At 43.6% G+C, this 576,716-nt stretch overlaps 3 protein-coding genes and 16 non-coding genes across 21 annotated transcripts in view; 2 read left to right on the top strand and 17 right to left on the bottom strand.

The window, feature by feature from the left end:
- Positions 1–9,558: 9,558 nt before the first annotated feature.
- Positions 9,559–241,581, bottom strand: NR2E1 (nuclear receptor subfamily 2 group E member 1). Of its 2 annotated transcripts, XM_033937017.1 has the most exons (12): positions 241,465–241,581; positions 227,496–227,739; positions 200,945–200,972; positions 172,359–172,380; positions 89,840–89,985; positions 80,940–81,027; positions 63,843–64,078; positions 59,976–60,122; positions 31,110–31,206; positions 30,613–30,762; positions 21,516–21,621; positions 9,559–10,660 (listed from the first exon to the last, which is right to left on the bottom strand). In XM_033937017.1, exons 2-12 carry the CDS (start codon positions 227,513–227,515, stop codon positions 10,498–10,500), a joined length of 1,203 nt encoding a protein of 400 aa, XP_033792908.1. In that variant the 5' UTR covers positions 227,516–227,739; positions 241,465–241,581; the 3' UTR covers positions 9,559–10,497. The 2 variants fall into 2 exon arrangements, with proteins under 2 accessions (XP_033792908.1, XP_033792907.1); XM_033937016.1 differs by lacking the exon at positions 200,945–200,972.
- Positions 241,582–241,643: 62 nt separating this feature from the next.
- Positions 241,644–321,181, top strand: OSTM1 (osteoclastogenesis associated transmembrane protein 1). 2 transcript variants are annotated; one of them, XM_033937018.1, is made up of 7 exons: positions 241,644–241,975; positions 247,117–247,228; positions 247,470–247,567; positions 274,701–274,763; positions 286,937–287,074; positions 313,851–314,016; positions 316,873–316,990. In XM_033937018.1, the coding sequence occupies exons 1-7, from the start codon at positions 241,730–241,732 to the stop codon at positions 316,968–316,970; spliced, it is 921 nt and encodes a 306-aa protein (XP_033792909.1). In that variant the 5' UTR covers positions 241,644–241,729; the 3' UTR covers positions 316,971–316,990. The 2 variants fall into 2 exon arrangements, with proteins under 2 accessions (XP_033792909.1, XP_033792910.1); XM_033937019.1 differs by lacking the exon at positions 316,873–316,990 and adding an exon at positions 320,518–321,181 and having other exon boundaries at positions 241,647–241,975.
- Positions 321,182–359,584: 38,403 nt separating this feature from the next.
- On the bottom strand, positions 359,585–359,657 carry TRNAR-CCU. Its single transcript has one exon. It is a non-coding gene; the product is annotated as a tRNA-Arg (tRNA).
- Positions 359,658–362,173: 2,516 nt separating this feature from the next.
- On the bottom strand, positions 362,174–362,246 carry TRNAR-CCU. The gene has a single exon. It is a non-coding gene; the product is annotated as a tRNA-Arg (tRNA).
- Positions 362,247–363,736: 1,490 nt separating this feature from the next.
- On the bottom strand, positions 363,737–363,809 carry TRNAR-CCU. Its single transcript has one exon. It is a non-coding gene; the product is annotated as a tRNA-Arg (tRNA).
- Positions 363,810–367,883: 4,074 nt separating this feature from the next.
- On the bottom strand, positions 367,884–367,956 carry TRNAR-CCU. Its single transcript has one exon. It is a non-coding gene; the product is annotated as a tRNA-Arg (tRNA).
- A 1,642-nt stretch (positions 367,957–369,598) lies between these two features.
- On the bottom strand, positions 369,599–369,671 carry TRNAR-CCU. Its single transcript has one exon. It is a non-coding gene; the product is annotated as a tRNA-Arg (tRNA).
- Positions 369,672–372,187: 2,516 nt separating this feature from the next.
- On the bottom strand, positions 372,188–372,260 carry TRNAR-CCU. Its single transcript has one exon. It is a non-coding gene; the product is annotated as a tRNA-Arg (tRNA).
- A 1,490-nt stretch (positions 372,261–373,750) lies between these two features.
- TRNAR-CCU lies at positions 373,751–373,823 on the bottom strand. The gene has a single exon. It is a non-coding gene; the product is annotated as a tRNA-Arg (tRNA).
- A 2,512-nt stretch (positions 373,824–376,335) lies between these two features.
- Positions 376,336–376,408, bottom strand: TRNAR-CCU. Its single transcript has one exon. It is a non-coding gene; the product is annotated as a tRNA-Arg (tRNA).
- Positions 376,409–377,898: 1,490 nt separating this feature from the next.
- Positions 377,899–377,971, bottom strand: TRNAR-CCU. The gene has a single exon. It is a non-coding gene; the product is annotated as a tRNA-Arg (tRNA).
- A 1,489-nt stretch (positions 377,972–379,460) lies between these two features.
- Positions 379,461–379,533, bottom strand: TRNAR-CCU. The gene has a single exon. It is a non-coding gene; the product is annotated as a tRNA-Arg (tRNA).
- A 2,102-nt stretch (positions 379,534–381,635) lies between these two features.
- TRNAR-CCU lies at positions 381,636–381,708 on the bottom strand. Its single transcript has one exon. It is a non-coding gene; the product is annotated as a tRNA-Arg (tRNA).
- Positions 381,709–383,198: 1,490 nt separating this feature from the next.
- Positions 383,199–383,271, bottom strand: TRNAR-CCU. Its single transcript has one exon. It is a non-coding gene; the product is annotated as a tRNA-Arg (tRNA).
- Positions 383,272–385,354: 2,083 nt separating this feature from the next.
- TRNAR-CCU lies at positions 385,355–385,427 on the bottom strand. Its single transcript has one exon. It is a non-coding gene; the product is annotated as a tRNA-Arg (tRNA).
- Positions 385,428–387,510: 2,083 nt separating this feature from the next.
- TRNAR-CCU lies at positions 387,511–387,583 on the bottom strand. Its single transcript has one exon. It is a non-coding gene; the product is annotated as a tRNA-Arg (tRNA).
- A 2,082-nt stretch (positions 387,584–389,665) lies between these two features.
- Positions 389,666–389,738, bottom strand: TRNAR-CCU. Its single transcript has one exon. It is a non-coding gene; the product is annotated as a tRNA-Arg (tRNA).
- A 2,083-nt stretch (positions 389,739–391,821) lies between these two features.
- TRNAR-CCU lies at positions 391,822–391,894 on the bottom strand. Its single transcript has one exon. It is a non-coding gene; the product is annotated as a tRNA-Arg (tRNA).
- A 9,146-nt stretch (positions 391,895–401,040) lies between these two features.
- The window catches only part of LOC117357612 (translocation protein SEC63 homolog), a 186,755-nt gene continuing 11,079 nt past the window's right edge, over positions 401,041–576,716 (top strand). Inside the window, exons 1-20 of the mRNA XM_033938447.1 lie at positions 401,041–401,302; positions 416,685–416,784; positions 426,704–426,818; positions 432,648–432,760; positions 438,399–438,460; positions 454,621–454,679; positions 457,821–457,871; positions 466,554–466,662; positions 490,153–490,247; positions 490,363–490,495; positions 495,421–495,513; positions 502,973–503,127; positions 516,310–516,457; positions 522,358–522,440; positions 529,076–529,135; positions 529,773–529,943; positions 531,436–531,594; positions 536,689–536,790; positions 538,149–538,247; positions 556,065–556,169. Of these exons, the coding sequence (XP_033794338.1) occupies positions 401,179–401,302; positions 416,685–416,784; positions 426,704–426,818; positions 432,648–432,760; positions 438,399–438,460; positions 454,621–454,679; positions 457,821–457,871; positions 466,554–466,662; positions 490,153–490,247; positions 490,363–490,495; positions 495,421–495,513; positions 502,973–503,127; positions 516,310–516,457; positions 522,358–522,440; positions 529,076–529,135; positions 529,773–529,943; positions 531,436–531,594; positions 536,689–536,790; positions 538,149–538,247; positions 556,065–556,169 (2,136 nt within the window). The 5' untranslated portion in view covers positions 401,041–401,178. The remainder of the gene's footprint in view (positions 401,303–416,684; positions 416,785–426,703; positions 426,819–432,647; positions 432,761–438,398; positions 438,461–454,620; positions 454,680–457,820; positions 457,872–466,553; positions 466,663–490,152; positions 490,248–490,362; positions 490,496–495,420; positions 495,514–502,972; positions 503,128–516,309; positions 516,458–522,357; positions 522,441–529,075; positions 529,136–529,772; positions 529,944–531,435; positions 531,595–536,688; positions 536,791–538,148; positions 538,248–556,064; positions 556,170–576,716) is intronic.

Raw genomic sequence — 576,716 nt, forward strand, 5'->3', positions numbered from 1 at the left:
CCCCCTTTTACGTGGAAGTAACAGCTCCGACGCTCATAGAATTCCTATGAGCAATAAAAACCATGCTACGGTTTTGTAAAAGGGGGGATGGTTAAAATGGGATCATCAGATTTTATCCAAGTTTCAGTTAAAAATAATAGATCTGGTTGGTTCCATACCAACCAGTCTTTTAATAATTGTGCCTTATTTCCGACAGATCTAAGAATCAGATAATAACACTTAATCTGCACATATTCTAATGGAATTTCTTGTTGTCGTAGAATATTTCTCAAATTACTCGTACTTATATTTAAAGTATTATAGTTATCATGATCTTTCACCTTTTTCCTGGGTCTTGATAAAACCTCTATCTTTGTAAAGTTGGATCAACATTATTAATTGCTTAGCATCAACAGATTTTCCCAGTTATAATAACCCAAATCCTGGTTCTGATCTCTTCAAACCTTGAATGAATATTCCTACCATTAAAAGATACCAGGTTAAATAATTTCTAAAACCTCCTGCCATAATTAATGTTTTTCTGTAATTACTTTACTAATATACTCACTAATTGGAACTCTTCTTCGCTGCGCTAAGTGTGTGCGCTAAGAAGCTCACCTTTGGCTAAAACCTTAGGCTGTGCGACTTTAGAGTGCAGCCAATAAATATTGGTGGTATATGACATCATAAAAAGGGGTGGAGCTTGACACTCTTACCCAATCAATTTCACAGGCTGGAAAAGGTAGATCTTGCAGTTTTATCCAAAGCTCCAGCAAAGATCACAGTTTGCCAATGAGGTGCCATCTCTGGCCCCAGTTTGGCCATTTCTGCCTCCGCTTCCTAGGTCAGCTTGTCCATTCTTGGGCTCTGAAGAGTCTTTTCTCTTGAAAGTTCAGTAGACATTGCTAGGTCCACCTCCCTGAGCGCCAAACACACAAACTGGAACATAGTCTCTGGGTGTGGCAGTCCCATCTCCAAGTCCTTCGTGATACTGTACATTTTCCCCAGGTCCAGTTGATAGGCTGGGGACCCTCAAAGGGAGATAGGTGAGTTTTCCCATCAAGTGTAAAGGAATAGCCGCAGGGACCACCCCTTCATTTTCTTCCTGACCTTGGATGATGATCAGTTGTTGCTTGCCCAGTCCTTCCGGACGATGGGTTTCTTGGTCTACAGGCCGTGACTCTCTTATTCCTCCTGAGGAGCCTGGAGGTAACGGACTCAAGCTTCAGTCTCTCACCAATCCTTGGCCTCAGCCCTGAGAGATCGTCTTCTCACAAACTTCACCCCATCTCCGCCCTGCTGCTGATGTACGGGCATCACTTCCTGGACTTTCCGACACTGTGGGATCACTCCCAGGTGTCCCATCCCTTGAACCAGACCCCCTTCGGCCATCGAGGGACCTGGTCTGAGTTCAAAGCTCCCAAGGCTACTTTCTTACCCTGTTCCCAGTCTGGATGTTTCACCTCCCAAACTGGAAGTCCAATCAGTATCTCCTCTGCCTTCCTCTTTGTAAAAATGAATGGCAAAATTTGAACAGGCAATGCATCACCCTATGCATAACACTCATCACAGATGGTACCCACTACAATGTTTCCGTCCTCCATAGAAATCTTGACCAACGCTATCATTTGGTGCGACATGATTGGGCCTAATGTACGCTCCCACACTCACACCCTTCTCACTGTTATGGTCTACACTCTCCTCTTTCCCATTGAAAAACCTTCCCCACCCCACCCCCCCACTCACGCATGCTTCACTGATGTCAGCATGTCTTTTCTACAGGCCTTGTAGCCTAGGAGAGCAATCCACCTCCTTCCCCAACGGTTCCCGCTGGTGAGAATGGGTGCCATTTTTGTACCAGTCTTTTCCTGCCCATTTGCCCCATTGTTACTCAGTTTTTGGCAAAAACTTCCACCATGGTCTCTCCACTTAATTTATCTCCTGCAGGCAAGTTAATTTGTAATCCTTGTCCACTTTAGTCAACGATACTGTGTATCTCCGGGAATTTGTAATCCTTTTGCCCCACATTCTGGGCACCATTTTTATAACCCTAGTCCCACTCACACACAGTCTGTGGGTACCGGCCAACTTGTTGGGTCAGGCACCCACGACCAGGGCTTACAAAAATAATTTATTTGGAACAGTCTTAAAGTCTATGAGCTGGATACAGGCCGGAACCAGATTTACTCCAGTTAGGGTTACCAGATGTCCGGGAAAATCTGGACATGTCCTTTTTTTTTAGAGGACTATCTAGGTACATAGAGGGATTTCCAAAACCTAGTATATTGTCTGTGTTTTGGAAGGCTTGGTGCTGCATCTGGGTGTGCAGATGTTAACATAACGTCACATGCATGCACAGAAGCCCTCCAGATGTGGCCCTGAGTTCGGGGAAGGAGACATGAGGTTTGTGTGGGGACGGGACTGGGGGTCTAATGGGGTAGGGCCAGGTGTCCTCTTCTATTTAAAGAGGAAATCTGATAACCCTAACTCCAGTAGGCCGAAGGATTACAATCCCAGGGTTCAGTCACCAGACTCAGGGCCAGATTCTCTAAAGTCACCGTGCATTTAACGATGGCGCTAAACCATCAAATACATGTATTCTACCACCTGATTATCAAAACAGCTCGCCGTGGTCTTTCCCATGCTTTCTATCAACCTCCAATTGTACTATACAAATGTAGTACAGTGAGGTCATTAATATTAAAATGAGCTCTCCAGGTGATTCTCCAAAAGAAGCGCCCCTCTATTTATGTGGAATCGGGGCAAATAGTTACTGGCAGGAGCTGAGCTGTCATAGCCTTGCTTTCCTGTCAGTGCCTGAGCACTGATTGGCTCATAAAGCAACTCAGACCCGCCACCACGAATGACCCTGGTTTCTTGTAAATAGAGACCAAAAAAAAGCCTGGTGGTCTAGTGCCCCCCCCCCCCCGCCATTGCTGGTCCTTGCTGATGCCCCCCAACCCCATGTGGAAAATTGGCAGGAAGGATGCCCACTCTCTCCTGCTGCAGGGACAGGGACCTCCCCTGAGAGCAATCTCCCCCCCCCCCAACAACCCCCTCACACACCAAGCCTGGTGGATTAGTGGGCCTTCTAATCTACTCCCCCACACCTTTTTTTAGAAGATTGGCAGCAGGGCTGCTTAATCCCTCTTGCCGGTATGCCTTCCCCTTCTAGGAGGAGCCTAAGACTCTGATTGGCCCAGGCATCTGGCCCCTCCCATATAAGGGGCCTTAGGTGCCTGAGCCAATTAGGGCGATGCACAAAAAAAAATTGATGGGTTTTAGTGATTTTAAAAAAGCGACTGGTCACTTACCTGTCTTACCCATAACTTTTTTTTTTAATGGGCACAGATGCTGTGCAGGTAACATAGTAGATGATGGCAGATAAAGACCCGAATGGTCCATCCAGTCTGCCCAACCTGATTCAATTTAAATTTTTTAATTTTTTCTTAGCTATTTCTGGACAAGAATCCAAAGCTTTACCCGGTACTGTGCTTGGGTTCCAACTGCCGAAGTCTCCGTTAAACCTACTCCAGCCCATCTACACCCTCCTTGAAGCCCTCCCCAGCCCATCCTCCACCAAATGGCCATATACAGTCACAGACCGTGTAAGTCTGCCCAGTACTGGCCTTAGTTCAATATTTAATATTATTTTCTGATTCTAGATCCTCTGTGTTCATCCCTCACTTCTTTGAACTCAGTTACAGTTTTACTCTCCACCACCTCTCTCGGGAGTGCATTCCAGGCATCCACCACCCTCTCCGTAAAGTAGCATTTCCTAACATTGCCTTTGAATTTACCACTCCTCAACCTCAAATTATGTCCTCTGGTTTTACCATTTTCCTTTCTCTGGAAAAGATTTTGTTTTACGTTAATACCCTTCAAGTATTTGAACGTCTGAATCATATCTCCCCTGTCCTTTCCTCTAGGGTATACATATTCTGGGCTTCCAGTCTCCTCATACGTCTTCTGGCGCAAGCCTCCTATCATTTTCGTCGCCATCCTCTGGACCGCCTCAAGTCTTCTTACGTCCTTACGCCAGATACGGTCTCCAAAATTGAACACAATACTCCAAGTGGGGCCTTACCAATGACCTGTACAGGGGCATCGACACCTTCTTCCTTCTACTGGCTACGCCTCTCTTTATACAGCCCAGCATCCTTCTGGCAGCAGCCACTGCCTTGTCATACTGTTTTTTCACCTTTAGGTCTTCGGACACTATCACCCCAAGGTCCCTCTCCCCGTCCGTGCATATCAGCTTCTCTCCTCCCAGCATATACGGTTCCTTCCGATTATTAATCCCCAAATGCATTACTCTGCATTTCTTTGCATTGAATTTTAGTTGCCAGGCATTAGACCATTCCTCTAATTTTTGCAGATCCTTTTTCATATTCTCCACTCCCTCTTCGGTGTCTACTCTGTTACAAATCTTGGTATCATCTGCAAAAAGGCACACTTTTCCTTCTAACCCTTCAGCAATGTCACTCACGAACATATTGAACAGGTGTTACACACGTGCAATATCTATCTCATTAAAAGAAAAAAGCCTCCCCCCCCTGCTGATGGTGGCCCTCCCCGACATCCCCCAATGAACTGGGGACCAACCCCTATGTGCCAACGAAAATCGACAGGAGGGATGGATGCCTAGTCCTTCCTCCATGCTGAAACCTCCTCCCCTCAACGGCTGTGAAAACGGCAGGAGGGATCCCCCACGGCTGTGAAAACGGCAGGAGGGATGCCCATTCCCTCCTACCAACGGAGGCCCTCCCCGAACCTCCCACTCCCGGTACCTTTCTCAGATGTTGGGAGCAGGAGCGATGCTAGCTCTCTCCTGCTCCGAGGCCCGCCAGTTGAAAATGGCAGGCCTTCCCCTCTGGTGCATGTCCTAAGGCCCTGATTGGCCAATCAGGCATCTGAGCCCATCAGGGCTTTAGGCCCCTCCCTGTGCATCACATGATGCACCGGAGAGGGGAAGACCCGTCATTTTTGACTGGCGGGCCTTGGAACAGGAGAGAGCAAGCATCCCTCCTGCTCCCAACGTCTGAGAAAGGTACGGTGGAGGCTCCGATTAGCCCAGGTTGCTAAAGTTCTGATTAGCCCAGACACCTAAGGCCCCTCCCAGAGGAGGGGCCTTAAGCAACCTGGGCCAATCAGAGCCCTAGGCCCTTCCCTGGCACAGGGAGGGGAAGGCCTGCCATTTTGAATGGGTCTCTACACACTTCTTACTGTGTCATCTTCTGGTGACCCTTTGGAAAAATAATGTCTCTTATATTCTCTCTCAGTGAAATTCTCCAGATTTCACCTTATGTCCTCTCACTCTGCTGTCTGCTCTTCTGGCAAATCCTCTCAGACATTCACTCCACAAGCAGTCAGGAGTCTCCTTCAGTACTAGGACTCTGGCAGGAGAATCAGGATAACCAAAAGCCTTGATCTCACTGCTCACTCCTTTGTTATACTGTTCCCCCTGCCACTTTTGCAAGAGGGACTCCAACTCCTCCCACAATCTTCTAGTATCTACAAACATACACTCGGCAACTCCCCAAAGAGTCCAATGCTTCCTGTTCTGCAGCAGAGGCATAAGAACATAAGCACATAAGCATTGCCTCTGCCGGGTCAGACCAGGGGTCCATCGTACCCAGCGGCCCCCTAGGTCCATGACCTGTAAGTTCTCCACCACCTAAATTGTTTATACCCTAATCCTGAAGTACCCTGTATAGTAACCCTCTATCTATACCCTGTAATCCCTTTCTCCTTCAGGAAGTCATCCAATCCCTTTTTGAAACCCAATATTGTACTCTGTCCTATCATTCTGGGAGGAGGGGGGGAAACATTACCTTTCCATGATGAAATATTTTGAAGATTCCCGAGTCTACCCTGTTGATCCTCATGTTATTTTTTTCCATGTTATCACCTTGAAGAGCGGCTTAAGACGGTGTGTAGTGAAGATTTTGCATTGTTAGTTGTCTCTTTGGAGCGGTTGCTTGACATGATTTGCATAGTTATTCATGTGCAACCTTGTGTGTATTTGTATGCCAAAGAACTCATTTAAGTCTTGCCACAGAAATAGCAACATTGACCCATGCTGAATTTTGCAGAGGAAGGTGTGTGAGGGAGAGAGAGGGTAAACTAATGCTGTAATGCATACCCAGCCTCCCAACAAAATCGCATCGGGAAGGGGCATCCTGGCATGCGTGGACGCAGTGTGGTGATGTCATCTGGGAGTGGGGCTGGGGAGTGGACAGAGGCGGTCCTGGGGGGCATGGCCATGGATCCGGATTTTCCTAAAGAAAAATCTAGCAACCCTAGTATTGACCTACTTCAGTTTAGTGCATTTTCCCCTGAGGGGAGACAAAGAGCCATAAGGCCTTAATGTACCTTTATCCACAATAAGGAGATTAGCACGTGCTAAAAGCCCATAGGTATAGAATGGGCTTTATTACTTAGAGCATGCTAATTCCCTTAGGCTGGATTAGAAACATAGAAACATGATGGCAGATAAAGGCCAAATGGCCCATCCAGTCTGCCCATCCACAGTAACCATTATCTCTTTCTCTCTCTCGGAGATCCCATGTGCCTATCCCAGGCCCTCTTAAATTCAGACACAGTCTGTTTCCACCACCTCTTCTGCGATACTGTTCCACCCATCTACCACCCTTTCTGTAAAAAAGTATTTCCTCAGATTACTCTTGAGCCTATCATCTCTTAACTTCATCCTGTGCCCTCTTATTGCAGAGTTTCCTTTCAAATGAAAGAGACTCGACTCATGCACATTTATATTATGTAGGTATTTAAACATCTCCCACCTTTCCTCCAAAGTATACAGATTGAGATCTCTTAAATCTGTCCCCATACGCCTTATCACAAACACCACACATTTTAGTAGCCTTCCTCTGGAATGACTCTATCCTTTTTATATCTTTTTGAAGGTGCGGCCTCCAGAATTGTACACAGTATTCTAAATGAGGTCTCACCAGAGTCTGTAGGCATCAATACCTCCTTTTTCCTACTGGCCATACCTCTCCCTGTTCACCTAGCATCCTTCTAGCTTTCGCTGTCACCTTTTCAACTTGTTTGGCCACCTTATGATCATCACATACAATCCCACCCAAGTCCTGCTCTTCCAACGTGCACAAAAGTTCTTCAGCCCCCTAAACCTTATTGTTCCCTCTGGTTTTTGCAGCCCAAATGCATGGCCTTACATTTCTTAGCATTAAATTTTAGCTGCCAAATTTTAGACCATTCTTCAAGCTTTGCCAGGGCTTTCTTCATGTTATTCACACCATCTGGTGTGTCTATGCTATTTCAGATTTTGGTATCATCCGCAAAGAGGCAAATCTTACCTGACAACCCTTCAGCAATATCATTTATAAAAATGTTAAAAAGAACAGACCCAACAACAGAACAGAACCTTGAGGCATACCACTGGTAACATCCCTTTCCTCAGAGCAATCTCCATTGATCACTACCTTCTGTCACCTTCCACTCAACCATTTCTTGACCCAGCCTGTCACTTTGGGATCCATCCTGAGGGCACTCAGTTTATTTATCAGACTTCTGTGTGGAACACTTCCAAAAGCTTTGCTAAAATGTAAATATACAACATCTAGCGCACATCCTCTATCCAATTCTCTGGTCACCCAGTCAAAGAAATTGATCAGATTTGTCTGACAACACCTACCTCTAGTGAATCCATGTTGCCTCCAGTCCTGTAATTCACCGGATTCCAGAAACTTGACCAGTCTCTGTTTTAAAAGTGTTTCCATTAATTTGCTTACCACAGAAGTCAGACTTACTGGCCTGTAATTCCCTACTTCTTCCTTACTTCCACTTTTGTGGAGAGGGACCACATTTGCCCTCCAGTCCTCCGGTACCACTCCTGACTCTAGAGACTCATTGAAAAGATTAGTCAGCGGAGCTACCAGAACTTCTACAAATGGCTCCAGTAGCAGCAGTGGCCACCTAGAAAACAGCTGCCGATCACATGTCAATCATGCAATGGTGCTGTTTGTAGAATCGCAACTACCTCAAACAGACATGCTAGAAATGTAGGCCTACATTTCTGGGGCCTATGTTTGATGTGAATTGCATCTAAGGAGGTGCCTAAGGTCATTTCCGGCGTTATCCATGCCTGCTTTGACCTTAGACATTCTAAGCTGCCCCCCAAAATGTGTCCTAGGCACCTCTAGGCATCTACATTTTTGGTTTTAAATAATTTTTAAATCCATTTTTAAACGGCTTTGCATACCAGCGCCTAACTTAAGGCACCATTTATAGAATATGGGCCTTAATGCGCATTTAGGTGCGTTAAGGCCATATGGCCCCTGGATTAATTCACCCTTGAGTGCTCTATTGCAGTGTTCTTCAACCACCGGTCCATGGACCAGTGCCGGTCCACAGAAATTTCCTGCCAGTCCACAGGGCCAGCACGTGCATCAGGCCTAAAACAGTGTTCTTCAACTGCCCGTCCACGGTGCGATCAATGCGGTGTTATCTTCGAGCCAGCTCCCTCTTCCTAACTAATTCAGTGCACAAAGCCACGGGCATCCTGCGCCTGAACCGGAAGCCTTCTCTGACGTTGCAACATCAGAGGGAAGGCTTCCAGATGAGGCACGGGACGTGCAAGGTGCAATTAGTACTATTATGGGGGCGGGGTCTGGGGTGAAGATTGGGTAGAAATGGGCGGGGTCTGGCCCACAACTTAGCCTAGTGTTCTTCAACCACCGGTCCATGGACCGATGCCGGTCCACAGAATAATTCTTTTATTTCTGCCGGTCCATAGGTGTAAAAAGGTTGAAAAACACTGCTCTATTGGATCATATTTGTTTTCTTAACATAGAGACCTATGTAATAAAAGTTGTTCCCTTATTGTGTCTGGAGCAAAAATGCTTACTGCATAAATCTTTTTAATATTTGTATTTCATTAAGAACCCTATTCCTTTCATAAGTGTTTAATTTTTGATATCTGTCTATTCAGTTATGAATCGGGATGAATCCAGGCGCTGCTGTGCTGATTCAATGAACTGCATCCAAAACCAATAATAATAATGATAATTTGGAGCTACTTCTAAGGTAGGCAGTTTGGAGGCAAATCTTTGGCACCTGGGCTACGTCTAAGCTTACAAAAGGGAACACGTAGAAGAACAGATTAAAATACCACGTATCACATAGCAAGTACAGATATACTAAGCAAAGCTAGATGAAAAGGTTTAGAGATGGGGTGTGGACATGTTAAAGAACATAACTACTTTCTCCAAACAAGTGTAAAAGTCTAAAGAGTAAAATCCAGTAGGACAAAAGGAGGAGAGATGGAAATAAGCCTGAAGAGGAAGCTGGCAATTTGACAATTTGATTATCTGGGTAATCCTGCTATTTGAACTTCCAATAAACATGTGCCATCTGGACTTGGCTTCAAAGCAACTACTTCCAGCTCCATCCATTCATGCAAACGAGGAGGGTAACTAGCTTTGAAGGCCAAAAAAAAGTGGAAGAGTTGTGGGAAAGTTAGTGTAAACTCAATAGAATTTTATTCGTTGTAAAGACAATGAGAACAATCTTTAACTTCACAAATCCGAACACGAGGAGTTTTACTCATTGAATGAATACTCAAGTGCTTATTTTCCTCAGTTCTAGAACCTAACCATGAACTCAAGGAAAAATACTTGCAATGTACAGCAGCTATCGTAAGAGGCTTGTGACTACACACGTGTTTCTTAAGTACAATCTGATGTCTTTATATGAGCAAGGTGTGAAAAGAACTTAGAGTTTCATAAAGACATGCCCGGTCTGAGACATGACTGGCATATTGTTGTCTTTTCACCAAATGTTGATAAGGAGGCAACACAACCAAAGTGGAAGTGATAGGCCCAGTTCATCCTGCACCCCACTTGGTGTGGTTATACTGTTTTTAATCTGTTCTTTTTTCTCCTGTTATCGAGGTTCCCTTGTCTCAACTCATTTTGTTTTAGAGATACTGAAGAAACAAAATTTCTGGCAGAACGGGTGACAAAGTTCATTAAATCTTGCACAAGTACGTGACAACCAAATGTCTTTGTGAGTGAAAAGTTATATCAAAGGTTGTCAGCTTCCCAATTCATTTGGAAGTCTCTTTGTAACAATCAGGATAGGTGGTTTTTATTCAGTTTTGTAGACCACAATAGCCTGATTATAAATGTTGACATACAAATTAATAGAGCACACCTTTTTCTGTTCACTGTGACTGGTGATATGATAGACATGCTACCAAGTTTGTGAAGTACATATGGGCAATACCAGTCCACTTCCATTACTTCCAAAAGGTGACAAGGTTCCTCTGATGATGTTAGAGTCAACGATCCTACCCACTGCAATGTGTATGTCATGTTGACAGGGGTGGGGGGCTGTAAGGTTTTCTATTTCATTGGCTGCCCATTTCCAGGTCTCTCTCTTCTTTAAGGGCTTTGGCTGAGGCCTGCTTCTCTACAGGTGAATGACCATCTGCAATCGTTGTTCTTTCCTTAGGGGATTATACCTCAAAGCAGATCAGATGTCACTGGATTTGTACATATCTGAGAGCAGTCTTGTAATTGGCACATTCCCGATGGTCTTTTTGAAAAATACTTCTTCTATTGTGGAGGGACTGATAGAGCGTAGCGTTGGCAGAAGCAACAGGAGCTTTCCAAAGCGGCAGGGTTGAGTTGGGTACCTAAGGGAAGAGAAAAAAAGACTATGGTTTCTTATCCTGACAAGAAGAAACTGTTCCTTTCATAGAAACAGGAGTGCGATAGACATAGAATGACTCATGTCATGAATTAACTGTATACCAGCAGTAATATAAGAAGTATATATGCAAATTGAGAAGCTTATTAATAACATAGGATTCTCTTTCCCCCCTTCCAGAAGGTTCATTTGGGAACTGGATGAAGAGCCAGTTTTAGAAAACACAAAATGGCTTCCAGCTTGCTCACAGACTAGAACCTGTTACATTGCTAGCAGATGGTGACTTCCAGTTATGAACTGCATAGATCAGGTTGGCCCATCGATTAAAACACAACATGATCAGTACTGAAAGTTCTGAAAGAAAACTTGTCAGATAACCTTGGGGAGACAAAATCTAAGGAAAGGAATCTGCAAAGGAAAGCACTTAACAAAACTATTTATCTGGAATGTATGATGTGTGAAAGTTTTAAGCTGGGTGAATGGGGTTTTACAAAAAAAGGAACCGCATAAAAAACAAAGCAAGAAGAGCACAAAACAAAACTGCAGAAAATGTACAAGGTGCAGGAATTTATTCAATAAAAGTCATAAAATCATATATAAAAAAATCAATAAAATGATTGTATCCAAAATAGGTTCTTCCTCAGGGGTCCTAGATGTTCAGTACATAGAATGTCAGGAATCAATTGGAATAATCGTACAAAAAGCAACTAAAACAGGCAAGAAGCTCTCCTGTCTGAAATGCTAGATGAATGGGGTTTTATGCACCATTTTCTATACTTATGTCAATTGAAGACATAGGTGCTTATCTCCCATGGCAAAACTGAGGCATAGAGACATTGAAGACTGGGAAAATGCTTAAGAACCTCATCTAGAGTATTGCATTCAATTCTGGTCTCCTTATCTCAAGGAAGATATAGTGGCACTAGAAAAGGTTCAAAGAAGAGCGACCAAGATGGTAAAGGGGATGGAACTCCTCTCGTATGAGGAAAGACTAAAACGGTTAGGGCTCTTCAACTTGGAAAAGAGACGGCTGAGGGGAGATAGGATTGAAGTCTATAAAATCCTGAGTGGATCGATTTTTCACTCCGTCAAAAATTACAAAGACTAGGGAACACTCGAAGTTACAGGGAAATACTTTTAAAACCAATAGGAGGAACTATTTTTTCACTCAGAGAATAGTTAAGCTCTGGAACATGTTGCCAGAGGTAAGAGTGGATAGTGTAGCTGGTTTTAAGAAAGGTTTGGACAAGTTCCTGGAGGAAAAGTCCATAGTCTGTTATTGAGAAAGACACGGGGGATGCCACTGCTTGCCCTGTATCAGTAGCATGGAATATTGCTACACCTTTGGTTTTGGCCAGGCACTAGTGACCTGGATTGGCCACCGTGAGAACAGGCTACTAGGCTTGATGGACCATTGGTCTGACCCAGTAAGGCTATTCTTATGTTCAACGATCCAGTAATTATTCATTTTACTTGCTACGTTTCAGTATAAGATGTTTTTCCCTTTTCCCCTGAGATAGGCAAGACCTGTACTCTGTAAAAATGTGCATTCTTGCTGCTGTTCCCTATTGCTGCACATGGGTCACAGGCTGTAGAAGTCTACTTGGCATTGGCCACAATGTCCAACCACTGGAAATCACCATCCAAGCTAACTCCAGGCTATCCTGATTTGTCTTGCCACTCAGTGACATCACAATGCATCTGGGTCATAGCCAGAATACTTGATGACATCATAATGCAGCTCTATATGGTTCTCTCACTTGAGCACTGTGTATTAATGAACCTTCCTGTCCAGTTTGTCTGACGTTGGAGGAAGAGCCAAGGCTGGTGCGGGCAGCAGGTTGGATATGCTGTTTGCGCCAGCGAAGATTTAAAGCGGTACAGGGGAAAGGTAAGGCACGTGTGCGGTGGAGAGGGGGCAGGGAAGGAGTCCACCACACTGGGCGCTTCCTACCTTCGCTATGCAACTGCCAAACACTCACCTTCTAATTCCTCTTACCTTGGGTTCTGTATCCCCAACCCTATATGTCATGTCTTTCTGTCCAACTTAGATTGTAAGCTCTTCTCAGCAGGGACCGTCTAGAAATGTCAAAATGTACAGCGCTGCATACATCTTTCAGCGTTATATAAGTGATACGTAGTGTCTGCGTACTGCCAATGAGTATCTGAATTTTGTTTGGGCCACAGAAGTTAACACTTAAAAATTAATGCTGAGCACTGTGGGCTGAATATCAAGGAGGATAAGATGAAAAACATAACTTAAGAGAGAATGCATATTAAAATTAAAAATTTTAGGAAGAATTCTGCTGAGTCAGAATGAAGCTTCCAAACTTTTCCCCCTTCTTGGTTCCCTTCAGCACCTATCTCAGAGTGGCAGGAGAAGTTTGGGGGTTTTACCAGGTCGCCGTAGACCAGGGGTCTCAAAGTCCCTCCTTGAGGGCCACAATCGTCGGGTTTTCAGGATTTCCCCATTGAATATGCATGAGATCTATGTGTATGCACTGCTTTCAATGCATATTCATTGGGGAAATCCTGAAAACCCGACTGGATTGCGGCCCTCAAGGAGGGACTTTGAGATCCCTGGTCTATCAGTTCCTCTCCAGGTACTGTAAGGAAGCCATACCCAGCAAAAAGAAGCCCTTAGAGCAGAGGAGGGCAACTCTGATCCTCGAGGGCTGCAGTCCAGTCAGGTTTTCAGGATTTCCCCAATGAATATGCATGAGATCTATTTGCACGCACTGCTTTCAATGCATATTCATTGGGGAAATCCTGAAAACCCGACTGGATTGCGGCCCTCAAGGAGGGACTTTGAGATCCCTGCCGTAGACAGTTTGTTTTTAAACATGGACTATGGCAGGGGTAGGCAATTCCTGTCCTCGAGAGCTGGAGCCAGGTCAGGTTTTCAGGATATCCACAATAAATATGCACGAGATTGATTTGCATCTCAAGGAGGCAGTGCATGTAAATCCGTCTCATACATATTCATGGTGAAGATCCTGAAAACCTGACCTGGCTCCTGCTCTCGAGGATTGGAATTGCCTACCCCTGGGCTATGGCATTTAAGTTGTCCATGTGTATTCCTTTCCGCTGTTTGCAGAAGAGGCAGCAATGGATATGCATTGACCAGCGCTAGCTGTATGAATAGTGGCTGTACTGGACCATTACCTGGGTTGCTGTGTGGTTTAGGATTGCCATTTTGCTATTCTAATTTTATGCACTGAATATTACCGACTAGACAAAGAGTTAGGCAGAAAAACCTATCCAGCTGAAGGGCAATTCTCTGAAGAACACTTAGAAGGTGTCTATTGGAAGCCTGTTCTCTTAAAGAAAAAAGAAAGAGGCTTCTCCTTTCTTTAGCAAATATACTTGCTATAGAGCTGATGTAAATGTTCACACCTGGACTGCTAATGAATGTGTGTAAATTTAGTGCTGTATAATTTACATGTGTAACTCTGCCCCACTCATTTGGATATCCACCTTCACTCCATTCTGTTCTCTTAGGCTTCGGCGGCTGGCATCGTGCTCGCTGCAGTTTTCCAGGTCTCAGAACCTGACCGAATGCAGTGAGACCTGGATAACTGCAACAGGTACACACCATTATGTTTACGGGCTACTTTTTAGAAGTGGATGTAGCCAGAATACTGGCATATCCATGTGCACACATCCACATGTATATGCCGCCATGTTCATCGTGGCACCCTCTCTACAGAATTGCGCCCCTTATACTGCAACTGAAAATTCCGAGATAGGTCCTGTAAAGGGCATTTATTCAGCTAGTAAATAAGTGCTTTGGAACATCAGACTGTAGGTTTTTAAGGGAAGAAAAGCTTTGAATACTGCTAGATCCATTTTCTTTTCGGCTCAAATGGATCCAGCTCACAACTGACTCCCATTGTATGGATGAAGTTCCAAGGTCTGATTCACCGAGCCTTTTCCCTCTCAGATGCAGAATGAGGTCTCAATGAAGCAGACCCACTGAGTAGTCAGGTCATGCGTGCCAAGAGCTGGAGCCAGGAATGGGACCAGTTTGCTTGGAAATGGAGAAGACTGGCCCCAGGAGTTAAGACTATAAGAACTGCCATACTGGGACAGACCGAAGGTCCATCAAGCCCAGTATCCTGTTTCCAACAGTGGCCAACTGAGGTCCCAAGTACGGTACCTTGCAGAAAACCAAACAGTAGCAACATTCCAGAGCTGGAGTCTGGAGTAGCCTGGTGGGTGGAGTAGTGAACCATAGAGAGGTTCACTGAACAACTAGAAACATATGGACCCAACACGGTCCTTGTTTCAACACAATTGTCTTCTTCGGGGATTCCTATTGGTCCTGTAGACAGACTTGTGGATTAATTACAACGGAAATCTCTGCGCTTAGAAAGCAAACTCAAAGTGAAAGAGCAGAGATTTCCGTTGTAATTAATCCACAAGTCTGTCTACAGGACCAATAAGGACCCCTGAAGAAGACAATTGTGTCGAAACACGGACCGTGTTGGGTCCATATGTTTCCAGTGGTTCAGGCCCTAGATGTTTTTATGTGGATTATTTATTTGATTTAATAAAGTCTTCATCTTGGACATCAACTCTCCACAAGCCTTTTGTTTCTTCACCTTAAGATCATCACATGTGATCACACCCAAGTCCTGTTCCTCTTTCACGCACAAAGTACTCCACCCCATATATTGTACTGTCCCTGTGGGTTGTCGCAGCCCAAATGCATGGTCCTGCTTTTTTGTAGCATTAAATTTTAGCTATCAAATTCTAGACCATTCTTCATGCTTCACCAAATCCATTATGTTATCCATATCCCTTTCCTTAGAGTGAACTCCAGTTACAATTATGCTTTGTTGTCGTCCACTTAACCAATTCCTAACCCAGTCAGTCATTTTAGGAGTCATTGATGTGGATCTGTGTCAAAGGCTTTGCTAAGTATACTGAATTTAGCACACTTCTTCAATCCAACTGTCTGGTCACCCAGTCAAAGAAATTAAGACCACTAACTATTTTAGTAAATGATCTTTGGATCAACTGCATCCTTTTTATATCTTTTTGTGCAGCGTCCGGAATTGCCAAATGAGATCTTATCTGAGACTTATACAGAGGTACTGTCACTTCCTTTTTCCTGCACGTCAACCCTGTCCCTCGCCACCCTAGCATCCTCTTGGCTTTTGTGTCACCTTTTCTACCTGGTTCATCAGATATGATCACATCCAGAAGCCACTCTTTCCCTGTATTGTACCATTTTCTTAGGATTTTGTAAACCAAATGGATAGGTTTTCATTTTTTAAGATTAGACCCTAGTAGTATAATGGGTACTACTGACCCTTCCTCATCATATCCACATCTTGCAAGGTGTCTAACCTGTTACAGATTTCATCTGCAAAAAGGCAAAACCTTTCTCAATAGTCCTTTTTGCAATATCATTTAGAAAATGTTAAAAAGCACAGGACCAAGGATCGATCCTCACAGCAATATAGTGATGACATGGTCAATTCAATCTGCCATGGAAGGTTGCCAGGGCAGTACAGTTCAGGTTTCTGAGGAAAAACACAACAGTCATTGAGGTGCTTTATTCTTGCTCTACTGCTTTTTTGTACCTGGGGCAATGAATGATTAAGGGCTAGATTCACTAAGCAAACCGACTGGTTTGTGACCCAATTCACTAACCTCTGGGCTAATCCGATTCGTGCATGCAAATGAGGGGAAACAGCATGCAAAGTAGGCAGGGATGCGATTCACTAAACAAAAATCTTGAACACCGACTGGGCTGGCCGATCAACAAAAAGCAACTGCAGAGGACCAGTCGCTCACCTCCATTCCGATTGTCCTGCCAGCCCTGCAGCCCTGAAATAAACCTGCTCTCTGCCTCCCCGACTTTCTCTGGCTCCCCAGCTCTCCTCCGTGACCTGCTCTCTGCCTCCCCGACTCTCTCTCTGGCTCCCCAGCTCTCCTGCTCTCCTCCGTGACCTGCTCTCTGCCTCCCCGACTCTCTCTCTGGCTCCCCAGCTCTCCTGCTCTCCTCCGTGACCTGCTCTCTGCCTCCCCGACTCTCTCTCTGGCTCTCCTGCTCTCCTCCGTGACCTGCTCTCTGCCTCCCCGACTCTCTCTCTGGCTCTCCTGCTCTCCTCCGTGACCTGCTCTCTGCCTCCCCGACTCTCTCTCTGGCTCTCCTGCTCTCCTCCGTGACCTGCTCTCTGCCTCCCTGACTCTCTCTCTGGCTCCCCAGCTCTCCTGCTCTCCTCCGTGACCTGCTCTCTGCCTCCCCGACTCTCTCTCTGGCTCCCCAGCTCTCCTGCTCTCCTCCGTGACCTGCTCTCTGCCTCCCCGACTCTCTCTCTGGCTCCCCAGCTCTCCTGCTCTCCTCCGTGACCTGCTCTCTGCCTCCCTGACTCTCTCTCTGGCTCCCCAGCTCTCCTGCTCTCCTCCGTGACCTGCTCTCTGCCTCCCCGACTCTCTCTCTGGCTCCCCAGCTCTCCTGCTCTCCTCCGTGACCTGCTCTCTGCCTCCCCGACTCTCTCTCTGGCTCCCCAGCTCTCCTGCTCTCCTCCGTGACCTGCTCTCTGCCTCCCCGACTCTCTCTCTGGCTCCCCAGCTCTCCTGCTCTCCTCCGTGACCTGCTCTCTGCTTCCCCAACTCTCTCTCTGGCTCTCCTCCGTGACCTGCTCTCTGCCTCCCCCGACTGTCCTGCTCTCTGCCACCATTTCCTCCAGTGCAAGCCCGTGTGTTTAAAGTGGGTTAAAACCACAGGCTCGCACTGCAGGGAAGGGCAGCAGAGAGCAGGTGAATCAGGGCCAGTAAAAAAAAGTTTTTTAAAAACCCAGCAAACACATGCGCAGACCATCTACAGGCAAAGTAGATGGTCTGCGCATGCGTCGGGATCGCTACCTAGCGATCCGTGTTGGGGGATGGGGGTGTGCCTCTGATCGCTCCCATTTTAATATTCTTCCTTCCAGAATTGATCGGCTCTGCCTGGATCGGACACAGATCAGTCACGATCGGGCAGGTTAGTGAATCGGGCCCTTAGTGACTTGCCCAGGTTCTCAAGGATTTGATGCCACAGCCTCAGGGTGGCATCATCAGCTCTACCATCTTATTCTTTAGGAGCGCACTGTGTTTATCCCACCGCAATTTGTGCTTCCTCAGCCTCTTTTGGGAGGACAGTCCAGGCACCCATAACTCTTTCTGTGAAGACATATCCCTGGAATTGTTTTCAATTCCACGTTCATATCGTGTCCTTTTTTTAGAGCTTCACTTCATGTTTGTGTACAGAGCTGAGTACTTCTTGTAGCCCTATAGAAAGGATTAGGACTACCCTAGTAGCCAACGTTTCAAAATTAATGGGGGTGCTAATGAAAACTTGCTCTCCCTGGACACAGTTAGGTTTGTTCAATAGTGGGAGTGCTCAAGCATGCACAGAGCTGGCTCCTATGAGTATTAATAGAAGTAATACAATCATTTGAAAAAGGCTTGTTTGTACTGTAATTTCCCTTATGTCCATCATCTTATCTCGGGTGATACATATTTAGGATCTCCAGTCTCTTGTAAGTCTCTTTGTTTTCTACATATTCTGACCTGTTATGTCCTTAGCATGATAAGACCTCCAAAATGGAACCCAGTACTGCAAGTGTCTGGCCCAGGGTCATTTTTACCGTCTCTTTCCTAATGCTTATGGCCCTCTATGCAGCCTAGCGTCATTATTTTGCTACCTTGAGATTCTCAGTCACCAACACCCTAAGGTCTCCCTCTCCTGGTCTGTGCACATCTATTGCATACAGCCGTCGTGGGTCTTTTCACCCCAAATGCATCACTCTGTACCTTTTTGCACTAGAGGTTAACTGCTCTAGTCTTCTAGCTTTTGTAGATCGCTTCTCATTTAGCCTACCCCATCTGTTGCAGATCTTTGTATGATCTTCAAAAAGGCACCTTTTCCCTTTCATCCCTTGGGCAGTGTTGCTTACAAAGGAAGGGAACAGAGCCCTGAGGAACTCCGTAGCTCTCCTTTTCTTCTGAATACATGCCATTTATTACTACCCTCTGTTGTCTGGATTAAAAATCTGTTGATAGTTAATTTGCTTGACACTCACCTCCAGGACACTCAGTTTATTTATGTCTTCTGAGAGGAATTGGATCAAGCTGTTGCTGAAGCCCAAGTACATTGTTTAGGAGTGGCCTAATGGTTAAAACGGCTGCCTCGGCACCCTGGTGTTGTGAGTTCAATTCCCACTTTAACTGTAACCACACAGAAAAAGCAGTAGAACAAGTCCTTTACCCTTTAACTTCTCTAGTTACCCAGCTGAAGAAATCAGATTTGTTTGGCATTATCTACCTCTAGTAAAGCCATATTGGTATGAGGGGAGTGTGGCCTAGTGGTTAGCTATAGCCTTAGCACCCTAAAGTTGTGGGCTCAAATCCTGTGACCCTGGGCAAGTCACGTAATCCTCCACTGTCCCAGAGAGGGAAAATGCTTGAATACTTGACATAACCCATTCTGAGTTCCTTTAACAGGACAGACTAAAAAATTCAAATAAATAAATAACCCCCCTGGACAGTAAAAAGCGTCCTATCATTTTCTTCATGGCTTACCAGTCTAGTTTCCCATCTGTCTTTCTCTAGTCACATAGCATCTGTTCAGGGGGGATATGTCAGAACTTCATCTGGTTCCTTTGAGATGGAAGTATGTAGACAAACACCACTGTGGTGATGTAAATCAAGTTTATGTTTCAAGTTTATTAAAATTTTTGATGTATCGCAATATCATAAATTCAAAGCGATTTACAATTAAAAACGGAGTCTCCGTTACTAACTACAACAAACACACAAACATTACAGACTTATACATAGGGGAAGTGGGGAGAACTACAATAAGCAGAGTAAAGGAAACAAGAAAGGTAAGTACAATGGGGGGTTAGAATTTTAAAAAGTGTAATAAAAAAATAAAGAAAATGAAAAAGATTTTTATTTCTTTTAAAATTTCTTGAGGCCTGGGACAAAGGAGGTGAAAGTTTTTGCACTGAATGGGGTCAAAAAGAGAATCTGGCAATTATGTCTCAAAGGCATCCTTAAACAACCAGCATTTTAAGTCCTTTAAATTTATCTAACGATTTTTCTTCCTTAATAAGTGCTGGTAGAGAGTTCCATATTCTGGACGCGGTAACAGCAAAGATCGTATCTTGTCTTGTATTTATGGATGGAATTAATGGAAGGTTTTTGTCCTCTGATCTCAAACTTCTGGTAGGAATAATATACCTTTCTAGGAATCATGGGGCCTTTAGTTGTTAATATTTTGAATGCTAATAATGCTATTTTAAAGGTGATTCTGTGAACAATTGGCAGCCAATGAGCTTCTTTGAGAAGAGGAGTTATATGGTTGAATTTTTTCCTATTCGTTATAATTTTTTTTGCAGTGTTTTGAATTAATTGTAGTCGACAGATTTCTTTTAGGGTGACTCCTGTATAAAGTGAATTGCAGTAATCTAACTTTGAAATGATCAGTGAATGTACAAGGACATTCAGTGAAGATGGATCCAAGAATGGAGCAATGGATCTGATCATTCGTAACCTCTGAAAGCAACTTCTCACTACTGCGCTGATCTGGTTATGTCAGTTTTTGATCAATAATAATCCCAAAACTCTAATCATAGTAACTTCCTGTAGTTGAATGTCATTAATGTGAATTGGGGCGGTGAGTCTTAGTCCTTGTTTCCATGTCATTTGCTTTCATGCCACTCTTGATATAAAGAGCTAATCCTCACCCTTATCAGCCATCTTTATTCCTGGGAAGCAGGTTATAGCTTTTTGTGGCCATATCCCATTTATTGGGGATAGCAATGATATCTATGTCCTCTTCCAACATTAGGGCTTCCAGATGTGGAATTTTGTTGCTTAGATTATTACATATAGAGCATTTGTACTCATTCCTTTCCAACTGTCTTAGTCTTGGATCTGGTTGTAACAGATGAGTTACTGGGATGGTTGTGTCCTGCAACCAGGAAGTAACTTCAGAGGGCGAGCACAGCATGGCGCAAGCAGCAGGTTGGAGATGCTGTTCGCGCTGGCAAAGAGACAAAGAGGTACAGGGAGATGGAGAATTGGAGAGGTGCTGGCACCCCCACTAAAACGGTGCCTGGGGCGGTCCACCTCTCTGCCCCTTACACCACTGGGTATACATGTGAGATTGCTAGCACCTAACTTTAGTTTTTAAATTAGCAGAGAGACTTTCCAGGCCCAGAAAGGCAGAACCAGCCAAGTTAAAACAGATAATCTAAATTATATCATATAAAAATCTCCCAAGCATAAAGCTCCACTAACCCAGCAAAGTATTCTCCTCAGTAAATTACATTTTTCAAGGTTTCATTTCATATTAACATCTAGAGGTGGTCTGAATTCAGGCCCTGGACTCCTAGTCCTTCTAGCACTAAATTTACCTCGGCAGCAGGATGTGGGATTTGGCTGTAACCATCTAGAATGTTATTCAAAAAGTGACGTGGAGTTCAACAAGTCTGAAAGTAATTGTTCAAAGGGTTGTGTGAGTGCTGACCCTGGGTATCAGGTGGTGGGTGCATGTAACTCTGTAGAATGTCACCTGAACCCTGGGTCCAAGTATAGGGCAGGCTATTTGGAGTGGAGGGCTGGGGGGAGACAGGTGTAGTTTTACTTGGCATAGATGTATCTATTCAGAATGTCCCATGAATGCTGGCGCCAGAGCATAGGAGAGTTAAGAATGATGTGGCTGGAGGATGCAGGCCTAGTCTCCTCTCTTCTAGATGTAACTGTTCATAGTGTCACAGAAAGGTCGTACAGCAAATTCATAAGTTTTTATGCAGGTGAGGAGGCAGACATGGGCTCACCTGGTGTGGATGTAACTGTTCAGAGTGAGTTGAGCTTCATCCTGCAGGGCCGAGATTGCGCCAGCATTGCGGAAACTCCGTAGCTCAGACCCGCTATGTGTGGGCACTGGAAAATAGAGCAATCGAGTTACTGGATCTGCTCCAGCAGTTCCAAGGCATTCCAGTAGAGTTTCATATCGAGGTGAGCTATGCAGAGAGTGGGTAATTGTATAAGCCATTTTCATGTGTAAAACACCTGCCTACAGGGGAGTTCACACTTTTTCCGGGGTGGTGATAGGACTGAATGGGTAGAATTGCACCAACATACCAAATCACTGGAACTGGCAAACACAGTGCAAAGAACCCCTCCTTAGACTAAGGGAAGGCATCCACAGAGTTTATAAACTAGCCCCCCAAATAGGAGCCTCCCTTCTCAAGCCATCTAGGGGCTCTGTTATAAAATGAACCTCGGACTGTGGTGGGACAACTTGGCTTCATGTAGCCATGACGTGGGTTGGTAGACCAGCAATACCAACTGCATTCTTCAAAACAGCACGTTGGATCTGATCCCTCACATTTCCCAGAGGGCTAACAATCATTTCTTGAGCTCTGGGATTTAAAGCCAGTCTGATTATGTTCTCTTGAGCCCATTTAACTCCAGTGAATGTTAGTATGGCATGTGATATGACTTGCCCAAGGTCACAAGGAACATCAGCTCTGGATTCCCTGCCCTACAGCATGTTAAGCCTCCGGCCGTGTATTTAGATTCTAAGTCTTACTCCTTTTCCCTATTAGATTTTCTTCAGAACAGTTCATATGATTTTGCCCTGTCCCGGTGGGCTCACAATCTTTCAAATGTACCTGGGGCAATGGGGGGGGATTAGGTGATTGCCCAGGGTCACAAGGAGCAGTGTGGTTTTGAACCCACAACCTCAGGGTGCTGAGGCAGTAGCTTTGACCAATGCACCACACTCTCCCCAGCATCCCTCTTTTGTGATGTTATTCCCATTTTAAAAAATCTCCAACAAACAACTTTTTCACTAAAAGGCAGCAGCTCTGGACTTCCATAAAGAAAAGCATCTTCCCAGGAAAGGAGGTGAATACAAAGAATGGCCTTTTGAGGTCAGAAGGCGAAAAGGGAAGCTGCCAAGTTCCCCAGTTCCAGGAGGAAGACATTTTGCCAGTTCTGATTCTGTGGGATTTGTAGTCCCTGATCCTACCTGTTGAAATCAGAGTGTGAGAAATCCAGGACTGGCCCAAAATCTCCTTTCTCAAACTGGAGAACTCTGATGAAATTGAAGAAGGCAAAAGATGAGGATAGCAGAGCTTTAGTAGGGATAAAGAAAAATTTCAAGCAGGGTCACCAACTCGCTCCACCTTTTCAGGACCGACTGAGACAGTCTTGGCATTTTTTCTCTCCCCTATTCCCTCCCCCTCAAAAATCATTATACATAGGAAAATGTGGTTCTAATTTCCCTGAGATCAGAAAAAATAGAACTACTTGATTGTTATTTACTCCACAACATTTAACAACCAAAAAAGGACTGGATCAGCCTGGAATCAGGAAGCCCAGTTGGCAAAAGCGCAGAGACACCTGAGTCTTGGGTAGGGTTACCATATGGCTCCAGAAAAAGTAGGGAGAGGTATGGCTAGTAGGAAAAAGGAGGTTTTGATGCCCCTGTAAAAGACTTTAGTGAGACCTCATTTAGAATACTGTGTACAATTCTGGAGGGTTCCACCTTAAAAAAACAGATATAAAAAGGATGGAGTCGGACCAGAGGAAGGCTACTAAAATGGTGTGTGGGAACAGACCTAAAGATCTCAATCTATATACTTTGGAGGAAAGGTTGGAGAGGGGAGATATGATAGAGATGTTTAAATACCTCCGTGGTGTAAATGCACATGAGTCGAGTCATTTGAAAGGAAAACCTGCAATGAGAGGGCATAGGATGAAGTTAAGAGGTGATAGGCTCTGGAGTAATCTAAGGAAATACTTTTTTACAGAAAGGATGGTAGATGTGTGGAACAGTCTCCCGGTAGAGGTGGTGGAGACATAGACTGTGTCTGAATTCAAGAAAGCCTGGGATAGGCATATGGGATCTCTTAGAGAGGAAGAAAGAATGGTTAATGCGGATGGGCAGACTGGATGGGCCATTTGGCTTTTATCTGCCATCATGTTTCAATGTAAGACATTTCAGTCATGTATTGGATTTGTTCATGTATGTACTTCTCTGCGTTTGGCAGACTCTCTTGATGTAAACCACTCTGAATTGTAAGGTACTGCGGGTTATAAATAAATTTTTATGATTATTAACTGGATTTTACTTCCACTGAAAGCACTTCCTCCTATTTCTAGAGCCATATGGTAACCTTAGTCTTGTGCTCTTTGCCACAGTCTGTGTTACTGGGTTTGTTCTGGGAAAAGGAGCAGCTGGAGGGCTGAGAACCAAATCCCATCTCTTCCACTAAGATTATCTCCAAGTATCTGTCCAGACTGGAAGGTCTTTGGGGTTGGGTGTCATCACGCAATGCTGATGCATATTTAGCATTTCCTTTAAGGTACTCTTCAGCTCTTTATGCTTCATAAGTTCTGGGGTTCTGATTAGCTCAATTTCATACCAGTCTGAACTTGACTAGGAGATCAGAGCACAGAGAAATCCTGGGACATGAGCTCAAAGCTTGTGAACCTGAGCAAATCACTTTATCTCCTGTGCTTCAGTTCTAATCCCGGTTCTTACCGTATGCCTGGTGCAGGACTCCATTGGACAGGTTTTATTGGCAATTTTAGGAGTAGTTCTATAAACAGGTGTTAAAATTATGTGAGCTGTGAGCCGTGGCATAGTAAGAACATAAGAATAGCCTTACTGGGTCAGATCAATGGTCCATCTAGCCCAGTAGTCTGTCCTCATGGTGGCCAATCCAGGTCACTAATAGTAGCAACATTCCAGAATCTCAAGAGTAAGCAAGATTCTGGAACCCCAAAGAGTAGCAACATTCCATACGGAATCCCCCAAACATGGGAACATTCTGTGTTACTGATCCAGGGCAAGCAGTGGCTTCCCCCATGTCTTTCTCAATAACAGACTATGGACTTTTCCTCCAGGAACTTGTCCAAACCTTTCTTAAAACCATCTACGCTATCCGCTCTTACACATCCTCTGGCAACATGTTCCAGAGCTTAACTATTCTCTGAGTGAAAAAAAATTTCCTCCTATTGGTTTTAAAAGTATTTCCCTATAACTTCATCGAGTGTCCCCCTAGTCTTTGTAATTTTTGAGGGAGTGAAAAATCGATCCACTTGTACCCGTTGTACTCCACTCAGGATTTTGTAGACTTCAATCATCTCTCACCTCAGCCGTCTCTTTTCCAAGTTGAAGAGCCCTAACCGTTTTAGTCTTTCCTTATACGAGAGGAGTCCCATCCCCTTTACCATTTTGGTCGCTCTTCTTTAAATCGTTTCTAGTTCCGTTATATCTTTATTGAGATTAGGAGACCAGAATTGAATGCAATACTTCAGGTGAGTAAGGGAGGATAGGGGAGCAGATCACCATGGGTGCCTTCTTTGCAGGGGCACCTGTGCCTCTCCTCTCCGCCCTCCCCCCCTCTTTAAATGTTCCCCGGTGTTAGCAACATCTTTCACTTGCTGCTTACCTGGCCTCATCTCTATTCTGATGTCACTTCCTGGTCACGGAACCAGGATGTAATATTAGAAGAGAGCTGAGGTTGGTGTGAGGAGCAGGTGGAAGGTACTGCTCACGCTGGTGAAAATTTTAAGAGGTACAGGGGGGGTGGGGGACGCCCATGTAGTGAGAAAGAGTGGGGTAGGGTTACCAGATTTTCCATGACTCTGCCCTGCCCCGGGCCCGCCCTATTCCGCACCCCTATACTCAGCCCCGCACGAACCTCGTCTCTTCGGGCCGGGGCTATAGTGCATTTATATAGAGGACATGTCTGTGGAAATCCAGATGTCTGGTTACTGGTAACCCTAGAGTGGGGGGAGCACCCAAATGGTGGGGGGTGCACATTATGACAATGCTGGGTGCCACCAGCCTGGGCACTTACCACTGGCTGTGAGCCTATACTACACAACATCTACAAACCTACGTTTACCGGTAGGTAAGCCCTTGTATGCCATGCCCATGTTCATGTGCCGTCCCCTGTGAACACTTTTGTAAGCTCAGAACAGTTTACATGAATTTATTCAGCTACTCAATCATTTTTCTCCATCTGTCCTCGTGGGCTCAAAATCTCTCTAATGTAACTTGGGCAGTGGAGGATTATGTGACTTGCCCAAGGTCACAAGGAGCAGCGGGAGTTTGAACCCACAACCTCAGGGTGCTGAGGGTAATTAACCACTGTGCCACACTCTCCCCCTTCCTTGCATTTAAAAATTTGGGACTTGGGGAAATTCTATAAGCTATGAGCTAATTGAAACAAATAAAAATGAATTGGTGCCTATCCTAGCGCATGATGCCTGGCGGTGCCTATCACCAAAGTAGGCATGTTTAGGGGATGGAGAAGGACTTAGGCACCTATAAAGTAGGTCTTTAAAACCCTGGTCTACATTACAGGCAGCTAAGTTTTAAATTAGGCCCCGCTAAGTGCGATTCTGTAATGGGCGCTTAAATGTGATTGAAGTTCAATGGGCACCTAACTTTTTGGGGTGCCCATTACAGAATCTGGCCCTTAATGCTTTAGTGCCAATTTTAGAGCTCAACGCTGGGCATGAGGACTTAGCGCCAGCAGAAACCTAGGGGATGGGCTGGGGAGGGCTTCAGTGGCTGGGAGGGTGTAGATGGGCTGGAGTAGGTTTTAATGGAGATTTCGGCAGTAGGAACCCAAGCACAGTACCGGGTAGAGCTTTGGATTCTTGCCCAGAAATAGCTAAGAAGAAAAATTTTAAAAATTTAAATTGAATCAGGTTGGGCAGACTGGATGGACCATTCGGGTCTTTATCTGCCGTCATCTACTATGTTACTATGACTAGATTCAACCTGCCCGATCTGCGGCAGGCCGAAGAATTCACAAAGGGCCAGCATGCAGATGGGGGCGATTGGAGGAACGCCCCCCCCACACACACTGATTGCACGGATCGCTGGAGAGCGATCCTTGAGCATGCGCAGAACATCTTCCTTGACTGTAGATGGTCTGCGCATGCGCTGGCCCTTCGTGCCTGGCAGAGATTTTTTTTGCTTCTTTACTGTTTGGGTTTTTTTAACTTTGCAAGGTTAAAAGCACGGGCTCACACTGCGGGGAAGGGCAGGCAAGTCGGGGCTGAGCAGAGCTGGAGAGTCAGGGCTGAGCAGGGCGGCAAGAGGAGAGCAGGAGAGTCGGGGAGCCAGAGAGCGGGTTTATTTCAGGGCTGCAGGGCTGGCAGGACAGTCGGAAAGGAGATGAGCGACTGGTCTTGTTGATCAGCCAGCCCAATCAGTGTTCAATCATGTCCCTGCCTACTTTGCATGCCGTTTTCCTCATTTGCATGCATAGATCAGAATTGGATCGGTACACAGGTTAGTGAATCGGGTCGGAGGGAAATCGGGTCACAAACTGATGGAATCACAATCGATTTGCTTAGTGAACAAACTGATCCCCAGTATTCTGTAACACTTTTGTGAATGCCCCTGATCCGCCCATGCCCCTCCCACACTCCCTTCAGAGCTGCATCTGATCCAGTTTGGGCACCCATTGTTACAGAGCAGCATAATTAGTGCCAATTAAGTGTTTAATTCCAGTAATTAAATCATTGGGTGATCTTTTATATAATCAGGGGCAAAACAAGCTGCGTGCTAAAACTATACAATGCCACTGAAGACGTGGTTAGCAGAGAATGGAATAGGATCAGCACTTACCACTCTGACTTCTATTAGCACATTCACACGCAAAGCTACTCCTCCCCCAAATCCAGGGCCCAATACTGAAGAGCAGGGGTTACTATCGCTGGCCGGGGCAGAGTGGCAAATTGCCAGGTAGGGATGAGAGCCAGATATCTTAGGACAACGTTTTATCTGGGTAATTATGATACTTCTGAATAATGCCATGGGCCACTGCTGTAGCTGGATATTCAGTGCTGGCCTGGATTGGTAGCATGGAATGTCGCTACTCTTTGGGATTCTAGAATCTTGTTATTCTCTGGGATTCCGGAATCTTGCTATTCTTTGAGATTCTGTATGGAATGTTGCTACTCTTTAGGATTCTAGAATCTTGTTACTCTCAGGGGATTCCGGAATCTTGCTATTCATTGAGATTCTGTATGGAATGTCGCTACTCTTTGGGATTCTAGAATCTTGTTACTCTCTGGGATTCCGGAATCTTGCTATTCTTTGAGATTCTGTGTGGAATGTTGCTACTCTTTGGGATTCTAGAATCTTGTTATTCTCTGGGATTCCGGAATCTTGCTATTCTTTGAGATTCTGTGTGGAATGTCGCTACTCTTTGGGATTCTAGAATCTTGTTATTCTCTGGGATTCCGGAATCTTGCTATTCTTTGAGATTCTGTGTGGAATGTCGCTACTCTTTGGGATTCTAGAATCTTGTTACTCTCTGGGATTCCGGAATCTTGCTATTCTTTGAGATTCTGTGTGGAATGTTGCTACTCTTTGGGATTCTAGAATCTTGTTATTCTCTGGGATTCCGGAATCTTGCTATTCTTTGAGATTCTGTGTGGAATGTTGCTACTCTTTGGGATTCTAGAATCTTGTTATTCTCTGGGATTCCGGAATCTTGCTATTCTTTGAGATTCTGTGTGGAATGTCGCTACTCTTTGGGATTCTAGAATCTTGTTATTCTCTGGGATTCCGGAATCTTGCTATTCTTTGAGATTCTGTGTGGAATGTCGCTACTCTTTGGGATTCTAGAATCTTGTTACTCTCTGGGATTCCGGAATCTTGCTATTCTTTGAGATTCTGTGTGGAATGTTGCTACTCTTTGGGATTCTAGAATCTTGTTATTCTCTGGGATTCCGGAATCTTGCTATTCTTTGAGATTCTGTGTGGAATGTTGCTACTCTTTGGGATTCTAGAATCTTGTTATTCTCTGGGATTCTGGAATCTTGCTATTCTTTGAGATTCTGTGTGGAATGTCGCTACTCTTTGGGATTCTAGAATCTTGTTATTCTCTGGGATTCCGGAATCTTGCTATTCTTTGAGATTCTGTGTGGAATGTCGCTACTCTTTGGGATTCTAGAATCTTGTTACTCTCTGGGATTCCGGAATCTTGCTATTCTTTGAGATTCTGTGTGGAATGTTGCTACTCTTTGGGATTCTAGAATCTTGTTATTCTCTGGGATTCCGGAATCTTGCTATTCTTTGAGATTCTGTGTGGAATGTCGCTACTCTTTGGGATTCTAGAATCTTGTTACTCTCTGGGATTCTGGAATCTTGCTATTCTTTGAGATTCTGTATGGAATGTTGCTACTCCTTGGGTTTTGGCCAGGTACTAGGGACCTGGATTGGCCACCGTGAGAACGGGCTACTGGACTTGATGGACCATTGGTCTGACCCAGTAAGGCTATTCTTATGTTCACTGAAGGGAGACCATGGTTCCCAAGGGCCACAACACAGTCGGGTTTTCAAGTTTTCAACAAGAAGACCATGTGAGATCTGTACATACAATGGAAGAAGTTCATGCAAATCAATTTTCATGCATACTCGTGAGGGAAATCTTGAAAGCCTTGTTGTGAAAGTCTCGTTGTGGCCCTCAAGCACCTGAGATTTATTTGGGCATGGAATATTCCCCCCCCCCCCAATTTTTTTTACCGCCATTGTCCACCTTTAAAACCACTCCAACAGTGGTGACTGAATATTGACCTGTAAGTGACGAAAGTTTTTCCTTCTTCACTTACTTTGGTTTTGAACTCTTGTCAGTATGTGTGTGATTTTATTTTGACAATTACCACAGGAAATTCATGCGCTTTGACACGCAAATCTTTTCTGAGTTGATTTACGTGCATATGCATGTGTTTTGAAATGTGTGTGCATGGCTGAATGCACAATCCCATCCCTGGCAATTTCTCCACTCAGTCTGGCTATAGTTATATGTAAAAAATCATAAACACACAAGTAGAATGCTTATATAATACTAATCCACCAACAGCATTCAAAATTTCTATAAAAGATACTGAAACGGAAAAAAAGGAGAGACTTCAGGTGGAGAAAAGACCTCAGGATACCCCTGCCCTCAAACTATTCGAGGGCAGGAGGCACATCCTTGGTTAGGGTTAACAGACGTCCAGATTTCCCTCCGGGGGTCTGTCTGTGTTTTGAAAAACTGTCGGGCAGGGAGGAAGTCCGTGCACGTGATGTCATCACGCAGTGTCCTTGCATGTGCGGACTTCCTCCCTACCCAATGAGCAGACAGCGGGGGGGGGGGGAGGCTTGATTAGGGTGGGGCGGGCTTAACTAGATGGGCCTGAGGGCAGGGCTAGGGGGTCCAGATTTTCCAAAAGGAAAATCTGGCAACCCTATCCTTGGTCATAAAAACCCCACTGCACAGACACCAACTCAAAATTTTCAAAATCTTGGAATTCTTCACATCAAAGCAATTGAGAAGCGGGTTAGCTCAGAGTTTAGGCGGCTGGACTGTGTGTGGTTCCCCTGACGAAGCAATCCAGGAGCTAGTAAGAGTTGGTAAGAGTGTTTCACTGAAAGCAGAATGGCAGTGAAATCCGCACCTGCCTTTTGATTGCAAAGTAATGACAGGGAAGTCTGTTCAGCCATGATGCTGAATATTGAATATTAGATTTTGAATTGGTGTCTGTGTGGTGTCTTCTGCCCTCAAATAGTTTAAAGGCAGTCTCTCCCTTTTTTCCCTGTTTCAGTATCTTTTATAGAAATTTTGAATGCTGTTGGTGGATTAGGATCTGTATGAGACTATACTTGTATCAGACCTGTTTTTTTAAATAAATGTGTCTATCAGTGCATAAAGCAGTGGGTTTACATGTAGAAATAGAAACTGCGTTCCACATATATCACTTGCACCCCCCCAAATGAGTATTACTTGCTAGAGCAGGAATAACAATCACTCTGAAATAGGCAGCCTCTTAAGGATTATTCGTCTAACAGAGATTTGGAGAAGGCAGGTGATCTACCCTTGCCACCCTGCTCTTCCCACCAATACTTACCGGCTTTGAAAGTGACGATGCATTTCAGGCAGGCAAATTCCGTGGCATCAAGCCGCAGGTGCCGGAACCGGGCCACCACTTCCTGCAGCGCTTGGATCTCGGCAAGGATCCGGCTCAGCTTCTGCGAGTCCGTGTGCTCACTGTTCATGCCTGCGCCAGAGACAAGAGGGAAAGTTTGGCGGCCTCTGCTTCCAGAACCCCTCTGAAGCCGTCACTCCCTAAGAGTGGATTCTAGGCCTGGCTGAGTTTAGGAAAGTTAACATAACATCTTTCCAGAGGATGGCAACTGCAGTAATTTGCATTTAAATAATAACAAGCCAAGCAGGCATGAATACAACAAGAAAACATTATTTGCATTTAAATATAGATTTCTAAGTGACAGGTATGTGCTATTGTTCAGCTTGGATTTGTTATTCCCTGCATGCTGTGCTGCTTTTCCAATGATGCATTTTGATGTTAATTTCTAGAACAAAGTCATTAAATCGAGCGGCTCTTACCAGATACAGCCAACAGTGTGCTCGCATCAACAGGAATGGCCCACTGTGCAATCCCCAGAACAAACAGCTCCCGCCATGCATCTTCCAGAAGCATCAGCTGCCCTCGGTAAAGAGACAGGAGACTGGTCAGTAACATTGGCCAGAAGATTCCGGGACTTTGCAAGACTCTCGTTAAGTTGTTCAATAACCCCTACTTCGTTGTTGCACCTAAGAAATAGGATCTAAATATACTGTATTTTCTTTGCTGGACAAGTGGAGAAAAACATGAGGTTCCAGGAGAGCGCTGGCTGAGAGCACAAAGAAGCTTCTCTAAGTCCGAATAAACAGAAAGATGGTAAAACGAGAACGGAGAATGTAAAAGCCTAGTAGCAGAGACCCACCTTCAGTTGCTTCGGGTTAGCCAGGGATCTGCTGGCTTGGTTTAGGACCTGTGATTGCAAGGTTCAGAAGGAGATCTGGTGCACTTCCTACCCGTAGTCCCAGCATAGTAGATGTGACCGATAACGACCTATATGGTCCGTCCAGTCTGCCCAACAAGCTCAGTTCATGAAGTTGGATGTGATACTACATAAGCATACTTGATTTGTCCAAGTTTCAAGTTTTATTTAAAATTTGATTAAATCGCTTATCTGATTTCTAAGCGATATACAATAATTAAAATAGGTACAGGGAATAATACAGACATAATAATAAATACAGTATACGAATATGAACAAGCATACGGAAGCAAAGAGGGGGAAAGGGAGAAATACACTTGTGATAGGAAAGTACACATTAAACATCGGGGTAAGGAAAGAGAAAGATGGAGGTGTCCAAGGAGATAAAAGCCAAAAAAGATGGATATGGCAGATCAGAAGCTAAATTACCAGGTGTTAACAATTAAATGCATCTTTAAATAAAAAGCTTTTCAATCTGAATCTGTCTCTTAATTGAAATGGCAAGGAATTGCAGAGCTGTGGTGTGATAACGGAGAAGATATTTTGGCGTCGTGTGTTGATAACGTTCAATCCCACTACTGGAGTTGCCGACAAAGCTAATTCCAGCCCATCCTGATCTGTCACAGATCGTTGACGTCTGTCCAGCACCGACTTTACTCCTCAATTCCTAGTGTTACCATCTAATCACCACTGCAATGGCTGGGCTAAAGTAAATTATGAAGGGATATAAAATGAGGGGGGAAATGCCCAGTTAGTTAAAAATGAAGACAAGCAGCACCAGATCTCAGTTCTGATTCTGACCGCCCCTACTCTTTTTGATCTTGGCCTTGCAGTTTCCTGCTGCTCCTTTGCTTTCCACTATCGAGCTACAACATCGTGAGCCTTCATTACCAAGGGGTCCTTTTGCCGTTTTTAAACATTTCTTCTTTCTTATCTCACTTCGATCCCAGCTATTGCAACAACAGGGAAGCATGACCCAATAGGTGATCTCAGAACACTGTCCAAAATCAAGTGCCACTAAATCAGTCAGTCCTATCCATGGCCAGCCCAAAGGGATAAAGCTGAGTCCAGGTCTTTTCCATGGAAGCAGACAGTACTGACACTGGACCATTAGGTCAACCCAGCCTGATAGGTCGGAAAATTTAACTTTCAAGGTTTGATTCTTGGAACTGTTTATGTGCAAACATTTTTTATTGATGAAAAGAGAGAAATACATAAGAAAGAACAGCTAATGCGCATTACAATATAGAATATCCAAAGTCTCCATCATCAAATTTTTAACACAACATATCAATCCAATAACCCCCCCCCCCCCCCCCCGCAAACCACCCTTGCCAGAACACTTTAACCACCAACCCAAGGCCTTGTTCTTGGAACTGTTTAAAGTTGTTCATTGCTACTCTGGAGAAAAAAAAATTGTCTTAACTGGATCACGTTTGAGGTTGTATGACATTAGGACCCATATTTTATTTATATTTTAAAAATTTATATACTGTCTATATCTATAAGGTTTCCATATAAAACACATACACCAAAAATAATGTGTGTTTATTTTCTCATCTTTCCCAGGCCGGGGGAGGACCTGAACAACCTTATTCAGTTATCAAAAACAAGCCTCAAAGACTCAACAAGCATAGACTTCGGCCTTACAGACCGTATTAAAGTATGCTATTATGAAGAACAGACTCTTATCATTGGCTTTGAAGCTCCAGAAAAAAGCAGAACAGCAAAAAACCTATTCATAGCAAAAAACAAAACCCCTATTCATAGGAAAATGCACTCTGCTTCACAAAAACCAGAGCTACTAAATACTATATAACAGGAAAACCTCTCCCGACCCCAGAAAGGGAAAATTCAATGAAAACTGTGCTTAAAAAAAGATAAGAATAGCCTTACTGGGTCAGACCAAAGGTCCATCAAGCCCAGTAGCCTGTCCTCACAGTGGTCAATCCAGGTCCCGAGTACTCAAAACCCAAGAGTGGCAACTTTCCAGAACCCCAGATAGTGGCAACATTCCATACGGAATCCCCAAAGAGTAGCAACATTCCAGAACCCCAGATAGTGGCAACATTCCATGCGGAATCCCCAAAGATTAGCAACATTCCAGAACCCCAGATAGTGGCAACATTCCATGCGGAATCTCCAAAGATTAGCAACATTCCAGAACCCCAGATAGTGGCAACATTCCATGCGGAATCCCCAAAGATTAGCAACATTCCAGAACCCCAGATAGTGGCAACATTCCATGCGGAATCCCCAAAGATTAGCAACATTCCAGAACCCCAGATAGTGGCAACATTTCATGTGGAATCCCCAAAGATTAGCAACATTCCATGCTACCGATCCAGGGCAAGCAGTGGCTCCCCCTCTCCCCCACATCTGTTTCAATAACAGACTATGGACAAAACACAGTCACTTAGCTGAATGAGTGGGAGGACATCCATAAGATAAAATCAACATTCCAAAAAGCTGAGTCTTCATGACATCAATTGCCTGTCCAAAGAGAAATCTTTCCTTACGTGAAAGCAGATACCGTATGGATGATGTAGATCTTTAATTTTGATCAGCTATAATACAACTACTAGAGCTACAGTCACATGTTTTATTTGCTAGAATTCATCAACGTATGATGACTGGTGCCAAGGGTATTGAGTGCACCCATTTGAAACTTTGATAATTAAACTCAATCACAATGAGGTTTAGCTTTATTTATTTACCGGTATATCCCACCCTTACCCAGGGCAAACTTCAAACTTACATACAAAATTACGTACAAAAATATATACAAGATCAACAATAAATACACCCACAAAGCAAAGCAAACCTACATGGGCGACCATCTCTTCCTCATTAACCACACAATTTCATACCCTGTATTTCATCTGGCAAGAAAAGATGCCGTTTAAGCAGTCTTTTAAAATTCTGTATGTTCTGTTGCCGACAAATGTACTCGGGGAGATTGTTAGCCCTATATGATGGAATAAACTATCCTAGACATTGATAGCCTCAGCTCTTTTAAAGATGGAATTTGCAGCTCTAATTGTTCTGCAGATCGATATGAACAAGACAGAATACGTGGCAGAATGCTCTCAAGATGTTTAGGAGCTAAGTTGTGCAAACACATATAGACGGTTAGTAATAGCTTGAAGCGAATCCTATCCATCAAACTCACATAATATTATGTCACGTGTTCTCATCTCCCCAACCTAAACAGAGTTATGATCACTGAATTTTGCGCACACAAATCTGACATTGGCACACCCAGGAGTACCAAACTACAGTAATCAAGAACCGAAAGAACAATTGTCTGCAGGACTATTTTAAACAAATGAGCCGACAAATAAGGTCTAAGTCCATTTACCAGACAAAGTTGAAAGAACACCTTCCTTACTACTGCCTCCACCTGCCCCGAGTCCACAAGCATACTTAGGTATTTCACCTCCTGCACTACCAGCACAGTTTTACCTGGGACAGACAAGGAAAATGCTTGAGTACCTGAATAAACTCATGTAAATCGATCTGAGCTCTCCTGGGAGAACGGTATAGAAAATTGAATTAAAAAAAAAAAAATCAAGAGCAACTAGGACATCAAAGCCTAATGACCTCCTGATACACTCACCTTCATTTTCTGAATGCTTAGCTTAAGCCTGTTGCAGTCCATCCATTTCATAATTACAGCTATAACCGACTGCATTCGCGATGATGCCGCATTGAAGTCTCCCTCCACCAGGAAAAAGAATTGAATGTCGTTGGCGTAAAGTCGATATGAAACACCGAGGTCCAACAATTTGCAAAGAGGTGCAAGATGCAGATTAAACAGTGCAGGGGACAAAGTGGACCCTTGGGGAACCCCTGCCCTGACCTCTCTACAACATGACACACTTCTTCCTACCAAGACTTCTTGCTGCCTCCCACTCAGAAAAGATGCAAATCAGGCCAATACTGTCCCGCGAATCCCACAACTCCTCCATCTAGTTAACAATATTGCATGGTCTACGGTGTCCAAGAAAACCACCAAAAACTTTTTACCATCATCTAGTCCACTTCTCATCTCATCAAGCATTGACACCAACGTCTCTGTACTATGACGTATACTGATGATCATCAAGAATGTGGTGACCTGCAAGAACCGATCAAATTGCGAATATACCACAGTTATCCCAAACAACCCCCCCCCCCATAATAATCTGGGGCCCATTACTTGGGACAAGTACGTGGGATCCATTAGGGAGAGAAGGAGATAGTGGATGCTGCAGATGGGCAGACTAGATGGGCCATTTGGCCTTTATCTGCCATCATGTTTCTATGTTTCACTGTTGCTCTCGTTCAACATCAAGTTACGTAAAGCACCATCTGCCAACTAAAGGGTTAAAAATAAAACCTTAACAACTTTGATCATTCACAATGCAATTAATTTCACTGAGTAAACCTCTCTCTTTATCTTCAACAATATTTAGTTAACAATTTTATCACTCAAAAACCACAGTTCTGTGACACCTTCTCAAAACCAGACAATTAATATCATTTTGCAAACCTTTTTCTCCAAACATTGAGGACGATACAAGAAAGCCAAGAAATGCATAAAATACAAATGACCCAACACAGGCCGTGTTTTGGCAAAATAAAAATGCCTTTCTCAGGGGTCTTATTGGGTCCTAAAACATGGAAAGAAAAAAAAGATTAAGAACAAGTGACGGTGTGCATGTAATAAATCTGATCTGTGAAAGAAAAATTGCTGTGTGAGGTGACATGAAATGATGAAAACAATGATAGAAAAACATTAGTCTACCAAAAAAAAAAGAAAAATAGTGTGCTAGTAGGAAATCTAAAAGAAGTGAGAAATGATGCCAATATTGTGGGAAATACAGTACTCCCCTGATATTCACGGGGTTCCGTTCCAGGATCCCCCGTGAATATAAAAAAAACGCAAATACGGTTTTTCACCTGGGGAGGCAGGAGAGGGCAGCTGGAGTGCCGGAGAGTGAAGGAAATCACTCGCGGTATTCTCTGACCTCCTCTTCCTGTACGAAAGTCGGGCTACACCGGTGGTCTCAAACTCGCGGCCCGCCAGGTACTATTTTGAGGCCCTCGGTATGTTTACCATAATCACAAAAGTAAAATAAAACCGTTTCTTGATCATATGTCTCTTTAGCTATAAATGACAATATTAATGTTCACGCTTCCCTTATATATATACAATTACTATTTTACCTTTTATTTTATTTTATTTTTTTTTAGCATTGTAAACCAGCCAGATACATGTTGATGGTCAATATATTAAACACAATAAAACTTTAAAACTTGAACTTGAAACTTAGCTACAAGGAAAGATTTATGAACTATAAAGAGTTTTACTTCATGCAAAATTGTCATTTCTTTAATAAGACATTAACTAGTTTTTCTGCGGCCCTCCAAGTACCATCAAATCCAAAATGTGGCCATGCAAAGTGTTTGAGTTTGAGACCACTGGGCTACACCAATCAGGAGCTGCTTTGACACGCAGCTCCTGATTGGTGAAGCTCGACTTTAGTACAGGAAGAGGCGATCGGAGAATACCGCGAATAAGTGAAACCTTTCCATGCCTCCCCCAGCAGAAACTCCATAGCAGGGAATGCCATGGCCGCATGCAGTGGCCGACCCACGAGACTTCCACCTGATGCTGGAGAGAAAATCCTGGGCCAGCCAGGCAGCAAGAGACTGGTATGTTTCGGCCCCTTCATTCATTTACTCATTAAAAATAGTCTGCTTACAGCCACTGTCCCTACCAACTGGAAAAAAGCTATAGTTACTCCGATACTGAAAAAACATAATCTTAACCGTGAAGACGTATCCAACTATCGCCCTATCTCTAATTTACCCTTTTTAGCAAAAATCACCGAAAAACTGGTTTTCGAACAGCTCTCTGATTTTATTGAATCTACAAACGCACTGCACCCTAATCAAACGGGATTTCGTAAACACCACAATACAGAATACTCCTTGTTAGGCCTTATTACTAATATTCATTATTTCTTGGATCATCACAAATCGGTTTCCCTATTTTCTTTAGACCTATCTGCGGCTTTTGATACTATTGATCACGCTCTATTACTTAATCGTTTGGAATCGTTTGGCATTGGCGGAAAGGTTCTAAACTGGTTTGCTTCTTTTCTCTCTAATCGATCTTCCACGGTCATAACTAAAGATGATCACTCTACTTCTTATTCTTCTTCTTTTGGAATTCCTCAGGGATCTATTCTGTCACCTCTTTTATTTAACATCTTTCTTTCTCCTCTGCTTACTATCTGTCAATCTTTGGGCTTTACCTCTTTCTCCTATGCTGATGATATTCAACTTCTTCACTCATTTGACCCCGAAAATGATGAAGAAATTAAATCAATCAATACCAAACTGGACACAATAAAAAACTGGCTTAGTCTTAATAAATTGTCTTTAAACCTACAGAAAACTCAATCTATGTTCTTCACTTGGAGAAAAGATATTCTTCCAACTTCTTCATTTGCAATTGATAACACCCCTATTGAATCAGTATCTAAGCTGAAAATTCTAGGTGTAATTATTGACACTAACCTTTCTTTTCATGACCACATCAGTCACATTGTTAAGTCCTGTTTTTATAAACTCCGACTGATCCGATCTATCTCAGCTTTCTTAGAACCCAAATCCATCAATATACTTATTCATTCCATGATCATCTCTAGATTAGATTACTGTAACTCTCTATTATTTAATATACCGCAAAAAGAAAAGAAGAGACTCCAAATAATACAAAATACAGCAGTAAAACTTATTCACAAAGCACAAAAATATGACCATGTAACACCATTATTAATTAAGTCTCATTGGTTGCCTATCAACCATCGAATTACCTTTAAAATAGCATTTCTGGTATTCAAAATACTATTATTTAATGAACCGCAATTTTTATCTAGAATGATCACTCCGTATCATTCATCTCGTTCTCTTCGATCATCATCTCAAGGTTTACTATCGGTCCCATCCCTAAAAACTGTGGGAACAAGGAGAAATGAAATGTTCTCTGTTTTAGCTCCTCAAACCTGGAATGCTTTACCACTTTATATTAGACAAGAAAAAGACCTCCTCTCCTTTAAAAAACTTTTAAAAACATTTTTATTTAACGACGCTTTTAATACCTAAACGACTAAACTAATTTGCATGTCTTTTTAAAATTATTTCCCCCTTCCCTATGTTTTTTATCCTTTTATGTTTTTTCTTGCTTAAAATATTGTAACTTTTCCCTTTTTCCCTTTTATATCATGTATGTCACTAAGCCACATGTAAAAAGAAACTCCCTAGCACTTTGACTTTTTACTTGTTCCTTAATAATATTTGTTGTCTAACATATTGTCTTAAAATTGTTTTAAAATTTGTTTGTTTCCCTTTACTTTATTTTAATATTGTTCATCGTTTAGAATGTTATTAATAGGCGATTTATCAAATAAATTTGAACTTGAACTTGAACTTGAACTTCACACCTTTAGGAGGGGGTGGGTCATGCTTTCATCACCCCATTTGTCATCTGGTGAATTTGGACACCTTCTTGGCACTTATTCATTTTCAAAACAGGACTAGCCCCAAATGTCCAAAATGTCCTGGATGTTTTGGAAAACATTTGATTATCGCTCTAGTCCCACCCACCTCTAACACCCCTTTAAAATTTAGACGTACTGGAGACAAAATGACCAGAGCGATATCTAATAAGTCAGTTTTTAAAATGGCCACTTGGACATTTTGACTAGTAAGACGTCCAAGTACCAGTTTATGTCGTTTGGACATGTATCTTTATTTGGGAAAATGAGCCCCATGGTGGAATCAGAAAAGGTTCAAAGAAGAGCGATCAAAATGATAAAGGGGATGGAACTCCTCTTGTATGAGGAAAGGCTTAAGAGCAGTGGCATACCTAGCATATGTGATACCCCCCCATCTATATAAAAAATATGATTTTTAGTAACAATCCACATATCGCACAACAAGAGTGTACCTAGGAAAAGGCAGCATCTTAAACACTGCAGTGAGCACTAGAACACCAACACATACATTGTAAAACTAAACAAGCCAGATCCCGCACAGTCAATTGATCCTGTAGTCAATGCCAACTAAAAACTATGTCCTTTTCATACACACAGAACAGCGATACACTCTCGCCCAATATGGAATAATCATAAACTAAAAATAGAAATATGTAGACATAAGTTAAACTGAACCGCCAAGAAACCAGACTCTGCAAACAATGTAACACCACAACACCACAAAAACAGTGACACATGTCCCCTAATACTGTGCAAAATATAAAGACAGTAGATGTAAATTTGAAAAAACTGATACATAAGAATCACCACTTTACAAATTAACAAATAAAAATAAAACAAATAATGAGAAATAAGAAAATATGATTTTATTGGACTAATCCATTTTTCAATTAGCTTTCAGAGGCCAAATCTTTCTTCAGAACAGTACAGTATACTGCTGTTATGGTATCCTGTCCTTAGGAAAGGGGTTTAGTCCAAAAAATTGCCTTATTTCCATTTCCTATTTATAAACTTTTATCAATATAGTTACAATACTACTTGATTGTAAGTAAAGCAACAAAAAGATCTTTCTACCTTTTGTCGTTTCTGCTTTAATCATCTTCTCTTTGCTCTCTTCTTTCTATACAGCGTTTGTCCTCTCTCCCTTCCATACAACATCTGCCCTCTCTTTGCCTCTTCCACCCAGCTTCTGCCCTCTCTCCCTACCCCTTCCATCTACTGCCTACACTCTCTCTGCCCCTTCCATCTACTGTCCACCCTCTCTTTCTTCCATATGGCATCTTCCCTCTTTCTATGTCCCTTCAATAAACTGTATATCTGGGGTCCCTTCTCTCCTTTGCACATAATTCATTTCAGCTTCACCCCCTCTCCATTTTTCTGTCTCCACCCCCTCCCCTATGCATCTCTCTCTTTCTCTTCTCCTTTCCTTCCTTCCTTCCCACTCCACACCATGGTGTGGTATCTCTATCTCCTTCCCTTCCCTCATGCCATGGCATCTCTTCCTCCCCCTCCATGGTCTGGTATCTCCTTTCCTTTTTTCTTTTCCCTTTCTCCCATGGACTTGGCATCTCTGGTTCCTCTCCCTTGTCTTCCTTTCCCCTCCTTCCCTCTCTCTCCCCAATTGGGTGCTGCTGCTGCTGCATTTCTCTCCCCCCTTCCCTGTGCAGCAGCAGCATTTCTCCTCCTCTTCCCTGTGCAGCAGCAGAATTTCTCCCCCTTGCTTGTGCAGCATTTCTTCCCCCCTTGCCTGTGCAGCAATAGCATTTCTCTCCCCCTTGCCTGTGCAGCATTTCTCCCCCCTTCCCTGTGCAGCAGCAGCATGTCTATCCCCTTGCCTTTGCAGCATTTCTCCCCCCTTGCCTTTGAAGCATTTCTCCCCCCTTGCCTTTGCAGTATTTCTACCCTCCCCCTTCCCTCTGCAGCATTTCTACCCTCCCCCTTCCCTCTGCAGCATTTCTACCCTCCCCCCTTCCCTGCCCAGCATTTCTATCCACCCCCCCCCCTTCCCTGCCAAGCATGTACGGCCGGTTCCCCTGCTGAAAGCTGCGGGCATCCGCTCCTTGCGCGATCCACAGCTGCGTCAGAAACCTTCTCTCTGATGTCGTGACATGAGAGAGAACGCTTCTGACGCAGCTGCGGATCGCGTGAGGAGCGGACGCCCACGGCTTTCAGCAGGGGAGCCGACCAGAAGCTGAGCAACGCCAGTGAGCACCCATGGATACCCCTGTTTACTGCCGCTGCTGCTGGTTAAGGAAAGGCAGCAGCGGCAGAATAGGGGGGGTGGCTAGCTGTGCATCCCCTTGTGGTGTGCACCCTGGGTGGTCCACCCCCTGCCCCCCCCCCTTGGTACGCCACTGCTAAAGAAATTAGGATCTTTAGCTTGGAAAAGACAGCTGAGGGGGATATTTATTTATTATTTATTTTTTAAATTTTTATACTGTCTTAAACCTAGACAGTTTACAAAATATTACATACATAAATTTAAAACAAATTAAAAGACAAATAAACATCAATGATTAGATCCTCAGAAAATCTACAATCGGAAGTCAGACCCTATTAAAAGGCATTTACGAACAGGTCTACAAAATCACGAGTACCAAATTACAAAGCCCAGGGGACACTCAATGAAGTTGCATGGAAATATCTTTAAAACCAATTTTTTCATTCAACGAACATTTAAGCTCTGGAACTCATTGCCAGAAGATATGGTAAGAGCAGCTAGCGTTTCTGGGGACGGGGGACCAAGGAATGGGTGGTGTGTCTTCATAAATATGGCAACCCTATTCCTTGCCTACTCACAGCTTAGAATGGTTTTATTCTAGCTCCCTTTCCTGGGCCTATCAAAAAAGCCTACATAATGCAGTAGAGTGGCTGGATTTTGGCAGCATCTGGGGCTCACCCATCTTGGTCTGTGTGTTTCAGTTCTTAGGATAGGAAGCAGTAAAGAGACGGTGGGGGCCCACTTAAACAGCAGGGAAAGGACCTCTTCGCTTTCTCTGGTGCGGGTGATCAGTTACCTCTTTAAAAGCTAGTAATATAAACTTTGAATTCGCTCCAGGGAACTGTGTGTCAAAAAAAATCAAAACAATGCACCAAAATACAATTTGCAGCATCCTGGAAGTATATGTAGTTATGCTAACACTAGTTCCCTGTCAGCTCGCTCGCTCACTCTCTGCAGTCCAGCATCTTCCCTCTGGTGAACAGTGGTGCAGCTCTTCTTGGTCAGCACTTCACTAATCTTTTCCTTTGTCCTTCCCTGCCCTACTTGTTTAAGAAGTTAATACTATTTATTACCCATACTACTGTTTAAGCCCGTTACATTAACAGGTGCTAGAATAGATGTGTAGACTTTTAGCACAATGGGGCGCTGAGGCATTTCTTTCTTTCTCTCTCCCTGCCCCCCTTTCTTTCTGTCTGTCTATCTTTCTTTCTTTCTGTCACTCTCTCTGGCCCCTGTCTGTCTTTCTTTCTTTCTGTCTCTCTCCCTGCCCCCCTGTCTTTCTGTCTCTCTTTGGTTCACCCTCGCTCTTCACTCTCTGAAGGCACGGCAGTATACTATGCATGCGGAGGCGCAGAAGCACAAAGGCATGGAGGCACAGAGTTTCAAGTGCACATGCGTGCTAAAGGTTTTATTATTATTGATAAAATCATTTTCCCTATCTTTGTTGTTTGGTGACTTTATTTTTCTGTGCTTTTAACTATGTTTCCAGGGCCTCCTGCATGCTTATCCTCTGGTCCTCCTTCCCTCCTCTATCTTCTCCCTTCCTTTCACCTCCCCCCTATCCAGCAATACACCTTCCCTGCTCCCCCTGTGCAGCAGTAGCCCTTCTCCCTTCCTTTTACCTCCCCCTGTTCCGTAGTACCCCTTCTCCCTTCCCTGCTCCCCCTATCCAGCATCCGCTAGCTTTAGTTTAGCTTTAGCCACGGTTTCATCAGGTAGCCTCGGGGCTTTTGCTAAGCCGGCCCGCCTCACATCATCGAAGTGGGCCAGCCCAGCAAAGGCCCCATGGCTGCCTGATTGAAACCACGGCTAAAGCTAAACTAAAGCTAGCGGAAGCTGTGTGACTAAGTTAAAATCACACTGAGCTGCAGCTTCTGGTCCAGGGGCGAGAAAAAGAGGAGTCTCAGCAGCGTATACCCAGCAGAAGGCAGGAAATCAGCTGACGCAGGCATGGGTGATCGGTGGTAGAAAGCGAATTATTCTACTGTGCATGTGTGGGCCGGAGGCATGGAGTTTGAAGTGCACATGCGCGCTAAGGGTTTATTATGATGGATTATGTCATCCAGACCACCATCTGGACCTCCTTTTTTCTCCCTTCATTAGTTCCTATGAATTGTAAACTGCTTAGATACGAGGGTAAATAAAAAAGTAAAGGCAAAATGCATTTAATGACTTTAATAGAAGTAACTTTGAACAATTGTCCCCATGCAAGATGACGTATTTGTTGTATCATTCAACTAGCTTTTGCATTTTGTGGCTGCTCCCAAAGCCAGGTGTGCACCAATTCCTCTATTTCATCAGAGGTGAATCTGCGACCTGGCAGCGACTCCTTCAGTGGACCTGATGATGTGATAACTGCTAGGCACCAGATGCAGGCTGTGGAAGACGTTCGAAGCCAAGCTGTTGCACCGACTCTTCTGTCGCTGCTGTTGCGTTGCCATGGGACGGCAAGACTGCTCTGGACAACATTCCTCTTCTTTTGCTGCAAATTGCAGGTTTACGTTCTTTTCTTAGCAATGCACAGTCATTTTCACTATTCACTGTTCGCACTTGCTATGACCATACTGAGTCGATATCCGGTGGTGAATTTCCACAAGTTTCACTCCCTCTGCCCAAAGAAAGCGCACTATTGCACGTTGTTCTTTGATGATACTAACTTGCAATGCTAACATGCTTAAGAACATAAGAATTGCCGCTGCTGAGTCAGACCAGTGGTCGATTATGCCTAGCAGTCTGCTCACGTGGCAGCCATCTGGTCAAAGACCAGCCCTCCCTGCGTACGTTCCGGTTCAGCAGGAACTTGTCTAACTGTCTTGAATCCCTGGATGGTGTTTTCCCCTATAACAGCCTCCAGAAGAGCATTCAAGTTTTCTACCACTCTCTGGGTGAAGAAGAACTTCCTTACGTTTGTACGGAATCTATTCCCTTTCAATTTTAGAGAGTGCCCTCTCGTTCTCCCTACCTTGGAGAAGGTGAACAACCTGTCCTTATCTACTAAGTCTATTCCCTTCAGTACCTTGAATGTTTCGATCATGTCTCCTCTCAATCTCCTCTGCTCGAGGGAGAAGAGGCCCACTTTCTCTAATCTTTTGCTGTACGGCAACTCCTCCAGCCCCTTAACCATCTTAGTCGCTCTTCTCTGGACCCTTTCGAGTAGTACCGTGTCCTTCTTCATGTACAGTGACCAGTGCTGGACACAGTACTCCAGGTGAGGTCGCACCGTGGCCCGGTACAGCGGCATGATAACCTTCTCCGATCTGTTTGTGATCCCCTTCTTTATCTTTCCTAGCATTCTGGCTGCACACGACTAAAGGCCAAGCACTGCACTGTGTGTGGATGAACTATCCAACAGGCAATGTATGAGTACATATGTTGCATTTCACTAGCTCTGTTCCAGTTATTCCATAATTTAACAATTGCCTTTAATTTATTTTATTTGCACTAGGCAGTATATCAAATAAGAATGACTTTAACACTAATGGAAATCCTGTGGTTATTGGCAACCGGAAAATGATTTGCTTCTTAGTTATTTTGGTAGGTTGCCAAATGGCCAGGAGGCTTCAGATCTGCTGGCTTTTATGCTTGAGTTACCAAACATGTTTGGAAGATGTGTTTTACTCATTAGCTGCACCTAATGGTTAGAGCAGTGGGCTGAGATCTTGGGCAAGTCTCTGGGACAAACACAGACTGTAAGCCCTCAGGGACAGGAAAAATACTGTACCTGAATGCAAGTCACCTTGAGCTACTACTGAGGGGAGAGTGTGGTGCAGTGGTTAAGGCTTCAGCCTCAGCCCCCTGAGGTTTTGGAAAACATTTGATTATAGCTGCAAAGTCCTAAGCCTGCTCTAGTCCCACCCAGTGTTCCCTCTAAGCGGGCGGGTGTTGTGAGCAAACTTTTTTCACTGTGAGCTAAAAATATCGGGCGCCAGCAAGTTATGAGCCAAATAAATATGTTGCTTTCTACCACAGAACTTCCTTACGTTTGTATGGAATCTATCCCCTTTCAACTTTAGAGAGTGCCCTCTCGTTCTCCCTGCCTTAGCTACTAAGTCTATTCCCTTCAGTACCTTGAATGTTTCTATCATGTCCCCTCTCAATCTCCTCTGCTCAAGGGAGAAGAGGCCCAGTTTCTCTAATCTTTCGCTGTACGGCAACTCCTCCAGCCCCTTAACCATTTTAGTTGCTCTTCTCTGGATCCTTTCGAGTAGTACCGTGTCCTTCTTAAAGTACCAGTGCTGGACGCAGTACTCCAGGTGAGGGCGTACCATGGCCCGGTACAGCAGCATGATAACCTTCTCTGTCTCTTCAGTCCAGCATCTGCCCCTTCCATTCACTGTCTGTCTTTCCCTGCCATCTCTCCTCCTGCCCCCCCCCCACCCCCCAATTTGGTCTAGCATCCATCATCTTCCTTCTGTTCCCCTCATGGTCTGGCATCTCTATCCTTCCCTCCCCCCTGTGGTTTTTAGCATATCTCTCTTCTCATTTCCTCCACTCAGATCTGATCATTCTCTGCTCTCTCTTCCCTTTTCTTCTCTGGTCTTCCTTCTCTATTTTCTGCCTCCATCTAAATTAAATTCTTTCTTACTATTTAGTCCCGTTTCCCTCTTTTCACTGTGTCTACACACAGCTTGTCACCCCTTTCCCTCACCCCTCCATTATCTTACTATTTTCTTCCCCCTTTATTTATCTCCTCCTTCCATCCAGTATGTGTTCTTTCCCCACTTCCATTCAGCATCTGCTCTCCCTTCTCAACTGACATCCATCTGCCTTCTGCTCTCTCTCCCTTCTTCTCACTTCCATCATCTGTCCCCTTCTCTCTCTCTCTCATCTCCTCCATTCCATCATCTGCCCCTTCTCTCTCTCTCTCTCTCTCCCCCCCCCCAACTTCCATCATCTGCCCCCCTTCCCCTCACCTTTGTGGGTCACTTTCTTTCCCCTGAGGGTGGCTCATGTCACAGGGGAAGCTTTGGCCGAGCAGAACCGCTTGATTGACAGTGGAACTTACTTGATTGATGTCGATGCTGGGGCCCGTTGCCGTTTGAAGGAAAAAAAAAAAAGGTGGAAAAAAGGAACCTGTAAAGGCGAGAGGAAGGGAAACCTCCAGGACAGCTGCTTTTTGCCCTCCTTCAGCGGCCCAAGAGTTCAGACCAGCAGCGGCAGCTCTGTATGCTTTTAACTTCGGCACAGAGCTGCCCCTAATCAATAGTTTAGCGCGGTTTCATGAGGCAGCCTCGGGGCCTTTGATAGCCGGCCCGCTTCGATGATGCGATGTGGGCCGGCCTAGCAAAGGCCCCGAGGCTGCCTTATGAAACCGCGCTAAACTATTGATTAGGGGCAGCTCTGTGCCGAAGTTAAAAGCATACACAGCTGCCGCTGCTGGTCTGGAGGTGCGGAGACAAGGCAGGAGGCAAACGCGGTGGAAGGCAGGAGTCCCGGCGAAGGCAGGAGTCCCGGCACAGCGACTACAACAGGAAGTTGCAAGTCAGCTGACGCCGGCCTTTCGTTGCGGCGGGGACCGAATCCTTCGCGGACCGGCAAGATTTTGTTTGCGGACCGGCGGTTGAAGAACTGTGCTCTACACTGTGTGCGCTGTGACGAGAAACTTGTGCGCTGCGAGGTAATATTTTGAGCGCCAGCGCACCCCAGCGCAGCTTAGCGGGAACACTGATAACACCCCTTTAAAATTCATGCCACACTGCTCCTTGTGACCCTGGGCATGTCACTTTTTTGTTTGGGGGGGCCTGCAAGCTCCACCCCAGACCCTGCCTTCATAATAGTACTAATTATAATACCATTTTTCCATTCATTATTCATATATACACACAATATAATCTTATTAACAATAAATAATGGTTAACCACAAAATTAAACTATGCAAAGCACACTGTATGTTTCTCAACATTCATTCCTACCAGAACACCTGGCCTTGGTCACACATGCAGAACACAGATAACTCATAAGCAAATACTGGCCCACAAACTAAAAGTACTAATATATATATTTAAATAAAACCGTAAGATGCAAGACTCTGCATACAGTACAACCCCCAGAGAAATAGAAACAAATGCATTTCTTCCTGAACAGTGCTAAATATAGACAGCAGATGTAATTTCTCAAATCTGACACAATTCAGTCACTAAATTGAAAATTAAATCATTTTCCCTTCCTTTGTTGCCTGATGATTTTGATTTTTAAACCATATTTTCCCAGTCTCTGGCTGCACTCCCTTCTGTCTGTGCTCTTAACTGTGTATCTAGGGCCACCTTATCCATTTGCTATTTTTCTCTTCTTCACTTTCTGCCATACATCCATCTTTAGCATTAACTTTTAACATTCAACTTTCTTCCATTTTTCTGCCTTCTTCTCAAAATCTACTTTTCCATGCCTCCCTTCCCATTTATCCATGCGTACCATCTTCTCCCTCTTTCTTTTCCCCTATTCCCATCTATCCATAAGGAACATTTCTTCTTATCTCTTCCCTGTTGTGCCCATTGCTGTGCACCATCTCCTCCCTCTGTCTCCTCTACCCCTCCATCCCTATGCACCATCTCATCACTCTTCCATGGTCAGACATCTCTGTCTTCCCCCTTCCCCCTTCATATGATCTGGCATCTTTCTCCTCTCCTTCCCATAGCCTGGAATCTCTCTCCTCTCCCATGGTCTGGCATCTCTCTCTCCTTCCCTTCCATTCTGTGATCTGACATCTCTGTGCATTTGTCCTAAACAATTCACTCGGTTCTTCTTACAATACCATCGCAGGAGACATAAACTTACACCTAGATGAAGAGGACAATACAAACGCGAAAGAGTTTAAAAACTTTCTATCCCTACTCAATTACAACCTCCCTCTACCCACACAAACACATGAAAAAGGCCATCAGTTAGATATGGTAGCCATGTCCACAAAGGACATCCCAAACCCTGCCATCTCTATACGTAAAGGCACCTGGTGTCATGATATCTGGTCTGATCATTTTACTTATTATTTCAAGCTAATCTGGTCTTATTCTAAATCTAAAACACGCCCAATAATAAAAAGAGAACATCACACCAGAGGCTATATTAATCCAATAGATTTCTGGTCACAATATGAATTGCAATCAGAGATAGAAGAAGGAATCGATTTCTGGGATCACTGGATGACAACCAGCACATCCATTTTAGATAAAATCGCCCCTATATGCAATAGCAAAAGCAATGCAAATAAATATAACAAATGGTTTGACACCGAACTTCTAAAACTGAAACAACTAGCTAGACGACTAGAAAGAACTTGGAAAAAAAACAGGAGAACTAACAGACCGTAACAAATGGAGAGCTAACATAAAAATCTACAAACAAATGATAAAGACAAACATAAAGCATTCTACTCAATTAAAATCAACTCATCTTGTAATGGTTCACAAGGAATCAATACAAAAGAGCTATTCAACCTGATCACAAATTTATTTGACACCGCTCGCTACACACCCACACACAATTCTAAGTTACCCTCTGCAAATGACTTAGCACTACACTTTGATTCAAAAATTAAAAACCTTAGAATTCATTGTTCAACAAACGACCCTAGTGATCATCCGATACCTATCACCCAAGAAAATGATACACTGGCAGATATGATCTGGAGCTCCTTTCAAGATTTAGAGTGGAACAATTACAACAGACTATATAACAAATACTCTAAATCCTATTGCATTCTGGACTCATGCCCCCCAGAAATCATGAAAGTGGCACCTTTAGTATTTAAACTATTGTTGATGCAATATTTGGCTCATAACCTAAAAACTGGGAAGTTCCTCTCTAATAATGGTCACGTAATAATAACCCCAATTCTAAAAAATTGAAAAGAATCTTCAGCTATAACTACAGACCAGTAGCATCCATTCCGTTTATTGTAAAAATTATGGAGGGATTGGTACACACCCAACTGATGGATTATCTGGATCAGTTCTCTCTCCTACATGAAACTCAATCCGGTTTTAGACCATTATTCAGTACTGAGACAGTAATTGTGGCTATTTTAGACAATCTGCGCCTACTGTTTAGTAAGGGCCTTAATGCCCTGGTTATGCAATTCGATATGAGTTCTGCCTTTGATCTAGTAGACCACAGGAAACTGCTGCAATGCCTAGACACCATTGGTATCAGGGACGAGGTGCTGAATTGGTTCCGTGGCTTCCTTATGTCCCGCACTTATCAAGTACGTTTTAATTATGAACTTTCAGATACCTGGAGCAATCTATCCGGTGTGCCGCAAGGGTCTCCGCTATCTCCATTGCTCTTCAACGTCTACATGTCCTCACTAGGTACGCAGCTAACCCAGTTAGGGATAAAACTATTTAGTTATGCAGATGATTTTACGATCATCATCCCATTCGTTAATTCTATCTCTGAAACTATTCCTAAAGCTTCAGAAGCCATAAATGTGATGGAGTACTGGATGACAACCTTTAGGCTCAAACTTAATTCAGAAAAGACAACTTTCTTCGTTGCTTCGCCACATCTGCTTGACACCAAATCACCACTATGTATCAATAATCTTAATTACCCTATCCAACCTACCATAAAGATACTAGGTGTAACTTTGGATCAGTGCCTAACCATGAGAGACCAGGTGGACTCCTTGATCAGAAAGGGATTTTTCACTCTCTGGAAACTCAGATCCATTAAAGCTTATTTCGATACAGCGGCATTCAGAACCCTAGTCCAATCCCTCGTACTGAGTCTACTTGACTACTGTAACATCGCCTATTTAGCAATTTCCCAAAAGAACATGCAGCGTTTACAACTGATGCAAAATGCAGCGGTCAAACTGATCTTTGGGCTGAGGAAGTTTGACCACGTGACACCCTACTACTGACAGCTGCATTGGCTGCCAATGGAGGTGCGCGTAAAGTTTAAATTTGCCTGCTTCTGCTTCAAAGCACTACACGGACTTGCCCCTAAATATATAACTGACCTTTTCGTCTTCTCAGCCAACAGACACAAGAGAAGCTCACATTCCATCTTCGTTTCCCCCCCAGTGAGAGGTTGTAAACTGAAAAAACACCATGAACATCTTCTCTCGCACCAAGCAGCATCATGGGGTAAAGACCTAGAACAATTGCTTTCGCCCACTACTTATGAGGAATTTAGGAAACGTCTGAAAACACACCTGTTCCTAAAGTGTCTAGATAACTGATCCTCTCTTCTCTCTCCCCTCTATAGCGATTAACTTGTTCTATTGATCACTCTCTCCTCAAAAATGGATTTCCTGTCCTATTAACCCTCTTTCTTCCTCCCCTCTTAAAGTCAATCAGTTTGTGCCTTTGCTTAATCTTTGTAAACCGCATAGAACTTCATGGTATTGCAGTATATAAGCTGTTATTATTATTATTATCTCTCTCTCTCTCCTTCCCATTCCAGTGGTCTGACATCTCTCCCTTCTTTGGTCATCTCTCCTCCCTCCTAGTGTAACATTTCTCCCTCCCTCTTCTACACCACTATCACATCCAATAATTCTCCCTCTTTCTTCCTTTCCCCATATACATCTCTTTCCTTCTCATGCCACACACCTATGCCCAACAATTCTCCATTCCTTTTCCCTCCCCCACTAGCAGCATTTCTTTCTCTTCCTTCCCACTACTCCACCTATGCAGCATTTCTCTTTTCATCCTTTCCTACCCCCCAGCCCCTGCATTTGTCCTTCCCAACCCTCTCCCAGTATGTGCAGTATCTGTCTTCCCAACCCCCTGAGCATCTATCCTCCCTGCCTTCCCAACTCCCTACCCCCTGCCCCTTCCCTTCCCTCCCCCGTCAGGCTCTGCACCCAGCCCCCTTCCCTCCCCCCGTCAAACTCCAGCTCCCTTACATCCCCTCCCCACATCAGGCACTGCACCCAGCCCCCCTTCCCTCTCCCCCCCTGTCAGGCACTGCACCCAGCTCCCTTCCCTCCCAACCCCCTGTCAGGCTCTGTCTTCACTCATGGAAAAGCCTATTCTTTCTGCATCTCCTCAGTATGTCATGCTTTTCCCTATACTCTGCCCCAGCAACTCCGCTCATTGGATGAGTTTCTCTTGGGGGTACCCTTCTCCTCTACTGCTAATTCCTGACTCCATCCCTTCTACCTGGAACAACCTCCTGACTCAGTGCGTAGAGCCATATCTCTGATGGTCTTCCAGGCTGAAAGCCCACTTTTTTGAAGCTACCTTTAAGTCCTGCCATGCCAACTTGTAAAGCTCTTTTGAGCAGGGGCCATCTCTTGCGTGTTTGATGTACAGCGCTGCATACATCTGGTAGCGCTTTAGAAATGATAAATAGTAGCAGTGGTAACATAGAAGAATTCAGAATCATCTTCAAGTTTGCTTGTATTTGTTACAAAGCTCTCTTTGGGATGCTTCTAACTTACCTAATTTCCCATTTCTTTCTCAACGGTTCCAACAAGAGCATTCGCAGAACAAACCTATTTAATTACCCCTCCCTGAAGTCTTACCAATACAAAAAGTTTTTAGATAGAATGTTATCTTTCCAGGCAGCTAGGCTGAACACTTGGCTTGGAAAACCCATACTTGAGGCCACTACATAAGCAGGCTTTAGAAAATCCCTGAAAACACGATTGTTTAACAAATTCTAAATGCCCAACCTCCTCTTCCTCGCTACGGCACTCCTCTCTACCTTGCCTCCCCAATTCTAGATTTGAGACTAACTCTTACCCTCTTTCCCCTTGCATAACACGTCCTGACAAAATGTATCTTTATTGTAAACCACTTGTATCCCATGTACTGTAAAAATGTATCTTTACTGTAAACCGCTTTGAACTTCACGGTATAGCAGTATATAAGAAATAAATTATTATTATTATTTATCAAAAACTTTACAAAACTTTCAAAAACTTTACAAAAATCTTTAAAATTGTACAAAAAATAATATACAAATTCAGGCTTCTTATTTCTAAAGGAAGACTGTTCCACATCTGAACTGCCTGATAAGAAAATGATCGTACCAGTTAACTCTTCCTAATTATTCTAAAAACAGTTGGAAACTGATGTTTAAACCTACAGTTACTCCATGTAGTAATAAAATTAGCTGGATGTTAGTTGTTTTTGAGAATTACCAAGTAAAGCCTTATGTACTAGACATGATACCTTAAACTTAATCCTGTATCTAATTGGAAGCCAGTCTTGCAGCTGTATTTTGAAGCAAACAGTAACCTAGTAAGAACAGAATTGCAGTAATCCAAATATGGCAATAATATTGATTGACAAAGTACTGGAAAACTGGGTTGTTTCTCAGTTGTCGAAGACAGAAAAAGAATTTTTTTGAGAGCATTCTCGTATGATGATTTAATTCTAAATCAGAATCTACGATTACAGATTGATTGATTGATTCAATTTTCGATACCATTCTCCCAAGACAGCTCAGAACAGAGCTAAAGCATTTTTCCCTGTCTATCCCACAGGGGCTCACAATCTATCTAATGTTCAAATCCCAAGCTGCTTCTTGTGCCCCTGGGCAAATCACTTAATCCAATAACTCACTCCACACTCACAAACACAAATGGACTTTAATAATCCAAAAACTCAAATACCCTTAGTGCAAATCCTGTTCTCAAAAAAAGAGATTTCACTTTTTACTCCTTTACAATAGCATCATTTTAAACCTCTTCCTAAGGCTCAACAAAGCACTGTAGACTTAAAACTCAAAAAGTCACTACTATGCATCAGAAATTTTGTAAAGGGGGAGAAAAAGCCTCTGCTAATTTTATAAGCATTCAGGCTACTACTATTAGAGTTACCTCATTGGCATAAAACCCCCCTCCTCCAAGTATTCCTACCTTCAGTAATAAATATTTTTTCAATAATAAATACTTATCAAATATCTTTTAAGTTGGAGTAGTTCGTTGTCAAACTATTGGTCTGATCTTCTGCTGGTTCTAGTTTTGGTTTGTAGTGGGGCTAGTGAACTAGCCCCACTACAAAACCAAACTAGAACCAGCAGATCAGACCAATGGTTTGACAACAAACTACTCCAACTTAAAAGACAATGCAGACGACTAGAAAGAAAATGGACAAAAGCTAACTTAGATCACACAAAAACCGCCTGGAATAAAATTAACAAACAATACAAAGTACTACTAAAGGACAAGAGAAAAACACACTACACCAATCTAATGCAGAGGACATAGACATCATTGGAATCTCTGAAACGTGGTGGAATGAGGAAAACAAATGGGATACAGCACTGCCGGGGTACAAGCTCTATCGCCGGGATAGGTCAGGTCAGAAAGGAGGAGGAATAGCCCTATACGTAAAAGAAAGCATACAATCGACAAGAATGGACACAGCGGAGATGATCAACAAACTGGAATCGCTATGGGTTAAAATACCGGGTAGGAAAGGGCATGAAATAAAGATGGGCCTATACTATCGTCCACCCGGGCAAACTGGAGATAGCGATAAAGAAATGGATGCCGAGATGAAGCGAGAATGCAAAAGTGGTTACACAGTTGTTATGGGAGACTTCAACTATCCTGGGATAGACTGGAGTCTTGGAAGCTCAAGATGCGCTAGGGAGACAGAATTCCTGGAGGCTATACAAGATTGCTTCATGGAGCAGCTTGTTAGAGAACCGACGAGAGGAAATGCCACTCTGGATTTAATCCTAAATGGACTAAGGGGACCTGCAAAGGAAGTGGAAGTAGTGGGACCGTTGGGAAACAGTGATCATAATATGATCAAGTTCAAGGTTGAAGTAGGCATACCGAACGGAAAGAGAACCATAGCGACATCTTTCAACTTCAGGAAAGGAAACTATGAAGCAATGAGGGAAATGGTAAGGAAGAAACTTAGGAACACTTCCAAAAAATGGCAAACAGTAGAACATGCCTGGTCTTTTTTCAAAGACACAGTGAGCGAGGCACAAAATCTGCACATCCCCAGATTCAGAAAGGGGTGCAAAAAGGGTCGAACAAAAGACCCAGTATGGATGACTAAAATAGTGAAGGAAGCGATAGGCAATAAGAAAAATTCATTCAGGGAATGGAAAAAGGACAAAACTGAAGGGAACCAGAAGGAGCACAGGAAGTATCAAAAAGAATGTCACCGTGTGGTTCGAAAAGCCAAAAGAGAGTATGAAGAGAGGCTAGCCAGGGAGGCACGAAATTTCAAACCGTTCTTCAGATATGTTAAAGGGAAACAGCCAGCTAGGGAGGAGGTAGGACCGCTGGACGAAGGAGACAGGAAGGGAGCGGTGAAGGAGGAGAAAGAAGTCGCAGAAAGACTCAACATGTTCTTCTCGTCTGTATTTACAAACGAAGACACAACCAACATACCGGAACCTGAACAAATATTCAATGGAAATCAAGCAGAAAAATTAACATCCATGGAAGTGAGCCTTGATGATGTACACAGGCAGATAGAAAAACTTAAAACTGACAAATCCCCGGGTCCGGACGGAATCCATCCCAGGGTTCTGAAGGAATTAAAGGAGGAGATAGCGGAACTACTGCAGCAAATTTGCAACCTATCCTTGAAAACAGGCATGATCCCGGAGGATTGGAAGATAGCCAATGTCACGCCCATCTTTAAAAAGGGATCAAGAGGTGACCCGGGAAACTACAGACCAGTGAGTTTGACTTCGGTTCCGGGGAAACTGACGGAAACACTGATTAAAGAACACATCGATGAACATCTGGAAAGAAACGAACTTTTGAAAACAACCCAACATGGTTTCTGCAGGGGGAGATCGTGCCTAACGAACTTATTGCACTTCTTCGAAGGAATTAACAAACGGATGGACAGAGGAGACCCCATAGACATCATATACCTTGATTTCCAAAAAGCCTTTGACAAGGTGCCTCACGAACGTCTACTCCGAAAACTGAAGAACCATGGAGTGGACGGAGACGTACATAGATGGATCAGAAACTGGTTGGCGGGTAGGAAACAGAGGGTAGGGGTGAAGGGCCACTACTCGGACTGGATGGGGGTCACGAGTGGTGTTCCGCAGGGCTCAGTGCTCGGGCCGCTGCTATTTAATATATTCATAAATGATCTAGAAACAGGCACGAAGTGTGAGATAATAAAATTTGCGGACGATACAAAACTATTTAGTGGAGCTGGGACTAAAGAGGAATGCGAAGAATTGCAAAGGGACTTGAACAAATTGGGGGAATGGGCGGCGAGATGGCAGATGAAGTTCAACGTTGAGAAATGTAAAGTATTGCATGTTGGAAACAGAAACCCGAGGTACAACTATACGATGGGAGGGATATTATTGAATGAGAGCAACCAAGAAAGGGACTTGGGGGTAATGGTGGACATGACAATGAAGCCGACGGCACAGTGCGCAACAGCCGCTAAGAAAGCAAATAGAATGCTAGGCATAATCAAGAAGGGTATTACAACAAGGACAAAAGAAGTTATCCTGCCATTGTATCGGGCGATGGTGCGCCCGCATCTGGAATACTGCGTCCAATATTGGTCTCCGTACCTTAGGAAGGATATGGCGTTACTCGAGAGGGTTCAGAGGAGAGCGACACGCTTGATAAAAGGGATGGAAAACCTCTCATACGCTGAGAGATTGGAGAAACTGGGTCTCTTTTCCCTGGAGAAGAGGAGACTTAGAGGGGATATGATAGAGACTTATAAGATCATGAAGGGCATAGAGAGAGTAGAGAAGGACAGATTCTTCAAACTTTCGAAAAATAAAAGAACAAGAGGACACTTGGAAAAGTTGAAAGGGGACAGATTTAAAACGAATGCTAGGAAGTTCTTCTTTACCCAACGAGTGGTGGACACCTGGAATGCGCTTCCAGAGGGAGTAATAGGGCAGAGTACAGTACAGGGGTTTAAGAAAGGATTGGACAATTTCCTGCTGGAAAAGGGGATAGAGGGGTATAAATAGAGGATTACTGCACAGGTCCTGGACCTGTTGGGCCGCCGCGTGAGCGGACTGCTGGGCATGATGGACCTCAGGTCTGACCCAGCAGAGGCATTGCTAGGCATTGCTAGAAAAATAAATCCAAGATACCAAAAAACTATTCCAAATATTAAAAGATCTAACAGACACCAAACCCTACATGACCACTAACAATACCTCACTCCCCTCAGCCACCCTCTTAGTAGAACACTTCAAGAACAAAATTACAAATGCCAGAGCCACCCTCAATTGTATCCCATCTCACAGAAAAAGAATCAACTGCAGCAGACAGAACATGGTCTCAATTCTCCATCATACAATGATCAGAACTCAATAAACTCTACAAAAAGTACAGTCACACATCCTGTGACTTCAACCACTGCCCATTATATTTTCTTACAACCTCCACCACAAAATTCCGTACTCTACTTCTGCAATGAATACAAACCATGCTCACTGACGGCCTTTTCCCAACTGACCTCAGCGAAATCATCATCACCCCAATCCAAAAAGATCCAAAAGGACCAACAGACCAACCATCCAACTACAGACCTATTGCCCCAATACCTCTATATGTCAAACTGACAGAAGGACTAGTAGCCAAACACCTCACCAACTATCTAGATGACCATAATAAACTTCACCCCACGCAATCTGGCTTCAGATCCAACTTCATAACAGAGACATTACTAGGCTCCCTCATTGACACAGCCAGACAACACCTCAGCACAGGAAAAAAATGCTTCTCATACAACTAGACCCTACCGCAGCATTTGACTTGGTAGACCATAACATCCTACTGCAAATTTTGGACGAAATAGGCATCTCAGATACAGTATACTCTTGGTTTGAAGGCTTCCTAAAATCGAGAACATACAGAGTAAAATCAGATAAAGAAAAATCTGAACCTTGGTCCAACCCTTGCGGCGTACCACAAGGATCCACGCTATCCCCTACTCTTTTCAACCTATACACTGCATCTCTCGGAACATACCTAGATAATCTAGGCATCACCACCTACAGTTATGCAGATGACATTACCATTCTCATACCTTTTAATCAACCAAAGACCGCCATGACAAACACACTACACCGAACACTAGAAACAGTAGGAACCTGGATGAAAGATCACAAACTGAAACTCAACACAGACAAAACTAAAGTCCCAACCATAACCAATATAGAAATTAACACAATCAACTATCCTATTCAAACTACCATAAAACTAAAAGGAATGACTATAGACTGATGCTGCACCATGCAACTGCAAATAAATAAAACAATACAGAAATCCTTCGCAGTGATGAGAAACCTAAGACAAGTTAGGATTTTCTTCGAAAAAACACAATTCCATCTTATAGTACAATCCCTAATCCTAAATCTACTAGATTACTGCAATATCCTCTACCTCCTCTGCTCTGCTACAATGACTAAACAACTACAAACAATCAAAAATACAGCTCTGAGACTCATCTACTCCATATTACAGAAGCATACATCAACTCACATTGGCTACCAATCCAAGAAAGAATACTATTTAAATTCTAATGTATGTTATTTAAAACCTTAACTGGAGACAGCCCAACCTACCAGAACAACCGCCTCATCCAAACCACCTCAATCAGACATAGAAAAACACACCCCCCCAATCAAAGAAGTAAAACGGAAAAAACTATACGATGGCCTCCTAGCCATTCAAGCAGCAAAACTAGATAACCAGGATCTCCAATCTACTGACAACTATCCCAGACTACAAGATGTTCAGAAAAGAAATAAAAACTATACTCTTCAAGAAATTCCTGAAACAGTCCTAACATCACATATACTGTCCTTCCCTCCTCCCTCTTACCACCACACTGAAACTACATGACTTACTCTTTACCTCTCTAGAAATGACAAATGATCTTCCATTATAACCCACCGTTTATAATTATTTTATAATCCGCCTTGAACCGCCTTGGCGGAATAGAAATCTCTAATGTAATGTAATGTAATGTAAATATTTCAATAAATTTCCATCCACATGCGCTGGGAGCCCTACTTGAAACTCCTAAAGAACAGCTGTGTCGGGAGCGACCATAAAATCGCTTCCCACTAATGTAATTGGACTGTGTCCGGATTGTGTGCCAGTATATAATGTTATTAATACTGTTATAAACACTTATCTTTCCCAGTGCTAGGCTGGATTAGGCCCACGTGTTTTTCATACACACTGCTGTTCTTGTGGCAAGTCTGCTCACTTAATCCCCCATTGTCCAAGGTACATTAGAGAGAGTGTAAGTCCACCAGGACAGACAGGGGAAAATGCTTGAGTACCTGAATGTAAACCACTTAGGCTAAAAAAAAAAAAAAGTAATTTCCCCGTGGGAAACCATCCTTTAAGGAGAGAGGGAAGATTCAGCGTATGAATGGTCACAGTCTCTGACCCTCAGGCCTTGCATTGAAGAATGCTGGTATAGAAGAACTGAGGTTGAGATGGGCACTAAAGAATGACACCGGATGGTTACAACATAAGACCATAAGCGTTGCCATACTGGGATAGACCAAAGGTCCATCAAGTCCAGTTTCCAACAGTGGCCAATTCAGGTCCCAAGTACCTGCCAGAAACCCAAAGAGTAGCAACATTGCAGAGCTGAGATTGTAATGTCATAAAGCCTCAGTCCACCAATGCCTAAGAGCCAAAGTCATCAGTGATGTCACAATGGTTTCATTATCCTATGCTTGGCTCACATAAGAATCAGAGTATGGATAGGCCCAGCAAGTGACCTTCAAGCCTTGCATTGAAGAATGCTGGTGTAGAAGAACTGAGGTTGAGATGGGCACTAAAGAATGACACGGGATGGTTACAACATAAGACCATAAGCGTTGCCATACTGGGATAGACCGAAGGCCCATCAAGCCCAGTTTCCAACAGTGGCCAATTCAGGTCCCAAGTACCTGCCGGAAACCCAAAGAGTAGCAACATTGCAGAGCTGAGATTGTGATGTCATAAAGCCTCAGTCCACCAATGCCTAAGAGCCAAAGTCGTCACAATGGTTTCATTATCCTATACTTGACTCACATAAGAATCAGATAGGCCCAGCAAGTGACCTTCAAGCCTTGCATTGAAGAATGCTGATGTAGAAGGACTGAGGTTGAGATGAGCACTAAAGAATGACATGGGATGGTTTCCTGCAGTTATCTGTGGAGATGGGAATGTTGATGAATTCTGTCACCGTGTCATTCTCTTCTGTACTGAACTTACCGTGTGGGATTTTCAGTTATGAAACAACATCTAATACTTCAGAAAAACCTCTAGTGTATACAATGTGTCACATATGAATCATCTTATAAAATTATGCAATATGTTCATACATAGCATCTACAATTTTGTCCTTCAGTTGCTATTAGTAAGAATTATTTTAAAAAACCCAACAAAAAAGGATCTTTTACACAAAATTCCTACTCTAACTCAGAGAAACCTTAATAAACAGGGCTGTAGGAGACCATTAAATTTGCTTTATATTATTTGAAATGTCACAAATGTACTTTTAAATCTTCTTTTCTAATCGGATTCAACCATTCTACATCTATATCTCATTTCTACATAAATCTTAAGTTAATTTTAAAAACCCCAATACATAAACTAGGAGGGTGGTATATCATACAATGTAAAGCAATTTCAGTGCATAGCAGCAGACCCCATAAACTCTTCCATATGCACAATTTCTAATGCTGCCATGTACAAAGAAATGATCTGAGAGCCTCTCTGTGCTCTTACCTGGTCCGGGAGCGACAGGGTGGAGAAGGCTGGTACGCTTTTTGCCCACTTGATGCTCATGAAGAGAAGCCGTGCCGCCGACTCACAGACTGACTCTGTAGCCACCTCGTACAGATACATGGGGGTACCGCTGACCTCATGGGGGTACTGAGGAGAGAAGGAGAAAGCAGAGCTGTGCTCAGTCTCTTCTAGGAAGGCCCCACCGCTGGATCTTCCTCATCAACCCCTGACTGGCATTCTCCTCTTGGCCATAGTCAACTCTCACCTTGACTACTGTAATTCCCTTTATGCTGGACTTCCCCTTTCCTCAGTTAAGTGCCTCCAACTCCTACAATGGGCAGCAGTCAAACGTCTTGATTTTTCTCACCACTTTGACCACGCCACTCCTCTTCTTCACTTGGAATACTGGCTCCCAGCCCCAACCCGCATAAAATCTTATATTGTGCTATTTATCTAATTTTCTATACCGTTCTCCCAGGGGAGCTCAGAATGGTTTACATAAATTTATTCAGGTACTCAGGCATTGGTGCAGTATTTCTTTCAGTATAAAATCTCCCATTCCTGATTTTATACATCCCATTCTTGCCTGTGGTTCACTGAGGCCAACTTTATTTCAAACGCAATCAAAACTTATCTCTTTGACAAATTTCTCTGACTCCACTTCTGCCTTGATGCATTCCTAAACCACTCCACGATAAACTTGATTAATCTTAACACGCTAATGTAATTTCAAAAGTTTTTTTGTATTATTGCTGTCTGTATACAGTCTCTTCCTCTATAAACCACTCTGAACTATTTGTGGTATTGCGGTATATAAAAGTAAAGTTATATCATAGAGCCTGTAGCCAATGTGATCAGCTGGCTTTTTTGTGAAGGACCAAAAAGAGTCCCTGAAACTTCTAAAAGTATTGTCCCACCTTTGGCACTTGTAGGAGGGAAGGAGACAGGAATAGAATAGGGGGGAAAATTCTGGCTGGACTCCCTTAAGGGCAAAGAAATATCAATTTAGGAAGAAATATTTGCTAATGCATTAAGATTTAGCTTAGTGCCATAAGAACATAAGCAATGCCTCCGCTGGGTCAGACCTGAGGTCCATCGTACCCAGCAGCCCGCTCACGCGGTGGCCGAACAGGTCCAGGACATGTCCAGTAATCCTCTATCTATACCCCTCTATCCCCTTTTTCAGCAGGAAATTGTCCTGCTGGAAAGCCAAAAACAGAAAACTATTACTGTTGGGGGATTCCATCATCAGAGGCATTAACCTTGGAACACAGGGCAAGGAGACCAAAATAGTGAAATGTCTTCCAGGATCCTCAGCTACCAGGAGTTCCAGGCAAATACTGACTATAATTAAGGAAGAAACTAAGGATTTTAACACTGATGTTGTTATCCATCTGGGAACAAATGACCTGGCCAACAACTCCACACTTGCAGCACATAAAGCTTTTCGGGAGCTTGGTGAGGGCGTGAAACCTTTTGTAAAGACTTTAGCTTTTTCTGAAATACTGCCTGCATATGGAAAAGGAGAGCAAAGAGTGAAAAACACAGAGGACTTTAATAGATGGCTCAGAGCCTGGTGTCATCAAGAAGGCTTCAGGTACATAGGAGGATGGGGAAATACATGGAAGGACAAGAAGCTATATTGCACTGATGGGCTACATATTACTACAGCAGGAAAAAGAAACCTTGCAGAGAAATTTAGACAATATTTTTCTAGGCATTTAAACTAGAAGGTGGGGGTGGTGTATGTACGAAGGACAATTATAGAGACCACCCCCGGCAAAAGAAAAGATGTGATAGTAGTAAAGGCTGCAACATAAGCAATATCAGCAACTCATTTCTTAGTATTGCAACGGAAAGTGAAACGACACAAAAATCCATATGAAAAAGGAGATTATCGCTGAAAAATAGCTGAAAAGCGATGACCACAAATGCTCGCAGTCTAAGCAACAAAGTTCATGATCTGCAAGCCCTGATATTAGAGGCAGATCTAGATATTGTTGCTATCACAGAGACATGGTTCAGTGAATCACATGGATGGGATGCAAACATACCGGGATATAATCTTTTTAGGAAGGACAGAGATGGTCATAAAGGTGGAGGAGTAGCTCTCTATGTAAAGATCAATATCCAAGCGACCGAAATGCAAGGGACCTGGGGAGAGGAAGAAGTGATATGGATTGCTCTGAAAAGAGAAGATGGAACTTCTATCTACGTGGGTGTAGTCTACAGACCTCCGACTCAATCGCAGCAAATTGATAAGGATCTGATTGTGGATATCCAAAAGTTTGGAAGGAAAGAGGAGGTTCTGCTGTTGGGAGATTTCAACCTGCCGGATGCAGACTGGAATGTTCCGTCTGCGGAATTGGAAAGAAGTAGGGAGATTGTGGATGCCTTTCAAGAGGCTCTGCTCAGACAAATGGTGACGGAACCCACAAGGGAAAAAGCGATATTGGATCTGGTCCTCACAAATGGAGAGAGTATCTCTAATGTTCGAGTGGGTACTTACCTGGGAAGTAGCGATCATCAAACGGTTTGGTTTGATATAACGGCTAAAGTGGAGTCCTAGATTTCAAACGTACGGACTTTAATGCAATGGGAAAGTACCTGAAGAAAGAGCTGTTAGGATGGGAGGACATAAGAGAAGTGGAAAGACAGTGGTCTAAGCTGAAAGGAGCGATAAAAATGGCTACGGACCTTTATGTGAAGAAAATCAATAAAAACTAGAGAAAAAGGAAGCCGATATGATTCTCTAAACTAGTGGCGGAGAAAATAAAGACGAAAGAGTTGGCGTTCATGAAATATAAAAAAACCCAAGAAGAGGAGAGCAGAAAGGACTACAGGGTGAAACTGAAAGAAGCCAAGAGAGAGATACGTTTGGCGAAGGCACAGGCGGAAGAACAAATGGCTAAAAATGTAAAAAAGCCTTTTGGCTAAGTCTTAATAATAATATTGTCATTTCTAGCTGAAGAGACATATGATCATGAAACTGTTTTATTTTACTTTTGTGATTATGATGAACATACTGAGGGCCTCAAAATAGGACCTGGTGGGCCGCGAGTTTGAGACCATTGCTCTAAAGTGAAACAATCTATTGAAGGAAGAATTAAGCTTAATACAGAATCCTTTGGGAATTCTATTTTACCACTGTAACCCAATATTACATCAGACTTTGACTCTAATAATTTATTAGATATATGGAACGTTCAATCTGCGAATGGTAGATTATTTAGCCCCAATCATTGAGGAAAAGGTAAACTACCCTTGTAAAGCCCCTTGGTTTACAGAAAACCACCGTAATTTATAACAAGAATATAGAAGATTAGAATGAAGGTGGAAAAAAGTAAATTAGGGATATTAAGAGCCAAACCTGGCTGTCCCACTCCCTCCCCGCTACCTATTTTTAATACTGGCCATGGTGGTAACAAATCCGATGCTCAGAGAATTCCTATGAATGTTGGAGCTGTTACCACTGTGGCTGGCGTTAAAACTGCACTACAGTTTTGTAAAGTGTGGTGGCCCTGTGCTCTGCTTATCCCAATCTCACAGTTAACAGCTCAGGAAGGATGACAGAAATGTTATCTACCATGTGTCTTTCCTACACCATGTACCTAGTATAGGGAAGTCCACTCCACCTTCCTATCTGGTGGCAGAAACCTATCTCATGCTTACCGAGACCGCCTTCCTCCCCCTACGACAAGGCTCCTGCTATTCATCTCCCTGCATAGGGTTACCAGATTTGTTCAAGCAAAAAAGAGGCTGGTTTCCTTTCCACATCTCCAGCCCTTCGAGATGTCATCCATCACAAGCCACTGCCTTTCTGACAGACACACAACCAGCCCTGTCTGATGAATTCTGGAAACTGACCTTTGGGGTTGGTTGTGCCAGCCCCACCAGTGCCTGCCTTTCCGGGGTGTTGGAGACGGCTGTCAGCTCCAGATTATGGGGTTCCAGCTGGGTCACCGCTGTGAAGAAGGCAGGGGCTGGCAACGCTGCCGATGGGAAGTGAGGTGTGGATCCATTCACCTCTTTGTGCCCTCTGAAGTACAAAGCCACCTGTTTCCTGATCGTCGATGTCCTGGGTCCCCTCTCATGCTGAACAGCTGTAGAAAGAAAGAATGAAAAGAGTCTCAGAAAATCCATTCCAACGCTAAACTACTGGATATCAGTGACGTCATACAGAAGGACTGATAGTGACCTACAATAAAGATGTAGGTCCCTGACTGGCTACAGAGGTATCACTCAGAGTCCTAAGTAAAGCAACTAGCAATTTGTGGTGAGGACGGCTGACTGATTTAAAGCTACAATACACCCTAAATAAGTCTATTAAAAAAATCAAACTACAGAATCAGCAGAGGAAGAGGGCAATATGTGAGAGGGTCAGGTATTTGCTATTGTGGTGAGAAATAAGTAAAAGCCGTATCATTTTCCACCATAAATCTTTAGTTGTCAACAAAGCAAAGTCACTTTGTACAGAAATTTCACAATAAAAAAAGTAAAAAGAGATACTGTAGAATAGTATATCACAAGTCTTCAAGGGCTGCCACCCAGTCACCAATGAATATGTTTGAGATCTATTCACATACAATGGAGGCAGTGCATGCAAAATGCTCTCATGCATATTCATTCATTGGGGAACAAAAGACTGTATTGCGGCCCTCGAGGACTGAGGTTGCCGACCCCTGGTATAACATCATTAGGGTCAATAGTCTAGAAAATACATTTAATCAGGAGAGGACATTAGAAACCAAGTTTCCAAGTTTATTCAAATTTTGTTATACTGCTAAATCAAAACTTCTAAGCGGTTTACAGTGCATTAAAAAGGGATTACATAAAATAAACAACAAAGCAAAAACCATAAAACTGACAGACCCAAAACAGGACAAAACGACTGAAACTTAACAGTCTAATAGATGTTGGCATTGTCATCTCGAAGCTGGAACTTCAGATCATTTATTGTTTTATTGTCCATTCATTAAGGCTTTTTGGCAGTCTATTTGGGATCAAATAAATTGCTTGTTAGAAAATCATGTAGCATTGTCATACGACACAATTTTATTTGGCATGTCTATTAGAACTAAATGTCAAATATCTGCTAATAATAACAAGCTTTTGATGATATTGACAGGAGTTGCCATCCAACAAATAACATATAATTGGAAGGATTGTAAAAGACTGAATTATTGTTTCTGGTGGAATTCAGTTTGTCATGTGTAAAATGGAAAGAGCGTTGGCAGTTCAAAAAGGCTATTATAATAAATTTAAGGATTTGTGGGGACCATTATTAAATTATAATAATGAATAAGTTACACTTTTCCCAATTTTAATACACATGTGGATTTGGGGTGGGGGGGGAGGGTTTCTTGGTTTTCCATTAAGAATATATATATGAATGTCATAAGATATTATTTTCAGGTGGGGGTGGGGGTTAAATCTTCTTGGTGTATGATATTGAAGATTTTTCAAGTGATGTATTATAATTGTTTGATATTTACTGTACACTTTTTTTTTTTAATTCTTTATTCGTTTTAAAAATCTTTCAAGTGTACAATATTCATAATCAACACAATGAAACAAGGCACTTGCATATCTTACATTATAATCTAAACATATAAATGTAACCCTCTCCCCACCCTCCCTCAAAACCCTTCATTCATGTAACGAAACCTATCTTTGTATCTCTCCCCCCTCCTATTATTATATGATGTCTGACTAATAGGAAAATGACATTTAATCATGACAAAAAGACGCTAATGGCTCCCATATTTTAATAAAATTATTATAATTTCCATTTTGTGTCGCTATTGATCTTTCCATTCTATATATGTGGCATAATGAATTCCACCAAAAATTAAAGTTTAACCTATTTACTGTACACTTGATGCAAGTTATAAAATGAATAAAGAATTTAAAAAAAAAATTAAAGAAAAGAAACTTAACAGAACAGGAAGAAGAATATGGGGAGAACAAGAAAAGGGAAATACAGTAGGAAGGGGAAACGTGTGTCCATTAAAAGAAAGAAGAACCAAATTCTTTAAAAAAGAAAGGGAGAACAACCAATCTTGAATCTAATCTAGTCTGAACTTCTGTATCACACTTTTCTAGTACAGGCTCAAAGCAATTTACAAGCAAAGAGACCCATATAGTACATGGAGAATGACATAAGTTGGAACCTGAATCCACATCTATAGGGTTACCAGATTTTATATGAGTAAAATCCAGACACATGGCCCCACCCCTCAGTTCCGCCCCCTAACTTCCTTGACTTGGAGCCACGTTTGGAAGGCGTCACATCCACGCATACACAGATGCTCTCCAGACATGGCCCTGAGCTCAAAGCTTTTCAAAACCCAGACAAAAAAGTCATCTGGATGTCTATAAAGAGGACATGTCCAGTTAAATCCGGACATCTAGATGCTAACCTAAACCAGCTGGTAATTTAACTAACTCAGAATATGTCATATTATGTTATGCTATGTGCGATCTTATATTATCAGGGAGAAGCCTACTATTTAGAAAACTATGAACTGCAAAAGGTTGGAAAAATGAACCACCGTAACATATATTTTGATTGATTGATTGGCCCATATTCTATAAATGGCACTGTTTTTTTTAGGAGCCTAAGCTAAGTGGAAAAACGCCATTTAAATAACGTTTTCAATTGATTTCTACCAGTGCCTTAAAAACCAGCACTGGAATCAGGGCTCCGTAAGCGCTTTACAGCACCTAAAACCAATCTAGACCCGGTTAATGCCAGAAATGGCATTAGGTGCCGACAGGTGTCTCCGGAGGCACAATTCACATCAAAGGTAGGTGCCAGAAATGTAGGCCTTGAAAACCCTGGCCTACATTTCTGCCGCCTACCTTTGCCAGAGGTGCAAGTCTCTAAACAGCCCCATCAAGTGATTGATACGGGATTGGCGGCCACTGGTTGCTTAGACTCTTCTTTAAAAATAAAATGAAAGAATTTCTTGGACATAAAATTTTAATGTTTCCAGATTTGGCACGGGATACTCAAAAAAGAAGGCGAGAATTTCTTATGATGAAGCCAGGGGTTATATCTCTTGGAGGGACTTTTTTTCTACGACATCCTTGTAAATATGTTTTCTTTGAGCCCTTCCAGTTGACAGCCTTTATGGCAGGAGCTCGATTGGACGAAGGGAAATAAAAGTGAAGTGCAGTTTGAACTTAGCTAAAGGGACCTTGTTTTCTTTTATATTTTGATTCAAATATTCTGTTAATATTTGTTAATATGCTCGCCTATTTTGTCTTGGATCTAAATGGAGGACTTGAGCTGAAGTTAAGCTAAATATTTATCTTATTTGATTATTATGTACTTTAATTCTTGAGTATTATTTGTTTGCTTTTCTTCAACTTTCTGTACAAGTGGATACTTGAATTGTAAAATTTAAAAATTTGATAAATAAAAATATATTAAAAAAAAAAAAAGATCTCTATAAAATTTAACAAACTGGTTCTGTATGTCCCGTTTGGAAGTGTGGATAATATGTCCTCCCTCTTTGATGTTAGACACCCAAGCTAATTTCCATACAGGTTTTAGTCTTTCCTCATACGAGAGGAATTCCATCCCCTTTATCATCTTGGTCATTCTTCTTTGAACTTTTTCTAGTGCCGCTATACATTTTTTGAGATAATGAGACCAGAACTGAACACAATACTCAAGGTGAGTGATACAGAGGCATTATAACTTTCTTAGTCTTGTTAACCATCCCTTTTATAATAATTCCTAGCATCCTGTTTCCCTTCTTGGCCACCGCTGCACATTGGGCGGAAGGCTTCAGCGTATTGTCTACGATGACACCCAGATCCTTTTCTTGAGCATCCGAAAACTATGATTTGTATTTTTCTTCCCAATTTGTCCACATTGAATTTCATCTGCCATTTGGATACCCAGTCTTCCAATTTCCAAAGGTCTTCCTGCAGTTTTTCAAAATCTGCATGCTTACAATCTATGGCCGGATTGCTAGTAACATTGAAATCTCCTGTGACAATAAGCTCTTAATTGGGCAAGACCGCCAACTTAGCTACTATACCTTCCTCTTTACGACCAGCGCCTCAGTGACTCAATACCTCCACTCCTGACTAATGGAACTCAAAAGACACAAATCAAAGAGCAGCTATGCCAATGGACAAATTCCACGGCACAAGCACAGTTGCCAAAAACTGTACCACACATCAAATACACAATAAAGGCAATAATAATAATAAATTTTGTATTGTGTGCCCTCAGTGTGAAGGAGTAAGCGAATAGAAAGAGCAAACAAATGCCCCTCACAGGCTTGAACAGAGTTGCTCTTTGTTTTGTGTCTTTTAAGTATCTTTACGCAGCATTTATTGAGATACTATTTTTGTTTGATGAAACTCAAAGGCATCCCCTAGTACACTGAATGAACTCCCACTGTAACTGAAATGCCACCCCAAATATAATTTAATTAGCTACCTAACTTACTAGATACTCTGAGCACAACTTAAATGGGCTACGTACTAAAATTCAAATGTCAAATGTTCTCAAGCAGACTTTTCTTCCTGTACAGAGCCACGATGGGTTCCTTATCAGTAAAATTGAGTAGACAGGCCACCACAGGTCTCAGATGGGACCCGCCATCTTTTTTAAGACCCACACAAAGGACCCACTTTGTGTTTGATGGCATGAGGCCCACTGCCATGATGGACTTCAGTTCCGCATCTTTGATATTCTCTGGGATGGCCACTGTTGGAAACAGGACCTTTGGTCTGTCCCAGTATGGCAAGTCTCATGTTCTTATTTCACAGTCCTCTATTCTCTTCATCTTCAATGCCTCCCTTTCTGTAAACCTGTCTTCTTATTGTGAAAGCCGTTGTTCCATGTGTCTGGACTTGTTCTGTGTTTGAGCTAAGTAAAATATTGCATTCTCTCATTTTTGTAGCTGGCTAATCTTTTACTGCTGCTTTGAGATTTCTGATTATCTGTTTTGCTACTATGAATTTCTGTGCTTTCTCCCCCCCAAAAAAAAAAATAAAAATCAAACTTTGCCTTAATCTGAACTTTTGTACACAGCTTAGCTCACAGAGACCCAGTGTTGTAATATTACAACATCACATTTAAGGCTACAAAATAAACCCTCCCCCATTTTTTTTCTTTTTAAAACTTCATGTACATTACTAATAGAACCTATTGTTCAGTTCTGCAACACCATTGGATGGTTGAATGTGTAAATAGGTCTGTTTATCTGGCCATGAAGTCATACAACCCTGTTGCCTGCTTTGGAGTATATCATCTTGTTGTTTTGGACGGGATACATCAGGACTAAAGTAAGTAAAAAGCTTGAAATATTTTTTTATGTGATCATTAATATGTGTAGATCATGCAGATTTTATGACATCATTGAATATACTGATTTTAAGAGATTTAGAGCTGGTTATTTCTATGTTGTAATTTTACAACAGTGGGTCAAAGTGATAGCAAGGTTTTGTCTGCACTCCCCTGAGACCCAGTGTTGTAATATTACAACATCACATTTAAGGCTACAAAATAAACCCTCCCCCATTTTTTTTCTTTTTAAAACTTCATGTACATTACTAATAGAACCTATTGTTCAGTTCTGCAACACCATTGGATGGTTGAATGTGTAAATAGGTCTGTTTATCTGGCCATGAAGTCATACAACCCTGTTGCCTGCTTTGGAGTAATGATGTCCATTCCCTCTGCACACCACTGGAGTACTTTCAGAAGTTTGTGACAGAAGATATGATCAACGCTCTGGCAGATAACACAAATCAGTACAGTTTTCAGAAGAAAGGATCATCTATAAACACAAACACAAAGGAAATAGAGCAGATGATTGGCATGTATCTGAAGATGGGTCTTGTCCAAATGCCTGGAGTCCGTATGTACTGGGAAGCAGACACAAGATACAGTCCTGTCGCTGATGTAATGTCACGAAACAGATTCCAGTCTCTGTTGACATCATTACATTTTGTGAACAATCTAACCGTGTCTGAGATGGAACAAAAAAGTGACAAACTCTGGAAACTCAGACCATGGCTTGATGCTTTCAGAGAGAAATGCCTAAAAGTGGTCCCTGAAGAACATAACTCTGTTGATGAAATGATGATCCCTTTCAGGGGGAAATTCAGCAGCATCAAACAGTACATGCGTGGCAAGCCAAACCCATGGGGGTTCAAGCTGTGGGCAAGGACTGGAATCTCTGGTATACTTTGTGATTTTGATGTGTACCAAGGCAGTGTGAATGGAATACGGGCAAGATCTGAACTTGGACTATCAGGGGATGTTGTGATGAAACTTGCTTCCACACTTCCACATAGTCACAACTACAAGATCTATGCAGACAACTTTTTCACCAGCATCCCATTGATAGTTAGGCTGCTGGATTGTGGAATTCATTACACAGGAACAGCCAGACAAGTGCGCCTTCCAAACTGTAATCTTGAGGATGAGAAAAGCTTGAAGAAAAAGGGAAGAGGAAGCTTTGATGTCAGAGTGGAGTCAAATCACAACATTTGTGCTGTGAAATGGTTTGACAACAGACAGGTTACACTTGTGTCTTCCTTTGCTGGCCCACAACCAGTGGAGAAGATTCAACGCTGGGACAAAACTGCCAAAAGATTTGTTGAAGTTGAGAGGCCTTATATCGTGGCTGCCTATAACAAATTCATGGGCGGAGTGGATTTGTTAGACTCATTTGCAGCAAAATACAAGTTTCCACTGAAGTCCTACCGCTGGTACCTTTACATCTTCTGGCACACCATTAACCTAGCTGTGATCAATGCTTGGCTCCTGTACAAAAGGGACTGCAAAGCTTTGGATATCCCAAAGAAACAGATGCTAAACAGGAGAATGTTTCAGGCCCAGTTGGCATCTTCTCTTATCCTGATCGGAACGGCTGGGTCAGTGTCAAAGCGAGGGCGACCATCTGCAAGCCCAGTTTCATCAAGAGGGGGCACCTTGACTTCCCAAAAGAGGCAGTTTACAGATGATGGAGGTTCTTCAGCTGCCATGACAGCCAAAAAGTCAAATGCACACCCTCCAAAGGAAGTTTGCAAGGACATGATTGGACATTTTCCCATCAAAGCCGATAGAGGACGGTGCCGACACTGTGCAAAAGGCTATACCAACACACTTTGCAGGAAGTGCAATGTTCGCCTGTGCTTTTCAGAGCAAAATAACTGTTTTTGGAACTACCATAACTGAATAAATGAACAAATAAAACATGCACATATAGGGCTCGATTCACAAAACCGTGCTATGAAGATAGCACAAGTGCTATTTCATAGCGTGGCCGTTTTTACCCGTATTTGCGCTAACATGAAATTTTTTGTGCAAAAACACGAAATTTCTTGATTACCGCTGATAGAAGTCAATGGGCGCTTCACAGGGAAAAATTTGCGTTTTTATATGATACTCATTTTTTGTATTAAATTGATAATAAAAATTACTTTTTTCTTTATTATACTATTGTTGTTGTGTATATACATAAACTTAGGTGGGTCTTTATAAGCTGTAAAGTACAAATAAACTTTTAATTATTCCTTACATGTGTTCAGAGAGAGAGTGACACTATTGAAATTCTGCTACCTTACAGGCCCAGCGTTGCAATTTTACAACATCCTCCCCAAAAGTTACTAAAATGTCAAAATAAAAAAAAAAAACACTGATTTAGGGATCACAAGCCTCCTATAACAACATGTGAACGTTCGAAAACATTTTTTTACGTTTTTTTCTATATTTGGGTCTCTGGGGGTTAGACTAACTTTTCAAAACTGTGAAATCTGTTTACTACCAGCCTTGGTGGAAACTAGATATTTATCAGTGGCCCTTCTAATAACTTTATTTGTGCTAGCCTTTTCTCTGATAGGCAGGCTCTATTTTGTTTGTTGTTTTAGAGGTTGATTAGTGTTGTGGGTTTGTGATACCTTGTAATGATGGTTTTTTTTTTTTTATATAATTCTTTATTCATTTTTAAACTTTCAGCAAGTGCACAATATAAGTAATACATAGATTTACTAACATCACTTGATAAATCTATCAAGATTGTAACAAAGGTATATATATCTAAACCCTTCTTCCCCCCTCCCTTTCCATACAATTATTTAATTGAATCAATCTTTGTCATATTTCTTTTTTACATTTTTATTTTTATTTTTTTTTTTCCATTTATATAAACCCTCCCCTTTCCCTTCCAATAATGTTAAGAAAATGGTGTTTATTCATTACAAAACAATGTCAATGGCCCCCATATTTCATTAAACCTTTTATAATTTCCATTTTGTATTGCTATTGAACATTCCATTCTATATATGTGACATAGTGAATTCCACCAGAAATTAAAATTAAGTCTTGTGTGATCTTTCCAATTTGTAGTAATATGTTGCATGGCAATTCCTGTCATAATCAATAAAAGTTTGTTATTACTTGCCGATATCTGACTCTTTTTCCTCATAGATATGCCAAATATCACAGTATCATAAGTTAATGCTACAGGATTATCTAATAAAGAATTTATTTGATCCCAGATCGAATTCCAAAAGGCTAATATATAGGGACAGAAAAATAAAAGATGATCCAAAGTCCCTACTTCAAGCTTACAATGCCAGCATCTATTAGACATTGAACTATTTAATTTTTGTAATCTAACAGGGGTCCAAAATGCTCTATGCAAAAGAAAAAACCAAGTTTGTCTCATAGATGCTGACAGTGTACATCTTATTCTCCAAGACCAAATTTGTGGCCATTGAGATGCCAAAATTTGATGATTAATCTCAATGCTCCAAATATCCCTAAGACCATTTTTAGGTTTTTTATTAACCAATTCACTAATAACTTTATACCACTGTGCGGCCTGGTGACCCAGAAAATCTGCCTGGAAGCATAAAAATTCCATGCTGTATTGAAAATTTAAAGTTTTCCATTCAGGGAACCCTGCCTGAATGGCCTGCTTCAATTGCAACCATTTATAAAATTGTGATTTATTCAGTCCAAATTTATTTTGCAATTGTGTAAACTCAAGCATTTTTCCATTTGAAATAACATCATTTAAAGTTCGTATTCCTGCATTTAACCAATGCCTCCAGACAATCTTAGTTCCGCCAATCTGAATCTTGGAGTTTAGCCATATAGATTGATTTGTCGATTTACTAATAGGAATTTCAGTTAAATTACTTACATATCTTAGAGTTTTCCATGTATCTAATAAAAGTTTATTTTCTTTATACAATCTGGGCATCTTGATACTGAGAATGTGACAAAGATGTAAAGGAGACAGGAGTCGCCATTCCAAGTATAACCAATCTGGAGTGTATTCAATGAGATTTGGGAGGACCCAATACATACCTTGACGTAAAATATAGGCCTGATGATACCTATAGAAATTTGGGAAATTTACCCCACCCTCCTTAATTGATTTCTGTAAAGATACCAAAGCAATTCTAGGTGTTTTGCCAAGCCAAACAAACTTAATAATTATTGCATTCAATTTTTTATAAAAAGAGTTCTGAAAAAATACCGGAATCATACACATTTGATAGCAAACCACAGGCAATATCATCATTTTTATGGTTTGAACTCTTCCCCACCAAGATATATGTAATGGGTTCCATTGTTCACATAATTCCAAAACCTTTTTTAATAAAAGTTTTTCATTTTCTTTTAGTGTATCTTCTATTGAATTTTTAATCCAAATTCCTAAATATTTTAATCCATCCTCTTTCCATACAAAAGGAAATGAATCAAACATAGATTTTATGCAATGCACATTAAGCGAAAGAATTTCAGATTTATTCCAATTGATTTTATATCCTGAAAACATTCCAAATCTTTCAATCAATTCTAACAAACATGGTATAGTTGAACCTGGATTGCGCAAATATAATAAAATATCATCCGCATAAGCAGATAATTTGTATTCCCATTCTTTCAAGGGAATACCCTGTATCCCCTTTGTCTGATTAATAGCTATCAATAAGGGTTCTAAAACAATATCAAACAGCAAAGGAGATAATGGACATCCTTGTCTAACTCCTCTATGTAATTTAAAACTCTCAGATAAATTATTATTAATGTATAGTCTTGCCATAGGGGAGCTATACAAAGTTTTAATCATTTGAACAAAACCAGGACCCACACCAAACCAATCCAAAGTCTGATACATGAATGACCATTCTACCCTATCAAAAGCTTTTTCTGCATCTAATGAAAGAGCAAAAGCTGGTTCATTCATCATTTTAGTTAAATTTAATGTATGAAACGTCAATCTTGTATTGTTAGAAGAATGTTTGTTAGCAATGAAACCTGTTTGATGTACATCAATTATGTAAGGAAGAGCCTTTGCCAATCTTAATGCTAGTGTTTTAGCCATTAATTTTCCATCAACATTAATTAATGATATTGGCCTGTAATTTGAAACCATAGTGGGATCTTTATTTGGCTTTGGCAAAACAATCACCACAGATTCTGCCATAGTACTTTTAATACAACCTTTATTAAGTTGAAACTGATATAAATTTAGTAAATAGGGTAATAAAGAATTTTGAAATGTTTTATAGAATTCCACAGTAAAACCATCCCCACCTGGAGCGGATCCAACTCTAAGAGACTTCAATGCTGTTTCTAATTCTTTTAATGATATAGGTTCTTCTAAACTTCTTTTTATATGATCAGGAAGCTTTGGACCCTCAAGAAGATTTAAAAATTCCATACCTTTTTGAACTTTATCAATAGAAGACTCGGAAGAATACAACTCTTTGTAAAAAGCCAAAAATTGATTTAAAATGTTATTAGTTTGATTATGCATATTTCCTTTCTCATCTTTTATTGCACTTATTTTTATTCTTCTCTTTTTTGCTTTAAGATAATTTGCAAGTAAACTTCCTGCCTTATTAGATTTTCCATAATACAAGGTTTGCAGAGAAAACAAATCTTTCCTTGCCATTTTTGAAGAAATTTCAATATATTTGCCTTTAGCCTTTAATAAAGTTTGCAAATTTTCGTGATTCCAATCATCTATTAATTTGGATTCCAGCAATTTAATTTCTTTTTCCAAATCTGAAAATTGTTTAATAAGTTGTTTTTTAATATACGCAGAATAAGAAATAATATTACCTCTTATAGTAGCTTTAAATGCATCCCATAAGATTTCCGCATTAATATCTGCTGAGGTATTTATTTGGAAAAATTCCAAAATTTTTTACTTAATTTCTTCAAGAAAAGTTGAATCTGAAACCAATGTATTATCAAACCTCCATAATGATCTATTGTATTCATTATTATCTAGTGTAAGTGTAATCCACACTCCTCCATGATCAGACAAAATAATTGGATCAATAGAAGCTTGTGTCACTTGTTGCACTATGGAATTTGATACCAATATGTAATCAATTCTTGAAAAAGATTTATGAACTGGTGAGCAAAAAGAGAACTCCTGATCATTAAAATGAAGAATACGCCATATATCTTTCAAATTACAAGTATTCACCAAATTATCTAACCCTAATGATTTTATATTTTTGCTTGTTTTTTTATCCAAAAAAGGATCCATAACAGCATTAAAATCTCCAGCTACTATTAAATTAGAAGCAGCCAGTGGGAGTATTAATTTTTGTATATTAATAAAAAAATCATTTTGATTCGAGTTCGGGGCATAGATATTTAATAAAGTCAAAGTATTATTTCCCATTCTCATTTCCGCTCGTATCCATCTCCCTAAAGGATCAAAATCTATCATTTTAAATGAAGCTAAACATTTTGTGTTCACTAATATAGCCACTCCTGCCTTTTTCCCTATTGCGGGAGCGAAAAAACAGTGTTTCACCCAATTATCTTCTAGCTTTTTGGATTCAAACACTGATAAATGTGTCTCTTGAATATAATACACATCAGCCTGTTGCCTTTTTAAAAATGCTAACATTTTTTTCCTCTTTACTGGGTGATTAAGGCCATTAACATTGAGTGAAAAAGTTTTAATCTCCATCAATCCAAATAATTTTTACAAAAGTTCTTCCAATTATTATATCTGAACAAAAAACTGAAATCATTTGAAATGAATAAACACCACCTTCATTTATATCTCCCAATCCAACATCCCTACCCCAATTATCAAATCCCTTTAACCCCCCTCCCATCCCTCCCTCTCCCACCCTTAATATTGGCTGATAAAACCTGGAACTGCACATACAAGACCAAGTAAAGCTAAACTAAAAGCTCTATACAGACTTCAATTATAAAACAATATTGTATGTAATAATCATATGTATTTTTATAAATAATTTATGTAATATTCTCAAAATATTAAAAAATCAAAATAAGAAACTAAATAAAGATCTTCCACTCATATTATAAATGATAAAAAAGAATGTGAAACTCTATATGTCTGCTAAAAGTATCAGACTTGTAAGAAACCTATAAATGAAAATTAAGCATTAATAATATATTTTCCCTTTTTTTTAAAAAAAAAATTATTGTTATTTATTTTTAAATACATATATTCCCTTTAAATATTCTCAAAGAAGCCTACTAAACCTTAAACTAGAGTCCCTTGAAAATCTTTGCTAACTGAAATCTTTTGTACTGAATTTTTATCAAAACCTCCATTAACTCATCATAACCTATGATCTAAATCTGCCACTATAAGCTCTGTATATTAATATCTTATCTTCATGAATATATTGTAATAACATATATCAGATATTCTAATATCTTATTAAGATATGTAACAGCAAAGGAACAATTCATTTCAACTTTAAAGTCATCCTTTGAGAAAGAGATATTAAATGCTCACAGAGAAACAAAGTGCCTTTTTCATTAGCATTCCATTTCACAGTTTCCATTCAAAATAAACAGAGCCAAACTGTCAGTTAGCAGATTCTCAAATATATTAAAGATGAATAACAAATAAAATCAAATAAAAACCAAGAAGAATCAACTCCAACTCCAGGAAGTAAATAAGTCAAATTAAATTGACATCGGCTGCTCCCTTTGATTTAAAAACATTTCCAACTTCACAGGTTCATCAAAGCTCATAGTTTTGTTGTCAATAGTTATTTTCATAATCGCGGGGTATATCAGGCCAAATCTAGCTCCGATGTCTCTTAACTTCGGCCTCATGTCTAGAAATTTTTTCCTTTTATCTGCCGTTGTTTTAGCGAAATCAGGAACGATGTGGACTTTGGCATCCTGACATTTTAAATTTGCATGTTCTTTAGCCATTCTTAACACCTCTAAAACTTGCTGGTGTCTTAGCAATTTGAAAATTATGGGGCGAGGACCTTTTAAAGTATCCAGTCTTTTCATTGGTATGCGATGTGCACGTTCAACTTCTATCGGGTAATTGGATTTGAGGGGCAGGACTTTCATCAAAAAATTTTCCACAAATGAAACCGGATTATTTTTCTCCACCCCTTCCGGTACGCCCAAAAGTCTCAAATTACTCCTTCTCATGCGATTCTGGCAATCCTCGACTTCCCTGGTGAGTGTAAAGATTTTTTCTCTGTCCAGTTTATATTGCCTTTTTTCTGCTTCAAAACTGTCCATTCTCATTTCCATTTTTGTTGTTTTAATCTCCAGCACTTCTGTTCTTTTATTTAAAGTCATTACTTCTTCCTGTATTTCATCCAGTTTTTTGGCGTTTTTTAGAAGAATTTCTTTTATCTCTTGTATTTCTTTCCAGAAATCAATGTCACTTTTCTCTCTTGACAACGGACACTTTGAGGGTGTTGCCGGCTCTGGCTTAGATCTCTTAACACTGCCGGTATTAGAAATCCCCATTTCAGACTTGTTTTGTTTTCCTGAAGCCATCACGTTGTATTTTCCTTCGTTTCTTCCGTTAAAATGAAAATTTTATTTCAGTATTTTATGTCATTAATGTCTGTATGTACAGAGCCTCTGCCCTACCCGACCATCCTCGTGCACTCCCAAGCCACGCCCCGTAATGATGTTTTTTAGATTTGTTGTATGTTTTTCTGTATGTATTATTTGTTGATATTATGTATGTTGCTCCTGTACCTCACCTAGATCTGTGGATGGGCGGGATATAAATATTTTTAAAGTGTTTTAACAGAAAATAACATTGGAGATAGGTTTCATAGCTAGTCAGCTCACATATCTCTGGTTGCATAGGCCCTCCTACCCCCCATCCCCCGTGCTTACACTACCTATATACCTAATTCTCATCTGCATGGTTCTCTGCTGAATTAAGGACTTATAGTCCCACCCCTGGGTTTGCTACTGATAAGTATTCTTGACTATTGGATTGTTTATACATATCAGTCAATTCCCATACCAACCAATCAAGATAACTTTTATCCAATGCAATCATTGTGGTGCTTTAGTTCCAAGGCGTACCATCTGGAGACTTAGAGCTTGCTCCATCTGTCTTCAGCTTTCTAGTATTCCTGGAGGAGCATAGGGAGAGGTATAGCCAAGAGGAAAAATGAGGTATTGTTGCTTCTGTATAAGACTCTGATGAGACCTCATTTAGAATAGTGTACAGTCATGGTATATGGACTTGTCGTGCCACTGGGGTGGACATGTTTCAGTGAAGATGCCAGACTAACGATGTACCACCCATTTGGACAGCAGCAGATGGGCAGTGTTGGAGACGGAGAATTGCGTTTGATGCAACAATGGCGACAACATCAAATTTATACTGTGCAGAAGAAAGTCCTGGCAATCTACTTCTACATTCTGCCAAGAAAATTTGATGATGAGACATAACATAGAAACTTGGAACATATGAAGCATGAACCAAGGAAAATTGGAAATTGTTAAAGATCAAATGAAAAAAACCCAAAATTGATAAGGATCAGTGAACTCAAATGGACAGGACTGGGCTATTTTCAATCAAATGAGAACTGGATCTGCTACTCTGATCATGAAACACACAGGAAAAATGGCATGGCATTTATTCTCAATAATAAGCTTTCAATGATGGTACTAAAGTACCGGATTTTGTACAAGTCTTGGGAATAACTATCCACTTTTCAGCTGAGATGAAATACCTAGGGGGTCATACAGGATCCACAATTTCATACAGGTTCTTTCAATTTCACATTCTTGCTAATTAAATTACGATTTGACGGGTGTCAATTGTAAGTGCATTCTGCAATCAGTAGTATTGTCGAGTCTAGACTACTGCAATCTGGTGCTACTTGGTGTTCCCACAAATGTGATCCATGCCTTACAAGTTACACAAAATTCGATAATTTGTGCTTTGTTTGGGATTGGGAAATTTGACCATGTGTCTGAGTTTTATGTGAAACTTTATTGGCTGAAAGTTGACTTTAGGATATGGGATACTGTAAACTGCTATTAACTTACGTTTGTTTTCAAGGAATGGCACCTAAATATTTAATCAATTTGAGTATGTGCCATCACGCATTTAATATTCTGCTCAAGCCAGGGAGTTGCATGTCCCTACTTTAAAGCAGGCAAGGTTGCAAGCTACAAGAATGGGAGCTTTTTCTTGAGCTGGACCGGAAGCGTGGTCCCATTGTACATTATTAAGGAAGTAAAAAAAAGTATTTGATATTGCATGTACAACAAACTTTTAATAAACTTGAGACTTGATTAGAAAGCAAAAGAATGTGACTGTTTTTAAGAAGCTTTTCAAGAGATATCTTTTTCTGTCATGAAGTATGGGCGCTGAGCACTTTATTTGCTGTATTTGTATGATATGATGATGACATTTATAGATGTCTGTTTTTATTTGCTGTATTTGTATGATATGATGATGACATTTATAGATGTCTGTTTTATGGCTGTTTTGTAATATTTTATTGTGAATGTGGTATTGTAACCCACCCTGTTAAAGGGGGGTTAGAACCAAATAAACCATAAACCATGTTATCAGTGATAGAGTCATGTGGGAAAGCCAATCAATGTCACCTTGGTCCAAATATATGCGCCAATGACAGAAGCGGAAGATGAGGATATAGAGTTGCTCTACAAATAACTTCAGAATGAAATAGATCAATTGGCTTTCTCAAATTAGAGTAGAGTTAGGGACTGTGATCTGTGTTTATGTAATGATTGATTTTGCAATGGAGAATTTTTAGCTGGTCTTCGTCATAAGGCGTATAGGGACAAACTCAAAGATCTCAATATGTATACTTTGGAAGAAAGATGGGAGGGGGAGATATGATAGAGATGTTCAAATACCTATGGGGAATAAATGAGTATTAGGTGAGTCTCTTTCATTTTAAAGGAAACTCTGGAATGAGAGGACATAGGATGAAGTTAATAGGCTCAGGAGTACTCTAAGGAAATACTTTTTTACAGAAAGGGTGGTAGATGCATGGAATAGTCTTCCAGTGGAGACAAAGATTATCTGAATTCATGAAAGTGTGGGACAGGCATGTGGGATCTTTTAGGGAGAACAGGAGATAGTGGATGCAGTGGATGAGCAGAGTAGATAGGCCATCAACGGCATCACGGTTTCTGGCATCCATGGTTTCTGCCATCATGTTTCTAATCACACAACAATGACTGCTCCATTAAAAAGTCTCAACACATAAATAGAAAACAAGGTTTTCTAGAGAGAATATAGTTTATATGGCTTCCAGGAGCCACTTTTGGCTCAACCTCAATCAATCCAAAATCAGGCCTTGCTGTTTCTCAGGCAGTATTTCCTTTGTTTTATTTCTAAATATTACCTTGAAAAGTGGACTAACATGACCACCACACCATTTCACTCAGGCAGTGCTTACATTTGGTCTGTTATGTACTCTCAGGTGAAAGCCTTATTACCTGCTACTGAGATATCAACTCCTTCCCACGCCTCCCCATCACTCCCTACCCTGTTGTCTTTTCATTGACTTGCTCAGTGTCTAATAGGTAAAAATTGCCAAAGGAGTTGATTTTATTCACTGAATTGGGAGAGGGTTCCCAGTCCAATGACTTGCTTCTGTTTGATATGGAGAACCAAAAATAAACCAATGCTGGGTGTGAATTACCATCTTTGTTCATGTTGACTTCCAGACACTTCTTCAGCCGACAGGCCCTGCATTGGTTCCTATGCGTCTTATCCACAGGACAGCCTCCCTGCAAGACAAAATAGCAGACAAGATATGATCTTAGAAGGAGCAAAAATAGTTGATTTTGTCTTTGAGGCCTGTTTGAAATTGTCTCCTTAACCAGGTCCATCCAGAGAGGATAAGCCAGCTCTATTCTTATTTTCTTTTGAAGTAAATTTGCTCTGTGCTTGCAATAGGGCTAGATTAAACTGAATCAGCTGCTTTTGGTTTCAGCTGGATGAGGCAAAGCCTTGGTCATTCCATAATAGGTTGTCTAAAATTAAGTTTCTTTTGCATATTGAAATTTATAGAAGACTGCCATTTTCGCTTTTACTTCTGTGCCTACATGGCAGTAATGCACCTAACCAGTATTCTACAAGGGTTTAGCACATAATTGTTAGGGGACCTTCACAGGGGAGGGGCATAAGCAAGGCATAGGTAGGGATGACCCTTACATGCTTAACTCTCAGAAAACTGTGAATTACGCGTGTAACAGAGAGGGGGAATGAGAGGGTCTGGTGCTGGGAACAGGTCTCTTTAGGCCAGGCCCTTGGCCAGAATTCTAATAAACGCTCACACAGCCACTTCACAAGACTGAACAGTGCTAATGGACAACCTCCTCCTAGCTCCCCTTCCTTTCTCCTCTCTCCTCCTTCCCTCCTCCTACTCTCCTGTTCCCTGCTCCCCTTCCTTTAACTCCTTGCTCCTCTACCGCTCCTGCCCTCCTCTTCCTTCCTCCCTTCCCTTGCTTCCCCTGCTTTTCCTCCCCTTCTCTCTCTACATCTTCTCGGCTGTCTTCTCTTCGAATGCCTATAATTTTATTGTCCTGTAACTTTATTGTGAATGTCAACTGTAACTTGTTCTGAGCTCCCGGGAGAACGGGACAGAAATCTAAACAAACAAACAAATAAATAAATAATTCGACTCCCTCTCCCAAGAATCTACCAACCAGCACTGGGAATCCCTACGACATCATCACACTGGTCTCGGCAATGCTGCAGCGAGGTAGGCCAAGTAGGCACAAGAGGGGGCGGCACAAATCACCAGCGCCAAGCATGGCTACCGTCATGTTACATGTGGCCATGCTCACAAAGCAGCTCACGGCCCCCGTTAAATGTCGCATTTTGAAGCTAATATTTACTGAACAGCAGCCATGGACCTCGTCATAAATGTTAATGCCTAAAGGTAGGCATGCTGATGCCAATTCACATTAGTGTTCTACAGTATAATGGCAGCTGCCTGGCTGTCCCGAACTTCCTCTCGGGAAGAAGCCAAGAAGCAGCGGCGGCGGCCTAGCGTTTCAATTGGTGCAGCAGGAAGGGAAAGTGATCGGCTGTCCTGGTGCCCCGCGCACAGCTTCGGGATGCTGTTCCTGAAAACGGGAAGCGGTGGGTCGGGACAATGGGACGGAAGCCTGAAAACGGGACTGTCCCGTTGAAAACGGGACGTATGGTCACCTTACCTATACCACATGCATTCAGGTTATTTATCAATCGCTTATGCGGCATCGTGTCAACAACTTTGCTAAAGTCCAAGTATACTGCACCTAGTGCCCCTCCCATGTCTAACTGTTAAAGAAATCAATCAGATTCATCTGACAAGACCTCCCTCTCATATAACCCTGCTGTCTCAGGTCCTGCAGGCCAATCAATTATAGAAATCTCAATCAGACTAAGTGGCCTGCAATTCCCAACCTTCTCCTTACAGAGGAACTACATCTGCTCTTCTCCAGTCCTCTGGGATCATACCAGACTCTAAGGAAGCATTAAAAAGATACCTCTCCTTGAGTACCCTTGGATGTATCCTGTCAGGTCCCATCACTTTGTCTACTTTTAATTTAGCTAGTTCCTCACAAACACAGTCTTCTGAGAATCTTTCCTGGTCTACTACACATCCATTCCCATTTGTGTTCGTTGTTTGCAGTCTTTCCCCCGGTCTTTCAACCATGAATATAGAACAGAAATAATTGTTAAGCAGTTATTTCCAACTTTTAAGAGACACTTCTTTTCTTGTTTATCCACTACACAGTTTAGGTTCTCTTCTACTCCTCTTCAAGAAACCCTCTCTAGACCTTACATGTTCCTCCAACTATTGCCCCATCTCCCTCCTCCCCTTCTTATCCAAGCTACTGGAACATGCTGTTCACTGCCATTGCTTGGGTCTTCCATTCATCTCAAGCTATTCTTCACCCACTTCAGCCAGGCTTTTGCTCACTGCATTCCACAGAAACCATCCTTGCTAAAGTCTCCAATGACCTGTTCTTGCCCAGATCCAAAGGCCTCTACTCTATCTGCTGCTTTTGACACAGTTGATCACCACCTACTCCTCGATACACTATCCTCACTGGGATTCCAGGGTTCTACTCTGTCATGGTTTTCTTCCTATTTTTCCCATTGCATTTTCAGTGTATGCAATGGGGATCCTCCTCCACTGCTATCCCACAATCAACCGGTATACCTCAATGCTCTGTCTTGGGACTTCTCCTTTTCTCCATCTATACCGGCTCTCTCGGTGCACCGATCTCCTCCCTCTGTGCTGATGACTCCCAGATCTACATCTTCACACCAGATAGCTCTACATGAATCTAGGCCCGAGTCTCAGCCTACCTGTCTGACATTGCTGCCATCTAAAACTGAATGTAGCTAAGACTGAGCTCCTTTCCATTTAAACCCAACTCCCTTCCCCCCATTCTCTATTTCTGTGGACAACACTCTTCTCCTCCCTATCTTGTCAGCTCGCAACCTCGGGGTTATCTATGACTCCTCTCTCTCCTTCTCTGCTCAGATCCAACAAACCGATAAAGCCTGTCACTTCTTCCTCTGTAAAATTACCAAAATCCAACTTCTTTCTGACCACACTACCAAAACCCTTATCCATACCCTTATCACCTCTCACTTAGATTACTGCAACTTGCTTCTCTCAGGGTTCTGCTCATCCATCTCTTTCCCCTTCAATCCATTCAAAATTCTGCTGCACGACTCATATTCCGCAAGAATTGCCATACTCACATTACCCCTCTTCTCAAGTCATTTCATTAGCTCCACATCCATTTCCGAATACAGTTCAAACTCCTCTTACTGACCCTCAGTATTTCTCCTCACTTATTTCCACCTACGCTCACCCCCGTGAACTCTGTTCATCAGGTAAGTTCCTCATATCCTTAACCTTCTCCTCCATTGCCAACTCCACACTCCGTCCCTTCTATCTTGCTGTGCCATAGTCATGAACGGACTGCCTGAATCATTACGTCAGGATCTGTCCCTAGCAGTATTCAAAACCAAACTAAAAGCCCACTTTTATGAGGCTGCTTTCAACTCCTATTTCCCACTCACCACAAGACACCTAGGTCCATCCTTTCATTCTCTCTGCAAGAAACTCCCCAGATGTCCTATCTGTCTGTCCAAATTAGGTTGTAAGCTTTTCTGAGCAAGGACTGTCTATTACATGTTAAATTTACAGTGCTATAGAAATGATAAATAGTCGTAGTTGTATACCCATATGTGACAATCCAATTACCTTCCCAGATGATGTAAAAACATTGGCAACTGAATCTTTGGGAAGGTTGTACCAAAACCAGATCGAAATGGAAGGCTCTATTTGTGCTTTATAAAAAGTTGTACAAAATATTATCCCTTTTTATACTTTAAAAGATTTAAATATAAAATCATAAGTGTTTGAAGCTTATGCAAATGAGGACAGAGTCTGCGGGGATGGGGTGGGGACAGATCTCGAAGGAATGGGGAAGGTGACAAGGACAGAGCCCATGGGGATGGGGTAGGGGGACAGGGACAAACTTTGTCTCTGTGTTATTTTCTAGTGCTAGACATGTCTCTGAGCTGTCCATGCCCCTCTCACATCCTCACCCAACTAGTAGTTGTGCACTAAAGGAATTACATACTATGGAGCTCATAATAATAATAATAAAAAAATGTTCCAAAAACAGCCTAAGTCGGTACTTGGACGATCAAAAAGACAGGTCGTCCAAGTGCCGATAATCAAAATTGGCTTTAGACGTATCTAAAACCAGCTTAGGTCTTTTCAATGCTGCTGTATGCTCAGAGTGAAAAGGGGCATTTTTGGAGGAGTGGATAGGGTGGGAGGTGGGTGGGATGTGGGCTGACCTAGATTTAGTCATCCGGCAGCCATAATGTTTGACAGGTTGCCAGATGGAACTTATACATTTTGACTTAGACGAAGTCAAAACAGGCATAAGTTCCAGATAGGGCTGCTGAGCTGATCGCGGCTGTCATGATCAGCTCAGCAGCCCAGGCAACCTGTCCCCCTGCACCCGTAACGACCGCGGCAGGAGAGATGCCCAATCTTTCCTGCCAGACCCCCCCCAAAAAAATGTCATGCTCTTGATGCCCAGTCCCTCCTGCCAAACATCCTCCCTGAACTGGCGTGCTCTTCACCGGCAGGAGGAGTGCCCAGTCCCCCTGCCGGACCGCCTAGCCCCGCCCCCCTGTTAGTCATTATTCAAGTAGTTGCATGCGCTGATTCTATAACGTACAAATTCTAGGAGGTGTGGATGTGGACAGATGAAGGGTTTGCCTAGAGGGTTTGGAATACAGATTATAGAATGCACGTAATTGCCAACATTTGGGCATTAGCGGTTCCGTCAGCCTTTGACCAGGGCTGTGAAGTCAGAGCTGGAGTCGGAAGCGGTTTTTGAGTCAAAGTCGGTGAAAATGTGCCAACTCCAACTCTGACTCTATAGAGTTAAATTGTACGCCATGCAAATATTATAATGCTTAAATTTCTTATTTTACAGATAATTTGATTAACCAATTTTTTCAGGATATGTTTTACTTTTCAGAATATATTTTGATATTAAGCTCTTTGATGATTACAACATGCAACATAACATAAAACTCACTTCTATACTGCAAATACCACTTTCTATGTGGTTCACAAGATAAAAAATACAGATGAATACAGCAGAAAATATCTAACTTCCAAAGGATTCTATAAAGAGGTGCGTTTTTAAAGCACGTTGAAACTATTGGTAGGAATTAGAAGATGTAAATCCGTAATTCAGGTCCTTAGCCCATAAAGCCGCTTGAAACGACAACAGACGTTCCTGGAATTTTTTAAATTTACATCCCTTTGCAGATAGTGCATGAGATTTCCTAGAATGTTTGGAGTTATTGATTATAAAGATTCCATAAGATATTCTGGAATAAGACCAAACTTAAACTTAATCCACGCTTCTACTATCAACCAATGCAATTGACGATCGAAATAGGTAACGTGATCATACTTCTTCAAGTCATAAATCAATCTAACCGTACCTAGAGAATGACACAGGGACAACGTTTGGCCCCGGCTCCGCCACCGCGAACTCTGTCTGATCTCACCTGTACAAGCCTCGATTTTATATTGAAATCATTTTATTGAAGTATAAAAAGAAACAATATTCTATCCAATCGTCATTTTATAAATCAGAAATCCAGAACAAGGATCAAGAAAACCCCTGTCTCCCTTCCCAAATATCCCCTCCACTATTAAGACAAGTGAACAAGCCAATTTACTTCAAAATGGTGCATAGAAAAATCATGCTAACGGAGTACCTCAGTCACACACACACACAGAACACAAATAATAATAATAATTAATTTTTATATAGCGCCATACCAAAAGTTCTAGGTGGTTCACAACAGTCAAGCCTAATACATACAATACAGATGAATACATCAAGTTAAAATACATGTAAAAAATTTGGCGAGATTAAATGCATACAATATAAGTGAAATACAACAATTTGAAATAGGATAAAAAGGTATTAAGTTGAAAAACAAGATACATTAAGATACCAGCCTATTGAATTGTTGTGTCTTTATCTGTTTTCTAAAATCAAGATAAGAGGAAGGTTCTAATATAATTTTTGCAAGCCATATACTCAAGTTGGCGGCCTGAAATGAGAAGATTCTCTCGAGGAACTTCTTGTAATGACAGGATTTTATAGAGGGATATGCAAACAGATGTACTCTTATTTGTGTAACTCAGGGTAAAATGAGGAACAGGATAACCTGGTAACATACCAGAAACTGCTTTATAACGGATGCATGAAAACTTAAATAAGACTCTGGATTCCAATGGCAACCAATGTCAAATCCATAATAGCTGACCAAAAATGATAAACATAAATTAAAACAAAGTCCCGAGAAGTCACCCCTTGCATGTAGCAAAACACCGATATATAATATAAAGGAGTTGGAGTTGGAGTTGAAGGCTTCACAGTCCTGCCTTTGACCTATAGATAGGTGCGAAACTGTGGACTTACGCTAGTTCTGTGCAAAATGATCAATCCAGAATTCATATGTAGTGCATCTCCTCCCAACACCTACATTTTGCGCTCTTTATTTATTCTACCTTTAAGTGTGATAAGAGGTGCGCAAGGTTACAGAATTAGGGTTAGGTGCCTTGCTGCACCTTGTACTCTGTTTCTCAGGACAAACTTTGAAAAAAGGGAAGAAAACTTATCTAGAACTTTTTTCTGCTTTAGAGTCCTCCAGTTTGGAACATTAGTTTAAATCAGTGTATTGTAAACTGTGTGTCGTGGCAAGATTCAATAGGAGGACATTTTTTTTCACTCAGAGAATAGTTAAGCTCTGGAAAGCACTGCCAGAGGTTGTGGTAAGAGCAGATAGCATAGCTGGTTTTAAGAAAAGTTTGGACAAGTTCCTGGAGGAAAAGTCCATAGTCTGTTATTAAGACATGGGGGAAGCCTCTGCTTGCCCTGGATCAGTAGCATGGAATGTTGCTACTCTGGAGATTCCACATGGAATGTTACTCTCTGGGATTCCGGAATCTTGCTATTCTTTGAAATTCTGTATGGAATGTTGCTACTCCTTGGGTTTTGGCCAGGTACTAGTGACCTGGATTGGCCACTATGAAGATGACCATTGGTCTGACCCAGTAAGGCTATTCTTATGTTTTTATTTATTGAGAAAGACATGAGGCAAGTCACTGCTGACCCTGGATCGGTAGCATGGAATGTTTCTACTCTGGGGATTCTGCATGGAATGTTGCTACTCTTTGGGTTTTGGACAGGTACTAGGGACCTGGATTGGCCACTGTGAAAACGGGCTACTGGGCTAGATGGACCTTTGGTCTAACCCAGGAAGGATATTCTTCTGTTTTATGTGTGCCATGAGATGCCAGTGAGAAGGAGAGGCACCGGCTGACTACCTACAAGACATGCCTCTCATGGTAAGCGGCACATCCTGTAGGCAGTCAGCCGGCGCTGGCACCTCTCCTCCTCTCCATAGCTCTCCTCCCAGGGTTAGGAAGCTGAGGGTTTCCGCGAATGCGCGAACGGTGACATGATGGCATCACACATGCAAGTGACATCATCACGTCGACATCTGCGCATGTCCGGAGCTCTCCAGCCGTGATCCTGAATTTAATATGCCACAGCGTCAAAAAGTACCTGACAGAAACCCAAAGAGTAGCAACATTCCAGAGCTGAGATTGTGATGTCATAATGCCTCATTCCACCAATGTCTAAGAGCCAACCTCATCAGTCCTTACATAACAATTGCCATACTGAGACAGACCAGTATCCTAAGTACCTAGCTAAATCCCAAGGAGTAGAACAGATTCTATGCTACTCATCCTAGGAACAAGCAATGGATTTTCCCAAGCCATCTCAATAATGGCCTATGGATGTCTCTTTTAGGAAATTAGCCTAACCTTTTTTAAACCCTGCTAAGCTAACTGATTTCACCACATTCTCTGGCAATGAATTTCAGAGTTTCATTACACATTGAGTACAGAAATAGTTTCTCCGGTTGGTTTTAAATCTACTATTTAGTAGCTTCATTGCATGCCCCCTACTACTTCAGAATATGGCAGCCAGATTGATCTATCAACTATGTCGCTTTGAGAGAGCAAGCCCTCTATTAAGGGAGCTACACTGGCTACCAATGAAGAAAGGAACTCAATTTAAGATTGCTTGTATGTATGGTCCATAGGGCCATATATGGAGAAAACTTACAGGAACTAACAACCAATATCAAAGTTACTTGTTCATTCATCAACTCTAGTGCAACACAACACTTTAAGCTGCCTTATCCTTCACCCCAACAAGTCCATCGAAAAAAACTATTTGAGACCAACTTCGAATTTCAGGGCTCCAAAACCTGGAACAGCCTAGCACTATACCTGCGACAGAACTCATCACACAGCCACTTCAGGAAAATGTTAAAGATACCGCATATCTTTTCTCTCTGTCATTCTTCTGATTGCCATCCAATTGTAAATCCAGATCCTTACTGTAATTGCGCTGGATCCCTGAAAAAATCTTATTGTGAGTTGCATTGAATCCGTGTAGAAATTTGCAGAATCTAAGAAATTATATGGTATGGTCAGTGGCGTGGCGAGGGTAGGAGCCATCCAAAGCGGTGGCATCCCCCGTGCCCTCTCCAACCCCAAGCACCTTCTGCACCCTCCCTTCCAATCCCCGTACCTTTTTAAATCTTCGCCAATGCAAGCAGCTTCTATGGCCCGGCGTTGGCTTTCCCTCTGACATGACTTCCTGGCCCCGCGACCTGGACATGATTTCAGAGGGAGCCAGGCCACCATGAGCAGAAGGCCAGAGTAGTTGCTTGCGCTGGCAAAGAGGTACTGGGGGATAGGAAAGGGAGAGCACATTCATGGTGGGAGGGGGGCGGAGAAGTGCCAGCAAGACAGCACCCAGGGTGATTTGCCCTCCCCTTATTATGCCACTGTGTATGGTATGGTATTTCCTGATTTTGTCTTGGCTAAAATGTTTGTATGGGAAGGTGGGGGAGGGAGGTTTGGAGGTTAGGAAGGACAAGGTGGGGTGGGTACAGTACCTGATTTCCTGATTTGCAGACATAGCTCCTGTTCCGCCTGATACTTCGCTTGAAAAATCCTGAACAGCCATCGCAAGCATAAACTCCATAGTGTTTTCCAGAACTGCGGTCCCCACATACTTTACAGGGGATGTCCAAGATTCGACCTGAAACCACAGAGGCAAAAAGACAGAGACAGGTGGAAAGAGGAAAAAGATAGAAAAGAAAGAATGAGAGGATGGAAGAAAGAGAGAGGCAGACTTAATTAAAGATAGTAGAGGACAGACATCAGATATGGGAGTGGAGAGAAACAGGAAAGGAAAAAAGAGACCGACAAAGACAAGGAGGAAATGGAAGTACAAGGTAAGAGAATGTGGAGAAACGAGCCAGAGACAGAACAATAAGAAAGAGCAGAAAAGAGAATAAGGAAGCAGAAATAAAGAGAGAGTGAGACATTGAAAGAAAAACAGAGGAATGAGGAAGAGAACCAGTAAAAAAAATCAGGTGGATAAAGAAAGAGAGATGGGGAGGGAGAGAGAGAGAGAAGAGGGGAGATGAAATTAGGATTTTCCAGGAAAAAAAAACAACCAAAAAATCTCCAACACAAATTCCAATTTCCCTGAGGAAGAGGGGGGGGGGGGTCTAGGAACTGTAAAGTGCTGGACTGCTGACCTTCAATATAACGGTGGTTCCCAAACTCGTCCTGGGGGTTCCCATCCAGGTGTTCAAGTATCCACAATGAAAATGAGGGAGAGATGTGAATGCACTCACTGCTTCCACTGGGAATATCCTGAAAATCTGACTGGCTAGGGAGCCACCAGGACAGGTTTGGAAACCACTGAAATATGATAACATTTACTATTATTATTAATGTTTATGCGTATAATTGTATTCAAGCATATGCTCAAAACATATATGTATACAACTCCAAGTGAACATAAGAGCACAGGTGTTGTCCTACTGGGACAGTTTGAAAGTCCATCAAGCCCAATATCTTGTTTCCAACAGTAGCCAATCCAGGTCATAAGTGCCTGGCAGAAACCCAAAGAGTATCAACATTCCAGAGCTGAGATTGTGATGTCATAAAGCCCCATTCCACTAATGCCTTCACAATGGCTTGATTGTCCTATACTTGGCTCACATAAGAACATAAGAATTGCCATACTGGGACAGTCCAAAGGTCCATCAAGCCCAGTATCCTGTTCCCAACAGTGGCCAACCCAAGTACCTGACAGAAACCCAAAGAGTATCAACATTCCAGACCTGAGATTGTGATGTCATAATGCCTCATTCCACCAAAAAGAGACAACCTCATCAGTGATGTTACAATGGCTTGATTATCCTATACTGTACTTGGCTCACATAAGAACATAAGAGCTGCCATACTGGGACAGACCAAAGATCCATCAAGCCCAGTATCCTGTTTCCCATTCAGCAAACAGAGGCTTCACATCCACAGAAATGTCTCCAATAATGTGTGAAGCAGAATTAGGATACTTCCCCTTATTACACCCTCCAAAAAGAATATTCAGACTCAGGTGTCATTTCAGTAACAGCAACACAATCTTCCTCCTAAGGGAAGTCACTCTGTGACACAACACAAAATCCTGCAACAAAACATACTCAGCTGCTGTGTATCGAACCTGCCGCCCCGAAAGAGCAATATTCCCCAGAATAGTTTAGGAGGCTGCAAATATTGACTTGGTCACTAGAACCCTGATACTGGAAGAGTTGTCATATAGTGAGAGATTAGAGAAACTGGGCCTCTTCTCCCTTGAAAAGAGGAGACTGCGAGGGGACATGATCGAAACATTCAAAATACTGAAGGGAATAGACTTAGTAGATAAAGACAGGTTGTTCACCCTCTCCAAGGTAGGGAGAACAAGAGGGCACTCTCTAAAGTTGAAAGGGGATAGATTCTGTACAAACGTAAGGAAGTTCTTCTTCACCCAGAGAGTGGTAGAAAACTGGAACGCTCTTCTGGAGGCTGTTATAGGGGAAAACACCCTCCAGGGTTTCAAGACAAAGTTGGAAAAGTTCCTGCTGAACCAGAACGTACGCAAGTAAGGCTAGACTCAGTTAGGGCACTGGTCTTTGACCTAAGGGCCGCCACGGGAGCAGATTGCTGGGCACAATGGGCCACTAGTCTGACCCAGCAGCGGTAATTCTTATGTTCCTACATAGCATCTCCAATTGGGGAAATAAAATGATCACTCTTTGTTTTACCCCATGGGGATGAATTCTTAGGACATGGATGATAAATCAGGTCTTAAGAATTTCAAACCAGAGAATGACTTAGAAACATGATGGCAGATAAAGGCCAAATGGCCCATCCGCAGCATCCACTATCTCCTCATCTCCCTATTGGCTAAGGCTCTTAACATTTGCATCTCCTCTCCCTATTGGCTAAGGCTCTTTACACCTGCATTGTGAGGTCACAGAGCTTTATGGTTGTAGAAACATAGAAACATGATGGCAGATAAAGGCCAAATGGCCCATCTGCAGCATCCACTATCTCCTCATCTCCCTATTGGCTAAGGCTCTTAACATTTGCATCTCCTCTCCCTATTGGCTAAGGCTCTTTACACCTGCATTGTGAGGTCACAGAGCTTTATGATTGTAGAAACATAGAAACATGATGGCAGATAAAGGCCAAATGGCCCATCCGCAGCATCCACTATCTCCTCATCTCCCTATTGGCTAAGGCGCTTAACATTTGCATCTCCTCTCCCTATTGGCTAAGGCTCTTTACACCCGTATTGTGATGTCATAGAACTTTATGGTTATAGAAACCTGATGGCAGATAAAGGCCAAATGGCCCATCCGCAGCATCCACTATCTCCTCATCTCTCTATTGGCTAAGGCTCTTAACATTTGCATCTCCTCTCCCTATTGGCTAAGGCTCTTTACACCTGCATTGTGAGGTCACAGAGCTTTATGGTTGTAGAAACATAGAAACATGATGGCAGATAAAGGCCAAATGGCCCATCCGCAGTAACCATTATCTCTTCCTCTCTCTAAGAGATCCCACGTACCTATCCCAGGCTTTCTTAAAATCAGACACAGTCTCTGTCTCCACCACCTCTTCTGGGAGTCTGTTTCCTTAGATGACTCCTGAGCTTATCACCTCTTAACTTCATCCTATGCCCTCTCATTCCAGAGCTTCCTTTCAAATGAAAGAGACTCAGCTCATGCGCATTTACGCTACGTAGGTATTTAAATGTCTCTCAAGAATCCAAATCGCAATAACAATCAGCAAAAAATTGTTATTAGCCTAGTGGTGGGGAAACCCCATGAAAGTACATTTATAATAGGTGGAGGAAAAGCATCAAGTTATCAACAATATACGGACGGCAACCCAATGAGTTCTTAAGCTAGTCCTGCTCTGTATCCTAGGCAAAAAACTCCACACGTTTCAAAATGTCATTTTTCAAAAGGGACCAAAGCCACCACTGTGCACGATGGACCTCTGGTCTGACCCAGCAGAGGCACTTCTTATGTTCTTATGGAGCACTTTTTCTAGGATGAGTTCACAAACTTAATTGTCAGACCTCATATTTGCCTAAAAATATTGGCACCAATAAGTGGGATTCTATAAGAGGTGCGCTATATAGAATCATGCTTAGGGCCACCTAAAAGCTGCATTAGGCATCGCAAGGCGTTCTGACTTCTAGATGCACCATATTTATGCCAGGGTATTTCTGGCTTCCGTGTGTGCCAAAATCCAAAACATGCTGATCTACACCTGGATGAGAGATGAGTGCAGGGGTAGGGGAGAACCGAAAACGTTGTTTTATTAACAAGTAATAAATGTTAGCCGTTTTAGTAAACCAAGCACACAATCAGCTTGAAAGTGAGTAAATTTAACTGTTAACATCCTTCAAAACATCGTCATGTAGGATTATGGCGTTGTGCAACAGTTCTGGACGTTTCTCCCGTACTGCAAAAAATGACTTGTAATACTGTGCATTCACAGCGTGTCCCTTACGAACTGGATGACACACAAGACAACCTGGGAGACTACTCTGAAGAATGTTAACAGTTAAATACTTTGTATTTGTACTTTGTTGTTCATCTTGTACACTCTATGCCCTAATAAAACGATGATTGCAAATGCCATGTTTTCTTGCTGCTCTCATCTCTCATCTGGTGGCAACATTAGAAAGTACATGTCACACACTTTCAGACGTATATATTAGATTTCCAATGTTGGTGCATTTTCAAGAGACAAAAAAATAGTTGCCATGACCTATGAATTAACTCTTGTATGAGACACACATACCATAGAAGTCTGCCCAGCACTTGTCTTAAGAATATAAGAACATATGAATAGCCCAGTAGCCCGTTCTCACGGTCTCAGGTCACTAGTACCTGGCCAAAACCCAAGGTGTAGCAATATTCTATGCTACCGATATGAGAATATTTAAAAAGAAAGCAGTTCAGTATTCACCCGAGAAGCGCCGGGAGTTGGTCCACAGCTGCAGACGGGAGATAACCAGAAAGACCCGTTTCAAGATTTTGAATTTACACCCAGTAGCGTCTTCGACGAACTATCAAGACTCAAAGTAAACAAAGCCATGGGACCAGATAACCTATATCCCAGAATGCTCAGGGAGTTAAGGGAAGTCCTGGCAGAACCATTATCTGTTCTTTTCAATCTTTCCCTAAGCACAGGAAGGGTCCCCTTGGACCGGAAAACCGCCAACGTAATCCCACTCCACAAAAAGGGCTGCAGGACAGAGACAGCAAACTACAGACCAGTGAGTCTCACGTCTATAGTGTGTAAACTCATGGAAACACTGATCAAACAGAATATTGACACAATCCTAGACGAAGAAAAACTGCGTGATCCACACCAACACGGGTTCACCCAGGGTAGATCCTGCCAATCTAATCTGATTAGCTTTTTTGACTGGGTTACTAGACAACTGGACGCCGGAGAGTCACTAGACATAGTGTATTTGGACTTCAGTAAAGCATTTGATAGCGTCCCTCATTGAAGATTACTGAACAAGCTGAAATCGATAGGATTAGGAGACACTCTAACTACATGGGTTGGGGATTGGCTGAGCGATAGACATCAGAGAGTGGTGGTGAACGGTACCCCATCCGAAGCATCGGACGTGATAAGTGGAGTGCCGCAGGGCTCGGTCCTGGGCCCGATTCTATTCAACTTATTCATAAGAGATATGACGCAAGGACTTAGAGGAAGGGTATCACTGTTCGCCGACGACGCCAAACTTTGCAACATAGTAGGCAGAAGCTTATTACCTGATGATATGACACACGACCTACTGCTGCTGGAACAATGGTCAACTACTTGGCAGCTAGGCTTCAATGCTAAAAAATGCAAGATAATGCACCTGGGAAAGAGAAACCCGCGTAGAACTTATGTACTAAATGGTGAGACCTTGGTTAGGACCACAGCTGAACGCGATCTAGGAGTGATCATTAGCGAGGACATGAAGGTTGCCAATCAAGTGGAGAAGGCTTCCTCCAGGGCAAGACAAATGATGGGGTGTATCCGCAGAGGTTTCGTCAGCGGGAGACCTGAAGTTATGATGCCGTTGTACAGAGCCATGGTGAGGCCTCACTTAGAGTACTGCGTTCAGTTTTGGAGACCACACTACCGAAAGGACGTGCTGAGGATCGAGTCGGTACAGCGAACGGCCACCAGGATGGTCTTGGGGCTTAAGGATCTCACGTATGAAGAAAGACTAAAGAAATTGCAGCTGTACTCACTTGAGGAAAGAAGAGAACGGGGAGATATGATTGAAACGTATAAGTATATCACGGGACGCATCGAGTCAGAAGATGATATCTTCCGGCTCATGGGACCCTCGACCACCAGAGGGCATCCGCTGAAAATCAGGGGAGGGAAGTTTCATGGCGACTTCAGGAAGTATTTCTTCACCGAGAGAGTTGTGGATCATTGGAACAGACTCCCACTCCAGGTGATAAAGGCCAGCAGCGTGACGGATTTTAAGAGAAAATGGGATACTCACGTGGGATCTTTAAGTGAGTAAACTCAGGGGGGGGGGATACATGGAATGGGCAGACTTGGTGGGCTATAGCCCTTTTCTGCCGCTTTTTCTATGTTTCTATGTTTCTATGTCCGAACTCAAAATCTATAGCTGCTCCAGCTTCCAATGTGACTTCAGCTGGCAGCGAGCAGGGCTTAACCAACTGCACTTTCTAAGTCTCTGCTCTCATTTCCTGTACCCAATTAAGATGGTGGGATGCTGCTGACATCACTGCGGGGGTTGGCTTTGATTGTATTTGTGAGGGTCCATAAACTCCATGAATATGGAGAGAGACCTGTCAACCAAAACCAAATGTACTGTTAGTAAATCATTATTACTATTATTGGCAGGTGTTACTGCAAGAAGCTGCAAAACTCGGACAATCCCTGTTTTTCAAAATGACGGCTTTCAGGAAGCAGCTGTTAAGATCCATTTTAGTAAAACCTCACTCCTATTACCAGACTCCAAATGTTACAACCAATAGCTTCCCTGTAATCTTCTGGAAATGACCAGAATCTCTTCCTTTTGTAAGGTATTGGCGGAGTAAAAGAAACTAATGTAATGATGTTTAGCGAAGAAGAAAAAGTTTCAGTTAAATTTCTGCATCAAAATAAGGCCTAAGGCACAGAGCATCTGCTAAGGGAGTTTCCTAATAAAGGCTGGACTAATGTATTTTCAAAGGTCAATCTAAGGGGTCAATATTCTTGGATATTCAAAGCAGGGACCTGTGTCTTTGACTATCCGATTCTTTATAAGCCAGTTAATACATAGCAATTTACGTAAGTCAATATTCACCACTTGTGAACATAAGAACAGCCTTCCTGGGTCAGACCAATGGTCCATCAAGCCCAGTAGCCCGTTCTCACAGTGGCCAATCCAGGTCCCCAGTACCTGGCCAAAACCCAAGGAGTAGCAACATTCCATACAGAATCCCAAAGAGTAGCAACATTCCATGCTACAGATCCAGGGCAAGCAGTGGCTTCCCCATGTTTTTCTCAATAACTGACTATGGACTTTTCTTCCAGGAAATTGTCCAAACCTTCCTTAAAACCAACTACAGCCATGGGTTACAGCATAAAATTAGGACAGACTTTTCTGTGGTCCCATTTATTTGGTTTTATATCTCATCCTCCCAGTAGAGCTCAGAACGGGTTACAAGTTTACATATATAACAAAATATGGGGAAACATATCGTGGCAGACATTGTACTATATATACACACACAAGCATAGTATGGTAAAAATACTGTGCTTCCCCGAAAATAAGCCCTAGCATGATTTTCAGGGTAGGTCTTAATATAAGCCCTAGTCGTAGGCAGCCGCGCTTCCCCCTGCCCCGCAGCCAAACCACCGAACTCCCACTGACCCTCCATCCTTCCCTCCCAACCAATCTCCGCCAACCGTGACCATAAATACCTTGCTGCAGAGGAGCGTCGGGCCAGCAGCACACACAGGCTGCTTCGCGGCCTTCTCGCTGGAGCCTTTTGTGTACTGATAATGTCATCAGTACATAGAGGGAGGGAAGGATGGAAGCTGGGCAAAGGGTTCTGCTGCATGAGGGATGGGAGGGAGGGAAGGATGGAAGCTGGGCAAAAGGTTCTGCTGCACAGGGGGATGGGAAGGAGGGAAGGATGGAAGCTGAACAAGGGTTCTGCTGCACGAAGGATGGGAGGGAGGGAGGGAAGGATAGAAGCTGAGCAAGGGTTCTGCTGCACGAGGGATGGGAAGGAGGGAAAGATGGAAGCTGGGCAAAGGGTTCTGCTCCACAAGGGATGGGAGGGAGGGAAGGATGGAAGCTGGGCAAAGGGTTCTGCTGCATGAGAGATGGGAGGGAGGGAAGGATGGAAGCTGGGCAAAGGGTTCTGCTGCATGAGAGATGGGAGGGAGGGAAGGATGGAAGCTGGGCAAAGGTTTCTGCTCCACGAGGGATGAGAGGGAGGGAAGGATGGAAGCTGGGCAAAGAGTTCTGCTACACAGGGGGATGGGAGGGAGGGAAGGATGGAAGCTGAGCAAGGGTTCTACTGCATGAGGGATGGGAGGGAGGGAAGGATGGAAGCTGAGCAAGAGTTCTGCTCCATGAGGGATGGGAGGGAGGGAAGGATGGAAGCTGAGGAAGGGTTCTGCTGCACAGAGGGATGGGAGGGATGGAAAGATAGAAAGATGCTGCAGAGGGAAGGCATAAAGGGATGGGTGAGAGGGGAGGAAAGATGTTGCATATGTGGGGGAAAAGAAAGAGGAAGAAATGGGATTAAGGAGAGGAAGGGAGAGATGATCATGTACATGAAAAAAAAAACCCTACCCGAAAATAAGATCTAGTGCCTTTTTTGGGCCCCAAATGAATATAAGATACTGTCTTATTTTTGGGGAAACACGGGTAGTATTATATAGATATACATACACATAATATATACAAGCATAGCATGGCAAACATAGCATACAAGTCTGGCTAATCTAGTAAGGCACTTAATATAGGAAAACCTAGTGCGGTGGATATGGGATGGCAAATATTGTGTAGTGCGTGTGAATTTGTAGCATAGTAGACATGGGATGGCAAATATAGTAAAAAAGACACAATGTGAAATATAGCAGAGTGGGAGAAAAAGCTGACAGTAAGACAGTATAGCTCAAATGTTGTTCAAAATTCGTTTGAAGAACTAGCACAGCATTAAAAAAAGTTTCCCAAATTAACAGATCCGTAGTCGCAATAGTCATTGAGCTAGACCCCCATCCCCCACCCGTTTTACTGGGTGCTGATAGCATTGTGCACAGAGGTGAACAAAATGTCATTCCTAGCTGCTCATAAAGCCAACAATAATTGATTTTAAAATACCAACCTTTGGCAGTCCAACACAACCCCCTATGCCAGTTTCAGCGATGCCAGCATTAGCGGATGCAAAACCCCACCTAAAAACCTTGCTTAAAGTGAGCCCCATAACCAATCGCAGTTTGTTGCCGTCAGCCTTTCAAGGCTAGCTGTCAGCATTTTCTGTTGGCCTAACCAACGTCAGCAAAGCCCTAAGGGAGATTATATTAGGGAGATCTGATCTTGGGCATGTCAGTATAGACAGACCTAGGAATGCCACTACATTACTTCCAAATTATCAGTGCTTAAAGTTAACAAAGAACATTGATAGAACATTGGGTGGATCCACAGTTTTCAACAGATGTGTTAAGGTCCAGCGAATAGCTCCAGCTGCCTATTCTTAAAAGACAGTTATGGTCAATCAAGAGCCATTGTCACAGAAAGATACTGGAAACTACCCGAAACTCAAATTTATGAAGGATAGCTTCTCTCTCTTTTCTCCTTCAGTCTTCCACACCTCACACACCTTCCCTTACCATTGTAACAACAATAGATGCTATTTTTAGAACAAGTCTCATACTTACAAATGTTGGAGATTAAAATCCTTAATCCTCTCTCTGGAGCCTTGTTTACCCCCCTCTCTCTGGGCTTTTCCCTTTTTCTCTCTCTGGATTCTTGCTTGCTTGAGGCTTGATTCTTGGTAGAGAATGACACGGGGTAAAAATTTATCACCGTTCCCCCCCTATCCCTATGAGCTCATCCCAATCCCATCCCCACGAGCTCAGTCCCTGTCCTTGCCATATCCCCGCAAGCTCAGTCCCCATCCCCACCCCGCAAGCTCGGCCCTCATCCCCGCCCTACAAACTGTCAGATCTCATCCGCACAAGCCTCAAATAGTTATGATTTTATACTGAACTTATTTTATTAAAGTATAAAAAGAGACAATATTCTGTACTATTGTCATTTTATAAATAATACAGATCAAGGATCAACAAAACTCCTGTCTCCCTTCCCTTTCACAAATATCCCCTCCACTATTGTGAAAACTGAACAAACCAAATTACTACAAAATGCTACATAGAAAAATCAAGTTAACAGAATACTTCAGTCACACATGGTAGGAATAGTGTTAGGGGAGTGCAGTGGTTAGAGTGGTTATGGGCCTGGGTCCTCCTGTCTATGGTTCACTAGCCCATCCCCCAGACTACTTAAGCCACCTCTGTACAGCTCTACTAGGCTTTCCTATGCCAGGTGCTGATGTTGGCTATACTTGCAGTACGACTAAGTCTAGGTTAGCCCACGTCTCACCCAAATCCCACCCTCACCACTCCTCCTAAAACGGCCCTTTCAGTTCTGGGCATACAGCGGCACTGAAAAGGCCTAAGCTGTTTTGAGATACATCTAAAACCCATTTCGATTATCGGCACTTGGACTTTGGTCTTTTGGGTGGGATTTTAGATGTATTTCTGTTTCGATCATTAGCCTCTTAGTTTATAAGTCAATGAAATTTGAAAATGAAATATGACTTCAATTTTATCCAGCTGTAACCACCATGGCTTATATTCTTCTTCCATTGGTGAAAACCAAGCAACCACAGTTGCCATAATATAAGCATAATGATATAATTTGAAATCAGGGAAATTAATACCCCCCTTACTCTAAGCAATTTGAGCTTTCTCATAGCAATTCTTGGAGGTTTACCTCTCTATAGAAAATGGGAAATCTTATTTTCCAAGTTCTACATTAATTAGAAAAAGGTATAGGCACCGTACTCAAAATATAATTAAGCTTAGGGGCACCTCCTACCCCTTAATATGCCACTGCTATTAGTCCTTGATTTTTATTTTTACCTGTGCCTAATGCCATGTGGATTGCTTTTCCTGATCTGTTGTTATAGGCTTATCAGAGTGTATTTCATGTCAAAAATTTGGTTTAATGTTTGAGCTGCTATGAACTGCCTATTACAAAATCCAACTCTGTTTTGGAACTGGTGAAGGACGAGTTCAAGACTGGGCTGGAACTGGCAGTTGGTAACCCTGCTCTTATAACACCTTTCTTATCATTTTTCCTGCTAAACCACTGCCTGTTCTCAAGGCTTTATACTGGCAACTCTGGCCTACCTATATCTAAAATCTTCCTCCTTCATAAGTGGGAGTATTTCAACCTAAGAGGCTCCACATTTAAATACATGAGCAAGGCCCAAGTGCTACAGCAGGCTTCTGCAGCTTCAAATATGGACGCTTTTGATTTGAAAGAACTCACAGATATTGTACAGAAATATTTTGAGAGTCAGGGAGGTCCATATGAAGGTGATTTCCCAAAAAGCACATGGTGCAACTATGCAGGAGATCAGTTCCATGATGGTCTGCTTTTCTAAGCATATGGCTCTCCGTGTTGCTTTCATGATTTATTTTGGCATCATGTTTTAGTCATGCTTTTTACTTATACGTTCATTTTGGTGTTATGCTTTCTTCATGCAGTTGGTTATCTATGCTTCTACTATCTTTTGTTTTAATATGCTTTTTATGCCTTAATTAGGTATTTGGTTCAATCTGTTTTACTGCATATGCATGTCTTTATGATTTTAAATGTTTTTAATCTCCATTATCACCTTTATGTTTCACAATGAGTTTTTCATTGGTTCTTTGATTACAATAACATCTTTTCCTAATACCATACATTTTTATGTCGTTTATATGCAATTTGTTTTTATGTAAGATTTTATGGTTTTAATATGTTCTTTTATACGTTACTGTTCTCCAATAGTGTCCCCTGAAGAAGGCATTTTCTAAATGCCGAAACTGGGACCTTTCTTGGGACTTATTGCTTTGAATAAGGGCTTGTTTTGGTTGATTAAGACATCCCCCTTGTCTCTCCTTGTTGTTTTGGATATCCAAAGATGAGGGGCTCTTCTGTTTTGCCTGCTTAATATAATGTACAGCATTATAGAAATGATAAGTAGTAGTTATGGTTACCATATTTTTTCTCTCCCAAAAGAGGACGTGTGGCCCTGCTCTATTCCGCCCCCCAAACCCCGGTCCCACGCAAACCTTGTCTGGAGGGCATGCTTGCATCCATGCATGCGCTCATGCCCTTGAAATGTGGCCCCAGGCCCAATGGTTTTCAAAATCCATCTGGATGCCTGGACAGTCCTCTAAAAAGAGGACCTATCTGGGTATATCCAGACATCTGATAACCCTAAGTAGTAGCAGCACAGTTGTGAGTGTTGTACTTTATTCAAATGGCATTTCCAACTTCACACAGGCCTATTTGGGTACACTGACAAATCCACGCCAACAATTGCGTGCATGGACACGTGAGCGCAGGACAATTGCGGCCTGTGAAGGATATCTCGAAGGCCCTGATTTGCTGAGACTCCTCAGGCCACATCCCTTTGGAGGGGCCTGAGGAGTCTCAGCAAATCAGGGCCTTCCAGATATCAAGTAAAAGGATTCCCATACATGCTGTAAATCTAACCCTAACACTTGATAGGAAGTGAATCTGTTAAGTGTAACCCCTCAAAAAAGAGGGTTACTTTGTAACCCTCAAAAAGACAAAATAGTATCCTGTCAGGGCAGACCTCCCGTGCGTGCATTTGTCGTGCGCACAAATGGCAGGGCTCAAATGTCGGCACGTGTTTGACGGGTCACGTCTATTTGCTAATGCAACCATGTAAAGAGTGTCAGTTACTTAAGTGCCATCTTAAAAGAAACATCTGGCCACTGTTTAATTTTGTAAAATGTAACCTCTCGATCTCGATCCATAAAAGTAAAACTAATACGTTCACCATCCAAACTAGGAAGGAAGGAAGGAAGGACTACATGTACAACAAGTTGATTATTTCAAAATCAAGCACACTGTCATAATTGAGAGCGCCAGTTATTTCATGCTCAATGGACAAAATTGCCAAGTTGAACAAACGTTCTTGACCCATTGAGGACCTCAGGTAATCCTCTATAAGCTTCATTTTGCTAAAACTACATTCACAAGAAGCAATAGTGACTGGAATTGTAAGAAAACTTCTAAGAGCAATCTCTAAGTTTTTTAAGGAATCGGCATGGATAAACTGCAAAGGTCCATAGTACTTAGCTTTGCCTAGATCGGCAATCAGCAAATTTACCTGACATTTGAAGCAATCAGTTTATAATCTCAGTTCCAGAATATCCATGTCAGAATCATAGGCTGGGATCAAACTCACAACTTCAGGATGTTGAGGCAGCAGTTCTAACCAGTGGTGTAGTAAGGGTAGGTGGTGCCTGGGGCAGTGTTGCCCCCCTCTCCACTCCCACTCCACACTTGCACTCTCCTTCTCCCCCATACCTCTAAATCTTCGCCAGAGTGAGTGGCTTCTCCAACTTGCTGCTCGCACTGGTGTTGGATTTCCCTCTGAACCGGGAGCAGCGAGAACAGAGCGGGAGCAGGGTTAAGTACCCCCAGGGCGTGGGAGCGAACTCCGCCCCTCCCCCTCGTCTTTGCACCGCTGAGCCAGTTGGAAGGCTCAGCGGGAACGGTCCTGCAGTTTGAATCTGCCTCACAGCTTTTCACCATACTACCTGCCTTTCTCAGAACATACCGCCTCCCGACCGTAGAGTGGGCAGACTTGATGGGCTATAGCCCTTTTCTGCCGTCATCTTTCTATGTTTCTATGACCTGAACCGGGAGCAGGGTTATTCACCACCAAGGCATGGGAGTGAATTCCGCCCAGCACTGTTGAGCCAATAAAAGGTGCTCAACCGCCCGGCGCACTGTCAAAGGCGCCCCCAATGCGAAAGTGCCTTTGCTAAGCAACCCACCAACTCCTTCAAACCAACTCAACCGTAGTATCCAATCCCTTCAAAACCTACCACAACACCAAGTCTTCTCTACAACACCTTCACCAAAATTCATACTCCCTCCTTTCAAAAAACTACACTAAATCAACAACCGAACCGCTCCATCTCCAAATCCTTCCCCTGCCACCAAAATGAAATTAATACCCCTATACACACCCAGGTCATTCTACTGATAATCCTTCTCATTACCAGCTGGAAGACAGTAGCAAACAACATACCTATCACACCCACCAGCTTAATTGCAAACAAAATCCACCACCATAACAGGAGCACTCCAACAGCTAGAAGCCCAAACCACCAAACTAACATTCAACAACCAATCACCCTAACATGGAGAAGAAGATCAACTCATCCCAAGACCAAACATCCACCTCCCTCTAAATCACTCATCTATCCTGCAATAACTCAAAAATATCACACAGAAACCACCACACTAACATGTGCCTACTTAAACATCAGAGCCCTAGGACCAAAAACAGAACACATAAAAAACTGGATAAAACCCGAAAATCTAGACTGCCTTTTCCTCACTGAAACCTGGCTAACTTCAGACACAGATCCCAGAATAACAGAAGTATGCCCTCAGGGATACAAAATAACTGTGACCTGCAGAGAGGAAAAAAGAGGAGGAGGACTAGCAATCTTAATCAAAGACTCCTTAACCCTAAAGATACTTGAAAAAACCTCCACCCCACACATGGACCTCCTTGCATGTCATCTCTCAAGCACCACACTAAAAAAACTCACTAAACTGCATGCTCTGTTACATAACACCAGGAAACTGGAACGCAGTAAGACCTGAATTCGAAAACTTCATATATCAAAACTCATTAACAGCTGAATACAACCTTATCCTTGGAGATCTATACCTACATCTCGAAGACCAAGCATCCAAACCAGTAGATAACTGTCTATCATTCCTCAATGCCTTATCCTTCCAAATTTTAAACCCACAACCACTCATGAGAAAGGACACCAACTTGACATCGCAGCCTTCATGACACATCAACTTTCCACTCCAGAAATTCAAACATCAAATGGAATCTGGTCCCTTCATTCTGGTCGGACCACTACACATACACATTCAACATCAACTGGACCAAAAACAAAACCACACCAAATTCCAAAAAAATAACTTATACCTCATGCCAACACATTGAACCAAACAAATTCTGGACAAAAATAGATGAAACAATCCAGGACTGCGACCCCAAGGACTTTATTTCACACTGGAGCAGCTTGAGCACAAACGTCCTTGATGAACTAGCCCCACTACAAACAAAACTAGAACCAGCAGACGATCAGACCAATGGTATGACAGCGAACTACTCCTACTCAAAAGACAGTGCAGACGACTAGAAAGAAAATGGAGAAAAAATAACCTAGACCAAACGAAAACCGCCTGGAAAAAAAATTTAACAAACAATACAAACTACAACTAAAAGACAAGAGAAAAAAAACACTACACCAACTTAATAGGTACTGACACCCGCCTCTGCCCTCCCACTCTTACTACGCCACTGCATCTGAACTTTGTAGAAAATTATGAACTCTGTCACTCATGCTAACAAGGAAATGCCAAACATGTGATATCCCTGTGGTATTAGAGCACCAGATTTCTATAATAAAACACTAGATACTCACTGTGTCAATATGTTGGGATCATGCTATATTACTGTATTATCAACCATTTCGGAAACATTTCTAGAGACAATCAGAATACTAGACTAATGACGATGCTTATAATATCAATGTGATGTGTTATCACCATGGCTACGATATGTTACTGGAATATTGACATAATATAGACTATGATATTTATTATTTGATTTTAATACTTTAATGAGTGAGCATGGGTTCAGCCGAGGGAGATCTTACCTCACCAATTTGCTGGACTTCTTTGAAGGTGTGAATAAACATGTGAATAAAAGGTGAGCCGGTTGATGTAGTGTATCTAGATTTTCAGAAAGCTTTTGATAAAGTTCCTCACGAGAGGCTCCTGAGAAAAATAAAGTGTCATAGGAGGCAAAGTTCAATTGTGGATTATCCGATAGAAAACAGAGGGTAGGGTTAAAAGGTCATTTTTCTCAATGCAGGAGAGTAAACAGTGGAGTGCCGCAGGGGTCTGTACTGGAACCGGTGCTATTTAACTTAATTATAAATAATCTGGAAATTGGAACAACGAGTGAGGTGATTAAATTTGCAGATGACACTAAACTGTTCCAAGCTGCTAAAACGCACATGGATTGTGAAAAATTGCAGGTGGACCTTAAGAAATTGGAAGACTGGGTTCCAAGTGGCAGATGAAATTTAATGTGGACAAATGAAAAGTGATACACATTGGGAAGAATAACCTGAATCACAGTTACCGGATGCTAGGGTCCACCTTGGGAATTAGCGTCCAAGAAAAGGATCTGGATATCATCGTAGACAATACGATGAAACCTTCTGCCCAATGTGTGGCGGCAGCCAAAAAAGCAAACAGGATGCTTGAAATTATTAAAAAAGGGATGGTTAACAAGACTAAGGTAATTGCGGAATAAAAATCACTAATGTAATGTAATGTAATAATGCCCCTGTATCGCTCCATGGAGTGACCTCATCTGGAGTATTGCATTCAATTCTGGTCTCCTTATCTCAAGAAAGATATAGTGGCACTAGAAAAGGTTCAAAGAAGAGCAACCAAGATGGTAAAGGGGATGGAACTCCTCTCGTATGAGGAAAGACTAAAACGGTTAGGGCTCTTCAGCTTGGAAAAGAGACGGCTGAGGAGAGATATGATTGAAGTCTATAAAATCCTGAGTGGAGTAGAACGGGTACCAGTGGCGTAGCAAGGATAGGAGGCATCCCCCATCTCCTCCTCTCCGCCCCTCACTCCTTCCATATCAACCACCTCTCGCACCCTCCTCTCCACCTCTCCACCCCCACTTCTTCCATTCCCCCATGCCACAATCACGCCCTCCCTTCCCACCCCTGTACCTCTTTAAATCTTCACCAGGCTTTGTAAATCAAGATTTACAAAGCCTAGAGGACACTTAAAGATACAGAGTAATACTTTTAAAACCAATAGGAGGAAATATTTTTTCACTCAGAGAATAGTTAAGCTCTGGAACACATAGCCACAGAGGAGATTGAGAGAAGGACATGATCAAAACATTCAAGGTACTGAAGGGGATAGACTTAGTAGATAAGGACAGGTTGTTCACCCTCTCCAAGGTAGGGAGAAGGAGAGGGCACTCTCTAAAATTGAAAGGGGATAGATTTTGTAGTTCTTCACCTAGAGAGTGGTGGAAAACCGGAATGCTCTTTCGGAGTCTGTCATAGGGGAACACACCCTCCAGGGAATCAAGACTAAGTTAGACGCGTCCCTGATGAACAGGGACGCACACTGGTAGGGCTAGTGTCAGTTAGGACACTGGTCTTTGACCAGAGGGCCACCGCATGAGCGGATTTCTGGGCATGATGGACCACTGGTCTGACCCAGCAGCGGCAATTCTTATGTTCTTATGTGTGGTAAGAGTGGATAGCATAGCTGGTTTTAAGAAAGGTTTGGACAAGTCAATAGTCTTCTGTTGAGACAGACATGGGAGAAGCCACTACTTGCCCTGGATCAGTGGCATGGAATGCTGCTACTATTTGGGTTTTTGCCAGATCCTTGGATTGGACTCCATGAGGACAGGTTACTGGGCTAGATGGACCTTTGGTCTGATCCAGTAAGGCTATTCTTATGTTCTTACTTAATATACCGCTAAAAACTGAAGTGCTGTAGCGGTTTACAATTCTAAAAACAACTCATTATGCAACAATAATTATTATTATGCTAATTATACCATCATATCCATAGAACCCACCCCAAGCTCATTGTGCATCTGGGTCCCCCCGATACTCCCCCCAACTCTCCCCCACGCTACCCCTACCCTATACAAAAATCCACCCTCCCAGCACCCCACCAAGAAGACCCTACAAGACTGCCCTGGGGCTGGAGCAAGGTGGGGGGGGGGGATCAGCTCAGAAACTCCCCCAGCTCAAGCAACCTCACCAGCCTCTCCCTGTACTTCGTTGTAGAAGCTAACAAGAGGAATGCCACTCCCACTTGCCATCAAGCCCACCTCTTCAAAATGGCAAGACTTCCCCTTCCCAGTGCATCTCGGGATGTACCTGGGAGGGGCTTAAGGCCCTGATTGGCCTGGATACCTTAAGCTCTTCCTATGGGAGGGGCCTTAGGTATCTGGGCCAATCAGGGGCTTAGGCCGCCTTATTTATTTATTTAAAAAAAAACTTTGTATACCACCTGGAGTCGCTACGATTTCCATATAAACATACATAAAGCAAAAACAAATAACAATACATATCACTCAAAAACAATATCAAAACACATAAGAAATACAACATACAGATTCTTCACTAACATATAAGGTTTCATGTTACCAAAATACCCAAACATTCTCAGGAAAGACAAATCAAAAGTCTACAAAGAGCTTGGTCTTCAACATCTTCTTAAAGCTATAATGAGCTGCACATAATCTTAGTTGGCCAGTAAGCGTATTCCAATATGACATCCCAGCAATAGAAAACATTTGAAGTTGAGTTGCTACATAGCTTACATTGTCAACTACCTACCAGTTTCATGGCTCCCTCAGAACGCAATGCTCTGGGAGGTTTATACATCTCTAAAACTAATAAATTATGCCCTATTGGAAACCATAGGAGGGACCTTCCTAGACACTACCAGGTCTACCCACTGCTCTCATACAAAGATCCACTCATTCACTTAACACACAAAACAGGAGAAAAAGCTTCAGTTCATCTTCATATGACGAAAAACTCCACTTATAAACAACCATTAAGCAAAGTCCAAAATGTGTCAGTTCACTCAGCAGTGAGAAACACTATAGTAGCCCTGGTAGGAACTACCTCAAAAAAACTCTAGCACGCCAAATTACAAAACTTCAGAAAATATGAGTAAGGCAAGCAGCACATATATGAGTCTCAAAAACAGTCAGTGGTAAGCAGGAAAAAACAAACCAACACTTAGCTGTAGACGGTGTCCAGGCTGTCTTCCATGCATCCAAAAAGTGCAACCACTCTTTCCCGACCCCGACGGGGAAAACCTCCGTTTCTCTGAGCTGCGTCAGGGGAATGATTCCAGCCTACTCCACCAGCAACTGTAGAGGCTTTCCAAGTGCTCCAAGGCTGCTCCAAGCTGAGGCTTCTATGTGTGTGGATGTAAGCAGTTGGAGCACTTGGAGAGCCTCTACAGTTGCTGGTGGAGTAGGCTGGAATCATTCCCCGTCAGGAAAAAGTGGCTGCGGGGCCAGGCAGGCTTGCACTTTTTGGATGCATGGAAGACAGCTTGGACACCGTCTGCAGCTAAGTGTTGGTTTGGTTTTTCCTGCTTACCACTGACTGTTTTTGAGACTCATATATGTGCTGCTTGCTTTACTCACATTTTTGGAAGTTTTGTAATTTGGCATGCTAGGGTTTTTTGAGGTGGTTCCTATGAGGGCTACTATAGTGTTTCTCACTGCTGAGTGAACTGACACATTTTGGACCTTGCTTAATGGTTGTTTATAAGTGGAGTTTTTTGCCATATGAAGATGAACTGAAGCTTTTTCTCCTGTTTTCTGTGTTAAGTGAATGAGTGGGTGTTTGTATGAGAGCAGTGGGTAGACCTGGTAGTGTCTAGGAAGGTCCCTCCTATGGTTTCCAATAGGGCATAATTTATTAGTTTTAGGAGTTTTGTATGTCCTTCCTGAGATTTTTTTAGGTTTATAAACCTCCCAGAGGAGCTGAAACCAATATGGTGCAGTTTGATATACAATCTGATGTACCAATGATAACACTTTGAATTGAATTCTTTGCTCAATCGATAGCCATTGCAAACTTTTCAATGTGGGGGTTATATGTGCTGACCTCACACCCCCACTAATCATCCTAGTTGCAGAATTCATAAGCACCTGTAGAGCTTTCAGCTTCGACTTAGCCAGGCCCAAAAACAAGGAATTACAGTAGTCCAATCTTGTCAGAAACAAAGATTGGGCCACAGTTCAAAAATCATAATTAGTCAAAAGTGGTTTCAATCTATACAACATACAAATTTGAGCATAACCTTTCCGAATAACACTCCCACCCTGGGATGCACTGGGGAGGGGCCTAAGACTCCAATTGGCCTGTGTACCTCTCTCCCATAGAAGAAGCTTAAGGTATCCTGGCCAATCAGGGCCTTAGGCCCCTCCCTGGTGCACCCCAGGATGCACTGGGAAGGGGAAGGCCTGCCATTTCAAAGAGGTGAGCCTGCTGGCAAGAGGGAGTGAGCATCCCTCTTTCCAGCTTCTACAGTGAGGTACAGGGAGGGGTTGGGAAGGGGTTGTTTGAGCTAGAAGGTTTTGAGTTGACCTCTCCCAACCCACCAGAGCTGTCTTTTGGGGTCATGTTGGTGGATTGGTGGGAGGGGGATCTTCATTTAGGGTGGGGGTGTTGGGGGGGGAGCGTGGGGAGTGATGGGGGGAGAGTCGGGGGGGAGGCGGAGTTCCAGGTGGCCTGAATGCACAACTGGATTGCTGAGGCAGGAGGGAATGGACATCCCTCCTATCTCTCTTGGTGTGTTGCTGTTGCAGAGATGACCATCATTGTTGGAGGGTTTGGGGACCCGTGGCTTTTGTTGGGGGTTGCGGCAGCTTGTCATTGCGAGAGTATGGTTTGGCTCGTGTTTTTTTTTAATGGGGCATTTAAAAAAAAAAAAAAAGATTTGGTATGGTATAAATATATTAATTTTAAAACTGAACTATAGGATAGCACAGGCAAGTAACTGGTCTTGACCAGTCGCTTGTTTTGGATTGCTAAAAGCGATCACTTTTTTTGTGCTTCGTGAAGTCATGTTAGAGCATCAATCGCTCAGCTAGTTTACATAGCATTTCGATATTAATGACCTTATTTGAATGGCCGGCTTGGAGAATGAGCAAAACCACTCAGTGAGCCATTTTAATCCGATCGTTGCGAAACCAGTCAAAACTGGTCTAGCGCTGATTGTTAGAAGATCGCTGACTTTAGTGCATCAGAGTACGCGCCCTCATTCCGCCTACTTGTGCAATCCTCCATCTTAAGTCTACTCGACTATTGCAACATCATCTACCTGGGATCTTTCAAAAAAACCACTCAAAGATTGCGAATCATCCAAAACACGGCAATCCGACTGATCTTCGGACTAAAAAATTGGGAACACCTAATTCCCTACTATCACAAACTTCACTGGCTATCCCTGGAAGCAAGAGTGCAATTCAAGTTCGCCTGTCTCTGTTTCAAATCCATCCTTGGCTCAGCCCCCCTTACTTGGTATCCCATTTCATCCTAGACCACCCATCCAAACTCACGCGCAGAACCCACCTGTTCAGCTATCCTACCCTAAAGGCCTGCCGTTACAAAAGTTATCTAAACAGAACTCTTGCCTTCCAAGCAGGTCAGCTCAACAACTGGCTGGCCCACATCATCTCTCGCACTTCATCCTACTTAGACTTCAGGAAACTACTAAAAACTAATCTATTCACCCGATTCACACCCTAATACCCCTATACGCAGATTGTCTTGACCTCTTCCCTGTACCATTTTGCCCTAATTGTACCTTTTGTAGCTGACTGTACCATTTTTTTCACCAATTGTACCACTGTTCGCTGATTGTTCCTATTTTCTCTGTTTATACCATTTTCTTCCCTGGTACACATTTTCTCTGATTGTACCTTTGTACCATTTTCGCTGATTGTCCAGCCCTTCTTCGTTGTAAACCGCCTCGAACTACTATGGCTTTGGCGGTATATAAGAAATAAAATTATTATTATTATTATTATTGTGGTGTTGCTGAAAATGATGGTCCAGTTCTCTTGAAAACCGGGGCACTCGTGTGTTTATGCAGTGACCACTCCAGCAGTACAGGAAAATGAACACAAAGCAAACTTCTTTTTAATTAATGTGAAGCAGTGAAATCTAAGCTAAAGTCAATGAGCTGTACAAAAAGAGAGACAACCTGTGCCATTTGGGTGGGGGAAGGGAGCAGATTCCTCCTTACTTGCACTTGGGTGAACAGATGTCACCATTGTATGATGTCTGGTGCCCCCTATAGCTGAAAGCTACAACTGCAAGGAATTGTTTAGCAAAGGCAGGGTTTATTTGCCTAATGGCACACCCAATTAGTTCGATTCTCAGGATGTCCATAATCAATAGGCATGACAGAGTTTTGCAAGCATGTCCTCTGTGGCATGTTCATCCATCTTCACAGTGAATATCCTGAAAGCAGACTGATTGGAGGTATCTCTGAGGACTGGACTGAGAACTCTCGAGTTCACCTGATAACCATACTTGCCTGTAGCCCTGGAGATTGCCAACTGCTGTCTTATAGAATTGAATTTGTTTGCATCCTGAGACATTGGGTGGGTTTCTTTCAGCCCATGCCTGAACAAGTTGACCCTTAGAAGAAAGGAGCTTCCTCTATTTATTTGGTTTGATATTGTCCTTCCAGAAGAGCTCAGAACAGGTTCCAAGTTTGCATTCATATTAAAGTGCATTTATGCCAGCTCAGTGCTTCTTAACTCAGACCTTGAGCTATACCTAGTCTACAATGAATATGCATGAGATAGATTTGCATACCAAGGAAGCAGTGCATGCAGATCTATCTGATGCATATTCATTGTGCATATCACAAAAACCAGATGGGACCAAGGGCTAGATTCACTAAGCCCACCGATCAAGTCCCGACCACTTTGCGACCCGATTTCCCTCCGACATGATTCACTAACCTCGTGGCCGATCATCCTCCAATCTGATCCGGTCTGCGCATTCAAATGAGGGGAAACGGCATGTAAAGTAGGCAGGCAGCGATTCACTAACCACAAACCGGAACACCGAGTGAGCTGGCCGATCAAGAAACAAGCGACTGCTGGAGATCAGTCGTTTACGCCATTTCCGACTGCTCTCTCTGCCCTGACTTTCCAGCTCTCTCTCTGCCCCCGATTCTCCTTCTCTCTGCCCCAATCGCTGCCCTGCTTCTGCCCCGACACTCCTGGCCTTCCCCCGCAATGCGAGCCCATGGTTTGAACCCGTGGGTTAAAACCATGAGCTCGCTATAGTCAAAAGTTTAAAAAAAGTAATGTAAAAAAAAAAAATCTGGAAGCATGCGCAGACCATCTACAGATGGTCTGCACTTGCGTCGAGTGTACCTCAAGGACTGGGTTGAAAAGCAGTGATCTAGCTTACATTGTGATTGGCTGCAGGAGTCTGCTTTGTGATGTCATAAGAACATCAGATTCGCCCAGTCTCTTGTCTCCGGTACTAGACAGTCTGGGTTGGCAGATCCTAACAAGGTCAGTCCATTCCTTGCGTCTCCCTTAGAACATACGAACATAAGAATTGCCCTACTGGGACAGACCGAAGGTCCATCAAGCCCAGTATCCTGTTTCCAACAGTGGCCAACCCAGGTCCCAAGTACCTGGCTAGAACCCAAGTAACAAAACAGATTTTTATGCTGCTTATCCTAGGAATAAGCAGTGGATTTTCCCAAGCATCTCAATAATGGCCTGTGGACATCTCTTTTAGGAAATTATCCAAACCTTTTTTAAACCCTGCTAAGCTAACTAGTTTCACCACATTCTCCGGCAACGAATTCCAGAGTTTAACTACATGCTGTGTGAAGAAATATTTTCTCCGGTTTGTTTTAAATCTACTACTTAGTATCTTCATCGCATGCCCCCTAGTCCTAGTATTTTTGGAAAGAATGAACATGTGATTCACATCTACCCTTTCCACTCCACTCATTATTTTATAGATCTCTATCATATCACCCCTGAGCCATCTCTTCCCCAAGCCGAAGAGCCCTAACCGCTTTAGCCTCTCCTTATAGGGAAGTCATTCCATCCCTTTTATCATTTCTGTCACCCTTCTCTGTACCTTTTCTAATTCCGCTAGATCTTTTCTGAGATAAGGCGACCAGAACTGCACACAGTATTCGAGGTGCAGTCATACCATAGAGCGATATAAGGGCACTGTAACATTTTCATCTTTGTTTTCCATTCCTTTCCTGATAATTCCTAACATTCTGTTTGCCTTCTTAGCAAAATTAGGGATAGGACTTAGAAGTTGTTCAATATCAAATCAAATGGAGAAACACAGCTAAGGTCCTCTCTCTAGGAGCATTATCCAAAGAAATTGCATGACATGATAGCTGCCAGTGAACCTTCTCAGGAGGAGGAGCTCCATCTAAGCCGAGACTACCTGGCTCTTCTCCCAAACCTTCAATACACAGTGACTATTCACTCACTCCACACCTAGACTAGCTGGCTACACATATCATTGGTTCCTTATGTAGCTTTGGGTTTAGCCAGCCATCTATTTATCCCAACTGATTCTGTCCCCATCTGTAAGTCTGTATTCGGCCCCTTGGCTACATAGTGATATTGTAGAAAAGCATTAGCATCATGTCTGTATTATCTGAATGTTCTAATGTGTGCTTATTAGATGCTTCATTGCAATTATGCTGTCATTGTAGTATATCTATGTTATCTGAATGTTCTTCCATGCTTTATCTAATATAATAAAACCCTAGACGCGCATGCACACTCTTACCTGCGTGTCCCATGATCTCTGATCCATGATCAGTAGGTCTGTAGCGGCAGGAGTACGAATGCGCGAGTCCCCAGCCTTACAGCACCTACCTACACTCGCCAGCAGGACTGGCTGCCAGCGCTGGACACCCTGCTCGCCACAAGATCGTGGTGTTGGCTCCTCTCACGAGCTGCACCAGCGTTGGAGAAGGCTTCCGACGCTGGCGGGGATCGAGAGGAGCCGCCGTGACACTTCGACCAGAGCAGGCCAGACCGCGGGGCGGGCAGGGAAGCGCCAACAAAAAAGACTCCAGCCGCTCGCTGCTCAACGGGACCAGGAGGCAGGCAGCCACGCAAGGGAGGGCAACAGAATGAAAAAAAAGGTAACGTGCAGGGAGAAGCTGGGCCTGCCTGCGAGGAACGCAATAAGGGAAGGGGGGGCCCTTGGAGCAGGCTAGACCGCGGGAAGGGAAGGGGGACGGGCCAAAAGGAGCAGGCCACATCATGGTAAGAGTAGGGAAGGGGGGTGGGGGAAAATACTGCTACTGCTGCACAGGGACCTGGAGGGGGAAGGGAAATACCGCTGCTGCTGCTGCTGCTGCTGCACAGGGAAGTGTTTGGGGGGGGGGAAATGCTGTTGCTGCTGCATAGGGAAATGCAGGGAAAAAATGACAGACAGATAGCAGGAGGGAGGGAGACAGAAAGAAAGGAAGAAAGACACAGGGGCAGGGAGAGGTACAGAAAGACAGAGAAAGGGGGCGAGGGAGAGAGAGAGAGACAGTGGGAGGGAGAGAGACAGAAAGAAAGACATAAAGACAGAAAGACATATATTCTAGCATCCGTTAATGTAACGGGCTTCAAGACTAGTATTATAATATTGTTTGTATGTACTGACACATCATATTTCTGTAATGTGGTCATTCTGAGGCAGTGGGGAGGAGGGGTGAACCGTCCTGGATGCTGTCTTGGTGGGGGGCACCAGCACCACTCTTCTCCCCGCACCACACTCGCACCCTCACCCTTCTCCAGCCTGCAAGTAGCAGGCCAGAAAAGCTACTCCCGCTGGCAATGATTTAGAGATAGGGAGAAGGAAGGGTGTGAGTGTGGTATGGGGAAACGGGGGAGTTGAAGTAGCAGGGGATGGAGAGGAGGTTGTGGGGGGCACCACAGCCCCGAGTACCTCCTACACTCGCTGCACCACTGTTCTGAGGGGCATTTAAATTTGTTTCATGTTCATTCTATTTTTAGATTTCAATTTGTCATTTCCATGTTTACCTCATTGATTGTATTTATATTTGAACAGTTTACTGTTGCTATGCTGTTAGCAAAACTGTAAGTTTTATGTTACTGTACCTACTTTGGGTGAATTTTTTCATAACGGCAGTTAAGAAATCCCAATAAATAAATAAAATAAAAGTCTGTCATTGAAAAATGAGATGAGCCAAAGTTTGTGTCTTGTGAGAGCCTGGATGACTAAGAATGAAGAAAAGGTCTCAGACCCCCTAGGCAAATTTCATCCTAAAACAGCCCTCCCAGAATAATATGGGCAAATTGGTCATTTGAAACGGCTCCTGTCATTTCTGAGTGGTTGTTGGGACTTATTGTTCTGCTTTACCTGCAGGAGCTCTTTCACACCTCCCTCCCCCCTCAAAGCTGCCTAGTTTTGCCTAATGCTTGGGCCAGCCTTAAAATGCTAAGTTAGACCATAGGTTTTGGAAGGGCCCCCCCCCATTGGTGAAATCATCGTCTAGAGCAGAAGCGGTTCTTCCTTCATTTGCAGCCCAACTGACATCACTGGCGGGGAGCCAAATGCATATGCTGCCCTGCTGATGGCACCTTCTCACTACTGTGGCCCGTCTTCTCTGACATAACTTCCATTTCATCAGAGGTGGGCCTGCAATAGAGAAGAGACGCCAATGTTGGTGGCAGGATAGCATGTGATTGGCTTCTGCCTGTGACGTCCTTTGGGCCACAAATGAAGGTCAATCATGGGGCAGGATAGAGAAGATCTAGGGCAGAGAGAGCACACAAGCAGACAGAGAGGGTGGACTGGGGGGGAGAAAGGAAGGAGAAATATTACACTCAAGGGAAGGGGGCAAGGATAGATAGAGAAAGTATGCAGGAGGCAGAAAGTGTTGGACTCATGGAGAGAGAGGGAGAAATGTTGGATGGGGAGGGCAGAAAGGAAGGAAGGAGGAATGTCACACTCAGGAGAGGGCGGACAGTAAACAGACTCATGGAAGGAGAGGGAGATGGGGAGATGTTAGTTGGAGGAGAGAATGAGGACCAGAGGAGAGGAAGCATGCAAGAAGCAGAGAGAAAAAAAAATGTTGAACTGGTGGAAGGAAATGAGGGAGAAATGCTGGATTGGGAGGGGGGCCAGAACGGAGGAAGGGAGGGAAGATGTTGGACCACAGGGGGCAGAAAGGAGGAAGAGAAGGAGAAATGTTACACTGGGAGGGAGGAGATATTACTTAAGGAAGGGAGTGATGTCAGATTGTGGAGAAGGGTGATGGAAGGAAGGAGAGAGAGAGATATTAGACCACTGGAAGGGGAAGGAGAGACCCATCAAAACTTGTTGACTGTGCCAGCTTCCAGGCAGATATTTTTGGATGTTAATAGGGATTCTAGCTTTTCGGTAATGGCCTCTACTTTGTGGAACTCTCTTCCACTATACTTAAGGGCAGAAAAATCACTCACAATTAAAGGCTTATTATTTTAAAATGGCATTTAATACAACTCTTTTATAATTCTTTTTACTTTGGTTAATATGGTTTCTGTTCCCTCCCTCCCATTCTTTCCTATACATATTGTAAGTCTTTCCTTTCCCTTTTTGCCAATTTGTACTGGTTTTGTCTCTTGGATGATTTCCCTTGTTTGTCTTTACTGAATTTTTTTGAAAAGTCACCCTTGCTTTCATTATTGTAAACCACTTTGGTTTAACTTTGATGTTGTTAATTGTGGTGTATCAAATAAAGTCTAGTGAGGGTTTGAAGGCATCGGGGACAGTTGCAGTAGAAATGGATAGATTGAGAATATGGCTGATGGGAGGGATAACAGTATGTGGTGAGGGGAATGTAGAAGTTATTCCGAGAAGGAGAAAAGTCAGCAGTAATTGAAGGAGGGTCGAGAGGGTAGGACCAGGCAGTGGGAGCTTCCTGAGTTGTTTGGGCAAAGGAAGACGGGGTGGTGCGAGTTTGAAGGTCAGGAGAATGAATTCAAGGGCAGTGGTCACCTGGACTACATCCTCCAGTAACAGATTCTACAGCTTAATTATGCCCTGGCCTCTAGTTTCATGGGCTGTTTTCTTGTTTTTCTGTTTGACAGATTAATCAACTATTCCCTATGTAACTGCCACTCATGAGTTTCTAAACTGTCACATTCCCTCAAGCTGAAGATCCCTAACCTGTTCAGCCTCTCTTCATAGGGGAGGGGCTCCATTTCCTTTATCATTTATGTCACCCTTCAATTTCACGATGTCATCTTTTTTTTTTTAAGATGGGACGACCAGAGACCTAGAGGATGATGTTTTCAGTTCTGCTTTTCAGAAGTCTGAGTTTTTGCATCACAGAGTGCGATTCGCCAATCCTGACTTGCAGATTTACAATTTGGAATTCACAGATCTTTTACAGGGGTCCCTCCATGCTCCAAATTAACAGTCACTTAACTTATTACTAATTATTTCTCTAGCCCTACTCGAGGGAAACATTTCTCTGTCCCTAGTGGCCATTTTCTGGGTGTGTGTGGCTGTCATCTTTTTCAATGCATGGCCATGTGCTCATTCGAGCTTGCATGAACAGTCTGTTGCTGTCGATTGCTAATTTATGTTTTCTTCCAGTAGCGTCTACATTTTTTTTCAGTATAGGCTGTAGACACTACAGTGCTGGACCCCTGAGGAAGGCTGTGCGCTAGTTGAAACACGGAGCGTGAAGGAGTCTCATTGTTGCATTGGATTATATTGACACTTTTTACTGTGTTACATTTTGGAATAAACTTTTTGGTCCAGAAACCAGTTCCACTTTTTGCATTTCTGTGGAACATTGAGGTGACTCGGTTGTTGGCACCAGTGGGTGGCCATTTACAAAATTGACCAGGGGTGATGGCTCCCACATTAACCATCTGCTAACCCGTTAGCACACTGTGATATGGTTGCATTAACTGGTTAATGCCCACTCACCACCCAAACATGTTATCTCCCCCCCAAAATTAAGAAAAAATAATTACGGCACATTTAGCAAGTGCTAAAGGCAAAATTAATGTAGGAACACTTTCATGTGTCCCACATTAGGTTGTTTTTGCCGAGTTAGACCTGTGCTAGTACCTAGATTGTTAACCCTCCAGGGACAGGGAATGCAATCCACCTTAAGCTACTATTAAAAGAAATTTAGCCCAACCAACCAACTTCCTAAATTCTGAGCATTATTTCGCAACTGCAGCTGAAAAGAATGTTATCTTATTTCCTTAAGTGCCAATTTGCAGAAACGAAATTCTCTGTTTTTTGACCTTATTTTTGATAACTGATTGAACCAATATCCACGTCATTCTCTTCTTGGTTGGGATGAGAACTTTCCAGCAGCCCCTGGTAGTGTCTGGTAACTAGAGCTGAGATTGTGACGTCATAATGCCTCATTCCACCAATAAGAGCCAACCTCACCAGTGATGTCACAAGAGCTTCATTGTCCTATACTTGGCTCACTTTTATTAATACAAGGGGGTGTTGAAAAGTTTTCAGCTCAAGAAACCAACTTCCTCAATTCTGAGCCCTATTTTGCTACTGTAGCTGAAAAGATGTTATCTTATTTCATTAAGTGTCAATTTGCAGAAACGAAATTCTGTGCTTTGACATTGCTTAATATCTCTACTGCTTTTTAACATATTTATCAGTGATCTAGAGATGGGAAGAACGTGAGATAATTAAATTTGCTGATGACACAAAGTTGTTAAATCGCAAGAGGATTGTGAACGATTGCAAGAGGACCTTGTGAGATTGGAAGACTGGGTGTCAAAATGGCAGATGGCGTTTAATGCAAAGCGATGCATGTGGGAAAGAGGAACCCGATGTTGGGTTTCAGGTTAAGAGTCACTGCCCAGGAAAAGGATTTAGGTGTCATTGTTGAGAATACGTTGAAACCCTCAGCTCAATGTGCGGCGGCTGCTAAGAAAGCAAATAGAATGTTAGGAATTGTCAGGAAAGGAACGGAAAACGAAGACGAAAATGTTATAATGTCTTTGTATCGCTCTATGGTATGGCTGCACTTTGAATACCGTGTGCAGTTCTGTTCATTTCATCTTTAAAAAGATGTAGCGGAATTAGAAAAGGTGCAGAGAAGGGCAACAAAAATGATAAAAAGGTTTGGGACAACTTCCCTATGAGGAGAGGCTAAAACAGCTTGGGTTCTTTGGAGATGAGACATGAGATATGACAGAGGTCGATGAAATATTGAGTGGAGTTGAACAGGAAGATATGAATCACTTGTTTACTCTTTCCAAAAATACTAGAACAAGAGGGCATAAAGTGAAGCTATTAAGTGGTAGATTTAAAACAAACCAGCGAAAATATTACTTTACTTAACATGTAATTAAATTCTGAATTTGATGACATATAATCTGGTGAAAGCAGTTAGGTTAGCATGGTTTAAAAAAGGTTTAGATCATTTCCTAAAAGAAAAGTCTATACACCAATTATTGAGGTAGCTTGGAGAAATCCACTGCTTATTCCTATGATAAGCAATGGAAAATCTGTTTTACTAGCTGGGGTTGGGGTTGGCCACTGTTGGACCTTCAGTCTGTCCCAGTAAGGCAATTCTTCTGTTCTAACCATATCCATGTCATTCTCTTCTTGGTTGGGCTGAGAACATTTCAGCACCCCCTCATAAAACAAGCGGGAAGAGTGGCCTATTTGGCTGCAGGGGAGGCAACAGAACGGTTTGGGTGAGAAAGGACTCCTCCGTCTTTATTGCAAACTACCGCCTTATTGAGGGGTCCTTTTACTAAATTGTGGAAAGTGTTAGCGCGCACAACAAGCTTACCTGAGGACGTCGTGTGCCGCTGTCCTGCAGCAAATTTACTTGTCTGCACTCATATACCGCACACTAAAAATATTTTTCCCTACGGAAGCAAGTGTGGGGGTGGAGAGCGGGCAGAAGTGCTAACCAGCATGGCAGTTGGGGCTCCTGCAGTCACTTTTTTAAGTGGCCACACACCAAGGGCAAAATTAGCATGTGGCCATTAATTTGGAACATGGAAATGTCAGCCTGTGGCACTCTTGGCCTTAGTGCGCAGAAAAAACACGCAGAAGCGGTACATTAAGGCCACTTTTGTTGTGGCTTTAGAAAAAGGGCTCCTTATGGTGCCTCTTTGGCACGGGTAGCTGAGATTTTGTAAGTCAGGTCTGAAGGTGATTTTTTTCCAAAACTGTTCAAAAGGGGGGAAGGGGGGGGGGGATCTGGTCATTTACAGAATACAGATTTCAGCCTAACCAAGAAGTCAAGCCACAAATGAATTAAAGGCTGAAAAGGGCAAATGAATTTAACTGAAGAGCAGCCAATATGATTTGATGCTGCCTTGTATTAAAAGAAAACAAAGCAAGGTTTTAGCTGGAGAGTTGTTTGTGTTTTGGGGGTTTACCAGGTTTTTTCCTGTTAAATTTGAAGGTGCTGCAGCCTGGCCAACCCTCTGCAAAATTCAAAGGTTCAGCAGAATCAGCCAATCCTGTTGCCTTCATTTGCTGCTGCTTCACCGCAGTGAAGACCTGAAAAAAAGGGTCAAAGTTGCCATTTTCAGCCGGACAAATTGTTTCGCACGATGTGATTTGATGCTGAAATGAGTCGATCTTGACCCAAAAAGAAGCTTCGACTCCTAGAGCAAAACCAGAGCCGGGGGATCTGCATATTAGACTGGCTCCTGGGCAGTTCGACTTAACTTTCTGAAACGAACACGTTCACCAGCAAAGCCAAAGAGCCAGAGTCCTTTTCCAGGGATACCTATGGCAAGATTTTAGCTTTTAAATCTCTGTTTAAAATGTATTTTCTTGCCACACAGAAGCTGGGCACTTTCACTTCTGGCCTTGAAGCCCGACTGTGTCCCGGTATTGAGCGGTACTGCTGAAAAGAGCCCCGGAACGCACGCTTAAGCTCGTCCATCTGCGAGCGCCTAACAGAGGTCGCCCAGGATTACATCTTTAAATCGCCATTTTCAGCAAAACCTATAGCAGCAAGTTAGCATAAAGGGCTTAGGACGGGGTATGTACTTGATGGGCGAGCCGGTGGGTGCCCCAAAGCGTCTAGATGGGAGTGGGTGGGTTGCAGCTCCCACCTTTGCCTAGCTTCATGACTTCCCCGCCCAAACGACCTCAATCGGATAAACTTGCCAGCCACAGCTGCTCTCTGCGATTCATTCCGGGAGCCAGAGAAGTTACACCACAGCCAACTTTGTATTTGCTACAGGGGGGGGGGGGGGGGCTGCAGGTAGGGCCCTTTGCGGGTGGCTCGGGAGCCCAGGAAAGGATTTTTATTTCTGGGGCTGTGTAATTACATGACCTTGCTTGCCACCTGCCCATTGATTCACCAGTGACCCGTCAAAAAGTGTAGCATGGGAATTCAACTCACAATGCCAAGGAGGGGAGGCCCCCCCCCCCCCCGTTCAAAACACACACACAAAATCCCACCCTTTCTACAGTGAAATCCCACATTTATAAGCAACCTGAAGTCTTCAGTCTTCCAAGTCATGTTCCTTAAAAAACTCCAATTTTTCTACCAGGATAAAATAAAACGGAATTTCCGAAGCCCCTTCGGGTTCCTTTAATTCTTCGGGTATTAAAAGGTCTTTGCCCTTAATCTGGGGCGATGGACTAGTTCTAACTTCCACAGGCCTCATTAAGCCCTGGGTTTTGCAGATTTTAACATGAATAACCCAATCTTTAGAAAGACAACTAACCATACATTGCGAAATGCAATCGAAACGTGCAAGAGCTCGATGAACTACTTAAGAATAAAACTGTTTTAGTTTCTCTCTTTTTTCGTGTTTAATAAATTAAACGGGACACGAATTCGTTGTGAAAATCGCGTGAAGAGCTGTGGAAATTTTTTTAAAACCATCAGCCCCGCTCAGAACTTTATTTTCGTGTTAGTAAATCTCCCGTCAGGGCTCGGTACAATTGAACCCGTTTTTCGGGATTTCCAGTTAAAAAGAAACGGAGATTTTGTTTATTCTTATTTTAAGCAGCAGTCAAAAACAGTTGTGATTGGGAGAGAGTTTCTTGGGAAAGTGAAACCCCCCCCATAACATAAGATATTTAAAATGAAAAATAAAAAGTGAACGGAAATGCCATTAGGTCATAGGCCGACTTCTTAAGCTGCTCTGGAAGAATCTTGATCTCCGGCCTAAACCGATTCTGGGAAGTGGAGCTGCTAAACCGGCAGAATTTTCTTCCACCGAGACGCGGGGTTAGCAGGGGGTCCCTGGGGGCTTTTTGTGTGCCATAATTACTTAAAGATATATGGCAGCTTCGATTACTGTAATTACCATCAGAGGCAGTTAAGAGAAGTTAGTCTCGGATTTAAGGGGTCCTTCAGATGGAAGGAGGGCGCTTCTTACCACCCAGGCAGGGGCAACACTGACATCCCCTAAAAAAAGAGATTCACTTTTGGGAGCCAGATTTTTGCTAAAAAAAGGAAAGCGCTTAGTTTAAAAAAAAAAATGCGAAATCTTCAGCATAAGGAAAACACTCCGGTTTAAGAAGAGATACAGTGAAAATGGATGAGAATCTAGTGATTTAATGCTGATTAAGAGCCGGAGAGTGCTTGCTCCACTGATTGTGGCTGACAATCTCACTTTACCCAGCAATTATTATTAATAATCAGAATAACAACAGCTTGTAAGGAAGGAACTTCTGCTGGGAAAGTACAAATGGAAATGATCATTTTTCACGATTTCGGGAGTTTAAATTCTGAGAATTTTAGGCAAGATCACGTTAAGCAGTTCTCTAAACTGTACAAGTAGGTTTAGACTAGAGGGCTTCGTTTCGAATGGCTTTCTGAAACTTTGAGGCTGAAATATTATTTGGTGTGACTGACAGTCATATGAAATCCAAAAGGAGACCCGAATTCTGCGAATTAAGAGCGACTTGGGAAATTTGTTCACAAAAAAAAAAGTCGAATTCAGGAGCTGAATACTCTTGAAACTCGACTTTTTAAAAACTCGAATTTGTTTAAGTTACAAGTAGAAAAGTATGGCTTTTTCGCAATCAACGAATTTTAGAGTTTTGCTTACCTTATGGACTTGTGGATACACCTATGTTTCTAGATCTATGCGGATATATTCGACGTGAGCATATTCGTTTCTTTTCCAAGATTCTTACAACGATCAATTAAGGAAAGGCGCAACTAGTTTTCAGGATCTCAACCGCTTTCCCTCCCCATCCCGCCATGTTTCCAGCCGAAAGTTTCGGTTTCTCTCCCCCTCACCCCTGCAGAACTTGAACCCACATCCTCGGACGAATTTGCACACCGAAAAGATTCTTTTGATCTTTTGCCCCGTGCAGGTGATGTTGAGGATTTACTATGCCCGAGATTGTATGGACATTTTTGAAGAGGACCCTTTGGGGTAGAGGACAGAGTCTTCAAGGACTTGCAAACTTGCCTTTCTCTAATCAGACCTAATCCCCCCAGTCCCCAGTCCCGGGGTTTCTGCCAGTTACTCCTGCCACCCTGGGGCACTTTCCACTAAGTTGGCACAGGCCGGGACGGGGAAAAGGTCAAAGACGGCACCTCCCGCCTTCCCAAATCCACCCAAGCCCATTAAACGCTTGGCCTTCATTTCAAAAATAGGACAAAAGATTTTCCAACTTGCGAGCAATGGAGCCCTAAATTCGAATTCCACCTCTTTTGCTTGTGAGCATATGAGCGTGCAAAGCGCACTTATGTGTCATTAAACCTGCTCAAGACACCTGACTTGATCGTTATTTTCCTCTACACGTCCCCAAACCCCAAACATGCCCCAGCCAAAATTCTGCTCAAACCAACCGCATGACTCTACCCACTTGTTGAACCTGCAGGTTTGCTCATTCTGCAATTCCTGGCTTGGGAGCTGGAAATCCTGCTTCGGGGCTTTTCTCTCCAACTTTGCTTGATTTTTAAATTTTTTTTATTTCCTCCAGGTCTTTTCTTGCCGTCTTCAGTAACCCTTCCACGTCGGAAAAGTCTGCATCCTGGTCCCCGTGCCCAGTCCTCGCAGCGCCAGCAAAGTCACCTTGGCAGGAGCCACTTTCAAGTTCCCTCCCAGGAACTGTCCAGCTTCTGCCCAGAACAAAACGTCCAAACAGGTGGTGAGAAGAAACCCGCAGTCAGGGCAAAGTCGGAAATGGTCCCTGCAAGGCTGGGAATAGTCCGAAGAGGCAGCGCTGGGCTTTCAGCTCCACCGTGAGATGAAAGGCAGAGGGGGCTCCAGGAGAGAGCAGAGTCTGGGGCTTCCTTGCCCACTTGCCCCGCTCAGCCCCCCACCCCCCTGACGTCAGAACTGCTGGGTGAGGATGGGAGGGAAGCAAGGAGTGCCAATGATACCAGGCTCCAATAACAGACCGGCTCGGTGTTGCCAGCCCTGGCACATGGGCTGAAATGCCTTTCTGGAGAGGAGAAAAAACTCTTTGGCCAAGAACGCGTAAGTTAGACGTCAAGGCCGCTCTTGTCTGCAGAACTTTTCTTTGGGCACAGGTCGCTCGGAAGAGACACTTTCTCTTCGTGCCCTCTAGCTAGTGCCACCTTCATCCAGGGTAAGCTGCAGGGAGTGGCTCAGATCTTTTCACTTTCCAGGTATGCTGGGAGAAAGGTGGGGTGGGGAGGAGAGATTGGAGGGTCCTTTAGAATAAGGATCGGAAAAGATTCCCAGGGGGGTGGCGAGTGAAACAAAGTAAACTACCGCTCCGGAAAGTCCCAGATTTAACTCCCAAAGTGCTGCCATTAATCAGGTTTGCTTTGGGGGAGAAATATATGTGTTTGTGTGAAGGGGGGGTGTCCTATAGCTTCTTTATCACAGCTAGGCAGACTTCAACAGTTTGGGAGCCCCTGGCATCTAACATAAGAGATGTCATTGCATCCAAAAACCCCTTCTGTGGTGGCTGATCTGTGCCTTCCCCGATCTCCTTAAAAGCAGTGCGAAGAAACCCTCCCTGGGAACCCCTCCTTTTGCTCGATGGGGTGGGCTGGGGTGCAATCCTCATTCCCAGACCCTGCAAGACTGGGAACCTGTTAACCTGGCTCCTGATTTCCAGGGTGCATTTTGAGGGGCTCCCCGCAGTTCTCCTTATGTGTGGGGGGAGGGTTGGCAAGGGCGCCCTGGTAGCCACAGTTCTGGTCGTGTGATCAGTAATCCGAACGTTTCATTAAATGTGCTACCATTTCCTTCAAGGTGGATCCCCTGCCTTTGCTCGGCTGTACACAATTTGTCATGGAGTATTTATCCGGCCGGATTTGGAGTAAATCCCTCTTTTGAAAGGGGTTGTTTGTCATCAACCTCTGGGCGAGTGAAGTGGCGTAAACTGTGCCCATTGAGCAGCAGTGATGCAACGTCCTGCCTCCAAGGTCTGCCAGCCATCAGCACGTGGGGATCAGTCTTGTGGCCAGAGGTCCCTTCGAGTTCATAGGGACAGGCAGGTATTAGCAGAATTAAAGGCAACTCACTGGGACATAGCTGAAGGCGGTCACCCAAGGTATTATTTTCAGGTGAGATGAAAAGGGCTCAGTGGGAAAGTTTAACACATTCTCCTTGAGCTTGTAAGGGGTGGGGGGGGGGGGGGGGGAATGGCATGTTTCAGATGGACAAGTCCTGCACCAAATATCACTGGGATGCGCCACAGAGATCATGGCCCTACGATATACCTCGTAGTTTTGTTCCACAGGCACCAGGGACAGAGAGCTCAGTTTGTTTAGCCTTCCCGTACCAAAAAAAGATCTTTCAAGTGTGTTATCACTTATCCTGCTCATTGGACTGACCTTCTGCACGATAATTCCAAGTTAGATTCAGCCCTGTAAGAAAAGTGAAAGAGCACAGATACCTCGCCTTCAAGCTGATGCACGAATTGGGGAATAGAGAGGTCTTTAGGCCTGATTTAAAGCCTTGCATTGAGAGTCCAAATCTAAAGAGACAGGAAGAACTTTCCAAAGTCTGGGTCCAGCGAGGCTGAAGATAGTGTTTCTGGAGGTATCAAAAGCAACCAGATGATTTTTGATGTGATGAAGGGGAGTAAGGTAGTAGTAATGGTGAGAAAAATAGTGAACCCCTGTGCAAAAATGTGATCAAAATTAGGCCTCCTTCAAGAGCGGATCTTACTTTCTCTCTAACTTTGAAATTCATTTGCATCCTCACAGACCTCAAAGCCCTGTGGTTCAACTTATAGACAGCAGACTGTCTCACAGAGAGTTCAGGATTGATGGTAAGCCCCACCCACATGTTTATTTTATGATAAATACGGAACAAAAAAATGGAAAATCGCTGGACTAAGTATATAGCCCTCTATGGAGACTGCCCCAACTTTATTGGTTGAGCTGACTAGGGGACACTCAATGAAACTGCAGGGAAATACTTTTAAAACCAATATTTATTTATTTATTCCATTTTCTATACTATTCTCCCAAGGGAGTTCAGAACTGTTTACATGAATTTATGGAGATACTCAAGCATTTTCCCCTCTCTGTCCCGGCGGGATCACAATCTCTCTAATGTACCTGAGGCAATGGGAGGATTAAGTGACTTGCCCAAGGTCACAAGGAGCAGCGGGGGTTTGAACCCACAACTTCAGGGTGCTGAGGCTAACTACTGCGTCACACACTCAGAGAACGCGTTGCCAGAGGTTGTGGTAAGCGTGGATAACATAGCTGGTTTTAAGAAAGGTTTGGACAAATTCCTGGAGGAAAAGTCTATATGTTATTAAGAGATGGGGGAAGCTTCTGCTACTCTTTGGGCTCCTTTTACAAAGCCGCGCTAGGGCCTTAACACGCAGACTAGCACGCGCTAAATTACTGCATGTGCTAGCTGCTACCGCCTCTTTTGGAGCAGGTGGTAGATTTCCGGCTAGCGCGGCTTTGTAAAAGGAGCTCTTTGGATTTTTGGCCAGGTACTAGTGACCTGGATTGGCCACCGTGAGAACAGGCTACTGGGCTACATGGACCATTGGTCTGACCCAATAAGGCTAGTCTTTTCAGCAGCCCCTCCAATGGTGTCATTCAGATATTTCCCCTTCCCTGACTTGATTCACTCCTCTTTTACCCCTGCAAACTGCCCTACCGACTTCTTGGGGGGGGGGGGGGAGGGGGAGGGGGTTACGGTCAGATGTGATGTATCCACAAGGGAAAGGAGCAAAAACCCAAACCAAAAACAAGAGTAATCAGAAAACCTCTGCAAATTCAGCCCAAATGACAGAAAACTTTTGTTTGAAAAAGCCACAGGCAACAGATGAAAACTTTCATGTCCAATTACAACTTTTTAAAAATACAATTATGAATGACCTGGAAAAGGTAACAGAGAGGGGTATCTCCCCCAACATCTGTAATGAAGAAACCGAACCTGCCAGAATGAAAAAAGATCTGTAGTGTAGCATGGCAACAATTTCCAGGTCGAGGGGGTAAGAAAAGGGTTTGTTTCTCTGGTTAGAACTAAAATGATTCAGCTTATTTAATGCCTTGGAGGTTCAACCAACTCCCCTTCCCTCTTGCTATGAACCAAAATGCATGATGTGTTCAATCCTATTTAATAAACTTCTCCACTGCTATACGTATTTCAGGGCCGAGGGCCTGGGTCAGAGAGAATTCTCGTACTTTTCTGAACTCCTGGAAAAGAGGAGGACGAGAGAGGACCACAGGGTGGAACGTTTTAATATCAAAACACTCTCAGGCTACTTTGTAATAGAAGAAGAAACCCAGGGATTTCTAACTGGGAGCAAATGACAGAGCAGTAGGGGGTGTCAATTTTGGAGATTAATTATAAAAAGCACTACTATACCATATGGAAAATCAACAACTAGCTTTAAATTCTGCGTAATGTTATTTACCTACCTGGAATTTCTAGGAAATCATGCACACACTGAAATATGTTTAAGTGCTCTAATAACACTGCACAACAATTTTTTGGTTAAGTCTTGATTCCTGAAAAGTTTTTGGTGATTATGACAGGTACCAACTTGGTATGCTCAAATATGGTTTTGGTTTTACTGCATCACGTAAGAACTATGAGAAATAGACATTTTTATGTTTACTGACAATAAAATATATAGTCAAGTTTACGTTTCGCACAAGCGACTAAATGAAACAGAATTAAAAGTGTTTTGCTCCCGAGTTTCTTTTATATTCAGTGTCTGGTGCATCACGTTGTAGCATCCAACAATAGTCGGCAAGCATTGACGGATTCCAATTGCCCTGGTATCGTTTCTCCATCGTAGCTATGTCTTGATGAAACCTTTCACCGTGCTCGTCACTCACAGCACCGAGATTTGCGGGGAAGAAGTCCAAGTGTGAATGGAGGAAATGAATCTTGAGTGACATATTGCACTTCATTCTCTTGTATGCTTTGAGAAGTTTGTCTACCAGCTGAATGTAGTTTGGGGCTCTGTAATTGCCCAGAAAATTGTCAACAACGTCTTTCAAGGCTTTCCAGCCAATTTTTTCCGGCCCAACTAACAGATCTTCAAATCGCTTGTCACTCATAACATGTCTGATCTGGGGGCCAACAAAAATACCCTCTTTGATCTTGGCATCAGTTATTCTTGGGAACATCTGTCTTAAATAACGAAAACCTTCCCCTTCCTTGTTCATTGCTTTCACAAAATTCTTCATGAGTCCCAGTTTAATGTGAAGAGGAGGCAAAAATATCTTTGTCGGGTCAACAAGCGATTCATGTGCTACATTTTTCTGTCCTGGAACTAACTTTTTACGGAGTGGCCAGTTCTTTCTAGAATAGTGCGACTCTCTGTCTCGGCTGTCCCATTCGCAGATGAAACAGCAGTACTTTGTATAGCCAAGCTGCAGTCCTAGTAACAGAGCAACGACTTTGAGGTCTCCACAGATATTCCAGTTATACCTGGTATACTGGACATACTTTAGTAACATTTCCATATTCTCATATGTTTCTTTCATATGTGCTGCATAGCCAACAGGTACTGAAGGATAAACGTTGCCATTGTGCAACAGAACAGCTTTCAGGCTTAACATTGACGAATCAATGAAAAGACGCCACTCTTCCGGGTTGTGATCACAACCAAAGACCGAGAACAATCCTTCAATGTCACAACAGAAACAGAGACTGTCGACTTGTGCAAAAAATTTGGTTATATCATGATGCCGGTCTCGAAACACAGAAATTTTCGTACCTGGTGATAGCAAACACCATTCCTGCAGTCTCGAACCTAGCAGCTCAGCTTTTGCTTTTGACAGACCCAAATCTCTGACCAAATCGTTCAATTCGGACTGTGTTATCAGATGTGGATCGCCTGATGAGGATGGTTCAAAATCCGGGTCAATGTCACTGTTAGAACCCTGCACTGCAGTTTCTTCATCTGGTTCGTCTAAGGTCCAATCCTCTGGTGGTTTCGGAACTGGAAGACTGTCATCATGTGGCATGGGTCTCATTGCTGAAGGCAGATTAGGATATTCAATTGACTTCTTGTTTTTGGCAGAGAAACCAGACACATTAGTCAAACAGAAATAACAGTCCGTCACATGGTCTTTCTGTTCTCGCCATATCATCGGAACAGCAAATGGCATCGTCTTTCGAGTACCTCTGAGCCAGGCTCTCAGACTAACAGCACATGTCGCACAGCAAATGTGAGGCGCCCATTGCTTGTCTTGATCACCTATTTTGCAGCCAAAATACAGATGATAGGCTTTCTTTACAAGGGCAGTCATCGAACGTCTCTGAGGCGTAAGTGTATATTCCCCACAGATATAGCAGAATGTGTCGCGGCTGTTACGACACCGACGAGACATATTGCCCGACACCAAAACGTCTATAGCATCAAGCTTACTTACTGTTATATTGCTACAGCTACTATACTTTACTATACTGATACTATATACACACACGGACTATCTATATTAACCAAATGAGCAGGATCGGTGTATGGAAGCCACCATTATAGCATGGTGAGACAGCGCAAGCTCGTTCAGACCTGCCCAGACATGCCCAGGATGTCATCTTCCATAAAACAGCTTCCAACCTGGCTAGATTTTATGCATGGACATACCCAGGCGGCACAAACCGTTGTTGATAAGACACTTATGGGAGAAAAAATTGTTTGCATTCAAATATAAGAAAAAATCACGACAAAATTGAAGATTTCTCTGAAATGGTACGTGATGGGTAATTTTTGATGTAATATTCATGATCAGCACCCAAAATTCTATAAGAAACACCCAGCAGTGTTCAGGAAGCAAAAACTTTGTTGTGCAGTGTAATAGAGGGCTGAAAAGTTTTCTACTCAACCGACCAACTTCCTAAATTCTGAGCGTTATTTTTTGCCACTGTAGTTGAAAAGAATTATTTTGTTGTGTCAATTTGCAGAAACAGAATTCTACATTTTGACATTGTTTCAGATTATTGATTGAACCATATCCACATCATTCTCTTCTTGGTTGGGCTGAGAACTTTTCAACACCCCTCATAGTGTGAAGAGTTTCAATGTCTGTGATGTCATAATGCCTCATTCCACCAGTAAGAGCCAACCTCATCAGTGATGTCACAATGGCTTGATTGTCCTTTACTTGGCTCACTTTTATTACATACAAGGGGATGCTGAAAAGTTCTCAGCCCAACCAACCAACTTCCTAAATTTCTGAGTGTTATTTTGCCACTGGAGCTGAAAAGAGTATGAAACGAAATTCTCTGTTTTGACATTGTTTCCGATCATTGATTGAACCATATCCACGTCATTCTCTTCTTGGTTGGGCTGGAAACTTTTCAGCACCCCCTCGAAGCAACATTCCAGAACTGAGATTGTGACGTCATAATGCCTCATTCCACCAATAAGAGCCAACCTCATCAGTGATGTCACAATGGCTTGATTGTCCTATACTTGGCTCACTGTTAATACATACAAGGGGACGCTGAAAAGTTCTCAGCCCAGCCCTGAGCGTTATTTTGCCACTGGAGCTGAAAAGAGTGTTCTCTTATTTTGTTAAATGCCAATTTGCAGAAATGAAATTCTATGTTTTGACATTGCTTCAGATCATCCAAAATTCAGCCATGTTAGGATGAAAGCAAAGTTGAAATCCAATACATTTATTTCTATACTGCAAATACCTCAACAAAGTTCATTGCAGCTTAACATCAATAAGAAATGGAGACAGTGTCCAGAATTACAATCTTAAAATCAACGTTAAACTTGCTACTACTTTAACACATGTTTATTAAACATTTAAGTTTTCAGAGCCTTCTTAAAACTTTTATAATTATTACAAGAAGTTAATTGAACTGGTAAAATTTTCCAACGTTTTGTAGTTTGATAAGCAACAGTGGAGGTAAATAATCTAACCTCTGAAAATGGAAATGGAGAATTCAGTCTTAAACCCTGTAATCCCTCTTAAAAATAGCCTGGCAAAATAGACATATGCTTCTCCTTGATATATCTTAATCAACATACAGAAAAATTGAAACCGTATTCTGTCTTTATCAGATATGGTGTAATTCTGTCTCCTTTCTTCAATCCGAAGATTAACTGAATTGCACTGTTTTGTAAAGTTTGCAATTTATGTAAAATAGATTTTGGGCAATCTAAATAAATGATGTTACAAGAACAGAGATTGGACTAAGAGTCGGAAATGACTACCTACATGTGTGAAATAAAGAGTTGTACAGATGTGGGATGCAATTCTGCCATGTCACTTGTAATTGAGTTAGCTTTTATGAAAATGAAAGGGGATGGCTTAGGAAAAAAGTCAAAGAGTGCTGGACCTCTTGACACCCCTAAGACCAGAAGACAAGAACTACAGAAGGAAAGGCAGGCAAAAATAAAGAGTGAAATAAGAACAAAGAGCAAGAAATGATGGAGAAATCTGTGCTTGAAATGGAACAGGAATAATAACTTTATTTTTCTATACCGCCATAGTCAAACTGACTTCTAGGCGGTTCACATAAAAAGAAGGCTGGACAATCAGCGAATTGCAAAATGCAAGAAGAAGGAAGTTACATCATGAATTGGAGAAGCATGGGGAAAGAATACATGAGAGAAGAAAGATGGGAGAGAGGTGATCTGATTAAGCAAGGAATTTGCCAAATAGAACGGTTTTAATTGATTTCGGAATGTGTTGTAGGTCTGTCTGTTTGCTTGGAACATGAAGGTTCTGTCTAGGGTTGTGTAGAGTGAAGTGTGTTTGCAGGGAGGAAGGTGCTAGGCCCCAGACTTTGTTTGAAGCGAACCAATGGAAGAAGAAGCTCCTGTTGCCCTAGAGAAAGCTAGGAAGAGGCCAAATATAATACTGAGGATATAGCCAGTTTAAGACACCATACAGGACTGAGAGAGACAGCAGTGATTGCTACTGGTGCCTGGATTGATATAGGACTCATCACACACTTGGACACTGCGTTGGTGATAGATCACAACAAGGTGAAGAGGGCTCAAGTGAGAATCATGAAAATATTTGATGAGGAACTGCAGCAAAATGGCATCAGCTGCATTTTCTTTGATGGCCGTCGTGGTGATGCCAGAGGAGAATGGCAAAATGTATCAAAAATGTATCGCTTTGGTCGACACTTGCACACTTGAGTTTGTGACTTCTTGCTTGTTTTTTGGAATAAAATCTCATCCTTCATATGTGATTTTATTCGAGTCCTAAAATAGTGACCCCTGATGCAGGTGGTTTGGCGTGCCGAAACACAGTACTGTGTCGGGTCCACTTTCCTGTATATCTTGGACTGAAATTCACTCCGCTGGCTCCTGTGGATTGTCCCACTGTTTTCCTTTGCTTTCGGGGGGGGGGTTTTCCTGTTGGACTTCTGGTGGTGTATGGTGAAAGAGGAACCATTACACAGTTTGCATGGAGCCAGCAGATAGATATCTGTGGCATTTTTGGTTCTGCAAAAGGGACTAAAGAGAAGTCATGCAGAGGGCGTAATAGGGCAGAGTACGGTACTGGGGTTCAAGAAAGGATTGGACAATTTCCTGTTGGAAAATGGGATAGAGGATTACTGCACAGGTCCTGGATCTGTTGGGCCGCCGCGTGAGCAGACTGCTGGGCATGATGGACCTCAGGTCTGACCCAGCGGAGGCATTGCTTATGTTCTTAATAATTGCTGATAATTTGGTTGCATGGCTGAGAGAAAGAGGAGCAGGCTGACCAAAATGAAATCTCTCTCTCCCAAAATGCGCTCACTTCCATAAGGCAGGCATTTGTGACATAGCCCTTGAGACAGACAGAGAAAGATTTTACTTTGAGAAGCTTTTAAATTCCTACAACTCGCACAGAGCAGGGCCCTGCCAGAGCTCCATGTTTCTACAGGGAAGGAACCTCAAAACCTGAATATTCTCCCTGGCTCTGGTTTTACTTCAGGGCTTGTCCAGAGGGAGACTCCCGGTTTATTTATTTAATTCCTTTTCTATCCTGTTTGCCACCAATGAGCTCAGAACGGGTTAAAGGCTAAATATATATAAAATGCAGTTAACAGGTTTCAATATGACATAATTACAGTTCAAAGTTGTGTCCTAATTCGATACAGACTAGGGGTCTAATACCAACAAACATGATATAGTATACTGTTATCCTTAACGTGACAAGTCATGAGGATTTCTTTGTAATCCATCGGTCATGTGCAGAGGTGTGTTTTTATTGCTTTCCTAAAGCTGAGGAGTCCTTCAAGTCAGTCTCCGTTCTCGTGCAGCAAGTCTGTTTAAAATGCCCTATTCAGGTGATATCGCTGTCTGTTCTTTTGCCCTGTCCCTGCTCCATTCTGCTCTTACTAAGCTTGGGACAAAAGTTTCAGAAAGGTAGAAGAAGACGGGGAGAGCACCTCTCCATGCACTTCATTTGCCACTGCTCAGTGATGGTGAAAAGGGAACGTTTTATTCTGTTCTATACTCACCAACGGGGAGCTACACATAAATGAAGAAGAGAAAAACTTTAAAACTTTGCTGCTGTGATCACTGCTTCTCAGCATTGGATATAACCATCCCTCCGTCGTGAACTTCCCTCTCCTCGACACCACCCCACCCTCCCCACTGCCCCTCTCTACCAAACTAAACCAAGCAACAGAATATTCTACTGAACTCTACTCCCCCCAATGCCCCAACAGCTGACATAATTGGCCCTTGGCACTAAACTGTCCCCCTCAGCATTGGATATAATTGCCCTCACTACTGAGGCATCATGCCAGCTCAAAAGATTCATCGACAAAACCTTCGCCTTCCAGGCGGCCAAGCTGAACCCTTGGCTAGCCCAAATGATGCTAGAGGCCCCGACCTACCTAGACTTCAGAAAACTTCTCAAAACACACCTCTTCCGCGAACAAGACCCTTAGTCCTTACTCCCCGCATACACTCCAACCCCCCCCCACCCCCACCTCCCTCTCCCCCCCCTCTTCTGGTTTCCCACTCCCTCCTTTTTATCTTCTAACCCAACTATGATAAACCTGTGCCTCCTTCCGCGCTACCCGCAATTCCGACAAAATTTTTGTAAATCCGTGTTCAGACCGGATCCTAATGTAACGGATGTGAACCGCCTAGAACTCTTTGGGTATGGCGGGATATAAGAACCTAATAATAATAATAATAATCTCCTAGCATGTGGCTTAGTTTCCCATCTACACTGAAGTGCTCCTCCTTCGTGTCCCTCCCCCCCCCCAGCTTCTGATTTGAGTGCACACTCCTACTCAAGATGCTGTTATTGTGATGGATCTCTCCTGGAGGACTGAGAAAGTTGCCCCTTTTGCACTTACAAAGCAGAGGATCATTTTGCAGATTTAAGAATGCACTGGAATGTCTGATCTTACACCTTTGGAAAAAGGAGGGATGCTCTCCAAACCACTGGACTGACCTGTAACCGAACCAATTAAAAACTGTAGGGATGCCTCATTCCAGACTCCAGTCTCGCCTGAGGTGGGGGGTCCCTTTGTTTAGGGAAAAAGCTGTAATAGATAAGGGGGGGATATGAACCCGAGTCCCCAGAGCTACAGCCTAAACACAACAAAGTTGTGGGTTCAAACCATAATAATAAATAAACTTTATTCTTACATTCCGCCCTGCCATAAGTTCTGAGCGGTTTACATAAAAAGAACACTAAACATTCAGTGATGCATAGAAACAATTGAAAAACCCATCAAATTTACATAAGAATGACTGCTAGGGGCTCATAATCGAAATGGAAATACGTATAAAAACCGGCCTAAATCGACACTTAGACGATCAGTGAGACAAGTCGTCCAAGTTAGAGAGCTGCAAGGGAACGGGGACAACAGGAATCCCGCGAGACCCGTGGGTTCCCCCATCGGGTCACGGAGATCCCATGGGGATGCTCCCTAGGGTCACGGGGATCCTGTGGGGATGCCCTCTAGGGTCACGGGGATCCTGTGGGGACCCCCCTCGTGGCCTCGGGGATCCCGCGGGGTTCAATACAACTCAAGCCGTGAGGCTCGTCTTCTTTTCCTACCTGCCCTGCCGCAGCACACATAGCCGACTGGAAGTCTTCCCCAATGACTTCCGGTCGGCTATGTGTGCTGTGGCAGGGCAGGCAGGAATTAGAAGTTCGAGCTCCATTTGGATGAGAAATTTGTAATTTGTTGGCAGATGAGGGCTGGACACGAATGTGGGAGGCAAATACGCGACAGAAGGAGGTCGAACTTGGGAGGCAAACGTGGAACACAAAAGGAGGGGAGAGAGTGCGTTTTTGGACACAAGGCATGAACTTGGGAGAGAGGAAGGGAGGGAAAGAGATGCTAAGGTGGGAGAGGGAGTGTGTTTTTGGACACAAGGCATGAACTTGGGAGAGAGGACAGAGGAAGGGAGGGAAAGAGGTGGGGGAGGGAGTGCGTTTTTGGACACAAGGCATGAACGTAGGAGAGAGGAAGGGAGGGAAAGAGGTGGGGGAGGGAGTGTGTTTTTGGACACAAGGCATGAACTTGGGAGAGAGGATGGAGGAAGGGAGGGAAAGAGGTGGGGGAGGGAATGCATTTTTGGACACAAAAGGCATGAACTTGGGAGAGAGGAAGGGAGGGAAAGAGATGCTGAGGTGGGGGAGGGAATGCGTTTTTGGACACAGAAGGCATGAACTTGGGAGAGAGGAAGGGAGGGAAAGAGATGGTTGTGTACACAGAGAATGGAAGAAAGGAGAATTTTTGGTCATTGGAAGGGAGTGAGGTACAGATGAGAGGTAGAAATATTGTGGTGGAACGGAGAGATTGAAATGGATGCAAGAGGGAGGAATGTTGTACATAGTGGTGAAGAGAATGAAGGGAGAGATGTGGCATGGTGCTGGAGAGGGGTGATAGAAGGAGAAATGTTGGGCATGGGACTGGTGGGCAGGGGTGAAAGATGAGAAAGGGATAAATGCTGGACCATGATAGGAGGAACCAATGGACAGCAACAGAAGAATTTACAGAAGATGGGAAAGCGGAAAAAAGAAACTGGGACCAACTTTATGGAAAAATAAGTCTCCAGACAACAAAGGTAAAAAATGGAATTAATTGACTAAAATATGTTAGCTTTGGGAAATGTATATAGCAGATGTCTTTGTATTGTGTTCAAAAGAAAAGGAAATGCATTTCTGGTTTTATTTCTACATTGTTAAAGTACTTGCTGACCCTTGCTGTGGCTGGTGGGGATCCCCAAGCACTGCCAGCAGAGAACTACCAAGCACAGCAATCGCTGGCAACATCCATGAGCCACTGAGGTGCCAGCATCTGTGACTCAGGGATGCTACTGCTGCCTGCCAAGCTTGGCAAAAGGGACCCCCGGCCAACTGCAAAGGAAGTCCTCAGCTGACAGCTTGGGGGTTCTCATCAGCTGAGTATTTATATTTTATATTTACATTAGAGGCTCTGGTAGAAACCCGTTTGCAAAGTATGTATTCTTTCCAATTAATATTTCGAAATTAATAAAGTGTCTTTGCTTATTTGTAAATGGGTCTCTACCAGAGCCTTTAATTCAGTAGCATAATTAAATGAAATAGGGACGGGTGGGGATGGAGGGGATTCCTCGCGGGGACGGGTGGGGACGGAGGTATTCCTTGTGGGGACGGGTGGGATTTTGGCAGGGACGGATAGGATTTCTGTCCCCGCGCAACTCTCTAGTCCAAGTGCCGATAATTGAACTGGGTTTTAGACGTATCTAAAAATGACTTAGGCCTTCACAGTGCTGCAGTACGCCCAGAGCTAAAAGGGGCGTTTTAGGAGGAGTGGTGAGGGCGGGATTTGGGCGGGACATGGGCCATCCTAGACTTAGGCGTACTGCATGTATAACCGATAATTTTACAACACTGCCTAGACGGAACTTGGACTTTGTGACTTAGGCCATCTAAAACCAGGTTTAAGTCCACAGAAGGTATCCAAAGTAACCAGATAACCACTGCAGTCACAAAGTACAGACCCCCACTCACTGCCCCAGTGATCACTAACCACCCCCCACCCCCATAAAAATCGTAATAACGACTTTACATATCTGTCTCCAGAACATCAGCACCTGGCAGCCTGGTATAGGAAAGCCTAGTGAATCATGGAGAGGAAGTCCCAGGCCCATAAGCCACTCTAATCACTGCATTCATGATGAAAAATGTGCACCCCCCCACAAAAAAACCCCACAAACCTTTTTGTACTGCCATATAAGTGGCACCTGCAGCCATAAGGGCTAGTGGGGTGGTAGATAGGTGGGTCTAGTAGGTTCTGAGAGTGTTTGGGGGGGCTCACCTTGACTTATAAGGGAGTTGTGGTGAGATGTTTATGTGGCACCCTCTTTGTGAAGTTCACAGCAGTGCCCTGTAAGGTACCCCACTACTCTGGTGCCATGTCTGGGGCTCCAGTCCCTCACTTTTCTGGCCCTTCCCAAGCCCAAAAGTTATTTTTCTAGGCATTTTTGACTTGAATGAATTTTTGGTTAAAAATGATGTATAAAGATAGATGACTTAGCGGTCTGGACGATCAAACGGCTGTACGTACAGTTAGACGATTTAAAAAAATAAAAATAAAAATTTGATGTATTTCTCGAAAATAGACTTTTTACATGTCCGACTTTGGATGACTAGCGACGTAGGCCCAAAACGGACTTAGACGTTTCTTTTGATTATGCCGCTCCACACATTCAGTGAAGGATAGAAACAGTTAAAAAGTTCATCAAATTTCACATTTTTTCAAATAATTTAGTTTTTAATACCTTCTTAAAAGAGTAATACGATTCGGCTAAAGGAATAAACATAGAAACATAGAAATAGACGGCAGATAAGGGCCATGGCCCATCTAGTCTGCCCACCCCAATGACCCTCCCCTACCTTTCTCTGTGAATAGATCCCACGTGTCGATCCCATTTGCCCTTCAAATCAGGCACGCTGCTGGCCTCAATCACCTGCAGTGGAAGACTATTCCAGCGATCAACCACCCTTTCAGTGAAAAAGAATTTCCTCAACCAAGCGTTCATTTTCCCTGCCTGGAAAGCAAACATTCGTTCATGAAATCTCTTATATCGAACAGATTTTAAAGATGGATACATGTTGTTATTTCAAATATTCCTATTAGAATTGTATACTTTAAACTGAGAGGAAAGATATTCAGGAGTTAAGCCAAATAATGCCTTGAAACAGATACATCCAAATTTAAATAGAATTCTCGCCTCAAAAGGCAGCCAATGTAGCTTTTGAGCTCCCATGATCGAACTTTCTTAGACCGAAAATCAAACGGACTGCCATATTTTGTATTAAACGCAATCTGTGATAAATCTATATATATTATGTTAGATATATTATGTTACAATAATCAAGGACTGATAGAATGGAAGTCTGAACTACTAATTAGAGAATGACACAGTGGCTGTTACCCGTGGCTAGCTGCGGGTAACCTGCCAAAACGGTGGGGGGAGGGGAAGTGCTCACTGCGGGTATGGGGACAAGGCCATCCACCGCCCCGTGGAGCGGTGAATGGCCTTGTCCCCACAGTTAAGGGAGGGAACGTGCGCGATCACTGATCGAGCATGGCCCCCTCCCTCCTTCCTACCGAATCTATCTCTCTCCCTCCCTCCCCCTTACCTTCACGGCGCATTTTAAGATAACTTGTTCAAAGCCTCGGAGCCTGCGTACAGTCGCATACGTCTGTGGGTGGAAGCTTCTCCTTTGACACAACTTCCAGTTGCGTCAGAGGAGAAGCGTCCACCCACATATGCATGCAACTGCTCGCAGGCTCCAACGGCTTACTCTATAATGTTCCATTGTTGCAGAAAAACGGCTAAATCATAAGCCTAAACACACCTTCAACATCTCCCACTGAGATTTAGATGCATTGGAGACAAACAGCATAGATATCCATCTACAAAATTGTTAGCTAATATTGGTCTTAACGGAAAGGTTTAAAGGATTTTTGATGTTAAGATCGTATCGAGTCCATAATGAGGGCAAGTTTTCACCTATCTTGACCTCTGTTTGTGGAGTACCACAGGGCTCTCCATTGTCCCCTATTTTGTTTAACTTTTCAATCTTTGAAACTATTTCCAATCGAAACAATTGATAATTATGCAGATGATATTTTTATTTTATTGGAAGTCGAACCTTCTCTGAATAGTTTGAAATCAGACATGAATTCCTGCATCTTAAGAATCCAAGATTGGGCATTTTCAGTGTGCATGAAACGAAATACTGCCAAGACAAAATGATAATGGTTTGGGCCAAAAATGGAGCAGTTGCCTAGCTCAATTTTGTTAGCCTCTGGCGACTCACTGAAAATTAATTTTTCATCTAGAATTCTGGATTCTTCACTCTCATCATTTAATCAAATTATCATGTTACTAAAAAAAATGCTTAGTAGAGTACGTCATCTTTTTTTTTTCAGCAACATTTTGTAGTTTTGGTCCAGGCCACTATTTTATCTCAGTTGGACGATGGCAACTCGCTTTATGCTTGATTAAGTAAATGTAATTTGAGGAGGCTACAATTTATCCAGAATATGGCGACTAAACTGATATATGGTAAACATACATATGATCAGGTCACGCCTTTACTGAGATCCCTTCACTGGCTTCCTGGAGGATCCAATTTAAATGTGCAACTGTAATTTTCAAAATCCTCTATGGTATCTTTTCTCCTTTGGTTCCTGTCTCATTTAATTCACAAGAAATCTCTAATTCTAGGAGCTCTCAGAAATATAAACTTGGCTTTCCCACTGTTTAAGGAATAAAAACTATGGCCAATTTTTATCGATCATTTTCTTTTTTATTCGTAAAAGTTTGGAATGACCTCTCTTCTCATCTACCCACTTTTCATAAAGTACTGAAACATAGAAACATAGAAATAGATGGCAGATAAGGGCCAAGGCCCACCAAGTCTGCCCACCCCAATAACCCTCCCCTACCTTTCTCTGTGAAGAGATCCCACGTGGCGATCCCATTTTGACTTAAAATCAGGCACGCTCCTGGCCTCGACCACCTGCAGTGGAAGATTATTCCAGTGATCAACCACCCTCTCGGTGAAGAAGTATTTCCTGGTGTCACCGTGTAGTTTCCCACCCCTGATTTTCCATGGATGCCCTCTTGTTGCCGTGGGGCCTTTGAAAAAGAAGATGTCCTCCTCCACCTCGATACGGCCCGTGAGATATTTGAACGTCTCGATCATGTCCCCCCTCTCTCTGCGTTTCTCGAGTGAAAACATATTTATTTCAGAAATTTACTAATGGTCTTTCTTTTTCAAATAATCAATCATAAAAGATAAAAATTCTGGCCAAAAAGATATATGGCTTCTTTTACAAAGCCGCACTAGCGGCAGCACTGCGCTAATGGCCCCAAAGCCCATAGAGATTTAAAGGGCTTCGGGGCTGTTGTCGCGTGGCTTTGTAAAAGAGGCCAATAGTTTCTGTCCTAATCTCCTGTATAATTTTATTAATATTTTGTTAAGCAAGTGTTCACAGAAGAAAATCCGAGATTGTCTGGCAGAGTTACACGAGAAAATGAAAAAGATTCTGCGCCGTTCACGGAGGAGAATGTTTATGAGCAGCTTGAAAAACTGAAGGTGGACAAAGCGATGGACTAGACGGGATCCATCCCATGATACTGAGGGAGCTCAGAGAGGTTCTGGCGGGTCCTATTAAAGACTTATTCAACAAATCTCTGGAGATGGGAGTGGTTCCCGGGGATTGGAGGAGAGCGGATGTGGTCCCTATTTACAAAAGTGGTCACAGGGATGAAGCGGGAAACTACAGGCAGGTGAGCCTCACTTTGGTTGTTGGAAAAATAATAGAAGTGTTGCTGAAAGAAAGGATAGTGTACTTCCTTGAATCTAATGGGTTACAGGATCTGAGGCAACATGGCTTTACAAAAGGTAAATAAATAAATATAGGGATATATATATATTTTTTTTCAATTATGATAACTTAAATGACAATATTCATATCACAATTTAAAAGAATTAATTAATAATTTAATAATTTAAATAGTGCTCAGACCCACAACCTTAGTATTCTAGTGTAAAGACACACAACACGGGGGAAGTAAGATGGCGGCGGTTTAGTCGGCTGCTTTACAGCGCATCTCTAAGACTTACAGTTTTTCCTTCGGGCAGTTTTTGGCTCATTTTGCCAGATGCCTCATTCTAAGAGGAAGGGTGTAACTTGTTTGGACCCTTTACCAATGAGGACTTCCACCCCGAACCAAAGATTGATCCTGGAGTATGCAGCAGCCGTCAGCGGTCCGACGTGTTCTGGAGGTCCTGGGCTTTCGTTGGCGTGTGGAGCTACCGGCGATTTCGGGTTGGAGATATCTCTCTCCCCTCAAGCGACTGTCCCACCACCGCGTCCTGCTCCTCCCGCGGCTCTGTCAGGTGACCCTTGAACGGAGGGAACGTCAAGGGAGACCCTGTTTGAAGGGGCAGTAGTCGAGAGGGAACAAGAACAAGAGCAGAGAGACCAGGGAACTGATGCAGCTGAACTTGGACTTAGAAGACCTGCTGTGGTGACTCTTGAGAACATATGGGACGCTCTCGAGAGATTAAACTTAACGGTTCTTCCCAGGAATTGAAAACTCTTGTAAGTACTGTGGACAATCTGGGGAAGTCATTAAAAGATACTAAAGAAGAGTTTTCTACAGAAACTAAGATACTTAAAGAAAAAACAGACAAATTACAGCACGTAACAGAGGGGATTCTGAACGAAAGAATTATTTTAAATAGAAAAATTGAACAAATAGAGAATTACAATAGAAGGTTAAATTTACGCTTTTTGAATTTTCCAAAATCCCTTGGAGTCTCTCCTCATGAAATGCTTAAGAAATACTTAATAGATGTGTTAAAAATTTCTCCTGAGCATATACCACCAATTAATCGTATATGTTATTTACCTCAAAAAAAGTACCAATTGCCTCTATAGAAGGTGAAAGCTTGGAAGCCGTAGAGCCACTAAATCTTACAGAGATTTTGGAATCCTCGGTGATTGTGCAAACAGAGAAAGCCACTTTATTGGTTTCTTTTGTTTTTGAACAAAATTTGAACTCAGTAATGAAACTGTTTTTTCGTAATTCCCAAATGTTGTTTCATGGAAAGAAAATTTGGATTTTCCCTGATGTAACAAGAACTACACAGGAACGGAGAAAGTTGTTCTTAGCAATGAGGACAGAAACTTTAGCACTTGGAGCAACATTTCTTTTGGCGTACCCATGCAAGTGTTCAATTAAATTCTTAGGTGTTAAGTATACATTTTTATCCCGGAACAACTTAGATCATTCCTGGATTTGAAGAAAATGTCAACCGGGACAGTTAAAGTGATAGTCATGATTTTGAAATATGAGGACCGTATACTGTTAAGCCAATTTCTTTATTACTAAATTTGTTTATTGAGATGCTCCTCACTCTACATATTCTTCTTCTGAGGTGATAATGTGGTCTAAGTAAGATTTAATATTTGTTTTCTTGCTTAAATTTTTAAGTTTGTATCTTGATTTCAATTCTGATTTGCTTGTACAAGAAATCTCTTGTGAAATTATATTAAAATTTAAATAAAATTTTTAAAAAAAGACACACAACACCAGTTGCCATCAGACCTATTAATGTCTGTACCACCCAACATCCATTTACTATAAAATAAACTTATCTTTGTGGTGGTTACTGCTTCTCTGATGGTCATTTAGTAAGCAGCTGGTGTCATAAAGTGCTTGTGCATGTGCTAATAAATAATAACTTCTAGAGGCCAAAAATTACAAATATCTTCCCTTCTACTCAAGTTTCGCCTTGTGCTTCCTCAGGAAGGGATTATCTAGAAACAGCCTCCAAAGAAGGATCTATCCGACCTGCTCCATCAGAACAGCCTACTAACTGACATCAAGCTGCTGATCTCCTACCTCAACTTAAATAGGCAGTTCTGAGTCACATGCCCAGACTCCTCCCTCTAACTTGCAGATATTAATAGTGCCATGATGGTCTGATGGCAACTGGTGTTGTGTGTCTTTACACTAGAACACTAAGGTTGTGGGTCTGAGCACTATTTAAATTATTAATTCTTTTAAATTGTGATATGAATATTGTCATTTATAAAAGGTAAATCGTGCCAAACGAACGTGATTGAATTTTTTGATTGGGTGACCAGAGAGCTGGATCGAAGACATATGCTAGATGTAATTTACTTGGATTTCAGCAAAGCCTTTGATACAGTTCCTCATAGGAGGCTGTTGAACAAACTTGAAGGGCTGAAGTTAGGACCCAAAGTGGTGAACTGGGTCAGAAACTGGCTGTCGGACAGACGCCAGAGGGTGGTGGTTAATGGAAGTCGCTCGAAGGAAGGAAAGGTGACTAGTGGAGTCCCTCAGGGTTCGGTGCTGGGGCCAATCCTGTTCAATAGGTTTGTGAGTGACATTGCTGAAGGGTTAGAAGGAAAAGTGTGCCTTTTTGCAGATGATACCAAGATTTGTAACAGAGTAGACACCGAAGAGGGAGTGGAAAATATGAAAAAGGATCTGCAAAAGTTAGAGGAATGGTCTAATGCCTGGCAACTAAAATTCAATGCAAAGAAATGCAGAGTAATGCATTTGGGGATTAATAATAAGAAGGAACTGTATATGCTGGGAGGAGAGAAGCTGATATGCACGGACGGGGAGAGGGACCTTGGGGTGATAGTGTCCGAAGATCTAAAGGCAAAAAAACTGTGTGACAAGGCGGTGGCTGCTGCCAGAAGGATGCTGGGCTGTATAAAGAGAGGCGTAACCAGTAGAAGGAAGAAGGTGCTGATGCACCTGTACAGGTCATTGGTGAGGCCCCACTTGGAGTATTGTGTTCAGTTTTCGAGACCTTATCTGGCGAGGAACATAAGAAGACTTGAAGCAGTCCAGAAGACGGCGACAAAAATGATAGGAGGCTTTCGTCAGAAGACATATGAGGAGAGACTGGAAGCCCTGAATATGTATACCCTAGAGCAGGGGTAGGCAATTCCGGTCCTCAAGAGCCAGAGCCAGGTCAGGTTTTCAGGATATCCACAATAAATATGTATGAGATAGATTTGCATCTCAAGGAGGCAGTGCATGCAAATCCATCTCATACATATTCATTTTGGATATCCCGAAAACCTGACCTGGCTCCGGCTCTTGAGGCACGGAATTGCCTACCCCTGCCCTAAAGGAAAGGAGGGACAGGGGAGATATGATTCAGACATTCAAATTACTTGAAGGGTATTAACGTAGAACAAAGTCTTTTCCAGAGAAAGGAAAATGGTAAAACCAGAGGACATAATTTGAGGTTGAGGTGTAGTAGATTCAAGAGCAATGTTAGGAAATTCTACTTTACAGAGAGGGTGGTGGATGCCTGGAATGCGCTCCCGAGAGAGGTGAATGGTGACTGAGTTCAAAGAAGCGTGGGATGAACAGAGGATCTAGAATCAGAAAATAATATTAAAAATTGAACTAAGGCCAGTACTGGGCAGACTTGCACGGTCTGTGTCTGTATATGGCCATTTGGGGGAGAATGGGCTGGAGAGGGCTTCAATGGCTGGGAGGGTGTAGATGGGCTGGAGTAGGTTTTGACGGAGATTTTGGCAGTTGGAACCCAAGCACAGTACCAGGTAGACCTTTGGATTCTTGCCTAGAAATATCTAAGAAGAAAAAATTTCAATTGAATCAGGTAGGGCAGACTGGATGCCCCATTCGGGTCTTTATTTGCCGTCATAAGCACATAAGCATTGCCTCTGCCGAGTCAGACCATAGGTCCATCATGCCCAGCAGTCCGCTCCCGCGGCGGCCCCCCAGGTCAATGATCTGTAGTGATCTATTACTCAAGAGCATTTTGTCTTGTATAGTAACCCTCTAATTGTACCCCTGGATTCCCTTACCCTTCAGGAATTCGTCCAATCCCTTTTTGAAACCCAAAACCGTATTCTGTTCAACCACCCCCTCTGGAAGCGCATTCCAGGTGTCCACCACCCTCTGGGTGAAGAAGAACTTCCTAGCATTTGTTCTGAACCTATCTCCCTTCAATTTTTTTGAGTGCCCTCTAGTTTTTGTTGCCCCCGCCAGTCTGAAGAATCTGTTTATCTCTACCTTCACTATACCCTTCATGATCTTATAAGTTTCTATCATATCCCCTCTAAGTCTCCGCTTTTCCAGGGAAAAGAGCCCCAGCTTCTCCAGCCTCTCAGCATACGAGAGGTTTTCCATGCCCTTTATCATTTTTGTTGCTCTTCTCTGGACCCTCTCGAGTATCGCCATATCTTTCTTTAGGTATGGTGACCAGTACTGGACGCAGTACTCCAGATGCGGTCGCACCATTGCCCTGTACAGTGGGAGGATAACTTCCTTGGTTCTGGTAGTGATACCTTTTTTGATAATGCCCAACATTCTGTTTGCCTTTTTTGAGGCCACTGCGCATTGTGCTGCCGGTTTCATTGTTTTATCCACCAAAACTCCCAAGTCCTTTTCTAGGTTGCCTTTTCCCAATGTCATCCCCCCATCGTGTAGTTGAACATCAGGTTCCCTTTCATCTACTATGTATGTTACTATGAGCCCTCCTGTTGGGATGAATCGGTATAAAAAAATCAAAGATTAGGTTTTGAAAATAGTGACTTGACGAGAAAAATGTCCATCTGCCCCTTTATGCCTCTTTTTGGTGTTTTTCTTTTTCAAAAAAATATATAGGAAACTAAGTTATTCTATAACAGCGGAAGCTGGAGCGGCCCGCTTCCCCAATGCATACCTTTCCAACCTTAAATACCAATCCAACCCCCTCACCAATAAGACACATAGACCTGAGTGGATAAACCTGGCCGCAGCCCTGTTTATTGTAAAACATATTTAAATACAATTTACATATAGTAAACAACATATATAAACATCCTTAACTAACATTTTATCTAATTAAACCGCCACAATGGAACCCACCATTGTGACCCCTGATCCCGAGCTACCGACATAGATGAAAATGGCCCCCGACCCTGCCGTCTAAGCAAGGGTCCGAGGGGTGGCATGTCCCCACATGCCCCATTGTCCAGGGTCATCCGACCCACCGGCATGGCTCCCAGCCGGCCTACCACTCATCCCATGATGAGACCAGCCGCCAGTAGCTCGGGATACCGCCAACCAAAAACCCCACACTACCTCACACAGAACTAACGGGCGGGAGGGCGGGAAAGCTGCCTCGGAGGACCGGAAACCGTTACGGTCCTCCGAGCATCCAGCTTATATACCCCCCACCCACCCAACCCTGCGGCCCCAATTTGACCTATAGGAGGTCCGTCCCACGGTGGGAAAGACCTTCTCCCTTCTTTAAAAATTTTGCCTGCCTACCCACCTCCTCCTATCTATCTTCCCGACGGACGGCAACGCGGGCCACCCAGCTCCGCGTTAGAGCCGCCCGTCGAGACAGGCTCTCGGGCTTTTTATAACAGCGGAAGCTGGAGCGGCCCGCTTCCCCAATGCATACCTTTCCAACCTTAAATACCAATCCAACCCCCTCACCAATAAGACACATAGACCTGAGTGGATAAACCTGGCCGCAGCCCTGTTTATTGTAAAACATATTTAAATACAATTTACATATAGTAAACAACATATATAAACATCCTTAACGAACATTTTATCTAATTAAACCGCCACAATGGAACCCACCATTGTGACCCCTGATCCCGAGCTACTGACATAGATGAAAATGGCCCCCGACCCTGCCGTCTAAGCAAGGGTCCGAGGGGTGGCATGTCCCCACATGCCCCATTGTCCAGGGTCATCCGACCCACCGGCACGGCTCCCAGCTGGCCTACCACTCATCTCATGATGAGACCAGCCGCCAGTAGCTCGGGATACCGCCACAGGCCTGAAACTCGTTACAGGCCCCCCCAACAATGAACAGAGCTGCGGTTAGAGGTCCAGCACTCGTTCACAACAAGAAGCAAAATCGTCTAACAATAGATCCCACCCAATGTCTGAAAGATGCACTCTATCCCTGTAAAACAACCCAGAACAAGAGACATCAACCCAAGAGTGCCTAATCTGCAATCCCCCTCTAGATTCCACCCACCGACCGATCTGACGATTAATCTTGATGAGCCCTCTGGTCCACCTACGCGACACCAACCGCTTAGGGCGCGGTATAATGTCGGACCAAACAATCCGAGCAGCAGGAAACCAACCCCGAATCACCCCGAGATCATCAATTACAGTGTCAATTAAACATTTCCCGCTAAACGAGTCAACATCGTTGCCCCCAAGATGAAGCAGCAACAGATCCGGATGCCGAGCACGATGTCGAAGGTCATCTAGAAGAGGCAGCAGCTGATGCCAACGCATGCCTCGCTGACCCCACCACGAGACGTAGACTCCGCGCCGACGAAGGCCCAAGTGCTGACCGCACGGTCTGATCACCGCACGCTCCCCTGCCCAATGGATGGAGTGCCCAATGATCCAAACCGACAGTACCCGCTGAACAGCATCTGCAAGGCAAAACTCAGCAGTCACGCACAGCACATGTCCCCGTAAACCCAGGGGTTAGTAACAGAAAGCCATGCAGTGAACCAGTGCAACCCACCCCAATGCAAGCACCCCCCAACACCACTAGCTGTATCACCTATCAACTCAGTCCCCCCAGCTGGGAACCTGTCAGTCCAGAACCCGACAGACGAATGTAACCACGATAGGCCGCGGACGACCAACGGCCAAGCTGTTGAATAGCCGCAGCAGGCACACCCGCTTCAAAAGCACTAGTAGTCGCACCAATGCGGAAGGAGTGAGTGCCATAGCGCACCGGCTCCTCACCACACCGACTCAGAGCCCGCCGCAAGACCGCCAAAAATTGATAACGCGTGAGCCGAACCCCATCCACATGGATCAACAAGGCCAGATCTAAATGAGGACGAACCGCCATATAGGCAGCCAGGGATAGGACGGGGCACGAAGCGCAACCCACCACATGGTGTAGAACCACCATGCGTCCCCTGCCCAGCTGGTCCGACTTAGAACGGGCGATGAAGAGGCGCACCGAACTCTGATCAACCTGAACTTGGCTAAACAGGAGACCCCTCGAACCCGAGCCGTCCGCCGGGTGAACTAGCAACTCCCCCACCCGCAAGGCTCTGAAAAAGGCCAAGGAAAAGGCAGCACGGAACAAACAGGCTTCAAAGGCTGAACTCGCCACTACCGGCAATACCTCAATAAGACGGGATAGCAAGGCATGCGTGACCGGCAGCCGGGAGTCGGGCAGCCGCGGAGCCACCCTGCCCCAGGCCGCCAGCATCCGGCGGGGCAAAAAACCTGACGCAGGGCATGACCAACCAAAGGCCCTACAAAAGAAAGCAAAGCCCGCTAAGTGGCCAGCCGCCGCACTACGGGAATAGCCCTCAAGATGAGAACCGGCCAAGAAGTCAGCCAGCAAAACCTCAGATACGGGGCCTGGGACCCAACCCCGAGCGCGCAGGAATCCGAACACGGTCGAGAAACCCCGATTGTACCGGGTCCAAGTGGAAGGAGCTACCGACTGCTGCAACATTAGCCAGATCCGCTCACCACCAGGTTCCACAAACGCTCCGGCATCGGCGACCCATCCGCCTTCGCTGCAGGAGCCAGTTCTCGAAACTGCAAGAATTGAAAACGAGAGAGAGCGTCAGCAAGCCTGTTCTGAACACCTGGTACGTGACGAGCCCTAATGTATAAGTTAAGGCGTAAACAACGCAGAACAAGTTCTCGCATCACAGCATTCACCTGCAAACATCTAGCAGCCTGCCGATTCACAACTTCAACCACACCCATGTTGTCACACCAGAAAATGACTCACCTATTCCGCAACTTCTCCGGCCATAAGTCGCACGCCACTAACAAGGGGAAAAGCTCCAGCAAGGTCACATTGCGGGTAACACCAGCCCGTCGCCAACTCTCCGGCCACGCCGCAGCGCACCAGTCTCCTTGACAATAAAGACCGAAACCCACACCACCGGCCGCATCAGATTGCAGGTCTAGATCTAAGCTGGAAACGTCCGGGAACTGGATCGGGAGAGACCCATTAAAATGAGTGAGGAACAACGACCACATCTGCAAATCCGCCCGGATCCCGGCTGTAATACGAACGAAGTGACGACGATCACGAACACCCGACGTCGCCGCTGCCAAACGACGGGAAAAGGCCCGTCCCATAGGCAGGACCCGACAAGCAAAATTAAGGGACCCCAACAAAGACTGAACAACCCGCAGAGTAGGCTTTCGAGTACCCCGTACCAAGGTGATCAAAGACAGCAACTGACGTACCTTGCACTGAGGAAGCCGAGTCACCATGGACAGCGAGTCGATCTCAATGCCCAAAAAGGTGAGAGAGGAAGTAGGCCCCTCAGATTTATCAGCAGCTAATGGCACCCCAAATTCCGCCGCTAGGCGCTCAAACGTAGACTTTAGCAGTTCACAATCATCCGAACCCGCCCCCCCCCCACGAAAAGAAAATCATCTAAATAGTGAACTACCGACACCTTCCCCGCTATGGTGATTTCATGAGTCTCTGATTGCACTTCCTTGTGTGCATCCAATATTTCTTTCTTTCTGCCTCCTGCATGCTTCCTCTCCTCCGGACTCCATTCCCTTCCCATACAACATCTCTCTCTCTCTGTCCCTCCATGAGTCCAACTTTTCTTTTTCTCTCCGCCACCCCTATTGGCAATATGTCTCCCTCTCTCTCTCACTGTCTATCCAGGCATTTCTCCCATCCCCTCTATTGCCACATCCAACATTTCTCCCTCTCTCATCTCCTGGATCATGTACAGCATTTTTCACCATTGCCCACCAAGCCCAAGCCCCATACCCATTTCTCCTTCTATCACCCCTGTCCAGCACAATGCCACATCTCTCCCTCTATCACTATATCCAACATTCCTCCCCCTTGCAACCACTTCAATCTGCCCTCTCCACCACCATATCCAACATTTCTCCCTCTCATTCTTCTATTCCTCATGCATCTCTATCTCACTCCTCTCTCTCTATGCCCAATTTTCCTTTCCCCATGTGCACCATCTCTCACTCATACACTCATGCCCATCAATTAGGTTTATTATTATTAAGTTTTATTAATTTTAATATACTGACCATATACTGACCATTTTATTAATTTTAATATACTGACCATATACTGCATCTAGCCAGTTTACAATGCTAAAAAAATTTAAAGGTTAAAAAAATATAATAGTTATAAGAGGGGGAGGAATGAACATTAAAGACAATTTACAAATACAAACTTGGACTTGAGGGTAAAGAGGGGAAGGGGGGAGTCGATAAATACATTATTAAAAGCAAAGTTTAAAAAAAACAGGGAAGAGGGGGGATATGACATCAGGAGTGGGGGTCACTTCTTAAAAGCAGTTGATACGTTTTACTAACTATTGGAGAGAAAGTATTTAAGGGCTGTGATATGCATCTTGAAATAAGAACGTTTTTAGTTTAATTTTAAATTTGTCAAGGAAATTTTCAAGGCGGAGTTGAGGTGGCATAGCGTTCCATAAAGTTGGAGCAACTACGGAGAAGTTAGTTTACCTGGTGTAGTAGAATTCTTTGATGGAAGGGATGGTCAACAGATTCTGATCTGTTGATCTTAGTGTCCAAGAAGGGCAAAGAGGAATGATGAGTTTATCGAGAAAAGATGGAAGACGGGAAAGTTTGATTTTAAAGACCAGCATTAAGATTTTATAAGTGATACGGTGGGCTTCTTTCAGAAGAGGAGTGACATGATCATATTTCCCTACCTTATGAATAAGTTTGATTGCTGAATTTTGGATGAGCTGCAGATGACGTAATTCTTTTTGAAGAATTCCATTATATAGAGAATTGCAGTAGTCTAAATGAGAAATGACCAATGAATGAACAAGGGTTGCGATAGCATTAGTTTCGAGGATTGAAGTTAGGGAACGGATAAGCTAAAGTTTGTAGAAACAGGTTTTTATGATGGAGCTTATCTGGTCATGAAAAGTTAAATCTTTGTCTATGGTTACTCCAAGTAATTTTATTTTTGATTCTATTTTTACTGGGCATGATTTAAAAAAGATTTTTCCTTTTGTTATTTCATTGTTCCTGATCGGAAAGAGTATGCCATAGGATTTATTGATGTTAAGGGAAAGTTTATTTATGTGGAGCCAATTACTGATTTTGTCCAGTTTTGTATTAATTTCTTGTATTTCATTTATATTTGAAGAATCAACCGGGTGGAGTAGTTGAATGTCGTCTGCATATGCAAAAATAGTAAAGCCGATAGACTGAGCTAGGGTGAGAAGAGGAGCAATGAAAATATTGAATAGTAATGGAGAAAGAACAGAGCCTCGGGGGACGCCGTAAGTTTGAAAAATAGGTGATGAGGTTTTCTCTTTTGAGTGGTTGAAATAGGAGTTGAACCATAGGAGGGCTGAACCTGTGATACCGCAATTCCTAAGACGATCAATAAGAAGATGGTGATCGACAGTGTCGAAGGCTGCGGACAAATCTAGAGAGATGAGAAGGACAGATTTTCGGTGGTCAAGAAAGTAGTTTATAGTAGTGGTGAGACCAAGTAAGGATAATTCAGTAGAATAATTAGAGCGAAAACCTGTTTGCTGGGGGTGAAGCGCGTTGTCCCATGTTCATGCCCCTTCCTTGCCTTCCAGCTTTGTCCCAAAATTAAGCTGCACGCAGGGGATCCCTGCTTGCCCTGCCCACATCACCCCCCTCCCTGAAAGCTGGCAGGAATCCCTGCCTCCCTCCCTCCAAGCCCCCGAAGCCGACCCTGTTACTTTGTTGGAGCCTGACTCACTCCATCCTCTCCCAGCAGCAACTCCGTACAGGGACTGCATGTGCAGTGATTCATATGCTACACGTGGCTGGCCCACAAGCCTTCCCTTTGACGTAAATTCTGAGGTCAGAGAGAAGGTTCTGGGTCAGCTATGCAGCATGTGAGTCACTGACTGCATCCCTGTATGGAGTGCTGCTGGGGGAGGAAGGAGCCAGTCCGGCTCCAACAAAGTAACAGGATCGACTTCAGGGGTGGGGAGTGGTGCAGCGGGGAGGTAGACAGGGAGGGATCCCTGGCAGGGGATGGGTGGCGGCCAGGCTGCGTACCCCCAACAAGTGGCCCACATACCTTACCTTAATATGCTTGCACCAGGCCCATTATCCAGGTCAGCTTGAACAACTGATCGAGTCCTGTTTTCTTCCCATTGCATAATTGAACATATAATTCTAATCCAATCCCCAGAAAGTACAAAGTAAAAACATTAACATTTAACAGCAGCTTTGGAGCACAATATCCCTCTCCATGCATGCATGGGTCTCTCTTGCTCAATCGGGCTGAGGTAGTAGTTTAGGCTGGGGCCTAAACACAGCAGGTATGCTTCGTGGAAGTCATCGGCAGAACCACTGAGCTCCATTTGTTCTTTGCTCTTGAAGTTAACTTAGGCCCAGCCAGAGTCATATCATTTTCTAGGAGAACTGGAAGAAGGCCAGATGGATGAGAGCCACAGCATTTAGCTGCCTCTGGGGATACCAAGCTGATCCCCTTCCATCACATCACCTACTAATCTGACAAGGGGAGAGAGGAAGCTGGGACAGGGGAGGGTGGAGAGGAAAGAAGAGTGCCCCCCATACCTCAAACCCTGGCCTGCTAGTCACCTAGCCCCCCCCCTTCTTCCCCCCAGCCTGACTCCTGCTGAAGCCTGGGGCTGACAACTTTCTCTTTCTAGGGCGGACTGTCAGTGAGAAACTTCCGCTCGAACTGGTGCGGACAAAACCCGCCATCTGAAAAGAGTAAGTCCTGCTTGCACGAAGGCCCGAACAATGGCCGAATGTGTCGATGTGCTGCTGGTGGCTCTAGGTTGGGGGGGAGGGGGGACAAAGAGCGGATTAATTGGGGCCTTGACTGACTGATTGGAGATGCCTGCCCTCAGCTGGCTCAGTGGGGAGGCCTATTGACTGGGCCCCGACTCCCACTTTTCACAGACTCCAAACAAAAGTCAATTTCTTCTCGGCTGCTTTTTATGGAGAGGTGGGGGGACCTGAGCATGTTTGAGCTCTGGAAAGCAACTTGCTGGATTACAGGACATCATGTGCTTTTCTCTTTCTCTCTTTTTCCTTTTAAAGGGTTTTTTTTTCCTCCCTGGACAAGTGGAAAAGGAGCAAAGATTGACTGAAAGTCACACCGACCTTGAAGTGGCTTCATGCCAGGGCCCAGCTGTGAGATGGGGGGGGGGAGTAAAGAGGGGGCTTTTCTGAAGAAAGAGTTGCATATAACATACATCTTTTCCTTTTTTTTCAACAGAGATATTTGAAAAATTTCAGATGTCTTTTAGCAGGAACCTATACCAAAAGATGATTATGTGTTTCTAATAATTATTCAGGGCCCGGCTGTAGTGGGATTTTACAGCCCTGGCATCGTTCACTTCTTCCGTCTCCTGTTTAAGAAGACATCTAATAGACATGGAGCATCAGGTTTATGATAAAAGAAATCGCACTAACTCACCACCTTTTGATCCTTGAATGTGGCGGACAGATCAGTGTCTCAGAAATACGCAGCAGATGGCACCACCCTTCTAAGGGCCCAAATGCTGGCATTTAAGCTATTTGGCACATAACAATAATAATAATAACAACAGTTTATATACCGCAGGACCGTGAAGTTCTATGCGGTTTACAAAGATTAAAGAAGGTACAAATAGATGGAACTTAACAGGGTGGAAGCTAGTGATTAATGGCTCAAGGGATCATTTATTGAGGAGAAAGAGTTGTACGGGTCAGCTGCCTAGATATTTCAGGAACAGATATGTTTTTAGGCGTTTCCTGAATTCCCCATAAGTAGAAGGCGTAAGCAATTGTTCTAGATCTTTACCCCAAATGCTGCCTGATGTGAGAAAAGGTGTTGATGGTGTCTTTTGAGTTTACATCCTCTAACTGGGGAGGAAACGAAGTTCAAATGTGAGCTTCTCTTATGTCTGTTGGCTGAGAAGGAGAAAAGGACAGTTATGTATTTAGGGGCTAGTCCATATAGTACTTTAAAGCAGAAACAAGCGAACTTAAACTTTACGCGTGCCTCCATCGGTAGCCAATGCAGCTGTCGGTAGTAAGGTGTCACATGATCAATCTTCAGCCCGAAAATCAGTCTGACCGCTGCATTTTGCATTAATTGTAATCGTCGCATATTCTTTTGGGAAATTGCTAAATAGGCGATGTTACAGTAATCAAGTTGACTCAGTACGGGGGATTGTACCAGGATTCTAAATGCTGACATATCAAAATATGCTCTAATGGATCGAAGTTTCCAGGGAGTGGAAAAACCCTTTCTGATTAAGGATTCTACCTGGTCCTTCATGGTTAAGCACTGGTCTAGTGTTACACCCAATACTTTCATAGTAGACTGAATAGGATAACTAAGGTTATTGATGCAAAGCGGTGTTTTGGTGTCAAGCAGGTGTGGCGAAGCTACAAAAAATTTTGTTTTTTCTGAATTAAGTTTCAGTTTGAATTCAGTCATCCATTGCTCCATCAAATTTAGTGCTTCTGATGCCTTGGGAGTAACTTCCGAGAGAGAGTTAGCAAATGGAATGATGATCGTAAAGTCATCTGCGTAACTAAATAATTTTATCCCCAGCTGGGTCAATTGCGCACCTAGTGAGGACATGTAGACATTGAAAAGCAATGGGGATAGTGGTGATCCTTGCGGTATGCCAGATGGGTTGCTTCAGGTATCGGAGAGATCGTAATTGAAGCGTATTTGATAGGTACGGACATAAGGAAGCCTCGGAACCAGTCCAACATCTCTTCTCTAATGCCAATTGCATCTAGGCATTGTAACATTTTCCCATGGTTGACTAGGTCAAAGGCAGAGCTCATATCAAATTGCATGATCGGGGCTTTAAGGCCCTTACTGAACAAGAGACGCAGATTACTGTCTCAGTAGTGAACAGAGGTCTAAAGCCAGACTGACAAACTCCCTTGGCTCAATGGCAACTTTAATAGCAAACAGTGGTTATCAGAAGGCCAAATGTACAAAGAGCTTCCCCCCCCCCCCCCCTATGCATGCAATAAGAAGAACCAGGCCAGCTTTATCTGGGCTGTCACATTCCATCATCACAGTACTACTTATTTCGAGAGCGCTGCCAGACATATGCAGCGCTGTACATTAACATGTAAGAGACAATCCCTGCTCAATAGAATTTACAAATCTAATTAAAGCAGACAAACGGGACAAATAGGGGTTAGGGAATTTCTCACAGAGGGAATGACAAAACAGACAGGGGTACTTTACAAGTGAGTGGGAGTTAGGAGTTAAAAGCAGCCTCGAAAAAGTGGGCTTTTAGACTAGATTTAAATACTGCCAAAGATGGCGCTTGTCGTACTGACTCAGGCAGTCTGTTCAGTACTAGCTATAGCCCACATCCAGATGAGATACTGCAAGAAGCTCTCTCCTGTGGCAGTCAGGCCAGTTGTTATCATCGGAAAAGCCCATGCAAAGGACCTGAGCTCGATGGCTGGGTCCCTGCTCCGTAGGACATCTGGGCCTCAGGAGCTGAGAAGTCAATGTTCATAGCCCCTGGGGAGGAGAATGGATCCAGTCTTTGTACAATGGTGACACCCCGTGGCATATATACACCCCATATAACTGGGACCTTTCCCGCCTTCTTGTCACCACTTGCTTACCTGCTAGATTGCTGCCTTCCTGAATCTGCGGCAAAAGAACCATGAGTTTTTCCTTCCCCTCCCTGCTCACTCAGTTGTTTGCCTACCTGCCTGACTCACTGCATCCTCAACTCGGTGACTGAAAATAAAAGGAAACTATGCATGGGGTCTTACAGCTCTGCCAGTCCCACCCCATATGATGTAATTTCCTTTCTATTCCTGTTGCAATGTTTGTAATGCTGCCTTTTCATAGGTAGGCCCTTGTTGTATGACTCCTGAAAGCTATGCTATTATGGTACAATAGATTTGCTTTATAGGTCCAGAGTGACTTTAAGGTTTTGTATTAGTTCACAACATGCCTCATATTAGAATTTAGTTCATGTTCTTCTCAACTGTAGCTCAATGCATTTTCCAGTCCTGGTGGGCTTACAGTCAAAGTTTGAACCTGAAGCAAGGGAGGATTTAATGACTTGTCCAAGAATTCAAGGACTCCACAGAGCATAATAAGCATGCGGCTTCATGATTCTGTATCTAAAATGGTTATCAAACCTGAGTCATGATTTTAAATTCTGGCTTCCCTAGTTCTCCGTTTGCTGCTCTAACCATTAGGTACAGCTAATATACGGTATATTCAAAACATGTTTGGTAATTGAACAGTAAATTAAAGGCTAGCAAAGCTGAACCCTGGTGGCCATTTTGCAACCTGCCAAAAACATTGATGGGCACAGTGGCATAGCAAGGGAGAGTGGCACCCGGGATGGTGGCGCTTATTGCCATGCAGTGCACCTCCCCCACCCTTCCCTGTTGTGCCGTGTGCCCCCAACCTTCACCGCTCCCACATATCTCTTGAAATGTTCACCGGAGTAAGCAGCACCCTTCTGATGTCACGTCCTGGTCCCATGATCAGGAAGTGACATCAGAAAGAAGCCAAGGCCGGCACGAACAGCAAGTGGAAGATGCTGCTTGTACCAGCAAACTTTTAAAAGAGGTACGCAGGGGGGGCGGGGAGGAGGAAGGGCAATGGTGCCCTCCCCCCGAAAATGGCACCCGGGGCTGTCCACCCCCCTCCCCCCTTACTACACCTCTTGATGGGCAAATCATTACATAGTTGTCAGTAAGCACAGGAATTCTGTTACAGGACTGGGCAGCTAGAGCTGACTGCAAGTCAAGTGTTAAGGTACTAATGTATTTCTCTTGAGCGCTGCAAATATCGCTGCACCAGAGACACAGTGAAGGAGTCCTTTCCTGTTGCGTCCCTACTATCCCTTTGGCCACTCTGAGGACTTAAATTTGCCCACCCTGCCCCACTTTTAGCCTCCCCAAACATCAGAGTCACCTCCTGCATCTGCAAGAGCTGAACTGAAGTGAGAGAGGGAGATAAATCCCCTGCTAGTGGTGAATGAAGGTTAATGGTGCAATGGCCCAACAGAAGCTGGTTCCTATTGAATACCTGGAGGAAACTGTCAGCCTAAATGTCATGTTATAGGTATATATTGTGACATAGAAGTGGCCAAGTAAGGGGGGTGCGTGGGTGGACTGCACCTCTCCACCCCCATTGCCCGTACCTCTTTAAAATGTTCGCCAGCGTGAGCAACTACTCTAGCCTGCTGCTCGCACCGGCCTGGCTCCCTCTCAAATCACTTCCGGGTCACGAGGAAGTAACGTCAGAGGGAATACCAATGCCAGCACGGCAGCAAGCCGGAGAAGCTGCTCATACTAGTGAAGATTTAAAGCGGTACTGAGTGGGAAGGAGCATGTGAGTGTGTGTGTGTGGGGGTTGGTATGGAGGGTGGAGACCCAGAATGTGTGTTCTAACAGGAAACCGCTTTCATCTGACTTCTTTATTTATTTATAGCTGTTTGATAGACCATTTTTAAAGCCAAAGGGGGAGGTTATCAGCGTGGGCTATCGTAAAGGTCTCTTAATGGGAGCCAAATTCATATCATCACCCTAAATATGACATCCCATCTCCATGGATTTTCAAAAGCACTATGAAAGTAGTGCTACTGAAAATCTATGTAAGTGGCAAAGCACTGTGAGGTAATCTTATCGAGTTTGTGCTAGCCAGTTATGACTGGAATCCCATCATATCCACATAGATGTAGAGAGCTGCACGGGAACGGGGACGACGGGAATCCCGCGGGACCCGCGGGGATCCCGTGGGGACGCCCCCTAGGGTAGCGGAGATCCCGTGGGGATCGTGCTCTCTGGGATCCCGCGGGGTTCAATGCCTTTCCTACCTGCCCTGCTGCGAGGCCTCGTCTTCCATTTTCTGCCTGCCCTGCTGCAGCACACATAGCCAATCGAAAGTCTTCCCCGATGTCAGCGCTGACGCGGAGGGAGGGCTTAAGCTGACATCGGGAAGACTTCCGGTCGGCTGTGTGTGGCACGGCAGGTAGGGAGAAGGCAGTGGCTTACCAAAGTGGGGGCGGTCCGCCCCGGGTGCAACCATGAGGGGGGGGGAGTGTGCACAGCCGGTCAGGTCCTCTTACCTTTGTGGCGCTTCCCCCGATCGACCGACAACAGGCCCGGCCGACAAACCTCCCTGCCCTGTAGCCGCGAATCTAAATTACCTTCTTACAGCAGCTTCAATACTCCAGCTGCTGTAAGAAAGTAATTTAGATCCGCGGCTACAGGGCAGGGAGGTTTGTCCGACCGGGCCTGTTCTGTTGTCAGTCAGGTGGGGAAGTGCCACAAAGGTAAGGGACAGGGAGGGAGAAAGGGAGGAAAGGTGGAGTGGAGAAGAAAAGACGCTTAAGGGAAATGGGTAAAACTGAGGGGGGAGAAGGACGCTGAAAGCACTGGGGAAGACAAAGGGGTGGAGAAGGACACTGAAAGGACATGGGGAGATGGGGGGAGAAGGACGCTGAAAGGACATGGGGAAGACAGGGGGGAGAAGGACGCTGAAAGGACATGGGGAAGACAGAGGGGGGAGAAGGACACTGAAAGGACATGGGGAAGACAAAGGGGTGGAGAAGGACGCTGAAAGGACATGGGGAAGACAAAGGGGTGGAGAAGGATGCTGAAAGGACATGAGGAGGATGGGAGGGGGGGAGAAGGACGCTGAAAGGACATGGGGAAGACAGGGGGGAGAAGGACACTGTAAGCACATGTGGAAGACAGAGGGGGAGAAGGTTGCTGACAGGACATGGGGAAGATGGGGGGGAGAAGGACGCTGAAAGGAAATGGGGAAGAGAGAGTGGGGAGAAGACGCTGGCAGGGAAGAAGACAGAGATGCCAGACTATGGGGGGAGCAGAGGGAAGAAGATGGGTGCCAGACCAATTTGGAAGGGGGAAGAAAGGGAGAGGCACAGTAACAGAGGAAATGAAAGATGCAGAGAGAAGAGAGACAGTGGATGGAAGGAATTGAATGAGAACATGAGGAAAGCAAAAACCAGGCAACAAAGGTAGGAAAAAAATTCTTTTTTTTTTGCTTCAGGATAAAGTAGTATATTAGTTGTGTTGATAAAAATTTATAAACATTAGAGGCTCTGGTAGAAACCCGTTTACAAAGTATGTATTCTTCCCAATTAATATTTCCAAATTAATAAAGTCTTTTTTCTTATTTTTAAATGGGTTTCTACCAGAGCCTTTAATTCAGTAGCATAATTAACTGAAATAACTATTTCTGAAGTTTATAGGGATGGGCGGAGACGTAGGGGATTCCTCGCGGGAACGGAGGGGATTCCTCGCGGGGACAGGTGGGGACAGAGGGATTCCTTGCGGGGACGGGTGGGGATGGGTGGGAGTCCTCACGGGGACGGGTGGGACTTTGGCGGGGACAGGTGGGGACGGGTGGGATTTCTGTCCCCGTGCAACTCTCTACATAGATGCTGTTTTGTGCTGATAGGGCATAGTTTGCAGGTGGATATGCACATAGGAGTCTAGGCAGTGTGTTTGCAGGGCACAATGCTACGTGCATAATTTATAGATATTATAGGTTATACTAGTATTTTAGCCCTTTATATTAATGGGTGCTAGAATATATGTCTGTCTGTCTTTCTTTCTGTCCCTCTCTCTGTCCCGCTGTCTTTCTTTCTGTCTGTCTCTCTCCCTGGCCCCCTTTGTCTGTCTGTCTTTCTGTGTCTCTCCCTGTCCTTGTGTCTTTCTTCTTTTCTTTCTGTCTCCCTTCCTCCCGCTGGTGCTAGAATATATGTCTGTCTTTCTTTCTGTTTCTCTCCCTACCCCTGTCTTTTTCTTTCTGTCTCTCTTCCTCCCGCTCTTTCTTTCTGTCTCTCTCCCTCTCTGGCACCCTTTGTCTGTCTGTCTTTCTGTCTCTCTCCATGCCCCTGTGTCTTTCTTCCTATCTCCTTCCCTACTTCCCTGTGCAACAGCTGCAGCATTCCCTCTCCCTCCATTTCTCTGTGCATCAGCATTTTTCCCCTCAGTTTAGCTTCTCCTGCCCCTCCTACACTCACTACTTTCCTTCCTGCCTGGGCTTGCCAGCTCCTCAATGAGGCAACGGCATGGGTGCTCTTAGCTGCTCCCCTCCTGTCTGCCGGCAAGACCGCGAGAGAGGAGCCTGCACGGACCGAACAGCCCGAGCCCTGACCAGTTTAACTTTCCAGCGGTTCCTCTCACGATCGCCACCTTCTCCGACCTTTACCGGGCCCTTTGAAAGCAGCTACACGCAGCGGCGCAAGGTGGAGAGCAGGGGTGATGTAATAAGTGCGCATGCGCACTCTTGCCGGCACATCCCAACAGATCAGGAATCAAGGAACACGCGGCGTGAGTGCACATGCACACTTAGTGCTTTATTATTATAGATAGGAGCACACGCTCTAGCTCTATGGCTAGCATAAGTGCTTTCACTTAAGCGTGTATTAGTCTATACACCCAGTTACACTAGTATTCTATAAAGGAAAGCAGCCGCCTAGTTTCCTGTACACAACATGGGCAATGCCTCGGCAGAGTGAGGGTACTGGCAGTATTAAATCACTGTCTCTACAGCTAAGCAGAAAAGCCGTCCAAAATTAAGTCACTTAGCAAGTCTTTTTCGGGTGGACGCGCACTAGATGAAGCCTACTTATATTTTAGCACAGACCCTGACATCTAGTGTGTGTCCACCTGAAAACAACTCTATAAAATTATCCCCTATACGCCAAATATATTGAATAGAATCAGCCCCAGTTCTGATCTCTGAGGCACTCCACTGCTCCCCTTCCTTTCCTCTGATTGGATTGCATTTACCACCACCCTCTGTCACCAGTAGGAAAAAGGAGATGAGAGTGCCGTTGTACAAGTTTCTGGTGAGGCCCCATTTGGAATACTGTGTGCAATTTTGGAGACCCCATCTTCAAAAAGATATAAATAGGTCCAGAGGACTGCTACAAAGTTGGTTAGTGGCCTTTGTCATATATCATATGGAGTGATGGGATAATTGCGCGCCAGACACCAGCACACCAACAATCGAGCGCTGACAATTTGGTGAAGAAATAAGCGCATCGTGGGAAAACTTAGTTTTAAAAAGCTGTTACGGGGGGTGTGGGGGGAACTCCCCCACTTTACTGCATAGTGTTTGTGCTGCCGTTGGGGGGGTGCAACCCCCTCACATTATAGAGAAAACGGAACTTTTCCCCCCAAAATCAGAAAAAGTTCCGTTTTCTCTATAATGGAGGGTTCCAACCCCCCAAACACCCCCCCAACACTATACAGTAAAGTGGGGGGGTTCCCCACTCACACCCCGCTTCGGAGCACTTTAAAACTAAGTTTTCCCGTGGCAGGCTTCTTTCTTGCGCTGAATTGTCAGCGTTCGATTGTTGGCGCGCTGGTATCTCGTGCGCGACTGACTAAGAACCATCATATGGGGACAGACAGATTTCAATATGTATACTCTGGAAGAAGATGGGAGAGAGGGGATATGATAGAGACGTTTAAATACTTATGAGGCATAAATATGCATGAGTCTCTTTCAAATGAAAGGAAGCTGGAATGAGAGGGCATAGGATGAAGTTAAGAGGTGATAGGTTCCAGAGTAATCTAAGGAAATACTTTTTTACAGAAAGGTGGTAGATGTGTGGAACAGTCTCCCGGTAGAGGTGGTGGAGACAGAGACTGGGAGATCCGGGAAACTACAAACCTGTGAGTCTGACCTCGGTACCGGGAAAGATGGTAGAGTCACCGATAAAGGACAGCATCAAGATCACCTTGACAGACACGGGCTGATGAGGACCAATTAGCACGGTTTTAGCAAAGGCAGATCGTGTTTGACGAACTTGCTGCACTTCTTTGAATGAATAAACAGGTGGATAGACAAGGGCGACTCGGTCGACATTGTATATCTGGATTTTCAGAAGGCGTTCGACAAGATTCTACATGAACGACTACTTCAGAAAATTGCAAGCTATGGAATCGAGGGTGAAATACTCACGTGGATTAAAAACTGGCTGGAGCATAGGAAACAGAGAGTGGGGGTAAATGGACAATACTCGGACTGGAAGAGCATTACCAGTGGGGTGCCGCAGGACTCGGTGCTTGGATCCGTGTTCTTTAACATCTTTATAAATGATCTGATCATAGGTACGATGAGCGACGTGATTAAATTTGCGGATGATATGAAGTTATTCAGAGAAGTGGAGATGCAGGTTGATTGCGAAGATCTGCAACGTGACATAATCAGGCTCGAGGAATGGGCATTGACATGGCAGATGAGGTTCAACGTGGATAAGTGTAAAGTGATGCATGTCGGTAACAAAAATCTCATGCACGAATACAGGATGTCCGGGGCAGTACTTAGAGAGACCTCCCAGGAAAGGGACTTGGGAGTTCTGATCGACAAGTCGATGAAGCCGTCCATGCAATGTGTGGCAGCGGCAAAAAGGGCAAACAGAATGCTAGAAAAGATAAAGAAGGGGATCACGAACAGATCAGAGAAGGTTATCTTGCCACTGTACCGGGCCATGGTGCGCCCTCACCTGGAGTACTGCGTCCAGCACTGGTCGCCGTACATGAAGAAGGACACGGTACTACTCGAAAGGGTCCAGAGAAGAGCGACTAAGATGGTTAAGGGGTTGGAGGAGCTGCCATACAGCGAAAGATTAAAGAAACTGGACCTCTTCTCCCTCGAACAGAGGAGATTGAGAGGGAAGATGATCGAAACATTCAAGGTACTGAAGGGGATAGACTTAGTCGATAAGGACAGGTTGTTCACCCTCTCCAAGGTAGGGAGAATGAGAAGGCACTCTCTAAAGTTGAATGGGGATAGATTCCGTACAAACGTAAGGAAGTTCTTCTTCACCCAGAGTGGTAGAAAACTGGAACGCTCTTCCGGAGGCTGTTATAGGGAAAACACCCTCCAGGGATTCAAGACAAAGTTAGACAAGTTCCTGCTGAACAAGAATGGGCGCTGGTAAGGGTAGTCTCAGTTAGGGTGCTGGTCTTTGACCAGAGGGCCGCCGCGTGAGCGGACTGCTGGGCATGATGGACAACTGGTCTGACCCAGCAGCGGCAATTCTTATGTTCTTATGTCTGAATTCAAGAAAGCCTGGGATAGCATGTGGGATCTCAGAGAGAGGAAAAGATAATGGTTACTGTGGATGGGCAGACTGGATGGGCCATTTCACCTTTATCTGCTATCATGCATCTATGTTTCTGTGTTTCTAATCCAGTCCACCGATTTAGGTCCTAATTTCAGCCCACTGAGTTCATTCATGAACCTCCAGCCTTGGGGATCAATACTGGGCTGATTCTAGTCAATATATTTGTGAGTGACCTTGCTGAGGAAAAGCGTGCCTTTGTGCACATGACATGAAGATTTGCAACAGTGGATACACTGGAGGGAGTGGAGAACATGATGAAAATTAGATTAATGGTCTAATGTTTGGACTTAAAATTTAGTGCGAAGGAGTACAGATTGAGAGGTTAGTATGCATAGACCAGGAGAGAGACCTTGGGGTGACAGTGTCTGAAGATCTCAAGATGGCAAAACAATTGTGACAAGGCAATAAGGAGAGACTGGAAGCCCTGAATATGTATACCCTAGAGGAAAGGAGGGACAGGGGAGATATGATTCAGACGTTCAAATACTTGAAGGGTAATAACATAGAACAAAATATTTTCCAGAGAAAGGAAAATGGTAAAACCAGAGACATAATTTGAGGTTGAGGGGTGGTAGATTCAAAGGCAATGTTAGGAAATTCTACTTTACGGAGAGGGTAGTGGATGCTTGGAATGCGCTCCCGAGAGAGGCGGTGGAGAGTAAAACTGTGACTGAGTTCAAAGAAGCATGGGATGAACACAGAGGATCTAGAATCAGAAAATAATATTAAATATTGAACTAAGGCCAGTACTGGGCAGACTTGCACGGTCTGTGTCTTTATATGGCTATTTGGGGGAGGATGGGCTGGAGAGGGCTTCAATGGCTGTGAGGGTGTAGATGGGCTGGAGTAGGTTTTGACAGAGAATTCGGCAGTTGGAACCCAAGCACAGTACCGGGTAGAGCTTTGGATTCTTGCCTATAAATAGCTAAGAAGAAAAAATTTAAATCGAATCAGGTTGGGCAGACTAGATGGACCATTTGGGTCTTTATCTGCCGTCATCTACTATGTTAAGGCAATGATCATGGCCAGAAGGATACTAAGCTGCATAGAGAGATATAACCAGAGGAAGAAATGAAGTGTTAATACCCCTGTGAAAGTTGTTGGTGAGGCTCCACTTGGAGTATTATGCATAGTTTTGTGGGCTTTATGTCACTAGTCATAAAAAGGCTTGAAATATTTCAAAGGAAGCTGACAAAATGATACAAGACTTGCCCCAAAAGATATACGAGAAGAGACTGGAAGAACTGAATACATATATCCTACAAGAAAGGAGGAATAGAGGAAATATGATACAGACATTTAATAAATACTTGAAAGGTATTAATTTACAAACAAATCTTTTCCAGAGATGGGGAAATAGTAAATTTGGAGGACCTGAATTGAAGTTGAGGGATAGTAGACTTAGGGGCAAAATCAGGCAAAACCTTTTAGACAGAGAGAGTGGTAGATGCTTTCAATGGAAGTAAAACACAGATGTTTCAATCCATCCTCCTTTTTCTAGAGCCATATGGTAATCCTAACTAACGTTATTCTCACTTCATAAAGCTTTAATGCTGCAGTCATTTCCGTGTGAGTTTTGTGCATGCTGCAGCCACTCTTGCTTACCTATATAAGCTTCACTGCTGGTGGTCATTTCTCGTGGAAAGACCGTCCCTTTCTCTCAACTGAGCTTGTATCTTTTGTCTCCCTGCTGTATTTCCTGGTAACTTCTACCTTCTTTGCCCTGATGTGTCTCTGTAACCTGTTGCCAAGCTCTGTCCCTATTGGTCTCTTCTCTTTCCCCCACTCGTTGCCTTGTGGGTGTTCCTTTTGACCCTTTGTCTCAGTGGGTCAGTCACACTTTTCCTTCCATCAGAAGCACATGTGGCTCTCCCCCTCTGACAAGAACTAGTCTTTTTACTTGAAGCTATCCGATCGATTTCAAAATTTCTGGAACCAAAATCCCTGAATTTCTTAATTCACGCACTAGTAATATCAGAATTAGACTATTGTAAATTCACTATTAAAAGGAGTAACTCAAAAACGTGGCAATAAAAGTTATATCAAATGCCAAAAAATACAATCACGTTTCATTGTTCTTAAAGAAAGCTCATTGGCTTCCTGTCACACATAGGATTGCTTATATATGAAGTCTGTTAATACGTAAAACAATGAATGTAAAAACACCTGAATTCATTTATAATCTATTTATACCATACACCCCATTGCACGCGCGTCAATCTACCAATCAGCGTTTATTAACCATAATTTCCTTAAAAATTATTGGTATAAGACATTTGGAAATCTTCTCTGTCACTGCCGCCCGAACTAAGAGAAGAAAAATACTCGACCGCTTCAAAGGGAAACCGAAAAGCCACCTTTTCAAAGACGCCTTCTCAATATAACTTTGAACCTAACCATCGATCTCAGTTAAAAACAAAGTTATTCTCTTACTTTTACAACCCCCCCTTTTGTTCTTACCTTGAATGTTCTTTTCTTTTAACAACTGTAGCTCCTCCACGCCTACTCTAATGTTCCTGTACTTTTGGTGAATCCAAAATTATGTTTATGTATTTTAACATTGTTCAGTTTTTATTTTTGTATTTCGCCTAGTAACCTTGGAATATATCAAATTTTAATAAGACTTGGACTACACACATGAATGATTCAGCCTCTCACCTCAGAAACTTGGAATACTTTACCTAATAACTCTCTCAACTCCATCATAAAACTTCTCTCTCTCACATCGCATTCTCTACCTTCATCTCCTGTTGCGATATTCAGGACCATGGAGTCCTGGGGCAACAAACTTCTGAAATTCTGCAAAAGTGTGAGCAAACCAGCTACATTTATTCAATAAAGTTTCAGAAAACTATAGAGACTCCAGTGTGTGTCTTTGGATAGTAAAGTATATGTCTGCCTAAGAGGTCTGGGACCAGGACGGTACGATATACGAGGCCAGAAGAGTCTGGAGAAGAGATGACTGAGGTCTTCAAAATCCTGAGGGAGTAGAATGGGCAAAAGGGAATCAATTGCAAAAGCCAAGGGACACTTCATGGAGTTACATGAAGGAGTGGCCTAGTGGTTAGAGCCGCTGCCTCAGCACGCTGTGGTTGTGAGGTCAAGTCCCACCGCAGCTCCTTGTGACTCTGGGCAAGTCCAAAATAAGGACCTGTCTAAAATATGTCAACTGCTTTGATTGTAGCCACCCAGAAAAAGCAGTGTATAAAGTCCCATCTCCTTTACCCTTTTGAAACAAATAGGAGGGAATATGTTTCCACTCAATGAATAGTTAAACTCTGGGACTTGTTGCAAGGAGGATGTGGTAACAGCGCTTAACAGGGTTTAAAACGGGTTTAGGCAACTCACCAGAGAATTTTCCATTCTATGGAAAAAAAAGACCAATGGATTTTTCTGCCAAAATTCAATTTTGTGACCAACAGACTTTCCCACCAGAATTTAAATTGTTGACCATATGGACTTTCCTGCCTCATTAACCTCAAGCCCCACTGATCAAGTTTGAGGACCTCACAGCATTCCCTGAAGAAAGCCACAGTATGAAGGCTGAAACATCAGTTCTACGAGACCCGGAAACTGCAACAGGTTTAAACAAGTTCCTGGAGGAAATGTCCATAATCTGATATTAAGATAGATATGGGGGAAGCCAATGCTTATCCCTGGGATCAGTAACATGGAATCTTGCTACTCTTTGGGGGGTTCTGCTAGGTACTTGAGACCTGGATTGGCCACTGTTGAATACTGGGCTAAAAGGACTGTCAGTCTGGTCCAGTCTGGCTATTCTTATGTTCATATGTGCAATAATAGGGGAAATCAGGAGGGGGAAGTTAATACTTATCTGGGACTGCTGATGCATAATCTGCATTGCAATGGTATAAGAAAGTAAGTGCTTCAGTAAAAATAGGCCCTTGCTTCCTTTTGCAATTGCAGGGCAGTAATGATGTCGCATTTTTCTTTAAATTATGAAAGACTATTAAGAAAAATTAAATTAGACTTGCAAGAATGGAGAGAGATGACTCATTTGGCTGGGATGAATTTTTATTACTAACATACTCTCTTCTCTTAACTGTCAATATCCTGGCAGATTTGTCTTTGTCGTGCTTACCTGCCAAGGTTAAAAAAAAAAAAAAAAAGTAATCCCACTTAACAAATGAAGCCCGGTTTTGTATAGGGCATCTAGATCAGTAAAAGGATATTTATATCTCTGCATGCATGTGGTTTTGTGTATTTGGGGTGGGCTGTTGGTGGAGACTTTACTTTCCTATCTAGTATATGGAATTCTTTGCCAATATATGATTTTATTTACAATTCTAAACTGCTTAGATTGCATTGTAAGTTTGCAGTAAATCAAAATGAATAAATCTGGAATCTGGGGTGCGAAGTTGTCATTGATTAGTTAAAGGTGTGTAGGAGTCAAAAAAGCTTAAGAACCTTGCATTAAAGAGAGGTTAAATCAAGTGACTGGCTAATGCAGTTTAGGTATCGTATTGAGCAGTGGGTAAAGTACTTAAGAAAAAATAAATGGATATTCCAATAAAACTACAATGAAAAACCCATTGTTATTCTTCAATTTTTTTTTCATGAAAGCCAGAGGAAGTCTATACAGTGTTACGAGACGAAGGAGTTCAATGAGGAAATAATTATTGCAGTCATGTACTGTATTTTTTATATTTTTAATGTTAGTTTTGTAGGTGTTTCATTCTATTATGTATGTGATTGAGTGTAATCTGTCTAGACCAGTGATCCCCAACCCTGTCCTGGAGGACCACCAGGCCAATCAGGTTTTCAGGCTAGCCCTAATGAATATGCATCGAGCAGATTTGCATGCCTGTCACTTCCATTATATGCAAATCTCTCTCATGCATATTCATTAGGGCTAGCCTGAAAACCTAATTGGCCTGGTGGTCCTCCAGGACAGGGTTTGGAACCACTGGCCTAGAACATGTTTTAATAGTGTCGAGTAAAAATCTTTTAATTAAACGAATAAATAAATTGAAAGTAAAAAAAGTTCTACTACATTCTTCTCCCCCTCCTTTACAAAGCCGCACTAGCATTTTTAGCGCCAGCTGCCGCAGTAACAGCTCCAACGCTCATAGAATTCCTATGAGCGTTTGAGCTGTTACTGTTGCAGCCAGCGCTAAAATCGCTAGTGTGGCTTTTTAAAAGAGGGGGGTCTATGAATTCCAAATATTCGTCCAGTTTTGTAACTTGGTAGTCAGACATCAGTGCAAACAGAAGGATGAAGGACTGGAAGCAGAACATAGAAACATGACGGCAGATAAAGGGCAAATGGCCCATCCAGTAACCATTATCTCTTTCTCTCTCTGGGAGATCCCATGTGCCTATCCCAGGCCCTCTTGAATTCAGACACAGTCTCTGTCTCCACCACCTCTTCCTGGAGACTGTTCCACGCATCTACCACAAATGCTAATAGGAAAAGATAAGTTGTCAACCTTGACCAAATTTCAGAAGATTGTGTTTGTGAGGAGCTAGCTAAACTAAAGATAGATAAAGCGATGGGGCCGGATGGGTAGGGTTATCAGACATCCTTTTTAGAGGACTGTCCAGGCTCCCGGATGGGCTTTCCAAAATCCAGCATTTGTCCAGGTTTTGGAAAGCCCAGATGAGCAACGGCTGCATCTGGAGGGCCTCTGAGCATGCGCAAATGACACCACACACATCCGGGCATGTTCCAGGCCCTCCAGATGCGGCTGGAGCTTGTGGGGGAAGAGAAAAGGCTTTGCAGGGGCAGAACTGAGAGGGGCTGGGGCAGAATAGAGCAGGGTCATGTGTCTGGGGTTTTGCAGAAGAAAATATGGTAACCCTAAGGATGGGATACATCTGAAGGTATTGAAGGAACTCAGGAAGGTTTTGGCAGCTCCACTGGCTAACCTTTTAAATGCTTCTCTAGAGCTGGGAATGGTCCTAGGGCAGTTGTAGTCCCTCTCCCCAAAAGCGGAAGTGAGGAGGAGGTTAGGAACTGCAAGCTGGTTAGTCTTCCTCAGTGGTAAGAAAATGAATGAAAATGTTTCTAAAATAGAGGATAAAAAGGTTTCTGGAATCAAATGCATTGCAGGACTTGAGGTAGCAGCGTCTCTCAAACTTTTATAGCTCCAGCACACTAATCTAATCTAATCTAATCTAAACCTTAAGTTTATATACCGCATCATCTCCATGAGAATGGAACTCGACACGGTTTACAAGAACTTAAAATAGTGGGTAGAGAAGAAGAAAAAGGATTACATGAACTTATGTGTAGAAGGGGGGAGAGAAAGGGGGGAAGGATAGAGCTACAATTTGCTGAAAAGCCAGGTTTTCAGTTGTTTGCGGAATAAACGGAGCAAATGTTTTTTTGTGGCACATTATAATCGAAATTACAAAATTGCAAAATCAACAAAAAATTAGACTTGAGAGTTATTTATTTAAAGTTCTTTAAGCTATGTATGGGTAATTGTAACAAGGGTGAAACTAAAGTAGATAGAATAGAATTGCTACTCAATGCAATGGATGTGCTTGTTTTTAAGTGCATTTCATCAGCCACCATCTGCAGTCATCCAAGTTCACAAAGATAAGAAAATCCAAACAATACCAAAACCTTGATTGCTTTGCTGCTCAAGTTAGGCTAACTACTGCATAAAAAATAATAAACTAAAATTACTTACTGTTAGTTTTCAAGGATCTATCACTCCAAAGAATGATGCTTATCTGGGTGGTTGCATCCTTACGCTCATAACATTGATAGACTTTTGTGTAAGCGACGCACATGTCATTTATTCTAGTTTATACTTTTGAAGGGAATTTTTAAAAATAAAGTAAAATTCTGGAATCTCTCGTGGCACACAGTTTGAGAGACACCATACTAGAGGATGGTCATGTCAAACTAATGTGATTATGTAAATAGAGGAGGAGAGAGGCAGAGCCAGCTGAAGGGGCAGAGAAGCCAGAAAGGCCTAATCAGAAGCCAGCACTAGTGCTGCCCGATTCACGATTCGAATCGATTTAAAAAACAAAAAAATCAGCTTCCCGATTCGTCTGACCCTCCCCCCCTAAAGCAGGAGCGGCAATGCTGCTCTTGCTGGCCGGCCGCTGCTGCACCTGCTTTAGAGGGGAGGAGGGAGAGTCAGTCGGGAAGTGCTGCTGTGCTGGTCTCCGTCGTCCCCCGCCCCTCCCTGGTGTCCGGTTTCCCCCCTGGCCTCCCCGAAGGACTGCACACATACCTCCCCCCCCCCCCCGGAAGGCCTCCATGTTCCCCCTGGCCTCCCCGCACCGTTTACTTCATAGCTGCAGTTTACAGCGAAGATCGCAGTTACAGCGTCTTTGTAAACTTGCTTTTGAGCTGTTTTCTCCGCTGCGATCCTGCCTCTGACATCAGAGGAGGGGCGGGACCGCAGCAGAGGAAACAGCTCAAAGCAAGTTTACAAAGATGCTATAACCGCAATCTTCGCTGCAGACTGCAGCTATGAGGTAAACGGTGAGGGGAGGCCAGGGGGAACACGGAGGCCTCCCCGGGGGGGGGGGGGTTGCAGTCCTTTGGGGGGACAGTCCTTTTGGGGGTGCAGGCCTTCAAGGAGGGAACAGGCCTTCAAGGGGGGGAACAGGCCTTCAAGGGGAGGTGCAGACCTTTAAGGGGGGGAACAGGCCTTCAAAGGGGGGACAGGCCAGGGATGGTGGCATAGGCCTTCAGGGGGGACAGGCAGGCCTCTAGGAGGGCAGGCCTTCAAGGGGGGGGACAGGCCTTCAGGGGTGGGGTGCAGGCCTTCAGGCGGAGGTGCACACTTTCAGGGGGGGGGCTGGTGTAGAAGTACATGGAGGGAGGGAGGGGGGTTCTAAGAGACATGCATTTTCCGGCCTTTGGGGGGGAAGAAATAATGGGTCTAAAAATAGAGGAGAAAGAGAGAGATGATGGACAATGGGATTTAGGGAGGGAAGGAACAGAAAGGGAGAGAAGTTGGACACAAGGGATGATGTGGAAGGGGGATAGAGATGCTGGATAGGAGGGTAGTTGCTTGCTTGCCAGGGTCTCCTTCTTTCTTCATGCTAACCATCCATCTGCCATCTCTGTCCTCCCTTTCCATTTCCCTTCCCTCCCCAGGAAGTCTGGTATCTTTTCTTTTTTTCATCTCCCTCCACAGATCCACCTTTTCTTAACTACCCTTTCATCCTGCATCTCTCCCTCCTTCCCCACCACCCCAGGGTTCACCATCTCTCCCTTTCTTTTCCCAACTACCCTCCTATCCAGCATCTCTATCCCCCTTCCACATCATCCCTTGTGTCCAACTTCTCTCCCTTTTTGTTCCTTCCCTCCCTAAATCCCATTGAGTTCCTGAGTCAGCAAGCTAAATCTCATTTGCCTGCAGAGACATGGACCCTGAAGGATCATGGTACCCAACATGTGACAGCTGCAACATTTCTAGAAACTTTCCTAGACCGGTAACACTGTGTGCATACAGATTCAGGGTACTAGGCCAGATTCATTCCTACACAACACAATCAGATCTGAGTACTCAAGTTACTTGTAGACATTCATTGTGATATTTACCTGAATGGGAATCTGTTGACACCTATAGGGGAAGAAGAGAAAAACATTTTGGAGGACAAAAAATCATAGTCTTAATGCAAAGGATCTAGACCAGTGTTTGTCAACCTTTTTATACTTATGGACTGGCGGAAATAAAATAATAATTTTGTGGACCGGCAAACTACTAGGACTGAAATTTAAAAACCCCGTTTCTGCCCCGTCTCCGTGAGCTCGGTCCCCGCAAATCATCTGATCCCATCTGTACAAGCCTCAGTTATAATTTTACATTGAATGTATTTTATTAAAGTATAAAAAGAAACAATATTCTGTATAACTGTCATTTTATAAATACAAATAATACAGAGCAAGGATCAACAAAACCCCTGTCTCCCCTCCCCTTCACATATATCCCCTCTACTATCAAGAAAACTGAACAAGCCAAATTATTACAGAATGCTACACAGAAATATCATGCTAACAGAATACTGCAGTAACACATGACAGGAATAGTGTTAGGGGAATGCAACTAGGGCAACTGCCCCCTGGTCAGAGAGCACCCTAAGCCAACTGGAAGCTAAAGAAGCACTGCCTGGGCTTTGCAGTCCCCAGTTATGTCTAACACCAGCTCTAGCAGGATATATATTTCAAATCTGATATATTCTAATCACAAAATAGAAATAAAATTATTTTTTTCTACCTTTTGTCATCTCTGGTTTCTGCTTTCATCTTCTTTTCACTCTCTTCCTTCCAGCGTCTTCCTTCTCTGTCTCTTCAATCCAGCATCTGCCCCTTCCATCCACTGTCTTCCCTCTCCCCCTTCCATATGGTATCTGTCTTCTTTCTATGCCCCTCTCCCCTTTCCATCCAGCCTGTGCCCCCTCTCTCCTTTTTACATGATTCATTCCAGCTTCACTGTTCTCTTCATTTTTATCTCTCCTACACCAGATCTAGCATTGTTGTCCCTCTCTGCTTATTTCTCTGCTGACCCCTTCCCCATCATCAATCTCTCTACTTTCTCATGCCTGTTTCTCCCCTTCCCCTCCTCTAATCTCCCTGCCAGCTGTTTCCTTCCTTTTTTCCTTCTCCCTTCCCTCCTCCTCCTGTCCAGCAGTAACTCTCTTCCCTTCCCTTCCTCCCCTCCCAGCAGCATCTCTCCTTCCCTCCAGGTCCAGTAGCAGCTGTCCCTTTTTCCCTTGTCCAGCAGCTTCCCAAACTCCTTTCCCTCCTCCCCTCTCAGCAGCATCTCTCCTTCTCCCTCCCTCCAGGTCCAGTAGCAGCTGTCCCTTTTCTCCCTTGTCCAGCAGCTTCCCAGACTCCTTTCCCTCCTCCCCTCTCAGCAGCATCTTTCCTTATCCTTCCCTCCAGGTCCAGTAACAGCTGTCCCTTTTTCTCCCTTGTCCAGCAGCTTCTCAGACTCCTTCCCCTCCTCCCCTCCCAGCAGCATCTCTCCTCCCTCCCTCCAGGTCCAGTAGCAGCTGTCCCTTTTCTCCCTTGTCCAGCAGCTTCCCAGCCTCCAAAAGTGGCTTTCTCCCCTCCCAGCAGCTCTCCTTACTTGCCAGCACAGCGATTCACTAAGGCAGCCTCGGGTCCTTTGATGGGTCACGCCACCTCTGAGGAAAGAGGAAGTTGCATCATCAGAGGCGGCCGCGACTCAGCAAAAGTCCCAAGGCTGCCTTCCTGAATCTCTGCGCTGATAAGTAAGGATAGCTGCTGAGAGGGGAGAAAGCCACTGTCGGAGGCTCCCCATGATCTCTCTGGCCCTGTGCGGACCAGCTGGAAATGACATCTCGTCGATCTTGTTAGCCCTGTGCGGACCGGCAGAAATTTCCTGGGGACCGGCGGTTGAAGAACAGTGATCTAGACTGTATAAGTGAAGATGCTATAGTTCTTAAAGGTTGATGGTTGAAGGTGTACTTGATGCTATAGTCCTTAAAGGTTGATGGTTGCAGAATTAAGTTCCAGTAGTAAAACCACGGAGGGGAATGAAGAAATAATTAAGTTTGTGTGTACATGTGCAAAATGGTTTTGACTTTATAGCATTTAGCTTGAACTTTTATCAACTTTAAGTGGTAACTTTACATCTGGTTACCTTTGTAAATTTTTATTTATTTAATTCATTTTCTATCCCGTTCTCCCCAATGAGCTCAGAACGGGTTACAGGTTACAATTTGCCATAGTTACAGTGAAAGATTTTTTTAATACAAGCTTATGTCCTAATGTGACACAAACTGAGGATCTAGTGCCAATATATATTTCAGAAAATTGCTCTAAACTTACCTCTTTCTACAAGCGTTTTTCTCTCCACGAAGATTATGTTAGGGCACTGGTCTTTGACCTAAGGGCCGCTGTGGGAGCAGACTGCTGGGCACGATGGACCACTGGTCTGACCCAGGAGCAGATGGTTCGGTGTGGAGTATCCTTGAAGGATACTGTTGATTCAGATCATTTAGGGAGTCCCAATAGAGAGGTTTCAAAATTGTGAAATAAAGCCAAAAGTGCTTAAGAGGGAAGCAGAGTAAAAATATCAAGTTATCCCTGTCATCTTCTCAGCAGCTTGTAGATACAAGGAAAAAACACAATTTGTATATAAATGTCTGTATATAAATGCTAGAAGCCTAAAAAAATAATGATGAGGTAGATATAAACGGCATCTCAGAGACCTGTTGGAAGGAGGACAATCAATGGGACACTGTATTACCTGGGTACAAATTATATCACAAGGTAAAGTAGATCAAATTGGAGGGGAGGGGGATTGCGCTTTATGTTAAAGAGGGAACTGAATCAAATAAAATAAACATTCTGCATAATAACATAGTAGATGACGGCAGATAAAGCCCCAAATGGGCCATCCAGTTTGCCCAACCTGATTCAATTGAAATTTTTTTAATTTTTTCTTCTTAGCTATTTCTGGGCAAGAATCCAAAACTCTACCCAGTACTGTGCTTGGGTTCCAACTGCCAAAATCTCCGTCAAAACCTACTCCAGCCCATCTACACCCTCCCAGCCATTGAAGCCCTCTCCAGCCCAACCTCCCCCAAACGGCCATATACAGACACAGACACATGATATAGATAGCAGTGTGGAATCCATATGGATAGAAATTCCATTTGTGAAGGGAAGAAATATAAAGGTAGGATTATACTACTGTCCCCGGGACAGAATGAACAGAGAGATGAAGAAATGTTTTCAGAAATTAGGAAAGCTGGAGATTTGGACCATAGTATAATAATGGGTGATTTCAATTACTCCAACATTGTCTGGTTAAATGTAACATCAGGGAGTGCTAGGGAGGTAAAATTCCTAGATGTCATAAATAACTGCTTCTTGGAGCAACTGGTCTAGGAACTGACAAGAGGGGGTGCTATTTTAGATTTGGTCCTTAGTGGAATGCAAAGCATAGCACAGGAGTTAACTGTGTTGGTTCCACTGGGAACTTCGGAAAGAAGTAGGGAGATTGTGGATGCCTTTCAAGAGGCTCTGCTCAGACAAATGGTGACGGAACCCACAAGGGAAAAAGCGATATTGGATCTGGTCCTCACAAATGGAGAGAGTATCTCTAATGTTCGAGTGGGTGCTCACCTGGGTAGTAGCGATCATCAAACGGTTTGGTTTGATATAACGGCTAAAGTGGAGAGCGGCCCGCACGATACTTAAAGTCCTAGATTTCAAACGTACGGACTTTAATGCAATGGGAAAGTACCTGAAGAAAGAGCTGTTAGGATGGGAGGACATAAGAGAAGTGGAAAGACAGTGGTCTAAGCTGAAAGGAGCGATAAAAATGGCTACGGACCTTTATGTGAAGAAAATCAATAAAAACAAGAGAAAAAGGAAGCCGATATGGTTCTCCAACCTAGTGGCTGAGAAAATAAAGGCGAAAGAGTTGGCGTTCATGAAATATAAAAAAACCCAAGAAGAGGAGAGCAGAAAGGACTACAGGGTGAAACTGAAAGAAGCCAAGAGAGAGATACGTTTAGCGAAGGCACAGGCGGAAGAACAAATGGCTAAAAATGTAAAAAAGGGAGATAAAAATTTTTTCAGATATATTAGTGAAAGGAGGAAGATAAAAAATGGAATTGCTAGGCTAAAAGATGCTGGGAACAAATATGTGGAGAGTGATGAGGAGAAAGCAAATGTGCTAAACAAATACTTCTGTTCTGTGTTCACAGAAGAAAATCTTGGAGAAGGACCGAGATTGTCCGGCAAAGTTACACGAGAAAATGGAGTAGATTCTGCGCCGTTCACGGAGGAGGGTGTTTATGAGCAACTTGAAAAACTGAAGGTGGACAAAGCGATGGGACCAGACGGGATCCATCCCAGGATACTAAGGGAACTCAGAGAGGTTCTGGCGAGTCCTATTAAAGACTTGTTCAACAAATCTCTGGAGACGGGAGTGATTCCTGGGGATTGGAGGAGAGCGGATGTGGTCCCTATTCATAAAAGTGGTCACAGGGATGAAGCAGGAAACTACAGGCCGGTGAGCCTCACTTCAGTTGTTGGAAAAATAATGGAAGTGTTGCTGAAAGAAAGGATAGTGTATTTCCTTGAATCTAATGGGTTACAGGATCCGAGGCAACATGGCTTTACAAAAGGTAAATCGTGCCAAACGAACCTGATTGAATTTTTTGATTGGGTGACCAGAGAGCTGGATCAAGGACATATGCTAGATGTAATTTACTTGGATTTCAGCAAAGCCTTTGATACAGTTCCTCATAGGAGGCTGTTGAACAAACTTGAAGGGCTGAAGTTAGGACCCAAAGTGGTGAACTGGGTCAGAAACTGGCTATCGGACAGACGCCAGAGGGTGGTGGTTAATGGAAGTCGCTCGAAGGAAGGAAAGGTGACTAGTGGAGTCCCTCAGGGTTCGGTGCTGGGGCCAATCCTGTTCAATATGTATGTAAGTGACATTGCTGAAGGGCTAGAAGGAAAAGTGTGCCTTTTTGCAGATGATACCAAGATTTGTAACAGAGTAGACACCGAAGAGGGAGTGGAAAATATGAAAAAGGATCTGCAAAAGTTAGAGGAATGGTCTAATGCCTGGCAACTAAAATTCAATGCAAAGAAATGCAGAGTAATGCATTTGGGGATTAATAATAGGAAGGAACCGTATATGCTGGGAGGAGAGCAGCTGATATGCACGGACGGAGAGAGGGACCTTGGGGTGATAGTGTCCGAAGATCTAAAGGCGAAAAAACAGTGTGATAAGGCAGTGGCTGCTGCCAGAAGGATTCTGGGCTGTATAAAGAGAGGCGTAGTCAGTAGAAGGAAGAAGGTGTTGATGCCCCTGTACAGGTCATTGGTGAGGCCCCACTTGGAGTATTGTGTTCAGTTTTGGAGACCGTATCTGGCGAAAGACATAAGAAGACTTGAGGCGGTCCAGAGGAGGGCGACGAAAATGATAGGAGGCTTGCGCCAGAAGACGTATGAGGAGAGACTGGAAGACCTGAATATGTATACCCTAGAGGAAAGGAGAGACAGGGGAGATATGATTCAGACGTTCAAATACTTAAAGGGTATTAACGTAGAACAAAATCTTTTCCAGAGAAAGGAAAATGGTAAAACCAGAGGACATAATTTGAGGTTGAGGGGTGGTAGATTCAGGGGCAATGTTAGGAAATTCTACTTTACGGAGAGGGTGGTGGATGCCTGGAATGCGCTCCCGAGAGAGGTGGTGGAGAGTAAAACTGTGACTGAGTTCAAAGAAGCGTGGGATGAACACAGAAGATTTAGAATCAGAAAATAATATTAAATATTGAACTAGGCCAGTTACTGGGCAGACTTGCACGGTCTGTGTCTGTATATGGCCGTTTGGTGGAGGATGGGCTGGGGAGGGCTTCAATGGCTGGGAGGGTGTAGATGGGCTGGAGTAAGTGTTAACAGAGATTTTGGCAGTTGGAACTCAAGCACAGTACCGGGTAAAGCTTTGGATTCTCGCCCAGAAATAGCTAAGAAGAAAAAAAAAATAAAAAAATTTAAATTGAATCAGGTTGGGCAGACTGGATGGACCATTCGGGTCTTTATCTGCCGTCATCTACTATGTTACTATGTTACTATGTTAAATTTGAGCTGATACCTGGAGTGCTGTTGCAAAAAGAAATCTACTGTAGAAGCATTTAATTTTCGAAAGGGAGACTATGATAAAATGAGGAAAATGGTTAAAAAGAAGCTGAAAGGATCAGTTGCAAAGGTTAGGACTGTAAACCAGGCATGGATGTTATTTAAAAATACTACTGTGGAAGCCCAGACCAGATGTATTCCACATATTAACAAAGGAGGAAAGAAGAGGAAACGAGAACCAGCATGGTTAAAATGTGAAGCGAACGAGGCTATTAGAGCCATAAAACATCCTTTAAAGAATGGAAAAAGGATCTGAATGAAGAAACTAAGAAGAGACACAAGCACTGGCAAATTAGATGCAATTCATTGATAAAGAAAGTTAAGCAAGAATATAAAGAGAAACTTGCCAAACAGGCAAAAACTCATAACATTTTTTTAAAGTACATTAGAAGCAGAAAACCTGTGAGGGAATCCGTGGGGCCATTGGATGATCAAGGAGCAAAAGGGGCACTCAGGGAGAATAAGGCCATAGCGTAGAGACTGAATGAATTCTTTGCTTCGGTCTTTACGGAAGATGATGTAAGAGATCTACCTGAACTGGAAATGATTTTCAAGGGTAATGATGCAGAGGAACTGAAAGAAATCTCAGTGAACTTGGAAGATGTACTAAGCCAAATTGATAAGTTAAAAAATGATAAATTACCTGGACCGGATGGTCAATTCTAGTCTCTTTATCTCAAGAAAGCTATAGCGGCACTAGAAAAGGTTAGAAGAAGAGTGACCAAGGGGATGATAAAGGGGATGGGACTTGATGAATTGCAGATCTAAAAAGAAATCGGCTTTGTGTTATTCCGGAATGGTCCTCCAGCATCATCCCCATGATTGTTTTCAACATGTCCAGCCATCTGATTGCAAGTCGCCCTCTTCACCTGGTTCCTTTGATCTTCCCAAACATGATGTCCTTCTTCAGTGATCTCTCTCTTCTGATGGTGTGACCAAAATAAGATAGTCGTAACATCATCATTTGGGCTTCGAGTGACATAGCTGGTTTGATCTCCTCCAGAATCGATTTGTTCTTCTGGCGGTCCACGGCACACCTAAAATCCTTCTCCAGCACCAAAGCTTAAATGAGTCAATCATTCACATCCGTAACTGACCACTGAGAAAATGAGTGTGTGGACAACTCTATCTTCATTATTACATGCTTATATTCCGCAACTACCAGCAATTAGTTCTGTGCAGATTACAAAAAGACCCTCTCCCAGCTCCGCCTCTATATGTTTCAGGCAGCCTACGACACCTTCGAGTTGTCCTCGAGGGTCATGGCCTTTGCGATCACCATGCGTCGCCTCGCTTGGCTCCGGATTGTGGATATGGATCCGAATCTACAGGATCATCTTGCCAATCTCCCGTGTGTGGGTCATGAGCTCTTTGATGATTCCATCGAGGCGGCTACTAGGCGCCTCTCGGAATACGAACGGTTTCTCGCCTGTCTGGTGAGACTTAAACCGAAGGCCCCTCCGGCTCGGCAATACAAAATTCTTCTCCGGTGGTACCCGCAGAAATCTACTCCTGCATTCTCTCGACCTCCTTCGAAGCGGCCGCAGCAACGTCAACCTATGAACCAGCCGCTGGCTCCGGCGAAGACTGGGCCATATTTTTGACAATTCCGGTCCGAGCCTTCGGGCTCCCTTCCTCCTGGAGCCTTCCCTCCTCACCATCGGGGGTCATTTCTATCATTTCTATACCCAGTGGGAAAGTCTTAACACCGATAGTTGAGTGCTTTCTATCATCGGGGAGGGGTACTCCCTTCACTTCAGTCACATATCCCCGGACCTTCTTCCAAGGGAGTTTCCTTCTGCCCAGTCTCAGCTGCCTCTCCTTCTGCAGGAAGCTCAGGCCCTTCTTCGCCTTCGGGCGGTCGAGGAGGCTCCCCCGGACCAGTGGAACACCGGATTTCATTCCCGGTACTTTCTGGTACCCAAGAAGACGGGGGATCTGCGTCCGATCCTGGACCTCCATGCTCTGAACAAGTTTCTGGTCAGGGAACGGTTCAGAGGAAGAGTTCCTGCACATAGTTTATATAAGGAGTCTAAAGTAGTCCAGATGGATTCCAAAGTGAACTCCGTTAGCCTTACCAGTGGGGGGACCGATAGAGCCTGCCCTCCAACCTCTGATGCCAGCGTTGCCTTCTCCAACGATAGTATCTCTGCCTGGGAGACTTGGGATGCCAGTAAGCCCGCCAGCTCTGTCAGGGAGGAACCTTCCTGTCCCTTCTTAGCTGCCGTAGTTTCCCTCTCTCACGGCTGTTGGGGAGGCACAGGTTCTGCAGGGCTGAGTGATATCTCACTCCCGAGTGCCGAGACTTCCCTCTGACTCGGTGTTGCCGGTTCGCCCCAAGGTGAAGATATAAAGAAGCTCTGAATCGTCTCCTGCCTTCCCGGGGTAAGCTTACTCTGCCGGGTTGTGGCAGCCGCTCTTCCCCTTCTTTTAGGCATGACGAATTGTAGTAGTAAACCCGACTATCGGGAGGAAACGATTTCAACAGGAGAGCAGATAGTGAGCGTCCTCACTATACCGCGGCCATCATGCTTCCCCCTATTCAGGGATATTTTAAGGTATCAACAAGGAATATTAGCCAGACGGTCCTGAAGATTGGGGTCCATATCAATGGTGCAAAGCCAGGTCAGGCGGCGCTTTGCTACTGAGAAAGAAGTGACCCTGGAAGAAAGTTCAAAGGCATCATAAGATGACTGGAGAAGATGTAACTGGAGTTGAGTCAATGTAGCACTGGATACACTTCTTGAAGCCTGTGACTAGCCGGGACATAGAAGGGAAAATAGCAGCTGTGAAGTCGAAGCCCGCAGGCTGCGGGCGTGTTACCTGCCCCGCCAGTCAGTTGACAAAAAAAAGAAACTTTTTTTTTTTTAAGAGAAAATAAAGAAAATAACACAGCGATTCGCGACAAAAAGTTGTACAAACTGCGGTGAGAGAAGGCACAAAGCGAATGAAGTTCAGCGCAGAGTGTCAAAGACAGACTTCTCAGCTCTGCGGAAAACTGAGAACTGAGGAGACTCGCCCTGTGCTGGGCGGGAAGGCACTCGCGCATGCGCGATGCGGCAGACTCAAAACTTCTGAGTTTCTACAAGCAAGTCTGCTTGTGAGACTGTTCGCATCCGGGCTCCGTGGATTACGTCACCCATATGTGAGAATAGGCTGCCTTGCTTGTCCTGGGATAATGGTGGTTTATCTGAGTTGAGAAAATGAAATTTAGGAAATTAATGGAAAAAAAAAGGTACCTGCGTTACTGAAATACCCAGAAAAAAATAGGATTTTCCTACTTGAGTAACTTTATATATTTAGGCTGTGGATAGAAAGTTACTGCAGTAGGAAAATCCTATTTTGGGGAGTATTTCCGTAACTCAGAAACTGTTTGCCTCACAAAAATGTAAGGGTTAGTATTAAGTCATTTGCGTCTATGGGGTGTCATGCATTGGACTGCCAGTGATAAGGCCCAAAAAGATAAAGTGGCAGGGCCACTAACATTTGAATGTTCTAAGCATGGCAAAAGGTGGAATTGGATGGATCAAATCAGAAGTCCAAGCTATCTGCTAGCCATGTTCTTCTGTTAAGCAGAGCAGTCATTTGAAGACCTCTGCTAACAGTCACTCTGCAAACCAAATTATGTTGGGTAGTTACTTTTCATGTTTTACTTAGTCAGACATCTCAGGTCTATAGAAGCAGTCTCTAACAGATGATCTTAATATTAAGGGGTTTCATCTGCCCACTGACCTCCCCATTTAGGGTTTTTAAAAAAAATTGACTTCTATATCACAGAAATTGTTTTCAGCACCTGGTCATAGGTGCAACAACCATCATATGATCTGATTTCTCATACACATTTGTAATTGGCTTTTCTTTCATGAGATTTTTCACTGTTTCATCTCTACTACATCCAGTAAAAAGACCTTCCATATAAAAGCAACTCTGAAATCCTGACTGGGAGATCTTGAAATGGGCAGTTCTAGGATGGTTACTCCAAGTTAGCATAGGCACTTCAAAGTTGATACATTTTAAAAATAATTAAGTAAAGACTACACAGATTTTATCTTGAATAAAATTTCTGACTGGTTTCCAATGAGATAAGAACTTTCATTACTTCTTTCTTGAAGTTTAGTGATGTCTCTTTCTTTCTTTTCTTTCCCTTCCCTCTCCCCATTAGTTCTTTCTTAAAGTTTAGTGATGTCTCTTTCTTTCTTTTCTTTCCCTTCCCTCTCCCCATTAGTTCTTTCTTAAAGTTTAGTGATGTCTCTTTCTTTCTTTTCTTTCCCTTCCCTCTCCCCATTAGTTCTTTCTTGAAGTTTAGTGATGTCTCTTTCTTTCCCTTCCCTCTCCCCATTAGTTCTTTCTTAAAGTTTAGTGATGTCTCTTTCTTTCTTTTCTTTCCCTTCCCTCTCCCCATTAGTTCTTTCTTAAAGTTTAGTGATGTCTCTTTCTTTCTTTTCTTTCCCTTCCCTCTCCCCATTAGTTCTTTCTTAAAGTTTAGTGATGTCTCTTTCTTTCTTTTCTTTCCCTTCCCTCTCCCCATTAGTTCTTTCTTGAAGTTTAGTGATGTCTCTTTCTTTCCCTTCCCTCTCCCCATTAGTTCTTTCTTAAAGTTTAGTGATGTCTCTTTCTTTCTTTTCTTTCCCTTCCCTCTCCCCATTAGTTCTTTCTTAAAGTTTAGTGATGTCTCTTTCTTTCTTTTCTTTCCCTTCCCTCTCCCCATTAGTTCTTTCTTAAAGTTTAGTGATGTCTCTTTCTTTCTTTTCTTTCCCTTCCCTCTCCCCATTAGTTCTTTCTTAAAGTTTAGTGATGTCTCTTTCTTTCCCTTCCCTCTCCCCATTAGTTCTTTCTTGAAGTTTAGTGATGTCTCTTTCTTTCCCTTCCCTCTCCCCATTAGTTCTTTCTTGAAGTTTAGTGATGTCTCTTTCTTTCCCTTCCCTCTCCCCATTAGTTCTTTCTTGAAGTTTAGTGATGTCTCTTTCTTTCCCTTCCCTCTCCCCATTAGTTCTTTCTTAAAGTTTAGTGATGTCTCTTTCTTTCTTTTCTTTCCCTTCCCTCTCCCCATTAGTTCTTTCTTAAAGTTTAGTGATGTCTCTTTCTTTCTTTTCTTTCCCTTCCCTCTCCCCATTAGTTCTTTCTTGAAGTTTAGTGATGTCTCTTTCTTTCCCTTCCCTCTCCCCATTAGTTCTTTCTTAAAGTTTAGTGATGTCTCTTTCTTTCTTTTCTTTCCCTTCCCTCTCCCCATTAGTTCTTTCTTGAAGTTTAGTGATGTCTCTTTCTTTCCCTTCCCTCTCCCTATTAGTTCTTTCTTGAAGTTTAGTGATGTCTCTTTCTTTCCCTTCCCTCTCCCCATTAGTTCTTTCTTAAAGTTTAGTGATGTCTCTTTCTTTCTTTTCTTTCCCTTCCCTCTCCCCATTAGTTCTTTCTTGAAGTTTAGTGATGTCTCTTTCTTTCCCTTTCCTCTCCCCATTAGTTCTTTCTTGAAGTTTAGTGATGTCTCTTTCTTTCCCTTCCCTCTCCCCATTAGTTCTTTCTTGAAGTTTAGTGATGTCTCTTTCTTTCCCTTCCCTCTCCCCATTAGTTCTTTCTTGAAGTTTAGTGATGTCTCTTTCTTTCCCTTCCCTCTCCCCATTAGTTCTTTCTTGAAGTTTAGCGACTGTCTCTTTCTTTCCCTTTGCTCTCCCCCTTCTCTTCACTTCCCTTTCTCTCTCAGGGCTCCCAGGTTGAATATAGATTACATCATGGAACAAGTATGCCATGTTCCCTGAGAATCAAAGCTGTGACAATTGGTGGCTATTTAACGGTAATGTTGCTGAAACCCATACTCTCCCTCCGCCTCTTCTATGCCCTCCCCTTCAAGTTCTTCTTATTATTAAGGGGAGCATTATTGGCAAGAGGGAAATCTGATGAAACCTGTCTGCCACCAACGGGAGACTTTCTATAGAGTCTATAAAGGCCACCTTAACGATTTTGCTAATTAATGGATGACATCTTTGGCTGGAGGAGAGGCCATGTATTCTAGCTGCCTTATTCTTTGTTAACCTACTAATTAACTTTCCTAGGTCACCCAGGTCTCCCAAACCTAAAAGTGAAGAGGCCCTATTGTACTAAGAGCAGTAAACTTACTTTTTCTGCCTGGGTACTTAAAAGGAGGAACGATTATAGGCCGGGAAAAATGACTCTTTTTAAAGTCTTTGTTGCCTGCAGAGAATGCACGGGTTCCCTGCCATAGAAAATCAGTGAAACACCTTTTATAGCAATATTTCTACACATAATAAAACAAATTAGTGCATGCATGCTTCTGAATTCAGATGTGCCTTTTTAAAAGGACGTTTCGGAATGTGAACTTTTCTATGCCAACAAAAGAACTTGAGGGTTGCAGTGGCCCAGATCTCTCAGCCTGGGTGTCATATGATCACACTCACATTGCACAACACAACATACAAGCATGCCCACAAATATACCACACACACACAAACACACATAGATATTCTATGTGCTGAGAGAATGAGTGTTATCCTGTACTTTCATCGTTGATCCTGGTTTTTACATGCTTGTAACTTTTCACTCATGAATCAGATTAAGCTGAAAACTTGCAGTAGCGGTTAGAGACAAAGCCTGATTATTTTTTTTTCATTAAATCTGAAAGAAATCGGGGACGCTTTTACTAAGCTGAGCTATGAAAAGGGCTTACCGTTTCCTTATGTGGACCCTTCTATCACGCTAAGCCCGTTTCTAGCGCAGCAATCAAACCGATTTTTTTTGGACTATTTCTTGCATATAAGGTCGTGGCTGATAGGATAAAGGCACAACCATTTCCAAAAATTAACACAGGAAGCCCTAACTAATGTCAACATGCTTCTGCCCGATAGCCCCCTCCAACTCCCCAAATAAAAAAATGCACGCTTAGCAGGCACTGATGGTAAAACCGACCTGGAGCGCTTCAGCGAGTCCTGCCTTATGCCGTTTCTGCTGCATTACGCACATGTTAGCACTTAACAAAACTTAGTAAAAGAGGCGTGGGTGTAGTCAGTAGTGTGCAGTTGAAGCCCCCAACTGACCGAAAATGAATGCAATGCTAAATGCCTGCGGCCAGCCTTGTCAGGGCTTTTCCTCTGCCACGTCACTTCCAGTGCAGCAGTGGAAAGGCCACAGCAGGGATGGCTGCAAAGCAGCCTTTTTACAGCGTTTCCTTTGCTGGCCAGCTGCCACTTTGGGAGAGCCATTGAGTATGAAATATCGACTCTACACAGGGAGGGGGAGTCAATTGGAGGCCAGACTTGCACGGGGGAGGGAGGAGATTGTCGGGTCAGGAGCAGGGTGGCAGGGACACGCCACGGGGGGGAGGGGGGGGTCAGAGAGAGAGGGCAGACCTGCAAAAAGAAGGAGGGGAGGGGGAAGGGACAGAAGATGAACCGCAATTGGGGAGAGGGGAAGAGGAAGGGACATGGATGCTGGACCCATAAGCGGGGGATGAAGAAAGTAACCCAGATCAGAAAGGAGGGTGGGAAGGGATGCAGAGATGTGAGCGAGAGAGGTAGCAGGGTGGTATGAGGGGATATGGATGCTTCTACAATCTGGAAACTTATGTAAAATTAGTGCTCTCTACTTCTGTTATTCAATTTCAGTCTTCAGTCTAAAACCAACTTTGTGAAGGAGGATCTTTAATTAGCGAAACTAAAAATGAAGGATGTAAATTAAAGAACTATGGCCGGTATTGGACAGACCTGCACAGCCTGTGTTCCACATATGGTGATTCGGTGTAGGATGGGCTGAGGTGGGCACAGGGCAGGATTAATTCGTCGAGGGCCCCTAGGCACACAAGTACACTGGGCCCCCCTGCCCCGCTCCACCCCACCATGCGCCCAGGCGGAAACAGGATGCTGCGTCAGAGGGAAGCTTTGGGCAAGCAGCACCGCTTGCAAAATTACAGTTCCTGTTGCCTTTCTTACCTGCTTTGCTTGCTTGTCTTACTTTCCGTCGATGGGGGGGGGCATGTTGCTGATCGGGGGGGCACGTTGCCGATGAATACTAGAGGGGCCCATCGCCGTTTGGAAAAAACAATGTTGATGCCCTCCTTCATTGGGCCCCCCCTGACCATCTCAGACCCTAAGCACATGCCTACTGGGCCTATTGGTTAATCCTGCCCTGGGTGGACATCAATGTGAACACTAATATGGAACATGAGGATGTGGCTGGCCAGACTTTACGGTAGATATCCTGCAAACAACGGGATGTTGGATAGGCTAGAGTGAGCTTGGACGACAACTTCAGCATTTGGAACCTGGAACCTAGAACAATACCAGACTTTACAGTTTACGGCCCAGAAATATCAAAGAAGAGACAAGTTAATCTAATCATGTATTTTTTTAATGGGTATAACTAATAAGCAGACTGGATGGACAGTCCAGGTCTTTATCTGCCGTCATTTACTGTTACAGCAGTTTAGTGTAATTACTTGTTTTTTGACATTGTAAGTGAAACAATGGATATAAGTCTGCTTACTTAGCACACCCGTGTATTCAAGCTCGTATCCAATCCCAGTGTAGTTCTCTCAGTCTAAAATCATTTGCACCCCTCTAGCTTGGATCCTGACTATGACTATAAAAAGAGCCCCTTAGTTTGGTACTTTTTCGGGGGGGGGGGGGAAGCATTAAAAAATACGTGTTGGCCCCGAGTTAAGGTCATTTTGTTTTCTTCTACGGAAAAGGGGAGTGAGTTTCAACAAAAGCTGGCAGCGTGGTAGAGTTTATTCCTATGGAGCTCTTTTTGAGAAAAGCACATTTCTATCTTGTACTGGATTTTTTTTTTTAACATAATTTAAGCCAAAAATTGAGATTGGAACAGGCTTAGCAGGATTAGCTGCTGAAAAAAATGGGCTTAATGAGATCAAGGTGGGGAGAGGGATATGGAACAGAACCAAACAGCGGAGACAACCATAACAATACAGACAGCATGCAAATAACATTTTTTAAAAAGTCTTAGCATTCGGTTGCTGTGGAGAACTCAAAACGGGCCATGTTTTGGTGTTGCAACCGGCAAAAACAGGGGAATAAACAAAACCACAAACACAAATGTGCCAAAGGCTGAGTGGAATTGTCCAGATCAGAATGATGTGCACTAATGAAAGTGTCCTCCAGTGCATCTGATAATATAAGAATCTTTATTCATCCAATGACATAAAAATACATCCACGACTCAATGACTCGACATGCACATGTTTCGGCCAACAGGCCTTCCTCAGGAGTCTGATTTCTTTGGGAAGTACTGGTTTCTGTCCTCTCAAAGGATTCAGGTATGGTATGGGTTTGTGGCAGCCACAAACCCTTACGAGTCATTTAGTCGTTGGATGTATTTTTATGTCATTGGATGAATAAAGATTCCTATATTATCAGATGCATTGGAGGACACTTTCATTAGTGCCCATCATTCTAATCTGGACAATTCCACTCAGCCTTTGGTACATTTGTGTTGGTGTTGCAGCTTACATCAGGAGTCCAGGATCAATATACTAAATCAAAATGTGTACGGAAGCATCAAATGGAATAACTAGCAATCTTTTCCAAAGGAACAATAAGATACACGCAAAATGGAGTCAATACAAAATATCACAAGCACGGAACTAAACTAAACTAAAGTAAGCCTTAAGTTTATATACCGCATCATCTCCACGGAAGTGGAGCTCGGCACGGTTTACAAAGCTTAAAAATATAAGGAGAGAGAGGAGAAAGATTTACAAAAGCATATGAACAGAGGGAAAATAAACAGGAGAAGAAATGTTATATGTTAGAAAAAAGTCAGGTTTTCAGTTGTTTACGGAATAATTGGAGGGAGCCCAGATTCCGCAGCGGGATTGTGAGATCGTTCCAAAGGAAAACTTGTTGGCAAATAAAAGAACAACAAAAGGCCCCACTGGACTGTGAGAAAATCAAAAACAAAAATAGAGCTAAAATCATATGTTATAACCATAGTAGCTAACAGCAACCACATTAATTTAATTTTGGTTTATTGTGTTTTAAAACTCAGGCCAGGCACCTATAGGAGGCAACAGTAGCAGAAGACATTGATAGTGGCAGTAAAGAAGGTGCACGAGGGAATGGGGACTTGTATAAGGCCTCTTTGTGGCTTGTGGCCCAGGGTCACAAGGAGCAGAACTAGGATTTGATCTCACAACCTCTGGGTGTGGAGGCAGCAGTTCTACCAGTGAGCCACTCCTTCCTCCCAAGGACATGCATAGTGCAATAAGAACATAAGAATTGCCCTACTGGGACAGACCGAAGGTCCATCAAGCCCAGTATTCTGTTCCCAACAGTGGCCAACCTGGGTCCCAAGTACCTAGTAGCAAAACAGATTTTATCCCGCTTATCCTAGGAATAAGCAGTGGATTTCCCCAAGCCATCTCAATAATGGCCTATGGAATTCTCTTTTAGGAAATCATCCAAGCCTTTTTTAAACCCTGCTAAGCTAACTGATTTCACCACGTTCTCCGGCAACAAATTCCAGAGTTTAATGAAGAAATATTTTATTTATTTTATTACTTATATACCACTTATATCCTAAGAGATTTACATTCAGATACTTTATCATATTTCCCTATCTGTCCTGGTGGGCTCAAATTCTATCTAGTGTACCTGGGGCAATGAGGGGATTAAGGAGCAGCGAGGGATTTGAACCCACAGCCTCAGGGTGCTGAGGCTGTAGCTCTAACCCCTGTCCTAGTATTTTTGAAAAGAGTGAACAAGCAATTCACATCTACCCTTTCCACTCCACTCAGTATTTTATAGACCTCTTTATCATATCACTCCTGAGCCGTCTTTTTCTCCAAGCTGAAGAGCCTTAGATTGCCAAGATTAAGTTGTAATCTGAGATTAGAGATGTGGGAACCAAGGCCACCAGGGGCATGGCTGTGACTGGAGTTTGAGGGCTGAATAAGGAAGAAACTGGGGGCTCAACACAAGGTTGGTTCTGACTTCAGCAGGGGATTGAGGGGAATTGTACTGGATCATGACTAAAAAGGATTAATGGGAGTTTAATGAGCCACTGCTGTGAGGGCAAGATTAATCCTTTGGTAGGCCCTAGGCAAATATTCTTTCTTTTTTTAAATTCTCACTAACAGCTCTCACATCATTCTGAGTGGAAGAGAAAACCAGCAGAGAAAGAAGCAACAAGTAAGAGCGGATAGCATAGCTGGTTTTAAGAAAGGTTTGGACAGTTTCCTGGAGGAAAAGTCCATAGTCTGTTATTGAGAAAGATATGGGGGAAGCCACTGCTTGCCCTGGATCGGTAACATGGAATGTTGCTACTCTTTGGGATTCTAGAATCTTGTTACTATCTGGGATTCCGGAATCTTGCACTTCTTTGAGATTCTGTATGGAATGTTGCTACTCCTTGGGTTTTGGCCAGATACTAGGGAGCTGGATTGGCTACCATGAGAACGGGCTACTGGGCTTGATGGGCCATTGGTCTGGCCCAGTAAGGCTATTCTGGGTCTTTTCCAGATAAGCCCCGCCATTAATGCAAAAAGTGCACGGGCGAAAACTTAAGCCACACCACCTTATAAATTATTAAACTATTGAAGCCCTCCGAGGAAATTATTCACATGATTTGAATAATGACTCGGGGGGATTCAAGGGGGGGGCAGAGCCCCCACTTGTATATCACTTTCCCCAAGTATTCACTTAGCATGGTGTTAGCTAAAACTGTGACGGGGGTTAACTTTTTGGCGGGGCTTATCTGGAAAAGATCCGCTATTCTTATGTCTTACTTGTTGCTCACTGACTTCTGCCAACTAGGGGAGTCAGTGTACGCTTCTTTCTGTCAGCAACTGACTTATGAAGGCAAAAAAAATGTGCCTCGAAAGCCATTGAATTAGCCATATGAGAGGACTCCTAGTGGTTAGGGCAGTGGCCTGAGAACCTAGGGAACTGGGTTTGATTTCCACTGCAGCTTCATGTGACTCTGGGCAGGTCTAGGGTTATCATATGTAATCTGGTGCTCACAAATGGGGAAAGTGTCTCTAATGTCCAAGTGGGAGCCAACCTTGGAAGTAGCAATCATCATACGGTTTAGTTTGATATAACAGCCAAAGTGAAGGAAAGCCACCCAAACCTCAAAGTCCTGGATTTCAAACATGCAGGTTTTATAGTAACACGGGGGGAGTATCTGAAGAAAGTGCTGACTGGATGTGAAAACATAAGTAAAATGGAAAAACAGTGGTCCAAGTTGAAAGGTGCAATAAAAAGAGCTACTGACCCTTATATGAGGAAAATAAATAAAATAAGAGACAAAGGAAACCGATGTGGTTCTCCAAACTAGTGGCGGAAAAATAAAGTCAAAAGAGTTTGCATTCGTGAAATATAAAAATAACTAAAGAGGAGTACAGAAAGGAATATCAGATGAAACTGAAAGAAAAAGAAAAAGAGAAAGATGTCTGGTGAAAGCACAAGCGGAAGAGAAAATGGCTAGAAATACATGGAAGACAAACAGGAGAAAAATTTTCAGGTATATTAGTGAAAGGAGGAAGACAAAAAATGGAATTATGAGACTGAAAGAAGCTATGAACCAATATATGGAGAGTTATGAGGAAAAATGAAATGTGTTAAACAAATACTTCTGTTCAGTATTCATGGAAGAAAAACCTGGAGAAGGACCGTGATTGGTTAGCAAACTTATACCTGAGAATGGAGTGGATACTGCATCGTTCACAGAAGAAAGTGTTTATGAACAACTTGAACAATTGAAGGTGGACAAAACTATGGGACCGGACAGGATCCATCCCAGGATATTGAGGGAGCTCCAAGAGATTCTGGCAGGTCCTCTTAAAAGAGTTGTTCAATAAATCTTTAGAGACGGAAGAGGCTCCACGGGACTGAAGAAGAGTGGATGTGGTCCCTCTTCATAAAAGTGGTCATGGAGCTGAAGCAGGAAACTACAGGGTTAGTGAAATTCTTAGAAACTAATGGATTACAAGATCCGAGGCAACATGGGTTTACTAAAGGTAAATCGTGCCAAATTAATCTGATTGGATTCTTTGACTGGGTGATTAGAGAATTGGATCAAGGACGTGTGTTAAGATGTGATTTACGTATTTATTTAAATCGATTTCTATCCCGTCCTCCTGGGAGCTCAGAACGGGTTTCAAGCCAACATTCACAGTAGTTACATTGGACAATACGTTTGGCGATACAATACAATACTATACAATACAATCACAAAGGGCAGGGCTGGGTAGTACAGTAACTAGATGACATTCATAGGGAATTCCTGGAGGGGTATTACAGAAGGGTTCATAGACAACGGCGCACCCGGACAATTGAGCGCAGCGCGGAGGCGCACGCCGCTCTAAATTACTGTTTTTAGGGCTCCGACGAGGGAGCATGGGGGGGAACCCCCCCACTTTACTTAATAGACATCGCACTGGCGTTATGGGGGGTTTGGGGGGTTGTAACCCTCCACATTTTACTGTAAACTTAACTTTTTCCCTAAAAACAGGGAAAAAGTGAAGTTTTCAGTAAAATGTGGGGGGTTACAACCCCCCAAACCCCCCCACAACACCCCACAACGCGGCGCGATGTCTATTAAGTAAAGTGGAGGGGTTCCCCCCCACGCCCCCCCCCGTCAGAGCCCTAAAAACAGTAATTTAGAGCGGCGCGCGCCTCCGCGCTGCGCTCAATTGTCTGGGCGCGCCTTTGTCCCGGCGCGCTTTTGACCTGACACCTTACAGAAGATTGGGCCAGGGGGTCACCATCTGGTGGCTGTTAGTGGGAGAGGGATCAGAGGGGACTGTTTGCGGTTGGACCTTTAGTTGAAGAGAAAGGCCTTCAGCAGTTAGGGCCCAAAGTTCAACTAATATATCCCATAGACAAATAATCCAGAAGAGATAACCATTATAAATCAAAAATTGGAAAAAATTAAATTCTAGTTAGATTCCAACATGTTGTCCCTCAATAAAAAGTCCAAATTAATGATATTTTCCTTCAGGCCCCGCTCAAATTCAAATCTCTACCCATCAAAATCTCCAAATCTCCTTCCCTTCCCTTAATTAATTAGTTGGTGTCTTTATTTTATTTATTTTATTTTATGTTATGATGTATTACATTAAAATAATTATATCTCTATGATAAACAGTTCATGATGCTTCTTCCTAATTATTAGATCTAACGTTATTCAATCAATTCATCATTATAACTGTGTCCATCGATTAAAAATCTTTTTTGCAAACTTTTAATATATATCAGCAACACTTACCTTTTCACAGCAAGCTGCTAGTCCAACATTGGCTTTATTGAAACATAATTAATTAAGGGAAGGGAAGGAGGTTTGGTATTGAAATCCAACAGAATACGGACCTGGGATAACGTATGTTATGGGAGGTCCTATGCACTGAAATCTGTTCATTATATATGATATACCGGTACCTTCCTCCTAGTTTATTGAGGGGTTGTTAATTAATTCAAGTGCTTATTTAATTGATAAAAATGGTATGATGAATCTGTTTATAAAAGGTGAAGTGAATGGTACAAAGTACGTGTGTGTCTACTATAAACATATGAAACAATAACTTAAGAATTTCCTATAACCCTATTTTTTCATAGTTATTTCAAAGTTTGGGTAGGGATTTTTGAAAAAAGATCCGTCTTTTTGTTTTTTACTCTTTGGAAACAGGATACTGGCTTGATGGACCTTCGGTCTGTCCCAGTACGGTAATTCTTATGTTCTTATTGTGTTGGATTATATTTACTCTTTATTTAGTAAGGGTAAAAGTGCTCTGATTCTCCAGTTCGCTTTTTCAAATGCTTTCGACCTGGTGGATCATGAGATTTTGTTGGTGATGTTTCGACCTGGTGGATCATGAGATTTTGTTGGTGATGTTGGATAATTTAGGATTATCTGGAAAAATTCTAGATTGGTTTTGGGAAATTTACTCGATTTTATCAAGTTCTTATGTGTGATCGATTTATCTAAGAAATGGAAAAATTATTGTAGTGTACAGCAGGATTCACCTCTATCTCTGTCTGTATATAATGTGTAACTCTGGTTCCATGCCCTGTCTGCTCATCCACTTGGTGTGAGAGCTCCAGCCAACTTGTCGGGTCAGGGAAGTCGCATGCCCAACACCAGGGCTCATAAAAAAGATGATTTTTAAGCTTCTTTCACAGTCACTGAGATCACACACAAATTCACTCGAGCTGGGGGTAAGCCATGGACGGACAAATCCAATAGGCCACAGAACTGCTGTTCTTGAGCTCCAGACCCTCCCTCCTCCAGACTGCAAGAGAACAGGCAGGAGCCAAGAGGTAACTGGAATGAATTCAACCGTTTATTTAACTTGATTGACATGGTTCACCGCAACTATGTTCAAAAAGACTTAATTTAGTTCAGGACAAAGTGCCGGGTTTTGAAAAGATATTACTCTTATTCCTTTTTCCTCTGCAGCAGGTTCATCAATTTTCTCTAGAGTGGAGGCTCTTATAATACTGATGGAGAACCGGATGTTAAATCATCGATTAAAATTAAACAATGATAAAACTAAATTTTTTCTGGCTTCCCAGGAATTATGGTCCATCAAGTTTTTCATTCTTTTGTTTAAGAATTTTGAGACTATATTTGGATTCAGGCCTATTTTTGCAGTTTCATGTATTTACATAGAAACACGATGGCCCATCTAGTCTGACCATCCGCAGTAACCATTATCTCTTTCTCTCTCCGAGAGATCCTATGTGACTATCCCAGGCCCTCTTGAATTCAGACACGCTGATGGGCTACATATTACTACAGCAGGAAAAAGAAACCTTGCAGAGAAATTTAGACAATATTTTTCTAGGCATTTAAACTAGAAGGTGGGGGTGGTGTTTGTACGAAGGACAATTATAGAGACCACCCCCGGCAAAAGAAAAGATGTGATAGTAGTAAAGGCTGCAACATAAGCAATATCAGTAACTCATTTCTTAGTATTGCAACGGAAAGTGAAACGACACAGAAATCCATACGAAAAAGGAGATTATCGCTGAAAAATTGCTGGAAAGCGATGATCACAAATGCTCGCAGTCTAAGCAACAAAGTTCATGATCTGCAAGCCCTGATATTAGAGGCAGATCTAGATATTGTTGCTATCACAGAGACATGGTTCAGTGAATCACATGGATGGGATGCAAACATACCGGGATATAATCTTTTTAGGAAGGACAGAGATGGTCATAAAGGTGGAGGAGTAGCTCTCTATGTAAAGATCAATATCTAAGCGACCGAAATGCAAGGGACCTGGGGAGAGGAAGAAGCGATATGGATTGCTCTGAAAAGAGAAGATGGAACTTCTATCTACGTGGGTGTAGTCTACAGACCTCCGACTCAATCGCAGCAAATTGATAAGGATCTGATTGTGGATATCCAAAAGTTTGGAAGGAAAGAGGAGGTTCTGCTGTTGGGAGATTTCAACCTGCCGGATGCGGACTGGAATGTTCCGTCTGCGGAATCGGAAAGAAGTAGGGAGATTGTGGATGCCTTTCAAGAGGCTCTGCTCAGACAAATGGTGACGGAACCCACAAGGGAAAAAGCGATATTGGATCTGGTCCTCACAAATGGAGAGAGTATCTCTAATGTTCGAGTGGGTGCTCACCTGGGTAGTAGCGATCATCAAACGGTTTGGTTTGATATAACGGCTAAAGTGGAGAGCGGCCGCACGATACTTAAAGTCCTAGATTTCAAAGGTACGGACTTTAATGCAATGGGAAAGTACCTGAAGAAAGAGCTGTTAGGATGGGAGGACATAAGAGAAGTGGAAAGACAGTGGTCTAAGCTGAAAGGAGCGATAAATATGGCTACGGACCTTTATGTGAAGAAAATCAATAAAAACAAGAGAAAAAGGAAGCCGATATGGTTCTCCAAACTAGTGGCGGAGAAAATAAAGGCGAAAGAGTTGGCGTTCGTGAAATATAAAAAAACCCAAGAAGAGGAGAGCAGAAAGGACTACAGAGTGAAACTGAAAGAAGCCAAGAGAGAGATACGTTTGGCGAAGGCACAGGTGGAAGAACAAATGGCTAAAAATGTAAAAAAGGGAGATAAAAATTTTTTCAGATATATTAGTGAAAGGAGGAAGATAAAAAATGGAATTGCTAGGCTAAAAGATGCTGGGAACAAATATGTGGAGAGTGATGAGGAGAAAGCAAATGTGCTAAACAAATACTTCTGTTCTGTGTTCACAGAAGAAAATCCTGGAGAAGGACCGAGATTGTCTGGCAAAGTTACACGAGAAAATGGAGTAGATTCTGCGCCGTTCACGGAGGAGGGTATTTATGAGCAACTTGAAAAACTGAAGGTGGACAAAGCGATGGGACCAGACGGGATCTATCCCAGGATACTAAGGGAGCTCAGAGAGGTTCTGGCGAGTCCTATTAAAGACTTGTTCAACAAATCTCTGGAGACGGGAGTGATTCCTGGGGATTGGAGGAGAGCGGATGTGGTCCCTATTCATAAAAGTGGTCGCAGGGATGAAGCAGGAAACTACAGGCCGGTGAGCCTCACTTCAGTTGTTGGAAAAATAATGGAAGTGTTGCTAAAAGAAAGGATAGTGTACTTCCTTGAATCTAATGGGTTACAGGATCCGAGGCAACATGGCTTTACAAAAGGTAAATCGTGCCAAACGAACCTGATTGAATTTTTTGATTGGGTGACCAGAGAGCTGGATCGAGGACATATGCTAGATGTAATTTACTTGGATTTCAGCAAAGCCTTTGATACAGTTCCTCATAGGAAGCTGTTGAACAAACTTGAAGGGCTGAAGTTAGGACCCAAAGTGGTGAACTGGGTCAGAAACTGGCTGCCGGACAGACGCCAGAGGGTGGTGGTTAATGGAAGTCGCTCGAAGGAAGGAAAGGTGACTAGTGGAGTCCCTCAGGGTTCGGTGCTGGGGCCAATCCTGTTCAATATGTATGTGAGTGACATTGCTGAAGGGTTAGAAGGAAAAGTGTGCCTTTTTGCAGATGATACCAAAATTTGTAACAGAGTAGACACCGAAGAGGGAGTGGAAAATATGAAAAAGGATCTGCAAAAGTTAGAGGAATGGTCTAATGCCTGGCAACTAAAATTCAATGCAAAGAAATGCAGAGTAATGCATTTGGGGATTAATAATAGGAAGGAACCGTATATGCTGGGAGGAGAGAAGCTGATATGCACGGACGGGGAGAGGGACTTAGGGGTGATAGTGTCCGAAGATCTAAAGGCGAAAAAACAGTGTGACAAGGCAGTGGCTGCTGCCAGAAGGATGCTTTGCTGTATAAAGAGAGGCGTAGTCAGTAGAAGGAAGAAGGTGTTGATGCCCCTGTACAGGTCATTGGTGAGGCCCCACTTGGAGTATTGTGTTCAGTTTTGGAGACCGTATCTGGCGAAAGACGTAAGAAGACTTGAGGCGGTCCAGAGGAGGGCGACGAAAATGATAGGAGGCTTGCGCCAGAAGACGTATGAGGAGAGACTGGAAGCCCTGAATATGTATACCCTAGAGGAAAGGAGATATGATTCAGACGTTCAAATACTTGAAGGGTATTAACGTAGAACAAAATCTTTTCCAGAGAAAGGAAAATGGTAAAACCAGAGGACATAATTTGAGGTTGAGGGGTGGTAGATTCAGGGGCAATGTTAGGAAATTCTACTTTACGGAGAGGGTAGTGGATGCCTGGAATGTGCTCCCGAGAGAGGTGGTGGAGAGTAAAACTGTGACTGAGTTCAAAGAAGCGTGGGATGAACACAGAAGATTTAAAATCAGAAAATAATATTAAATATTGAACTAGGCCAGTTACTGGGCAGACTTGCACGGTCTGTGTCTGTATATGGCCGTTTGGTGGAGGATGGGCAGGGGAGGGCTTCAATGGCTGGGAGGGTGTAGATGGGCTGGAGTAAGTCTTAAGAGAGATTTTGGCAGTTGGAACCCAAGCACAGTACCGGGTAAAGCTTTGGATTCTTGCCCAGAAATAGCTAAGAAGAAAAAATTAAAATTAAAAAAAAAATAAAAAAAATTTAAATTGAATCAGGTAGGGCAGACTGGATGCACCATTCGGGTTTTTATCTGCCGTCATCTACTATGTTACTATGTATATGTTACGTCTCCACCACCTTTTCCGGGAGACTGTTCCACACATCTACCACCCTTTCTATAAAAGAGTATTTCCTCAGATTACTCCGGAGCCTATCATCTCTTAACTTCATCCTACAGTTCTGAGCTTTGGGGAGGACGGGCTAGAAAACGAAATAAAGAAATACATAAAATTTTAACAATACGTGCAATTCACAGGTCTTTTTTGGAGTTACATTTCCATTGATTGTTCAAGCATTGGTGCTTAGCACCCTTGATTATTGTAATCTTATTTATCTGGGTGGTTCTCACTATCTACTTAAACAATTGCAAACAGCACAGAACCCAGCTGTTCAGTTGATTTTTTCATTAAAGAAATATGGCCATGTAATTGGATATTATTTGCAACTACTTTGGCTACCTGTTCAAGCCAGAATCAAGTAACTGTTAGGGGTTATAGCTGAACTGCTTCAACTAATAGCCAATCTGTCAATCAAATCAAGGAAGATTCGGGAAGACAGGAAAGTGGCGAATGTTACGCCGATCTTCAAGAAAGGTTCGAGGGGAGATCCGGGAAACTACAGACCAGCGACTCTGACTTCGGTACTGGGAAAGATGGTAGAGGTGCTGATAAAGGACCGCATCATCGATCACCTTGACGGACACAAACTGATGAGGACCAGCCACTACGGCTTCAGCAAAAGAAGATCTTGCTTGACAAACTTACTGCACTTCTTCAAAGGTGTAAATGGGCAGATAGACAAAGGTGACCCGGTCAACATCGTATATCTAGATTTTCAAGTTTCAAGTTCAAGTTTATTAAAATTTGATTGATCGCTTATTACAAGCTAAGCGATTAACAATTTATATAAAATAAGTAGGATTTTAAAAAGTAAAACAATAAATGAGGTTCAGAAGGCGTTCGATAAGGTTCCGCATGAACAGCTACTTTGGAAAATTGAGAGCCATGGAATCGAGGGTGATATACTCATGTGGATTAAGAATTGATTGGCGGATAGGAAGTAGAGAGTGGGAGTGAATGGACAATACTCAGGCTGGAAAAGCGTCACGAGTGGAGGGCCTGTGCTCTTCAACATATTAATAAACGACCCAGAACTTGGCACAACGAGTGAGGTGATTAAATTTGCGGATGAGGCGGTTTGTCTCACAGCACAGGACCCGATTCCACTTAAATTTCACCATAAGTTCTTGCAGGAGCTATAGGGCGACCTGGACTATGCGGACCTGGCCCGGAAATGGACTGCAGATTTGAATATCATCATATCTATGGATATGATCAAGAAAGGGGTTAGCTTGGGCAACAAATATATTTTGTCAGCCGTTGAGAAGGAAAGGAATTATAAATTTCTCCTGAGAGCCTTTTACGCACCTAATAGAGCCTACAAAATGAACATCAGTGCGGACCATTATTGTGCCAAATGTACCCATCCGCAGGCTAACCTTGGCCATATGTTTCGGACTTGTCCACTTATATCTAGTTTCTGGACTCAGCTTATGGCCCTCATAGAGCATCTTTGGGGCTGCTCCTGGCGACTTCATCCCAGTTTTCTCTTCACTTTACAAGTTTCCATCCTATTTGACTGGCAACTTTTTTTTTTTTTTCTTCTTAGCTATTTCTGGGAGAGAATCCAAAGCTTTACCCGGTACTGTGCTTGGGTTCCAACTGCCGAAATCTCTGTTAAGACTTACTCCAGCCCATCTACACCCTCCCAGCCATTGAAGCCCTCCCCAGCCCATCCTCCACCAAACGGCCATATACAGACACAGACCGTGCAAGTCTGCCCAGTACTGGCCTTAGTTCAATATTTAATCTTATTTTCTGATTCTAGATCCTTTGTGTTCATCCCACGCTTCTTTGAACTCAGTCACAGTTTTACTCTCCACCACCTCTCTCGGGAGCGCATTCCAGGCATCCACCACCCTCTCTGTAAAGTAGAATTTCCTAACATTGCCTTTGAATCTACCACCCCTCAACCTCAAATTATGTCCTCTGGTTTTACCATTTTCCTTTCTCTGAAAAATATTTTGTTCTATGTTAATACCCTTCAAGTATTTGAACGTCTGAATCATATCTCCCCTGTCTCTCCTTTCCTCTAGGGTATACATATTCAGGGCTTCCAGTCTCTCCTCATACGTTTTCTGGTGCAAGCCTCCTATCATTTTCGTCGCCCTCCTCTGGACCGCCTCAAGTCTTCTTACGTCTTTCGCCAGATACGGTCTCCAAAAATGAACACAATACTCCAAGTGGGGCCTCACCAATGACCTGTACAGGGGCATCAACACCTTCTTCCTTCTACTGACTACGCCTCTCTTTATACAGCCCAGCATCCTTCTGGCAGCAGCCACTGCCTTGTCACACTGTTTTTTCGCCTTTAGATCTTCGGACACTATAACCCAAGGTCCCTCTCCCCGTCCGTGCATATCAGCTTCTCTCCTCCCAGCATATACGGTTCCTTCCTATTATTAATCCCCAAATGCATTACTCTGCATTTCTTTTCATTGAATTTTAGTTGCCAGGCATTAGACCATTCCTCTAACTTTTGCAGATCCTTTTTCATATTTTCCACTCCCTCTTCGGTGTCTACTCTGTTACAAATCTTGGTATCATCTGCAAAAAGGCACACTTTTCCTTCTAACCCTTCAGCAATGTCACTCACAAACATATTGAACAGGATTGGCCCCAGCACCGAACCCTGAGGGACTCCACTAGTCGCCTTTCCTTCCTTCGAGCGACTTCCATTAACCACCACCCTCTGGCGTCTGTCCGACAGCCAGTTTCTGACCCTGTTCACCACTTTGGGTCCTAACTTCAGCCCTTCAAGTTTGTTCAACAGCCTCCTATGAGGAACTGTATCAAAGGCTTTGCTGAAATCCAAGGAAATTACATCTAGCATATGTCCTCGATCCAGCTCTCTGGTCACCCAATCAAAAAATTCAATCAGGTTCGTTTGGCACGATTTACCTTTTGTAAAGCCATGTTGCCTCGGATCCTGTAACCCATTAGATTCAAGGAAGTACACTATCCTTTCTTTCAGCAACACTTCCATTATTTTTCCAACAACTGAAGTGAGGCTCACCGGCCTGTAGTTTCCTGCTTCATCCCTGCGACCACTTTTATGAATAGGGATCACATCCGCTCTCCTCCAATCCCCAGGAATCACTCCCGTCTCCAGAGATTTGTTGAACAAGTCTTTAATAGGACTCGCCAGAACCTCTCTGAGCTCCCTTAGTATCCTGGGATGGATCCCGTCTGGTCCCATCGCTTTGTCCACCTTCAGTTTGGTGAGAGGTGGGAGGTGGTAAGAAGAATTTCCAAAAACTTAAAAAACAAACAAGGAGGCATCTGGGAGACCAAGGCAGTCACCCTATTGCAGGTTACATTTTTGAAGTGATTCATGAGGCCTTGTCTGTGAGAACATCTTACCTCATCTTTCCTCCTCAATGTGGCTTTTCTGCTTTCAAGAAGGGAGAGAAAAAAAAAATTATTATTCATTTAGCTGTTACCAAAAACATTATAGGTTTTCTCCTTTTCTTTTAATCAGTTTATATATTAGTTGGGCAACACATGTACAAATTGCAACATCAATAAACCCCTGAATCTGGGCGAGAGAGAGAGAAACTTTCTCTTTCACATGAGCGAGCGTGCAGAATTACAGTTCATGAACTATTCAGCAAAGTGACCGGCCTGAACCTTCCCCCTTCAAGGGCCTAATCTGCAGGGCGGGCCTATGTGTTTTGTGGCTTGTCAGAAACAATCCCTTCTCGGCCCATTACATTTACTGCACGTCGGGCCTTTAATTGGTGTAACACACTGGGAGCTGAAAGGAGGCAAGACCCACAAAGGAGACCCAGTGAATGAATCCTGACTTGAAGACAAAAAAATTACTCTTCAAAACTCCAGCACTGGACATTTACAAGCAGACAGGGAGTTAGGCTCAAGAACAGAAATGCGTCATCTTGACTATCGCTCCAATACTGCCTGTTTTTTCAAATCTATGATAACATGGACAAGCAATAAAACAACAAAAATGTATTTTCTCACACATGGAAATTTAAAAAAAATATATAAGATAATCATGTGGATTCTTACAAGCAGACCTCTACTCTCACCTTGTTTCTCTCACTTGACTCTAAGAATCCATTTTTTAAGTATTTAAAGAGGCTATAAACACACTGAGGCCACAATGTTCTAAAGTCAGCATTAAAATCCTGTGAGTCATTGTAGTGGTGGTAAGTTTTCTGATTTCTAAATGATGAGCGATGCTCCAAAACTTTGCATGCAATTGAGGCCTGCAGAAATGAGTCGTTGGGGTAAATCATTGGAGAAAGAATAGTTCTTGGTAAGAGACATAAATGTGTGTAAGTGCCAGGAAAAGCTAAATCATAGGCACGCAACTCATAAGCGCACGTCATAAACATCATTGGGGGTATGGGGGGGAGGTATTGGAGAACTTAATCAGCAAACCATGCAAATGTTGGTTGGTTTGTTTTTTATTTTACCAGCATAAGAACATAAGAATTGCCACTGCTGGGTCAGACCAGTGGTCCATCATGCCCAGCAATCCACTCACGCGGCGGCCCTCTGGTATAAGACCAACACCCTAACTGAGACTAGCCCTACCAGCGCATGTTCTTGTTCAGCAGAAACTTGTCTAACTTTGTCTTGAATCCCTGGAGGGTGTTTTCCCCTAGAACAGCCTCTGGAAGGGCGTTCCAGCTGGTATACGGTTTTAACATGTGTGCCTTTAACGCACACACACTTTTAACACACATGGTCCAACGCTACCAGCACCTCCAGATCTGCCAGAAATTTTGGAGCATGGTCAGTGCTTCATTTTGTGCACCACCGGCAATGTCCAAACATCTCCCAGAGTGCTCATTTTAATATTAATGAGCTCGTTGTACTTCATTTCTGTACTATTCTTGGAGTCTGCTAGACTCCGTGGAAAAGACCACGCAGAGCCATTTGTGTATCAGAAGCTAAAATGCTTGTATGCTAAACTGGTTAGAATGGGTTTAGCGACAAACATAAAAGGCATGTTAAGTTTAAAGCATGGGGCCTGAATCAATAAAATAAGTCACTTGGAAACAAAACCAAAAAAAGCCTTCAAAAACAAGCATAAACGGTCTATGGTCTATCTCAGTCAAACTCCCCTTCTCCTGCATCTCAAGCTTCACCCCAACCCATTTTTTAAAATTTTCCTTTCCAAGATGTTTTCCAGGTTCCTTAATGACTTGACTAATTAAGGAAATTGATTTTTAAACATCCAAGGACACACTTTACCTTGAAGGCAGTATGGTGCAGTGGTTAAAGCTACAGCCTCAGCACACTGAGGTCATGGGTTCAACCCCACGCTGCTCCTTGTGACCCTGGGCAAGTCACTTAATCCCCCCATTACCCCAGGTGCATTAGATAGATTGTGAGCCCATCAGGACAGATAGGAAAAATACTTGAAGTACCTGAATAAATTCATGTAAACTGTTCTGAGCTCCTCTGGGAGAACGGTATAGAAAAATTGAAGAAATAAACGGTGTGAAAAGTTTCAGCCCCTGATAAGCAGAGCTGGTATTGTGACATCATAATGCCTCATTCCACCAATAAGAGCCAACCTCATCAGTGATGTCACAATGGCTTCATTGTCCTATACTTGGCTCACTTTTAGCACATTTTGATTTATAGAGTGATGCAGTGGTTAAAGCTACAGCCTCCGCACCCTGAGGTCATGGGTTCAACCCCACGCTGCTCCTTGTGACCCTGGGCAAGTCACTTAATCCCCTCCATTGCCCCAAGTACATTAGACAGATTGTGAGCCCACCAGGACAGACAGGGAAAAATGCTTGAGGACCTGAATAAATGAATGTAAACCGGGCTGGGGAGGGTTTTGATGGCTGGGATGGTTAAGATGGGCTGGAGTGAACTTTGACGGAGAATCCAGTAGATAGAACCTAAGCACACTAACAGGCAGAGCTCTGGGTTTCTGGCCCAGAAATATCTAAGTAAAGGGACAATTTAAATTAAATCATGAATTTATAGAGAATGTATGGTTGGGCAGACTAGATGGACTATTTGGGTCTTTATCTGTCATCATTTACTATGTTACTATGTTCTGAGCTCCCCTAGAAGAATGGTATAGAAATTGAAATTAAATAAATAAATATTTTGTTTTTGTTTCCTGTTAAAGCCATGACAAATCATGTGGCAACATGGCAGCATTAACTGTTAAAAAGTGCCCAGAAGCACCTGTAAAAACAGATGCCATAATCGCGTCTACAGAGACACCTAATACAGTAACTCTCTCCCTTCTTGCTTGCCCCCAATGATTACTTGGTCTCCTGCTCCTGTATCGGCACCCAGTTCTTCTCCAAGTCCAAAACTGGCTGTGGTGTCAGTGTCAGCATGTGTGTTCTGCCGCTAGCTCTGATTGACACAGAAACAGGAAGTTACTCTCAATACAATCCCGGAATATGACCAACTCTCAACCATGAAAAGCATTACAATAAGAGTCCAAGGGAGTCCATATTTTCAAGAATAATGTGATATTATTTCTTTTTACAGGTGCAACATCTGCATTTCCTCATGAAATGGGGATGAGCCCACCAAACATACATAGATATAAACACCATACGTATCTAAGCTATTTGATGTTCAAATGCACTGTTCTTCAACCGCCAGTCCATGGACCGCTGCCAGTCCACAGAAAATTTCTGCCGGTCCGCGCAGGGCCGGCGAGATTGATTAAGTTCAATTTCCTGCCAGTCCACACAGGGCCGGCAAGATTGACAAGTTATTTTCAGCTGGGCCGGAGAGATAATGGGGCGCCTCCGACACTGACTTTCTCCCCTCTCTGCAGCCCCCCTTCTTACCAGCGCAGCGATTCACGAAGACAGCCTTGGGGCTTTTGCTGAGTCACGGTGTGACCCATCAAAGGACCCGAGGCTGCCTTAGTGAATCGCTGCGCTGGCAAGTAAGGAGAGCTGCTGGGAGGGGAGAAAGCCACTGTTGGAGGCTGGGAAGCTGCTGGGCAAGGGGAAAAAAGGGACAGCTGCTATTAGACCTGGAGGGAAGGATAAGGAGAGATGCTGCTGGGAGGGGAGGAGGGAAAGGAGTCTGGGAACCTTTTGAACAAAGGAAAAAAAAGGGACAACTGCTACTGGACCTGGAGGGAAGGAGAAGAAGAGATGCTGCTCGGAGGGGAGGAAGGGAAGAGAGTTACTGCTGGACAGGAGGAGGAGGGAAGGGAGAAGGAAAAAAGGAAGGAAAACAGTTGGCAGGGAGATTAGAGGAGGGGAAGGGGAGAGACAGGCATGAGAAAGTAGAAAAATTGATGATGGGAAGGGGTCAGCAGAGAAATAAGCAGAGAAGGACAATGATGCTAGATCTGGTGTAGGAGAGATAAAAATAAAGAGAGCAGTGAAGCTGGAATGAATCATGTAAAAAGGAGAGAGGTGGCACAGGCTGGATGGAAAGGGGAGAGGGGCATAAAAAGAAGACAGATACTATATGGAAGGGGGAGAGGGCAGACAGTGGATGGAAGGGGCAGATGCTGGATTGAAGAGACAGAGAGGGCAGACGCTGGAGGGAAGAGTGAAAAGAAAATGAAAGCAGAAACCAGAGATGACAAAAGGTAGAAAAAAAAAATTATTTCTATTTTGTGATTAGAATATATCAGATTTGAAATATATATCCTATTGGTGTTAGACATAACTGGGGACTGCAAAGCCCAGGCAGTGCTTCTTTAGCTTCCAGCTGGCTTAGGGTGCTCTCTGACCAGGGGGCAGTTGCCCTAGTTGCATTCCCCTAAAACTATTCCTGTCATGTGTGACTGCAGTATTCTGTTGGCATGATATTTCTGTGTAGCATTCTGTAATAATTTGGCTTGTTCAGTTTTCTTGATAGTAGAGGGGATATATGTGAAGGGGAGAGGAGACAGGGGTTTTGTTGATCCTTGCTCTGTATTATTTGCATTTATAAAATGACAATTGTACAAAATATTGTTTCTTTTTATACTTTAATAAAATACATTCAATATAAAATCATAACTGAGGCTTGTGCGGATGGGATCAGATGATTTGCGGGGACCAAGCTCGCGGAGATGGGGTGGAAACGGGACTTTTAAATTTCAGTCCTAGTAGTTTGCCGGTCCACAAAATAATTATTTTATTTCTGCCAGTCCACGGGTGTAAAAAGGTTGGAAGACATTGTTCTAATGTGTGTTTATTAGGTATAACATAAGAACATAAGCAGTGCCTCTGCTGGGTCAGACTAGAGGTCCATCATGTCCAGCAGTCCGCTCACGCAGCAGCCCATCAGGTGCAGGACCTGTATAGTATTCCTGTATAATATTCCTTCTATCCCCTTTTCCTTCAGGAAATCATCTAATCCCTTCTTGAACCCCAATACTGTACTCTGTCCTATCACACCCTCTGGAAGTGCATTCCAGGTATCCACCACCCTTTGGGTGAAGAACTTCCTAGCATTGGTTCTGAATCTGTCCCCTCTTAATTTTTCCGAATGCCCTCTCGTTCTTGTAGTTTTCAAAAGTTTGAAGAATCTGTCCTTCTCCACTTTCTCCATGCCCTTCATGATCTTATAGGTCTCTATCATGTCCCCTCTAAGTCTCCGCTTTTCCAGGGAGAAGAGCCCCAGTTTCTCTAATCTTTCAGCATATGAAAGGTTTTCCATACCTTTTATCAGTAGTGTGCTGACATTGTATTATAATATCTCTCATTTGAATTTCAGTGCTGTTTATTAAGTTTTATTTTACTGATTTTGAGTTTACTTCATTCGTTATATTTGGTCTTTTTACTACTGGTTATACAGTACTATTACTATTTATTATTTCCTTACTGCTGAAAGGAGTACGCAGCGCTGTACATTTTAACATTCCATAGACAGCCCCTGCTCAGAAGAGCTTACAATCTAACTTAGACAGGATATTTAGGGTTGGTGAGATTATGGTAGAAGAAATGATACAGTGGGTTTAGGTATTTGACTAGTGGATCTAGGTAAATAGAACGAGTAACTACAAGTACCTTATTCATTATATTCACTTCAAATTTTACTGCCTACTATTTAAAGCAATAAACGGAGACAGCCCAGCCTATTGGAACAACCGGCTAGTTCAATCCACCTCAACCAGACATAGGAGAACCCACGCACCATTCACACACCCTCCAACCAAAAACATCAAAAGAAAAAAACTGTACGACAATCTCCTAGCCACTCGAGCTGCAACACTTGACCCACAACTCTACAACCTATTGACCACAACCACAGACTACAAAACCTTCAAAAAATAAATAAAACTAAACTAAACTAAGCCTTAAGTTTATATACCGCATCATCTCCATGGAAGTGGAGCTCCACACGGTTTTCAAAGTTTAAAAATATAGGAAAGGAGAGGAGAAAGCTTTACAAGAGCATATGAATAGAGGAGGATTTGGACAGGGGAGGAGATGTTAGATGTTAGAGAAAAGCCAGGTTTTCAGTTGTTTTCGGAATAGTTGGAGGGAGCCTAGGTTCCGCAGCGGGATAGTGAGATCGTTCCAAAGGCCCGTGATTTTGGAGAGAAGGGATCTTCCCAGTTTGCCAGCGAAACCCTTCTATTCATAAAACACATAAAACCGAACTAACACAATTAGAAATGTCCCAAGCATCACCTGCAACTACTACTTATGTACCTCCAATATCATGACAACTCAGATGTAATCCTTAGCAACTCAAAGAAATGTACAAACTACTCCCTAAATACTTCTAACCTCCGGATTTGGAATCCGCCTTGAACCGCAAGGTAATGGCAGAATAGAAATCCCTAATGTAATGTAATATTTGATATTTTTACTACTGGTTATATAGAATGAGTTTACATCGTTCATTATATTTGGTCTTTTTACTACTCGTTATATAGAGCGAGGGTACTACAAGTTTAGAACAAGATTACTACGAGTGCACCTCGTTCATTATATTTGGTTATATTTGGTCTTTTTACTACTGTTTGTGTTGAATTATACCTGCTGTACACTGCCTTGGGTGAATCTCTTCATAAAGGTGGCTAATAAATCCCAATAAATAAATAAAAAGAAAGCTCCATATTGTTTTCTCAGTCTACAAGTTCCTATACTTAATCCAGAATCCAATACCTCTCTCCTATTCTAAACTGGTGCAAAACTAGTGAGCCTGTTGTGGGAACATCTGGCTGCCTACATTCCGTGACCCAGCGTCCATCAACCTACCAGCATCAACTCAGTTGGTATCTGGGAAGGGGAAGACCGTTGCTGCAACAGCCCATCATGCATTCTCTTTTTGGACAACACCCAGCCATCAACAACTTGCCAACATTGACCTAATGGTTTCTGGGGATTTTTAGCCTCTGGTATCAAACTGTTGAGCAGGGACTCTCTCTTGAATGTTTACTGTATTTCTACATATGTAGGCCGCGGCCTATACATGGGTTTTAAAAACTCGTGTATGGGGTGTGGCCTAGTTACATGGGGCGGCCTATGCAGCAATTTTAAATCATCACCCCACCCTGGTACCTTTTTAATCAACCCCCCCTCCCCCCGTACCTTTTTCAGAGCCCCCTCGCTGGATGGCGGATGGCGCACGGCTCAAATCTCCAGTGGTGCTGGGCAGGCAGTTGCGATCTCTTTGGCATCCGGCCTGCTGCGATCTTTTTGGCATCCGGCCTACACCCGTGCTTGCTGAGTGGCTGACGTCAGTTCTCACAAGTCCCATGAGTCTCACGAGAGCTGATGTCGGCCATTCAGCAAGCGGTGCGGGGGCAGGCCGGATGCCGAAGTGATCACGGCTGCCTGCCCTACACCACTGGAGACTCGAGCCACGTTCCATCCAGCAAGGGGGCTCCGACAAAGGGGGGGGGATGATTGAAAAAGGCAGGGGGAGGTACCGGAAGATAAGCTGCGGCTAATACCATGAGGCGGCTTATCTTCTGGTTTTTAAACATAGGCCGCCCTTTTCTGCGGCCTATATGCATGGAAATGTAATGCATAGCAGTGCATACGTAAATGACAAGTAGTAGCAATAAACTAATTACTCTGTGACCTGGTATAGAAATAGATTATAAATCTTGAATTTAAGGTTGCTAAGTTCAACTGTGTGGGTTTAAGTCTAAGTTCTATGAAAATTACTGTAAATAACTCTGAGAAAGCATCCATTTTCGAAATCACTAGACGTCCACATTTTTATTTTTTTTTTAATTGACCTATTTGGATGTCTCAGCCTCTAAGGACATCTAACTTTTTGGGGGCCATTTTCGAATACAAAAACATCCATGTTCCAAGACGTCCAGATCAAGCTCATTTGGACATGGGAGGGACCAGCATCTTAATGGACTTGCTACGCATACATCCCAACAGAGCAGTGAGGCACCTTAGAGGATACATATTTCACCAAAATCCCTTTTAGTTTATGGTCAGCCAAAACTCCCCCACCTGCTACCACCCCAGTAGCCCTTATAGCTGCAGGTGGCACCTATATGGCAGTATAGTAGGATTTTCTACCATAAATGTAGTGATTACTTGGGATATGGGCCTGTGTCCCTCTCTCTATGGTTCACTACCCATCAGGTTACTCCAGACACCTGCTTGATGCTCTACTAGGCTTTCCCATACCAGGTGCTGCTGTTTCATTTACTTCTTTGGGGGTTGGGAGGGGGTCAATTTCCACTGGGGGAGTGTGAAGAGGGGCTAATAGTCATCTGGTCAGTTTGGGTACCTTTCTGGCCCTTATTTGCTTTTAAAAGCAGAAAATTTCCAGGCCAAGCAAAAACATCCTTCCCCATATATAGGATGAATCTAAAGACCTTTCTATTTAAGGATACCTTTGCTCCCTAAGAATTCTCCTTCCTTAGGTAGTGCAGTACTTCAGCCTTACCCTCTCCCAATGTGTAAGGCCTTCATATTCTTTTTTGAATATTGTATTTTTCCCCTCCCACCCTTTTGTTTCTCTAGTCAATATGCTCTTATGCTTATATGTCCTAGTCTTTTGTTTTATTTTTAATCCCTCTATTTTTAACTCTGTTACAACCTATTGTAAACAGCCTAGACGTAATGATAGGTGGGATATCAAATACAGATATTGTTCCAGCATCATGCACAAATCATGGTTTTTTTCTGCTTCAGAAATGAGGTTCTGTTCACAAGAATTATGTAACAATAGTTCCAAAAATGTAAAACTAAACTAGCATTCCACATCAATGAAGGAAAAACCATGAAGCCGGTACAAATGTTATGAATAATGTCAGCATTTAGGAAGGGAGTTGTTACCCTTGAAAAGGCAACTGAGGAGATCCTTCAGAGTAAAAATGGACCTCAAAGCCTTCCAGCACCCTGAGGTTGTGGGTTCAAACCCTGTCTGCTCCTTGTGGCCCTGGGTAAGTTACTTAATCCCCCCATTGCCCCAGGTACATTAGATAGATTGTAAGCCCACTAGGACAGACAGGGAAAATGTTTGAGTACCTAATTGTAAACCGCTTAGATAACCTTGATAAGCAATATTTAAAATCCTTAAATCTGTATATATAAAATCAGATGTATATGTGTATGTATGTAAGTTCCAGCATAACTCTGAAATGCATGGACAGATCTCAACCAAACTTGGTATACATATCACTTACTATCTGTGGAAAATACTGTGGGGGTGGGAAGGGGGAGACATGTGTGATGTGTTTTATACAGATGGAGCTGCTTTGACCAATATGTGAAGCATGGGGAATGATGCCACAAGGAGCTGGACTGTCATTGCTGTAACAATGCCTCCAAGCAAACATAAAACAATTGGCCAAGTGCAATCAAAGGCTAAAAAATGAAACCTTAGAGAAAAATCCCAAGGAGAGGACTACAAGACTTGCAACACTACGCAACAGAGCTGCTACATCTAGAGCTTCAGAAACAGTCCAGCAGCATGAGGCCCGACTATAGGATATGAAAGAGAGAACTGCTACATCTAGAGCTTCAGAGACAGTACAGCAGCATGAGGCCAATTTTATTCCTTTTCCTGTCTAATAGAAGATTAGAATAAATACCCAGGCAATGCCGGGAATCAGCTAGTAAAATAAATAAAAAATATAAGGACAGTAGAGGTCGCAGTACTCTGTCACCCATCTCCCTCCCCCTTTTCTACCCTCATGCCCTTATCATCTTTCTGCTGCTCACTCCCATTACCTGCCTCTTCTTCCCTCCCGTGTGTCTATGCAAACATCATATTCCACTGTGAAGGCCGCCCACTGGCAGGCAGTATCAGAAGAGCACTAACAAGTAGGATGGCATCACAGCTTTGAACATTATCCGCACGATATTCAGCGCTATTTAGGTGGCTGTGAATGGCTCCTGGACTGCTAAAAAGCACATTGTGAGCTCTCTGTTGACATTTAGCCCAGTGACTGGCTATATTGCGTGACATAACCTGGTGACCACCAATATTCAGTGGCTCACCAGCGAGCTTCAATGGCCAGATAGACCTGCTTTTTAGGTAGGTCTGTCTTTTGGCTGCTAGGAAACAACTTCCCAGTGGAAGTAGTGGAGACAAAAACTATCTGAATTACAAAAGGTTGGGACAAGTACGTAGGATCTCTAAGGGAATGAAAGGGATGGGCAAACTAGATAGGCCATATGGTCTTTATTTGCCTTCATTTTTTGGTGTTACTATGCTGGAGCGACTTCTTGTGGAAGCCAAATACTATTTCCAGGGATACTGATGACACTCCTATAACATCAAGGACAGGCCACCTACTCAGTGGCATAGTGAGAGTGAGAGGCGCCCGGGGCGGTGGTGCCCCTCCCCTGCCCTCGTCTCTGCTCCCTTCTCCTTCCCCAATCACTCCTGCTTCATGCGTGCCCCCCTTCCCTCATACCTTTAGTTGCTCACTGCCACAAACAACAAGAACTTCAATGTGTTCCTCACAACCCCTTCGTCTCTCCCACTGACATCACTTCCTATACACAGCACCTGGAAGTGATGTCAGCGGGAGCAACGATGTGGTCACGAGGAGCAAGTTAAAGTTGTTGCTCGCAATCCAAGATGGCTGCATCTGCCTGAAGTCCGGAAGGTCTCCTCTCGACTCGCAGTCAGAAAAATTTCCTTCATGCTGAAATGGAGGGGAAGAAGTGCTGCAGAAGCCTCACAGCGTCGGGAGTCCCCTGCCGTGGGTCCCTTGGATAACTTTTTGAGGAGACCCGGAATGGAGCTCGTGTCTGTCGGCAGCTTGCTGGAGACACCAACTGAGAGTGGATGTTTGATGGCTCTCCCTGAGCTCGATACGACTCTGAGCCCAGACACAAGAGCCCCTCCCCCACCACCTCAAAGTAGCAGCTCTCCATTGCAGGGCTTGTCAGCGCTGCAGAAGAGGAACGCAGTTGGACCCGAGGCTCTGGATCAACTGATGGAGGAATTGGGATCCCCTTGTTTGGAGGAAATAGGCCCTTTACCAACTTCAGAACCTTCTACGTTAACAGTAAAGGAGAGGGAAAGCACTTTGAGAAATGCTGTTGAAGAGATGTTGCCGTCGGAGTAAGCTTCAGCTCAATCTTTGCCTCATTTTTTCCTGACTAAACCGTCTGAGGTAACTTTAGAGGCCTTAGGGTGTTTAATAGCTGATTTGGGAAAATTGTTTTATCCTCAAATTAAAAAATTGGAAGAGAAGGTTAAAAAAATGAAGATTTTAAATTAGTGAAAGTAGAGGCTCAAACGTTAAATGCTTCACTACTTAATTATGACAAGGTTTCAACTGAAATCCAGAATATGCAAGAATTAGTGATTAAAGATATTTCTAATCTAAGGAGAAAAGTTGACTCTGGAAAATGTTTCCTGCTTTTTGAATATTCCACAGGTGTTTTCTGTAACACCTAGAGACATGTTAAAAAGATATTTTACAGAAATTGTATTAGTTCCTGAAGATACATTACCTCCTTTTCTACAAGTGTATTATTTACCTTTAAAAACATCGTAATACCAGCTAGCAGTAATCCCTGGAAATCTCCAGGATATTTCTAATGTCTTGGAGTCGTCTGAAAGTGACATAGCGAAACCTTCAACATTATTAGCCTCTGTGGCTCTTATGCCAGATAAGCTATAGATTCTGAAGATATTCTTCAGTAAATAAACAAACAGTTTTGGGGATTTAAAATTCAAGTGTTCTCGGACGTCACAAGGGATACACAAAAGAGAAGGCGACAATTTCTTCTTTTGAAACCTGGTGTAATACAGATTGGTGGAACCTTTTTCCTGCAGTATCTTTGTAAATGTATTGCGAAATATCAATCATTGAAATATGATTTTTTTTTTGAGCTGTCCCATCTACAGCATTTCTAGCTATGAAGCATATTGAAGGAATTTAAGATGCTTCCCTTAACTCTTTGAAATGAAGCGATCTCCATCCTTTTGGACTTTAGAAAGACACAAATTTCCTTATTACATTTTTCTTTTTCTTAATTTAAATCCAGTTTTTTGAAATCTTGGATCCAAATTTATTTATTTATTTATTTAGCCCGTCCTCCCAAAGGAGGCCAGAATGGATTACAAGAGTACATTCATAGTATGGTTAGGACATACTTTGGTGAGAAATACAGACTTTACAGCATTTACAGTATAGACATAACATGCAGACTTAAAATACAGAATTAGGGCTCCTTTTACTAAGGTGTGCTAGGGCTTTAACTCGCGGAATAGCGTGCGCTACATTGCCGCGTGCGTTAGACCTTAACGCCAGCATTGAGCTGGCATTAGTTCTAGAAGCGTAGCGCGCGATAATTTCCTGCATGCGCTAAAAACGCTAGCGCACCTTAGTAAAAGGAAGCCTTAGTGGACATTGGGTGGATTTCATAGCAGCACATTCAGTGTAGATATCACATGGAGGTAAACTAGCTTTCTTAGTAAGTGGGTGCATGTTTGTTGTCAGAGAATGTAGTAGTAATTCAGATTATATTTGCGTTGGCATGCGCGTTTTAGTGAGATTCTGTTTGGAATTTTAGGTCATGTCTTTGAGATCCATCCGCCAGGGGTGTAGACGTGGGTCTTCAAAGAGCTGGGTTTGTAAAGCGAAAGGTTTTCATGGCTTTTCTGAAGTTCCAAAGACTGTCTAGTGATCTAATAGATGGGGGGGGGGGGGGGGGGGGGGGTTGACGTGCCACTTTCTGGGTATGTAGTGAGAATATAAGCATCTTCGGGATGTCTCAGACGTGAGTGAGCGGCCAGGTGGCAAGACCAACAGTTTTTCTGTTTGGGATCTCAGTGATCGGTTGGGGACATAAATTTGTAGTTTTGATGCTATGTAGTTTGGTGTCATTTTGTGGAAAGTCTTGAAGGCTAACACCAAGGCTTTAAAGGCGCATTGTTTTTGGATAGGAAGCCAGTGCATGGATGTTAGTGCAGGGGTGACATGGTTGCGGAAGCCCAAGTTTTTAGGAGTTGGATAGTGGCATTTTGTACACCTTGGAAATGGTAGAGTGTTTTTGCAGGTAAGCCCACTAGTAGAGCGTTGTAGTAATCTAAGAAGGTTTTGGTTCCTATAAAAAGGGTTCCAATAGTACTTTCTGAGACCTTTCATCATGCAGTGTTCTCCCCAGGGCCTTTTAGCTGGGTGCTCCGCCCGGCTAATTTAGATGACCGCCTGGCGAATCCTGCTGCTGCCGCCGATGCTCCTTCCTGGGATGACTTGCTGCCAAAACTTTTGTTTGATGCCTGCCTTTTTTTTTTCCCAGCATGCTTTTACTTGCTTCGGGCCTTCCTCCTTTTCGGGTCCTGCCTACTTTGTTTCCCCAAAGGAAGGACCCGGCAGTGAGGAAGGCCTGAAGCAAGTAAAAGCAGCAAGTTGTAAGCTTCCCTCCGGGGCTCTATCATGTGCATGCCGGCTTTCCTTCTCTTCCCCCCACCACGGGATGCAACTTCCGGTTTCGGAGGGAAGAGAAGGGAAGCCGGCACGCACACGATAGAGCCCCAGAGGGAAGCTTACAACTTGCTGCTTTTACTTGCTTCGGGTCTTCCTCGCTACCGGATCCTGCCTTCGCGGAAACAAAGTAGGCAGGACCTGGCAACGAGGAAGGCCCAAAGCAAGTAAAAGCAGCAAGTTGTAAGCTTCCCTCCATCGCTGACCTATGGAAGATAGGGCAGCGATGGAGGGAAGCTTACAACTTGCCTAGCGACTCTGCCAACGGGTGTGTGAGCTGAGAGGGATAGGAAGAGAAATGCTGCTGCTATACCGAATGGGGGGGAGGGGGAAGAGAAATGTTCTGCTGATGCACCCATTTTGGGGGGAAAGGGGAAGGGAAGAGAAATGCTGTTGCACCAAATGGGGGAGGGGAGGGGAGAGAAGGGGAGGGGGTAGAGAAATGCTGCTGCTGCACCCATTTTGGGGGGGGAGGGGGAAGGGAAGAGAAATGTTGCTGTTGCTGCATCCAATTTTTTGGGGGGAGGGGGAAGAGAAAAGCTGGTGCATCCAATTGGGGGGAAGAGAAAAGCTGCTGCTGCACCCAATTGGGGGGGAGGGAAAGAGAAGTGCTGCAGCAGCACCCAATTGGGGAGGGGAAGAGAAGTGCTGCTGCAGCAGCACCCAATTGGGGAGAGAGAAGGGAGAAGGAAGACCAGGGAAGGGAGAGGAGAGGCAAGAGATGCCAAGACCATGGGAGGGAGGGAAGGAAAGGAGCTACCAGACCATAGGGGGGGGGAGAGATATCAGTGCATAGGGGGGGGGGGGAGGGAGATTCCAGGGCATGGGGGGAGAGAAGGGAAGGAGACAGAAATGCCAGACCATGGGGTGGAGTGGGAAGGAAGGAAGGCAAGGAGAATACAGAGATGCCAGAGCATAGGGGAGGGGGTGAAGCTGAAATGAATCATGTACAAAGGAGAGAAAGGGCACAGGATATACAGTTTATTGAAGGGACATAGAAAGAGGGAAGATGCCATATGGAACAGAGAGCGGGTGGACACTGGATGGAAAGGGCAGAGAGGGTGGGCAGTGGATGCAAGGGGCAGAGAGAGGATGGACAGTAGATGGAAGGGATAGAGAGAGAGAGAGTGCAGAGGCTGGGTATAAGGGGCAAAGAGAGGACAGATGTTGCATGGAAGGGAGCAAGGACAAATGTTGAATAGAAAGAAGAGAGTGAAGAGAAGATGATTAAAGCAGAAACAACAAAAGGTTGAAAAAATTTTTTTTGTTGCTTTACGTAGAATCAAGTAGTATTGTAACTGTAATGATTAAAGTTTATAAATAGGAAATGGAAATAAGGCAGTTTTTTTGGAACTAAACCCCTATCCTCAAGTCAGAACAGGATACCATAGAAGCAGGGGTGCCCAAATGGTCGATCGCAATCGACCAGTAGATCGCAAAGGCAATGTGAGTTGATTGCGTTGCCTTTGCAATCTTTTTCTTCCTGCCTCCCCGAGCCAGGCCAGGCGTGTACAAGCGCCGGACTCACAAGACTTCACTTCCGATGTCAATTCTGACATCGGAGAGGAAGTTCTGGGCCAGCCAATCGCTGCCTAGCTTGCCTGGAACTTCCTCTCCGACGACGTTAGAATTGACATCAGAGGTGAAGTCTTGTGAGTCCGATGCTTGTATGTGCCTGGCCTGGCTCATGGAAACAACAGGGAGAAATCGGCGTGGTGGCTTACGGGGTAGGGAAAGAATCGGGGAAGTGGAGAAATTGATGCGATGTTTTTTTTTTGGGGGGGCAGGGGGAGAGCGAAAGACAGGCAGGCAGGGGGAAGAGAGAAAGAGAGACAGAAAGAAAAGGGGTGTTCCGCAGGGGTCGGTGCTTGGACCGCTGCTATTCAATGTATTTATAAATGATCTAGAAATAGGGATGAAGTACGAAGTAATAAAATTTGCAGACATCAAACTATTTAATGAGGCAAGGACTAAAGAGGACTGCGAAGATTTACAAAGGGACCTGAACAAACTAGGGGAGTGGGCAACGAGATGGCAGATGAAGTTCAATGTAGAGAAATGTAAAGTCTTGCATGTAGGAAACAGAATTCCGAGGTACAACTACACAATGGGAGGGCTGGTAATGGGAGAAAGTAGCCTAGAGAAGGACTTGGGGGTACTAGTAGACAAGACAATGAAACCGTCGGCACATTGTGCAGCGGCCTCTAAGAAGGCGAACAGAATGCTAGGTATTATCAAGAAAGGTATTACAGTCAGAAGGAAAGAAGTTATCCTGCCGTTGTATCGGGCGATGGTGCGCCCACATCTGGAGTACCTCGTCCTATATTGGTCGCCGTACCTTAAGAAGGATATGGCGATGCTCGAGAGGGTTCAGAAAACAGTGACGAGATTGATAAAAGGTATGGAAAACCTTTCATATGCTGAAAGATTGGAGAAACTGGGGCTTTTTTCCCTGGAAAAGCGGAGGCTTAGAGGGAACATGATAGAGACTTATAAGAGTGGAGAGGGACAGATTCTTCAAACTTTCGAAGACTACAAGAACGAGAGGGCATTTGGATAAATTAAGAGGAGACAGATTCAGAACCAATGTTAGGAAGTTCTTCTTCACCCAGAGGGTGGGGGACACCTGGAATGTGCTTCCAGAGGGCTTGGTAGGACAGAGTACGGTACTGGGTTCCAAGAAGGAATTAGATGTTTTCCTGAAGGAAAAGAGGATTGAAGGGTATAGATAGAGGATTAATATGCAGGTCCTGGACCTGATGGGCCGCTGCGTGAGCGAACTGCTGGACATGATGGACCTCTAGTCTGACCCAGCAGAGGCACTGCTTATGTTCTTATGGGAGGGGCAGAAAGAAAATAATATTGGATTTACAGTCAGAAGAAGGAAGTGCAACCAGAGACTCATGAAATCACCGACAAAAAGATAGAAGAAATGATTTTATTTTCAATTTAGTGATCAAAATGTGTCCATTTTGAGAATTTATATCTGCTGTCTATATTTTGCACTATGGCCCTCTTTTACTAAACCACAATAGCGGTTTTTAGCTCAGGGAGCCTAAGAACATCGAGAGCAGCGCAGGGCATTCAGTGCATCACCCTGCGCTAAAAACCGCTATTGCCATTTAGTAAAAAGGGAGGGGGCATATTTGTCTGTTTTTGTATAGTTGTTCCTGAGCTGACATTGCATAGAATCATCTGCCTTGACCTCTTTGAAAACCCACGGAATATAAATGATAATTAACATTTTCTCTGCGTACAGTGTGCTTTGTGTTTTTAAAAATTTTATTGTTGGTAGATCATTTTGACTTGGTCATTTTAAAAGTAGCTCGCAAGCCCAAAAAGTGTGGGGCCCCCTGCAGTAGAGCCATTTCTTGTATGACTGGATGAGCTATATTTATCTTTTTTTGTTGTTGTTGTTTAAATTCATGCAGAAATAAATGGCTAGATTGAACCTAATGACTTCATTAATGCCTTTCCCTTTTTTTAAACCTCTATACCATTTGAAAGAGGGCAAATACTTCTTAAATTTAGTAAAAATATTCTGGCACAAGTGTCAAACCTTAAAAAAGGAAGTCATATTGAGCATTGGAAAATAATAATAATTAACTAATAAAAATAGTACACATTTAGGGTTCCTTTTACTAAGTTGCGATAGTGGTTTTAGCGTGCACTTAACGTGCGCAGAATTGCCACGCGCGCTAGACGCTAACGCCAGCATTGAGCTGGCGTTAGTTTTCCCGCGTAGCATGGGGGGTTTTATGCTGTGGTGCTTCCAGAATCCTGATTGGAAGTTGGATAGGGTAGAGTTTGTTTCCATGAAGTCTCATAGTCGTGTGAGTACTATCTTTTCTAGTATTTTTGAGATAAATGAGAGATTTGAGACTGGTCTATAGCTGCTTGGATTGTCCGGATCCATGGTGTTTTTTTTTAGGAGTGGTGTTACTGCAGCAGATTTCCAGCTCTGTGGTATTATGCCTGATTGTAGGGACTCGTTAATTAGAGGTAAGATGGAGTTCAGGAAAGATTTGCTGGTAGCTAGAAGTGTGGTGGATGAACAGATTGAAGAGAAGAGAGATGGCTTAGTGGAAGACCTGCGAGAAGCAAGTTGCAGTAGTCCAGAATATGGATGAGGGTATTGGCAGTGTGCTCAGAAAGGAAAGGCCAGATTTTAGCGATGTTGTCGAGAAAGAAACAGCAGGTTTTGGTGGTCTGTTGGATATGCAAAGAGAAGGAAAGAGATAAGTCAAAGATGACAGAAATAGAGAACTCAGGAAGAGGACAGGAAGATTTAGGAGGAAAGATAAGGAATTCAATCTCGGCCATGTTTAATTTTAGATGGTGGTGAGATTCCAGGTAACAATGTCAGACAGGCAGACTGAGACTCGGGCATGGATTCCTGTAGAAATTTCAGGTGTAGAGAAGTAGATCTGTGAGTCGTCAGCATAGAGGTGATATTGAAAGCCATGGGAGGCGATTAGAGAACCAAGGGAAGAAGTATCGAAATTTTTTTCCCTGAATCGGGCAGCACTAGCGATTAGTACTGTGTCCTTCTTCATGTATGGTGACTACTGCTGGACGCAGTACTCCAGGTGAGGGTGTACCATGGCCCGATACAGTGGCATGATAACCTTCTCCAATCTGTTCATGATCCCCTTAATCATTCCTAGCATTCTGTTTGCCCTTTTCGCCAGGGCCGCACATTGTGCGGACAGCTTCATCGACTTGTCGACTAGTACTCCCAAGTCTCTTTCCTGGGGTGGTCTCTCCGAGTACTGCACCGGACATCCTGTATTCGTGAATAAGATTTTTATTACCGACATGCTTCACCTTACACTTATCCACATTGAACCTCATTTGCTATGTCGCGGCCCATTTCTCGAGCGTGTTTATGTCACGTTGCAGATCTTCGCAATCCTCCTGCGTTTTCACTACTCTGAAGAACTTCATATCGTCTTCAAATTTAATCACCTCACTCATCGTACCACTTTCCAGATCGTTTATAAATATGTTATAGAGCACAGGTCCAAGCACCGAACCCTGCTGCACTCCACTCGTGACGCTTTTCCAGTCTGAGTATTGTCCATTTACCCCCACTCTCTTGTTTTCTATCCACCAGCCAGTTTTTAATCCACGTGAGTATTTCACCCTCTATTCCATTGTTCGCAATTTTTTGAAATAGTCGAATGTCTTCTGAAAATCCAGATATACAATGTCGACTGGGTCGCCTTTGTCTATCCGCCTGTTTACTCCCTCGAGGAAGTGCAGCAAGTTCGTCAAGTAAGATCTTCCTTTGCTGAAGCCATGCTGGCTGGCCTCATCAGATTGTGTCCGTCAAGGTGCTCAATGATGCGGTCCTTTATCAGCGCCTCTACCATCTTTCCCAGTACCAAGATCAGACTCACCGGTCTGTAGTTTCACGGATCACCCCTTGAACCTTTCTTGAAGATGGGCATAACATTCGCCATCTTCCAGTTTTCCGGAATTGTTCCTGATTTGATCGACAGATTGGCTATTAGTTGAAGCAGTTCAACTATTGCCCCTTTCAGTTTCTTGATTACTCTCGGATAGATGCCATCCGGTCCCGGGGATTTATCATTTTTAAGCCTATCAATCTTCCTGCATACCTCTTCTAGACTGACCGTCAACCCTGTTAGTTTCCCATCTTCATTTCCCATGTAAAGTCTGTTGGCTTCCGGTATGTTGTGCATATCCTCTTCGGTAAACACAGACGCAAAAAATGTGTTCAGTTTGTCGGAGATGGTTTTGTCCTCCTTTAGCACTTCCTTTATTCCATGGTCATCCAACGGCCCCACCTTCGCGGGTCATTTCCCCTTAATATATTGAAAGAACGGCTTGAAGTTTTTTGCCTCCTTGGCTATTTTTTCCTCATAGTCTCTTACCGCCTTATGGCACCTGCTTTGATGCTGTTTTGCTTTTTCCATTTTTTACCTTTTCCATTCCTTATATGAAGTCTTCTTATCTCCGATAGCTTTCTTCATCGCTAAAGTGAACCATGCTGGTTCCTTGTTCTTTTTCCTCTTAGATCTCTTGTTGATACGCGGTATATATAGATTTTGCGCCTCGGTGAGGAGGAGGACCCCCCAGGCACCGTCTTCATAGGGGGCACCAGTGCCTGTACCTCTCCACTTCTTTGATCCCCACTGTGTACCTCTTTAGGTGTTCCCTGGCATGAGCAGCATCTTCCACTTGCTGCTCATGCCAACCTCGGCTCCCTTCTGACCTCACTTCCTGGTTATGAGACCAGGATGTGACGTCAAAAGGGAGCCAAGGCTGGAACAAGCAGCAGGTGGAAGATGCTGCTCATGCCGGTGAACATTTCAAAAGGTATATGGGGCGGGGGGCACTCAAGTGGCGGGAAAGAGTGGGGGGACACAGCATAGCAATGCTGGGTGCCCCCACCCTGGATGCCTACCTCCCTCACTAAGCCACTGGGTCAAGGATAGCTTGAGACAAAAGAAAGTCAAGACAAAGGCAGCAAACTGCACATTTGAGTAACTTGGATAAGAAGGGGGGGAGGGAGAGAGGGTGATAGTTGGAGGGACAAGTAGGGTCCAGTGAGGGTTTTTTGAGGAGCAGCATAACTATGGCATGTTTAAAGGCATCAGACATAGTTGCAGTAGAGAGCATTAGGTTGAAGATATGGCAGCTAGAAAGGATGACAGTAGGAGAGATGGTGATCAGCTGGGTGCCTTGCATAGTAACATAGTAAATGACGGCAGATAAAGACCTGAATGGTCCATCCAGTCTGCCCATTAGTTATACCCATTACAAATACATGATTAGATTAACTTGTCTCTTTTTTGATATTTCTGGATCATAGACTCTAAAGTCCACCTGGGATTGTCCTAGGTTCCAACTGCTTAAGTTGCCATCTAATCAAGTCATTGTGACATCACTGATGAGTTTGGCTCTTAGGCATTGGTGGATGAGGCATTATGACATCACAATCACAGCTCTGGAATGTTGCTATTCTTTGGGTTTCTGCCAGATAACATAGTAAAATACAGCAAGGCTAGAGTCACTAAGCAAATAGATCGTGTACCGATCAGTTTGTGACCCGTTTGCGACCCGATTTCCCTCCGACCCGATTCACTAACTTTGTGGCCGATCACCTCCGATCCAATTCCGATCCGTGCATGCAAATGAGGGGAAATGGCTTGCAAAGTAGGAAAGGCCGCGATTCACTAACAAAAAGCAAGCGACTGCTAAGGACCAGTCACTTGTGTAAAAGCCCTGCTTTCTGCCCCAATTCTCCTGCTCTGGCCGCCCTGCTCTCTGCCCTGATCTCCTGATCCTCTCTGCCCCTATCTGCTCTGGCCACCCTGCTCTTACCCCAAATCTCTCCTGCCCTTCCCCGCACTGCGAGCACGAGGTTTTTAAAGCGGGTTAAAACCACGGGCTCACGAAAAAGTAAAAAAAGTAAAAGATATTTTGCTGCTCTGCCGGGCATGGAGGGCTAGCGCATACGCAGACCATCTACATATGGTCTGCGCATGCGTCGGGATCAGCCCCCCGGGCACGGATCGGATCACTCACGGATCGGATCGGATCCGTGCCCTTAGTGAATCTAGCCCAAAGACCAGAACAGTCCATCCAGTCTGCCCATTTGTTATTCTCATTAAAAAGTACATGATAGAATTAACTTGTCTCTTCTTTGCTATTTCTGGGCCATAGACTGTAAAGTCCACCTGGGATTGTCCTAGGTTCCAAATGCTGAAGTTGCCATCTCATCAAGCCATTGTGACATCACTGCTGAGGTCGCTCTTAGGCATTGGTGGAATGAGGCATTATGACATCACAATCTCGGCTCTGAAAATGTTGCTACTCTTTGGGTATTTGCCCGGTAAAATAGTAAACGATGCCAGATAAAGACCTGATTGGTCCATCCAGACTGCCCATTAGTTATTCTCAAAAAGTACATGATTAAATGAACTTGTCTCTTCTTTGCTATTTCTGGGTCATAGACTGTAAAGTCCACCTGGTATTGTCCTAGGTTTCAAATGCTGAAATTGCTGTCCAAGCTCACTCCAGCCTATCCAACCATCCTGTTTGCAGGATATCTACCATAAAGTCTAACTCCATCCTTCACTTATCTTAACTACATTTTATCACCTATTCTAAACTAAAGCCAGATATGAGGTTGGACACCTCCTTTCATAAACAGGCACTGGCCATATTCTCAGATCCAGCAATTATGTCTTTAATGAAGAGGTAGCCTTGAGCATAGTGTCGTCATGGGACACATTTGTCTTGGGGCTGATGCAGGAAGTTAGCCCGGTTAGCAAGATGCGCATGGCGTATTACAATCAATCTAATGAGACTATTAGCTATTGAGCCTCAATACAAAGACCTATCTAGAAATCTTTAAGGCGAGCACGACCTTAGAGCTTAAGTGCCAAGTCTGAGGAAGCATAGAAGCGTTAGTCGAGATGATTTAATGCCTTTTTGGAGGGTTGTGAGCATAATAGTACCCACAAGAGGGGGAGGCATAGCAGAAAAAAAAATATCTGCATAGGTATTGGAAGGTAATATGCAAAAAATTCTTGCAAGGCTGATACTGTATTTATGGCAGAATAACATTCCAGCACATGCATAGATGCATTATGTTGCCCAGATATGTGCACAATCCTAGCCGCCCACAAGTAGCGTACAAGCTTTGAATTTGTATACGATTAGCTTATTGCATCAGGAGGCAGGTTTGAGCTAGAAGTTGTGTGTCCAGCCAAGGTAAAGGGCTTTGAAACACAGCTTTCTGAATCGAACCCTTGAAAAGAAAGTTGGAGGGCAGATAGAGAAGCTCGTTGCCTCCTCCAACTGCTGTGACATCACTTTGCAGATCCCTGATCTATAAGAATGTTCTGTCCAGGAATTTATTTGTGTGCATATCCAGGGGCTAATGTCTTAATGGCTCTTAGAGCCTTTTCTAATCCAAGCCTGAGTGTGGGTGTGCAAAGACGACGTGAGGACTGGCCAAATATACCGTATGCAACAAATATAATTCAAAAAACAACTGACGTTCAAATGTTGATATAATATTACATCATAAACAGCATCTTAATGTATATTTTCTGTAAACCGCTTAGAACCTAACGGATGTAGCGGTATATAAGAAATAAATTACATTACATTACATTACATTCAGTATAAAACGTCTACACTTTCTTTTCTCTATTTCTTATCTGGTCTTGCTGGATGGACATTGTTCTAATTCATTCTCATCTGTCCCCCTTAGGGGATTTAATCCCCTGCCCAGGAAGGGAATGGAGCCCCCAGATGTAATCTGTTGTCAAAAAGCCACCAATTGCTGCCTGCAAGCCTTGATTTCCATGAAAGGGTGGGGGGAGAGAAAACCCTCTCCAAAGTCATTTGGGAACGTCCTTGTCATTGAATGCATTCAACCCCCCCTTCCCCAAAAAGCTGCTGCTACTTGATGGGTGTCTCTGGCACAAATCAGCTCCCCTGCGCACAGAGCGGGTCACTCCCTTCGTCCCCCTATCCATTCTCATCTGAGGGAGTTTGGGGCCATTCCGGCCTCCCAAGGCAGGGAGGAGGGGGGGAAGTCAAAGCTAATCCTGCCCAGGAATCAAGCAAAGAGAAAGCCAACAATAATCAAGTCAAGCGGAAAAAATGAATGCGAAAATCCCTATTCTGGCTGCCTGCGTTTCCCAGCACTGCCCTGAAGGAAAGGGGCTCGTTTGCCATTCGAAGCAGATGCCCGGGGGAGAATCAGGGGGTCGGGGTGGCTTGCTAGACTCACACGATGCTAAAGACACCATTTCAGAGCAAAAAGAAAGGGGGCGGGGGAAGCCCCTTTGCACTGGCAATAACCAGACTTCCTTGGGTCTAAGGAGGGGGCCCCCGAGCACCAGGGGCCCCACAGCAGGGGGACACAGTCTGTGTAAGAAGGGGGATTTCCCAGAATCCATAAAGGGAAAGTGCTGCCCGTGTAGAGGGCTTAGGGGCGTTGGCCACTGCCCTGGGAGACGACAGTTCAGACTTTTTGCAAAGTCTCCACGCTGACACCTACAATTATCCCCAGTGAGGCACTGATCCCTTTACAGCTCAGCAAAAGAGTATTCAGGAGGCCGGGCAGACAGTGGGCCATGTGAAAGATTGATTTTATACAGAGAAAACAACTTTATTCCCTTACCGGGGGGGGGGGGGGGGGGGCCTCTGAGTCTGTCTGCTGATTTTGTTTTTTTAAACCTTGAATCTGTTTGTTTTCTTTATGGAGAATTTGGGTCCTAATTGCCTCATTGCATTAGGACTGGTTTTTTTCATTTTGGACAGACCCAAATGACTTTGTATTGACTGGAACCCCCTAAACAGAAAATTGATTCAGAAGCTCTGGTTTAAAGAAGGCCTTGCTAAAGAAAATGGTATTAGTATGTGCCGTATGGTTTCTATGTATAGATAGCTAGATCTACATGTAAGTTTACACTTTAAATTGATCGTTACAGTTCTACTTCCCTTGTAAGTTTTTTATTTCATGGTACCTTAAATGAATATATTCCTATTTTAATTGTTGTTTCCATGATGGGAAGGTTTTGTGAGTATTGAGCAGGTGAAATGCCACAGGACTTCTTTGACTAACAGGGGCTCCTATTTTGAATAAAACCAGCCCAGACGCTCCCCCCCCTCATCTCTGAAAGTTAGATGGCTTAAAGAGCTTCTCTTTCATTCTGATGTAATGTTGCTGGTAAGAACATGTACTATTTAAAGGGTTGGAAAGGCCGGAAGAAGAGGGAATTTATTTGCTCATTTCCACCGAGAGCAGCGGTGCTGCTGTGCTGATCGCCATCAATATTGAAAGAAGCTACAGGGGAAACTGCGGGAATATAGACCATAAAAGAGAATTTCTAAAAGAGGTGGATGTAGCCAGTTTAACGATCTCTAGCACAATATGATGGTAATTTTTATAAAATCTGTTTAAGGGCTAAACCCTGTTTTCCTCAGGAAAAAGAAAAAGAGCTTTTATTAAATTCCCCTGAGGTTGCAGATGTATAAAGTAGGCGTGGAGAACACTGGAAGCTAGGCGTACATGACCTGAGTATGGGCACAGATGAAGTTTCAGCGGAGACATAACTGCGCTCTTATGTTAAATTAAATACCACTTATAGCTATGGTGGCGCAGGTTCTGTAAGGCTGTCTTTTTAAAATAGCCCCCAAATAAGTGCCTGCTTGCGCATCTTACCTAGGTCATTGGAACCAGCTCCGTGGGAGCCATGGGTACTTGGCCACCTCCAATATTGAGCAAACACCCTTGACCATGTCTAAAGGGGGGGGGGGGTAATTTCTATTGGGTTTAGAATCCCCAATTATTTAAGAAAAGTTGGTTCCTATAACCTCCTAGGCCATACTATGAAGTTATCCAAAACCCCCACAAGCTCAAGAACATAAGAACTGCTGTCCTGGGACAGATCGGAGGTCCATGAAGCCCAGTATCCTGTTTCCAACAGTGGCTAACCCAGGTCCAAACTTAATGGGGGTCTGCTCTTCCTAAATGAGGTTTTACAGCAAGGTAAAAGTCAGTCTTGTTAGAAGCAATGGCACGCCAGCTTTATTAATTAGCGCCGCTGGCAAAACAGCAACGTAATTGGGATTACACTGATCTTTAGGGAAGCGGCAGCAGATAATCCCAATCCTGTGTATTGGTGTTAGACTGGAGTTCCGACTTTAATTGTAGATTATAGGAACCAAAGGAGGATAACTGGAACTTTTTTTTTTTTTGGGGGGGGGGTGCAGGGGAACCATAGAATTGGAAGCAGGCATCATTTTCTGATAAATCCCCCCCCCAAAATAAAAATCATCCCAGGTCTTGAAGCAAGTGTTTATACTGTAGCTTTTTATATTTCAGTGTGTTCATTATACATAAAAAGAGGAGGGGGTCTGTACATCTCCCATCCCCTTTAAATCTCACAACAGCCCTATAACCCTTAAACCCCTTTCTGGTGCTTATTTTTGGTTTTAAATACACACATAGACCACCGCTGCCAGTCCTAGCAGGTGAAATGAAAGTGGGGAAAACAAGGGTTTGTCTTCCCTGATGAGAAGGGGGGCTCTTGAAAAGTCAATCCCAGACCCACTTTCTCCTCTCCCACCTAGCACGAGGGGGGTGGGGGGGTTACATGGTCTCTCAGAAGGAGCATTTCGCCCGGCCCCTGGTGATCTTGGAAGGATGCTTGAGCCGCTCTCTAATCCTAATGAATGATTTCTGTCCCCCTGTGGCTGGGCTCCCAGCTCATGCAAATCAGCTCTTCACCAGTTCCCCCCCCCCTTTGCTCCTGCATTAACTGACTCTTATCTTTAATCATATGCTGAACTGCTCAGCAGCCCAGCCAGCGGCGCATCTTGATTGCTCTAATCAATAAGAAATGATACAGTAGCATTATAAGCTCTATTGGCTTTTAAATGCTGCCGGCAAGCCCTCTAGATGCAGGTCCCCTTCATCCTTATTTATTAAAACGATCTCCAGCTAACAGCGGATGCAAATAGAAAAATGAACAGGGGATAAACTAGAGACGCTTGGCACCTCCACCCCCCTCCCCATTTGCACGGAGAAGCAGCTCCTTGGCAATTTGCTGCTTGAAGTCAACTCTGGAGGTTTTGCAAAGGTGCAGAAAAGGACAAATATGAAAGAGATTTGAAATAACAAAAAAAACAACAACCCCAAAACAAGCAAGCAATCAGGCCTGGGTGGATGTAAGGCTATCTTATACTGTAGAGTCCCTATAATTGTGTAATCTTGCAATCAATTCAAAGTTGCCTGCTATCACAAGGAGCTCCTGATGCCCTTGAAGGTCAAACTGTGCAGGAGATAGGACAAGCCCATAGGGCAAAAAGAGTAGTGGCAAAAGAAGGGCTGGAATCAGACACCTTTACGTCTGTTTTTCATTTTCATGCCAGGTTGCTCTGAAACCTCCAGTTTCACAACTAAAGATGAATCTGGAAAGGGATCTGATCCATCAAATTTCCAGCGTCCTAGTGAGAAACCTACATCTCTTTTGGCAGGGAGGAACTGGATTTCGTATGCTCTAAAACAGAAACTCTTACCTGCTGCAAAAGTCTTGCATTGCCCTTGGAGGGGGGGGCGGATTGGGGCATCAGTGTTGTCTTACATCACCTTTGGATTTGGACGGCACTGAGTGAAAAGTAGGTAGGAGACAGCCGATCTTTATCCACTTCGTCCAAACAGGCCCAGGGCCACATGGCTAATAAGTAGACTTTTATTCGAGAGGAATCCTAAGCCCATCTCCGCTTCTGTGTACTTGCATAGTCCGAGAGTGCAAAGATGTGGCTGAAAGTGAATTAATAGAGAGCAAACATTACTAAACTCAGCTCTCTTCTGTAAAATAGACATTTCTGGTTTCCTGAACACCTCCCCCTGACTTAAAAATTATACAGCAATATAGGTATAATGAAGTAATACCTACACACGTGTTAAATCCTTATCGGGAATGTGGTATCTGACCGAGATCTTATTCCTTTTATACTCAAAAGAGAGTTAGCTGCAAGCTGGGATGATACGTGATGTTTCAATAATTATATTTGAAAGCAATCCTTTATTGAAGATTTAAAAAAAAAAAAAACCAACAAAAACCCAACCCCAAACACACACACAGCAGAAATGTATTTTAAGCCATTGGTCTTGAAATAATTTTCTGTGTGGGGGTTTTTTTGTGTTTTTTTTTACAGGGGAGAAGGATGGGAAAATAAATCAATCCAGTGCTTATTCGCTTAATTTTGGAGTCTCCTTTTGCCAGTACATTTAAAGAATTAGTAAAACAATGGCAGTATTTTTTTTTTCCGTTCTCTTTGGAAGCTAAACGGACTCCAATTGCTATAAATGCCCACATCTGGATTCCCATTGAGACAATAACATGAAGCAAAGCAACGCCGAATAATTTATAGCAGGTCTTTTGCAAGGGAAGAGGTGTTTATTTCATGAGGGGCTACAAACGAAATGAAAATAAGACGAAAGCCAGCTGGGATTGAATTATGTCCAACTTGTTAGGGGTTTCTTCCCTGATGCCACCCTGCCTTGAAAGGCATTCGCAAACCTCTGCAATTTCACCTTTGCCATGCAGCATAATGGAATTATTATATATATATATATATATATATATATATATAGGCCCTGCAGGAATCTGTATGGTGGACAGAAAAAAACAGAAACAAATTTTTTTCCTGCAGATAATCTTTCTATAACAACAAAAAAAAAGAGACAGAGGATACAGCAGTTTCACAATTAATAGCACTGTTTCCCATCTTTTCTGGTCTGTCTCCCTCACTCTTCACTTTTGCAAGGTTATAAAGCTTCTCAGGTTTGCATTTTAAAGACACAGAAAAGGTAACCTGTTACCTGACCTAAGCGAAAAGGTAAAGCTTTTTTATTATTATTATGTTATAAAAGTCATGGAGAAATACCATAGTTTCCCCTCCTTTCATTGCATCTTTCAATTTACATATTTCTATTTAAAAATACAAGAAATGGATTCGGCAGTCTTCTGCACCACGGTTAAAACAATAGATTTAAACCCACGATTGGAAAATAGTTCATTCCAGAAGACAATCAACTGCATTAAAATCCAAATTGCCCTTATCCCTACCTCCCCCCCCAAGACAAATCTGATTTCCTAAGCAAAGAATGTTAACATATAAAAAGGAAAAAGAACAGTGAACCTTTTTATCCAACTAATGTAGCATATTTCTTCGCTAGTTTTCAGGAGCCGCACTCCTTTGCTCAGATGCTCTGCGCAGAATGATAATATTTCTATGAAATTTTTGATCGAAATGTTTGGGGGAGGGGGGAGGGGAGGGTATAAATGTGTTTTTAAGAAAATGTTAAAAGAAATACAAGAGATGTTCACAGGGTTTTAATGATGTAATATTGTGTTCTTGATGTTAGATAGAAAAATGAATAAAGAATATGAAAAAAACCCAAACCCAAAAATAAAATGATATGACGTGAACTTTGTTAGACTAGCTTTATATATTTCTTGAGCAGAGGAATCAAGTTTTAGCTCCTGGAAATTAGTCATGCAATAAATAAACATAGTCCAATAAAATTCTTTATTTTGTGCACTCAAGCAGACTAAAGGCATCTAAGTGCACATTTTTACATGAGAGGGTCTGAGCAAGATCCACCTGGCTAGAGACTTAAAACCAAAGTGCTTTATTGGGGGGGGGGGGAGGGAAGAGCTTACAAAAATCGGGTACTTTTATAGTGCTCGAGATTTGACGAAAAAGAAGAAAACAAAACACTAAAAGGAAAGATAGGCCAGGAATGAAGAAAGTGAAAAAGAGATTTCATATGATTCTGTTTTGAAAAAGAATAATAGTGGAAATAAGAAAAAGAGAGTGATAGAAGTTAAAAAGGGAAAGCGAGAACAAAGGAGAAGATGCTCTGATTTGCTTTGGGGGGGGGGAGCCCTGACTAGCAGTATTATCCCGGACGCCGCCTTATCAAGAGCCCCCTAATTTCGCATTAAAGACCCATTGACTGCAGCGGCGTGATTGAAGGGTTTTTGAACAATTAACATAATCAGAAAATGAGCCGAGCTAATTTTTTATTCAACTCATTACTTTTTAGTCAGGGATTTCTTTTAATTAATATAGCTCCTTCTGTGCAAATAACAAAGCGTCGGCCGGGAGAGCCTGAGGAGAGCCGGATGCTGCCCGGGGCTGGGGAGGAGAGAATGATCTTGATACCTGGGGAGGTCATTTGGACTGAGTGGCAGAAGTGGCAGGGAGAATTTGCCCTTACTAAGAAAAAGTCAGAGGATTTGGGGAGGGGGTATTTTGGAAAATAGGGATCTGGATTTTCAGACATCCAGGGTCATCTAGGGACACTGCAACTCGCCCAGCCAGCCACATGAGAGCAATCGCTTTTCATACTTTTTGAATCGGGCTGTCTGCCCTTCTGGATTACATCGGAGCTGATAGAAAAGCTCTGGCTGCCTTATTGGAGCTTGGGGGGGGGGGGGGGCGAAAAGAAAAAGCACAGTCGCCCCCTGCTGGAAAAACAGGGGACCAATGGACTCCCCCAGAACAACACATGGCAAACTGTAAGCAGAGAAAGAGGATCTCAATCAAAAGGCAAACAGGAAAAAAGTCCTCCTGGAGCCTTGGAGGACTAAGAAACGCAGAAAAAAACACAGATTTAGTTCCAGGCTGGAGGTTTGGGGCAGTCCTGGAATTCTGACCACACCACTACAAATCCCACTCTGTTTGGGGATGTGAGTTTAAAATCAGGACTGTCCCCAAATCTGCAGCCTGGGACTAGGTGTCTCTGGAGGCACATGCACATTTACTCACAGCAGTTCTGCAAAAGGCTCAGACCAGCCCTGGATTTCAGACAACCTTTAGTACTAATTTAAAGAGATGGCATGGGGGGGTGGGAGGTGCTACATGCCTTCTCCCTACACCTGGGAAACTTGGCAGCTCTCATTCTCTCCTCAGACCTCAGAATACCTGCCTCAGCCTGGGCTTAAGTTTGTCAGATTGAGGGTTTTGTGCTAAATCTAAGGAAATCTGTGAACTTGTTAATTTTTTAAGAAACTACTAGCAATCATCATTTCCATAGCGCTACTTAACAACCAACAAATTAATTGTTCCAGAGTTAAGCCATCTTTTTTTTCTCTCTTGAGAATGGATTAAAAAAGAAACATTCAGCAATCCACCTAGTGGCAAAGTACACTGGTACCTTTCTATCTGCCTACCTTTAAGAGATTTTCAAAGAGAAATTACAGTCTAATATCAAAAGAAAGCTGAGAACCTGTATTTAGGTCAGTTTTAGGAGACTATTTTTTAAAAAAAACATCATGGGACTTGCGTGTGTTAGGTATTTATTTTTAAATTTTGTAGATCTCTTCTTGGAATTGTACTCAAGCCGATGTGCATAAAATAAAGGGGAAGAGCAAACCTCCGCAGTGTCACAATCAGAAGAGAATGAGGGCAAAGATGGCCAACGGGCTTTTTATATACCACTTGGCCAAAAAGCAATGTTACTTACCGTAACAGTTGTTATCCAGGGACAGCAGGCAGCTATTCTCACTAGTGGGTGATGTCATCCGACAGAGCCCCGATACGGACATCTTGCAAGCATGTCTTGCTTGAAGAAACTCAGAAGTTTCGAGATGCCTGCACCGCGCATGCGCCAGTGCCTTCCCGCCCGATGCTCCGGGCGTGTCTCCTCAGTTCAGGTAGCTAGCAGAGAAGCCAACCTTCTTAAAGTCTGGCACGCTGTCTGCCTCGATCACCTGCACAAGCTTCCAGTGCAGGTGATCAAGGCAGACAGCGTGCCAGACTTTAAGAATAAATGGGATACCCATGTGGGATCCCTACGAGGGTCAAGATAAGGAAATTGGGTCATTAGGGCATAGACAGGGGGTGGGTAAGCAGAGTGGGCAGACTTGATGGGCTGTAGCCCTTTTCTGCCATCATCTTCTATGTTTCTATGTATGTCCCAAGTTCATGCCTCCTCCCTACCTTCCAGCCTGTATCCCAAAATCATGGCCCTCCCATGTCCAAACGCGCTCCTTCCTCCTCTCCTTTCTCCCAGATCATGTCCCCTCTCTCCCTACTTGCTCACACCAGGGTCACACTCACTTCTTTCAGAGCTGTCCAGTTGGGCTGCTCATTCCTACCTTCAGCGGCACTTGTTGCAGGGACACGGGCAGCAACTGCATGTGGCTGACCCACAAACCTTCTCTCTGACATCAGAGCTGATGCTTGAGGGCGCTACGGAACATTACAAATGCAAGGCCCAGTGATGACCCCTGAAGTCTTCTGGGGCGGCACTCCTCATCATTCTTGCTGGTTTTCTGCTACTCTTTGACTCTCTACCCAAGCTCATGACACAAAGAGGAAAGTGGATAAGAACATAAGAATAGCCTTACTGGGTCAGACCAATGGTTCATCAAGCCCAGTAGCCCGTTCTCATGGTAGCCAATCCAGGTCACTAGTACCTGGCCAAAACCCAAGGTGTAGCAATATTCCATGCTACCAATACAGGGCAAGCAATATTCCATGCTACCAATAAAGGGCAAGCAGTGGCTTCCCCCATGTCTTTCTCAATAACAGACTATGGACTTTTCCTCCAAGAACTTGTCCAAACCTTTCTTAAAACCGGCTACGCTATCCGCTCTTACCACATTCTCTGGCAACGCGCATTCCAGAGCTTAACTATTCTCTGAGTGGAAAAAAAATTTCCTCCTATTGGTTTTAAAAGTATTTCCATGTTAACTTCGAGTGTCCCCTAGTCTTTGTAATTTTTGACGGAGTGAAAAATCGATCCACTTGTACCCATTCTACTCCACTCAGGATTTTGTAGACTTCAATCATATCTCCCCTCAGCTGTCTCTTTTCCAAGCTGAAGAGCCCTAACCATTTTAGTCTTTCCTCATACGAGAGGAGTTCCATCCCCTTTACCATCTTGGTCGCTCTTCTTTGAACCTTTTCTAATGCCACTATATCTTTCTTGAGATAAGACCAGAATTGAATGCAATGCTCCAAATGAGGTCGCACCATGGAGTGATACAGGGGCATTATGACATTCTTAGTCTTGTTAACCATCCCTTTTTTAATAATTCCCAGCATCCTGTTTGCTTTTTTGGCTGCCACCGCACATTGGGCAGAAGGTTTCATCGTATTGTCTACAATGCTACCCAGATCCTTTTCTTGGGCACTAACCCCCAAAGTGAACCCTACCATCTGGTAACTGTGATTCAGGTTATTCTTCCCAATGTGCATCACTTTGCATTTGTCCACGTGCTTGAAGGAGAAAGCATTTTTCAGTGGATGAAGAAAATGCATTTGGAAATGCCTATGTTCTTCAGCATAACATAATAAAAAAAATCCTTTTTTTAAAAAAATCTTTATTCATTTTACATCTTACAACAAGTGTAACAATGGATAACTGTTAAATTGAATTGAATACAAAACTTGAATCTCTATCATATTCAACATTAAAACATTAAAATTTTTAACCCATTCCTTCCCAATCCAACTATAACCTATGTGTTCACAAAGCTCATATACAATATTCTTTATTATTGATCTAAATATTTAATAAAATTATAAAATCCCTCCCCATCCCTTCCTTCTTATTGCATTTATAATGGAAAAATGGTATTTATTAATTACAATATCTTGTCATGGCCCCCAGATTTTATTAAAATTATTATAGTTCCCTCTTTGTATAGCAATTGCTCTTTCCATTTTATAGATGTGACATAATGAATTCCACCAGAAGCAATAATTGAGTCTATACCAGTTCTTACAATTAAATGTGATTTGTTGTATGGTTTCAAACAACAGGCCTACGTAGATGAAAAACTTTTAGCTAAAAAATTAGTTTTACGCTTAGCCAAGGCTCTCCCTTTCATTAATGATATGCACCAAACTGGGTTTGTTGCTAAGAGACATTCATCTAACACAGGGGTCTCAAAGTCCCTCCTTGAGGGCCGCAATCCAGTCGGGTTTTCAGGATTTCCCCAATGAATATACATGAGATCTATGTGTATGCACTGCTTTCAATGCATATTCATTGGGGAAATCCTGAAAACCCGACTGGATTGTGGCCCTCAAGGAGGGACTTTGAGATCCCTGATCTAACACCAGATTGGCTCTTCATATGTTGAACTTAACAAAAGCCATGAATGATCCGGCTTTTTCTGTGTCCTTGGATGCAGAAAAGGCCTTTGATTGGGTGGAATGGACCTTCATGTCTATGGAATGGTTTGGAATGGAGTCAGGATTTATACGAATGATTCAAACATTGTATAGCGCCCCTGCAGTTAGATTATATATAAATAATAATTTTTCTGAATGTTTTAGTTTGCAGAGGGGAGTTAGACAAGGCTGTACCCTGTCTCCTTTGTTGTTTGATATTGTATTAGAACCCTTGTCATTAGCTATCCAACAAGTAAATGAAATACAGGGTATTCCTTATTCAGATCGGGGATATAAGGTCTCTGCATACACAGATGATATATTGCTTCATTTGAGAAATCCTGAAAAGACCATTCCATGCTTACTTGAATTGATTGAAAAATTTGAAAAATTCTCAGGTTATAAAATAAATTGGAGTAAATCAGAAGCTCTTCCACTAAATGTGCATTGCACAAAAGGTTTGTTTGATTCATTTTCTTTTATATGGAAGGAAGATGGATTAAAATATTTAGGAATTTGGATTAAAAATATGCTGGAAGACACAATGAAAGAATTTTCTTATTTTTTAATAAAAAATCTTTGTTGCTGAAGGTAACAGAAATGTGCGAGCAATGGAACCCTTTACATCTTTCTTGGTGGGGGAGAGTTCAAACAATTAAGATGATGATATTGCTTGTGGTTTGTTATCAAATGAGTATGATACCAGTTTTTTTAGAGGGTCCTTTTATAAAAAGTTAAACAGTATTCTTACCAAATTTGTTTGGCTAGGTAAAACTCCTGGAATTGCTCTAGTATCTTTACAAAAATCAATTAGAGGGTGGGGTAAATTTTCCAAATTTTTATAGGTATCATCGAGCCTATATTTTGCACCAGGGTATGTACTGGGTCCTCCCAGAACTCATAGATAATACCCCAGACTGGTTATGGTTGGAATGGCGACTCATGTTTCCTCTACGATTATGTCATGTTCATAATAAAAAAATCTGAAGACAGGCTGGTAGGGTAGATGTCATTGACACATACTGGTCAGCAGTGTCACAGCCTGGCATGGGAAGATAGTTGGCCAGATTGGCTGTGCAGGTCTCGTAACTGAATGTTGCTAGCACCCACATAACCAAATACTGCCTCTATAGCACTACTATCTGCCCTTTCAGTAGTAGTCAGAGCTGATAGTAGTAGTAGTAGTCAGAGCTGATATTCAGTGGCACTGCCAGTTAGGTGTGGCTGACTATTGGGGGATGAGCATCCAGGAGCAATTTTAAGCAGGCCGGGGCCTCTCCAGTCCACTTAAATGCTTTGAAAATCAGCTGGTGTCTGGATTCTCTCTCTAATGAGGAAAGGAAAGGAAGAGCTATGGAACCTGAATAAACTTGGAAAAGGTAGTGGAATGGTTTCAAAACTAGAGGCTGAATTTGAACAGTCAGTGGGAGTAAGATGAGGCATGAGAGTACAGTCCAGGTGTGAAGTAAAGCACAATTACTTATCGTAACAGGTGTTATCCAGGGACAGCAGGCAGCTATTCTCACATATGGGTGACGTCACCGATGGAGCCCGGATGCCTCACATGCAGACTTGCTTGAAGAAACTCGATGTTTTGAGCCACCCGCACCACGCATGTGCGAGTGCCTTCCCGCCCAGTGCAGGGCGCGTCTCCTCAGTTCAGATAGCTAGCAGAGAAGCCAACCAGGAGAGGTGGGAGGGTTGTGAGAATAGCTGCCTGCTGTCCCTGGATAACACCTGTTATGGTAAGTAACTGTGCTTTATCCCAGGACAAGCAGGCAGGTATTCTCACATATGGGTGACCTCCAAGCTAACCAGAATGGGATGGTGGGAGTGTTGGCAATTTAGGAGAATAAATTTTGTAATACAGTTTGGCCAAACTGTCCATCCCGTCTGGAGAAAGTATCCAGACAATAGTGAGAAGTGAAAGTATGAACCGAGGACCAAGTAGCAGCCTTACAAATTTCAATAGGTGTAGATCTGAGGAAAGCTACTGAAGCTGCTATGGCTCTGACTTTATGGGCTGTGACTTTACTGTGAAGGGATAATCCAGCCTGGGCAAAGCAGAATGAGATACAAGCCACCATCCAGTTGGAGATGGTACGCTTAGAAATAGGATGTCCCAACTTGTTTGGATCGAAGGAGACAAAAAGTTGAGGAGCAGTTGTGTGGTTTGGTGCGTTCCAAATAGAAGGCCAAAGCATGTTTACAGTCCAGAGTATGAAGAGCAACTTCTTCAGGATGAGAATGAGGCTTCAGAAAAAACACTGGGAGAACAATGGATTGGTTGAGATGAAATTCCGAAACCACTTTAGGGAGGAATTTAGGATGAGTACGAAGAACCACCTTGTCATGATGGAACACTGTGAATGGTGGGTCAGTAACTAAAGCTTGAAGCTCACTGACTCGTGAGGGCTATGAGAAACACCACTTTCCAAGTGAGATATTTCAGATGAGCCTTATCAATTGGTTCAAATGGAGGCTTCATCAGTAGAGTAAGGACAACATTGAGGTCCCAAACCACAGGAGGCGGTTTGAGTGGAGGTTTGACATTGAAAAGTCCTTTCATAAATCTGGAAACCACCGGGTGAGCAGAGAGGGGTTTTCCTTCAATAGGCTGATGGAAAGCCGCAATTGCACTGAGATGGACTCAGATAGATGTAGACTTGAGGCCAGAATTGGATAAGTGCAAAAAGTAGTCCAAAACAGAAGATAAGGAGGAATGTTGAGGCTCCTTATGAAGAGAAAAACACCACGTAGAAAATTGAGTCCACTTTTGGTAATAGCACTGTCTAGTGGTAGGCTTCCTAGAAGCTTCTAAAACATCTCTTACAGATTGAGAAAACTGAAGAGGGGTTAAGTTGAGAGGTACCAAGCTGTCAGGTGTAGAGACTGCAGGTTGGGATGAAGCAGAGATCCTTGACTCTGTGTAAGCAGAGAAGGAATAACTGGTAGAAGGTAAGGCTCCCTGCTGCTGAGTTGAAGTAGAAGGGAGTACCAAGGTTGTCTCGGCCACCGAGGAGCAATTAGAATCATGGTGGCATGATCACTCTTCAACTTGACCAGAGTCTTGAGAATGAGAGGGAATGGAGGGAATGCAGAGAGGAAGAGATTCATCCATTCCAGAAGAAAAGCATCTGCCTCAAGGCGATGAGGAGAGTATATCCTGAAACAGAATTGAGGCAGTTTGTAGTTGTGGGGAGCTGCAAAAAGGTCTATCTGAGGCGCTCCCCACTGTGAAAAAATGTGATGAATAAGGGAGGAATGGAGTGTCCATTCGTGAGGCTGCAGTAGACGACTCAAGTTGTCCGCCAAGCAATTCTTCGCCCCTTGAATGTAGACAGCTTTGAGGAAGGTGTTATGGCGGATTGCCCAGTCCCAGCCTTCAGAGCTTCTTGACAAAGGGAGGCAGACCCCGTCCCTCCCTGTTTGTTGACATAATACATGGCGACTTGGTTGTCCATCTGAATGAGGACTACTTGGCCATGAAGCAGATATTGAAAAGCATTGAGAGCTTTGAGGATTGCTCTGAGTTTCAACAGATTGATATGACACTGATGATCCGTACTGGTCCAGAGGCCTTGAGTACGGAGATTATCGAGATGAGCGTCCCAAGCGTAGGTCGAAGAGTCTGTCGTGAGGACCTTCTGATGGGGTGGAAAAGCAAGCCTCTGGAAAGATTGGAAGAGAGCATCCACCAACAGAGAGACTGCTTCAATGAAGGAGTGACTGTTATGTGTCGAGAAAGTGGATCGCAAACCTTCGTCCATTGAGATGCCAGGGTCCACTGAGGAATTCTGAGGTGAAGTCTGGCAAAAGGAGTCACTTGTACTGTGGAGGCCATGTGACCCAGAAGTACCATCATGTGTCTCGCTGAGATGGAAGAGCAGGAAGACACTGTATGACAGAGTTGAAGAAGAGATTCCATTCGTTGTTGTGGAAGGAATGCTCTGAGTTGGATAGTGTTCAGAACAGCTCCAATTGTAGTGTCTGTGAGGGCTGAAGTTGAGATTTGGGAAAGTTGATTTCGAATCCCAAACTTTGTAGGAACCAGGTAGTCCGTTGGGTCGCTACAATAACCCCTTGAGATGTGGAATTTTTGATGAGCCAGTCGTCGAGGTAGGGAAATACCTGAAGACCATGATTCCTTAGAGCTGCTGCTACCACTACCAAAAAACCAGTAATGGCTATAGTCAATCTTCAGACCTCCACCAAATAAAGCCTTATCAAAACATCAGCTGGAAAGTCCAAATTAGTTTTCAATATATGTTCTATTTCTTTCTCACGGACCTCAGTGGTACCGTCTGCATGCCACTAAACTTTTAGATCATGCAGAGCACTGGCACCCCTAATCGTCATCGGTCCCTTGTAATTCAAGGAAGCTCTGGTGGAATCTGAGAGAAATGAAGATAGTATCCTTCTCTGATGACGGGAAGTACCCAGAGGTCAGATGTAATTGTCGTCCATCGATGATAAAAATGATGGAGACGACCTCCTATAGGGGGAAAAAAGACAAAGTCAGAACGGTGGAGGTTATGCTCTGTTTTAAACAGTCAAAAAGGCTGAGTAGCCTTAGGTGCAGCAGAAGGTTGAGGTTTTTGTTGCTTCTGAGGCTGCTGTTTCTTTAGAGGAGGGCGATTATAAGGTGCCGTCCTCGGAGTAAAACACCACTGATAGATAGGAGCAGGGCGTGCAGGTTTGGCAGGAGCTGGCTTAGGCTTGGGTCTGACAATAGAAGTAAAGGATTTTTCATGGTCAGACAATTTCTTGGTGGCTGCCTCGATGGATTAATCGAAGAGGTCATTGCCTTCACAAGGGATATTAGCCAAGCAGTCTTGAAGATTAGGGTCCATGTCAATGGTACGAAGCCAGGCAAGACGACGCATAGCTATAGAGCAAGCAGCTGCTCGGGCAGACAACTCGAAGGCATCATAAGAGGACTAGGAGATGTAATCTGAGTTGAGATAAAGAAGCCAGGACTTCTTGGAATTCAAAGTGCTTTTGAGTATCCAAATAAGTCAAGAACTTTGGTAATAGAGAAATAAGTAATACATTGAAAATTATAATTAAGGACTTTAGAGGACATCATAGAATTTTGATAGATGCGACGTCCGAATTTGTCCATAGTTTTCCCTTCCCTTCCAGTAGGAACGGTGGCATAAACCTTTAAGGATTGATGAGATAACTATGAGTTGTCAAACCCTTTGCGATGGAGATTTATACCTAGAGTCCAATTTGCCTGGAACAGCTGGAATGGTATAAGGGATCTCCAGGCATCTGGCAAAAGTCTGAGACAAAAGCTTGTGAAGAGGAAGCTTAAGTGACTCCGCCGGAGGTTGAGATAGATGCATGACTTCGAGATACTCCTTAGAGTATTTGGAACTGGCATCTAATTGAAGATCCAAGTCAACAGCCATCTGATGAAGAAAAGATGAAAAAGATAGCTGACCGCCAATGCTTTGCCTCGAGAAGGACTCGAGGTTGTCGAGGCAGCCTGGGTCAAAGATGAAGCTTCGGCAGGAAAAAAGGCATCAAAAGAATATGGAGACTTGGACGAAGCAATCAAAACCGCTGCATTCTCAAGGTGTGGAAGTGGAGACCTCGATCGAGGAATCGGCGGTCTAGTTGAAGAAGGAGTAGATTGAGGCTTAGTTGAAGAGGGACGTTCTTTAGAAGAACTATGCCTGGAAGGATGCCTCGTTGAAGGCCTCGATCGTCGGTGAGAACGGTGCTTGGAAGCAGATCTCGAAGATCGAGGAGACTTCGCCTCAGAGAAAGAAGCAGCCGATGCCACCAAGGAATGGATAGGACTGGAGGCTGTAGATCGAAGCTCCAGAGGCTTGGTGGAGAAACCTCGATGCACTCCCAAAGACTCTGCTCCTTGTATAGAGTGTGAGGATTCCTTCCGAGGCACTTGCAAAAATTCTGCTCCTTGCTTTACGTGCTTAGATGCCAGACCAGACACTCGCAGAGACTCTGCTCCCTGCAAAGAGTGTGCAAGCTCAGACTGAGGTAAACGAAGCGGCTCGACCTCGCGGGAGTCTGCAGAATGCCTAGGCTGGATGAGAGGAAGAAGCTTCGGTCCCATATTAGTAAGGAACTGAATGAATTGCTTCTCCAACATGGTCTGGAAAGAAGCCGGCAAGGATGGATCCGCATCTGAAACCGGACCACCTGCTTTGGCTGGAGGTTCCACCGAGGCAGTGTAAATGTGCTTCGACTTGGAAGTCTTAGGCACCTTAAGCACCACCGCTGGAACTTTCTGCTGAGCTATCTGACCTGAGGATACAGAGGAAGATACAGCAGACGTTGTCGAGGAGAGAGCCCCTGCAAATGATGACGGTCTGATGAGGGTCAAGGTGGAAGCAGTAGAAGCAGGAGGAATCTCGGTCGAAGGTGAGGCCAAGGTCGCTTTTGAAGTCGAGGGATCGGAGGAAAAATCCATCCCGAAGAGCTTCTCCACCAAAAGACGACGTTTAAGGGCTCAAGGTTGAAGAGCAGCACAGCGCTCGCACGACTTCAGTTGATGATCCAGCCCAAGGTACTTGAGGTGCCAACGGTGTGGGTCCGTGAGAGAAATCGCACGCTGGCACTGGCTACACTTCTTGAAGCCTGTTGCTGGCCGGGACATAGGAGGAAAAACAGCCGCCACAAAATTGAAGCCCCTGGGCTGCGGCCAAGTGGTTTGCCCCGGCAGCCGAACGGAAGAAAGTAAAAAAAAATTTTTTTAAAGAAAGAAAAAAACAGCGATTCGTGAAGAAAATAACACAAACCGCGGTGTAGAGAAGGCACGAAGTAACGAAGTTAAACGCAGAGAGTCAAAGACGGACTTCTTGGCTCCGCGGAAAACTGACAACTGAGGAGACGCGCCCTGTGCTGGGCAGGAAGGCACTCGCGCAAGCACGGTGCGGTTGACTCAAAACTTCTAGTTTCTTCAAGCAAGTCTGCTTGTGAGGCGTCTGCATCCGGGCTCTGTCGATGACGTCACCCACATGTGAGAATAGCTGCCTGCTGTCCCTGGATAAGTAACTGTGCTTTTAGGAAGTCACTCAAAACTTCTCTCTTTGACAAATTTCTCTGACCCCCACCTCAACCGGATGTACTTCCAAAACACTTCCAGATCAACCTGACTAAACTTAAGAAGCCAATGTAACTTCGAAAGTTCGCAGTAATGTCGCTGTCCATATACAGTCTCTTCCCTTGTAAACCGTTTGTGGTATTGAGATATAAAAAATAAAGTTATTATTAAGCGTCCCCCAAATGACGGGGTGGGAGGGGGCTTGGGCGGTCACAGCGTTCAGGTCTGTTATCGGCCCTCATTGACTTTCTGAACTGTGTCATCCCCCACCTGAGCTCCAGTGGATCGATGCCGCTTCTTGAATAGACTGTAAGCTCTTCCGAGCAGGGACCGCTTCGTCTGTGGTTTGACGTAGCGCAGTAACAGCCGGCGGCTCCGGCGTAGAGCATACGGCCGCCGCGCGCTCCTGCCCCGCCCCCTCGAGAAGGGCTGAAAAGCTGGCCGCGCGCGCGCGCTCTGCAATCAACTGCCGCTCGCCTCCGCGTGCCAGGGTGATGCGCAGGCGCGGCGGCTCCCGCAGTGTCCGGAAGCGGTGATGGCGGCGCTGCTCCCGCTGGTGGTGGCGGCGCTCCTCCCGCTGCTGTGCGCGAGCGACGACTGGAGCGAGCCGCCGGAGCTGGACCCCGCCTGTCGGCAGCGGCTGGACGAGGTGGCGAACGGCAGCGCGGCGCTGAGCCGGTGTCTGGTGCGCTTCGCTCGGCCGCTCCATCTCTGCCGGGACTGCCGGACCCAGTTCCAGGAGCTCAACCGCCTCCTCTACAACGTCTCGTCGGCGCCACAGGTGAGAGAGCCGGCCGCTCCCCTCCCCCACCCCACCCCACCCCTCATCTGGCCGCGCTGCTCCTCTCCCTCAACTGGCACTTCTGTCTTCCTCCCATCAGTCATAGTAACATAGTTGATGACGGCAGATAAAGACCCGAATGGTCCATCTAGTCTGCCCAACCTGATGCAATTTAAATTTTTTTTAATTTTTTTCTTCTTAGCTATTTCATCATCTTTCTGCGTTGCTACTCTCCCCCCCCCACTTCAGCTCCCCCACTCCTCAAAGTGCTGCTCTCCTACCTCAACTTGCAGTTTCCTAAGTCTTCCTCCCTTCCTGCTCCCATCAGTCCTCATCTTTTTCTACTGCTACCCTCCCTCCCACATGTCCCCCACTCCTCAAAGTGCTGCTCTCCTACCTCAACTTGCAGTTTCCTAAGTCTTCCTCCCTTCCTGCTCCCATCAGTCCTCATCTTTTTCTACTGCTACCCTCCCTCCCACATGTCCCCCACTCCTCAAAGTGCTGCTCTCCTACCTCAACTTGCAGTTTCCTAAGTCTTCCTCCCTTCCTGCTCCCATCAGTCCTCATCTTTTTCTACTGCTACCCTCCCTCCCACATGTCCCCCACTCCTCAAAGTGCTGCTCTCCTACCTCAACTTGCAGTTTCCTAAGTCTTCCTCCCTTCCTGCTCCCATCAGTCCTCATCTTTTTCTACTGCTACCCTCCCTCCCACATGTCCCCCACTCCTCAAAGTGCTGCTCTCCTACCTCAACTTGCAGTTTCCTAAGTCTTCCTCCCTTCCTGCTCCCATCAGTCCTCATCTTTTTCTACTGCTACCCTCCCTCCCATATGTCCCACAATCCTCAAAGTGCTGCTCTCCTTCCCTTATCATGTAACACCAATCCCCCCTCATTTTTCAGTGCTGCTGCTCCCCATCTCCTCCCCCAGATCCTACCATCCCTCATGCAATGCTGTCTTGCCCTCCCCAGCTCCCATCACTCCCTATGTGATAGCACTGCTCTCCTCCCCATAGCTCCCACCTTCCCCCCATATGGCAGAGCTGCTCCTTCAACCCTTCATGAGAGGTTCATAGACAATTGCGCGCAAGATAATGCATAGTAACGAAAATGCATTCACGTGACTTATATTGGAAACACAAAGAGTCAAGGGAATCGTACTGAAAACGCGTTGACGTTATCACGTGTGAACGTGCTGTATGTGCGTGTGTCCTTCGTTCGCCAAGCGCCATCTAGGGGGCGCGCTGAATGCGCTAAATTGTCTCGCGCGGAGATATAGTTGCACGCAATTGTTTTTAGCTCAATTGTCTGTGAGCGCCACTGTCATTGCGCTGAGTTGTCTGCGCGCGATTTTGACCTGTCACCCTCATGAGATGGCACTGCTCCACCTCCCTCCCTCAGCAATCCCAAGAGGTTAGCACTGCAGGAAGGCCTGTTTTGGGAGGGGAGGTATGGGTGATTGCTTCTGTTCTGATGCTCTACTTTTGCTAGTTGTAATTCTATTTCTTGTCCCCTTTTATTTGAACTCTCTTGCAATACACTGGCAACAGGAGTAAAACGTATGGCAATTAATGACATGAATGGAGGTGTGATGACAGTGATTTTTTTTTTAGTGTTGGCTAATCTTTATCCCTTGTTTTACTGCAGAGTATCCTGACAGTTCACTGAGAGGAGGAGAGGCGGAGTTATCAATGTGGGCTACTGTCAAGACAATGTTTATTGTTAATCCAAGTTATTATTAATTAGGTTTCATTACATAAATTTGAGCCTATGGTACAACAGCTTGAGATAAGGGAGACGGTATCAATATGGGCTACCAGTAAGACATGTTATTTTACTATTAACTCCAGTTATTAATGACTAGTTGTCCTTGCATAAAATAGGACTTGTGCTATTTTAGCCCACATTGATAACTTCCCTTCTGAGAAAAGGTATATGGAGTCTGATTTTTTTTTTTTTTTTCTTCCTCTTTCCTCACAGCCTGGCCTCAGAACTATACACTCTACTAAAGAATGACACGGGGACAAATCTTTCTCCACCCCCTCAGGAATTCAATTTTCCCACCCCATCCCCGTGAATTTTGTCACTGTCCCTGCCCCATTCCTGCAAGCTCTGCATTAACCACACAAGCCTCAAACATGTATGATTTTAAAGTCCTTGTCTTGTACAGATGAGGATGAAGCTTGCAGGAATTGGGACAGGGCAGGGAAATGAGTTCCCGTGGGACAGGGAAAAATTTGTCCCCATGTCATTCTCTACACTCTACCTCATAAAATTTCAATTCTGTTACATGTATAGAGGGTTACGTAACAGGTCTGGACCTGATGGGCCGCTGCGTGAGCGGACTGCTGGGCATGATGGACCTCAGGTCTGACCCAGCAGAGGCATGGCTTATGTTATGTGTTATACATGTTCACCCTTCCTTGTGCTACTTTTTTTCTGCAGAGCTAAAAAAGCAGAAGTGGATTAAGTGCATGTGTGAAATGGGCTTCCTCTTTTTCAACTCACTCCATTGTCTTTATTTGCTATTTGTCATTTGTCTTATGATCATTTGTCTCCATAAACTAAAGGAATTAATTGCAAGGAAAAAGTGATTCTTGAAGAACATTTTGTTCTGTTTTGGGGATTTGTTGGCAGTAGTAACTGAAATAAGGGAGGCATGAGAGAAAGCGGTCTATATACTATACAGTATATACTCGAATATACGTCGATACGAATATAAGTCGAGACCCCTTTTTACTCCCAAAAAGGAGGAAAAATGGTTGACTCGAATATGTCAGGCGGCTTCATATTCAAGTGTCCTGCCCTGTCAGGCTCTGCACCCACCCCCGTCTCCCTGCCAAACACTGCACCCAGCACCCTTCATTCCTTCCCCTGTCACTGTACTCTTCCTCCCAGGCTCTGTCCTCTGTCCCCCCTCCCTGCCCTATCTTCATACCTCTGCCGATCCCTGGTGGAGGTGCAGCTTTCCAAACTCCTGCCCCACTGCTAATTGGCTGTGCGATGCAATTTCTTCATCTGAGTGGCACGAGCAGCAGCACAATTTGGCAAATTCTCTCGAGCCAGTGAGGACGCTGCTCAGCGCCAAATCGCGCTGCTGCTCGTGCCACTCAGATGAAGAAATTGCATTGCACAACCGGTTAGCAGCGGGGCAGGAGTTTGTAAAGCTTGCTTCTGCCCGCTGCACCTCCACCAGGGATCGGCAGAGGTATGGAGGAGAGGGGCAGAGCCTGGTGGCGGTGGCTTTAAAAAATTCTGGGAGGGGGCATTGACCCAAATATAAACCAGGACCTCCATTTTTTGAGCCAATTTTTTGGCCCCAAAATCCCAGTTTATATTAGAGTATATATGGTATATATTTTTCTACACATTGTTTTGTGGGTAAAATTCTGAACCTATGGCTCCTTGTTTATTAGCTATTGGGAATTGGGGAGAATTTAAAGATTTGCACTTATTTATTCTTTCAAATATATACGTATAATTCATTTTACTATATCAGTATATGTCTCGCAAACTTTGTCAAGCTGTGGCACACTAAATGTAGTGGCCGCGCCTTAAGGCATCCAGAAGTGCGCAGACATTGACGTGATATGTCGACATCCATGCATGCATGAAGGCCCTCCAAATAGATTCTGAGCCATCAGTGGGGGGTAGGGAGTGCCAGAAGGGGCGAGGCGCTGGTGCCAGCTGATTGCCTACAGGATATCGCCGCGAAAGGCGCATCTTGTAGGCATTCAACTGGAGCCTCTCCTCTTCCCTGGTATCTCTCAGCACACCTGAAATCTCAGTTGGCACACAGTTTGTGATATACTGCTCTAAAGAATTTGTAAATAGGTTAGTTTCTGTAAGACTGAACAATGTATTACTAAACTAAACTAAACCTTAGGTTTGTATACCGCACCATCTCAGCAAGCGCAGAGCTCGGCACGGTTTACAGAAGTTAAGAGGAAAAGGAACTACAATGAAGGGATATGGGAGAGGGCTAAGAAGATAGAGAGGGACAGGGTACTAGAGAACAGGGGGTGATTAGATTTTAGAAAAGAGCCATGTTTTCAAGTGTTTGCGGAAGGATTGGAAGGAGCTTGAATTTCTGAGTGGGGATGAGAGGTTGTTCCAGAGTTCTGTGGTTCTAAAGGGGAGGGATGTCCCAAGTTTTCCTGCGCGGGATATACCTTTTATAGAGGGGAAAGATAGTTTCATTTTTTGGGAGGGTCTAGTGGAGTGTGGGTTTGAGGAATTCCAAAAGAGTGGGATAACGGGAGGAAGGACGCCATGTAGGATCTTGAAGGCTATGCAGGCACATTTATAGAGGACTCTGGAGTATACTGGGAGCCAGTGAAGCTTGGAGAGGAGTGGGGAGATGTGATCGAATTATATATGTATATTATTACGTATATTATATGTTGGGTTACCGGTATTTAAAATACCCTTAAAATCCTAACACAGTAGATACAGCATATGAGGACCATTTGATTCGCCAGTCTCTGATTGTGTCGTCTACTCTGTCATAGGAAGGATATCGCTCAGCTGTAGAGTTTTGTCAACCTTATTTATTTTAAAAATTATTGTGGTGCCCTAGTTCCAAGGCACTCAATCTGGAGTTTAAGGCTTGCCCCATCTGTCTTCAGCTTTCTAGTACTGACCCATTTGGTTTTTGTGAGTTTGGACATGAGTATGTCTTGGGTGTGAATGAGTTTAGGCCTTTTCTATCCATAATGCAGTTCTTTTTATTTTTTATGTAGTTGCAGTTTATTTTAACATGCATTTGTATTTTTATGTAATCCGCTGAGAACTTGTGAAAGATTTAGTGGAATATCAAATTTTAATAAATGTAGACATATTGAGGCACTCTGAACTTAAACAGGAATTGAATGCAATCAAAGCAGCTTCCATCACTCCACAAATCATATCAATTTACCACCACTGCCTCTCAGAGAATAAAGCAATCCAGGAATAAATGGCTCCCAGTAGGGCCAGGTAGACTGATATGTAACACAGAAACATCCACCCTCACAATTGCACCTACAAAATTATTTTGCTCCATTAGAGCATTGCAGTATTCAAGAAAGAATTGTATCTTTTTGTTGTGAAACCAAGTACTGATTCAACTGTACTTTCTTTCTTCTTTTTTGCTGTTGCACTTCAGAATACCTCAGAAGGCAGATGTGCAGCAAACCTCCTACGGTCTGACAGGTTGCAGCTGATCCTGGGCTTCATAGAATTCTTCAACAAGACCTGGAAGGATGCCAATTGTGAACGTAGGCCTTGTATTTTCTCTTACCGTTAGGAAGAAACAGCAATTGAAGTTCAATGGGATTTCTGATGGAGCTGTATGAGATGTTGCAGCTTGATGACAGGCAGACAGTTGCTGTGGAAGTGCCACGCTGAACGTGTTTTCAGTTTTAGAGGACAGGGTGGTACTGCACAGTTGAAAGTCTGTGTTGAATTGAATCTTGGAACATAGCTAAGAAATGTCATTGTTTTCTTGCCTTTTGACAGAGTGTTTTCAGAAGGATGGAGGAGAGATACTGAACAGTACTGTAGCATTCCTGGACTTATTTGATGTATTAATGGTGTGTTTTGAGCACAACCTTCAGGTAAGCCATAATCTTGTATAGCAGAAGATATTTTTGATCTCCTATTGGACTTCCTTCAGGTTGGTGCAGAATGAATGCATGCAAGTAAATTACACCGGACAACAAAGTTTTTTTCCCAAAAGTTTTGCTTCCTTAAAACAAACTGCTGATTATGATAGACCCCTTCAAAATAAACACTAATATAACTTCCCACTGACTGTATCAGTAGGAATTTTGAGAAACGCAATGGTATCTTTAATTGACTACACTTCTCCCTCCCTATACGCAGGGGTTAGGGGCAGAGCTGGCCCACGAATAGGGAAAATTCATGAATAACTTTTAGGCTGGCCTTGTCTCCCTGTTGTAGTCTTGTGAAACCACAGGAACTCGCAGCACAGCTCTGCACAGGGCAGGAGTGTAGGAAGATCGCTCCTGCCCTGCGTCACCGCTAGACCACCAGGTAAGGTCCATGCTTCTGGGGTGGCTGCTCACCTCTGATTGCCTCGCCCTGATCCAAGTCCCAAGACCTCTTTTTTTAAATGCGAGCTGCCGCCAATGAGTGATTCTCAGGGGGGGGCCTAGGGAAAACAAACACGAATGTCGAAACCCTGAATAGGGAGGGGGAAGTGTATAACATGTTTTAAGGCACAGTTTCTGATGTGCTGTGATAGTTCACCATGGCTAAAAGTGTTTTCCTGCTGATTTTCATTTGTACTCGGTGGCTGGTGCATCTCATTGCAATGTCCAACAATAGTCAGTCAGCGTCGATGGATTCCAGTTGCCTGATATCTTTTTTCCATAGGGGCAATATCCTGGTGAAACCTTCTGCCATGTTCATCACTGACTGCACCAAGATTTGTGAGGAAGAAGTCCAAGTGTGAATGTAGAAAGTGCATCTTCAGTGACATGTTGCACTTCATGGTTTTGTCAACCAGTTGAATATAGTTTGGTGCTCTGTAACTGCCAAGAAAATTCTCAACGACATCCTTGACTGCTTTCCAGGGGATTTTCTCTGGCCCGACTAAACAGATTTTCAAATCTCTCGTCACTGTGGACCGACAAATGCCTTCCTTAATCTTGGCGTCTGTTATTAATTATTAATTGCATTAGCCTGAAAGTATAACAAGAAATTGCAAAAATGTACTTTTTTGTTAAAATGTGATTTTCGTGATCAGCTGCGAAAAAATCTGTAAGATACACCCAAAAGTATTTACAACAAACTGTCCACTACGTAATATTGCGTTATTTGTTCCCCCCCCTCCCCGGTTTGAGGTTGTATGTATAAGAAGTTCCAGCAACGTCTAATTTCTTTTCAGGCAGCCAGCTGGGATAGAGAGTTACGTTCTTTATTTGGTAGGTCCTGTTCTTATATACATTACAGAAAGTTACTGAAATCAGTCTTGTTTGTAAAATTCTTAGAGAATTAAATTGATGTCTACTTTGTAGTTCACTGGGAATGTACAGTTTTCTATTTTTGTGAACCATAACAATTGTGAGGTTTTGTGGTTTAGAAATATAATGTGAAAGCTTTGAAGAAGCAAAAACTTTGTTGTCCAGTGTTATAGGTTCAGTTAAATGGTGGTGTGATGATGGATTATTTTTTTCTGTGAAGGGACTAAGATAGTGTGTATTGTAAACTGTGTGCTATGGCAAGATTCCAGATGTGCCATGAGATGCCGGCAAAGAGAAGAGGCACTGGATGTCTGCTTACAGGACATGCCTCTCACAGCGAGAGGCACGTCCCGTAGGCAGTCAGCCAGTGCTGGCACCTCCCAACCAGCATAGTAATAGGCTGTGCGTATGCACAGATGGTGTGATATTACACATCAAGATTAGATCCCAGCAGCCAGGTGCTTGTTAACTTGTAGACTGCTTCTTGCTTTGCTCATCGGCTGTTTACCACTGAGCATTTGGAGTACACAGGCACCTGTACTTAATCGGAGAGTCTGCCCCTTCAATTTCCATATTGCCACCAAATATGGTTGGTTTGTATTGCTGATTAGGGTTTTCTGCCTTTATAAATGTCATAAGAATATAGAATAAAGTCAAAAAGAAGCAGTGGTAAAGGCTGTTATTCAAAAAATATATATTTTAGAACTGAGAAGTCAAAATGACATATGTAACACAGGAGAAAAGACTTCTCTAATGGAGTTCACACAAACCCGCTTTTAAATAGAGATTAAGCACTATAAAGTAACACTTTAGCATACACTCATATGTGTAATCCGGCCAAGAACAGCAGTTCCTATAGCCGAACCCACCGTCCCATCATAGTGTGCGACTATTAAGTGATACAGTAAGGCAGTGTGCCTAAAAGTTAGCAAAATTTCCAGTGGCAATGAAGAAAAAACAGATCCTACTTAGCTTAAAAAGATGTTAATGGGTCCCGACATGGACCACGTTTCGAATTCTGTTTCAAGAAACCCAAGGAAAAGGGGTTAATAAATTCAAATGCCATGGAGATACTGGATGATGTGAATGAACAAGTATTTCATAAGGTAAAGAACAACTTCGTGGCTTGGTGCCGTGTCTTCTAATGTTTGGGCCCATGTGCCTAAGGCCCTGCCCACAGGAGGGGCCTAAGGCACCCGGGCCTATTCTGATTGGCCCAGGCGCCTTAGGCCCCACCAGTAGGCGGGGCTTTAGGACAGCTGGGCCAATCTGGCCCCATTCTGTGGGCTGCCTGCCGGACGGATGGGTTTGGCACCCATCTGTCCGGCCAATGTTAAAAAGGTACGGGGAAGGGGGGTGGGGGAGTCGCAGGGTCGGCCGGGGGGTCGTGGTTCGGCTGGGGGGGGGGCGGACGTTGGGGGGAGGGGGGTTCGTCGAGGGCAGGAGGGCCTGGGATCCCTCCTGCCCTTAATGTAGTGGGGGATGAGGGTAGGGGGTTGCTGGGGCCAGGAGGGTGTGGCCTCCCTCCTGGCCCAATCGAGTAGCGGCAGGGGGGGGGTCGCCAGGGCTAGGGCCAGGAGGTCTTGGGTTCCCTCCTGGCCCAAGCCAGTCGCGGGGGGGGGGGGGGGTCACTGGGGCCAGGAGAGCTTGGGCTCTCTCCTGGCCCGATGTTAATCGGCAGGGCAAGAGGGCTTGGGCTCCCTCTTGCCCCGAGGTTGTCAGGGGGGGTTGCGTCTGCCGCGGGGCAAGAGGGCTTGGGCTCCCTCTTGCCCTGATGTTGTCGGGAGGGGGGGAGTCGTGTTAGACATGGCAGGAGGGCTTGGGCACCCTCCTGCCTGGATGATTGTGGGGGGGGGGGGATTCTGTAACCGGTGTTGTTTTTAACAGACACCGGTTACAGAATCCAGCTTTTAGGCGAAGAACTGGCTCCTCCTTCGCCTAAAAGCCCTTCTGTTGGACGTTTGTGGCTTAGGCGTTTTTTTGTTTCGTTATGGCTGAAAAGTGTAGATGTTGTGTGGGTGTACTTTTAGACGTAGTGGTATTTGGGCATTTAGGCAGAGGAAGGCCATAATCAAAACAAGGACATTTGTTTTGGTTATGGACACTCCCTGCTTCTGGATTGAACGTTTAAGGACTTAGGCTAAAAGGGGACTTAGACGCTTTTTTTGATTATGCCCCTCTCTGTGTTTATCCCACGCTTCTCTGAACTCAGTCACAGTTTTACTCTCAACCACCTCTCTCGGGAGCGCATTCCAGGCATCCACTACCTTCTCCGTAAAGTAGAATTTCCTGACATTGCCTTTGAATCTACCACCCCTCAACCTCAAATTATGTCCTGGTTTTACCATTTCCTTTCTCTGGAAAAGATTATGTTCTACGTTAATACCCTTCAAGTAAATAAAGGTTGTATTACAGGTACTATGGCAGAATCATTAACTATTGTTTTGCCGAAGTCAAATAAAGATCCTACTTTGGTTTCAAATTACAGGCCTATTTCTTTAATGTGGATGGGAAATTATTGGCTAAACTCTTGGCCTTATGTTTGGCAAAGGCTCTTCCTTATATAATTGGTATGCATCAAATGGGTTTTGTTGCTCAGAGGCACTCTTCTAATAATACTAGATTGGCTTTTCACATGTTATATCTAACAAAGGACTTAAATGACCCAGCCTTCTCTGTGTCCTTGGATGCAGAGAAGGCTTTTCATCAGGTAGAATGGGCCTTTATGTATCAGGGCTATGGAATGGTTTGGTATGGGTTCAGGATTATACAAATGATTCAAACGTTGTATAGCTCTCCTGTTGCTAGATTAGATATCGATAATAATTTTTCAGATTCTTTCAAGTTGCAAAGGGGGGTTAGACAAGGTTGTCCCTTATCTCCTTTGTTTGATATAGTACTTGAACCCTTGTTATTAGCTATTCAACAGGTAAAGGAGAAACAGGGTATTCCATGTTCTGGAAAAGAATATAAGGTATCTGCTTATGCAGATGATATACTGCTTCATTTGAGGAACCCTGAAACAACCATTCCATGTTTGCTTGATTTGATTGAGAAATTTGGGAAAATTTCAGGATATAAAATAAATTAGACTAAGTCAGAAGTGTGCATTGTACAAAAGGTTTATTTGATTCTTTTCCTTTTATTTGGAAGGAAGAAGGAATAAAATATCTATGAATTTGGATAAAAAATACAGTGGTACCTCAGTTTACAAGTGCACCCGTTTGAGTGTTTTGCAAGACGAGCAAAACATTTGCAAAATCGGTGCCTCAGAAACCTAGCATGGCTCGATTTACGAGCACCCCCCCGGCCACGATCGGGCACCCCCCCCGCCGCTTCTTACCCTCATCTGTGCAGTCATGAAGATCGGCCTACTCGTCTGCTGGGCCTTGAGCATCTGAGCATGCTCAAGGCCCAGCGGACGAGTAGGCCGATCTTCAAGAGTACCCAGATGAGGGTAAGAAGCGGCGGGGGGGTGCCCAATTGTGTAGGGGGGGTCTGATCGTGGCGGGGGGGTCGTATCGTGGCGGGGGGGGTGCCTGATCGCAGGGGGGGCCTTCGAGGGGAGCAATGCCGGTTCTCGGGGGGGGGGGGAACGCATCAAAGCGAGTTTCCATTATTTCCTATGGGGAAACTCGCTTTGATAAACGAGCATTTTGGATTACGAGCATGCTCCTGGAACGGATTATGCTCGTAATCCAAGGTACCACTGTACATTTAAAGAGACAATGAAAGTGAATGAAAAGACTTTATTACAAAAAGTAACGAGTTATGTGAACAATGGAATCCGTTGCATCTGTCTTGGTGGGGAAGAGTCCAAACTTAAGATGATATTGCCTGTTTGTTACCAAATGGGTATGATACCTGTTTTTTTTTTTTCAGGGGTCTTTTTATAAAAAGTTGAATAGTATTTTGATTAAGTTTATTTGGCTGGGTAAAAGTGCAAGAATTGCCTTAGTGACCTTACAAAAGCTAATTGTGGAGGGTGGAGTAAATTTTCCGAATTTTTATAGGTACCATCAATCCTATATTATGCGCCAGGGTATGTATTGGGTCCTCCCAGAACTCATGAAAAAGCTACCAGATTGGTTATGGTTGGAATGGCATCTCATGTTTCCCATTAGACTTAGTCATCTTCTCAGTATTAAAATGCCTAGAATACGGAAAAACAATAGAATACTAATGGACACATGGAAAACTTTATGATATATTAATAATTTAACACCTCTTCCAATTCAAAAATCAACGTATCAAAATATATGGCTAAACTCCAGGATCCAAATAGGCGGTTTTAAGATTGTCTGGAAGGATTGGATTAAAGCAGGTATACGAACCTTAAATGATGTTATCTAATGGTAAACTGCTGGATTTTTCACAGTTGCAACTTAAATTTGGCCTTGATAAAAAACAAAGTTATAAGTGGTTGCAACTGAAGCAGGCTATTCAGGCAGGGTTCCCTGAATGGAAATCTCTTAATAATCAATTTAGTTTAGATTTCTTATGCTTTCAGGCAGACTTCCTGGGACACCAGACTGCACAGTGGTATAAATTATTATCTGGCTATTTAAATAAGAAACCAAGACTGGACTTAGAGATATTTGGAGTTTTGAGATTAAGCGTCAAATTTATTTATTTTTTTTAAATTCTTTATTCATTTTTAAAACTTTCAAGTTACAACAATAATAATAAACACAATTAATCAGAGCACTTGCATATCTTATTATAATCTAAAAATACAAATGTAACCCTCTCCCCACCCTCCCTCAAAGCCCTTCATTCATAATAATAACCTATATTTGTATCCCTCACAATACTATATGTGTATAACTAATAGAAAAATGGCATTTAATCATGACAAAAAGACGTTAATGGCTCCCAAATTTTAATAAAATTATTATAATTTCCATTTTGTATCACTATTGATCTTTCCATTCTATATATGTGACATAATGAATTCCACCAAAAATTAAAATTCAGCCTACTATGATCTTTCCAATTATTAGTAATATGTTGGATGGCAACTCCAGTCATGATCATTAAAAGTTTATTACACGATGATATCTGACTCTTTTTTCTCATATACATTCCAAATATCACAGTATCATAAAATAATGCTACATGGTTTTCCAATAAACAATTTATTTGATCCCAGATTGAGTTCCAAAAGGATAAGATATGGGGACAGTAGAATAAAAGATGATCCAAAGTCCCTACCTCCAATTTACAATGCCAACACCTATTGGACAAAGAACTATTTAATTTTTGTAATCTAACTGGGGTCCAAAAAGCTCTATGTAACAAAAAAAAACCAAGTTTGTCTCAGACGCTGACATTAGATAGATTATCCCAGGACAAGCAGGCATCTATTCTTGACTGATGGGTGACGGCACCGACGGAGCCCCGGTACGGACAATTTTAGAGTGATCTCACTCTAAGAACTTTAGAAAGTTCTAGCTCGGCCGCACCGCGCACGCGCGAGTGCCTTCCCGCCCGACAGAGGCGCGCGGTCCCTCAGTTTCTTAGTTTCCGCGGAGCTAAGAAGACGCGTTTTCAACGGCTGTTGAAATTTTTTCCTAACTTGCCTTCCCGCTCGCGTAAACGTTTTGGCTTAATTTGCCTTTTTTCTTTCTTTCAATTTTGTTAAAAAAAAAAAAAAAAACTTTCATTTTTTTCTTCAGTTTTCGGTTTTCCCCGGCGGGGCCTTCTGCCACCATCGAAGCCTCGGCCTTCGATTTGGCGGAAGCTGTTTTTACTTTCATGCCCCCTCAACCGGGTTTTAAAAAGTGCCAGCGGTGTGCTAGGCCTATATCTCTCACGGACCCACACAACTGGTGTTTACAGTGTTTGGGTCCTGAGCATCAGGCCTCTACTTGCACCCGCTGTGCTACTTTAAAAAAACGGACATTAAAAAATCGCCAAATTCAACAGCGATTGTTGTTCGGTGCCGAGATGTCCGACCCCGTTCCTTCGACTCCGGCTTCGGCACCGATTCAGTCGGCACCCTCGTCTTCGACGCCGCGTGATTCCACACCGGCGTCTCAACAGTCAGGTAAGCCGGCTAAGAAGCCTTCCCCGCTGGAACGTCTTCCGGCCTCGAGTGCAGTGAGTCCAATCCTGCCGCCTGTAAGACGCCAGCGGAAGCGCTCCGCCCCTATAGAGGTGAGTCCCTCGACATCAGGCTCCTCATCTCCGGGGCGTCGAGCGGCACCGCAGGTACCGCAGAAGAAAAAAGCGGTACCGGTGCCATCCCTCGATGACCGCATTACGGCCATCCTTCAGGTGCAGCTTAAGGAGCAATTAGAACGACTCCTTCCTGCTATCATGACACCGAACCTTCCGGTGCCAGTCCGCACCGAGCCATCGGTACCGGTTGTGGAACAACCCGTATCGATACCGATTGTGGAACCCGTGTTACCCGCTTCCACTGTCTCGGTACCGCTTCACCTAACCTCATCGGTATCGATGCCAGTCCTTGCACCGGAGCCGAGAGCTCACCATCAATCGGTACAGACTTCGGCACCGGTGCGACCGATAACTTCTCCTGACTCGGTATCGATGAGGTCGGGTAAGTCGGTACGCAAAACCCGACACATGCAAACGTCGACACCTGAGTCTCGGGACCATTCTTCCCATGTCAGAGACCCTGATCTGTGGGGAGACTCAGAGGAACCCTTTCTTTCTGAAGGCGAATGTTCCTCAGAGGAGGAGGATTCGGCTGTCCCTGACCCATCCTCCAAACAGGCCACTTCCTCTTTCTCCAGTTTTTTGAAAGAGATGTGCGAGTCCTTGTCCATTCCTTTGGAGGCTGAATCCAAAAAGTCTAAAGCTTTTTTGGATGCCCTTGATTTTGATCAGCCTCCAAAGGAATTTTTGAAACTTCCCCTTCATGACATCTTGAGGGAAACTTTCTATAAGAATTTAGAGACTCCTTTAACTGTCCCAGGGGCCCCACGTAAACTGGATTCTCTATATAAGGTAATTCCCATTCCTGGGTTCGACAAACCTCAACTTCCACATGAATCCTTATTTGTCGAATCCACCCTTAAAAAGACTTCAGGAGCCAGTGTATATGCATCTGTCCCTCCTGGCAGAGAAGGAAGGGCCATGGATAAATTTGGTAAGAGGCTCTACCAAAATGCTATGTTGGCAAATAGGGCTAGTAATTATGCTTTTCATTTTTCTTTTTATTTAAAGCATCTCCTTACCACCATGGCTTCTTTCGAAAAATATCTCCCTTCACGAAAGCATCCCGCTTTTCACACATGCTTGTCGTCTCTTCTCCAATTGCGTAAGTTTATGGTTAGATCTATATATGACACCTTTGAACTTACATCCAGAGCGACAGCAATGTCAGTAGCTATGCGTCGTTTGGCCTGGCTTCGGGTATCCGAGCTTGATGTTAACCATCAAGATCGGTTAGCCAACGCCCCATGCCTAGGGGATGAGCTCTTTGGGGATTCCATGGACTCAACCACACAAAAGCTCTCTGCTCATGAGACGCGCTGGGATACCCTGCTTAAAAATAAAAAGAAGCCTCCTCCGCCAAGACCATATAGGCAGCAATCGGCCTATCAACGCCGCTTCACAGCTCGTCCATTAACTACCACTGCTCAGCAACCTAGGCGTCAGAGGCAACAACAACGTCAGCCTCCCAGACAACAGCAGCAGCAACAAGCTGTAAAACAACCTCCTCAGCAGAAGTCACAGCCCTTTTGACTTCATTCTCCACAGTATAGCCAGTATCCCTATTCCTGCTCTCCTGCCTCAGCCTATAGGAGGTCGACTTTCTCTGTTCCTCAGCCGGTGGGAAGTAATCACGTCGGACCAATGGGTCCTCAACATCATCCGCCACGGCTACTCTCTCAACTTTCAGACTCTTCCACCTCAAAGCCTTCCAAAAGAGTCTGCTTTGAACAGTCCTCAATCGGCCCTCCTTATTCAGGAGGTCCAATCCCTCCTCCTTCTGAACGCTATAGAGGAAGTTCCTCTACATCAAAAGGGGCAGGGATTCTACTCCCGTTACTTTCTAGTCCCCAAAAAAACAGGAGATCTCAGACCCATCCTGGATCTTCGCGATCTCAACATTCATCTAGTAAAAGAAAAATTCAAGATGCTTTCTTTAGCCATCCTTTATCCTCTTCTAAATCAAAACGACTGGCTATGCTCCCTCGATCTCAAAGAGGCCTACACTCACATACCGATCAATGTAACCTCAAGACCATATCTCCGATTCATGATCAATCATTGTCATTACCAGTACAAGGTACTGCCCTTCGGTCTTGCCTCATCTCCAAGGGTATTCACCAAATGTCTCATTGTGGTAGCGGCATTTCTACGCTCTCACCACCTTCATGTATTTCCTTACCTGGACGATTGGTTAATCAAAGCCACATCCGCTCAGGCAGTTCTTCTGGCCACCATCCAAACCATCCAGTTTCTACAACTTCTGGGATTCGAGATCAATCTACCCAAATCTCATATCATTCCCACTCAGAGACTTCAATTCATTGGAGCGATCCTGGATACACTCCTAATGAGAGCTTTCCTACCATCCAATCGTCTCCAGACTCTTCAGTCTCTATGTCAGCAGATGCTTCCACTGCCGTCCATCTCAGCAAGACAAATGATGGTACTCTTGGGGCATATGGCATCCACAGTTCATGTCACACCTCACGCCCGTCTTCACCTGCGCACTCCTCAATGGACCCTTGCTACCCAGTGGTCCCAAGCGTCGGATCCTTGCTCACGACACATATCTGTGACATCATCTCTTCGTCAGTCTCTTCAATGGTGGTTGGTATCCTCAAATCTATCCAGAGGTCTCCTGTTCCATCAGCCTCCTCATCAACTAGTCATCACCACCGACGCCTCTCTGTATGCATGGGGAGCTCACTTGAACGAGTTCCAGACTCAAGGTCTTTGGTCAGCCCAGGAAAGGAAGCATCAAATCAATTTCCTGGAACTCAGAGCGATGTTTTACGCCCTCAAGGCCTTCCAACATCTTCTATTTCCTCAGGTCCTTCTGTTGTGCACAGACAATCAGGTTGCGATGTACTACATCAACAAACAGGGTGGGACAGGCTCTCGCCTTTTATGCCAGGAAGCCCAGAAGATCTGGACTTGGGCCATAGATCATCATCTCTTCCTGAAAGCTATATACATTCAAGGGGCTCAGAATTCTTTAGCGGACAAACTCAGCAGAATTCTCCAACCTCACGAGTGGACACTCGATCCCGTAACTCTGCAGTCTATCTTCAATCAATGGGGCACTCCTCAGATAGACCTCTTTGCAGCTCCTCACAATCATCAGCTGCCCCTATTCTGCTCCAGACTTTACTCTCCGCACCGTCTAACAGCAGATGCTTTTCTCCTCGACTGGTCGAATCTATTCCTGTACGCCTTCCCTCCTCTGCCTCTCATGTTGAGAACCTTGTTCAAGCTCAAGAGGGAACGAGCCACCATGATTCTGATTGCTCCGAGGTGGCCCAGGCAACATTGGTTCTCCCTTCTACTTCAACTCAGTTCCAGGGAACCTTTTCTTCTTCCTCTGTTTCCTTCTCTGCTTACGCAACAGCAGGGAACCCTTCTGCATCCCAACCTCCAGTCTCTACACCTGACGGCTTGGTATCTCTCGGGCTGAACTCGACTGATACTCTTTTGTCTCAGCCCGTTCGTTCCATTCTGGATGCCTCCAGGAAACCAGCCACTCTACAATGTTACCATCAAAAGTGGACGAGATTTTCTTCCTGGTGTTTTCTTCATCATCTTGATCCCACTTCCCTGGCAGTGGAGACGTTGTTAGATTATCTTCTTTCTTTGTCTGACTCTGGCCTGAAGTCCTCTTCCATCAGAGTCCACCTCAGTGCCATTGCAGCTTTTCATGAGCCAGTCCATGGAAAACTTCTTTCAGCTCATCCCCTGGTATCCAGGTTCATGCGTGGGCTTTTCAATGTGAAACCACCTCTTAAAGCCCCTCCGGTTATCTGGGATCTCAATGTGGTTCTTTCCGCTTTAATGAAGCCTCCATTCGAACCTTTAGCTACCTCTCCTTTCAAATTTCTCACTTGGAAGGTACTTTTCCTTATTGCTCTTACCTCTGCCAGGAGGGTCAGTGAGCTTCATGCTCTGGTTGCAGATCCACCTTTTACGGTTTTTCACCATGACAAGGTGGTTCTGCGTACACATCCAAAGTTTCTCCCCAAGGTTGTTTCTGAATTTCATCTCAACCAATCCATTGTTCTACCTGTTTTCTTTCCAAAACCTCATTCTCATTCTGGGGAACAAGCTCTGCATACTTTGGATTGTAAAAGGGCTCTTGCTTACTATCTGGAGCGTACGAAACCCCACAGATCAGTTCCCCAACTTTTTCTGTCCTTTGATCCGAACAAATTGGGACGTCCTGTTTCTAAACGTACGTTGTCGAATTGGCTTGCAGCGTGCATTTCATTCTGTTATGCTCAGACCGGACTGACACTGGAAGGTTCTGTCACAGCCCATAAAGTCAGAGCAATGGCAGCATCTGTAGCTTTCCTCCGTTCCACTCCTATTGAGGAAATCTGCAAGGCTGCTACTTGGTCCTCAGTTCACACTTTTACATCTCATTATTGTCTGGATGCATTCTCCAGAAGGGATGGTCACTTCGGCCAATCTGTTTTACAAAATTTGTTTTCCTAATGGCCAACCTTCCCTCCATCCCTCTTTTTGTTAGCTTGGAGGTCACCCATCAGTCAAGAATAGCTGCCTGCTTGTCCTGGGATAAAGCACAGTTACTTACCGTAACAGGTGTTATCCAGGGACAGCAGGCAGATATTCTTGCGTCCCACCCACCTCCCCGGGTTGGCTTCTTAGCTGGCTTATACTAACTGAGGGACCGCGCGCCTCTGTCGGGCGGGAAGGCACTCGCGCGGTGCGGCCGAGCTAGAACTTTCTAAAGTTCTTAGAGTGAGATCACTCTAAAATTGTCCGTACCGGGGCTCCGTCGGTGCCGTCACCCATCAGTCAAGAATATCTGCCTGCTGTCCCTGGATAACACCTGTTACGGTAAGTAACTGTGCTTTGTGAGCCCACCGGGACAGATAGGGAAAATCCTTGAGTACCTGATTGTTAAAACCGCTTAGATAACCTTGATAGGCGGTATATAAAATCCTAATAAACTTGAAACTTGAATTGTACATCTCATTCTCCAAGACCAAATTTGTGGCCATTGAGATGCTGAAATCTGATGCTTAATCTCAATGCTCCAAATATCCCTCAGACCATTTTTAGTTTTTTTTTTAAATCAAATCACTAATAGATTTATACCACTCTCAATGGACACATATTTGATCTTGGAGGATGAAATGTACAATGTCTGCGTTTATGAGGCAAACATGGTTTTTCCTGTTGCATAGAGCACTCTGGACCCCTGTTCGTTTACAAAAATTGGATTGCTCTAATAGATGTTGGCATTGTCATCTCAAAGCTGGAACTTTAGATCATTTATTGTTTTATTGTCCATTCATTAAGGCTTTTTGGCAGTCTATTTGGGATCAAATAAATTGCTTGTTAGAAAATCATGTAGCATTGTCATACGACACAATTTTATTTGGCATGTCTATTAGAACTAAATGTCAAATATCTGCTAATAATAACAAGCTTTTAATAATATTGACAGGAGTTGCCATCCAACAAATAGCATAAGACATGAAAGACAGGTGGACTCCTTAATCAAAAAGGGTTTTTTCACTCTCTGGAAACTCAGATCCATTAAAGCTTATTTCGATACGTCGGCATTCAGAACCCTGGTCCAATCCCTCGTACTAAGTCAACTTGACTACTGTAATATCGCCTACTTAGCTATTTCCGAAAAAAATATGCGACGTGTACAACTAATGCAAAATGCAGCGGTCAGATTAATCTTCGGACTAAAGAAATTCGATCATGTATCACCCTACTACCGTCAGTTACATTGGCTACCCATGGAAGCACGCATAAAGTTTAAATTCGCCTGCTTCTGCTTTAAAGCGCTAAACGGACTTGCCCCTAAATACATAATTGACCTTTTCTCCTTCTCTGCCAACAGACACAAGAGAAGCTCTCATTCCTACTTCGTTTCCCCCCCCCCCCCCCCAGTTAGAGGTTGTAAACTGAAAAAACACCATGAACATCTTCTTTCACATCAAGCAGCATTGTGGGGTAAAGACCTAGATCAACTGCTTTCGCCCACTACTTATGAGGAATTCAGAAAACGTCTAAACTCAACTGTTCCTAAAGTATCTAGACAACTGACCCACTCATCTTCTTTCTCCTCCATAGTGATTCCTCTGTCCTATTAATCTCTTTCTCCTCAACGCATTTCCGGTCCTATTAACTCTCCTCTTCCCCCCCTTTTAAATTCAATCAATTTGTACCTCGCTTAATCTATTGTAAACCGCATAGAACTTAACAGTATTGCGGTATATAAACTGTTATTATAATTGGAAGGATTGTAAAAGACTGAATGGTGGAATTCAGTTTGTCATGTGTAAAATGGAAAGAGCGTAGGCAGTTCAAAAAGGTTACTATAATAAATTTAAGGATATGTGGGGACCATTATTAAATTATTATAATGAATAATTTACACTTTTCCCAATTTTAATACACATGTGGATTTGGAATGGGGGGGGATTTTTGGTTTTCCACTAAATATATATATATATATATATATATATATATATATATATATATATATATATATAAATGACATATTATTTTCATGTGGTATATTTTAGTTGTATATGAATTTTGGAGGGGGGTGGGGGTTAAATCTTGGGGGCCCGTTCCAGCGGGGCACCCGGCACTGTCTTTGTTCCTCCCCCATTCCAGAAGGGGAGAGCCGACGGAGGAGGGCTGCAGTCCGGCCATCGGACCAACGGCTCGGAGGCCCATTCAAGCTGTACTTCAGTTTTGACTGTTTTGATTTTATTTTCAATTCTTTTTAGTTTGATATATTTTTTAATCTCACTTATTGTTTTACCACTTATTTTGTTTTATTTTATCATTCAAATTTCATTTAAATTTCCCCAGAATTCTATTGCTTCAACGGTTCTCCCTCTGCATCTATTCTTATCTCCCCTCTTTTTTCAACCTTTCAAAGTCCTTTAGATCATTGTAGTCTTATTAGAATGTTTATTTTCTTATTTTTCTCATCTATTCTCTATTTTATTTCTTCATTACTCTACTAATTGTCATTTTTCCAGGTACTTTAATTAGATTGTGAGCCTTCGGGACAGTAAGGGAATTTCTAAGTACCTATTTTACGTATAATTTTAATGCACCCTATTGTCTATTTTTCTGTAAATCGCTTAGAATCCTAACGGAGTTTAGCGGTATATAAGAAATGAATTACATTACAAATTACATTACAAATCTTCTTGTTGTATGATATTGTGGATTTTCAAGTGATCTACTATAATTGTTTGATATTTAATGTACACTTGTAAGTTATAAAATGAATAAAGAAATAAAAAAAATAAAAAATACCCTTCAAGTATTTGAACGTCTTGAATCATATCTCCCCTGTCTCTCCTTTCCTCGAGGGTATACATATTCAGGGCTTCCAGTCTCTCCTCATATGTCTTCTGGCACAAGCCTCCTATCATTTTCGTCGCCCTCCTCTGGACCGCTTCAAGTCTTCTTACTTCCTTTGCCAGATACGGTCTCCAAAACTGAACACAATACTCCCAAGTGGGGCCTTACCAATGACCTGTACAGGGGCATCAACACCTTCTTCCTTCTACTGGCTACGCCTCTCTTTATACAGCCCAGCATCTTTCTGGCAGTAGCCACTGCCTTGTCACAATGTTTTTTTGCCTTTAGATCTTTGGACACTATCACCCCAAGGTCCCTCTCCCTGTCTGTGCATATCAGCTTCTCGCCTCCTAGCATATACTGTTCCTTCTGATTATTAATCCCCAAATGCATTACTCTGCATTTCTTTGCATTGAATTTTAGTTGCCAGGCATTAGACCATTCCTCTAACTTTTGCAAATCCTTTTTCATATTTTCCACTCCCTCTTTGGTGTCTACTGTTACAAATCTTGATATCATCTGCAAAAAGGCACACTTTCCTTCTAACCCTTCAGCAATGTTACTCACAAACATATTGGACAGGATTGGCCCCAGCACCGAACCCTGAGGTACTCCACTACTCGCCTTTCCTTCCTCCGAGCGACTTCCATTCACCACCACCCTCTAGCGTCTGTCAGACAGCGAGTTTTTAACCCACTTCACCACTTTGGGTCCTAACTTCAGCCCTTCAAGTTTGTTAAACAGCCTCCTATGAGGAACTGTATCAAAGGCTTTGCTGAAATCTAAGTAAATTACATCTAGCATATGTCCTCGATCCAATCTGAAGAGCCCTAACCTTTTTAGTCTTTCCTCATACGAAAGGAATTTCATCCCCTTTATCATCTTGATCACTCTTCTTTGAACCTTTTCTAGTGCCGCTATATCTTTCTTGAGATAAGGAGACCAGAATTGAACGCAATACTCCAGGTAAGGTTGCATCATTGAGCGATAGAGGCATTATAATATTCTTACTCTTGTTTACCATCCCTTTTCTAATAATTTTTACCATCTTGTTTGGTGTTTTGGCTGCCTCCACACATTGGACGTAAGGTTTCAGTGTATTGTCCACAATGACACCCAGATCTTTTTAAGAACATAAGAATAGCTTTACTGGGCCAGACCAATGGTCCATCAAACCCAGTAGCCCATTCTCATGGTGGCCAATCCAGGCCCCCAGTGCGTAGCCAAAACCCAAGAAGTAGCAACATTCCATGCTACCAATCCAGGGCAAGAAGTGGCTTCCCCCTATCTGTCAGTAACAGACTATGGACTTTTCCTCCAGGAAATTGTCCAAATGTTGCTTAAAACCACATCCTCTGGCAATGCATTCCAGATCTTAACTATTCTCAGAGTGAAAAATATTTCCTCCTATTGGTTTAAAAAGTATTTCCCTGTAACTTCGAGTGTCCCCTAGTCTTTGTAATTTTGACGGAGTGAAAAATCGATCCACTTATACCCATTCTACTCCACTCAGGGTTTTGTAGACTTCAATCATATCTCCCATCAGTTGTTTCTTGAGTGCTGATTCACAAGGTGGACCCTAGCATCTGGTAAGTATGGTTTGGATTATTCTTCCCAGTGTGCATCACTTTTCATTTCACCACATTAAATTTAATCTACCATTTGGACACTGTCTTCCAATTTCCTTTTTTTTTTTTTTTTAATCTTTATTCATTTTTAATCATTCAACAAGTGTACAATTTAATCTCATACATATTATTGAAAACATCACTTGTAAGTCTATCAAGAAAAACAACAATCCTATATAATAAAACACTAGCCGTGCATGCGCACTCAGACCTGCATGATCTGTAATCCGTGATCTGTAGGTCCGTGGCCAGAGTGCGTATGAGGCGACTAGACAAAGCGGGATCGAGCGCTGTGGCCGACTCACGATGGGAGGATGCGCCGCAGCAAAGTGCTGCACAGGTACTGGAGGGGGAGAGACATATCGCTTCTGCACCGGTACAAACATCCGTCCAGTGTTGGCAGTCACTGCACATTAAACAAGCTGCTTCGCGACTTTCTCCTGCAGTTGAGTCCCTCTGCCGCGTCACTGATGACGTCATCAATGACGCGACAGAGAGACTCAACGGCAGAAGAAAGCCGAAGCAGCCTGTTTAGCGTGCTGCGGCTGCCAACGCTGGAGGGAGGTTTGATATTAAAGTCATCTTGCTGGGAGGGTCGCAGAGTCAGCGGGGGTTGGACTGGGAGGGGAGAGAAGCGTCTGCCTCGGGTGCTTCAGGCAGCAGCAGCATATACAATTCGCTGCTGTTGCTGGCTTCAGGTCTTCCTCTCTGGCCGGTCCTGCCTACTTCCTGTTTTCATGAAGACGGGACCGGCCAGAGAGAAAGACCTGAAGCCAGCAACAGCAATGAATTGTGAATGCTGCTGCTGACCAATGAAGTAGTTAAATGAGGGAAGGGGAGAGAATGGCTTGGAGGGAAGGGGAGAGAATGGCTTGGAGGGAAGGAGGAAGGTATGCCAGACCAAGGCAAAAGGAAGGAGGAGATGGAGAGAGGCCATATGGGACAGAGAGAGAGAGGGCGGACCCTGGATGGAAAGAGAAGAGAGGGCAGTGAATGGAAGGGGCAACATAGAAGGTGAACAGTATTCTAGCACCCGTTAATGTTAATGTAACGGGCTAAATGACTAGTTTTATATATATATAAACCCATATCCCACCCCCCTTCCATTATTATTAATATATTATGTCTTCCAATTTCCTAAGGTCTGCCTGCAGTTCTTCAGTCTGAATGCGTTTTGACAACTTTGAAAGTTTAATGTCATCTGCAAATTTAATTGCCTCACTCTTCCAATTTCCAGATCATTTATAAATAAGTTAAATAGCACTGGTTCCAGTACAGATCGCTTGTGGCACACCACTATTTATCCTCCTCCACTGAGAAAAGTGGTCATTTAACCATACCATGTTTTCTGTCTGATAACCAATTCTTAATCCACAATTGAACATTGCCTCCTATCCCATGAAAAACTTTATCAAAAACCTTTCGTTTAATGTTAGGAAGGGGGAGGCTTTATATATTAATATTCATATTGGGAAAATAATAGAGGGAGTGATGGGGGGGAGGGTGGTAACTTTATGTATTATAAGATAAAATAGAAAGATTGTCAAGTGTTTAATTGTATTGTTTTAATGTTTGTACACTTGATGTAAGATTTAAAAATGAATAAAGAATTTTTTTTAAAAAACCTTTCTGAAAATCTAGATACATTACATCAACCAGTTCACCTATATCCATATAAGAACATAAGAATTGCCGCTGCTGGGTCAGATCAGTGGTCCATCATGCCCAGCATTCCGCTCACGCGGTGGCCCTTAGGTCAAAGACCAGTGCCCTAACTGAGACTAGCTTTACCTGCGTACTTTCTGGTTCAGCAGGAACTTGTCCAACTTTGTCTTGAATCCCTGGAGGGTGTTTTCCCCTATAACAGCCTTCGGAAGAGCGTTCCTGTTTTCCACCACTCTATGGGTGAAAAAGAACTTCCTTACATTTGTACGGAATCTATCCCCTTTTAACTTTAGAGAGTGCCCTCTCGTTCTCTCTACCTTGGAGAGGGTGAACAACCTGTCTTTATCTACTAAGTCTATTACCTTCATTATCTTGAATGTTTCGATCATGTCCCCTCTGTCTCCTCTTTTTTTCAAGGGAGAAGAAGTCCGGTTTCTCTAATCTCTCACTGTATGGCAACTCCTCCAGCCCCTTAACCATTTTAGTTGCTTTTCTCTGGACCCTTTCGAGTTGTACTTTGACCAGTTTTGGACGGAGTGTTCCAGGTGAGGGCGTGCCATAGACCAGTACAGCGGCATGAAAACCTTCTCCAATCTGTTTGTGGTCCACTTTTAATCATTCCTAGCATTCTGTTGGCCCTTTTTGCCGCCGCTGTGCATTGCACGGACGGCTTCATTGACTTGTCGACCAGTACTCCCAAGTGTCTTTCCTGGGGGGTCTCCAAGTACTGCACCGGACATCCTGTATTCGTGTATAATATTTTTGTTACCGACATGCATCATCGTACACTTATCCACGTTAAACCTCATTTTCCATGTTGTGGCCCATTTCTCGAGCGTGTTTGTCACGTTTCAGGTCTTCAATCCTCCTGCATCTTCACTACTCTGAATAATTTCGTATCGTCCTCAAATTTAATCACCTCACTCGTACCAATTTCCAGGTCATTTATAAATATGTTGAAGAGCATGGGTCCAAGCACCGAACCCTGTGGCACTCCACTGGTGACACTTTTCCAGTCTGAGTATTGTTCATTTACCCCCACTCTGTTTCCTATCCGCCAGTCAGTTTTTAATCCATGTGAGTATTTCACCCTTGATTCCATGGCTCACAATTTTTCGAAGTAGTCGTTCATGTGGAACCATGTTGAACGCCTTCTGAAAATCCTGATATACAATGTCGACCGGGTCACCCTTGTCTGTCTGCTTGTTTACTCCCTCGAAGAACTGCAGCCTGGCAGGCCAGGGTTTCAGGATATCCACAATGAATATGCATGAGAGAGGTCTGCCTGCACTGCCTTCTTGGTAAGCAAATCTCTCTTGTGCATGTTCATTGTGGATATCTTGAAAACCTGGCTTGCCAGTAGATCTTGAGGACCAGACTTGGGCAGCCCTGTTCTATGTGTTTCATAATCTTATTTTTTATAATTGTTTCCAATGTTTTGCCTGGCACTGAGGTCAGGCTTCTCCATAACTTTTAGCAAAGAGTTATTAGGAATGTTTGCCATCCTACCTCATCTGTGTTTTGCAGGATGTGGTATAAATTTTATCAATTACACCGTGCTTTATATTTTCATACATTTTCCTTTATTAATGTGGGACCAATGTTGGATTCCTGTGTAAGGTCTACTGGAGTTGGGGGGGATAGTGCACAGGTAGCGTTGTGCCGGGAATGTTGAAGGGGTGTGAGGGAAGGAAAGAGGCGCGCATGGTAGTGGGAGAGCGTGGGGGGTGAGGTGGAGAAGGGGGTGTCAGTGCCACTGTTGAGAACCCCTCCTTGAGCAGCAATAACTTTAGATTCCTGTGCTGTTCATCAGTCTCTCTCAGTGCCCTTGAGGAATTTTGGCCCCTTCTTCCACACACTACTGTTTCAGCCCTGACGTTTGAGGGCTTCAGGTCTTGCTATAACATTTAAGTCCACTTTTATGAAGAAACGTTAGGCTTGGTTTTTTTATCGTTGGCCATGGCGGCGTTAGCTCCAGTGCTCATAAGGAATTCTATGAGTGTTGGGAGCTTTTACCACTACGGACGGCGATGAAGAAACCCAACGCAGTTTACTCCTGGAGGAATTTTGCACAAAAAAATAATTCAAAATTCAGCATATAGTATCTGAGATTTGTATGAATATGTTAAAATAATAAAAAGAACACAATATATGTAGTCACAGTTTCAGTAGTAATTTAATTTAAAATTCAGTGACATAGGCTGGACTGAATAAACACTTCACAAAGAAACATATTTTAAAAACATAATCAGCAAATATGTAACAAAATATGGGAACCCTTTTGGACTACCATGACTCCCTTGGCTCGCAGCCAATTGCTTAACTGTTGATTCCATGTCTCTATTGCTATGTTACCGTTGGTATGCCTGTCTTGTTTTATATTATCTCATTGCATATGTTGGGAGTTGTACTTGGGAGGAGGACCTGGGGGTAAGGGGGGTTATGGGGGGACAAGGGGGGGAGATGTGTGTGGGGGTATTGTACAACAAAATTTGAGCTTGTTTGCGTTTCCTTTTGTGTATTTGTTTTTTCTTGATGAGCTCAATAAAATATATTTGAATATATGTAACAATGTATAAAAGTTGAGACTTCACAAAAGTCTCAGCTTAGGATATGCTAGCTTAACTAAGTCTCCTAGAACATCATCAAGCTAAAGAAAAAATACCTCCACAAATTATTCAAATGGCATTTTATGTATTAATTCTCCATCCTATCTTCTAAAGTTAAGCTTATATATTAAAAAAAAGTTTGAAAAAATACTTAACCGTATATATTCAAATATAACCCCATCCGAAAAAAAGGCTGACTCGAATATAAACCAAACTTGCGACCAGTGTTCTCCTCAGAAATTTTTTCCAGCCTGTTGGCATGAAAAAGTTGCCAGGTGGGGGCAGGATGGGGAAATTTGGTGGTGGGGAAAATTAAATTTGCACTATTTTTATTTATTATTATTATTTTCCAATGCTCAATATGACTCCCTTTCTTAAGGGTTGACACTTAGGCAGTGTTCCAGTAGCATTTAAGCCAACCTTGTAAATAAGTAATGCAGATCCTTTTATTCCAAATAGCTACTGGCTAGTATCGAACTTTCCATTTCTTTGAGAGAGTGATATTCAACCAACTTCAAACTCATGTTGAATCGGTTAATGCTTTGCGTCCCCAGCAATATGGTTTTTGTTTTAAGACATAGCACAGAGACAGTAGTTCCTGCCTTAGGGCTCCTTTATACAAAGCTGCGATAGCAATTCTACTACAGCAAATGCACTGAAGCCCATAGGAATTGAATGGACTTTGGTGAATTTGCCATGGGAGAATTGCTACTGTGGCCTTGTAAAAGGGGCCCTTACTGCGTGAACTCCATAGTCACCTAGACCAGTGTTTCTCAACTTTTTCAAGTCAAGTACCCCCTAAGTCTAACAAATACCAAGCAAGTACCCCAGCCCAAGCTCTGCCCCTTACCCCACCCCCATTTATAATAGTACTAATTGTAATGCAATTTCTTCCATTCATACACAATATAATCTTATTAATTCACAATTTAAAAAAAAAACAAAAAAACACACCACAAAGCACACTGTATGCAGAGAAAATGATAATTTATCATTTATACTTGTGTTATTTTTCAAGGCGGTCAAGGCAGATGACTAAAATATGCAATGTCGCCTCAGTAACAACTATAGTGCAAAATATAGATAGCAGATTATAAATTCTCAAAATGACACATTTCAATCGCTAAATTGAAAATAAAATCATTTTTTCTACCTTTGTTGTCTGGTGATTTCATGAGTCTCTGGTTGCACTTCCTTCTGACTATGCATCCAATATTTCTTTCTTTCTGCTTCCTGCATGCTTCCCCTCCTCGGACCTCATTCCTTACCCAACCAACATCTCTCTGTTCCTCCATGAGTCCAACTTTCCTTCCTCTCTCCTCTACCCCTATTGGCAACATGTCTCCCTTTCTCTCCCTCCTCTGTTATGATCTTGCATCTCACTGTTTTCCTCGGGGTCCCCCCCCCTGTCTCTTCTCTGTCTGCACCTCCCATAGTCCAGCATCTGCCTCATGTCATGGAAGATGATGGCAGATAAAGACCAAATGGCCCATTCAGTCTGCCCCTTTGGTCCAGGCCTCTGTCTCTCTGTTGCTTACAAATACCCTCCATCCCCAGCATTTGTTCTCTGTGTGTGTCTTGTCTCTCCTTCCTTCCAGTTCCACCTCTCTGCAATCTCTTTCTTCCTTTCCCACCTCTCTGCAATCTCTTTCAGGTTTCTCCCTCTATGTTCCTTCTGCTAACTTTTCGAGTCTTCCCACCTTTGTTTCAGGTCTTTCTGTATCTCACTGTCTTCCACCTCCCCAGGACCTGGTATATGCATATCTCTCTCCTCAGTTCAGGGTGTTTCCCCTCTCTGCAGTCTTTCTCTCCCTCTATACCCCTCTAGTCCAGCGATCTGCCCTGTCTTCCCCCTCCCTTTTGGTTTAAGTCTACTGTCTCACCCCTCCTCAAGGTCCTTTTCTATCTCTCTGTCTCTTCCTCTCCCCACCCCCCTAAAGTCCAGATCTAGCGTCTCTGAAAAGTTTTTTTTAAAGTTACTGACACATTCATACGCCCCTTCCCCTGTAATATCAACCATAACCCCCCCCAAACTCACTCACATTCTTCTTTCTGAAACTCCCCGAGCGTGGAAACATAACCAATTGTACCACAAAATCACCCTATACTGAGCAACAGATGCTCCTCTGAGCTCTTAACTCCTGCGCTGTAGGGTCCAACTTCTTTTTGATTTGAGTCAGGGTTCCCAAATACAAAGTGCACACATCCCAAAGAGGCTATTCTTTTGCTTTTATGCAATTCAAAAAGACATGGGGTATACACACAGCATCCCCCATTTGGGAAAATAATAAAGTATAGTATACTTCCAAACCAAGCAAAACATAACTCCCCCCCACACACACACACATACACACCAAAACAAAAAAAAGGAGCTCATGGGGTGGGGGAAGAGAGGTTATCTGCACAGTGAGAGGATAACTTACATGGATCGGCAGGTTCAACTCTAGAGAACTTTACAAAACCAACCAAACCGCTGAGGCTGTCCCGCAGGATTAAATAAAGGGGGTGGCTAACAGTTTCACTGCCATAGCTCCTCCTCCTCCTCAATTATCTTCCATTCAACCCCTCTACATACAAAATAATAAAAAGGAGGGGGGGGGGTTGAACAGAATTAAAATAAATGCAGGATCGGACTTAGAAGTCAGCGGCCCATCAGTCTGCCTTAGGAGGCCTGCATTCCGTTTTCAGCTCATCTCCCTCTCCCTTTCCCTTACAACTTTCTTTTTGGCTTCCCTATGCTGCAAATTTTGACTTTTTTTTTTTTTTTTTTTAACAACTGGTGGGAGATGGGGAAAAAAGACTGTACAAGAAAAATCTCTCCTGGCAAGGCAGTTAGTAACAGTGGAATCTGAATCGCCAGCACATTCTCATTACATGAAGGAAACACAGACGGTATAGTCGGCGGCAGCACATGTGCACACACAGACACCTACACACGCCTCTCACATTGATGAAAGCTACTGGTAAAAAATAAATAAATATCCCACCGGTTCACCTCCAAACCTCCTCCCTTACTCTTCAGGCTCCTACCCCAGCTGTTGGCCGTCCACCCCAGGACCTCTCCATACCACGGGTTGTAAATTAAGTGCTTCCAGTCAGCGCGGGTCTGTCCAAAGGTGTTTTGCTCTCCTCTTTGGCCATGGCGGGCTTACTAGTGTTGACACTCTTCCCGTACCGACGGCGGCACGGCTCTTTCTCAAAGTTGAAGCTCCTGCTGCGGCGCTGGAATTTTCATTGGCTCAGCTAGGGCACAACAGACCAATTACAAACAACCTCTGAGTTCTAAGGTCATTTGTGATTGGTCTGTTGTGCTGCAGCTGAACCAATGCAAAAAAACCCTCAGCAATAGGCGGTCTGAACCCAGCCAAAAAGTTGCCCAATAAAGCGGAGAGATTTGTGAGCTCTTGTAATGAGAACCGCTGTAGCTAGTACTGTCCCGTCAACTAGATTTTGAAGGGTAGTTGTGGTTTCAATATTTAACAAGTGCCGTTCCAGACTGTCTGAAATTCATAGCCGGGAGCTCACTTAAATTAGATGGGCGGAACGCCCGGCTAAAAGTCGCTAGGGAGAACACTGTTTGCGACAGTCTTATGAGGTAATTGTGGGGAACTCGTGTCAGTTATTTTGAGTAGTGAGATTGCATGGGGCAGGAGCATAGGAGGATCGCTCTTGCCTTGGCTTAACACTGGACTAGCAGGACTAGAGGTAGGCCAAAGAATGGCCTGCGATGGGTCCATATCTGTTTTATTTCCTTTTTGAGAAATTCTCCAACCTTTTTATTTATCATATTTATCTGTTTTAATTAGATTGTAAGCTCTATTGAGCAGGGATTGTCTCTTAACAGGTTTAATGTACAGTGCTGCGCATGTCTACGCGCTATAGAAATAATACAATACAATCCTGGGGAGAGGAAACCTTGGCTGTTGCTCAGTGATGATATCCAGTGGCCAAAGTTAGGCTGCCACAATTTTCAGGCTTTAGAACGCCATGAGGGTGACTCCTGACTGAAGGTTGTTTCTGCAATGGGGTGTGGGTGGACCTGGGTAGATGTGAATGAAGACTCACAGCGCCACATCCTAATCCTGACTCTGGTTAAGCTCTCTGAGGAGGACGGGATATAAAACAAATTAAATAAGTCAAAAGGGGATGGGATTTGATATACCACCTTTCTTTAATTGCAGTTTATTATATACTAGTCGTTAAACCCGTTACATTAACGGGTGCTAGAATTTGTCTGTCTGTATTTTTCTTTCTGTCTCTTTCCTCCCTCCATTTCCCTGTGTAGCGCTGTCTCTGCTTTCTTCCTCAGTCTGCACTCTCAAGCTGTAACATTACTGCTTAGCTTTTTCTCCCTGCAAGCATCTCTGCTCTCTTTCTCATCCCCAGTCTCTTTGCTATTTTTCTCTTCTTGCAGGGGTCTCTGCTCTCCTTTCTCTATATGTTCCTGATTCCTGCAAACTTCTGTTTTCTCTGTATGCTCTTGATCCTGTGTTTCCCTGTAGGTGTCTTTTCCCTTTTTTTTTTAATTTTTTTTTATTCCTTCTTCATGTATGGTTGATTTATTAAAAGTTTTTTTTATTTTTCCTATTTGTTGCATGCCTGTCTCCTTGGCCGCTGTATGTTTCTAATTTTTTGCTTTGTGTGTTTGTGTTTTTTTGCTGATTGTCTACTTGGTCGCTGTCAGTCTGTCTGTCTCATTGGCTGCTGTATGTCTGTATGCCTTTTTTTCAGTCTAACTCCTTGGCCACTGTATGTCTGGAAGGTTTTTTTTCCTGAATTTATCCTTGGGCATTGTAATTTTTTATTTTTTTCTGTTTGTCTCCTTGGCTGTTTGTATTTTTTTGCTCTCTGCCTGTCTACTTGGACGCTGTATGTAAGTATGTCTGTCTCCTTGGCTGCTGTATGTCTGTTTGTCATTTTTTTTCCTGTGTCTCTCTCTCCTTGTCCTCTGTGTTTTGTTATTTTTTCAATCTGTCTCTTTAGCCCCCTGTCCTTCTGTGACTGTCTGTGTGTCTCTCTCTACTTGTGCACTGTTGTTTGTTTGTTTTTTTCAATCTCTCTTTAGCTCCTGATCCCCTCTCACTGACCCTTGCGCAACTGCATGTAATTCCGGTTAGGTTTCCATGGCAACCCTGCTCGCGGGTCTGTGAGTGTAGGGCCGTTTTGTCGGGTCTGGCGGCGCCGGGTTGGGAAGAGTCCTGGCTCCTTTTTTGGTTTGGGCCCGTGCAGAGGGGCTCAACAGCGCACCTTTCCTTCCCTCCCTCCATCAGGTGCAGTGCAGCTCCACCAATGTTAAAAGCAGCCGCGTCGAAATCGGAGCCCTGCCACTGCCGTAGCACTTTCCCCTCTGCCTTGGTCCCGCCCCTTCTCTGACATATGGGACCGCGGCAGAAGGAACTTGTTACGGTGGCGGCAGGGCTCCAATTTCAAAGCAGCTGCTTTTAACATAGGCGGAGCTGAACTGTACCTGATGGAGGAAGGGAAGGAACGGTGGGGCAAATTTGGTCAACGGCAGGAATTGTTTGGCGGACCAAGCACCGTGAAACCGTGAGGAAGGCCGCCGCAGCCTCGCAGCTAGGTAAGGGGACAACAATGGCGCTTATGCTCAAGCCCCCGCCGCAGCTCCTCTCTCGATCCTGGTGCGGTTCGAGAGAGGATTCGTGGCGGCGGCTTGAGCATAAGCGCAATTGTTGTCCAAGTTGCCGAGTTTGGTGACGTAAACCCGCGCATGCGCACTAAAAAACACGCGACGGATCAAGGAACACGTTTTTTTTAGTGCGCATGCGTCCTACCATTTTATTATATTAGATGGGTAGCTGTATGTATTTTGTACCTGGGGTAATAGAGGGTTAATTAACTTGCTCAGTGTCACACACTGTCCCTTAGTTTACCCTATTCATGATTCACACATGTAAATAAGACCACTGCAAGGGCAGAGTTGGCCCTAGGCAAACCTTCAACATTATACTTCAACCTCAATTAACTTTAAGGCCCTTTGCTCATGTCCTTTCACCTTAGACCAAGGGTTCTCAACCCCATCCTCTGGGTAGACCCATCAGGTCAGAGTTTACATACAATATGATGGCAGATAAAGTCCAAATGGCCCATCCACACCATCTACATCATCCACTATCTTTTCCACTCCCTAAGAGATTATTTCAGTGAAAAGGTTTAAGCTAAAGCTAAATTTCCATATCGCTACCAAATTTTGGTTGGTTTGTGTTGCTGATGATTAGAGATTTCTGTTCTTTGTTGTTGAAAGCAGGTACAAATTAATCTTTAATTTGTTCTTTTTTGGCTGTTGCATTTCAGAACACGTCGGAGAGCAGCTATGCAGCGAACCTCCTGCAGTCCGACAGGCTGCAGCTGATCCTGGTAAAAATATGTTACAAGAATTCTCCACCAATAAAATATACTGTATTTTTCGCTCCATAAGATGCACCTGACCATAAGACACACCCTAGATTTAGAGGAGGAAAACAAGAAAAATTCTGAACCAAATTCTCCCTGCCAGGCTCTGTACCCTGTCCCCCCTCTGATGGTCTAGTGGTAGACTGAGACAGGGCAGGCAGAGACAAGGCAGGCAGGCCTAGAGGCTTAATGGCAGGCAGGCCCCATACCTCCCACATACCCTAAAGCATCCCCCCATCCCCCCTACGTATCCCCAGGACCTGTTTTAATCTTCCTCCCCCCCCCTTATCTTTAAAAATCCCTCCCTCCATCCTTTCCTAGATGGCTGTCTTGGTATTTTAAACATCCACCCCACCCCCAGTACCTTTTTTAAAATCCCTCCCTCGACAGCTGTCTTGCTATTTTAAACATCACCCACCCACCCCCTGTACCTTTCTAAAATCTCTTCCCCGTTCACTAGCTGTCTCCTCTTATTTCCCAGCCAACGGCACGGAGGTCAAAAGAGTGCGGCGGTCAGGAATAAAGTTTTCCGCGCTCCCGCTTGAGCCCGCGCTGTTTTCTGAATGCTTTCTGTCTTTATCTGTTAAATCCATTATTCTAATTTGTTTTTTATCTGTACCTCATGTATTAGCTCACCTTGTTGTGAACCGCCTACATAGAAACATAGAAACATGACGGCAGAAAAGGGCCAAGGCCCATCAAGTCTGCCCACTCTATAGACCCTCCCCTTAATACTATACAATGTTTTACCCTGACCCACTTAGGGATCCCACATGGGCGTCCCATTTATTCTTAAAATCTGGCACGCTGCTGGCCTCGATCACCTGTACTGGAAGCTTGTTCCATTGATCAATCACTCGCTCCGTGAAGAAATACTTTCTGGTGTCGCCGTGAAATTTTCCGCCCTTGAGTTTGAGCGGGTGCCCCCTTGTGGTTGAGGGGCCTCTGAGAAGGAAAATGTTATCTTCCACTTCTATACGTCCGGTGACGTATTTAAACGTCTCAATCATGTCTCCCCTCTCCCTGCGTTCCTCGAGAGTGTAGAGCTGCAAATTGTTTAGTCTTGCCTCGTACGAGAGACCTTTAAGCCCTGAGACCATTCTGGTGGCCATCCTTTGGACCGACTCGACCCTCTGCATGTCTTTGCGATAATGTGGCCTCCAGAATTGCACGCAGTATTCCAGATGAGGTCTCACCATGGTCCTGTATAATGGCATTATGACTGCAGGCTTTCTGCTGACGAAACTTCTACGGATGCAACCCAGCATCTGCCTTGCCCTTGAGGAAGCCTTCTCCACCTGATTGGCAGATTTCATGTCCGCACTAATGATTACTCCTAAATCTCGTTCTGCTGTAGTGCTGGTCAAGGTCTCCCCGTTCAAGGTATAAGTTCTGCATGGGTTTCTGCTACCCAGGTGCATGACCTTACACTTTCCAGCATTGAAGCCCAGCTGCCAGGTTGAGGACCAGCATTCCAATGTACGCAGGTCCTGCGCCATAATATCTTGTAGATTGTCCTCGCTTACCATATTACATAGTTTGGCGTCGTCGGCGAATAATGTTACTTTACCTTGAAGCCCTTGAGTCAGATCTCCTATGAATATGTTGAAGAGGAGTGGACCCAAGACCGAGCCCTGCGGCACCCCGCTGGTCACCTCAGAGAAAGTACCGTTAACCATCACTCTCTGAAGTCTGCCACTCAGCCAATCATTGACCCATGCCGTCAGAGTCTCTCCTAACCCCATCGATTTCATCTTGTTTAACAGTCTGCGGTGTGGGACGCTGTCAAAAGCTTTACTGAAGTCCAGGTACACTATGTCTAGTGAATCTCCTTCGTCCAGTCTTTTTGTTACCCAGTCAAAGAAGTTGATGAGGTTTGATTGGCAGGACCTACCCTTGGTGAATCCATGTTGATTGGGGTCCCGTAGATTCCCTTCGTCCAAGACCGTGTCCAATTGGCGTTTGATCAGTGTTTCCATGAGTTTGCATACTATCGATGTCAGACTCACCGGTCTGTAATTTGCAGCCTCTGTCCTGCAACCCTTTTTGTGTAGAGGAACGACGTTAGCTGTTTTCCAGTCCAAGGGGACTGTCCCTGTACTCAGTGAGAGATTGAAGAGCACGGCTAACGGTTCTGCCAGGACATCACCTAACTCCCTGAGCACTCTGGGGTGCAGATTGTCCGGTCCCATGGCTTTGTCCACCTTGAGTTTTGTTAGCTCAAGGTAAACCCCGCTGGGTGTGAATTTAAAATTCTGAAACGGATCTTTTGTGTTTGAATGTGGCTTCAATTGAGGGCCGGACCCTGGCGCCTCGCAGGTGAAGACCGAGCAGAAGTATTCGTTTAGTAGTTCGGCCTTTTCGGGATCCGATTCTGCGTAATTCCCGTCCGTTTTTTTCAGGCGTACTATCCCGTTTGTGTTTTTTTTCCTGTCACTGATATACCGGAAAAAGGATTTGTCCCCTTTCTTAATGTTGTTTGCTAGAGTTTCTTCCACTCGAAGTTTGGCCTCCCTGACTGCCGTTTTGACCTCTGTGGACTTGATCCTGTGTAGCAGTTGATCTTCGCTTTTCCCCGTGCGTTTGAAGGAAGCAAATGTGTTTTTTTTTCTCCTTAACGAGACGTGAGATCTCTGCGGTGAACCACTGGGGTTTGTCTTTTCTTCGCCGTTTGTGTGATGATTTTATGTAACGGCCGGTTGCCTCGTGTATGACAGATTTCAGGGATGACCACATATCCTCCACATTCCCTGTCTCAGTTTGGACCTGGAGCGCCTGATGGACGAAGACTCCCATGCGTGCAAAGTCCGTTCCTCGGAAGTTGAGTACCTTTGTTTTAGTGTTTGATCTATGGAAACCTTTCCTCAGGTGGAACCATACCATGTTATGATCACTGGAGGCTAGCTTATCTCCCACGAAGACTTCTGAGACGCTTTCCCCATTGGTGAGTACTAGGTCAAGGATCGTTTGGGCCCTAGTGGGCTCCATTACCATTTGATTGAGGCGTGCTCCTCTTATGGAGGCTAATAGCCTCTTGCTGCCGCTGGTTGTTGCTGAAGGTGTGCTCCAGTCTACGTCCGGCATATTGAAGTCTCCCATTAGTACAACGTCCCCCCGTAGAGCGATATTTTCTATGTCTTCGATTAGTTCCGTGTCTTTGTCTTCTGGTTGTCTTGGGGGTCTATATACCACACCAAGATACAGGCATTTTTCTCTCCCTCTGGCCAGGTTCACCCAGAGGGATTCCCCGGTGTACTTAACGTCCGTGATTCTGGTAGTTTTGATGCCTTCTTTAATGTATAGCGCTACCCCTCCGCCTAACCTGCCCTCTCTGTCTCGACGAAGTAAATTGTAACCCGGTATGGCCATATCCCACCCATGAGAGTCCGTGAACCAGGTTTCGGATATCGCAACCACATCTAGATCGGCATTCACTATCTCGGTCTCCAATTGCAGAATTTTATTGCCTAAACTGTGTGCATTGACATACATGGCCCTCCATCCCTTGTGTTTGCTAGGGCTGTCATGCGTATTATGGGTGCTTACCTTGGATACAGAAGGGTGGTTGTGTCTCGCCTCCACCGGATGATTCCTTACTGCTCTGGAATGTGAGTGGATACCCTCCCCCAACTTACCTAGTTTAAAGCCCTGCGAAGTAGGCGGGCTAGACGGTGTCCAAGTACGTTTTTACCTCTTCTGGTCAGGTGAAGTCCGTCCGGTCCCTGCAGTCCCTGGAGTGTCTTTCCATGGTCCAGGAATCCAAAATTCATCTCTATGCACCAGTTGCGAAGCCACTCGTTGGTACGTTGGATGCGTTCTTCCCTGGCTCTTCCTCTGTCTCTAACTGGGAGGATGGATGAGAAGACCACCTGTGCACCTGTTTGCTTCAGCTTCCTACCCAGGGCTCTGAAGCCTAGAACTTTTTCGGTATGGCGGTATATAAGAATAAAATTATTATTATTATTATCAGCTCTGGCAGAATACACATTTCACAGTTCATGGAAAAAAGGTGTAATATGGTCAAACTTTTTTTTCGATTGAAAATCAATCTAATAATGCACAATCTGTAAAGATATTTTTGAGCACCAGTGAAGTAAAAATGTTACAGTAATCGAGCTGGCTCAAAACCAAAGATTGTACCAGTGATCTGAAGGATGAAACATTAAAATATGCTCTAATTGTGCGCAGTCTCCATAACATGTGAAAGCCTTTTCGTACCAGTGTATCAACCTGATTCTTCATAGTCAAGATCTGGTCCAAAATCACTCCTAGAATTTTAATAGTGGATTAAACGGAATACATTTTAACATTTAAAGTCCGAGATGTCTCTGTACAGTTTTGGCGTGGGGATTGAGTTCTAATTCAGCCATCCACTACTTTGCCATTCTGCTTCTCTGTAGTAGAACATTTTTTGTTTGGTAGTTTTAACTGCAGTAATGTTCTTCGTAGAACTGCACTGAGTTCTTTCTAAATGTTTTGATTTCTCTTTTTTTTTTTTTTTTTACTTTATTAGTTTTATAATTTTGACAATCAATAAGATAATATATAAAAACACAATATTTATATGATGTTTTGAATTAAATTACTTGTGGGAAGAGTGGGTGGGGAGGGAATAAATTTATATATGTAAAATCATAATTGAATGAATTTCAAGTAATGTGTAAGTTTCAAATGATGTAATATTGTGTACTTGATGTAAGATGAAAAATGAATAAAGAATTTGAAGAAAAAAAAAACATAAGAAAAATCATGAAATCAGAAATATCATTAAATCCACATAAATCAAGGAAAATTTTGGATTACACAATATAGTTAGTCCACAATCAAATGAAGACGGTGCTGAAATGCTGAAAATTTACAAACAATTTGTGATCAGGAAAACCAAAAGGAGACATGACTGCCTTGGAACATTCCTTATAAACGGTCTGAGTCAGAATTAATTATCACTTACTATCCTAAGAGGTAATAAATTTAGATAGCTGCTGCGGTTCATAAAAAAACATATCTGTTCTCTTTATAAATCATAACACATTTGCAGGGGTACCTCAGAACAAAGGTCGCCCCCAACTGAACCACCTTAGGTCTCAGTATGAGAAACTGTTTCCTTCTCCTCTGTGTCGGACATGAAACATCTGGGTACATTCTTATAATGTTAGCCAAAAAGGAAACATCTTTATATCTGAAGAATATTTTTAACATCCATTCCCTATCTGAATCAATGGTAAACTGTACTAATAGTGTAGCTGGTACCTGAGTCTGTTTCCAACCTCTCTAGGAAATCAGTTAAATCCAAACTATCTGCAGATAAATTCTGCTGATTGGGAATTTAAGACCTAGATCTCACAGGTAAATAATATATTTTTAGAGAGAGGTGGATGTGAGGAATCGGGTACTTTTCAAAACTTCACTTGGGTAACACTGAAACATATATCTTTTGCCGATATGGAAAATAATTTTGAAAAATTAATAATCCGCAAATTACTTCTCCTAATGGAGTTTACCTTCATTTCTTGTTTGAAATGTAGACTTGCACTATCTTTAACCCAAATTAGTGCTTACGCTTCCAATAATTTTATTCTGGTGTCAAGTCATTTGATTTATTTTCCATTACCGAAGCTCTATTCTTCAAATCCAAATTTTCTGATAGTACCGCAGTACAATTTTGAGAGAGTTGCTCTATCTGATTTCCCAGGGTAGACTGGAAATTGAAATAGCCTCCCAAATTGTTTCCATATTAAAAACTGTAGGTTTAGGTAAGGGCAAAAACTCAGTTGTCCCAGGACAAGCAGGCAGCATATTCTTGACTGATGGGTGACGGCACCGACGGAGCCCCGGTATGGACAATTTTAGAGTGATTGCACTCTAAGAACTTGGAAAGTTCTAGCAGGCCGCACCGTACACGCGCCTTCCCGCCCGACGGAGGCGCGCGGTCCCCAGTTTCTTAGTTTCCGCGGAGCTAAGAAGACGCGTTCTTTTCAACGGCTGTTGAAAAGCCCTTTTTCTCGCCTTCCCGCTCGCGAAAATTGTGTGAGGAAGTATTTCTTCCTTCTTTCTTTTTCTTTTCTTTTTAAAAAAAAAAAAAAAATAAATTATTTTTTTCTTTCGGTTTCGCCCCGGCGGGGCCTGTTGCCATCATCGAGGCCTCGGCCTTCGATTTGGCAGAAGCTGTTTTTACGTTCATGTCCCCTCAGCCAGGGTTTAAGAAGTGCCAGCAGTGTGCACGGCCCATTTCACTCACCGACCCGCACAATTGGTGCTTACAGTGCCTGGGTCCAGACCATCGGGCTTCTACCTGCACCCGTTGTGCAACTTTGAAAAAGAGAACGTTAAAGAATCGACTCATTCAACAAAAGTTACTCTTCGGTGCCGACATGGCTGATTCTGCGGCATCGACCCCGGTGTCGGCTCCCCCGCAATCGGCACCCACTTCTTCAATGCCACACAACACCGCGACGGCGTTGCACCCAGGTAAGCCGGCTAAGAAGCCTTCCCCGCTGGAGCGCCCACCGGTCTCTGTGGCAGCGAGCCCAGTCCTGCCGACCACGAGGCGCCCGCGCAAATGCTCCGCCCCCATAGAGGTGAGTCCCTCGTCATCGGGTTCCTCATCCTCTGGGCGTCGAGCGGCACCACAGGTACCACAGAAAAAGAAATCGGTACCGGTGCCTTCACTGGACAAGCGCATAGCAGCCGTCCTACAGGTGCAACTTAAAGAGCAGTTGCAGCAGCTCCTTCCTGCTCTATTGGCACCAAACCTTCCAGGTCCGGTCTGTGCCACCGGTACCGACAGTGGGGCAGCCTCTATTGTCCGCGTCCACTTTATCGGTACCGGTCCATTCTGCCTCCTCGGTTTCCATGCCGGTTCTAGCACCGGAACCGAGAGCGCTACATCAGGCTGTCCAAACTTCGGCACCGGTACAGCCTTTTACCTCTCCCGGTACCACTTCTTTGAGGTCGGGTAAGTCGGTGCGCAAATCCCGACATCTTGAACCCTCGACACCGGAGTCTCGGGATCGAAGTTTCCAAATCAGGGATCCTGATCTGTGGGGTGACTCCGAAGAGCCTCTTCTCTCTGAGGGTGAATGTTCATCTTGTGAAGAGGAGCCTTCGGTTCAAGATCCATCCTCTAAACCAGATACTACCTCCTTTACGTCATTTTTGAAGGAGATGTGTGAGTCTCTCTCTATCCCCTTGGAGGCTGAGTCCAAGAAGTCCAAAGCGTTCCTTGATGCACTGGACTTTGACCAGCCTCCAAGGGAATTCCTCAAATTACCCCTCCACGATATTTTGAGGGAAACCTTTTATAAAAACCTTGAGACTCCTCTAACCATCCCTGGAGCCCCTCGTAAATTGGACTCCTTATACAAAGTCATCCCCATTCCTGGCTTTGATAAGCCGCAGCTTCCACACGAATCTCTTTTGGTGGAATCTACGCTTAAAGTCTGCAGGAGCTAGTGTGTACGCCTCAGTCCCTCCTGGCAGAGAAGGAAAGGCCATGGATAAATTTGGTAAAAGATTATACCAAAATGCTATGTTGGCTAACAGGTCAGTAAATTATGCTTTTCTTTTCTCCTTTTACCTAAAGCATCTCATTCAGAATCTGGCTTCTTTTGAGAAGTACCTTCCTGACCGTAAGAGATCTGCTTTCCACCAATGCTCTTCCTCTCTTCTCCAGCTTCGTAAGTTCATGGCCCGTTCGATCTATGATACGTTCGAACTTACCTCCAGGGCCACGGCCATGTCTGTTGCAATGCGGCGCATAGCCTGGCTCAGGGTGTCGGAGCTTGATGTAAATCACCAGGATCGACTGGCTAATGCTCCATGCTTGGGGGATGAACTGTTTGGTGATTCCATGGACTCCACCACCCAGAAATTATCCGCCCATGAGACTCGCTGGGACACTCTTCTGAAAACAAAAAAGAAGCCTCCACCTACCCGGCCATTTTGGCAGTAATCGGCCTATCAACGCCGTTATGTGGCTCGCCCTTTACCACCAGCTCCTCAACAGCCTAGGCGTCAGCGCCAGCAACAACGGCAAACCCCTAGGCCACCACAGCAGCAACAGGTGAAACCTCCTCCACAACAGAAGTCTACCCAACCCTTTTGACTTCGTTCTCCAGAGTATAGCCAGTGTTCTACCTTCTGCCTCTCTTCCTCAACCCATCGGAGAACGTCTTGCTTTCTTCATCAGCCGTTGGGAGTTCATCACCTCGGATCAGTGGGTCCTCAACATCATCCGCCACGGCTACTCTCTCAACTTTCAGACTCTTCCTGCCCAAAGTCTGCCAAGAGAGTCTGCTTTGAACACTCCTCAGTCTTCCCTCCTTCTTCAGGAGATTCAATCCCTCCTCCTTCTGAACACAATAGAGGAAGTTCCTCTAGATCAAAGGGGGCAGGGATTCTACTCCCGTTACTTCCTCGTCCCCAAGAAAACGGGATCTCAGACCCATTTTAGATCAGAATGCTTTTTCTAGCCACTCTTTACCCTCTTCTCACTCAAGGCGACTGGCTATGCTCCCTCGATCTCAGAGGCATACACCCACATTCCGGTCAATCTGGCCTCCAGACAGTACCTCCGCTTCATGATCAATCACTGTCATTACCAGTACAAGGTGTTACCCTTCGGTCTTGCCTCCTCCCCAAGAGTGTTCACTGCTTTTCTACGCTCTCACCACTTTCAAGTCTTTCCTTACCTGGACGACTGGTTAATCAAAGTCACTTCCTCTCAGACAGTGCTCCTTGCCACCAACCAGACCATCCTGTTTCTACAACTTCTGGGGTTCGAGATCAATCTACCCAAATCTCATCTCATCCCCACTCAGAGACTTCAATTCATTGGAGCGGTCCTGGACACAGTCCTCATGAGAGCGTTCCTGCCATCCAATCGTCTTCAAACTCTTCAATCTCTGTCAGCAGGTGCTGCCACAACGTTCCATCCCTGCCAAGCAAATGATGATACTCTTGGGTCACATGGCCTCGACTGTCCATGTCACACCCTTCGCACGTCTTCACCTGCGTACTCCTCAATGGACCCTAGCTACCCAGTGGTCCCAAGCGACGGATCTTTGCTCACGACACATATTTGTGACATCATCTCTTCATCAATCTCTACAATGGTGGTTGATATCCTCAAATCTCTCCAGAGGTCTTCTGTTCCATCTACCTCCTCATCAACTAGTCATCACCACCGACGCCTCCCCTTATGCCTGGGGAGCTTATTTGAACGAGTTCCAAACTCAAGGCCTTTGGACAGTCCAGGAAAAGAAGCATCACATCAATTTCCTGGAACTCAGAGCGATGTTTTATGCTCTCAAGGCTTTCCAACATCTTCTCTTCCCTCAAGTTCTCCTACTGTGCACAGACAATCAAGTTGCATGTACTACATCAACAAACAAGGTGGGACAGGCTCTCGCCTCTTGTGTCAGGAAGCCCTGAAGATTTGGTCTTGGACGACAGATCACCAATTATTCCTGAAGGCTGTCTACATTCAGGGAGAGTAGAATTCCTTAGCGGACAATCTCAGCAGGATTCTCCAGCCTCACGAGTGGACTCTCGATCCTTTGACTCTCCAGTCCATTTTCGCTCAATGGGGCACTCCTCAAGTAGACCTCTTTGCAGCTCCTCACAATCATCAGCTGCCCCTCTTCTGCTCCAGACTCTACTCTCCTCACCGTCTGGCAGCGGATGCATTTCTTCTGGATTGGTCCAATCTGTTCCTGTATGCTTTCCCTCCTCTGCCTCTCATGCTCCGGACCTTGTTCAAGCTCAACAGGGAACAAGCCACCATGATTCTAATTGCTCCACGGTGGCCCAGACAACATTGGTTCTCCCTTCTACTTCAACTCAGTTCCAGGGAGCCTATTTTTCTTCCATTGTTTCCTTCTCTGCTTACGCAGCATCAGGAGATCCTTCTGCATCCCAACCTCCAGTCTCTGCACCTGACAGCTTGGTATCTCTCGGGCTGACTTCAAATGATACTCTTTTGTCTCAGCCCGTTCGTTCTATTCTGGATGCCTCCAGGAAACCTGCCACTCTTCAATGTTACCATCAGAAGTGGACACGGTTTTCTTCCTGGTGTCTTCTTCATCATCATGATCCCACTTCCCTTGCAGTGGAGACCTTGTTAGATTATCTTCTTTCTTTGTCTGACTCTGGTCTCAAGTCCATCAGAGTCCACCTCAGCGCTATTGCTGCTTTTCATGAGCCAGTTCATGGTAAACTTCTCTCAGCTCATCCTTTGGTTTCCAGATTCATGTGGGGTCTTTTCAATGTGAAACCACCTCTTAAGCCTCCTCCTGTTGTCTGGGATCTCAATGCGGTTCTTTCCGCCTTAATGAAGCCTCCGTTTGAACCTTTAGCTACAGCTCCTTTCAAGTTTCTCACTTGGAAAGTGGTCTTCCTTATTGCTCTTACCTCTGCCAGGAGGGTCAGTGAGCTGCATGCACTAGTTGCGGATCCTCCTTTTACAGTCTTTAATCACGACAAGGTGGTTCTGCGTACCCATCCAAAGTTTCTCCCTAAGGTTGTCTCTGAATTTCATCTCAACCAATCAATTGTTCTGCCTGTATTCTTTCCAAAACCTCATTCTCATTCTGGAGAATAGGCTTTGCATACTTTGGACTGTAAGCGGGCTTTAGCTTACTATTTGGAGCATACTAAGCCCCACAGATCAACTCCCCAACTCTTTCTGTCCTTTGATCCGAATAAATTGGGACATCCTATTTCTAAACGCACGTTATCCAATTGGCTTGCAGCGTGCATTTCATTCTGTTATGCTCAGTCCGGACTGACACTGGAAGGTTCTGTCACGGCCCATAGAGTTAGAGCTATGGCAGCATCTGTAGCTTTCCTCCGTTCCACTCCTATTGAGGAAATCTGCAAGGCTGCTACTTGGTCCTCAGTTCATACTTTTACATCTCATTATTGTCTGGATGCTTTCTCCAGACGGGATGGACACTTCGGCCAATCTGTTTTGCAACATTTGTTTTCCTTCCCTCCATCCCTCTTTTTGTTAGCTTGGAGGTCACCCATCAGTCAAGAATATGCTGCCTGCTTGTCCTGGGATAAAGCACAGTTGCTTACCGTAACAGGTGTTATCCAGGGACAGCAGGCAGATATTCTTGTGTCCCACCCACCTCCCCGGGTTGGCTTCTTAGCTGGCTTATCCTAACTGGGGACAGAGCGCCTCCGTCGGGCGGGAAGGCACTTGCGCGTGCGCGGTGCGGCCTGCTAGAACTTTCCAAGTTCTTAGAGTGCAATCACTCTAAAATTGTCCGTACTGGGGCTCCGTCGGTGCAGTCACCCATCAATCAAGAATATCTGCCTGCTGTCCCTGGATAACACCTGTTACAGTAAGTAACTGCTTTCTGGTTGCCCCTGGTAAAGTCAAAGTACTTGGGTTTGCTGCAGATATTCCTGAAACAACTTAACTTTTATTTGATCCTCTTCTCCTCGCGGCTGCTTAGATGGAACTTCACACTCCCTCTGCTTCCACATGGCTCCGGGAACTTCGCCCTGCTGGTCAAGCAGGAAGGCATCCTGAATAGGACTTGGTGTCGGCTGCTCCTCTCCCAGTACACCAGCTTCCGCTTTTGCCGCATCAGGGCGAGCCGGAGGACTCCGTTCCTCCGGAGAGAGGCTGACACCCTGAAAGGAAGGGAGATGCGCCTTAGCCAGCGCTTCCCCTCCAGCCGAGGTATTGCTCTCTGGATACTGCTGCGTCCCATGGCTTTGCTGAACAAACTCGTCCATCAGGCCTACTATAGGTAATCGTTCACCCGGTAACCCTGGGTGCTTAGACTTTCTTTTAACCATTTCTGGGTAGGAAAAAGAGTCAGTCTGCTACGATGTTGGTGTGCTGCTGCGAGCTGCCATCTTGTCAAGCTCCGCCCCCAACTCCAAAAAGCTCCAACTCAAAATCGACTTGTTTTCTTTTTATCTTCAGTGTTGCAAATTTATCTTAATTTTAGATACTGCTTTTCATGTTACTCTTTGAAATCTTAAGCCTGCATACTTCTTTTTTAAAAAAAAATTCTTTATTCATTTTATAATTCACAACAAGTGTACAGTAAATATCAAACGATTAGAATACAATATCACTTGAAAATCTACCATATCATACAACAACTTCTTAATTTCAGGGGCAAGCACTCATCTCATCACTACCAAGGAACTATTCACAACTTTGCAGGAACTGTAGTGATACTTATAGAAGTCTGACCATATTGTATGATCAGCTGGAAGAAAACAGCAGCCTGTGCATTGACCTGGAAGATGCGGTAAGTGCCTGCCTGGGGGAGGGGGGGGGCAATTTCTCCAAATGGGCTAGTTTTGCACATCCCAGGACAGGAATGAACTTTATTCCTAAGCCTGGCTCTGTGGAATATGATGTCAGTCTCTTAAATTTACTGCTATTGCTTGTCATATGATGGGGAGTTGTTAAAGCATAGAAGCCTGTGTAGAACAAAGGGAGGAAGATTCTGCCCAATGAGGAAAACTTTTTTTTTTTTTTTTTCATACTACAACAAGTGTATCATAGAAATTTAAACGATCTCATAAAATATACACTTGATTTTCTTTCATGAACCACTGTAAACATTCATGTACAATAATAACTGAAAATGTATGTATTACATAATATATATAACAATTGTTACTAAAATTTAAAACCCTCCCTTCCCTCCCAATACAAATAACAATTATAATAAAAATATTGACAAATACATATATATTATGAGATAAATAAAATAATACCCACCCACCTCCCCTCCTAACAAATAATTTATTATGGGAAAATGATATCATTCATTACAGAAGTCTGCTAATGGTTCCCAGATCTTCTGAAATTTACCTAAGTAACCTCTCTGTGTTGCTAATGCATATATATATATATATATATATATATATATATATATATATATATATATATATATATATATATATATATATATATATATATATATATATATATATACTGAATTCCACCAGAAGTTATAATTTAACCTATCATAATTTTTCCAATTATATGTTATTTGTTGTACTGCTACCCCAGTCCAATATAAATAAAAGTTTGAGGAAAACTTTCTAAAGAGAGCCCTCTTCAAAATAGAGACAGTAACCATCTGCTACCCAAATAATTTCTAATTCCTCTCTGCCTCCTTGCTGTATAGATAGTGTCATGTCACAGGAATGGATGTAAGCTTAGCAAATCTGTGCCTAAGTAAGTTATCCATTCATTTGTTGCTAGCGACTGTATAACTTTGAATTTTTTTTTTAATCTTGAGTTTTCAAAGCTGCCCAAAAATGCAATACAATATACATTACATTAGGGATTTCTATTCTGCCATTACCTTGCAGTTCAAGGCGGATTACAAAAGAATTATTCAAGATGAATTACAACAAGAACTTACAAAAAAAAAATTGGTCATTTTCAAAAAGAGTAAGAAATGGGTAAGGTTATTTGTTTGGGGTAGTTGGCTTTAGTGAGAGGTGGAGTTTGAGACTTGCGGTATTTCTTTTTTCAGAGTTTTCTTGAAGAGTATGGTCTTTATTTCTTTTCTAAAAGTCTTGTAGTCGAGGGATGCCGTCAGTAGATTGGCGATTTGGTTGTCTAGTTTGGCTGCTTGAGTGGCCAGGAGGCCATCATATAGTTTTTTCCGTTTGACCTCCTTAATTGGGGGGTATGAGAATGGGGTGTGTTTTCCTATGTCTGGTGCGGTGTTGTGGATGAGGCGGTTATTCAGGTAGTTTGGACTGTCTCCGTATAAAGTCTTAAATAGTAGACAGTAGAATTTAAATTGTATTCTTGCTGGGATCGGAAGCCAGTGCGATTGGAGATATGCTTCTGTAATATACATACAAATAATAATTAAATAAGCATTTATAATCAATCAGTATCAATAAAACAATAAAATCCCCCCCACCCAACTGACATTTTCAACAAGGAATAAAATCACACAAAAGATATACTCCCTCCCTGGATGCGTGTGTATTATACCAACAGAAATAAAGATAAAGACTACTAACGAATACACAAAAGATGTCAATGGGCCCCAAACTAACTTGATTATCTTAGAATGCCCCAACATATCCGCATTCATCTTCTCATACTTGTAGCTTAAGCATAAATTCACCCACCAAAAAGTAAAACTAAGGTAATCCAAATTTTTCCAGTATCCTTCTTTTTTTAATTCTCTGGATTGTGGTTTGTTTTATTTTTCATGCATGGTAACTTTCCAGTAGCCCAGACAGTGTTCTAGATCAGTTTTGGAACAGTGGTTGATTTAAATTGTCCATCCTTTATTTTTGATTAGATTAATCATACTTGAGTCACTGGTCACACCGTAATGTGTCCAGTCTTTTTCTGTTAATCTTTCTTGTGTGACCTGTGGAATGTCTGCTCTGCCTTTAACAAGCTTGCTTACATTCACAGCCTCTTTCTCTTGTTCTCGCCATCTACTTGCACCAACTGAGACCTGACTCTGCCCTATATCACGGAGGTTACCATTTCTCCTATACACCTCATTCAGTTAGTTGTGGAGGTGGGGTTGGCCTGTTAAACATCTTCTTGTAGATTTCAACCTCCTCTTCTACCTAAATCTCACTGCTTTTCTTCCTTCAAAGTCCACTCTATCCATCTATCTGCTCCTCTAGCTCTCCAAGTAGCAGTCATTTATTGACCTTTTGATAAGTCCTTTTCTTCCTTTCTCACTGACTTTGACTTTTCCTTCTTTTTGAACCTTCATCTCCTTCCCTCATTTTCAGTGATGTTAACATTCATGCTAATGACCCCTCTGACTCTTATGCCTTGAGATTTCTCACCTTAACATTCTCATTCAGTCTTCAGCTGTGTTCCACTATGCTTACGTACCAGAATGGCCACTCCCTTGATCTTCTCTTCTGCTCAGCCACCAATTTCTGTACATCGGTTCTTCCCTCTCAGACCATCATCTGATAACTCTCACAATTTGCCAGCCAATCTCCACCAATTCATTTAGGAATCTTCAGGCTATTGACCCTTGCACTCTCTCCACCACTGTTTCATTCTCCTTTCAACCACTATGTTATGTAAGTGTCAGTGAAGCTCCTCCCATTCCATGCTCTAAGACGTGTTAAACCCCCAGCCCTGGCTGACCTCTGAAATCTGATACTTAACATTTCTGTGCCCGTTCTGCTGAATGTCTTTGGCTCAAATCCCATACTCATGCTGACTTCCTGCATTTCAAATTCGTTCCGACCTCCTTTCCAGTCTGCTATTTCACTTGCCAAACAAGACTACTCGTTGTCCTCTTGCACCGCGGTTTGTTTGGTTAGGTTCTGTTGAGTCGCTGTGCTCACGTCTTTAATTTCCTTTATTTTCATTTTTTTCTTCAGTTCATATATTTTTGACTGGGTTCCCAGTCGTCTTCTGGCTGCCTGGCCTCGCAGGGCCGTGGCTGTCTTTTCTTATGTCCCGGCCTCGTTCCGGATTTTAAAACTGTAGTAAGTGCAGCCGGGTTATCTCCATCACCGATCCTCATCGTTGGTGTGTGGAGTGCCTGGGTGCAGAGCACCACGCCTGAGTCGTGTCCCTATTGTGCGACTTTACAACCGCGGGCTCTTCGTCGAAGGGTCTCCTGCTACTCCGGCCTCGGGTAAGTCTCCTCTTCCCTCCTCCAGTGTACCGACAAAGAAGCCTACCTCAGAGTCTCATGTCAGCGCTGCCTCGTCGGCATCTTCGAGACATCTATCTAAGCGTGCCTCCTCACATAGGGAATACTCTTCCTCGAGGTCGCCTCCAAAGGAGCGCACTACTGCACCTCCAACCCACCTACCCTTTGGTCTCGGTGCCTATGTTCAAGGACATGCTTAAGGCTATCATTACCACACAGCTTTCCTCGGTGGTGAGCCAGCTAGTCCCGACTTTGACGCCTTTGACCTTGGTCTCGACTCAGTCGCGGTCTGACTAGCCTGAGCATTCCCTCATCTCTCGAGGCCTCACCCGTAAGATTCGTCGGGTTTCCTCGAGCGAATCTTCCTCCCCTGAGTCGCCGAGGACTTTTTGGGGGGTCCAGGCTGGGGACATGTTTTTCCCCCGCTACTGCGGCGAGGCTTGCCTCTTCTAAAAGGCCCCGATCTTTCCCGCCCTGTTGGGGCAGGTCTCCGACCTCAAGACCATCTACACACACACTTGTCTTCGAATTGGACTCTAGTGTATGTTCCCCATCGAGGCGATTGCTGGCTTCTAAAGGGCCTACTTCGAAGCCGGTTGGGGAATTTTCCTATACCCCTTCTTCTCCGAGGCTTCACCAGTGATTCCCTCGGACTCCGGGGACTTCCCTGGTCCATCTTGCATGGGGCCGTTCCTCGATGCCCCCTAGACGCCTTAATCGAACTTCTTCAGTCTCCCGTTCACGGGACTGAGGCTCTGGCTTACTATTCCAGGAAAGTTTCTCCCTCTTTCTCGGCCGCACCCCGGTCTCGGTCGGAGTCTTCCCCGGAGGATGAATCTTCTTCTCGGACCTCCTCCTTTTCTCGTTTCATCTCTGACATGGGCAGAGCTTTGAACTTGGATCTTCAGTCCGACTCCCGCTTTACCCAGGAATACCTGGCGGAAATGGGAGTTGACAATACGCCTCGTGAGGCGCTTCGCCTTCTGTTGCATCAGGTTCTCCGGCAGACGTTTCTCCGGAACCTGGAGACACCATTTGCGGTTAAGTTTCAAGTTTTCAAGTTTATTATAACATTTGATTAATCGCTTATTCTGAATTCTAAGCGATGTACAAAGTAATAAAATTACAAAAGTACAAAATAAGGGGAGACAAACTTAAAAGAAATGTATCATAGCTACTGATACATAATAATGATTAAAATTAGAAATATAAACAACAAGTTTCATAGCTACTAATACATAATAAATTAAGATAGACGGCTGTTCCCTCCAAGTTGGAGTCCTGTTACCGGACTATCCCGGTTAAAGGGTTTGAAAGTGCTCAGCTTTCCCACCAATCTTTGGTGGTTGAGTCTTCCTTGAAGAAGTCTAACCCCTCGAAGGTTTACGCGGCCGTACCCCCGGGCAGGGAGGGCCGTACGATGGACAAATTTGATCGCCGCCTTTATCAGAATTCGATGATGGCAAACCACGTCCTTAACTACAATTTCATCTTCACGTTCTACCTCCGGTTCTGTATAGATGCCCTCCGCTCGTTCTGGGAGGTCGTACCAGAGCCTCGGCGTCGGGAGTTTCGTCTCCTCGAGGAGACCCTCTCCCAACTCCGCCTGTATATGTTTCAGGCCTTTTACGATGTCTTTGAATTGTCTCGAGAGTTACAGCCTTTGCGTTCGCCATGTGTCGCCTCGCTTGGCTCCGGATTGTGGTTATGGATCCGAATCTACAGGATCGACTTGCCAATCTTTCGTGTGTGGGTCATGAGCTCTTCGATGATTCCATCGAGGCAGCCACGAAGCACCTCTCGGACCACGAGCGGTCCTTTGCGTCTCTGGTGAAAATTAAACTGAAGGCCCCTCCGGCTCACCAATATAAAATTCCTCTCCGGAGGTATCCACAAAAATCCACTCCTGCTTTCTCTAGGCCTCCTTCGAAACATAGTAACATAGTAGATGACGGCAGATAAAGACCCGAATGGTCCATCCAGTCTGCCCAACCTGATTCAATTTAAATTTTTTTAATTTTTTCTTCTTAGCTTTACCCAGTACTGTGCTTGGGTTCCAACTGCCGAAATCTCTGTTAAGACTTACTCCAGCCCATCTACACCCTCCCAGCCATTGAAGCCCTCCCCAGCCCATCCTTCACCAAACGGCCATATGCAGACACAGACCGTGCAAGTCTGCCCAGTACTGGCCTTAGTTCAATATTTAATCTTATTTTCTGATTCTAGATCCTTTGTGTTCATCCCACGCTTCTTTGAACTCAGTCACAGTTTTACTCTCCACCACCTCTCTCGGGAGCGCATTCCAGGCATCCACCACCCTCTCCGTAAAGTAGAATTTCCTAACATTGCCTTTGAAACAGCCACTGCAGCAGCAGCAACGTCAACCTAGACGCTGCCCTGGTGAAGACCGGGCCGTCCTTTTGACAATTCCGGTCTGAGCCTTCGGGCTCCCTTCCTCCTGGAGCCTTCTCCCTTCCCCATTGGGGGTCGTCTCCATCATTTCTATACCCAGTAGGAAAGTCTTACCACCGTCTGTGTCCTGGAAGCGTCTTGAATCTACTCGCCAATGTTACCATCAGAAGTGGACCCGCTTTTCTTCCTGGTGTGCTACTCGGCACCAGGAGCCGCTGTCTGCCTCCTTATCGGCTGTCCTGGATTATCTGTTGCACTTGTCTGGCACTGGGCTCAAGTCCTCTTCAGTTCGAGTCCACCTTAGTGCCATTGCTGCTTTTCATCAGCCGATTGACGGGAAGCCTATCTCTGTTCATCCTGTGGTTTCCCGCTTCTTGAAAGGCCTTTTCCACATTCATCCGCCCCTTAAACCTCCTCCGGTGGTTTGGGATCTTAACGTGGTCCTTGCTCAATTGATGAATTCCCTGTTCGAGCCGCTGGCGTGGGCTCACTTGAAGTATCTTACTTGGAAGGTTGTGTTTCTTATTGCTCTCACTTCTGCCCGTCGGATTGGTGAGCTTCAAGCCTTGGTGGCGGACCCACCTTTCACTGTCTTCCATCGTGATAAGGTGGTCCTCCGTACCCATCCTAAGTTCTTGCCTAAGATTGTTTCTGATTTTCACATCAACCAATCCATTGTTCTTCCTGTGTTTTTTCCGAAGCCCCATTCTCTTGATTGTAAGCATGCGCTGGCCTTCTACTTGAAGCGTACCACTCATCATCGTTCTGTTCCTCTCTTTCGATCCCAATCACTTGGGTCGCTTGGTTTCTAAGTGGACCATTTCTAACTGGTTGGCTGCTTGTATCTCTTTCTGTTACGCTCAGGCTGGTCTCTCCCTGCCGGGTCGAGTCATGAGATGTGTTGCAGATGCTGCTGCCTTGGCAGCAGAGGTACTTTACAGTCTGACCTGGTTGCTATGGCCACAATCCCTAGCCAGAGGAGTTCTTCTCCCCATCTCCACATAGGTGATTCTGACCACAGATGCCAGCCTTTACAGATGGGAGTTCACTGTGAAGGGCATCTGGTTCAGGGATGTTGGTCCCCTTCCTAGAGAAAGTGGATGATCATCTGGTTGTTGCTGAGAGCCATCTACTTAGTGCTTCAGGTGTGAGTTTCTCAGACAATGTAATGGCTGTGGCCTATGTCAATCAGCAAGGGGGCACCAAGCGTGCCTCTCTTTGCCTGGAAGCTCAAATGTTGTTTTAGTGGATGGAGACCCACCTCAAAGCGCTCTCAGTCGAAAAACTGGATCCTGAAGAATGGGAGCTGTCTCATGAGGCATTCAACTGCATTGTGAGCCGGTGGAGTTGCCAGACATTCAATTTGATGGCGTTGGTGACCAAAAAGAAGGCAGCTCAATTCTTCATTTGAAGATACAAGCCAGGAAGCGAAGGCTTGGATGCCCTGGTACAGCCATGGCTAACAGCAGAGCTCCTTTATGTGTTCCTTCCATGACCTATGTTAGGCAGGGGTCTAAAGAGAATGTCACACTCAGGGCTGGTAGTTCTTGTTGCGCCAGACTGGCCGAAATGGCCATGGTATGCAGATCTCATCTGTCTACAGAAGGACTGAGGCCTCAGATTTCCTTGTCTCCAGAGATTGCTCACATAGGGCTCAATCGCCCCAGAGGATCCAGAACGCTTTAGTCTTATGGTAGGACTCTTGAAGCACAAAGATTACTTTGAGGTGGTGGTTGCCACGCTCGTTAAGATCCAAGAAAGTCAACTTTAGCCACCTATGCCCTGATCTGCATAGTGCTAGCATTCATGCAAGGAGGACTAGAAAAAGGCCTGGCAATCAGCTCCCTGAAAGTTCAGGTAGCAGGTATTTTGTTTTACAACACAAGGTTAACAAAAACACCCTGGTCGTACATCCAGATATGGCTAGATTCCTGAAGGAAGCATTACGCTTGCGTCCTCCAGTAAGACAGCCTTTTTCCTATGTGGAGTCTTAAGGCTGGATGCACAGAATCATAGTTAAAATCCTCTGGGTTGCTGTGGGGCTGAAAATGGCGATCGATATTCAAACATTTTTGCATGCAAATGAGTTTCCTGGAGTTCTGCTGTAATCCCATCCGATCAGTCATCAGAGAAAGTGACTGACACATGCGTAGAGCTGGCAGGGGAAGCCCTGAACAGTTGAGCAGCAGGAGAAGCCCTGAAGCAGCCTCTAGCCACTCAACTGTTTTGGGCAGGAAGAGTAGTTTTTAATAGGCACAAATGTGCGTGTGTTTATAGATGCACATTTTTGCCCATTTAATAAAGCTTAATACCATGATAAAGCTTAACCCCCCTCTTACCATCCCCTCCCTAACCCCAGATCCTACTTTTCTCTCTCTTGGAAACCTTCTCTGATCTAATGTTGTAACCCTTCTTCCATAACTCTTTTTGTAATCCGCTTTGAACCGAAAGGTAATGGCGGAATAGAAATCTGTAATGTAATGTTTTTCTGTTTTATAATCTTTATTCATTTTCTTTTGTTACAACAAGTGTTTCATATAAACTTATTAGATACTTAAATATATACACTTGATATACATACTTATCATCTTCAAGTTTAACATTTTTTAGAAAATTAATTTTATACAAATTTTATAATATTATGCAGTAAATCTAGATTTATATAATTTCTTTTGAATGTAGTATTCCCCCTCCCTCCCTCCCTCCCATTCAATCAATAATATTTAAAAACAACTTTATTGTAAATTCATTCAACATTGATATAGTGTGTAAATCAGAAATAAAATCCCATCTCATTCCCCTCTAATCAATTTTTATCTTGGGAAAAGTTAATCATTCATTACAAAATTCTGTTAATGGTCTCCATATCTTTTGAAATTTATTAATATATCCTTTTTGTGTTGCTATGGTAAGCTCCATTTTATATATGTGACAAACAGAATTCCACCAGAAAGTGTAATTTAATCTGTCATGATTTTTCCAATTCAATGTGATTTGTTGTATTGCTATTCCAGTTAAAATGAACAATAATTTGTTATTATTTGATGTTATTTGACTTTTTGTTCTCATTGTTGTTCCAAATAATATAGTATCATATGTCAAGGCTACTGGGTTTTCTAACATCCTATTAATTTGAGGCCAAATTGATTTCCAGAATGTTAAGATGAATGGACAAAAGAATAGAAGATGGTCTAATGTCCCAATTTCAACATGACAGTGCCAGCATCTATTAGATTTAGAGCTATCAATTCTATGTAAACGTGTAGGGGTCCATAAAGCTCTATGTAAAAGAAAAAACCAAGTTTGTCTCATAGATGCTGACACCGTACATTTTAACCTCCAAGACCAAAGTCGTGGCCATTGAGATGCACTAATTTGGTGCTTTATCTCAATGCTCCAAATGTCTCTAAGACCATTTTTTGGTTTTTTATTTATATATCCGGATATTAATTTATACCACTGTGCAGCTTCATGTCCTATTGAATTTATCTGGAAACACAAGAATTCCAAGCTGTGATAATTAGTAAGATTTTTCCATTCAGGGAACCCTTCCTGAATGGATTGCTTCAATTGCAACCATCTAAAATATTGTGTTTTATTAAGATCAAATTTATGTTGCAATTGTGAAAACTCCAGCATTTTACCATTTTTTATTATGTCGTCTAGAATACGAATACCTGCTATCATCCAGTTTTTCCAGATTATTTTGAAACCGCCTATTTTGATCTTGGGGTTTAACCAAATTGTTTGAGTTGTTGATTTACTAATTGGAATAGGAGTTAGATTACTTATATATCTTAAAGTTTTCCATGTATCCATGAATATTTTATGTTCTTTGTATAGCCTTGGCATTTTGATACTAACTACATGACTAAGACGTAATGGAAACATAAGTCTCCATTCTAGCCAAAACCAATCTGGGATATTTACAGTGGGCTCTGGGAGGATCCAATACATACCTTGACGTAAAATATAGGCTTGATGATACCTATAAAAGTTGGGAAAATTTACCCCTCCCTCCGCAATTGGTCTTTGCAATGACACTAATGCAATTCTGGGGTTTTTTCCAAGCCAAATAAATTTTGTTAATATCTTATTTAATTTTTTATAAAAAGAATTTTGGAAGAAAACTGGTATCATTCCCATTTGGTAACAGACTATAGGCAATATCATCATTTTAACAGTTTGTATTCTTCCCCACCAAGATAAGTGTAAGGGGTTCCATTGCTCACACATCTCTGTCACTTTTTGTAATAAATTTTTTTCATTAATTTTCATTGTATCTTCCAAATTTTTTGTAATCCAAATTCCAAGGTATTTAATAGCATCTTCCTTCCAAACAAAAGAGAATGAATTAAATAAACTTTTTGTACAATGTATATTTAATGGAAGTATTTCTGATTTATTCCAGTTTATTTTATATCCTGAAAATTTTCCGAATTTTTCTATTAGTTCAAGTAGATATGGAATGGTAGTTTCCGGATTCCTCAAATATAATAGTAAATCGTCAGCATAAGCTGATATTTTGTATTCTTTATCTGAATGATTTATACCTTGTATCTCCTTTACTTGTTGGATTGCTAATATTAAGGGTTCTAAAACTATATCAAACAGTAAAGGAGACAAAGGACAACCTTGTCTAACTCCTCTTTGTAGATTAAATTTTTCTGAAAACATATTATTAATGTATAATCTAGCAGAAGGGGAGCTATATAATGTTTGTATCATTTGTGTGAATCCAGGACCTATACCAAACCATTCCATTGCTTGATACATAAATGTCCATTCTATTCTATCAAAAGCCTTTTCTGCATCTAAAGAAACAGCAAAAGTGGGCTCGTTCATTTTCTTTGTTAAGTATAACATATGGAATGCTAGTCTAGTGTTATGAGATGAATGTCTTTGAGCAACAAATCCTGTTTGAGACATACTTATAATATGTGGGAGAGCTTTAGCCAATCTTAACGCAAGGATTTTTGCTAATAATTTTCCATCTACATTTATTAAAGAAATTGGTCTATAGTTCGATACCAAAGTGGGATCTTTATTTGGCTTTGGCAAAACTATTGTTAATGATTCTGCCATAGTGCCATTTGTACAACCTTTATTAAGTTGATATTGAATAAGATTTAATAAATAGGGTAATAAAAAGTTTTGAAATGTTTTATAAAATTCAACTGTATAACCATCACCACCTGGAGCGGATCCAACTCTAAGGGATTTCAAAGCTGTTTCTAATTCTTTTAGTGATATTGGTTCTTCCATACTTCGTTTTATATGTTCAGGAACTTTTGGACCCTCTAATAATTTTAAGAATTCTAAACCTTCCTTTTCTTTATTTAAATAAGTCTCGGAAGAATAAAGAGATTTATAGAATTTTAGAAATTGTTTTAAGATTGGTTCAATTTGTGTAAGTGTTTCACCATTTTCATCTTTTATAGCAATTATTTTTGTTTTCTTTTTTTTCACTTTTAGATAATTTGCCAGTATTCTTCCCGACTTATTTGAGTTTCCATAATACAGTGCCTGCTGTGCAAATAAATCTTTTCTTATCATTTTTGATGATATTTCATTGTATTTACATTTGAGTTTTAACAGTTCTTGTTGTATAGAATATTCCCATTTTTCTATTAGTTTTAATTCTAAATTTTTAATTTCTTTTTCTAAATTAGAGTATTGTTTTTTATTTTGTTTGTTAAGATAAGCCGAATAAGAAATGATTTGTCCTCTTATTGATGCTTTAAATGCATCCCATAATATTTCTCTAGAGATCTCATCTTTATCATTCACTTGAAAAAAATCTTTCATTTTTATTTGAAAATTTTCACAAAATATTGGATCAGCAAGCAATGCATTATCAAACTTCCATATTGGTCTATTTGTATTTTGATCTGTGATCTTAATTTCAATCCATACCCCACCATGATCAGATAAAATAATTGGATCAATGGCAGCTTTTGTTACTTGATGTGCTAGGTGTTTTGATATAAAAATATAATCTATTCTTGAAAAGGAATTGTGAACATGAGAACAGAATGAAAATTCCCGTCCATTAAAATGAAGTATTCGCCAAATATCTATTAAATCACAAGTTTGTATTAAATTATCTAATCCCATTGATTTCATATATCTACTTGGGTTTTTGTCCAATAGAGGATCCATAACAGCATTAAAATCCCCAGCTACTATTAGATTTGAAGTAGCCAGTGGCAATATCAATTGTTGAAGAGTTTTAAAAAATTCATTTTGGTTCGAATTAGGGGCGTATATATTAAACAACGTCATGGTAGTATTTCCCATATTCATTTCCACAATTATCCATCTTCCATTAATATCTGTTGCCTTTAATTTGAATGTAGCAGTACATTTTTTATTTACCAGAATAGCAACACCTGCTTTTTTTCTTGTAGCTGGTGAGAAAAAACAATGTTTGACCCAACCTCCTTGTAGTTTACTAGATTCAATATTTGAGAGGTGGGTCTCTTGTATAAAGCATAAATCCGCATTTTGCCTTTTTAAAAATAATAGAGCTTTTTTCCTTTTTATCATATGATTTAGACCATTAACATTTAAGGATATTATTTTAAGATCCATTTATGCATTTTTGATATATTTTCCTTAAAATTATATGAATTGTTTTTCTTAATTTTTTTCCCCAGTATTTAAAATATTTTAGAATATACACTTTTTCTTTTTTTCCCCATTCTCCATTATATTTCCCCCTTCCCTTCCCTCCCTTCCCTCCCTTCCCTCCCCATTTTAATATGACCACTTGGATACGCATTTTGAGGTTAGGTGTATATAACTCCTACAAGCTATTAAATTATATAACTATATTTACTACCATTATTATTTATTTTTTGTTTTTTATTATATTTCTCCCTTTAGAGATGTTTTAATTTATTTTATTCTATTATAAATTCCCAATGTATAATTTATTTTTTGAGTTTATTATTATGTTTTGGTTTGTATTGTATAATAAAGTAATTGTTTTCTAACAGTAAATTCTAAGTGGTGTCAAGAAATGTTTTCATTTTTAAATATTAAGTTTAAATTATATTCTTTCCCCTATCTTTAAGGAAATTATTACATATGACAACAATGTATACCACAAATTCAGTTAGATATGAATTAATTCAAAATGATGAATAATTATAATTGAAATATTATAACTTATATTTTTAAGGCTTAGGTATATGTTTGAAGGCAGTCACAAAGGATGAACAGATTTCTCCTCATTCCAACCTTCAGGAGATTATCTTTAACCTTTTCCCTTCAAAATAGTTATTAGTTACATTTTAGAATATCAAATCAAAGAGTAGGAAACTATTATATCCAGAAGAGCATTCCTTTTCTTTACAAAACCACTGCGCGGTTTTCAGTGCAAGCCGCGGTCATAACATCTCTGAGTGTCTGTTACTGTCTTGGTCGTCGCCACAAATCGTATCTCGGTTTTGTAAAAAGGGCTTAACAAACAAATGATATTCCGGTAATATCAGGAAATTATTCTCAGTTCTCACAAATCTCCTGTTTTATTTTGCGTCCCAAGCTGTTCATGTCCATTGCTATCTCAGTCTATTTTCAATCTGCATCCATTTCTTTTCTTTGTCTTTGATCCAATCCTTCGTTTGTCTCAAGTTCGCTCATATCTTATCTCTCATCAGCATGACAAGACTGTATGTTGGATCCTTTTGACATGGATTCCTGTCATGTGTGTTTTGAAACGTATAGTAACCGGAAGTTTATTTATTAAAATTTTTCTTTTATCCAATACGAATTCGTTTTACTCAATATCCTACATTTGTCAAAGCAATTGGTGTCTATTTTAATTTTGACGCCCCTAGCTTTCCTTATCCAATCAGCGACTTTCTTAATGTAAGGTCTTGAGTAAATATAAGTCCAATACTGCGCCATTCCACAATCTCATCTTTGGAATGTTTCCTGGCTCAAAGTTTTACATGTAAGTTTTTTGTATATATCTTTAAACATGAGCTTAAGAATTTTTTCAGTCTCGTTGTTTAGAATATTCCTGCAGTTTAAATCTCAGTTCCATGTTCTTCTAATTCCTTTCAGTTGGAGTTGAAAGTTCTGTTTCTGTATCGAACTTTATATTTGTATTCTATATTTAATCTTTATGTTTTATTAATTTAAACATAATTATAAATATAAACACAAATATATTATTCGATAATAAGTTCTTGTTTAAGAGGACATTGGCTGTTCACATTGATCGAGGAAATCTTGAAGTTTTGTAGGATCTGAAAAATTTTGAGTCTTGTTAGCAATGGTAATTTTCATTACTGCTGGATACAGGAGGCCATATCTAGCCCCTAGAGCTCGCAGTTGGGGTCTCATGTCCAGGAATTGTTTTCTTCGTAGTGCAGTCTCTTTTGCAAAGTCAGGAACAATGTGGATTCTTGCATCCTGGCATTTAAGGTTTTTGTTTTCCTTTGCTAGCTGGCAGATTTCTACTGCTTGTTGGTGTCTCAAAAGTTTAAATATTAAAGTTCTTGGTCTTGATTGAAGGTTTTTATTCTGTGTTGGTATTCTGTGTGCTCTTTCTATTTCTAATGCAGATTTGAATTTTAAAGGTAGTATTTTAGGTAGAAATTGTTCCAGGAATGTTATAGGGTCATTTTTTTCTACCCCTTCCGGAATCCCGATGATCCTTAAATTATTCCTTCTTTCTCGATTTCGGCTGTCTTCCAAGTCTCTTTTAATTTCTTCAACTTCTTTCCATATTATTTTAGATTTTCTCATGTCTGTATTTAGTTGTTCTGTATTGTTTTCTAGGTCATTTATTTTATTTTCAACTATATCAACTCTTTTGGTGAGAATTGCAGCATCTTCAATTGCTTTTTTTAGTTTTTTATTGCTGTCTAATACTATTTCTTTAATTTGTCTCAACTCTTCCATGACGTCGGGGCTTTCATCCGATGGCAACGGAACTTTTGAGGGTGTGTTATTTGGCTCTGGTTTTGATCTTTTATTGCTGCTACCAATACCGGAACCACTTGCTTCTGAATCACATTTGTTTTGTTTTTTAGATGTCATCTTCTGTTATTCTTCTCTTCTCTTTATCTCAGCTTATCTTCACTGTCTCTTGGTATCAGTTTCAATATTCAATATTTCAATATTTTGTCGCTTGTCTTTTTTGTTTTGAGTATTCAATTTATGATGAGTGATTTTCTTTCAGGATTTGTTTCTATATTTTAAAATTTTTCTTTTTTTCAGTCTTTTTTCTTTTTTTTCTTCTTTTCTCCTTTCTTGATTATCTGTCCCAATCTTATATTAGAACAGGCTCAAAACTTTTATTTCAATATTCTTAGAGCAAACTGTCAGTTATTTGTCTCAAGTTCTATTGCTGTGAGTAAAAAAAAAAAAAAAAATGTCGGTAGTCCTTCTCTCTGTTTCTCCTCCTTCAAGCCTTATCTCAGCCTCTATGAAGGCAATAACATTCAATAATAGCAGCCTTTCTTTTCCTTAAATTTTTTAGATACTGCTGGTCAATCTTTTTACAGATTTATTTTGTTAAATCCGTTAGTCACTTTTTATTGTTGACACTTTGCATCAGCGCTGAAAAAAAATCAATAATCCTTTTTTTTTTTTCTTGCTCTCCTCTTATAAGCCCAATCGCAGCCCTTACTGAGGAGAGCAGTATTCCTTCCAGTATTTTTGAAGTATATGTATAAGTATATGTTTTTTTTCAGTTTCCAGCGCCTCTCAATTACTTCGATATTTTTTTTCAGGTTAAAAACCGTTGGTCTTTTATTCTGTCATCTTTCTCACAGCCCAAGCGCTGAAGAGAAAGAAAAAACCAACAATCTTTTATATCGGAGTCTTTTTCAATTTCAGAAGAGGAGAGGAGATTGATATTATATTGTATTTATGTTTATATTAGTCATTTACAATTTTTTTTTGAAATTGGCAGCAAGGAAAAAAAAAACCGTTGCCATGTAGGTTTTACAGCAAACCTTACTTCATCTCCGGCAGAGGAGAGCTATTTCAAAACAGCTTATCTCCACAGGACGACAGGCTCTAACCTCCTCATTTATTATTTATAAAGAAGAAATTTTCATCCTTGTTGTTAGGTAGCTCACCAGCAGTTTCAAACTCAAACTCCGTCAATCTCCTGCTTTTTACACCTCACTTCTCAGGATGTAAAAACGGCACTTTCACTTTAATTTTTCGTCTTCAAACGTCTCTCCGTCTCAGTTGAGGATGCAGATTTCAATTTATTACACCATCAAGATCATGGGAAATCATTTTTTTTTGTAGTAAATTTCGTAAAATAAGCTTGTTTGTACGGAGCTTCTCCTTCACCCGACCGTCAGCATTCGCGTCCAAGCCACGCCCCTCTGTAATGTAATGTAATTTTTTTTAAAAAAAAGGTTGCGGGAAACTCCCAAACCCAACTCCCTCCTGCTTCGGCTGCCAGGGCCCCCGTGAACCTCAGACACCCCACCACAAACCCACACAACCCCATAATTTTTAGGTGGCAATCTGGCAGGAGGAATCCCCACTCCCTCCTGCCGGCAGGCCCACCTCTTCAACTTGGCTGGCCTTCCCCTTCCTGGTGGATCCTTGAATGCATTGAGAGGGGCTGAAGGCTCTGATTGGCCGAGGCCCAGGATACAAAATGAAGGGGCGTAAGACCCTGATTGGCCTGGGTGTGTAAGGCTACTTCTATGGGAAGGGCCTTAGGCACATGGGCCAGAGCCCATCCCTCTTATATTTCCTCTCTAGGGATGACCATCTGCTTTGATACAAACTGGAAGTTGGAGGTCAGCACAGAGAGATGGGAGGTGGAGCAAAAAATTATAATGAGGCTTTGTATACAAATTCTCACGGGAATATATTGACTACCCAAAGTTTCATGAATGATATGCCCACTAGAAAGATTAATGAGGTAAGTACCTAATTTTCTTCTTTTTGAGCACAAATCCAACAAACCACTAAAGTCTATCATTTCTTCATCTATAATTATCAATAAAATCTGACTTTCCTTTCTGAGCACAGTACCAAAACCCTTATTCCCTCCCTTGTCACCTCTCACCTAGATTACTGCAACCTGCTTCTCACAAGTCTTCCATTAAACCATCTCCCTTCCCGTCAATCCTTTCAAAATTCTGCTGTATAATTTATATTACGCCAGTGTCATTGTGCTCACCATTTCCATCTCCAAGTCACTCCATTAGCTCCTTATCCATTTCTGCATACAATTGAAACGCCTCTTCTAGTTCATTAGGTGTGTCATTCTAGACAAGCTGGTTGTATCCCAGTAGCCGTGAGCCATATGCAGAAGGGATCTACTCTGGATTTTTTCTGTGACCTTCTTACTTCACTGGGAGCTCTACTGCCAGCCACACTTTTTCCCTTGTGCATGCAAGCCTGAAGGAGTGTTTCTGTTCTGCTCTCTCCAAGCCAGCCTTGGCAAGGGCCTCACCGTGGCTTCCCTTAGGGGTCCCAGTTTCAGTACTTGGGTCAGCAAACATTCGCTGGCATCTTATCCAGATATCACCAGATATCTGAAGGGTGCTCTCTGTATCAAACCACCGATCCCTTTGTTGGACCTTAACGTGGTTTTGTGATGTCTAACTAAAGCTTTGTTCAAGCTACTGGAAGAGGTGTCCCTCTTGGATTTGACACTAAAGGGGTTTTTTCTGGTAATGGTGTCCTCGGTGAGACAAGTCTCGTAACTCCAGGCTCTTTCTTGAAGAGAGCCTTTCCTTAAACTCTCTGACACTAATTTCTCTTTACGCACTGTTCCTTTCTTTTTGCTGAAGGTAGTTTTGTCGTTCATGTTAATCAGGAAGTTTGCTTACCTGTATTCCAATCTACTGGTTCTAAGAAACAGTACCATATTTTGAAGAAGGTAGATATCGGAAGAGTGCTTCTTTGATATCTAAAAGTCACCAACGAGTTCCGACTCTCTGGCCATCTCTTTATGATAACTCATTCCTCTAAGCGTGGCCACGATTTCCAGATGGATCATAAGGCCGTATGGTCAGCCGACATTGTGGGAAAGAATCTCCTGTTTGTCAAGGCGCATTTTGACCAGCTTCGTCATGGGCTGAAGCAAGGGCAGTTTTCCATAAGGAGATTTGTAGGGCGGCAACTTGGTCCACTCTGCATATGTTTGCCAAATTTTACAGAGTGGACACTGCCTTTGGTTCCTCAGTGTTACAGGCCGGCGCAGTCAGCCTGTCCTAGATTTCTGGGATTGTTTTTGTACATCCTGCTTGTCCAGAATGATACACCTGTTGCACTGGAAAAAGAGAATATTTCCTTCTTGATAATATATTTTCCAGGAGATGGGTGTGCTGTTCTGGACCCTTTCCTGTCCTTCCTGCGCCTCCCTAAGATCTCATTCTGATTATTCATTTCCAAGGCTATATCTTGGATGCTAGTCAGCCCTTTGGGCCTTGAAGAATGCTGTATATATGTTTTGAACATCTATAGGGGTACTACCTGAGCTCTTTTGATGCTTCTGTTGGCTGTTACTTCTTCATTGTTGGTTCCATATTTTTGTGTTTGAGAAAACCAGGGTATTTATATTGGAAGTTTCCTAATTGTCGCTTCTTCACAAAATTTGCATGGAGTTCATTATGCTTGGGTACTAACTGCAGGTGGCAGTAGAGCTCCCAGTGAAGTAGGAAAGACGCAGAAAAAATCCAGAGTGGATTCCTTCTGCTTGTCCAGAATGACACACCTATCTACTGGAAGATGTTATCAAGGTAAGGACATAATCTCTTTTTTTGACTTACAAGTGCATTCACTCTGCAGCTCCTCAATCTCTCTTCTCTTATCTCTCCCTATACTCCTTCCTGGGAACTCATTCATCCTTCTCCCCTACTGCCAACTTCAGACTCTGTCCCTTATCTTATTGCACTGTATGCCTGGAACAGCTTGCCCGGTTGGTACGTCAAGCTCAGCCTCTGGCAGCATTCAAATCTAGGCTACAAGCCTACTTCGAGGCTGCTTTTAACTCCTAATTCTTACCAATGTCTTTTTTTATTATTCCCTCTGAGAAATTCCCTAACCCCTATTTGTCCAGTTTGTCTGTTTTGATTAGATTTGTAAGCTCTATCGAGCAGGAATTGTTCTACTACTATCTCACTTTGAAGGGATGAATCCCATCTCTTTCTCTTTGCCTCTTCCCCCTCTGCTTTTGCTTATGAAACCTTTACCTCCAAGTATCAGTCTATTTTTTTTTTTAATCTTTTTTTTCATCCTTTGATGGTGACCTTTTGCTTTTCCTATTAAGTTCAGAATTCATTCCTTACCTCTCTCTTGCAATCTGTGATCCTCTTATAAATTGTAGCAGCAAAATGTATCTGGAAAGCAGGACACAGATGTTGGTGCCTTCCCCCTTTTGTAGCTGACCAAATTTTGGTTTTGGTGCTGAAACGGGCCTAAAATCCATGTTTGGCCTTATTTTGGTTTTGGTCAAAAATGTCTGTGTTTTCAGCTAGGACTGAAACATATGCACAGCCCTCACTTCCTCCTGACTGTGCCCCCTGTGGCAGACCCCTCCTGGGCCTACCTTGATGGTAGTGGGAGCAGGAACATCCTCGCTCACCTCTGTGCACTGCCAGCTCTGGGTCAAAAAGATTTTCCAGCAGCAGTTTGGAGATTGGAAACGTTAAGGGTAGGAGCGAATGGGAATGCACTTGATAAGGTAGGCCCAGCAGGAGGCTGCCACCGGGGGGGCCAGTATGGTGCTCTATTTGGTCAGATACGGGCAGAGGAGAATTTAGTTTTTTGTTTTAGACTTTAATTTCTGTCAAAACCATGGAGCCAATTTCAGTTGCAGATTCAGTTTCGGCAGAAGCCGAAAATCCTGTTTTCAGTCAGTGCTTGCTGTGGGATGTGTTTTTAAAGGGGGGGTTTGGTATGACTGCCACCCTAAGTGACTGTAGTGATTGGACTTCGTAAATCCAAGTTGAAGGTTGAGTTGTAAATAAGTTCAGTATGTTTTTCTGTGTTTAAAAGGACTTAACAGTTGGATTTCTACATATTGTAACACGCTGACTGTCCAGCTCTCTTCGGTGTGAACCGCCTAGAAGTCTCACGACTACGGCGGTATAGAAGAATAAAGTTGTTATTATTTTATTATTATTTTACTAAAGGTTTTTCCCATTTGTGTTTATGGAGAATTGCTTACTACATGGGACTGAGTTGTGCCTGAGCTGGCGGCAGGTTAAATGATGGGGTGTAGCAGTATTTGAACCATAGCTTCCCTGTTATAAGCACTAGATTATGATAAGTTTTAAAATATATAATGTCTTTTAAGATATTTTCTATTAATGTCAATGGCCTGAATCATGTAATCAAAAGGAAAAAGGTATTAGCATTTTTAAAAAAGCAAAACGCGGATGTTTATTGTTTGCAGGAGACTCATCTGAATATAAAGGAATCAAAAAAACTAAAGGATGGGTGGGTAAAAGAATGTTTTTTTGCTCCAGCAGCAGGTAAAAAAGCAGGGGTAGCAATTCTTATAAATAAAAAATGTATGGCCAATTTTAAGGTAATAAATTCAGATCCACATGGAAGATGGATACATATTGATATAAGTATGGGAAATAATGCCCTGACGTTGTTTAATATATATGCCCCAAATTCAAATCAATCAGAATTTTTTAAAAAGTTACAGAGTATGTTGTTACCACTGGCTGCTTCTAATTTAGTGGTGGCTGGAGATTTTAATGCTGTAATGGATCCATTATTGGATAAAAAACCAGGTAAAAGCATAAAATCTTTAGGTTTAGATAATTTGGCTCAATCATGTGATTTGAAGGATATATGGCGTATTCTTCATTTTAATGATCAGGAATTTTCATTTTGTTCACAGGTTCATAAATCATTTTCAAGAATAGATTATATTTTTGTTTCAACAAAAAAGGTGCAACAGGTGATTAAAGCTTCCATAGATCCTATTATTATTTCGGATCATGCGGGAGTATGGATAGAATTACAATTGGATCAATTGGAGAATGGAAGACCTCTTTGGAGATTTGATAATGCATTGCTTGTGGATGACAAGTTTTTGGAAAATTTTAAAACACAAATTAATGATTTCTTTCAAATAAATTTAGTGGAGGATACATCTATTGAGAATGTATGGGATGCATTTAAAGCAACTATGAGAGGTAATATTATATCATATTCAGCTTTTGTTAGGAAACAGATTAAAATGCAGTATATAGAATTAGAAAAAGAAATTAAAATATTAGAAGCTAAATTGGTAAGTAAATGGGAACATGAGGTTTTGCAAGCTCTTTTGAAAGCAAAAGGTAAATACAGTGGTGCCTCACACAATGAACTTAATTGGTTCCAGGAGAAAGTTCGTTATGTGAAACGCGTTTTCCCATAACAATACATGTTAAAAAAAATAATTCGTTCTGTAGCATAAAATATGCTAAGATGACATAAAAAAAGATAAATTTTTTGTTATTATTTTTATTTAGATACATCTAAAAACATAATTGTTTTTTAAAACAACACACATTTTTTAAATTTAAAGACAGACTAAGTAGAGTCTAATTTTACAGTGAGAGAGGGCAGAGTCTCAGCGGCAAAAACTGGGACTTGACTGTTCATTTTTTTTTTTTTTTGTATGAATGGGAGGGAAGGGAGAATATTTTATTATGAAATCAAATTATGAGCTCAGAAATCAAGGACAACTTTGCTGTTTCTCTCTCCCTTGTCATGTCGTTCTGCTGTTTCTCATAATCCTCTCTCTGGTAAACAAGGCGACAGATGGAATAGTCTATCTTTTGGATGGATAAGGTTCTGCTGATTGTTCTTGTATTTAGAAGAAGCTCAAATTCTCAGGTTGTAAAGGGGTCTGGATGTTCAGTTTCCTGCCTTTACTGTCTTTGTCCACAATTTCCAGTCGCAGTGTTGGGGCTTTCTTTGATTCTAGCCCCAGAGGGAGATTGTCTTTGGTCTTCAGGAGATTTTTGTCTGAATCGTCCACAGCGATACGCAGCGTGCATCCCCAGGGCAAGAGGTTCTGCTCATAGGCTGCAGCTAACTGGTTCACAACCCGGCGTTCAACCTCATGTTTTATGGATCGGGCTCCATAGTGCAAATTGTAGCCATCTGCTAATACATCCATCACTTCCCGATCCCACACATTTTTTTTTTTCTAGCATCGGGGAAGCAGCGAGAGTAGCTCCGCCCCCCCAACGCATCAGCAGTAGGCGCCAGGCCCCTGCGAGCCGACGGTCCGCCACTGCACAGGGAGCCAGGCGGAGAGAGGGCAGTTAAGCGCGGTGCCTGCGCGGAAGGATGCAGCTCGGGCGACTTCGTTGTGTGAAACGAAGTTCGTTGTGGGAAGCAAGACCTGAAGTTCGTTGTGCGCAGCGTTCGCTGTGCGAGGTGTCCGTTATGCGAGGCACCACTGTATAATGAATTAACTTCAAAAATGATAAGAAGAGATTTGTTTTCCAAGCAAGCAATGTATTATGGAAATTCTAATAAGGCTGGAAGATTATTGGCAAATTATCTTAAAGCAAAAAAAAAGAAGAACTAATATAAATGGGATAAAAGATGATAATGGTATAATAACAAATCAAACAAATATAATTTTAAAACAATTTCTAAAATTTTATAAGGACCTGTATTCTTCCGAGCCTTATTTGGAGAGACAAAAAGATGGTAAAAATTTTTTAGATTCTATTAATGGACCTAAGATTCCTGATCATATAAAACGGAGTTTAGATGAACCTATATCATTAAAAGAATTAGAAACAGCGTTGAGATCTCTTAGAGTTGGATCCGCTCCAGGTGGTGATGGTTATACAGTAGAATTTTATAAAACATTTCAAAATGTCCTTTCCCCATATTTACTAAATTTATATCAGACACAACTTATAAAAGGTGATATTAAAGGTACTATGGCTGAATCAATAGTAATTGTTTTGCCTAAGCCAAATAAAGATCCTACTTTGGTTTCAAACTACAGGCCTATATCTTTAATAAATGTGGATAATAAACTTTTGGCGAAAATTTTGGCTTTGAGATTAGCCAAAGCTCTCCCACATATTATAGACACGCATCAGACGGGTTTCGTTGCTAAAAGACATTCCTCTAATAACTCTAGATTATTGTTTCATATGTTAAATTTATCAAAAAAATGGATGAACCGGCTTTTACAGTTTCCTTGGATGCAGAAAAAGCGTTTGACAGGGTAGAATGGAATTTTATGTATCAGGCTTTAGAATGGTTTGGTATAGGTTCTGGATTTATACAAATGGTAAAAATTTTGTATAGCTTCCCGATTGCAAGATTAAATATTAATAATATGATATCTGATGGTTTTCAATTGCAGAGGGGAGTTAGACAAGGTTGTCCTTTATCTCCTTTGTTATTTGATGTTGTATTAGAACCCTTATTGTTAGCAATACAACAAGCAAGGGGGATACAGGGTATTCCATATTCTGATATGGAATATAAAATTTCGGCTTATGCGGATGATATTTTACTTTATTTGAGGAATCCAGAGTCTACCTTATCTTGTCTATTGGAATTAATTGATATGTTTGGCAAATTTTCAGGTTATAAAATTAATTGGAATAAATCTGAAATTATACCTTTAAATGTTCATTGTGTAAAAGGATTAATTGACGCTTTTCCGTTCATATGGAAAGAAGAAGGATTTAAATATCTTGGCATTCAAGTTAAAAATACAATTGAAGAAACCGTAAAAGAGAATGAAAAATTTGTATTAAAAAGAGTTACGGAGTTGTGTGAGCAATGGAACCCTTTACATATTTCTTGGTGGGGGAGAGTTCAAACTATTAAAATGATGATGTTGCCTGTAGTTTGTTACCAAATGAGTATGATACCTATTTATTTTCAGGGGTCCTTTTATAAAAAGCTTAATAGCATTTTAACAAAATTTCTTTGGCTTGGTAAAACACCTAGAATAGCTTTAGTAACTTTGCAAAAATCAATTAAGGAGGGAGGGGTAAATTTTCCAAATTTCTATAGGTACCATCAAGCCTATATTCTACATCAGGGTATGTATTGGATCCTCCCAGAACTTATAGATAATGCACCAGATTGGTTGTATTTGGAATGGCGCCTTATGTTTCCCCTAAATTTAGTTCATCTTCCAAGTATTAACATACCTAGAAGATACAGAGAAAATAAAATATTAATGGATACTTGGAAAACGTTGAGATTTATAAGTAAATTAACACCAATCCCAATAAACAAATCAACTAATCAATCTCTATGGATAAACTCCAAGATCAAAATTGGCGGAGCTCAAATCCTTTGGAAGAACTGGATTATTGCAGGCATTAGATCTCTAGATGATGTTATTTCAGAAGGTAAACTGCTGGAATTTTCACAATTGCAACATAGATTTGGTCTTAGTAAAACACAAAGTTTTAAATGGTTGCAATTGAAGCAGGCCATTCAGGTTGGGTTCCCTGAATGGAAAACATTGAATAATCAATATAGTTTAAAGTTCTTATGTTTTCAAGCAGACTTCCTAGGGCATCAAGCCGCATTGTGGTATAAATTAATATCTGGATATTTGAATAAAAAACCAAAAAATGGTCTAAGAGACATTTGGAGCATTGAGATTAAGCATCAAATTACTGCATCTCAATGGCCACTAATTTGGTCTTGGAGAATGAGATGTACAGTGTCAGCATCTATGAGACAAACTTGGTTCTTTTTATTACATAGAGCTTTTTGGACCCCTACACGTTTGCAAAAATTAGATAGTTCCAAGTCCAATAGATGCTGGCACTGTAATCTGGAACCAGGGACGTTAGATCACTTACTGTATCATTGTCCCTACATTAAAAGTTTTTGGAATGCAATTTGGCCACAAATTAATAAATTGATGGAAAATCATATAGCAATATCATATGATACAGTGTTATTTGGAATGATGATGAGGAAAAAAAGTCAAATTTCACCAGAAAATAACAAACTTTTATTAGTCATGACAGGGGTTGCCATTCAGCATATAACTAACAATTGGAAGAATTATAGTAACCTAAATTATACATTTTGGTGGAATACAATATGTCATATATTCAAAATGGAAAGAGCAATAGCAATACAAAGAGGGACATATACTAAATTTATAAAAATATGGGGGCCATTGACAAAATATTGTAATGAATAATTTAGTAGGATTTCTCTTCTTCTTTTCTTCTTTTCAATATCTTCTTTGTGACACACATGAAGGGGAGGGTAATGAAAACAACTTTTACACAATATGATATAATATGATATACAATATGATTGGAAATATATGGTAATATATGATTGGAAAGTACTAGAAGGGTGGGGGGAGGGAGAGGGGATAAAAATATATTTAGAATAATATGTATTAGATATAAAAGTGATATTGTGTATTTATTAATTGTATTTCAATATTTTGTACACTTTATGTAAAATTTGAAAATGAATAAAAATTATAAATCTATAAGCACTAGACCATTCTTTCACTTTGGTACAAGATTGCAGCTCTACAATTGAAGCCTTCCAGACTTTGTTCCTTTCATCTAGCTGCCCCCTATGCCTGGAATAAATTACCTGAGTTTGTCCGTCAAGCATCTTCCCTTCCCTTGTTTAAAAGCAGACTGAAAACCCACCGTTTTGATATAACCTTCAATCCATAACCCTAATCCCCACTGCCCTACAACCCAGCCAGCTAATTAACCGTTCCACTTAACTGTATCCATAACATCCTGTTTGTCTTGTCTGCTTAGATTGTAAGCTCTTTGGAGCAGGTACAGTCTTCTTTGTGACTCTGTACATGCTGAGTGTCTGATAGTGCTATAGAAATAATTCATCGTAGTAGTAGAGGTACTTTTTTTTAAAATATAAATCTTTATTCATTTTACATCATACAACAAGTGTAACACTAAATAACAATTGAAACTGAATGCATCATTTTCAAATCGTTATTCTGATACAGAACCTAGCTAGGTACAGGGAACAGGATCTTGGGTAATATCGCCTAAAGTTCTCCAGTGTATCATGGTCCTGGTTCCTGTAGTCATTCTGGGATTCAGTGATCAAACTAGATTTATCAAATTAAAATGAACAATAATTGAACCCCTCAGGAGCACTTAAAAAATTCCATGTATATCTCTCGGTCCTAGTGATAACTGTGTGATATTTATTTAATCACTTGTTGAGCCCAGAACGGTTTACAAGTTAACATACATAATATAAGTTAGCTAAAGAAAGTTAGAGAAAGACTTGTAATAGAGATAGAATATGAAACATAGAATATGATTGCAGAAAAGAGGGCCTTCGGCCCAACAAGTCTGCCCACACAAGAACCCTCCCCCTAAGCACTTCCTCGAAGTGAACCCACATGTTTATCCCATCTTTTCTTAAAATCGAGCGCATTGCTGGCCTCAACTACCTGAAGTGGAAGATCATTCCAACAATCAACCACCCTTTCGGTGAAGAAATAATTCCTAATGTCGCCATGAAATCTCCCACCCTCGATTTTTAATGGATGCCCTCTTGTTATCGTAGGTCCTGTAAGGAAAGAGAGAGAGAGAGAGAACGAACTGATTTAAGATTAGGGTTAATTTGAATGAGAAGACAGTTCTTTTATTTGAGGCTGATATAGAGCAGCAGTACTGATCATAGTGCAACAGTGACACCTAGTGGCCTTGCTTAGGGTTCTGATTGCAGGATTCTGATCCCAGGCTGAGAATTGTTAATTATAATTGGGAGGGGGAGGGGGGGCGGTATAAGATAAGGGAAAGTGCTTTGGTAGCTGTGAAGGAAGATCCCAGCACTGGTGCCAGTTGAGCCTGAAGCCAGAAAAATGAGGAAAAAGTTGCAGAGTCAAAAAAAAAAAAAAGGTTTGGGACAAGCAGAAAGAATTTCTACTTTGGACGATGCGACAGAGATATGACTTTCTAGGATAAACTGCAGCTTTTCTCTATGGCAAGGACTTGCATATGATGGTCATTGTTGCTTGTTGTTGCTACAGATTAACGTCACTCGGCGCTTGTGGAGCTCAACCTTCCACTGCAAGGTCCCCTGTAAAGATACAGTGCCTGTCATCGCTGTGTCCGCCTTTGTTCTCTTCCTGCCTGTTATCTTCTATCTCAGCAGCTTTCTCCACTCTGAACAGAAGAAGCGTAAACTCATTCAGCGTAAGTACAGCTGTGGGAGGAGCAGCAACATACCGGTGGCCAGTGGCATAGCAAGAGCAGGAGGCCCCTGGGGTGGTGGTGCCCTCTCCGTCTCCCCCCACGCCACACTTGCCCCCTCCCTTCCCACCCCATGCCTCTTTAAATCTTCGCCAGCGCGAGCAGCAGCTCCGGCCTGCTGTTGGCACTGGTATTTGCTTTCTCTCTGATGTCACTTCCTGGACCTGTGACCCAGAAGTGATTTCAGAGGGAGCCAGGCCGGTGTGAGCAGCAGGCCAGAGTAGTTACTCGTGCTGGCAAAGATTTTAAAGAAGTACAGGGAAGGAAGGGCACAAACGTGGGGGGCGGAGAGGTGCCGGCGCCTCCATCAAGACGGTGCCCGGGGCAGTATGCTCCCCGCCCTTACTACGCCACTGCTAGTGACATTTCCTGGGAATTAGTCAGGGTTTCAAATATCCAAACTGGTTTGATAGAGAGAATTCTATCTCAAGCAGCCACGAAAGTTTACAAAAATTAGGTCGCTCTAAGTCTAATAGATGTTGGCATTGTCATCTCGAAGCTGGGACTTTAGATCATCTATTATTCTATTGTCCATTTATTTTGGCTTTTTGGAAAGCAATATGGGGCCAAATAAATAGGTTATTAGAAAATCCAGTGGCTTTAACATATGATACTATTTTATTTGGCATGTCAATGAGAGTGAAGAGTTGGATTTCTTCAAAAAACAATAAGCTTTTACTTATTATGACAGAAGGTGCCATTCAACAGATTACATTTAATTGGAAAAATTGGAGCAGATTAAATTAGTTTTTGTGGAATTCTTTGTCATCTATATAAAATGGAAAGAACATTAGCCACACAAAGGATATTAGTAAATTTTGAGATATTTGGGGACCATTAACAGATTATTGTAATGAGTAGTTAACATTTTCCCTTAATACAATTGAAATGATGGGATAGGGATGGGGGTTTTTGTTTTTTTTTAATCTTTATTCATTTTCATATCTTACATCAAGTGTAAAATAATTATCACAAAAAATTTTAACAAATCACTTGACAGTCTTACTTATAAACCTTAAAAGAAACCCTTCCCCCCATTAACAATAAATCAATTAGCAAAAATCATATTTCCCAATCCCACCCCACCTATATCTTATATAATAACAAGGTGTTTAAGGTGTCTGATCATTAGAATATGTAATCAATGGCCCCCAAATCTTTTTAAAATTATGATGATTCCCTTGCTGTATAGCAAGCAACCTCTTCATTGTATAAATATGACAGACTGAATTCCACCAAAAAGTATAATTAAGTTTAGTATAATCTTTCCAATTTCCAGTAATATGTTGCATGGCGACCCCCGTCAGTATCAATAATAGTTTATTATTATTATTTGCTGAAATTGGACTCTTAAATATCATAGATGTACCAAATAATATAGTGTCATATGAAAGTGCAACATGATTTTCTAACAATGAATTCATTTGGGACCAAATTAATTTCCAAAAGGCATTTACATAGGGACAGAAAAAAATTAAATGATCTAAAGTCCCAGCTTCTAAACTACAATGCCAGCATCTATTGGACCTAGAGCTATCCAACTTCTGTAAACGAACTGGGGTCCAAAAATCTCTATGCAACAAAAAAAACCACGTCTGCCTCATAGATGCTCCAAGACCAAAATTGTGGCCATTGAGAGGCAGAAATTTGGTGCCCAATCTCAATGCTCCAAATATCCCTAAGACCAGTTTTCTGTTTTTTATTCAAATATCCATACAACAATTTATACCACTGTGTGGCTTGGTAGCCCAAGAAATCCGCCTGAAAGCATAGGAATTCCAAACTATACTGAGAATGCGTATGATATGGGAGGGATAGGAGGGAAGGGGTTATAATTTCATTGATTTAAGTTGATTGTAATAGAATATCAAGTGATGTTTTTAAGTTCAAATGTTATTTCTTGATACACTTGTAAGATGAAAAAATGAATAAAGATTAAAAAAAAAAAAAAAAAAAGGTGGCTGATGTCATCTGATGGTGCTTAAGTGGAGCTGTTTTCTAAACTCAGAAATCCATGTCCCTGTGCCAGGACCTCAGTTCCTTGAGTTTCCATTCTGTTGATCTTGGGGGTTGTTTTAATGCGCTGCAGTCAAAAGTGGCTTTAGCACAGGTTTTTCCTGAGCTAAGGCCATTTTTACTGCAGCTGTTAGACAAACAAAAAACCAGCCCTGTGAGCACTGTATGGGCTGATATAGAAATCCGCTTGGTTAGCTCAGAGCCTCCACTCTTATTTCTCTATTCATTTCACATCTTACATCAAGAGTATAAATAATTTACATTTATAATTGAGTACATCACTTGAATTTCTATCATTTTTACATTAATACATAAGGACTTAATCCCTTCCCTTCCTCCCTTAACATATGCCAGAGCTCATTGATAATACCCCAGATTGGTTATGGAAGGGCGACTCATGTTTCCTCTGCATTTGTTATGTTCTCAGTACCAAAATGCCTAGACTGTATAAAGAAAACAGAATATTAATGGATACATGGAAAACCTTACGATATGTCAGTAATTGATATATAATAATATAACATATATATAAACTACCGACGTATGTACTGACTCATCTATCTGGAGAAAACTCCCAATTAAGGGACCATAATCTGCAAAAATGGAATTCCGTTGTGAAAAGCATGCCTGAATTACATGACTAGAAAGTTCGGGAAAAATTGATCAGAAGTATATATTTCAAAACTGTATCCACTTCCAGTTCCAATAAGGAACGCATGACCACTGTAACTCACACCACTCTTCTTCGCTGTCATACTGGTAATGTTTCCATTCTATTTTCAGCTTCCATTGGATATCCGGGCAAATTCTCATTGCATTTCCAACCTGCTGTATCCTGTTCTTGTCTTCAGGCCATACTGACATTTTTATGTTATGAATAAATAGAGTATACTGTAAATTACAAGCATGCACAGCGTCTTTCTTAACTTTAAACAGTTGTTATCCATTATTGTCATTTTACTTATTAAACATTCCTCCTGCAGCAATTTCCTCTGTACTGAGAAACTCTTTCATTCATCCAGAAAACGACTTTAAATATTTCCTTGATAAGCAATGAAATCTGACGCTCGTTCTTTTTATCAGTATCGTATTCTGCAGGAGCTGACATTCTACAAATCAAATTCTCGTGTCATGAGCCGTTAAACCTTCAAATTGTGTTTAAAAAGAATTAACCAGTTCACTCTTTCCAATCGAATAAGTTACACAGCCACATAAATAATTCCTCTATTCTGTATTTCTTTCTACAAACAGAATTGACATATCCATGTTGACTTAAAATAACTTTAAAATAAACGAACATTAAAAAATGACTCTCACCATATAACCAGAAGAGACTTATGATGACATTGGTTGTTCAGTTTGTTGTAGAAATTCTTGCAACTTCTCTGGTTCTTGGAAATTTAATGTTTTATTTCCATAGATAACCCTCATAATTGCCGGATAAATTAACCCATATTTAGCCCCCATGCTTCTCGGCTGTGGTCTCAATTCTAGAAATCTCTTCCTTTTATTAGCTGTTGCTTTTGCAAAATCAGACACTATATGTATGCGTGCATCTTGGTATTTTCAGTTTTTATTCTCCTTTGCCAGCCTCAATATTTCCATAACTTGCTGGTATCTTAAAAGCTTAAAAATTTTTTGTTTAAATTTTTTTATTCATTTTCATACATCCACAAGTGTAACATAGCAATTTAAATGATTTCATAAAACATACAGATATTTTAGGTATTGTTTATAAATACAGAATAATATATTGTATTTACAGTGATACATGAAAGGAATTCAAGTGTATGTTTTATGTGATCTTTTATGTTACACTTGTTGATATATGAAAATGAATAAAAAATTTAAAACTGAAAACATACACTTGAATTCCTTTCATGTACCACTGTAAATACAATATATTATTCTGTATTTATGAACAATAACTGAAATATATGTATTACCTAATATGTATAATAATTGTTATTAAAATTTAAACCCCTCCTTTCCCTCCCCTCCCAATACACATAACAATTATAATAAAAATAATGACAAATATTTTATGAGATAAATTAAATAAAATGAAACCCACCCCCCTCACTTCTTAATAAGATTTTTATTATGGGGAAATGATTTCATTCATTACAGAAATCTGCTTATGGTCCCCAGATCTTCTGAAACTTGCCAAAATAACCTCTGTGTTGCTAATGCACGCTCCATTTTATATATATATGGCATACGGAATTCCACCAAAAGTTATAGTTTAACCTATCATAAAATTAAGGGACGTGGACCCACTTGTTTCTCTGATCTTTTTTGTGCTCGTTCAATCTCCAGGGAGAACTTTGTTTTAAGTGGCAGTAATTTAGGGAGGAGATTTTCTAAAAAGGAAATCGGGATTGTTTTTCTCCACCCCTTCCGGTAGCCCTAGGGCCCGTAAGTTACTTCGCCTTTCTCTGTTAGTCTTCCAGATCTATTTTAAATTGAAATACTTCTGCTTCAGTAATTGCAATTCTTTTTTCTAGGTGATCCGCTTTGAGTGCAACCATCTCCATTCTTTTTATTTAGAGTAGAAATTTCTTCTTTAACCTCTTGTATTTTCTTCTTTAACCTCTTGTATTTTCCTCGAGTTATCTAAGACAATTTCTTTAATTTCTCGCAGCTCGATCATAATATCAAAGTCAGCTCCATTCTCCTTCGGCAACGGCAGTTTTGAAGTGGTTGCCAGCTCCAGCTTCAATCGTTTTACGCTCTCTGTCATTGAGAAAGCTGAATCAGTCTTTGCCTGCTTCCCCGAAGCCATAACGCCTTTATTTTATACTTTTGCAGTAAGAAAAAAAAATATTTTTGTAACTTATTTAACTTCAAAGGTATGCTGGTACGGAGCTTCTCATTTACCCGACCATTTGCGTGTGCTTCCAAGCCACGCCTTCAGGAGCCTCCACTCTCCACGCTCTTGACAGGTGCCTTCTCCCCTCCCCATACAAAAAATGATTAGTCTCTAGATTAGCGTGCATTACTTTGGTATTTATCACTGGGCGCATGAGTGTCTCACAGTGCACCATTGAAAACTGCAATAAGTGCACGTGTAGCTATAATTTGAGTTATTCTGCCCAATGTGCATCACTTTGCATTTGTCCACATTCAATTTCATCTGCTCAGTCTTCCAATTTCCTAAGATCTTCCTTCAATTTCTCACAGCCCACCTACAGGTTCAGCACCTCTCTTCTCATCTTCCTCCTTCCACCATTCTCTCTTTCCTTCCCTCAATCCCCCCTCCCAGTTCCAGCACTGCTTTCTCTTTTCCTCCCCTCCTGGTCCATCAGACCTGCTTTGGTTGCCAGATCCTTCCCTCTGCTGGGCCTCTGTTTGCACAAGGGTGGGACACAGCAGAGGGAAGGATCCACCACCAGCCCAAGCAGGTTTGACTTACTAGAGAGGGAGAAGAGGAAGCAGGAAATGGTGCTGGACCTGGGGAGAAGGTCATTGAGAGAAGGAGGAGGAGCATTGTTAATGTCCCCAGCACCAGGAGAGGAGAAAAAGACTTGGCTGCTAAGAACAAAACAAAAATCCTGCTACAACCACTGAGATAGAGAGATGAATGACTGGGCTTCCCTGTGGCTTCTATTAATTAATTTGTATTTATTTAAAACTATTACTCGCTATACCCCCAATTCTATGCCAGTTACAAAGCACATTTACAATTAAATACATAAAAGCAAAAACAATAAAATCACATTACAGAAACATGTGTAAACAACATAGCAATTCTTTTCATCTCTCTGCCATCTTTTGAACCCCATGGCTGACCACATTCTGTGGAGAGAGTGAGTCTGTTCAAATTTTGCATTGTGTGGTTGTACAGAATTTCCTCTGAAATGCTCTGACAATTTAAACGGGATGAGGGGAGAGACCCTCGAGCAGTAGAGCCACAACTGAATTGAACTGCACTCACTGACTCTAAAGGTTGTGGGAGGAGGAAGACCTCTGGCTCGTTCAGTCCTGTCTGTGTTCCTACCCATCTTGAACATCATCCTCTCCACAGTGGGTTTTGTTTGTTGGCCAGTACTGGGCAGACTTGCAGGGTCTGTGTCCCATATATGGCCATTCAGTTGAGGATGGGCTGGAGTGAGCTTTGTAGTGATGGAACCTGTGCACACAACTGGGCAGAGCTCTGGGTTTCTGGCCCAGAAATATCTAAGAAAAATAACAATTTAAGTTAAATCATTAAGGGGTCCTTTTCCTAAGTCCCGGCTTACCTGTCCTTCTGTGCTCTTATTAAAAAGCTGGGAAGCCAGGGTTCAAATCCACCGACACTCTTTGTGACCTTAGGCTAGTCCCTTCACACTACATTGCCTGAGCTCAAACTGAATTGAGATTGAATTTGGGAAGATAATACAGTACAGAAAATGCACAACCTTTAAAACATTTCTCTCTTCTTTTTAGCCAAGCGTGTGACATCAAGCCCCAGCGTAGTGAACATCCAGAGCAAATGCAGCTGAGTGGCCGAAGGAACTCCCATGGAGAATAGTGGTGACGATAGCCCTGCATGAGGGCAGTAGAGATGCCAGTCAGAACCTGCTGGACAGAGTTAGCCATGGGGCCTACATGCAGGAGGAGCACCGACTCTGCAGCTCTTGAAGCTTGTCCGTCTTTCTACCAGAGAAGACTAGAAATAACTTGTTTGTCTTTCTGCTTTTGTACCTCATGTTCATAGGATTGAACGCTTTTTTTCTTTTTAATACAACAGCAGGTTTTTTTTGTCTTGCTAAAACAGTCGCTTACTTGCTGACTCTTTTTTCTTGATTTGTCTTTAATAGCTCTTCGGAGTTTGTCTCAACAACTTTTTATGATTTTTTTAAAATAGAATAACTTGATAAGTGAATTAATTTAAAACATTTTAGTTTTACAGATCTTTCTTCAACTCTCTTGCTGCTTTCAGTGTGCCGGTAGATCTGAATTTTGTTTATTTGTGGGCTTTTTATGGTGTCAGCAGTTTATCTTAATGTTTCTCAGCACTTTATTTTCTCCCTGAAAGATCCCCAACATGATTCTTGTACATTTCAGCAATCAAGCCTTTACCTATCCAAAATCCCCTTTCCTCCTTTCTTTTTCTTTAACAAGGTCTTTGGTAACCTAATGGCTAATGCAGCAGCCTGAGTCTCTGGGGGGGGGGACTGGCTTCGATTTCCCCCTGCAGCTCACTTAACCCTCCATTGCCCAGATACAAGATAAGCACCTGCTTTGATTGTAACCACAGAAAGGCAGTGCATCAAATCCCACCCCCCTTTTCCTTTGTTGAAAAATATTAAGAGAATATGTTACAGCTGACCAGACCTAATCCCCCCAAAAGAGTAGCATCATCAGCAATGCAAACTGATCCTGATCCCTTTCTCTTAATTTTTTATTTATTTATTTATTTTTTAATTCTTTATTCATTTTTAAGCTTTCATCAAGTGTACAAAATTCATATTAACAATATTAACTAGACCACTTGAACATCTTATCAGTATACTATATAAACATAAAAGCAACCCTCCCCCCACCCTCCCTCTAAGCCCATTATTAATTGTAAGATCATAAACCCTTCAATAGAAACCCTCCCCCCTCCCAACACTAAGTGGTGTATAATTAATAGAAAAATGGCATTTAATCATGACAAAAAGATGTTAATGGCTCCAATAATTTTATAAATTTTTTATAATTTCCGTTCTATATAATTTTTTAACTGTAGCAACGCTCTAGACATCTGTAAAAAGCTGCAGTGAGGATGTTTAGAAAGGTTGTGAGGAAGGAGGGAAGATCTGCAGAAGGCAAATTCCAGAAAACTAGGATCTTGGCAAAAGACTAATAGTGGAAATCCAGACATTCTGGGTTCTACAAATTCCAGCCAAAACTGCTGGGGTGGGGAAGGTTATTTTATTAATAAAACATGTGATTTGTGATGGTTATTTCTAGGTGCTCTCATTTAACCAGCCCTACCTAGAACAAAATCAGGTGTTGGCCCTTGGGAGCATTTTGTTTTGGGGGGACAGAGATGTTTTGGTAATGTTGGAGCACTTCTATTATTGGGTTGCTCAGTCGGCAGGTTTCGTAAGCAATCACACTGTGCATGAGTTAGATGGGGAGGGGGCAGCTTGGGGACCATTCACAGAAGGAAGTGAGCTGGCAGATTGTGCACTTTTCTAGATCTGGAGCAGAAGTTGTCATCTCTGACCCTGGAAAGCTGCTCTTAAATATACCAGTAACTAAATGAGACTAAAGACATTTTATGCAGACATTTGCTAAATATTCCATTGGACCTGCTTGTTTTATATAAGATTAGGGACACATGGACAGTAGGTTTTAAATTGTCCTTACCTCAGGGCCAGTGCTAATGTCAGACATGAAACAATCGGGCATAATACAATTCAAGAGCAAGAACCAAAATGTTTAAGGAAACGAGACTGACTCATTTGAGCTTTGGTGCTGGTGAAGGATTTTATGCATGCCATGAACCACTAAAAGAACTAACAAATCGGTTCTGGAAGAGATCAAACCGGATGTGTCACTTGAAGCACAAATGATGAAGGTATGACTGTCTTATTTTGGTCACACCATCACAAGAGAGAGAGCACTGGAGAAGGGCATCATGTTTGGGAAGATCGAAGGAACCAGGCAAAGGGGGCAACCTTGGGGATGATGCTGGAGGACCTTACCAGACTAACACAAAACCAATTTCTTTTTAAATCTGCAATTTGTCAATTTGCTAGGACTCGAGCATGAGCCAATGGCACTTAACAACAATGATTAGTATACCAATGGACAGCATTGCACTTACCACACACTAATTCATTAGCATGTGGTAAATAAGTTAGTGCACCTTAATTTTGGTATGTCCACCTATATTTTTCTGAGGGGTGGAGAGGTATGTTCTCTTTCACATTCTTTTACAAACGTTTTCATTAATTTAGGTTTTAGGAATGCACAGTTTAGTTTCTTTTCTGATTATTTGGAGGCTGGCTGCAGCGTTACAATCTCTGGCTTCTTTCATCCCTTGATGCCAGGCTGCTTGATGCCTCTCCAAAGACTGCTGTATTCCTCTTCTCCCCATTCAGAAACATTGCAAATAGATGGACTAGGGGATCTGAAGGAAGCTAGAGACTAGATGCCAGTGGATGATTGAGACAAGAGTATCATAGAGTTAAGAGGTTCTGAGTTTTCATAGCTGTGCTTTAGTATCATCCCTTTCAGGTTCACCTAAATGTTGCTCTTCTGAACATACACTGGTGCTTTGAGGGGTCAGGGGTGTGTCAGAACTTACTGTAATCCTTGATTTTTTTGAGCACATTCAACATATGTAGGTCTGAAAGTCATAACGCCTTGAACTCCGAGGTAATGGCGGAATAGAAATCCCTAATGTAATGTAATGTGGGATATGCTGTTTAAGCACTAAAAAAAAAAAGCTGTTCTCCTTCCTTCTCTAATGGATAAGCCAAGAGAAAACATTCATGTGACTTTTAAGAATGCAGCAAAGTTTAACTGAAGTCTTTGATAGTGTTCCACACAGGCATCTAATAAACTGAATCCCCAAGTGATGGACTGGGTCAGGAACTGTTTGAGTGGAAGGTGACAGAGGGTAGTGGTCATTGGTGATCAGTCTGAGAAAAGAGATGTTACCAGGTTCGGTTTTTGGGACAGATAGGGAAAATGCTTGAGTACCTGATTGTGAAACCGCTTAGATAATCTTGATAGGCGATATATAAAAACCTAATAAACTTGAAACTTAACACTTTTGTAAGCAATATTGCTGAAGGGCTGTCAGGTAAAATTTGCCTCTCTGCGGATGGTACCAAAATCTGCAATAAACCCTGATGGTGTGAATAACATGAGGAAGGACCTAGTGGACCTTGAAGAATGGTCTGAAATTTGGCAGCTACAATTTAATGGTAAGAAATGCAAGGTTGTGCAGCAAAATCCCAAGGGAATGATACAATTTAGGGGGTGAAGAACTTTTGTGCATGAAAGAGGAGCGGGACTTGGATATGATAGTATGTGATAATCTAAAGGTGGCCAAACGTGTTGAAAAGGCAATGATGAAAGCTAGAAGGATGCTAGGGTGCATAGGAAAAGGTATGGTCAGTAGGAAAAAGGAGGTACTGTATAAGACTGTGAAAACTGGAACAAGCACAAACAACATCAACGCAGGTGCCATAAGGTGGTAAAAGGGGCCAAAAGAGACTACAAGGAAAAAATAGCCAAGGAGGCGAAGAACTTCAAGCCGTTCTTTCGATATATTAAGGGGAAATGACCTGCGAAGGAAGCGGTGGGACCATTGGATGACCATGGAATAAAGGGAGCGCTAAAGGAGGACAAAGCAATTGTCTACAAACTGAACACATTTTTTGTGACTATATACCGAAGGAGATGTACACAGCATACCGGAACACATCAGGCTATATGCTGGAAATGAAGACAAAAAGCTGACAGAATTGATGGTCAGTCTAGAGGAGGTGTGTGGGCAGATTGATAGGCTTAAGTGCGATAAATCCCTGGGACCGGATGGCATCCATCCAAGGGTCATCAAGGAACTGAAAGGGACCATAGCTGAACTGCTTCAACTAATAGCCAAGCTGTTGATCAAATCGGGAAAGATTCTGGAAGACTGGAAGGTGGCAAATGTTACGCCGATCTTCAAGAAAGGTTCGAGGGGAGATCTGAGAAACTACAGACCGGTGAGTCTGACCTCCGGTACCGGAAAAGATGATAGAGGCGCTGATAAAGGACTGCATCATTTGATCATCTTGATGGACACTGGCTGATGAGGCCCAGTCTGCACAGTTTTAGCAAAGGCAGATCGTGTTTGATGAACTTGCTGCACTTCTTTGAGGGAGTAAACAGACAGACAATGGCGACTCGGTTAACATTGTATATCTGGATTTTCAGAAGGTGTTTGACAAGGTTCCGCATGAACGACTTCTTCGGAAAATTGCAAGCCATGGAATCGAGGGTAAATTACTCACATGGATTAAAAACTGGCTGGATCATAGGAAACAGAGAATGGGGGTAAACGGACAATACTCGGTCTGGAAGAGCGTCACCAGTAGGGTGCAGCAGGGCTCGGTGCTTCAACCCATGCTCTTCAATATCTTTATAAATGATTTAGACATTGGTACAACGAGTGAGGTGATAATTTGCGTACGATAGAAAGTTATTCAGAGTAGTGAAGACATAGGGGGATGGCGAAGATCTGCAACGTGACATAATCAGGCTCGAGGAAGGGGCATCAATATAGCAGATGAGGTTCAATGTGGATAAGTGTAAAGTGAGGCATTTAGGTAACAAGAATCTCGTGCACGAATACAGGATGTCTGGAACGGTACTTGGAAGAGACCTCCCAGGAAAGAGACTAGGGAGTTATGACCACGCAATGTGCGGCGGCAAAAAGGATGAACAGAATGCTAAAGAAGGGGATCATTGACAGAGCGGAGAAGGCTATCATGCCGCTGTACCAGGCCATGGTGTGCCCTCACCTGGAGTACTGCGTCCAGCACTGGTCGATGTACATGAAGAAGGACACGGTACTACTCGAGAGGATCCAGAGAAGAGCGACTAAGATGGTTAAGGGGCTGGAGGAGTTGCCGTACAGTGAAAGATTAGGGAAACTGGGCCTTTTCTCCCTCGAACAGAGGAGATTGAGAGGGGACATGATCGAAACATTCAAGGTACTGAAGGGAATAGACTTAGTAAGTAAGGACAGGTTGTTCACCCTCTCCAAGGTAGGGAGAACGAGAGGGCACTCTCTAAAATTGAAAGGGAATAGATTCCATATGAATGTAAGGAAGTTCTTCTTCACTCAGAGAGTGGTATAAAACTGGAACGCTCTGCCGGAGTCTGTCTTAGGGGAAAACGCCCTCCAGGGATTCAATACAAAGTTAGACAAGTTCCTGCTGAACCAGAACATATGCTGGTAGGGCTAGTCTCAGGGCGCTGGTCTTTGACCAAGGGCTGCCACGTGAGTGGACTGCTGGGCACGATGGACTACTGGTCTGACCCAACAGCGGCAATTCTTATGTTCTTAAAGGAAATTCTGGATGAAGGTGAAAAGGGACAGACTCGCAAGTAACCTTGGAAAATACTTTTTCACGGAAAGGACAGTGGACAGACTTTGAAGTAACCTTGGAAAATACTTTTTCACAGAAAGGACAGTGGACAGACTTTGAAGTAACCTTGGAAAATACTTTTTCACGGAAAGGACAGTGGACAGACTTTGAAGTAACCTTGGAAAATACTTTTTCACGGAAAGGGCAGTGAATGCTTGGAATGGCCTCCTTGTAGAAGTGGTGGAGACAAAAGTGTATCTGAATTCAAGACAGCTTGGGACAAGTGTGTTGGCTCTCTGAGAGAGGAGGGAATAGTAGAAGGTATGGTTTTTCTATGTTTCATTTAGACCAGTGAATTGCAAACTGCCATGAGAAGTCCTGTATGCGAGTCAGCTGCTACCTCTCCTCCACTCCCCTCTCCCCACCCCCCACCCCCAGCAGATAGAGGGATTTCCAAAACCTATCAGTTTGTCTGGGATTTGGAAGCCCCCAAGCTTAGAGCTGGAGGGCCACATGGGCCTAAGTTTTGTGTGCTGGGGTAGCAAAATGTTTGTGAGACATTGAATTAGACTCACATGTACAAGAGTGCATACCTAAGTGCTGCCAAGTGCATTAAATATTTAACTCATTGATTAGTCAGGTTTTTGAGATATCCATAGTGAATATGCATGAGATTGATTTGCATATGCTGAAAGCCTGACTGTCTGGAATTCCTCCAACACAAGTTGGGGAATCACTGCCTTAATTGGATGCATGAAATTCTATGTTAGGTAAGTATTGCCAGTTTTGAATGTAGTGCTAGCCTTCAGGGTGCTGGAGTAGTGACTGCCTGATAAGGCATAAGAACATGAGTTGTCATACTGGGAAAGACCAAAGATCCATCAAGCCAGTATTCTGTTTCCAACAGTGGCCAGCCATGCCAGTGAGATGCTCTTTCTTCCTTACTTAAAGATATCTTGTTCCAAATCATGCACTTTTGAGCCATCATTGGGCCTTCCCCCCCAGTTTCTAGTTTAAAAGCTGCTGTTCTTTTTTTAAATGTTGATGCCAGCAGCCTGTCTCCATCCTGGTTAAGGTGGAGCTCATTTTTGTGGAACAGGCTCACCCTGTCCCAGAATGATGCCCAGTTCTTAACAAATCTAAAAACTACAGGATCAGAGCAAGGCAGTACAAGTTTTCCTGTGCAATCTGTTAGTAGAAGTTTCTTTACTTTTTAATGCAAATAAATTATATTTAACATGTTTTTTTGTCTCTTGCACATGGAATATAGATCTAGGTGTGGGTCATTTCTGACAGATTTGTATAAATATGTACCAGTTGAGAAAATATCCAGAAATATGTTTTATTAGGTAGAAACTCGCAAATATTTTTTATTTAAAAAAATTCTATACTGTTTTAGACTAAAACGGTTTACAGAATAATTACATACATAAAATGTTAAAACAGATCAGCACAAGTAGAACCAAAATGAAAAAGAAGCAATAAAACATACTTATTTGTGGACTATGTTGTACTATATTGAAGCAAACCTTTAAATTTTAACGAGAAAGAGAAATTATGTTTTAGATGCAACAGATGTATCCAAAAACTTGTGGATTGTATCTTTCTACAAGAGAGTACTGAGTTGAACTCAGCCTTATTGGATATACAGCCTCTTGGTCAACTAGTATTGTTCTTCACAAAGCATCAGGAACATGGTCCCAGTGAACTCCTTTCCCCTCTGGAGCTGATTCTGTATTACTGAACAACATTTTTGAAAAACGAACCATAAGCACTGACCAAAAACGGTATGGCAAACCCCCCAAATCTTAGGGTGGGGCTCGGGATTCATTTGCTGTGTCTAAAGGAAAGAAAATATTTTTCTTCCTTAAGTGCCAGCAGCAGATGAAGCTAGAGATATGTGGGATATAGCAAAGCAGCCCTAAAGAAGCAAGTGGGGGAAGCATACATTGCCCATGTAATGACTGAAGCATCAAAGCAAGTGCTGGATCGAATTGGCCTCTCCAGATCCCTCTGTCTTCCACAGCAAATACGCGTTAGCTACATTATCATAAACGATATTGCTGAAGGGTTGTCAGGTAAGATTTGCCTCTTTGCAGATGATACGAAAATCTGCAATAGAGTAAACACGCCGGATGGTGTGAATATCGAAGAAAGGTCTGATGAAGCTTGAAGAATGGTCTGAAGTTTGGCAACTAAAATTTAATGCTAAGAAATGCAAGGTCATGCATTTGGGCTGCAAAAACCCAAGGGAACGGTACAGATTAGGGAGTGAAGAGCTTACATGCACGACAGAAGAGTGGGACTTGGGTGTGATTGTATGTGATGATCTTAAGGTGGCCAAACAGGTTGAAAAGGTAATGAAAGCTAGATGGATGCCTGGTTGCATAGGGAGAGGTATGGCTAGTAGGAAAAAGGAGGTAGTGATGCCCCTGTATAAGACTTTGGAGAGACCTCATTTAGAATATTGTGTACAATTCTGGAGGCCGCACCTTCAAAAAGATATAAAAAGGATGGAGTTTGTTCAGAGGAAGGCTACTAAAATGTTGTGAGGTCTTTGTCATAAGGCGTATGAGGACAGACTTAAAGATCTCAATCCGTATACTTTGGAGGAAATGCGGGAGAGGGGAGATATGATAGAGATGTTTAAATGTAAATGCGCATGAGTCGAGTCTCTAATTTGAAAGGAAACTCTGCAATGAGAGAGCATAGGATGACAACTACGAGGTGATGGGCTCTGGAATAATCTGAGGAAATACTTTTTAACAGAAAGGGTGATAGATGCATGGAACAGTCTCCCAGAAGAGGTGGTTGAGACAGAGACTTTGAATTCAAAAGGGCCTGGGATAGGCACGTGGGATCTCTGAGAGAGAGAAAGAGTTAATGGTTACTGCGGATGGGCCATTTGGCCTCTATCTGCCATCATGTTTCTGTTTCTAACTTCTTCTGATAACATATATCTAGTCCCTGCTCAAGAAGGTGCCAGCGCTCTAGAGACAAGAGCCCTAAACGTAGAATGAAGCTGAGTATCTGAAGGAATATAAACTGAAACAAATGTCTCCTTTGGTAACATGGGCAATAATTGTCCCTTTATTGCAACAGGAAACGGCATGAATTGCAGATTGGTATGGTGGGTGCCATTTGTAACCAGAAGATACCAGAGACTAAGAAACCTGAAGTGCTGCCCACTAAATAAGCTATACACCTAGACTGAATGACCAGTAGCCAATGAAATGAGATACAAATATGGTACCACCAAAAGTGGTAAGAAGAAAGAAAAACAAACAGGCAAAGCCATGCCACATATGACTATAATCAGAATCCTAAAATAGACTGCTAAGGAATCCTGTTCGTAAGGAATGGAACCAAGCGAGCTGAGTTGCAATTAGCTGGCAACACAACTGAAAGGAAATTTAGTGTCTTGACAGACTTCTAGGGTCTATGCTCTGATTGTAACTGACCAGAGAGGTCGGTGCTGTGTAGACCTCCTTGGCCTGTGCCCAGAAAATGACTAGAATATAAGCTTTAGTATGTAGGAACACATCTGCTCTTATGAGTTTACGTTGTTGTGTGGACTAGATGGACTGAGCAGGCCTTAATCTGCCATCATCTACTATGTACTACAGTATATGATGTTGTGATAGGGAAGCCATGTAGACAACTGTTAAAGCTGCCCCAAGACCCACAGAGTAACGGTTAGATGGCAAAATTGCAAAGGCAGTTCCTGCAAAAGCACATGCAGATAGCCAGTGTTCTGAGAAACACATGTGGAAGTTGGTATTGACTAGTAAGGTGTTAAGTCACAAAAACAAATACACCCACCTAGCATGATTGGAGCTGAATAACAAGGCCACGGCACCATACAGGCAACTACCACAAGGAGATATAGACCTGAGTATATTGCATTCAAGGTCACCCCCATAACCTCAACTGTACAGATATAGATGTTGCCCAAACCTTAACTGCCACTTCATGTGACAACATCTGTATCTGTTATGACCCAAGCCATGTCTGTAGAGCAGACCAAAGAAACCAAGGTACAGCATCTATTTCCCTCTCTTCCAGCCTATTCCCAGGTGGTCTCCCATCCAAGTACTAACCAGGCACAATCCTGCTTAGCTTCTGTGATCAAATGAGATCTGGTATGCTCTAGCTGGTGTGGCTATAAGCTCTGCAGAGCCTTTGCCACTCACAGTGGAGCATGCTAACTCTGAAACTACAGTTGAGCAAAAGAGAACTACAAAACAGTCTTGTCCATTCTTCACGAGAAAGTGAAAAACATAAAGCCACATGCATGGAATTGAGATAATATAAGTTGTGTGGAGACGTTGCTAGAGGAGATCCTCTAAGCCAGTGTTTCTCAACTCAGTCCTGGAGTACCCCCTTGCCAGTTAGGTTTTCAGGCTATGCACAGTGAATATGCATGAAAGACATTTGCATATAATGGAGGCAGTGTATGCAAATCAATTTGATGCATATTCATTGTTGATATCCTGAAAACCTGACTGGCAAGGGGGTACTCCAGGACCGAGTTGAAAAACACTGCTCTAAGCACACATATTTTATGCTCATACCGTGTGCTTGTCTGTTTGTAGGAGGCATATTTTACTGATCTCCTGCCTTGAACGGCTGGTTATTTGTGACCAACGGAGGCCACATATTCAGACAAGATGGCTGTGGTATGTAGGCATGTATTTTATTTTTTATCCCATCCTCCCAAAAGAGCCCAGAATGGGTTACAATAATTACATATGCAGTATAGGAAATACTAGATACAGACAGACATAAACTCTTGCACAGGGAGAAGTAGGAGCCTTGGAGAGTGTGACCTTCCTCTCCCCCACATAGGTAAACGACTAAACATCTCTGCAATAGAGTCCACATGGCCATTCAAACATAGGCCTGATAGTACTTCATGTCTGCCATTGCATGAGCACAAATGAACTCTCATACAGCTTCTTTGAAATTCTAACAACGCTGCACTCCCGGTGGTAATACAAATCTTAAATACACACCTGAGAAACAAACTGTCAAATTGGGGATGGATTAGGTCAACTATTTCATCCTCCTACATTGTCTGTGGAAAGCAGTACCTTTCACTCTTCGAGCACATTTGATTAGAGGAGTTGTCTCATGGGCTGAAGTGGGTAAATTGGGAGGAGGAGTAGCGCTATACACTAAGGAAAGCATCAAAACCACTAGAATCACAGATGTTAGATACACTGGGGAATCCCTCTGGGTGAACCTGGCCAGAGGAAATGAAAGATGCCTATACCTTGGTGTGATATATAGACCTCCCAGGCAACAAGAGGACAAAGACATGGAATTAATCGAGGACATAGAGAATATCACACTGCGCGGGGACTCTGTAATGCTAGGAGACTTCAACATGCCAGATGCAAATTGGGACACACTCTCCGCGACTACGAGTAGCACCAGAAGAATATTAAACTCCATAAAGGGCGCACGTCTCAAGCAATTGGTATTGGAACCCACCAGGGACAAGGCGTTACTAGACCTGGTTCTCACCAACGGAGATAGCGTCACAGAAGTCTCAGTAGGAGAAACACTGGCCTCCAGCGACCATAATATGGTTTGGCTCAACCTCAAGAAAGGATTCCCAAAAACAAACACAGCAACAAGGGTTCTCAACTTTAGAGGCACAGACTTCAACCGCATGGGAGATTTCGTCCATGAGGAGCTACATAAACAAGCAAAAACTGATAATGTGGAGGATATGTGGTCGTCTCTGAAGTCCATACTACACGAAGCAACAGACCGATACATAAAGACTGTAAGTAAACGCAGGAGAAACAAAAGACCCCAATGGTTCAGTAAAGAAATTTCAGACCTAGTTAAACAGAAAAGAGACGCTTTTATCGACTACAAACATTTAGGCAGAGAGGGGGCAAAAGAGGACTATCTAGACAGATCTAAAGCTGTCAAAACAGCAGTCAGAGAGGCCAAACTCCGAATGGAGGAAGAGCTAGCACGGAAAATTAAGAAAGGGGATAAATCTTTCTTCAGCTATATTAGCGACAGAAAAAGAAACAAAGATGGGATAGTTCGCCTGAAGCAATCGGACGGTAACTTTGCAGAATCAGACTCTGTGAAGGCAGAATTACTAAACCAATACTTCTGTTCAGTGTTCACCCGCGAAGCGCCGGGAGCTGGTCCACAGCTGCAGACGGGAGATAACCGGAAAGACCCGTTTCAGGATTTCGAATTTACGCCCAATAGTGTCTACGGCGAACTTTCAAGACTCAAAGTAAACAAAGCCATGGGACTGGATAACCTACACCCCAGAATGCTCAGGGAGTTAAGGGAAGTCCTGGCAGAACCATTATCTGTTCTTTTCAATCTTTCCCTAAGCACAGGAAGGGTCCCCTTGGACTGGAAAACAGCCAACGTAATCCCACTCCACAAAAAGGGCTGCAGGACAGAGACAGCAAACTACAGACCAGTGAGTCTCACGTCTATAGTGTGTAAACTCATGGAAACACTGATCAAACAGAATCTTGACACAATCCTAGACGAAGAAAAACTGCGTGATCCACACCAACACGGGTTCACCCGGGGTAGATCCTGCCAATCTAATCTGATTAGCTTTTTTGACTGGGTTACCAGACAACTGGACGCCGGAGAGTCACTGGACGTGGTATACTTGGACTTCAGTAAAGCATTTGATAGCGTCCCTCATCGAAGATTACTGAACAAGCTGAAATCGATGGGATTAGGAGACATTCTAACTACATGGGTTGGGGATTGGCTGAGCGGTAGACTTCAGAGGGTGGTGGTAAACGGTACCCCATCCAAAGCATCGGACGTGATCAGTGGAGTGCCGCAGGGATCGGTCCTGGGTCCGATCCTATTCAATTTATTCATAAGAGATATGACGAAAGGACTTAGAGGAAGGGTATCACTGTTCGCCGACGATGCCAAACTTTGTAACATAGTAGGCAGATGCTTATTACCTGATAATATGACACACGACCTACTACTGCTGGAAAAATGGTCAAAAACTTGGCAGCTAGGCTTCAATGCTAAAAAATGCAAGATAATGCACTTGGGCAGGAGAAACCCCCGTAGAACTTATGTACTAAATGGTGAGACCTTGGTTAGAACTACGGCGGAACGCGATCTAGGAGTGATCATTAGCGAGGATATGAAGGTTGCCAATCAAGTGGAGAAGGCTTCCTCCAGGGCAAGACAAATGATGGGGTGTATCCGTAGAGGTTTCGTCAGCAGGAGACCTGAGGTTATGATGCCGTTGTACAGAGCCATGGTATTGGTGAGGCCTCATTTAGAGTACTGTGTGCAGTTTTGGAGCCCACACTACCGAAAGGACGTGCTGAGGATCGAGTCGGTTCAGCGAACGGCCACCAGGATGGTCATGGGGCTCAAGGATCTCACGTATGAAGAAAGACTAAAGAAGTTGCGGCTGTACTCACTTGAGGAAAGAAGAGAACGGGGAGATATGATTGAAACGTATAAGTACATCACGGGACGCATCGAGTCAGAAGATGATATCTTCTGGCTCATGGGACCCTCAACCACCAGAGGGCATCCGCTGAAAATCAGGGGAGGGAAGTTTCATGGCGATCCCAGGAAGTACTTCTTCACCGAGAGAGTGGTGGACCATTGGAACAGACTTCCACCCCAGGTGATAAAGGCCAGTAGCGTAACAGATTTTAAGAAAAAATGGGATACTCACGTGGGATCTTTAAGGGAGTAAACTCAGGGGGGGGATACTTGGAATGGGCAGACTTGGTGGGCTATAGCCCTTTTCTGCCGCTTTTTCTATGTTTCTATGTTTCTATAACAATTCCACCAGAGATTTGTCAAGCAGCAACTTGGTCATCTTCACATTTTCAGCAAGTTTTATAGGGTGGATGTGATGACATGGGAGGACTCATTTGAGCCTCTGTTTTGTGAGAAGGCATCTCTCCCACCCAGCGTTTCGGGGACTGATTAGGTACATCCCTTGGTTCAGCATACCATCCCTATTGCACTGGAAAAGGACATTGGGTTCCTACCCTGATAATATGTTTTCTAGTAGATAGGGATGGTATGCTAAACCGAACGCCCATCATCAGTGTGCCTGCTTAGACCATTTGCTGTCTGAAGGCTGCATCTCTGTGCTTAAATTGATGAAATTGTATATTGAATGTATATAGATCTTTAGGGTTTCCCCTGAGTTCCACAGTTCCTTATGGCTTATTAATAAGTTGATAACTTTGTTGCCTCTCTCTCCTTGGCATGTCTGGGAGCAGTGTTCTCTTTGATAGGCTGTTGCTGACTCTGACACTGATTGGGGGCAGCAGAGAGCAAGGAGGAGGAGGAGGTGCTGAAAGCAGTGATCAGTATCTCCTGCATTGGACTTGTGGGAGCAGCTGGGAGGCCCTTGGTTCAGCATACTATCCCTATTGCACTGGAAATGGATTATGTACTAGTCCAGTAAGGTTCTCCAGTGTCATCCCCATGGTTGTTTTCAATATGTCCAGCAATCTGATTGCAGGTCACCCTCTTCGCCTGGTTCCTTCGATCTTCCCAAACATGATGTCTTTCTCCAGTGATTTCTCTCTTCTGACAGTGTGACCAAAATAAGACAGTTGTAATTTCATCATTTGGGCTTAGCTTGACATAGTGGTTTGATCTCTTCTGGAATTCATTTGTCAGTCCTGGTGGTCCTTGGCACGCATAAAATCTTTTTCCAGGGGAGACAAGATAGTGGCGTAATCGGATGTGCAGGAGGAAGCTCCGTCTGAGAAAAGACATCGCTTGTCAGCAATGGTGAAGCGGAAGGGCAAGCCGTGAACTTACCCAGCTGAGGCGGCTGCTTCTCTGACTTTGGGTCAACATACGCTACAGGAATTCCTTCTGCTGAAGGAATAGAAGTTTCGGGAGCGGGAGCAGGCAGTGGAGGAAAAATCTGCTCGTGGCTTTAACACCACACTAAGCCCCGAACAACGCGAGACTCCCAATCAGCCTGGTGGTGGAGCGCAGTTGCAGTCGGGGAGTGAAGTCTCTAGCTCCGAAGTGGTTGATGGGACTTTCTCTAATGCTGGGATGCTGATTGCCCTTTCACCCAGATTAACGGGACACCCAGCAGCGGTGGTCTGTTTGGGAGCAGAAGATGGAAGCCCAGTGGAGAATTTTCCCTTTGGAGCGGGCTCTGGAAGCTCTGAAGACTTACCAACTGCTGGAATGAGAACTACCCAGAGGCTGAAGAAGAGACCTGAGAAAATTACTCTAGAGGTCGTGTGGGACGCTGTAAGTTTACTTGAAGCTGAATTGACTGCTCAGTTAGATAATGTTTTACAGATTCCAAAGTTGATTAAAGATCAGGTAAAGCAATCAGGGGACCTAGTCTCTAGTACTGAGGTTCATGTTCAACATTTAGAAGGAACATCTGAGAAAATGCAATCTACTCAATCAGTTTTAATTAAAGATAATATGAATATCCATTAAAAATTGGAGAGATTAGAAAATCATGAGCATAGGTTGAACTTGAGGTTGTTGAACTTTCCACACTCCAATATAATCACCCATTGAAATATTTGAAAGAGAGACGCTACAAATATCATCTGATTCAATTCTGCCAATTACCGAAGCTTACTATGTGAATTATGGTAGCCTGCTGGTTAATCTAGTTCAAGAATAGAAATCAGAAGCCAATTTCGATCTTACTGGCTTTTTGGAGGATTCTAGATCAGTAGGGACTACAGCTACCCTAATTGCATCCTTTGCTCTGGAATTTGATAGGAATTGGATACTTAGATTGTATTTTCGTTTTAAAAATGTAAAGTTCCTGGGTCAGTCAGTGATGATTTTTCCTGACCTTTGTAGGGCCACGCAACTGAAAAGGAAGGCCTTTTTGGCACTCAAATCTCAGGTGCTGGAGCTCAAAGGGGTATTTTTTCTACAATTTCCATGTAAGTGTATCGTTAAAATGAGTGATAGAAAGTATGGTGTTTTTGGATCCAGAACATTTAAAGAATTTTTTAGCGGCAAATCAACCTCCGGTTCCTATAGCTATATCCACTCCCTCTGATTGTGATGTTAATCTCGCAATAGAAAAATTATTCCTGTTTGGTTCTGATAAGAAAAATTTATTTCTGTGAAATTGTATTGGGGGGGGTTCTCCTCCAAGATTTCTGTAATCTTGTCTCCTCTCCAATTGTTTCTTTTTCTTTAAATTCTACGGGAGGTCACGTGATGCCATGATCGAGTGAGGATGTCTCCTTGCTCGCTCCGGGGCTGCCCTGAATACTTATTAGCACTACAGGACGATTTCTCCCCCAAGCGCTGGTGCGACGACTTTCGGGGCGCTATAACTGTATGGACAGATACATAACGAGGTCGCAGGACTCCATGCAGGCTAAATCTACAAGAAAAGATCGCGAACGAGTGCGGCCTGTTGAGGCCAAGATGGCGGCGAGCCCTGTAGCTCCGGTTACTCACCTTACAGAAGCAGCGCTGGGCGATATTAAAGAGGCGGTCGCGCAAGTCCTGGCCCCAAAAATGGAATCACTCTCTGCTCAAATCTCCAACATCGAAACTTTACTGGCTGCCGCAGCGGCTCGCACTACGGAATTGGAGCAGCGGGTCTCGAACTTAGAAGATTCCTCTGAAACCAGAAATGCAGACTTGAGCACGCTGCAGGCCCAGGTACGCTCACAAGCGGAAAAACTTGACGACTTAGAGAACCGCTCGCGCCGATCCAACCTGCGCCTGATGGGCATTCCAGAAACAATTGCTGATCGGCTGCTGCTGGATGTCCTGGAACGCTGGCTGCGGGATGAATTGCCTCTGCCGCCCTCAGTGGGGCCACTGCGCCTGGAGCGGGCACATCGTTTGGGCCCTCGACCTGGCCTGGAAACATGCCCGCGGGTAGTAATCCTGAAGCTCCTGAATTTTAGTCATAAAGTGGAGCTGTTACAGCAATACCGGGCCAAGCGGGATGAGTTGAAATACAATGGAACTTTGATCCGTATTAGTCAAGATTTTTCATTGGCCTTACAAGAAAGGAGAAAGCCCTATTACCCTCTATGTGCTCAGCTATCGGAGCTTAAGCAACGGTTTCAATTCAACTATCCGGCTTTGCTGCGGATCCAGCACAATGGAGTTTGGAAGTCTTTCCAATCCCCTGAGGCAGCAGCAGACTTCATTAAGCTCCTGGGTAACCCTACGTCTGGGGTGGTTTGACTGTTTGGACTTGGGCACAATTTGTGGGTATTTTATTGCAGTTTGCTGTTTGAACCCATATTGTAGAGGGGACTTTGTTCCATTAGCCCCTTGAGGGCCTGCTTATATGGCTAGTTGGGGCAGCCCCGGGTGGGGTGTCTGTCGTGACCTGTACTTATCCCTAATGGCAGGGATTTTTGGGATTGTTGGGGGGAACTGGGGGGGTTGGGACTTTTGGGTGGTAGCAGCGGCATTGCAATGGTATTTTGTGATTTATGTTTTATTTCATTTGGGGTTTTCTTCGGTGGCATGGTTTGAATGGTGTGAGTGGAGTATGATTGTGAGGTCTTGGGGTGAGGCTGGGCGCCCTGGGACACTCTTTATTTGGTGGTATATTAGCTTTGGTCTTCTGGGTGAGGTTCCTCATGGGTGACCGTTCATTGCGTATACTTTCCTGGAATGTATCTGGCATTACATCGCCAGCTAAACGCTCAAAAATCTTGTCCCAATTAAAACATCATCGCGCTGACATTGCCTGTCTCCAGGAGACTAGGCTTACTGATTTAGAACATAAAAAATTACAACGGGGTTGGGTTGGAGAACTACACTATGCTTCCTCCACGGGGAGAAGGGCTGGGGTTGCTATCCTTTTCAGGAAGGGCTTATCCTGCACTGTTCGGGTCTTGCGGCATGATCCTCAGGGCCATTACATTTTGGTGCGGGTGGTAGGACCTGGAGGGCCTTTTCGACTGTTAGTAGGTTATGGCCCTAATGGTTATCAACATTCCTTTTTTCAGAATTTGGTTAATATATGTTTACAAGACGCTGATTGCCCCCTGGTTCTGGCTGGTGATTTGAACCAAGTGCATGATCCAAGTATAGACCGTTCTGGGACATCGGGAGTAGCTTCTTTGAGACAAACCAAAGGGGTCCCTTATCTTTGTCGCGCTTTGGGGTTGGTTGACCCCTGGCGCTTGCTTCACCCTACTGAACGGGACTATACCCACCAATCTAGGGCACATGGGACCTTCTCTAGAATTGACTATACCTTGCTCTCGGAATCCCTATTTTCCCGTGTTACGGCAGCGACGATAGGCCCCCCTGGAAGTGTCGGACCATAACATGATTTGGATTGATATAGAGCTGGGCGGTCCAGCTGGTACTGGGGTGGGATGGAGATTTCCCTCTTATTTACATCAAGACGTTCACTTCCAAAAGTTTTTGATTGAAAAGTGGGAGGCCTATAGTTCTTTTAATTCACAGCATGTTGACCAGCCTGTGTTATTTTGGGATGCGGCCAAGGCGGTCTTACGTGGGGATATTATTGCTTATGTTTCTACCCGAGCACGCCGCATAGCTTCTTGGATAGTACAACTTGAACATCAATTGGTACAACTGAAACGGGATTTATTGGATACCCCGGCCACTCGGGAGGCCTATAAGACCGTTTTGGTAGCGTTAAATTCATTAATACATGAGCGTACGATGAAATTATTGTTTTTTCGTAAATATCACTTTTATAAATATGGTAACAAGGCCTGGAAGCTTTTAGCGTCTATAACCAAGAGTTGGAAGGGGTCACGTTATATCTCTATGCTCCGTGAGAGCTCGGGGAAGATATTGACGTCTTCTGTGGATATCTCGGCCAGTTTCCAACGTTACTTTGAGAACTTTTATGCGTCCCCGGGTCCTTACGGGGGTCCAGATGTGAGTGATTACTTGGAAGACGCGGGAATGCCTCGCTTGTCGGCGGCCCAGGTATCCTTACTTGACAGACCATTCCAGCTTCAGGAAGTATGGCTGGCAATACAGAAATTGAGACCCTGTACCGCGCCGGGCCCAGATGGTTATTCTCCGGAGTTTTTTAAGATCTTATCTTTTTCCATAGGGGGCTCTCTTTTGGATTATTACCGGTCCATTCAGACACAGCGCTCGTTTCCACGTTATGCTAATGAAGCCCTGATAACTTTGATCCCAAAGCCGTCTAAACCACCCACCGATATTGAATCATACAGACCTATATCGTTGTTGAATGTTGATATAAAAATTTTTGCTCGGGTTTTGGCCGATAGGTTGGCTCCCCTGTTGCCTTCTATTATTGTCCCTGAACAGGTGGGTTTTGTTCGGTCTCGTCATTCGGTATTAAATGTTCGACGGGTTCTTCTTGCATATTCGCTTGCACAGCATGAGAGGTTGCCTGGCCTGTTAGTCGGGCTGGATGCAGCGAAAGCCTTTGATAAGGTTCATTGGCATTACTTGTTTAGGGTATTACAATATATGGGGGTGCCTGACAGTTACTTAGCGTCCCTACAAGCGCTCTATTCCGACCCAACCGCCTCCGTGTTAGTTAATGGGGTGCGTTCTCCCCTTTTTTCTATAGGTAGGGGGACGCGGCAAGGTTGCCCGTTGTCCCCTCTTCTTTTTCTTTTATATTTGGATCCCCTGCTGCGCACACTACAGAAGGATGATGAGATTACGGGATTACCTGAGGGCTCCTCTCAGCTGCGGGTATTAGCCTTTGCTGATGATCTCTTGCTTACTTTGGGTGACCCTCATCGCTCATTATTTCGGGCGCTGGAACTCTTAGATGAATTTCATCTTTATTCGGGTTTGGTCCTTAATAAGCAAAAGTCTCTAGCACTTCCTACATTCGCTGAGGTACAACGCACTTGGGGTGGCGGGTTTCCTTTGGCTTGGGCTACCTCTTCTTTAGTTTACTTAGGGGTGGTTATTCCACAGGACTTGAAGGGACTTTATGATGCTAATGTTTTGCCCCTACTCCGTCGTACTGCATCCACGTTACATAATTGGCGAACATTTCCCCTTTCCCTTTCTGGACGCATAGCTCTTTACAACATGATGATACTCCCACAATGGCTCTACATCCTACAAATGCTCCCCATTATGTTGACCACACAACACTTATCTCAACATAGGTCTCACCTTTCCGCTTATTTGTGGCAGGGTAAAAGGGCTAGAATATCGTTAGCTAAGTTAATGCTTCCAACCACTCAAGGGGGGTTAGGTTTATTGTGTGTATCTAGGTTTAATTTGGCTTGTCAATTGCGACATATCCATGACTGGTTTTGTAATACCACCTGTTTTTCCTTGCCAGTTGTTGAATGTTTTTATTTGCAGCCATATCACTTTAGTTATCTCCTACACTCTCCTCGCTTGCCTGAGTTACCTGTGCTACAGTGTCATCCCTTCTTGCCAGCTATGCGTATGGCCTGGAGAAAACTGTGCAGAATATTGAAGGTCTCCTCCTCTACTACACCTTACCTTCCTATTGTGGGTAATGGCGACTTCCTACCTGGGATAGATTCTCCATCGTTCCGGCGCTGGTTGGGTGCTGGCCTTCAGTATGTGTCCCAGGTGGTGACACGCGCTGGCCTTCCTGTCTCCTTTGCTGAACTTCAACAGACATTTCGTCTTCTACCTACAGACTGGTTGGCCTATAATCAATTGCAACATTATTTGCGGGCTTTAACTCCGGTGGTGATATCGGTGGACATACAAGACCAGTTACAGGAGGCCTTGTCCCTCACGGCTCAGGAACCCATCCCTTTGAAGTATTACCACAAGTTTTTACAAGAACGTGCTGGTGCCCTGGACTTTGTTGTGCTGGCTCGGAAGTGGTCGGATGACCTTCAGTTACCCATATCCGAGGACATGCTGCATAAGGGTATCCGTTTGGGGACAATTGCCACTCTGTCCTCGGTTGAAAGGGAGCGAAATTACAAATTTCTGTTGCGTGCCTTTTATACGCCTAAAAGAGTCCATGTGACGGGAATTAGTTTGGAACATTGCTGTGGTAAATGCGCGCATCCAATGGCCTCCTTTGGTCATATGTTTTGGACTTGTCCGCTGGTGTCTTCCTTTTGGATTCATTTGGTGTCCTCTGTGGCGCAGTTGTGGCAGTGCTCCTGGAGACTACATCCCAGTTTTCTTTTTACTCTACAAATTCGCTTTCATCCGCCTAGACCGGGATGTACAGCATTTCTTAGAAAAACCATACTGCTGGGCCGCAAATGTATCTTGTTACAGTGGCGTTCTTCTAACCTCCCACCATTTCTCAATGGAGAGTCTTAATGTTGCATCAAATGTTGCTGGAGCGCAGAGACATTGTGGACTTGTCCTCTAAAGCGGGACGCTTGTTCTGTCAGTGTTGGCAGTTATTCAGTCTTACCTTCACTCCTTATGTTCAGAAGAAAATTTGGGATTCATAATTTGTTCTTTTTGGTTTGCTTCTTACAATTGTCATTTTCTTTGGTTGACGCTGCTGCTGCCCGGGGAGGGTGGGGGGTGGGGGGTTGGGGATGGGGAGATTGGCTGAGGTTTATGCCTGTAAAATTGTTTCTGGCACTGCTGTTTCTTACTACTTGTGCTGTTTAATAAAAATGATTTAAACATAAATTCTACTTTTCAATAAATTCCTGCAAACGATTTAATATCACTAGCTCCTTCCCGATTCCCCAAAGCAACCTCATCTACTCTTTATCTCCTCTAGAAATTACCAGATATCTTCTTCATGTAATATGTTTTTTTTTGTAATTCTTTTGTAATCCGCCTTGAACCGCAAGGCAATGGCGAAATAGAAAAATATCTAATGTAATGTAAATATAGAGTTACACTTTTGTTTATTGAATTGCCTTAATCAATTGCTACTGGAATTTTTCAAGTGTAATTTATTTTCTTTATCAAGTGTAAACTTGTAATATTTGAAAATTGCATAAATAAATAAAAAAAACTTTCTCCAGCACCAAAGCTCAAATGCGTCAGTCTTCTTTCTGTCTTGTTTATGCAGTGTCCAGCCTTCACATCTGTAATTGACCACTGAGAAAATGAGTGTGTGGCCAAGTCTGATCTTTGGAGTGTTATTTCCTTGCATCTAAATACTTTGTCGAGAGCTTTCATTAAGGAGCAATTAGAATAAAGAACAGGATGGATTAGAGTTTTTGAATTCATTTATTGGACCAAATATTCCGGATCATATAAAAAGAAGTTTAGAAGAACATATATCTTTAAAAGAAATAGAATCAGCATTGAAGGCTCTTAGAGTTGGATCCGCTCCAGGTGGAGATGGTTATACTGTTGAATTTTATAAAGCATTTCAAAATATTATATTACCATATCTATTAAATTTATATCAGTATCAGATAAACAATGGAAATATATCAGGTACTATGGCTGATTCTGTCATTATTGTCTTGCCAAAACCAAACAGGGATCCGACATTGGTTTCAAATTACAGGCCCATCTCTTTGTTGAACGTAGATGGTAAATTGCTTGCTAAAGTACTAGCATTAAGACTGGCAAAAGCTCTTCCTTTTATTATTGATGTTCACCAAACAGGATTTGTTGCTAAAAGACACTCTTCACATAACACCAGATTGGCATTTCATTCTTTAAATTTAGCAAAAAATATGAATGACCCAGCTTTTCTAATATCGTTAGATGCAGAAAAAGCATTTGATAGAGTGGAATGGAGTTTTATGTATCAAGCTTTAGAATGGATTGGTATAGGTCCTGGTTTTATTAAAATGATTCAAACATTGTATAGCTCTCCTGGAGCAAGATTATATATAAACTAGTCTTTAAGCCCGTTAGATTAACGGGTGCTAGAACATATGTGTGTGTGTCTGTCTTTTTTTCTCTCTCTCTCCTTAGCCGCTTTCTTTCTTTCTGCCTTTCTTTTTCCTTGGCTGTCCATCACCACTCCTTGCCTGCTCCCCCTGTCCATTTTCCCTTCCTTTTACCTCCACTGTGTCCACCACCACCCCTTCACTGCTCTCCTTATGCAGCAGCAGCCCTTCTCCCTTTGTTTTACCTCCCCCCTGTCCAGCAGCACCTCTTTCCTTCTCCCCCTGTCCAACATTAGTCCTCTGTTATTTTTTCTTCACCTCCCCTGTCCATCAGCATCTCTTTCCTTCTCCCCCTGTCCAGCAGTAGGCATCCCTTCCTTTTTTATCCTCCCTCCTCCTTCTTATCCCTATGATACTCTTACCTTGCTCTGCCCCTGATCAGAGGTTCCCGACAGCTGCCCAGTTGCACCCATTGGAAAAGTTCCCACTGCCGCATCCCGCACCCCTCCTGACGCGGCTCCCGCTGTCCTTTCTGTCTGTCTCTGTCCCTGGCCCCCTTTGCCTGTCTGTCTTTCTGTGTATCTCCCTGACCCTGTGTCTTTCTTCTTTCCTTTCTGTCTCCCTTCCTCCCTCTGTCTGTCTGTCCAAAGCAGCATTCCATCCCCCTCCCCCCACACCAGTTCCCTGTGCACCTGCCCCTGTGTCTTTCTTATTTTCTTTGTGTTTCCCTTCCTCTCTCTGTCTGTCCAAAGCAGCATTCCATCCCCCTCCATTTCCCTCCCCCCACACCAGTTCCCTGAGCACCTGCCCCTGTGTATTTCTTATTTTCTTTGTGTTTCCCTTCCTCTCTCTGTCTGTCTGTCCGTCCAAAGCAGCATTCCCTTCCCCTCCATTTCCCTCCCCCCCCCACCAGTTCCCTGTGCAGCAGCATTAGCGTTTCCTCTACCCGCCCCTGTCCCTTCCCCTTCCCGCGGGCCGGACTACAAAGGTGGTGATTCCAGCAGCGCTTTTATCAGTCTCCACACGCTGCTTCGGGCCCTTCTGCCCTGATTTACTCTGGCACGTCCCTGATGACATCATCAGAGACGCGGCAGAGCAAATCAGGGCAGTAGAAGGGCCCGAAGCAGCGTGTGGAGACTGATGTACACGCTGCTTGAATCGCCATTCGGACCCGCGGGAAGAGAAGGGGGTGGGCGGCAAAGGAGAAACGGAGATCGGCGGCGGCGACAGGAGAAACGGATAACATCGTCTGGCTGCGGTCCGGCTTGTGGAGGCGATCGGGTGGTGACGTATTCACGCGCATGCGCACTCCTTCGGCCACAGACCTACAGCACACGGAACACGAAAATAGGACTGCGCATGCGCGAGTTAGCCTTTTATTATATAGGATAATAACTTATCGGATAGATTTAACTTGCTAAGGGGGGTTAGACAAGGATGTCCTTTATCTCCCTTACTTTTTGACGTTGTTCTTGAACCCTTATTAATTGCAATCAATCAAACTAAGGGAATAAAAGGAATCACATTTTCTAATTGGGAATTTAAACTATCTGCGTATGCAGATGACATTTTATTGTATTTAAGAGAACCGGGGGATACCATTCCATGTTTACTCAATCTACTAGAGAAGTTTGGAAAATTTTCTGGGTATAAAATCAATTGGGGAAAATCTGAAGTTCTTCCAATTAATGTCCATTGTACCAAAGGATTATTTGACTCATATTCATTTAAATGGAAAGAGGAAGGTTTAAAATACTTAGGTATTCTTATAAAAAATACAATTGATGACACAGTAAAAGAGAATAAAAAGTTTTTATTAAAAAAGATAACAGAAATGTGCGAGCAATGGAATCCTTTACATCTTTCTTGGTGGGGAAGAGTCCAAACAGTTAAAATGATGATATTGCCTGTGGTTTGTTATCAAATGAGTATGATTCCAATATTTTTTCAGGGGTCATTTTATAAAAAGTTAAACAGTGTTCTTACAAAATTTGTTTGGTTTGGGAAAAGTCCCAGAATTGCTTTAACATCACTACAAAAAACAATTAAGGAGGGAGGGGTAAATTTTCCAAATTTGTATAGGTACCATCAAGCCTATATTTTAAGACAGGGTATGTATTGGATCCTCCCAGATCTCATGGAGAATGTACCTGACTGGTTATTCTTAGAATAGCAGCTCCTGTTCCCATTACATTTAGAACATGTAATTAGTATAACAATGCCTAGGAGATATAAAGATAACAGAATTTTACTAGATACATGGAAAACACTAAGATTTATTAGCAATATATCACCAGATCCATTGGCTAAATCATTAAATCAATCCATTTGGGTAAATTCCAGGATCAAAATTGGTGGATTCAAAATAGTATGGAAGCAATGGATAATTGCAGGTATACGGTCTTTGAATGATGTTATTGTAAATGGATCACTGCTTAGTTTTTCACAATTGCAACAGAAATTTGGATTGAACAAGACACAATATTTTAAATGGATGCAATTGAAGCAGGCTATTCAGGAAGGGTTCCCTGAATGGAAGAATCTTAACACTCAGTATAGTTTGCAGTTCCTTTGCTTTCAGGCGGATTTTTTAGGACACCAAGCCGCAAAATGGTATAAGTTTTTATATGGATTTTTAAACCAAAAAAAGAGAACAGGACTTAGGGACATTTGGAGTATTGAGATTGGACAGACAATTTCTGCATCTCAATGGCAAAAATTTTGGTCCTGGAGGATATGTTCTACAACAGGGGTGCCCAACACGTCGATCGTGATCGACCAGTAGCTCAGGAAGGCAACGCGAGTCGATCGCGGAGCCCATCCCGGGCTCCGTGATAGACTCGTGGTGCCGTCCTGATCTACCAGGCCGATCAGCCTTCCTCTCCAGTGTTCTCTCTAGGGCCTTTTAGCTGGGCGGTCCGCCCAGCTGTCATCTGCTGCTGCCGCCGCTGCTGAACATTAAAAAAAACAAACAAAAAAACCGGCTTGGAGATTTCAGCCCGTAGCGAACTTATGCTCCGTGGCTCTAACGTGTGCGTGCCGGCTTCCCTTCTCTTCCCTCCGAAACCGGAAGTTATGTCTGGGGGGGGAGGAGAAGGGAAGCCGGCACGCACATGTTGAGAGCCCTGAAGCAAGCGTTCGCTATGGGCTAAGGCGGGAAACAGGTTAGTGAAGCATTTGCTCTTCTTGCTGCCGGGTCTTGCCTACTTTCTGTTTCCGCAAAGGCAGGACCCGGCAGCATTTCCCCCAATAGGTCGATCGCGATCTTGGGCCAATCAGCCTTCCTCTCCCCGATGGCAGAATTGACGTCGGGGAGAGGAATGCTGGTCGGCCAAAGCAGGGAGAGCTTGAGGCGGCGGCGGCTTTCGGGCCTGTTATTGGTGGCGGTTTGGGTCCTGGTCGCCGATGGCAGTGGCTTGGGGGAGGGCAGGGAGAAAGAAAGGGCAGGGAGAGAGGAAGGAAAAGTTGGGGGAGGGAACGAGGTCTGGAGGAGAGGAAGAATACAGGCTAAAAGAAGGGAAGAAAGATTGGATGCACAGTCAGAAGAAGAAAGTGCAACCAGAGACTCATGAAATCACCAGACAAGGTAGGAAAAATGATTTTATTTTAAATTTAGTGATCAAAATGTGTCTGAATTTATATCTGCTGTCTATATTTTACACTAAGGTCCCCTTTTACTAAACCGCAATAGAGTTTTTTAGCGCAGGGAGCCTATGAGCGTCGAGAGCAGCGCTGGGCATTCAGCGCAGCTCCCTGCGCTCTAAAAACTGCTATCGTGGTTTAGTGAAAAGGGAGGGGGATATATTTGTCTATTTTTGTATGATTGTTACCGAGGTGATAGTGCATAGAGTCATCTGCTTTGACCTCTTTGAAAAACCCTGGAATAGGAATGATAATTAACATTTTCTATGCGTACAGAATGCGTTGTGTTTTTTTTAAATTTTATTGTTGGTAGATCATTTTGACTTGGTAACATAACATAGTAACATAGTAGATGACGGCAGATAAAGACCCGAACGGTCCATCCAGTCTGCCCAACCTGATTCAATTTAAATTTTTTTTTTTTTTTTTCTTCTTAGCTATTTCTGGGCGAGAATCCAAAGCTTTACCCGGTACTATGCTTGGGTTCCAACTGCCGAAATCTCTGTTAAGACTTACTCCAGCCCATCTACACCCTCCCAGCAATTGAAGCCCTTCCCTGCCCATCCTCCACCAAACGGCCATACACAGACACAGACCGTACAAGTCTGCCCAGTAACTGGCCTAGTTCAATATTTAATATTATTTTCTGATTCTAAATCTTCTGTGTTCATCCCACGCTTCTTTGAACTCAGTCACAGTTTTACTCTCCACCACCTCTCTCGGGAGCGCATTCCAGGCATCCACCACCCTCTCCGTAAAGTAGAATTTCCTAACATTGCCCCTGTATCTACCACCCCTCAACCTCAAATTATGTCCTCTGGTTTTACCATTTTTCTTTCTCTGGAAAAGATTTTGTTCTACGTTAATACCCTTTAAGTATTTGAACGTCTGAATCATATCTCCCCTGTCTCTCCTTTCCTCTAGGGCAGGGGTGTCCAATGTCGGTCCTCGAGGGCCGCAATCCAGTCGGGTTTTCAGGATTTCCCCAATGAATATGCATTGAAAGCAGTGCATGCAAATAGATCTCATGCATATTCATTGGGGAAATCCTGAAAACCCGACTGGATTGCGGCCCTCGAGGACCGACATTGGACACCCCTGCTCTAGGGTATACATATTCAGGGCTTCCAGTCTCTCCTCATACGTCTTCTGGCGCAAGCCTCCTATCATTTTCGTCGCCCTCCTCTGGACCGCCTCAAGTCTTCTTACGTCAGATACGGTCTCCAAAACTGAACACAATACTCCAAGTGGGGCCTCACCAATGACCTGTACAGGGGCATCAACACCTTCTTCCTTCTACTGACTATGCCTCTCTTTATACAGCCCAGAATCCTTCGGGCAGCAGCCACTGCCTTGTCACACTGTTTTTTCGCCTTTAGATCTTCAGACACTATCACCCCAAGGTCCCTCTCCCCGTCCGTGCATATCAGCTTCTCTCCTCCCAGCATATACGGTTCCTTCCTATTATTAATCCCCAAATGCATTACTCTGCATTTCTTTGCATTGAATTTTAGTTGCCAGGCATTAGACCATTCCTCTAACTTTTGCAGATCTTTTTTCATATTTTCCACTCCCTCTTCGGTGTCTACTCTGTTACAAATCTTGGTATCATCTGCAAAAAGGCACACTTTTCCTTCTAACCCTTCAGCAATGTCACTTACATACATATTGAACAGGATTGGCCCCAGCACCGAACCCTGAGGGACTCCACTAGTCACTTTTCCTTCCTTCGAGCGACTTCCATTAACCACCACCCTCTGGCGTCTGTCCGACAGCCAGTTTCTGACCCAGTTCACCACTTTGGGTCCTAACTTCAGCCCTTCAAGTTTGTTCAACAGCCTCCTATGAGGAACTGTATCAAAGGCTTTGCTGAAATCCAAGGAAATTACATCTAGCATATGTCCTTGATCCAGCTCTCTGGTCACCCAATCAAAAAATTCAATCAGGTTCGTTTGGCACGATTTACCTTTTGTAAAGCCATGTTGCCTCGGATCCTGTAACCCATTAGATTCAAGGAAGTACACTATCCTTTCTTTCAGCAACACTTCCATTATTTTTCCAACAACTGAAGTGAGGCTCACCGGCCTGTAGTTTCCTGCTTCATCCCTGTGACCACTTTTATGAATAGGGATCACATCCGCTCTCCTCCAATCCCCAGGAATCACTCCCATCTCCAGAGATTTGTTGAACAAGTCTTTAATAGGACTCGCCAGAACCTCTCTGAGCTCCCTTAGTATCCTGGGATGGATCCCGTCTGGTCCCATCGCTTTGTCCACCTTCAGTTTTTCAAGTTGCTCATAAACACCCTCCTCCGTGAACGGCGCAGAATCTACTCCATTTTCTCGTGTAACTTTGCCAGACAATCTCGGTCCTTCTCCAGGATTTTCTTCTGTGAACACAGAACAGAAGTATTTGTTTAGCACATTTGCTTTCTCCTCATCACTCTCCACATATTTGTTCCCAGCATCTTTTAGCCTAGCAATTCCATTTTTTATCTTCCTCCTTTCACTAATATATCTGAAAAAATTTTTATCTCCCTTTTTTACATTTTTAGCCATTTGTTCTTCCGCCTGTGCCTTCGCCAAACGTATCTCTCTCTTGGCTTCTTTCAGTTTCACCCTGTAGTCCTTTCTGCTCTCCTCTTCTTGGGTTTTTTTATATTTCATGAACGCCAACTCTTTCGCCTTTATTTTCTCAGCCACTAGGTTGGAGAACCATATCGGCTTCCTTTTTCTCTTGTTTTTATTGATTTTCTTCACATAAAGGTCCGTAGCCATTTTTATCGCTCCTTTCAGCTTAGACCACTGTCTTTCCACTTCTCTTATGTCCTCCCATCCTAACAGCTCTTTCTTCAGGTACTTTCCCATAGCATTAAAGTCCGTACGTTTGAAATCTAGGACTTTAAGTATCGTGCGGCCGCTCTCCACTTTAGCCGTTATATCAAACCAAACCGTTTGATGATCGCTACTACCCAGGTGAGCACCCACTCGAACATTAGAGATACTCTCTCCATTTGTGAGGACCAGATCCAATATCGCTTTTTCTATTGTGGGTTCCGTCACCATTTGTCTGAGCAGAGCCTCTTGAAAGGCATCCACAATCTCCCTACTTCTTTCCGATTCCGCAGACGGAACATTCCAGTCCGCATCCGGCAGGTTGAAATCTCCCAACAGCAGAACCTCCTCTTTCCTTCCAAACTTTTGGATATCCACAATCAGATCCTTATCAATTTGCTGCGATTGAGTCGGAGGTCTGTAGACTACACCCACGTAGATAGAAGTTCCATCTTCTCTTTTCAGAGCAATCCATATCGCTTCTTCCTCTCCCCAGGTCCCTTGCATTTCGGTCGCTTGGATATTGATCTTTACATAGAGAGCTACTCCTCCACCTTTATGACCATCTCTGTCCTTCCTAAAAAGATTATATCCCGGTATGTTTGCATCCCATCCATGTGATTCACTGAACCATGTCTCTGTGATAGCAACAATATCTAGATCTGCCTCTAATATCAGGGCTTGCAGATCATGAACTTTGTTGCTTAAACTGCGAGCATTTGTGGTCATCGCTTTCCAGCTATTTTTCAGCGATAATCTCCTTTTTCGTATGGATTTTTGTGTCGTTTCACTTTCCGTTGCAATACTAAGAAATGAGTTGCTGATATTGCTTATGTTGCAGCCTTTACTACTATCACATCTTTTCTTTTGCCGGGGGTGGTCTCTATAATTGTCCTTCGTACATACACCACCCCCACCTTCTAGTTTAAATGCCTAGAAAAATATTGTCTAAATTTCTCTGCAAGGTTTCTTTTTCCTGCTGTAGTAATATGTAACCCATCAGTGCAATATAGCTTCTTGTCCTTCCATGTATTTCCCCATCCTCCTATGTACCTGAAGCCTTCTTGATGACACCAGGCTCTGAGCCATCTATTAAAGTCCTCTGTGTTTTTCACTCTTTGCTCTCCTTTTCCATATGCAGGCAGTATTTCAGAAAAAGCTAAAGTCTTTACAAAAGGTTTCACGCCCTCACCAAGCTCCCGAAAAGCTTTCTGTGCTGCAAGTGTGGAGTTGTTGGCCAGGTCATTTGTTCCCAGATGGATAACAACATCAGTGTTAAAATCCTTAGTTTTTTCCTTAATTATAGTCAGTATTTGCCTGGAACTCCTGGTAGCTGAGGATCCTGGAAGACATTTCACTATTTTGGTCTCCTCGCCCTGTGTTCCAAGGTTAATGCCTCTGATGATGGAATCCCCCAACAGTAATAGTTTTCTGTTTTTGGCTTTTTTATTTGTACTTAGGGTGCTCTTGTTCTCTTAAGTTACCTTCATTGGTTCCAGTCCCACCTCCCTTCTGTTTTCCTGAGTATCGCAGTGCACTAGTGGAGCGAAGGAATTCTTTAGAGGTAATATTAGTGAAGGTGGATGTTTCTGTGTTACATGTCGCAGTCTTCCTGAGCCTACTGTGACCCATTTATTCCTGGGCTGTTTTATTCTTTGAGGTAGAGGTGGTAAGTTGGTATGATTTTGTGGAGTGATGGAAGCTGCTTTAATTGTATTCAATTCCTGTTTAAGTTTGCAGAGCTCCTCCTTAATACTGGCAAGTTGAAGACAGATGGGGCAAGCCTTAAGCCTCCAAAGAGTATGTCTTGGAATTAAAGCACCATAGTGATTGCATAGAATAAAGGTCATCTTGATTGGTTGTGAAGTCCTGATTATATGGGTCTCTATATATGAATAGTGGTCCCTGGGGTTGGTGGGACTATAAGTAAGACTACTAGTAAGGCAGAAATATAGGCTCTATACCACCTAAAACACAGTATTTTAAACAAAACTGCAGGTTCTATCAGTGCTACCCTAAAACACAGGATTTATAACAGGATTTTCCCTACTTTAGTCACTCTGAGCCACAGGCACCAGAAATATAGGCTCTATACCACCTAAAACACAGTATTTTAAACAAAAATGCAGGAAGAGGAAATAAGATTTAACAGAGGAAAGAGAAGGATTTATTTTTTGTGCTTTTTTATATTTTTTTTAGTAAGAAACAGGGAGGAGAAGAGAAATTAAGCAGATATAATGCTGAAAACCAGTGAAAAGAGCAGAATATGAAATGCTGAGTAACTTAGCTTTTAGAAGTTCACAGGGCAGCCTTGTTTCAGCAATGGTCATTTTAAAAGTAGCTCGCAAGCCCAAAAAGTGTGGGCACCCCTGTTCTACAAGGTCAGCATCTATGAGTCAAACATGGATGTTTTTGTTACACAGAGTTTTATGGACCCCTACGCGATTACAAAAAGTAGATAGTACTAGATCTAATAGATGCTGGCATTGTAAGATAGAAGTGGGAACATTAGATCATTTAATATTATTTTGTCCCTGTATAAATGCTTTCTGGAAAATAATTTGGCCCCAAATTAATAATTTATTAGAAAATCATGTTGGACTCTCATACGATACAATATTATTTGGAACAGCAATGAGAACTCAAAGTCCGATTTCTGCAAACAATAATAAACTTTTATTGATATTGACAGGGGTTGCCATACAGCAAATTACTCAAAACTGGAAAGATTACACTAAATTAAATTACACTTTTTGGTGGAACTCAATTTGTCATATCTACAAAATGGAAAAAGTGATGGCATTACAACTGGGGTATATTCATAAGTTTAATAAAATTTGGGGACCATTGGCTAATTTCTCTAATGATCAGATATCATAGCACATGGATAGAACATATAGGGGGGTTGGGGAGGGTAAACTATTGTAAGAGTTTTCTGAATTAAAATTCTGATAAAAGGGGTTTCTTTACTTTACAATATAAGAGTTATTGTTTGAAATTTCAAGTGTTTTTTTAAAAATTGTATGTAATACATATATTTCACTTGATGTAAGAAATAAAAAAGAATAAAGAAGTTTAAAAAAAAAAAGGAGCAATTAGGGTTTAAAAAATGTTAGGATAACTTCCTAAAAAATAAGTCCATAAACTATTATTAGGATGGATGTGGGGGATCCACTGCTTATTTCTAGGATAAGTAGCATAAAATATATTTGACTTTTGGGGATCTTGCAAGGTACATGGGACCTGGATTTTGCCACTTTTGGAAATAGGATACTGGCGTAGAGAGTGACATAGTGCTAAAATTCATCACTGTTCCTATCCCTGTGGATAATTGTAGGAAGCAATCCCATGTCATTCTTTAGTGTCTATCTCAACCTCAGTCCTTCTACACCAGCATTCTTCAAAGCAAAGCTTGCGGGTCAGTGGCTGTGCTTATGTGAGCCAAGGATAATGAAGCCATTGTGACATCACTGATGTGATTGGCTTTTAGGCACTGGTGGAATGAGGCATTATGACATCACAGTATCTGCTCTGGATACCAGAGACTGTCATTCTTTAGTGTCTATCTCAACCTCAGTCCTTCTACACCAGTATTCTTCAATGCAAGGCTTGAAGGTCAGTGGTTCTTACCACGTACTGTATATTTGTTTTCATGGAAGAAATGATAATATAGATGACAAACATGGCAATAAGAATAAGAAACAGAGAAATATGACGGCAGATAAAGGCCAAATAGCCCATCTTTGGCATCCACTATCTCTTCCTCAAGAGATTCCACGTGGCACAGCTTTCTTGAATTCAGACTCAAGCCTAGATAATTGCTAAACTGGTTTGACTAGTTTATGTGCGATCGTTCATTATCCCAGCTCTAACATCGCTTCGCCATGCACAAAAAATAGTGATCAATTCGACAGACGCATGAAAAAAAAATACCCATCAGAAATTGATAGGTCTGCCTATGGTTTTCATTTTTTTAATGGCACTAATGTGCCTGTGTTTCACGCGCACAATATCTGCCCCATAAAAAAAACCAAAAAATAAACTGCAAGCTGAACCGCCACACACCCACCCTGATAACAGCTGTGGGGCTCCGATACTATCAGCACACCCCCGGACAGTGACATACCCAGAGAAAGAGAAGGGATGCCTCGCTCTACACAAAGATCCTCCCCTCCCACCACCCCACCAAGACCCCAAAAGATGGGCTAGGTGAGCGAATTCTAGTGTTGGGAGCTGCAGAAGGAGGAAATGTGCCTCCTGTCGCTGAGTTCCTGCTGCGGATGCAAAGGGCCAGAGGGTAAAGTCCTGATGGTGGCGCTTCTGGTATTTCACTATAAAGTGCTGATCCTCAGAGAACTAGGTGTGGGTAGGAGCGTATTTGCACTCTACGTGAGAAAACTCCTTACTCTTGGCCTTTCTTTCAAGGTTAAAGAGCACCCAGATAAAAGTAGAAGATATGAACAGAGATCGTCACAGGAGTGATGAGAAGGGTGCACCACGTCCTTTTCCACCAGTGTAAAAGAGAGAGAAGTAAAGAGCTGTGATTAAGAAAGATCAAAGAGAAAGGAAAAGAGAGGACAGACACAAGCATTTGGAGGAAAAGGTAGAAAAAGGGCCCCAGGCAGCTGGGAAGCAGCGCACAGGTGACCAGGAGAGAGCTAAGACTATCGCAAAAGAGGGAATGGCAAGGAACAAAACACTCTTTCCTGCCTGTAAGCATTAACTAGGACTCCTGGGATGAGAGCCTGATTATTGTAAAGGGACTGATATGGAGGGATTTCTTTATATATATATATATATATATATATATATATATATATATATATATATATATATATACTAGTCTTTAAGCCCGTTACATTAACGGGTGCTAGAATAGATGTGTCTGTGTTTCTTTATCTCTCTCTCCTTGGCCGCTGTCTGTATCCTTCTGTCTCCCCCTCCCCCCCGAGCAAAGCTGTCTGCCCCCAGCACCCACCTCCCCCCCAAATGTCTCTCCATGGCCCTCTTCTGTCTTCCCCCCCAGAGCAAAGCTGTCCGTCCCCAGCACACCTCCCCCCAAAGCAGCTCCCTTTCCCTATCTCTCCATGGCCCCTTCTGTCTCCCCCCCAGCACACCCCTCCCCCCAAAGCAGTCCCCTATCCATCTCCCTGTCTCTCCATGGCCCCTTCTGCCTTCCTCCCAGAGCAAAGCTGTTTGCCCCAAGCACACCCCTCCCCCCCAAAGCAGCACCCTTTTCCTCTCCCGCTGACTCTCTCTCTGGCCCCCTTTCTCTGTCTGTCTTTCTGTCCCTCTCCCTGCCCCTGTGTCTTTCTTTCTTTCTGTCTCCCTCCCTCCCGCTGTCTGTCTGTCATTTTTCCCCATTTCCCTGTGCAGCAGCATTTCCATCCCACTTCCCTATGCAGCAGCAACAGCATTTCCCTCCTATCCCCCCCTTTCCTGTGTAGAAGCAGTAGCAGCATTTTCCCCCACTCCCCCTTTCCCTTCTCTTACCTTCTCTTCCCTGCTCCATTCGGCCCCTCCCTCTTCTTTTACTACCGTTGTCGATCCGGCCTGCTCCTGACCCTCCCAACGTTGACAAACCTCGGGGCTCTTAGGCAGCACTTTAAACACGCAGCTTCGCAGCCTTCTACTGGCGATTTCCTCTGCTGTGTCTGTCTCCGATGATGTCATCAGAGACGCGGCAGAGGAAATCGGCAGAGAATGGCGCGAAGCAGCGTGTTTATAGTGCTGCCTACGCCGCTGGAGCCGGGAGGCGACGGAGAGGGCAGGGGGTGCTAGCAGCCAGCAGCTGCCGCTCTGCAGGTGGAGAGCAGGGAAGGGCGCGCATGCGCACTTGTCTTGCCTCGCGTGAGGCCAGACTGTAAGCCGTGCATGCGCACTTCCTATGGGTCGCTACAGCTCACGGAAAACGGATGCACGCATAGAAAGTACGCATGCGCGGCTTACCGTTTTATTATATTAGATATAAAGACTGTCCACCCAAGATGGGACTTGACCCCACAATCCCTGACTTAGGAGGCCAGTGCCTTATCCATTAGGCCATTGGGAAAATATTGAGAACATCATATCAAACTGGATGAGACTTCTCTCAGGCTACTTCAGCATCACTGGAAACCTTGGCTTGCTTCAAGTACTTTGACAGGTAGTTTTCCTTGGCACCTAGAATAAAAGCTGGAGTTTACTGCAGAGTGAGATATGAAAAGAAAGATGAAATAACTAAACTCCAGACATGTTAGACTGTCTATTGAATCATCCTTTAAAAGTCCTCTATGGTAAGACATAAGCACATAAGAATTGCCGCTGCTGGGTCAGACCACTGTCCACTTCTGCGGCGGTCCTTAAGTCAATGACCAGTGCCCTGAGTCTGGCTTTACCTGCGTACGTTCTGGTCAGCAGGAAGTTGTTAAACTTTGTCTTGAATCCCTGGAGGGTGATACCCACTAAAACAGCCTCCAGAAGAGCGTTCCAGTTTTACACCACTCTGGGTGAAGATGAACTTCCTTACGTTTGTACGGGCTCTATTGCCTTTTAACTTTAGAGAGTGCCCTCTCGTTCTCCCTACCTTGGAGAGGGTGAACAACCTGTCTTTGTCTACTAAGTCTATTCCCTTCATTATCTTCAACATTGACCCCATGGATATAGTACACCTAGACTTCCAGAAAGCATTCGACAAGGTACCTCATGAGCGCCTTCTAAGGAAACTGTGGAACCACGGGGTGGAAGGGGACATACACAGATGGATCAAAAACTGGCTGGCAAACAGGAAACAGAGGGTAGGAGTAAAGGGACACTATTCTTACTGGAAAGGGGTCACAAGTGGCGTCCCACAAGGGTCAGTGCTGGGACCACTGCTATTCAATATATTTATTAATGACTTGGAAACAGGGACAAAGTGTGAAGTTATAAAATTTGCGGATGACACAAACTCTCCGGTAAGGTTAGATCTGTAGAGGAATGTAAAGAACTCCAAAGGGACCTGGACAAACTGAGTGAGTGGGCAGATAAATTTCAGATGAGCTTTAATGTGGAGAAATGTAAAGTTATGCACATAGGGAAAGGGAACCTGATGTACAACTACACGAAGGGGGGGGGATCACATTGAGAAAAGGCAACCTAGAAAAGGACTTGGGAGTTTTGGTGGATAAAACAATGAAACCGGCAGCACAATGCGCAACAGCTTCAAAAAAGGTGAACAGAATGTTGGGCATTATCAAAAAAGGTATCACTACCAGAACTAAGGAAGTTATCCTCCCGCTGTACAGGGCAATGGTGCGACCGCATCAGGAGTACTGCGTCCAGTACTGGTCGCCGTACCTAAAGAAAGATATGGCGATACTCGAGAGGGTCCAGAGAAGAGCAACAAAAATGATAAAGGGCATGGAAAACCTCTCGTATGCTGAGAGGCTGCAGAAGTTGGGGCTCTTTTCCCTGGAAAAGGGGAGACTTAGAGGGGATATGATAGAAACTTAGAAGATCATGAAGGGTATGGTGAAGGTAGAGGGAGACAGATTCTTCAGACTGGCGGGGGCAAGAAAAACTAGAGGGCACTCAAAAAAATTGAAGGGAGATAGGTTCAGAACAAATGCTAGGAAGATCCCGGAGAGATCCCGGAGGACTGGAAAATAGCAAATGTCACGCCCATCTTCAAGAAGGGCTCAAGGGGCGACCCAGGAAACTACAGGCCGGTGAGCCTGACCTCAGTCCCGGGAAAGATGATGGAGGCACTGATTAAGGACAGCATCTGTGAACACATCGAAAACAATGGGCAGCTAAAACCGAGTCAGCATGGCTTCTGCAAGGGTAGGTCATGCCTCACAATCTTATTGTATTTCTTTGAGGGAGTGAACAGCCAGGTGGATAAAGGGGAATCTATAGATATCATATACCTCGACTTCCAAAAAGCCTTCGACAAGGTACCACATGAGAGACTGCTCAAAAAGATATGGAAGCACGGGGTGCGAGGGGAGATCCATCGAAGGATCAAAAACTGGCTGGCAAACAGGAAACAGAGGGTTGGCGTAAAGGGCCATTACTCGGACTGGAAGGGGGTCACGAGCGCAGTTCTGCAGGGGTCGGTGCTGGGACCGCTCCTGTTCAATATCTACATAAACGACCTGGAAGCGGGAACCAAGTGTGAGGTCATTAAATTTGCAGATGACACCAAACTATACAGCAGGGCTCAAACGAGGGAAGACTGCGAAGATCTCCAAAAGGATCTAACGAAGCTGGAAAAGTGGGCCGAAAAATGGCAAATGAGCTTCAACATAGGGAAATGCAAGGTCATGCACGTGGGGAAAAAGAACCCGATGTTCACTTACAAAATGGGGGGAACACCACTAGGGGTCAGTAACCTGGAGAGAGACCTGGGAGTGATGGTAGACGCAACACTGAAGGCATCGGCGCAGTGCGCCACGGCCTCAAGGAAAGCAAACAGAATGTTGGGTATCATTAAGAAGGGTATCACGACCAGGACGAGGGAAGTCATCATGCCGCTGTATCGTGCAATGGTGAGGCCGCATCTGGAGTACTGTGTCCAGTACTGGTCGCCGTACCTCAAGAAAGACATGGCGGTACTTGAGGGAGTACAGAGAAGAGCAACTAAACTGATAAAGGGAATGGAAAATCTCCCATATACCGACAGATTAAAGCAGCTAGGACTTTTCTCCCTGGAGAAGCGGAAACTTAGAGGAGACATGAAAGAGACCTTCAAGATCCTGAAGGGCATACAAAAAGTTGACAGGGACAGATTTTTCTAATTATGGGGCAACACAAGTACAAGGGAGCACTCGGAAAAATTGAAAGGGGACAGGTTTAGAACAAACGCTAGGAAGTTCTTTTTCACTCAGAGGGTGGTGGATACATGGAACGCGCTTCCAGAGGCTGTGGTAGACAGGAACACATTAAATGGTTTCAAAGAGGGTTTGGATAGATTCCTAGAAGAAAAAGGGATTGAGGGGTATAGATAGATATAGACCACTACTCAGGCAATGGGCTTGATGGGCCACCGCGGGAGCGGACCGCTAAGCAGGATGGACTTATGGACTGCCTCAGCGGAGGCAACTTCTTATGTTCTTATGTTCTTCTTCACCCAGAGGGTGGTGGACACCTGGAATGCGCTTCCAGAGGGGTTAGTTGAGCAGAGTACGGTTTTGGGTTTCAAAAAGGGATTGGATGAGTTCCTGAAGGGTAAGGGAATCCAGGGGTACAATTAGAGGGTTACTATACAAGACAAAATGCTCTTGAGTAACAGATCACTATAGATTGTTGACCTGGGGGGCCGCCGCGGGAGCGGACTGCTGGGCATGATGGACCTATGGTCTGACACGGCAGAGGCAATGCATATGTGCTTATGTGCTTATTTCGATCATGTCCCCTCAGTCTCCTCTTTTCAAGGGAGAAGAGGCCCAGTTTCTCTAATCTCTCACTGTATGACAACTCATCCAATCCCTTAACCATTTTAGTCGCTCTTCTCTGGACCCTTTCGAATAGTACTTTGTCCTTCTTCAAGTATGGCGACCAGCGCTGGACGCATAAAGGCATTAGTAATGTTGACCAATGGGAGATATCCAATGTGATTACACTTACAATAGGTCTTCTCCATTTTGGGTCAGACATAAAATGGATTATTGCGGTAAATATTGAATGGGAAAAGAGCCTTTTTGAGCAAGGTTCTTCAGTTAAAGAAGCCTCTCATTTTATTTTCTGCCATATTCTTGTCTTCCAGGCCAATGCCCTTCAAAATTCCTTCATTCCATTTCCCGCCTCCAAATGTTCTTCATATATCTACTCCCATTCTGTGTGGAACTACTTCATTGGCTGACTCCTGAGACTGTTCTCCCGTTGTATGTGCCCTTTTGGCTATTGGATTGGTGTCTGCTGTCTTTTCCACATAGCCTACACCCCTTTAAATTGGGCCATCCTGCCTTACCTTCAGATGTCTTCAGAGTGAAGGGTTTAATCTGGGTCTGTCTGCTGGTGGAAAAGGTAGAAAAAAGGCCTCGGAGAGCTGGGAAGCAGCACACAGGTGAACCAGGAGAAAGCTGAGAGTATTGCAAAAGAGGGAATGGCAAGGAACAAAATACACTTTCCTGCCTGTAAGGTTAACTCATGACTCCAGGAACGAGAGCCTAATTATTGTAAAGGAACTGAGATGGAGGGCTTATTTTTAATAAAGAATGACCACCCCAGATGGGACTTGAACCCACAATCCCTGGCTTAGGAGGCCAGTGCCTTATCCATTAGGCCACTGAGGCTATGGAGAAACAGTGAGAACATCATCTTAAACTGGATGACACCTCTCTCAGGCTACTTCAGCATCACTGGGAATCTTGGTTTGCTTCAAGTACTTTGTCAGGTAGCTTTCCTTGGCTCCTAGAATAAAAGCTGGAGTTTACTGCAGAGTGAAACATGAAAAGAAAGATGAAATAACTGTAAATTCCAGACATGTTAGACTGCCTATTGAATCATTCTTTAGAAAGGCAAAGAACTGTTCCATTTTCTATTTGAAGTCCTCTTTGGTAAGACATAAGAACATAAGAATTGCCGCTGCAGGCTCAGACGAGTGGTCCATTGTGCCCAGCTCTCCACTCCTGCGGCAGCCCCTGAGTCTGGCTTTACCTGCGTAAGTTCTGGTTCAGCAGGAAGTTGTCTAACTTTGTCTTGAATCCCTGGAGGGTATTAAGAACATAAGAATTGCCGCTGCTGGGTCAAACCAATGCTCCATCATGCCCAGCAGTCCGCTCATACGACGGCACTCTGGTCAAAAACCAGCACCTTATCTGAGACTAGTCCTACCAGGGTACCTCCTTGTTCATTATGAACTTGTCTAACTTTGTCTTGAATCCATGAAGGGTATTTTTCCCTATGACAGATTCCGGAAGAGCGTTCCAGTTTTCTACCACTCTCTCAGAAAAGAAGAACTTCCTTACGTTCGTACGGAATCTATCCCCTTTCAATTTTAGAGAATGCCCTTTCGTTCTCTCTACCGTGGAGAGGGTGAACATCCTGTCCTTATCTACTAAGTCTATTCCCTTCGTTACCTTGAATGTTTTGATCATGTCCCCTCTCAATCTCCTCTGTTCGCGGGAGAAAAGGCCCAGTTTCTCTAATCTTTCACTGTACGGCAACTCCTCCAGCACCTTAACCATCTTAGTCGCTCTTCTCTGGACCACCTCTAGTAGTACTGTGTCCTTCATGTACAGTGACCAATGCTGGACAAAGTACTTCAGGTCAGGGCGCACCATGGCCCAGTACAGCGGCATGATAACCAGTACAGAGGCATGATAACCTGTAAATTCCAGACATGTTAGACTGCCTATTGAATCATTCTTTAGAAAAGCAAAGAACTGTTCCATTTTCTATTTGAAGTCCTCTTTGGTAAGACATAAGAACATAAAAATTGCCGCTGCTGACTCGGACGAGTGGTCCATTGTGCCCAGCTCGCCGCTCCTGCAGCAGCCCTTAGGTCTATGACCAGTGCCCTGAGTCTTGTATTACTTGCGTACATTCTGGTTCAGCAGGGAGTTGTCTAACTTTGTCTTGAATCCCTGTAGGGTGTTAAGAACATAAGAATTGCCGCGGCTGGATCAAACCAATGGTTCATCATGCCCAGCAATCCGCTCACGCGGCGGCTCTCTGGTCAAAGACCAGCACCTATCTGAGACTAGTCCTACCAGCGTACATCCTTGTTCATTATGAACTTTGTCTTGAATCCCTGGAGGGTGTTTTCCCATATAACAGCCTCCGGAAGAGCGTTTCAGCTTTACAACACTCTCTGGGTGAAGATGAACTTCCTTACTTTTGTATGGAATCTATCACCTTTTAACTTTAGAGAGTGCCCTCTCGTTCTCCCTACATCGGAGAGGGTGAACAACCTGTCTTTATCTACTAAGTCTATTTCTTTCATTATCTTGAACGTTTCGATCAAGTCCCCTCAGTCTCCTCTTTTCAAGGGAGAAGAAGCTCAGTTTCTCTAATCTCTCACTGTATGACAACTCATCCAACCTCTTAACCATTTTAGTCGCTCTTCTCTGGACCCTTTCGAGTAGTACTTTGTCCTTCTTCAAGTACGGCGACCATAACTGGATGCACCAAGGCATTAGTAATGTTAACCTATGCAAGACGCATCACGGCATTAGCAATGTTGACCTATGGGAGATATCCAATGTGATTACACTTACAATAGGTCTTCACCATTTTGGGTCAGACATAAAATGGATTTTTGCGGTAAATATTGAATGGGAAAAGAGCCTTTTTGAGCAAGGTTCTTCAGTTAAAGAAGCCTCTCATTTTATTTTCTGCCATATTCTTGTCTTCCAGGCCAATGCCTTTCAAAATTCCTTCATTCCATTTAACGCCTCCAAATGTTCTTCATATATCTACTCCCATTCTGTGTGGAACTACTTCATTGGCTGACTGCTGAGACTGTTCTCCCGTTGTATGTGTACTTTTGGCTATTGGATTGGTGTCTGCTGTCTATTCCACATAGCCAACACCCCTTTAAATTGGGCCAATAAAATCTGCCTCACCTTCAGAGCGAAGGGTTTAATCTGTGTCTCTTTGCTGGAGGAAAAGGTAGAAAAAAGGCCTCGGAGAGCTGGGAAGCAGCAAAAAGGTGGACCAGGAGAGAGCTGAGACTATTGCAAAAGAGGGAATGGCAAGAAACATAGAACACCTTCCTGCCTGTAAGGTTAACTCATGACTCCAAGAACGAGAGCCTAATTATTGTAAAGGAACTGAGATGGAGGGCTTATTTTTAATAAAGAATGACCACCCCAGATGGGACTGGAACCCACAATCCCTGGCTTAGGAGGCCAGTGCCTTATCCATTAGGCCACTGAGGCTATGGAGAAACAGTGAGAACATCATCTTAAACTGGATGACACCTCTCTCAGGCTACTTCAGCATCACTGGGAATTTTGGTTTGCTTCAAGTACTTTGTCAGGTACCTTTCCTTGGCTCCTAGAATAAAAGCTGGAGTTTAATGCAGAGTGAAACATGAAAAGAAAAATTAAATAACTGTAAATTCCAGACATGTTAGACTGCCTATTGAATCATTCTTTAGAAAGGCAAAGAACTGTTCCATTTTCTATTTGAAGTCCTCTTTGGTAAGACATAAGAACATAAGAATTGCCGCTACTTGGTCAAACCAATGGTCCATCATGCCCAGCAATCGGCTCAAGCGGCAGCTCTCTGGTCAAAGACCAGCACCCTATCTGAGACTAGTCCTATCAGCGTACCTCCTTGTTCATTATGAACTTTGTTTTGAATCCCTGGAGGGTGTTTTCCCATATAACAGCCTCCGGAAGAGCGTTCCAGCTTTACAACACTCTCTGGGTGAAGATGAACTTCCTTACTTTTGTATGGAATCTATCACTTTTTAACTTTAGAGAGTGCTCTCTCGTTCTCCCTACATTGGAGAGGGTGAACAACCTGTCTTTATCTACTAAGTCTATTTCATTCATTATCTTGAACGTTTCGATCATGTCCCCTCAGTCTCCTCTTTTCAAGGGAGAAGAGGCCCAGTTTCTCTAATCTCTCACTGTATGACAACTCATCCAACCTCTTAACCATTTTAGTCGTTCTTCTCTGGACCCTTTCGAGTAGTACTTTGTCCTTCTTCAAATACGGCGACCAGAACCGGATTCATCAAGGCATTAGTAATGTTGACCTATGCAAGACGCATCAAGGCATTAGCAATGTTGACCTATGGGAGATATCCAATGTGATTACACTTACAATAGGTCTTCTCCATTTTGGGTCAGACATAAAATGGATTTTTGCGGTAAATATTGAATGGGAAAAGAGCCTTTTTGAGCAAGGTTCTTCAGTTAAAGAAGCCTCTCATTTTATTTTCTGCCATATTCTTGTCTTCCAGGCCAATGCACTTCAAAATTCCTTCATTCCATTTCCCGCCTCCAAATGTTCTTCATATATCTACTCCCATTCTGTGTGGAACTACTTCATTGGCTGACTCCTGAGACTGTTCTCCCGTTGTATGTGCCCTTTTGGCTATTGGATTGGTGTCTGCTGTCTTTTCCACATAGCCTACACCCCTTTAAATTGGGCCATCCTGCCTTACCTTCAGATGTCTTCAGAGTGAAGGGTTTAATCTGGGTCTGTCTGCTGAAGGAAAAGGTAGAAAAAAGGCCTCGGAGAGCTGGGAAGCAGCACACAGGTGAACCAGGAGAAAGCTGAGAGTATTGCAAAAGAGGGAATGGCAAGGAACAAAATACACTTTCCTGCCTGTAAGGTTAACTCATGACTCCAGGAACGAGAGCCTAATTATTGTAAAGGAACTGAGATGGAGGGCTTATTTTTAATAAAGAATGACCACCCCAGATGGGACTTGAACCCACAATCCCTGGCTTAGGAGGCCAGTGCCTTATCCATTAGGCCACTGAGGCTATGGAGAAACAGTGAGAACATCATCTTAAACTGGATGACACCTCTCTCAGGCTACTTCAGCATCACTGGGAATCTTGGTTTGCTTCAAGTACTTTGTCAGGTAGCTTTCCTTGGCTCCTAGAATAAAAGCTGGAGTTTACTGCAGAGAGAAACATGAAAAGAAAGATGAAATAACTGTAAATTCCAGACATGTTAGACTGCCTATTGAATCATTCTTTAGAAAGGCAAAGAACTGTTCCATTATCTATTTGAAGTCCTCTTTGGTAAGACATAAGAACATAAGAATTGCCGCGGCTGGGTCAGACCAATGGTCCATCATGCCCAGCAATCGGCTCAAGCGGCGGCTCTCTGGTCAAAGACCAGCACCCTATCTGAGACTAGTCCTATCAGCGTACCTCCTTGTTCATTATGAACTTTGTTTTGAATCCCTGGAGGGTGTTTTCCCATATAACAGCCTCCGGAAGAGCGTTCCAGCTTTACAACACTCTCTGGGTGAAGATGAACTTCCTTACTTTTGTATGGAATCTATCACCTTTTAACTTTAGAGAGTGCCCTCTCGTTCTCCCTACATTGGAGAGGGTGAACAACCTGTCTTTATCTACTAAGTCTATTTCATTCATTATCTTGAACGTTACGATCATGTCCCCTCAGTCTCCTCTTTTCAAGGGAGAAGAGGCCCAGTTTCTCTAATCTCTCACTGTATGACAACTCATCCAACCTCTTAACCATTTTAGTCATTCTTCTCTGGACCCTTTCGAGTAGTACTTTGTCCTTCTTCAAGTACGGCGACCAGAACCGGATTCATCAAGGCATTAGTAATGTTGACCTATGCAAGACGCATCAAGGCATTAGCAATGTTGACCTATGGGAGATATCCAATGTGATTACACTTACAATAGGTCTTCTCCATTTTGGGTCAGACATAAAATGGATTATTGCGGTAAATATTGAATAGGAAAAGAGCCTTTTTGAGCAAGGTTCTTCAGTTAAAGGAGCCTCTCATTTTATTTTCTGCCATATTCTTGTCTTCCAGGCCAATGCTCTTCAAAATTCCTTCATTCCATTTCCCGCCTCCAAATGTTCTTCATATATCTACTCCCATTCTGTGTGGAACTACTTCATTGGCTGACTGCTGAGACTGTTCTCCCGTTGTATGTGTACTTTTGGCTATTGGATTGGTGTCTGCTGTCTATTCCACATAGCCAACACCCCTTTAAATTGGGCCAATAAAATCTGCCTCACCTTCAGAGCGAAGGGTTTAATCTGTGTCTCTTTGCTGGAGGAAAAGGTAGAAAAAAGGCCTCGGAGAGCTGGGAAGCAGCAAAAAGGTGGACCAGGAGAGAGCTGAGACTATTGCAAAAGAGGGAATAGCAAGAAACATAGCACACCTTCCTGCCTGTAAGGTTAACTCATGACTCCAGGAACGAGAGCCTAATTATTGTAAAGGAACTGAGATGGAGGGCTTATTTTTATTAAAGAATGACCACCCCAGATGGGACTTGAACTTACAATCCCTGGCTTAGGAGACCAGTGCCTTATCCATTAGGCCACTGAGGCTATGGAGAAACAGTGAGAACATCATCTTAAACTGGATGACACCTCTCTCAGGCTACTTCAGCATCACTGGGAATCTTGGTTTGCTTCAAGTACTTTGTCAGGTAGCTTTCCTTGGCTCCTAGAATAAAAGCTGGAGTTTACTGCAGAGTGAAACATGAAAAGAAAGATGAAATAACTGTAAATTCCAGACATGTTAGACTGCCTATTGAATCATTCTTTAGAAAGGCAAAGAACTGTTCCATTTTCTATTTGAAGTCCTCTTTGGTAAGACATAAGAACATAAGAATTGCCGCTGCAGGCTCAGACGAGTGGTCCATTGTGCCCAGCTCTCCACTCCTGCGGCAGCCCCTGAGTCTGGCTTTACCTGCGTAAGTTCTGGTTCAGCAGGAAGTTGTCTAACTTTGTCTTGAATCCCTGGAGGGTATTAAGAACATAAGAATTGCCGCTGCTGGGTCAAACCAATGCTCCATCATGCCCAGCAGTCCGCTCATACGACGGCACTCTGGTCAAAAACCAGCACCTTATCTGAGACTAGTCCTACCGGCGTACCTCCTTGTTCATTATGAACTTGTCTAACTTTGTCTTGAATCCCTGAAGGGTATTTTTCCCTATGACAGATTCCGGAAGAGCGTTCCAGTTTTCTACCACTCTCTCAGAAAAGAAGAACTTCCTTAGGTTCGTACGGAATCTATCCCCTTTCAATTTTAGAGAGTGCCCTTTCGTTCTCTCTACCGTGGAGAGGGTGAACATCCTGTCCTTATCTACTAAGTCTATTCCCTTCGTTACCTTGAATGTTTTGATCATGTCCCCTCTCAATCTCCTCTGTTCGCGGGAGAAAAGGCCCAGTTTCTCTAATCTTTCACTGTACGGCAACTCCTCCAGCACCTTAACCATCTTAGTCGCTCTTCTCTGGACCACCTCTAGTAGTACTGTGTCCTTCATGTACAGTGACCAGTGCTGGACAAAGTACTTCAGGTCAGGGCGCACCATGGCCCAGTACAGCGGCATGATAACCAGTACAGAGGCATGATAACCTGTAAATTCCAGACATGTTAGACTGCCTATTGAATCATTCTTTAGAAAAGCAAAGAACTGTTCCATTTTCTATTTGAAGTCCTCTTTGGTAAGACATAAGAACATAAGAATTGCCGCTGCTGACTCGGACGAGTGGTCCATTGTGCCCAGCTCGCCGCTCCTGCAGCAGCCCTTAGGTCTATGACCAGTGCCCTGAGTCTTGTATTACTTGCATACATTCTGGTTCAGCAGGGAGTTGTCTAACTTTGTCTTGAATCCCTGTAGGGTGTTAAGAACATAAGAATTGCCGCGGCTGGGTCAGACCAATGGTTCATCATGCCCAGCAATCCGCTCACGCGGTGGCTCTCTGGTCAAAGACCAGCACCTATCTGAGACTAGTCCTACCAGCGTACATCCTTGTTCATTATGAACTTTGTCTTGAATCCCTGGAGGGTGTTTTCCCATATAACAGCCTCCGGAAGAGCGTTTCAGCTTTACAACACTCTCTGGGTGAAGATGAACTTCCTTACTTTTGTATGGAATCTATCACCTTTTAACTTTAGAGAGTGCCCTCTCGTTCTCCCTACATCGGAGAGGGTGAACAACCTGTCTTTATCTACTAAGTCTATTTCTTTCATTATCTTGAATGTTTCGATCAAGTCCCCTCAGTCTCCTCTTTTCAAGGGAGAAGAAGCCCAGTTTCTCTAATCTCTCACTGTATGACAACTCATCCAACCTCTTAACCATTTTAGTCGCTCTTCTCTGGACCCTTTCGAGTAGTACTTTGTCCTTCTTCAAGTACGGCGACCATAACTGGATGCATCAAGGCATTAGTAATGTTAACCTATGCAAGATGCATCACGGCATTAGCAATGTTGACCTATGGGAGATATCCAATGTGATTACACTTACAATAGGTCTTCTCCATTTTGGGTCAGACATAAAATGGATTTTTGCGGTAAATATTGAATGGGAAAAGAGCCTTTTTGAGCAAGGTTCTTCAGTTAAAGAAGCCTCTCATTTTATTTTCTGCCATATTCTTGTCTTCCAGGCCAATGCCCTTCAAAATTCCTTCATTCCATTTCCCGCCTCCAAATGTTCTTCATATATCTACTCCCATTCTGTGTGGAACTACTTCATTGGCTGACTGCTGAGACTGTTCTCCCGTTGTATGTGTACTTTTGGCTATTGGATTGGTGTCTGCTGTCTATTCCACATAGCCAACACCCCTTTAAATTGGGCCAATAAAATCTGCCTCACCTTCAGAGCGAAGGGTTTAATCTGTGTCTCTTTGCTGGAGGAAAAGGTAGAAAAAAGGCCTCGGAGAGCTGGGAAGCAGCAAAAAGGTGGACCAGGAGAGAGCTGAGACTATTGCAAAAGAGGGAATAGCAAGAAACATAGCACACCTTCCTGCCTGTAAGGTTAACTCATGACTCCAGGAACGAGAGCCTAATTATTGTAAAGGTACTGAGATGGAGGGCTTATTTTTAATAAAGAATGACCACCCCAGATGGGACTTGAACCCACAATCCCTGGCTTAGGAGGCCAGTGCCTTATCCATTAGGCCACTGAGGCTATGGAGAAACAGTGAGAACATCATCTTAAACTGGATGACACCTCTCTCAGGCTACTTCAGCATCACTGGGAATCTTGGTTTGCTTCAAGTACTTTGTCAGGTAGCTTTCCTTGGCTCCTAGAATAAAAGCTGGAGTTTACTGCAGAGTGAAACATGAAAAGAAAGATGAAATAACTGTAAATTCCAGACATGTTAGACTGCCTATTGAATCATTCTTTAGAAAGGCAAAGAACTGTTCCATTTTCTATTTGAAGTCCTCTTTGGTAAGACATAAGAACATAAGAATTGCCGCTGCAGGCTCAGACGAGTGGTCCATTGTGCCCAGCTCTCCACTCCTGCGGCAGCCCCTGAGTCTGGCTTTACCTGCGTAAGTTCTGGTTCAGCAGGAAGTTGTCTAACTTTGTCTTGAATCCCTGGAGGGTATTAAGAACATAAGAATTGCCGCTACTGGGTCAGACCAATGGTCCATCATGCCCAGCAATCGGCTCAAGCGGCAGCTCTCTGGTCAAGACCAGCACCCTATCTGAGACTAGTCCTATCAGCGTACCTCCTTGTTCATTATGAACTTTGTTTTGAATCCCTGGAGGGTGTTTTCCCATATAACAGCCTCCGGAAGAGCGTTCCAGCTTTACAACACTCTCTGGGTGAAGATGAACTTCCTTACTTTTGTATGGAATCTATCACCTTTTAACTTTAGAGAGTGCCCTCTCGTTCTCCCTACATTGGAGAGGGTGAACAACCTGTCTTTATCTACTAAGTCTATTTCATTCATTATCTTGAACGTTTCGATCATGTCCCCTCAGTCTCCTCTTTTCAAGGGAGAAGAGGCCCAGTTTCTCTAATCTCTCACTGTATGACAACTCATCCAACCTCTTAACCATTTTAGTCATTCTTCTCTGGACCCTTTCGAGTAGTACTTTGTCCTTCTTCAAGTACGGCGACCAGAACCGGATTCATCAAGGCATTAGTAATGTTGACCTATGCAAGACGCATCAAGGCATTAGCAATGTTGACCTATGGGAGATATCCAATGTGATTACACTTACAATAGGTCTTCTCCATTTTGGGTCAGACATAAAATGGATTATTGCGGTAAATATTGAATGGGAAAAGAGCCTTTTTGAGCAAGGTTCTTCAGTTAAAGAAGCCTCTCATTTTATTTTCTGCCATATTCTTGTCTTCCAGGCCAATGCCCTTCAAAATTCCTTCATTCCATTTCCCGCCTCCAAATGTTCTTCATATATCTACTCCCATTCTGTGTGGAACTACTTCATTGGCTGACTCCTGAGACTGTTCTCCCGTTGTATGTGCCCTTTTGGCTATTGGATTGGTGTCTGCTGTCTTTTCCACATAGCCTACACCCCTTTAAATTGGGCCATCCTGCCTTACCTTCAGATGTCTTCAGAGTGAAGGGTTTAATCTGGGTCTGTCTGCTGGTGGAAAAGGTAGAAAAAAGGCCTCGGAGAGCTGGGAAGCAGCACACAGGTGAACCAGGAGAAAGCTGAGAGTATTGCAAAAGAGGGAATGGCAAGGAACAAAATACACTTTCCTGCCTGTAAGGTTAACTCATGACTCCAGGAACGAGAGCCTAATTATTGTAAAGGAACTGAGATGGAGGGCTTATTTTTAATAAAGAATGACCACCCCAGATGGGACTTGAACCCACAATCCCTGGCTTAGGAGGCCAGTGCCTTATCCATTAGGCCACTGAGGCTATGGAGAAACAGTGAGAACATCATCTTAAACTGGATGACACCTCTCTCAGGCTACTTCAGCATCACTGGGAATCTTGGTTTGCTTCAAGTACTTTGTCAGGTAGCTTTCCTTGGCTCCTAGAATAAAAGCTGGAGTTTACTGCAGAGTGAAACATGAAAAGAAAGATGAAATAACTGTAAATTCCAGACATGTTAGACTGCCTATTGAATCATTCTTTAGAAAGGCAAAGAACTGTTCCATTTTCTATTTGAAGTCCTCTTTGGTAAGACATAAGAACATAAGAATTGCCGCTGCAGGCTCAGACGAGTGGTCCATTGTGCCCAGCTCTCCACTCCTGCGGCAGCCCCTAAGTCTGGCTTTACCTGCGTAAGTTCTGGTTCAGCAGGAAGTTGTCTAACTTTGTCTTGAATCCCTGGAGGGTATTAAGAACATAAGAATTGCCGCTGCTGGGTCAAACCAATGCTCCATCATGCCCAGCAGTCCGCTCATACGACGGCACTCTGGTCAAAAACCAGCACCTTATCTGAGACTAGTCCTACCGGCGTACCTCCTTGTTCATTATGAACTTGTCTAACTTTGTCTTGAATCCCTGAAGGGTATTTTTCCCTATGACAGATTCCGGAAGAGCGTTCCAGTTTTCTACCACTCTCTCAGAAAAGAAGAACTTCCTTACGTTCGTACGGAATCTATCCCCTTTCAATTTTAGAGAGTGCCCTTTCGTTCTCTCTACCGTGGAGAGGGTGAACATCCTGTCCTTATCTACTAAGTCTATTCCCTTCGTTACCTTGAATGTTTTGATCATGTCCCCTCTCAATCTCCTCTGTTCGCGGGAGAAAAGGCCCAGTTTCTCTAATCTTTCACTGTACGGCAACTCCTCCAGCACCTTAACCATCTTAGTCGCTCTTCTCTGGACCACCTCTAGTAGTACTGTGTCCTTCATGTACAGTGACCAGTGCTGGACAAAGTACTTCAGGTCAGGGCGCACCATGGCCCAGTACAGCGGCATGATAACCAGTACAGAGGCATGATAACCTGTAAATTCCAGACATGTTAGACTGCCTATTGAATCATTCTTTAGAAAAGCAAAGAACTGTTCCATTTTCTATTTGAAGTCCTCTTTGGTAAGACATAAGAACATAAGAATTGCCGCTGCTGACTCGGACGAGTGGTCAATTGTGCCCAGCTCGCCGCTCCTGCAGCAGCCCTTAGGTCTATGACCAGTGCCCTGAGTCTTGTATTACTTGCGTACATTCTGGTTCAGCAGGGAGTTGTCTAACTTTGTCTTGAATCCCTGTAGGGTGTTAAGAACATAAGAATTGCCGCGGCTGGGTCAGACCAATGGTTCATCATGCCCAGCAATCCGCTCACGCGGCGGCTCTCTGGTCAAAGACCAGCACCTATCTGAGACTAGTCCTACCAGCGTACACCCTTGTTCATTATGAACTTTGTCTTGAATCCCTGGAGGGTGTTTTCCCATATAACAGCCTCCGGAAGAGCGTTTCAGCTTTACAACACTCTCTGGGTGAAGATGAACTTCCTTACTTTTGTATGGAATCTATCACCTTTTAACTTTAGAGAGTGCCCTCTCGTTCTCCCTACATCGGAGAGGGTGAACAACCTGTCTTTATCTACTAAGTCTATTTCTTTCATTATCTTGAACGTTTCGATCAAGTCCCCTCAGTCTCCTCTTTTCAAGGGAGAAGAAGCTCAGTTTCTCTAATCTCTCACTGTATGACAACTCATCCAACCTCTTAACCATTTTAGTCGCTCTTCTCTGGACCCTTTCGAGTAGTACTTTGTCCTTCTTCAAGTACGGCGACCATAACTGGATGCATCAAGGCATTAGTAATGTTAACCTATGCAAGACGCATCACGGCATTAGCAATGTTGACCTATGGGAGATATCCAATGTGATTACACTTACAATAGGTCTTCTCCATTTTGGGTCAGACATAAAATGGATTTTTGCGGTAAATATTGAATGGGAAAAGAGCCTTTTTGAGCAAGGTTCTTCAGTTAAAGAAGCCTCTCATTTTATTTTCTGCCATATTCTTGTCTTCCAGGCCAATGCCCTTCAAAATTCCTTCATTCCATTTCCCGCCTCCAAATGTTCTTCATATAACTACTCCCATTCTGTGTGGAACTACTTCATTGGTTTACTGCTGAGACTGTTCTCCCGTTGTATGTGTACTTTTGGCTATTGGATTGGTGTCTGCTGTCTATTCCACATAGCCAACACCCCTTTAAATTGGGCCAATAAAATCTGCCTCACCTTCAGAGCGAAGGGTTTAATCTGTGTCTCTTTGCTGGAGGAAAAGGTAGAAAAAAGGCCTCGGAGAGCTGGGAAGCAGCAAAAAGGTGGACCAGGAGAGAGCTGAGACTATTGCAAAAGAGGGAATGGCAAGAAACATAGCACACCTTCCTGCCTGTAAGGTTAACTCATGACTCCAAGAAAGAGAGCCTAATTATTGTAAAGGAACTGAGATGGAGGGCTTATTTTTAATAAAGAATGACCACCCCAAATGGGACTTGAACCCACAATCCCTGGCTTAGGAGGCCAGTGCCTTATCCATTAGGCCACTGAGGCTATGGTGAAACAGTGAGAACATCATCTTAAACTGGATGACACCTCTCTCAGGCTACTTCAGCATCACTGGGAATCTTGGTTTCCTTCAAGTACTTTGTCAGGTAGCTTTCCTTGGCTCCTAGAATAAAAGCTGGAATTTACTGCAGAGTGAAACATGAAAAGAAAGATGAAATAACTGTAAATTCCAGACATGTTAGACTGCCTATTGAATCATTCTTTAGAAAGGCAAAGAACTGTTCCATTTTCTATTTGAAGTCCTCTTTGGTAAGACATAAGAACATAAGAATTGCCGCTACTGGGTCAAACCAATGGTCCATCATGCCCAGCAATCGGCTCAAGCGGCAGCTCTCTGGTCAAAGACCAGCACCCTATCTGAGACTAGTCCTATCAGCGTACCTCCTTGTTCATTATCAACTTTGTTTTGAATCCCTGGAGGGTGTTTTCCCATATAACAGCCTCCGGAAGAGCGTTCCAGCTTTACAACACTCTCTGGGTGAAGATGAACTTCCTTACTTTTGTATGGAATCTATCACTTTTTAACTTTAGAGAGTGCTCTCTCGTTCTCCCTACATTGGAGAGGGTGAACAACCTGTCTTTATCTACTAAGTCTATTTCATTCATTATCTTGAACGTTTCGATCATGTCCCCTCAGTCTCCTCTTTTCAAGGGAGAAGAGGCCCAGTTTCTCTAATCTCTCACTGTATGACAACTCATCCAACCTCTTAACCATTTTAGTCGTTCTTCTCTGGACCCTTTCGAGTAGTACTTTGTCCTTCTTCAAATACGGCGAACAGAACCGGATTCATCAAGGCATTAGTAATGTTGACCTATGCAAGACGCATCAAGGCATTAGCAATGTTGACCTATGGGAGATATCCAATGTGATTACACTTACAATAGGTCTTCTCCATTTTGGGTCAGACATAAAATGGATTTTTGCGGTAAATATTGAATGGGAAAAGAGCCTTTTTGAGCAAGGTTCTTCAGTTAAAGAAGCCTCTCATTTTATTTTCTGCCATATTCTTGTCTTCCAGGCCAATGCCCTTCAAAATTCCTTCATTCCATTTCCCGCCTCCAAATGTTCTTCATATATCTACTCCCATTCTGTGTGGAACTACTTCATTGGCTGACTCCTGAGACTGTTCTCCCGTTGTATGTGCCCTTTTGGCTATTGGATTGGTGTCTGCTGTCTTTTCCACATAGCCTACACCCCTTTAAATTGGGCCATCCTGCCTTACCTTCAGATGTCTTCAGAGTGAAGGGTTTAATCTGGGTCTGTCTGCTGGAGGAAAAGGTAGAAAAAAGGCCTCGGAGAGCTGGGAAGCAGAACACAGGTGAACCAGGAGAAAGCTGAGAGTATTGCAAAAGAGGGAATGGCAAGGAACAAAATACACTTTCCTGCCTGTAAGGTTAACTCATGACTCCAGGAACGAGAGCCTAATTATTGTAAAGGAACTGAGATGGAGGGCTTATTTTTAATAAAGAATGACCACCCCAGATGGGACTTGAACCCACAATCCCTGGCTTAGGAGGCCAGTGCCTTATCCATTAGGCCACTGAGGCTATGGAGAAACAGTGAGAACATCATCTTAAACTGGATGACACCTCTCTCAGGCTACTTCAGCATCACTGGGAATCTTGGTTTGCTTCAAGTACTTTGTCAGGTAGCTTTCCTTGGCTCCTAGAATAAAAGCTGGAGTTTACTGCAGAGTGAAACATGAAAAGAAAGATGAAATAACTGTAAATTCCAGACATGTTAGACTGCCTATTGAATCATTCTTTAGAAAGGCAAAGAACTGTTCCATTTTCTATTTGAAGTCCTCTTTGGTAAGACATAAGAATTGCCGCTGCAGGCTCAGACGAGTGGTCCATTGTGCCCAGCTCTCCACTCCTGCGGCAGCCCCTGAGTCTGGCTTTACCTGCGTAAGTTCTGGTTCAGCAGGAAGTTGTCTAACTTTGTCTTGAATCCCTGGAGGGTATTAAGAACATAAGAATTGCCGCTGCTGGGTCAAACCAATGCTCCATCATGCCCAGCAGTCCGCTCATACGACGGCACTCTGGTCAAAAACCAGCACCTTATCTGAGACTAGTCCTACCGGCGTACCTCCTTGTTCATTATGAACTTGTCTAACTTTGTCTTGAATCCCTGAAGGGTATTTTTCCCTATGACAGATTCCGGAAGAGCGTTCCAGTTTTCTACCACTCTCTCAGAAAAGAAGAACTTCCTTACGTTCGTACGGAATCTATCCCCTTTCAATTTTAGAGAGTGCCCTTTCGTTCTCTCTACCGTGGAGAGGGTGAACATCCTGTCCTTATCTACTAAGTCTATTCCCTTCGTTACCTTGAATGTTTTGATCATGTCCCCTCTCAATCTCCTCTGTTCGCGGGAGAAAAGGCCCAGTTTCTCTAATCTTTCACTGTACGGCAACTCCTCCAGCACCTTAACCATCTTAGTCGCTCTTCTCTGGACCACCTCTAGTAGTACTGTGTCCTTCATGTACAGTGACCAGTGCTGGACAAAGTACTTCAGGTCAGGGCGCACCATGGCCCAGTACAGCGGCATGATAACCAGTACAGAGGCATGATAACCTGTAAATTCCAGACATGTTAGACTGCCTATTGAATCATTCTTTAGAAAAGCAAAGAACTGTTCCATTTTCTATTTGAAGTCCTCTTTGGTAAGACATAAGAACATAAGAATTGCCGCTGCTGACTCGGACGAGTGGTCAATTGTGCCAGCTCGCCGCTCCTGCAGCAGCCCTTAGGTCTATGACCAGTGCCCTGAGTCTTGTATTACTTGCGTACATTCTGGTTCAGCAGGGAGTTGTCTAACTTTGTCTTGAATCCCTGTAGGGTGTTAAGAACATAAGAATTGTCGCGGCTGGGTCAGACCAATGGTTCATCATGCCCAGCAATCCGCTCACGCGGCGGCTCTCTGGTCAAAGACCAGCACCTATCTGAGACTAGTCCTACCAGCGTACACCCTTGTTCATTATGAACTTTGTCTTGAATCCCTGGAGGGTGTTTTCCCATATAACAGCCTCCGGAAGAGCGTTTCAGCTTTACAACACTCTCTGGGTGAAGATGAACTTCCTTACTTTTGTATGGAATCTATCACCTTTTAACTTTAGAGAGTGCCCTCTCGTTCTCCCTACATCGGAGAGGGTGAACAACCTGTCTTTATCTACTAAGTCTATTTCTTTCATTATCTTGAACGTTTCGATCAAGTCCCCTCAGTCTCCTCTTTTCAAGGGAGAAGAAGCTCAGTTTCTCTAATCTCTCACTGTATGACAACTCATCCAACCTCTTAACCATTTTAGTCGCTCTTCTCTGGACCCTTTCGAGTAGTACTTTGTCCTTCTTCAAGTACGGCGACCATAACTGGATGCATCAAGGCATTAGTAATGTTAACCTATGCAAGACGCATCACGGCATTAGCAATGTTGACCTATGGGAGATATCCAATGTGATTACACTTACAATAGGTCTTCTCCATTTTGGGTCAGACATAAAATGGATTTTTGCGGTAAATATTGAATGGGAAAAGAGCCTTTTTGAGCAAGGTTCTTCAGTTAAAGAAGCCTCTCATTTTATTTTCTGCCATATTCTTGTCTTCCAGGCCAATGCCCTTCAAAATTCCTTCATTCCATTTCCCGCCTCCAAATGTTCTTCATATATCTACTCCCATTCTGTGTGGAACTACTTCATTGGCTGACTGCTGAGACTGTTCTCCCGTTGTATGTGTACTTTTGGCTATTGGATTGGTGTCTGCTGTCTTTTCCACATAGCCTACACCCCTTTAAATTGGGCCATCCTGCCTTACCTTCAGATGTCTTCAGAGTGAAGGGTTTAATCTGGGTCTGTCTGCTGGAGGAAAAGGTAGAAAAAAGGCCTCGGAGAGCTGGGAAGCAGCACACAGGTGAACCAGGAGAAAGCTGAGAGTATTGCAAAAGAGGGAATGGCAAGGAACAAAATACACTTTCCTGCCTGTAAGGTTAACTCATGACTCCAGGAACGAGAGCCTAATTATTGTAAAGGAACTGAGATGGAGGGCTTATTTTTAATAAAGAATGACCACCCCAAATGGGACTTGAACCCACAATCCCTGGCTTAGGAGGCCAGTGCCTTATCCATTAGGCCACTGAGGCTATGGAGAAACAGTGAGAACATCATCTTAAACTGGATGACACCTCTCTCAGGCTACTTCAGCATCACTGGGAATCTTGGTTTGCTTCAAGTACTTTGTCAGGTAGCTTTCCTTGGCTCCTAGAATAAAAGCTGGAGTTTACTGCAGAGTGAAACATGAAAAGAAAGATGAAATAACTGTAAATTCCAGACATGTTAGACTGCCTATTGAATCATTCTTTAGAAAGGCAAAGAACTGTTCCATTATCTATTTGAAGTCCTCTTTGGTAAGACATAAGAACATAAGAATTGCCGCGGCTGGGTCAGACCAATGGTCCATCATGCCCAGCAATCGGCTCAAGCGGCGGCTCTCTGGTCAAAGACCAGCACCCTATCTGAGACTAGTCCTATCAGCGTACCTCCTTGTTCATTATGAACTTTGTTTTGAATCCCTGGAGGGTGTTTTCCCATATAACAGCCTCCGGAAGAGCGTTCCAGCTTTACAACACTCTCTGGGTGAAGATGAACTTCCTTACTTTTGTATGGAATCTATCACTTTTTAACTTTAGAGAGTGCTCTCTCGTTCTCCCTACATTGGAGAGGGTGAACAACCTGTCTTTATCTACTAAGTCTATTTCATTCATTATCTTGAACGTTTCGATCATGTCCCCTCAGTCTCCTCTTTTCAAGGGAGAAGAGGCCCAGTTTCTCTAATCTCTCACTGTATGACAACTCATCCAACCTCTTAACCATTTTAGTCGTTCTTCTCTGGACCCTTTCGAGTAGTACTTTGTCCTTCTTCAAGTACGGTGACCAGAACCGGATTCATCAAGGCATTAGTAATGTTGACCTATGCAAGACGCATCAAGGCATTAGCAATGTTGACCTATGGGAGATATCCAATGTGATTACACTTACAATAGGTCTTCTCCATTTTGGGTCAGACATAAAATGGATTTTTGCGGTAAATATTGAATGGGAAAAGAGCCTTTTTGAGCAAGGTTCTTCAGTTAAAGAAGCCTCTCATTTTATTTTCTGCCATATTCTTGTCTTCCAGGCCAATGCCCTTCAAAATTCCTTCATTCCATTTCCCGCCTCCAAATGTTCTTCATATATCTACTCCCATTCTGTGTGGAACTACTTCATTGGCTGACTCCTGAGACTGTTCTCCCGTTGTATGTGCCCTTTTGGCTATTGGATTGGTGTCTGCTGTCTTTTCCACATAGCCTACACCCCTTTAAATTGGGCCATCCTGCCTTACCTTCAGATGTCTTCAGAGTGAAGGGTTTAATCTGGGTCTGTCTGCTGGAGGAAAAGGTAGAAAAAAGGCCTCGGAGAGCTGGGAAGCAGCACACAGGTGAACCAGGAGAAAGCTGAGAGTATTGCAAAAGAGGGAATGGCAAGGAACAAAATACACTTTCCTGCCTGTAAGGTTAACTCATGACTCCAGGAACGAGAGCCTAATTATTGTAAAGGAACTGAGATGGAGGGCTTATTTTTAATAAAGAATGACCACCCCAGATGGGACTTGAACCCACAATCCCTGGCTTAGGAGACCAGTGCCTTATCCATTAGGCCACTGAGGCTATGGAGAAACAGTGAGAACATCATCTTAAACTGGATGACACCTCTCTCAGGCTACTTCAGCATCACTGGGAATCTTGGTTTGCTTCAAGTACTTTGTCAGGTAGCTTTCCTTGGCTCCTAGAATAAAAGCTGGAGTTTACTGCAGAGTGAAACATGAAAAGAAAGATGAAATAACTGTAAATTTCAGACATGTTAGACTGCCTATTGAATCATTCTTTAGAAAGGCAAAGAACTATTCCATTATCTATTTGAAGTCCTCTTTGGTAAGACATAAGAACATAAGAATTGCCGCGGCTGGGTCAGACCAATGGTCCATCATGCCCAGCAATCGGCTCAAGCGGCGGCTCTCTGGTCAAAGACCAGCACCCTATCTGAGACTAGTCCTATCAGCGTACCTCCTTGTTCATTATCAACTTTGTTTTGAATCCCTGGAGGGTGTTTTCCCATATAACAGCCTCCGGAAGAGCGTTCCAGCTTTACAACACTCTCTGGGTGAAGATGAACTTCCTTACTTTTGTATGTAATCTATCACTTTTTAACTTTAGAGAGTGCTCTCTCGTTCTCCCTACATTGGAGAGGGTGAACAACCTGTCTTTATCTACTAAGTCTATTTCATTCATTATCTTGAACGTTTCGATCATGTCCCCTCAGTCTCCTCTTTTCAAGGGAGAAGAGGCCCAGTTTCTCTAATCTCTCACTGTATGACAACTCATCCAACCTCTTAACCATTTTAGTCGTTCTTCTCTGGACCCTTTCGAGTAGTACTTTGTCCTTCTTCAAATACGGCGAACAGAACCGGATTCATCAAGGCATTAGTAATGTTGACCTATGCAAGACGCATCAAGGCATTAGCAATGTTGACCTATGGGAGATATCCAATGTGATTACACTTACAATAGGTCTTCTCCATTTTGGGTCAGACATAAAATGGATTTTGCGGTAAATATTGAATGGGAAAAGAGCCTTTTTGAGCAAGGTTCTTCAGTTAAAGAAGCCTCTCATTTTATTTTCTGCCATATTCTTGTCTTCCAGGCCAATGCCCTTCAAAATTCCTTCATTCCATTTCCCGCCTCCAAATGTTCTTCATATATCTACTCCCATTCTGTGTGGAACTACTTCATTGGCTGACTCCTGAGACTGTTCTCCCGTTGTATGTGCCCTTTTGGCTATTGGATTGGTGTCTGCTGTCTTTTCCACATAGCCTACACCCCTTTAAATTGGGCCATCCTGCCTTACCTTCAGATGTCTTCAGAGTGAAGGGTTTAATCTGGGTCTGTCTGCTGGAGGAAAAGGTAGAAAAAAGGCCTCGGAGAGCTGGGAAGCAGCACACAGGTGAACCAGGAGAAAGCTGAGAGTATTGCAAAAGAGGGAATGGCAAGGAACAAAATACACTTTCCTGCCTGTAAGGTTAACTCATGACTCCAGGAACGAGAGCCTAATTATTGTAAAGGAACTGAGATGGAGGGCTTATTTTTAATAAAGAATGACCACCCCAGATGGGACTTGAACCCACAATCCCTGGCTTAGGAGGCCAGTGCCTTATCCATTAGGCCACTGAGGTTATGGAGAAACAGTGAGAACATCATCTTAAACTGGATGACACCTCTCTCAGGCTACTTCAGCATCACTGGGAATCTTGGTTTGCTTCAAGTACTTTGTCAGGTAGCTTTCCTTGGCTCCTAGAATAAAAGCTGGAGTTTACTGCAGAGTGAAACATGAAAAGAAAGATGAAATAACTGTAAATTCCAGACATGTTAGACTGCCTATTGAATCATTCTTTAGAAAGGCAAAGAACTGTTCCATTTTCTATTTGAAGTCCTCTTTGGTAAGACATAAGAATTGCCGCTGCAGGCTCAGACGAGTGGTCCATTGTGCCCAGCTCTCCACTCCTGCGGCAGCCCCTGAGTCTGGCTTTACCTGCGTAAGTTCTGGTTCAGCAGGAAGTTGTCTAATTTTGTCTTGAATCCCTGGAGGGTATTAAGAACATAAGAATTGCCGTTGCTGGGTCAGACCAAAGGTCCATCATGCCCAGCAGTCCGCTCATACGACGGCACTCTGGTCAAAAACCAGCACCTTATCTGAGACTAGTCATAAGAACATAAGAACATAAGTCCCACCTGCGTACCTCCTTGTTCATTATGAACTTGTCTAACTTTGTCTTGAATCCCTGAAGGGTATTTTTCCCTATGACAGATTCCGGAAGAGCGTTCCAGTTTTCTACCACTCTCTCAGAAAAGAAGAACTTCCTTACGTTCGTACGGAATCTATCCCCTTTCAATTTTAGAGAGTGCCCTTTCGTTCTCTCTACCGTGGAGAGGGTGAACATCCTGTCCTTATCTACTAAGTCTATTCCCTTCATTACCTTGAATGTTTCAATCATGTTCCCTCTCAATCTCCTCTATTCTAGGGAGAAAAGGCCCAGTTTCTCTAATCTTTCACTGAACGGCAACTCCTCCAGCACCTTAAACATCTTAGTCGCTCTTCTGTGGACCTTCTCGAGTAGTACCGTGTCCTTCTTCATGTACAGTGACCAGTGCTGGACGCAGTACTTCAGGTCAGGGCGCACCATGGCCCAGTACAGTGGCATGATAACCTTCTCCGATGTGTTCGTCATCCCCTTCTTTATCATTCCTAGCATTCTGTTCGCCCTTTTTGCCTTATTCCCTATAACAACCTTGGGAAGAGGGTTCCAGTTTTACACAACTCTCTGGGTAAAGATGAATTTCTTTATGTTTGATCGGGCTCTATCGCCTTTTAAATTTAGAGAGTGCCCTCTCGTTCTGCCTCGGAGAGAGTGAACAACCTGTCTTTATCTATTAAATCTATTCCCTTCATTATCTTGAACATTTCGATCATGTCCCCTCGGTCTCCTCTTTTCAATGAAGAAGAGGACCAGTTTCTCTAATCTCTCACTGTACGACAACTCCTCCAGCCCCTTAACCATTTTAGTCGCTCTTCTCAGGACCCTTTTGAGTAGTACTTTATCCTTCTTCAAGTACGGCGACCAGAGCTGGATGCATCAAGACATTAGTAATGTTGACCTATGGGAGATATCTAATGTGATTGCACTTACAATAGGTCTTCTCCATTTTGGGTTAGACATAAAATGGATTTTTGCGGTAAATATTGAATGGGAAAAGAGCCTTTTTGAGCAAGGTTCTTCAGTTAAAGAAGCCTCTCATTTTATTTTCTGCTATATTCTTCTCTTCCAGGCCAATGCCCTTCAAAATTCCTTCATTCCATTTCCCGCCTCCAAATGTTCTTCATATATCTACTCCCATTCTGTGTGGAACTACTTCATTGGCTGACTGCTGAGACTGTTCTCCCGTTGTATGTGTACTTTTGGCTATTGGATTGGTGTCTGCTGTCTATTCCACATAGCCAACACCCCTTTAAATTGGGCCAATAAAATCTGCCTCACCTTCAGAGCGAAGGGTTTAATCTGTGTCTCTTTGCTGGAGGAAAAGGTAGAAAAAAGGCCTCGGAGAGCTGGGAAGCAGCAAAAAGGTGGACCAGGAGAGAGCTGAGACTATTGCAAAAGAGGGAATGGCAAGAAACATAGCACACCTTCCTGCCTGTAAGGTTAACTCATGACTCCAAGAACGAGAGCCTAATTATTGTAAAGGAACTGAGATGGAGGGCTTATTTTTAATAAAGAATGACCACCCCAAATGGGACTTGAACCCACAATCCCTGGCTTAGGAGGCCAGTGCCTTATCCATTAGGCCACTGAGGCTATGGTGAAACAGTGAGAACATCATCTTAAACTGGATGACACCTCTCTCAGGCTACTTCAGCATCACTGGGAATCTTGGTTTGCTTCAAGTACTTTGTCAGGTAGCTTTCCTTGGCTCCTAGAATAAAAGCTGGAGTTTACTGCAGAGTGAAACATGAAAAGAAAGATGAAATAACTGTAAATTCCAGACATGTTAGACTGCCTATTGAATCATTCTTTAGAAAGGCAAAGAACTGTTCCATTATCTATTTGAAGTCCTCTTTGGTAAGACATAAGAACATAAGAATTGCCGCGGCTGGGTCAGACCAATGGTCCATCATGCCCAGCAATCGGCTCAAGCGGCGGCTCTCTGGTCAAAGACCAGCACCCTATCTGAGACTAGTCCTATCAGCGTACCTCCTTGTTCATTATGAACTTTGTTTTGAATCCCTGGAGGGTGTTTTCCCATATAACAGCCTCCGGAAGAGCGTTCCAGCTTTACAACACTCTCTGGGTGAAGATGAACTTCCTTACTTTTGTATGGAATCTATCACTTTTTAACTTTAGAGAGTGCTCTCTCGTTCTCCCTACATTGGAGAGGGTGAACAACCTGTCTTTATCTACTAAGTCTATTTCATTCATTATCTTGAACGTTTCGATCATGTCCCCTCAGTCTCCTCTTTTCAAGGGAGAAGAGGCCCAGTTTCTCTAATCTCTCACTGTATGACAACTCATCCAACCTCTTAACCATTTTAGTCGTTCTTCTCTGGACCCTTTCGAGTAGTACTTTGTCCTTCTTCAAGTACGGTGACCAGAACCGGATTCATCAAGGCATTAGTAATGTTGACCTATGCAAGACGCATCAAGGCATTAGCAATGTTGACCTATGGGAGATATCCAATGTGATTACACTTACAATAGGTCTTCTCCATTTTGGGTCAGACATAAAATGGATTATTGCGGTAAATATTGAATGGGAAAAGAGCCTTTTTGAGCAAGGTTCTTCAGTTAAAGAAGCCTCTCATTTTATTTTCTGCCATATTCTTGTCTTCCAGGCCAATGCCCTTCAAAATTCCTTCATTCCATTTCCCGCCTCCAAATGTTCTTCATATATCTACTCCCATTCCGTGTTGAACTACTTCATTGGCTGACTCCTGAGACTGTTCTCCCGTTGTATGTGCCCTTTTGGCTATTGGATTGGTGTCTGCTGTCTTTTCCACATAGCCTACACCCCTTTAAATTGGGCCATCCTGCCTTACCTTCAGATGTCTTCAGAGTGAAGGGTTTAATCTGGGTCTGTCTGCTGGTGGAAAAGGTAGAAAAAAGGCCTCGGAGAGCTGGGAAGCAGCACACAGGTGAACCAGGAGAAAGCTGAGAGTATTGCAAAAGAGGGAATGGCAAGGAACAAAATACACTTTCCTGCCTGTAAGGTTAACTCATGACTCCAGGAACGAGAGCCTAATTATTGTAAAGGAACTGAGATGGAGGGCTTATTTTTAATAAAGAATGACCACCCCAGATGGGACTTGAACCCACAATCCCTGGCTTAGGAGGCCAGTGCCTTATCCATTAGGCCACTGAGGCTATGGAGAAACAGTGAGAACATCATCTTAAACTGGATGACACCTCTCTCAGGCTACTTCAGCATCACTGGGAATCTTGGTTTGCTTCAAGTACTTTGTCAGGTAGCTTTCCTTGGCTCCTAGAATAAAAGCTGGAGTTTACTGCAGAGTGAAACATGAAAAGAAAGATGAAATAACTGTAAATTCCAGACATGTTAGACTGCCTATTGAATCATTCTTTAGAAAGGCAAAGAACTGTTCCATTTTCTATTTGAAGTCCTCTTTGGTAAGACATAAGAACATAAGAATTGCCGCTGCAGGCTCAGACGAGTGGTCCATTGTGCCCAGCTCTCCACTCCTGCGGCAGCCCCTGAGTCTGGCTTTACCTGCGTAAGTTCTGGTTCAGCAGGAAGTTGTCTAACTTTGTCTTGAATCCCTTGAGGGTATTAAGAACATAAGAATTGCCGCTGCTGGGTCAAACCAATGCTCCATCATGCCCAGCAGTCCGCTCATACGACGGCACTCTGGTCAAAAACCAGCACCTTATCTGAGACTAGTCCTACCGGCGTACTTCCTTGTTCATTATGAACTTGTCTAACTTTGTCTTGAATCCCTGAAGGGTATTTTTCCCTATGACAGATTCCGGAAGAGCGTTCCAGTTTTCTACCACTCTCTCAGAAAAGAAGAACTTCCTTACGTTCGTACGGAATCTATCCCCTTTCAATTTTAAAGAGTGCCCTTTCGTTCTCTCTACCGTGGAGAGGGTGAACATCCTGTCCTTATCTACTAAGTCTATTCCCTTCGTTACCTTGAATGTTTTGATCATGTCCCCTCTCAATCTCCTCTGTTCGCGGGAGAAAAGGCCCAGTTTCTCTAATCTTTCACTGAACGGCAACTCCTCCAGCACCTTAAACATCTTAGTCGCTCTTCTGTGGACCTTCTCGAGTAGTACCGTGTCCTTCTTCATGTACAGTGACCAGTGCTGGACGCAGTACTTCAGGTCAGGGCGCACCATGGCCCAGTACAGCGGCATGATAACCTTCTCCGATGTGTTCGTGATCCCCTTCTTTATCATTCCTAGCATTCTGTTCGCCCTTTTTGCCTTATTCCCTATAACAACCTTGGGAAGAGGGTTCCAGTTTTACACAACTCTCTGGGTAAAGATGAATTTCTTTATGTTTGATCGGACTCTATCGCCTTTTAAATTTAGAGAGTGCCCTCTCGTTCTGCCTCGGAGAGAGTGAACAACCTGTCTTTATCTATTAAATCTATTCCCTTCATTATCTTGAACATTTCGATCATGTCCCCTCGGTCTCCTCTTTTCAATGAAGAAGAGGACCAGTTTCTCTAATCTCTCACTGTACGACAACTCCTCCAGCCCCTTAACCATTTTAGTCGCTCTTCTCAGGACCCTTTTGAGTAGTACTTTATCCTTCTTCAAGTACGGCGACCAGAGCTGGATGCATCAAGACATTAGTAATGTTGACCTATGGGAGATATCTAATGTGATTGCACTTACAATAGGTCTTCTCCATTTTGGGTTAGACATAAAATGGATTTTTGCGGTAAATATTGAATGGGAAAAGAGCCTTTTTGAGCAAGGTTCTTCGGTTAAAAAAGCCTCTCACTTTATTTTCTGCCATATTCTTGTCTTCCAGGCCAATGCCTTTCAAAATTCCTTCATTCCATTTCCCGCCTCCAAATGTTCTTCATATATCTACTCCCATTCTGTGTGGAACTACTTCATTGGTTTACTGCTGAGACTGTTCTCCCGTTGCATGTGCACTTTTGGCTATTGGATTGGTGTCTACTCTCTATTCCACATAGCCTACACCCCTTTAAATTGGGCAAACCTGCCTCACCTTCAGAGTTAAGGGTTTAATATGAGTCTCTCTGCTGGAGGAATAGGTAGAAAAAAGGACCCCGGAGAGCTGGGAAGCAGCACACAGGTGAACCAGGAGAAAGCTGAGAGTATTGCAAAAGAGGGAATGGCAAGGAACAAAATACACTTTCCTGCCTGTAAGGTTAACTCATGACTCCAGGAACGAGAGCCTAATTATTGTAAAGGAACTGAGATGGAGGGCTTATTTTTAATAAAGAATGACCACCCCAGATGGGACTTGAACCCACAATCCCTGGCTTAGGAGGCCAGTGCCTTATCCATTAGGCCACTGAGGCTATGGAGAAACAGTGAGAACATCATCTTAAACTGGATGACACCTCTCTCAGGCTACTTCAGCATCACTGGGAATCTTGGTTTGCTTCAAGTACTTTGTCAGGTAGCTTTCCTTGGCTCCTAGAATAAAAGCTGGAGTTTACTGCAGAGTGAAACATGAAAAGAAAGATGAAATAACTGTAAATTCCAGACATGTTAGACTGCCTATTGAATCATTCTTTAGAAAGGCAAAGAACTGTTCCATTTTCTATTTGAAGTCCTCTTTGGTAAGACATAAGAACATAAGAATTGCCGCTGCTGACTCAGACGAGTGGTCCATTGTGCCCAGCTCTCCACTCCTGCGGCAGCCCCTGAGTCTGGCTTTACCTGCGTAAGTTCTGGTTCAGCAGGAAGTTGTCTAATTTTGTCTTGAATCCCTGGAGGGTATTAAGAACATAAGAATTGCCGTTGCTGGGTCAGACCAAAGGTCCATCATGCCCAGCAGTCCGCTCATACGACGGCACTCTGGTCAAAAACCAGCACCTTATCTGAGACTAGTCCCACCTGCGTACCTCCTTGTTCATTATGAACTTGTCTAACTTTGTCTTGAATCCCTGAAGGGTATTTTTCCCTATGACAGATTCCGGAAGAGCGTTCCAGTTTTCTACCACTCTCTCAGAAAAGAAGAACTTCCTTACGTTCGTACGGAATCTATCCCCTTTCAATTTTAGAGAGTGCCCTTTCGTTCTCTCTACCGTGGAGAGGGTGAACATCCTGTCCTTATCTACTAAGTCTATTCCCTTCATTACCTTGAATGTTTCAATCATGTTCCCTCTCAATCTCCTCTATTCTAGGGAGAAAAGGCCCAGTTTCTCTAATCTTTCACTGAACGGCAACTCCTCCAGCACCTTAAACATCTTAGTCGCTCTTCTGTGGACCTTCTCGAGTAGTACCGTGTCCTTCTTCATGTACAGTGACCAGTGCTGGACAAAGTACTTCAGGTCAGGGCGCACCATGGCCCAGTACAGCGGCATGATAACCTTCTCCGATGTGTTCGTGATCCCCATTCTTTATCATTCCTAGCATTCTGTTCGCCCTTTTTGCCTTATTCCCTATAACAACCTTGGGAAGAGGGTTCCAGTTTTACACAACTCTCTGGGTAAAGATGAATTTCTTTATGTTTGATCGGACTCTATCGCCTTTTAAATTTAGAGAGTGCCCTCTCGTTCTGCCTCGGAGAGAGTGAACAACCTGTCTTTATCTATTAAATCTATTCCCTTCATTATCTTGAACATTTCGATCATGTCCCCTCGGTCTCCTCTTTTCAATGAAGAAGAGGACCAGTTTCTCTAATCTCTCACTGTACGACAACTCCTCCAGCCCCTTAACCATTTTAGTCGCTCTTCTCAGGACCCTTTTGAGTAGTACTTTATCCTTCTTCAAGTACGGCGACCAGAGCTGGATGCATCAAGACATTAGTAATGTTGACCTATGGGAGATATCTAATGTGATTGCACTTACAATAGGTCTTCTCCATTTTGGGTTAGACATAAAATGGATTTTTGCGGTAAATATTGAATGGGAAAAGAGCCTTTTTGAGCAAGGTTCTTCGGTTAAAAAAGCCTCTCACTTTATTTTCTGCCATATTCTTGTCTTCCAGGCCAATGCCTTTCAAAATTCCTTCATTCCATTTCCCGCCTCCAAATGTTCTTCATATATCTACTCCCATTCTGTGTGGAACTACTTCATTGGTTTACTGCTGAGACTGTTCTCCCGTTGCATGTGCACTTTTGGCTATTGGATTGGTGTCTACTCTCTATTCCACATAGCCTACACCCCTTTAAATTGGGCAAACCTGCCTCACCTTCAGAGTTAAGGGTTTAATATGAGTCTCTCTGCTGGAGGAATAGGTAGAAAAAGGACCCCGGAGAGCTGGGAAGCAGCACACAGGTGAACCAGGAGAAAGCTGAGAGTATTGCAAAAGAGGGAATGGCAAGGAACAAAATACACTTTCCTGCCTGTAAGGTTAACTCATGACTCCAGGAACGAGAGCCTAATTATTGTAAAGGAACTGAGATGGAGGGCTTATTTTTAATAAAGAATGACCACCCCAGATGGGACTTGAACCCACAATCCCTGGCTTAGGAGGCCAGTGCCTTATCCATTAGGCCACTGAGGCTATGGAGAAACAGTGAGAACATCATCTTAAACTGGATGACACCTCTCTCAGGCTACTTCAGCATCACTGGGAATCTTGGTTTGCTTCAAGTACTTTGTCAGGTAGCTTTCCTTGGCTCCTAGAATAAAAGCTGGAGTTTACTGCAGAGTGAAACATGAAAAGAAAGATGAAATAACTGTAAATTCCAGACATGTTAGACTGCCTATTGAATCATTCTTTAGAAAGGCAAAGAACTGTTCCATTTTCTATTTGAAGTCCTCTTTGGTAAGACATAAGAACATAAGAATTGCCGCTGCAGGCTCAGACGAGTGGTCCATTGTGCCCAGCTCTCCACTCCTGCGGCAGCCCCTGAGTCTGGCTTTACCTGCGTAAGTTCTGGTTCAGCAGGAAGTTGTCTAATTTTGTCTTGAATCCCTGGAGGGTATTAAGAACATAAGAATTGCCGTTGCTGGGTCAGACCAAAGGTCCATCATGCCCAGCAGTCCGCTCATACGACGGCACTCTGGTCAAAAACCAGCACCTTATCTGAGACTAGTCCCACCTGCGTACCTCCTTGTTCATTATGAACTTGTCTAACTTTGTCTTGAATCCCTGAAGGGTATTTTTCCCTATGACAGATTCCGGAAGAGCGTTCCAGTTTTCTACCACTCTCTCAGAAAAGAAGAACTTCCTTACGTTCGTACGGAATCTATCCCCTTTCAATTTTAGAGAGTGCCCTTTCGTTCTCTCTACCGTGGAGAGGGTGAACATCCTGTCCTTATCTACTAAGTCTATTCCCTTCATTACCTTGAATGTTTCAATCATGTTCCCTCTCAATCTCCTCTATTCTAGGGAGAAAAGGCCCAGTTTCTCTAATCTTTCACTGAACGGCAACTCCTCCAGCACCTTAAACATCTTAGTCGCTCTTCTGTGGACCTTCTCGAGTAGTACCGTGTCCTTCTTCATGTACAGTGACCAGTGCTGGACGCAGTACTTCAGGTCAGGGCGCACCATGGCCCAGTACAGCGGCATGATAACCTTCTCCGATGTGTTCGTGATCCCCTTCTTTATCATTCCTAGCATTCTGTTCGCCCTTTTTGCCTTATTCCCTATAACAACCTTGGGAAGAGGGTTCCAGTTTTACACAACTCTCTGGGTAAAGATGAATTTCTTTATGTTTGATCGGACTCTATCGCCTTTTAAATTTAGAGAGTGCCCTCTCGTTCTGCCTCGGAGAGAGTGAACAACCTGTCTTTATCTATTAAATCTATTCCCTTCATTATCTTGAACATTTCGATCATGTCCCCTCGGTCTCCTCTTTTCAATGAAGAAGAGGACCAGTTTCTCTAATCTCTCACTGTACGACAACTCCTCCAGCCTCTTAACCATTTTAGTCGCTCTTCTCAGGACCCTTTTGAGTAGTACTTTATCCTTCTTCAAGTACGGCGACCAGAGCTGGATGCATCAAGACATTAGTAATGTTGACCTATGGGAGATATCTAATGTGATTGCACTTACAATAGGTCTTCTCCATTTTGGGTTAGACATAAAATGGATTTTTGCGGTAAATATTGAATGGGAAAAGAGCCTTTTTGAGCAAGGTTCTTCGGTTAAAAAAGCCTCTCACTTTATTTTCTGCCATATTCTTGTCTTCCAGGCCAATGCCTTTCAAAATTCCTTCATTCCATTTCCCGCCTCCAAATGTTCTTCATATATCTACTCCCATTCTGTGTGGAACTACTTCATTGGTTTACTGCTGAGACTGTTCTCCCGTTGCATGTGCACTTTTGGCTATTGGATTGGTGTCTACTCTCTATTCCACATAGCCTACACCCCTTTAAATTGGGCAAACCTGCCTCACCTTCAGAGTTAAGGGTTTAATATGAGTCTCTCTGCTGGAGGAATAGGTAGAAAAAGGACCCCGGAGAGCTGGGAAGCAGCACACAGGTGAACCAGGAGAAAGCTGAGAGTATTGCAAAAGAGGGAATGGCAAGGAACAAAATACACTTTCCTGCCTGTAAGGTTAACTCATGACTCCAGGAACGAGAGCCTAATTATTGTAAAGGAACTGAGATGGAGGGCTTATTTTTAATAAAGAATGACCACCCCAGATGGGACTTGAACCCACAATCCCTGGCTTAGGAGGCCAGTGCCTTATCCATTAGGCCACTGAGGCTATAGAGAAACAGTGAGAACATCATCTTAAACTGGATGACACCTCTCTCAGGCTACTTCAGCATCACTGGGAATCTTGGTTTGCTTCAAGTACTTTGTCAGGTAGCTTTCCTTGGCTCCTAGAATAAAAGCTGGAGTTTACTGCAGAGTGAAACATGAAAAGAAAGATGAAATAACTGTAAATTCCAGACATGTTAGACTGCCTATTGAATCATTCTTTAGAAAGGCAAAGAACTGTTCCATTTTCTATTTGAAGTCCTCTTTGGTAAGACATAAGAACATAAGAATTGCCGCTGCTGACTCAGACGAGTGGTCCATTGTGCCCAGCTCTCCACTCCTGCGGCAGCCCCTGAGTCTGGCTTTACCTGCGTAAGTTCTGGTTCAGCAGGAAGTTGTCTAATTTTGTCTTGAATCCCTGGAGGGTATTAAGAACATAAGAATTGCCGTTGCTGGGTCAGACCAAAGGTCCATCATGCCCAGCAGTCCGCTCATACGACGGCACTCTGGTCAAAAACCAGCACCTTATCTGAGACTAGTCCCACCTGCGTACCTCCTTGTTCATTATGAACTTGTCTAACTTTGTCTTGAATCCCTGAAGGGTATTTTTCCCTATGACAGATTCCGGAAGAGCGTTCCAGTTTTCTACCACTCTCTCAGAAAAGAAGAACTTCCTTACGTTCGTACGGAATCTATCCCCTTTCAATTTTAGAGAGTGCCCTTTCGTTCTCTCTACCGTGGAGAGGGTGAACATCCTGTCCTTATCTACTAAGTCTATTCCCTTCATTACCTTGAATGTTTCAATCATGTTCCCTCTCAATCTCCTCTATTCTAGGGAGAAAAGGCCCAGTTTCTCTAATCTTTCACTGAACGGCAACTCCTCCAGCACCTTAAACATCTTAGTCGCTCTTCTGTGGACCTTCTCGAGTAGTACCGTGTCCTTCTTCATGTACAGTGACCAGTGCTGGACAAAGTACTTCAGGTCAGGGCGCACCATGGCCCAGTACAGTGGCATGATAACCTTCTCCGATGTGTTCGTGATCCCCATTCTTTATCATTCCTAGCATTCTGTTCGCCCTTTTTGCCTTATTCCCTATAACAACCTTGGGAAGAGGGTTCCAGTTTTACACAACTCTCTGGGTAAAGATGAATTTCTTTATGTTTGATCGGACTCTATCGCCTTTTAAATTTAGAGAGTGCCCTCTCGTTCTGCCTCGGAGAGAGTGAACAACCTGTCTTTATCTATTAAATCTATTCCCTTCATTATCTTGAACATTTCGATCATGTCCCCTCGGTCTCCTCTTTTCAATGAAGAAGAGGACCAGTTTCTCTAATCTCTCACTGTACGACAACTCCTCCAGCCCCTTAACCATTTTAGTCGCTCTTCTCAGGACCCTTTTGAGTAGTACTTTATCCTTCTTCAAGTACGGCGACCAGAGCTGGATGCATCAAGACATTAGTAATGTTGACCTATGGGAGATATCTAATGTGATTGCACTTACAATAGGTCTTCTCCATTTTGGGTTAGACATAAAATGGATTTTTGCGGTAAATATTGAATGGGAAAAGAGCCTTTTTGAGCAAGGTTCTTCGGTTAAAAAAGCCTCTCACTTTATTTTCTGCCATATTCTTGTCTTCCAGGCCAATGCCTTTCAAAATTCCTTCATTCCATTTCCCGCCTCCAAATGTTCTTCATATATCTACTCCCATTCTGTGTGGAACTACTTCATTGGTTTACTGCTGAGACTGTTCTCCCGTTGCATGTGCACTTTTGGCTATTGGATTGGTGTCTACTCTCTATTCCACATAGCCTACACCCCTTTAAATTGGGCAAACCTGCCTCACCTTCAGAGTTAAGGGTTTAATATGAGTCTCTCTGCTGGAGGAATAGGTAGAAAAAGGACCCCGGAGAGCTGGGAAGCAGCACACAGGTGAACCAGGAGAAAGCTGAGAGTATTGCAAAAGAGGGAATGGCAAGGAACAAAATACACTTTCCTGCCTGTAAGGTTAACTCATGACTCCAGGAACGAGAGCCTAATTATTGTAAAGGAACTGAGATGGAGGGCTTATTTTTAATAAAGAATGACCACCCCAGATGGGACTTGAACCCACAATCCCTGGCTTAGGAGGCCAGTGCCTTATCCATTAGGCCACTGAGGCTATGGAGAAACAGTGAGAACATCATCTTAAACTGGATGACACCTCTCTCAGGCTACTTCAGCATCACTGGGAACCTCGGCTTGCTTCAAGTACTTTGTCAGGTAGCTTTCCTTGGCTCCTAGAATAAAAGCTGGAATTTACTGGGTAGCAGCGCAGAGGTGACCAGGAGAGAGCTGAGACTATCGCAAGAGAGGGAATGGCAAGGAATAAAACACCCTTTCCTGCATGTAATGTTAACTTACAATTCCTGGAATGAGAGCCTGATAATTGTAAAGGTACATATATGGTGGGCTTTTTAAAAAAAATATATAGAATGACAACACCAGATGGGACAATCCTATCGCAAAAGAGGGAATAGCAAGGAACAAAACACCTTTCTCTGCCAGTAAGGGTAACTTGTGACTCATGGAATGAAACCCTGATTATTGTCAAACAGTGGTCTCAAACGCGCGGCCCTCTAGGTACTATTTTGAGGCCCTCTGTATTATAAAGAATTATTCTTGATGGAAAATTTGTGCCTTAAGTGTCCGGCGATCGCCTTAATTTGTGCCTTAAGTGTCCGAATGCGATTGTCCTCTCCACCTCACAATCACATACAGACGCAGGAAAGTGCTTGCGTGAGGTTACAGCAGTGAGGCGGGCAACCTTCCAGAATGCAAGGTAACCATTGGAGGCAGTGTAGCTTGTTGGTGTGTAGCTGGAGGAGGTGAGAGCTGAAGGCGGTTGCGGACACGACCACTGGACACTTAAGGCACAAGTTTTCCATAAAGAATCAATCTTTATAATACCAACGGCCTCAATATAGTTGGTCCAAAATTTTGTCTCTTGGAGTTGATACTTTTATAGTTTTTCACTTTCTGCATGTTGCACTGCTTTTAGCTGTGTATAGTTGAAATTATCAGAAGCAATTAAGGAAAAATTTATAAACTATAGTTTATAAATATTTCCTTAATTGCTTCTGATAATTTCAATTAATCCATATTTTGGATTTGTAAGTACTTATCTCATGCAAAGTTGTCATTTCTTTAATAAGACATTAACTACTTTTTCTGCAGCCCTCCAAGTACCTACAAAATGTGGCTCTGCAAAGGGTTTAAGGTCACTATTGTAAAGGGACTGATATGGAGGGCTTTCTTTTTTTATACAGAATGACCACCCCAGCTGGAGCTTGAACCCACAATCCCTAGCTTAGAAGGCCAGTGCCTTATCCATTAGGCCACTGAGACTGTGGGTGAAACATTGTGAACATCATCTCAAACTGGTTGAGACCTCTCTCAGGCTACTTTGGCATCACTGCAGACTTTGGCTTGCTTCAAGTAGTTTATCAGGTTATTTTCATTGGCTCCTAGAATAGAAGGTGGAGTTTTCTGGAGAGTGAGAACTTATTATCTGCTCAGATAAGAGAAGAACCTTGAGAAATTTAAATCAAAACTAAAATGTTTCCAGATGCCTTTAACTGATTAGTGAGTCCCTTAAACTAAGTTGATATTCCCAATCGAAGTAGGCAAGCACTGATCCCCCTATTGTTCTATCCCCCTATTGTTCTATCCTTATTTGTTCTCTTTACTAAATCAAATTATAGTTCCTCCCTGATTTCTCTTTGAAGTGTATGTTTGTCTATCCCTACATTGTATGTTCCCCTCATTTGAAAATTATTTATTGTACTGTACATCGCTTTGTAATACTTGAAAAAAGCGATTTTATCAAATATGAAATAAATGAAAAAAAAAAAGAAGAAATAACTCTAAATTCCAGAGATATGTTAGACTGCCTATTGAATCATCCTTTAGAAAGGCAAAGAATTGTTCTATTTTCTATTTGCAGTCCTCTTTGGTAAGACGCATCAAGCCATTAGTACCGTATTTTCACGCATATAACGCGCGCGTTATACGCGTTTTTACCTACCGCGCATACCCCTCGCGCGTTATATGCGTGAGCGCGGTATACGAAAGTTTTAAAACATAGTTCCCACCCCGCCCGACGCCCGATTCACCCCCCCAGCAGGACCACTCGCACCCCCACCCCGAACGACCACTCGCACGCGCTCCCACCCGCACCCGCATCCACGATCGGAGCAAGAGGGAGCCCAAGCCCTCTTGCCCGGCCGACTCCCCGACGTCCGATACATCCCCCCCCCCCGGCAGGACCACTCGCACCCCCACCCCGAAGGACCGCCGACTACCCGACAATATCGGGCCAGAAGGGAGCCCAAACCCTCCTGGCCACGGCGACCCCCTAACCCCACCCCGCACTACATTACGGGCAGGAGGGATCCCAGGCCCTCCTGCCCTCGACGCAAACCCCCCTCCCCCCAACGACCGTCCCCCCCCAAGAACCTCCGACCGCCCCCCCAGCCGACCCGCGACCCCCCTGGCCGACCCCCACGACCCCCCCACCCCCCTTCCCCGTACCTTTGGAAGTTGGCCGGACAGACGGGAGCCAAACCCGCCTGTCCGGCAGGCAGCCAACGAAGGAATGAGGCCGGATTGGCCCATCCGTCCTAAAGCTCCGCCTACTGGTGGGGCCTAAGGCGCGTGGGCCAATCAGAATAGGCCCTGGAGCCTTAGGTCCCACCTGGGGGCGCGGCCTGAGGCACATGGTCGGGTTGGGCCCATGTGCCTCAGGCCGCGCCCCCAGGTGGGACCTAAGGCTCCAGGGCCTATTCTGATTGGCCCACGCGCCTTAGGCCCCACCAGTAGGCGGAGCTTTAGGACGGATGGGCCAATCCGGCCTCATTCCTTCGTTGGCTGCCTGCCGGACAGGCGGGTTTGGCTCCCGTCTGTCCGGCCAACTTCCAAAGGTACGGGGAAGGGGGGTGGGGGGGTCGTGGGGGTCGGCCAGGGGGGTCGCGGGTCGGCTGGGGGGGCGGTCGGAGGTTCTTGGGGGGGGGACGGTCGTTGGGGGGGAGGGGGGTTTGCGTCGAGGGCAGGAGGGCCTGGGATCCCTCCTGCCCGTAATGTAGTGCGGGGTGGGGTTAGGGGGTCGCCGTGGCCAGGAGGGTTTGGGCTCCCTTCTGGCCCAACTACCAAAGGTACGGGGAAGGGGGGTGGGGGCGTCGTGGGGGTCGCCAGGGGGGTCGCGGGTCGGCTGGGGGGGCGGTCGGAGGTTCTTGGGGGGGGCGGTCGTTGGGGGGGAGGGGGTTTTGCGTCGAGGGCAGGAGGGCCTGGGATCCCTCCTGCCCGTAATGTAGTGCGGGGTGGGGGTAGGGGGTCGCCGTGGCCAGGAGGGTTTGGGCTCCCTCCTGGCCCGATATTGTCGGGGAGTCGGCGGTCCTTCGGGGTGGGGGTGCGAATGGTCCTGCCGGGGGGGGGGATGAATCGGACGTCGGGGGGGGGGTGAACGGAGAGTCGGGACAGCGCACGGAGAGGCGGGGCAGTGCACGGAAGTCAGGGGGGTGAACGGAGAGTCGGGACAGCGCACGGAAAGTCAGGGCAGTGCATGGAAGTCAGGGGGGGGTGAACGGAGAGTCGGGACAGCGCACGGAGAGGCGGGGCAGTGCACGGAAGTCAGGGGGGGTGAACGGAGAGTCGGGACAGCGCACGGAGAGGCGGGGCAGTGCACGGAAGTCAGGGGGGGTGAACGGAGAGTCGGGACAGCGCACGGAGAGGCGGGGCAGTGCACGGAAGTCAGGGGGGTGAACGGAGAGTCGGGCAGCATGCGCGGTATAATCGTGAGCGCGTTATACCAAAGTTTTTGTGCTTATCATCGTGATTTCTGCGCGCTATACACGTGTGCGCGTTTTATACGGGTGCGTGTTATTTGCGTGAAAATACGGTAATGCAGACCAAGGAGAGACATCCAATATGATTGCACTTGAGGATACCATGGCACAATAGATCTACTCCATTTTGGGTCATATTTAAAATGGAATTTTTCGGTAAATAGAGAATGGGAAAAGAGCCTTTTTGAGCAAGGTTCTTCGGTTAAAGAAGCTCTCACTTTCTTCTGTGCCATTTTGTTCTCTTCCAGGCCAATGCCCTTCAGAATTCCTTTATTCCATTTCCCTCCTCCAAATGCTCTTTAAGCCTCTTGCATATATCTACTTCCATTCTGTGTGGAACTACTTCATTGGCTGACTGCTGAGACTGTTCTCATGTTGCAATGTGCACTTTTGGCTTTTGAACTGATATCTGCTGTCTATTCCACATAGCTTACACCCCTTTAAATTGGGCCATCTTGCCTCACCTTCAGAGTGAAGGGTTTAATCTGTGTCACTTAGTTGGAGGAAAAGGTAGAAAAAGAAGACAAATGCCAGGATGAGAGGAAATGGACAGAACAAAGGACACGGACCAATGGCTGGGGAGATGGACATACAGCAGGGACACAGACCTGCGGCTGGAGAATAAAGAGAAGATAGAGAGGACAGCAATCGTCGTGGGGGACTCTATCATCAGACAAGTCAACAGCCACATAGCAGGAGGAAGACTGGATCGACTGGTGACCTGCCTACTGGAAACCAAGGTAGAAGACATAGTGAGCCGCATTGACAGGATCGTCGACAGTGTGGAAAAAGAAGATACGGCGGTGGTGATCCATGTGGGGACGAACAACGTGAGCAACAGGAACTACAACAGAGAAGTACTGAAGGACCAGTTTTGGATGCTAGGAAGGAAGCTGAAGACCAGAATGCAGAAGATAGCATTCTCGGAGATCCTGCTGGAACCCAGGGCAGACAAGAAGAGACAGATGGAGCTGCAAACAGTCAATATGTGGATGCGGCGCTGGTGTGAGGAAGAAGGATTCCACTTCATGCACAACTGGACAACATTCTAGGGGAAGAGCAAGCTATTCAAGAAGGACAGACTCCACCTCAGCAGAGACAGAACAAGGCTACTTGCAAACAACATCATGAGAGAAGTTTCTAAACTAGGAAGAAGGGGAAAGCTGACAGTCGACTGAGAGAGAGTCGATGGTTCGGGAACCAGTATACCCGGAGGATACCGTGCAGGAAGATGGAGGGGTAGACTCACCAGATCGCAGGCAAGACAGACCGAAAGGGATTCAAGAGAGAAGGACACGCAGGAAGGGAACAGGCTGCAAACTCAAGTGTATGGACTTTCAGAAGGCGTTCGACAAGGCTCCGCATGAATGACAACTTCGGAATATTCCGAGCCATGGAATCGAGGGTGAAATACTCACGTGGATTAAAAACGGGCTGGAGCATAGGAAACAGAGAGTAGGGGTAAATGGACAATACTCAGGCTGGAAGATCGTCACCAGTGGGATGCCGCAGGGCTCAGTGCTTGGACCCGTGCTCTTCAACATCTTTATAAACGATCTGGAAATAGGTACGACGAGCGAGGTGATTAAATTTGCAGATGATATGAAGTTATTCAGAGTAGTGAAGACGCAGGGAGATTGCGAAGATCTGCAACGTAACATAATCAGGCTCGAGGAATGGGTATCGACATTGCAGATGAGGTTCAATGTGGAAAAGTGTAAAGTGATGCATGTTGGTAACAAAAATCTCATGCACGAATACAAGATGTCTGGGGCAGTACTTGGAGAGACTGGAAAGGGACTTGGGAGTTCTGATCGACAAGTCGATGAAGCAATGTGCGGCAGCGGCAAAAAGGGCGAACAGAATGCTAGGAATGATAAAGAAAAGGATCATGAATAGATCAGAGAAGGTTATTATGCCACTGCACCGGGATGGCGATGCTACTTTTGGCAGCCGGACTCACTCAGTGCGTCAGCTCAGAAGATTTTTCTGCATCAGTTTCAAAAATTTTGATGATCATATTATTATGTTGTTTTCCGCATCACTCTCTACATGTGATACATTGGACATGTCGGACTCCTGAAGAAGCCGATCATGTAGGTCCATATTCCATGTATATGAGAGCCATTTTTAAAGGATTACAAATTTATATGGTTTTTAAGATTCCTGTCCTTGTACATTTCTATCTGCTGTCTCTTGTATTTGGTGTTTGCTTTGTACTGCAAATTTGTTGGATTTTTCTTTGTGAATCATTTACTTTTACCTTAAATCAGTGTTCTTCAACTGCCGGTCCGTGGACCGGTCCACAGAAATTTCCTGCCGGTCCACGGGGCCGGCATGTGCATTGGGCCCGAAAGTGTTCTTCAACCGCTGGTCCACAGTGCGATCGATGTGGCGTTATCTTTGGGCCAGCTCCCTCTTCCTCACTGCCACATTGCACAAAGCCGCGGGCAGCGGCTCCTGCGCCTGAACTGCAAGCCTTTTCTCTGACATCGCAAATCAATGCCTGCACTAATCGCTAACGTGTCCATTGGATAACATGCAATGCGTTAGTGTTTAGCTTGTGATTAGCGTGCACTAATATTTAATGCGCACTAAAACATATCTCAGCCTAGTAAAAGAGGGGGTTAGTTTTTGGTTCTGTATTTGCATGGGGTTATTTGTTTTCTGGGAGGAATAAATGTTAAGAAGCATACAGTGTGCTTTGTGTAGTTTAATTTTGTGGTTAACCATTATGTGTTGTTAATAAGATTATATTGCATGCAGGGCCGGATTTAGATGAAAAGAGGCCCTAGGCTATTCCACTTATGAGGCCCTTTCACCTCCCATTTTTAAGTTTGTAAATTACATGAGATAATAAAATACATCATTACTGTGATATATATCAATATGTTAAATGAAACGTTGTTATTGGTACTAACCTTTATAAAAAATGTGACACGGATAATAAATAAAAAAAGTCGAGAACACTTATTTGGACATTTATTTTCAGCACCATATATAGTACTTGTAACAATAACTAATCAAACATAACACAGAAACAAAATTCAAATAATGAAAATCTTTGACTACGAAAATAAAATACGCAATAAAAATTATCATATTTTCTATCAAATTAAATTAAATATATTCAATACATTGAAGATTAAACCAAATTCAATTCAGATAAATTTATTTCATAATAATTCGCATTTAAAGTTTAAGTATGAATTATGAATTTTAAGTCTTAAACTAAACCAAAAATGGAACTTTATTCAAACAAAATCCAGATCACAAAAAAGAAAATATCAAATTGTATATCATATTAAATTTTATGTTAATAGTTATTTTATTTAAGAACTGATTCAATCCAAGTATACATTTAAAACAAAATAGTAGATTAGAAGAATTTCTTTCTAAACTTTTTCACACAGAATTCTTCTATAAATTCATCAAAATCTATTTTTCTGAAGGTCTCATTTTCAATGCACAAAATACTCAATGAAGACAACCTCGTCTGGGTCATTGTGCTTCTTAATTGATTTTTGATATTTTTAAGTCTTGCAAATGACCTTTCTCCAGTACAATTAGTGACTATTAAACTGAGAAACAGCCGTAAGATTGATTCCACATTGGGGAAGGCCACTTGAATATTTTCTTTGAATATTATTTGATACAAGTCTGTATGCGACAATGTGGAATTTTTTGAAGGTTTATGTGTTTGTCTCACATATGTGTGGAAATGAAATAGTTCTTCAGTAAGATTTTGGTTGACATCTTCTGGGTATTCTTGCATTAATAGCTCAACACCTCTTTGAAGTTCTACCTTTGATAATGTAAGATCGGCAAGAAAGGAAAATATTTTCACTACATCATCATAAACAGAAGCTCTTCTTCCTAAATTTGATTCTAGTGCATCTAATATAGGAATAAATGATTTAATCCTAAATTTATCTCTTGAAGAGAGTTCGTCTAAGGCATCAGGGTCGCTGACGCAGGCACCGTGAGAAGTGACACAGAAGCACACCTCACGCCACCAGGACTCACGATATTTCAAAACAGCGCATGCGCGCTCTAGAATTTTATTATTTATGATATAATCATGAAAATATAAAATAAAGCACGTAATATACATTTTAAAATATGCAAATTAAAACATATGTTAAGAACTTACTTAGAATTCTGCGAAATGAAGATATTGTCACAAAAAATTTTTCAATAGTCTATAAAACTTCACTAAAGTATTGAACCTACTGAACTCAAAAGGTGAGAATCAAATGATCGTGTACGCAATCCTAAAATAAGAATCTTTTCTAATAACATTAACACGTGTTTCATATTATCGAAATAATACGAATATAACCAAATGTCGGGATATCAATAGGTCTGTTCGTTTGTCTGTTCCAATCTCCACCAATCTGCACTTTATTTATGCAAGAACAAACCAGAGCTTAGTAGCATAAGGCACGTCAATATTTGCCATAGCAATCAGTGAACGTATTAACTATACTTTGGTGCAATCTAGTATATACAAACGAACAGACCCAATGAGCCAAACGCGTTGATCTTAACCAATACATTTTTATGTTTGTTTATTAGTCATATGCGTAGAATTTCTCCTTATTTTCGGTTCAGTGTTTTAGTGTTCACTGTTTTTAGAATAGTGTAGGCCCCTCTTGATCTTGAGGCCCTAGGCTGAAGCCTAATTAGCCTATAGGAAAATCCGGCCCTGATTGCATGTGTGTATGAAAAATGAATGTAAAAATAGTGTTACAATTAGTACTATTTTGGGGCGGAGATTGGGTGCAGATGGGCGAGGACTGGCCTATGACTTAGCCTAGTGCTCTTCAAGTGCCAGTCCGCGGACTGGTGCTGGTCCATAAAATAATTATTTTATTTCCGCTGGTCCACAGGTGTCAAAAGGTTGAAGGACACTGCCTTAAATGACAATTTTTTAAATTTATTGACATTTTAAATTGTAATAATACAAAAGATTCATAAATATAAACATAAGAACATGTTTGTATGGAAATTGTTCCTGAATTATGAAGGAAAACAGGTTAGAGACTTCCATTTTCTGGTTGTTAAAGAGTAATTTGGAGAGTTGTAAGAAAGGTTGTCTTCGCGTACATCAAAATCCAGTTGCACCACTTAAGTTACCATTTTGAATGTGTTCTTCATTGTACTTATAAAAAAATCTGTATTCTTAGTTTGACTTAACTCCTTTCCCCCTGCCCAAATCCAAAATGGCGCACCGGTCACACGTGCAGAGCGCGGACTCCTCCGCCCCTAAACCTAAAGACACGTCTGCGCTGGGGGAAAGCACCCACGGCGCATAAAAGAGCGCACGCATGCGTGCCGTGCACGAGACCAAGCTGGAGGCGGAGCCGGCCGCTCGCTCTGTTGTGGGTTGTTGCTTTTTTTTTTAAAAAATCTCGGCTGAGCGCGTGCGTGCGTGTTTACGCGCTGAGGCGGGGCGGAGCCGCGTCACGTCACCCACGCACGCAGGCAGGGCCTCAGGCGCGGTGGGCGCCCTGTCCTCGGCGAGGGGCGCGAGACGCGGGGCGGCGGCGGCGGAGGTGCCATGGCCGGCCAGCAGTTCCAGTACGATGACAGCGGCAACACCTTTTTCTATTTCCTCACGTCGTTCGTGGGCCTCATCGTCATCCCGGCCACCTACTACCTCTGGCCTGGGGACCAGAACGCTGGTGAGTGCGCGCGCGCGCCTCCCCCCTCCCCCTCCTCAGCCCCATCAAGCCCAGACCCCTAAGTCCCCAGCTAGGCTAGTGGAGTGCGTTTCCCCCGCATCCACCTCCAATGGACGTCTCATTTAGCCAAACCAACCAATTCCTAGGAACATAGTAAATGACGGCAGATAAAGACCCGAACGGTCCATCCAGTCTGCCCATTCGTTATTCTCATTAAAAAGTACATGATTGAATTAACTTGTCTCTTCTTTGCTATTTCTGGGCCATAGACTGTAAAGTCCACCTGGGATTGTCCTAGGTTCCAAAGGCTGAAGTTGCCATCTAATCAAGCCATTGTGACCTCACTGCTGAGGTCGCTCTTAGGCATTGGTGGAATGAGGCATTATGACATCACAATCTCGGCTCTGAAAATGTTGCTACTCTTTGGGTATTTGCCCGGTAAAATAGTAAATGATGCCAGATAAAGACCTGATTGGTCCATCCAGACTGCCCATTAGTTATTCTCAAAAAGTACATGATTAAATGAACTTGTCTCTTCTTTGATATTTCTGGGTCATAGACTGTAAAGTCCACCTGGTATTGTCCTAGGTTTCAAATGCTGAAATTGCCATCCAAACTCACTCCAGCCTATCCAACCATCCTGTTTGCAGGATATCTACCATAAAGTCTGGCCAGTAACATCCTCATGTTTCAAGTTATGGAGTTCCCATTGATGCCCTCCCCAGCCCAATTCTTCTCCAAATCATCACATATGGGACACAGACCGTGCAAGTCTGTCCAGTATCGGCCTTAGCTCTTTAACTCACATTCTTCCTTTTCTAATTAGAGATCCTCTGTTTATCCCAGCTCCTGTTCCTTCACCCCTTTTCTGTGTTGATTCTGCCTTGCTCATCTTTCTCTTCAATGCCCCCTCCCCACACTTGTCTCCTGTGGCTTTACTCCTCCTTTGCCTCCCCTTCTTTCTTTGTCTCTTTTCTGGTTTCAGCTTCCCTTGACTACCTACCTCTAGTCTGCAGCATATGTTATGCCGTTGCTTCTCTCTTCGGGATTGTGTTCGTATTGGTAATAATTTCTTTCATTTCCTTTTATTTAGTGGATGAAGGGGTGAATACATCACCACCACCTTCTGCTCTTGCTACCCGTTTGTTGCTTTGAGTTTAACATTTTCCTCTTGGGTAAATTATTTTGTTTTCTGTTTCTTTACACCGAGCTTCCAGGGAGAAGAATAATTGCATATTGTACTGTAGGGAGCTCTCTGTTAAAGTCACACAGCAGGGATGTGCTTTCTGGCAAGAAACTGTAGCTCTGAAGAAACTATTTATGTCAGCTATTTTGTATTCATAGAAGTAGAATTCATTCACACCTGGATAGTAGGCAGTGCAATCAGAGGTGAAATAAATAAGCTTTTGTATTATATAATTTATTGGCTGCTATTTGGGTTTCTGCTAGGTATTTTTGCCCTGGATTGGCCACTGTGGAAACGGGTCTGATTTAGTATGACTATTCTTAAGTTCTTATTGGTATTAGGCTGACTTTCTCAATTAAATGTACTGAGGGTTGGTTGCTGTTTGTTCATACTTACTTTAAGTTGGGAATACTTTCAATATAGGTTTGCATGAGCTGTGCTACTAGAAAACTGACCTAAATGCAGTAGTAGCTATTGTTTGCTTTGATTTGATAAATGATCACTAGACAAGTAAAGCAGGTTGTCATTAGATCAGAGACAGCTATCTATGGCTGAGGAAACTCAGCAGTTTACGTCTGACTTGACCTCTGATTTTTGACGAGAAACTTTGTTTTGTTGTTTTTGTTGGTTCCTTTCATGTGGGGCAGCATATAAATACATACAGCCTTCTTCTTATTCCTCCAGAAGAAAAAGTACTGTAATAGCAATTCACTTAAGATCTAAGCTCAGGAGGGTACCTTTTTTTTAAAGAACCAAGAAACATAATGTAACAAATAAGCTTTTGAGATTTCACAGTCCTCCAGATGTTATCCAAAGATGAGAAGAATGAGATGATGATGATCAGATTCGATTAGATGTTATGATTGGCTTTAAATCATAAAGTAAAACAAAAAAATTGATTGGGGGGAACCATCTTGATTATAACATGAGGGTAGTGTTTATTATGCAACCATAAAGTATTTTCCTCAGGAGTCGATCAATTCTGATGGAACTGTTCATAAATGTATACAAAAAAGTGTGAAAAACACCACCTACAAAATCTTGAATGAGCAGTAGCAGAAACACCCTGCCACAGTTCCACAGGACTGGTAGGAGGAGGCCCAGATACAGAAGAAGGTTGGCTCTGATCAATTTTGATAGCCAACTTCAGGCTTATTTCTAATCTGCCCATTGGTAGCTAAGATTACAGAGCAGGCTATTCATAGACAGACAGATGATTTCTTAGATAAGACAAATCCTCTGTCCAAAGCAGTACATTACATAACATTTCTAGACTGCAAAACCAGATTGATGCGGTTCACAAAAGATAGAAAACTGGGCATTCCCAGCGATCTACAGATTAAGCACTACTTAATGAAATCTGTTTCTATCGTGATGCAGGCAGCCTGACTTGCTTGATTTCATGAGTCACGTGTGTTGTGATTGACTTTGCAAACCATAATCTCTTGGACTATTACTATTTGGTTTTCTGCCAGGTACTAGTGACTTGGATTAGCCACTGTGGAAACAGGATACAGGACTAGATGGACTATTAGTCTGATCCAGTAGGGCTAGTCTTATGTTCTTATGATTGAGCAGTATTGGAACTGAAAGAGCCACTTAATAATGGCTTCACTGTTATTTGTCAATGTTTTTAGGTCTTTCTAGACCAGGGATGAGCAACTCCAGTCCTTGAGGGCCGGAATCCAGTCGGGTTTTCAGGATTTCCCCAATGAATATGCATTGAAAACAGTGCATGTAAATAGATCTCATGCATATTCATTGGGGAAATCCTGAAAACCCGACTGGATTCCGGCCCTCGAGGACTGGAGTTGCTCACCCCTGTTCTAGACTCTGAAGTGTATTTGCTGAAAGCTTTGACTTGTGCAATCCTGCAAAGTTCTCTTTTCAAAATGTTTATTGTATCTTTGGTGACTTTGGGTCAGAGTTTTGGGGCTAGCATAACAGTTTTGTTTCTTCGGATCTTCTCAAGATAAGATTTAGATATTGTCCTCACTAGCTAAGGTTAGGTTTGAGGCTGTCCAGTAATTAGTCTTCTGCTGTGTTATGCTCCTACTCTGGGGTCCTTACCAAAATAGGATTAAAAGGATCATATTTGTTTAAGAAGTCCTTAAAGATTTGACTTTTGGTTAAGATCAAAGCAGGAGGGGTCTTGATGATTGTCACATCAAGAAAGCTAGGGAGGTAAAGTTCCTAGATGAAATAAATGACTGCTTTGTGGAACAACTGTTCATATATTTACAAGAGGGACATATCGGCTGAGTTTAGTAGAATAAAGGACTTTTTGCAGAAAAAAGGTGTCAGATTCACTGGGCAGTAGTGATCATTGCATCATTTAATTGAGTTAATATCTGTAGTAAAGACTCTAAGGAAATCTACTTTGTTGGGATTTAACTTTCAAAAGGATAAGAACATAAGAATAGTCTTACTGGTCAGACCAATAGTCCATCTAGTCCAGTATCCCGTCTTCGTGGAGGCCAATCCAAGTCGCAACTACCTGGCAAAAACCAAAATAGTAGCAGCATTCCATGCTACCGTCCCATGTCTGTCTCAACAGCAGACTATGGACTGTTCCTCCAGAAATTTATCTAAACCTTTTTTAAAACCAGATATGTTTACTGCTCTTACCACATCCTCTAGCAATGCGTTCCAGAGCTTAACTATTCTCTGAATGAATTTCCTCCTATTGGTTTTAAAAGTATTACTCTGAAATCTAAGTAATGAATTTCAAGCCTTAATGGGTCAATGGCTAATAGTAAATGGTTCAATAGTAAATATATTTTTCATATACAGATTTACATTTCATTCCTTTCAGTGATTGAAACAATCTTGATTATGACTTGATGAAGCCATCAAGTAACTGGAATAAATAGGGAAAACCTTCTGGCACATCCCAATACAGAGTTTTAAAGACAAACAACATAACTTAAACTCAGTACATAATTCAACCAGGAGTGTATGAAAGTTCACCAACAAAGGTGTAACATGGGTCATTCCATGTCAAGTGGTCTACGGCAGTGGTTCCCAACCCTGTCCTGGAAGACTACCAGGCCAGTTGGGTTTTCAGAATATTCCTAATGAATATGCATGGAGCAGATTTGCATGTCTGGCACCTCCATTATATGCAGATCTCTCTCATGCATATTAATTAGGGCTATCCTGAAAACCTGACTGGCCAGGTGGTCCTCCAGGACAGGGTTAGGAACCACTGGTCTACGGCTCCCCACTTCACCATCACGGAGTCTGATGAAACTCTGTGTGTTGAATCTTATGACCCAACCAAACTCTGGTCAAGTTTAAGATCCACCAGTGGAATACTTCTGGAGATATAGCTCTTTGTTTGATACTATACATGGTATTCCTACCACATTTTTGCAACTCAGTCAAAATATTTCCTTGGTTTTATATAAGCAAAAAAACTTGCTGATTTTCTACAACATTTTACAATCTAGTCAATGGAACTAATGCAGATTTTAATTTTTTTGAAACTGGTGTAAGTAAAAAGCCTCAAAGTGGTTCAAAAAAATGGATGCACTAAAAATTTCAAAGTTTAGCCTTCTGTGGCTCCTGTAATAATAATAATGATTACTTTATTTTTGTATACCGCAGTACCATAACAGTTCAGAGCAGTTAACGGAGTAAGAGACTGTACATATACACTGATGTCACAAATAAGTCAATCAGCATAGCTTAGCGAGTAGGGAGTGGTCAGGGAATCCGGAGCTATCCTAATGATAATAAAATCCTAGTAAAATTTTGTCTATTTTGTGACATGACTTTGTCCTCAAATATACAATTTAAACTTATAAGCTAATCTTGTTACGTTACATGTAACTCCCTCCCTCTCCATTATTCTAAGTCCCCCTTTTCCTTTCTGTTTACCAATTCTCTTCCTCCTTCCATTGTAGTTCCCTTATTGTTTTATTCTGTAAACCGTGTCGAGCTACACTCCTGTAGAGATGATGCGGTATATAAACTTAAGGTTTAGTTTAGTTTACAATTTCATTTTAACATAATAACATAGTAAAATGTTTGCATATAGACTTGAACAGTCCATCCAGTCTGCCCATTAGTTATACACATTATAATTTCATGATTAAATTAACTTGTCTTTTTTTCTTTGATATTTCTGGGCCATAGACTGTAACGTCCACCTGGTACTGTCCTAGGTTCCAACTGCTGGAGTTGCCATCCAAGCTCACTCCAGCCTATCCAACCATCCTGTTATTTGCAGGATACCTTCCGTAAAGTCCGGCCAGTAACATCCTCATGTTTCCAAGTTCCTCAGCCCATTCTACACCGAATCGCCATGTATGGGATACAGACCGTGCAAGTCTGCCCAGTACCGGCCTTAGTTCTTTAATGCATACTATTCATTTTCTAATTACAGATTCTCTGTATCCCATGCCTTTTTGAATTCCATTACTGTTTCCTTGCCACCATTTCCCTTGGGAGAGCATTCCAGGCATCCACCATCCTCTCCATGGAAAGGAATTTCCTAACATTGCTCATGAGTCTTCCTCCCCGCAACCTCAATTTATGTTTAGTTTTACCATTTTTCCTTCTCTGGAAAAATTTGGTTCTATATTAATACACTAGTCTGTAAGCCCGTTACATTAACGGGTACTAGAATATATGTCTGTCTGTCTTTCTTTCTTTCTGTCTCTCTCTCTCTCTCTCTTTGGCTCCCTTTTTCTGTCTGTCTTTCTGTCCCTCTCCCTAATAAACTAAACAACTTCAATGGTAAGAACAACAAAGTTAAATTGGCAGGAGAGGTAAACAACATTGCCAATGCAAAATTAAACTACCCAAATATGGTATCACATACTATTGTTATTTTGTTTATTCCCTGGAGAATTCTACAAATTCTGCATTATTTGTAGTATTTTTGCACAAAAGTTTTCTATAAGGCCTGAAATTCTCTCCTTCCTTTTTCCTCCTCAGGCTCCAGCCTCCCAGTTCTCTCTACAAACCCAGCAAGAACTCTAATTCTGTCTGTCCCAAAATCTTCTCCAGCATGCAGTACTCAAACCGCTCATTCTTTCTTTCCTTGTAGACATACCCTGACCTCTAATTCTTCCTTCCCCCCCCCAGACATACACTTCCACTTCTTATTCTTTCTCCTCCTGTTCCCAGGTATCCCATGGCACACAGTCACGCTTGATATCCTCCTCCTCCCAAAACACACCAGTAGAATACTTTCACCTTTTTCTGCCACCTCTCCCATCCATATGATGAATATTATGCTTTCTCTGCTCACCTCTCATTCTTCTGGTGCACCCTCCAAAATCCCCAATGAAACACATTCAGCGTAGTTGCAGCATTTCCCCCACCCCTTCCCTTCTCTTACCGCGATCTTGCCTGCTCCGTTCGGCCCCTCCCCTGCGTTCTGGCCTGCTGCGATCTTGCTGCTCCGTTCGGCAGGAGTCCTCTTATTTGTCGGCCCCCTCTTCCCTTCCCTTCCCTTCCCGTGGTCTTGAGCTTCGGTCTGGTCACTCGCCTTGCCGTGTTTTTTTTTTTTTGTAGTTGAAAGACACGGCGGTGGCTCCTCTCATGATCCGCACCTGCATCGGAAGTCCGACGCAGGCGGGGATCGTGAGAGAAGCCACCGCTGCGTCTTTCAACTAAAAAATGCAATACGGCAGGGGGAGGAGAGAGGACTTCAGGCAAGGAGCAGGGCAGAGCAAAAACCAGCACGGGCCGACAGCTGCCGCGTCCGACATCCGCCTGGGGGGAGGAGAGAGGACTTCAGGCATGGGCCGACAGCCGCACGGAAAACGGACCCACGCGATGGAAGTGCGCATGCGCGGCCTAGCGTTTTATTATATTAGATGTCAAGTATTTAAATATCTATCATTTCCCCCCTCTCCCGCCTCAAGTCTGGCAGCCCCTGTGCTGCTTTGGAGAAGTGAGGTCTTCTAAAAGGAGAACATCACTCTGGTGATGCAGGAAATGATCCTGTAGCCAGGATCTGCCTACCAGATGCATTATTTTCTTGCACCGAAAATCTATCTACAGGGGCTTCAGCCCAGAAGGGAAGAGTTGGGTCAGCTGTTGTAGTGGGTCAGTCATTAGGCATGTAGATAGCTGGGTGGCTGGTGCAAAGGTGGCAGATCTCATGGACCACTTAGACAAGATATTAGATAGTGCAGAGGAGAAGTGGGCATTCTTGGACCATATAGAAACTAATGACACAGAAATATATGGGAGGGAGGTTCTGAAAGCCAAATTTAGGCTCTTAGGTAGAAAGTTGAAATCCATATCCTCCAGGGTAGTATTTTCAGAAATGCTCCCTGTTCCATGCGCAAGACCAAGAGGCAGGCAGAGCTCCAAAGTCTCAATGCGTGGTTGAGACGATGGTGCAGGGATGAGGGATTTTGATTTGTTAGGAATTGGGAAAGGGGAAGCCTGTTCTGAAAGGATGGACTCCACCTTAACCGGGATGGAACCAGGCTGCTGATGCCGTTTTAAAAAGGAGATAATTTAAAAGCTGCTCAAAGATGGTTGGGGGGGGGTGAGGTAACCGATAGTCGCCCAGGAGCTGATGATTCGGTGTGCAAGTATTCTTGAAGGATACTGTTGAATCAGAACATTTAGGGAGTCCTAATAGGTTTCAAAAATTGTGAAAGAAAGCAAAGAATGCTTAAGAGGGAAGCAGAGTAAAGATGCCAAGTTATCCCTGTCATCTTCTCAGCAGCCTGTAGATACAAGGAAAAAGCACAATTTGAAGTGTGTCTATATAAATGCTAGAAGGCTAATAAATAAAGTAGGAGAGTTAGAGAATATAGTGCTGAATGATGAGGTAGATATAGTAGGCATCTCGGGGACCTGGTAGGAGGAGGACAATCAATTTGACTGTTATCTGTTCCCCTAAACTCTGTAATTTTTATTAATTGTACATCGCTTAGAATTGTGAATAGGCGATAAATCAAATTTTATAATAAACTGGAAATGGAATATGGAAAAAACAGAAACAAGACCAAACAAAAGTAGCATGGAGAAACCAAATCAAACAATATAACATCAAACTAAAGGAAAAAAGGAAAGCATACTACTCCAAACTAATAGGCACTGAAAACCCAGACTCAAAAATACTCTTCAATATTGTAAGAAAACTCACGGACACCAAACCTTTCCTAGCTACTCAAGGAAACCAATCTCCTTCAGCCCACCAATTAGCAGACTACTTCAAGCACAAAATCACCAATATCAGATCCACATTCAACAATTCATTAACCCTCCTCGATGAGATTATAACAACACCAACAATAGATGAAGCCTTAGTAGCTGACAGAACGTGGACTAACTTCCCCAAAGTACAATGGAACGACATGACTCGACTATACAACAAATATAGTAAAACCTCTTGTGACCTAAACAGCTGCCCATCGTACCTGCTAACAACCTGCCATCAAGTTCAAAGCTAACCTCATGAACTGGCTACAATCCACGCTCACAGATGGTCACTTCCCACCAGAACTAGGCGAAATTATTATCACCCCCATACCGAAAGATCCCAAAGCTCCAAACAATAATCCAGCCAACCACAGACCCATCGCTTCAATCCCATTATATATCAAACTACAAGAAGGTCTTGTAGCACAATACCTCACCAACTACCTAGAAGACCACAACATACTACACCCATCACAATCAGGATTCAGAAAAAACCACAGCACAGAGACACTACTTGTATCTCTAATGGATATAGCCTGCCAACACCTCAGCAAAGGGAACAGGATACTACTTATCCAACTAGATCTTTCAGCAGCTTTCGACCTAGTGGATCACAACATACTACTCCAGATACTAGACGCCATAGGGATCTCAGGTTTGGTACTCAACTGGTTCCAAGGCTTCCTTAAAACTAGAACTTATAAAGTAAAGACAAAAGACCACATATCTGACCCTTGGTCAAACCCCTGTGGAGTACCACAAGGATCTCCATTATCACCCATACTTTTCAACCTATACGTATCCTCACTGGGCACCACTCTAGACTCCCTAAATATAGTCTCATTCAGCTACGCAGACGACATAACAATCCTTCTCCCCTTCAATACCCAAGACCCCAATTCATCAGGACGACTGAAAAAAACTCTGGAAACGGTAGAAACATGGATGACCAACCACAAACTGAAACTGAACACGGATAAAACCAAATTCCTGCTGCTAGAAAAAGACAAAGAACCTACCTTAACTGATCTGATGACAAATGCAATCACATACCCAATACAGCCAGCACTCAAAATCCTGGGAGTAACGATAGACAGGAGATGCACAATGCAGACTCATACTAACAAAACCATCCAAAAAGCCTTCTACACCATGCGCAACCTGCGAAAAATAAGAAAATTCTTTGACAAAATACAATACAGGATCTTAGTCCAATCACTTGTACTAGGACTTGTAGACTACTGCAACAGCCTTTATCTACCCTGCCCCGATTACATGACCAAACAATTACAGACAGTACAGAACACAGCACTCAGACTTATCTACTCGCTAGGAAAATACGATCACATCACTAATGCCTATCTCGACTCACACTGGCTACCGATACAAGCAAGAACTCAATTCAAACTATACTGTCTATTATTCAAAGCACTAAACGGAACAGCACCTCTCTACCTAAACAGCCGCCTAATCCGAAACCTCTCAACTAGAGTAAGGAGAACCCAGACCCCATTCACCTACCCCTCACTCAAAGGCACAAAACGCAAAAAGCTATATGACAACCTACTTGCTACACAGGCCGCGAAAATTGACCCCATCATATCCAAGCTGCTGACCACAACTACGGACTACAAAGCGTTTCGAAAAGATATAAAAACTATACTATTCAAAAAACACATCCCAATATTATAATCTACCCTCATCTTCTCACCCTTCATAACCTCCTGCAACTCACAACCAACTGCAATTTCGTCCCCATAGGCAACATCTAATCTAGTTGCAACGGGCGATAAGCCAATTCATATCTAGAAACACTGTTTCCCCAAATACCGAAAAATCAGATATAACAACCTATGAACAGATGATTTTTTGGTAACATAAGATTATGCTTTGTAATATTATGTAATGTAACATAAGGTTATGCGTTGTAATATAACATAAGGTTATGCTTTGTAATATTATGTAATGTAAGTTATGCAATGTACTGGAATAATAAGGTAAAATAACATAAAGTAACTCTACGTAAAGTCTTATAAAGTTATGTAAGATAAATTATGTAAGATAAATTATGTAAACTTAATGCAAGTTATGCAAGCACGGTAAGGATAATGTAAAGTAACGCAAAGTAACTCCACGTAAAGTTATGTAAAGTTATGTACGAAAAGTTATGTAAAGTTAGGTATGCAAAGTTTGTAAAGTTATACAAATAATTGTATTGTCATCGCCTGGAAATGACCAGCCATCTTCTAATGTAATCCGCTTAGAACCGCAAGGCACAAGCGGAATAGAAATCACTAATGTAATGTAATGTAATGTAAACTTGGAAACAAAATATATTGCAATGATAGAGTAGATCAAATTGGAGGAAGGGTTGTGCTATATGTTTTAAATTCTGTTCTTACCCCTATTTTATTGCTGTAATACGCTTAGTATTTTGATAAGCGTTTAATCAAATTTACAATAAACTTGGAATTGAATCGAACAAAATAAGCATTCTTCACGACACAGAGAGCAGTGTGGAATCCATATTGATAAAAAATTCCATGTGTGAAGAGAAGGAATATAAAAAAGTAAGGTTATACTACCGTCCCCCGGGACAGAAAGCAGAAAGATGAAGAAATGTTTTCAGAGATTAGAAAAGATGGCAAATTGGGCAACAGTGATTTCAGCTACACTATGGACTCCTTTTACGAAGCCGTGTTAGCGGTTTAACACGTGTAATAGCACGTGCTAAACTGCCGGACGCGCTAAACGCTAACGCCAGCATTGAGTTGGCGTTGGTTCTAGCTGCGTAGCGTGGGTTTAGCGTCCGCTAAAACTGCTAATGCGGCTTCGTAAAAGGAGCCCTATATTAACTAGAGAAGCCCATTTCACACAGTCATATCATTGGCTCCGGTATAACTGAACTAATACTCGTATGTATACCATTTTCATTCAAAGCACCAACTTACAAGAAGACCAGACTACTAAGCATCAAGATATCAAAAACCAGGGCCAAAAAAGGTATAAGTGGAGAAAGACCTCTTCATCTTAATGAGTCTGAAAAAAACTCCACTTATCCCAGAATCTCAAAATTCACAATCACTAATTTTCACTCTTGGTATATGTCTTCTTTTCGGTTATCTGACATTCAATCAAGTAAAGCGTGCAAGCATGAAAAAGCAGCAGCTTATTTGTTTGCCTTCAGTTTTTCACACCCGGTCCACTATCTTTTCATGGGGCTTCACTTCTGCCATTTGCACTTCTGCTTCTGATAATTCTTTTCATGTTTCAAGTCTATTTAAAAATTTGATTTGATTGCAAAATCATAATCCAATGCGATTTACAAATAACAATAAAATCAGGGTAAAAAAAAGAAGAACACATTGATTAAACCAGACAATTAATACAACTTTTGACAAAATAGACACAACAGGCAAAAAAAAAAAGATTAAATACAATTCATAAACAAGTAAAAAGGGCCTAGGTAACGAAATAATAGGATGGGAAAAGGATACCCGCTCATTTTTCAGTTAACAGCGCTGTATATAGAATTTGAATAACTCAGTTAAAAGCGTCCTTAAAAAGCCAGCTTTTCAGAAGATTTTTAAACTTACTAAGTAATTTTTCTTCCCTTATCTTGATTGGGAGCGAATTCCAGATTTGAGAGGCCGTGACAGAAAATATCGTGTCCCTCCTTGAATAAATGAGACTTAGTGAAGGGACTAAGAGGATAAATTTTTCTTCAGATCTTAAAGATTTTGTAGGAATATAAGGGATCAGAAGCCTTTCTAGGAATGCAGGAGCTTTGTTTGTTAATGTTTTGTGTGTAAGTAATGTTATTTTATATGTAATTCTATGATTTACAGGTAACCAGTGCTTGTCCTTTAAGAGGGGAGTCACATGTTCAAATTTTTTTTTTACCCCTCTAACCTTTTTTTGCCCTGGTTTTTGCTGCTTAGTATTGTCTGGTCTCCTTGTAAGTTGGTGATTTCAGCTACCCCAACATTGACTGGATAAATGTTACATCAGGGAACGCTAGGTAGGTGAAATTCCTAGATGTCATAAATGACTGCTTCTTGGAGCAACTGGAGGAGCTATTTTAGATTTGGTCCTTAGTGGAATGCAGGACATAGTATGGGAGGTAACTGTGTTGGGTCTGCTGGGAAACAGTGATCATAACATGATCAAATTTGAGCTGATAACTGGATTGACATTGCTAAAGAAATCTACTGTAGCGACATTTAATTTTCACAAGGGCGACTATGATAAAATGAGGAAAATGGTTTAAAAAAGCTAAAAGGGTCTGTGGCAAAGGTCAGAAGTGTAAACCAGGTGGTGATGTTTAAAAGTCCCGACCAGATGTATTCCACATATTAAAACGGGGAAAGAAGAGAAAACGAGAGCCAACGTGGCTAAAAGGTGAAGTGAAAGAAGCTATTACAGCCAAGAAAACATCCTTTTAAAGAATGGAAAAAGGATCTCAATGAAGAAAGTAAGACATAAACATTGGGAAGTTAGATGCAAAGCATTGATATAGAAAGCTAAAGAAGAATATGAAGAACAACTTGCCAAAGAGGCAAAAACTAGATAGTAACAAATTTTTTAGGCACATCAAAAGCAGAAAACCTGTGAGGGAATCCGTGGACCATTGGATGATCACGGAGTAAAAGGTGTGCTCAAGGAGGATAAAGCCATAGTGAAGAGACTGAATTAATTCTTTGCTTTGTTCTTTATGGAAGAAGATGTAAGAAATCTTCCTGAACCGGAAATGGTTTTCAAGGGTGATAAGGCAGAGGGATAGAATGACATCTTGGTGAACCTGGAAGACATACTACAGTAAGCCAAATCAACAAGTTGATGGTAAAAATCTCAGGGCACCGATTGCTGATCTGTTAGTGATCTGTATGTAACCTGTTGCTAAAATTGTCTGTAGTACCTGAAGATTGGAGGGTGGCCAATGTTACGCTGATTATTATTATTATTATTTTTTAAAGGGTTCCAGGGGAGATCCAGGGAATTACAGACCAGTAAGCCTGACCTTGGTGCTGGGCAAAATAGTGGAAATAATAATAAAAAAAAAAACATGAGACAAAAACACGAGACAGTCAGCATGGGATCAGCCTAGGGAGGTCTTGATTTTTTTGAAGGTATGGTGTGTTTAGATTTCCAGAAAGCTTTTGACAAAGTTCTTTTTGAGAGGCTTCTGAGAAAATTAGTCATGGGATGGGTGGCAAAGTTCAGTTGTGGGGTGGAAGGAGATGTATATAGATGGATCAGAAACTGGTTGGCAAGTAGGAAACAAAGGGTGGGAGTGAAGGGCCACTACTCGAACTGGAGGAGGGTCACGAGTGGTGTCCCGCAGGGCTCGGTGCTTGGGCCGTTGCTATGTAATATATTCATAAATGATCTAGAAACAGGGACAAAGTGTGAAATAATAAAATTTGTGGACGACACCAAACTATTTAGTGGAGCTCAGACTAAAGAGGACTGCAAAGAATTGCAAAGAGACTTGAGCAAACTAGGAGAATGGGCGACGAGATGGCAGATGAGGTTCAACGTTGAGAAATGTAAAGTATTACATGTGGGAAGCAGAAACCCAAGGTGCAGCTATACGATGGGAGGGATATTATTGAAGGAGAGTTCCCAAGAAAGGGACTTGGGGGTAATGGTGGACATGACAATGAAGCTGACGACACAGTGCGCAGCGGCCGCTAAGAAGGCAAATAGAATGCTAGGCATAATCAAGAAGGGTATTACAACCAGAACGAAAGAAGTTATCCTGCCGTTGTATCGGGCGATGGTGCGTCCACATCTGGAGTACTGCGTCCAATATTGGTCGCCGTACCTTAAGAAAGATATGGCGTTACTCGAGAGGGTTCAGAGAAGAGCGACACATCTGATAAAAGGGATAGAAAACCTTTCATACGCTGATAGATTAGAAAAACTGAGACTCTTTTCCCTGGAGAAGAGGAGACTTAGAGGGGATATGATAGAGACTTACAAGATCATGAAGGGCATAGAGAGAGTAGAGATGGACAGATTCTTCAAACTTTCGAATAATAAAAGAACAAGAGGGCACTCAGAAAAGTTGAAAGGTGACAGATTCAGAACGAATGCTAGAAAGTTCTTCTTTACCCAACGTGTGGTGGACACCTGGAATGCGCTTCCAGAGGACGTAATAGGGCAGAGTACGGTACTGGGGTTCAAGAAAGGATTGGACAATTTCCTGCTGGAAAAGGGGATAGAGGGGTATAGATAGAGGATTACAGTCCAGGTCCTGGACCTGTTGGGCCACCGCGTGTGCGGACTGCTGGGCACGATGGACCTCTGGTCTGACCCAGCGGAGGCACTGCTTATGTTATGTTCTTCTTGCTAAGTTGGATACATACCTTCTTGCTAATCATATTGAGGGATACGGGAAAACCGGGTCTCCATAAAGGAGTACCTAAATGGGCCTCCGCGTGTGTGGATCGCCGGACTAGATGGACCTAGGTCTGATCTGGAGAAGGCATTTCTTATGTTCTTATGTTGTGGATTAGGAATTGGTTATCGGACAGAAAACAGAGGGTAGGGTTAAATGGTAATTTTTCTCAATGCAGGAGGGTAAATAGTGGTGTGACTAAGGGATCTGTACTGGGACTGGTGCTATTTAACTTATTTATAAATGATTTGGAAATTTTTACCTAAATTGAGGCGACCTCTGATGCCTAATGACACCTACCTGAAAAGTAGGTGTAGTTAGGGGGCAGAGAATAGGTATGGTTCACTTAGGTATGATAAGGTGCTGGGAAATTACGCCAGATAATCCGGTGATGTCTATCAGTTGATTGACAACCACGTGGAGCTGTGCCTACAAGTTAGGGGCTGCTAACTGCTGTTTATAGAATCATCCCCTTGGTTTCTAAAGTCAATATGAGCTGGGACCTTCTTGTTTTTGGAAAAGAACAAGCATTGTGACGGGGAGAGAGCGCAGAACTAAGCTTTGCTCCAACTGTTATATTTCTAGTGGGCTAACCAAAACCTTTCTGTTCTTCACAGAGCAAATTCGATTGAAAAATATAAGAAAAATATATGGACGATGTGTATGGTATCGACTGCGGTTGTTGAAACCTCAGCAGAGCATAATTCCAACAATAAAGTAAGTTTGAATGCTTTTCTTCTTTCTGTTAATGTTGCTGTGCTTTTCACATTGCCATGTTTAATGCATGGAAAAACAGATAATCTCTGGCTCTTCTAAATTGTAATTGCAAAGAGAAAAGATTGTAAAATCTTACAACCACTACTTATCTCTATTTTTCAGTCCTTAAATGTAATCATTCAGGGGTAGGAAAAGCCTTTAGTCATTCAAAGAAACTTTAATGTGGTGCATTAACTGCATTCAAAATGTTGCACTCTTTCAGCCATTGGCATAACCCCCCCCTTTTAAAAAAAAACCAAACTTTAACGTTCAGCAAAGCGGAAATACAAAATCAGTCAAAAAAGCCACTTATCCATTTCTTATCCATAGAGGTTCTTTATATCTTTGCAGTCAAACGTCAATCAGCGCTCCCCAACCTTTTTTGCACCAGGGACTGGTTTCATGCAAGGCGATTTTTCTACGAACTGGGGGTGGGGTGGGGGGAGGATTTCAAGCGCATAATCAAAGTGCATAATATAAAATCTAATCATTACATATATAATGTAATGATTACATGTTATATTAAGCACTTTATTTCTATTATTACTGCCATGTGCAGCATCTTTCACTCCTGCCCACCAGCCCAATACCCAACATTTATTTATTTAATTTATTTTCTATCCCGTTGTCCCCAAAGAGCTCAGAATGGGTTACAGATTAAACATACATAATTTCAGAACAAGATTACAATTCAAGTTATTATCCTAAATTGGCAAATATTAGGTGTAGTTGTCCTTACGTGACACAGACTGGTTCAATTACCAATATACAATTCTTTGTAGTCCATGGATCAAGGGCAGGGGCGAGATGGAGAGGTATTTCTCCTTGTATCACCTCTCTCCAGCATGGCGACGGGACAAAAGCGCAACTGCCAAAGCTGTGCAGACTCTAGCGCGCCACCGTATAAGTTTATTTTAAAGGGCTTCGACAGGGGTGGGTGGGGGGGTAACCCCCCCACTTTATTTAATAGTGTTCGCGCTGCTGTGGGGGGGGTGTAACCCCCCCACATTATACAGAAAACTTCATGTTTCCCCTAAAAAAATAGGGAAAAGTTACGTTTCCTCTATAATGGGGGTGTTACAACCCTTATTTACTCAAAAACAAGCCCCACATGGACAAACGATACACACATCCAGCAACACTACAAGGCCTTACTTACAACCCACAACATTCACACTCCCCAAAGAGAAAGGGAAAAAGGAAAAAGAAAAGAAGTGGAGAAAAAGGCCTCAGTTCAGCTTCATCTGGCCAAAAAAAACTCTACTCCTACAAAAGCTGTTTGTGTGTAAATAGTCCAAGAAAACAAGGCAACTAAAGTAGCTGCCAGGTGGTATCAAACAGCACGCCTAATACAGATGAAAGTCAGTGGGTGAATGTAACAAAAGGCAGTAGAGTCCAGCTCATAACATCTATAGCAAAAGCAAGAAAAAATAACTTAGCTGCTAATGGCCAGGCAGTCCTTACACCCAACGGGGAACCCTCCGTTTCGCATCAAATTGCTGCGTCAGGGGTATTCATATCATTGCTCCACATCCAGATATTCCAGACCCACCATACTCCTCAAACATCCTTACCACTTCATCGATCAAAACTGGTGGCCAGGAGGAGGGAGCTGGCCAGAACCCGGGGACTGCCTGTAATGTTAAAAAAAAAAAAAAAATTGTGACTCGGTTTGGCACAGCTCGGTACTGGTCTATGGCCTGGTGGTTTGGGACCCCTACTTTAAACTAGAGAATGACATAAGTACATAAGAATTGCCGCTGCTGGGTCAGACCAGTGGTCCATCGTGCCAACAGCTTGCTCACATGGTGGCCCCCAGGTCAAAGACCAGTGCTCCAAATGAGTCCAGTATTGCCAGTTTAGCATGAACTTTTCCAACTTTGTCTTGAATCCCTGGAGGGTGTTTCCCTTATAACAGACTTCGGAAGAGCGTTCCAGTTTTCTACCACTCTCTGGGTGAAGAAGAACTTCCTTACGTTTGTATGAAATCTATCCCCTTTTAACTTTAGAGAGTGCCCTCTCATTCTCCCTACCTTGGAGAGGGTGAACAACCCATCTTTATCTACTAAGTCTATTCCCTTCATTATCTTGAATGTTTCAATCATGTCCCCTCTCAGTCTCCTCTTTTCAAGGGAGAAGAGGCCCAGTTTCTCCAATCTCTCACTTTCCCCGTCCCCTCAGGAACTCGTTTTCCCACCCCGTCCCCATGTGTTCTTTTCTTGTCTCTGCCCCATTCCTGCAAGCTCCAGCCTCATCTACAGAAGCCTCAAACACTTTAAAATCTTAAGTGTTCGAGGCTTATACCGTTACAGGAATGGGGTAGGGACAGTGACAAATTTGTCCCCATGTCATTCTCTACTTTAAACCACTGTTGGAATGTTCCTCATGTTTCTGCTCTCTCTATTGATTTATCAGAAAATAGCATCCAGCAGTATTAAAAAATGTAAAGCTATAAACAATGAAACAAAAAAACTTTTTTACCAATATTTCCTCATATTTCAAACTCAATTCATACATCATACGTTAGTTTACAAATGGAGGTTTAAAGTTATAAAACCCGGTAGAGTGGCAAAAACCAATCCACGAGGACACGTAGACTCTTCAATCAGTCATGAGGCATAACCATTCCTCTCATATTAATAAAAAATGCTGTCACTCGATTACTGAATTCAGCCCAGCCGGTTCTAAAGAATATAACTTAAAAACCTAGCACTGTACTTTTTGGGCTAAAAATTTTCTGTAATTACCTCCTCTTTGTTCCACAGGGAAATGATCAGTGAAGGTAACCATAAAATCTTGAAATTTGTGCTTAAACTGTTGGCAATGTTTAACCAATGGTGCTTCAATCTTGACTAATTTAATATTGCTCTTATGTTCCCCTAACCTTACTTTAAATTTCCGTGAGGTCTGACCTATATAAATTTTGTTGCATGGACACTTAATGTAATGTAATGTAATTTATTTCTTATATACCGCTACATCCGTTAAGTTCTAAGCGGTTTACAGAAAATATACATTAAAATTATAAGTAAGAAAGGTACTTAGAAATTCCCTTACTGTCCCGAAGGCTCACAATCTAACTAAAGTACCTAGAGAGTAATAAAGAAGTGAAAAGTAGAGATAGAGGAAAAATAAGAAAATAAACATTCTAACAAGACTGTATTGAACTAAGTACTTTGGAAGGTAGAAGAGAGGAGAGAAAGGAATAGATGCAGAAGGAGGAACCGTTGAACAAAAGAATTCTGGAGAAATTTAAATGATAGAAATAGAACAAAACAAAAACAAGTGGCAAAACAATGAATAAGATTAAAAATAATTCATAAACTGGAAAAAAAGAAAAATAAAACATTGTCTTCAATCCACGGTTTCAGCTTCGGTGATGAAGTGGAGCAAGTAAGTTTTGGAGGAACGATGACGTTCCCAGAGAAAAGACTTCTTCAGGGAAGAGGTTTGGTTGATAGTCCCAGGATGCCCACATCTCCTCCTCTGCGATGGTCTCCTCCATGCAATCCTCCCCACGACACACTGCCCGTGCTCCAGCCGCTACCCTGAACGGCTGCTCCAAGGAGACTGCCCTAGATGAGGCCTGTGGTGACTGTTAGAGTTCCTCTTCTGCGGAAAAGCTGCCCGGTGCTGATTTTGGTGTGTGTTGGTGCCGCAGGAGCTGGGGCTGACAGGGAACCCCCTGCTTTGCTGTTACTGCGTTCCCCACAGCGCACGGACTGTGCAACACCGGCAAGAAACTTTGGAGAACTTTGGAGACACTGGGATTTCGGGGCAGAAGCCCTCAGACTCCGGGCCGGGCAAGCGCCAAACAGGCCGCTGCCACCGGAGCCAGGTGCGCAGGAGACAAGCGGAGGCGGCGAAGAGGACCGCAACGACCACGGGGCGCCGAAGCTGGACACCAGGGGCGAGTCCCCCACTCCAGCACGATCCATCAAGCACATCCAGACAGTGGATCTCGTGGGAAGCTCCCTTCAGCTCCTCTAACTGCAGGCCATCGACCGCAGTGCGGCATCTGCGCTGCTCTCGCCTCAGGAGCCTGGCTCGATCGCTGCCTCCGGCTGCCCGCCTGAAACCTGCCACCTCCCTTTCCACTCCCAAACTTAAGGCAATAGATCAAAAATTCTGTAATACAGGAAGCAGAATGTTTCAGTTTATGTATTTTATTATCCACTGAATTTTGAAATACCTGAGTTGTTTCCGTCATAAAGCACATTAGACAAGCTTCACAGGGACGATGGCCAACTTCAGTTGTCTTCTGTGTAATGGGATTTTTGAAATAGCAGGACATAAAAGCTCCTTAAAGTTTCTTCAAAAGCTTCTGAGGACTGCAACAGTCTCTAATGTCTCCTAAGGCTTTTAAATAACTGAAAACATTTGTGTATGTATCTCATAACACAAGTGACAAACTGTATCTTGTGAAGAATTGTTCCTTGATTGCAATAACACTTCTCTATTGTTATACTCTGCTCTTTTATAAGCTCTAATTACCAAGCTTCTGGGATAACTCCCAGTCAGAAAATTTCTTGACCAAACCTTTTGGCTTGTTTAAAAGCATTCTCTGATATCTTAAAAACTGAGAAAATGGGAGACTTCTTTTCAGAGGTTCAGGATGAAAACTCTGCAGTGTAGGCTGACAAATCATCTGGGGAACCACTAAAACTGTAGGGCACTGTTGAGCAACTCCCCTTCCTCTTCTTTCCCATTCCAAGTGAAAGTTAGAGAATACAGTGCTACCAATGGAAAATGAGGTGCAAACTCTCAGGGTGTCCTTCTATCGCCATTGTGGCCCCTTGTCTGCAGGCAGGCATTCTAACACCACTTAATTATGAGTAATAAGTGCTGTCACAGGCATTGATGCTGAAATATTGGCATGGAGGTTTTGTTCTGCCCTCCATTTAGCTTCCAAGTCCTGCCTAAATTATGCAGATAGCTAAACCTTAGCATACCCAACACACACGCAGGCAAATCCTTATAATTTTCTGAAATATATTTTATCCCAGGACAAGCAGGCAGCATATTCTCACATGTGGGTGACGTCATCTACGGAGCCCCGACGCGGACAGCTTTTCAAGCAAACTTAATTGAAGTTTCAAGCTTGCTATGCTGCACCACGCATGTGCATGCCTTCTCCCTCCACTAGAGGGCGCATCCCCACCTCGTGGTCCTCAGTTCTGTTTCTTCTGCGGAGCCAGAAGCCCTGTTGTGTTTTTGCTCCGTGCTATTTACCTTCTGTCACCGCGGCTGAGTTGTTTTTCTTAGTCGCTGTGTGTTTTTTGGTTTTTCCCTTCGTCGCGTAGTTGTTATCCGTCGAAAAAAAAAAAAAAAAAAAATTCTTCCAGGCGCTGGGGGCTCCCGGTTGCCGCGGCCGTGGGACCTCGCTCGTACGCGACCTTTTTTTTTTTTGTTCATGTCCCGGCCTCTGTCGAGCTTTAAGAAGTGCACCCGGTGCGATCGGTTGCTTTCCATCACCGATCCCCACCGGTGGTGCCTTGTCTGCCTGGGTGCGGATCACCCTACGGACTCTTGCACTAGGTGTTCCACATTCCAACCTAGAGCGCTCCGCCGCCAGTGTGCCCGCATGGCGGAGCTCTTCATCGTGGAACCCGCGGCGGGGAAGGCCTCGACGTCGGCCTCGGCCCCGGCCTTGACCTCGGCCTCGGTACCCTCGACCTTGCCTCGGATGTCTTCCTCCTTGAAGCCTTCGTCCTCGACACCGAAGTAGGCCCCGGGTAAGTCCCCGCTTCCTTCCTCTGCACCAGGGTCCTCGAAGAAGCCGTCCTCGGGTTCCTCAACGGGGGCGGGTGGGTCGTTCTCGGCCCTGTCCCGGACGTCGAAGTCGGGTGCTCCTCGGGAATACTCACTGCCGAGGTCGCCCTCTACGGAGCACCCGCCGGCGCCGGACATGCAGTCCATGATGGCCGTTCCTGTGTTCCAGGACATGCTCCGAGCGCTTATCTCCTCGGAGCTGTCCTGCACCCTGGCCCACTTACAGCCGTCCTCGGCCCCGGCCCCGGTGGTTACACCTGCCTCGGCCCCGGCCTTAGCCTCGGTCTCGGCTACGGACCAGCCTGAGCGTAGCGTTCGACCTCGGGACAAGGTGCGCCGGGTTCGTAGGATTTCTTCCTCCGACTCCTCGTCAGGGACCTCCCGCGGGTCCTCGCCCTCGGGCCGGCCTCGGGCGAAGCGCCAGTCCTGGAAGTCCAAGCGCCCTCGTGGGTCTCCTCAGCAGTGGGGTCGCTCCTTACCGGCCCGGGAGGTCGAGGCTCTTAGGGTGTCGGAGCTCAGTCTGACGAATCCGAGGCTGTTCCGTTCCCCTGCGGGGAAGGGGTCAAGGGATTCCTCCCCGCGGTGGCGGAAGGTCTCGGTGCCCCGTACCCCGGGGACTTCCCCGAGGGACTCCTCGGGGCCTCTGAGGTCTCCGACCCCGGCGCATTCCCTCGGTGCGGCATCCTGGGGGTCGGAGGCTGGCACGGGTCGTGAGCCCCGATACTTGCGCGAGGCTTCTCCGTCATTTTCGGCGGCGCGGGGCTCTTGCTCTCCTTCCCCTCCTTCGCGACCCTCCTCGTTTTCGAGGTTTGTGGTGGATATGGGGAAGGCTTTGGATCTGGACCTTTTGACGGAGTCCCAGTATTCCAAAGAATTTTTGGAGGAGCAGGATTTGCCCTTTCCTCCGCGGGAGTCTCCCCGCCTGCCCTTGAACAAGGTTCTGCAGCAGACTTTCTTGCGGAATTTGGATTCCCCCTACGCGTCCCCTCAAAGATGGAATCCAAATACCTCACGGTCCCTTGTAAGGGTTTTGAGAAGGCTCAGTTGTCCCATCAGTCTTTGCTGGTGGAGTCTTCTCTTAAGAAATCCCAGCCTTCTCGGGTGTCCGCGGCAGTTCCGCCGGGGCGTGAGGGGCGCACCCTGGATAAGTTTGGGCGACGCCTCTACCAAAATTCCATGATGGCGAATAGGGTACTTAACTATGCGTTTACATTCACCTCGTACCTTCGGCATCTGGTCAAGTCCATGCCCCGTTATCATGGGGTCATGCCTGACTCCCATAAGGGGGATTTTGGAAAACTCATGGATTCTCTGTCCCAGCTGCGCCTTTTCCTTTTCCACGCCATCTACGACGCCTTCGAATTGACCTCTAGGGTCTCCACGTTTGCGGTGGTGATGCGTCGCCTGGTGTGGTTGCGTATTGTGGATATGGACCCCAATCTGCAGGAGTGCCTGGCAAATTTGCCCTGCGTTGGCTCGGAGCTCTTCGATGAGTCCCTGGAGGCGGCTACTAAACGCCTCTCTGAGCATGAACGCTCCTTCGCCTCCCTCGTGCGCCCCAAGGCGAAGTCGTCTGCTCCAAAACCTTACCGTCCTCCACCTCGGCGCTATCCATAGAAGACCACGCCGGCCTTCTCCAGGCCCCCGCCCAGATAGATTATGCAGATAGCTAAACCTTAGCATACCCAACACACACGCAGGCAAATCCTTATAATTTTCTGAAATATATTTTATTGAGTAGATATGGAAGATGTACTTACAGTTGGTGAATCTCCTGGATACCTCAGGTGGAGAAGAGAATGTAGATTTGAAGAATAGAGGATGGGCAGATATGAGGAAGTAGATAGGCAGAAAGGTGTTCCAAGTTTCAGAGTTGAAATGCTGAGCTATTCATGCATGTGGTTGAGTAGCTTAACGTGAAAATACTGGTGCCTTACTGGGGATAGAACCATGTGTTTAAGATAGAAGCAAGGAAGTGACTGGATTCTGAGGGCAAAAGATTCTCAGGGAGTACCAGAAAGCAGGGGAGGGCAGAGAAGAGAAGAGACCAATAGGGACAGATCTTGGCAAAAGGTAAGAGGTATTACCTTTGCAGACACATCAGAGCAAAGATTGTAAAAGTGACCAGGAAGTACATTGGTGAGACAAAGGAAGTACATTGGTGAGACACAGGGCCCAAGCTTAGTGAGAGGAAAAAGGGGGGGTGGGGGGTAACACCACATATTCTACGGAAACTCAGCCACACATCTTATCTAACTCTTCTCAACCCTCAACAAAAACCCTCAAATATCTGCATATATTCCACTCCATACTCACCTTCCTAGGAGTCAAAACCTGGAATAACCTCGCAGAGACAATCGTAACGGAATCCAACCACACCTCATTTTGGAAGAACTTGAAGATCCTTCTAGTTGATAACTGAACTCTCATCAACAAATTAACAGAGGGAACGGTACAGTTTAGGGGTTGAAGAAATTATGTGCACGACAGAAGAGCAGGACTTGGGTGTGATTGTATGTGATGATCTTAAGGTGGCCAAACAGGTTGAAAAGGTGATGGTGAAAGCTAGAAGGATGCTAGGTTGAATAGGGAGAGGTATGGCCAGTAGGAAAAAGGAGGTATTGATGCCCCGGTGAGACCTCATTTAGAATATTGTGTACAATTCTGGAGGCCGCACCTTCAAAAAGATATAAACAGGATGGACTTGGGACCAGAGAAGGCTACCAAAATGGTATGGTCTTCGTGATAAAGCGTATGGGGACAGACTTAAAGAAGGGTGGTAGATTCGTGAACAGTCTCCCTGAAGAGGTGTTGGAGATACTGTGTGAATTCAAGAAGGCCTGGGATAGGTACGTGGGATCTCTCGGAGAGAGAAAGCGATAATGGTTACTGTGGATGGGCAGAGTAATTGGGCCATTTGGCCTTTATCTGCCATCATGTTTCTATGAACACTCAGTATTCTCTTGATACTGACCAAGCTTCTCTCGCTCTCTACTTCCTATCTTTTTCTCTTTCTTCCTCTTTTTCCCCTTATCATATGTAACCTTATCGCCTTGAGCCTGTACAGGTATGTGCGACGCACAAATACAGATTAGATTAGGAGAAAGGCCACTAGAACAGTAAGCAGGGGTATATGTATTCATTTATTCATTCAATTTTCTGTACCATTCTCGGAACATAAGAATTGCCGCTGCTGGGTCCATCATGCCCAGCAGTCTGCTCACGCGGCGGCCCCTAGGTCAAAGACCAGCACCCTAACTGAGACCAGCCCTACCAGTGCCCGTTCTTGTTCAGCAGGAACTTGTCTAACTTGGTCTTGAATCCCTGGAGGTTTATATGAATTTATTCAGGTACTCAAGCGTTTTTTCCCTGTCTATCCTGGCGGACTCTCAGTCTATGCAACTCCATTATGCATACTAACTGCAGCATAAAGTCCCTTGGAGAGAGGGAATACATGAAACACATTTTAAAGTAGTGCAAGGCTGCTGGGCCAGAACAGCTTTTACTTTATAATCTTTGGCTCTCTATCTCAATAGAGATATATTTCTGTAGTGTACTTTATCCTTGGTAGAGGATAAACCTCTTTACCGTCTCACTGATGATAATTCAAGAAAATGTCAACTAAGATTGTCACCATTTTTTTTTCTCCTACAGTGATCAATACATAACTCCTTTTATGTTTAATTGAAGAGAGAAGGATGGTTGCCTGTCTCTTGTGAACTTGTTTAACTCACAAGACCCATTTTTCCACAGTGAAATTAGTCTCGACTCCTCTTGCATGAAAACGCTGCTGCATTTCAGCTTTGGCTGAATAAGTTATTTGGCCAGTTAGACACATAATAACACCAGTACCTATCTCCTAATTTGTATTTTTGGCAAAGTTGAAAGGATGTTTGTTTGATCCAGGGGAATACTGAGAACGTACCGAGTGGATTAAGTACTGGGCCCTGTTCTTTCCACCAAGTGAGCTAACTGTGTGTTGTTTAGCTAGCCCTTTGGTTCCCATGCAGTCTTTTTAGAGAAAAGAGATTCAGACAATAAATGTATAATGGTTGCTCTGTTATGTATTTTGAAATGATGAACTTTTTTTGTTTTGTTTTTTTGAAAGGAAAGTAACTCTTCTTGCTGGCTGGGCATTGTTTTTGTTCCTTGCATACAAAGTCTCCAAAACCGAAAGAGAATATCAAGAATACAATCCTTATGAAGTTTTAGGTTTGGATCCGGTAAGTTCTTACAAAATTGGCTGGGGCAGCAATCAAAACTCAAAATAGAAACCAACCAAAATCATGCTAAAGTTTAAGAGTACTTGGTTTACGAGTATAATTCGTTCCAGAAGCATGCTTGTAAACCAAATTGCTCATTTATCAAAGGGAGTTTCCCCATAGGAAGTAAGGGAAACTAGCTTGATTTGTTCCCCCCCCAAAAAAAACAGAATCCACCGGTGCTGCTCTACCTTACCCCACCCCTGAGGCCACCGGTATTGCTCTACCTTACCCCCACCCCCGAAGCCACCAGCGCTGCTCCACCCCGCCCCCCCCCCCCCCAATGATCCGGCATCCCCCACCCACCCAAGCACAATCCCTTATCCCGATCTGGCACCTGAACCAGCACCAATGCACAGGACATGCTGGTGCCCGAAGATCCTCCCTCTTGCCTGGGCTGGGCCTTGAGCATCTGTGAATGTTCAAGGCCTTCTGGTTCTTGCTGTTTCTGAGATTCTCGGGGAGAGCGAGAACCAGAAGGACTTGAGTATGTGCAGATGCTCAAGGCCCAGCCTAGGCAAGAGGGAGGATCTTCAGGCACCAGCACGTCCTGTGCGTTGGTGCTGGTGCCAGATCGGGGTAAGGGATTGTGTTTGGGTGCGTGGGCGGGGGATGCCAGATCGCCGGGGGGGGAGGGGCCTCGCAAATCAAGTCAACGCTCAGTTTGCGAAGCACGATTTGCAGGAATGTTTTGCTCGTCTTTCAAAACACTCGCAAATCGCGTTACTCGCAAACTGAGGTTTGACTGTATATGGTTACTGAATATCAGTCACTGCTAGGTGGCAAATATAACTAGGAGGAAAAAGACTCGGGGTACAGCTTGGGACTCAACTGTTCCCTCTAGCCTTCTATGCACCTCCTCATCGGCATAAAAATCCTCCTAGAATGAATCTGAAGTGCTGTGGAATAATCAAATAGCTTATAGACGTGAAAAATAGTTCACACTTATCTTTATTCAGCAATTAGTATGAAGTTCAATGATTCTGCAACTCCTCTTAAGAAGTTTTAGACGGTTCAAAACAATGATGGCCAGTGTTTTGCTAACAAAGCTGCTCCAGGGCAAAAAGGATCCTCGCTTACGTGTTTCTTCAAACATGGTTCTCAATATGCTCCGTAAGTTATTAGTATTAGATGTTGTTGAAGTTAGCACCAAATCCAAGACTTCACCCTTTGCTTTTCCTCCTACAGTTGCACTTACACCTAGCAGGGATTGATATCCCCCTCCCCTGTTAAGTACATGGAAATAATACTGTGATTATAACATGCTTTGTGCTCCAGTCCCACTCTTGACAACATTCCTGCCTGAATTGTAAACCCCAGTGGACTTGTACAACCTGATAATGCTGATTGTTGGCAGAAATCTTACAGTTTTACAATCATCCTCTGTAATAAAACCCTAAGCGCGCATGCGCACTTAGGATTTTGTGATTGCTGCCGCTGTGCTGTTTCCCTCCATGCCGAATTCCATTTTTGAACACGGAGGCAGGGAACATGCCGGCGACTCTCCCCTCCCGCCCTCGCTCACCAACCGCTGCCGACGCCATGGCTCCTCTTCAAAGCAGCCTGCTGAGGTTCACGGCCAGCTGTAGCAAAACTCACAGGCTACTCTGCACCTCAGTAGCACGTTCCCTCTGATGTATGCGATCTGACTTGGGCTCCCTCCTGGCCCGATATTGTCGGGGAGTTGGGGAGTCGGCGGGGCAAGAGGGCTTAGGCTCCCTTTTGCCCAGATCGTGTCGGGGGTGCCGCGGTTGGTTGGGGCAAGAGGGCTTGAGCTCCCTCTTACCCCGATCGTGTCGGATGTCGGGACCGCCAAGAGGAAGCAGCAGGACACAGGTAGGAGCTTCTACATGATTGGGGGGGGGGGTTGGGAGGCTGTGGGGGTGCGAGCGGTCCTTCAGGGTGGGGGTGCGGGTGCGTGCGAGCGGTCATTCGGGGTGGTGGTGCGAGTGGTCCTGCGGGGGGGGGGGGGGGGACTATGTAAAAAAAATTTTGTATAACGCGCAAGGGTGTGCGCGGTACATGCGAGAAAATACAGTAATTCTCTCATCCTAAAGGCTGAAATTCCTTCCTGCCTGTTCCAGACTCCTCTGTTCCCACTCACTCCAAATTCAGCCTCCAGCCTCCTCTATCTCCCTCTAAATCCCACCTCGCTCTCACTCGCACCCTGGATCCCCTCCCTAGCGCCCCCCCCCTCTCTCCCTCTCTCATCACTAGCATTTGATACAGTTTCACATTATGAGTTTTTGACTACACTTATAGATGCTGGAGTTGGATTTTCAGTATTACATTGGTTTGTGTCCTATTGTGTCTTGGAAAAATCAATTGTCATCAAAGGGCATGCTAAGATCTGGGGTTTTGCAGGCTGTACTCTTTTTAATTTGTACCTTGCAAGGCTACTCGATTCTTGGGAGGATACTTTTCCACTTTATCACTGACCATATTCAGTTACAGGCAGTCCCCGGGTTAAGAACGTCCGATTTGCATCAAACTCATACTTATGAACTGGGGTCCCGCCTTTCCCTTCCTGTGCCAATGTGACCCTCCTTCCTTCCATGTCCCAACATGCCCCTCATTGTCCTTCCCTCCGTTCTGTGTCCCAAATTCATGTCTCACTCCCATCTTTCCTCCCACCTGCAGGTGTTTACCTCTGCTGGCCGTCTGCCTCCTCCTATCTCCTCGCAAAGCTGTGAGCAGCGTATCCTGCACGCAGCCTGCGGCTGACCCGGAAGCCTTTCCTCTGATGTCAGACGGTTGTCTGCCATGGACCACATACTTCTGTTTTCGCAGGAGGGGGCGGCCACAGCTGTGGCAGATATGGCAGTTCTCCAGAATCTGTATCGCTACGGATTTGGGGGAGGATCCCACTATTCGCAGATTTTTCAAGCACACGCTTATAGTGGATTTGATCTCTGAATCGCTTCAGTCTGAGCTGCCTGTCACTGCAGAATGTTCCCTCATGAGTGACCGGAGGTCATAGTCTGCCTCTTTTCTTGATCATCCTGACCTCGTTTGGATTCATAAGGATATTGAAGAGACTCCTGAAGGTCCCTTACGCTGTGCTCACCCTATGGAGTGGCTTTATTCCCTGGTGGATGCCTTTTAACAAGCGCTTTTTCCTCAAAGGAGTATTCCTCGGTGGCACAGGTCACCAAGTGCACTTCTCTCCCCAGTGTGGATTTTGTTCTTAAGTGTCTGGTTGATTTGGCGGCTGCTACTGTTCAGACAGCATTGGCCTCTTCATGGCTCGGACATGCCATGATTCTGACACTGTGGAGCTTCATAGCTTGGATTATATGGCTGATGCCTTGTATAAAGCAATAAATAGGCTAATGAAATCTTTACATAAGACTGCAAAATTTAATTTATTTGTTTAGATTTCTATCCCGTTCTCCTGGGAGGTCAGAATGGGTTACAATTGATATTCACAGTAAAGTTACAGGACAATAAAATTATAGGCATTCGAAGAAGAAAAGTAAGGACGTAGAGAGGAAAGGGAAGAGGAGGGTAGAGATGGGGGAGCAGGAGGGGAGCAAGCAGTTTAAAAAAAGGAGAGCAGGGAACAGGAGAGTGGGTGGAGAGAAAGATAAGGAAGGGGAGCTAGGAGGAGGTTGTCCGTTAGCACTGTTCAATTTAAGAGATGTCAAGCATTTTCTGGAAGGTCATTAATCGAAGGTGCGAGTGGGGAAGCGCTGGTGTGGACGCTCTAGTTACAACCTTGGCCCACTGGGGATCTATTGTATATGTTCCCTCCTTGGCCAGTGATAGGCTGTATCATTCAGTAACGTATTGAGGACTGGTAATCCTCATGGCTCCCGATTGGCCGTGTCAACCATGGTACGCTTACCTAGTTTTGCTGCAAAGAGACCAGAGTCTGAGACTCCTTTTCCATCCAACGCTGTTCTCGCAGGGTCCAGTCACCTTAGCTTATGTCATGGCTCTTGAGCGTGTGGCCTTAGTGCAAAATGGATACTCTGAAGTGGTTATTGCAACACTCTTTTGCTCCAAGAAAACAGCAGCTGGTGACTTATGTGAAAGTCTGGAAATTATTTCAACACTGGTGTTTGGAGCAACAGATAGGATTGTGGATAACAGAGACCTAATTGACTCTATCTTTTCTTCAAGAAGGGCTAGAAAAGGGCTTGGGGGTCAGGTTCGCTAAACATTTTGAAAACGAACTCTCTTGTATTTCAGTTTACTTAATTTTTAAAAATTTATTGTTAACCGCGTCGAGCTTTCTTTGATTGAAGGTTAAGTTTTAGTTTAGTTTAGGTTCAGGTGGCTGGTCACTCCTGCTTTTGAGCTTGTTTGGCGAGGCGCATTGACCTCACCCTGATGTTTCCAGGTACTGTGGATGTTTGCCTACTTATGAGCAATATAAAGTAACTATGACTTCAGAAATGAAGTGTCATTTTAGGATTGCTCATGCCAAGGTCAGAGCCAAACAAATGTTGGTGCTGGTTGCACTCAGGTGGCTGTTTTTGTTCCAACTTGTTGATGCTGTATTTCATTTGTTAATGAGTTGTGTTTGCTTGCAGAGCAAAATTATGTGATCGGGGAGTTTCCCGTGCCCCTCGTTTCGTTTTTGGTGGGGTTTTTGGTTTTTTTTTTCCCCAGGAGTTATCTCTGTTTTGGTACAAACTGAGTAGAGGGCAGTGTCCGGTGATGCAGGGAGGTGCAGTTGAAAATTGATATGATGCCTTCTGCATTTTTCACAGGTAAAGATGCACTACTCGCAGATTTAGGACACGTGTGCTTTTTCTACTGGAAATAAGATTATCAAGATAAGAGTGTGGGATGAACACAGATGATCTCTAATCAGAAAATAATGGTATATAATGAAGAACTAAGGCCAGTACTGGGCAAACTTCCATGGTCTGGGTCACATATATGGCCATTCAGTTGAGGATGGGCTGGGATAGATGAGCTGGAATGAGCTTCGACGGAAACTCCAGTAGATGCACAATATCTGGGTTTTTGGCCCAGAAATATCTAAGAAAAAAACAATTTAAGTCATTAAATTATAGTGTGTATGTTTGGACAGACTGGATAGACCATTCATTTACTATGTTACTAATCTTCCAATTTTGGTAATTCTGTAAATCTGCAATATTGTGGTGTCCTTTCCATACCTCTGGATAACTAGACATATCAAATCTGGAAGACTGTAGTCATAGCCTTCAAATTCCTTTCCAACAAAATAGATAGAGTTCCACTGAGTAATGTTTAACTTACCTTTCACATGTCTACCAATCTCCAGGGGTGGGGAGTTCTTGGGATTGCATTGACTTGGCCTTGTACTGAAGAGTTACTGTACAACTTAACTTGTTGACATTAATAGTTGTTGGGGAGGAAGGGGAACTGGTTAAATCACTGTTATGTATTGCTTCTTGTCATGTTTTTTGAGAACTCGAAATAAATAAACAAATTCCTTTCCAGCAAATCTTATAGCCTTCTAGCTTTTCATTAAGGTAGGATTAACCCACTGCTCATTCTACTGTCAAAATGAATAAAACTAGTGCTTCATGATCAAGTTTCACATTCCAGATGTTAATTTAACAGCTGCCAAAAATGTTGACTTAGGGTCACACCCTCTTTCTTTTCTAGTATCGAGAAATATATCACATTCACGAACCCAAAGGCTTTTTTTAATTATTTTTTTTAGCAAGATGACACATGGCATAGTTTGAGCTTTTTTGATATATACAGAAACATTTTGTTTTCTCTCTTGAAAACTCTTCTCTTTTATGGTGTATTTGAGACAGTTAAAACAATACTTTTTCTTTTAAGGGCGCAACTGTTTCAGAAATTAAAAAGCAATATCGTCTACTTTCTCTGAAATTCCACCCTGATAAAGGAGGCGATGAAGTTACGTTCATGAGAATTGCCAAGGCCTATGAAGCGTAAGTAACACTGTTTCAGACTGTACAAGAATTTAGAAAAGTATTTACCATATCTGATATTGTTGACTGTTTATTAAAAAGCCTGGCACTTCAGCTAGAGAAATGTAGTAAGAACATAAGAATTTGCCGCTGCTGGGTCAGACCAGTGGTCCATCGTGCCCAGCAGTCCACTCCCGCTGTGACCCCTCCAGGTCAGAGACCAGCCCTACCTGCATACGTTCTGGTTCAACAGGAACCCGTCCAACTTTGTCTTAAATCCCTGGAGGCTGTTTCCCCTATAAACAGCCTCCGGAATAGCGTTCCAGTTTTCCACCACTCTCTGGGTGAAGAAGAACTTCCTTACGTTTGTATGGAATCTATCCCCTTTTAACTTTAGAGAGTGCCCTCTCGTTCTCTCTACCTTGGAGAGGGTGAACAACCTGTCTTTCTCTACTAAGTCTATTCCCTTCAGTATCTTGAATGTTTCTATCACGTCCCCTCTGTCTCCTCTTTTCAAGGGAGACGAGGCCCAGTTTCTCTAATCTCTCACTGTATGGCAACTCCTCCAGCCCCTTACCATTTTAGTCATTCTTCTCTGGACCCTTTCGAGTAGTACCGTATCCTTCTTCATGTACGGCAACCAGTGCTGGACGCAGTATTCCAGGTGACGGCACACCATGGTCCAGTTCAGCGGCATGATAACCTTCTCCGATCTGTTCGTGATCCCCTTCTTAATCATTCCTAGGATTCTTTTTGCCCTTTTCGCCGCTGCCAAGCATTGCGCGGATGGCTTCATTGACTTGTCAATCAGTACTCCCAAGTCACTTTCCCAGAGAAGTCTCTCCAAGTACCGCCCCGGACTTCCTATATTCGTGTATAAGATTTTTGTTACCGACATGCATCATTTTACACTTATCCACGTTGAACCTCATCTGCCATGTTGCAGCCCATTTCTCGAGTGTGTTTGTCATGTTGCAGATGTTCGTAATCCTCCTGCGTCTTCACTGCTCTGAATAACTTTGTATTGTCTGCAAATTTAATCACCTCACTCGTACCAATTTCCAGATCGTTTATAAATATGTTGAAGAGCACGGGTCCAAGCACTGAACCCTGCGGCACTCCACTGATGCTTTTCCAGTCCGAGTATTGTCCATTTACTCCCACTCTTTCCTATCCGCCAGCCAATTTTTAATCCACGTGAGTATTTCACCCTCTATTCCATGGCTCGCAATTTTTAAAAGTAGTTGTTCATACGGAACCTTGTTGAAAGTCTTCTGAAAATCCAGATATACAATGCTGACCGGGTCACCCTTGTCTATCCATCTGTTTACTCTCTCGAAGAAGTGCAGCAAGTTCGTCAAGCAAGATTTTCCTCTGCTGAAGCCATGCTGGCTGGTCCTCATCAGATTGTGTCCGTCAAGGTGCTCAATGATGCGGTCCTTTATCAGCGCCTCTACCATCTTTCCCGGTACTGTTTTTGAGCAGTGGTGGCAAGGTTGAAAAGGAAACCGTGTCTCAGCTGTTTTTTTCTCACCTCCAAACTTTTTCCAAATTTCACTTTAGCACCTTACTAGTCTTTATTTTCTGTGACCTATTTATCTCCGATTCTTGCAGATCTGATGACATAGTAACATAGTAAATGACGGCAGATAAAGACCCGAATGGTCCATCCAGTCTGCCCAACCTGATTCAATTTAAATTTTTTCATTTTTTCTTCTTAGCTATTTCTGGGCAAGAACCCAAAGCTCTACCCGGTACTGTGCTTGGGTTCCAACTGCTGAAGTCTCCGTCAAAGCTCGCTCCAACCCGTCTACACCCTCCCAGCCATTGAAGCCCTCCCCAGCTCATCCTCCACCAAACGACCATACACAGACCGTGCAAGTCTGCCCAGTACTGGCCTAGTTCAATATTTAATATTATTTTCTGATTCTAAATCTTCTGTGTTCATCCCACGCTTCTTTGAACTCAGTCACAGTTTTACTCTCCACCACCTCTCTCGTGAGCGCATTCCAGGCATCCACCACCCTCTCCGTAAAGTAGAATTTCCTAACATTGCCCCTGAATCTACCACCCCTCAACCTCAAATTATGTCCTCTGGTTTTAAATTTTCCTTTCTCTGGAAAAGATTTTGTTCTACGTTAATACCCTTCAAGTATTTGAACTTCTGAATCATATCTCCCCTGTCTCTCCTTTCCTCTAGGGTATACATATTCAGGGCTTCCAGTCTCTCCTCATACGTCTTCTGGCGCAAGCCTCCTATCATTTTCGTCGCCCTCCTCTGGACCGCCTCAAGTCTTCTTACGTCTTTCGCCAGATACGGTCTCCAAAACTGAACACAATACTTCAAGTGGGGCCTTACCAATGACCTGTACAGGGGCATCAACACCTTCTTCCTTCTACTGACTACGCATCTCTTTATATAGCCCAGCATCCTTCTGGAAGCAAGCCACTGCCTTGTCACACTGTTTTTTCACCTTTAGATCCTCAGACACTATCACCCCAAGGTCCCTCTCCCCATTCATGCATATCAGCTTCTCTCCTCCCAGCATATACGGTTCCTTCCTATTATTAATCCCCAAATGCATTACTCTGCATTTCTTTGCATTGAATTTTAGTTGCCAGGCATTAGACCATTCCTCTAACTTTTGCAGATCCTTTTTCATATTTTCCACTCCCTCTTCGGTGTCTACTCTGTTACAAATCTTGGTATCATCTGCAAAAAGGTACACTTTTCCTTCTAACCCTTCAGCAATGTCACTCACAAACCTATTGAACAGGATTGGCCCCAGCACCGATCCCTAAGGGACTCTACTACTCACCTTTCCTTCCTTCGAGCGACTTCCATTAACCACCACCCTCTGGCGTCTGTCCAACAGCCAGTTTCTGACCCAGTTCACCACTTTGGGTCCTAACTTCAGCCCTTCAAGTTTGTTCAACAGCCTCCTATGAGGAAATGTATCAAAGGCGTTGCTGAAATCCAAGTAAATTACATCTAACATATGTCCTCGATCCAGCTCTCTGGTCACCCAATCAAAAAATTCAATCAGGTTTGTTTGGCACGATTTACCTTTTGTAAAGCCATGTTGCCTCGGATCCTGTAACCCATTAGATTCAAGGAAGTACACTATCCTTTCTTTCAGCAACACTTCCATTATTTTTCCAACAACTGAAGTGAGGCTCACCGGCCTGTAGTTTCCTGCTTCATCCCTGTGACCACTTTTATGAATAGGGACCACATCCGCTCTCCTCCAATCCCCAGGAATCACTCCCGTCTCCAGAGATTTGTTGAACAAGTCTTTAATAGGACTCGCCAGAACCTCTCTGAGCTCCCTTAGTATCCTGGGATGGATCCCGTCTGGTCCCATCGCTTTGTCCACCTTCAGTTTTTCAAGTTGCTCATAAACAGCCTCCTCCGTGAACGGCGCAGAATCTACTCCATTTTCTCGTGTAACTTTCTAGACAATCTCGGTCCTTCTCCAGGATTTTCATCTGTGAACACAGAACAGAAGTATTTGTTTAGCACATTTGCTTTCTCCTCATCACTTTCCACATATTGGTTCCCAGCATCTTTTAGCCTAGCAATTCCAAGTGTGAGCACTACTGTCTGATCCCTACAGACCCCTGTTAGGCATCCATTTAAAACTTACATGCGGTAAGATCCTGTAAGGGAAGGGTTCACAGTAACACAATAAACGATGGCAGATAAAGACCTGAAAGGTCCATCCAGTCTGCCCAACAGTCGCACGCATTATTAATTCATGATTACATTTTCTTTCGTTGACATTTCTGGGACATAGGCAGAAGTATTGTCCTTAGGTTCCAACTACTGGAGCTGACGTCGAAGCTCACGCCAGCCTACCTAAACCATCTTATGATATGCAGGATTCAGAGAGTAAGGAGCTGCCTAAGTGGCTGCTAAGAATCATACACCGGGGTCCTATATAGAATCACGTCTGTCTGATGCCTAACCCCACCTAACCACCCCGATTCCTAGCTGACCATGTCACAGGCGCTGGTTAGAAAATTACATTGCCACTGAGCTGATCGCGGCAAGAGACTTTGCCTGCCTTAATCAGCTCAGCAGCCATTGCAGGAACTCACTCCCCCTCCAAAGCTGCGAGTCGGCTGGCAGAAGGGATGCCTAGTCCCTCCTGCCAGCACGCGCTCCCTTCTCCTGAATGTCCCCAGCAGGAAGGAATCCCACTCCCTCCTGCCAGCACCCCCCACCCCCGAAAATCATCAGCAGGAGGGATGCCCCCTCTCCTATCTGAACTCCCCCTGAAGACATGTCCACCCAGACCCTCAACTCCCATACCTATTTCTTGCAGGCTGGCCAGAAGGATGCTTACTTCCTTCCGCCGGCAGACCCACCTCCGCATAATGGAGAGCCCGAAGGGATCTGGCCAATTGGAGCCTTAGGCCACTAAAACGATGTAAAAGATGAAAGAATGAGGCAAACTGGAACAACCACAACTATCAAACATCTCACTGGCTCGGGTTCAATCACAGGATGGCAAAAGGGTCTTCAAAGCTTATAAATATACATAATAATTGTAAATGTTCAGCTTTGGCTCATCTGATTGCCTCCTTATACAAGTGTAGCTTATTAGTTTACTGCTGTGTTGCTTACTGTCACTTTTCAGATTAACTCTAGCCCCAAATGAGTAAGGATGCCGACAAAGAGCACCTTTATGAACCCTTGAAACAGCCTTTGTCGGAGAAACGGGTCCCGTCGGGGCATGCTAAAGACACTGCATAAAAAGGATAAGTAAAAAAGAAAATATTTGCTGCTTTTCAGTCTTTTTTTGAAAAGTGACAGTAAGCAACACAGCAGTAAGCTAATAAGCTACACTTGTATAAGGAGGCAATCAGATGAGCCAAAGCTGGACATATACAATTATTATGTATATTTATAAGCTTTGAAGACCCTTTTGCCATCCTGTAATTGAACCCGAGCCAGTGAGGTGTTTGATAGTCTTAGGCCACTCCCAGTGCATCCCAGAATGCGCTCAGGAAGGCCTAAGGTTCCAGTTAGCCCAAGCGCCTCCTATGGGAGGGGCCTTAGGCACCTGGACCAATCAAGGCCTTAGGCCCCTCCCTTGTGCATCCTAGGATGCACCAGGAAGTGGAAGACCCACCATTCAGTAGAGGCGGGCCTGCTGGCTGGAGGGAGTTAGCATCTCTCTGTCTGGCCTGCGAGAAATAGGTACCTGGTGGGGGCAGGGGGAGATCTGGGGGGGGCTTGGGGGTGTAGGGTGAGGTCATGTCTTCAGTGCATTTCTAAGATTTGTCCTCCTTAATAAAATTAGAAAGAATTGGAAATTACAGGTCCATTTGGCTTAGGTGGAGAACCTTAGTGGAGAAAGTTTACTAAAGGTAATAATAATGACATATTTATAATCCAGGTGCAGGATCCAGAGCCTTATGTTTTTTACCAGAGGAAGACTGTGTCAAAGAAATCTGATCCATTTCTTTGGTGATAAGTAGATCAAGCCAGGTTTGGGAATCTAGCACAGATGTTTCACCAGGCAGCATGCTATATTTGCTCCCAAATCACAGGGCTTACTGTCTTAAACATTTATTTTTTCACGGATGTTTAAAACATGTATAATTTGTTTGTCCTGCTTAATTGAAAATTAGTGTTGTTTTTATTCCTTAGTTTGACAAATGAGGATTCTAAGTACAATTGGGAAGAATATGGTAACCCCGATGGACCACAAGGTATTTGACACAGAATGTTTGCAATTAGCTTTCTTTCTCTAGTTGCATTCAACCTCTAGTTTACATGCTTTTTGCATTGTTCATTTTTCTGCACATATTTTAGGGAAAATGTAATGTAATTGTAATGTAATGTAATTTATTTCTTATATACCGCTACATCCGTTAGGTTCTAAGCAGTTTACAGAAAATATACATTAAATTATAAGTAAGAAAGGTACTTAAAAATTCCCTTACTGTCCCGAAGGCTCACAATCTAACTAAAGTACCTAGAGAATAATAAAGAAATGAAAAGTAGAGATAGAGGTAAAATAAGAAAATAAGCATTCTAACAAGATTGTATTAAACTTAGTAATTTGGAAGGTAGAGGAGAGAATGGAATAGATGCAAAAGGAGGAATCGTTGTACAAAAGAATTCTAGAGAAATATAAATGATAGAAATAGGACAAAAACAGAAATAATGAATAAGATTAAGAAAAATTCATAAACTGGAAAAAAAGAAAAATAAAACAATGTCTACAATCCACGGTTTCGGTTTCGGTGATGAAGTAGAGCAAGTCAGTTCTGGAGGAATGGTGATGATTTCATATAAAAGACCTCTCCAGGGAAGAGGCCTGGCTGATAGTCCCAGGATGCCTACATCTCCTCCTCTGCGGTGGTCTCCCCCATGCAATCCTCCACACGACACACTGCCTGCGCTCCAGCCGCCTCCCCGAATGGCCGTTCCAAGGAGACTGCATAAGACGAGGCCTGCAGTGACTGTTAGAGTTTCTCCTCTGCTGAAAAGTCACTTGGCGTCGATCCCGGTGTGCGCCGGCGCCGCAGGCGCCGACAGGGAATCCTCTGCCACGCTGTTGTTGCACTCCCCACAGCGACACCGGCAGGAAACTTTGGAGATGTTGGGATTTCGGAGCCGGGTGCGCAGGAGTCAAGCGGAGGCGGCGAAGAGGACCGCAATGACCATTGGCGCCGGCGCTGGGCACGATCCATCCAGTACGTCCAGATAGTGGATCTTTTGGGAAGCTCCCTTCAGCTCTTCTAAATGCAGTCCATCGATTTTTTGATCATATGTCTCTTTAGCTATAAATTACAATATTATTAAAACTTAGCCAAAAGGAAAGATTTTAAACTATAAAGAGTTTTACCTCAAGCAAAATTGTCATTTCTTTAATAAGACATTAAATGTTTTTTTCTGAGGCCCTCCAAATCCAGAATGTGGCTCTGCAAAGGGTTAGATGTTTGAGACCACTGTTGTAGTGCATGACCTGCAACCCTAAAGTAAAGTCATGAGGCCAGTATTAATTTGCAGGGTTCAGTCCATGTGGAAGACATCTCACCTCACCCCGCACCCTCCCCATGATGCCAAGCACTAGCCTATGGGCTTCAGCTTGGTGGAGCCAGCTGGCTGGCAGAGCTGCTACAGGGGAGCTTATAATCTAAACATGAGGCATTGGGAGGATTACTAAGATCACAAAGACCAGGAGTGGAATTTAACCCTGTATTCCTTAGTTCTTAGCCCACTGCTGTAACCAATAGCATCGATTCTTAAGATAAGCTAACATAGAGAGATATTGTCCCTGAATATTTATTAGCACTATGCATTCCTGCATACACTAGTAACACTGTAAAAGCCCCGCCCCCTTCTTTCTCGAGCCATCCATCTCAGCCCTTAAAGGGCCTTGTTTCAGCTTGCTGCCTGTTTCAGCGCGCTGCCTGTTTGCCAAGCACAGTGAGGGAAAGGGAGGCCAGTCACCCCCTCACTACACCTAGAAAAAGAGCAGCTCCAAAATTGAATTTTCTTCAGGAAGCCCAGTCCCTTTCTGCTTCAGATCCACCTTCTTCAGCCCTTTAAAGAGCTTCAGCTCCAATGTGCAGCCACCTGTTCGGGCTCACCTGGCCGATTTCACAGGAATGTTTTTAGCCTTTCTCCTTCTCTACTTGCTAGGTACGAGAAATTGGGGTTCGAGAGCTTTAGCATTTGAATCTTACATGGGACAGAATCACTAGATCTGAAAAATCTTCTCGCTCCTCTCATTTCCTTCATGTTTGCATGGAAACAGGTCCTTTTCCAATCCCTGTGGTTAACTCCTGCCATTCCTTAAGACCAACGCACAAAAGACAACGATTCCTAAAGAACATAGGACATTCAGAGCCTTTGACTCCTTTAGAACATTACAATCTTTCTGGAGCATACCCGAACATTCATTTGATCAGGAATAATGCACAATTGGTCAAAGACTGGCTGGAAGAAACCCACCTGGACATATTACTTTTAACTGAAACTTGGCTAATCTTTGATCAGGATAATATCATAGGTGATTTATTACCTCCAGATTATAAAATTATCCCTTTATCAAACTCAAAAAGAGGAGGTGGCTTAGCAGTAATTCTGTGAGATCATTTTGAGATTCAAGTGTTAGATTGCAAATTAACCAATGATATGGAAATTCTCAGTTTGTAAAATAACTAAAGAGGATTGTAAAAGATAATTTGATAGTCACGATATTCTATATTGCCCCTAACAAATGGCAGCTAGCAAAAGAGGAATTCTATGAATTCCTTCTTGTAAACTCTGTAGCTGGTGCCTACAGTTTTTTAGCTGGTGATGTTAATTTACACCTCGAATAGGAAGATAATTCCAATGTAACTGATCTACTTTCCATTAATTACATCATTGCGTTTTTCCAAACCACCTCCAACTAAAACCCATCAGAAATGTCACCACTTCTAGGTTTTTGGTATTTTTTTTAAATTCTTTATTCATTTTTAATCATTCAACAAGTGTACAATAAAAAATGATACATAGGTTCAACAACAACACTTGATAAATCCATCAAGATAATAACAATTGTGTATATATATATATATATACCCCTCCCCCACCCTCTCTTTCAATACTCTTTATCTTAATTCATTTAACCTTTTTCCTTATTACCGTATTTTCACGTAGATAACGCGCACCCGTGTAAAACGCGCACACGGGTATAGCGCGTGAAAAACACAAATTTATGTACAGAAATTTTTATATACCGCACACACCCGTATACCGCGCATGCTGCCTGACTCTCCTTTCGCCCACCCCGACTCTCCTTTCGCCCGCCCTGACTATCCTCTCCCCCTTGAAGTCCTGTTCCCACCCTGAAAGCCTGATGCACCCCCACCCCGAAGGACCGCTCGCACGTACTCCCACCCGCACCCCCACCCTGAAGGACTGCTCGCACCCCCACAGCCTCCCGACCCCCCCCATCATGTAGAAGCTCCTACCGGTGTCCTGCTGCTTCCTCTTGGCGGTCCCGACTCCCCGACACGATCGGGGTAAGAGGGAGCTCAAGCCCTCTTGCCCCAGCCAACCGCGGCACCCCCGACGCGATCGGTGCAAGAGGGAGCTCAAGCCCTCTTGCCCCCCCGACTGTCCGACACGATCGGGGCAAAAGGGAGCCCAAGCCCTCTTGCCCCGCCGACTCCCCAACTCCCCCTACCCCCACCCCGCACTACATTACGGGCAGGAGGGATCCCAGGCCCTTCTGCCCTCGACGCAAACCCCCCTCCCCCCAACGACCGCCCCCCCAAGCACCGCCGACCGCCCCCCCAGCCGACCCGCGACCCCCCTGGCCGACCCCCACGACACCCCCACCCCCCTTCCCCGTACCTTTGTGTAGTTGGCCAGACAGATGGGAGCCAAACCCGCCTGTCCGGCAGGCAGCCAACAACGGAATGAGGCCGGATTGGCCCATCCGTCCCAAAGCTCCGCCTTCTGGTGGGGCCTAAGGCGCCTAGGCCAATCAGAATAGGCCCGGGAGCCTTAGGTCCCTCCTGGGGGCGGGGTCTTGGGCACATGGTCGGGTTGGGCCCATGTGCCTCAGGCCCCGCCCCCAGGTGGGACTTAAGGCTTCCGGGCCTATTCTGATAGGCCCAAGCGCCTTAGGCCCCACCAGTAGGCGGAGCTTTGTGACGGATGGGCCAATCCGGCCTCATTCTGTCGTTGGCTGCCTGCCGGACAGGCGAGTTTGACTCCCGTCTGTCCGGCCAACTACACAAAGGTACGGGGAAGGGGGGTGGGGGTGTCGTGGGGGTCGGCCAGGAGGGTCGCGGGTTGGCTGGGGAGGCGGTCGTTGGGGGGAGGGGGGTTTGCGTCGAGGGCAGGAGGGCCTGGGATCCCTCCTGCCCGTAATGTAGTGCGGGGTGGGGGTAGGGGGTCGCCGTGGCCAGGAGGGTTTGGGCTCCCTCCTGGCCCGAACAACTAATGGGGGGGGTCGCCAGGGCCAGGAGGACTTGGGCTCCCTCCTGGCCCGATATTGTCGGGGAGTTGGGGAGTTGGCGGGGCAAGAGGGCTTGGGCTCCCTTTTGCCCCGATCGTGTCGGGGAGTTGGGGGGGGCAAGAGGGCTTGAGCTCCCTCTTGCCCCGATCGTGTCGGGTGTCGAGACCGCCAAGAGGAAGCAGCAGGACACCGGTAGGAGCTTTTACATGATGGGAGGGGGGTCGGGAGGCTGTGGGGGTGCGAGCGGTCCTTCAGGGTGGGGGTGCGGGTGCAGGTGGGAGTGCGTGCGAGCGGTCCTTCGGGGTGCGGGTGCGTGCGAGCGGTCCTTCGGGGTGGGGGTGCGAGCGGTCCTGCGGTGAGGGTGAATCGGACGTCGGGGGGGGGGGGGAACTATGTAAAAAAAAATTTGTACAACGCGCTCACGCATATACCGCGCAAGGTTATGCACGGTTTGTAAAAACACGTATAACGCGCGCGTTATATGCGTGAAAATACGGTACTTTTAAGCTTTTTCTTCAATTATAGAATCCCTCCCCCTTCCCCTCCCTTACTAACTTATGTTAAACAAATGGTGTTTATTCATTACAAAACAATGCTAATGGCTCCCATATTTTATTAAACCTTTTATAATTTCCATTTTAAAAGCAAACTAGATGCACATCTCCTTACGAGAGGCATAGAGGGATATGGGTGACTAAAATTACGCGTGTGCGGATCGCTGGACTTGATGGACCGAAGGTCTGATCCGGAGATAGCAGTTCTTATGTTCACTTAGATTTGATCACATTTCTTTCTAATGTTTCAATTACTCCCATTGTAAGTTTTAAAGGTGAAACTTGGATCAATACTCCTTGGTTGGACCATTTTTTTATGTAATTTTGAATTATGCTGGATTAAAAGACAATTTAAAGCAAAACCAAGGAACAATTTCAAAGAGAAAACTATTTGCACAATAGGACAACTAAACCCAGTAGAATTTTGGACGCATTATAGCTTAATATCTAATGGTTTTTGATCCACATTTCATTTTAGAATGGAAAAACTTTAGCAATCAGGTCTTAAACGATATTGCACCTCTGAAAGAACACAGGAAAAGACGACGTTTATCAGACAGCTGGTATGGTACTGATTTAATGGTTTTAAAGCAAGAATTTATGTAAATTGGAAAGAATATGGTGTAAATCAGGGAAAGATGAGGACAGACTTATTTGGCGACTAAAGGTTAAAGAAAAGCATTGCAAACATTACTCTCAAAAAATTAATTCTCCTACTTTATTCTGAAAAGTTCTTTACTATTTAGTCAACTCTTTGTTTGATATTGATTTACATAAACGTTCTAATACAGATTTTCCACCTTCTGCTATGAATTTAGCTGATTATTTTGCTATAAAAATTCATAATTTGAAATAGTCTCTTGTAGGTTCAAACCCAGATTTACCAATCACTCTAATTCCTTTGGGAAAAAGTTCAGCTGTTGATATGATCTAGAATCATTTTGAAAATCCAGATTGGAACCGGTTCCTCAAGCTATATTCAAAATATGTAAAATCCAATTGCCTATTGGATAACTGTCCTATCTCCTTCAAGGCTGAACTCTTTAATTGGGTTTCGTTATGCATGTGTACTGGCAAATTTCCGGCGGAACTTGGTCATATCCTTGTGACTCTTATTAAAAAATTCTAAGGAGTCTGTTTCCTTGACTGCCAACTACAGACCTATTGCCAACATACCATTTTTTTCTTAAACTAATGGAAGGACTGGTTAGCATCGATCTCATGAAATACTTAGAGAAGTTCAACATCCTCCATGACTTTCAGTCTGGTTTTCGTACAAATCATAGTACTGAAACAATTTTAGCTTCCATGACTGATCATCTTTTCCATTTGTTTTCCCTGGGAAAAACGCATTGGTACTGCAGTTCGAACTGAGCAGTGCCTTTGCTTAGATGTCTTGATTCCATTGGCATTTCCGGACAGGTACTAAATTGGTTTACGGGTTTACAGTGAAGGAACTTTCTCCCAGGCTTGGTGTATTCCCTGTGGAGTTCCACAGGGCTCCCCACTCTCCCCTTCATTTTCAATGTCTATATGGCATCATTGGGAAATATGTTATCCAATTTAAAATTGAAATCATATATACGCGGATGACATTACAATTATTATTCCCATAACCTCACTGACTCAAGAGAGAACAGTTCATCTCATCTGTCCTTACTAAGGTAGAAGAATGGACTACGCAATCTAAATTAAAACTGAATTCAGATAAAACTAAGTTCTTTTTGGCAAACCCTAATAACAAGATCACGAATACCTCTTTGAGATTAAATGGGTCAGACCACCCAATTAATTCTACCATCAAAATCCTGGGTGTCATCTTGGAATGAAGCTTGACTTTTGAAGATCACACTAACTCTCAGGTTAAGTTTTTTCACTTTATGGAAACTTCGTACCATTAACACTATTTTGATTTCTTCGGTTTTCGACTGCTGGTTCAATCCTTGATCTTAAGTATTTTAGACTTTTGCAATATTATATACTTGGGATCCTAGCTATAGTTTGGGTTCCTCTTTCCCATATGCATCACTTTGTAATTGTTTATTAAATGTCATCTGCTATTTTGAAGCCTTGTCTCCCAATTTATCAACTTTGTATCATCAGCAAATTTAATTCTCATTACTGTAGTTATTTCTATCTTTAGATCATTGATAAATATGTTAAAAAGCACTGGTCCCAGCAAAGACAACAGGAGAGTCATTACACCTGCAGCACATAATTGAAGCCCTGCCTAAGCTAAGTTCTTTGCTTTGTTCTTTGAGAAGTGAGCCCCACTATTTACCCTTCTTCATTGAGAATATTGACAATTTAACCTTACCTTACTCTGTTTTATATCTTTCAACCAGTTCTTAATCTGTGGTGCACAACCCTGGGGTTGTGGGCTCAAACTCGTGCTGCTCCTTGTGACCCTGGGCAAGTCATTTAATCCCCCCCATTGCCCTGGGTATATTAGATCGATTGTGAGTCCACCAGGACAGACAGGGAAAATTGCTTGAGTACCTGAATAAATTAATGTAATCCACTCTGAGCTCTCCTGGGAAAATGGTAGAGAAAATAAATAAATACTTCCTATCCCATAACTTTCTAGTTTTCCTTAGAAATCTTTCATAAGGTTCTTGATCACATGCCTTTTGAAAATCTTGCTCACCTTTATCCACATGTTCATTCATCCCTTCAAAGAAATGTAGTAGATTGATGAGGCAAGATTTCCTTTGACTAAATCCATGTTGGCTCTGCCTCATTCCATGCTTGTGCATGCTCTGTCATTTTTGTTGTTTATAATAGTCTATCATTTTGCCTGGCACTGACCTCAAACTCGCTGTCTAATTTTCTAGATCACCTCTGGAACCCTTTATAAAAATTGGCGTTAAGCTGGCCACCTTCCTGTTGTCCGTCTGCAAGTTAATTTTTCAATTATCAGTACTCTCGGATATATCCCATCAGGCGCAGGCGATTTGTTACTGTTCATTTTCTAAAATTGCCCCAATTACATCTTCCAGTGTTAGAGATTTGTTTCACTTTCTCTTGCTCATCGGCTTTGAGTACTATTTCTGGCACCAATAACTCTCCTACATGTTCCTTGGTGAAGACTGAAGCAAAGCACTCTTCACCCCTCAGTTGTCTAGATGTCCAACTGATTTTAATGAGAATACCTAATGGGCAGACTGGATGGACCATTCAGGTCCTTATCTGCCATCATTTACTATGCTACTATGATTGTTTTCCTGGCATCTTGCTTTTAATATACCTAAAAAAGCTTATACTGTGTGTTTTTGCTTCCACCACAATCTTCTTTTCAAGGTCTCTTTGCTCTCCTTATCAGTGCACTTGATTTGCCATTCTTTGTGCTGTTATTTTCAGTTGGATCCTCCTTCCACTTTCTGAAAGATTCTCTTTTAGCTCTAATAGCTTCCTTCACCTCACTTGTCAACCATGCTGGCTGTCATTTGGTATTCTTTCCTCCTTTTCTAATATATGGAATATATCTAGTTTGGGTTTCCAGGTTGGTATTTTTGAATAACATCTATCCCTGATCAAAATTTTTGATCTTTGCAGCTGCTCCTCTAAGCTTCTTTATATCTAATATAATAAAATGCTAGGCCGCGCATGCGCACTCAAAAGTCGTGTTCCCTGATCTGTCGCGGAAACACGAGTGCGCATGCGTGGCCCCGGCTGCGGCAGCGGCTTTCAAATAATAAAAAAAAAAAATTACACAGCTGACTTATGGGAAGGAGAGCAGGCCCGGGATTCGGTCGGGCCTGCTCAGACAAGACCCCCCCTTCCTCGCCACACCCAGGCCCCAGCAGTCCCCGCCGGCAGAGGCGGAAAGACAGCGGTCGCTGGCTGTGCAGATGTGTTTCCTTAAATCCCGATCCTTTCCGTGTAAGGCAGATTGTCGTCGTCGCACCCTTTCCCCCCGGCGCACCCGAACTCCCGTCCGACCCTCCCTTCACGCGGTCTGGTCGCTACCCTTAGTCCCTTGCTGCCTCCCACTTCCCGCGGTCCTGACAAACCTCTCACCTCTAGCAGCAGCCGCAGCACTCTAAACATGCTGCTTCGCGGCCTTCTACTGCCCAGACACGCGGCAGAGCAAATCAGGGCAGTAGAAGGCCACGAAGCAGCGTCTTTAGAGTGCTGCGGCTGCTGCTAGAGGCAAGAGGTTTGTCAGGACCGCGGGAAGTGGGAGGCGGCAAGGGACTAAGGGACCCGGAGTGCAAGGAGGATAGTGATTGTCTGCTTCAGCAACATCTTCTGCAACAAAATCCGGCAAGCCAGCAATTTTTGCCTTCACAACCCACCACCTATCCATCCACACCATACCAAGCCCAGCTTCCACAGGTGATAGCTACCCCACTGCAACCTTTCCATGTCACTGTGCCTGTGCAGGCACAAACTCAAGTAGCTCCCCCATAGGAATCTACAGTACAAGAAAACCAGCAGACACAAATGCAGAGCTGTGATAGTTACTTTGCTGCAGATTCTGCTTCAGCAAAAGACCTAAGTGATGGCTATGAAGAAAGTAATGTAGTTGAATTTGACAGGGAAAGACCCTCCCCGAGTTGAGTTTGCTGATGACACAATAAAAAGCTTGGATGAAAAGTTACGCACTTTACTGTACGGGTTGCGGCAGAGGGAACTTTCCCAATGGGTGCAACTGGGTGGGCCTTGAGGCGGCTGTCGGCGGAGGGAACCTCTGATCAGGGGCAGAGCAAGGTAAGTGTATCATAGGGATAAGAAGGAGGGGGGGGGGAAGAAAAAGGAAGGTAGTCCTACTGCTGGTCAGGGGGAGCAGGAAAGAGGTGCTGATGGATAGGGGGGTGAACAAAAAGGAAGAAGGCCAGACCGCAGGAAGAGAAGGGGGACCGGTGGGGGGAAATGCTGCTGCACAGGTTGCAGGGAAAGACAGAAAGACAGACAAAGAAAGGGGGCCAGAGAGAGAGAGAGAGAGACAGAAAGAAAGAAAGACAGACAGACATATATATATATACACACACACATACTAGTCTTTTAGCCCGTTACATTAACGGGTGCTAGAATATATGTCTGTATATATATAGTTTCTTTTTATATATAAATGCTATTGTATTGAACTTACTCCAGGGATTATATCAAATCTGATCATGTTATGATCACTACTATAAAGCAGCCTCAGCACCATTGCCTCCCACACCAAATCATGCGCTCCACTAGAACTAGGTCTAGAATTGTTTTGCTGCCTCTTGGTTCACGAGCCAGCTGCTCCGTAAAACAGTCCTTGATTTTCATTAAGGAATTTTACCTCCCTAGCATGCCCTGATATTACATTTACCCAGTCAATATTGTGTTAGGTGCCATCGACTTATGTTCAATGGTGCCTAACGACTTGATGAATTACAGATGTAAAAAGAAATCAGTTTTGTGCTAGTTTGGTAAGGTCCTCCAGTGTCACCCCATGGTTGTTTTCAACATGTTCAGCCATCTAATTGCAGGATGTCCTCTTCGATCTTCCCGAACATGATGTCCTCCTTCAGTGATTTTTCTCTTCTTACAGTGTGACCAAAATAAGACAGGATAACATCATTTGGGCTTCGAGTGACATAGCCGGTTTGATCTCTTCCAGAATAGACTTAAAATCCTTCCCCAACACCAAAGCTCAAATGAGTCAGTGTTCTTTCTGTAGTGTCTTGCTTTCACATCTGAAATTGACCACTGAGAAAATGAGTGCATAGACAAGTCTGATCTTCATTTAGAGCAGGGGTGTCGAACTCACTCATATTAAGGGGCCGAAATCCAAAATACAGGCTAAGTTGCGGGCCAGACCCCACCCCCATAATAGTACTAATTGTAAAACCATTTTTCCCATATATACACACAATATAATCTTAACACATAATGGTTAACCACAAAATTATAACCCCTATGCAAATAAGGGACCAAAAACTTAAAGTACTAATGTATACAAATGAAAGCCTAAGATTCAAAACTCTGCATGCAGTACAACCCCAGAGAAAAAGAAACCTATGCATTTCTTCCTGAACAGTGCAGATGTAAATTCTCAAAATTGACACAATTCAATCACTAAATTGAAATTAAAATCATTCCCCCCACCTTTGTCTCCCTCCCTCCATGCTGTGCCTCAACCAGATACCCTCTGGCGGGTGTCTTACCTTCTGGCCCATTTTATGTGGCCGTGGTGCGATGCGTGTTTTCATTGCCGCCCCCGGTATTATCTTCTGGACAGCTCCCTCCTTACTTCCACAGTATGCACAATCGCAGGCAGCGGCGCCTCATCCGCAAGCATTACCTCTGACGTCGACGTCGGAGAAGGCTTCCTGTTCAGGCGCAGTACTCGCATAGGAACCGCCACGCTGCTTTTTGTACACTGCGGCAGTGAGGAGGAGGGAGCCAGCCAGAAAATAACACTAGGGACGGCAATGAAAACATGCATCACACCACGGCCGCATAAAACAGCCAGGCAGGCCTTGAGTTTGACACCTGTGGTTTTAGTGTTATTTCTTTGCCTTTGAATGTTTTGTCGGGAACCTTCATGGAAGAGCAACCAAGTGCTATTTTGTGGAGCATTTCTTCCCAGCTAGTTTGATTCTTTGTGTATGAAAGAGCCCATAAAATTGAAATCCCCCAGGTGAGTATAAGCCCTCAGGTATGTAAATCACTGAATACCTCTACATCAGGGGTGTCCAATGTCGGTCCTCGAGGGCCGCAATCCAGTCGGGTTTTCAGGATTTCCTCAATGAATATGCATTGAAAGCAGTGCATGCAAATAGATCTCATGTATATTCATTGGGGAAATCCAGAAAACCCGACTGGACTGCGGCCCTCGAGGACCGACATTGGACACCCCTGCTCTACATGGATGGGAAAAAGGGGGCAATGTCTTGAAAGCAGTATATACTAATATTCGGAGTATGGGAATCAAGATTCTGAATCTAGAAACTGTGATGGAAGAAGATGAGTTGGTATAGTTGTGTTCACGGAGAACCATGACTGGGATGTACTTATACCTGGCTATAATCTGTTCAGGAAAGACAGGGTAGGAAGAAAAGGGTAGTGTTATATGTTAAAGATCATATTAAAGTCCTACAATTGCAGGATCTGCAGGGCAAGGAAGAGGCACTGTGGATCAATTTGGAAAGAGGGAATTATGCATATATTTACATTGGTATGATATATAGGCCTCCTTCACAAACGGAAGAAGTGGACAGAGATTTAATAGTAGACATTCAGAATATCTCTTAAAAAGGGGAAGTCTTGCTAATAGGTGATTTTAACATGCCGTATGTTGATTGGTATATCCCTATTGTGGGGTCTTCTAGAAGTAGGGAGATCCTGGATTCTCTACAAAGAGAATTGTTCCAGCAGTTGGTAATGAAACCCACGTGGGATGGGGTCATACTGTATCAGAAGTAATTTCAGTACTTATATCTTCAACCTCCCTGATGGTGGACTCAACTGAAACTCAGCTGGAGTTGGAGACTTATGCTGATTGAACCATATAAGTCTGGCTGAGAGTTCCTGCTGGGAAGCATCAAGTCAGGGATAGAGGTTCCCGTTTGATGCCCCTTCTTCATCCTCTGAAGAAGGCATGGGAATGGTGGAGATCTACCATAGGCGGAGCTAGAGGTCTATCACCCTTCTTAGAGATCGTTCACGACCCGGCTTTCCCAGTGGGCCAGACAGGGTCCCCTTTCTCTGTGTGGCTGCACTCTGGATGCAGATTTGGGAACCAAGTATTTTCTCTGGGAGATGGGTCTTTCCCCACCTTCTTGGAATGTCGGCAATGGCATTTTTATCTGTTATCTGCAGCTCTGACACTATCTATTCCCTGAAGCAGGGGTTGTTGGGATTTCCTATTTTGGGGCATGCCCAGCATATCCTCTACAGTTAATGTATGGATTTATGCATTAATCTACCTAGAACTTGGTCACAGCTTGTGCTGCTGCACAAATGGAATTTAGCATGAGTTAATTACTGTGCAATCGCCACGCTGTATAGTTCACACCTGTTCTTCATCCATGACCTGCCTATTTCCAACCCCCAATGCAATATGCTGCTAACATATGAGTTGTCAAAACAATAGAAGCCAAAACTTGCTAGAACAGCACAATAATAATAATGAACAATAGTTCTAGAATGTGCTGCTTTGTAGCTGGGTAGTATAAACTGCAAATAAATAACTTATAATTATAATTTGGTGAGAAGTCAAGTGAACGAAAAACCACACTGTCATAGAGTCTTCATGTGTGCAGTGAAATTCAAATAAATAGTGGAAACACACTTAGTGATAAATTATCATATAAAAAGTTATTGCAGTAAAACACTAACACAGTCAACAAAGCAGAATAACTTCCAAAAAATCAATGAAAAAGACTTAACTCACAAGGAAGGCCAGCAAAAGCAAGGCCTCCTAAAGACGCTTTCAACAAAAGAATCTGGTGCTCAGAAGATCATAATCGGTTCAACTGAACTTCAGTTTCGGAAATAGTCCTTCAGGAACTTTTCATGAGTAAACTTCAAAGTGAGAACAAAAGCGTAAAGCTCTAATGAATCCAATGAACGCCCGAACACAGGAAGGAAATCAAAGGATAGTATTCCACTCAATATTCTCATTCATACCTGAAGGAAAAACTGTGTTCATAGGATGATGTCATGCTGCCTTTCAGTTCAAATGGAATGAACTTGGTTCCGCCTCTCTAACTGCCCCCTCTGAATCGGGCACACAAAGCAGCATATGAATTAGCACATATACTGTCATGCCACTATGGTAGCTTTTAGTAGTAATGGTTAATGCACCCTAATTTGCATGTTAACATCTTAACACTTTTTAGAAGACTAAGGTGTCTTTTTACTACTGTCAATTTCCTCTGTATGGATGAAATACATGGCTAAATTGATAGTGCTTTGGGTTTTTTAGAAACAATAATGACTTACACCAGCTATGTCATTCGAGGCCCAAATTATGAAGTTATGACTGTCTTGTTTTGGTCACACCTTCACAAGAGGGCAATCACTGGAGAAGGACATCATGTTTAGGAAGATTGAAGCAACCAGACGAAGGCAACCTGCAATCAAAAAGCTGGACATATTTAAAACAACCATGGGGATAATGCTGGAGGTGATTAGCACAAAACTGATTTCTTTTTAGATCTGTAATTCATCAAGTCAATAGGACTTGAACATGAGTCGATGGCACCTTACAATTTTTAATTATTACATCATCGTGGTCTGACCAACATTATCTGAATCTTGCTGGCTTTTTGATGCTCTTATTGAACCAGATTGGGTTCTTGTGCTGGGGCTGACCAAGCAATCTAAGGGTTAGAGTTGTCAATCTTAATTTATTAAAGGCAAAAAGTTTTTTTGAGTCCTACATCTTTTATTTGACAAGAGTTATGACTGTCCATAAAGATACTGCTTTTACCTCTGTAGGGTGAAAAGAACTATATATTTAATAAGGACCATTTGCATTGTGGAGACTTTTTTTTTCAAGAACACGTTGAATCATTCAAGCAGTTTAATTGTACTGTTCAGATATTATCTATGATATCCTGACATTCTTTTGCTGTTTTAAAACTGCTTGCGGGCATCGTGTGGCAGCTCAGTAATGATGCTGTGTATAAGATCTTCTAAACCAGACAGGGCTTGTGGCAATGAACTATGACCAAGATTTGCAAGCACATCAGGCTTCAAAGAAAGGTGTGGTCCTTGGACAATGATGGTTGATGTAGTTGGCTGGGTTAGATGATAGCTGTGAAGGATGTTGTGAAAACCCCAGATAGTTGCAAATGAAAGTATATGGAAAGGCCAGTTCTGATTTACTCCAAAGGAACCTAGAGGGCCAGACCACATTCAACAATTTAGTTCACTGATTCCCAAACTTGTATCCACTTATACTCCACTCCCTCTCCCCACTTATGCAAAGCATGAAGGTGGCAGCAGCACTGATGGGAGCAATCAACACAGGACCCTGTGTATCCACATGCACATGTAGACCTCGGTACTCTGCAGGGCCTTCCAGCCTAAGAGGAGGAGAGGGATAGAACCCTTGAAAGGTGGGCATAAAGGTTGAGGAGGAGGGAGCAGCCCTCTCCAGATTAGACTATTGCAACTCTATCCACTTAAGCCTAACTAAGAAAAGCCTCCATAGACTTCAGCAGATTCAGAATGCCGCGGCTAAGCTTATTTTCGCAAAAAGTAAATTTGACCATGTCTCACCACTCCTGTCCAAGCATCACTGGCTCCCAGTAATCTCCAGGGTCCACTTCAAATGTGCCTGCCTAACTTTCAACATTCTACACGGCATCCTTCCTTCCGTTATTTCACTATCTTGGAATTCCTCAAATTCTAATTCCACCAGATCCTCCCCAAAATTAAAACTATCCTTCCCTTCTATAAAAGGTATATCCCATGCTGGAAAACTAGGGACAACCCTCCCCTTTAGAATCACTGAGCTCTGGAACAACCTTACATCCCCACTCCGAAATTCTAATTCCCTCCAACTCTTCCGTATACATCTGAAAACTTGGCTTTTCTCAAAAATGTAGCACTTCCCCCCTCTCTGGCATCCTAAAACTCTCTATTTCTTCTTTACACTTAACCCTATAACCCTCCATTGGAGTTCCTTTCTATCTCAGCCCTGTAAACCGTGCCGAGCTCCACAATTGCGGAGAAGGTGCGGTATACAAACCTAAAGTTTAGTTTAGTCTGATGCTGGTTAAAAAGCAAATATGCTAAAGGGTATTTTGTCTTAATGTTATATTTTACTACTAGATAGGATTAGTCATTTAAGTTGATTACACTTTTCTAGAAAGCTTTTGTTGTCTGAATAATATAATTGATCGGCAGACAGCTTCACCTGCTCTTTCATCACTGTTGTGCATAGAAATTTTAGACTGCTTAATATGTAATTAAGCAGATTGCCCTGACTGCCATTTTCATTTTTTTTTTGTCTTTTGTTTTATTGCAACTTTTTTTTTTGAGAGGGGTGTTGGGGAGAGTGCTGACTCTTAAACTGTTAATTGATCGATAGTACTGGCGTGAACCAAGAAGTGGTATGCACAGCAGTTGACTAAGCTCAAGCTTCCTTGCATAGCTCAGGAACTCTGTGCAAGGATTTGCTGGGCCCTGATCCTGAGCAGATCAGCATTCTTGTGTGCCAGGTTTTGCAGTATGGTGCTTGTTTGATCGTTCAGCAAGGAAAACCTACCAAGTGTATTTCACTTACTGTACAAATCTGTTCTTAAATGGACATCTAGACATGGTGAGCATAGCACCATCTAGTCTTTGGCATGTTGAGAAGAATGTCTTTGGGGGGGTTTACTTATTTTTAACTTCAATGTTTTGTTGCCTGCAGCTACAAGTTTTGGTATTGCCTTGCCAGCTTGGATTGTGGATCAAGAAAATTCGATGTTGGTAAGTCTAATGAGAACAGGACTTGTATGCACTGTTTCATACTGCTCAGCAATTCGTTTTTTTGTGATATCTATTAAAATCTCTACATGGTTCTAAGGTGTTCCAGTAGATACTTACGATTCAACTTTATCTTCCATAAAAAAATTAAATTAAAGCTATGATGCCATCCAGGAGAAAATAATACTAGATGTAAAAATGTCAGCTCTCTGAGAGTGCCCGTTTTCCTTCATACTTGACTACAAGAAATTTACAACACAAATAGATTCTGACAGCATTTAAATTGACCTCGGAATGGTTTAATTTGTTTTTGATCATAAAAATGATGTGATGGGCATTAAACTGTTCCCAAGTTATTTTTTAAACAATTGCTGAGGAAATGAGACATTTGCTGTGAGATGAATGATTAGTTTGGCTTTAATATTCCTTGCCAGACCTTATTTAGAAAGGTTGATTTTGAAAACACTTTACTGTAAATATCCTGGAAGAGGCTTTATTTTAAAATGTCTTATATATGGAGTAATCTGCACTGGTTATGATATCACAGATTACATACAGTAATCTTTTTTTCATCAATAAGCAGGACTGTCGGGACACAGAAGTGAATGGTGCTGCACATTGCTGGGACAGAGCAGGTTCCCCAGATCTCACAAACAAGTTTAAAGTTGCATAGCCCTTCCCACGTGCAGTGGTGTCCTAAGTATTGCCATACTGGGTCAGACCAATGGTCCATCTAGCCCAGCACCCTATTGCCAATTCAGGTCGCAAATACCTGGCAAGAGCCCTAAAGAGTAACATCATTCCATACTACTGCTCCCAGGGCAAGCAGTAGCTTCCCCCATGTCTGTCTCAATTGCAGATTATGTAGGGGAAAGGGACTGAGATTTGATATAACTCTTGGACAAGGTATATTAAGCGATTTACAATCAGGTACTCAAGCATTTTCCCTGTCTGTCGTGATGGGCTCACAGTATATCTAATGTACCTGAGGCAGTGGAGGATTAAGTGACTTGCCCAGGGTCACAAGGAGCAGTGTGGGGGTTTGAACCCAAAACCTCAGAGTATTGAGGCTGTAGCTCTAACCACTATGCCACACACTCCTCCTCTTTAGCTCATCCTACCAAAAAGCCCAGATCTGGTTACAAAAAGTACATTTACAATATAACAACAAAAATAATAAAATATAAATCTCAAGTTCTAGTATCAAAATTAGAAAAAAGTTTTTACAGCCTTCCGAAAAACTAGTAATCCATCTAATGACCTAATAGTAGAGGGAATTTGATCCCACAAATTAGTCATAACCTGAGAGTAAGCTTGCTTACGAGCAGTTTCCAATTGAAGAGATCATCCAGAGGGCAGACATAAACGTCTCTCACTGAGATCATAGAGAATGTGTAGGAATATAGTTTGGAAGTTTCTCCATCATATATCTTGAACCATGTTATGGAAGACTTTAAAAGCCAATACTAGGGCTTTCCAGTCATCAGCAGCAGACAAATCCAGATGAATGGGTTATGTCCATCTACCAGCAGGCAGAGATAGAGCACTGAATTGCCTGTAGGTATAGTTAGGCACACCCCTGGCTTTCTAGTATATTCTGTCTCCAGCAGGCGAGTGGATGGCCATATCCAGCTCCTGGCTTCATCTGTATTGAAAATTTCTATTTGGCCTAGATGTACTTCTGAGTTAGCCTGCTATTTCAATGGAGCTTGGGGATCAGGTATGCTGGGTACCTGCTTTTAGGGCAAAGCTGGTGGTGCCAGTTCCCTGCCTTGACCCCCCTGCCCTTCTTGTTGGCTCTGGTCTCCCTTTGACTTCCTCCTCTTATATAAAAAAGGACAGGGTTTCCTGCAGCTGTAATAACCTCTGTCTGAATCCAGTCAGACACAGAGCATTGAGTGCAAGTTACAAGGAAAAAAAACTCCAAAACAGCAAAACCAAATGGGTCAGAGACTGCAAATGCGAGTAGTGCTGTGGGACCCAGGGCTAAATGCTGAGAAAAAAGGGGTAGCTTTTATAGCAAGAAAACTAGCACAAAAATAGAAGGTTTTGCTTGCAATATCTGTTTTGATGTGCCCCATTTATGTGGTGCCTTTTTAAATGTATTATGAGCTTAATAAAGCAAAAATAAATCCCAGAGAGCTCTTTAGCAGATTGCATTAAGAACGTCCAAAGTGTGCCTAAGTTCCGTCCATAGAACTCGGTTCTATTTGAAGCCCAAACTTAACTGGTTTTCATTCATCTACAATATAGGCATCATATGGACGACCTTGATTGCTCAGTGTTATGTAAATGAATCAAAGGATGCCCAAATTGAGTCATTGTATAAACCACTCCCATTCCACGCCCATGCCTATTGAGTTAGGCGTGCGTTTTAAACATGAAATTGTGGCGGCATCTAAGTCCTTTGGACACCTAAGTACCAATTATCACTTCTTAAGACCCTTAATTGGCTCATTAAGTACTTAGAGTGGACGCCTAAAGCATGCCTAACTTTAGGCATGACTTAGGTGCCCTTTATAGAATCGGGGCCTAAATGTCTGAGGTTTAAGGCAAACTGCCTTCAAAATGCTAAGTAACGATGTTCTAATCATGTTCACCTGATGTGTTACACCTGTGTGTGATTTGAACCACTTTAAGTGGGATAATATGTAGGTGTGTCCTAATTTATTCCTCAGTTAGAATACACATTTTTGTGAATATCTTTTGTTTCATGAGTAAATCAAGGAAATGTTTTGTTTTATCTTCAATTACATCACTTTATTTTCCAGAGATAAATAAAGATTTGACATCGACATGTGAACATTTCTTAAAGAACTAAATATTTCATGGAGTGCCCTAATTTTTTCACATGACTAGATGTTTTGTTATGTCTTTTTAATATTTTGAATTTGTCATAACTAACTAGTTGCGGTTTCTTTGTTATTTTGCCTTTTTTTTTTCCTCTGTGTTGTTTCATAATATTCCAAAGGATATCTTCCTCTGTTTTGGTTCCTTTTCTTCTAGGCTCATTCTGTGACCATTAAAGCCATAAGACAAACAAAACAAAACAAAAAAATCTATGGTTCTTTATTTAGATGGTTCAGATTATTCCACTTTACATCTGTATTAGCTCTAATTATTCCTCCTCTTATGCTGCTGTAGGTTTTGCTGGTGTATGGATTGGCATTTATGGTTATCCTTCCAGTTGCTGTGGTAAGTAATATTCCTTTTGAACATTTCTCCTATTTGTACATCTCAATGGTTGGTTGACATTTAAGCCATTCCCACTGGTTTTCTTTTGTGAACTAATACTGTTTTCCAGATTTCAGGCTTTTTTATTTGTTTATTTATTTCAAAACAATATTTTCTACATATTTTACCACTGCTATTCAGGATGGTTGCATGCGCCAATTTTTGTATCCATTAATTCACTTCAGACTTCTAGTTGAGGACAGTATTATGCCATTTTGTACTGAATAATATATAGTCCTATTTAGCTGAATACAAATACCGAATACGAATAGGCATTGAGCTTTAACATAACCATCATGAGCATGACTTGGGTGTGATAGTATATGATGATGTTAAGGTGGCCAAACAGATTGAAAAGGTGACAACAAAAGCTACAAGGATGCTAGGTTGCGTAGGATGAGGTATGTCAAATAGGAAAAAGGAGGTATTGATGCCCCTGTATAAGACTCTGCTGAAATTTCATTTAGAATATTGTATACAATTCTGGAGAATGCACCTCCAAAAAGATATAAACTGATTGCAGTCGGTCTAGAGGAAGGCTACTAAAATGGTCAATGGTCTATGCCATAGGGTGTACAGAGACAGACAAAAAGATCTCAATATGAATACTTTGGAGGAAAGGCAGGAGAGGGGAGATATGATAGAGATGTTTAAATAATAATAATAATAATTTTATTCTTATATACCGCCATACCCAGCGAGTTCTAGGCGGTTTACATTAATTAGATTAGGATCCGCATAGACATGTAGATTTACAACAAATTTATCGGATTTACAACAAATTTAGCCAAACTTGGCAGAAGAAAGAGGAAGATTTACAACAAATTTAGCCAAACTTGGCAGATGAAGAAGGAAAATTTAAAACAAATTTATCGGATTTACAACAAATTTAGCCAAACTTGGCAGATGAAGAAGTGAGAGGGTAGAAGAGGAAGGGGGAGAAAGGGGCTATCATGAAGGAGGGGAAGAGCCGAGCAAGGGGCCCTGAGAATATCTGAGGGGTTGATTAAGGGTCTTGTTTGCTGAAAAGGTAGGTTTTGAGTGATTTTCTGAAGTCGAGATAGGTGGGGGCCTCGAGTATCATTTGGGCTAGCCATGGGTTCAGCTTGGCTGCTTGGAAGGTGAGGGTTTTATCTAGGAATCTTTTGAGCATGGCATAAATACACATGGCATAAATACACATGAGGTGAGTCTCAATTGAAAGGAAACTCTGGAATAAGGGGGCATAGAATGAAGGTGAAAGGGGATAGACCTAGAAGTGACCCCAGAAAATACTTTTCACGAAAAGCATGGTGAATGCATGGAACGGCAACCAATAAAGGTGGTGGAGATTAAAACTGTATTTAAATTCAAGAAAGCTTGGGACAAGTACATTGGATCTCTAAGGGAGAGAAACGTTTTTATTAAAATTCTTGCTATACTGCTTAAACTATAAATAAGAGCAAAGCGGTTTACAAAATAATATAAAATAGTAGTATAGTAATAAAAGAATTCCATTCAGATAGGAAGGCTCAATCAAACATAGCAGAAACTTTCATATGCCGACAATACCTAGGAATTCAGACTGTCAAATCTACAGAGAAGGCCAGCTGATCCAGGATTCCATCATATTAGAGAATGGCACGGGAAAAAATTTGGCCCTTTCCCCGCAGCATCTGTACAAGCTTCAGTACTGTAATATTTATTTAGCTTATTCCTTCCTTATAAATCAAAGTTCTGGCTGCTGAACTAGAGAAAGAGATATTCAGCTGGTAGGGCTTTGTTTATAAATTTATATCAACACAACTAATATACTACTTTATCCTAAAGCAAAAAAAAAAAAAGAAAATTAAGAAATAGAAATTTTTTTTTCTAGCTTTGTTGTCTGGTTTCTGCTTCCCTCATCTTCTCATTCAATTCCTTCCATCCACTGTCTGTCTTCTCTCTGCATCTTCCATTTGTTCTGTTATTGTGCCTCTCCCTTCACCCCCCCCCCCAATTGGTCTGGCACCCATCTTCTTCCCTTCACTCCCCCATAATCTGGCATCTGGCTTCTTCCCTTCCAGCGTCTTCTCCCCACTCTCTTTTCCCAATTTCCCTTCAGCATCTTCTCCCCACTCTGTCTTACCCATTTCCCTTCAGTGTCTGTTCCTTTCCTCCACCATCCTTCCCTCTCGCGACCTCACCGCCCTTCGGCACTCCTCGCGTGGCCCCCTCCCTCCTATCTACCCAAATCTATCTATCTCCCTCCCCTTTACCTTTGCGGCTCGTTTTGAGTAACTTTTCAAAGCCATCGGAGCCTGAAAACAGTATCGTGCGTGTGTGGGCGGAAGATTCTCTTCTGACGCAGGTTCAGCTTGCGGCCTTGTCAGCCTTTCATGGGTTGTTGTAAGGTTAGCGTTTGACTTATTCCTATTGTGATTCGCTTCTTGTGAGTGGTCAAAATTGCTCCAGCCTCCCGATCGACCCTATGTTCCATCTTGGGATCTGAATCTGGTTCTTTCAGTGCTAGTGCTCCCTCCCTTTGCACCGTTGGGTGCCTGCTCTTTGAAGGACCTAACTCTTAAAGCGTTCTTCTTGGTGGCCATTTCTTCTAAGCTGTAGGCTTTCTCTTGTAGGGCTCCCTTCTTGGAGTTTTCTAGGGAGCAGGTTGTCTTGCGGCCTGTTCCTTCCTTTCTGCCAAAGGTAGTTTCTCTTTTTCCTGTCAATAAGGCAGTGGTCCTCCCGGTGTTTGGTAGTTGGGAGAGCTCTTCTGAGCAGAAGCAGTTGCACAAGTTCAATGTTGGTCGGATTCTTTGCTCTTATATGCAGAGGACCCAGGAGATCAGGAAATCAGATCATCTTTGTCCTTCTAGCAGGTCCTCATAAGGGAGATGGCGCTTCTAAGGCTTCTATTGTGCGCTGGATCAAGGAGACTATTGCTTCCGCTTATTTCCGTGGAATTTCTCAAGGCTCATTCCCCTCAGGGTCAGGCGGCTTCTTGTTCTGAGTCTTTGTTTGTGCCTCCAGTGGACATTTGTAAGGCTGCGGTTTGGACTTCCTTGCTTTCCTTTGGCGGACACTTCTTTGTAGACGTTCAGGTGCGTTGGGACACAGTGTTCGGTGAGCGTGTTCTGGTGTTGGCACTTCAGGGGGTCCCACCCGTGATGAGGACTGCTTTGGTACGTCCTACTTGTAAAGATTAACCTCTACCGGTCTGGAGAGTACTAAAGAAGGAGAAATTAGGTTCTTACTTGCTAATTTACTTTCTTTTAGCTTCTCCAGACCAGTAGAGGTCTCCATCTTGTCTGTTGTTGTGATGTTGTGGCTGTTGCACTGGCAGTTTGTTTTTTTGCTGCTGTTCTAGTATTTTTCTAGGGCCAGGGATAATTGAAGAACAGTGGCTGTGGCTTGGCTGGCGAACTTTGGGGACATTTTCTTTCAGGTATCTCTCCTCTGCATTTTCCAACAGCATTTGGGTATGTTAGTTATTATTCCTGTTTGGAGTATTGTTTATTTCTGTTTCCAGTTCTTAGTTCTGCTTGGCTATTTGGCAGACTGATAGAAATAGGAGAAGGTATCTCTTATGTATATTCCACAGTTTTGTTTTCAGTCTCCACCTGCTGGTCATGATTGGGATATATACCTAGTTGTAAAGATTAACCTCTACCGGTCTGGAGAAGCTAAAAGAAAGTAAATTAGCAGGTGGTAACCTAATTTCTCCTTTCTCCTCCTGTGGATTTCCACTTCATTCTTTCGCTTGGAATCTAGCTTTGCTTTATTACTTTCAAAAAGCTGAACTGCGCAGCATATTTACTCCATTTTTCATTCCCTTCATTCCACTGAATGGGCCGATCTGTGTTTAAGCCTACTTTTTTCACTTGGCTACTGACCTTTTTTTCTCCTTCTGCTTTGCTGAGGCTGAGCTGCAACTTGAGTTTTGTGCAACATCTCATAAGGCCTCGGTCATGACAGTTTTTCTTACATTCTCACTTCCACTATCATAGTTGGAATCTATACAGCAAATTCTTAGTTCTTCATTTCTATTCGCATTTCTCTTCTGGCTAGAACTTTCTTTTCAGACATACTGCTCTCTTCAGCCAAATAGTTTTACGTTCATTTATTCTCTCATTTGGCCAACTCTCCCTCCATCCAATTTCATTCAGCTAGGGAGTCCCATATGTGAGAATATGCTGCCTGCTTGTCCTAGGATAAAGCACACTTAACCGTAACAAGGGTTATCCAGAGACAGCAGGCAGATATTCTCACATCCCACCCACCTCCCCTGGTTGGTTTCTTAACTTGCTTACGGAACTAAGGGGCATGAGTGAGCGTCGGGTGAGAAGGCAGTTGCGCATGTACGGTGCGGGTATTTGCAAACCTCTTAAAAAATTAAAGTGACAGCTCACTTTTCAGATTGTCCATGCCGGGCTCTGTGGATAACAATGAACATCAAGTTGCCACCTGAATTTATGAAATTCAACACACAAGTTCCTCAGAATGCTCGTGTGGTAGCCGTCCTCATAGGAACATTATAGTGTGTAGTTATATTATTTTACATTGAACAGGGATTTAGCATTTCGCTAAGACTTTGAACTGCTCTGCTCTCTCCATCCCCGACCCTGATGAAATCATGAAACGCGTCGGTGGGGATTGAGGCAGACCCAGTTTCATAAGCTAAGTAACTGCCATTGCAGCTATTCTTTAATAATGACAATTATTATTTATTTAAGCACTTGCACTTTATAAAATATTATGAAACGTTATAAAATAATATAACTACACACTATAATGTTCCTATGAGGACGGCTACCACACGAGTATATGGTGTGGCATTCTGAGGAACTTGTGTGTTGAATTTCATTAATTCAGGTGGCAACTTGATGTTCATTGTTAACTCAGTATTGCTATATTTGTGCACTATTAAGATTTTGGGGCTCTGTGGATGACATCACCCATATGTGAGAATATCTGTCTGCTGTTATGGTAAGTAACTAACTGTGCCAACTGGAAGGTCTAGGTCTACACTAAACAGTGAAGGAGAAAACCCACGCTAAAGGTCACACATTGGATGTACTGTTCAGTAGAAAGGAAGATATAGGGTACCGCAACTCCACCTCTATGAAAGTGTTATGGACTGAGAGGGGACATGATTGAAACCTTCAAGATAATGAAGGGAATAGACTTAGTAGATAAAGATGGGTTGTTCACCCTCTCCAAGATAGAGAGAACGAGAGGGCACTCTCTAAAGTTAAAAGGGGATAGATTTCATACAAACGTAAGGAAGTTCTTCTTCACCCAGAGAGTGGTAGAAAACTGGAACACTCTTCCGAAGTCTGTTATAAGGGAAACACCCTCCAGGGATTCAAGACAAAGTTGGACAAGTTCCTGCTGAACTAGAACGAACGCAGGTAAGGCTAGTCTCAGTTAGGTCACTGGTCTTTGACCTAAGGGCCGCCGAGTGAGCAGACCTCTGGGCACAATGACCCACTGGTCTGATCCAGCAGCGGCAATTATGTTCTTATGTGATATTGCCCTGGCAAGAAAAGTTAATATAAATATGTTATGAGTTAAGTAGATTTGATATCTAGAAACCAGATCTGTCTGGATTTCAAAGGCCAGAGATTAGTATCACAATTCTACTCAAAGAATTTCGTATAAAATTCTTTTGTTGGTATTTAAAACTTTAATGACAAATGAACCACCTTATTTTTCGCAAATCTTGATCCTGTATTCATCAAGTAGAACACTTAGATCTTTGGATCAGAAACAGTTATTTCCTCATATAAAGAAGTAGTTTATGAACATACTAGTTTTTAAACCCGTTACATTAAGAGGTGCTAGAATATAGTCTGTCTGGCCCTGTGTCTTTATTCCTTTCTTTCTATCTTTCTCCCTGCCCCCTATGCAGCAGCAGCATTTCCCCCCCCCACCCCCTGCCCCCCACTTTACTGTACAGCAGCATTCCCTCACTCAAATTCTGACTGGATGGATCCACATGAGAGATCTGACAGTTATTTTACTTCATTTCCGACGGTCAAATTTTGTCTGAATATTTGCCCTGAACCGGGTCTTCAGACAATTGAAGTCATGCTGCAGGGGGGGGGAGGGACTTGTAGTGATATTGACGGCTTTCGGGCCAAGTTGCTGGCACCGGACCTCTTACAACTAAGATCCGGTGGGTGCATCTATTTCGGCTTCTTGTCCTTTCTGTGAATGAAAGACGAATGCTGCGGCACCTCCCTTCCGCCTATTGAGCTCTTAGTAGGCCACCCAACCTTGGACAAAGCGCGCCTCACTTCACCGGAAAACTCCGGAGTGGTGGCTTTGGTCTCACCCTCCTCCCGTTTATTTTTTCCGTCTTCTTCGTTGCCCCATTGGACTTCAACTGGACAAAATTAGAGACTATAACGGGATCAGGGCCGGCACGGAAAAAAAAGAAGAAAATATTTCCTACTTGTATCACCAACTGCCTCGCGCATGCGCACTCCTGCTGACCACGGACCTACAGATCACGCAGGTAAGAGTGCGCATGCGCGCTTAGCGTTTTATTATACATTACATTACATTAGAGATTTCAATTCTGCCATTACCTTGCGGTTCAAAGCGAATTACAAAAGAGATAAAAAACGGAGGGTTACAATGGAAGAACATTTGTCCTTTCTAGAGAGGTAAAGAGTAGGTTATGTAGTTTCTGTGTGGCGGGAGGGGGGAAGGACGGTAAGTTTGAAGTTAGGGCTGTTTCAGGAATTTCTTGAAGAGTATTTCTTTTCTAAACGTCTTGTAGTCTGGTGTCGTTATCAGTAGATTGGAGATTTGGTTATCTAGTTTAGCTGCTTGAGTGGCCAGTTCTGTTTAGGTTGCGGGCCTACCCGTTGGAATTCCTTACAAAAAAAATATGACTAGAATCTAATTTGGAATCTTTTAAATCATAATTAAAAGCTTTTCTTTCTAGCGATGCTTTTATGTAATTAAAATTTGTAGATTTACAGCAAATTCTTGAAAAGAAAATACAAGCACATTACCTTAAATCTTTTGTTTTATCCTTTCCCTTCTTTTTTATGAATGTATTTCTATTTACCTTTACTGTCTAGTCTTTTAAATTGGCACATTCCTTATAGAAACATAGAAACTTGATAGATAAAGGTCAAATGTCTCATCCAGTCTTCCCATCTGCGGCATCCAGAAGCACTTAACATTCTTATTCACACTCTAATTATTTCTAGGTTGGATTATTGTAATTCTTTATACTGTGGCATAACTCATAAAGAAATAAGAAGACTACAAATAATACAAAATACAGCTATAAAAATTATAACAAATTCAAAAAAATATGATCATGTTACACCTCTCCTACAAGATGCACACTGGTTACCTATTATACACAGAATAACGTTTAAAATCGTATTATTAACATTTAAAATCCAACAATCACACGAGCCATTATTTCTGGACAGACTACTAATCCCTTACTCTTCACTAAGGACACTGAGATCGACGCAACAAAACTTATTAACCATCCCTTCTTTAAAAATAATTGGGACAAGAAGAGCAACTATATTTTCAGTACAAGCACCCCAACTGTGGAACAATTTACCAATTTATCTACGTAGCGAACCATCACTGGTCAAATTTAAACGCGGTTTGAAAAGCATTCTTTATAAAGATGCATTCAATACATAGATAAATAATTGTAATAAACACAGTACCTATTCTTTAAAGAATCAAATGAGTAGGACATCAACATGGAAACTATAAGTGCTTTTTCAATTTTAATTTTATTCTTAATCCTCTTTTTTCCCTTCATTCAAAAGATCATTAATACTAATCTGGATCTTTATTTATTCTTCATATTAAAACTATCTACTTTTAAACAGATCAATTATTCCTAACATTACCTCTTTCCATGAATCATTTTAAAATAACTGAAGCTCTTTTTATCAATTAATTTTCTTCATAATTTTTTTCTTTTTTCTAAATTGACCCTATCCTTATGTACAAACCTTAAATGTTTTTTTTTTTTAATATATTTTTTCTTTTTTTATTCTTTTTTTAATTAATTTTATGAATTGTATAAATTGTATTTCTCCCTTTTACCTACTTGTTTCAGTTTGTATTAATAGAACATAATGATTAGTCTGTATAATAGTCGTATTTGTATTTGTCATCCCTGGCTTTTACAATTATGTAATACGCATTGAAATATTGGATATTGCGTAAAATCAAAATTTAATAAACTTGAAACTTGATCCACTATCTCATCCTCTCCCTGTTGGCTAAGACTCTTTACACCTACATTGTGAGGTCATAAAGCTTTATGGTTATAGAAACATGATGGCGGATAAAGGCCAAATGGCCCATTCGCAGTAACCATTATCTCCTCTCTCTGAGAGATCTCGCGTGCCGAGAAGGTTTTACCATGAAGTGCGGGATAGAAATTCTTAATAAACTTGGAAACTTATTCTTTGTTTGGGACTTGAATTGAATCTGATAGGGTAAAAAGTGTCTAAATGGAGTGCCTAGACCCCAGTTTTCTACCACTTGGGGACACAGTTACAGTCTGTACTGTAGATGCGCTCGGCATCTGGTTTACTGGTGGTTTCATCATGAACATGAGTAACATAAAAATGTGACTTAAAACATTACTGTGTTCTTATTGTAGCTTTTTATTCAACAATCCCTTAGGGTTCTTGGTGGTATCGATCTATTCGCTACAGTGGAGACCAGATTCTCATACGTACGACACAGATTTATACATATTTTGTCTATAAGACTCGAAATATGGACATGAAACGTAAGTAGCGAGATGACTTTAAAGAGCCAGCAGCTCTATGATTTCCTGTCATCTTTATATTCAAATTGAAATACTTATATTGAAGAGCTTTTTCATTCTTGTGGGAGAGTAGACTCGCAGTTCCTTCCATTTAAATGAATGTATTTTTCATAAGGTGATATGTTCTGTTAAAATCAGACTTGATTAGAATAAGCATACTTGAAAATAATCTGATAGAACACGTTAGCAGGGTTGCTGCAAAATTAATGGTATTGGTCTTTGAATTAGGGAATGACACGGTGGCTGTTACCCATGGGTAACCCGCCGAAATGGGGAACGATGAATGGTCTTGTCTCTGCAGTAAAGTAAGCACGGATTGTGCATGCCATCAGCTCCCTCCCGCCCGATCGCCACGTCCCGCCATCTCCTTCCCTCCCTTCACCTTATGTGCCGAATTTAATTTTTCTTCTCCCAGCGGCACGCTTTCAACTAGTCACGCGCGGCTGCTTGAGTTGTTAATCTTCTCTGACGCAACTTCCTGTTGGTGGTTGGGTCATAGGAGAAGATTCAACAACTCAAGCAGCCGCGCGCGACTAGTTGAAAGCGTGCCGCTGGGAGAAGAAAAATTAAATTCGGCACATAAGGTGAGGGGAAGGGAGGGAAGGAGATGGCGGGATGCAGCGATCGGGCGGGAGGGGGCTGCTGGACCGTGCGGGTCAGAAAGAAATGCTGGGCCAAGGGGTATGAAGAGGGAGACAAATATTAAAGGGGAGATACATTGGGGGGGGGATTATGTGCATGGGATATAGGTTCAGAGACATAATGGGGAGATACATGGGGATGATATATGGAACTGGGGGGGGGAAATGTCAGATACAGAGGGGAGATAATTAGAAATGGGGAAAATAGGAACACAGAAGTGAGATGGTTTGCGGAGCAGGACGGGGAGAAATTTTTTCCCTGTGTCATTCTCTACTTAGAATCTAATAATCTTAGGTTCTGGTGTTAAGTGAAAGTCTATAACTAGTTGAACATGATTAGCAGACCGTTCCTGTTAACACTAAACTACATTTTACTTGGAGTCGCTGCATAACTTGGGGGCTGGTGCTTTGGGTACTAGGCTGTGTATTTCTACTTTTTCTTTGCTTTGCATGCTCAGCTCAGTAGCTGAAGAACTGATCTCCTTATGTACTTAAATACATGTGTATGCTTGCATTTTTAAGCTTCCAAATATACCACATATTTGTTATACCACCCATCAAGAGAGATTGATTTATTCATTCATTCATTCATTCATTCAATTTTCTATACTGTTCTCCCAGGGGAGTTCAAAACGGTTTGCATGAATTTATTCAGGTACTCACAATATATCTAATGTACCTGGGGCAATGGGGGCTATTAAATGACTTGCCCAGGGTTACAAGGAGCAGTGTGGATTTGAACCCACAACCTCAGGGTGCTGCGGCTGTAGCTTTAACCAGTTGCTTCTACGTGTTGGAGCAAAGTTTTCTTAACACAAACTTAAAATTTAGTAAATGGCGTTTTCATTGGTAGTTGAATGAGATTTGGTAAATGGCGTTCAGGTAGCATGCTGCTCTGAAGTGGCAGAAGGAAGTAAGTCCTTTCTGGCTGATTTGAAAGGAAGATTGAAACAAAAAACATGTTTTGCTTGTTTTCTCTGTAATGAATTTACTGCCTCTTCTGAAATATTGGGAATCCTAAAAGGGCTATGAAGAAATCTAATATACATTATGCATACTGTGCAGTGATGGTCAAAAAGCAAATGACATTATGAATTATTAGGAAAGGAATAGAAAACAAAGAATATTATAATGTCTCTGTATTGCTCAAGGGTGAGACTTTGCCTTGAGCATTGTATGCAGTTCTGGTTGCTAGTGCTGCCTGATTTCAGATTTGAATCGATTCACTGATTCACTTTGGGTGAATTGATTTGAATCAATTCATTTTTAAAAAAAATCGGCCTCCCGATTCGGTGACTGACCCTCCCCCCTTGACCCCTAAAGGAGGAGCGGCAGTGCTGCCTCTTGCTGGCTTGCTGGCCGCTCCTGCTTTAGGGGGCGAGGGGGGAGGGTCAGTCGGGAAGTGCTGTAGTGACCTCTGGCTTCCCCCCTGGCCTTCTGCTCTTACATTTAGAACATCTGGCTCTCCTGCAATTCTTCCTCTATGTCTCAGATGGATGACCAAACTTCAGCTGTTTGCGGTCCCCAATAACTCGCCTTCCCTGTTTCCCCCAGCCCATTCCCCTTCCAACTTAGGGGGGGAACAATATAATAAAATCATTCTCAGAGCTATGCTGCAAGAAGGGGCGGGGCTAGAGTATTCAGGAGCTCCGAGAAAAAAAATAAACAGCTTTTCATCCAACCAGGGGAAACCTCAGTGGATGGACAGAAGAAAGCCACCAATTAGTGCTCAGATTTTCCGCCGTCCTCCTATTTGCAGCGAATGGTGAGGGGACAGAGTAGGGCTACTACTGCTTCTTGTTTCCAGATTTTTTTTCTGTTTACCTAATTACATCAGCGAAGCAGCCTGCAGAGAGGATCGCCGGTACTGTAGTGATCCTTGCAGGCTGCCACTGGTCTCTGGAACTATTGTTCTCTCTGCCGCGATCCTGCCCCTGACATCAGAGGAAGGGTGGGTCCGTGGCAGAGGGAATGACAGCTGCAGAGGCCAGTGGCAGCCTGCAAGGATCGCTACAGTACCGGCGATCCTCTATGTAAGCTGCTCCGCTGCTGTAATTAAGTAAAAGTTTGACCAGGAGGCCAGGGGGGAACATGCAGGCCTTTGGGGGGGAAGGGAGAGGGGGGTGCAGGCCTTCAAGAGGGAGGGGGGCCCTGATGTAGAAGTACACGGAGAGAGGAAGGGGGGGTTCAAAGAGACATTCATATGCTGGACTGGGGGTGTGTGGAAGAAATAATGGGTCTAAAAACAGAGGAGAGAGAGAGAGAGATGGACAATGGGATTTAGGGAAGGAAGGAAGGAACAGAAAGGGAGAGAAGTTGGATACAAGGGATGGTGTGGAGGGGGTGGGGTGGAGAATAGAGATACTGGAAAGGAGGGTAGTTGGGAAGAAAAAAGGAGAACTCGTAGACCCTGGGGTGGTGGGGAAGGAGGGAGAGATGCTGGATGAAAGGGTAGTTGAGAAAAGGAGAGATGGTGGATCTGGGGATGGTGGGGGTCCATCACTGCAGCTGTGGCGATGGAGATGAAAAAAAAGGAAAGATGCCAGACCTCCAAGGAAGGGAATTGGAGGACAGAGATGGAAGATGGATGGTTAGCACAGAGAAAGAAGGAGACTTTGGCAAGCAAGTTATCAGAAGACAACCAGAGCCAACAAGATTTGAATAATGACCAGACAACAAAAGGTAGAAAAACTAATTTTATTTTCTATTTTGTGATTACAATATGTCAGATTTGAAAAGTGTATCCTGCCAGAACTGTTGTTAGACCGCAAACGTGAGCTAGGATTTAACAGAGAGGAAAAGTCTTTTTTTTGTTTGTTTTTGTTTACACCACAACACCAGTGTGGGTAGGAGAGGGCAAAGGGGGTGAAGAGGCCATAAAATAAACCCACCAGGATGTTTGGAAAAAAAAAAAAACCCCACCCAATTGGTCAGGAAAATCGATTCAATAGGCTGAATCGAATCAAAATTTTTTTCCCTGAATCGGGCAGCACTAGTTGTTCCACCTCACAAGAGAATAACGGAATTAGAAAAGGTTCAAAGAACAATCAAAATGATTAAGGAGATGGAACTCCTCTCATATGAGGAAAAACTTGAGTGGTTGGGCTTTTCAGCTTGGAGAAGATGGGGAATATGATAGAGATCTACAAAATCCAGAGTGTAGAATAGGTAAATGGAGCTAGATTTTGTTTTGTCTTTCAAAAAGTATAGACTCCATGAAGTTGCATAACAAATAGTAGAAACCCATTTTTTTTTCCTCACTCAACCAATAGTTATATGCTGGTAATAAGTTCCAGAAGTTGTGGCAAAAGCAGCTCCTGTGCAAACAGTATATGATTCCTTACAGATGGGTTAAGTACCTCAACTTGTGCGTTGCTTGTAGAAGACATCAGTCATTTTCTTTTCTCTGCCCCCTTGTCTCTCCACGCAGTTCCCCCTCGCTTTGGTCTTAACTTCTGTAAGCGAGTTGAGAAGATATCTTTTCTTCCGCTCTGCACTAGCTTTTTTTTTTTTTTTTCCGAGATTTAATCTATTCTTGTTCGAGGCTTCCCTGTGCTAAGTGATTCCCAGTAGTTCTGGGAGAGCTCTGCCTGGGAGAAGGGCTAGATGTTGGGGTCTGAAGCCAAGAAGGTCAATGGGACGATCTGGGGTCAGATGTAATCCCACTGCTCTCTCACCATGCGTCCTCCCTGGAGGATTCTAGTTTTCAGTTTGGGGCAGGTGACCAGGGGTCGGTGACAGCCCTAGATAAGGGCGAGGATCCAACGCTGCACAGGCTGTATATGCTGGCAGATTTAACTGAAGTTTTTACAGTTGCTCTGTGGAAGTTGGATTTAGTCCCCACAGGTTTCTACTGCCCAGCTGTCGCTGTTAAACAGTACCAAATCACAATCCACGTGCTTTCCTTCTCACCCAGAGATTACCAGATTGATAACAGAGCATTGGGAGACGCCTGAGGGTCCTCTGATGGGGGCCAGAAATTGTAGCCCTTGGCTTCTGATTTCTAGCAATTATTTTTCATACCTAAGGTAAATTCTCTGGTGTCTCAAGTTATTAAAATAACTTTATTTATTCAGGTTTTTATATAGTTCTCCCAGGGGAGCTCAGAACGGTTTACATGAATTTATTCAGGTACTCGAGCAATTTCCCCTGTCTGTCCCAGCATGCTCACAATCTATCTAATGTACCTGGGGCAATGGGGGGATTAAGTGACTTGCCCAGGGTCACAAGGAGCAGCATGGGTTTGAACCCACAACTAAAGGGTGCTGAGGCTGTAGCTTTAACCACTGCGCCACTCTCCCCTTGTCTCTGACTAGTGAAGGTGGAATGGTCCTGAAGGATTCTCAGGATCATAGTGTGGATTTAGTCTTCAAAAGGCAATTTGAGACATTGGCTTTAGCCCTTAAGGGTTCCTTTTGGATTGTGGGTCTGCCATAAGATGCTACACCAGAAGCCGGCCGCAGAAGGGTAGGGTGCCCTCCGGTGGTGTTGGCCAGGGTTGACTGTGTGGTGGATGCTATTTATGACATGCTCAGGGTCATGAGTAAAGTGTCAGCATATTCAATCTCCGCCCACAGAATACTCTGGATCAGGCAGTGGGTGGGAGATTTGGTGTCTAAGACCACCTTGAGCAAGCTCCCTTTCAAGGGGCAGATGCTTTTTGAGAAAGGACTGGACAACTGGATGACCAACATGATGGATCGTCATCCTAAGTTCTTGCCAGACAGTAAATCATGAGGTTCCAGGAGTTCTAGTCATGGTTCCTTTCGCAGTTATAGAAAACTACACTCTGGGTCTGCGGGCTCCTCATCCCTAAGGTCCTTCTAAGGCTCTGGAAGAGTTTTTGGGTGGCCCTAGAAGGGCCTCCACATCTGGTTCTCGTCCCTCCACAAATCCTAAGAAGTCCCAATGACACCAGGTTGGCCTCCGGGATCCCTCGCATAGGAGGGAGACTCAGAGTTCAGGGAGACTTGGACACAGATTCATCAGACCAATGTACTGGACATTATTCGAGAGGGCTACAAACTCAAATTTTGTCATCCCCTTCAGGATATCTTTCTGGTCTCTGGCAGGAAGACCAGAGAAAGCAGCCAAAGACAGAGCAACTGTGCAAAGGCTGTTATGAATTGGATCCATAGAGCTGGTGCCAGACGCAGGTTCAGGCTCAGACGGATACTCGATGTACTTTGTCATGCCCAAGGAAGACTCAGAAGATCGGAGACTAGTCCTGGATCTCGAGTCATTCAATGTAGCATTAAAGGTTCCCAGATTCCGGATGGAAACTGTGAGATTGGTCATTGTCTCGTTAGCTCTGGGTGAATTTTTGACAGAAGCTTACCTTCATATACCCATATTCCCAGACCACAGGAAGTTTCTCAGGTTCCATGTGCTAGAGAGCCATTTTCAGTTTTCAGCGCTGCCCTTCAGCTTGGCATCTGTGCCTCACACCTTTATCAAAATAGTGGTGGTAGCAGAGCATCTGTACAAATCAGGTATTCAAGTTCATCCACACTCTGATTGGCTAATCAGAGCACCATCCGAAATGGAATGTCACTGGGCAATGTCTCAGGCAGTCCAGCTCCTGCAGGATATGGGGTGGATTATGCATTTCAGAAATAGCCTCCTGGAGTCCTCTCGGTGTCTGGAATATTTGGGGTCCTGTTTAACTTGGAAGAGGGCAGAGTTTTTCTTCAAGAACCATTCAAACTGACGCTCAGGTACTATCCTGCAAATTTTTGGAGCTACCAATGCCTGTGGCTTGGCATTACCTGCAGGTGCTTGGCTCCATGGTAATGACCATAGAGGTGATTCCTTGGGCAAGAGTCCATCTGTGCCCCCTGCAGAGTGCACTGTTGGCACATCGGTCACCTCAGAGGAGTGAGCATAGAAGGCAGTTGCGCCAAATTCTTCAGTGGTGGCTCTGGCCAGGGTCATTATCCAGAAGCCTCCCTCTCCACATAGAATCTTGGGTGATCCTGACAACAGATGTCATTCTTTTTATGATTGAGGGGAGGGTTATTGTGAGGGTCATCCAGTACAAGGGCATTGGTTGCCCTCCTAGAGGGTATGGTTCATCAACCGATTAGAGTTGAGAGCCATTTGGTTGGCCCTCTGATTCTTCCAGGCGAGGCTGAAGAGCAAATCAGTCAGGATATTCTTCAACAAGGCCACAGCCATGGTGTATGTCAACAGACAAGGGGAGCAAAGAATGCTCCACTGCTGCTTCACTGGGCAGAGGCCCATCTGAAGGCCATCAAAGCAGCTCATGTAGTGGGAGTAGACAATGTCCAGGCTGATTATCTCAGCCGCCAGACCCTGGATCTGGGGGAGCTGTTCTTTTCCCAGAGATGCATTGTGAAATACTGGGGTGGCAAACATTCGATCTCATGGCATCAGCAGACAAGAAAGCTCGTTATTTCTTCAGTCAAAGGTCAGAGCCGGGAAGCATTGGAATACTTACCCTAGTATAACCTTGGTCCCATGGCCAATGATAGACCGAGTCCTGCGCGGAATAACAACTTATCAAGGACTGGTAATCCTGGTGGCCTTGGATTGGCTGCATCATCCTTTATATGTGGATCTAGTTCAGTTGCAGCAAGACAGCTATCTCAGACTTATCACTGCACCAAGATCTCCTGTTCCAGGAGCCCATAGCCTTAGAGAATCTGGAATGCTTTGGGCTTATGGCATGGCTGTTGAACGCAGCCTTAGCGCAAATGGGATATTAGGATATGGTTGTCACAAAGCTTATGCAATAAAAAGCTGGCTACTAAAGCAGTCTGTGTGAAAACATGAAAAAAAATTTTCAGCACTGGTGCAAGAGGAAGCAACTAGATCTCATTTGCAAAGTCCTGTCCTTTCTGCAGGAATGCCTAGAGAAGGGTCTGGTGGTGAGATCTCTCAAGGTTCAAATAGTTGGGCTGTCATGTTACAGAGCTCAAGTGGACAGAAGGTCTTTGTCTTCTTATCCAGATGTGTCCAGCTGATCCCTACGTGGAATCTCAGCACTTTTGTGGCCCCTCGCTAAAGCACCATATGAACCTGTGATGGAGGTGTATATCATGAATCTAACCATGATAAGTTTTTTGTTTTTGCTTTTTCTTTTTTCTAATGTCCTGTCTAATTTAGATTGTAAGCTCTTCTGAGAAGGGACTTTCTATTCTATGTTACAGTGTAGAGCACTGCATACACCTTTTCAGCGCTATAGAAATAATAAATAGTAGTAGTAGTTATGATCACTTTGGCAAGGAAAGTGTCGGAGCTACAAGCGTTATCCTGCAAAGAGCCTTTTCTTAAGTGCACGGGATAAGAGATGTCTTTATGAACTATGTCTTCCTTTCTACCGAAGGTAGTTTCAGCTTTTCATGTCAACCAGGAAGTTTGGCTTCCTGCTTTCCAGCCCACAGGTAAGAGGAAACAGGACAGTATTGAAGTTACTGAATATTTAGGAGATTTCTTCTGCATTATCTTGAGATGACAAATGAGTTCCACTTGGATCACCTATTTGTCTTAACCAGTGCTAGCCTTCGGGACAGACCAGCCTGGTGAGAAGCCAAAGACCTTCTGTCCACTTCTGTAACATGACAGCCCAACTATTTGAATCTTGAGAGATCTCACCACCAGACCCTTTTCTAGGCCTTCCTGCAGAAAGGACAAGATTTCGCAAATGGGATCCAGCTTCTATTTCCCGAGGGGTCCGCATGGCTATTTTTTTGGCATACATTGGCTATGGAAAGCAACTGCCATTTGCCATGAAAGCTCACTGTACCAGAGGTGTGGCATCTTCCTGAGCAGAGTTCAGGGCAGTACCATCCAACAAAATATGTAGTGCATCCACATGGTCTACCCTCCATACCTTTATGAAATTTTACAGAGTAGACGTGGCATTCGGGTCCTCTGTGCTTGTTGTAGCCTCATCTGTCCCGCCCTAGACTCAAGGGACTGCTCTGGTGCGTTCCATCTGTAAGGAATCTTATGTTTGCACAGGAAGGAAGGATTAAATTCTTACCTCAATAATCCTCTTTCCTGTAGAACAGCATATGATTCCTTATGCCCCGCCCTGGCAAATACTATTATGCCTGAGGAGGCTTGTAGTCTTGGAAGAGTATCCAGTAACTTGTTTGTGGCAGCCAAGGAAGAGAAACAAAAGCTTTTGAAGAGGCGATATGTTAGTATCAAAATGTATGTCAGCACAGTTGTGCTTTGAACTATACAAGTGTTAGTTCTAGTTGCACACAGGTAGGTGGGTTTCTTGTGTTTCACCACCAATCTTGTTGCACTGTTGGGTAATTGTTTGTTAACTTATTTATTGCAGAACAGCTTGAAATTATATGGATCGGGGAGGTGCCTGAAACCCCCCTTGTTTTCATTTCTTCTAGGGTTTATCGCTTGCTTTGGTACAGACTGAGAAGCGGGAGCACTGTCCAGAGAGACAAGGAGGCATAGAGAAAAAAATGATTGATGTATTCTGCAAGCAACTTGTAAGTTGAGGTAGTTAACCCATCCATAAGGGAATCGTATGCTATTCTACAGGAAAGAAGATTATCGAGGTTATCTGTGAGGTCAGTAGCATGGAATTTTGCTACTCTTTGAGATTTTGCCAGTTACTTGTGATCTGGATTGGCCTCTGTTGAAAGCAGGATGCTGAAATATATGGATCTTTTGGCCTGGCCCAGTATGGCAATTCTTATGTTTTTAGATTACAGATATGCTCAAAAGTAGAGTTAAGTGCTGAAGTGGACTTAATTCCTTCTGCCATGCAGGTAAGAATAGTTCTCGGAGGACAAGCAGGCATTCATATTCTCACACCTAGGTGACGTCGTCCATTGAAGTCCATCGTGGACACTTGATAGCTTATAGACAGAAATTTCTAGTAGCGCTGCACTGAGCATGGGCAGGTGTGCATTCTTGCCTGATGTTCAGACTGACCAGTTTTCATTTTTCTGCAAATCATAGAGGATGCATCTGTGTTCTCCACCTCAGCATGATTTTAAGTTTTCAGTGCCTTTCAGTTTGGGGTTTTTCATTATTTACTTTCCATTATTTTCTTTTCAAATTTTCCCTCGTATTTTCTTTAGTTTTTACAGCACTTAGAAGTTTCCTTTATTTTTTGCCAGTTCCTAGGCCTAACTTTGGCCAGGGCCTTGTCCTCAGTTTGAATGTGCCCCTTTTTAGTTCAAAATGGAGGACTTTAATTTGGCTGGGACCCTTTTTATCCAATGTCGAAGATGACACTTCAAGAGGTGTGCCCACTACAATTAAGTGATCTCAGTCATGGACCTGCACTCTTGGGTGTATCGGGTGTCTTGGGCCTGACAATGATCTCTGTTTACAAATGCATTTGAGAACACAGAGCTTGGTAGGTTCAACAGGAGAGACTTTTTGGCTCCTCAAAGGCTGGGCCATTGGCACTAGAAGCATCAACCTCGATGACTGCCAGGACATTGGAAACATTCGATGCCAGTGCACTCCCAGTATGTTTCCACCTCTTTCATATCTGGTGCTGGTAGTAGGCCCCGGGACTGGTCAGCATTGGAACCCAACACCGATGATGCATATGGGTTTGATGCCATCCTTATCGGCACTAAAGACCATGATGTTGAGGGGTGGGGAAAGCCAAAGAAGCACAAACATTGGTCCTTTTTGATTCATGGTGTCTAAACGCTGGGGCATCTGTTTCTGGTACCTGAGAAGTGTCGGCATCTAGAGGGTAACACCCCTTCCTTGGTTGAGGTACCAGTGCATCAGTGCATGGGTCTGCTTCCAGTTTGGCACCAATTCTGTCTCAGACTGTTCTTGACCTGACTCCCCAGCCTTTGCTATTGTCTGCCTTTGTGCGGTGATGAGCTGGCGCAGATTCTGTATGCACTCTGCTCGGGCATTGACCAGTTGACTCAGCCCACTAGCCTTCTTGAGGGTCATTCTTGGTCTGTGGTGTGATCCTTGGTACCAGAGCCCTGAGGGTACTGGTGTCAGTATTAACCCATGTGGTACCATCTTTATTGGGGGAAGCTTCAGAGGGTAGGGTTGTACCTCAGCACCCTTCAAGGCGTGGACATAGATCCACTGAGCTGAGGCAGGCTGAGACTTTCCATTCTGATTTTGGAGACAAGTCTAATTAGGACTATTCATGGGTTTCAGATGAAGACTTTCATTATTTCTTGGAGAAGGAGTCATACGGAGTCACTTCTGATCCTTCACTATCTCAAAAGAGCAGGAAATTGTCACCTGAGTCCCTTTCCTTTTTACAGATTTTGTTGAAGATGGCTTCAGCCATCCAATTTAACTTATTTTTTTGGGAGACAGGGGAGCCTAGGGAAGAGTTTCTGTCTATTCTGGAGTATGAGTCTTCTCCCAGGGAAAGGGTCTCGCAGTACAATAAGAACAGCCAGTAGCCTGTTCTCATGGTGACCAATCCAGGTCACTAGTACCTGGCCAAAACCGTATCCTTAAAGATGCACTGATGAAGAACTGGGAAACTCCTCTCTTGTTGCAGGTCACACCTATGAAAGTTCCCAGATTAGAGAGGGCCCAGCTACCTCGCAACTCATTGGTTGTTGAATCCGCTGTCAAACAAGCTAGTAACTCCAGGTGGAGAGGCCAGCACTCTAGATTCATTTGTAAGCAAAACCTTTTAGGCCTCTCTGCTAATTGCATGCATCCAGTCCTATCAACTTTATACGAGCATCTATTTGAAGTCTCTCATATGTAGTATGCTAACTCTTGTAGTTTTTTGCCCTCCAGAGCCGGCCACAGAGTTTCACCAGCTGGCCAATAAGCAGCTGCAGTGTAGAAAATCTGTCTAGTAGCTCCCACAATTCTTTTGATATTGTGTCCAGACTCTCTGCTCTCGGTGTGTGGATGCACAGACTTTTTTATGGCTGCCTTTCTCTGATCTAGAACTGACAGTTCAGGAGAGGTTAGCATATGTGCCCTGTCCCAGAGGCAATATTTGGGGGGACAAGGGTGGATAAGGTCTCATAAAGATGCACACTGTATCATCCAATCCCTTTCTCTGCAGCTGCAGCCTTCTCTACTAGGAGATTTTCCAGTGGGTCCAAGAGGCTGATCCTACTACTCTCAAAGGCATAGGTATTCCCCTCCTGCCTGCTCTGCCCAGCAGTTCCAGCGCAGCAGCGGCAAAAAGGGCGAACAGAATGCTGGGAATGATTAAGAAGGGGTCACGAACAGATCGGAAAGGGTTATCATGCCGCTGTACCGGGCCATGGTATGCCCTCACCTGGAGTACTGCATCAAGCACTGGTTGCCATACATGAAGGACACGGTACTATTAGAAAGGGTCCAGAGAAGAGCGACTAAAATGGTTAAGGGGCTGGAGGAGTTGTCGTACAGTGAGAGATTAGAGAAACTGGGCCTCTTCTCCTTTATAAAGAGGAGACTGAGAGGGGACATGATAGAAACATTCAAGGTAATGAAGGTAATAGACTTAGTAGATAGAGACAGGTTGTTCACCCTCTCCAAGGTAGAGAGAACGAGAGGGCACTCTCTAAAGTTAAAAGGGTATCTATTCCGTAGAAACGTAAGAAAGTTTATCCCAGGACAAGCAGGCAGCATATTCTTAACGCATGGGTGACGTCACCGACGGAGCCCCGGTACGGACACTTTTAACTAGAAAGTTCTAGTTGGCCGCACCGCGCATGCCCGAGTGCCTTCCCGCCCGACGGAGGAGTGCGTGGTCCCCAGTTTCTTCGTTTCCGCGGAGCGAAGAAGACGCATGTGTTTTCAACAGCCGTTGAAAAAGTAATTTTTGCCTTCCCGCTCGCGTATTTTCTCACTTTTTTCTGTTTTTCTTCTTCGGATTCATTTATTTTTGCTTTCAAAAAAAAACAAACAAAAAACGTCGAGTTTTCCTTATTTTTTTCAGGCCGGCCCCGGCGGGGCCTGTTGCCACCATACAGGCCTCCGGATTCGATTTTGCGGAGGCCGTGTTTCCCTTCATGCCCCCTCAACCGGGCTTTAAGAAGTGCCAGCGGTGTGCACGCCCAATCTCTCTCACCGACCCGCACAATTGGTGCCTACAGTGCTTGGGTCCAGAGCATCAGGCTGACACCTGCACCCGCTGTGCTACGCTTAAAAAGCGCACATTAAAAAATAGGCAGATCCAGCAAAATATTCTGTTCGGTATCGGATCTGCCATGGACTCTGCTGCGACGTCGACGGCACCGCAAAAGTCGACACCGACTACTTCGACTCCACTGGATCCTTCTTCGGGGTCGCTGGCCCCAGGTAAGCCGGCTAAGAAGCCTTCCACTTCCCTTGAGCGCCCTCCTGCCACGGTTGCGACACCGGCAACCCCGGCACCGCACCGACCCCGCAAACGCTCCGCTCCGATATCGGTGAGTGCCTCGTCATCGGCCTCCTCATCGACGGAGCGTAGAGCGGCACCTATGGTACCGAAGAAGAAAAAAGCGGTACCGGTGCCCCCCCTGGACGACCACATTGCGGCCATACTCCAAACCCAGTTACAGGAGCAGCTGCAGCAACAACTCCAACACCTGTTGCCGGCGTTACTGGCCCCGCACCTTCCGGTACAGGACCTGTCCGAGCCTTGCACCGTCCCTTCGGTGTCGACCCCCTCGGTACCGCTCAACACTTCCATGCCGGTCCTCTCGGCTGAGCCACATCTTTCCCAGCCTGCGGTACAGACCCGCTCCGATACCGATCCTTCTCGGTACCAGGAACGGCACCGGTCTTCCTCTCCCGGTACCACCTCGGTCCACTCTGGCAAGTCTCTCTCCAAAACCCGCCATGCCGAGCCCTCCACACCAATGTCCTGCCGTGCACACCCCGACATCAGGGACCCAGACTTATGGGAAGAATCCCCACACGGTACCGAGGAGGACGCTTCCTCGACGGATGAGGAACCTTCAGTGACTGATACCGTTTCAAAACCTGAACAGTCCTCGTTCACCAAATTCCTCAGGGAGATGTCAGCTGCTCTTTCCATTCCCTTAGAGTCCGACTCTAAAAAGTCACAGCCTTTCTCGATGCCCTAGACTTTGAGCAACCTCCCAAAGAATTCCTTAAGTTACCCGTACATGACATCCTACGGGAAACTTTTTATAAGAACTGGGAGAACCCCCTCACTGTCCCTGGGGCCCCTCGCAAATTGGATAGCTTGTATCGGGTCATTCCCATCCCAGGATTTGACAAGCCTCAATTGCCCCATGAATCTCTCCTGGTGGAGTCCACCTTAAAGAAAACTCAGGGCTCCAGTGTCTATGCCTCCACCCCTCCTGGCAGAGAGGGAAAAACTATGGATAAGTTTGGCAAGCGCCTTTTCCAGAATGCAATGCTGGCCAACAGGGCAAATAATTACACCTTTCACTTCTCCTTCTACATGAAGCATCTAGTGCAACAACTCTCCTCCTTACAAAAATACATCCCTGAACGTAAGGTACCTCTTTTTCAACAACAAATTTCCAGTCTGCTCCAACTCCGCAAATTCATGGTGCGCTCCATTTATGATTCATTTGAGCTGACCTCTCGAGCGTCTGCCATGGCTGTTGCCATGCGGCGTCTGGCCTGGCTGAGAGTTTCTGACCTCGATATTAACCACCAAGACCGCCTGGCTAACACACCTTTTCTTGGTGATGAACTCTTTGGGGAGTCCCTGGACTCAACAACCACGAGACCAGGTGGGACACCCTAGTGAAGCCTAAAAAGAAGACTCCGCCTGCTCGCCCCTACAGACAGCAGTCTTCCTACCAACGCAGGTTCTCGGCCAGACCTCTCAACCCGCCCCAACAGCAGCCTCGCCGACCTCGTCAACAGCATCAAACTCAAGCTCGCTCACAGTCTCACCAACCTGCCAAGCCTCTCCCTCCGTCAAAACCATCTCAGCCCTTTTGACTTTTTTCTCCAGGGCATAGCCAGTCTCCCACCATCATTGCCTCTTCCTCAGCCTATTGGAGGTCGCCTCCAACTCTTCCTCAACCGTTGGGAGGTCATCACATCAGACCAATGGGTCCTCAACATCATTCGCCACGGCTACTCTCTCAACTTCCAGACTCTTCCACCAGACAATCCTCCCATAGAGTCTGCTTCTCACTTCTCCCAATCCCCCCTCCTCCTGAGGGAGGTCCAATCCCTCCTTCTTCTCAGTGCCATCGAAGAGGTGCCCTCAGACCAAAGGGGTCAGGGATTCTACTCCCGCTACTTCCTGGTTCCCAAGAAGACAGGAGACCTCCGTCCCATCCTCGATCTCCAGGACCTCAACAAGTGTCTGGTCAAGGAAAGGTTCAGAATGCTCTCCCTTGCCACGCTTTACCCTCTTCTCTCTCAACATGACTGGCTATGTTCCCTGGACCTCAAAGAGGCCTACACTCACATCCCAATCAATCCGACTTCATGTCGCTACCTACGGTTCCAGAGTCAGCACCGTCACTATCAGTACAAAGTGCTACCCTTTGGCCTCGCATCATCACCCAGGGTGTTCACCAAGTGCCTTATTGTGGTGGCGGCCTTCCTCAGGTCTCACGACCTCCAGGTGTTCCCCTACTTGGACGATTGGTTGGTGAAAGCGCCTACGTCTCCGCTTGTGCTACAAGCCACTCATCACACCATCTCGCTCCTCCATCTACTGGGATTCGAGATCAACTACCCCAAGTCGCACCTACTTCCCACACAGCGACTTCAATTCATTGGCGCAGTTCTCGACACCACTCTGATGAGGGCGTTTCTCCCCTCCGACCGACAACGGACTCTGCTCCACCTCTGTCGTCAGGTGCTCCTTCATCAAACCATCCCAGCTCGGCAGATGATGGTCCTCCTGGGCCACATGGCCTCCACGGTCCATGTCCTTCCTCTGGCACGACTCCACCTCAGGACACCTCAGTGGACCCTAGCCAACCAATGGTCACAGACCACGGATCCTCTTTCTCATCCCATCTCTGTGACATCGTCTCTTCAGCAATCTCTTCAATGATGGTTGAACTCCTCCAATCTTTCCAGGGGTCTACTCTTCCATCTACCCCCTTACTCCATGATTATAACCACAGATGCCTCCCCCTTTGCATGGGGAGCTCACATGGGAGACCTTCGCACCCAGGGACTCTGGACCCCTCAGGAGCGTCAACATCACATCAATTTCCTGGAACTCAGGGCCATGTTCTATGCTCTCAGGGCCTTCCAGCACCTCCTCTACCCACAGGTTCTTCTCCTGTGCACAGACAACCAGGTCGCCATGTACTACATAAACAAGCAAGGCGGCACCGGATCTCCCCTCCTCTGTCAGGAGGCCATCCGCATCTGGACCTGGGCCACGGCCCACAATCCCTTCCTCAAGGCTGTCTATATCCAGGGCGAACAGAACTCCCTGGCCGACAATCTCAGCCACATCCTTCAACCTCACGAGTGGACTCTGGATCCTCCCACACTCCGCTCCATCTTTGCTCGCTGGGGCACTCCTCAGGTGGACCTCTTTGCAGCTCCTCACAACCATTAGCTTTCCCAGTTCTGTTCCAGACTCTTCTCCCCTCATCGTCTGGCCCCAGATGCATTCCTGCTCGACTGGACGGATCGGTTCCTCTATACCTTTCCTCCACTGCCTCTGATGTTGCGGACGTTATCCAAACTCCGCAGGGACAGAGCCACCATGATTCTCATCGCCCCTCGGTGGCCTCGCCAACACTGGTTCTCCCTCCTGCTCCAGCTCAGCTCCAGGGAGCCCATTCCTCTTCCTGTGTTTCCTACTCTACTTACGTAGCAGCATCAGTCTCTACTGCATCCCAATCTGTCCTCGCTCCACCTGACAGCTTGGTTTCTCTCGGGCTGACCTCTCCAGAGAATCTGTCTCAGCCTGTCCGTCGTATTTTGGATGCCTCCAGGAAACTGGCCACCCTCCAGTGTTACCGTCAGAAGTGGACCCGGTTCTCCTCTTGGTGTCTACTACATCACCACGATCCCACCTCATTGGCGGTGGAAACTGTTCTGGACTATTTGCTCTCTCTGTCCGACGCTGGCCTCAAGTCTACCTCAATCAGAGTCCACCTCAGTGCCATCACTGCGTTTCATGAGCCTATCCTCGGAAAACCTCTCACGGCTCATCCACTGGTTTCCCGGTTCATGAGAGGCCTCTTCAATGTCAAACCACCTCTGAAGCCTCCTCCAGTCATCTGGGACCTGAATGTGGTTTTATCAGCCCTCATGAAACCTCCTTTTGAGCCTCTTGCCACAAACTCGCTCAAATTTCTTACGAGGAAGGTGCTTTTCCTCATTGCCATCACCTCTGCCAGGAGGGTTAGTGAGCTGCATGCACTGGTTGCCGACCCACCTTTCACTGTTTTTCACCATGATAAGGTGGTTCTGCGAACCCATCCTAGATTCCTTCCCAAGGTGGTCTCGGACTTCCACCTCAACCAGTCCATTGTCTTGCCTGTCTTTTTCCCGAAGCCCCATTCTCATCCTTTGGAACAGGCGTTACACACGCTGGACTGTAAGCGTGCCCTTGCATACTACCTTGACCGTACCAGGGCTCACCGCTCGTCCCCTCAGCTCTTTCTGTCCTTCGACCCTAACCGTCTAGGTCGTCCTGTTTCTAAACGGACGCTTTCCAACTGGCTTGCTGCCTGCATTGCGTTCTGTTATGCTCGGGCCGGTCTCTCACTGGAAGGTGCTGTCACGGCCCACAGGGTCAGAGCTATGGCTGCTTCTGTGGCTTTCCTCTGTTCCACGCCCATCGAGGAAATCTGCAAGGCTGCCACTTGGTCCTCAGTTCACACGTTCACTACTCACTATTGTCTGGATGCCTTCTCCAGACGGGATGGACACTTCGGCCAATCTGTGTTACAAAATTTATTTTCCTTTTTTTTTTTTTTTTTTTCCATTATTTTTTATTTTCTAATTTTTCATAAAGTGTACATAATAATAAATTACAATTGATAAATGCATATTATCACTTTTATATCTAATACATTATATATCTGAATTTGATTTTCCCCCTCACCCTCCCCCCTCCCTTTCATTACTTTAATATAATATTTTAATTTTCAAATTTTTATAAAAAGTATACAACATATTAGAATACAATATAATCTAAACAAATTTTGTCCCATTTCCCTCCCCCCACCCTTTTATTACCTTTTATTCATACATTACATTTTGTATAATATATTATAACATACTATGTATAAATTAATTTTTCTTACCCCCCCTTTATGTGTGTCATAAAAAAGATCCTTAAAAGAAGAAAAGAAGAAGAAAACATCATATTATTTATTCATTACAGTATTTTGTCAATGGCCCCCATATTTTTATAAATTTAGTATATGTCCCCTTTTGTATTGCTATTGTTCTTTCCATTTTAAAAATATGACATATTGTATTCCACCAAAATGTGTAATTTAGGTTGTTGTAATTTTTCCAATTGTTAGTTATATGTTGAATGGCAACCCCTGTCATAATTAATAAAAGCTTATTATTTTCTGGTGAAATTTGACTTTTTATTCTCATCATTGTTCCAAATAAAATTGTATCATATGATATTGCAATATGATTTTCCATTAATTTATTAATTTGTGGCCAAATTGAATTCCAAAAAATTTTAATATAAGGACAATGATATAATAAATGATCTAATGTCCCTGGTTCTAGATTACAGTGCCAGCATCTATTAGACTTAGAACTGTCTAATTTTTGCAAACGAGTAGGGGTCCAAAAAGCTCTATGTAATAAAAAGAACCATGTTTGTCTCATAGATGCTGACACTGTACATCCCATTCTCCAAGACCAAATTAGTGGCCATTGAGATGCATTAATTTGATGTCCAATCTCAATGCTCCAAATGTCTCTTAGACCATTTTTTGGTTTTTTATTTAAGTATCCAGATATTAATTTATACCACAATGCGGCTTGATGTCCTAGGAAGTCTGCTTTAAAGCATAAGAACTTTAAACTATATTGATTGTTTAATGATTTCCATTCAGGGAACCCAACCTGAATGGCCTGCTTCAATTGCAACCATTTAAAACTTTGTGTTTTATTAAGACCAAATCTATGTTGCAATTGTGGAAAATCCAGCAGTTTACCTTCTGAAATAATATCATCTAGAGATCTAATGCCTGCATTAATCCAGTTCTTCCAAAGGATTTGAGCTCCGCCAATTTTGATCTTGGAGTTTATCCATATGGATTGATTAGTTGATTTGTATATTGGGATGGGTGTTAATTTATCAATAAATCTCAATGTTTTCCAAGTATCCATTATTATTTTATTTTCTTTGTATCTTTTAGGTATATTAATACTTGGTAAATGAACTAAATTTAGGGGAAACATAAGGCGCCATTCCAAATATAACCAATCTGGTGCATTATCTATAAGTTCTGGGAGGATCCAATACATACCCTGACGTAGAATATAGGCTTGATGGTACCTATAGAAATTTGGAAAATTTACCCCTCCCTCCTTAATTGATTTTTGTAAGGTTACTAAAGCTATTCTAGGTGTCTTACCAAGCCAAAGAAATTTTGTTAAAATTCTATTAAGCTTTTTATAAAAGGACCCCTGAAAATAAATAGGTATCATACTCATTTGGTAGCAAACTACAGGCAACATCATCATTTTAATAGTTTGAATTCTTCCCCACCAAGAAATATGTAATGGGTTCCATTGCTCACATAACTCCGTAACTTTTTTTAATACATATTTTTCATTTTCTTTTACAGTATCTTCAATTGTTTTTTTAACTTGAATGCCTAGATATTTAAATCCTTCTTTCCATATGAATGGAAAAGTATCAAATAATCCTTTTACACAGTGAACATTCAAGGGTATAATTTCAGATTTATTCCAATTAATTTTATAACCTGAAAATTTGCCAAACTTATCAATTAATTCCAATAAAGAAGATAAGGTAGACTCTGGATTTCTCAAATAAAGCAAAATATCATCCGCATAAGCCGAAATTTTATATTCCATATCTGAATATGGAATACCTTGTATCTCCTTCGTTTGCTGTATTGCTAACAATAAGGGTTCTAATACAACATCAAATAACAAAGGAGATAAAGGACAGCCTTGTCTAACTCCCCTCTGTAATTGAAAACCATCAGATATCTTATTATTAATATTTAATCTTGCAATCGGGAAGCTATACAATGTTTTTACCATTTGTATAAATCCAGAACCTATACCAAACCATTCTAAAGCCTGATACATAAAATTCCATTCTACCCTATCAAATGCTTTCTCAGCATCTAATGAAACTGTAAAAGCCGGTTCATCCATTTTTTTTGATAAATTTAGCATGTGAAATAATAGTCTAGAGTTATTGGAGGAATGTCTTTTAGCAACGAAACCCGTTTGATGCATATCTATAATATGTGGGAGAGCTTTGGCTAATCTCAAAGCCAAAATTTTCGCCAAAAGTTTATTATCAACATTTATCAAAGATATAGGCCTGTAGTTTGAAACCAAAGTAGGATCTTTATTTGGCTTAGGCAAAACAATTATTATTGATTCAGCCATAGTACCTTTTATATTACCTTTTATAAGTTGTGTCTGATATAATTTTAATAAATGTGGGGAAAGGATATTTTGAAATGTTTTATAAAATTCTACTGTGTAACCATCACCACCTGGAGCGGATCCAACTCTAAGAGATCTCAATGCTGTTTCTAATTCTTTTAATGATATAGGTTCTTCTAAACTTCGTTTTATATGATCAGGAATTTTAGGTCCATTAATTAAATCTAAAAAATTTTTTCCATCTTTTTGTTTCTCCAAATAAGGTTCGGAAGAATACAGATCCTTATAAAAATTTAAAAATTGTTTTAATATTATATTTGTTTGATTTGTTATTATACCATTATCATCTTTTATTCCATTAATATTAGTTCTCCTTTTTTTTGCCTTAAGATAATTTGCCAATAATTTTCCCGCCTTATTAGAATTTCCATAATACACTGTTTGCTTGGAAAACAAATCTTTTCTTATCATTTTTGAAGTTAATTCATTATATTTACCTTTTGTTTTCAAAAGAGTTTGTAAAACTTCATATTCCCATTTACTTATCAATTTAGCTTCTAATATTTTTATTTCTTTTTCTAATTCTATATATTGTTTTTTGATCTGTTTCCTAATAAAAGCTGAATATGATATAATATTACCCCTCATAGTTGCTTTAAATGCATCCCATACATTCTCTATAGATGTATCTTCCACTAAATTTGTTTGAAAAAATTCATTAATTTGTGTTTTAAAATTTTCCAAAAATTTGTCATCCACAAGCAATGCATTATCAAATCTCCAAAGAGGTCTATTATTTTCTAATTGATCTAATTGTAATTCTATCCATATTCCCGCATGATCCGAAATGATAATAGGATCAATGGAGGCTTTAATCACCTGTTGCACTTTATTTGTTGAAACAAAAATATAATCTATTCTTGAAAATGATTTATGAACCTGTGAACAAAATGAATATTCCTGATCATTAAAATGAAGAATACGCCATATATCCTTCAAATCACATGATCGAACTAAATTATCTAGACCTAAAGATTTAATATTTTTACCTGGTTTTTTATCCAATAATGGATCCATTACAGCATTAAAATCTCCAGCCACCACTAAATTAGAGGCAGCCAGTGGTAATAACATATTTTGTAGCTTTTTGAAAAATTCTGATTGATTCGAATTAGGGGCATATATATTAAATAACGTCAGGGTATCATTTCCCATACCTATATCAAAAAATTTATTTTCCTAATGGCCAACCATCCCTCCTCCCCCTCTGTTAGCTTGGAGGTCACCCATGCGTTAAGAATATGCTGCCTGCTTGTCCTGGGATAAAGCACAGTTACTTACCGTAACAGGTGTTATCCAGGGACAGCAGGCAGATATTCTTACATCCCACCCACCTCCCCGGGTTGGCTTCTTAGCTGGCTTATCTTAACTGGGGACCACGCACTCCTCCGTCGGGCGGGAAGGCACTCGCGCATGCGCGGTGCGGCCAACTAGAACTTTCTAGTTAAAAGTGTCCGTACCAGGGCTCCGTCGGTGACATCACCCATGCGTTAAGAATATCTGCCTGCTGTCCCTGGATAACACCTGTTACGGTAAGTAACTGTGCTTCTTCTTCACCCAGAGAGAGGTGGAGAACTGGAATGCTCTTCTGGAGGCTATTATAGGGGAAAACACCCTCCAGGGATTCAAGACAAAGTTAGACAAGTTCCTGCTGAACCAGAACGTACGCAGGTAAAGCTAGTCTTAGTTAGGACACTGGTCTTTGACCAAAGGGCCGCTGCGTGAGCGGACTGCTGGGCACGATGGACCACAGCAATTCTTATGTTCTTATCCCCACCATCCCTGACTGCAGAAGTCTTAGCTGGCTCCCCAGTCAAAGCAAGGGACGAGCTTTTGATTGGGTCTAGAAGAGCTACAAAATCAAATCATTTTTATTCAAACAGACAACTAGATTGCAATGTCTTTCGAGGGAGTGCTGAAATGTTCTCAGCCCAGTCAACTTTCTGAAATTCTGAGCATTATTTTGCCACTCTAGCTGAAAAGAGTGTTATTTTATTTTGCTAAGGGCAATTTGCAGAATCATAATGCTATGTTTTTGACATTGCTTCCGATCATTGATTGAACCATGTCATTGAAAAGTGTGGCATTTTCAAATGTGGAACTCCGAGCCATCATGAAGTTCCTATTCCTGCAGAAGAAAACGCCAGAGGAATCCATGAATGTATGATACAAACATTGAGTGACAAATGCCCATCATACTCCACAGTAAAGTGGTGTGCAAACTTTCAGCGTGGAGATTTTGAGACCGAAGTTGCAGCAAGGCCTCAAACGGTGTCAACTCCTGAAATTGTTGACCATGACTTGATTTTAGCTGAGACTCTTCTGCTGGGTATGCAGAAGCTGTCAGCCAAGTGGTGCCCAAATGTTTGAATGCTGATGAAAAATGACATCGAGTGGACACTCCCTAGTTGATTTTGCAGCATTTTAAGCGAGCTGGTGCCAACATTTTGGAATGACTAGTTACTGTTGATGAAACATGGTTGCACCATCATGATTCTGAGACAAAACAGTCCATGCAATGGCAGCACTCTGGTTCTACAAGGCCAAGGAAATTCAAGACCCAAAAGTCAGCAGGAAAGGTCATGGCCGCTGTGATTTGGGATCAGGAAGGTGTTATGACTGACTATCTTTCGTAATGACTGCTTATTTTTGAGTGTAAATGAACTCAAAACGTGGCTTGATAGTCAACAAGCAAACACACACTTCATCATCCATCTGCAGTTATTCTCTTTTTCGATTTAATGTCTGTCAGAGTGAAAAGTCAAGTTCGCAAAGATAAGAAGATCCAAACAGTAGCAAATCCTTGATTACTTTGTTGCTCAAGTTAGGCTAACCACTGCATAAAAAATAAAACTAAAATGACTTGCCATTAGTTTTCAAGGATCAATCACGTCAAAGAATGATGCTTGTCTGGTGGGTTGTATCCTTACGCACACAGATGCTCATAACATTGACACTTGCGCATGCAACATACATGTCATCTATTCTACTTATGAAGGGAATTTTTCAAAATAAAGTAAAATTCTGGGATCTCTTCAGGGCACACCACTTTGCCATGGCACACAGTTTGAGAGACACTGTCTTAAAACCTTTAATTTTAGGAAAGTCTTAATTATAAGCAGTCATATGTTTGCTGTCAGGTGTTCATTTTCAATTGACATTTCTATACTGTTAAGTCATCCAAAGTCCAGAGGCATCGAACTTTGAATGTTCTTGAGAGGTTTAGGTCTATCTAATTCTTTCCTGATGACCCTTTTCTTTTTAGGTCTCCTCATGGTTTTGGCAGGAGCTTCTGAATTTGACCCTCAGTATAATAAAGATGCCACAAGTCGACCAACAGATAATATTCAGATACCTCAAGTAAGTTTTTCCCAATATATCTATTGCATGTATGATTTTGTACTACATGGGGAACAGCCACAATTTTGGTTTAAAAAAAAAAAAATGTGCAAATACTACACTTCATTTATTTCAGTTAATTAGAGAAATTGGCAGTATTAATTTGAAGAAGAATGAGCCACCGCTTACTTGCCCATACAGTCTAAAGGCTAGAGTTCTCATGCTCGCTCATCTTTCCAGGATGAAAATCCCTGAGACTCTCGAAGAAGGTAATTTTTAATCTCTTATTAAATTGCTGGGACGTGGTGTATCTGTGCAACTGTGGAATATTGGGCTTCTTTTAAAAGGATTTCTACCAAAATAATTAGATATAGTCCTTGGATATAGTCCTTGGTAACATGTCCTTAGAATTTTATGCTGCATTGCAGATAGATTCTGTCCAGCCGCTGGAATTAAGATGTTGATTTCTGCTGCTTGTTGTATTTTTGCTGTGGGTTTTATGTATGTTAAAATAAAGCTTGCATTTTATACCAATTTATGCTTGCTGTACACAGATTATATATGTCTCGCTCATGCCTTTTCATCAATAGTTCAAAGTGAGTTACATTCAAGAGCCCTTCTACCAAAAGGTGTTAAGCACTTAACACAGTGTCTCTCAAAGAGATTCCAGGTGTGCCATAAGAGACTCCAACATTTTAAAAATTCCCTTCATAAGTATACACTAGAATAGGTACACATCTGTGTGCATAAGGATATATGCGGTTGCCTAGACAAGCAGCATTTTTTGACATGATTGGCCCTTGAAAATTAAAGGCGTGACTTTATTTTTATTATTTATGCAGTAGTTATCCTACCTTGAGCAACAAAGCAATCGAGGCTTTTCAAACATTTGAATCTTATCTTTGCAAACTTGGATTTTCTGCTCCGACAGAAATTAAATCAAAAAAGAGAATGACTGCAGATGATGGATGATGAAATGCATGCTTGCTTTTTGACTATCGAGCTACGTTTTTGAGTTAAATTTGCACTCAAAACAAGCTCATCCATCGCATTGATTAGCAAGTCTATTCTATCTACTTTAGTTTCACCATTGTTACAATTACCCCTACGTAGCTTAAAGAACTTTAAATAATTATAATTTTATGTTTTTTATAAACCGCCCAACCAATAGTTCTGGGTGGTTCAAATCACATTTTGGTTTTGCAATTTTATAATTTCAATTATAATGTGCCGCGAAAAACATTTGGTCCGTTTAGTGTGCCGGAGCTAAAAAAGTTTGAGAGACACTAACTTAACATTCTGAAAAAGTTAGAGCTCAGCTGTGTTAAGAAATTCTGCAGTAGTTTGCTTGTTTCTGCACATTTTGTGAGTTACTAAATTTTTCAAGGACAAGCTGGCTGTAATAGGGATAGATTTTTCTTTTTTAAGAACATAAGAATTGCCACTGCTGGGTCAGACCAGTGGTCCATCTAACCCAGTTTTCTGTTCCAGCAGTGGCCAATCCAAGTCATAGTACCTTCCAGAAACCGAGATAATAGCAGCCTTCCGTTCTGCCAATCCAGGGCAGGCAGTGGCTTCCTCCATGTCTGTCTCAATATGAACACTTCCTCCAGGACCTTGTTCAAACTTTTCTTAAATCCAGCTACGCCACTAAACCACATCCTCTGACAAAAGACTTCCAGAATTTAACTATTCTTTGACTAAAAAAAAATATATTTCCTCCCAATTTGTTTAAAAGTATTCCCCTGTAATTTCATTGTATCCCCTAGTTTTTGTACTTTATGAAAGGGTGAAAAATTGATTCACTCTTACCCATTTCATACTACTCAGAATTTGTAGACCTCAATCATATCCTTCTCATCCATCTCTTTTCTAAGCTGAAGAGCCCTAACCTTATACAAGAGGAGTCCCATCCCCTTTATCATTTTGGTCACTTTTCTTTGAAACTTTTCTAATTTCTCTTTATCTCTTTTGAGATACGGCGATACTCGAGGTGAGGAAGCACCATGAAGTGATACAGAGGCATTATAATATTCTTGGTCTCATTTGCCATCCTTTTCCTAATAATTCCTAGCATCCTGTTTGCTTTTTTTTTGCCGCAGCCACACACTGGGCAGAAGATTTTCACCATAGTTTCAACAATGACACTCAGATCTTTTTCTTGGGTGCTGATGCCTAAGGTGGATCCTAGCATAAGGTAACTATGATTTGGATTATTCTTCCCAGTGTGCATCACTTTGCATTTGTCCATATTAAATTTAATCTGCTTTTTGGATGCCCAGGCTTCTAATTTCCTAAGATCTTCCTGCAATTTTTTTTCTTCCTGTGTTTTGACAGCTTTGAATAGTTTCGTGTCATCTGCAAATTTAACCACCTCATTTGTCATTCAGTTTCCGGATCATTTATAAATGTTAAATAGCACTGGTCCCAGTACATATATATCCCTGTGGCACTCCATTATTTACCCTCCTCCATTGAGGAAAAATGTCCATTTAACCCTTCTCTCTGTTTTCTGTCTAACAAAATCCACAACAGAACATTGCCTCCTACCCCTAACTTTTTAATTTTCTCATGAGTCTTTCATGAGGAACTCTTGTCAAAAGGTTTCTGAAAATCTAGATACATTATATTAACCGGCTCACCTTTATCCTCCCGTTTATTCACGCCTTCAAAGAAATGCAGCAAATTGATGAGGCAAGACCACCCTTGGCTGAACACATGCTCACTCTCTCCCATTAAACCATGTTTGTCTGTGTTCCCTAATTTATAATAGTTTCCACTATTTTGCCCGACACTGAAGTCATACTTACTGGTCTGTAATTTCCCAGACCATCCCTGGAACCCTTTTTAAATATCAGTGTAACATTAGCCACCCTCCAATCTACAACAGATGATTTTAGCAACAGGTTACAGATCACTAACAGCAGATCAGCAATTTCATGTTTGAGTTCTTTCAGTATTCCAGGATGTATACCATCCAGTTCAGGTGATTTATCGCTCTTTAACTTGTCGATTTGGATCAGTACATCTTCCAGGTTTGTCAAAATTTCTTTCAGTTCTTCAGCATTTTGTCATTTTTACATACCTTTCTATGAACTGGGTGTGTAATGGTCAGTCTGGAACCACCATGGGCTTGCTCAGAAATGCCTTGATTTCTGCTGCTGTTATGATACAGGTAAGAGGAGGCTCAGAGACTCTGGCTGAGCATATAGTTGCCTCAGTGTTGAACAGAGGAGATTGAGAAGGGACATGATCGAAACATTCATGTACTGAAGGGGATAGACTTAGTAGATAAAGATGGGTTGTTCACCCTCTCCAAGGTAGGGAGAACGAGAGAGCACTCTCTAAAGTTGAAAAGGGATAGATTCCGTACAAACGTAAGGAAGTTCTTCTTCACCCAGAGTGGTAGAAAACTGGAACGCTCTTCCGGAGGCTGTAATAGGGGAAAACTCCCTCCAGGGATTCAAGACAAAGTTAGACAAGTTCCTGGTGAACAAGGATGTACGCTGGTAGGGCTAGTCTCAGTTAGGGTGCTGGTCTTTGACTAGAGGGCTGCTGCATGAGTGGACTGCTGGGCACGATGGACCACTGGTCTGACCCAGCAGCAGCAGCAATTCTTATGTTCTTACGTTCCTTGGTTTCGCCCTGCTGTCTCCAAGCTGCGTCTTCTCATCTCCTTCACCTCTGATCTATCTTCTACATTGCATCTCTTCTTTCCTGATTTCACTGTAATCATATCAAGTTAATCTTTTTTAATTAAAGACTTTATTTGAAAGAGTTTGAATGTTCTTTGTTTTTTTCTTAAGCTTGTCTGTTATAATTTTATGATGTACGCATATATTGTACCTCGCGCAGAAGTCCTCTCATTGTAGGCTTGAAAGTATCTTCCTTGCCTATCTATACCATTCTTTCAACAGTTGCAGCTGGAAGAGGAGATGCCTGAGACCTTGTATCTAATTGCTATTTATTTTTATATTGAACCAGTTTACCAACACAGAACTCTGCAATCATTCTTAAGTTTTTCAGATTTTCATGAGCCTTTGAACTGTTGGGACTCGGATCCTTTGACAAGACGCCTGTTCTATAGCCATAGCTTTGATCACTTCATCGCTGAGCTGAGGAAGATCAGGCTGTGGAAGTTGGAGTGGTCCCCTTCCTTCACTTCCCTCCCTCTTAGGATTTTATTTTTTCGATGTACTTAATCTCTTACCATTTCCCTTTGGTTCCAGTAAGTCAGCATGTTTTGTCCCCCTTCTAATTTTCTTTTTAATTTTTACTTTTTCTTTTTTTTTTTTTAAATATTATTTGAAAATTGTAAACCATTTAGGTATATATTTGATAAAACAGTATATCAAAGATTAAATAAACTTGGTTAGAACAGCAGCTTGGGAATTGGGGAAAGCCAGGGTACAAATCCTACTAATTCTACTTGCGGCCTTAAGCAAAACAATTACCATATTTGGAGGCTCATTTTCAAAGTACAGAGACTTACAAAGTTCCATACTAAATAACTTTGTAAGTCTGTGCTTTGAAAATGAGCATCATGTGTAACTAAATGTGGCCCAAATCCTTGTGATGCCCCCCTCCCCCCACCAACCAACAGGTCTTTTTCCCAGATACTTACACTACACACCCAACTATAAAGATCCAGTATGCCCACCACTTCCCCCTCCCCCTCCCATGCACACTCGGCATGCCCTGTCTGCTGTATCCCCCAAGTATGGTTTTGGATTTTTTTTGGGTGGTTGTTGACATTGGTCTTTTCTCTTCCCCTCCCCCCGCAGTATACCTTCAAATCTCTGTTCCAAACAGTGCTGGCACTGCAGCAGTGCACTTGAGGTCTCCTCTGGAGCGTTCCCTCGGACTCAACGTCCTGTTTTCCACACGGGCAGAGCAGGTCAGAGAGAACTTTCGGACCTTTCTAGTGTTTTGCTTCCTCGGACAGCACAGGTGCCAGTGCTGTATGGAAGAGGAGAGGGGTTGGAATAAGATAAACTGAACGATGATTAATGTTGGTGCAAATTTAGCAACTTGGCTCAGGTACATCCAGGAACTAGGAAATAACTTACTGACTCTGAATGTACCAAAATGTAACTCACTTTGAATGGCCACTGAAAAGGTATGAGCTGGAAGGTGGGGGAGGGGGAACGTAGAATGACTGTAACCACCCTAAGATGTTTGATTTCTCATTCAGACCAGCAGTTTATCTTGAAAAAATGCCCAGCCCTGCTTCAAGAAATGGTGAATGTGATTTGCCAGCTGATCATAATGGCTCGTAGCCGTGAAGGTAGGCAAGAAGCATTGCTTTGAATTTATTATTCTGACATCAACTTCCAGCTAATCTGGTAAACGGAAGGTCTTGGCTTTATTGTTCCGTTTTTATTGTAGTATTGGTTATATACCTTTCCCATAACTTTTTGATGAATTATAACTTGTATAAAAATGAGAGAAACTGTGGCATGATTATAGTGTATGCATTCAAGAATCCAACTTAAAATTATGAAGTCATGGAAGATGATTACAAAGTCTTCAAATGGATCACAGGGCCTGCGCAGCTTTATTTTAGATGACTAGATTGAGTTTTCAACTATTTTTCTTTAACCAGAATATTTTATTTCGGGAGAAGCAAGAAATGAGTAGAGGCTTAATATCTGTGTCTCTAGGGCCTTTGCACATGGTATAGAGTGTGGGGAAGATTGCGGTATATAAAAGTAAAGTTATTATTATTAAGCTCACATCTTAACATATGCTCAGTTATTATACTTTTAGTCACTGAGCTGATGACTTTGTTGCTCTGTGAATCCAACTTTTTTTTATTTTTTTTTTTACGGCTTCAGGTACAGGAAACCTATTCTAAATTTCCAGTTAAGTTTTTGTTGAGCTGTAGTGATACAGAAAAACCCATCTTGGAAAAAATCAATGGGGAAAGGAAAGGGAAGTCACACAATATCTGCCATCCAGCTTCATTTATACCCAAGGTGACTGTCACTAGAGAGGCAAAACATGTATTTTAATAAGAACACCGAGGATAAAATGGTTTCTAAAGCTCGCATCCTTGTATTTGCTGGTTTACCTGTATGTCCTGGTCTTTTAAGGAGCAAAATGTGACTGTGAGGTATTGCATTGCTTTGAGCAATCTCTGGTTGAGACGTGGCCTGGAAATAAATCTGTCTCTGTGAAATTATTTATTTAGTTAGCTAGTTAAAAATTTATACCCTGCCTAAAACTAGGCAGTTTGCAAACAATATATGTACATATATAAAAATTCTAACATAAGAACCTAAAAATTACCATAATGGGACATTCCGAAGATCCATCAAGCCGTGTCCTGTTTCAACAGTGGCCCACCCAGGTGCCAAGAACCTGGCAGAAACTCAAATAGCAACAATCCAGAGCTGGGATTGTGATATCATAATGTCTCATTCCACCAATGGCTAAAAACCAATCTTATCAGTGATGTCACAATAGCTTGATTGTCCTAGACTTGGCTCACATAAGAACATAAGAGCTGCCATACTGGGACAGATCGAAGGTCCATCAAGCCCAGTATCCTGTTTTCAACAGTGGCCAACCCAGGTCCCAAGTATCTAGCTAGATCCCAAGTAGTAAAACAGATTCTATACTGCTTATCCTGTGGTATACTCTTCCCGATCAGGAACAATGAAATGATAAATGGACAAATCTTTATTAAATCTTGTCCAGTAAAAATGGGGGGGAAAAAAAATTGCTCAAAGTTATTCTCGACAAAGACTTAACCTTTCATGACCAGATAAGCTCCATCGTAAAAGCCTGTTTCCACAAACTTCGGCTCATTCGTTCCTTAACCTCACTTCTTGAAACTGATGCTATCACAACCCTCGTTCACTCACTGGTCATTTCTCATTTAGACTACTGTAACTCTTTATATAACGGAACTACTCAAACTATGTTGTCTGCAGCTCATTCAAAATATGGCAATTAAACTTATCTATAAGGCTGGGAAATATGATCATGTTACTCATCTTCTGCGAGAAGCCCACTGGCTACCCATCACCCATTGTATCACCTATCACCACAGTTGTTACGCGCTGTGGAAGCTAAGGACCATAAAAAAATACTTCGACCCAACATCCTTCAGGTTGCTGGTGCAATCGCTGATCCTATCCCTCCTTGACTACTGTAGCATCATCTACCTGGGTATCCCACAAAAAACAGTAAAAAAATTGAGATTAGTACAAAACACCCGCTGTTCACTTAATCTTTGGACTGAGAAAAAAAAGACCACATCAGCCCCTACTACAAAAAACTACACTGGTTACCAATAGAAGCACAAATACTATTCAAATTTGCATGTATCTGTTTCAAACAAGTCTGGGGACTAGCACCTTCCTACCTGCAAACTCACTTCGTTCTGTACAACCCCACACGAACAACCAGAAACAAAAACATCTTTGCCTATCCATAGATCTCAGGCTGCAGATACAAATCCTTCCTGGATAGAACCTTCATGTTCCAAGCGAATAGACAACAAGTCTGGCTGTGAAACTGCATAAATGAACCCAAACTGACCGAAAAGCCATAAAAACCGCCCTATTCAACAAATTTATTGACTAAAACAGACCACCCTTAAACGAAAACAACCCCCCCGTAAACGCTATTCAATCTCTCAGGAAGCTCCAATTTTCATGTATTCTTTACCCATGGAACTTAGATTAGTATGTAACTTGTTTATGTAACTTTTCTATTTTAGGCTCCTTATCATTTGCTGACTGTCCAGCCTTCTTCCAATGTGAACCGCCTAGAAGTCGCCTGACTATGGCGGTATAGAAAAATAAAGTTATTATTATTTTAATACTTTAATGCTGGTCTTCAAAATCAAACTTTTGTGTCTCCCATCTTTTTTTTTTTTTATAAAATCTTTATTCATTTTTCAAACTTACAATAAGTGTATCAACAGGTACAATCAAATGGACTTAATAAAACACTTAATATTCAGCAATAAATCAAATTATATATTTTATCCCCTTCCCTCCCACCCCTTTCATTTTATATATTACTTATTTATACCTTTAATGAATACTTTCCTATTTTCGTTCTCATTAATAAAAACTCATAAGTTATCCCCCCTCCCCCTTTTATACTATTAAGGGAAAATGAAACCTCTTGAAATGTTTTAAACAACCCTTTCTGTATAGCTATTGTTTTTTCCATTTTATATATGTGACACAACGAATTCCACCATAAGCTATAGTTAAGTCTCCTCCAATTTTTCCAATTACTTGTTATTTGTTGTACAGCCACTCCTGTCATGATTAGTAAAAGCTTATTATTCTTAGATGATATTTGGCTCTTAGCTCTCATTAACATGCCAAATAATACAGTATCATATGATAAAGCAACCGGATCCCATTCTTCCTTGATAAACTCATCTTCCCTTTTTGTGCTTCCCGGACCCTTAGATAGGCTGATCAGAATTTACTGATCATACCTTCTATCAAAGAATTCTACTACACTAGAAAAACTAACTTTTCCGTTGTAGCTCCAACTTTATGAAACGCCATGCCACCTCAACTCCTGCCTTGAAAACTCACTCAACAAATTCAAGATTAAACTAAACATTTTTATTCCAAGACGCATATCATAGCATATTTCCTCTCCAACAGCTATCAAAATAAATATGAACCGCTTTCAAGAAGTGATCCCCTTTCCTATTGTGTTATCCTCCCCCTTTTTTAATTTGTTTTTAAGGATATAATTAACTTTCCCCCTCCCTCTTCACCCTCAAGCTCATGCTCGTATCTGTAATTTGTCCATTTAATGTCCACATTTCCCCTCCCCCTATAATAATAATTTATTTTAACCTTTCATTTTTAGTGTTCTAAACCGGCCAGGTGCACATCGATGGTCGGTATATTAAAATTAATTAAACTTGAAACTTGATCCTAGGAATAAGCAGTAGATTTCCCCAAGCCATCTCAATAATGGCCCAAGTCTTTTTTTAAACCCCCGCTAAGCTATTTCACCACATTCTCCGGCAACAAATTCCAGAGTTTAATTACATGTTAAGTGAAGAAATATTTTCTCTGGTTTGTTTTAAATCTACTACTTAGTAGCTTCATCACATGTCTCCTAGTATTTTTGGAAAGAGTGAACAAGCAATTCACATCTACCCTTTCCACTCCACTCATTTTATAGACCCTCTATCATATCACCCCAGAGCCGTCTCTTATCCAAGATGAAGAGCCCTAGCTACTTTAGCCATTTCTCATAGGAAAGTGGTCTCATCCCTTTAATCATTTTTGTCACCCTTCTTTGTACCTTTTCTAATTCCGCTATATCTTCTTTGAGATATGGTGACCAGAATTGCACCTAGGCAAAAAAAATCCACACAGAACTTACACACTAAATGGTGAAACATTGTCCAGGACCACGGTGGAACGTGATTTAGGAGTGATCATTAGCGACGATATGAAGGCTGCCAATCAAGTGGAGAAGGCATCGTCCAAGGCAAGACAAATGATGGGCTGTATCCGTAGGGGTTTTGTCAGCAGAAAACCTGAAGTCATAATGCCGCTGTACAGATCCATGGTGAGACCTCATCTCGAGTATTGTGTTCAATTCTGGAGACCACACTACCGAAAAGATGTGTTGAGAATTGAGTCGGTTCAGCGAATGGCTACCAGGATGGTTTTGGGGCTCAGGGAACTCACTTATGAAGAAAGGTTAAAAAAACTGCGGATGTACTCACTGGAGGAGCGAAGGGAGAGAGGGGACATGATTGAGACCTTTAAGTATATTACTGGGCGTATAGAGGTGAAAGATGATATCTTCAGTCTTATAGGGCCCTCAGTAACCAGAGGACACTCGCTGAAAATCAGGGGAGGGAAATTTCAGGGTGATGCGAGGAAGTACTTCTTCACTGAAAGGGTGGTAGATCATTGGAACGAGCTGCCTCAGGGTGATTGAGGCCAGCAGCGTGTTAGATTTCAAGAGAAAATGGGATATTCATGTGGGATCTCTAGGAGAGTAAGAATCAGGGAGTGGGTCATTGGTATGGGCAGACTCGATGGGCTATAGCCCTTTTCTGCCGTCAATTTCTATGTTTCTATGTTTCTATTCGAGGTGCAGTCATACCATAGTGTTATACAAGGGCGTTATAATAATTTCATCTTTGTTTTCCATTCCTTTCCTGATAATTCCTAACATTCTATTTGCTTTCTTAGCCACCATTACACATTGAGGTGGGGGTTTCAACTTATCTTCAATGATGACACCTAGATCCTTTTCCTGGGCAGTGACTCCTAACACAGAACCCAGTATCACATAGCTATAGTTCAGGTTCTTCTTTCCCACATGCATCACTTTGTACTTGTTGACATTAATGCTGCCCGTCGCTCCCTCACATAAATGCATTTACAAACAGCTGTGTCTTTAATAGTTGACCTGTAGATTGTCATATTTTTGCTGTTTTTTGTAAAATATGCATCCACAGTCACATTAGTGAAATTTTGATGTGAAACGTACTGCTCGTTTTCCAGGTGGCAGCCCTCGGGCAACCAAAGTAGCGTCAGTCGGTCTTCGAGGGCCGCAATCCAGCTGGGTTTTCAGGATTTCCCCAATGAATATGCATGAGATCTATTTTCATGCACTGCTTTCATTGCATGCTAATAGATCTCATGCATATTCATTGGGGAAATCCTGAAAACCCGGCTGGATTATGGCCTTTGAGGACCAACTTTGACACCTGTATGCTAATGCCTGAACACATTTCCACTCCAAATACTCTGCTTTTCAGACTAGGTTAATGATCTATAGTTTTCAAGTGGTGCAGTCCACTTTAGTAAAAAAAAAAAAAATAATAAATTATGTGAGAACTAGAACCATCGAAGGACAATTTGTTCCTGGGTAAGGAGAGCTGGGAGTATTTCATTTCATTTATTAAAAATGTATAGACCACCGTATGCCAAAGCAGTATGCACAATTACAAACATAATTTTAAGCAATCATCAAAATAAAGAAAGCAGTTCATAAGTCTCTTGCATCATCTGTCTCAAATAAACAAATGTCACTTCAACAGCTGTTGAAACTGACGTACCTCCTGAATTATTGGAATTACCAACTGACTTGCGATTTCAGAGCAGAGAGACCTCCTTGGAACATAAGATTGTTGATGTAAACATTTATGCTCATATTTATCAAGTCCAACATCAAACGCAGAGCAGAATTCAGTATAACCTGTAGAGATCATATTAAACAAACAGCAAATCCCACAAATATACAGTAATAATTAGTGATCTAGCCAGGAATTTGTATAACCAAGGCAGTCTGTTCCCTTTGGTCTCTCTCCACACCTGCTCTCAATTTCTTTCCTTTCCCCCTCACCCCCTGGCATTCTCTTCCACCTCCGTATATTTTTCTCCAACCCCATTCTAAGTCATGAGCACTACCTGCTTCACTCACCAGTCAGCTTCTGCTATCACCTTCTCTGAAGGCTTGCCACCAGCACCGTCTGTGGAAAAGAAAAGCTATTTGGTAAGTTTGAGGCCCACCATGCTCAAACTCCTGCACTGTTCTCCATCTCATGGAATTAATGCAGTAGTTGGAGCATCATGAGACCCAAACTTCCTGAGAGCTGCCCGTTGTTAGGAGAAAACAGAGCCATTCCAGATGTGGAGCTTCTAGAGGAGATCAGTAGAGAACTTGCATTGTGGCTTCTCAACTCTCTTGTATTTAGGGTCGGAACGCAGGGCTGTGGAGTCAGAAGCAATTGTTGGGTTACCTGAGTTGGTGAAGATGTGCCAACTCCTAATAGAGTTAAATTGTAGGTTATGCAAATATTATAATGCTTAATTTTCTTATTTCACAGATAATAATTTGATCCTTTTTTTCAGGATATGTTTTAAAATAAATTTTGATATAGAGATCTTTGATTACAAAATGTAATATATTTATATTGGTGAAAGTGGCACCTAGAGAATGACATGGGGATTAAGTTTGGCCCTGTCCCCACTCCATCCCCGCGTACTGTCTGATCCCATCTGCACAGGCCTCGAATAGTTATGATTTTATATTGAAATCATTTTATTAAAGTATAAAAAGAAACAATATTTTGTACAAATGCCTATAAACTTTCCCCCTCTTTTACTGGGGTGCGCTGACAGATTGGTGCGCGTTGAACGCTAATGAGTCCATAGACTAACATGCACACATTGGCATTTGGCGTGCGCTGGGCCGATTGGCGCACCTTAGTAAAAGAGGGCCTTTGTCCTATAATTTTATTGTGAATGTCAATTGTAACCCGTTCTGAGCTCCTGGGAGAACGGGATAGAAATCTAAATAAATTTTGAAATCAGAAATCCAGAACAAGGATCAAGAAAACCCCTGTCTCCCTTCCCAAATATCCCCTCCACTATTAAGACAACTGAACAAGCCAATTTACTTTAAAATGGTGCATAGAAAAATCATGCTAACGGAGTACCTCGGTCATACACAGAATACAAATGCCAAATCCATAATAGCCGGCCAAAAATGATAAGCATAAATGAAACCAAAATCCCAAGAAGCCACCCCTTGCATATAGTAAAATACCACTATCTAATATAAAGGAGTTGGAGTCGGAGTGGAGATACCATAATTAAAGACGTTATGCCATTGACTCTCAGGCCTTGCAGCAAAGGATAGTAAACTAGATTTAAGGTACCCTTGTTCTTGCAGTAAATGTTTGAAGACCATTTCTAGATGTTATCTTATTAAATGTCCCCCTCCAGAACGGGAGTTCCGTGCACCATCCTTAGGATCTTTGGAGAACTGTATGAAGCTCTGCCAGATGATAGTTCAGGGTCTGCAGCAGTTCAAGTCCCCTCTTCTGCAGCTGCCCCATATTGAAGAGGACAACCTTCGCCGTGTCTCCAATCATAAAAAGGTAAGCTTTTCTCTTTCTTTCCTGCTCCGGTCTGTTCAGTACTGCATTGAAGATAATAGTTTAGTTCTGTTTGTTTATTGAGAGCTTCTATACCACGATTTAGAGCGGTTTCCATGAGCTTCTGTAGAGATATTACCATACAGAGTTATTAATACCAGCATAATTATGCCATAATCATATTGATCTTTATCCCAGGACAAGCAGGCAGCATATTCTTAACACATGGGTGACGTCACCGACGGAGCCCTCGGTACGGACCTTTTTAACTAGAAGTTTCTAGTTGGCCGCACCGCGCGTGCGCGAGTGCCTTCCCGCCCGACGGAGGAGTGCGTGGTCCCCAGTTTCTTCGTTTCCGCGGAGCGAAGAAGACGCGTGTATTTTTTCAACGGCCGTTGAAATCACTTTTTCGCCTTCCCGCTCGCGTTTTTTTCCTAATTTTTTCTCTCTTTACCTTCGGGTTTACTTTTTCTTTGATTTGCAAAAAAAAAAAAAAACTTTCATTTTTTCCTTTTTCTTTCGTTTTTGCCCCAGCGGGGCCTGTTGCCATTATACAGGCCTCGGACTTCGATTTTGCGGAGGCTATCTTCCCCTTCATGCCCCCGCAGGTCGGTTTTAAGAAGTGCCAGCGGTGTGCACGCCCGATCTCCGTTTCTGACCCACACAATTGGTGTTTGCAGTGTCTGGGTCCGGAGCATCGGGCAGACTCCTGCACCCGCTGTGCCACTCTGCAAAAACGAACGCTTAAAAACCGAAGAATCCAACAAACTCTTCTTTTCGGCACCGAGTCGACGATGGACTCCTCGACATCGACAGCGGTACCACAGAAATCGGCACCGTCTACTTCGACACCGCCCGACCCCACATCGGCGTCTCTGGCGCCAGGTAAGCCGGCTAAGAAGCCTTCCTCTTCCCTCGAGCGCCCTCCAGCTACGGTGGCGACACCGTCCCTACCGGCATCGCACCGGTCCCGCAAACGCTCCGCCCCGATATCGGTGAGTGCCTCGTCATCGGCCTCCTCATCGCCGGGGCGTGGAGCGGCATCCAAGGAACCGAAGAAAAAGAAAGCGGTTCCGATGCCACCCCTAGATGACCGTATCTCGGTCATTCTCAAAGCTCAGCTTCAGGAACAGTTGAAGAAACAACTTGAACAGCTGTTACCCTCTATCCTGGCACCGCTCCTTCCGGTACCAGACCGGCCCGAGCCCCGCACCGAGCCCCCGGTGTCCACTCCTTCGGTACCGGTAAACACCTCTATGCCGATCCTTTCGGCTCAACAACTTCACGCCGATCCGGTGGTTCATTCTCAGACCAATGTGGATCCTTCTCGGCACCAGGTGGTACGGCATTCTTCTCGGGACCGAGAACGACGCCGATCGTCCTCCCCTGGTACCGTTTCAGTGCGCTCTGGTAAGTCTTTGTCCAAGACTCGCCACACCGCGCCCTCCACCCCGGTGTCTCGACATGCACCAGAGGTCAGAGACCCTGATTTGTGGGAGGAGACTCCCCTCGGTACCGAGGAGGATCCCTCCTCATCTGATGAGGAACCATCGGCACCCGATGCCACCTCTAAACCGGAGCAGTCCTCATTCACTAAATTTCTGAGAGAAATGTCTGCTGCCCTATCCCTTCCACTAGAATCTGACTCGAAAAAGTCTCAAGCCTTTCTAGAGGCTTTAGATTTTGAGCAACCTCCTAAGGAGTTCCTCAAGCTTCCCGTACATGACATCCTACGGGAAACGTTCTACAAGAACTTAGAAACTCCCCTCACAGTACCGGGAGCCCCCCGTAAGCTGGACAACCTTTACCGGGTCATCCCTATACCTGGATTTGACAAATCTCAATTGCCCCATGAGTCCCTTTTAGTGGAATCCACTTTGAAAAAGACCCAGGGCTCCAGTGTCTATGCCTCTACCCCTCCTGGCAGAGAAGGTAAGACCATGGACAAATTTGGCAAGAGGCTTTACCAAAATGCCATGCTGGCCAACAGGGCAAACAACTACTCCTTCCATTTTTCTTTCTACCTAAAACACTTGGTCCAACAACTGTCTACACTTCAGAAGTACCTTCCTGAGCGCAAGGTCCCGCTATTCCAACAACACATCTCTGGTCTTCTCCAGATGCGAAAATACATGGTCCGCTCAATATATGACTCCTTCGAGCTCACCTCTCGGGCCTCTGCCATGGCTGTAGCCATGCGTCGACTAGCCTGGCTCAGAGTCTCCGACCTGGACGTCAACCACCAGGATCGTTTGGCCAACGCCCCCTGTCTCGGGGATGAACTCTTTGGAGAGTCCCTGGATTCCACCACCCAGAAACTCTCGGCCCATGAGACCAGGTGGGACACCTTGATCAAGCCAAAAAAGAAGGCTCCGCCTGCTCGACCATATCGGCCTCAATCTTCTTACCAGCGGAGGTTCTCAGCCAGGCCACTCAATCCGCCCCCCCAACAATCTCGGCGACCTCGTCAACAGCAGCACCATGCCCAGGCTCGATCTCAGGCCACTCAACCCTCTAAGCCGCCTCAGCCTGCTAAACAGTCTCAGCCCTTTTGACTCTTCTCTCCAGGGCATAGCCAGTCATCCTCCCTCACTGCCTCTTCCACAGCCTATCGGGGGTCGTCTCACCATTTTCTCCAGCCGTTGGGAAGTCATCACGTCGGACCAGTGGGTCCTCAACATCATCCGCCACGGCTACTCTCTCAACTTCCAGACTCTTCCACCAGACAACCTTCCCGTAGAGTCTGCTTCACACTCATCTCAAACCCCCCTCCTCCTGAGGGAAGTTCAATCCCTCCTCCTTCTCAATGCCATCGAAGAAGTACCTCCAGATCAAAGGGGTCAGGGATTCTACTCCCGCTACTTCCTGGTCCTCAAAAAGACGGGAGACCTCCGTCCCATTCTCGATCTAAGGGATCTCAACAAGTGTCTGGTCAAGGAGAAGTTCAGAATGCTCTCCCTTGCCACGCTTTACCCTCTTCTTTCTCAACACGACTGGCTATGTTCCCTGGACCTCAAAGAGGCCTACACTCACATCTCCATCAATCAGAGTTCTCGCCGCTACCTGCGGTTCCAGGTACTGCACCACCACTATCAGTACAAGGTGCTACCGTTCGGCCTCGCTTCCTCCCCCAGGGTCTTCACCAAGTGCCTTATAGTGGTAGCGGCCTTCCTCAGGTCTCACAACCTCCAGGTGTTCCCCTACTTGGACGATTGGTTGGTGAAAGCACCTTCATCTCAACTCGTGCTACAAGCTACTCATCACACCATCTCTCTCCTCCACCTCCTGGGGTTCGAGATCAACTACCCCAAGTCGCATCTGCTTCCCACCCAGCGACTTCAATTCATTGGAGCAGTTCTGGACACCACGCTGATGAGGGCCTTTCTCCCCTCCGATCGCCAGCGGACCCTGCTCCATCTCTGCCGTCAGGTGCTCATGCATCCCTCCATTCCTGCCCGACAGATGATGGTCCTCCTGGGTCACATGGCCTCGACGGTGCATGTCCTTCCTCTGGCACGTCTCCACCTTCGTACGCCTCAGTGGACTCTCGCCACCCAATGGTCACAGACTTCGGATCTTCTTTCTCATCCCGTCTCTGTGACATCGTCTCTTCAGCAATCTCTCCAATGGTGGTTGAACTCCTCCAATCTTTCCAGGGGTCTACTCTTTCATCTGCCCCCCCACTCTATGATCATCACCACAGATGCGTCCCCCTACGCGTGGGGAGCTCACCTGGGAGATCTACGCACCCAGGGACTTTGGACCCCACAGGAGCGTCGTCATCACATCAATTTCCTGGAACTCAGAGCCATGTTCTACGCCCTCAAGGCTTTCCAACATCTTCTCTGCCCTCAAGTCCTCCTCCTGTGCACAGACAATCAAGTCGCCATGTACTACATAAACAAGCAAGGCGGCACCGGATCTCGCCCCCTTTGTTTGGAGGCTCTGCGCATCTGGACCTGGGCCACGGACCGCAATCTCTTTCTCAGGGCGGTCTATATCCAGGGCGAACAGAACTCTCTGGCCGACAATCTCAGCCGCATCCTTCAACCTCACGAGTGGACGTTGGACCCTCCGACTCTGCTATCCATCTTTGCTCGATGGGGCACTCCGCAGGTGGACCTCTTTGCAGCACCTCACAATCATCAGCTGCCCCAATTCTGTTCCAGACTCTTCTCTCCTCACCGTCTGGCTCCGGATGCATTCCTGCTCGATTGGAGGGATCGGTTCCTGTATGCCTTCCCTCCACTTCCTCTGATGTTGCGGACCTTGTCCAAACTCCGCAAGGATCACGCCACCATGATTCTTATCGCCCCTCGGTGGCCTCGCCAACACTGGTTCTCACTCCTGCTCCAACTCAGCTCCAAGGAACCCATTCTACTTCCTGTGTTTCCTACTCTACTTACGCAGCAGCATCAGTCTCTACTACATCCCAATCTGTCTTCGCTCCACCTGACAGCTTGGTTTCTCTCGGGCTGACCTCTCCAGAGAATCTATCTCAACCGGTCCGCCTCATTTTGGACGCCTCCAGGAAACCGGCCACTCTCCAATGTTACCATCAGAAGTGGACCAGATTCTCCTCGTGGTGTCTCCGGCATCGTCAGGAACCCACCTCCTTAGCGGTGGAAACTGTCTTGGAATATTTGCTCTCACTGTCCAATGCTGGCCTCAAAACTACCTCCATCAGAGTCCACCTCAGTGCCATCACTGCGTTTCATGAGCCTATTCTCGGAAAACCCCTCACGGCTCATCCTCTGGTTTCCAGATTTATGAGAGGGCTCTTCAATCTCAAACCGCCTCTCAAACCTCCTCCTGTCGTCTGGGACCTGAATGTGGTTCTCTCAGCCCTCATGAAACCTCCGTTTGAGCCTCTTGCCACAACTTCGCTCAGGCTTCTTACCTGGAAGGTGCTTTTCCTAATTGCCATCACCTCTGCCAGGAGGGTTAGCGAACTGCATGCACTGGTTGCCGACCCCCCTTTCACTGTTTTTCACCATGACAAGGTTGTTCTGCGTACCCACCCTAAATTCCTTCCCAAGGTGGTCTCGGCTTTTCACCTTAACCAGTCCATTGTGCTGCCCGTCTTCTTCCCTAAGCCTCACTCGCATCCTGGGGAACAGGCGTTGCACACGCTGGATTGTAAGCGTGCCCTTGCTTACTATCTTGATCGTACCAGAGCTCACCGGACATCCCCTCCGCTCTTTTTGTCTTTCGATCCCAACCGTTTGGGTCGTCCTGTCTCCAAACGGACACTTTCCAATTGGCTTGCTGCCTGTATTGCTTTCTGCTACGCTCGGGCCGGTCTCTCACTGGATGGAACTGTCACGGCCCACAGGGTCCGAGCTATGGCTGCTTCTGTAGCTTTCCTCCGCTCCACGCCCATCGAGGAAATCTGCAAGGCGGCCACTTGGTCCTCAGTTCACACATTCACTACTCACTACTGTCTGGACGCATTCTCCAGACGGGATGGACACTTCGGCCAATCTGTGTTACAAAATTTATTTTCCTAATGGCCAACCATCCCACCTCCCTCTTTGTTAGCTTGGAGGTCACCCATGTGTTAAGAATATGCTGCCTGCTTGTCCTGGGATAAAGCACAGTTACTTACCGTAACAGGTGTTATCCAGGGACAGCAGGCAGATATTCTTACGTCCCACCCACCTCCCCGGGTTGGCTTCTTAGCTGGCTTATACTAACTGGGGACCACGCACTCCTCCGTCGGGCGGGAAGGCACTCGCGCACGCGCGGTGCGGCCAACTAGAAACTTCTAGTTAAAAAGGTCCGTACCGAGGGCTCCGTCGGTGACGTCACCCATGTGTTAAGAATATCTGCCTGCTGTCCCTGGATAACACCTGTTACGGTAAGTAACTGTGCTTTCTACATATATGCACACATTATGCCAAATCAATCGTCCTATGCGTATACACATATAAAACTAGGTTTACTGTTGCAGTTAAATACACTATTTACACACCTCCTGAGGAGATTGGTTATTTCAACTAAATAGAATCTATTTATATGCATCCCTGAAAGTTCTAATTTCCTCTGTCGACTTCATAATTTCAGTGGAAGTACTCTGAGAAAAGGACACTCTTTATCTCTTTCCTGAATTTTCCAGTGTCTTTTTACAGCTTTAATTCCTTTGGAAGGTTATTCCACCATGTTGGGGCCATTACCGAGAACATTCTTGCCCTGGTGCTTTTGTATTTGATGTCTTTTGAAGGAGCAGATTTGTAGTAAGGACTCTTGGCTCAAACGCAGTGTGTGTAGGGGTTTATGGTTTTGTAGTCTGGTTGCTAGGTTGGTATTGATTGATTTTTGTTTTTCTGTACTTTTCTCCCAGGAGAGCTCTGAACGGTTTTACATGAATTTATGTAGGTACTTAAGCATTTTCCCCTGTCTGTCCCGGCGGGCTCACAATCTATCTAATCTGCCTGGGGCAATGGGGAGATTAATTGACTTGCCCAGGGTCACAAGGAGCAGCGTGGGTTTGAACTCACAACACCAGGGTGCTGAGGCTGTAGCTTTAACCACTGCGCCACACACTCCCGTATTGCTGTTCTGAGAGGTGAACAGTTTTGTACGTCAGCAATAAGATTTTGAATTTCACCCTGCTCTCAATTGGGAGCCAGTGTAACTCTTTTAGTAGCAGGATGGCCCTTGTCTGTCTCGATTTACCTAGCAAACCCTAGATGTGGCATTTTGTTCTGTTTGGATCTGTCTGACCATATATTTCGGTAAACCCAACAGGTTTGCATTGCAATAGTTGGATTGAGTACCAGGGATATTACTACGTTGGACATTGCTTGATGGGAGAGGTAGGGTTTCAGTCCTCTAACCCAGTAGAGTTGCCATAAGCGTTTTTGACTATGCATTGGATCTATGTTGTCATGTCTAGGCTTGGGTCCAGCTATACACCTAGGTTTCTTACCCCATTCTTGGATGGTTCTATGGTATTGCCTTTTAGTGTTATTTGGAAGCCGGGGCTGTTTCCTCCCCATTTGTTTATGAGAAGTAGTTGTCTTGTCTTTGTTGGCTACTAGACGGTTTGTTTGAAACCATCCAAAGATTTTCTCTAGGCCTGTCTTGATCATGTTTTTAGTTATGTTCTGTTTCCTCAGTGGTATGATCAATTGGATGACGTCTGCGTAAATGTAGCATTCGCACCCCAGTTTTCTGATGTATTTTCCCAGCGGTTGGTGGAAGATGTTGAAGAGCATGGGTAATGTGGCAGATCCCTTTGGTACCTATATGACAGTTTCTTTCCAATTCTGGTATCCTCTTGCCATTCTACTCTTGTTAGTCTTTTAGATATAAGTGATTCTATCCATTCCATGGCTTTTCCTTGAGGCCTAGTTCTCTGCAACGTGATTTTAGCACTGTGTGTTGGACTAGGTCAAAAGCCGCTGAGAGTTCTAGGGACCCCAGCAGCACGTCTTCACCGTTTGTCTGGTTATAGCATTACGCCTTTGTGCATTACACTTAGTTTGTACATAGCTAAAGCACAATATGCTTGCTTGCTTGGCTTGATAGCACTATGTTATAATGTGGATGATGTGATTCTTCTGTGTCATGCCATAAAGGCCCAGACATTTCCAGCTCTTCATTCATAGTTCAGCTACTGGCTGAAATGTGGATGCAAGGCACAAGAAACATCCTTTTTGAAGAGAAAAAGATGAGGTAGATTGAGAGGTCACAGTGTAAGGCTACAAGGGAGCAGAAGTGTTTCTTCAGGGAACAGGATGGTAGATATCAAGTTTCAAGTTTATTAATTTTTAATATACCGACCATAAACTGGTATCTAGCCGGTTTACAATAAAATGATAAAATAAGAATAGGAGAAATGCTTATAAATAGTAATACTTATAAAAAAGAGGGGATGTGTACATGAAGGACATTTAACAGTAACAAACATGATGGTGAGGTTAGAACAGAGGGAAGGGGAGTAAGAGTACATTATTAGTGGAGAGAAAAAAAAAGGGTAGAAGGGAAAAGGGAAGAAAAAAGGGGGAAAACATTAAGGATGGGATCGCTTGTTAAAAGCGGTTAGCTAATTTGATGATGATGCATCTTGAAATAGGAAAGTTTTTAGTTTTGTCTTGAATTTATTGATTAGTTTTTCATGACGAAGTTGGAATGGTAGAGTGTTCCATAAAGTTGGAGCGACTACAGAGAAATTAGATTTCCTGGTATAGAAGAATTCCTTGATTGAGGGGATGGATAGTAGATTCTGATCAGTGTTTCTGAGAGTCCGAGAAGAGCAAAAAGGGATAAGAAGTTTGTCAAGGAAAGGTGGTTGACGGGAAGATTTGATTTTGAAGACCAACATAAGCGTTTTGTAGGTTATACGGTGAGTGATGGGGAGCCAATGGGCTTCTTTCATGAGAGGAGTGACATGATCATATTTCCCTAACTTAAAAATAAGTTTTATTGCTGTGTTTTGAATGAGTTGTAGGCGTCGTAGTTCCCATAGTAGTACCAAAAACACTAATGGAATTCAGGAAAGCATGGAAGAAGCCATTAAAAACTGCCTCCTCAATATACTTCTCCAGTCTAGTCTCTAGAATAAGCTCTGTTATTGTCTACTGTAACCTGTTCGTTGTCATGATTAGTCTGTTTTCAAACGATTGTCAATGTCTACTTGTAAACCATTCTGAGCTTCTGGGAGAATGGGATAGAAATCGAAATAAATAAATAAAGCATGGAGGATCCTTAATTACAAGAAACCAGAGATTGGCCCAGAAATGAACCTGGACAGGATGGTTGGGTCTTGGAGTTCTCTTTGTTTGACATGAAAGAGGAGTGGTTATGTAAAATGTAAGTTGTAATTAATTTGCAATGTATTTATAGACTTTTCCATTCACATTAAGTGCTATAACTGGTAGACATTAAACCATAATACTCTGAAGGGTCTGAGTAGCAAGAAAAAGGGAAGGGAAAAGGCTTACATTGGAAGTCTTTGGATGTTGTAAAATTAACATGTCTGTCAATTGAGAATAGCAAATATTGGATGGGGCTAAATAAAGGCTCTGTACCTGGTGTGTGAAATGTCAGTGGTGGAGAAATATTTTTAAAACTTGGGCACTGGCTATAAGACATGGATGTTATTAGGGCTGCAGATTTAGGAATTAAATAGGCTTTGGTGCATTTACTGCGCCATCATTTCTACCACAGATTTGAAAAAAGGGACCCTAAATATTTAACAAACATGAAAAAATGTAATTGCTGTTAACGCGATTATCTGGTCTCCTACTCATGTGCCAGGCCCACAGTTTCTCTGGGTTTGAATGTGGCTGAGGTGTTGCTGTCAGCGTGTGCCTGCTGCCATTGGCTCTGCCTGATCCAGAAACAGAAAGTGAATATAATTTCCTGTTTCTAGGTCAAACAGAGCTAGCGTTAGCATGCAGATTCTGCAGCCACTTTCAGACCCAAAGGAGGAAAAGATGCTGCATCGGGGTGGGGGTAGCAAGGAGGAGGAAGAGAGGTGCTGCATCGTGGGGGAGCAAGGAGGAGGAAGAGAGGTGCTGCATCAGGGTGGAGGTGGGAGAGCAAGAAGGAAGAAGAGAGGTGCTGCATCATAGAAACATAGAAAAAGACGGTAGATAAGGGCCACTGCCCATCTAGTCTGCCTACCCCAATGACCCTCCTCCCGGAGGAGAAAGAGAGGTGCTGCATTGGGGGAAGCAAGGAGGAGGAAGAGAGGTGCTGCATTGGGGTGAGGGGGCAAAAACAGGAAAAGTGTGTATTCAGGACAAAGAGATAACGAGGAGCTGCATGCGGAGAGATAAAAGCATTGGAATTGGGGCAAGGAGAGAGGGTGCTATATTGAAGAGAGGGTGAGGAGGGAGAAAGAAGTGTTGAACTCGGGGGAAGACGACGACAAAGAGAGGGAAAGAAGCATGAGACTTGGGGCATGGAGGGAGAGAAGTGGTGTATGGGAGAATGGAGAGGGAAAAAAGCACTGGAATTGGTAGGGCTAGAAGCAAGAGAGGTGCTGTATTGGAGGGTAAGGAGAGAGAGATAAGTGCTTAACTCTGGGGGGAGACAAGGGGGGGAGAGATGCTAGGGAAGGGGTGGGAAGGGAAGAGAAATCTAGTGAGGAGATTGAGGAAGAAAAGGGGGAGGAAGAGAGATACTGGATGTGAGTGGAAAGAAAAGAAAACGGGAGACACACTGGCCTGGAGACCAAAAGAGGAGAGACCAGGATGGAGCTGAGAGGGTGAGTACAGAGAAAAGAAATAGGGGACTAGGTCGTAGGTAAAAGATGAAAACTACAAATAAACAAGTGGTTTATGCTTGATTTGAGGAATTATTTGTGTTTGTATTTAAAAAAAACAAAACAAAACTCCACAACCTTACATATTAACAAAAAGAAAATATGACAATTTTTAATCTTCCTAATTATTATTATGACTTTCCTCCTCTCCACATTTTCATTTTTGGTTTTGTCTGTTTGGGGAAGTCCCATTGCCTCTCTCTCTCTCTCTCTCTCTCTCTCTCTCATTGCCTCTCTCTCAGGATAGGGAGCAGTGCTGAGCTACAGCAGTTCTTGCCCTTTTCACTTGGATACTCCAGTACCAACAGCTGTAGTAGCATCACCTGGGCTGCCGACTGGCACCCAGTTGGGAATTTTCATAGGACTTTAGTAAATGATCCTATATCTAGATACAGAGGAAGCCAAGATCAGCTCTCCTGCTCCCTTTTGTGTCTTAAGGGAGAAGAGGTTGAAAGAGATTGGGGGGGGGGGGGGGGTAGCGCTGGCATCTTATCCTTGCTAAATAAAGCCTTGATTTCTTTTCTATAGTTTACCGTATTTTCGCGGATATAACGTGCGCGTTATACGCGTTTTTACCTACCGCGCATACCCCTCGCGCGTTATACGCGTGAGCGCGGTATACAAAAGTTTTTCTACATAGTTCCCACCCCGCCCGACGCCCGATTCACCCCCCCCCCAGCAGGACCGCTCGCACCCCCACCCCGAACGACCGCTCGCATGCGCTCCCACCCGCGATCGGAGCAAGAGGGAGCCCAAGCCCTCTTGCCCGGCCGACTCCCCGACAATATCGGGCCAGGAGGGAGCCCAAACCCTCCTGGCCACGGCGACCCCCTACCCCCACCCCGCCCGACGCCCGATTCACCCCCCCCCCAGCAGGACCGCTCGCACCCCCACCCCGAACGACCGCTCGCACGCGCTCCCACCCGCACCCGCGATCGGAGCAAGAGGGAGCCCAAGCCCTCTTGCCCGGCCGACTCCCCGACAATATCGGGCCAGGAGGGAGCCCAAACCCTCCTGGCCACGGCGACCCCCTACCCCCACCCCGCACTACATTACGGGCAGGAGGGATCCCAGGCCCTCCTGCCCTCGACGCAAACCCCCCTCCCTCCCTCCAACGACCGCCCCCCCCAAGAACCTCCGACCGCCCCCCCCAGCCGACCCGCGACCCCCCTGGCCTACCCCCACGACACCCCCACCCCCCTTCCCCGTACCTTTGCTAGTTGGCCGGACAGACGGGAGCCAAACCCGCCTGTCCGGCAGGCAGCCAACGACGGAATGAGGCCGGATTGGCCCATCCGTCCCAAAGCTACGCCTACTGGTGGGGCCTAAGGCGCGTGGGCCAATCAGAATAGGCCCTGGAGCCTTAGGTCCCACCTGGGGGCGTGGCCTGAGGCACATGGGCCCAACCCGACCATGTGCCTCAGGCCACGCCCCCAGGTGGGACCTAAGGCTCCAGGGCCTATTCTGATTGGCCCACGCGCCTTAGGCCCCACCAGTAGGCGGAGCTTTGGGACGGATGGGCCAATCCGGCCTCATTCCGTCGTTGGCTGCCTGCCGGACAGGCGGGTTTGGCTCCCGTCTGTCCGGCCAACTAGCAAAGGTACGGGGAAGGGGGGTGGGGGTGTCGTGGGGGTCGGCCAGGGGGGTCGCGGGTCGGCTGGGGGGGCGGTCGGAGGTTCTTGGGGGGGGCGGTCGTTGGAGGGAGGGAGGGGGGTTTGCGTCGAGGGCAGGAGGGCCTGGGATCCCTCCTGCCCGTAATGTAGTGCGGGGTGGGGGTAGGGGGTCGCCGTGGCCAGGAGGGTTTGGGCTCCCTCCTGGCCCGATATTGTCGGGGAGTCGGCCGGGCAAGAGGGCTTGGGCTCCCTCTTGCTCCGATCGCGGGTGCGGGTGGGAGCGCGTGCGAGCGGTCGTTCGGGGTGGGGGTGCGAGCGGTCCTGCTGGGGGGGGGGTGAATCGGGCGTCGGGCGGGGTGGGGGGGGGGGGTCGCCGTGGCCAGGAGGGTTTGGGCTCCCTCCTGGCCCGATATTGTCGGGGAGTCGGCCGGGCAAGAGGGCTTGGGCTCCCTCTTGCTCCGATCGCGGGTGCGGGTGGGAGCGCGTGCGAGCGGTCGTTCGGGGTGGGGGTGCGAGCGGTCCTGCTGGGGGGGGGTGAATCGGGCGTCGGGCGGGGTGGGGGTAGGGGGTCGCCGTGGCCAGGAGGGTTTGGGCTCCCTTCTGGCCCGATATTGTCGGGGAGTCTGCGGTCCTTCGGGGTGGGGGTGCGAGTGGTCCTGCCGGGGGGGGGGGGGCAGGGCAGGGCGGGTAAACGGAGAGTCGGGACAGCGCACGGAGAGTCGGGGTGGCCAGAGGAGAGTCGGGGCGGGCGAAAGGAGAGTCGGGGTGGCCAGAGGAGAGTCGGGGCGGGCGAAAGGACAGTCGGGCAGAATGCGCGTTATACCCGTGAGCGCGGTATACAAAAGTTTTTATACATAATATTGTGGTTTCTGCGCGCTATACCCGTGTGCGCGTTTTACACGGGTGCGCGTTATATCCGCGAAAATACGGTACTCCCAGATTCTTCTGCTCTTTACTACTGTTTGTAACCATTCGCTGTCTATGCTGGTAGCCGGGTGTTTAGTTTTCATTGTCTTTGCACAGGAGAATCCTCTGTTTATCCCACACTTTTTTGAATTCTGTTACAATTTACTTTGTGCAGAAAAGACATTTTGGACTGAATTCTAGGTAAGTTTTTAGATTTTCTGGTATAGTTTTCCAAATTGAACTCTTGTGTGTATAAATTGTTATCCTCCACCACCAAACTCAACAACTGAAACAGTTTAAGATAACAATGAGAGAAGGCATTATGTTAAAAGAAATGGTAATGCAGGTAGTATCTAACATTTTTACATATTTTTCTGTTTTGGGGTCTAGTACAAGATTAAAAGCATTCAGGACCTGGTGAGTTTGAAGGAGTCTGATCGCCACAGTTTGCTTCACTTTCTGGAAGAGGAGAAGTATGAGGAAGTCATGGCTGTCCTGGGCAGTTTTCCTCATATCACCATGGAAATCAAACCACAGGGTAAATAGTAGATCCACTACCCAATCTACATGTTAACTCCATTGACTTCCTGACTGCCATTTCCTTGTGGTAGTGAATGTAGCTTGATTAGTTCATAATAATTTATTTATTGTATACTGCCCTGCCAATAGTTCTAGGCGCTTCACCAACAGTGTTATTAGAAAACATTTCAGTTAATAGTCACATGCACATTTCTATGGGCAAAATTATACATTCAGACATACAATAATTAATATTTCAATTAAATACAACATAGTTAAAAAGGAAAGGTTACAGGCACAACCTAATAAAAATCTTTTAAAAAGTTATAATAAAAATCATCATTCTTGTTTATGAAATAAATGTGTTTTTAATGATTTTCTAAATACAGGGTAAGAGTAAGCCTGAGCAATCAGTGGACTTATCCAAGAATTCACTTTCCCAGTCTGATATTCTAGAGTCCTATCAAAGAATGTTTTATAGCGACATGCCCTTGGGGTAAGGAAGATAAACATCCCTGAATTTCTGGTATGCTTTGTTGAAGTAAACAATTTCAAATATGATACTAAATAAGAGGGGAGTAGTCCAAAAAGAACCTTATAGCAAACACATCCAAATTTAAAAAGCACTCTGGGCCCCAAACGGTAACCAGTGTAATCTAGTATAATAAGGGCTTATGTGATCGTATTTTTTAAGACCAAAAATTAAACGAACTGCTGTATTCTGAACCAGTCGAAGTCTTAATAAAATCTTTTTCAGTAATCCTAAATAAACAATATTACAATAATCTAAAGTGGACAATACTGTAAACTGAATCAGTCGTCGAAATGATTCCATATCAAAATCTTCTTAATAGTCCTTCATTTCCACAATAGTGCATAACTTTTTGATTAAAAGGTCTTCAGAACCATGGACAGTTCTGTTTGGTTTGTTACCAGCTGAAGCTTGTGCAGTTCTCTAGGAGTTCATAGTTTGGAATTTTAGGTGTTTTTTAAGGTAGCAGAGTGTTCTCCCAGGCTCAAAAAATATTTATTTTATTTGGTTATTTAGCCTATCTTCCCAAATAGCCCAGATTGGGTTGCAGAAATAGATTTCACAATAAATCTAAAAACAAGAAATAATCTAAAACAAATTATCTAAACATAAAATATAAATCTAACAACTTATATCGTCCATCCAGACCGGCACAGAACGGATGGGTTTATGCCAATGTGGAGACTGAGACCCATTGACTTTTGGCATTAGTACAAGTGGGCTGTGCAGTCCCATCCACAATCAGTCTGTTCTTAGTCTCCAGCAGGTAGAGGTGGTAAGCCTATGCAGTCTTTCCCTTTGATAGTTAAGGCCTGTTGGATCTGGTTAGTGAACTTTTTATTCCTTTTTGCTGTCCAGACGGAGCTTGGGGGACCCTTTTGGGGGTCCATTCATCCTTGGAGGAGCCACACTTGACAGGTCAAGTTCCCCCCCCCCATCTCCTCAATTTTATTTCTTTAGAGGAGCCTCAGCTTTGTGCCTGGCCACCCTTTAGGCACAGACTACAGCTTTGAGAGCCTGTGGGATCTGCTCTCTTATCTTTTACAGCTGTGTGCTGTAGGAACATATATAAAAAAATAAGTCCTGAGGCAGCCGATTTAAAGGAAGCTTTGGTTTTCATTGCTTTTCTTCTTTTCTAACTGGCGATTTTTGTGCGTGGGTCTCCTGCATGTATGATATGAAAAGCAGAATAAGTGTGTTTTATGTGCACGCTGAGCGATGGATGTGGCTAGTGTTGAACGAAGTGTTCCAGCCTCTTTGAGGGGGAATCCGTGTCGGCTTCAGGTGCCAAGAGTGCAGAGTTCTCCTTCACGCATGCACTGTTCGTTGGAAGTGAGTGGCGGAGAAGTCCGTTCTTCTCTTAAAGCCCACTCATGTTTCCTCAGCCGTTGACAGGGAAATAAGATTGCCCTTTCCGCTGAGAATTCTAGAGATTCCCTTCCCGCTGTTGTGGCGGCTGCCTGCGGTTCTGTTTTAGTGTCTGGGTCTAGTCAGATCTCGCTGCTTATCTCGGGAGAAAATTTTTTGGCAGGCTTTTCTTTGGTTTTGGCAGGAAGCGCCGCCATTTTGCCTGTGGCCTCAGGTGACCTTCCTCCTGTTTTAGAGCGACAGATACAGGTCCTAGTTGTTCCTTCTGCACCTGCAGTGAGTTCGGTTATGCTGCTGGGGTTTTTTTGCCCTGATTTTGTTTTGGCCACGCACAAGGCTTATTTCCTTTGGAGAGCACGTTCTTTGGACCCGGCTTATTTGACGCAGCCGGTGGGTGCGTCACTTTTTTCCAGGCTCGTCATTGGGGCCTGAGGTCCCTGTGTGGGAGCCCTTGCATCCAGCTGTGCAATATCTTGATTGCATTAGTTTTCACATGGATATTATGCCTTTCCTGTCTCCTGACACTGTCTCTCTTTTGGATGTTGCTGATACCCTTGCCAGGACTCGAAGAGTCCAGATTTAGGTGAGGACACCACCTTCCGCAGACCCAGTTGACCTGACGGGGAAATCTCCGTTTCGCCTCACGTCGGAGGTTTAAATCCTACTGCATCACAGGCAACAAGTCAGGACCCTCCATGCAGAACACGCTCCAACTCTACACATGAATCACTTCTGGCGCCTGTGTGGAGTTGGAGCGTGTTCTGCACGGAGCCTTGGAGATCCATTAGATAAACAAACAGATCATCAGCGAAAGCCGCCACCTTGAAACAAAAAGCATCTATGGTCACTCCCTTCACCTCAGGAGTCTGATGGATTGCACGCAGCAGCGGGGACAAGAGGCACCCCTGTCTCGTACTGTGGGAAATCTCAAATGGTAAAGACCTACAACCATTTTACCATAGGAAGCACTGTCGGGGATGCATATAATGTCCGCAGCACCGAGACAAAATGCCCCACAAACCCATACGTGTTCAAGGTCGCATATAAAAATCACAACGCACCCTGTCGAATGCTTTTTCCGCATCTAAGCTGATAAGGAACAAAGGCATGCTATTGCGTGTACAGAATACCAAAGAGGCAAGAATTCGTCGGAGATTCTTCTCAACCGAGCAACCCTTGACAAACCCAACCTGGGCCTCATGAAGGAGCTCAGGGAGAACACAAGCCAAACGATTAGCCAAAACCTTGGCCAAGATATTCACCTCGCAATTGAGTAATGAAATTTGATGGTATGATTCCAGTGTAGTGTGGTAACGCCCTGGCTTGGGAAGAACAATGATTTGGGCCACATTGAGATAGGCCGGCATGACCTCCGCATCCACCATCACATTAAACATGGCTGTAAGCGGCGAGACGATGTCCACCCTCATCAGCTTATAAAATTCCGCCCGAAAGCCATCAGGACCAGGTGCCTTCAAAGTAGGGCTTTGACGAATAACTAGGTCCACCTCCACTTCTGACAATGGGGTATTCAGCAAGGTCAAATGAGCATGAGTCAAGCAGGGTAAGTCCAAGGTGTTCAACTACATCTCCCCCGGGAGACCCTGCATCGAAAGCGCAGCGTACAACGCAGCATAATAGTTCTAAAATGCCCGACAAATGGCCTCATCATCCGTGATAGGCCTAGAATCTTGAGATGTGATGGATACAATTTTCTGCCTACTCTCCTGGTGAGAAATCAAATGAGCTAAAAGATGACCATGTTTGTTACCATATGCATAAAGTTGATATTGATAGTAAGCCAAACTTTTAGTCGCTCACTGGTGGAGCCGCTCATTCAAAGTGACTTGCACATCCAGCAAGGCCTGGCGGTTAGTAACAGTGGGGCGGCGGCCACACTCGCGACGAAGAGCTACCAAATGCCGGGATAAACGAAAAATTTCCTGATCCCAACTTTTCCGAGCCTGTGTAACATAGCTAATAATATGACTTTGGAGAACCGCCTTAGCGGCTTCCCAGAATAGGACCGGGTCATCCTTATGTTGTTCATCATGAGAGTAATAGTCCTTCCAGCAAGCCGACAAAGAATCATAAAACTTAGGATCATGTCCGAGCCAAAGAGGATACGTCCACTGACAGTTGAGCAATGGTTGACCAGGAGGAACCCACTCTAACCACACCCAAGCATGATCAGAGATAGCATAGGGACCGCTCTCCGCCTGCACGACCTGAGAAAAGATGGCCCGCAAGATTAACAGATAGTCAGTACGGGACTATGTAGAATGGGCACGAGACATATGAAAAGTCCTTCTCAGACAGGTGCAAAATCTGCCAGACATCTTCAAGCTCCAAGAACTGACAAAACGATGGGAGCCCCTTACTGTCCTGAGCATGACAGTTAGGAACCGCGGTGGAACGATCCAAGGAAGAATCCCAAACTGTATTAAAGTCCCGTCCCCCCCCCCCCCAATATCGGAAGACGAAGATGGGGGTGAAAGAATCGCCTGTAAACGCTGATAAAATTTACGGTTATAAGAGTTTGGAGCATAAATACTGCTCTTCAGCAGTGTCACTCACAAACATATTGAAATGGGATCGGCCCCAGCATCGAACCCTGAGGGGACTCCACTACTCACCTTTCCTTCCTCCGAGCGACTTCCATTAACCACCACCCTCTGGCATCTGTCCGACAGCCAGTTTCTAACCCAATTCACCACTTTGGGTCCTAACTTCAGCCCTTCAAGTTTGTTCAAGAGCCTCCTACAAAGAACCGTATCAAAGGCTTTGCTGAAATCTAAGTAAATTAGATCTAGCATATGTCCTCAATCCAGATCTCTGGTCACCCAATCAAAAAATTCACTCCATCACCCAATCAAAAAATTCAATCAGGTTCATTTGGCATGATTTACCTTTTGTAAAGCCATGTTGCCTCGGATCCTGTAACCCATTAGATTCAAGGAGTACACTATCCTTTCTTTCAACAACACTTCCATTATTTTTCCAACAACCGAAGTGAGGCTTACCGGCCTGTAGTTTCCCGCCTCATCCCTGTGACCACTTTTGTGAATAGGGACCATCGGCTCTTCTCTAGTCCCCAGGGACCACTTCCGTCTCCATAGATTTGTTGAACAAGTCTTTAATAGGACCCGCCAGAACCACAGTCTCTGTCTCTACCACCTTTTCCGGGAGACTGTTCCACGCATCTACCACCCTTTCTGTAAAAAATCATTTCCTTAGGTTACTCCTGAGCCTATCACCTCTTAACTTCATCCTATGCCCTCTCATTCCAGAACTTTCTTTCAAATGAAAGACTCAACTCATGCGCATTTACATCACGTAGGTATTTAAATGTGTCTTATCATATCTCCCCTCTCCCGCCTTTCCTCCAAAGTATACAGATTGCTGCAATTAGTCCCAACTCGTATGTTAGATTTCATACTGTGCTTAGGAATTGTTCTACTGCTGTAAGGAGTCTGTGCCTATATCGTTACAATTGTCTTATCAATCGTCTTGTTCCTGTAATGAATCCCAACTCATGTTTGATTCCTCATACTTTGTATAGAAATTGTAGGAAGACTGTGCTCATATCATTAAAATTGCCATGTCTTCATTTAAAGCCCTTACTCCAGCTATCTTATCGCTAACCTATATTATGTATGCAAATTTGTAACCTTTGTGCTCTTTTGGGAGGATAGGCTAGAAAATTGAATAAATAAATGGCAGCACAACCACAGCTATTTGGTGGTTGGGAGGGAAGAGTTAAAAAGCAAGAAAGTGGCTAATGAACAGTGCCCCACTTTTCTTACAATGTGCAAAACTATAAGAAGCAACTTATAACCAAGCCTAAACACTGGCACGTTTCTGATCTGAAGACTCCACTTCACCCTCTAGAGCTGTTTTAACAAACTGATCTTGTAAGATATGGTTATTTCCCACATTTTCTCCGTTACATTTCATATTTGCTGTCTTTATTATGAATGTGAGGGAGCTTTCATTGATTTCATCTTCTCTCCTTTTAGTGCTAGATGATGAAGACAGCAATAACATAACAGTGGGATCCCTTGTCACAGTCCTTGTCACACTCACAAGACAGACAATGGCAGTAAGTATCTCAGATAGTCTCTGGGTGGGGCGTCGGTGTCGGTGAGAAGGAAAGAGAAATTGCACTAATTTTATTTTGAAAAAATGTGCATAAAATGTCATTTTTCCATGTTTTAGCACCTCTCAAAGCCTTTAATTGGCTTGAATATAAACATCTAAATTTATAAACCTCTAGGATTAGATGTCCCAGTTATAATAAGCTACACAAAAAAGACAAAAAAACCCTCTACAAACAATTATCAAAAGATGAACATCCAAAGAAGTTGTAATAAATCCCAATAACAGTAGAAACATAGAGTATGATGGCAGAAAAGGGCCGTCGGCCCAACAAGTCTGCCCACTCAAAGAACCCTCCCCCTAAGCATTTCCCCGGAGCGAACCCACATGTTTATCCCATCGTCCCTTGAAGTCGAGCACGTTACTGGCCTCAACTACCTGACGTGGAAGGCCATTCCAATGATCAACCACCCTTTTGGTGAAGAAGTACTTCCTGATGTCGCCATGAAGTCTCCCACCCTTGAGTTTGAGCGGATGCCCTCTTGTTGCTGTAGGGAAAAAGATATCTTCTTCCACCTCATTACGACCTGTAAGATATTTGAATGTTTATCATGTCTCCCCTCTCTCTGTGTTCTTCGAGAGAATATAACTGCAGCCTGCTTAGACGTTCTTTATATGGGAGATCCTTGAGTCCTGAGACCATCTTACTGGCCATTCACTGAACCGATTCTATTCTCTTCACATCTTTTTGATAATGTGGCCTCCAAAACTGAACACAGTACTCCAGATGGACCTGTTCAACTGCATTATAACTTCAGGCTTTCGGCTGACAAAACTTCTTCGGATGCAACTCAGCATTTGTCTAGCCTTGGCTGAAGCTCTCTCCACTTGATTGGCAGTTTTCATTTCTTCACTAATGATTACACCCAGGTCCTGTTCTGCGACAGTTCTTGTTAAGTTTTCACCATTCAGGGTGTATGTTCTGCTGGGGTTACTGTTACCAAGGTGCATAACCTTACACTTTTTGGCATTAAAACTCAGTTGCCAAGTATTAAGACCATTTCTAAAAAAATGAACAATGCCATTTATTTACAAAGAATAATTATATATCCTGGATGTAAATATTCAAAAAGAGGGAAAAGGACCCCAGACACCCTTCAAATCATATCAAGCAGCCAAAACTGATCAATTAAATGGATTATCCTTGTAATCATCAGTCATAAAAAAAACTTCTTCCCATATTGTAAAATAGCTAGACATAATTATTTCTCAGAATCAAAAAATGAAACTTAGCTTTTGGTTGGAGAGTCATGATTCCAAAGGGGCCCGTTTCACCTGAAGCTTCTTCAGGGAATCAATAAAAACAATTACAAACAGACTGGTATCACAATCAGCTCTTCTCCCAAAACCAACCAAATGATGTATCTATTGTAGCGACATAGTTCAGACTTTCTACTATATCCTGTCAACAATTCAACCATTCGGGGCTCCTCTTCTACCTACCTTTCTTCCAATTTCCCCACCCATCATTACTACCATATATAAAACAACATTGAATGATTTATTCACAAACAAAACACAGACAGACCTTCACTAAATGCAGAACAATTGATGACAAATTGGAAATAGAAATGTGAATACCAAAACTGAACTGGAAATTCCAAAACATCAAACTCGGCAAGTACTTCATTTTGTTCTCAACACAATCAATGTCATCCCCATGAGAGGGGGCTGGACTTCCCACTTTGAGCTTAAGCCTCTTCAAAATGAACATCTCCCTTGTGTAGCAGGTGGGGATCCCAAAGCATCACTAGCTCATGACCACCTCCACTCCTCTTCAGGTTCAGGTCGAGCAACCAGAGCTTTCCTACTCATAGCAGTATTTCAGAGCTGCTGCATGACAGCAGTGGTAGCTTGAGGATACGGCCACTAGCTGCACAGCTTGGAGACTTCGGTTGCCAGATTGGAGGAAAAGGTCTTCAGATGGCAGGGCTTGGGGATACCCACCAGCCCAAGTATTTATATTTTGCATTCAGGTGGGGAGAGAAGTTGGTGCTTGTTCACTTATTTTGGGCTCCATCCCCCCCTACCAAATACACTACTGAATACAATACAAATATATTTGTGATGTACATATCCCAAAGCTAACATATTCTATTTAATAAATTTTAAATAAAACACTTTTTTCTACCTCGTTTGGACAGCATATTTTGTTTTTCCATCATCTTGGTCCCAGATTCTCTTCCTGCTTTTATCTTCTCTTTCCAGTGTCTGCTGTCCATTTTTTTCTCCTCTTCTCTCTTCTTCCATTCCCTCACTTTGCCCGACTCCAACATATTGATTTTTTTTTCCCCCCTTTCAGCTTTCCTCCCTTTTTTTCTGCTTCTGTCCACTCAAATCTTGCCCTCTTTCTCACCCCCTCTTGTTAAATTTACAGCTCTGTTTTCCATCTCCTCTCAGTCCCTAGCTCTCCCATTTCCCATCTCATTCCTTTTCCATTCTCCTATTTCCTTATATCGACTCTCCATTACTACATTTCTACCACTGTACTCACTGTTCTCTTACTCATCTTCTTTGTCATCCCCCTCTTCCATATGGCTCACCACCTGCAGAATCCCTCCCCCTCTCTCCATTCTTGTCAAACCATATCTTCGTCCTTTTCTCTCCATCCCCATGCATTTTCTTATCCGCATATCTTCCCTCCTGCCCCATGGGTCCATCTCTCCTCATTGTCCATGGTCCCAACATTTCTTCCTCTATTTTCTGTTGTTCTTCTTCCCTCCATCCTTGATGCTGAACAATGGGGTGGAAGGAAAAGAGACACTGCATCTCTCTCTCCCTTCCACCCCCAGATCTAACATTTCTCCCTCACAACCTTCCTTCCATCCCCAGATCCAACTTTTCTCTCTTTCTCTTCCAATCTTCCTTCTTTCCTTCCCTCCCTGCCAGGTCTACCATCTCTCCCTTCCTCTGCACCAACAGCAGGTCCACTATCTTTCCCTTTCTCTTCTCATCTGTCCTCCCTTCAAGTATCTCCCCCTTCCCTCACAACACCCAATGTCCAACTTCCTTTCTCTTCTCTCCCTCCAGACCATTGCCTACCATCTCTCACTCTCCTGTTTCCAGCCCCATAAATTCTTCCCCTACACCCATTCTAGCACTTTTCTGACCCCACTCATTCTACATAGAAAACTTCAGCAAGGCCAGGGGGCTTCTTCGGCCCGGTATGTCCTCTCTCTTCTATCCGTCCCGTTCCAACATTGCCCTCAACTTTGTCTTCTTGCCGACAACATACAAACATTTTGGTTGCAGGGAACCGTCAGCCATGGTAGCGACTGTGAAGCTTTGCCTGTGGCCTCCTTCCATGCTTTCCTTCGGCTGCGTTCCATCCTCAACGACGCAACTTCCTGTTTCTCACCTGGGTGGCTGAAGGAAAGCCAGCAAAGCTTCACAGTCGCTACCGCAGTCGACAGTCCCCTGCAACAAAAAATGTTTGGAGTTTTTTGGCACAAAAAAAAGACAAAGGTGAGGGCAATGTCGGAACAGGGCAGATAACAAGGGGGAAAACATGCCGGCCCATGGGGTCAGTTGAAGGGAGGGAGGGAGATTGACAGGGGAAGAGATGCCAGCCCTGGTCACGCAAGGTCCCAAAAATATTGGGGGTGCTTGGGCTCCCAAAGAGCTGACACCTATGCTTCAGGGGAGTCCCCATGGGGCTGTTTTTGATTCGGTTTTGCTGATGGGGACTATCTTGGATTTTAAATGATCCTTTTTTAAGCCTCTATCTGCCTCTAAACCACTTGATTCTATTTAAAATCGATGGAGATGGACCCCCTCCGGCCTTCCTACCAGTTATCATGCCAGGGTTGTGCTGGATGGCCAACCGAAGAATGTCCATGTCCCACTATGTTACTATGATTGTTTATGGGGAATATGATGGTCTACAAAATCCTAAATGGTATAAAATGGGTAAAAATGAATCATCATTTTGAAAGAGAAGAAAAAGGTGCAGAGACTAGGAGACACTTAAGGGAAGATTCTCAAAACTTTAATGTGGTCGCAAAACCGGTTCCAGCTGGTTTAGCGTGCATGTATTTTAGCAGCGGATTATCACAAGGGCTTCTCGTGGTCTTTTCCAAGCTTCCTAGCAGGTTCCGACTCTGCCAGCGAGGTCATTAATATTTAAATGAGCACTTTGGGCAATTCCCTATTATTGCTGAGTGGTTCCCTAATCTCACTGTCTTACATTTGTGAGCAAAATTTTCCAGCAGGTCTGAACTGTTCTAGCCTTATTTTCTGGTCAGTGCCTGAGCGCTGATTGACTCGGGCATTGACAGCAAAGTAAGACTTTGGAGACCGTATCTGGCGAAGGACGTAAAAAGACTTGAAGCGGTCCAGAGGAGGGCGATGAAAATGATAGGAGGCTTGCACCAGAAGACGTATGAGGAGAGACTGGAAGCCCTGAATATTTATACCCTAGAGGAAAGGAGAGACAAGGGAGATATGATTCAGACATTCAAATACTTGAAGGGTATTAACGTAGAACAAAATCTTTTCCAGAGAAAGGAAAATGGTAAAACCAGAGGACATAATTTGAGGTTGAGGGGTGGTTGATTCAAAGGCAATGTTAGGAAATTCTACTTTACGGAGAGGGTAGTGGATGCCTGGAATGCGCTCCCGAGAGAGGTGGTAGAGAGGAAAACAGTGACTGAGTTCAAAGAAGCGGATGAACACAGAGGATCTAGAATCAGAAAATAATATTAAATATTGAACTAAGGCCAGTACTGGGCAGACTTGCACGGTCTGTGTCTGTATATGGCCGTTTGGTGGAGGATGAGCTGGGGAGGGCTTCGGTGGCTGGGAGGGTGTAGATGGGCTGGAGTAGGTTTTAACAGAGATTTCGGCAGTTGGAACCCAAGCATAGTACCGGGTAGAGCTTTGGATTCTTGCCCAGAAATAGTTAAGAAGAAAAATTTTAAAAATTTAAATTGAATCAGGTTGGGCAGACTGGATGGACCATTCGAGTTTTTATCTGCCGTCATCTACTATGTTAAGTCTGTTCCCATACGCCTTATGACGAAGAGCACACACCATTTTAGTATCCAGCTCAGACCTCAAGCACTCCCCCCCCCACCCCTTCTCCCGCCAGCAGCAGGAGGGATGCTCACTCCCTCCCTTTGCTAAGCACACACACACATTCAGGCAACACCACACTCATTTCTTATGTTTTAGTCCTCTGGCTCCCACTGCATTTCATTATCTCCCAGCAAGCTTATAGTATCGTATTCCCCCTCACTCATGCACACGTCACACTCTGGCTGAATATCACTTTCCCCAAAGCAAAACAACAAGAAATCCAACAGGACTTTAGTGAAAGGCGAACACCAAAAATAAGGAAAAGACTGCAGAATGGAATGTACAAGATACAGGAGTCTTTATTTAAAAACCATACAAAATTGTAATCGGCAAGTAAACAACTTCCCCCCCCCACGGCAGTGAGGAATACCCACTCCATCCCACCGCAAAGCAACTCTCCCGATACTGCCCTCCCCTCCCCCCTCGGGCAGCAAGAGGAATGCCCACTCCCTCTTGCCGCCGCTGCCATACCTCTGATGCCCCCCTTGTTTACAAAGGTTGGTCGGAGGGATGAGTCCTATCTCCAGCCAGCAGGCCGCCTCTTCAAAATGGCGGGCCTTACTGGTGCATCCTGGGAGGGGCCTTAATCAACCATGGCCAATCAGAACCTTAGGCCCCTCCCTGGCGCATCCTAGGATGCACTGGAGTGGGGAAGGACCACTATTTTGAAGAGGTGGGCCTGCTGGCTGGAGGTAGGAGGAAGCCTTTGTAAACAAGGTGGGCTGGCAAGGGTATTGTGGCGGGAGGGAGTGAGCATCCCTCCCGCTGCCGGGGGGGGAGGGTGTTGGGGAGGGTTTGCTTGACAGCAGTGGTGAGAGGGTGTGGGTATCCCTCCTGCCAATCTTTGATTTGGGGTCTTTTTAAAATTTATCTATTTTTTATTTGTGCGTTTATTCTGCGTATGTGCTGATCGCTATCACCAGCGATCGACACATGCAAATTTAGCGACCTTCCACAACTCTGTGAACCTCATTGCATTTGCGGTTTTTAAAGAATGACTCGCCTTTTTTAAATTGTTACCGTAGCAGCCATGACAGTGGCCCGACAGATTTTACCACAAACATTTGAGAATCTTCCTCTCAATCGTTACATGGTAATAATTTTAAAATGAATAGGAGGAAATATAAGTAAGCTTCAGAACTCAATACCAGAAAATATGGCGACAGCTGGGTTTAAAAAAGGGTTGGAGAAGTTTCTATAATCAGCTATTGAGATAGATATGAAGAAAGCCACTAGTTATCTCTGGGAGGTCGGCAGCATGAAATCTTGTTACTCTTTGGGATTCTGTCATCTACTTGTGACCATCGGTTTTCCTCAGTATGCTTATTCTTATAAGATTTTTTAAAGCTATAGCTCAAGGCCTATCAAACTGGTCCCAGTTATTCACACTATATCATCAGAAGCCTTGTGGAAAGACTCGGATGAATTTAAAAATTATTGGAAGCATATCAAATGTTATACAACTGACAACATCCTCCTCTGTTTTGTTTTTTTTACTGTCAGAACATGTTTGAAAAAGAACAGTCCACCTGTGCTGCAGAAGAGCAGCCTGCAGAGGAAGGGGTAAGTTAAGAGTTACATTTTTCTGTCGCTTCTGTTTTCTAATAGTCGAAATGTTTCTTCTAGTTTGCCTCTGCTGAGCACGTGTCCATTGTTTTTGAAAACCTTTTCCAGCGCAGCATTATGCAGAAAGGGAGGCACAAGTTATAACCAAGGGTGGCATCCTGGGGGAGGTAGGCTGAAGCAGTTGTAGCCATCTCCTATCCAGGAGACCTGAAGAGTGGTAATCTGCTCCGGAGCATTGTGGAGACTCAGTATTTGTCACTGCTTCCCCCCCCCCCAGGCAGATAGGGGAAGAAACAATCTGTTCAGCATTTTCAGGACCCAAATTGCCAAACTGCTGCAAGTTTATTAGGTTTTTATATACCACCTATCAAGGTTATCTGAGCGGTTTTTTACACTCAAGTACTCAAGCATTTTTCCTATCTGTCCCGGTGGGCTCACAATCTATCTAACGTACCTGGGACTATGGAGGACTGAATGACTTGCCCAGAGTCGCAAGGAGCAGCGGGGGATTTGAACCCACATCCCCAGGGTGCTGAGGCTGTAGCTCTAACCACTGCGCCACACACAGTTTGCTTTATGTGATGACCTTTGTATGTATGACACTTCAGTTCTTTCTCCTCTGGGTTTGTTACAGCAGGGAGATGTCAACAAGATAAAAAACAAAGGCTGGCAGCAGAAGGGCAAAGGAGCCAAGAAAGCTTCTAAGTCCAAGAAAAAGAAACCTGTGAAGAAGAAAGCGGCTGCCCTGCCCTTACCACAGCCGAAGCAGCCGAAGCAGAAGCAGGCCAATGGGGTGCTGGGGAATGTAGGTATCCCTCTTCAGCAATCCAGTGCACTGTGCCTGGGGATGTGACAGCTTCTTTGTACATGGCAGGTGTATTCACCTGGGAGCTGGCTGGCTTTGGAGACTGACGTAGTTAAGCTCTGGTAAAAGCAGTTCATGTAGGTCTATTTTAGAAAAGGTTTGCATAAATCCTGAGCAGAAAAGTCTCTATAAACATTAAGAGACCTGGGGAAAACCACTACTTATGGTACAAAAACAATTCATGTGCTAATTATTCCAATAAATTCCTTTGCAGAGATCCTCAAATTCCAAAGCTAGTAAGGAAATGTGGTGAGTGTCTTCTCAGATGTCTCGACCATTATGTCCGAGTACAACTTTTGACACTCTTCCATAAGAGGCTTATAAATAGACTGAGCAGCCTAAGGGGTAGGGTCAGCCCTCAGGTATTAGTGCTGGATTAGAGTTCAATGCTTTCATGAATGCTATTGCAGTTTATGGTCATATTCAATCTGTTGGCCAGTTAAACAAGCAGATACAGTTAGAGATGAAAGGTTGTCTTAACTTTATCCACCAAGTTAACCGTTGTGTACCGGTCTCAATATCAGCTAGTACCCGACTTCTCTGGGTTGTCACACTAACCCGGAGGCCGGACTTGCCCAGCATTGAATATCTGGGGTTAATTCAACCCACAGCTGGGAGTGGCCTATAAGTTGCTTACTGCCATGTGCTAAATAAATATCGGGTTCTTGATTTCTATATCCTCTGCTGTAAAAGGGTTTCCTTAACTTCCTTTTGAGTCTCCCTCCTGTAGGTTTCATTTGATGGATGACTGTCCTTGAGTTTTTCATTCTCTTAAGAACCAAGGATGTACAAGCCAAACATTTTCGTTTTTAGTTTCCCATGTCTGACTATTTTTGTGTTAAGTTTCTTTAAACTTTTTATTTTTTAGTTTTTTAGGCAATGTCATTTGCATACATTAGGGTTTGTACTTTGTGCTATGATGGCATGAGGTGGAATGTAAAAAAAATTGTTTTGTTTTGTTTTTTTCAAACGAATGCACATTCCTAATGAAAACTGTGACCTGAATTCCATTGGATATATAAATGTGTTTCTTTAGCACCTCTCCAGGTAATAGCTCACCCTGACCAGCAGGAGGAGACTGAGACCAAACTTTGGTTGTAGTATTAATTTCCGTAGCTCCCTCTATCATACCAGTCTTTGCTCAGTCTCTCAGCAGGTGAAGGTGAGCTGTGCCAGTCTCCCCTTAATTAGGCCCTGGTTTTAATGTTCACCTTTTTCTATATGCTTCATTTTTTTTGTTAGCTCTTCCACATACTTCACAGTGGGCATTTGGAATCTCTCTTCTGCAAATTGTTAATATGCCTGATAGGTGCCTTGTGAACTCATCTTCAGAACATCACTTGATCGCATTGTACCGAAGCTCGATTGATTGAAAGGCTTTATCTTGTGCAATCTGGATATGTTAAATTCTTTTTATTTGCTTTTCACATAGGAAGTTGTAGCAAAGGAGGAAGAGGAAGAAGCTTCTGACAAGGGCAGTGATTCTGAAGAAGAGGACATGATCAGGGACTCGCAGAGTGACAAGGATGATGGTAGCGACAGGGACTCCGACCGAGAACCAGATGAGAAACATGGCAAGGATGATGAGGCTGTAAGCTGGGGTGGAGGCGGTTGCAGCTCTAACTACAACCACCTTCAGAGTTGTTTGTCTTAGTCTTCATTGTGTGGGACATGAATTACAAGTAACAAATCATTGGGCAGCATGCATAGGTCTGTTTGAAACGCCTTTAGATCCACCAGCTTCTAAATTTAACTAAAAGCAATGTTTTTTTTAATATCTAGCAGCATTGGTATGACATGACACCAGGGTGGATGCTGTGCAGGTACAGTTAAGGCTTGCTTGAAACTACTCTGTGGGGTAGTTTCATAACGAGGAATGTGTCAAAGTTTCAAAAAGAGCCCCAAATACCCCTAAACAATGGCTAACAGCAATTATGATATCCATCAAATATTTTTTTAATGCTTCCTAGTTGTAAAACAAGCGCAACTTTGATTACTCCAGTTAACCCCCTTACTCTTTATATTAGATATTCAGCCCCCAAAGTTATTCAGTAGCACTGTTTCATGGCACCGACCTTGTAGGGGTGGAGATCTCTCACTATGTTTTAAAGTATTCCAAACAATGCCAAAATTCCCATTAAATATGTTGCCAAACATTGTGTTTAAGCTCCTGCCGCTCTCTCTGAAGTATTTTTTTTTTTTAAATGAAGCCAATAGGTCCTGTTCATAATTCTTCAAGGACTGACAATAAGAGTAGGAAAATTGGCACAACATTCCAAAATTAACCTGATCAGGAGGCGAGCAAGTTTCAAAATCCTCTGGGAAAAGGGGTAAAAATGTCTCGGACATTTTCACAAAAATGTCACTAAGCCACAGCACACATGCCTCTGCCAACTACAGTTTATGTATTAATTGTGTGCTGACGACTTATGTCATGTGGTCACCTCTGTTCACTGCTACTACTATTGTTAATCATAAACAGCTCTACACATCTTATGCAAGTACTTTCTAATCTAATCTAATCGAATCCTTAGGTTTGTATACCGCATCATCTGTCCCTAGTAAGCTAACGACCTAAGGGTATTTTTTGGGGTGACTTGCCCAGTGTCACAAGGAACTGCGGTGGGAATTGAACCCAGTCCTCTGCATCGTTAGGCTACTCCTCCATTCCACTGCGACTGCATAGTTCCTAGGGACTAACAGGGGCTTCACTGAGTATCTACAACCAAACACATACATGAACTAAGAATTTTGGTATCTAAAGTTGGAGTGAGTCAAGAAGAGATGAAAATAATCACATCTAATGATTTTTGTACATCATTTTGGAATTGTTTGGGATGCTTTGAGAACTGACCCCTCTGCGTTTTACAGTATAATCTCATAACGGACTCACTTATAACGGAATATTGTTTATAGCGGACAAGGTCCACTGGTCCCAGCCGTGCGCCTTTATGAACATGCAGAAAATCCCTGCATATAATGGACTTTCAGATATAACAGACAACCAATTTGGTCCCCAGAGCCGCTTTTAGCTGTAGTTTTGTTCGGCTATAACGGACATGCAGGCTCTGCCCACAAGGCGCGTGGTGTACCAGTGAAATAGTATCAAAATGCAGCTAGAAGAAAATGACAGATTGGTTTTCTTTCCGTACAGTACGACATAATGCATTAGAACATCTTTTAGGGTCCTGGTTTTGTAATCATTTCGTGCCAGACCAATGTTTTGCTGAGTTTTGTTATTATTTGTGCAGTGATTGTTGTTCATTGATTGTACGTTGTTTCAAGTTGACCTAAATAAAGTTTTTAAAAAAAATGCAACTCTGGATACAACGGACTGTTTTTCCAGGTCTCTTGAAGTCCGTTATAATGAGATTATACTGTATAGCGTGACAAAAATGAGTTGTCAAAATGTCAGGCACTAAATGTGAATTTTGTGATGAGATCTGAGCACCTAAATTTCATTATACTGTAGAATATTAGCATAAAGTGGCATTTATGGGCCAACATAGTAGATGACAGCAGATAAAGACCCGAATGGTCCGCCCATCCAGTCTGCCCAACCTGATTTAATTTTTTTTAGAAATTTTTTCTTCTTAGCTATTTTAGGGCCAGAACCCAAAGCTCTGCCCGCTACTGTTCTTAGGTTCCAACTACTGAAGTCTCCGTCAAAGCTCACTCCAGCCCATCTACACCCTCCCAGCCATTGAAGACCTCCCCAGCCCATCCTCAACCAAACGGCCATATACAGACACAGACCGTGCAAATCTGCCCAGTACTGGCCTTAGTTCAATATTTAATACTAGTCTTTAAGCCCGTTACATTAACGGGTGCAAGAGTAGATGTCTGTCTGTCTGGGTTTTTTTTCTTTGTCTCTCTCCTTGCACGCTGCCTGTCTGTCTGTCATTTTTTCTGTCTGTGTCTCTCCCTAGGTCCTTAGTGCCCTCAGTACCTCCTTCCCATGTCCTTAGTGCCCATTCCTATGTCCTTAGTGCCCCTAGTGCCTCCTTCCCGTGTCCTTAATGTCCCCAGTTCCTCTGTACTGTGTCCTTAGTGTCCCCAGTGCCTCCTTCCCGTGTCCTTAGTGCCCCCAGTGCCTCTGTCCTGCTTAGTGCCCCCAGTGCATTCTATGTCCTTAGTGCCCCTTTCTATGTCCCCATCATTATCTTCTTGACTTTGTCCCACCCCCACCCCCCGAATCCTGCCTGCCTGCCTCCCAGCCCCCTGAGGCAGCATGTTTTAATTTAACCCCCCGACCCCACCCCCGATGCCAGCCTGAGCAGCATGTTTCAATTTAACCCCTCCCCCCCCAATGCCAGCCAGCTTGCCTGCCTCCCATCCCCTTAACCCCCCCCCCCTGCGCCGACCCTACCCGGCACACCTGAAACCCCCGTTGACCCTCTCCCAGCCGACCCTCCCACCGCTAGATGGCTGACAAACCTCCCAGTTCCAGCAGCGTCCGAGGCATAGTAAACGCGCTGCTTCACGGTCTTTTACTGGCCTAATTTCCTCTGCCGTGTCTGTGATGTCATCAAGGATGCAGCAGAGGAAATCAGGCCAGTAGAAGGAAGCGAAGCAGCGTGTTTACTGTGCCTCAGACGCTGCTGGAGCCGGGAGGTTTGTGTTTGTCTCGCGGTGGGTCGGCTGGGAGAGTCAAAGGGGGTTTTTGGTGTGCCGGGTAAGGTTGGTGGCGGCGAGGGGGGGGGGGTAGTTGTGACGTGTTACCTGCTGTTGGTCCTTAGACGCGCGCATGCATACTCTTACCTGCCACAGCCCGACGGATCAGGGAACACGGGGTAAGAGTGCGCATGCGCGCTTAGCATTTTATTATATAGGATTATTTTCTGATTCTAGATCTTCTGTGTTCATTTTACCATGCTCATGGCGGGCACAAAAGGGCATACCCTAAATACTGCACTTAGACACTTTAAATGACCCAATTTTATGATGTCCATCTCATTTTGAGACACCTATGTAAATGCCCCCTTGATTTTGTGCACTGTGCAAGTTTCAAAAATTGAATACACCTTAGTGCCCAACTAGCACTTGTGTGCAAAGCTGTACCATATATCCCCGTTAGCACTAGTATTCTACAGCGGTGTTCTTCAACCTTTTGACACCTATGGACCGGCGGAAATAAAATAATTATTTTGTGGACTGGCAGTTGAAGAACACTGGGCTAAGTCGTGGGCCAGACACCGCCCATCTCCACCCAATCTCTGCCCCAGACTCCTCGCCCATAATAGTACTAATTATAACACCATTTTTTCCGTTCATTTTTAATATATATACACACACAATATAATTGTATTATCATGGTTAACCACAAAATTAAAGCACACTGTATGCTTCTCAACATTCATTGCTACCAGAACACAGATAACCCCATGCAAATGCGGGACCAAAAACTAAAAGTACTAATATTTACAAACAAACCCAAAGATGCAAGACTCTGCAAGCAGTACAACCCCAGAGAAAAAGAAACAAATGCATTTCTTCCTGAACAGAAAGCAGATATAAATCAATCACTAAATTAAAACATAAAATCATTCCCCCTACCGTTGTCTCCCTTCCTCTATGCTGTGCCTGACCTTCTGGCCTGCTCCCGCCTGGCCATTTTATGCCACCCCCGTGTTATCTTCGGACCGGCTCCCTCTTTCTCAGTGCTGCAGTGCCCAAAGCCGTGGGCAGCAGCTCCTCTTGTGTCTCGCGCCTCATCTGGAAGCCTTCCCTCTGACATTGCAACGTCAGAGAGAAGGCTTCAGGTGCAGGACGCATGTAAGAGCCGCTGCCCACGGCTTTGTGCACTGCAGCTCTGAGGAAGAGGGAGCCGGCCTGAAGGCAACATCTCATCGTGGACCGGAGGCTGAAGAACACTGTCTTCGGCTCGATGCACGTGCTGGCCCTGCGGACCAGTAGGAAATTTCTGCGCACTGGCACCGGTCCACGGATCGGCGGTTGAAGAAAGCTGTTCTACAGTATAATCTGAACGCACCCTTGAGAGGATATTTTGGATGTTTCGCTAAGTTACTGTGCATTTAATTGTCTTGCACCTAAGCTTTGGAATTCTGTTCCTTTCAAACAACGCTTGGAATACTGCTACCTCTTCCCTCCATCTGACAAGCTTTTATTTAGGTTGAATAAAAATCACTTCACACTTCTATTTGATTATAGATTCAAATGTTTTTGATTGATTTTTAGATGGAGTTCAGGGTGTGTGTGTGTGGTTTTAAATGGAGTCTGCCTTGTTACCCAATGAAATACTTTAACAGAAGGGCAAAATAATTGTACCTAGAGCCTGAACCATTCCATTTTATTCAATATCCCTTGAATTAATGTTCAAGAGCAGCATAGCCCCAAACAAGCTTTAAAATCTTGTATCCAGACAGATGGTGATTGATAGGCACTTGATACTCAGTAGTGACTTTTCAGGAGCATTCAGTGTTTCTGTTTCTTCGTTGCTGCTGGGTATTCTAAGGTGGATTTGGGGAGTTTTAGAGAGGATAGTTCTAACTTTTAATAGACCAAAGATCTAGAGGTTAAGTTAGCCACAGTGCCCAAAGCCCCAGAAGGAACTGTGGATGTTCTCTTAAGCATGTAGTCCTCAAGGCAGAGCTGCAACTTGTGGTGAAAAGTTATTTGAATGCATGATTTATTTTTTTAAAAAAACCTTTTTGCTTTTTACCAGGAGTGGCAAGAATTGCAGCAAAGTATACAGCGAAAAGAACGAGCCCTGCTGGAAACAAAATCAAAAATCACGCACCCTGTTTACAGTCTATATTTCCCTGAGGTCAGTGGTCATACACGGTTCTATGCACCCTCTTTATACAGCCTGTGTTTTTATTTCTTTATTAAACATAAGAATTGCCATCTCCGGATCAGACCCTGGGTCCATCAAGTCTGGTGATCGCACACATACATAGAATCTTGTTTCCCTACGATTTCACATATAACGTAGACATATCTGAGCGACATCATGGACATCCCCCAATATAAAACCACATTCACATCAAATCAAATCGATTCTAAGGTAGATACCCACCCCAATTCACATTAGCAAGCAAAGCAAGTCAAATACCATCAATTCAGAAATACAAACGTGTGTTGGGGGAGTGCTGTTTTTGTCCCACGAAACACAGGCCGCATCGGATGAGTGGATAGACGCCAGAAAAATAAGCGAAAGTTCCAGTGTTATCATTACTGGGCAATAAAGTTATCTTAGCATTTTCCCAGCTAAGTACTAAAAGTATTTTGCATTAATGAATAGTTGAAAATACAAGTACAGTGAAGCTATGTTGGAACCAACCTGCCGATTCTGTCTCTGAAATGAGCTGTTAGCTTTCAAGTAGATGATTAAAACTTCAGGAAGAAGTTATAAATGAAGTTTGGTTAACATATACTGTTCTCAACCATTTTTAATGATTTAATAGAGTGATATATACATATTTAAAAAATTTAAAATCTTTTTTGATTAAATTAAAATTTAGTGAGGGTGAGGGTGGGTTAAGGAGCAAGTTTAATGTTTCCATTGGGTAAAAAGCTCCATTTTCTGAGGCCTGTAACCCCAATAGGAAAAGTGTATTCAGTCTCATTTCCCTTACAAGTGGTTTTGTTTATTTAATAACCATTTTTCTTTTTTTTGTTGTAATGTATAACATATAGATGAAATGTGGCCACGTTGGGCTATTTTAATAAAAGTTTACTTACAATCTGCTTATACCTGAGGCAGTGGAGGATTACAAGGAGCAGTAGTGGGATTTGAACTGGGTTTCCTTGGTTCTCAGCCTGATATTCTAACCACTAGGCAGCTACTTCATGACACTTCTGACAATTCAGACTCTCCTCCCCTCACTTCTTCCAGCTCCGTAAGCCTCCGTTGTCTAGCTGGGCCACTCAGTCCACTGCTGTTGGTGCCACCTCAGCCAGGGAACCTGGCACATGGAGCAGAATGCAGGAATGAGTGATGGGGAAGAGGGAATATACTTTGGAAGGGGGGTAAGGAAACCAAATCTCATGGGATTGCTCTATTGTCCCCTTCCCATCTTCTGGTCCACTGCTGGAAAATAAGTGACAAGGCTTTTGTGGAGAAGCTTTGCCCTATCAATGGCTAGCAGCTCTGTCTTAATGCCTGTGCTGTTTGTTTAACAGGAGAAGCAGGAATGGTGGTGGATTTATATTGCGGATAGAAAAGAACAGTCATTGATATCAATGCCATATCACATATGTACACTAAGAAGTCAGGAAGAGGTAAGAAGTCTCTGAGTTATAACTATCCTTTCATGTAGGTTCTGATGTAATTGAACTCAATTCCTCTGCAATCTGGGTCTAGAGATGGATGTTACACTAAAACATGCTGGTTAGAGCTAGAAAATGAGAAATAGTGTCTGTAAAAGGATTTCCTGTGTTTTATTGATGGAGTTGGATTACAGCAATTAAAACAGAAGTCAGTTAGTGATGGTTTCAGGCAAAGTGCTGTGATATACTTGGGGACTGGCCTATAGTGCCATGTGCTGCTCTGCAGGATACTAGGGCTTGACCCTCCTATCCGGTAGAATTTTGAACATAGCAGGTAGGAGGCTACATAGTCCATATGTCAGCTAAAAGGTTTTGCTGCATCAGACTGGAATAAATTCAAGATAAAGCCTGAAGACTTTCTTATTTAGCGACGCATTCTCCTGTATTTAGAGACCCTTTTTATTCCTTTTTTTTTTAAATTTTTTAAATTTTTCTTCTTTATCTTTATCTTTTTTTTATCTTTTTCTTTATCTTTTTTTTTCTCTATCTTCTCATTGTTTTCCAATGTTAATTTTTTTTTTGTTTTATTTTTTTTTCTTTTCTTTCCATATTCAGCAAACCGCTTTTCTAAAGCGATCCCGCCCCACACATTTTACCCTCTCCCCTCTCTCTCCCTTCTTCTTTTAACATGTAACTCTCCCCTCCCTTTTCCCTTTTTCCCTCACTTTCATGTCTGTCCTGTTTTTGTTCTTGATGTGCACTTTTATTATTTATCTTTTTAAATTTTTATTGTAAACCGGCCAGATACTTGCTGATGGTCGGTATATTAAAACTCAATAAACTTGAAACTTGAATACACATCCCCCTCCATATTTGCGGGTTCGGAACTCGTGACTTCGGTTATTCGCGGTTTTCATCTGGATGACCCATCCCCGCCTCCCGGACCTCTCCACTTACTTTTTAAAGCCCGTTGATCTAACAGTGAAGCAGGGTAGGAGCGATATTCCCTGTGCAGAACTGGGAACAAAAATGGCTGCCGTCCCATGGTCTTGCAGGAAAACAAGACAAGGCTCATGTGGGGTTGGAGAGGAGGAGAGGCACCAATGCCAGAAATGACTTAATCCCTGGCGGCACACCCAGAATCTCGCTATAGAACACATGGGAAGCCATATTTGGGAAAGGGATTGGGACTTGTATAAGCCTTTTTGTAGTTTTATGACCACACTCAAAGTGGTTTATATGCAGGTACTTTAAGCATTTTCCCTGTCTGTCCTGGTGGGCTCACAATCTATCTAATGTACCTGGGGCAGTGGCGGATTAAATGACTTGCCCAGGGTTCACAAGGAGCAGTGTGGGTTTGAACCCACAACCTCAGGGTGCTGAGGCTGTACCGTGCTCTCCTCCAATACAATATCAGAAGTGAGTCAAATATAGAACAATGAAGCCATTATGACATCACTGATGAGATTGGCTCTTATTGGTGGAATGAGGCATTATGACATCAGGGAAAGGGGTTTTAGGAGTTTCTTGTGGATTCATTGATTTTAAAAGTATTTCCCTGTAACTTCATCGAGTGTCCCCTAGTCTTTGTAATTTTTCACATTGTACCCATTCTACTCCACTCAGGATTTTGTAGACTTCAAGTATATCCCCCCTCAGCTGTCTCTTTTCTAAGCTAAAAAGCCCTAACCTTTTTAGTCCTTCCTCATATGAGAGGAGTTCCATCCCCTTTATCATCTTGGTCACTCTTCTTTGAACCTTTTCCAGTGCCGCTATGTCTTTCATAAGAACATAAGAATTGCCGCTGCTGGGTCAGACCAGTGGTCCATCATGCCCAGCAGTCCGTTCACACGGTGGCCCTTAGGTCAAAGACCAGTGCCCTAATTGAGTCTAGCCTTACCTGAATTGAACACAGTACTTGAGGTGAGTTCATACCATGGAGCAATACAGAGGCATTGTAGTTAAATTATTTTTATTGAGCAAATTATGACAGGGTTACAACCTCTCCAACCCCACGCCGGCTCTGTGATGTAAACAAAATAAATAAAGAGAGAATTTTCCTCTCTTATGTCCTAGTTCATGCTTTCTGTCCAACACCTGCTCTGGTAGAATACACATTTCAAATCTGACACATTGTACTCACAAAACAGAAAATAAAATTATTTTTTCTACTTTTTGTTGTCTGGTCATTATTCAAATCATTATTCAAATCAGAATAGAGAGGAATAGAACAGGCTTTAAACTAAGAGAAAGGGGAAAGCCGACAGTCGACCTAGCGTCGATGATTCGGAAGAAGGTATCCCGTGAAGATACTAAGGGGAAAAAAGGCAGGGAAGAAACAAGAGACAAATTACAGGAGTCAACTAACCCAGAAGAGGAGGTTAGAAAGATTGTAGCAAAAGAGAAAACACCAAAGACTGAAGCACAGGGAAAAGAAATGAAGACGACAAAATGCCAGGATCTAAACTGCATATATACTAATGCAAGGAGTTTAAGAAACAAAATGGGGGAGCTAGAAGCCATGGCCAATGCAGAGGACATAGACATCATTGGAATCTCTGAAACGTGGTGGAATGAGGAAAACAAATGGGATACAGCACTGCCGGGGTACAAGCTCTATCGCCGGGATAGGTCAGGTCAGAAAGGAGGAGGAATAGCCCTATACGTAAAAGAAAGCATACAATCGACAAGAATGGACACAGCGGAGATGATCAACAAACTGGAATCGCTATGGGTTAAAATACCGGGTAGGAAAGGGCATGAAATAAAGATGGGCCTATACTATCGTCCACCCGGGCAAACCGGAGATAGCGATAAAGAAATGGATGCCGAGATGAAGCGAGAATGCAAAAGTGGTTACACAGTTGTTATGGGAGACTTCAACTATCCTGGGATAGACTGGAGTCTTGGAAGCTCAAGATGCGCTAGGGAGACAGAATTCCTGGAGGCTATACAAGATTGCTTCATGGAGCAGCTTGTTAGAGAACCGACGAGAGGAAATGCCACTCTGGATTTAATCCTAAATGGACTAAGGGGACCTGCAAAGGAAGTGGAAGTAGTGGGACCGTTGGGAAACAGTGATCATAATATGATCAAGTTCAAGGTTGAAGTAGGCATACCGAACGGAAAGAAAACCATAGCGACATCTTTCAACTTCAGGAAAGGAAACTATGAAGCAATGAGGGAAATGGTAAGGAAGAAACTTAGGAACACTTCCAAAAAATGGCAAACAGTAGAACATGCCTGGTCTTTTTTCAAAGACACAGTGAGCGAGGCACAAAATCTGCACATCCCCAGATTCAGAAAGGGGTGCAAAAAGGGTCGAACAAAAGACCCAGTATGGATGACTAAAATAGTGAAGGAAGCGATAGGCAATAAGAAAAATTCATTCAGGGAATGGAAAAAGGACAAAACTGAAGGGAACCAGAAGGAGCACAGGAAGTATCAAAAAGAATGTCACCGTGTGGTTCGAAAAGCCAAAAGAGAGTATGAAGAGAGGCTAGCCAGGGAGGCACGAAATTTCAAACCGTTCTTCAGATATGTTAAAGGGAAACAGCCAGCTAGGGAGGAGGTAGGACCGCTGGACGAAGGAGACAGGAAGGGAGCGGTGAAGGAGGAGAAAGAAGTCGCAGAAAGACTCAACATGTTCTTCTCGTCTGTATTTACAAACGAAGACACAACCAACATACCGGAACCTGAACAAATATTCAATGGAAATCAAGCAGAAAAATTAACATCCATGGAAGTGAGCCTTGATGATGTACACAGGCAGATAGAAAAACTTAAAACTGACAAATCCCCGGGTCCGGACGGAATCCATCCCAGGGTTCTGAAGGAATTAAAGGAGGAGATAGCGGAACTACTGCAGCAAATTTGCAACCTATCCTTGAAAACAGGCATGATCCCGGAGGATTGGAAGATAGCCAATGTCACGCCCATCTTTAAAAAGGGATCAAGAGGTGACCCGGGAAACTACAGACCAGTGAGTTTGACTTCGGTTCTGGGGAAACTGACGGAAGCACTGATTAAAGAACACATCGATGAACATCTGGAAAGAAACGAACTTTTGAAAACAACCCAACATGGTTTCTGCAGGGGGAGATCGTGCCTAACGAACTTATTGCACTTCTTCGAAGGAATTAACAAACGGATGAACAGAGGAGACCCCATAGACATCATATACCTTGATTTCCAAAAAGCCTTTGACAAGGTGCCTCACGAACGTCTACTCCGGAAACTGAAGAACCATGGAGTGGACTGAGACGTACATAGATGGATCAGAAACTGGTTGGCGGGTAGGAAACAGAGGGTAGGGGTGAAGGGCCACTACTCGGACTGGATGGGGGTCACGAGTGGTGTTCCGCAGGGCTCAGTGCTCGGGCCGCTGCTATTTAATATATTCATAAATGATCTAGAAACAGGCACGAAGTGTGAGATAATAAAATTTGCGGACGATACAAAACTATTTAGTGGAGCTGGGACTAAAGAGGAATGCGAAGAATTGCAAAGGGACTTGAACAAATTGGGGGAATGGGCGGCGAGATGGCAGATGAAGTTCAACGTTGAGAAATGTAAAGTATTGCATGTTGGAAACAGAAACCCGAGGTACAACTATACGATGGGAGGGATATTATTGAATGAGAGCAACCAAGAAAGGGACTTGGGGGTAATGGTGGACATGACAATGAAGCCGACGGCACAGTGCGCAACAGCCGCTAAGAAAGCAAATAGAATGCTAGGCATAATCAAGAAGGGTATTACAACAAGGACAAAAGAAGTTATCCTGCCATTGTATCGGGCGATGGTGCGCCCGCATCTGGAATACTGCGTCCAATATTGGTCTCCGTACCTTAGGAAGGATATGGCGTTACTCGAGAGGGTTCAGAGGAGAGCGACACGCTTGATAAAAGGGATGGAAAACCTCTCATACGCTGAGAGATTGGAGAAACTGGGTCTCTTTTCCCTAGAGAAGAGGAGACTTAGAGGGGATATGATAGAGACTTATAAGATCATGAAGGGCATAGAGAGAGTAGAGAAGGACAGATTCTTCAAACTTTCGAAAAATAAAAGAACAAGAGGACACTTGGAAAAGTTGAAAGGGGACAGATTTAAAACGAATGCTAGGAAGTTCTTCTTTACCCAACGAGTGGTGGACACCTGGAATGCGCTTCCAGAGGGAGTAATAGGGCAGAGTACAGTACAGGGGTTTAAGAAAGGATTGGACAATTTCCTGCTGGAAAAGGGGATAGAGGGGTATAAATAGAGGATTACTGCACAGGTCCTGGACCTGTTGGGCCGCCGCGTGAGCGAACTGCTGGGCATGATGGACCTCAGGTCTGACCCAGCAGAGGCATTGCTTATGTTCTTATGTTCTTATGTTCTTATGGTTGTGTTCTGATAACTCGCTTACCAGGGTCTCCTGCCCATTAGTTATTTTCTTCTTTCTCTATGTTAACCATCCATCTTCCACGTCTGTCCTCCCCTTTCTTTTCCCTTCCCTCCCCCGGAGGTCTGGCATCTTTCCTTTTTTTCGTCTCCATCTCCGCAGCTGCAGGGATGGACCCTACCATCCTCAGATCCACCGTCTCTCCTTTTCTCAACTACTTTTTCAACCAGAATCTCCTTCCTTTCCCACCACCCCTTTCTAATCCTAACTACCCTCCTATCCAGTATCTCTATCCCCCCCTCAACACCATCCCTTGTGTCCAACTTCTCTCCCTTTCTGTTCCTTCCCTCCCTCCATCCCATTTTCCACCATCTTTCTTCCTCTCCTGTTTTTAGACCCATTATTTTTTCCATCCCCCTCCCCCTCAGTCTGGCATATGCACATCTTTTTGAACCCCTCTCTCCGTGTACTTCTACACCAGGACCTGCCACTGCCTCCCTCCCTCCCTCCCTGTACTTCTAAACCAGGGCCTTCCGCTGCCCCTGAAGGCCTGCATTTTCTTTCTAGCGCAGTATCACCTTCAAACAGCCTGCAGAGGATCGCCAGTGCTGTAGCGATCCTAAGCAGGCTGCCATTGACCTCCGCAGCACGTTCCCTCTGCCACACGCCTCTTCTGATGTACGTGATCGCGGCGGAGGGAACGTACTGCGAAGGTCAACGGCAGCCTACTTAGGATCATCTCTCTACAGGCTGTTTGAAGGTGAGACCGGGATGGAGGGAGGGCCAAATCACGGGCCAAATTTGGCCCGCGGGCCTGGTGTAGAGGGACCACATCCACCCTTCTTCAGTCCTTTGGTACCACTCCCAACTCTAGAGAAGCATTGAAAAGGTCAGTCAGTGGAACCACCAGAACTTCCTTAAATTCCTTCAGTACCCTCGGATGTACACCATCCGGCCCCATCGCTTTATCTATCTTAAATTTAGCTAGCTCCTCATGATCAAGATCTACCACTCCACCATCCCTATTAGCATTTGTTTTCTGCAGTCCTGCTCCCAGATATTCAGCCGTGAACAGAAATATTAGATAAGCAATTCAGCCTTTTCTTTATCAGCTTCTACATATTCCTCTCCTTCACTTTTGAGTCTCACAATGCCACTTTTGCACTTCTTCCTATCGCCAATATATGTAAAAATAATTATCCCAGGACAAGCAGGCAGCATATTCTTGACTGATGGGTGACGGCACCGACGGAGCCCCGGTACGGACACTTTTAGAGTGATTGCACTCTAAGAACTTGGAAAGTTCTAGAGACCGCACCGCGCATGCGCGAGTGCCTTCCCGCCCGACCCCGACGCGCGGTCCCTCAGTTTCTTAGTTTCCGCGGAGCTAAGAAGTCGCATTTTCAACAGCTGTTGAAAAATTTTTTCATTCGCTTTCCCGCTCGCGTAAACTTTTTCGGGTTTTTTTGCCCTTCCTTTTTTCTTTCTTTTGTAAAAAAAAAAAAAAAAAATCTCTTATTTTTTTCGAGTTTTCTTGATTTGCCCCGGCGGGGCCTACTGCCATCATCGAGGCCTTGGCCTTCGATTTGGCAGAAGCCGTTTTTCCGTTCATGCCCCCTCAGCCCGGGTTCAAGAAGTGCCAGCGGTGTGCACGGCCTATTTCCCTTACAGACCCACACAACTGGTGCCTTCAGTGTCTGGGTCTGGAACATCAGGCCTCCACCTGCACCCGCTATGCCACTTTGAAAAAGCGGACTCTCAAAAATCGAGAAATACAACAGAGACTGCTTTTCGGCACCGACATGTCCGACCCCACGTCTTCGGCACCGGTCTCGGTACCTGTTTCGTCGGCACCCACCTCATCGACGCCACGCGATACCGCGTCGGCGTCGCAGCATGCAGGTAAGCCGGCTAAGAAGCCTTCCCCGCTGGAACGTCCTCCGGTCTCCATTGCAGAGAGTCCAATCCTGCCGACCGTGAGGCGCCAGCGGAAGCGCTCCGCCCCTATTGAGGTGAGTCCCTCGACATCGGGCTCCTCATCTCCGGGGCGTAGAGCGGCACCGCAGGTACCGCAGAAGAAAAAAGCGGTACCGGTGCCCTCCCTCGATGATCGCATTGCGGCCATCTTACAGGTGCAGCTGAAGGAACAGCTCAAACAACTCCTTCCAGCTCTCCTGACACCGAGCCCTCCGGTGTCGGTCCCCACTGGGCAACCGGTACCGATTGTGGAACAGTCTGTATTGTCACCATCCACTCCTTCGGTACCGGTACACTCGGCCTCATCGGTATCGATGCCTGTCCTCGCACCGGAGCCCAGGTCTCATCACCAATCGGTACAGACTTCGGCTCCGGTGCAACCGATAACATCACCCGGTACCGCGTCGATGAGGTCGGGTAAGTCGGTACAGAAGTCCCGACACCGGGAACCATCCACCCCTGAGTCTCGGGACCGTGGTCCCCATATTCGAGACCCTGATCTGTGGGGCGATTCTGAAGAACCTTTTCTGTCAGAAGGGGAGTGTTCGTCAGAGGAGGACGAGCCTGTTCTTCAGGATACTTCCTCCAAACCTGATTCCACCTCTTTCTCTTCTTTTTTAAGAGATATGTGTGACTCTCTTTCCATTCCTTTGGAGGCTGAGTCTAAAAAGTCCAAAGCTTTTCTAGACGCTCTTGATTTTGACCAGCCTCCAAAGGAATTCTTGAAACTCCCTTTACATGACATCCTGAGGGAGACCTTTTACAAGAATTTGGAGACTCCTCTTACTGTCCCGGGAGCTCCCCGCAAATTGGATTCCCTATATAAAGTGATCCCTATTCCTGGGTTCGATAAACCACAGCTCCCTCATGAGTCTCTCCTTGTAGAATCCACCCTCAAGAAGTCCTTAGGAGCTAGTGTCTATGCCTCTGTTCCTCCTGGCAGAGAGGGTAAAGCCATGGACAAATTTGGTAAGCGACTTTACCAGAATGCGATGCTTGCTAATCGATCTGGTAACTATGCTTTTCATTTTTCTTTTTATTTAAAGCATCTCCTTACCACCATGGCTTCCTTTGAGCAGTACCTTCCTGTGGGGAATCGTGAGGCTTTCCATCAATGCTCCTCATCTCTTTTCCAGCTCAGAAAATTCATGGTAAGGTCTATATATGACACCTTTGAGCTTACCTCTAGAGCAACAGCCATGTCTGTAGCCATGCGACGTTTGGCCTGGCTCAGAGTCTCCGAGCTTGATGTTAATCATCAAGACCGGTTGGCTAATGCCCCATGTTTAGGGGATGAGCTGTTCGGAGAATCTATGGACTCAACGACTCAGAAGCTCTCGGCTCATGAAACCCGCTGGGATACCCTTCTTAAGACCAAGAAGAAACCCCCACCTCCACGGCCATTTAGACAGCAATCGGCCTATCAGCGGCGTTTTGTGGCTCGCCCCTTGCAGCCTTCCACTCAGCAACCTCGGAGGCAGCGTCAACAACAGAGGCAAACGCCTAGACCTCAGCAGCAACAGCCAGCCAAGCAGCCTCCTCAGCAAAAATCGACTCAGCCCTTTTGACTTAGTCCTCGAGGGCATAGCCAGCGTTCAAACATCTCCTCTCCTCCCTCAACCGATAGGAGGACGACTCTCTTTCTTTCTCAGCCGGTGGGAAGTTATCACTTCGGACCAATGGGTCCTCAACATCATCCGCCACGGCTACTCTCTCAACTTTCACACCCTTCCGGGCCAAAGTCTACCAAAAGAGTCTGCTTTGCACACTCCTCAATCTGCCCTTCTTCGTCAGGAGGTTCAATCCCTCCTCCTTCTGAACGCCATAGAGGAAGTTCCTCTAGATCAAAGGGGGCAGGGATTCTACTCCCGTTATTTTCTAGTTCCCAAAAAAACAGGAGACCTCAGACCAATTCTAGATCTGCGAGACCTCAACAAATGCTTGGTCAAAGAAAAATTCAAGATGCTATCTCTAGCAACACTTTATCCTCTCCTCGATCACAACGACTGGCTATGCTCTCTCGATCTCAAAGAGGCCTACACTCACATTCCAATTAACCCGGCCTCCAGACAGTACCTTCGCTTCATGATCAATCACTGTCATTACCAATACAGAGTGCTCCCCTTCGGTCTTGCCTCCTCTCCAAGAGTGTTCACAAAATGTCTGGTGGTGGTAGCAGCGTTCCTGCGCTCCCACCACCTTCAGGTTTTTCCCTACCTGGACGACTGGTTGATCAAGGCCATTTCATCTCAAGCTGTTCTTCTGGCCACCAACCAGACCATCTTTTTTCTACAACTTCTAGGGTTCGAAATCAATGTACCCAAGTCTCACCTTCTTCCTACACAGAGACTTCAATTCATTGGAGCGGTGCTGGACACTGTCCAGATGAGAGCCTTCTTGCCGGACAACCGTCTTCACAACCTCCAATCGCTCTGTCAGCAGGTGCTGCCCCAGCACTCCATTTCTGCAAAGCAGATGATGATTCTCTTGGGTCACATGGCCTCCACAGTTCATGTCACACCTCTGGCACGTCTTCACCTGCGCACTCCTCAATGGACCCTGGCTCTACAGTGGTCTCAGGCGACAGACTCTTGCTCACGACACATATCTGTGACATCATCTCTTCGTCAGTCTCTACAATGGTGGTTGACATCCTCAAATCTCTCATAAGAACATAAGAACTGCCATCTCCGGATCAGACCCATGGTCCATCGAGTCCGGCGATCCGCACACGCGGAGGCCCAGTCAGGTATACACCTGATGTAGTTTTACCACCCATATCCCTCTATGCCTCTCATAAGGAGATGTGCATCTAATTTGCCTTTGAATCCTAGCACAGTGGATTCCTTAATAACCTCCTGTGGAAGAGCATTCCAGGCGTTCACCACTCGCTGCGTAAAGCAGGACCTCCTGACATTTGTCCTGGACTTGTCCCCCCTTAGCTTTAAACCATGTCCTCTTGTCCATGCCCCTCTCCAGGGGCCTTCTGTTCCATCTGCCTCCTCATCAACTGGTCATCACCACCGACGCCTCCCCTTATGCATGGGGAGCCCATTTGAACGAGTTCCAAACTCAAGGCGTTTGGACTCCTCAGGAAAAGAAGCATCACATCAATTTCCTAGAACTCAGGGCAATGTTCTATGCCCTCAAGGCCTTCCAACACCTTCTGTTTCCTCAAGTCCTTCTACTCTGCACAGACAACCAGGTAGCCATGTACTACATCAACAAACAGGGTGGAACAGGCTCTCGCCTCTTATGCCAGGAAGCTCAGAGAATCTGGTCCTGGGCAACCACTCGCCGCTTATTCCTGAAGGCGATTTATATTCAAGGAGAACAGAATTACTTAGCGGACAAGCTCAGCAGAGTTCTCCAACCCCACGAATGGACTCTCGACCCATCGACTCTACAGTCCATCTTTGCCCAATGGGGCACTCCTCAGGTGGACCTCTTTGCAGCTCCTCACAATCATCAGTTGCCCCAATTCTGCTCCAGACTCTACTCTCCCCACCGTCTAGCAGCGGATGCTTTTCTTCTGGATTGGTCCAATCTGTTCCTCTATGCTTTCCCTCCTCTACCTCTCATGCTTCGGACCTTGTTCAAACTGAAAAGGGAACGGGCCACCATGATCCTGATTGCTCCACGGTGGCCCAGGCAACATTGGTTCTCCCTTCTACTTCAACTCAGTTCCAGGGATCCATTTCTACTTCCGCTGTTTCCCTCTCTGCTTACACAGAATCAGGAAACCCTTCTCCATCCCAACCTGCAGTCCCTACACCTGACAGCTTGGTATCTCTCGGGCTGACTTCAACTGATCTTATTCTATCTCAGCCTGTTCGCTCCATTCTGGACGCCTCCAGGAAACCAGCCACTCTACAATGTTACCATCAAAAGTGGACGAGGTTTTCTTCTTGGTGTCTCCTTCATCATCATGACCCCAAGTCTCTTGCAGTGGAGACTCTTTTGGATTATCTGCTTTCTCTGTCTAACTCTGGTCTTAAATCTACTTCCGTCAGAGTCCATCTCAGTGCCATTACGGCCTTTCATGAGCCGGTCCAGGGGAAACTCCTTTCAGCTCATCCCCTAGTCTCCAGATTCATGCGAGGTCTTTTCAATATGAAACCACCTCTCAGAGCACCTCCTGTGATCTGGGATCTGAACGTGGTTCTCTCCACCTTGATGAAGCCTCCATTTGAACCCTTGGCTACTGCCTCTTTCAAATTTCTCACTTGGAAGGTACTTTTTCTTATTGCTCTCACCTCTGCCAGGAGGGTCAGTGAGCTCCTTGCACTAGTTTCTGACCCACCTTTCACAGTCTTTCATCATGACAAGGTGGTTCTACGTACACATCCAAAGTTTCTCCCTAAGGTTGTCTCTGAGTTCCATCTCAACCAATCTATTGTACTGCCTGTTTTTTTTCCCAAACCTCACTCCCATTCCGGAGAACAGGCTCTTCATACTTTGGACTGTAAGCGGGCTTTAGCTTACTATTTAGATCGTACTAAGCCCCACAGATCATCTCCCCAACTTTTTCTGTCCTTTGATCCGAATAAATTGGGACGTCCTGTTTCTAAGCGTACGCTATCTAATTGGCTTGCGGCTTGCATTTCATTCTGCTATGCTCAGTCGGGACTGACACTGGAAGGTTCTGTCACGGCCCATAGAGTTAGAGCTATGGCAGCATCTGTAGCTTTCCTCCGTTCCACGCCTATTGAGGAAATCTGCAAAGCTGCTACGTGGTCCTCAGTCTATACTTTTACATCTCATTATTGTCTGGATGCTTTCTCCAGACGGGATGGACATTTCGGCCAATCTGTTTTGCAAAATTTGTTTTCCTAATGGCCAACCTTCCCTCCATCCCTCTTTTCGTTAGCTTGGAGGTCACCCATCAGTCAAGAATATGCTGCCTGCTTGTCCTGGGATAAAGCACAGTTACTTACCGTAACAGGTGTTATCCAGGGACAGCAGGCAGATATTCTTGCATCCCACCCACCTCCCCGGGTTGGCTTCTTAGCTGGCTTATCTTAACTGAGGGACCGCGCGTCGGGGTCGGGCGGGAAGGCACTCGCGCATGCGCGGTGCGGTCTCTAGAACTTTCCAAGTTCTTAGAGTGCAATCACTCTAAAAGTGTCCGTACCGGGGCTCCGTCGGTGCCGTCACCCATCAGTCAAGAACATCTGCCTGCTGTCCCTGGATAACACCTGTTACGGTAAGTAACTGTGCTGTCTTGTCTCCCCGTTATACCATGTCAGCTATTTTTTCTTCCATTTGTATCTTTGCTTTCCTTTTTTTATTTATTTATTTATATAGATTTCCAAATACAAACGCAAGAATCCTCTTGTTACAGTAATACAGAGAAGTAATACAAAAAAAGCAAATATATATTGCATAATAATAAATAAAAATATAATTTAAAGAGAAAATTTAAACAATACAATATCTAACAATATGCAATATAATCCAAAAGTAATTGTTCACTCTTTCTTAGACCACTTTACTGCCCTGTGGAATAAGAACATAAGAGATAAGGAGATCTCCAACAATACTTATTGTTTTACCAAAGAAAATGGCTTAACGTGATTATCCGATTCAAATTCCTAATACAGCTCTTATATTTGAGTTAACTTTTTTTATCCAGAAAACTACAAGTTTCAAGTTTAATGTTCATTTGATGAATCGCTTATAACAATATCTAAGCGATGTACAATTTAAAAACCATCAGAATGTGGTAATACAATTAGATTAACAGAAATTTTAAACAAAAGACAAATAACATTGGACAGACATGAGAGGATGGGGAGGAGGGGGAAAGTTACAATTTTTATATTTAGAATTTAACATCAATGGGAAAATACATTGGGTAGTAGCGGGTTTTAATAAAATAAGAAGAATATGGAAACCTGAAGTATTACTTTTCATGCATCAAATGCATCTTGAAATAAGTATGTCTTTAAAATTTTCTTAAAAGAGACTAGGTCTGTTTCGTTTTTAATAAAATTTGGAAGAGAGTTCCACAATGTAGGGGCTTTCACGGAGAACATATCATTGCGTCTTGTGCCTATTATTCTCAGCGATGGGATTGAGAGCAGTTGTGATGAAGAGGATCTTAGGGAACGAGAACAAAGTTGCTCCGGCACAAAATAAAGATATTTAGTTCCATCATATTTAACTAAGCATCTACAAGGGTAACTAAGTAAAAGGTAGCACCCATTTTAATTGTTTCCTCTCTCATAGTCAAAAATAAACTCTGGGAGAAACAAAAGAATTTTCATTATCATATTTTAGTTCTGCTCAAATACAAATGAGACAAGCAAAGTGCCTCTATTGAATTTCTTCCTGAGATGTTTCAAGTATTCCGGTTAAATTTTTTAAGTCTATTTCTTTAGATGGATTTTCTGATTTGTTTTCAGCAAGTAATATATTGTTAATCGGTGGTATCGATTCCGTATAAATTTTTTAAGTCTCCATTAAATATCTTTTAAAGGCATCAATTGGTGTAACCAAACTTAATTTAGGAAAATTCAATATATGCAAGTTCAGTCTTCTGTTGAAATTCTCTAATTGTTCAATTTTGCGTTGAAGAAAATTCTATCCTTAACCATAGTAGCTGATACTGCCTGTAACGACTTAATGTCTTATCTACCTTTTCAAATTTCTTGTTTGTATCTGTTTGAAGATTTTGGACAAAAATGGTTAAATCTTCTAGGTTTCTCACTACTTTAGAAATATCTTCTGCCGATTTCATGGTTGCAGCTTCGAGTTTCTGGAGAGTCTTCAATATGTTCCCTAATACTGCTGCTGAGGAATTGGGTTGCATGGTTTCTCCCTGAGAAGTTAACTCAGCGTCCCAGTCAGCGTGTTGACCCCCTCCGTGTGAGAACGCCGTGCTTATCCAGCTCTCGGCACTCTCACGTTGTATGCTGTTCTGCGCTGGAGTTCGCGGTGATGGAGCTGTTGGGGGGATAACGAGTATCTTTGCTTTCCTGACTTCTCGACTAGCCTCTCCTAACTTTTCCAGATACTTTTGCCTGTCTTCCTCTTTCTGCAATCTTTTGTAGTTTATGAAAGCTAACCTCTTCCTTACCTTCTCAGCTACTTCATTTGAGAAGCAAAGCAGCCTTCTTTTTAAATTTTTTTACCCTCCTTTTGTACTTACCTTTTTGTACTTACCTTTACTATGCTTTACTATGTGTACTTTACTATGCTCTCTACTTCCCTTATGTATCAGTTCATCATGCTCTTGTGTGTCTGTTGTAGTTAATAATTAAGACCCTGTTTTTAATTGTAAATCGCTTTGAATTAATGATATTGCGATACATCAAAATTTTCATAAAGCTAACTTCTTTTCCTCTTACTTTTGCTTACTTGTCTCAAAAAAAGATTTGTCGCCCTTACAGTAACTCCTTTCAGTTTTGCCCACTGCATTTCCATTCTTTCCAGACGTTCCCATCCAGACAACAATTCCTTGACGTAATCCCCCATCTGAACAAAGTTATTTATTTATTTTTTTGTCTAGAGCCTTTACTTTTGAATGAGACCTCGCTATACCCGTCTTAATTTTAAACCGTATCATCAGAAACACTTCCCCCGTTTGTAAGCACTAAGTCCAGTATGACCCCCCATCCCGCGTGGGTTCCATTACCAACTGCTGGAACAGTTCTCCTTGTAGAGAATCCAGGATCTCCCTACAAGTATTAAATGACTTGCCCAGAGTCACAAGGCATTGCAATGGGAATCATACTCATAACTTCAAGGTCCTGAGGCTTTAGCCACTATAGGCTAGATTTGCAGGTCAGCTTTTAGGGCTTCTCTGTTGTCAGCAGGTACCACAATTCCCATCTTTGACTGATCTAGAGAGATGAAAATGAAAGCTGATTTCTGTCCTTAAGTCATTTCAGATCAGTTCAGAACCTGACAGGTGTTTTGGGTATATATAGCTCAGCAGATATGGTGCAAGCAAACCTTCTCTCTATCTGTAGCTCTTCCAAGTCATGTTTTTACGTTCTAGTTTGGAGGAGTTTTGGTACCCTGCTTTACAAAAATATTGGCAGCCCAGAAAACGATTTACAGTGATGTCAAATTCATTAGTTCTCAGAGCATAAACCAAGCATCTTGACTGGTCTGGAGGGTCTCTGAAATGCCATATAAGAGAAGACATTTGTAATAAAAAGTTGAGTAAAATTGAATATGCTGAGTGTTACACCACATTGCACTAAACGGGACTATATTTGTTTTGTGTGGGGTTTTGGGTTGTTTTTTTTTTTGTACTTATCAGTTTACTGTTGTGTTAACTGTTTCCCCTTAAATATGCATGTCCAAGGTGGGGGGAGGGAGGAAAGGGTATTTTGGTTTGATTATTAAAGTAAGGTATATAGGAATGGGGATTATTGTATGTTTTCTTGAATTTAAAGACTTATTGATTAAGGGGGAGGGGGATAAATTCTGATATGGATTTTAACAGAATATTTAGTGTTGTATCTGAGTTTAAAATGTTATATATGTTGTTACACGTATTGTAAGTTTTTAAAAATGAATAAAGAATTTTTTTAAAAAGGCACTAAACAGCTATGAGAAAAAAGAGTCAGATATCATCATTTAATAACAAATTTTTATTAATCATGACTGGAGTCGCTATTCAACATATCACCATCAATTGGAAGGATTGCAGTAAACTTAATTTCACCTTTTGCTGGAATTCATTATGTCATATGTTTAAAATGGAAAGATCAATAGCTGTACAAAATGGAAATTATAAGACCTTTTCTAAAATATGCGGGGCCATTGACATCTTTTTGTGATGATTAAACACCAGTTATTTTATTGGAATATACACCATGAATAATAGGGAGGGGGAAGGGTTCTTATTTTACTGTGTATACTATTAATAATAATGGGAAGGGGGGTGGGTTATGGGTTTATATATATATATACTAGTCTTTAAGCCCGTTACATTAACGGGTGCTAGAACATATGTGTGCGTGTCTGTCTTTTTCTCTCTCTCTCCTTAGCCGCTTTCTTTCTTTCTGCCTTTCTTTTTCCTTGGCTATCCATCACCACCCCTTGCCTGCTCCCCCTGTCCATTTTCCCTTCCTTTTACCTCCACTGTGTCCACCACCACCCCTTCACTGCTCTCCTTATGCAGCAGCAGCCCTTCTCCCTTTGTTTTACCTCCCCCCTGTCCAGCAGCACCTCTTTCCTTCTCCCCCTGTCCAACATTAGTCCTCCGTTGTTTTTTCTTCACCTCCCCTGTCCATCAGCATCTATTTCCTTCTCCCCCCTGTCCAGCAGTAGGCATCCCTTCCTTTTTTATCCTCCCTCCTCCTTCTTATCCCTATGATACTCTTACCTTGCTCTGCCCCTGATCAGAGGTTCCCGACAGCCGCCCAGTTGCACCCATTGGAAAAGTTCCCACTGCCGCATCCCGCACCCCTCCTGACGCGGCTCCCGCTGTCCTTTCTGTCTGTCTCTGTCCCTGGCCCCCTTTGCCTGTCTGTTTTTCTGTGTATCTCCCTGACCCTGTGTCTTTCTTCTTTTCTTTCTGTCTCCCTTCCTCCCTCTGTCTGTCTGTCCAAAGCAGCATTCCATCCCCCTCCATTTCCCTCCCCCCACACCAGTTCCCTGTGCACCTGCCCCTGTGTCTTTCTTATTTTCTTTGTTTCCCTTCCTCTCTCTGTCTGTCTGTCCAAAGCAGCATTCCCTTCCCCCCCATTTCCCTCCCCCCCCACCAGTTCCCTGTGCAACAGCATTAGCGTTTCCTCTACCCCCCCCCCTTTCCCTTCCCGCGGTCCGGACTACAAAGGTGGTGATTCCAGCAGCGCTTGAATCAGTCTCCACACGCTGCTTCAGGCCCTTCTACTGCCCTGATTTACTCTGGCACGTCCCTGATGACATCATCAGAGACGCGGCAGAGCAAATCAGGGCAGTAGAAGGGCCCGAAGCAGCGTGTGGAGACTGATGCACATGCTCCTGGAATCGCCATTCGGGCCCGCGGGAAGAGAAGGGGGTGGGCGGCAAAGGAGGAACGGAGATCGGCGGCGGCAGGAGGAACGGAGATCGTCGTCTGGCTGCGGTCTGGCTTGTGGAGGCGATAGGCTGGTGACGTATTAGCGCGCATGCGCACTCCTTCGGCCACAGACCTACAGCGCACAGAACACGCAAATAGGAGTGCACATGCGCGGCTAGCTCTTTATTATTTTTTATATATATATATATATATATATATATACAATTGTTCTTTTTCTTGATAGGCTTACAAGGGATGTTTTCAAGAATATGTATGATTTTAAATTGTACACTTGTTGAATGATTAAAAATGAATAAAGATTTTAAAAAAAGGCACTAAATGAAAATGTTCAAGAGAAGTACATTTGTGAGGGGAGGGAGGAATTAACAAAATTCAGTAGCACTTGGAGACACTTTTAGCCCTTTACCATTTTTGATCTAGTTTTTCTTCTTTCTATTGGTTTTAGGTAGAACTGAAATTCCCTGCACCAAGCAGACCTGGAAATTATCAGTACACAGTGTTTTTGAGATCAGATTCATATATGGGCTTGGACCAGGTTAAACCATTGAAGGTAATGTCTGAACATGGCTAGTTTTGGAGTGTGTCCTTTTCTTTTTCTTTAGTAATGGTAGGTTGAGGATACAGTGAGCACCGGCTATGTCTTTGTAACTAGTGCTGTAGTTTGTTGTAATGGATTAAAGATATCTTTGGAACTGAGAAAAACATCAAAATGTTGGAAATATGAGTAGCGGTCAGTGCTGAAAAAGGGGGATTCAGCTTTGAAACTGCAACGACAAAATAGGCCGCCTAATGCCACTTCTAGTGTTGGCCATGCCACAGTTGCATTAGGTGAAAGATATTATATAGAAAGGCCTTAAATATATACCAACCCTATGAATGCAAACAAAATAGATAGAGGGAAGATAATTCAATAAATATATGGAATGATTAAACCTAACAATATTCATAACTGAGATCAAGGCCATAATAGCATCTAATATCAAATCTAAATCAAAATATTCTAAAAATATCTTCATAAATATTCAAATTATAATTGAAATTGAGTCATAATCCTAATTGGGTGTTTGAAACAAAAACTGTGGTGGACTTCAATCTTTGGAACCTCTTCTGATGTCTACCATTCCAAGTTCCTGTCTTGTATTTTGTTGTAATCGCCAACAAAATAATTAATCTACTTAATTTGATATAATTTAATACCCTATGATTATTATAATCACTAAATTTATTGAATTTACTATTATTGTCAAGACTAACTTAAATATAATGATACTTTTAAAATTGTGAAGTGGTTAACACGTTTGTTTACAGAAACCTAAATCATTAATTCATTTTAAATTTCTATTAAATTAAAATACAGTACATTTATGACATTAAAAGATTTCTGAAATACATAAAGTGCATGTGCCTAAGACCTAAAGTGTGAAAAACTTAAATTAATAAATTAACATATATAAAAGATATATAAAGAGTTTTTTTATATTTGTATAGATATCACTGTGTGTAGAGAAAACTGAGGGTGCACATTCTTAAAGCATGCGTTTACCTAGATTATCTCAAGAGGTATAAATCAATTATGTGCAACACAACTAGCATTTATGGAAAAGGCAACACTTAGCTTGTTGTAAGGTGGAATCTGCCACCATCAACGTTGATATGATGGAAAACTCCCGACGCCTTTACTTTATATAGGCGTTTCAACCCAAACACGGGTCTTCTTCGGGGGAAATTTTGAGCAAAAGCTGCCTTTCTATATCAAATATGCAAACAAAATCACAAATCAACCAAATTAATAAAAGCAAGGATATGCTAAAAACAGTGGAAACCAAAAAAGATAACAAAAACCAAATGCCAATTAGCAAACCGGAAGCACCAAAGAAATTTAGAAGTAAGTGTGAAAGGAAAACTGAATAAGTAATAACATATGTGAAAAAGGACGAACAAACACCCACGGAAGACCCGAATTTACATTTGTGCTTTAATGCGTGCTAGAGAACAGGGGAACAGGAGCGACAAAATACACAGAAAACGTTGCATTAGGTGGCATAAAGCGCCTATAGAGGTGTAATTCTGGTGCAGATTTTTTAGGTGCTGGTGGGCCTTTTGGTGTTTAAAACTGTTTCTTAATTAGCTATCCTTTGGGGTGATTTATTATTTTTTGATTACTTTATGCTTTGGACGATATCATGCTGAAGAATTAGATGTTACTATTCTAATGGAAATTTCTGTTCAAGAATGATGTGCCTATTGCTCTAGATACTTTGATAATGTTTTTTCTAGTAAATAGGCACATATTTCTTGAAGCCCACACATTAGCCTACTTTCTGTCTCAGACATGTCAGTATGACCGTATCTCTTGTTTCTGTGATCTGTCCAACAGAACGGTTAGTGCAGGTTGCATTCAGGTAGGCGACTTGTTCGTTCTACCTCATTATGTTAATACAGGATTCATATTAAATGTTGTCATATGAGCAGGACAGACTTGTTTCTCGGGGAGAGTCCCTGTATGCTTCCCTGTTAATGTTTCTTCTCTAGGGCTGACCATCTGTTTGATGCAAACTGAGGAATCGGAGGACAGCCCAGAGTGAGGGAGGCGAAGCAGAAAAATATAAATGAGGCTTCTTTACAGCAGATCTTGTAATCAGAGATACACAGCCCACTTGTTCAAGAATGATGTGCTTATTTACTAGAACAGAATACTATAATAGGGCATGACAATTTTAGGGGTAGACTTTTTTTTATTTTTATTCTTTCAACCTTTCCCTCCAACCCTCTTGGGTTTCACCAGGATCCCATGTATTTCATGTTAACTGCTGATTTGTGCAGAGAGAGAAGGGAAGATTCGGTACTTACCTTGATAATCTTCTTTCTGTCCTGACTTGAGGAAGGGGATTTTGATCTTGGAAAGTTAGTAATTAGTCCAATAAAAATATCACCTTATTTCCACTTTCTGTTTCCAAATGTTTATCAACACAGCTACAATACTGCTTTATCCTAAAACAAACAAAAATATTTTTTCTACCTTTGTCATCTCTGTCTGCTCGTCACTCTCCTTTCCATCTTAGCTTTATTCTCACCCCTTCCATATGGCATCTCTCTCTTTCTATGTCCCTTCCATAAACTGTCTGCCCTCTCCCCCTTCCATCCAACCTTCAATACAGCTTCATTTTCTCTCCATTTTTCTATATCCCCTCTCCCCCACCCATGCTCTGACATCCCTCTCATTTCCTTCCTTCCCTATCTTCCCTCCCCATTATATCACATCCTACCCCTTAGTCAGGCATCTGTCTCCTTCCCTCCCCCCAACCAGTGTTCCAACATCTGTCTCCTTCCCTTCCTTTGGTCTAGCATCTGTCTCCTCTACTTTTCTTCCATATCTCTCCCTCCCCCTCACATGCTCTGGCATCTTCCTCCCTCCCTAATTTGGTAGCTTTTTCCTTTACCCTTCCTTCCCTCCCCCCAATCGGGTTCGGCATGTCTCCTCACCAGTGGGATGGGTCTCTGTCTCTCTCTCTCCAGGCTGCTGCTTGCTAAACAAGCTGTCTTCAGTGGCCCTTCCTATCCCCCTTCAACTTCCTGTTCCTAAAGAGGCAGGACGCTGATGCTTCTGGCAGGCTGCAGTGTGGGGAAAGGGAATGGAGGAACCCCCTTATAATCTGCACCTGGGACAAATCGTCCCCACCACCCCATCCTTCTTACACCGCTGAAACCTGTGCTAGTGAGGGTTCAGCCTTTTCATACTCAGTAAATTTGTTAATCTAAGAGTGCCACCAGCTTCTTGGTCCCTTTGGCTGCTGTAGACTAAAATGGCTACCCCTTCTGAATGGTTTTATTGGGAAATAAAAAAGAAACTGAACCATTTTTTCCATGTATGCATGCTGATCATAGACCTGGTCAAAAAGAGCTTCTCCCAAGGTCAAGAACAGGGGTTTTCAATCCAGGCCAGTTGGGGATATCTTGAAACCTCCAGCTGGCTGTGGTCTAGAACCTTCCCCAGAGTTCATATACTGCTGGGCTTCCTTATATTTTGCCTCAAGAAGCTTCTTGCCATGCCTATGTTTTTGCATGGATTCCTCACTTTCAAAACTCCACGCTTCTCTCTTATTTTACAGTGCTATAAGCACTTTTCTGTTTTTAACTTGGGGGGGGGGGGGGTTCCTGTGTAGTTTCAGGTCAGGTACTTTGCAAGTCTTGATTAGCACCTTCTAATCACTTTTATTGCTCCCTCAAAAAAAAAAACACCCCAGTGATTTACAAACAGAATAAAAAAATGGAGCAAAGGCATCAGATTAGGAACATACTATATAGATAGACCATCCTCACTATGCCATCAAATCAAATCTACCACTTGTCTTCAGCTCTGACCATGCCTTAATGTCCTCATGAAAGGGAGATTAATTTGTCATGATCTTTAGGAAGCTTACCACAAAAAACTGTTCAGCCAGAGATAGTGTTCTTAGTCCTTGAACCATGCTACAAACTATCCACCCTCTCCCCCCAAAAAAAACCTGACAAACATTCTAAAACTAGCAACTGACACAACTCCCCAGAAACTGTCATAATCTCAAAACAGACTCCTACATCTGCCCCAACACCTCACAAATTGACGTACCCAACATCTAATCGTATATGGTTGAAACCTCCCTCTCAAACTTGCTGCTCCACTTGTACCCCAACCCCTAGCTACCTCTCCCACAAACACTGCCTAGCACATAAACACTTGCAATTACATGCAGACTCCGCAAATGCATGTACAGGGAAGGTTAATAGTTCCCTGTCTATTTATTTCATTGTCTTTTTTGTTCTTTTCCAAAAACTATTTCAAGAATCGTTAGTTGCTAGGTATATTACTAAGTAACATTTATTGTAGTCGGAGCCAGGTTAAGCCATTGGCAAATTTGACAGGTACTTGGTGTCCACATGTTTAAAGGAGCCTTGTGAGATGTGGTCAGGACTCAAGAGATTCGGATTGCAAACTGTCTGAGGGGTTTTCCCTTCTCATCCCCCCTCATACTGTAGGTAGGATCCAGCCAGTAGAAAGGAAATGGGGCAGAGGTTTGCAAGCAGAGGAGGTGATCTAGAGATACGGTGTCAGGTCAAAACCGCGGAAGACAAAGGTGCACGCCAACAACTGAGGCACACGCCGAAGAAAATAATTGTTTTTAGGGGCTCTGATAGGGGGGGTGGGGGAAGAACCACCCCACCCCACTTTACTTTATACAGATCGCGCCACGTTGTGGGGGGTTTGGGGGGTTGTAACCACCCACATTTTACTGAAAACTTCACTTTTTCCCTAAAAACAGGGAAAAAGTTAAGTTTACAATATAATGAGGGGGGTTACAACCCCCCAATCCACCCACAACGCCGCCGTGATCTGTATTAAGTAAAGTAGGGGGCTCCCCAACAAAACCCCCCGTCGGAGCCCCTAAAAACTCTCATTTTCTTCTGCGCGCGCCTCCATCTTGCGCTCAGTTGTTGGCGCGCGCCTTTGTCTTCTGCGGTTTTGTCTATGAACCAGATACACACATACACACTTGATTAGTATTTGATAATACTGTGGTCTCGGTGTCTAACCAATGTAAATATTTGGGCATGATCTTGGACTCCGCTTTCTTTTAAACCACAGATAAAAGTGGTTTCTAAAGCTTTCTTTAAACTTTGTTTGCTTTGTATATTAAGAGATTTCTTACCAATAGAGAATTTTCAAACAGTTATCGGTGCAATACTGATTCCTACTCTTGATTATTGCAATGTCCTTTATCTTGGTTTACTGAAGTATGCCTTCGGGCTCTTCAATTGGTGACTGATTGTTGAGGCTTCAAATTTTGATCATATCGCACCTATTCTAGTAAGCTGCACACACCTAGTTTAAGGTACTCTGTCTGATTTACAAGTTGTGGCGTATAAAGAAGCCGGTAATGTTAAGTAATCTTCTGAAACTGTATCAGCCGAAACGAACACTGCGCTCTGAGGAAAAGTTCTGTTGGGACGTTCCATCATTGAAACAGGTGAAACTGTCTTGACTTCGTCGCTTGATGTTGACGGTACAAGGCGTTCTACTGTGGAACGCATTGCCTCAGAATGTAAGGAGTGCATCATCTAATTAAAACAGTGCTGTTTGGGAGATATTTTTCTTGTAAGTGAGATGGTTGAGAGGAAGTCATTAGGCCTGTTGCATTGAGGCTGGTTTTAGACTTTGATAGCTTAAAGTTTGTGGTTTTCTGTGATGTTTTTTGTCTGTTTGTTTAAATTATGGAGCGTTTACTTGTAACTCACTCAGAATTGAAGTAGATGTAGCAAGTAAGAAATTAAAAAAAAAAAAAAAAGATTCCCTGTGAGATGGTTATTGCATCTTTCAAACTGCCCTCGCCTTTTCTGATCAGGCATACACATAACCAACACACACATGTACCCCCACACACACATTCATAGAAACATAGAAAGTGACGGCAGGAAAAGGCCAAGGCCCATCGAGTCTGCCCACTCCATTGACCCACCCCCCTAGTTAATCGCTCTCTGATGACCTTTTCCCTCGTAGAGATCCGACATGAGCATCCCATCTGTTCTTAAAATCTGGCACGCTGCTGGCCTCGACCACCTGTACTGGAAGCTTATTCCAGCTGTCCACCACTCTTTCAGTGAAGAAGTACTTCCTGGTGTCGCCATGAAACTTCCCGCCCTTTATTTTCAGCGGGTGTCCTCTTGTGGCCAGGGTCCCCTAAGAAGGAAAACATCATCTTCTACCTTGATGCGACCAGTGACATACTTAAACGTCTCAATCATGTCCCCTCTCTCCCTACGTTCTTCGAGAGAGTTTAGCCGCAATTCGTTCAGCCTTTCTTCGTATGATAGATATTTGAGCCCCGAGACCATCCTGGTGGCCATTCGCTGTACCGACTCGATTCTCAGCACATCTTTGCGGTAATGTGGCCTCCAGAATTGTACACAGTACTCCAGATGAGGCCTCACCTGATTGTACAGATGAGGTTCTGTACAAAGGCATTAGGTCGTCGGGCTTCCGACTAACAAAGCTCCGGATACAACCCAGCATTTGCCTAGCCCTGGATGAAGCCTTCTCCACTTGTTTGGCCATTTTCATGTCTTCGCTGATGATCACCCCCAAATCCCGTTCTGCGGCAGTCTTTGCTAAGGTTTCTCCATTCAATGTGTACGTTCTGCACGGATTATTGTTGCCAAGGTGCATGACCTTGCATTTGTTAGCGTTGAAGCTAAGCTGCCAGGTCAAGGACCAATGTTCCAATAAAAGCAGGTCTTGCGTCATGCTGTCGGATAGATTGCCGTTACTCACAATATTACATAGTGGTTGGAAAGAATTCCGTGAGCCATGCTCTGCATGCTTTTCCCATTTGTTACTGATGATATTACTACTTCATCATGGGAGAGGGGGGAGGTGGAGATGAAGACTGTATCTGAATTTAAGATAGCTTATGACCAGCATGTGGGATCTCTTAGGGAGAGGAGGAGATAGTGGATGTTGTGGATGGGCCTTTGGTTTATATCTGCCGTCAAGGCGGTATGCCGGTATATCAAGTGTTTATAAACTGAACTGCGTAGTAAGATCCTGGTTCTGTAAGCAGTGCCTAAATTGGTAGGTGCCATTGAAAACAGCACCTATCACATGTCATTCATAGGTAGGCACTGATTATAGAATCATACCTAACTCAAGCGCTGGTATATCAGGCCAGGGATTTCTTGGCCTAAAATACCAGCACCTAACTCTTTCTAAGCCCAAACTTCGCCCTTAACCACACCTGCTTTTTGGGTAAGAGCATAAAAGTTGCGCTGCTGGGTCAGACACTGGTGCCCATCGTGCCCAACAGTCTGCTCATGCAGCGGCCCTCTGGTCAAAGACCAGCGCCCTAACTGAAACTAGCCCTACCTGCGTATGTTCTGGTTCAGCAGGAACTTGTCTAACTTTGTCTTGAATCCCTGGAGGGTGTTTTCCCCTATGACACACTCAGGAAGAGCGTTCCAGTTTTCTACCACACTCTGGGTGAAGAAGAACTTCCTTATGTTTGTATGGAATCTATCCCCTTTCAATTTTAGAGAGTGCCCTCTCGTTCTCCCCACCTTGGAGAGGGTGAACAACCTGTCCTTATCTACTAAGTCTATTCCCTTCAGTATCTTGAATGTTTCGATCATGTCCCCTCTCAATCTCCTCTGTTTGAGGGAGAAAAGGCCCAGTTTCTCTAATCTTTCGCTGTACAGCAACTCCTCCAGCCCCTTAACCATCTTAGTTGCTCTTCTCTGGATCCTTTTGAGTAGTACAGCGTCCTTCTTCTTCATGTACGGCGACCAGTGCTGGACGCAGTACTCCAGGTGAGGGCATACCATGGCCCGGTACAGCGAGATGATAACCTTCTCTGATCTGTTTGTGATCCCCTTCTTTATCATTCCTAGCATTCTGTTCACCCTTTTTGCCGCCACCACACATTGCGTGGATGGCTTCATCAACTTATCGATAAGAACTCCCAAGTCTCTTTCCTGGGAGGTCTCTCCAAGTACCGCCCGGACATCCTGTATTTGTGCATGAGATTCTTGTTACCGACATGCATCACTTTACACTTATCCATGTTGAACCTCATCTGCTATGTTGATGCCCATTCCTCGAGCCTGATTATGTCACATTGCAGATCTTCACAATCCCCCTTCATCTTCACTACTCTGAATAACTTCGTATCGCAAATTTAATCTCCTCACTCATCGTACCTATGTCCAGATCGTTTATAAAGATGTTGAAGAGCACGGGTCCAAGCACCGAGCCCTGCGGCACCCCACTGGTGACGTTCTTCCAGTCCGAGTATTGTCCATTTACCCCCACTCTGTTTCCTCTGCGCCAGCCAGTTTTTAATCCACGTGAGTATTTCATCCTCGATTCCATGGCTCGCAATTTTCTGAAGTAGTCGTTCATGCGGAACCGTGTTAAACGCCTTCTGAAAATCCAGATATACAATGTCGATCGGGTCGCTCTTGTCTATCTGCTTGTTTATTCCCTCAAAGAAATGCAACAAGTTTGTCAAACAAGATCTGCCTTTGCTGAAACCGTGCTGGCTGGTCCTCATCAGACCGTGTCCGTCAAGGTGATCAATGATGCGGTCCTTTATCAGTGCCTCTACCATCTTTCCTGGTACCGATGTCGCTCACCGGTCTGTAGGTTCACGGGTCTCCCCTTGAACCTTTTTTGAAGATCGGCGTAATATTCGTCACCTTCCAGTCCTTCGGAATCTTTCCCAATTTGATCGACAGATTGGCTATTAGCTGAAGCAATTCAGCTATAGTCCCTTTCAGTTCCTTGATGACCCTCGGATGGATACCATCTGGTCCTGGGGATTTATCGTTCTTAAATGCCTACCTGAAAATTTTTTAAATTGTTTTTAATGGCGCTGTTCAATTAACAGCACCAATTGACCCAATTAAAAATTAAGTTTGGTGCCTAGATCATATAGGCATAGGTGCCTAGTGGTGGGCGCTTTTTTTTTTTTTTTGTATACTCATGTTTATTGAGCAAAAGGTGAACAGTACAACAAGCAGTACATACAACAAGCAGTATGTAAATAGCACCAAGTGGCAAACAATACAAATCAATGGGAGCACTGTGTGCTATCATAAGAGAATACAATGGTACTACAAACCAAAATGCTCAAGGGTTATATAATAGGGAGGGGATCAAGGAACCCCATGGTTAACCCCAACATTCCCACACTCACACAACATACATACACATACATACTCACATGGGCAGAAGAGGAGATGAAGGATGAGAGGAAAAGGAGTGAAAAGGAAAAAAAAAAAAAAAAGAAAAGGAAATACGAAAAAAAAAAAAGGCGATGAGAATAATAAGAAAAAGAATAGGAGTAATAAGAGGAAGAAGAAGAATAAGAAAAAGAAAAAAGGGTGAACAGGTATTGGAGAGCAGACGAAGAAAAGAAAAGGAGAGAGAGGGAAGACAGGAAAGGTACAATAGCCAACCAAATATAAGTCAGTACAGCATAAGCGGAGTAGGAGCAAAAGCAAAAGCAAGGCCATTCAAGCCAAGGTGAAGGAGAAGATGCATAAAGAACATTGCCATCAAGGTGAACACTCCTGGCAAGACGCCAGAAAACGTTCCCACAAAGCACTGTATTCCTTCCAGTGATCCTGATGACGAGAAGATTAAGTTTGCAGCTCATAAAGACCCAGGACCTTCATGTGAGCCAGCCAGAGCGGGTAAGTAGGGGCCTCGAGAGACGCCCAATGTTGCAGAATAAGCTGTTTTCCCAGCATGATCGCATGAAGGATAAATTTCTGAGAAGAGGTGCTAAGCTGCTGCTGAGACAGGTCCTGCACATCCCCCAACAACAATGCAGGCGGATTCCAAATCAAGGTAGAACAGATAGTAGTATCAAGTTTAGCACGGATAGAGTCCCAGAAGGAGAGAGTAGGACAGAGAAAGAAAGAATGCAGATAGGTTCCCGGAGACATATGGCATTTAACACAAAGATCATCCTGCCAGAGGTTCATGGCAAAACCTTTTGATCTAGAGAGATAGGCACGATGTAATATCTTAAATTGGGTCTCCCTTAGCGGTACATTTTTGAGAAAAAGATATATATTTTGAAAAAAAACCTGTAAGTCTTGAAGAGACACCGTCAAGCCCAAATCCCGGGACCACTCATCCACTACAGATTGAAGGCAGCGCTCCCCTTGAAAATCCCGGCCCTCCTTATACCAAGTAGCAATCTTATTCTTGTGAGTAGGTGTAAGTAAAGCCTTCTCATCAATGGCACCGCAAGTCCAGTTGTCCAAAGGGACAGCAGATAGTGAGGAATAATAGTGCTTAATTTGGATATAAAGGTAAACCTGCGTGGTGGGGAGCCCCCAGTGGGTACACATAAGGGGAAAAGAAGGAAAATTGCCGCCCCCTAAGTGCAACAGGTCAAGTATGGTAGAATCACGTTCAGGACGATCCCTCAAACCTTGCAGACCCCGAATTCCGGGTGTGAACCCCGGGTTACCCACTAAAGACAAAAAAGGAGACGGATGAGGCATCTTATGTTGTAAACGTCACCACCACGTCCACGCCTTACGAAAGGCGAGGAGAAAATGCAAGGTAGGGTAGAGTAAAGAGATCGACGTACCCAGACTCCCATGGATAAACGATACAAAAGATATGGGAGAGCAGCAAGAAGCCAAGAGGCCCGGCGGGGAGTATTTACGGTGTAAAGTCAAATGTTCATGAATCCACCGGAATAGGGATGCCACATTATAAAGGCGAATATCCGGGAGACCCAGTCCCCCTTGTTCCTTGCTCCGAGTCAGTTTAGGGAAACCGATATGGGCCCGCCTATCCTGCCAGATAAATCTACGAATAAGAAAGTTATAGTGACGTTCATCCTCTCGACTAACCCAAAAGGGGACAGTTTGAAGAGCATAGAGAAGTTTAGGAAAGAGAACCATTTTAACCAGGGCTACTCGGCCCATCAAGGATAAAGGAAGGGATCGCCACCGATGACAAAGATCTCCGATCCGTCCAATAGTTGCCGAAATATTAGATGTACTCGGATTTTTATATAAAAGAATCCCCAAATATTTCAATTTCCCAGGTGCAATGCCAACCCCCAAATGTTCGAACCACCTGTCACCCATCGAGTCACTTAGAAGGAGAGCTTCAGTTTTATCATAGTTAATTTTCAATCCAGTAAAGGAACCAAAGGAGTTAATAATATGCATCAGACGGGGAAGATGAATGTCCGCGTGTTTGACATAAAGTAACATGTCATCTGCAAACATACTGATACGGAACTCAGACCCCCCCACACTCAGGCCCTGCAGGGTCGTGTCCTGGCGAATCGGATAGCAAGGGGCTCGAGGGAAAGAAGGAAGAGCAGAGGTGATAAGGGGCACCCTTGCCTGGTGCCACGGCCAAGAGAGAAAGGATCAGAGATCCCTCCATTAATCAATAGCTGCGATTTGGGTGAGGAGTATAGAGCAGATACCCAGTGCACGAAGTCCCCCGAGATGCCATATTTTGCAAGCACCCAAAAAAGATGACGCCAGGATACCATATCAAATGCCTTTTCTACGTCAAGGCTGGTGATCAAGGCTTTATCCGAAGGTCGATAAGGCAATTGTAGTACTGGAAAGACTTTTAACAGGTTCATAGAAGCATGCCTGCCAGGGACGAAACCTACCTGGTCCTCATGGATCAGGTCCGGTAGCAGCACATTCAGACGCGACGCCAAGATACCGGCCAGGAGTTTGACGTCCAGATTGAGAAGTGAGATCGGCCGATAAGAGCCCAACTGGTCCAGAGGTCTCCCCGGTTTTGGTAAAATGATCACATGGGCAATGTTATGTGAGTTTCCCGTAGGGGTTTCCGATCGGAGGCCCATAAAGTAGTCCTGGAGGGCGCATAAAGCGGAAGGTGGTAAAAGCTTATAAAATTCCGGGCCAAAGCCGTCCGGGCCCGGAGTCTTAGCCAATTTAAGGCGTCGAATAGCTGATTGTAATTCCTCTTCACTGATTGGCCGGTTAAGGAGAAGATTTTGAGATTCAGAGATGCTAGGCAGGCACAAGTCAGAAAAGAAGGTATCCCGGGCCTGATCATTAGAAGGCTGCTCTGCGTAAAGCTGTTGGTAAAACTGCAGAAATTGGTTCGTGATCTCCTGCTGCTGAGTATGTATGTTTCCCACTCTATCCTTTATTTTCGTTATAACATGGCGAGTACGAGGGGGCCTGATCAGATTTGCGAGTAACTTACCAGTTTTGTTGCCCCAAGCATGCAACTTGTATTTGTAAAAGTAAATATTACGAGAAGCCCGTTGAGATAGAATATCATTAATTTGATGTTTAACAGCTTGGAGTCGGTCCTTCAGCTCCCGTGTGAGACTCGATATATGAGAGCACCGCAGATCCCGCAATTCAGCGGTCAAGGTCAGTAAGTCCCCATCTCTCTTTCTCTTAGCAGCCGCAGAGTAAGCAAGCACGTGGCCTCTCATAACGGCCTTAGCGGCTTCCCAGTATAAGACCAAGCTGACATCCCCGGCACCATTAGTGGCGAGAAAGTCCTCCCACTTATGTTCCAAGTAGGACTTGAAATTAGGGTCGGAGTACAGATGAGGAGACATCCGCCATATCCTGCCAGGGGAGGCAGAAGAAAATTGAAAAGTAGTACCTAAAAGTGCATAATCCGACACCAGTGGAGCGGCCATAACAGCCCGAGACAGCTTTGGAAATAGTCCAGTAGAGACAAGTATATAATCAATTCTAGTGTATACATTGTGAGGGTGGGAGAAGAAAGAAAAATCATTATCGTCCGGATTCAGGGTCCGCCAGGCATCCAACAATCCCAGTTCCCGAAGAAGGAAGGGGATACCCCTGTCATAGTGGCCCCTAGTAGCAGCTTTAGCAGGTTTGCGATCCACAAGGGGCTCTGCCACCACATTAAAATCACCCCCTAGAATCATTTGATGAGAGGCATAAGGCACTAAGAGTCCCACTAGGGTAGAGAAAAAGTCGTGAGAGTAAACGTTCGGGGCGTAGATAGAACCCAACACTAAAGGACATCCCCACAGGTCTCCTATCATAAATAAATACCTGCCCTCGGAGTCTTTGATCTCTTTATGAACAATAAAGGGTATTTTTTTGTGGATCAAGATCGCCACCCCCCTCTTCCGAGAAGAATAGGCAGAGAAACCCACCTGTCCCACCCAGTCCCTCCGAAGTTTAAGATGCTCAGTATGGGACAGGTGAGTCTCTTGAAGGAGTGCGATGTCACAGTGTTCCTTTTTCAAATAAGTCAAAATTTTTGTACGTTTCACCGGGGAGTGGAACCCATCCACATTCAAAGAGTTAACAGAGAGACTAGCCATAGGGAAGGAAAGCAAGAGCAGACAGCAGGAAATAAACCCAATAAGTGCCAAGTACTGGGTGGGAGGCGTCCCAGCCAATTCCCCCCAACCCGGTTCCGGCGAGATGTAGATGTCCCCCAAAAGCCACAACATCCATACCAAAATCAGTTTCACGCACCTCTGCCACCCATGGAAAACGCATCCATCCACTCCACACTCATACAGACACATACTCACATCCCACCCCAATCCCCCAGATGTTCCCTTCCCCCCCCCCCCCCCCCCCCCACCCAAGACTATGTAGTCTACCCCCACACAACATTACAGCATAGAAAAACTTCAGCTCCGGGCCGCCCCCTAGCGGCCAATGATCAACAGAATATAAGAAAACCCAGAATAGGAGCAGATAAACATTGCAAACAGTGCAACCGGAAACTTGAACCATAGCAAATGATGTAGAGAAAAAAACAAACAAACAGGGATATATTAATGTCCAGTAGAAAACACATGATGCTTTAAATATTCTTGCGTAGTATCAAAAGCCAGAGTAGTAAAATAAATAGATAATATATAAAGAGCATAGGCAAGAAAACAACAGAGACCAGGAAAAGTGCCCCCAAAAGAGAGCACCCACTATACAGTGGACTCCGGGAGGAACCAGAGGACTATAGCACTGCATTCACAGGGTGAAACAAACAGAAATGAAAAAAATTGCCACTGGTAAGGAGAATGTTAGTCATATCACCGACAAACTTCAGGCCTTGGCCCTAATCCACAGGAAGCCCTCTGCAGAGTCTCGAAGCAGATCCAGGGATCTCAGAGGCCTCTGAGATTCGTGAGTAGCAAAGAAATCCAGTTAAATAGGTCTATGTCCACAGTCAGTCAGCTACCCTGGGAGGATCCAGGCCTGGAGAGAGCTTTTGTATGAATTGCTCCATTGCCTGCGGGGTTTCCAGGAAAAGAACCTGGTTGTTGTGGACGACTCTTGCACGTGCAGGGTACTGAAGAGTGACTCTGATATTTCTTTTGTAAAGCTCATTACAAAAGGGAGCCATAGCTCTGCGTTTGTAGGAAACCTGAGGCGAGAAATCTTGAAATAGAAGAATTTTCAGCCCCTCAAATTGCACAGCGGCCCCTCTGCGATACAGGGAGAGAATTCTTTCTTTAACCGCAAAGTTGAGAAAACGCGCAATGACAGGGCGCGGGCGTTGTTCGTCGTCTCTGCGTGTGCCCACCCGATGAGCTCTTTCTATCAGCACCGGGGTCAAAGGCGGTTGGATGTCAAAGACCGTGGGCAACCACGCTTCCAGACGGGTGCGGAGATCCACATCACGCACCGAGGCAGGTATCCCGATAAATTGCAGATTATTTCTTCGGCTGCGGTTTTCTTGATCCTCCGCCCGATCTTTCAAAGTGGAGGCGGAAGTTTCCAGCGACCGCAGTTTTTCCTCAAAGTTGTCAATATGAACCTCTTGCTGTGCTATATGGTCCTCCGCACGTTGCAAATGGTTAGATTGAGATTCTAGGCGCTCCCGCATTTCCTCCATAAACGATTTAATCTTTGTAAGTTTATCCTCCATCACTAGAGTAAGAGAGCGGGTAAGCTCCTGCACCGCGGCTTCCAGGAGCGTGAACATAGGCACCTCGTGTTTCTCCGCCATTTTGGGCACCAGCGAGGTGATTTTGGCCTTCACTCCCCGCTGAGATTTAATCGGCATGCCCCTCGGAAGCACTGCTGAAAAGGTGACCGTCGCGCGCGTCTAGGTGTAAGAAGGGATCCGGTGCAAAGCTGCAGGTCAGAGACGTGAATAATCGGGTTTATAGATAGAATTTAAGACGAAGCACGTCCGATCAGGTCTCCAGCATCACATGACCCCCGTGGTGGGCGCTTTTTATTGGAACAGGGCCTAAATGTCTAGACCAGGGGTGTCCAACCTGCGGCCCCGGTTGAGGGTGATGCAGTGTTTTCTTCTGCTGCCTCCGGGTGTTTACCGTCTTGCCAGTTCCCTCCTTTGTCTTGCTGCAGCGCTTGTGCAGCCCCAGAAAAATTTTTTCGGCCATTGCGGCCCAGGGAAGCCAAAAGGTTGGACTCCCCTGGTCTACACCATGACTTTGATTCAGTGTTTTGCTAGTTAATTTGAATAATAATTATCCCAGGTCTCATCTTTTTCTTGGAGATGAAATCTACTGAAAACCATAAAGACCTTTAGAAATTGAGTGACCAAGTGTTTTAACAGTGCAGACAAAAAGAAAATCTCCTGACAGACCAGATTCTCTGAAATAGAGCTGAATTTCTGCACATTGTTGCTCTAATTCTACTTTACGGAGAGGGTGGTGGATGCCTGGAATGCGCTCCCGAGAGAGGTGGTGGAGAGTAAAACTGTGACTGAGTTCAAAGAAGCGTGGGATGAACACAGAAGATTTAGAATCAGAAAATAATATTAAATATTGAACTAGGCCAGTTACTGGGCAGACTTGTACGGTCTGCGTCTATGTATGGCCGTTTGGAGGAGGATGGGCAGGGGAGGGCTTCAATGGCTGGGAGGGTGTAGATGGGCTGGAGTAAGTCTTAACAGAGATTTTGGCAGTTGGAACCCAAGCACAGCTTTGGATTCTTGCCCAGAAATAGCTAAGAAGAAAAAAAAAAATTTAAATTGAATCAGGTTGGGCAGACTGGATGGACCATTCGGGTCTTTATCTGCCGTCATCTACTATGTCAGTGATTCCCAACCCTGTCCTGGAGGAACACCAGGCCAATCGGGTTTTCAGGCTAGCCCTAATGAATATGCATGAGAGAGATTTGCATATGATGGAAGTGATAGGCATGCAAATTTGCTTCATGCATATTCATTAGGGCTAGCCTGAAAACCCAATTGGCCTGGTGTTCCTCCAGGACAGGGTTGGGAACCACTGTACTATGTTACTATGTTAAGGTTTGGAGACCCTGATGTGGATTTCGCAGGAAAAAAGTAGAAGGCTCCTTGGCTCTAGTCAGTTTGCCTTTTCTAAGATGGTTTTCTCCCGATACCTTCAAAAGTCAGAAAATATAATTTTGCAGCTTTACTGCTGACTGAGACCAATAGTTTAGTCATCCCATCAGTTAAGGAACTGTTATGTGATATGGTGCACACAGAACAAAAGTTCTAGCTTCCAGTCATTTATTCATCTTGGCTTGAGAACAAAGATTAAGGCAGAATCTGTCTGTTTTGCTCTTCGGACTTTGCCAGGGAGCAGGGGTAGGCAATTCTGGTCCTCGAGAGCTGGAGCCAGGTCAGGTTTTCAGGATATCCACAATAAATATGCATGAGATTTTGCATCTCAAGGAGGCAGTGCATGCAAATCCATCTCATACATAGTCATTGTGGCTATCCTGAAAACCTGACCTGGCTCCGGCTCTTACCCTTGGGCTAGAGGAACCTTTGGTCTGTCCCGATATGGCAACACTTATGTTCTTAGGTGCAGATTATTTACAAAGAATCTACCAGGCGTCCATAGTTGGGTTTGCGTAGCACTCATCAAAACCCTTGCAAGTCCATTTTCATATTGCAACAGCTAGTTCTCAGTTTAGATTTTTCAAACGCTCTTCCACAGATTTACTGTCAGTGGCATAACCCTACCTGACAGCTCTCTGTTATACAATCAGTATGTCACATTGACTCCTGACCTTTTCTTTCAGGCACTGTTGTGTTTCCTGGTATGTGCCCTATCCTCCAAATACCATGACCTTTTAAACTGTTGGAGAGCTCCAGCTCTTGAGTGCTTGAGAGGTACCCCATGCTGTTGTGCCGTTCTATCTAGAAATCCAGCTTCTCTTCCTCATCAGTCGATGCTCACAATTTATCCATTGTGGGTCGATAACTGACTAGAAGCAAGGAAATATTTAGATGGTGATCAGTTGCAGATGGCACAAAATGATCAAAAGTTAAAAACACAAGCACATTGGGAGGGCAAGTCTGAGAACTGGCAGATGATGTGAATGAGTGCAAAGTCATGCATATAGAGGAAGATCATCCTAATTATATGTGAATTTGCCCTTGTATCTCATATAGTCCCAAATTACATGGAATCTTCTCATCCTCAGGCTTTAAGTCCACCAGAATAGTCCCAATTATCTGTAAGTCCCTTCAAAAGGGAGCTGGCAAACCTCCACGTTAACCTTCATAGCTATACAGCAAATGCTTCTGAACAAAAATAAAATCAGCCCTACTGTGTCCAGACAGAGAAAGCAAAATACTATCCTTTTTTCAGTAAAATCTTCTGTATCCAGCAGCGGTATCCATAACAATAAAGTTCAGCACCCGTTCCAAATCAAGATAAAATATTCTAAAGACTCCTGTGATTTGGATTTATGAGTAGAAGGGGTGTCCCTCCTCCCTCTTCCCTTGCCACTGCTCTCTCTCTCACTGCAATGTAAACATCTCCAGCTGTCACTATCAGGCTGGTTAAACCTTTGCTTTCCTACCTTACCCTTTCCTCTCTCCTTAGTAGCTCTGGGAGAAGAGTAAAAGCAAATTCTCACAAATGTCAGCCTGCCATTGGCCTTCCTTTACTGCTTTTCACATATACACCCAAAAAAGAGAACCAGAAAGGGAAAAGGAAAAACCGAACTCTCAATTGTTTGTATTATGGCTTCAAAGTCCATAATAGCATTGTCTTCTAAGGTCAGAGGCAATCTCCGACTCATGTCACGTGGGATCTCTTAGAGGAAGAGATATAGACTGGATGGGTCATTTGGCCTTTATCTGCCATCACTAGTGCTTTCTACTCTGGACTATTGCAGTATCGTCTATATGGGTATACCCCAAAAAACAGTGAGGAAACTTAGAATTATTCAGAACACAGCGGTCCGCTTGATATTTGGATTAAAAAAGAGCGACCATGTCACCCCCTACTACAAATTGCTGTCAGTCGAGGCACGAATAATTTTCAAGTTCTCCTGCATATGTTTCAAACTAGTTTGGGGACTGACTCCTACGTACTTGCTATCTCACTTCATATTCTACAGCCCTACAAGACAAACCAGAAACCGCTATCTTTTTGCCTATCCAAGCATTACCAATTGTAAATACAAAACCTTTCTGGATAGAACTTTCGTGTACCAAGCAAACAAACAACAACACTGGCTAGACAACTACATTAACAAAGCTAAACTGACCTACAACGCTTTTAGAAAACTCATAAAAATGGCCTTATTCGACAAATATATCACCTAAACAGAATCTTCAACGAACACTTCTTTCTTTTCTCGTTCCCAATATACCCCCTCTGAAATCCTAATCAAACCGTAATAAATTCTTAAACTGTATATTGTAATTTTCGATGTATTTTTTGTAATTTGCGACCTTTTCCTAACAGGTCCTCTCGGAAATGTCTTAGCGTTCTGTACATTTTATATTTTCGCATTCTTAAAGTTGATGTACTCTGGATTTCCTCTGACTATCAGTATATTGTAACTCACTGAATGTCCAGCTCTCTTGAATGTAAACCGCCTAGAAGTCGCAAGATTAACATAGTAACATAGTAGATGACGGCAGATAAAGACCCGAATGGTCCATCCAGTCTGCCCAACCTGATTCAATTTAAATTTTTTTTTTTTTTTTTAATTTATTTTCTTCTTAGCTATTTCTGGGCAAGAATCCAAAGCTTTACCCGGTACTGTGCTTGGGTTCCAACTGCTGAAATCTCTGTTAAGACTTACTCCAGTACAACCTAAAACTAGTCACCCCAGCAGTATATAACGTTATCATAAGAATTAGTCTAGAATACCGCTAATACCAGACAATACACCAGACAATACACATCAGTATTGTTAGCCCAACAAACTTGAAAGGCTATGGCCTCAGAATCGGAGCCTACGCACAGCAGTGAATCACAAACTGAGGATAATCCGCGTAGTACTACAGCTCCTGCTCCAATCATTGGCCGGTATTTATATTTTTTAAAACTTTTTCTAAAGCATTTCAATGAAGCTAAACCCTTCACCCCGGACTTCACAAACTTTTTAGGGGATACTGTGTATATATAATAGCCAGGATTTGAAAAAAGTAGACCAGAAAGACTTATCTTGTTGCTGACTTGTCTTTAAAGTAAATTCGGTCACTAGTGTCTGTTGGCTGACGCAGCCAGCGTTTCGCAGGAATTTTAAACATCCGCTGTGTCAGGGCCACCAGGACATTCAAAATCACAGGCTCAGGAGCACAGCTTCCTGTATGGCTCAAAAGATTTCTTTCTGGTGGCCCTGACGCAGCGGATGTTTAAAATTCCCGTGAAACGCTGGCTGATGGAACTGCTGACAGGCATGGCACTGCAGAACTGAGTACACCACCATTATTTCCTATGGGAACTTTGGGGGTAGCTTTCTGAATGCTTAAAAAGTGTTTTTTTAGTTTGAGGGTAGGGTTCAGGTCTCCCACCTTCCTAGACCCCAAATCGCTATTTTTTATTTTCAGGTTTTATTTTTGCCTCAATACCTCTTGATTTGTTTAAAAATTGTTTAGGATGTACTTCCCAGCTCCTAATCTGGATGTGTGCATTGATTGTGCTGGATTGATGCCAAATCAGTGACCATGTACCACGTACCATAGCACCTGGGGAAGGGGTGGGGGCTTCAGACTTTGCCTCCTCTGGGTACTCTAGGACAGCCTGGGTCCATGACTTTGGAGAAAAATCTCACCTAGAGGCCGCCCTGCAGTTGGTGCAAAACGCCTGCGTTCTGAGCCTGGAGACTTTTTTTTTTTTTGTATAGTACGTGTGCCTCAACAGAGCCCTTCCATGGTTGTTGGGTGTGACTTCTTGCCAGATTTTATTCGGCTTCTCTGGAAAGTTTATTCTTAAGTCCCCACTTGTTTGATGCAGCCCATGGGCGTGTTGGATTTTTTTTCTCAGCCTGTTCTGCTAGTAGTGGAGCTTCCTGTTCAGGAGCCCTTTCATCCAGCTGTGGCAGACTTTGATTGCAGTAGTTACCATTCAGATATTATGCCTGATGTTGTTTCTATATTGGATAGGGCTGATACCCTTGATGGGCTAGTCACCTTGGCTGCCCTGAGAGTCCAGATTTGGGTGCTGATCCTTCTATCCACATGCCTTTTAAGCAAGGTTCTGTGCTCCTTTTATCGCTGCTGTTCTGAAAGAGCTCAATTTGGGTTATCCATCTTCCACTTCGCAGGCTTCGGTCAAGGACCCTTTTCATGTGCCTTTTTTCTTTCCCATCTCCAGCTCCTTGGTCTGGTTACAGATCAGTGTGATACCCC

The sequence above is a fragment of the Geotrypetes seraphini genome, chromosome 3, assembly GCF_902459505.1.
Source record: "Geotrypetes seraphini chromosome 3, aGeoSer1.1, whole genome shotgun sequence".
Lineage (NCBI taxonomy): Eukaryota > Metazoa > Chordata > Amphibia > Gymnophiona > Dermophiidae > Geotrypetes > Geotrypetes seraphini.

What these genes read in the sequence shown, in the direction of transcription:
- OSTM1 (XM_033937018.1), top strand. Translation starts at nt 241,730, where the DNA reads ATGGCGGCGCTGCTCCCGCTGGTGGTGGCGGCGCTCCTCCCGCTGCTG. An exon ending in GAAGGATGCCAATTGTGAAC is followed by an intron (nt 247,229 to 247,469) that starts GTAGGCCTTGTA and finishes GCCTTTTGACAG; the next exon opens with AGTGTTTTCAGAAGGATGGA. An exon ending in ACAGGCTGCAGCTGATCCTG is followed by an intron (nt 274,764 to 286,936) that starts GTAAAAATATGT and finishes TCTTAATTTCAG; the next exon opens with GGGCAAGCACTCATCTCATC.
- NR2E1 (XM_033937016.1), bottom strand. Translation starts at nt 227,546, where the DNA reads ATGCCCCAATCCGCCCCCCCCTCCAAGGGCAATGCAAGACTTTTGCAG. An exon ending in TGGCACAACCAACCCCAAAG is followed by an intron (nt 60,123 to 63,842) that starts GTCAGTTTCCAG and finishes TTCTCTCCTCAG; the next exon opens with TACCCCCATGAGGTCAGCGG. An exon ending in CACACTGTTGGCTGTATCTG is followed by an intron (nt 30,763 to 31,109) that starts GTAAGAGCCGCT and finishes TCTCTGGCGCAG; the next exon opens with GCATGAACAGTGAGCACACG.